The following is a 576716-nucleotide window of genomic DNA, read 5'->3' on the forward strand; positions in this document are numbered from 1 at the left end:
CTCATCTAGTTCAGACAGCAGTTACTGAGCTTTAGCAAAGGGTTGTGTACTACTACCTTGCAGGTGCTACTGCTGGGTTAGTCCCCCAGCTGTGCTCTCTCAACTCTTCCCACTTGTCTGTCTGCCTGGTGTTGGGAGCTACTTTCCTTCTACTTGTCAGTTTTGCTTCCTTCTGACTGAATAAAGGCTTACCTTGACATTTATTTAAAATGGAAGCTTATGAGTTCTAAATCAGGAGACGTGTTTAAATAAGACAGTGGTGAATGTCATTTAAGGATCACTTAAGCAGAGGAAAAAAAAATTTTAAAAATCCTGATTTTCACTCCCCCCAATATTACCAAAAAAGAGAATCTCATTAGAGTAATCCAAACACATAAACCCCACCAGACACCCTCTTCTGCATCCCCTTCAAAACCTGGGATGAGTCCTTGCTGCTAACCAGGTGTGCACAGATGCCTTCGTCCCACTCACCTGGGGCAGTTTGCTGTCCAGAGCTCATAGCATTACCAGTTGTGCAGAGAGGCAATACATCTGGCTGAGGCAGTGCCACCATCAAACTAATGGACAGCTAATGCACAGAGCTACTGCACGTGCTGGTGCTGTCACAGGCTCTTCATGAGGGAAGAATCAGGCAGTGGGTGGTTGCACTCTGCAAGTACTTCCAAATGGCTGCTGCTAATGTGGAGCTGTATCTGAAGGCTAAGATCTTGCAGCTGCTGCCGCCCTCCTCTGGTGGAGTAACCTCCCTCTTGTGCAAGCAGCTGCCCAGCCAGGAGGATCACAAACTGCCCTCACTCTTCCCCATCCATGTGCATTGAAGAGGAAAAAGGAAGGCTAGGCAGGAGTCAAGTTGGGATGCTCCTCTGCTTCCAGACTGGCAGGAATATGTATGGCAACACAGCCTTGAAGTAAAAGAGTCGTCAAAGCAAAAACCCATGCAGCCTCTTTGTCCCTCTTCCCACACTGAAATGCTACATTTTGACATTGGTCATTAATAACTACTGTTTAACTCTACTGTCCATCCCTTCTCCCTGCTACCAAGGACAAGACAATGATTTCAGAATGAGATACCATCCCTCCTTCTTTCTTTTCTCCTTGCTTCAAGACTTACTACTCTCCTGATATGTCCATATCTTCAAATGCTCTTTATAGCTTTTCCCCTTCAAGGTTTGCACCTGATGTTGGAGGTAAATTGATACACACAATTCACATTGTGCTTTTCCCAGGCTGTGAATTTTAAACGATGCAAATGGGAAATGCCTCTATTGTTATGCTGTGCTTAACTTCAGGCTATGTAAAAAAACAATGCCTAATTTTTGGTTTTTTGGGGGGTGTATCTCTAAAGGTCTTTATTGTTCTCTTAATAATAATTTCTCTTTGCTCCTTCCTAGCTGTTCCCATGCCAAGGGTAGTGCCTGTAACTTTAATGACTCCGGCCTTGATAGGGCCTTGATAGGTGTGTTTGGGTTGTTTTGTTGGTTTGGTTTTTTCCACCCCCCACTCCCCCCGCTCATATTTTATTTAGTTGTTATTATCACCGTTTTAGTTTATGATGATCTGGAATGTTATTTACCAAGGTCTATTCAGTATTAACTGCCTGTAAGGAATTAGTCCCAAACAGTTTAGGCAGAAAATAACAGGATCTAATTGGGTTTTGTTCTTTTGGGTTGGGCACTTGACCCGTTTAAGCTCTCTAGATAAGGAACAGCTACATATTTTCAATGTATGCTTATAATTTTCTTATTTTTGCTACTTTTGACATTCATAGGTCTGCAGAAGCAGTGTTCACTTTGACTGTTCCCTGAGAGAGCTGCCTGAATAAATGAAAAGTAGATGGTTCTAGTTAAATCCTACCATAACTCTGTCATATTCATGGATGAACTTTCTTAGCTGTAGTGAGAAGAACCAGTGACACTGGGAATTTCTAGGTTGGGGTGGTTTTTGTGGTTTTTTTTTTGGTGTGGAAGGGGACACATCAATCTCTACTTACATGACTGTTTACTATAATCAATTTCTCACTATTTCAATGCTTCCTTACTTGTCACTTGAGGACTGTTACACATATGTGACTGGTTTGTCTTCACTTCTGCATTTGCCTCTTTTTAAGCGGCCATTCAGGATATGAGGTGTGGTATTGCTAGAGCTAGCAGTGCTCTCTGATGGACAAGAAAACTGTGGTTTCTCTTTCTGTTGATATTACACAGCTGGTGTGGCTGGGGCTGTGGAAACAGTGAGTGGCTGTATAGCCCTGGGCAGCCCTGCAGCTTGTTGGGCTTGTCCAGTCCTTCACCTACTTACAGCATGTTCTTTTAGCAGCAGTAGATGTACAACAAATTGAAACATTAATGCTGTAGCTTCTGAGAGGTATTTATTCATTCAGATCATGGTGATTTTTTTTTTTAAATGGTACTTCAGCAATCTTTCACTTTGTATTCTGTAATGTAATGCATCCAAATATAAAATAGGACAGGTGTACAATTTTTATTCCATAGTTCATCTTCTTAATTACAGTCCAGTAATTTACAGGCATATGCTCTCTGTAAATCCTTTAAGCATGTCTTGAATGAAAACATTATTTTAATGAATCAGTAAGTTGGTCAAAGTTTCTACAGCTCTTCTTTAATAACAACTAAGCCAACTATCTCAGGCTAGTCAGCACAGAAGTGGGTTTTCATTTTACTTATTATAATGTATATATTACTAATTATAGTCTATTATATAATATTTCAAATGCATACACCAGAAAGTATTTTCCCCATTTTTTCCCCAGAGAGCTATATTTCCTAAATTACAATAACCAAAGAATTTGATCTTGATTTTTGGAACATTAGACAACTCTGCCTTACTTGTTCATCAAACTCTAACTGCCTGTCAGCCCAGCTTGTCACTGGCTGCTTTGCCTACTGATACATTATCTAGGCATAGCTGCTTTAGCCAAGGGCTTGGACTAGATGATGTCCAGAGGTCCCTTCTAATCCTTACCGTTCTGTGATTGGCTAGAGATTACACAAAGCTGTCTCCAGCTCTTCCAGGCTCTTTGAAAAAAGTTAGTAATAGTTGAATTGCCAAGGAATGTTTTCTCCTGAATGTTATTTAATGAGTGAAGGCTGTAATTCCAGACTCTCAGAAAAGCAAGAAAAATGGCTATTTTGCAGGATACCTGCAGGAAAAGGTGTTTATTCACAGAGATGCCTGGAAAATACTCTGAGCATCAGAAAGGCTAGTTGCTAAATAAAAGTATCTCAGAGGCTCGGAAGGGACCATAAATTTATATTTTGCCCCTGAATGCTTGTTAAAACTGTGTTTATGTGCACTGCACTGCTGTGAAGTGTTAAGAGATGTGCAGTGGACCAGAGTGTCTGGAGAGGTGAGCAATACCAAGCTACTTCAGGCAACAGAGTCTGAGGTGGGAAAACTGCAGGTCAGGGCAAAGTCAGAAGGAACACCCTTTGCAGGCACAGCAACTACAGAGAATGGTCAAACCTCAGAGAACAGGTTGCATAACTGCAGTGCAGATTTGTATGGAAAAATGGCAGCCGAGCCCTGATGTGACATCTTTGTCCTTCCAAGGGTAGATTATCATAGCAAGTTTTGCTGTAGAGCAGCAGATGCAATTTGGAGGCTGGTATGACAGGAATAAAGGAAAATGAACTTTAGGAGGACTTCCTTTTCTTCGATATGAAATCCTTCTTCCTCGGCTGACAGTTCTTTTATCAGTGCATTTGTACATCTCTCACACTGGTACTCCCATTTCCCAGGAACTAGTTAAGTGAAGGGACAGGATACAACTTCTACCCATGTATTTTGCTTACAAATAAATTACTCTGGAGGTGTATAAAAACAAACAGGAATTAAACAAAATGGTTTTCTGCTGATGGAAAAGAACCTGATGTTTTACCTGCCATCTCTGCAAACACAGCTTTGATAATGATAATCATGGGGACATCTTTTTATACATATTAACTTTGTTGATATATTTAGATTCAAATAAACTCGAGCCCTGTACAGCTGAGATCAAAAGCTGCTGCACATTAGACAATCTCTGAGTTTTGTATAAAAAAGCCCCTCTGGCACTCTGCATCTTGACTAGAGGCTAACCTGTATCATGCAATCCTCAGAGATTGCACATCCATTTCAGATTCGAAACAATGCCTTCAGTTAAAGTTGTTATAACCCCCTGGTGGCTTATACACACCACATTTTAATATTATGCTAACTCAGACTCTTGTAATCTACATTAGCTCAGTAACAAATTAAAACCTGCTTTGCCAAAGTTAAGTTCAGCTCTTTCCAAACATTCATAAGAAGTGTATCTGCTGAATAAGGTGCTTCTGTTCTTACCTATTCCTGTCTCTGGGTAGCACTGAATTTTGAAGCTGGATGAGAAAGTAGGTCATTCATGTGATTTTCCCTCTCAAAGATGTTTGCCTCTCTCTGCTAGGAGATATAACTTCCATGGACAAAATCTGTAGTAAAACTGACCCATAAGGACATAACTTCTCCCTTCTTCTCAGGTGTCTTTCTCCTCCCCACCCCTCTGCTAGCACAAGCTGCAGCAAGTGAATACCACAGGCAGAAGGGCTTGTGGTTCTGCCAAGTGAAGATCAAACTAGCTTTTGTCACTGTCATCTTGAGGAAGTGATCTGCAACAGCACAAACACCCCTTGGCACAAACCTGAAAGGAAGGAAGAGGACCAACATTCTGACAGAATCCTGGAGATGGGGAGGCAGCAGAGGGGAAGAAACACCAAAAAGGAAAAGAATAAATAAAACAATAAAAAGAGGAGAATGCTGCAAGGAGTCACAAAGGCAGAGCCACACCATTCTTTTTTTTTTTTGTTTTGGAAGAGCTATATATGATATCTGAAGAGAAACATGCATTGCCTTGATCAAGGTAGGGCATAGGCAGAGCTACTTGGTACTACTCTGGGTTGACATTTCATGGAAAATTTAAGTAAATGCTTTTCTTCTTTCAAAAAAGCCTGAGAAATGTTAATGTGAGGTAAAACAGTGACCACAATGTTCTGCTTCTACACACCATCCACAAAGTATCCTCAGGAATGCACATACATACCTGTGGTGGAAATCTCAGCACTGACTTGGCATGTCCAGCAAAGATTTACTCTAGCTGCACTCGTGTATTTCACGATCAATATAATTTTGATCATACCATTATCTTTATTCTAAGTTTAAATCTTTTGCAGGAGTGGGTGGAACTGATTGCCTCTCAATTCCTGAATATTTGTGATGGAAATAAACACACAAGCCTGGTATGAAGAGGCTTCTAAAATTATCGGTGACTGTCCTTTGTAGGTCATACTTTCGTCAAACTCAGAATTAAACCTAGTTCCTGCTTGTTTCCTTTTGCCATCTATTTCCTTTCCTTTCTCAATTAAACTGCCAAATCCTAATCTCACCATTTGGCCTTTCACCTCCAGGCAAACTCATGATTCTTGATCTTCTTAATCTAGGATCATTACCATCAATCACTCCTTTAGGCAAGTGAAACTTTTTTTCACAGAGGGATGCCAAATGCCTACAGATCTTTCATAATGTTTTAGTTCTGGTGCCAGTTAGGGGTTTTGACTAAACTCTGCCTAGTGGTGTTTTGCATCAATGAGATGCTCCAAGATGATCAGGAGAAATTTGCTTGGGCTGTGATGCCTTCCATTTTCAGTCATTTACTGGGAGAGGTGAAGGATTAACTTAATTAAATCAGCTAAAGCTTTGAGAAAGCGTTAGGGGTGCTGCCAAGGTTAATGAGGTCTAAGGTTAACGAGGACTGAGTTGTCTTTTCCTATGTCTTAGTACCTTTTTGATAGTACCACTTACCAGAGTTGTCTAACAGCAGCTCCCTTCACATCCTTTCAACTGTCTGTTTATAGGCATCTCAACACCCTATTCATGTTCTTCTCTAACAGGGATCACTGTGACATTTTCTACATCTTCCACAGAACACCAGCTTTCCTGCTGGGCTGCTTTGCAAGGCTCATTCTCATTTGTATATTCTGTGAAGCTGGGCATCTACCACAGCGGCCACACAAAAGAAACTTCTCTTTGTTTATAATTAACCTGCTTGGCAGTGCTGTGGACTGGCATCTTTAGGCAACAGCAAATTCTTGTTGTTTGAACCCATGTCCTCATTGTTTCCCATTGTCTTAATTGTTTTCATAAGGGCCACTGTAGTGCCTACTGCACTACCAGGTCCCTTGAAAAAGACAACTTTGTAAATAGCTAAGACTCTTCAGGCATATCAGACTGCAATGTTTGAAAGTTGTTTTTTTCATGAAATGTTCTTGGAAAGGGATTTTTTTCCCTCTCTCTCAGCATGGTGAGGCTGTCCTTCTACTGTGTTAAATGACAGCACATCATTTTCAGAAGTCAAGAGCAGTACTACTAAGGAGTAGTACCTCTAGTACTAATGATACATTGAAAGAATAGAAACCCATCACAAGGAGTAGATGTGATTTTTGAAGGCTGCTGAAGCTTTGGAACTGTGATGTATTTTTCTGATCATATCTAGCTGAACTTTATATATATATATAAAGTTATATATATATTTACAAGTTTTTTAGATAGTTTTTAGAAGTATTTCCCCCCCTCTGTTTAGATTTTCTGTCCAGTGCATTCAGAATTATAACAAGGAAAGAGGGGAGTAACAGGAGACATAAGGACAGATTTTTGTATTATATGTGGTTAAAAAAACCCTGTCAGTAATTAACCATGTGGTTTAAAACCTCCTGCCAGTAATTAACTATGCAGATTCACTAAAATGTAATTTGAACTTTTTTTTTTTTTTGAGAAAGCAGTAAAGATGTAATAAATCATATTACTTATTAATCTAAAAATATCCAGTCAAGAGATGCTATTTTAGTACAAGAAATATAGCAGAATCTCTTGGTACCCAAGACATAATAGCCAGGTGTATTTCCTTAGTTGTTTTTGTTTGGTTTGTGTTTGTGCTTTCTTTGTTTGTTCAGATTTTGTTACCTTTTGGCTTAGACTTTCTAATTTTTTAAAGGTCTGTCAAAACTGTCTTTCAGATAGGGCAAGATCCTCAAGATATTATGTAGAAGCACTCTTGCACCCTTTTGCTTTTTCTAGGAGGACATATAGAACAGACTTAGAAAGGGGTTAAACAAACACATTAATGAATTTTACAGTATATATATATACATATATATATATATATATAATTCTGATCAGCTTTTTTGTTTTCAGGTGTTTTGAAATGGTTTCCCTAGCAGCCCTGATGGATCTGGATGGATTAAACCATTACTTTTTTTCTTTTTTTTCTTTTTAAATTGCACATCTGGAAAAACACTAGGCTAACAGCATTAAAGATTGATTCTCTCTTTAAACAGCTAATGGATATGCCCCTGGTGGCAGCCACATTGAAAGCCTCCTGGTACTGTCTTCCTTATACGCTCCATCCCTAATCTATCTGGGTATGTTAAAAGGGTTCCACTCGCTCAGTTCCCAGTAGAGGCTAGCAGTAAAAATGCAAATGAATTCTGATTATGATGCCTTCAAAAACAGCCAAACCCCAAAACCCCCTAAACCCCAACCAAACCCAAAGGAGACATCCATTCTTACAGTGGTGCAACCATCAAATCAATTTAGCTAAGCTATTTATATGTTTCTTCTGTGATCTTCTGTGGCATCCGATTTCAGTGAGGTCATGGAGATACTTATGCCTGGCAAATTGCCAGTAACAAAAGCTGTTAAGTGCTTGTCAGTTTCCTTACAAGCTTAGTCTGTCTTTATCATGAGGAAGATCTAATTCAGCAGCTACAGACCGTTTATTTGTAAACTGATAGCACCCAGGAAGGATGCATTGTATCATTACAACACCCATACTGTTGCAGAAATATTTGTTCTAAAGCAATTTCACTCTTCTAAAATAAGACAGTGCCCAGTGAAAATTGCTGTTTTGTCATGCCTCTTGCAACAAGGCTGCTCTCCAACACATGAAATGCTTTGTTTTATCAGCACCTCCTCTCCTTTAAGCCCTCTCCCCCAAGGCTTGGAAACACATATGATTTCAGAGTTGTATTTGCACTTGTTGTTCATTCCAGCTTTTCCTGTAGTAGTCCAGTAGTTATATTGAATGTTTGAAAGATCGGTCCATGAAATGAATACAAACCTTTCCTCTTCATCTACCTCTTTCCACTGGTCATAGATATATATGTATATATATACACACACATACACATGTGCAGGTACATGTTTCCATTACCACACTGTGGCAAGTTCTTATTAAACCTTTCTCAAGATATGGACCTCCATTTAACCTTTATATTTCCAGACTGTTCAACAGTTGCTCACTGTTGGCTCACAGTAAACTCCAATACATTTTTTCTTACACGTTGCTTATAAAACCATGTAGGTCTTACTGTGTTTGTCCAGAACACCCCAATGTTAATCAGGTGGATTGTTTTATGATGAGGACTGCTGGAACTTACAATTAGTGTCCAGCTATGGGTAAGGAAAGGTTTCCTTTGGCAGTGCAGGATGCTGTGCAGTACTAGTGAAGGTTGTGAAAAGCACAGGAATTCTTTGCACCACCAGCAGCCTAGCTCTCATTAGACATTTCAAAAATCAGACCACTGACATGCAGTCAGACCCTGAATGATATAACTCTATCAGTCTGTGCATAATATGAACTGTTTAGCTGGTTTAGCAATCTGCCTTTGCCTCTCTATTTTGGGCATACAGTGTTGCTTCCAAGACTTTGACAGTTTGGGGCCAGTTGCAATCAGCAACCTGAGGGCTCCATTTACATTTTATGCAGCCATTTTCTTTTATCAAATTCTTTTTCCTGATGTTCAGGCTGCAAATAAATGATGTTGCAAGCACTACACCTGGGAAGGCTGACAGTCTGCAGTGGTTGGTCTGGTTCTGTGTACTGAGAGCTAAACAAATCTCAAGTATTCTTATACAGTGGCCTTACTGCTTACAATCCCGAGTGCACCATATCTTCAAACGATATTTAAACGATACCTAAACAAGCTTATTTTTAAAAATAATAAAATATGAACTCTATGAACACATTTCTTCCAGGTTATTGGAAAGATCTCTTCACTTGCAGCAACTGCTCAATGTATGGATTAATTTTCCAAGTGCATGCATCCTGAATCCTACAGGATGTCATTCCCCTCCTAAAAAGTTCCTATGACCTACAGTTTAGGGTCTTAATCTACAGCTACAAGGTGCTGCCATAAAATGGCACATAGTTATTGGTACTAGAACCATCCTCTGGATGCAATCAATGCTCTTTGTGCATAAACACAGCTTAAGGAGCAATAAATACAACACAGTCATTCTACTCTCAAAACAAGGCAGATTGCACATCAGTATTTTGGTTAGCCAGCCTCTTCTCCAGCAATCAGAATAAGTAACTTAATTACAGATGGTATTTTTGGAATCTGAAAGCACTGTTACAACCACCTTCTAGAGAATGTGATCATCTGCATTTATGGTGCTTTCATCTGTAAATTCATCTTTGCAAGTAAAACCATGCCATGTACTTACTTGATACAAATTTATACTTGCTCTTACCTTGAAAAATCCCAAGCCTATCAGTTATGTTCCATACATTTGTGTTAACTGGTCACTGATGAAAAGAACCATAGGACCCCTAAAATGAGTTTTAGTGGTCTCTCATGCCAACAGCTTAATGGGTTGAGGAACACAATGGGCTGTAATGATCACCAGTGTGACAGAAGCCTGTCTAACTCTGAATTGTGCCTGTGCCAAAAAGTACAAAACATTGTAAATTTTAACTTGTTAGCACTTCTTGTTTCCTCTCTCATGAGATCTACAATACCATTTACTTGCTATCTCTGGGAAGTTCACATGATTTCCATTGTGGATTTCAAAAACTCTGAAACCACCCAACTAGTTTCATGTCAGTTTTTTTTTTCTCTGCTCCTATCTGTCAAGAGCACCACATGATCTCTGCAAGATCTTTGAGGCTGCACTGCAGGGAGTCAACACACCTTTCCATGATGGCAGTGTACCGATGGTAATTTGAGTAACCTAGCTGAACATGCAGTATCTAATTATTTCCTACTCTCCTAATTTATTTTTTGCCCCCCTAGCCCACTTTCAATTTAATTTATACTTTGCTGGGATTCTACCTTTAGAAGAGACAGCCAGTCCACAAGCCTTCCATTATGCTGCAGCTGCTGCTGTTATGTTTGTCACTAACCTCACCCTGCGTGACAATGGGATTTGAATCACAATTTCTACACATTTGCTTTACTTTTTTTTAATTCCCTGAAGGGGTGAAATGTGAGGGCAAAACTTTACAGTTTATTTCATGCTTCACTACAGTGTAATTCTAGATCCTAAGATCTCTGCCCTTTCTGTTTTGGTAATGAATGGAATGTAAAAGGTAGGTAGGTGAAATTAATTGCAACGGTTCTAAGGGTTAAACCTGCTTAACCCAACCTTTTATTAAGAGAATGTCAACAGAGCACATATTTTGTCTAGGGGGTGCTGGGACATCATTATTCTTCTATCGGCATCTATAGGATTTCTTCCTGTTCCTGTAGCCATCATGCACACCATATACCCATCCCAAACTACAGTGTCTGTTCTGAGCTACTCACTACAGCAGGATTTGACCTGAGAAACTCTAGAGTTTTGTTTTACTTTATTAACTTGGAGTACTTTTAAACAGTTTTTAAACAAAGTTTCTCCCTCGACCAGCAAGGGAATTTTCAGCCTGAAGCTCTCAAGCAGCATCCGGTGAGGCTCTTGGCCAAGTTCTTCAGATACTGTACATCCACAAGGACAGCCTGCTGGCTCTTGCTGTGGCATTTTTTAATCCTCAGAACAGATTTCATGGATCTAGGAAATTTAATTCCTGATTCCTCTGACCCAGATGCTGGCAAAAATGTAGTCTGCAGTCTGTATGAAATCAGGTGTGTTCATTTTTTTTTTTCTTTCTAGGAACTGGTCTTGCTGTTAAATTTTTCTAAAACAGTCATATTACTATGTTCAAAAATCCACTGTTGAGTTTCAGATAAAGGATCACATCTGTTCATGAAAATCTTCTTCTCAGCTGGGTTGCAATCTATGCAGCTGCTGCTTACCGGATGGAACAAAGTTTTGTCCTACAGGAATGAAAAAAAATAGAATTAAGTAGCAGATGCCAAGTCATTGACAGTGTCCTCATTTTATCTGTAAGTGGATTAACACAGCCCCATCTGAGGTGATTTTGTGGCCTCTGTGTGCTAACCTTGTGTAAACCACAGTTATTATTAGGAATCTGTAGAGAATAGACCCGTTTTCCCCCTTGGGTTATCATCCTTCATGAAACTGTGGATTCATGAAAGAATGAGGAGACATTTTCTAGTCTTCAACTAACCACCACATAAAATAATGAAGAAATAGAATATCTTTTAATAATCTTTGCATATCATACTCTTGCCTGGAACCGATTTAAACGCCTGAACCTGCAAACTGGTTGGGTTTTGTTTATTTTATTTATATATTATTTTTAACTTGTTTTCAATAGTTTCTGTCATGCTTCTGGTAGAAGAATCTGTGACTGTCTGGCTGGAAAATGGATATTCTTCAGCTTGATGACGATGCTAAAAATGTATTATTCACTGAAGTAGTGTGATGGACAGATGGGACACAGGACTGATTATCTCATTTATCACCCTATAAAATTCAGACTTTACCTATGGCCACTGAAATACACGTTCTTTCCTAATAAGAAGGAAATACTAGCACTGTTTTGGCTCCCTATGGTAATTTTTGGATGATAAACATTGATTAAATTGCTTTAAAAATTATAATTAGGCTGTTGTGTCATATTCATTGTACTTCACAAAACTGGAGTAAACTGCACCTAAGTTTACTATGAGTCTTTAGTAAAGCACGAACTACTCAGACGAGCAGCTAGTTGGGTTGGGTAGTTTGAATGTACTTAGTTTACATAGCAAAGTGCTTGAGAGAGAAGATACGTGAGTGATTAGATGGTTTGAATGTTTCCAGGGGCCAAACATTTACTCTATCTGTTGAAATAAAGTTCAGATTAATCTTTGTAAACCACATACAGGATTTTCCACTCCCAGGCAAACATGCCATGCCAGTATTTTAATACTAATCCAGGATGTGTCTACTTGCCAAGGTTGTGAGAGGAGGAAACAAGAAAAAAAAAAGCTACTTGTCAAATTGATTTAAAGCTCATGAAACTGCTCTGATACTAAGCAACAATCATACAGAAACTTCTCTTTCACAAGAGATACCCTATATTAAAAAAATAAGTAAAAAATAAACATAACACAGCAAACCAATGAGAAATAGTAGCTATTTAAAAATACTTTTGACAAAGCAAGGAGTTTGTTTTTTGAATTTAGTAAAGATGGAATGGATTGATTTTGGGTGTTGGCGAAGTACAATGCCCTTTTTTTATATTAACATGTGCAACAAAGAGCAAAGTCACAAGCAGCTCGTGCTTTGGCTGAGGGTGCTGCTGCTACATCTGTTTTTCGTAACCACTGTTTTTCACCTCCAGCATCAGCTCATCCACCAAAACAGTGAGTAAACACACACAAGACTGCAATTCAGAGGGATGCCTTCAAATCCAACAGGACTAACCCAAATGAGTAGGAACCTTTCCATCATGCTTTTTTCTCTACAAGGTGAGTAGGTAGGATATTTCAACTTACAAGATGCAGCTAACTGTGCTCTCACCTCCTAGGTGTGCTTGAAAGAACTCCCTAGCACCTTGTGGAGCCTGGCACCCAAGGCACCCATCTGCACCTTGCTAGCTCCTCCTGTCTTTCTGTGAGAGACTGAGTGACCCTGCCTGCTGTGGAGCCTTTGAGGAAGGAGGCATCTGGTTTTCCTTGCATTATAGCTGGTCATGAGGGTCAGCCAAGTTATTAAGAAGCCAAAGCTTGAATACTAGAAGCTTTAATAGGTTAGCTGGTACAAGGAGAAAGGAAACAGCTTCAGTACAAAAAACATGCTATGAAAAACACTTCAGTCTTTCTGAAGAGAGCTGGCTGTCTTTCTTTTCACAGAAATATCCAGGGGATGCAATTTTTGACTGAAGCATTGTTGGTGCTTTCTTTCAGAACGTCTGGTTATTAGGAGAAAAGAGTGTCTTTCACACAGTTACCACTCTGGAAAACTTCTGGCTGACTTTGCTATGTATAAAGGCCTATTAATTTATCATCTCAAGCTTGTACTGACCTAAGGTCAAAGCCTGCTGCTCTTACAGATTTCAATGGAAACAGGCTCAGGACTTCAAGGGGTAACAGTTGTATGCATACCAGAAAAGAACTTTCCAAAAGAAATACATTAATTCCTCTTCACACCAATATCAAAACCCACAAGAGCTCTTGTGGAGTCACTTCTGACATGAGAACTGCAGAGTTGTTTTTTGTGTTTTTTTTTTTTTTTCTGCATGAAGGCAAGCCTGAAGATTATTTGCAGAAGGAGAAACTTGTCCATAAGATAATGGGCCCTGACAGTTCAGGGGGTTGGTAATGAGACACAGAGCCTTTCATTTCTTCAAGGTCACTGTTATAACTATGGCCAAGGTCAATAGCAACTGGAAGTCATTATCAGCTGGTGGCTGTGGTAGTTTATCTGAAATTAGCTGGTAGCCCTAGTGTAGTTTCAGCAGGACAGATGTCGATATGATAAAAGCCACTATCACAATGACATGCCTTCAGTTGTCTGGGGAAATAATCTATGCACCTCACTGTATGAAGAGTGAACTCACTCTTACAGATTGTCCCTGAAGCTGTCAGGAGAGTATGAGCAAACCCTGCTGTTCTGGGCACAGTTTTTGACATTGTCAGTCTAGCATCTATCATAATCACCAGGTTCAGGGTAGAATTATTGTATAATGAAATTGATTTTGCACAATTGTTTCTTTTTAAAGACCTACTAAACCAGCCCTTCTCTTGGGTGCTTGTGCTCTACAAATAGCACTAATGGGACTAGGGCACATAAACTGAATCATGCTTTATCAGAACCAATGTATTACTTGTCAACCCAGAATAATGCACCACTGAAAACCAGGGGCGTATTCCTGCACTGGAAGGAATGGAAATTTGCAGGCAGTTTTTGACCTTTGGCTCTGCCATATTTAGGAATCTCAAAGAGAGTCAAGGAAATGGGTTCAGCTTGGAATGACACAATTCTCCCAAATCTCTAATTATTTCAGGTTATTTACATTTATCTATCTAAATTCTCATTGATGGGAACCCCATTGTGGTGTCAATATGCTTTTTTCTCCAGTATTAAACTAATTTTCTTTTATTCCCACAGAAGTGTTTACAGTAGTACTTGGATTCACTCTACTCCATTGCTTCTTACAGAGTTTTCTTAAAGGTATAGTTGGCTGTGGACCAATATTTTGGCTTGGTTTTTAAAAACCTGATAACTTAGTATCAGTGAGTTATTAGACTTTCAAATGCTCAGATGTAGTTTAAGCAGTATAGGAATAGGAAAAGTTTTTTGACTATGTTCATTAGTGGTAGTTTTGATATCATTCATGTGAGAAGAATCCAGTTTGCACACTCTCAAACTGCACTGCAATGAGAAACAAAATGAAGGTAATGGGATAACCTGGATTTTTTTTCAGAAGAGCACTCCTTACCCAAAGTAAATATTAATGTATTTTTCTTGCCACTAAAATATTTAAAGTGTTTTTATTTGCAAACATCCATATACAGGTTCTTAGGGTTTCTATGCAGGAAGAATACAGAATCTTAAAACTGCCTGGCTTCAAAATGTATTTGCAGCACTTTGTAATCACTTCACAGCTCTAGCATCTTCTTACCAGTGGCTTGAGAATGCAAATGATCATGAGAAGAGACTCAGAGGAACAAAAATATCTTCTAGTTTTATAGGAACAGTGTGACAGTTTTGTAAGAAATGCTTCATATTAAGCATCTTGTAAGAAATGGACAAGAGGATCATTTTTCCTAAAAATGGGAAGAATTATTGGCAGAATGGATACGTGACTGTTAGGAAGCTACAGCATCTGTACATGGTGCAGAGAACAGAACAAAGTTGCTGACCTGCTGGCTGGTTTTTAGAATAGAATAAACCAGGGTGGAACAGGCCTTCAAGATCATCGTGTCCAACCTACCATCCAACACCACCTAATCCACTAACCCATGGCACCAAGCACCCTATGAAGTCTCTGCCCAAACAGCTCCAATGATGGTGACTCCACCACTTCCCCGGGCAGCCCATTCCAATGGGCAATCACTCTCTCTGTGTAGAACTTCTTCCTAACATCCAGCCTAAACCTCCCCTGGCACAGCTTGAGACTGTGTCCTCTTGTTCTGGTGCTGGTTGCCTGGGAGAAGAGACTAACCTCTGCCTGTCTACAACCTCCCTTGAAGTAGTTGTAGAGAGCAATAAGGTCACCCCGAGTTTCCTCTTCTCCAGGCTAAGCAACCCCAGCTCCCTCAGCCTCTCCTCATAGGGCTTGTGTTCCAAACCTCTCACCAACTTTGTTGCCGTTCTCTGGACACGTTCCAGCAAGTCAACATCCTTCCTAAACTGAGGGGCCCAGAACTGGACACAGTACTCAAGGTGTGGCCTAACCAGTGAAGTGTACAGGGGGAAAATGACCTCCCTGCTCCTGCTGGCCACACTGTTCCTGATGCAGGCCAGGATGCCATTGGCCCCCTTGGCTGCCTGGGCACACTGCAGGCTCATGTTCAGCCCACTATCGACCAGTACAGACAGAGGCACTTCTTGCTTAACCAGACGACTATCATTTAGGGTACAATGTTAGCAGCATACCATCCTCTAGGTAAAGGTCTCTACTAGAGATGCAGTTAAATTAGTACACCACCTTTTTCTTGTATACAGGTGTGGGGTTTTTTGGGGGGGACACTATAAATCCTATTGCCAAAATGCTTTCAAAACTAGATAAGAATTACCTATTTCATTAGGATGTAGCAACAAAAGTCTCTAAAGTAAATCTGCCCTGTATCTGAGGAAAGAGACTATGCAAAACATTAAATAACAACTTGTTTATTTAGTCTGTAGCCAAACTAAACCCAAGCCTAAAGAAAACTGTGTATGCATAATTCTAATATTCCAATGTGGTTTCTTAATTTGAAGGGTTATGCAAACTGATCAGTTTGCTGTTCGGTTGGTATTACAGTTACGATTATGTCAGTGCTTTCATTCTCACAAAATGTTGTGGTGTTTCTTGCTGAAATGGAAATGCCTGCCTTGCACTGAGAATTTTTATATGAGTACTGTCAGCCTTCTGGAAATTAAAAATGAAGCTGTGCAGTGAATTTAATGGAACTCACACTGCATATTTTTTTAATGGCTCTTCTCCTTTTTTTTTTGGTTATCTGCTGTATTCTGTCCTCATCAAAGGTGATGAGCCTTATAGAGGGCAGCTCCAGTCCCGCATTTTGTCATATGGAATAGCTACATTAAACACTGATGAAGTGCTAAAGGTATGAAAGCTTTTTTCTTGCAGCTTGGGTAGGCAAAAAGATTAACTGGAAGGATTTTGAAGCAAGAAGGCATTATTATGGCATTATAAAGACAGATATACAGCAATACAGTCATGAAAATTTATATCCTCTAAACACTTCTGGAAAATCTTGTGGTGGATCCTCCAACTGCAACATAAAGAGGGTAAAAAGGCATAGGCTAATAAATGGGTATTCAGAAAAATGGTAGGGGCAATTTTATTTTTAATGATTCTGAATTAATTTTCTCCTATATTGAATTTTAAGCTAGGGAGCAGTACTGAGGTTTATCCAGCAAAGACCAATTCCTGATACTTTGGCCTCAGCTTAAGCAAGGTGATAGGCAAGGCACAGAGAGCAAAGTGAGGATATGTGAGAGGAATCCTCAGCACTTCAGAGAAATGTATGCCCTCATGTTGCATAGAATATAGAGTTTAATGGTGAAATCTTTCATCAAGGCAACTTGCTAATTAACCATTAAAAAAAATCTAACAGCAGCAACTTGGTAGTCTTGGTAGGATGTTTTGCCCCAAATGAGACTCTGACAGTTCCTACTTTGACCTCCTGTTTCCAGTTATTTATGAAAAAGGGCTGAAACTTAGCAGATCAGAGTAGTGTCTAAGCTGCTTATCTTTAGTTTATAAACTCCTGCCTTTGGGCTTACAGCAGTGCTTTTAATGTTGTATTGGTTTGGGGTTTTTTTAATGAGCTGTTTCTGCCACTTGTAATCTTTAAAATGCAGTAAAATAATAATATTTAACTTTTCAGAAGCATTTCTTGCTGCTGTCACATTGGATGAAACTATTTCAGACAGTGCCTCTGTTAAAATGACACAAGCATTGTGAAATTTCAGAGTGGTAAAGAAAAGCCTTTCAGGGAACAGATCCAGCACAGACACTCTCTGAGCTGGATAAGACTCATTTAAATTTGACCTGAAAAGCTGAGTGCTCAAAAGGAACATGCTCCAGAGAGATTACCACAAAATCAAATTGGAACAAGACAGGGTGGATTTGAAAACAAAACTGATGGGAAAACACAAGCCTGCACTGAACTGAACATAGGCTGAGGATAGCCTGAACCTCGGAGGTGCCCCACAGTGACTCCAACCTTCCTATAGCTCCAGTGCTGGTTTCCCTTCATCCCATGACAGTCATAGAGTGTGACAGGGCTGCTGTGCGAAATGGCGTCGAAGCAGAACTTTCTGGTGTGAAGTGGCTCTCCGGGGCGGATGTCTTCTCTCCAACCGAAGGTGAAGAGCTAGAAAATGAATCAGGCAACAGAACGACATATTATTAGTGAAAAATGTTTAAAACCACACACACAGCTTGATACACATTTCGCTACTCCACACATCCCAGCTGATGGTTAAACAAGATCCTGCCTGTGTAAGATTCAGTGATGCCAGTTGTGGAATATACCCCCGGAAGTCAGAAACCTTATGGCAGAGATGAAAACCATCTCTGGTGATGCAGTGCTGTGGAGAGGAGAGGTGATACGCTGTATTAAAGCCTTTTGTGACCTCAGTTAAAGCAGCACTTGCATGCATTAGGACTACAGCTACCTAGGACTCTGAAGGCCTCTGCTAGTGATAATAATCTAGCTCTCATTTGAGTCTGAAGAAGCTATATAGAGAGATCCTCCTGTCACAGAAAGTTTCTCATGTTTAATGAACAGTTTACTTCTGTTTATGTGGAACACTGTTACCATATCCTCTCTTGACTGTCTTTTTCCTCCCCAAACAACACACATTAAATGATCTTAAATCTTTTTACTATGAAACCTGTGAGCTACAGACATCTTGTTAAAGCTCTTATTCTTGCTGTCTGAAAGGAACTGTGGAGGCTCACAGTTAACAGAGGAATCCTTCTCAATTAGACACCATCTGTCTGACATAATGCTATGACACTGCAGTCTTTCAATCATCAGAGCAAAGTGGCAGGTCTGACAGCATCAAATTTAAAGATGCAGAGTGCATTTTCCTTTCCCAAGGACCAATCCTTGCAGAAAACAGGTTGCAGGCTGTAAATGACTACCTAGAAGCTCTGCTGAGAGTTGTGAGGTTTTTGAATTTCCATTTTTCCATTAGTGTCAGTACTATTTGGCTTTCTCCAGAACTTTTGATTTTCCACAGTATAAACAGGAATTTAACATTGGGAAAGTGACACTCTCTTTAAACGAGCAAACTTTGCTAGTGGAAACTCTTTAGCTGTGCCGGTTCATGCAGAACTGCATGCAGCTCGTTATCCAGAGAAGCAGCTCCTGCGATTGTGCTCAGACTGCCTTCAGCACCACAGCTGCCTCATCTCAGGGTCCTTTGGGTCTTTATCTAGTACCCTGCTCCCTGCAGTGTGTACATTCCCTGATAGAACCAGTATCTACAAATCCAAGCACAGTGACTTGTGGGTCTGACCCTGAATACTTTCACTGTGGGTCCCAGGTTTTAACCCTTTCACTGCGATAACTATCTTCTTTCCATGGTCTTCCTAATAGACATCTTTTAGAAAGCTGCATCTTCAATGCTGTGCCATCATCCAAATGCCACAATTGAGAGATGTTACTATTTCCTTTGGCCTGTAGACACAAAATACAAGCATATATCTGAAAATCTGCTTTTTTTGTTGTTGTGTATCTTATTGTAAGACCTTGCTCTCTCTCTTAGCTGCTGCTCTCTGTTTACTTCTGTATAATAGGTTTTCTAGACAGCAATTCCTTAATCTGCCCTGTGTCCTGTTTATTTCTTCTTTCTCCCTGACAGCACTTTACATTTATCTGCAGTGAAATGCAGGGGACAGCTTTAACTTCATTTTGAAAGCAATTTCTGCTTCCCAAAAGGCTAAGTGTCTTTTTCCATTTTTATTCCTGTTTCTCGGAAGCAGCATCATGGAATCTCTACACAGGTAACTTATCATTGCACAAGTGAAGACTGATTTGCTACAGAAAAAAGCCATGCTGATGTTTCTTTAGAAAAAGCCTGAGTTACTTTTCCTTAAAGGGTAAAGCAATAAAAGCCACTCTCTTTCTCTTACCCTTTACCTTTCTACAGCCAAGTAATAAACCTAGAGTTCAGACTGATGAATAACAAATACCTAGAGGAGTTGTGTGGAACAGTAGTTCTGAAATATTCTTGTTCTCATCACTACTATAACAGAAAGCTCCTCTTGCTCATCTTTCCCAGTGGATGGCTCTCCAAATTTCTCATTCTGTGCATGACTGGTGAGCTGAGGATCCAGTTCCTGCTGCTCTCTGGACCATGGCCAGAGGACTGAATGCATCAGTACACCTGAAAAAGCTCAAACTAGCTTTCAAATCAGATCATACTGATCCAGGCTATCCCTTTGCCCTTTCCACTCCTATATCGTTTCTGAAGAGCATCAAGACCTGGTAACAACAGGGTTTTTTTTCCCTTCCACTGAAAATAACAATGTCTGTAATACTAGATCTTAATGTTTAGACTAGCATAGATTCTTTTTCCTCCTTCTTTGCCTCCTGTTTTGTAAAACAGTTTAATTTTTAAATGAACAAATATGTCTCCTCCTTAGTGATATTATTATAAATTCAGCCTTGTTAGAGGCAGGAACTCAGTGTTAAGACTGAAAGAGAAAAGAAGAGGAATAGGAGGGAGGAGGAGGAAGGGGAGTGAAAAAATTTGATCGGAAAATTAGTTTTACTTCTCAATATATGAAATTAATCTTAAGATCTTGTAATTACAGACAAAAATTTGAAGGACTAGAGTCCTTCTAAAGTTATCCTCCCTTATACAGCAAATTCTCTTTAGTTAACACTAGATTGGGCCAATATAAAAATGAAGTTTTCCCTGCATACTGTGCAACAATACTATGTGTTATTAGCTGAAGTCCTGAGTACAAAATGCTCCACTTTGCCATCACCTCTCACTTTGGATTTTTTTGTTCCTTTGACCTAAGCTGCTAGCACTGGATTTTATGAGAAATGGATAAACCCTTTTCCTCTGCTTCGTTCTGTCTTGTCTTGATTTGAAACAAGGCTGCACCTAAATTTCCAGACATACTATTAGCAAGCAGCAGGCTCATTCTTCACCTGCAGCCTGCAGGGCTGCTGCTCCCTGCTAGACACATGAAACCCTCCATCCTGTCATACTGCACAGCCCAAACCCCACAGCCCTATTCTCTGAATGTGCAACCAAGCAACTTCTCAGTCCTCACATTTTAGCTTTTCATGCAGCTTAGCTCTGTCATGCAGTAACTGGGCAAAATGCATTTTTCCAGCTTCATCTGTAATTGGCACAGGGCCTGAAGAATGATTGCCTGATACAGCAATTGGCTTGGGATCATCTGTAGGACAAAGGCCCTTTTGATACCATGAATGCTTTCCAGCCTGACAACGTTGCTCAATTAGTCTCTGCCTGGCTGGCATCCATCAGCTGGCATTGTGCTTTGACTACAGTGCTATACTTGAGCAGACAACATGTGCTCTGCACAAAGATGAGATGCCACGTTTCAGAGCTGAGCTCAGACTTGACTTATATGTTCAAGAGGAGAAGAGCTGCCTGTCAGCCTACTCCCTGGTCAGGGTGGGAAACTTAAGAATAGAGGTATGCCTGTCATTTTCCTTTACTGCTGGTTATCAATCCAGCAGAGCCTTCAGTTCCTCTGAAGCCAGAATTTAGCTTTGGGAAGACAGAGGTGGAAGAACTCCATGCTGTACAATCCTCTTGTCCCTTTTCTTCCCGTCTTTTAATTTTGGGCTGGTTTCCAGAAATCACAGTAACACTCATCCTCACTTCCCACCCTTTTCCCATTCACCAGAAAGTCTGCAATCGTCACACAAGCCACAAGCCTTTTGTCTGTTGTTTGCCTGTTTGGGTTTGTACAGCCTTGGGTTGGAAGTCCTCGTTCCTCTCCTGGGGGCTGCTAAATTGCTGTGTCTCCCATCATGACTGCTGAGACTGTCAGGTTTTAATTCCTGTCCAGGTAACATGATGCAAATCAAGTGGCAGAGAAGATTGTGCCTCTGTCTAGCGGCAGCAACAGCACCAGCACTTGCTGCACTGGTCACATCAAGCTACTACAGTTTGCCACTGAGGTCTCTTTGAATTTATATCAGAAGTTAAAAGACCAGCTGGGTGTCAATTCACACTTTTTGAAACATGAGAATAAAATGCGTGATATTTTCATTCATACTGCTAGTTTCTACTGGCATACATAGAAATCATGTAGGCCACAAACTCAAGAAGATAAAAGCAACAAAGAAGAGTTCTCTGAAGGCTGGTCAGGTGTTCATCCGTGCTTCCTGAACACTATATAATAAAGTGAATCTTCACAGTTTACTGTGATGCAAGTGGAAGAGCACATCCTTTCTCCTCAGATATGTGAGATGCTTCTTTAGACCCTGGTCCTACATGCAGTACAGGTAACATTCCTGACTGGGAAGCATTTGGGATCAAGTAAGGAGAACTTGTTGAGAAATTTCTATCACAGCACACCCAATGAAAGCAACTTTTGTGGAAATTTTGTCACTTGTACTTACTGTCACCAACATGGTGACAGACTTTGCTTGCAAGGCTGGAAGTACAGATTTTGTTCTGCAACTTCTTGGGGAGTTAGAGGGCGTGACACTATTGCCCATGTACTACCACAGGGCACACAGTTTCTCCACTGCCAGCTGAGGGAAACTTCAGGAAGGAAAAAGGATGCTGTCTTGGTTATGAAAAAAAATTGCCCAAGCCTTGTATCACCAAAATGTTTTTACCTTCATAAATCAAACATTTCCAGAGTTTTCAGAAGTGAAGGTTCTCCTCTGAATGAAATATTTTGCACATTTTATCTTATTTCCATTGGGACAGAAATTCTGAGCTTCAGCCAAGTCTGTGACCCTGATTCTGCAATCCTTTCCTTTCTTTCTCAGCTGGTATCTTTAAAAGCTGTACCTTGCAGAGACTCACCCTTGAGATCCATTGGGCAGATTAATGTGTCTTACAACAGGAGTCTGAAATACTTGAGGAAAATTAGTTTCTCTCTGTTTCTAAACTAATCCAGATGCCAATAGGGTATTTCCACTACTAAAATGCAAATAAACAGTTACCTAGCAGTACAGTAATGGATATTATAGCAGGTCTTTAGATGGTAAGGTAAGATAAGAAATCATCTGAAAGTGAAGTGACATTTATTTATTTTTTAAAATAACAAATTAAAGTATATTTATATGTATTATTTATAGCTATAAATAAATTACACATTTATTTATTAGCCTAATTATCTGCTATAGACTCTTTAACACTTCTCACACTATTTCTAGGATTTTGATTGACAGGTGGTTAAACGACCAGTAACTGTGTTCCTGTCAGTGTGAATAACAACCTCTGAATGAAATGCTACTGCTTGGGAAACCAAACCAAACCAAACCAAACCGCACCACAAGCCACAACACATTCCAACAACTGACTCGCAGGAGAAGCAAACGGGTGGCGCTGTGGGTTAAATCGTGTGGCTCCACCTGTCCGGAGCTGCCCTCTGCCGCCTTGCTGCAGACTTGCAGCTTGCCCCCATCCCCACATCCGCCAAAAGAAACCACTGAACAGCAAATTGGATGAAATGGCTTGGCTTGGGTCTTGGCAGACCCATCCCAATCCAACTACATCCCTCTGGTGGGAGACACGTTCCCTGGCAGTGCTTTCCATGCTTCTCTGCAGCAAGAAGGTACATGCTGCTCCATGCCAGCACGGCAGCAATAATTCATGCTGGCCCTGGAGCATGTCTAACACAGACGTGCTTGAGGCTTCCTAGCTCTGCTTATGTCATCTGAGATGCTGTTTTATTGAACTAATTTTGTGCTACATTAACCCTATTTATTGTACTGAAGTCACCTTTCATTATTAGTATAGAATGAGACCTTTACATCCAGTCTGGTCCCAAACGTTGCAATGCACCGAAAGACACAAACACAGATTCCTTCCCATCCTTCTCTGTTTGCATCCCTTCCCCTTCCTCACAATAAGTTACTTGCTCAAAGAATATTTTAAGTTTCCATTTTCTCTGCTTGCCCTGCTAATATTTTTTTTTTCTCTCACCTTTTCTTTCAGTTTTCTTCCCTCTCCTCTCATCTTCTTCCCTTCCTCTCATCTCTGGTAGTCTTAGGACTTCCTCCCTTCTTGAGGAGGGTTTGAAGCTCTTCAGTTTGCAGATTTTAAAGCCAAAGCACAAAGCACTGCAGTGGTGTGGTCTAGACCACACAACTTCCTTCAGTTAATTGTTTAAATTTCTGGATGTCTTTCTAGGAAAACAAGATTGTATTTATCTAGTCTCAGCATCCTATCACTTTGCTGTATCTTTGTTAGCTATGTGAAAGATGTCTTCTCCCAGTGCCTTTCTTTTTCCCACATTGGCACTTAGCCAAACTGTGAACATCCTTCAGCTTCTCTATTTCATTCACATGCACCTCTCCTGCTGAATTTCTCAGTATTTTCAGAGAATGATTTCTTGACCTCAGCACTTCAAATATCCCTCAGAACTCCTCTCTCCTGAGCTTTTAAGCTTTTAAAAAGTGCCGTGTGTGACTCCCAGGTCATTTTTTCTCCTCAGCATTGGGAATTTTCTATAATTTGAGACCTTCCTCTGTGAAAATTATGTTCGCTACAACTACTAATAAATGGCTAGGTTGTACTTTACATCCAGATTCTCTTTGCTTCCATTGGCCAGACCGACAGCCTCTGAGTCATGATCCCTTTCCTATGGCACTCATAGCCACAATGAGTACAAATCAGATCCCTTTTCAGGTAGGGAGGGTACTCCTGAAAGCTAGTATTTGTCTACCTAACAAACCTCGATAAAATCTTTTCTTAACTCTCTATCATCTTTTGCCACAGAATCACCAAGATTGGAAGAGACCTCAAAGATCATCAAGTCCAACCTGTCACCACAGACCTCATGACTAAACCATGGCACCAAGTGCCATGTCCAATCCCCTCTTGAACACCTCCATGGATGGTGACTCTACCACCTCCCTCGGCAGCACATTCCAATGGCAAACGACTCTCTCAGTGAAGAACTTTCTCCTCACCTCAAGCCTAAACTTCCCCTGGTGCAGCTTGAGACTGTGTCCTCTTGTTCTGGTGCTGGTTGCTTGAAAGAAGAGACCAACTCCCTCCTAATAACAACCACCCTTCAGGTAGTTGTAGAGAGCAATGAGGTCACCCCTGAGCCTCCTCTTCTCCAAGCTAAATAATCCCAGCTCCCTCAGCCTCTCCTCGTAGGGCTTGTGCTCAAGGCCTTTCACCACCCTCGTTGCCCTTCTCTGGACACGTTCAAGTGTCTCAATGTCCTTCCTAAACTGAGGGGCCCAGAACTGGACACAGTACTCAAGGTGTGCCCTAACCAGTGCAGAGTACAGGAGCACAATGACTTCCCTACTCCTGCTGGCCACACTATTCTTGATGCAGGCCAGGATGCCATCTGCCTTCTTGGCCACCTGGGCACACTGCTGGCTCATGTTTAGGCAGCTGTCAATCAGCACCCCCAGGCCCCTTTCTGTTTGGCAGATTGTCTTTGTAAAACCTTTCCTTTCTAGTTTAAAGTAGAATGAAATTGAAGAAACAGACAACCACTAGAGCTTTACAAGATACCCTATTTAAAATATTTTCAGGTACTTGAACTGAAATCAGCATCTTTTTATGACACAGTGGGGAAGGGATACCAAACACCTCTTCAGGCACAGTGATTCTCTTTGGATATTAAGATGAATATAGAACCCAGGTGTGGCTGGAATTCCCAAGGTTATGATAAAGAGCACTTCATAAAAGCCATTAAGGTCAGCAATCATTCATGAGTTATTTCTACACCCTGCTTTGTTTTAGGAAAAGAAGAAGCCCTCAGGGAGCTGTTCAGGACCTGGAAAAGAAGGAACAATTTCACCCTGCTTTTCACTTTCAGCTGTTAAAATACCTGTTCGTGTGACCACGTCCGTTCTGAGCCATCCTTCACACAGATGTCTAGCCTCAGCTCAGTCCCTGTGGCTCCATGTTTACTGTCCACACAGAGATTGGCTGCTACATTTCGAATCTGCAAAACCAAGCAGTAACATTTCGCATTAAACCAGGTTGCGGAATAGAGCTTCCACCGTTATGGGGTTAGGAGTTTAGCTCCTAAAGGAGACTGACCATTAGTTAGACAAAACTCGTGGGAATTAGTTTATATAATGTAGAGAACCATGTTCTGGAACAATCTGTTCTTTTTGGGAGCAGCTTTAGGAAGCAGCCAAATTTGAAAGAGTCTGCCTAATAAAGGAAAGGTAAGTCTGTCTGAAATACTTTCATGCAAACAAAAAAAGTCTAAAAAGTTCAAAGCTTAGTCTGACTGCTCCTTTCCTCCTACAGACCAGGAGTGATCAGCTGTATTAAGATGAAATTATTTCTGTTTGAATCTCTCCCAGGCTATGAAGTTCTTAAAAACTCAGGCACGCCCTGTTCCAATCCTTGTTCTTTGATGACTAACACTGGCACAGATAAGGTCACACACTAGGGCCCAAAGTGCATAAAATGAAAAAGTACTTAACAAATCTGTTACTATGCTTATCCATGGGAGTTCCTTGTGCTGTCATCATGAATTCTGTCTTCTGCAAACACTCTGCAGAGTAATGTATTCTTAAAAGGAAAATCTCATTTTTGAGACTAAAACAACTAAGTAATAATTGATCTATGACTCAGCTGTAACAGTTATGTACCTCTGCTGCCACGTATATATTTTGAAGGACTGGACTCAAAAGGAGTAGTTTGCCCACTGCTGCCAAAAAGAATAAACCCCCAAATTTATTTTGCAAATGCATTCATATTTCTCCTTGAGAACTTTGGTTGGGCTATTTAAAAATCCTTTAGACACCTCTAGAATTAAGAGAATTTTTTGGGAAAACTTACCTTGCCAACAAGATACACTGAAACTCATTAAAGTGCATGTACATGCATGGAAACATGCACAAATTCTATATGTATAATATATAGAAAGCAGGTGCATGTTTTGACATCCTAGCCACTACCTTGACCCTTATTTTTTAAAAAAGGAAAAAGCTAGATGCTAAACGGGGATACAGTTGAACTGACATTTGTATTTTTCCATGGAAAATATTCTAGCCTCTTCTGCTGTTTCCATATCATGTTAGACAAATGTAAACATTGCCACTGCATACCTCATATGGATCCAAAGGATGGAAAACTGCCCAGAATAGCACAAACCACTGCAAGAGAGGCAATCCTCATGCTTGCAAGACACATGAGAGAACCTACTCTGTACTTTTTCTGATTCTGGAAGACTGGAATTGTGTCTATTTACAATCCAAGAAAGATTTAGACAGATGGGAAAGCAGCAGAAAGTGTAGAAATTGTAAAAACCATCACTTTCAGGAAAGGTTTTAGGAGTTGCATTTTTTTTTTAGCCTAAAAATGTGCAAATGAGGCAAATGATGGAGGACCATTAGTCTGAGTGATTGACTTGAAGAGCCTTTGAGCCTTCACCAGAACTGAGAGGAGGATTCTTCCAAAACCTGGACAAGACCAGTTCCAGAGTATTTTTTCTCTTTTTCAATACAATAAAAATTGCTATGGATGAAGTAAAATGCTAGCATTTCATACACACAACCAGATGCAGAAACCCAGCACTGAGCAGTTAGTCACACAGTACAAAGGGTCATGTTAGCAGGAAAAATAAAAGATGAAAGATAATTAGTTCTCAACAACACTGCCTTCAATTTCATATCATCCAGCAAAAGAGACAAGAAAGAATAATGAGAGGAATATATTTTTAAAGTTTCATGTGAAATATCTACTCCAAGTATAATTTTCTTGAGTGTTCAATCATTTCTCAGTGCCCTTAAATGTACGTCATATAAATAAAGACTGCTGGCCTAATACAAAATTAAACGATCTATCAGTTCTCTTCTTAGAGCATGTGAGCTAATTAAAATGGAGCTGCTAACAACTGACATTAATAACTTGAGTATATTTATGTGATTCATAATTGTAGGATGACAGTGAATGTACTTCATGTCCAATGAATGTTTATTGGATTAAGGGGCTTTCATAATTTTGTCTTGATGGCATAGCTCCATCCCATTTTCAGTGTGTGGTAACTGTGCTCAGTGCATTTCTGGAAAAGGTTTGATCTGAAGCTACATTTAGTTCCTTCACTGCTGAAATATGTCTCCTCTGTTCTTAATTTCTTCTCCCTCTGCTCCTGAAAGGTTTCCTTGAGATAATTTTTCCTCTGGTCTGTTGTAGCTTACACATGAGCTCATTCCTTTCCTTTGGTTTTACCCTTCCTTTCAATTGCAGAGGGGTCACAGTTCGTTTTTAATTTTCTTTTTTTGTAATACAGGCATTTTAGTTAAGTCTGTGCTATTGTTCTTCGGTGTTTCTGTGTGGCCTTGGCAGTTGCTAGAAACTGAACTGAGCTTTCATACTCTTGCCAGAGCCACAGGAAATGTTCTGTTGAACACCAGCACCACATGGCCTGTAAATCCCCTAAGATGCTCTGCTGGATGAAGGAAGGAAAGGAGAAAGCAGAGAGAGGATCTCTTCTCATTTATACATCAATATGCATTTGTACTGCCTTGTTTTCAGTCACACAGAGTTTTTGAGGTTTTGAGTTACAACTAGCAAAGAAATGGCTAGTAATCCTAATACAATCACATTTCCAAAGCTTGTGTATGTGCAACTATAGGCACTGGGCATGATGAACAGGAGACAGATTTTACCACCCTTGTAAGCAGAGCATTGAGTTGCTACATATAAAGATTATTTGCTCAGCCTTAAATGCTGTAATTTATACACACAGAGAAGCACATGTAAGAAGCATGCTTTCAAGGGGTATGTATGGAATACGAAGGATGGTTAGCAGTGATATTAAAGGCTGTCTTGGAATTAAACACATTCCAAAAGACACTATATGTAAGTCCTTAAGCATATAGAAATGCCAGCCTAACACATATTGGGACATAAGATACTAAGGCTGTGGGCTCTGTAGTCATGAGGCATGAAAGGTGAGGCATGAAAGCAAAGATAACACAAACTAGGAGTCTGTTTTCTCCCATTTCTTCACTGGACATATTGAAGCAAGGATGTAGAGGCTTCTCACAGTGCTACATGGTATTTAGGAAACAAAGATGAGTCACCTCAGTAGGATTTCTGCTGGTGTAGCATCTAACTTCTGTGCTTTAAATGAGGTAGCCAGCTGTAAGGGAAAATCACTGGGTGAGCCTAGATACAAGTGACCCTGAGGTTTTACAAAAAGCAGTGGACTTTTGTAAAAACTACAGCTTGCTCTCTTTAAGTTAGTCAGGCCCTGTAAAAGAGATTTTTCTCCTGAGTAGGGAGAGCCTTGAGAAAGAAGCAGCTTAGCTCACTGGCACTGCAATAGGGAAAGACGAGCATGATGTAAAACGTCATCTGGAACATCACAGGACATGAAAGCCTGTTTTCCATTTTCTGATTTTCTTGGACTTCTGAATCATCTACATCAGAGGATAGCTGGAATGGACTATGAACTTTACTTACGAACTGTAAATATTGTTTTAGATTGGATGGACAGTATGAACAGCCACTGAAATTGTTTAGAAGGGGTGGATTGTGACCGTTTGAGGCTGTGCCTTTAAGAAAGGGACATTTGCTGGAACACTCTGGCTGAATATTTTGAAAAACAAAGATAGGTCTAAACGAATTTCATTGGTAGATTGGTAGAATGCAGCTTTAAGTTTTAGTTCAGTTGGAATTTTTTCTCAGTTCCTTTCTGTTCTCCCTTTCAATCCTGTCTGCTTCTGAGCAACTAGCCAGAATGACTTTGAGTAACAGATAAGCAAAACTAATCCCTGCATGCTCTTGGAGGCCTAATAAGAATTCTCTTCCTTAATAACTGTCTTTTCTCTCTCTAACCCTTTTTGGGAAAAAAGGGAGGTAGGGGGAGAGAGTGGAGTTCAGGGGGGGACCCTCCTCTGTCCAGAGAAGGGAGTTTTGTTCTTATTATTTTTCTTTGCTCTGTATTTCTGTATATATTGTAAATACTGTATATATTGTGTATATACAACCTGTATTCCATATTGCTTGTAAATATAGCTTTTACCCTTTGCTCCTCCGACTGAGTTAGCTGTGGTTTTCTTTCTTTGTGGGGGAGGGAGAGCTGGGCCTTCTCTCAACCACCACAGGTCTGAAGAACACAAAGTTAAGTCCTGACATGTGAATCTGCTGATTTGATAGATGGGTATTCAAGGAAACAAAATAATGTTTGGACACTTCTCAAGAAAGGAAAATAAATAAATAATAATAAAAAAGGGTTTCCCAAACAGTGTTTACATATTACAAAATATATTCTCTCTCAGATAACTTGACCTCTAGTTAAATTAATGTTGGAGTTTTATGACAACCAGCAGTCATGTGATTTAGTAAGCTTCCCATGGAAGAGGCAGGTCTAGGTGGTCTAGCATGATCCTCTTTAAAACACACTATTTAACATTAGTAAGCAAGCATGCAAGGGGGACTGGAAAGCCATAGATATATTGATTAACATGATACTCTTGTCAGAAAAGCAACACTTTTGAGGAAAAGGAATGGTTGGAGGCCATTGACGCAAGCTCCTAGCATTAATTTTGAGGATTGTAAGCTTTTGTTCAGACCCGTGTAATGGACAGACTAGCATGCTCCATGTTAGTGAGAAAATAACGAGACAACCTCCTCTCACACACCTATATGTTAAAACAAAGCAAATTTCTCCTTTTCCCTTTAAGGCTTAAACCAGTGGGAAATCACAGTTTCCCAGGGTCCAGCAGTTATATTGACCAATATTCTCTGCTAAATTTAAAACTCTACAAGTTCACATGCAAACGAGTTCGTGCAAGATTTGCTGTTGAGACAGCGAATGATTCCTGGTTCCTGTAGCCTTACCATGCCTGTACCAGAGCCAGGCTGTCACTGATGGACATCTGATTTAACACCTCAAATAAGAAAGTGGCTGTAGCTTTTAGGAGTCATTAACAATGTTCCCTTCAGTTGCTTTTATCGCTTAAGCAGCACTTAAAGCCAGTTATAGTGCACAGCTTACATTCTCAGATAACCCAAGGGCCATCAAAGTCTACAGATCAAGTATGGGAAAATGAGCCGCCTTTCCTGTCAACTGCATAGTAATTCTAAAAGTATTTACTCTTTGTGTGAGCTGTTATTCAAGAAAAGCTAAAGTTAAAAGAAGTCAATCACTGCCAGAGACCTCACTGAAGAAACAGGGGATTCTGTTATGCAGTATGACACTAATTCCAATGGAAGAATTTAAGTGGCCAAGCTTTGTAGCACTTTGTCTACACAAAGCAGGGAATAGCTTTTGTACGACAGACCTGTGACACTTGGTGGGCTGAAATGGATTCATTTAAAGCCTGAGGCTGACGCTCTCGAAAAAGAAAGTAATCAAGAGTAGTTAGTAAGGCCTTAGGCTTTAATATTTTTAAAACGTGCTACTTGACTTGGGCAACATTTTCATGTCAGTGATGTAAAACAGTTCTGGAAAATGCAGGAGTTCAGGACTGAGAAAGGAGTATTTTCAAGTCTTACAGCTTAGCACTGCTGCAGTGACTCAGAGACTTGCTGTATTAAATCACTGAGAATCAAGTCATGTAACAGCAAATGAAACAAGCTTAAATATTTCCCTTTTGACTGAGTAAATCAATTTTTTTTCATATCATCTTGACTACAAGACTCATGAAGTCCAAAATAAATGACAATGGCTGGCATTATATGATTGACTTACTGTAAAATGTGTTTTCAAAGACACTGTTAGAAGCTGTGACATCTGCATAATATATTTATGCTGGATAACAACTTGTAGATTCACAAGTACTTCCTAAGAAAATATTTGGTGTTTAAATGTCAACTAATGCAGCTATTGTTTTAATTTCCTTCAACAGGATTTAAAATACACATTACAAATAAATTATTGTGTCTTATAAAGAGAATGGGATGAGTAAGACTGTGGTATACTGGTAGTATAGTTTCCAATATATTTGGAAGGATAAGAACAAAACCTAACAGAAAACTTTCATTTTCTCCATGTGGAAGAGGAAAGAGTATGGTTATCTCACTCAGACACAGAACTGACAGTCTCACTAACCTAAATGTGTCTGAATTTGCTGTTACAGTGCTTTAATGCACATATTTCAGATGTTACAAAGCAGAGAAGAATATCAAGGGAATGTACACCCTGCCAGCTACAAAGGACAAAAGGCACAAACATGCAGGAGAGATAAGGCCATGACAAGTGTAGTGAAGAAGATTGGTTTTGGTTTTTCAAATTTCCTTCTTTTCCACAAGTCAGATTTTAGATAAATGTGTTTGGCAAAAAAAGAGGAGCTATGCAGAGGCTGTTTATGAAATGTCTGCTTTCACACTGCATGCTTTTACTAGATAGGTATCAAAATACTGGAGCAAAAAATTGTCTGAGTGCCTCACTGTTTATTCTTTCTCAGACTGGCAAGCAGAGGTAAAGCATTTCCAAGTGGAAGCAGAGAGGGTACTAAAAGACAGCCTTCGCACAGTCTGTATAATCAGCAAGGTTTCTAGAACTGCTTGATTCTAACAAAACAATAATACACAGTCTGTTTTCCTCTTTCAGCTTCTAATTATGACAGCCATTGACCTTCAAGTTGCTTGCAAGTGCCAACAAATTAATTAAAACTTCACAAGAATGTGACAGTTTCAGGAAAAAAATAAGAGCAGTAGGGCTGAACCTTCTTTTCTTGTTATTTCAGAGAAAGTACATTTTAGAGGGAAAAGAAACCCTTTGGTTTTCACTTCCTTCCTAAGTATTCAATAAATGCTTTTTAAGGTACAAATTTGATACCACTGCTGTGATCTTTGATTTACTTTAATAACTCTTGCTTTTATGCAAAGAATATATTAATATTGCTGCAAAAAGAGTGAATACCTGAATCACAGTGTCCTCCACTTAGATCCTCTGAATTAAGGACTTGGAAGCTGGCCAGAGAAATTAATATCTCATGATCACACTTCTCCAAGGATGCATGTGTATGTATGTGGAAGATGATGAAGGAAGATCATAGTAGTAGTCATGGCACCCAGATCCAGCTTGACTTCTACTGATAAACTCCTAACCTCTTGGTATACTTTCATCTCATAAAGTGTGGGCAGCAGCATCAAAGAAACTTTAACAAAGGAATTCATTATTTCCAAGAAGCAGCAAACAAATTCCTTTGAATACCTGTAACTGGTAGCTTACAAAGAAGAATTAAGGACTGCCTCTAGCACAGTAAGTAATTTTTAAAACTTCACAGTGAGTAAATTTGCTTTTTTAAGAAAGAAATTGTGGAGAATACTAAAGGCACCTATGTTTAGAAATACCCTGCATGGTCCAGACTTGACCACTGAGGATATGCAGAGATGTGAGGGGACTTACCAAATGTTTTGGTCAAAGTTTCAACTTCATCTTTTGGTTTCAAACAGAAAAGGTAATTGTCTGAGAGCTCCAAGAACATCTCCAGCAAAATCAGAGAAGTGCAGAACTCACAGTACAGATATTCCTATGGTTTTAAAAAAAAAGTAGCATAATACACTGAAAGACCAAACCCTTCTTTATAAATTAAAATTAACTGAGAGGAAAATGCCCTCTGCATGCCACCTTTCCATGGACTGAAACTGTAGTTCCTAGGGGTAAAAGGCCACTACAATTTTTCAGTGCAGCTATGAAAGTGATTTCCTGTCCCTGCACTCTTTGTGTTTTCATTTCTTATATGTAAAACAAACTGTCAAAGGAAGGTGGGCTACAGCTCTGAATGCAGAACATCTCTGATTATGGAAGGAGAGTTCCAGCAGGCTGTTTGCTTCTTCCCTGCTCTGGAACGATGCTCAGATGTCAACTTCTCTTTGGTGTTCTCTTCATCCCCTCACCCCCCAAGCATCAAATTGTACTTGTCTGCTACTGGTATTTGGTCATTGCCGCACCTATGGAATGCAGGCTGCAGGCTGAGAAAACCCAATCTTTGTAAAAGAAAAGTATCAAGGCTTCCTTTATCACACTTCCATATGTGAGCAAAACTTACCTCCACCTACATACAATTGTTGAGAATGTATGTAAGTGGATAGTAAAAAAAAACAAAAGAGGTGATTTCAGACTTCATTTTTCACTAAGGTGATTCTCAACATCTAAAATCATCTTGTAATATGCAATAATGACTTCAGCATACTGTTTTCCACATTCTTGTCCTCATTGTGCATGCATCTTGTGCATGTACACACAAAATTGTAATGAATTATAAAAGGAACAGTGATAGTTCTAAGACATGATGGTTTCTTTGTTTAATGACTACTCTAGAGATTGTTCCAGTCATTGGGAACTCCCTTAATAATGCTACTTGTCACAGGAGATAAATCTATAATTTGAGTTTCTTGCAATGTAAAATGTTAGACTCATTTAAATTTGATCTCATTTGTGTATTCCTCACCTCCCCCCAGGCAGCAGGTGGAGGTTCCACAGGAGGATAATATTTGGGAACATCCCAAGCCACTGCAGCCATGAACCACTTGAAATCTTTACATTTAAGGTGCTTGCGAAGTTCCTTCTGGGCAGAGATATCTCCAGTTGAGAGGTGTCTGTACTCAGGCCGTCGTTGGTAAATGTACTCTGCAAACTCATCCATCCACGTCTCTGCCACACGCTTCAGGTTCTGTGCCACAGGAAAAAACCAATCATTACCACCTTCATCCTTTGAGCGAATGATATTTATAAGAAGGAGAATGAAACACAAAAAAAATCAGTAGGTCACACAACTTCTAAGCTTAGCTGGCCTACTTTCTCAGTGATGATTACCACTATTCTTTTCAGTGTTGAGCAAACATTATGGAGTATTGAGTACCCTACTTTCCTCCTGACTCTATAAGATATGTTTTCTTCTGTCTGTTGAATATCTCATTTTCCTTCATATTCTTTATGCGTCTTCACATGGTTTTTTGATTAATAATGGATGATGAACAGAAATTTTCTTTCAGCTCCTCAAATTGGTACCTGTATCTTCTTTCTTGTTAGTTCAGAACCTACTAATGTTCATGAATGGTTCAAATTATTCCTTCTAATCTACTTCACTTTGCATTTGAAAGGCATTGAATTTCCAGGTATCATCAACCTGTTTAGTCATCTAGCAATTCCTATCTAAATTTTAGGCTCAGAATTAATGTGCTGTATTTGGTTTGGCTGAGATGGAGTTAGTTGTCCCCATAGCAACTTTCATGGAGTTGTGTTTTGTAGTAACACACCACTGTTTTGGCTACTGCTGAGCAGTGCCTGCAGAGCACCAAGGCTGTGCTTTTCAAACATTCCCTCCTCTGCCCAACAGCAGGCTGAAGGATGGGCAAGATCCTGGGAGGAGACACAGCCAGGCCAGATGACTTAAACTCACCAAAGGGTATTCCATACCACAGGACATCAGCTGAGATATAAAAGCTAAGTGAAAGAAGGAAGTGTGAAGGCATATGGTAATGGCATCTGTCCTTCGGAGCAACTCCTCTGCATATTGAAACCCTGCTTCCCAGGGAATGAACCAACATCATCTGCTGATGGGGAGTAGAGAATAACATCTTTGCTTGCTCTTGCTTCCATACATGGCCTTTACTTTCTCTTTGCCTTATTAAATTGTTTCTAACTTGACCCACAGGCCTCTTGTTACATTTTCCTTCTCCCCATGTCATCTAAGAAGGGAAGTGATAGTGACTTTGATGGGAATCTGGCCCTCACCCAGGACTATCACACGTACACAAGTCTGGGAGGAAACAATGATGAGCCTCCTCTGCTCATTCTCACAGTTGGTTTTGCACTCCCTTTGGACTGGAAGCTTCACTGTGCTGGCGTGCTACTAAGTCTCTGCATAGCATGTAACTCTAAAGTGGAGCTGACATGAAGCAAAGCATCTCATGGGATAGGCATTGCAGCTTGTGACTTTCTGCACTCATCCTATAGACATGTCTAAAACTATTTCTGTTCCATGAAACCCAGTTCTGGCTTATGTACCACAAAGTTGATTTCTGTTATCATTTAACAGGAAACAATTGCTTATTTTGTTGTGTAAGCATTTATCAAATAGTAATTAAATGTTATGACTCAAATTATAAAATAAGAAAGACTTGTAAGGAATAATCCTGCATGGATGAGACTAAAGAGATATATTTCATTGTTATTTAACATCAGGGAGTCTACATTTTCTGTATTTTGTTTGATTTTAAAATTCCTCCTGCAATTTAATCCACACAAATTTATAGGCTGATGTTGTAATAGAGTACAGGCTTAGTTTATTCTGCACTTCCTCAGCTGCCTAATAATCTCTTATCCCACCAACAAAGCAACATCTCACTGGAAGACACTGAGACACTAGGCTGTAACGTTTTGTATTATTCTTTTTATAAAACACTAACTGCACAATGCTGAGATTTGCTCTGTAATAAGTGGAGGACAATACACATCTGATTATCATCAACATAAGGTAATGTTTCTTTTTAGAACATTCTCTGCATCTAAGGAAGCCTGATTCATGTTCTGATTCACTTTCAATATTAATTTGAAAATTCCTTTCCTGAATTTTATTAATCCATGCACTCTAAATGTCCCTGAACTAATAAAACTTATCTGAATACAAAGACAGCAAGATATCAAACAAATGGAGCACTTTTAGCTGACACTGCAAGATTACTTTCTATGTGCTTTGTTTCTGTGAAGCAAATACATTAAACCCTGCAAGGATAAAGCAAAAAAAATTAAAGCAATATAAGAATTCACATCACTTATATCCTAATTCCAAAACAGCTCATGCCCCGCACAAGGTTGACTTTTGTTCTGATTTCATGAAGATCTAAATTAGAATACAAGAATACAGGAACTGGGTAGGACAAAGCAAACCAGAGCAAATTCAAGAACATCATCTAAATGACAATCTCACCTTTCTGGCAGAAGCCCTGTTACACAGAAATCTCCTGACAAGTGAAAATACTATGCGATGAGACTTTGTCGATGAGTACAAATATGAATAATCACATTAAAATAAGAAGTCAAAGTAATGAAAAGAGATGTGATCCTTCCAGTGTATCTTCCACTGTAATGATGTACACTTCACTTAATACAATGCAAATGTAGTTTAAGACTGTTCTAGAAGGTATCATACTACATTTGGCAATCACTTCACCTGATAATGTATTTTCATGTTAAAAAAACCACTCTGCTAAAATAACCACACACTAGAAGTACAGTAAAATATTCTCTTAAGGAAAAAAAATAATCAAAGTAACTCCAGGAGCAACTTGCCTCATCAATATGCGGAATAGGGTCTGCTGCAGTTTTTGCTTTAATTATCTGGTTGCACTAAAAGAACTGTCGTAGTTTGGGCTTGGTGCCCTCTGAAATTAGGTTATTTCCTACCATGATCCCTTGAACCACTATAAATTATACGTCGGGGTCTGGCACTTCCTCTTTCCTTCCTCTCTGCCACCCAGTAACTGGGGGAGAGATCTCCCGGCCATGGGCCTGGTTAGGCCCAAGGCCACGGGGGGATGGGCAGTCTCAGATTTGGCCAGCTGAGACTAGCCTAGCAGTGGGAGGGGAAGGAGGAGCCCTGGGGGTTTTGGGTGCACCCTCAGGTGGGGATGGGATCTTTCTAGGTCTGTTTTGGGGTTCTTCTTGTCACTGTGTTTCTAGTTCTTTGCATGCACTCACTGTTCTCTATTTAAACTTTCCATCACTTTTGCAATCTGTTTGTCTGAGTTGTTATTCCTGCGCGTGGTGGGGAGGGGGTTTGCCCCAACCCATTACAAGAACTTTGTTCTGCTTTAGATTATTGTAACTGAATAAAACAGGAGTCCAACAGAAATCTTGACATTACACCTGGTCACTAGTTAAAAATTCTCATTCACTAGTCAAAACCTTCTCATTTTCCAGTAAAAACCTATATATTATGCTTAGCATGTTTATACGCTGATATAATAAGCTGAATCCTTATGAGGAATCCTTTTGAATTTCAGTAAATTCCCTTTTTAAAATGTAAACTTGATTTGATAGCTGTAAATCTCTGGACTGTTTATAAATATGACTCTCAGGAACTCACTATCCTGGAGTAGCAGGAAGCTCTTTCTGAAGTTGACAGTTACTATGAAGCAACACTCAGCATCCAAGCGTTTAAGTTGTAAAGAGGTTTGTTGACTTCAGGTAGCTTGGATTTCTTCTCTTTATTATCACTACACAAGCTTAGTAATCACCACACTTCCTTTTAACATGAACATGTCCTGAAAGCTAGTATGGCACAAGTTCACAAGTTAATGGGAAACATCATTTACATTACTATTTAGAACATGCTAGCCTAGCATGTTCCTGGCAGGATGCCCAAGATAAGTGAGCTCTTGTAGGATGAAGATTGCCATTCATAGGAACATAACTCTGCTCTGCAAGTCGTGTCAGTAAGCTGCTCTTCTACTCACCATGGACAACAGAAGGTAGAGGCATAACCAGAATGAGCACATCCAATCTCTAAACACTTTAAGTCCTACTAATCAAATGACTTACTGTAAGGTAAGGGTGTGATTTCAAGTCTTTTATGAGTCTCCCAAAACTGCCATTCCCTGGGTGGATGTCTGACATTGTGGAAAAAAGACGGTCACTTCCACTTTGCCTGAGCCTTAGATGAGGCTAGATAGACACAATATGAGTATGTCAACGTACTAAGTCCCACAAATGGGAATTGTTACGAGTAGCTACCAAATCTTGACAGAGCCTAGCTGCAAAGCAGGTGCTGAGCAGTTCAACTTTATTAGGCTTTTCCCATGCTTGTGTAGATAATGCCATAGAATTTATAGGTCAAAGGAGTTTAAGAGCCTACCATGTTAGGTGGCATTTTGTGGGTGCCTTAAAGCATCATTTAAACACCGCAGTCTCACAGTGAAGCTAAGCTACAAAGAATTGAGAACAAACTAAGAGTTAGATTTGAATCTTCTTGATTTTTTTTTTCTCTGCTATTCTTTGCATAATCTTCTAAAGAAAACTCATTTAAATGCCAGTTTCTCAAATGACATAAAATATCTATGAAAATAAGCAGTTTTGGGCTTTCTTTGAGGTAGACCACACTTCCTTGGATTCAATCTCAACACCTCACCTAAATGCATTTACAAAGGAAAAATTAAACACATTTCTACAGCTGAAAACAGCTGTAGCTTAGCTTGCTTGTCAGTGTCCTGGTTTGAGGCCAGGCAGATCCTTGCTTGCCCTTGAGAGGGGCAAAAGAATGACACTCACACAAATGGATTGCAAAAGTGATGGAAGGTTTACATGGAAAAGCAGTCAGTGTACAAGCATAGTGACAAAAGAGTCCCAAAGCATACACAGTCCCTTATTGCACACCCAAAGCCTCCCAACACTTCCCTTTTCCCCATCTGAGGGTATACCCAAGACTCCCCAGGGCTCTTCCTCCCCCCTCACTCCTTGCTAGACTAATCTCAGCCTGGCCAAGTCTGAGGCTGCTCCTCCCCCGTTCTCCTTCTGGCATTAGGTCTAGCCAGGCCTTATAGTCCTTGAGATACTCTCCCACTGTTACCCAATAGGGAGCATCTCCCATGAGAGCAGAGAGGGAAGAAAGAGAAAGACTTTGCAGATGAATTTGTAGGGCGCAGGATATTATGGGTATGAAATATGCAGCTTCCTGTGTCCACCTACTGGGCTGGACACTTGGGACACCAGAAGTGTAGCTTGTGTGGCAGTAACAGAAGGCACCCAGCCTAAACTGCCACAGTCAGATTCAATGCAATGTTATGGATGCCCAGATTGTTTACTCATGTCTTTTAACAGAAAAAAAAATAAAATGCAAAAATAAAATTAAATAGGATCAATCAAATTATGATCAATATTATTCAGTTACCTAAACTCGCAATGCAAGGAAGTCACAGGGACTCTAGATGGACATCTGAGGAGTTTCTCAGGACCTATCCATCACAGACTAATGATAATTTGTTCTCTTGTCATTTTAGTGAAAGATTTATGTACAAGAATTAATAAAGCACAATGATACTTTAGAAGATGCATATTTCTAGATATAAGATATATTTCTATATATAAGATTGTGAAAGCTGTCACCAAGAAGCCGTGAGATGCATACAAAAGTGATGGCAATCACACTAAGGCTGACATCAGCTGTCATCAGTTGCCCATGTACACATTCTTGACATTACATTTTGTGCCACTGTTACAATTTTACTTTCCTTTACATTTAGACAAGTTTTCTATAATTTGTATGAACTCACGCACTGAAGACTGTGACTTTGTTCTGCATTTTCACTCAGCAGTAGTCTACAAGATAGTAAGTTACAGTGTCACTGATACCTGGACTGCAATACAAAGAGTTTAAATCAACTTGACTGGAGAGAGAGAAAAATGAGGACTTCTCCACTTGAAAAACAAAAAATTATAAAAATTCATAGACCATTTTGTCCCTTTCACTTTCTTTGGTGAGCAGGGAAGATACATCTCTGATCCGATGACTGTCCTTTCTTTTTAAGCACATGAAGTGATCTGTCATTGCTAAGAGATGTGCTGTTACTCAAATAAATGCAGTAAGAAGGCAGATGCTGGCCAAGAAATGGAGAAGTGGAGTGAGGCAGGGATATGGCAGAGGACAGACTGATAAATATTCCCTCTAAGCCAGGTTTAACTATATTGGTCCCTAATACAAGAGGGGTAGTTCCACATTTCATAACTGTGGCTGGTGTGCTGGTCTGCAACCCTTGCACTGATAAGAGAGATATGTGGCTGTACTCTATTCTACATTGTGAGCCTGCTCAACTCCATCCTCTAGTGGCATCTTTTCCTATGTGCATTCTGGATGCAGCAGTTAAATTGATATAAAAATGAAATTATTTTTCAGTTTTTACAGTTGTTCTAAAATACTTTTTTCTTATCCAGTGGAACTAAAGCAGCACAATAGTTTTATTATTTATTTCATTTCACCTCCATAATCTGCTTTTTCTGCTTATGTTTTATCTTAGTGTTTGCTTTAAACTATCCCTGACCCCAATCCACAGACTTCACTTTTGTCAATATTGACATACTACAAGAGCATGTGGGTTCTGTAACAAGTTCCCGCTTTCCTGCATTTAATCTGAACCTTCTTCAGGAAGCTGGATGTCACCAGCTGGTATAGTCTAATTTGTCATGATAGTAGTTTCTCTCATCAGTCAGGACTCACTGTCATCAGTCAAAAATCACTTTCAATTACGCCAATCAAATATGAATCACCATAGCATGTCTGAACATGCATTTCAGTGGTGAAATATATGACAGGCTATGACTATTTATTTGCTAAAAAGAACACAACAGTCTCTGCAACAACTGATGTGTTCATCCCCCTTCTTTCCCAGTAAAATTCCAGTGGGATTATTTTCACTCCACCTACATCATCTTCCTAATTTAAATGGTTTTTGATTGCTTTGCAAAGCACGGTGCCCTCTTTACTTCTGGAAGCTGCTCTATTTCATTTGGTTGGAAATAATAGAAAGCACAGTTTGTTTTTCTGTTAAATGTACTTAAAAAGCACACTGGGATCCAGCCAGCCAAGATAACTATATTTCATGTTCCTCTGGAATATTAGTAGCATAATGTCACAGTAAATCACCAGAGAGGAGGAGAATAAAGTATGACTGAAGAAGCGCATCCAGCAAGTATGGATTAGTATGACAGAGGCAACAGGGTACAAAACTCTATAGCACTCACAAGAGGAAAAACGGTACCTTCAAATTCATGCAGGTCCTTCCATCAATGTCAGGACGCAATCACTTCTCATTTCTGTGTATTTCTACAGTGAAAGCACAGTAAAGTATTTCCTGGACACTAATTGCAGCTTTTTGATGTTCAGGTCTCAATACCTCTGCCACATCAGTTAAGACTAAGTGAGGGTTTACATCCCTTTCCCCTTCTTGCCTAACTCCCTTTTAACTTAGGCTGTGCTATTTTTTGTTAATCTTTCCCCCTCTCAGCTATCTTATTTTGGTCCTCTACACTTAATTGTGTTTTAAAACTTAATTCTGTTTCATTCTAGAAGTGGTTTGTATTTTTGTAAAAAGAACCCAACCAAATAAAGAGAGATGTCTGCAGGCATAAAAGAAACACTCCTCCATGGAAGTCAGTACACTAACTAGGTGACAAAGTGGTGGAGTATATAAGTAAGTCCTGTGAGAGTTAGTACAGCTGGCAGAGAAACAAGAGACTATTTATTCTCAGCCAGTAGTCTGCAAATACCTAAACATGAAATTCCACAGGTGTAATCTGAAAACAGCCAGAATTCAATTCCTCTACAAAGGTTTGCAACTCCACTGAAAGGAAAAAAAAAAAAGTTAAGATCTTCACATAAAAAAAAAGAAAAAAAAATAAAAAAGAAAAAAAGCCTTCCCACTGCCTCAAGGCTAAATCTCTGCTCACTGGCTCACATGAGTCTGGCCTGTGGGGCTTGGGAGGGCAGGGATAGACGAGGTCCTGTCAGGATGCTGCTGGCTGCTCACAGCATTGTGGCCACAGGTCTCTGCAGGCTGGCTGTAGGGAAGCTGTGAAAAGCAGAGTGACAGTCACATCTCTGCAGATTGTTGGCTGTTGACATGTTTGCTTCACAGACTCATGCTCTGTGGACAAATATAGAGATATCTTACCTTTGCAGCTAAGCCCAGAAGAGGGTTCCAAGTCAATTTTCTTTAGCCATGTAAGGGGTTCCAGTACTAGCCTATTGAATGAAATCTGGAAAGTAGCTACTACCAGTTTGATATTGTCATTGTTCAGAAACACCTAGTTCTTCATCATCTTTGTATTCCTTTTTGAGAGCTAAGTTTCCTGTCCTGTTGCATTTTTTTTTAATCTTAAAAACAAAACTTGCACTCAAATTGGAGAAAACATAAAACCCTTTGATTTTCTTGTATTCCAGAATCAGAAGACACTAATTTGAAGATTTCCTTTGGTAAGAGCACTGTTTGATATCTTGGTTTAATTAATTTTAATGACAAATTTATAAATCTGTAAAATAAAAGAAGCTAGAATGAAAACTTAAAAGCTAGATTGTCTAATCATCATTATTATAGGTCTGTAAAGAAAACATGCCAGTAGCCAACAAATAGTTGTGCTGCTGCAAGGTGATTCTTGCTTGATTCCTAAATAATTTGCTTATTTTAAGCTGATGTTTCAGCTACTTATTTATGATTCAACAGTTTCAATAACTGTGCTACAGTCTTCTGTGATACAGAGGTGATTTCAAAAGTATCAATAGTGGCCCTTTAACAGCATGCCTCATCTATTGGTTTGCACTCTGGTCACAAGGAAACATAGCTGTTACCTAACTGATTCCCCCTGGTTCTTTAAATGGCCTGGAAACTGAAAAGAAAATGTTCATTGGTTGCTCTAAGAAAACCCCAAGCATTGTTTGTAGTCATTAATAATATTAAAGGAAGCCCTGTCAAGAAATGCAAATGTGGTCATGGCACCAGATGGTATAGCTACTGTAACTTTCTTTGAAGATCCCTTTCAAAGCCACAGAAAAAGGCCGAGCAAATGGTTCAGGTGGGAATCTGAACCCACCTTTATCAGCTGAGTTCCTCAACCCAAACCTGTGCAAGTTCCAATTCAGCAACACTGTGCAATGAGGCAAATGTCACCATGCTTGTGCCTGCTGGGGGAGAGGATCATTGTGCTCTGGGATCCCATGTCCTGGTATGCAGGGAGGAATTCAGCTTAGCCTTAGGATTCACCACACTGCTGGGTTAGCATCCAAACTTGACCGTCAATGGGATTGCCGTTCCCTTCAGAAAGGCCTAATTTCTAATGTTCTGTAGTTAATGCTAACATGATGTGTAAAACTCCTGCAAATGAAAAAAATGCTCTGTGGATATTTTTTAAAATTCTGAGTTCATCTCCACATTTCCTATGAAACAGTAAGCTTTTATTGATAGATTTCTTACGGCTTTCAGATAATCACAAAGAGAAAAGCATCCCCCCTGCAAACAGGAGACTAAGAAACTGGGATATACCTACCAGAAATGGCAATTATACTTTAAAATCTAATTTCACAAGTAACTGGCTAAAAGAAAATGACTTAGCTAGAACTGTTAAAAATGAAGCAATAGTCAAGAATACCACAAAGCGAATGAAACAATCCTGGCCAAAAATCCACAAGCTTTTAATAGGGCAAAATCTTGCATAGGACTTTAAGATTTTGGGGTTTGCTTTCTATATATGTCTTACCTAAAAGGAACAGGCAAGATTGTGCAGAAGTTCACAGATTTAGAATGAATGAATAATTATGTGGTGCTTCCACATCATTATGTGGACTCAGTGTTGACATCTGCTTGCCCATTGATCTTCCTTTATGTGATATTGCCTGAAAATTGGACAGACTGCATCAGGCAAACAACACCACCTGAAGATACCTCCAGACAAAAATATTCAGCTTTTTAATCTGCATTTGGTTGTCACAGTCTGTTTCATGAATCTGCAAGGCATGTTTACAGCTTGCTTTACTTTCACTCTGTACCACCATTTTTTCTGACAGTGTTTCATATGTGGATGATTTTCAATTAATGGGATATGTGTCAGCAAAAAAATATATGGCCTTGCAGTTCTTGAGTGACAGATAAGAAGCTGAGAAATACAGTAAGAGAAGGACATACAGAACTGATGTCATAACACTGTGATGAAAAGACACTAACCTGTGAGGCTCAAGCAAACACTTTATTTGAGCTTTGCTTATAGGTTTGACTGTAAGGCCCAAGCAAATGATTAAGTTGAGCTTCCTCACAGGCTTAACTGCAGGACTCGAGCAAATGATTTATTTGAACTTCACTTGCAGATCTAATGTGCCACTATTGCAGGCCTTCACCAATGCAATGGAAGAATGTACTCCTACAATTTCAAAGCAAGAGTATACTATAATGACCTAAAAAGTACATTAAACATTATATGCGTTAGCTAATCACTCAAGCTTACAAACTTACAGCATGCTAAATATTTGCTTACCCCTCCAGTGAGGGTTCTCAGGCCCAGGAAAGCGTCCTTAGCTGGTGTCCTGACTAAGGGGGAAGGGTCTCCATAGAGGCAGGGTGTAGCATTGGAGAGGCAACTCCCCATTCCTAAACTTTAAGGCTTTTATTCCCTGATTCAAGTGACTGTGGGCAGGACTATACCTGAGTGGATTGTACCATCAGGAATGTTTATTTTAGGCAATGTAATAGAGTTTCCTGTTATCTTTCTTTATTCCATCCATGGCCAGGGTTTATGTTGGTGTGCTTCTCTTTTTACTTCCCTTTTGCTGATTTTGTGATTGCATATACAAGGTTGTCAGCTAGAACCAATACTGAAACTCCCCAGGGTTCTCTGAGGCAGCACTGCCTTGTTTGGTCTATGGCTTGTGGACAACTTGAAGCTGAGCTACCTACACAACTCCTCATAGGTCACTTCTGCATATATAGGGCCACAAGGCAATCCAAGGCTGAATTGCTTTTACAACTCTCTGTGTGCTGCCTGCATGCACTAGACATCACTGAAGCTCGTTCATAAACTATGAGTCAGACATTCCATAGAGATACATACTATTCTGTACAGTATACTAATGATTATTTAGTGATGGGGTGGCAGAACACCATTTTTGACAAGTGTCTCATTTAATAAAGTGTATGTGATGCACATGCCAAGTCACAGGTCTTTAAAAATATATGTAGATTGTTACCTAGCTGTCTGAAACTGTGTGCTTCTTGCTAAAAGATATATAGAGGTGAAATTCCAAGGGAAGGTAAAGTCATCACTTTAAATATTATTTGTTAAGAGCTAACATAAGCTGAAACAGCTTGAAAGGAAACCTGTGGTATGATCAGGTCTATGCCTGAATTTGTCTAGAAGCTCTGTCCTCTTTCTAACTCAAATCTCCATATCCTTTGTGCTGCTGCTGTTGGACAAGATGGGAAAATCTGCCATTCTTTAACACAGTATCCACACACACAAGGGGAAATTCTCCCATAATTAATGAAGGGACACTTGCAATGATATTTACAATCACAGCTGGGCTTCCTATGGCTCATTCCTTTCTGAACTGCAACTCCACCATCCTCCCTTACATTTAGGATTTAGTAGAATCAGTGGCGCAAACTACTTAGTAGTGAAAAGTATTGCTATTGGCAGAAGGGATAATACTTCCAGTTATTCTTGAATGTGCTTTTCATTATATTCTTGAACCAGAGGGATGTTTTAACTAAAATACTCATAAGGGGTAGACTATAATATTTGGATACTATACTATACTATACTATATTATTTGAAGGATAATGCAAAAATAGTTGAAATAGGCCACTTTTGTGCATATTCACTTAGTATTATTTTGGCGAACAGCTCCATTTGGAGCAGTCCATTTGGAATACAAGAGATCTGTATCAAAAAGACTGAGGATGACTGTGTCCTTGCTTTTCCTTTTCTGGCTTGGATGAGAGAAAGAATATTTTTAGTCTTAATATGACACACACATCTCTCTTTCTGGGCTATTTATTAAGACAGCATCAAACACTAAAACTGCAGATCCTGTGCTCTTAGCAGCCTTAATATAATGTACTCTAATATCAATGCTTTTGTTTTGAATATTGTACTGGAAAGAAGCTGGGAAGTTGAGAATGCAAATTTTTTTGTCAGTGATAAATATATGCCAGAAATTTACCTAAGTGTCATGTTTTGGACACCCACAACACAGAAGAGACTATCCATTATTTGAATGGAAAGGATAAGACACACCCTATCAGCACACTCTATAGGATAGTCACTATGCATGGGGTGATATTTAATTTTTCTAACTATGAATGGGTTTTCATAATATTTCATAAGTGATGTATTGAAATCAAGCTCTAAGTACACAAAATGCTTCCATGAAAGCTAGTTCAGAGCTGAGTTGTATGTAGCAACACTTGTATTTTGCTCCCACATGTAATGCACAAGACAACATATTCTCTAATGAGATTCTTTGTGCTGTAGTAGAGAAGAACAGAGACTGAGATTTGGATTTCTTATTTCAAGTTACATGTGATTTTTGCAGGGGCTATCATAGACAAAGCAGTTTATTTCAGCCACTGCAAAAAAATGGATGGGGAAACTCTGACATTACACAAAGTTATACTGGGGAAAGATTTTAATTTCATGATTTAGTCAATACAGTTTTTGTCATCACCACAAATGCCCTACTAATCCTATTACTACATTGTGCGTGGCACTGTCTACTCTGATACTCTTTTAAGGCAAATCCTTCTCTCTTTCCAGTCAGCTCTTAGGCAGGCAACACAGGTAGCCTCTTTCCTCTGCTGCAGTTACTACAGCAAACTTTGTCCCATGGTGCTGAAACCAAGAATATCTCCCCCTTAAAGCAAGAAATATGTTCTTTGTACCACATGAAGCAAAAATATGATTCATGAAAAATACTACCCTATGGCAATATGCAAACTTTAACAGTAATGCCATTTTATTGAAAAAAAAACCAAACCAAGAACCCAGCACCCTCTAAACCAGAAAAGATTAAACTCAAGCATGAGTAAACCCTAGTATCTCCCTGGAGGCTACATCTGTGCCCTTTGTCTCCCATCTTTTGACATCTCCAGAAAGTTACAGAACATCATCTCTCAAGCAAAACATCCCTCATGGATACAGACGTGTTCAGTACTCTTTGAGAAATGTCTAGGAGTCTTGTAATTTCTCACTCACATAGCTTCAAGCTGGCTGTATTCCACAACCACATTTTACACAATAATTAGCCAGTCACTCAAGTAGTTGTTACTCAGTCCTTCTGCCCCAGAAAATGTCCTTTCCACAAGATTTTGTCTGTTCTGCTGACTGATAAGAAAATGTGCAGTCAAATTGGTCCCCCCTGAAAAAACTACGACTGACAACACTGTGCAATTTGAGAACCATAAGCACTGGGTTATTTCTAGTTTCCTTTGAATCAGCATGAAACGTGCTTCTGTGCTGAGATGCCTAAGCCTGTATTTTTAAGCTTTAATTTTATTCTTGGCAATCCTGCCTCTGAAAAGCAACATAACTGAAGCAATTGCACATCTCATTTCAGAAAAACAAAGCAACATTCAGTTTTCATTTCAGTGGTTTACTGGAAACTAGTTCACAGGGAATGAAGAGACTGATGATGAACAAAACCAAAACCCAACAAGATCTGATCACTCACCCGTGCTAGGCTGGTTCCAGAAGGGACTTTATATGGGACGTACTTCCTGTAGATATGCCCAACTCGAGAGCACGGAACATCAAACATGCCACCTCCACACATCCACACCTGGAAAGCAAACAGAAAGAAAGTGAAAGAATGATTTCTGGAAACAAATGAGGCAAAAAAGGTACTTTAAGTGATGGGTATGTTAAAATGGCATGTCATTCTGTATCGACCCCTCCCAGTGTCATAGTGGTGGCCTTCTCTGTTATGCTGAGAGCTGGGATTAGGTAACATGGAAGACTCGCCTAATTCAAAACTCACTGTGCAAAGGCAAAGTATGATCAAAACAAGATCATAAAACATAATTAGAATATCCACCGGTGGTCCTCCTGCAACACAATCAAGATAACACTGTGTCTGCTGTTTAAAATAAACAGGATCAAACTTCAAAAGAAGGCTATGTGAGTGTGGCAGGTACAGCCTAACATAAGCACAAAAACCTGGCAGACAACTGATGAAGGACTGAGGCTTGCTGCTTGCTAAAGGCTGATAAAGATCATCTTGGTGCTTCTTAGACATTAACTTGTGACTTGGTGCCCAGGCTTTTACCCTGCTTTTGTATGGTTCTGTGGGCTTGATCCTCGAGCTAATTTGAAATGACCACAGTACACCCTCAACTCAGGGTATACATGGAGTCCTCCTACGGAGCCATCTTGAGCTGGTCTCCTCAAAGCAAGTGTCCTTCCAGTCGGATCCTCTCCCCTTAGAATAGCAAGTCATCTAAGGAGTTCTAACTCTCCCTTTAGTCAGTGTGTGTTTTGAGCACCCTTGAGTGGGAGGTTTCCCCTTCACGACTGAGTGTTTGCACATTTTTGTTTGGCTTTCCAGGAAGAATATTCCTTACATCTTAAGGTCAAAGCTTAACTGGTTATTTAGTAGTATATTCCGTACTGACATCTGATCTTTTAATATAATTGTGTCAAAATTAATATAATGGAATTGTGTTTACAATAAATCCACATTTTGGGGTGGCTGTTGCTGTCTGTTTTGTGGGTGCCTTTGTGATAGTAAGTAAAACCAGCCATCAATTGGAAGTAAAGGCTCCCCCCTCCTCCCAAATCACCCGGCTTATCTTCTGAACAGCGAATAAAGAGCTCAAATATTGAGATGCTCTACATGTTATAAAGATGCCCTTCATTTTGTAAAGAAAAAGGAATAAAAATAAATTCCCTTCCAATCAAATTTATGTAGGCAGAGGAGGAAAGGCATGCCACCACATTTCATCATGAATACTTCAATAAAACAATGAAGCAGATGGAATCATCTGGAGTACACAGGTTTGATGCTTGAGGTCTGAACAACCAAAACTCAGCCAAAACTTTAGAAAGGAATAGCTAAATACTTCAAGTAGGGGACACTGGCGGTCTCAGCTTTCAGCCTTTAGACTGAGAACAAAACAACCCCCAACTCCCTCCCATCCATTTTAAAAGAAAACCACACCAAAGCCAAGAAAGAAAGAGGACTTGTCCTTTCTGTCTCTTTATGTGAACATGCATAAAGAAACATAGAAAGAAAAAAGAGACATTGTGTCCAGTTCTGGGCTCCTAAGTTCAACAGGGAGGGAGAACTGCTGGATAGAGTTCAATGGAGGGTCATGAGGATAATTAGGGTACTGAAGCATCTCTTTTATCAGAAGAGCCTCAGAGACCTGAGGCTCTTTAGCCTGCATAACTTATAAAAGCATGTAAGTATCTGAAAGGTGGAGGTCATGAGGATGCGGCTGGGCTCTTCTCAGCAGTGGCCAATGACAGGATAAGAGGCAACTGGATTCATCTGGATACTAACTGGAAGATGGGAGTTTTCACTTGAACTCAAGGATAAACTTTACTTTAAGGGTGCTAGAGTACTGGAACAACCTGCCAAGAGAGGTTGTGGAGTCTCCTTATCAGAGATTTTTAAAACCCATCTGTGTATATTCCTGTGCAACCTGATCTAGGCAAAGCTGTGTTAGCAGGGGAGCTGGACTAGATGATGTCAAGAGGTCCCTTCCAACCTCTATCATTCTATGATTCTATGCTTCATGAAACATCTTCATGAATCTGGATGAGAATTTAGGTCCATGCATTACACATATGAAGCAATTTAACCTTTATTTCATGCCCGCTGGAGTGAAATGTGAAATAAGTTTGTGACTGAGGCTAAAGCAAAGTAGAACACAGACAACTGAAAGTTTCACCAATAACTTCCATACAGAAAGGAATTATTCAAAAAATGGATATGCTCTGAATTAAAACAGCAGTAATCAGATACTTAAAAAAAGGTATCAGAAAATATGATGTGATGACAAATACTTGACATTCTGCATGAAGCCTGCAGAGAATAATATGCATCTCTGTAATTTTTTACCATACATTTCTTACTCTGTGTCTTTTGTCCTGCCCAGCAGCTGGTTATAGCTACTGGCATTTTGAAATCGCAGGAAAACAGAATTAATTCTATTCATTTAAAACAGCAGTGAAAATGGGAAAGAGTTTGGCCTCTTTTGCTCTGCTTGTCTGTTTGTACTATGGTGGGCTTGGTCCTGGCAGTGTGGCTGTGAGCCTGGGACTAAATTTTAGTAATCTGAACATGCAGATGCTAAACATTGCAATATGAGATAACTTAATGCTTGAACGTCACTTACAGCTCTTGCTGAGAGCAGTATTCTGGAGAGCAGTATGCTGGAATTCAGACCCTGAAAGTAAACCAGCAACAGCTATTCATACTGTGAAAGATGATGAGGTTTAGACTGAAGGCTTAAGCTGCAAAGTGACTTAGGAAGCTGCTTTTTATGGGTCTGTGTTAGCTCTTACATATCCTTAGCTGTTAGCTACGGCATCTAGCTAAGATCTGGTAATGAAATGATTGAGGATTTACACCTCCTTGCAAGAAAAACCTAAATATGCTGGCATAAATGTTAAAGGAATATCTGAAACCACTGAAAGTGGGGCAGGATCATGTGCTGGGCTTTGTCCTGAAATTCCATGGGTACCCTCATGCAGTTGAGTAAAACTGAGAGCTACTCAGGAAGCGGCTACTTCCCAGCTCCCATCACAGAGTTAACTAAGGCATAGGAGGTCTGGGTAGGTATTTCTGGTGCATCCTAGCATCTCAGGAAAGGAGACATATTTTGTGGTTTAGTGGCACAGGGTAATAAATGCAGCTGTCCTGGGAATCACTCTGCCAAACAGAAGCACATACATTATGGAATCAAGAGTATTTAAGTATCTGTTTCTGAGGTGAGGATATCCCATCTGCTCCTAGAGAGCACAGTCCTTTTCAGGGAGGAAATGTACTGATAGGTTGGAAATAGAGACCCATGCCAAAACAGGCTTGCAGTGCCATCATGGGGATGGGACAGGTTCATTATTTTCCTTTCAAAAACATTTTATAAGCTTTTTTTCTTAAATAAATCCTTGAAATCATCACCTGTTTAACCACATGTCACTCAATTAACTGGAAAAGATGCTAAAACACCTGTTTACAAAAATAATCAAAATGGTGTTGTTAAAACAATTTTGGTACTGCTATCACAAAATAAAATAAAATAAAATAAAGTTATTCACCTTTCTACCAATACTTAATTTCTATGTTACAGCAGTTGCACATTTTTAGTTGCCTTCAAACAAGCCAGTGTGCCAACGACAGTGCATATCTATCTTTACTGTTTGTTTGGGGGTTTTAAATCAAGTTATTATTTCAAGGGCTAGACAAGATATTACTGGGATTAACCAAGGTTTCTTAGCCTTTGAAGAGTGGACAGCACTGCAGTTTGACTCAAAGGTCAGGCACATGACAAATTTAAGACAAGAAAGCAAAAATATGTAGTTCAGTATTACCTTAAAGAACGAGAGCTGAAGGAGACATGTATCGCATTTCCTGTAAAGCACTAGAATATTGGGGGGGGGGGGGGTGTTGGTTTGTTTGTTTGTTTTTAAAAAAGGAGAAAAGGAATTGGAAAGAAACCACCCTGTCAGATATGCTAGGAAATAACAAATGGGAGGAAATAACAGTTTGTGTTAGGCTTATACTCGATAGATATAAAAGTTGAAAATGCTGCTCTGCACCTGAGGTGCACTGTGCAGGGTAATTGAAATGAATCTTGGGATGCCTTGAAGGACATTTAGCAGATGTTCCTGTTTATCTTTCAGCTTCAGGATGATTGTAAAACATTTTTTTTTATACTTTCCTGGGAAGATCAAGTCTGTAACTTTGCCTTTAAAGTGTGGATTTTTATGTCACATGCTAAATGCAAAAAATTGTAGAATGACTTCCATGTTAAACATTGCAGACCTCCAGTGCACCATGAAAGGAATTCAGGTGGTGTGAGACATCTGGGAAAATGATACCACAACACCGATGCCTGTTTACCTAAGAAGCAAGCTATGAAACTCTCAAGATCGCTAATGTCTCTTTTTTACAAAAGCAATGAATCTGGTCTGCAGCTGAGGTATAAAAACCAAAGACAAAACCAAAACAATGCAGTTTCAGCTTGGAAAGATCAAAAGAAGAGTAATTTATGTGTCAACTATATAGTATATCACAACTTATATAGCTCCTTCCAACAGAACATTGTAAAACACTTTACAGGGATGGTTGAAAGCAAAAGGCAAGCATTAACACAAGCTTTAAAACAGATTAAGCTGTGGTTATTTGGCTTTGTTCCTGACTGGAGCTTGGATGTCACAGATGCGTTGCTTTTTTTTTGGCTCCATTCTACAGCTCTGTGGGACTTGGGGTGAATCACTCTTTTTTTTTTCCACGCACTTCCTTCTTGTCTTTAAAATTGATTTCTGCTTGCTCTTGTGGGTTTTTCTCCCCCTGCCTCATCTCTCTAGTTTATGAGCGATCCAGCCTAGGGACTATCTGGAAAATGTAAACACCGTGCATGTGAGAATGAGACTCCAATCCATATGCTACGCTGCAATCACAATTACTGCAAGTAAGAGACTCATGATTTTTGAGCAGTGAAGGATGTGGTGCTGTGGAACAGGAATACAAACATACAGCAAATTATGTAAAAGACCAAGGGGAGGCTGAATGGATTTTGGATCAAGCTTCAAAACTAATTGAGAAATATACTGCTGCTGAGAATCAGTTACAAGACAGACAACAGTGAGAGACAGTGAAATGGATAATAAACCCAACAAACAGTAAACTGGCAGAAAAGGAATATAAAGTATGCTACGCAAAGCTGTCAGCATTGGTGCTCTCAGCATTGTGAAAATGGGGTGGGCTACCCACAGGAGCCAGAAAAGTTGTAGAAAATAAGAATATAAACACTTCATGGGATTTTTCAGTCAATCTTCCTGGAATATAAGACAACAGAACAGATTTAGTGGATTGTAGAAAAGGGTGAAGAAGAATACTTTCCTGTAAACTTTTCCATATAGTAAGAATGCTCAGCTAAATGCAGGAAATACTGAAAATGATGACCACTGACTGCAAATCTGCAGTCAATGGATTCACAAACAGAAAAACCAATTACTTGTGGTGCAGTTGGATTTCCCGTCAGGGATATTACAATCTTACTGTGGAAAATGTGAAGTGATGACTGTGGGTATTTCAACAATACTTGCCTGCACCTCCATATAGATTACAGCTGCAGTGACAAGTGGTAATGTTCCCTTGCTCCGTATTTCCTGTGAAGATTGCCAGCAGTGGAGGGAATTAGTAATGGTGATGATAATGATGATAAAGAAAAGGGAACAGTGAACTTGGAGGTGTGTGTTGCAGAACAGGGATGAAGAGACTCTGGAAGAAACGTCAGCATGCAAAAGAATACAATAACTCTAGATACAGATGACTATCTACAAAGCAGCTAGGGTACCACCATGAGCAGTTTTGTTAAGGTATGATTTATGATGCCTAAGGACAGTGTAGAGGACTGTACTGGGTTTATGTGGCAAGGCTTTGGTAGCCATGGGCCTACAGAGGTGCTTCTGTGAGAAGCTTCTCATGTGTCTGAGAGAGTCAATGACAACCAGGTCCAGGACAGTCCCACCACTGGCCAAGGCTAAGACCATCAGCAATAGAGGTAGCACCCCTGTGATAATGTATTTAAGAAGGGAACAAAAAACCCTCTGCACCTGCAATCAGGTTTGCTGGCAGGATTTGTGACTCCATGGTGAAGCAGTCTGTTCCTGAGGGACTCCATGCCACAGAAGATACCCATGCTGGAGCAGTTTATGAATAAGTGTCTTGTGTGGGAGGAACCTGTGCTGAAACAGGGTAACAGTGTAAGGAGTCTTCCCTATTGTCCTGAAGGGAACAAAAAGCCACGGAATGATCTGAACCAGACAATGGGGCAGAAGCCAGCAGGTCTGGTTTTTCAGGAAAATGCCCACGTTGCCCAGGCTTGTCTGAACATGTCCCGGAGTCCAAGTGGGCCAGGTGTGTGTGCCTTTGGCCATGTTTGGAGAAAACTCATTTTATTGGTTACAGTGTGAGGTTTTTATCTCTCAGTCTTTGTTGTCACTGGCCATCATTGTCTCAGGAAATCTTCAAATACCAGCCCAAAGAGCCAGAGCCTTGCCTTGCAATTGTCTAAGCTCTGGGAGAAATCACAGTCCTCACTTGGAATCTGAGCTGTGCTTCAGTTTACCCAGACAGGTCTGCAAGACCCCTTGCAGTATAGCGTTGTAAAGCCCAGGCGCAGACATACGTGTTTTACCAGGCCGAGAGGTGAACCCCAGGGGGAGCTGAGTCCCTGGGACAGTTTTATTGGAAGAAGCAACAAGCACTGCTGCGAAGATTGAAGCTAAAGAACCTCTCCAAACAGGCAAAGCTATGAAGTCAACAAACCCTGTAAGCCTCAGCAGCAAACTCTTTGCTACAAAGCTTCCAGCTACAAAGCCTCCAGGGATAAATCCTGAATGTACCTCAGTGACAAGCTGCAGATGCCAACAGAAAGTGAAACTGTGCTCCTGCAGCTTTCACGTGGTCGATGCCATTTTGGTTTAGTTTAAATCCCCACGTGTGCCACTAGGGTACCATGATCAGTAAGTAATTCTGAAATCTGATTTGTATAAACATCTCTTAAAGGTCTGTTGCCCTAGAGAATTCTAGAGTTCCCTCCCACCTTTTGGGCAATCTCTGACTCTGTTGCTGATGTTCCCTTTTTTTCCTTTACAGTTTAAAGTGCTGTTTGTTGTTTCTGGATTTTTGCTCGTATTGTTTAAATTGTTACTTGTTCCTGCTGGTGAGATATCTGTTCCCCAACCGAATATTTTGAACCAGTAAATAGGTTTTACTAATATTTTCTGCAGGATTTTAAAAATTATTAACAAAGTTATTAATACTTTTATTAATAAAGTTATTAATATTTTTAGTAACCATCCCTCCTATTGAATATTAATAGCCTCCTTATGATCATAACACCTATGAAGAGGAAGGAGTGGCAGATGCCGTGGGTGATGAAAAGACTGCAACTGCTATTCCTTCTCCTTCCCTCTGTGCCACTGGGGAAAGGAGGCAGACAAATCAGGAGTAAAGTTAAGCCCAGGAAAAAGGGAGGAGTGGGAGTAGGGTGTTTTTAACATTTGTATTTTCTCATTACTCTACTCTGGTTTGAATTGTAATACATTATTCTTTCCCCCAAATTCAGCCCCTTTTGCCCATGACAGTATCTGCTGAGTGAGCTCCCATTCCTTGTCTTGATCCATGAGCCTTTTGTTATATTTTCATTCCCTTGTCCAGTTGAGTAGAAGAGTGACAGAGCAGCTTTGGTGGGAATCTGGTATCCAGTCCAAACGGTGGGCATCTCTTGTCCAGGGTTGACCCACCATAAGGATCTTCAGCAAACACAGGAAATTACTATCTTCCCACTATCTTTCACTGCTCTATATTTTGGAGATTACTACATAAACTGTGCCTAACATTTAAATTTTGGATTTCCTAAATAGTGGGTTCCCTGCTTATGGAGAAAGAGATGCTATTAATCAGGTCAGTTCCAGTGCTTTTCCAGCTTTCACAAGCCTAACACATGCTGAACAATATGGTCAGCAAGGTACCATACATCGTTTTAATTAAAAATCTGATCTCGAGGTTATGTTGACAAAAAATGCTGCACATGATTCACATGAATTCTTATGTAAAAATTAATCTAGGAAACTGTTTAATGAAGATGTCAGTATTTTGACACTTAGGCTGTGGCTGCCTTATCATTCACTGACTGTGCATGTGTGTGCTCTGATTTGCAAACATCAATCAGCATGGCACTCAGTGTTATGCCTGCTGCTGTCTTCTGCAGTAATGTTAGCAAGCAGAAAAAGATCAAAAGAGAAAATATGTTGAGTTTTGTAGTCAAGGAAAATAAGGGTCAGACAAATTTTTAAGCAGCAGCTTTTTTTTTTTTAAACCTGTCTGTGTTTCTGACAACTCAGCACCTGGAATAGTCATGCCTGAAGACGGAGTAGATTTCCTTTCATGCTGTGGCACAATTCCAAATGTCATAGAAGCATTACAAAGCCCACTGTATTTTGGAGAAACATTGAATTATGATGCAGTAAATTCAGATTCACTACAGACTCACTCTCTGTGGCACCTTTTTCCATTGAACATCCTTCCCTCCCAAACACACATAAACATCTATTTTTTTGCTCACACCCCCTGCCTTCTGTTCCTATACAACGAGATAACGCAACCTTCCACTCCAAAAGGGACTTTTTATTATGTCTGTGCTCTGCACTGAAGCTTGGTGTCTGTCACCCCAAGTCCCATCTAGTGAAACAGCCAGAAACTTCAAAACTAACACTTTCCCTCCAAGCTTCCCAGCCTGAGTACCTTTCCTAGATCTGGTTTGACCTATTCTTGTCAGGAACTCCCTCTGACTCTGCAGACAATCACTGGTTCTGCTAATTCAATTTTTAATCAGTCCTTGAACTCATAAAGCAATATGGCTTTGCTATTATTAGTGATTTCTTTGAGCTTGCATGATGGCCCTTGATCCAGACTTTAATTCATTCCATGTCTGGGGTTTGTGAAGTGCAGTCAAAGATTACATTCCAGCATATAGGAAATTCCTCCTCCAATAAAAATAGGTCAGAGAATATAAAACATATACTATTTCTGAAACATTCTTCCATGTAAGCCACCACTGAATTTGGAGATATAAACATGTTATGAGATACATGTATTTGTGAAAAACCTCCTTGAATATACCTGTAAGCTTTCCACTGCAGCAGAACATTAGTGGTGCTTAATTAAAGACATGCCACTGCTTATTTGGATTCTATAGTACCTGGACCTACTGTTACAATGTTAAGCAGAATGGTTACAGTAGGCTGTCAGTCCTTAGAGTTTAAAATGCATCACTGAAGGCCAGAAATTATCTGCAAACAGTCTTCACTCCAGCTCACAGAGCAGGGCAGCAAGTTCAAGATGAAACAGACACTATTTCATTTCAGGGAGCACATGACAGCTCTTGCTCTGGCATGTATCCCTCCATAACTGCATCACTGTATTTGAATTAACCACGAGAATCCCCAGTGGGACACTGAGAAGTCTGTGTCATCAGAATGGTCTCTGTTTATAGCAGATTGATATATAGAATGTTTAGTTGTTTGCCCTTATATTTTGCTGTGTACTGTGAGGCCAATTAAGTGTAGCCTTGAAGTCAGGCCTGAATATCCTCCCCTTAACTTGAAAGGTAAGCAGTACTGGAAAAACGCACAGCTGTGAACAACAAAACTTTCCTTGTCCTGGGAAAGAGGATGGGAGTGTGGGGAGAGAAAGGTCTTTAAGCTACGATGTGTATTATTCAATAAAGGGGCTAGCGGTGGTTGATGAAAAGGTCCGAGGTGTCTCCGTGTGTTCTCTCTGTGCTGGCCCAGCACCCAACAGTATTTCATCTTTTGTACAAATGAATCTCAAAGTTAAACCCAAGATATACAAAGAACGTAACAGGAACATTGTGTCTGCCTTTCAGACTAAAGGTTGGTCTGATAAAGCTCTCTAAATACAAACTTCCAACAACTACAGAATCACAGAATCAGAGAATCACCAAGGTTGGAAGAGACCTCAAAGATCACCAAGTCCAAGCTGTCACCACAGACCTCATGACTAAACCATGGCACCAAGTGCCACGTCCAATCCCCTCTTGAACCCCTCCCAAACTGCTTGTTTTTGCAGCTTCTTAACGAATGCCAGACATTTTACAAAAATATCTAAGAATCAGTTGAATCAAAGAAGAAGTGTGTCAGAATAGTTAACTACCTGTTGACTGGAGAATTTGAGCTAAGATACTCTAAGAAAAGGTAAACTGTTGTTCCAGACCTACTCATGCAGCCAAGGAAACTGAACCATCTGGTAGTTTGACCAACCGTGTGAATAACAGAGAGATGGCAAGTCCACCACCTTCCCAAGTTTTGTGAATAAAGCTGGTAAATTAAACTATATGGCAAACTTGTCCATCTTTCAGTAATTTTCAGATGAGTGAATCTATAGCTACACTTGAAGCAGAAACCTCTCCCAGGCTGATATTGGTGATTCTGATAATAATAAGCCTCAGTCTTTTGTGTTTCTCTCTTCCACCTCCACAATTTTTCTCCCATTTTTTGCCATTCTAAACCAAACAACAGTCTTCTTTTTAAAACTTACATGTCTTAAATTCTTCCAATAGGAAGTTGTTCCTATTCGGCAATACTTTCTAAAGAGTATTTTAATTATTTTAACACTAGTAAGAAAGGACAGGGACCCTAAGGTCAGCGTAGCATTAACGAAGACATGACCAAAATGTGACTCACTATGACACAGTTGCCTCCAAAAAAAAATCCTAACACTTGAGCAAAGCACACTGGGACAATCTAATATCTCAATTTCCAGTGCTGTTACCATGGTTTCTATACAAGGACTGGCGAGCATCGCAAGTGTATCCTTTGTGATGATGATTAAAAGGGGTATTTGAAATAGAATAATAAAATCATGGGTGACCTGTCAGAAACCATTGTGACACCCACTATTGACTACTTACATGTGCCTCTGAAACAACCTAAATGGACAGAAGGTAAATCAATATATTCTAAATACACTGTCTAGCTATTAGATTTCCCCTGCCTTATTTTATTTTGCTGGAGTATAAAAATGATTTGGAGAAACACAAGAATAGCACAGTTCATACAAACCATTTTGCTGGTTTTGGTAACTCTGGTAAAGACAGCCTGGCAGACCAGTGCTGCACCATGCTGTATGTTTCATTCAACAGAATGGCCTCAGCTCTCTTGCTTTAATCACTGTTGAAACTTAGATTCAGAAAGATATATATTAGTCATGGCTGACATTCTGAATTTATTTGCTAGGCTTTACACTGTCACGGTTTGGAAGTAGGTTGGAAAGATCCTGAAGCTAAATTCTAATTTCAGTTCCAAGCTTTATCCAAATATGCTTGAATCAATTAATTTATGTCATTAAATCCTATCAAGTCACTGAAAATCTTTGCATGTAGAGGACAGGAGGCAAAGTTCTTATGTCTTTGGGTGTAGTGGAAGTCAATAAACTCAGTTTTCAAATTAAACACGTTAGCCCCCATCACACTAATGCAAATACTTATTTTGCATGTGGGAAGTAACAGGATTTTCAACTCAACATGTAAAAGCCAAGTAACTGTCCACACAGAGGATATGAATATACACCATGGCTGGTTGTACATAATCCAAGCACTTCAAAACTCCCCATATATTTTGTGATTACAACAATTCAGATGCAATTAAACTATCATCTGATTTTGAAAAGCTGGCCTATAGGTAACAGCTTATAGCAGCTGAGCAGATCTAGTGATTCACTGCTACTGAAAGGCATAATTATATGTGAAATTAGTGGAATTCCTAAGAAAAAGTAGTATTGTACTAAATTAATTTTAGCTAAAAGACAAAAGCTAGTATGAATGCAACCATCATGGTCACACATAATGAAGTACCATATAAGGTGACTTGATGACTTACCTTAAAAGAGATTTCATACTGCTCTCCTCCCCAGATTTCTAATCCTGGATCATAGCCTCCCAGCTCCCAAAACCATTTCCGGTTAACAGCAAATAGACCTCCAGCCATTACAGGAGACCTGAAGGACGAGTAAAACAATACAAAGAATAATGAAGATGCTTGGACCATGTGTGTGTGCCTCTGTGCGAATGTGGATGATCAGGCTTCCACAACTACAAAGCTATGGAAGGTGTAGACAAAGGGTACTGTAATAAACAACATTTACCTTTATTCACCCCAAAATGGACTCTAGATGAGAAAAAGGCAATGTGATAGACATGTTGATAGATAGAGAGCATGCTATATAGCCATGCACAAGCTCCTTTTTTTGTTCTTTTTATCTTTATTTTTTTCCACCAAATTCTATTCATTAATAACAACCCCACATAACAGTAAAAGACAGGGGCTCTGGAAACCTGCCAAAGTACATTACGTAGTATCAGTACTCTATGTGAAGTAACTCGCATTTGAAACTTAGCAAAACTCAGTCTCACAGGCGCTGGCTAGAAGGCAGAAGGTGAAAGTGGACGGCTACAGAGCAGCTGTTGGAAGTTTAACATCTGCTTTTCTACAGCAGCATTTAAAACTACTAAACTCAGTCTCACAGTGGTAATTTAACTCATAGGCAAATAGTTTGCAGTGTTTCCCTTGTTTCCATTTATTGCATAATTAAACATGTGGAATTTACTTGAATTAACTCAGTTTTTTCCACAGATAATACAAAAAAATCTTGGATATTTAAACTTTGTTAGAGAATATTCAGGAAAAGTGCATTTAAAATTTATGAACAGGAATTTTGTACTATAAACTTAGCAGGATTTTTTTCCACTACCAAGAAGACCACCTATCTAATGCAGTAAATACATTGACAGTTCTCAGGATCAGTTGCTCAGTGATTCCTTGAGGTCATGATGGAAATGGGATACAAAGGGATCTACATTGAACAGGAAGGAGACAACAGGCTGAAGGAAGTCCATTCCAGCTCTTCAATTCAATCCGTGCAAGTCAATACTTGCCTTAGGAGTTTTAGAGCACAAAGCTAGAAGAAACACATTCCTGTGAGTGGCTGGTGGACAAGAGAACAGATACATAATGTGAGAGACCTGGATGCCTTCCAGGCAGTGCTTCCTTATTGGGGAATAGTCATGAAACTGGATCCCAGGACATGTGACTTGTAACACTGTAGCCCATGAGGGAAATTTCTCCTATCTAAGGACATTTTTTGTATTGAATTGCTACTCAGTGGTTTGTTTGGAGCTTTGGAAGCAGATGGTAATATCCCTGAAGAACCAACTGGAGAATGAAATCTTCTCCCTTTGCCACTGATCTAGGAACAAAGTGAGGACTGGCAGGTATCACAGAAACCCATGCATAAGTTAGAAATCTACTAAGGAGGACATACAATTAATGGAACAACATTCTGGCATATTTTCTCTTTCTATATTGCTATCTTTTATCCAAGTCAGTGGAGAACATAAAGTTGAAGTTAGACAGCTGAGTGGCCTTTGCCACCATTAGGATGCTAGTGAATACTCACACATGAAGGTTAGAAAATGATCCTCTCATCTGCATTTATGGTAACAAAACCCATTACAGATATTTTACCTTTTAATTCCATAAGATTGTTGAAAAATAGAAATATTTTATACTCTATCTTATATTAAACTACCTTTATTATGACTAGGGAGTTCTGATTTTAACAGGCTAATTCTATTTTCCTTTAGTGATTATGTTTTTGACAGCATATAGATGCTTTGTAAAACAAAGCTGCAAAATTCTAACTGCCAAAGCTATGCACTGTAACAAACATTAAATGCTAATACTTTTATACCTCAAATATTGACTGTTCTTCTGACATGAATAAATTCAATGGAGATTTTATGAGAAACCTTCCCTTGAGGATTCTGACTACTACAATACATTTTCAATTCCTACCAAAGTAAATCTAATTGAAACATGTTTCATGTTCTAAATAATCAAAACATAATGTCCTTTTATAAAGATGGACTTGCATGGAGAATGCTTATAACTAAATTGTTAATGGCAGAAGAAATGAAGTCCCAGAATTCACTGGGGAAATGCAGGATTTCTCTGATCCTCTGAGGTATGATATCTATTATGAGCATTTCAGTTGACACAGTGAATGTATGAAAAAGACAGTTCCTGCAGGTGAATCAGATAGAAGATGAAATATCAGATTTCAAATTGCAAAATAACTGGCATATACACTTACAAATTATACTTTACAACCATGGATTTTCCAGAGAGAATACCGTGTAAAGAAACCCCTTGTTACTTACATGACAAAGTTCGGAACACATATTACAATGAGCAAAACTACCACACAATGTCTGGAATAGCAGCCAACTAATCTGTCTTATACTTAAAAAAAAAAAGTAAAACCAGCAATTGCATGCAATGTTACTCCATTCAGTCTTATTCCACACCTTCTGACATTTGCTGTTTTGCAGGAAGAGCAATGGAGAAGACGAACACAACAGCTTTTTGGTTTTCACTGGAGTGGAATGAGCATTAAGCTGACCACTTGGCACAGGATATGTATTGCACTTCATGCCACAAGCTGTTGCTAAACAGAAATTAAATTGTCTCCAAATTACAAAGACAAGAATTCGGTCCTACAATTACAACTGATATGAAAAGTCCTTTTGTATTCAATAGGATCACTCACACAGAAAAGAACTATACTGAGCCCAAAGGAGAAGAATTTATCTCTTGTTTCATGGCTTCTGTCTAGAAATGTCAAATACAAAGCTATGTTTGTATTAGTAATTTTTCAATGAAATGTCCTATTTGACACTTAAACAATCAGCCTTGAGGTACTGCAGCATAATATTATGTAAGTAGTTAACAGCAGGAGGCTGAAAAATACTGATATTAAAAAACTTATAAGGACAAAGACAACAAAACATCAGCAAAGCTGAAAGGCTAAGGTTGCTAAACTTAAAAATAGTTACAAAAACCTTTCACATGAGATGTACTGCAGAGATTCACTGCCTACATTTAAAAGAATAACATTGCCAGTAAAAGCCAGCTGATTCAAAAATGACCCAAGTGGTCACATATTCCTGTGCTGAGACAGAAAAAGAATTTGATTTAGTGAGATTACAAAAAAAAAAACAACCAGCCCCAACACAAGCCAGAGAAGAAGGAAAAAAGATCATCTATAAATTTTCAAAGTAACAGAAAGAATAACATGAACTTAAAAGGAACATAAAGTTACCTGCATTAGAAATTAATGTGGTGTATTGCAAACAAATGAGCTGTATAGCAAGGTTTGGAATCATTACATCGCAAGACTGATTATATACACTGGACACAAAGAATTTGTTAAGAAGTGAAAAGGAAAGAGGAGCTTTGATAACATGCAGAAAGGCACTTAGGATAGCACCTGTGCTAGGTGGCTTGTGTAGTAGCTATGCTGACATTTAGAATAGAATTAACCAGGTTGGAAAAGATCTTCGAGATCATCGAGTCCAGACTGGGAGATGTCCAGTGACACACCTATTTAGTGTCATGTGTCAGTAAGTGGATGTAGGTTTGTGTGATCTATTATTCAACATAAAGAAAATACTACACTGTGCATTGATCATTGCTGAATTGAGATGCTGCTGCAGCGTACTGGGGCACTTTGGAAAGGACTGATAGGGATCACCTGCTTAGAACAGCTGAAATGTGGTCATTATAATTGTATCCAGTGAATGGCATATTGCACTATGCATCTCTTTGTATAATCCAGCCTGATTAAAGGCTTTCTGCTGAGCTGCTGAACAGAAACAGATGAATGCTGAAAAGATGGGTCCATCTCATGCAGAATATGTTAGACAAACTGACCTTCAGTGCCAAACCAACTGGCACATAGTACAAAAAACTGAAGCAAATGTCAGCCTGCGTTGGGAGTCAGTGCTGGGTCCTGCTGACCTTATAGTCATGGATATGACAGATGAGGAGGAAGGGGCCCATGCTGCTGCTGTCCCAGAAATGACTGGTGACCTACTGAGCACAGCTTTGAGCTGTGCTTGTGCCCTTTTTATAGTGAATTTCACTGTCTTGTTAATCAAGGCGAGTACCCCTCCATCTTAGTGATACCACACACAAAGACACCCTAGAAGAGTGAATAAATTGAAATACCTTGTTTCAGTGGTTACATCTCCTGGTACTCCCTGCAGTGATTCCTGATACTGCACCAAAGCTTCTTAAAGCAAGTAGCAGAAGCTGACACTAATCCTAGATAATAAAAGGCTTTAATAAAACTAAAAGTTAAAATCTACGTATGTGTAATGCAAGATGCAGACCTCATCACTCACATGAAATGAATGCAGAAACAAAAGAAACTGCTATTAAGACAAGTTGATCAAATGCAAGGAAGTGGTATAGACCAATAAAATAAATGACCAAATACAAACTTAAAGGTTGCTCCAGCTAAACTGAGGGACAGATTCTATACTGTCCATAGGAAAAGATGTTGATGTAAGCTGGAATGAATATGGATCAGACTTAGTGAATTTTTGAAGAAGTAAAATAAAAAGCAGAGTCTTATATTCTTAACTTTTTAACCAACTGTATTTTAAAATGTAATTTTACATGTGTTGACTGTTGCACATTTACTGTTTAGGAGGAGACTTGATGGGGTGCTTGGTTGCATGGTTTAGTTGATTAGATGGTGTTGGATCATGGGTTGGATGCGATGATCTTGAAGGTCTCATCCAACCTATTCTATTCTATTCTATTCTATTCTATTCTATTCTATTCTATTCTATTCTATTCTATTCTATTCTATTCTATTCTATTCCATTCCATTCCATTCCATTCCATTCCATTCCATTCCATTCCATTCCAATAAGGCCCTGTTCTGCTTTATCTTTGATCTATTCTAACACCACAAATAATCCCCATGTTTATAAAATAATCAAAATTAAAAAAGTGAAACCTTTATCTGTGACATTAGCCTACAGGCTTTAATTTTTCTTCCCCTCAAGAACAAGTGTCCAGTCTTCTAAACAACTTTTACCATTGATGTATTTGTGCCCCAATAATGACACAGATTTTGCAAACCACTGCATTCCTGATGTTCACAGCATTACCTTAAGAGTGTCTAGAAGCAGCATCTGAAAATATATGACAGACTAACTATGTAAAGAAAAGATCTGTTTTAAAGTTAACTTGCTCCCCATAAAAACTGTCACCACTTCAGTTCGTTCACTGTGAATTCAGAGCTGTCACAACAGTACAGCCATACTACATGCTACCTTGTGCAAAGTTGAATTTGTAGAGCTGTATCCTACTGCACAGACTCCTCCTATCTATCATCACCTGGTTTCACTAATTTGCATTTTTTTATTAAATTGTTGTATAACTTTATTGTCACTCTTAGTTAGTGTATTCTTAGGTTAATTTTCCTTCACTGTCTCTTTCTGATGAGTTGTTTGCAAAATTAATCACACATTGGTAGATTTAATGCAGATGCACATTGTCTCCATCTTACCTACAATAAATATCTACATACATTCATGCATGTTTCATACATTTCTACTGACTGGCACCCAGTCAACTATTTTAGAAGTGATAACCAAATTATGAGATATCTGTCCTTTAAGAGGCCCTGGACTCAAATGTCATTAATTTCTTTAGGTGCTAAATATTCTCCTGATGTTTTTTAACAAAACAATCTCTAAAATGTTCAGTCTAAACAAGGCACAAAATAACTAACAATGATAAATACTTTGCTTTTTGAGCAGTTCCATTCAAATTGAGTTCATGTTGACAACATAATCATTCCTTTTTCCAGGGCACAATTGTGTTCAGACAAAGCAGAATTCCATTATGCTTTGACTTACAGTAACATCTTCCTTGGACAACTCAAACTTGAGAAATGCTAATGGGGCACAAGGCTGCGTATGTACCTAACAGTACCCACTAGTGATAACAGCTGCTTGTGTCAGGTTGTGACAAAGTCACGCAAGCTTTTCCTGACTCTGCAACTTCCCAGCATAGAATGCACTATTATGCAGGACAGAGATCAGGATTAATCTAGCCTGACTTGCAGTTTTGTAGCCTGCATCTCCCCATAATCAACAGTCTCTCTACTGAAATCGCAACAAGGCCTCACTTGGATGCCAAATGTGACAGGTTTCTCATGATGGACAGTCATTAAACTCTGCATTCTTATGCAGTGCCTGTTGGTGATTGTGAAAGTGCTAGACAATAATCAATTTGTTTCACTACATGAAAATGGTGCAAATGCCTTTATACCCATCTCTGTCCCTTGAAGCTTAGAAGTAAACATTGTTTTGGTATTTAAGCAAATATTTTTACAGGCAGGAGAAAGACAGAAAAAGGTATCAGACTTAATTTTTATATAACCTATCAGTTCAAATAATACTAAAAATATATCGGCATGCTGAAACACGTAGCAACCAAGTTATGCTACTTAAAGTTAATTCAAAAGTGCCTATATAACTACAGTTATTTTTTAAAATTAGACTTAAAAAAAAAAAATATATAAAACCCCATTCTTCCCCAATGGACAGCCAGAAAGTCAGCTGCAGAGTCAGCTACAAAGAAAGCTCTAAAAACATTCCAGGCTCAGTTTATAAAGTTTGCCCTATGATTTCATCACATGACTTCTTTGTGTATTTTGCATATTTTTCTTAACATATTGCTAAACTTCACTGAAAAAATGGTAATGTAAAAGAGCAATGAGCTCTTATGTGGGTAATGACACCGAGATCCATTTAGCTTTCCCTCCCATATTTAGAAAATTAATGAAGCTGTAGAAAAGATGAGTGAGATGGGTAGAAGTGGAAGACTCCAAAGAGGCATCTTCCCTTTCTCTTGATCACCTCTCATAATCCAAGGGAAATCTATCTGAATCATTACTAGAGAAGATTTACAGGACTCAAAAGCAAAAAGAAAATGAACACTTCTAGGTGAAGCTGTTCAGAAGGACAAAAATGAGAAGCAAAACAAGAGCTGGAATATCACACTGCAAGTTATAGTAAAGAGATGAGTCCAATACACAAGCAGTCTTATGAGACTGAGACCTGAGTCTCACCTCTTTAGATTGTCCATCCTGGTTGCACAGTAACTTCCTCACCACCTTCCATGCATTAATTTAAAGAATAATTAATTAATTTAATGAAAAACAGTTCATTAAATCACATCACTACCTTCAAGGATATTCTCATGGGGGACAGCAGCTGAACAGAATTACTATCCAATTACAATGTTATCTTCCCCTCTTTAGATGCAGAGGTGTAAACCAGAGAACTACCTGCTTTTTCCAGCACATACTTTTGTTTTATTTACTTAAACTCATCATAGCATCATAAGTAAAGTTTGAACTCAAGGAGAAATTTTAAAATTTCATTAAAGATGATAAACAATTTCTTTTAAAACAAAGTCACTGGCCCAAACATAAATTCTTATTTCTAAAATAATCCTTCAGTTCAGACCTTCTACTCCCAAGAAGGCTTCCTAGATAAACCATGATAACAGATCTGACCAGTTAGCAATATGCTATTAAAAGTTACAGGTGATTCTGATTAAGTTATCCGGATTACTATAACTATGACGCTGATTTCTATAACTCTAAATTATATGTAGTTACTCCAGATTAAAGCAGATCACAGACCAGAAAAATAACTTTGTACATAATGTGTAAAAGTGACTTCACAATAGGGGATTACAAACAGCTTCAGGAACATCTTGTTTTGCACTGCTTACAGCACCCAGCCCAACCTCAGAAGCAGACCAAGACAGATGACCTGCCGAGTACTCACTGCAGCGTTCACCCTGCTGGACCAGTGGGGCTGTGTCCATCAGGCCTGCCTTGTCTCCTTGCCCATATGCACTCCCTGGGGGCTGGTAAAATAGTTGCTTGGGTGTTTTTTATGGATGCCAGGTGAGGAAAAGAGGTCATTCAGATACCTATACTACATGCTACTATACAGCACCAGACACATACTTGCAACATCTGGAAAACTTTTGAAAAAGGCAAAAAACGTGGTTGAATTGTGATCACCACCACAGGCAAAAGTCCACACACAAAACACCCCCAAAACAGAATCCATTTTTTTTCCTGACTCTCCAGCAGTATTTCAGTCTGAAGCATTATTTCTGTAACACTTGAATGATTTACGTGGGCAAACGTGAAGAGTGACTATTAAAGCACAGCAAGGAAATGGCAACAGGACTTTCAGTGGGTTTTCTCTTTTGCTCATGTCACTGTTTTCATGCCACATCAGACTGAATAGTTAGTGAAGGCCATTTCCAGAACATTTCTGAGCTGCAAAGATTTTAAATAACTGTAAGTAGAGTTACAATAACCTGCTACTGATTTTTCAGCAAAGCCTTTCAAAACAGTGCTACCTAGCACAATGATGGAATTGAATTTTCCTCAGAGTCCCACAAACTACTCCTAGTAACTCTGATTCAAGCAGACAGAGCCCTCACACTAGGCTAAATGGATGAGACACACAGTTAATGATACGGTCTGTGATCTGCGACAGAGCTGAGATGCAGATGAATATTAATCCTTTGATCAGTTCTTCAGTAGTACTGTCAGCAGCTGCCCCCGCTTCACCCTTATGTACATACACTGCTTCAAACTCTGGCAGGAGAGGGAGTCAAAAGGTAATTTTAATATTTCATTTATATCTGTCTTTGGGGATTAATGCAGAAGCCTGAAATGATTCCATACTGACAGGCAGGAAGACTGGAGCCTGTGTAGCCATGCCATTGCTACAAAAAGCAGGTCATCCATTTGCCGGAGGTGAACCATTTCAAGAATGTTATCATTAAGTTATGAGAAGGCAAAAAAGATGATGCCTGAAGGTGTAAATAGGCAGTCAATGGTATTCTGGGATGCTGGAAATGCACTCTGTCCTAGTTTTGTCTGGAATAAATTTAATTTTCTTCCCAGTGGCTGGTTTAGTGCTGTCTTTTGGATTTGGGATGAAAATAATGTTGATAACACACTGATGCTTCCGTTGGTGCTAAGCTGTGCTTATCCTAAGTCAAGGACTTTTCACCTTCTCATATGGCTCTGCCAGCAGAGGCTGGGAATGCACAAGGAGCTGGGAGGGAACACAACAAGGACAGTCAACCCAAATGAGCCAAAGGGATATTCCATACCTTATGGCATGCCATGCCCTGTTTATCAACAGGGGAAATTGGCCTGGGGACACCATGGCTCAAGGATTGGCTGGGCATAGATAAGCAGGCTGCCAGCAATTGCATTGTGCATCACATTTTTGGTATATTCTATTTTTGCTGTTGTTCCCTTTCTGTTCTATTAAACTATCTTAATCCATGAGTTGTTTTTGTTTCGTTTGTTTTTCCCTTCCCCAGTTCTTTTCCCCATCCAGTTATGGGGAAGGACTGAGTGAGTGGCTCTGTGGTGCTTAACTGCTGGCTAGAGTAATACCATGACAAGTGCATCATTGCTCTACAATTAAAGCTCTACAAATTGCTATATTGCTCTGTTTTGGTAGGTAACGGAGAGGCTGGAACTAACTACAATGAAATTAGATTTCTCCTTGTCTGCAGCAGAGTCACAATATTTTCTTGTCAAAACTGTGAAACAGTGAAAGCAGTTTTTCAAAAATGACACTGACAAACAGTGCCACAGGAAAACTCTGGAAAGCCCTTCACAATGAAGGATGAAGGAGCTGAAAATTGACGATGTTGAGCACTCCATTGTGCCGTGACAGCACCTGCTTTTAATTTGATGTTATTGTAAAGACAGGCAGGCAGGCAGCTCAGGGAAATGAACCTTTCTGGTTTATCATCATTGTAAATCACATTAAAAAAAATTAATCCATTTGGTAATAGAGGTGACAGTGGAAAAGTAAATGATTGTAGTTATTGTTAGAGTAACCAAACAGCACTTCATGAAAGCCAGGAGCTGCTTCCATTAGCAAAGGGTAAGGATTTATGAGTTGATATTGAGAGGTATTGTTTCAGAGGCTTGTGGTAATCTGTGTGGTTTGTTCTTGAAAAAGAACAAAAGATTTCTAAGGAAAGGCTTTACCTGGAGAGGGTCAGAAGAGGAAAATACATCTGAGATTGTGAAGTAGGGAAACCCTCAATGAGCCTAAAATGCAATGGCCTTTGAACACCTACAGGGTGAGAGAGTTGGGGTTGTACAGCCTGGAGAACTGAAGGGTCCAGGGAGACCTTATAGCAGCCTTCCAGAGGGTCTGCAAGAAAGCTGGAGCAGGACTGTTTACAAGGGCATGTAGCAATAGGACAAGTGCCAATGGTTTTAATCTACTGAAGGGTAGATTTAGGTTGGACATTAGGAAAAGGTTCTTTACTATTAGGGTGGTGGAACAGTGGAAAAGGCTGTCTAGGGAGGTCCCATCCCTGGAGACATGGAAGACCAGACCTGATGGGGCTTTGAGCACTTGATCTAGTTGGGGATGTCTCTGCTTACTGCAGCTGAGATGAAAATTGTCTCTCCCAGTTGAAATATCACAGTTTTCTTTTATTCTAAATATAAGTGCATATTTACACAAATGCCATGAATATACTTACAATACTATTTACTGATAAATGGTCACACCTACAGGTGTAGCACTAGAAATCTGTATGGCTGAATACATGATTCTGCTTCCAGATCTGTAACAGCTGCAGCTGGGTCTATAGATGGTTTAAGTGTACAAAGAATACATTGCCAATGAAATTATGCTGTTGTACATGAACACTGGACCTGACCTTGAAAGCAAATAAGGATAATGAATTTACTGCAGAGTTCTGCTAATTTGTACAGGCTGTAGTGCAAGCTGTTCTTCACTGCCACACTGGTCTCAGAGCTGGAAACTCCAAGGGTAACTTCTAAACACAAAGAGGAGTACCCCCATCTAGTGAGACAGCCAACCTCCCTGACTCTAGGAGTTGCACACTAAAATTTTCATATAGCTGGAAGGTATAACATATATTTCTGACAACAGCAAACTGGAAGGGACCTCTGGGAGTAGTTCAAAGAGTGTAATGGCAGTTCCCCAGAATTAAAGCTGCCTTGTGGGTTTAGGGCTGGACTAAGTACACCGCTGTTTTCTCAGTGACTTTCTGATAGAAACTGCAGCTACCTTGCAGGCTTTGTCCCTCCCAGATCCAGCAGCTCACATTGCACAGCTACCCTTGTGGCAGCATTATCCCACTGCCTGCCACGTGACAGTGCAAGGATCAGGAGGGGTCGCCCCAACCTATACAAATCTATAATGAAAATACCACAAGAAAAAAATTGAGAACTGAAAACAATAACACATAAAGCACTGCAACTGCATTAACTGAAACCCCAAGACTGCTGTCTGTGCTTGCTTGCAGGAAATACTATTTGTTGGCAGTTACCTTGACTAACAGTGTATGGATATAAGAAATGTTATGGTTATTTTAAGAAACATCTGAAGAGTTGGAAAAATTTGGGGCAATCAGTCATCTCTGAACCCTTTCCAAAAGAAAATATGCTAGTCAAAGCACTCCCATTTCAGAATTAAATTAGAAACAACACAAAAGCAGTATCAAATCCTGAAGTGGCAGGAAGATAAGCCAGACAATAAGGACTCTTGCCACTGACCTATAAAGGCTTTATTGTTAAGAGCTGACAAAGACACCCCCCAAATGCACCAAAAACCAGCACACACACCCCCCCAACAACAGAGAAAGCAAATCCTTAATACAAATAATCAAAATAATCTATGTTAGAAGTGGTAGCTACCAACCCCACTGAAACTGTAGTTTTACCTGATCTCCTCCATCACGGTCACATTCATCACCATGAACAAATGGGATTTATATTGTCCAGATGGTTACTGACAGATAGTCTCATTAAGTAGATGATATTCACTGGCCAGAATCGGTGCTACTGCTATCATCTTACAGACTACACAAAGATTGCTCAGTACTTCTGATCCAATGTGTTTCTTAGTTTCTCATGGAAATACTTCAAATGCAGACTCAAGGAGTATTGTCAGCAGCTGCTTTAAGGCCATGAGTCTACATTTTGAGGTGTTTCCACTTTTTCAACTTTTTTTGTCCTTCAAAGAGGAATCTGTCCTTGGAAATGTGAACTGGAACTCAGTAAAAGATCAAGGTGCTGCTGTAACCCAAGGTCAAGTGTCAGCGTACAGACGGTCTTCACAACTCCAATCATCTGCTTTCCCCAAACAGTCAAATGCTCCATGTCCCATGACCTTCTCACCATGGGACATCACTATAGCCCTGCAGGCACTTACATCAACTGCTCAATAATCTACTCTTAATCATTGAGACTATCATCTGTTATTGAGTGACAATTACCAGGGTCAGCATGCAAGCTTTTGAAGGATACAAGTCCTCTGATGAGAGGATTGCTTGTGTCTACATTGCCACTGCCATCTTTCTTTTTGATCTCTTGAACCAGTCCTTCTACTACTTGCTCTGAATCCACCCTAGCTCCTTCCCAAACTCCCCCTGAAAGCTCTGTCACCTCCCTTGGAATGCTTCTTTCTGCAGGTGGTGCAAGACTGACAACATCGGTCTTAATGCCAGGTTTCACTCCCTACACCTAGGGCAGTCCTTCCTTTACATTACTAAGTAATAAATTTTCAAACAATTCATCTCCAACTGGCAGCCCATAGGAACTGTAGAGAAGAACAGTAATTAGGTCAGTTTGACATTTGTTGTCTTACATTTATGAAAATATTTTCCTGAAGATTTCAGTTATACAGCAACACATAACCAAACTTAATACACGCAGTAAATTGTTGCCTGCTATTAGCAGTAATAAGAGAGAAGAGTTACAGTTGCAAAGCAGCTGCTGTAGCATTCAACCATATTCTGCTGGCAAGAAAATAAAACTAATGAAAGATTTAAAGGAAAAAATGCACGAGCCTTCTCAGACGTGCAATTAAATATGAATTGTGGAACACAAATAACTGTATTATAAAACACAGAATTGCAAGGAGAAGATTTAAATTATTAGCATTGACAGAATCACTTTTATAACTTTCCTTGTGAAACTATACACAGGATGCTATTCTACATGCAATGCTTATAAATAAAGCTAAAATGCAACAGAACACTGCAAATATTTTCCCCTCATAACTATACTTTAAAAGCAAAATCATGCTTCCACTGTAATTACAGAAGATGCTATTCCATTAACAATTAATATTAGGAATGAGTGGGAAAACAAACAAGCTAAAGAAAATAAATAAACCTGCTTCCAAGTATTGCTATAAGAACCCCATTCATAATTGAGTTTGCTGTTTAGTCATAAGGCTTAGTCTCCCAGTGGAGGCAGAAAGGCAATACAGTCATGACTAAGCTGTGTTTCGGGGTCAGGTGAAGTGGACTCCTGACATCTTTCAATCACTTGCAGATCCAACTATTCCTAGCAGCCAAAACCTGCTCTAGTTGGAAGATACGATTTCTTGACAAAGAGTAATAACAACAAAGAAAGAAAGAGTACATTTTCTTAGAAGAAGAATGAGCTTCACAGAGGTCAGCATTTTGTCTTTGTTTCTTCTTTTTCCAGAGCAGAGACAGTAGCTTCAAGCAAATCTGACACAGCACGCTCTGCATTAGCGGTTTTCTTCCTCCATACATCACCCTGTCTGTACCAATACCCTTTAGAAACCTTCTCATTAATCTGGAAGTGGTTCATACACCTGCATTTCCCAAGGAGAAAACTCAGCATACTCCAATTCCCCATGTAGAAGCAACATACAAAACAACCTTTCTCTCCCTGCACCACAGAGAGGGACTCACCTTGAGACTTGATTTCACTTCCTATGGGATTTATTAAATCACAGAGCAATGAAGCAAGAGATGCACACCGTCTGTTCAGGGTTCAGCTTTAAAGACGACTGCTGTAGGACACACTCTCATTATTGACTGTACAGGTGCCAACTGAAGCAATGACTACGAAAATTAAGAAACAGTGAAAAAAAATCTTCCTATTTTTGCTTTGGTAAGTCAAGGAACTCTGAAAGTATGCAGTAGATGCTAGCAAAAGATCTATGTAAGCATTCCTGGTAGCTCTTCAGAATCAACACATTATTTTCTGTGTGCTAATAATAAAGATAGGTGCCAGACAAAAATCAAATGAATAATAATCAGCCTCTACAAACTCCTATTGCCATGAGCAATGGTGTCCACATGATGAACACTACACAAGGCAGCCTCTTAAAATAGATCTTCACATCTCTGTGGAATAATGAAGTTCACTCCACTGTCAAGATATGTTCAGAGCATGTGTGTATGTATTTCATTATCAAGACAAAAGCCAACAGCCAAGTATTCAGCAAGAAGTACGCATCATATTCTTGACAAATAGTGTAAGTAATAAAAAGCTCCTGATTCAGTGAAAGGAATATAGTCAAGAACATTTTTCTTGCCTGAAAGATTTTGAGTGTAATTTTCTAGCTACAAGGTTTTATTGATGAAGCACAGGTAATTTGTACTCCAGGAGGAGGTTAATGTAACATCTTTTAAATATATTTTCTAATAAGAAGTCAGCATACAATCTATTGCAGTAAGCAGCAAAACATAAAAATAATCCTTTTTCAGGAACTGCATGGCTTGTCTGCAGATGTAAATAATCACTGAAAATATCAATTATTGCAAAAAGGTGTTTGTTTAGAAATTGATACATGAGGAAGGAGGGCTTTCCTCAGTCACTTGATTGTTCTAGCTGGGCCTGTGTCCTACAGCATCATTGTACTTAGACATCCTGCATCCGTACCATTCTAGCTAGCTGCTGAAAATACGGGATTTTAAGAGGCGTTATTTTGAATTTTAAGAATTATAGTACTGACCTATAACACCAAACAAAACATTTTCTGGGCTGCTCTTCAGGAAGCTACATTTTAAAAAGTCCACTGAATTATGGTTTCACACATATCCCTAATGTTAACTTCAAATATATTGTTTGAATTTTTACTTGAATTGCTTTTGAGTACTATAAATCTTAATCTTCAACACAAAACTTTTAAAATGTTTCCTGTTATTATAAGCCTTGCAAACTGTCTTTATTGCAAAAGGTTTAATTACCTTTATAATATTTCCCTCTTAGGAAACAAACACATAAATGAAGTGCTTCAGTGAATTAAGAATGCTCCTTCCTATGACTCAGTTACAAAATTAAGTCCCTTAATTGAGCTGAAGAGTTCAACAAATCACTAAGCGCTACTCTTTGTCCATAGAAATGAAGTTTTCATAGCAAAACAAATAGCTGTGCACCACTGAAGTTCTTTATAGCACTCCTTAAGACATTAAAGGCTAATGAAATGAATTGTCTTCTCCTTGACTACATCACACACTGCTTTCACCTGATGTGAACTTCAGTAAATAAACAAGGTGGGGAGCAATGCTAGGGCTGTTTGAAAACCTGGCCCAGTCTCCATGGGAACAACTAATCACTATTCCCTTTTAAAATGACCTTTTTCATATCAGGAAACAGATACAATGTCCTCCCTCTCAGTTCTCTCTGTTCTAGATGAAAAAAAGTTCAGCTGGAGTCTCTAAATGACTAATGTGTGGCTCCCAGGTACAGAAATCAAATTTGGACACAGGAATGCACTCATGACTTCACAGCATGCAGACTGGAATAGTTAATTTCTTACGGATGTTAATACATTGCACAGTGAATACAGAATTTTGCTGTTTATTTAATCACACAACACTCTTATCCTTTCCTGCCACAATGCCAACTAACTAGCTATTTGCACTTATGCTTTAAATTTCTCCTTGGCTCTTCTCTCCTCACTGCTTTTCAGTGGTGAATCTCACATTATTTTTTTTCTAATTAGCTCTTCAGTTTGCCAGGATCAATTTGCACTTTAACCCTGTCTTCCTGATGATTTGTAAGCTTCTACCAACACCAGATTTCTTGATTTAAAAAATTTACTACTTATTTATTGTTCAGATAATTAATGAAGACATTGACCAGAACTCAGCTGTGGGGTTCAGCAGAGGCATTTGCCACAGGGCCCTGTACCAGTACGAGAGACAATCTCACAACTGATTGTTAAACCACTCACAGCTACTCGCTGAGAAGTGTCCTCTCAGCCTGTTCTGTAGTCATCTGATGAAAATTAAAGATTCACAGTATCACAGTATAACTAAGGTTGGAAGAGACCTCAAGGATCATCGAGTCCAACCTATCAACACAGACCTCATGACTAGACCATGGCACCAAGCACCACATCCACATCCAATCTCCTCTTGAACGCCTCCAGGGACGGTGACTCCACCACCTCCCTGGGCAGCCCATTCCAATGACGAACATTCATCCATATCTATCACCTTTAAAAGAATGCCAACACTGGCAACACCAAAAAGCCTTGTAAGGAAGATCGCCTTTACTGCCTCCATATTCTGAGTAGCTGAGTTCCTAATATTGTACATCTAATATCTTGCCGCTACCAGAGGGAGGGATCTCACTCTCCACTCTCTCCTCTCATCCTTCCTGCTGTAACTTGCAGGTATGTGGTCTTCTCCCCCTGGAGCATCTTATCCTCCTCAAACTGCTTAATTCACTCAAATGCTAGAAAACGAGACCTTTTTTCCCCTTAGTGTGGGGTGGATTTTTTGCCACTTGAGTGAGTATACATGACTCCTGGAGGTGAGTACTGTAAAGCACAGAAGGCAAAACTAAGTCAGCAGTGTGACAGACTGCCCCACAGCAGGAGCATCCTCTCCCCATACTGGTGGCAGGGGATGGTTGTGGTCTCCCTGTGTCTCATGGCACCACATCTTCTGTCAAAGAAGGAAATGAAAATTCCATGACAGGGTCAGTTCCTGACAAGATTATATTAATAATTTTATTATCTTTTAGATAATTGCAAGTGGATTATTTAGTATTTTTTATCATTTCCAATTCATGTTCAAAGACAGCCTTGCTCACGTCTTTCTGACTACGTGGTTTATAATAGGCTCCAAACACAGATTAAATACTCTATAGTATCTACCACTGTCTTTTTCTTTTCCCTTCTTCATTCATCCAGAGTAATTTAATAAACCAGCCTTTTGCCTGTCCCAAAATTTCACGGCAAGTATACATCATCTTGTACAACACACAAATCCTCCCCCTTCTTCCCTCGATAAGATTTGAAAATCACTGGAAAAACATCTGTGGCTGCTTTACCTGACAGAGCACTTCTAAATTTTAGACAGCTACTGAATCCAGAAAAGTATGCCCAGCCTTTCCTGTTATGCTGCACTAAAATCACCTAAAACGATGCCCTCCATTTGCAGGTTTCTGGGTGCTTAAAATAAAAATTGCAGAATCACTCCAGTTTTGAAAGAACATGTGGAAATCAAAGCCCACACAACCTCTGTTTCAACTTTTCCCTGCTGTGCCTCAGCTCTCCTGCTTGCTGCTGGTGACTCTGCCTTCAGGGCAGGAATATCTCTCTGCAAGGTGCACTCAGACTGATGACATCCAGTCATGGATAGATATTGGAGGACACCAGCTGGAAGGTCCCTGGAGCCAACTCTGACATCACACTTGCAGGTAACTAATATGGACAGATGGCTAATTTGGCTTTAAGCCTGTATTCCAGGATATTCTACTCAGTAATTAACCTTACTTCTGATAATGATAAAACCTAACCATTCTAACAAAACATTTGGGTTTGCACCAACATTTCTGAGTTTTCTAATTTATTGATATCTGCGTTCATAAATCTCAACTTCAAAACATTTTCCTTTTTAGGCTTTAAAAATACTTTAAAAATACTTTTCTCATCTTTGTGAGTAAAAATTAAGAATATTTTTTAATTTAACTTCATGGATCAAAAGTTCCATATTCTGAGCTGTATTTGTTGTGACCAGTCAACTGAGTCACTTGGTGTGATAGTGCTATCTCCCCTTCCACAGTGTAAATATACAGCTGCCATTTGCTTTCCAGTAAGCCCTGCACACAGAATCCTGACATGATTTTCATGCTTTTTTTGAGATAATAAAGCTAGCTATACATCAACTATATGCATACATCAACTGAAGACAAACTGAAAGGGGCTGTAGCTGACATTAAATACTGGTGGAATTTATTTGCCTAATTTCCTTAAATTGATAAAGGACAGCTAAATGTCCAAAACTATTTTAGGAAATGCTTGATTAAAAAAATAATAAAGCAGACAAGAAGCTAATTAACTGGTTAATTTAAATTAGCTAAATTATAAAGAATGTTAAATGGGGGAAGATAGCTTAAGATGGGGTGGAAAAGTTTGGCCTAAACAGTTCTCTGTGGACACTTCCATTTGACTTTAACACTTCAGCACCGTAATGCACTGCGTTTAGCATGAAACAGTTTATAAACAGTTGGACAGTTGGCAAATTCTTGACAAATTCAAACACAGGTAGCTGCAAAAACTGTCACTACCAGTGACATCCAGCAGCAAGATAGAGCACAGCCCTTTGAGTCCTGTATTCCAGTGGCAAAGTGTTATTTCTTTCCTTAAAACCCTAGGTGTACTAGTGGTTCAAAATACCAGAATAATCCAAATCCAGAGGAGATGCATGTGACAATTACAGTGAATTTTGCTCTGTTCCTACCTTTGCCACATGACTCTCTGGAAAGTCACTTGTTCTGTGCTTCATCTATTAAATTTGATATCAATATCTTTCTACTTCAGTGGGATGTTTGGATAACTAGTTTATTAAAGCTTGTGACACAAACAAAAGCTTTTAAGAAAGATCTTTAAAAGCCCCTAGCGAAAGGTCAAAGATGCAAAAAAACGTTTCTTTTTATTAAGTGCTCATGGAACGAACAAAATGAGTGTCTCCTTTAGTTCTTAAAACTTGGTTTGAATCCCAAGAAGTATGTCTATTGCCTTTCAGAGACTTTCAAAGGTTTATTCTAGCCAGTGGCTAAATCTGATACAAGTATCTGTCTTCCAAAGGTAAAAAACAAAGTGGGTTCACTAGGCACTAACCAAAGGACCAGCAGCAAAGCCTGTTTCTTCTGTATACATCAGTAAGAGCAGAGACAGAGATTATGTATTCTGCACACACAGATTAGAGATGGAAGATGATTTTGAAGAAGAACAATGCTTTTAAAGCTAAACCAACCTATTCATATTGAAAGGAAATAGGGAAATAGGGAATTCTAGAACTTAACATGAGACAAATATTAAAGCACCTAGATACCTAATCAAAAGCTTACCAAGCTCCCAATCCCAAAACATAATTTCTTTCTTTTTTTTTCAGCAAAACATAGTTCTATTATTAACTTAACAGAGACCAGGATATCATTTCCTCATCATCTGAGTCCTGCCTTGCAGGTTCCTGTGAACTACAGCTGGTATTTTAAACTGCTATCCAAGTACTCACAAAACAACGGATATATAATTGGGATATTTCCTTTTTCCTGTTTGTAACCATTGCTTAGCTAATTATGCTCCAGAGACACTACCTGACTGAGCAGCAGCAATACTGATTAATTCAGAAAGAAGAAATATCAGATGCACAGAAAGGGAAGCTGTCATGAAAATCCCAGGGGAGTCTGTTTTAGCTAACAAATCTGACAGCACATCAGTTACCAGCCCTGCCTCTGGCAATGTGATGAGTTACTACTGCTCCAGCTATTGTTACCATCTACAGAGTTTTCTGAGGCCCAACATGAAAATTTCCAAACCAGTAAATTTTTCAGACTGAAATACCTAACTCAGAAAAAAGGAATAAGGACACCAACGTTTACTGTTTCTGTTACTATCAGAAGGATGTACATGCTGTTAACATTACTCTTACAAGGACAGAAGCCAGAGAGAAAAAAAACAAACCAAACCAAAAGGCTGAGAAAGACAGAATTCTCCAAGGTGAACACTGACAAACTCTGACTTTATGGCTAACACCAAATTTGCTTAAATAGACAGCAAATATACAAGACACCAGAGTGTATATTTTGAATATCAAAATGCTAGTCATCCCTATCACGCTTCCACTTGCTCACTGATTTGTAATATATGTTTATCTATGGTTTTCTGAACCTTCAGATTAATTAACTGCCATAATTCTTCTAAAAATCTGTTTTTTTCCCCATGCTATTACACATGCAAATCACAATAGGAAAATTAAAAACCAATATCACTGTGTTTACTTGAGGATTCTAATAAAACATCTGTGTTAAGGTAAAGTGATGTTACCAAAGAGATCAGAGTTGAAATAGCTTTTAACCTAGATTAAAGTGTGCTTTGTCTCCCCTCCCCACAACAAATAGTACTTTTCACAGAATCACAGAATGTTAGGGGTTGGAAGGGACCTCAAAAGATCATCTAGTCCAACCCTCCTGCCAGAGCAGGATCATCTATATCAGATCACACAGGAACACATCCAGGTGGGTTTTGAATATCTCCAGAGAAGGAGGCTCCATGACTCCCTGGGCAGCCTGTTCAAGTGTTTTGTCACTCTCATAGTGACAAAAATTTTCCTCCTGTTTCCATGGAACTTCCTATGTCTCAACTTCCACCCATGGCCCCTTGTCTTGTCACTGCACATCACCAAGAAGAACCTGACTCCATACTCTTGGCACTCACCCTTTACATATTTATAAACACTAATGAAGTCACCCCTTAGTTCCCTCTTCTCCAAGTTAAGGAGCCCCAGCTTCCTCAGTCTCTCCTTGTAACAAAGATGTTCCACTCTCTTAAGAATATTTGTGGCTCTGCACTGGACTCTCTCAAGCAGTTCCCAGTCCTTCTTGAACTGAGTGGCCCAGAACTGGACACAATATTCTAGCTGTGGTCTCATCAGACCAGAGTAGAGGGGGAGGAGAACCTCTCTCAACCTACTAACCACAGCTCTTCTCATACACCCCAGAATTGCACTGGCCTTCTTGACCACAAGAGAACATTGCTGGTTCACCGTCAACCTTCCACCTACTCAAACCCCCAAGTACTTCTCCCATTCTCTACTTTCAATATAGAGGTATACCAAGAAGGATCAAATAACTCAGAACACCCCTCTTTGAAACCTACAGGACCCATCCAAAACACTTTTCACTTCTGCCTCCAGTTTTACATGACCTCTTCCAAGTGGCATGCTATTGCTATCAACAATGTTTCTGCAAATAAAAAAATATGTTAATTTCAGGTTTCATTTGAAATGGAAGTGAAAAAAAAACCACATTCAGCTTATTGAATGAAAATGGACTCCAGTATCGGAAAAGCAACATCAAAGTTCTCAAGGAATCTATCAAATGCATCTCATCTTGCTGCTCTACTGAACATCTTGTGCCTGTTAACAGAACCAAGACCAGATCATTTGAACTTTTGCAAAAATACCTGTTTCAAGTATCTGAGATACACAAGGTCAGGTAGCTTAGGAATGGATGAAAGAGGTATTTGATAAGTTTTGGAAAGGGCAAATGCAACTTTGAGATCTATTAGTGAAGATCTTTTCAGGAGATATAGATTAATAGCACTGCTGAGGAGTGCGTGCAGTACGATGCTGTACACAAATCTGGCCTCCAAGAAAAGGAGAAATGAAACTAAACATAGAGCTGTGCTAGAACATCCATGGGAATTATGGATTCGGTATTTTATGAGGCTGAAGAAGACCACTGAAGTGAAGACTGAAACAGCATGTGATTTCTCTTTGGCAACAAACCGGGAGTTATCTGAGCGATGAAATATTTTTAAACAACCTGGTGGCCTAGGTGTGTTCAATTAATTTCAGAAATACCAATGTTTTCACAGGCCTGAGGCATCACCTCTGCTGCTGTCAAGTTGCAGGAAGTCCTTTACTCCTGCTGGGGTCACAGCTTCATGGGTTGAACTCTGCATTGTTGTGCTTCATTTCTGCTCTTGGAGAATTTTGGATTCTCTATTATGTCCAGAATGTCACAAGATGCAAAAATGTACAAATTAATTTAATAAAGTTTAATATTTAACTTTTTCTTAGTCAAATGGAACCGCTCAAAAATCAGCTGTCTAGACAACTACAGCTCTCATCTCATGAGGTAATTAATAATTCTGCTGGTGCTTATTGTTTATACATACAGAGCACAGTGTTTCTGTAATCTTCCACATTTCTGGAAAATTCCCTTTCCTGCTGGGTAATAGTTGGTAATAGTTGTTTTTCCATTCAGAGCATGCTTCCATTTTATTTCTGTACCTATTCGAAGAAATTGCTCAGAGCAAAAAGAAATTTAGAAGAAACCTACTTCATTTAGCATTTGAATTCCACCACTGTTTAGCATGAACAGCAGAAAAAGGTACTTAATTCTACATGGTTGATGTGACTTTACTGTAGAAGCACCTTATGTGGCATCTGATCTAAACTGAGTCTTTGTAAAACTAGCAGTGTGAATGTGGCAGTTACTATCAATCAGCCCAAGCATCAGATTTCTAGTTTTACCATGCATTGTACTATATTTATTCTTTATATGAGTTGTAGTGTCTATAAGACAACAGTAGTATGACAGATTCCTTCTGAAGCTGAGAAGAAATGATAGTGTAAGTTGTGAAGGAGTTTGGGGCACCTGAGATTGTAACCATATTTTCTTTATTAAGACCTAAGCTAACATGCACAGGCCAACTAGTTTGACGTCAATAACTTCATTATATACATGGCTAAATAACACTGAACAAAATTCCACTAAAAATAGTGGCTTTAAATTATTTTAATACCATAAAACCGGCAAAACTCTCTGCATTTCATTTCAACAAGCACCTGAAGGGGACTTTGCCCGCATGAGCCAGTAGGTGGAGATGTCAGCCCAGTAATTGCTGCAGAAAACAGCAACGCGACAGTTCCTGGTACAGCTGAAGGTTTGTATAATACAATTTAGCCGAGGTTAGATTTCTTAATAAGCATTAGATGAGACAGATGGAATCTGCTTGCAATTAAGGCCCATCTATCAGCCTTCCTTGCCACAGACATTCTTACAGGCTATGGTCAGCTGTGCCTGCAGAGCTTCGGAAATTTTCAAATTCAAAAAACTATGAATGAAAGTAAGAAGACAAAGAGTTAAACAAGTGATGAAAAGACATTTTGTAACACCTGATCACGTGTCCTCAAGTAAGTTAAATAAGCTTAATCAGTGTGCACATGTACCACATGAAAAAAAAACCACCAAAAGCAGTAATATAAAAGTATAGTCTCAGTCATCCAAATATTTTGACAAGTTTTGAGCCCTTCCATGCTTACAGAAATTATGAGCATGTTATTACCTTCCAGTAAACATACGAAGGTTCTTAAAGTATTACTGCTTCCATTGAGACAGTCACAATACTCTGTTTTGGTATGAAAACTTTATGAATCAATTAAATTATCATTACAGGAACTCTTAGTGGAAACTGACTGCAATAATGCCTGATGCAATAATGTCCCTATTTAGCAGAAATCGAAATGTAAACAATTACAGTAATATAAGACAAAGTGTATAAATTAAAGCAATATAGTTGGACATTTATAATAATGTATTTGTTTTGGTTATGTTGCTTGATTTAAGGTCTGATGTGAACACCCCTGAAATGTTAGGGCCCATATGACACATATCTGCATCTCTATCTATATCACCTATATCTGTATCAACTACAAGTAAGAAAGGATTATTCTTCGTTCCTGAATGCCCTTTGAAAAAGTCAGGAACAACCAGAGATTATGTTGTGAACAGTTTTGGTATTTAAATTGTCATTCTGTTAAAAAGAATCACTATGAAATGGGCAAGGCATTAAAACTTACTGCAAGGCAGTGAGCTGGGTACTTGAAGTACTTAAGATATTTGCTCTTCTTCAGTGTGTTCTGGGAGCCTCTGAAACCACTGCCTAGAGGTCTCCAGAGAATGGTCTGAAAATACCATTCCAAACTACTGGCTTTCCCACTGTTTAAGTTTTCCTTTGGTAGTTTGAGAGGTCCTTTGCATGTTTGCAATGCTTTGGAAGGGAAATGTGTTACTGTTCTCCTAGAGTGCTCCTGGCTTATCACCACCTTTTTCACTCTTAATTTACTACATGTCCACGGGTCATTTGTACTCATGGTAAAACAGACTGGTTATTTACCCTAGCACAAAAAAGCCAGGGAAGTTCTGCAGAATCAGCTAAACTCTCTGCTGGAGAACCAGGAGAGCAGAGGAAGCGGGGTTATCCTCTCTCCTGGCAGGCACTTCATTCTCTGTATGGGGGCAAATGTCTACAGCACTTCTCCAGTACTGAAAGTAACACGGAAGCATCGACTTAACAACTGAAAACATCAAAGAGGTTGAGTTTGCAAGAAATTCACTTGAAGATAATTTTGTGCTGTTCTCCCACACAGGAAAAAACTATTTTGAGGAAAAAACCTCAGAAGCTGATACTTGAATCTTGTTCCCTAATAAAGGACACTGTCTTGGCAGTTTACAGGAAAACAGATGTCAACTGTTTTGAACCTTATTGGTTCCTGGTCTTTTAAAAGATATGCATCAGATTTTATAAATAAATTAACACAGTAAAATTTGGAGTGTTTATCAGAATTTTCACCTCACAGGTTGCTGGAGGCATTTGCCTTTGACTCTTGTTGAAATTTGTCTTCAGATAGAATAATGACATCTTGGTTACTTATATGAGAAGAAAAGAGATGCTAGGATGCCTGGAGATAATACAGAACATGACCTTGCATGTCTTACTTCTAAGGTGCTCATCATACCAATACTTATACTGAACTCTCCTAATACTTTGAACGAAACTTTTATTAACTCTCTTTTTCTCACTCAAGCCTCAGATAAAAGACCTGATCCACAGACAACTGCCAGGGTTAACAACTACAGAAATACAGAAGAGACATAACGATTGTCAGAGAGATGCAAAAACTGCTGATAACCATTACTAAAAAATAATCACCTGTAAGGCAACATCACAATCAAAATTGTTTTGAGGTAGTATCCATAAATACTGTCCTGCATCTGGCTCAGTTCAGTGTTTTATTACAAACCTACATGGTGCAATTCAGCAAGGCCATTCCATGGAGCTTTACACAGGGCATTGTGTGTTCACTGTATTAGTTTGGAATGTGTGTCTGTGAGGTCCTAGATCTTGGTCTCAAGTCTTGAAAGGCAATTGTGGAAAGAAAACTGAAGAGCCAGCTGCTATTGTGCTGTAGATCTGAAGCCATCTGGAGTATCTGGAGAGAGTCTCATGTACCATTTTAGAAAGATTTGCTCAGCTGGAAGCAAGATTGCCAAATTGGACACAATTTCCAGGGCCACGGAAGTGGTGGTACACATTGCGTTTTTGGTTAAGAAAATGGAGTAACCACTGGATGCATTGCTGGAAAGCCAGACCTTGATTTCTAACATGGCCCAAACAGACATTTCTACAATCAGGATTTAGGATAAATTTTGCCAGAGCTCAAATAACAGTGCAATAGGTTGCAAAACTTGGGAGGGTTAATCAGAATTGAAAAGTCTTTGTGAATTGGAGAAGTGAAGTAAACAAACAAAAAATTAAAAATGTTTGGCTACAGATTATGACACTGGTTTAGGGACAGTAAAGGGACATAGCACTTCAAATAGATATGAAGACAAATATCTTGCCTCCAAGCATGTAAAATTTGGATTACAAGATGAGGATGATGAACACTGGCCTAGATACCAGTTCTACAGAAAACGATGTGGAGGTTGCACCACATTACAATCCTGGCATGAATCAACAACATCAAGGAAATATAAACTGGAACATAGCAGCTGAAATAGGCAAAGTGACTCACCTATTTACAAGGCTTTGGCCAGTGCATTATCTGTTCTCAGTATGGAAAAAGTCCAGAGGAGAGCAAAAGTAATAATCAGAGATCTAGAAAACGTGACTTAAGCAAAACTGAAAAAAGTCATTTCCTTGAAAATAAATAATGAACTGATCTGACATGAGCCCTCAAGTACCTACTACAAGGACTCCTCCCAGGGTAGAACATACACGACAAACCAAACGGGGTTAAAGCTGTGATAAGAAGGTTTCTGATTACATATTATAAGAACAATGCTGAAATACTGGCTATATAAAAAATTCTTCCCAGACTCTTCTTTTCATGCTTCCAGCACACACTGCAAGGGCAGCTTGATTTCTTTAGAGTGGGAGTCAGGAAAATCTCTTCACCTGAGGGGTAAGAGGGTCCTATACCAAGACAGTTGGACAGTCAGAATTACTTTATGTAGACAAAAAAACCCAGAAGGAATATATCATCAGGTGAAATGCTTATTATGCCATGCTTAGTTGATAGCTGACTGAAATAAAAGAACCATGACATTGGAGGGGAAATGAAGAAAAGCACTGTGATCATAGAATCATACAACTATGGAGTATCTGGCAGACTCTGTAGAGTAAGGGAGAAAGGGAGAAGGGTACACACCACACATACCCCTACCCTTAGCTATTCATGTTGGACAGATGCTAAAGAGTATTAGTAAAGTTGAGCCAGTGAGTATGCATGGAACTTGCATCAATGTGCATTTTTTGGAAGTGCACAGAGGGGTCTGACAAAATTAATTGTTTTAGTCTTTGTTCTGTCTTCTGTTGGGAGCAGCTGTAGCACTAGATTCAGGCTTTAAATAGCAATAGGTCATTCCTTACTAAAACCCTAACAAAAAACAAGCAGAAATGAAGTGGATTCAGAGGTCACTCCCAGCTTTATGCAGGTAAACAATAAAAAATGTAATTGTTTCTTAATACCAATAGGTGTCACCACATTCTGCATGAAAAGTTACAGAGAAAATAGCTTGAAAACATTAAACCCAAAATTTATCACAAACAAAAATGATTATTTTTAAATGGTAATTTCTTTTCTTTACAGAAAATTTGCCAGAGATGATTTTATAATTTTGACAGCCAAGTCATCTGTATCACTAGCATATTGATAGTGTTCAATATCTCACCTGCATGCACTGAGCAACATATCTCTGTCTCCTTCTTGGACACCATCCCAGTCTTTTTTATGTAAAGAAATATTAAAATTCCTGTCCAGAAACTACTTAGTTTTCTAATTAAGGATAGTTTTGGTGACCCACTCTATGAATCTCCCCAGCATATGGGCATATAGACTATCAAGTTCTAAAGTTAATGCTTGCATGAAGTAGCAGGCTAACAGCACTAGAAATATATAAATTGAAGATGTTTACACTTTTGTGCTAACCATTAAGCTCCAACTGTAAAAGGAAGCTGGAAATACAAGCTCCTACAGAAGCAGAAAAACATAGCTACTTTGGCACTAGAGTATCAAGGCATTATGAATAAAATTATTTCCCTTTTGACTTGGAAGGTATGAGCCACTAGCAACATTCAAGTTGGTGTATCAAATCTGAATCTACCCAATTCAATAGCATCTAGGACTAATACATTATCAACAGCCAGTAAGTTAAGACTCTTTACAGTCATCTCCTTTGAACTGGCCTTTTGAGTAAGTGTATGTGGTTGTACAAAACCTCTACATAGAAATCCCAACAAAGGCAGGAGAACATGATTGAATATGTATATCTTCACTCATAAATAGTGTTTAAATGTCAGCATTTTTCACTGACAAAAATTCTGAGATTTTCATGAGGCCACGAGCAGATGGCAGTTTGCAAAAGCTATTGTTATCTCCACTAACAGTTTTCTACAGACCATAGCTTATAAAAACAATATATCAAGACCTTAAATTATAAAACCTTGCATTTCTGGATACTGCTTCTGTGTAAAATAATGCCTTGGCATCACATTTTCCTGTAGCTCTGTTCAAAACAGTAGGTTATATTCAGGCTTTTAAAACACAGACAATTGTTTCTGGTTGTGAGAGGTTTTATGAATATGTTTATAGGCAGAAATCAGTCATAAAAGACACAGACTATAAAGCACTGGGAGCACAGAACAGAAATCATTGTCCAAAGCACTTTCTAAACTACAGAAAATGATCATAAAATTGTAAAAGTACTTGTCAGATATGAAATGCAGTCTTAGCAAATACTTTCTTTGCACCAGCATGTTGTAAAAATATATAAATACTGAAAATAAGGGGCTGGAGAAAAAAGAGTATTTCTGACAGTGTGTCAAATTCAAATAAAAGAGCAGGCTGACAACAGCTTGCATACTAATAATGTGATTTTAGATACACAATTCAACGGAAAGTGCCAAGTAATCTTCTAATCCAACACACAATTTGCTATATTAACGTCATACATCCAGTGTTGAGAGTCTGTGCTGCAAGGGAAGAAAAAAATGTACTGATCATCTAATTTCATCCCTTGAGCATGTCCAAACCATTACCAAAAAGTGCATCCATAAACCATAAGTAGCCCCTGTTATCATGAGCCCTCAATTCCATAAGCTTTGTCAGACTCATACCTGAAACCTACTTTACAAATAGGAAACTGAGTATAGGAACTAAACTGCCTCACCAGATATTACAACATTCTTTCTACTTCTTTGCCTATCCTAGTATTTGCCAAACTATTCCTCTGGTCTTTTGCTAGAATTACATGGTTCTTCAGCATTGTCTCCTTTCAGAGAGGTCTGAAGGTGACAGCTCTACATCAGAAGGCAAACAAAGAACTCCCAGGGAGTAAGGAGTGGTCATATATCAAAAAACTCATTAATTTTCTCAAATATGTACTAGAAGTCTTGGCATCCAGTAAACAGCACCTCTCTCATAGGTTAAGATTTCCATCCTGAGTTGCAACTTAATAGCAATGCTGTTAGGTTTAACTCACAACTTTCCCTCCCTCCTGTACCATAAGATTACGCCACCATGAAACTGCTCTGAGGAGCTGTGAAGCCCTTTTCTGCCATAACTGATTTGCACTATATTAATCCTCTCTATTAGTTTGTGGTTTGTCCAAATAGTTATTTGAGTTGAATTGTTGTTTTCTTTCCGATTAAAAATATGTTGCTGCTGGCATGAACGGACACTGATGCCCATTTTCAGATTGGGCATGTGATAACGTGAATTGATGTAAGTGCTGCCAGGAAGCAAACAGCAGTCATCCCCAGGAGGCTTGAGTATATCAAACCTTTGCTTTAAACTTTCACAGAGCTTTTAGCCCAAACAGACTACTAAATCATGTGAACTGACATGCTGTATATCACAGTCCATTATAGTAACAAGGTTACCCTATTAGTTTAAGTGGCAATTGCTTGTATTAGGCAAACTCCTCCAGAGACTAGGATACTTGCACCACAGAAAGACAAAGCCACACAAGAGCATGCTCTTATGTCCCAAACCCATGTATCCCATGTACCCCATAAGGGCATGCTCCCAAACCTCTGCCATGACACGGAAACAAATAATTGAGCGACAATAAGCCGATGTGATCTATGCCAAAAAGGAGATAAAGATCTCTGGTACTCCCTGCTTATAGACTAGAAGAAAATTTCCCTGGTCATCTCAAATTCTGCTTAATGATCATTGACCCTGTGATCAAGAGAGTGGGTATCAACACGCTGTGATAAGGATTCCACAACTGTCTGACAATTTCCAACAATGCGTTAGAACACCAATTTGCTCTGTGTCGTTTATACAACCATGAATGCATCTGAAGGCCCTTTCAGAATATATTGCAGTAGCTGTACATGACTTAAAAGAGAAAGATCACCACAGCCAACTGTGATGAGCTGCAAGTGTGACAAATCAGTTGAATGCAGCATAAAACTCCTGTTGTTTCTATGGCACACGGAAAAGAGAAATTAACAAAGATATCACAGATTTAGCCTCTGGGTGGGAACACAACATTATTAAGGGTGAAGTTCAGTTTCCATGCCTCTAAGGATTCAATATATCCTGAAAAAAAGAGCAACACAGATCTTCAGAAAAATAGCTAATCTTAAAGGCTATGAGATCCATTTCATAGAATCATAGAATTGTTTCAGTTGGAAAAGATCTCTAAGATGATCAAGTCCAACCTGTGACTATGACCATGACTATATATCCAAGACTATGACCAGATAGATGGTGTCCCCACAGGATAGGACTTGTCAAACACTGACTATGGAATGCAGTTTGGGGGAAAAAAAAAGTGTGGAAAACCCTAGTTCAACTGGCTTTGGAGCTCAGCAAGCTCCATGCTATTGTCACACCAAAAGACGACCTGACAACACTTCAGTTTGTTGTGTCAACAGCAAACACTCTGCTGATGTCTGCTGCAGCAGTACTGTCGTCATATGCAGATGGAAAGCAAACGTACCATTCAGATAATACAATCACTGCTCTTAGGTCTTCTATAGTTTGATCTGGTTTTATGTATGTTATCTCTTAGGCTGATGATATATATTTTTTTTTTTGCTTAATATGCATATTGAGTTGGCATTTTAAAGGAGGGAAAAAACTCATCAGCTCCATTTTTGGATCACATACCCAGTATTTGCTGGTGTTTTACTAAAACTACTGGCAATTTTCCAGTTCATTAAGCAGCTCAGATCTGATGCTGCTGGGAAGAAATAATGCTATTAAGATACCAATAGTAAAATATTTAATCTAAATTAAAAAAAAAACCCTCCTGCTTACAAAATAGTAATAATAATAATTATGGTCCTGGATGAGGCTATTTTTCATTTTAGTGTATATGCATCTACAGGAAAACTGTCCTGTCTCTTTAATTCTGGAGAAGATGTCTTGGTCAGTTAAGTTACTGATATCTACAATGTGTCCAGCTCTGGGCCCCTCAGTTTAAGAAGGACATTGAGACACTTGAACATGTCCAGAGAAGGGCAACGAGGCTGGGGAGAGGCCTTGAGCACAAGCCCTACAAGGAGAGGCTGAGGGAGTTGGGATAGTTTAGCCTGGAGAAGAGGAGGCTAAGTGGTGACCTCATTGCTCTCTACAACTACCTGAAAGGTGGTTGTAGCCAGGAGGGGGTTGGTCTCTTCTCTCTAGCAACCAGCACCAGAACAAGAGGACACAGTCTCAAGCTGTGCCAGGGGAAGTTTAGGCTCGAGGTGAGGAGAAAGTTCTTCACTGAGAGAGTCGTTTGTCATTGGAATGGGCTGCCCAGGGAGGTGGTGGAGTCACATCCCTGGAGGTGCTCAAGAGGGGATTGGACGCGGCACTTGGTGCCATGGTTTAGTCATGAGGTCTGTGGTGACAGGTTGGACTTGATGATCTTCGAGGTCTCTTCCAACCTTGGTGATACTGTGATACAATGGTTTGTAAAGTTTACCATTTACTGTACTTGTTGTAAGCAAGTATTATAGTTTGAGGTTTCAACAGCCCTAGGAGAAAAGCAGTACTGACTTTGAAACAGAAAATGATTTCTCCCTTAAGGAAAATTCCTACTGATTATTTAGAACACTTCTATACCCTCATCATTCCAGGCAGAGGGTACCTTTGAGTAAAGATACTGTCCTAGCTCATCCACTGGTTTGTGTAAGAACTAGGATGCCTTTCCACCATTCTGGGGAGATGACTACTCAATTGTAAGACATTTATAGGTTTCATTGTCCTATATGTTGTTCCTTATGAAGCCATTTATCTGTGTGTCTCATGAATACAGGCACAACAAAGTGGGTATTTACTGCAGTAACACTGATTGTAACAACAGTTCATGCAAAACCATCACATCTGTTGCTCTGTACTGCACAAAGCCTCATCTGTTCTAGAAAGGTTCCTGCGAGTTTCTTCTCTCCAGGCTTCCATTGTCTTTGAGAAATGCATACTACAAACTGCAAATGTGTGAACTGGCTGATAAGCAGCCCTGTAGCTATGTTGGCAATATAGAAATTTTACTTATACACAAACCTTGCTGAACCAAATTATATACAATGGGCTTTCAGTAAGTGGCAAGAAATTACAACTGCTTGGAAGACCAGGAAGACTTAGCGAAGAACAATGGAAGCTCCAGCAGCTCTGAACTGTTATGTGATTACACTAGCTGCCATCTATGTTGTGGAGTGGTTACACTGCCAGCCGATGGAACATACTTCAGCACCACAAACACCAATGCAAGATGAAGACTGCTGGGCCCAGAGAGATGGAGGTAAGTAAAAAGAAACAAGCCAAATAACAAAAATAAGTCCATTGAATGCCCCAGTTAACTACTTCTCTGTATATATTGCTGGTCATTCCCTGGGCATGAGAGCCATTGTCTGCATGAATCAGAGCCATTACTTCGAAACAGTGCAGAGTCAGGGCCAGACACACAGGTTTTCTATTGCTATTGTTCCCAGGTTTTGTTTTAAGGAGGTGAAAACACTGAGCTTTAAAACTTCCAAAACCTGCAGCGTGGAGTTTCAGCCATTGCTACTGAGACCATCAGAGCCAGTCCTGGCTGACATTTCTGCTGGGATGCATGATGTGTGAGAGACTTGGAGACATTGCCACACTGCACAATGCCTGTCTGTCTGTCCCCTCTCTGCTGATGTGGATTAACCTGAGCTGATCCTGACATGAGAGTAATTAAAAGAAGAAAGGATCTACCTTGTGAAAACTAGATCATTCCTGTGAATGAGCTGATTTATACAATACTGGGATCAGTGGCTAGCTTATCAAAAACTAGTTACAAATCAGCATGACACTGTTCAAGTGTGGCATCCTTGTGTTTAAATTACAGCAATACAGTAGTAATATCATCGGTCATAAACAAAACACCTGCTGGCAAAATGTGGACTCAGTTATTGATGCATATGTTGCACCCCACCTCCAGCAAACCAAACATTAAACTACAGTCTGTTCAGGAAGGTGCTTCACGCAATAAATGGAGTACTGTAATCACATTCACTCCTTGTCCAATATTTTTTCCAATACTTTTGTACTGTCCAATATTTGTTTACTTTTTTTTTTTTTATTATTTTGTATTTGTCCAATACTTTTTCTTAACTACAAGTATGTGTCTGTTTCTTTCACATATAACCACTGGAAAAGAAAAGATGGGAAAGATTTGTGTTTCTAGGCACAGCTTGTGAATTCTGCAACTTGTTACCCTGATTTTTTCCCCTGTTTTGAGGTTTAATAAACCGGTATAAAAGCTTTTCGCTTTGACTACCTTCCATTAGCACAAAGTGGTGGCCTGCCTGGAAATTCCTGGGCTTGGATTCTTCTGCTACAGCCACCTTCTTTGCCTGCTCTGCTTCACGTTCCCACTCTCCCTTTTATTGCTACTTACTCAAAGGGGTCGCTGGGATCAGCTCTCTGGAGCTCTGGAGGAATCGGTATTCTTTTGTAGTACATTTCCCAGTCAAAAGCTCCTCGCATGGCATCCCCCGCCTGTGCCTCGTAGCCAAAGTGATTGTGGTCAATGACATCGATCATAGGACACACGATGGTTTTGTGGTTTAGTGCAATCTGGTCTGAAAAATGAAAGTAGAAAATAGGAAATGGCATTCTAGTCAAGCCATCTATCATATTACTGCAAAGTGAATCCCACAGGTTTTCTGATGTTTGAAGATTGCTTGCTTTGTTCCCTATGGCCCTCAAATAATTTCATTTTTCAAATCGGTATCAAATGCAGACTGGACTTAATGCAGTTGGGCAATGATTAGAGGCATTTACAGTTCTTTAAAGGGAAGCATATCCCTGTGAGGATCACAGGAGTCCAGTCATCTATATCCCTGTCACTTCGCTACTCTGAGTTGTCCCCAATCTGTCAGCTATGGAACAAACCAGAAAGCAAAATGTAAAAATACACTTTCATCTGTGGGGAGTGTGTACAGCAAGCTCCTGCAAGAGAAATTTGTGTTCCTAAACATAAATCTCAACCCTTGCAACCATTCAGCCACTTGTCCTGTGGCTCTAGTGTGCATCAGCTATGAGATCAAACGCTACAAATTGAGGGCAAACACCAGCATAAAGAGCGAAACAGGACTTGTGCCCTTTTTTACTACCAATCTTATAAAGACTCCACAGTGTTGTCCTTACTCACTTGTGTGCTTTTTTTTTTAATGAAAGGAGTTCCTTTCTGATTTAAAAAATAAATAAATTAGAACTCTGAGGCTAAATTGAATTCCCATCTCTAGCATGAGGGCAGGGCAGTCCTGAGGTGAATCCTATTGCTTAATCACTTAGAATATCCTCTTTACTTTTCTTTCTTGTCTAATGAGCTCCAACTGCAAAAACTAGGCAGAAGAGCAATAGTTTGAACTAAGGAAGTAGAAGCAAAATTTGTAGCTGCATTAGCATGAAAGGACAGCAGAAAAACTGCCTATGAACTCTTGAAAACAAAATCTCAAAATTCCAAGTATAATTTTTTTCTCAAATAGTAGTCCAGATTCTTTACAAAATATACTACACTGTAGGGTTTACATGGAAAACTTGTGTTTTGTTTTTAAGGACTGGATTTCTCCAGTGCTTGATCTCTTAAAAAACCAGAAGGCTGAGAGTGGAATGAACACTTAGACAGGAAGTCAGGTAGTACTGGTATAATGATTAGTATTAGGGATTCTGCTTCTTTACTTCTGAAGGACTGAAATTAAAAAAGATTACTGTAGCAAAACATCTGCAGTTTTCATATTTATTCTCAGTTATTGAGTAGAGAATGTCAAAATGGTGGAACAATGCTGACCGCTAGGGAGAAATTACTGTGTCTGGAAATTCAGCAGGTTCTTTTTACATCCTTATCCTTTAATAGTGAAATAAATTTAAAGCACAGGCTCTCACGAAATTCTAGGAAAATCATCTCAGACGTAATGGCTGCATTACTGTTGCTATTGCCAAATATAATTACATTTACTGGTATACTGTGTAGTGTTATCTGCAATCATTATGTAGAGTTATTTTTACATAATCTCTTTCCTGTGATGGTCCTGCTAATAGTTAGAGGGCTTATAATAATCTGTCTCTGATACCCTCATTCTAAATTGATTGGAGGAGAGAAACTAAATGGGATTGATTTGGCTGGAGCAGGTCAAAGGTAGACTCATAATACATTAGCATCCTTCTCTTGATCTTTAAGAGCTGCTGCCTTTAAATAGACTGAAGGATTGGAACTATCCAAGTCACATGCAGAGACAGCCAGGGAGAAAATTATTTGACCAATGCTCAAACTCAATTCCACTTTTCATTTCTACAACTCTGCAAGAATTTTGCAAGTAAAATAGTCCTTACCTGCCTGTTCTTGTGTGTTTCTGCAGAATTTACTTTTCAGCCTCAAAAAAGCTTTAGACATGATGAAGAATCACAAGAAGAGCTTGACTTCTGAAGAAACCAGGGTGCTTTTAGTTGTGCTCACCAAGGGGCAGAGTAATAAAACTAACAGCATCAGTATTTCTTTCACTATGCCTAAAACAATGTATTTTGCATACATACATAAAAGTAGCCCCAGTAGAAATTCAGAAAAAAAAGGGCCATAAGTCTCACTTTCACAAGAGAGCTAGTATCAGCTTTACAGTTGTGAGCATGCTTCTGCCTTTACCAGCCACTGCTCTTCATCTCCTCTGCTCCTAATGCACGACACTCAAAGCTGCAGCTGAACTGCTTTACAGTTTCTTTTGCATTGCCTCTACTCACCGTTCTCTCACAAATTTGTCCTGGTCTGAAAATTTCCATGCATTATTTCAATGCATGGCAAATACTCTTATTTTCCTACTTAGATACATGATTAAAGATGGTGATAAAATATGAGTGGCTCAGAAAACTAGATCTGGTTATCTGATTTGTCACATGTACTTGTACTCTCAGTCTCCCCACTGGCAAGTAATGCATCATATGAATGTTGTAGAGATGGACAGCTATAGCTAGCAGCTGTCTTCATAACTAGCTAAGCATGATCTAATCATGATATAGTTCTAAGTGTTCTTCAGGAAAAAAAAAATCTCTTTTGACAAACCTAGTTCTGTTAGCCTATGGCACTACTAATATATTGTCCATCCCCCCTCTTACTGCTCCCACAGCAACATCAGCAGAAGGAAAGAAGTGCCTGCATCTTTCAGCTGGTTTGCTGCTTGGTTTCTTACCTGCAATAACCACTTTCACACTACACTAAACTCTCTGCTACAGCAGCTGGAGCCCAAGATGTATTTCCTGCTGCTGACTTTATACTGCTGTGGAGTCATAACAAACAGCTGTGTTTCCAAACATTTTTACATGCCTACAGCTGCCTGCCTACATCAGGCAAAACTCTCTGAGATTTCTGAGTGTCTTATCTCAGTTTAGAAACACATTAAAACTAAAGAAATAAACTAAACAAAGAGTAAAGAAAAAACAATTTTGCACAATTTTGGTTTTAAGAAAACAAAACAAAGAATTGTAATTGAAGCTCCACAAAGCTATTTAGATAACTAACAAATACTGAAATAACTCAGTCTTCCTTTTGTCCAAAGAATTGATAGTCAATTCTAAAAACTTAATTTAGATACCTAAATAACCTTGAGAAATGCATTTACATGATTGCTCCCGGCTTCCTCATTGCTCCTGGCATTCCTACATCCACTAACATTCAGTTCAAGGTCTTATTCTGAACAAAACCTGGTTTGGAAGAGTGGAAACTGCTGCCTCTTTCAGTGAAGACTGGCGGTCTTTGCTCCAGAACAGTGCTAAATTTTGCTCTAGTTGAAGATGTAAACTACATGTGGGAGATACAATCAGAGCTAAAACAGGACAGCTTCAAAGCAGTAAATATCTAATATATCCTCTGTTGCAATTTCCCTGAATGACATTCAGTCACACAAAGTGTTGAATGAGTCACAAGATAGATCTTTACATAAACACTTGCAAAAATACATTAACTTTATTATTAGTAGCAGCTAGGTGTCATCTGATTTTGGTAATGGTTATAAGAAAGTTCTGCCATATGTTTAGGAAAACAAGGAACAAGGCATCCTTAAATTTACTAGCTGTGTGTTCATTCTCTATTTGTCCTTCTCCATGTCATGCTTTACTTGTTCTTTCAAAATAAAGCCTATTGATTCTGGGCTCCAGTATTCCTCAAATTTAATTTCTACATCCTCTGGCTGGTTAGCTATGGGTATTTGTACTATATGTGGAATAAGAATTCTCTCGTTCCACTTGAGAACTAAGGAGAACTGGGACTTGTTTCTTTCCCGTTTTCTGGCTTAGAGCTGAGGGTTGCAATCATCAGTTCAATACCCATCTGCAACCTAACTGCAATTATGAATCCTTTGTGACCATTCTATTTATTCTTCATTTTTTTTTTTTTCTGCATTTCAGACAAAAAAGCCAGAAAAGGATCTAGTTTTGCAAGTTGCAATTTTCTCATTTCTATGTTAGCAAAATTGAAGGGTCATGTCTTATCCACAGTAACTTAGCAAAGAGTGAGAATCTACATGAGATTTTTCATTAGTGGCAATGTATGACGTGCAGTGGGGCAAAACCAGAAAGCACAGGAAAGGTGACTGTATATCTAGAGTGCTCCAGAGTGTTTAACAACTACTCATCAGGGCTTCTTGCGGAAAGCTTGTTGAAACTTGTACTACCCTCTGCTAGTTCATGTCATTTGGGTTTTACATGAAGACATGGAGGTCACCTTTAGAAATGTAGATGTTGTGAATAAGGGCAAAGTGGTAACAAGTGGAAAGACTGTATGTGCAATTTGATATGAAAGCTAGAAAGGACAAAACAAAGGAATTTTGTACATGGTTTTGTTACTGATCTGAAGACAAACTAGTTATTAGTATTTTTTTTTTTTTGGTCTCAAATGGTAGTTCATTAGCAGAACAGCATCTCATCCTGGCTGCAAATGCTTTTTCAGCATGGCCAAAGTGTCCTACCAACAAAATTTCAGAAACAATAACTATTAATTAGTGAAATTGTATCCTGTCATGTATTTACAACATACTCTTTGAATTAATACAGATTTCTTTGCTAGAAAACTCAGAAAATTTAGTTGGTCTTGCTAGCAAAAAAGCACTCAATTTGCAAAGCACAGACACAGGCTTTGCATGTAGTCAGGTGTTTAAAAAAAGGTGACATTGTTTCCTGAAGTGAAATCCCAGACTACCAGAATTGATTCTTTCCATTCCTTTGACTAATGGAGCTTTGCTGGCTTCAACTGGAATCCAGCAAGGTAGTCAATAGCAAATCATTCTTTCTGAGCTTTCTATTGTGGATGCAGTTGTTATTAGATTTAACTTTGAGGTCTTGGATACATTTACAGCAAAAGGTTTTTTAACAGAATGTAGAGGACTAAGAAGTGATGCCTACTTAACAAAGGCTGTCAGGGGTCGTGAGGGAGTAGCATATTACTAGTGCGTTTAGGAGTATTTTAGTAAAATAAATGTTAACTCTGGTAGGCCAAAGAGATACTTCAAAATTTTACCAGTTCCTTAGTCACAGAAGCACAAAATGGAGCTGTTTGCATTTGTCTGAGTTCTCTCTCATAATGACTCACCAGACCATGCACCAGAGCTCCAAGCAGTTCTGCACAATGTATGTCCTGCATACTGTGGGATATGGCTTCGATTGTTTAAGCTATGCTGTATGCTCTAGTTTTAATGGCTGATGAAAGCTCATACACTTACTAAGCAAGGGAGGCAGCCAATTCACGTTGACTTCACAGTGGGAATCCAGAAATGTCAGGACTTCTCCTCTAGCCAGCGAGGCTCCTAGGAGTCTGGTCCGAATGAGCCCTTCTCGTTTCTTGGTACGTACAATCCTCACTTTGGCAAAACGGACCATGTATTCCTCCAGCTTCTCTTTTAAATGTTCTAGAAAGAAGGGCAAAAAAAGCATCAGCGGTGCCATGCCTGGAGGAGCCAACAAAGAAAGGTTGGCATACAACTTGCAAGCAGCTTATCTACTTCCATCTCTTGTCACTTCAAGTCCTCCAAAATCTACCACTTTGAGATGGTTTGGAAAGTGCAAATGTTCCCTTTTTTATCACATGGAGGAAGGCACTGACACTCTGGACCTGTCACTGCAGTTGTTACTGGCAGCCTGCCATCCACAACATAATGATGGCCAAAACAACTGCAGGATATTAATCCATCCTCTGCTTCCTGCAGCCCAAGGCCAGAAAAACATTCTGGCATGCCGTTTTATAAAGTGTGCTTTCCAAGCAGGTTTCCTGTATCAGCTAATTAGGAAGAAGTATGTGTGGAAATACTTCTTTTAAGTAAGCATTAAACTAGCACAATTATACTATTTCATAATGAGAAGGGAAACAGACATGAAGGAAGATCTTAATGGTTAGATTCCAGCATGAAGCACATGGACAGCTGACTTCCTAACAAGATTAAAGCTACAAAGGTAGAGTAGTTGATAGGTTCTCTTATCTGCATAATCTGTTTCTGTTTATATCACAGAACAGCATCTTCGGGAATATTTTTTCTTCTGACTAGAAACACACACTAAGAAACATAACAAAAACCTAACCAAACCAAAAAACCCTACAGTTTTGCCTCATCCTAAATATGTCTACAACAGAAATTCTGATCTTTTGTCTTTGTTATAACACCTCAGTTAGTCAGACTCATTACTCTGGAAAAATATGTTGATTTCATTTGACAGGGAAGGAGGGGGAGAAAAGCTTAACCTCCAGTAATTAAAACTGGTCATAAGCCACATTTAGTCATACTAAAGGTTGCAAGGAAAACCTCACTGAAATGAGTTTACAAGGTTATGATTATTGTTACATCAGGTACTAATTCTTTGGACTTGTATGGTCAGACCTCAATCCAGACTTTACATCATTTTACACCACAAGAAGTTAGCTAGAGGCTACCATATAGCAGTACCCTGAAGAACATAATGCTGACACATACATTAAAAGCAACAAGCAAAGTGAAGGCAATACAAGATACTGTTAAAATAATATCAAGCTCCACTGAAATACAGTTCCTTGAACACACTCAGTCTTCTCTCTGCTCCTCTTCTTCCTAGCTGACCAATAAAAATCTACCTGAAGATTAGGAATAAGTGGAAAAAATGGTGTGTAATCATATGTATATACTGGGACAGTACTGTGTGGGATGTTTCTCTGTACTGAGGAATCCTAATGTATGCTGACACAAAAGAGGAAGCAGAGACCAGGGAACACCAGCTTGCAAGGATTACAGAGCAGATTAGTGGTTTGGGAAGGAGAATACACTTTGGAGACCTGTTAGGTCAAGAGTGTTCATAATACTACCTATGAAGTAAGTAGTAGGGCCAAATCTGAGACAAAAATAAAAGAAAAAAAAGATGATAGCATTCAGATAACACTATGTATTTTTGTCTTCTACTCTCTGGCTGGCTATAGAATACACATTTCAATTCTGAAATAAGAGGAAAAAAGATGTATCTTTGCTACTTACATAATAAAACCCCAACACAATCCCCTATAAATCACAATGATAAGCGATGTACCGTGTTGTTGAATGGTGGTATTTGTATGAGCAACTGTATTCATGAGACAGGGCTGTGTATCGCTCTAACTCATTTTAGGTACCAACTACAATTCAGCATCACGGCTAAACTGAGATTAAATCAAGTCTTGGATCATTTTGTGCCCATGTGCAAGAGGGTCTAAAGTGTGCATTTACTGAGCTGTTTCCTGTTTTTATGAGCTCCATTGAGGCTATTCCCATAGTGTGGGAGTATCAAGGAAGGGAAGTAGGACTTAAAAACAAAGATATAAAGGCCTTGCAGGTAATGTAAGAAAATTTGTTAGGTCTGTCAATACAGATTTTTTTTTTCTATGCTGTAAATTGTACCATCTCATAAGCATGAAAAATGAAACAGTTATACAGGATATTATGTATTTAAAAATAAAATTAAACCTAATTTGTTAGGTACTAGAGTTTCTGTTACTCTTCAGATTCAGGAAATCTCCTGTAGTTCTGTAAGTAGTCCTGTAGTTTGCTGTAGTCAGCAAACCCTTCTCTTCTGACCACTTCCATCTGCCAGTTTCTTGGCACTAAATAGTCCATTGGAAGCCTGAACCAAGAGCATGACCACATTGCTGCACACTGTAAAGGTTACTCATCTTGAACATAGCTCTCCAACTATGGAAGCATGCCCTTAACACCTTAGCTACAGTACAAATCCTCCATCCTCACCTGCCTACCCTCAAAGATGGATTCAATGATGAGACACCAGCTGATCAAAGGATCCTACTATAGAGCTCTGAATCTGGCTATGTATCAGATATGATTACTTCGCTGGTCCCTGTGAGCTGGTTCTAAGCAGCTTCTCTCTCTGTACATGAAGGCAGCCACCAAGGAAGCACCTAAACTTTGTGATGGAGAGAAGCAGGAGAATTATATAGAGAACTCAAGTTGTTCCTGGGATTGGTAGGCTTTCTGTTGCCTGTACAGAAATTCAAGGACCTCCACTAGTTAGGCTTCACAATGACTAAGGCAAGGCCCTTGCAACAGTTTGAATATGGCAACCACTGAAGTTTAAATGAACTAACATAAACACACACTCTTTTCATACATTGTGATTATTATCACTTGTCTTGGGCCAAATAAATTCAGTGAAATTGAGTCTCCTACAAAGGACTTAATTCCATTCCTTTCACATCTTGAAATGATCAAATTTTGGAAACTGAGTAACTTTCAGGAAATCACTTCAGGGACAGATGATGTAAACAATTACACAATGGTATATCTTTTTCTGTTCTTATACTAATTGCTAAATAACAAAGGAGTTGGATAATATAATTACATCGTCATCAGTTGTATCAATTTGTACTGTTCAGTTCCTTGCAAACTCAAGAAAAGAAGTTTCTCAAACTGTATTTTAATAGTTTTTCTGGTGAGAATATCTGAAATTCTCTGAAACAAACAAGAGTTCTCTGTATCACCTTCCTCTGTCTCTCTCAGCTCTCCACAAATTTCAGACAGCACGTAATCTGATTTATGAAGTGCACTGAAATATTCAGCACATCCTTTGATACCAGAATCACATATCCCAAACCAGTTTTTATCTACTTAATTAGTCCCACAATGGAATAGTTCTATTGTTTTCTCCTTGTCACTCAAAGAACAACTTGCAAAAAAGCTCAAGTATACAAACAAGATTTGCATGTCTTGCTCACACAGAATTGTAAATCCATCCTCATTTAAACATATCCGGAAGTAATTAGGAAGAAAATAAAAGTAGCAAGTGTTAATTTTGAAAGAGTTTATTTAGACAAGTGACATAAAAAGATCAGATTTGCATACAATTCAAAATATATGGCTTAGTAGAGATACATAAGGTACCTAGATCTATTAAAACACCTACATGTTAGTAATATCCTAACAATAAGCCTGGACATAGTCAAACAGAACAAACCCAGGAAAATCTCTCCTATTAAGAAAGAGTGAGAGAGCTCAGGTTGTTCAGCCTCAGGAAGGCTGCAGGGAGACATGTTGTGCCCTTTCAATACTTAAAGGGAGTTTAAAAGGAAGGTGAGAACAATTTTTTTTAGCAACACAAGGGGTAACATTTTTAAACTAGAAGAAGGTAAATCTAGACTACATATGATGAAGAAATTTTTTAAGGGTGGTGAAACACTGGAACATGTTGCCCAGAGAGGTGGCAGATGCCTGGAAGCATTCAAGGTCAGGTTGGATTAGGTTCTGAGCAATGTGATCCATGTATCACAGTACATTAGAGGTTGGAAGGGACCTCCATAAATCGTTGAGTCCAAGCCCCCTGCCAAAGCAGGGTCACCTAGGGTAGTCTGCACAGGAAAGCATCCAGACAGGTTTTGAATGTGTCCAGACAAGGGGACTCCACAACCTCACTGGGCAACCTGTTCCAGTGCTCCATCACCCTCACTGTAAAGAAGTTTCTCCTCATGTTGAGGCGAAATCTTCTATGTTCAAGCCTGTATCTGTTGTTCCTTGTCTTACTACTGCACACCACTGAAGAGACTGGACTCCTCCACTTGACACCCACCCCTCAGATATTTATACACACCGATGAGATCCCATTCCCGCTTATTGAAAGGGGTTTGGACAAGATGACCTCTACAGGTCCCTTACCACACAAACTGCTCTATGATTCTAGATACAGGTAACAATATCTACTGTATCTTTAGTTTTGAGATTTGGACAAGAAGACAGTTTGGGAATTTATCTGGAAAAAGTTCTCTAATAAAAGCATCACTTAGTATTTAAGTTCAAGAACCAGCTGCAATATGGCTATGACAATGAAAATACCTAAAGTGAAGGAAAAAACCAAACCCTTTTGGATCCATAAGTAGTGATTTTTTAAACTGAAATCAATATGAAAGAACTTCCATATTATATTTTCCCCTGCAATGACTTGAGGCACTGTTTCAGATGTTACCAATCTCTAAAAGAATTAAAAAAGCCACAAAGTAAGAGCCAGAAACAGTAGAACAGTATTAAAAAAAACCTCCAGTATTTTCTGTTATTTATATAAATAGCAAAACCATGTTCTTCATGTTGAACCACTCATTGAAGCCACTCCAATATTACTCAATATACTGCTATTACCATAGGTGATACTTCTCAAGGCAAAAGAGCGATTCTGAAGGCTCTGCAGTCAGCAGCTGGCTTTTAAGGGCTAGCTTCTTAAGAAAAGAGTCCTTGTTTGACCCAGGAGTCACAGAGACATAGATGCTCTTGCAAAAACTGTATCTGGGAATCTCACAGTTCGAGTATTGCTTAAAACACATTATACTCTATACAGGAATAATAATTCTGGTTTTTTTGACAAATGAACTAGGTGTTACTAACAAATTCAGGTTTTTTTAACCTCGTCTTTTCCCAAAAATATGAAAATAATCTTCCATTTTTTTCACAGAACTCCATAAATTCTCTTCACAGAAAACCAAATGATATTTTATTTCCTACAGTACAATGTCACTTTCTCATAGTTTCCAATCATTGGGTTGCTAATATTATCTCCAGAAGTAGCTCACACACAAAACCTATATATTACACATACACATTTAGAAGCAAGTAACCTCAAGGGCCCACGTAAACACACTTCAATCACTGTCAGACAAAGCTATAATTCTAAAGAATTTATCTGAAAAGAAATGATAGTTCAGTGTGCAAACCACCAAGCAACCTGTAATACAAAGGCCTTTAATTGTCTACAGCACAACACATTCTGCCTGTTTATTACCAAACAAAACAGTTCAAGAAAGCTTGCTGTGACAATGAAACAGGAAGGTAGGGTGGTTTAATTTATTTTCTGTAATATTACATAAATTTCACTGCTAGAATTAGGCCTGAGAGAGAAGCAAGTATTTAAATTCCACAGTGAGCTATAACTGGTGCACTTCGGATATAAAGAAGCCAAAGCACCTGTCACTAGATATGGGGAGTAAATATCTAATTTGTAATTTAAAAGAAAATGCATCAGTCTTTTATTCACAGTGTTGATCAAACGAACCCATGAATCATATGTTTGACACATGTCAGGCACCTGCCAGGGCAAGAGTTGGCACAGGCAGTGACAAATGAAGAACAATGTACGTGCAGGAGGTTTACAGGCTGTCACTGCTATGACAAGTGATGATAAAGGGAAGCATTATGTTTCTTCTGACAAGAGCTTGTAAACAAATTCTCTATTTTAATTGTTTTGTGTAGGCCTTCTCGGTCTTCATTTAAAGTCTGGAGAAGCTTTTCTGAAGGAACAGAGACACAATTGCCTGGTCATAGTAATTAAAGATCTACTCAAACAGAATATCCAGTTACTTAATTTGGTGCCCAGAAAATAATTGGAAATCAAGGTTCTGCTTTTGTCATAAAAGAAAAATAAACATAGTGGTAAAAAACAGAACTGTAATTATTTTCTCCTGCTGGGCTACATACAGGGAGTATTTCATTACCATACCGGTACCCCATAGTGACATGTGCTGCAACAAGCAATACCACTCGAAGGTTATTGAGAAGATGTTAATAGAGACTTAAAGGATGATGTGAAAGCTGGAGCTGGTCTTAAAGACTTGCTTGACTGCAACATGGACCATAACAGAGGAAAGAAAATACAAAGACAACAAAGCCTTTCGTGAAGTCCCTTCTGGCTGGCCAGGAAGGTCCATCTGATATCTGGATGCATAATATGGTTTACTCTCTGTCCCAAAGTACTTACGACCTCTGTTATAGTATTGTTGATATGTACATTATCAAATAATTAAGAATAGCAACAGAGCCTGCTAAATGCCCTGATGTTTGTTTCAAAACTTACTTGACTGAGAAGTAGGCAACTGGAGCTGTTCTGCCATTCTCAACATGAGCCATTTAAAAAATATTTCAGTAAAAAACTAGGGTAGTACAAAAATATATGCTGGCCTCCCCTTTTACCTCAGCACAGGCATATCAGAGGAAGCAATGTGGCCAAACCCATGGTACTCTGTTACCTTAGGTTAGTAAAATAATCTGCAAGTGACTATTTCTGCTGGTGAAAATCAAAGTGGACAAATGGCTGTTTTGACACACAGCAATAATGAGGCCAGATTGAGAAGATTTATTTTTGATATTTTTGCTCTCTGGTTAGTAGCCCAATATGCACAAAAGAACCTTCAAGTACATTTATGCCATGAACCTTGGATGGCTTTCATTGTGAAAAGGACTTCTATCACTTTATGTCCTTTTCTGAAAGATGAGATTATCTTCATATGTGTAATGTGCAAGGATACCCACCATTCTTTTCCTGAGCACACATTTGTCCTGGAATATCTCATTGTAATCTTTTGGTGTCTGAAATGCTTCTATGTAGTTTAAATATTGAGCTTGACAGAAAGCATATAAAGGAAACTGAGTGGCCTTGGTTTTCGGCTGCATTTGACAGAATAGCCCTCTCCAGTGCATTGTCATTATTTTTACTTCTGCTGTCTGTCTGTCTACTACCATAAAAGCATATTGGTCTGAAGAGAGAATACAAGGTGAACTGGTGATTGTGGGTACATCATCTTCCTTTCCTTAAGTTTCCCTTCAATTTTCTTATTTGCAGAAAATTGGTTGGAAATGCTGCTTGGAAACAGAAATGTTGCAAAGGCTATACCAGGTCAGCTGCCACTTTTTCTAGCCAAGTCAAAGACTCCAAGAAGGGCAAGTCCCCTGGTTATACCTCTGGGTAAGCTATTCCACTGCTGCACTACCCTTCTGGTGAATAACATTTTCCTAAAGTCTAAACTGAATCTTCCAAGCTGCATCTTGGGGTTGTTGCTTCTTATTGTACCATCTGCCAGTAGCAGAGGAATGAGGTTCTGCCATCTGTGCAATTCCCATTAAAGCAGCTGTGGACAGCTATTAGATCACCATTTAGCTGCTGCTTTGCCAGACTAAACAAGGACAGGCTCCTCAGACTCTTCTCAAAGGTCACATACTTTTGGCCCATGACTGTTGCTAGTCTTCTGCTAAAATGACTTCAGATTTTGTTGTCCTTCCTGAACTGCAGAGCCCAAAACCAGATGCAAAATTACAGGTGCAATTCCCATTTTAATTGACTGCCATTTCCAGTGGTTGCCCAGTTTTTGGTTATCCTCCATCATGCCTTTACTTATCACCTAAAAGAGTGTGATAGTATTCTCTCTTCAGATACCCAGATCTGAAGTCTTTTATTTCTAATTAGTCCTGACTGAGTATCCTGGAGGAAGGATGGGGAGGTTTCCTGCCAGACAGACTTTAGCATCTGATTCACAAGCATGTCTGACTAAAAGAAGTCCCAGGAGCAGACAGATACTGTGGAAACTGTTGGATGTGTTAAGTCTGACACAGACTGATAAATAAGAGTAAAATTTGTAACTGCTTGGTATAATAGCAATTGACTAACAGCTATCTCACTTGAACACTAGATAACCTAATCCTTCCAAACAGTTTTGCACAGCTAGGAATAAGATGACTTGAGAAAAGCTATGTAGTTAACTGCTGATCTGGAAGTAGAACTGTTTAGAGAGACATTTGTGCCAATCATTTGGAAACTTGTTCTGGCTGTAATGTTTGAGCTAGCTAGCTTGGGGCAGTCTACAACGCAGTCTCTTTTTCTGATATTAATAATGAGCCAAAGACCTTGAATAATATACTACAAGACTACAGAGTATTCTGAATCTGCAATAATTCTGATCATCACTTGCACATTAATAACTATGAATTTCCAGATAGTAGGAATAAAAAGACCCTTCTGTTCTCTTTAGTATCAGTGATCTGTATGAAGGGATGGAGTGCACTCTCAGTAAGTTTGCAGATGACACCAAGTTGGGTAAGATTGTTGATCTGCTTAAGGGAAGGAAAGCTCTACAGAGGAATCTGAACAGGCTGGATCAAAGGGCTGAGGCCATTTTTATGAGGTTCAACAAGGCCAAGCGCTGTGTCCTGCGCTTGTGTCACAACAACCCCATGCAAGACTATAGGCTTAGGGAAGTGTGGCTGGAAAGTTGCCTAGTGGAAAAGGGCCTGGGGGTGCTGGTCAACAGCTAGTTGAATATGAGCCACCTGTGGGATCAGCTAATGAAGACCAACAGTATCTTGGTTTGTATCAGAAACTGTGGCCAGCACACTGATGATGCATTGCTGAGGGACATGGCTTAGTGGTGACTTGGTAGTGCTAGGTTAACAGTTGAACCTAATTATCTGAAAAGTCTCTTCTAATCCAAACAATTCTATGATTCTCTGAGTCATTTTCAACATGTTCAACATTACAGCCTGTTAAAGTTGAAAGAACCTCTGAACTCAAGAGTAAATATACATTCCTTTGCCACAGCCTGAAAAAGTCAGCATTACTAAGAGCAGGAGGCTGAATATAACTTGAGTGTAACTTGATTTCCATCATGATAGACTTAATATAAACTTCTGCAGGCAAATATGTTTTGTAGTGTACGGCCTTTCATGTTTTTATATATTCATGAAAGGAGTGACAGAGACTGCAGAATCTGTAAGGCTAGCTAGATTTGCTGAGACTTTCTCAGACTACAGCTCCAGTTAATAAAGACATAGAATCAACAGGGTTGGAAAAGACCTCAGAGATCATCAAGTCCAACCTGTGATCATTAAGTGCAGAGATCTATCTCTTTGCTCCACTTCCCTGAGCTCATGCAATTGTAACTGTTGTCACAGTCATTCTGTCACCTGCACAGAGCACTAGGATTTCTTTGTCAACAAGGTGAGTATTCAGGTAATTGATACACACAGGTGGTTACTCAGATATAAGGTGTGATGATTCTTACAGATGCCATGAAAGCATCATTAAACCCTTGAGGTATTTTTCCATGCTAGATTTTGTGAAGATGGAAAGGAGTGAAACACTTCATTTGTAGGTTGTAGTAATTTAGCAGTAATTTAGTAACTTACACTACACTATGAGTATCTAGGGCTGGCATGTTAGTTTGATAGTGCTGACACAGCTCTGAATTATCTCTTTTCATAAAGGAAGAATGAAAGATGGTTATTTGTCTTTATGGATTTATTGCAGTTGTACGAGGTGCTGTAGTATGATTCATGTCTTTTTTCACAGCTGAGAGCAGACTCCTTCATTTACTATTCTTGCATGAGTCTAGCTCTGAGAAAGGGGTCACCAGCTGGGAGAAAGGTGGGGGGCTACCCTTTACCAAAAAATTAAATGTTCTAACTATTATTTATCATCTGAAAGCCTGCAAAGTATCCAAATTACCAAAACAATCATTTAAATATCACAGTTAAATTCTTCCAGAAATTAATTAATGCTCAATATATACCTTAAAATTATATATTTTGGGAGTATATTTTACAAAAATGTAAAATATACAAAAGAACTTAAGCACTTATTTATTAATTGATCTTATGTACTTAATACACAAAATAAAACAAGTTTAAAAAAAAAACCCTGTAACCACCTTTGCTTTCTGGACTGTCACAGTCATGACAATGAAATATATCTCCCCCAATGAAAAACATCTTTTAACTAAAGCAATTAGAACAAAGATATCAGCTATTTCCTTGCACCTATTTTTAAATCTATTATGTTTTATATATTTAGGCTGCTTGTACCCCTTAAATGTCCACATCAGAAACGGGTTTTGAAACTGCCTGGAAGAAAGCCTACAATCTGCGTCTTTATAGATGTGCCTGTACCTCTGTCTGAATGCTTCCTCAAAGTTATCTTTGAAAAAAGGTGAGGAAATACCTTGGTTTTGTAGCTCTGTTCCTCTGGTTGTGTCCAAATGGTTTGCCAGCTAAAATGTAGGGAGGATTAATTTTGTTCACCAGAGGAATGACACATTGTAAAATGCAACCATCTTATGCTGGATGAGGAAGTTTGTTAAGAATATAAAATGAAGTGATCTTTAAAGGAAAGTAAAAATTAATTAGCAGGAAATTATTTTTGCTGCATGGTAAATATAATAATCACCTGAATTGGAGTGTGATCAAGAAACTGAATCCAATTAATGATACAGCAGATTAAACAGGAGAGAGCTCTTCGCATACAAACAGTAAACAAAAGCTAGGTTACTCTTCCCTTGTCCTCCTGCTAACTGTGTGGGTTAGGAGCAGTAAAAGGGTGAAAAGAAACTATAAAATTCATGGTGCCTGACACTTTGTAAAACATGTTGCTCCCTGGAATAGCTTCACTGCTGTAGAAGCATGGTTTCTGGGATAAAATTCATCCAAACAGGGAAGAATTTGTTCCCACTATCATCTTGGTAGTCCTGAACTTCGTATGATGCACAGAAGGGGTCTCAGGGACATACTGCCAACTTATGTGATGAGGAGCAAGGCAGATGAGGTTGCACAAACAATTTTTATGGACTTTTTACAAAGACTTTACTGTGGACAATACACTTGCTTTGGCACTTCCTCACACCACCAATTCTATGCATGCAACTGTGGCTACAGCTCAAACAAGAATCTGGGCAATTAAATTAGACATCAGGGAAACTATAATAAGTGTACAGTAAGGTAACAAAGAAATGTACAGCTGGCTTTACAGATCATTCTCTAGGCACAATTACATAGTACAGACTTGTATAAAGTATAACCTTGCTACATTAAAATTTGATTCTTTTTAACACATCTGTTTACTACACAGGTAGTAAAGTCATCCCCACAGTAACTCATCCCTAAGTCCTCTTGTTTTCAGAGTCACATTTATGCATTCTGTCAAGCAAGACTTCCTTTTGTAACACACTGCCAATAGTCTTGCAGATTTTGAGACCTGTCTTTAATCTGTTTATCCTGAAATTGTCTTTGACATATCTTTAGCTCTTCCTCCAAAATATATAGCTGATTTTTACAGTAGTTGCTGCCTTCACAGAACAGTTTTCTCTCATACTTCCCTTTTTAACCTCTCAAAAGCCAAGAGCAGACTGTACTGGAGAACTGATGTAACAATGATGCAAGGATAGCACTGACCTTATATTTGGAGAAAACAGTAACACTGGTCCTTCAGAAGAGGGAAAATAGAAGTCATACAACTCATGTAATTACTTTTAAAATAACACCAGATTCTGGTACAGCTCCCACATTAAACACTTCTATTTCCCAGAGTAATTCTACTGACATTATAACTTGTTACAAACCTTAGGCTCTACTAACCTAAAGATATTGGAATAAGAACATCTCCTAACAGAATATTTTAATAAATTCCTGCCTAGCTAAGGATGCTGCACTTCTTTAGTTCTTGTCCATTCTATGTGCTAACACAGGGGATGTGTGTATATATGTGTGTATATATACACACATACACACACAAATGAGTAAATGGCTAGGCTTTAGTGCGGCTATTAGTACTTTTCCTCAAGAATTCAGTGGGTGATTTTTCCTAGTAAATGAGTTTGTTCTTGTAAATAAGAGAGATCCTTGAAGCATGCTCTGAAACAGATTTCAAAATACAAAAGAGACTATAGGTGATACCTTATTCTCCTTGAAGTTTTACCTGACATAGGAATATAAATTCTGAGGCACCAAGTCTTTACTAGCGTGAATGTTTTAACTAAGCTGTGCATCCTGCAGCACAATAAAACATAAAGATACTCAGCAAGATTTCTCTAATGTACTGAAAGAGGTCTTAAATTCCCTGTAGTGTAAATGCTAGAACTAAGTATGTAGCCATACACCTTTAAATATCCTTTCTATCTCCTGGATTTTGTTTCCTACAATGCAGTAACTTGCATTATTAGACTTTTCAAAGCTGGAATGCGGGACTTTATGAGCTCTAACAACTTACTGGCAAAAAAAAAGCAATGAGTCATATTTTTGATATTAGGTCAATCACTTCCCCCCCCCCCCCCCCCCCCCCCCCCATTATTTGCAACAAACTGTTACAAAATTAGGTCTATAGAAATGTTACACTGAAAGAAGTAGACCACTGTTTGGGTTACATACTTTGAAGCACAAGAATTAATTAACAAAAAGGAAACCATCCTCTGTTCATAGCCTAATCTGCTATGATGATGATCCTCTACATAATGAGGCAAATATTGATGCATAATTAGGCATCTCCTAACATCAGTGTAAGCTATTAATCAAACAGTAACACCATGTTTCTTTCATGAACAGATGATTGGCTTTTCTCTTTTTATTTAAAACAAGAAAAAGAACAAATAAATGAACTGCTGTATAAAACAAGCTTTGGAAGAGGAGACTTCAAGTTCTTTATCATTTTTCTTTTATTTTACACAACCTGTCTCTTCCTGTCTCTCAGATGTCACAACTGTTCTGCATCACTGGTGCTCTTCACATCCTCTTTAGTCAGGCAGGTTGCCTCATTAAGGATGTGAATTTAAGAAACAGAAAGACATGCTATGTATTAAATGAATGGCTAAGATTAAAGTTTTAAATAAATAAATAAAGATTATCTTGACTGTTAACTAGCAGATCCAAGTTCCTTGGAGCTTTCATGTAATGACAATGAGTTTAGGCTCAGACCATGTCCATACATTTCTATACAACTTATTTTGAACGCTTCACCAGCTTTGCTCCCTAAAATGGCTATCCACCTTGCGCTGTCAAATGACAGAGGACATAGAGAATATAATCTAGTATTTTTGTACTTTATATGTTAACAGTGTTTATGGCAACTTGGCCATCTCTGAATACAAGGAAAGCTGAGAATTAGACTCATTCCATCTCCATATGGACATCCATGTGAGTCCAGATCCAAACACGATTTGTTACATGTGGCCTTTACCTGTATAAACACAGATTTCTCTAGTCCTCTTATCAAACCTTTCATAAGTAAGCATAAAGCTATTTCAAAATCAGACTTGTCATATCTGCTTTACAGCACTGTACTGATTCTTAAGGATCTGAACACAATTTTCATACCACTCCTTCTGTTAAAACCACAAATAATAGATTCAACAGAGGAAATAACCTTTGAACTTCAGATTTCCTTAACATATGAAAAACAACTTTGTCCAAAGCCGCATTTAAATCTATAATAGAAATGTCTGAATTAAAAAAATGAGCAGAAAATTACAAGATTTTATCATTTTCTTTTTAAATAACTTTTTACCTAAAGTATTCAGCAAACTGTCAACATCTTGCCTGATACAAGAAGCTCCACTGGTCCTAATCAGAGGTATAAAGATCTTCCCCTTACTATCTTTCCACTGAACTTGAAGTACTGTGCTTCACACATAACGCGTCGCTTACACCTCCCCCCAGTTCTGTGCTGGTGTGAGGTTTTCCACTGCTAACAGAAGTGTTTAAAAGAGGTGTAATAAAAAGTGTCAAAAGTTGTGCCATTGCCTGCAAATATTTAAAGTACAAAGTAAAGATTGGTTACAAATATTAAGTGGAAAACCAGCCGTGGGAAGATCTACTGTGGCAAGCACGTAAGTGCAATGTTTTTGCCTGTAGTTTGACAGGTTTTCCATGGAAATGTATTAACTTCTCTCAGTTTTTGACAGGTTTTGTTTAATTTTTAATAACCTATTTCCTGAGGCTTATTTTTTAACTCTTCTTGTATGGACATCACTTAGACTAAAGTAAAATGAATAGCAACCACATAGAACAGGTGAAGGTAAAGGCAGGTACAGAGAAATAGTACCACCAGTTTCCCTCATACCAGTTTTGTAACTGTTCTCATTTAGTGGATTTAACTCTCGAAATAAAAGCTGCTGAAAAAAAATTGACTCAATTTTCTGATTAATTAAACCATTCCACTTATCATCAGCAGGAATGTCAGATGTTTGTCGGGCTCTGGAAAGATAACTGTGGCAGTTCTTATAGGTCATGGAACATGTTTAGTTAAATGTCAGCGCTACCTGAATTACCTCAAAGCTCTGATTTTCTGCAGTTATGTTTCTGTGTTCATACTTTCTTGGAAGCAGCTGGAAGGAAATAAGAGCAGTGAAAAGATAACAAGGGGCACAGCTAAATACAGGAAAACTACACAACTAAAAAAGTAGAGTGTACAAAAGCAAAAGGTAAACCATAACTGTGATATTCTGAAATGACAATGACTTGTATTCATACTAGAGTATCATTCTGCTGAAGAAACTGCTGGGCTTTTAGTTCTGTTGTAAAAAGCAGACTGCATCTTAGCAATACAATTTGTAATTGGCTTCTCTTTGCAGCTTGGAGTGAAAGGGAAAACTCTTAAAACTTACAGACAAATTAAATACAAATTAACCTTACTTCCAAAGGAACACATGGAGATGCTCAGAAGAAGGGAATATAGAATAGAATAGAATTAAGCAGGTTGGAAAAGACCTTTGAGATCATCGAGTCCAACCTATCACCCAACACTATCTAATCAACTAAACCGTGGCACCAAGCGCCCCATTCTGCTCTTCCTAAACAACTCCCGTGATGGTGACTCCACCACCTCCCTGGGCAGCACATTCCAATGGCTAATCACTCTTTCTGTGAAAAACATCTTCCTAACATCCAGCCTACATCTCCCCTGGTGCAGTTTGAGACTGTGTCCTCTTACTGTGTCACAGGTTGCCTGGGAGAAGAGACCAACCCCTACCTGGCTACAACCTCCCTTCAGGTAGTTGTAGACAGCAATAAGGTCTCCTCTGAGCCTCCTCTTTCTCCAGGCCAAGCAACCCCAGCTCCCTCAGTCTCTCCTCATAGGGCTTATGCTCCAAACCCCTCACCAGCTTTGTTGCCCTTCTCTGGATATGTTGCAGCAACTCAACATCTTTCCTAAAATGAGGAGCCCAGAACTGGACACAGTACTCAAGGTGTGGCCTAACCAATGCTGAGTACAGGGGTAGAATGACCTCCCTGCTCCTGCTGGCCACACTATTCCTGATCCAGGCCAGGATGCCATTGGCCTTCTTGGCCACCTGGGCACACTGCTGGCTCATGTTCAGCCTACTATCGACCAGTACCCCCAGGTGCCTTGCTGCCTGGCTGCTCTCCAGTCACTCTGACCCCAGCCTGTAGCACTGTATGGGGTGCATGCTACCTGGTTTCTTCCACTGACACACATATCACTTTCCCCAGAGGAAATTCTGTTGAGGATAGGGGACACCCTTACCAGCAAGAGAACTAAGGATTTGAAGTACTCACTTACGTTGTAGCTTTGTGGACCTCTCAGTTTGTCATAGCCAAGTAGTAACAATAGGTCTTGACTTTATAAGAAAAAATTAAACACATCAGGACACAGGACTTGTTATGCTGTGTCTTGAACTTACTGTATTTTGATTTGCCGAATCTCTAAAAGTATGCAAGAAACATAGATCATACCTGCAGTTTGCTTAAAGATCTGATAACTATTCTTGCGCTTGCCCCAGTTGTAACACCATGATTACAGGTGGTAAATTGGCTGCTGCTTATCCTGTGTTTCTGTGTTCAGTTGCATTACTTGATTTCCCTGCTCCCCTCTCCCCCCCTTGCATTTTGTATAGCTTTGTGTAGTTGTACAATTGTCCCCCTAAAAGGAAATCACTGCATCTACACAGAAGGATAAAAAAAACCTCAAAGTCAGTAACCCCGGGAGGAAGAAACCCTCACAAGCCCTCACTCTAAACTTCATACTCCTGCTGGCAAACAACTCAACTCAATGAAGTGACATATAGGAAGGGTAAGCATAACATCAGAGCAAAGGGCAACCAATAGGATGCTGGCTTACAAGTATTTTAACTGCATTGTTAATGAGAACGTGGAATAATTAGATAATTTGCAATTTCAACTGCACTTAATTAACTGACTGTGATATTTTGATCAGACAAAATATTAGATTAACAATACATTCTAAATCTTGGCTACAAAGGTGTACTCTTCTGTTTTTCATGACTAAAATGTATATGTAACTGTACACTTACATTATGATTTTGGAAAGATCTCACTGAATAAAAAAACCCACAAAACAACACTTCAGTGTCCTCTGAACATGTCTTAGTGACTTTTTGTAGTCTCATTTCAATAACCCTACTGTGCATTTTTCCTTAGCAACTACTCTAGCAAAACTCTGCAGAATACTCTGAAAGCAACAAAGCCAGCAAGGCAGCATTTCATCTGTTCGTCAATGTCAATATTGTTTTTACTTTTAAGATCCTTTGCAGCCTCCAAACACCAGAGCTATCTGTTTCATCAGACAACTGTTTGCCATGGGACTTAGGGCTTGTTAGAGTAATGATTCAGTATCTGTCAAAAGAGCAAGGCAGCTTTACACACACAAGCAGCAGCTTTGGACACGTTGTGAGTTTATGAAAATGCATTTTGTTTTAAACCAAGATCTTCTGAAAAGGACTTTCTTATAACAAGTAATTTGTGAACTATACTGGGGAAACTTCAGCACGCACTGAAGAACATGAGGTAGAATTTATAATGCCATCCCTGTATTTGATGGCTCAGGCAGGCACAAGCTTCACTAAACCTCATCTAAGCACAATCTCTCTGAGCCCTATTGTTCACTAGAGTTGCTAAGGTACTGTGGGATCCCAGTTCAGTTCCTGTCTCATTTAATTTTTCCTGGGCCTCAGTTCTGGGGAGTGTGAAGGGATTAAGTGTCACTACCAAGAAGAGCTTTAAGAACTGCTGGGAATGTTGGGAAATTTCTGACTCCAATGAGCTAGTGTAGCCTAAGGACTACAGAAGGTAGCACCACATATTTAAGGCACTCCCTCCAACAAAAATAATACTATTTGTGTGTGTATACACACGAGAACAGGAGGTGACAGCAGATAGGAAATTCACTCCCTGTGAAGATCTCATCTCAGTTTGGTGGCTGGCTAGACAGCAAAAGTGAACAAGCTACCATCTCAGGTGGCCGAAGCTGAGAACAAGTAATTTTACTCAAACTTAGGGCTATTTATGTTATGAACAATTTTCTGATTCATAGCTACCTGAAGGAACCAATAATGACAAATGCATTCATGAGAGGCCTTATTCTACTTTGCATCTCTGAAATATCTGAATGTAAGCTATACCTTGGGATTTATCCATTGAAATGGAAAGCTTATCTAAAAACTATTTGTGATGAGTTATTCACAGAGACAGGGAAAAATCATCCATGCACCAAAATATCTTCACAAAAGTGACCTGGAAAATAGTATTAAAGAAGAAAGAGATACATAAAACCAGTCAAACCCTTCAGGACACTAAATTTCTCCTGGAAAACTCCAGTTAATATAGCAAAGCAGAAATAGCTGTGTACAGTAATCTGATGTAAGCTTTTTCTCACCTTTTTCTGTCCTTGATAACAATGAGAGAAAAGTATTTAAATACTTCCAAAACTCATTAATAACAAAAAAAGCTTAATAGGTAAAAATTACTGTGGCCTCGCTTTCTGCTATTTTTCTTCAGTAAGTCCATTTGTAAAAGCTACTTGAAAAATGAAACTGGATGTCATTTGTGAACAATATGACTTAAATGCTGTGCATGAGTACTTACTAATCCAAAAGCTGTAATTCACATGGAGACTTGTGAGCAAAACCAGGATTTGGAATATAATTGTTAATGTCACTGACTGATTTACTACACCACGAATTATCTGTGCTTTACAATTGTCTTCCGTTGTGAACAAAATGTTTTGGTCATTGGTAGTTTCTAAAGATCTTCATTTTTCCACACACTATCCAGATTGCCATGGGTAGTGGTGCTGAGAGGGAAGCAGAGCATAGCACAGATGTGGAGCCTGAAGTGTGAAGTATACATTTACGAATAGCTGCACAAACACATCTGATAGGACTGGCAGACAGCAATGTTTAGCTTATTTCAAAGGGCTTAAACATCAGGAAAAAACCCAAGCAGCCCAAAGCACCTTTATTGTTGCAGGTATAAATACTTGCATGTGGACAAAGAGATGGAGACCAGACGTATGCAGATTGACAAAATAACGAGTAGAAATAAAGCTTGCACACTGACAGGCAGATGAAGACAATGAGGAAGTATTGTTACACTTTCTACCACGTTTGGGAAAGACTTTTAAATTTTTCAAGTTGGTTTGCACATGTTACTGGATAATATAATCCAGTAATAACATAGAAACAGTCCATCATTGGCAAAAATAACCCAAACTCCCCCAAAACCAGGAAGAGACTTAATCCCTGACCTTGGCAAATTTCCCTCAAAGGTAGGGAGTCAATCTGTACATCCTAAAGAAGGTCTTAGAAAGCACTCTTCATTAGTAGTGAAAATTACCACTCTGTGATTCATGGCATTTGGAATTTAGCTTCAGCCTCCAAGCTAACTGCAAGTGTTATTCTGATTATTATAATCTGATTTATGCTGTGAAGATGTCTCTCTGGAACTGTTCAATCAGAAGAAACTCTTTAGTCAGAAGTTAGTGTACTGCAAGCAAAGTTGTCTCCATATGTGCAGAAATTAATAATTTGATCCAACAGCTTTAAGTCTGACAAAATTGCTATTGATGTAGCTCATGTAGTACAAGACAATTTAAGCAGTGAAATCACTTTTGGTCATTGTGAATTATCAGATTTGCAATAAAAGTAAGTTCTTTTGGCCAGTTTAGCCTATGTTAAGTAATTACCATGCTATATGAGCATGCTATGTGAGCACACATGGCTCACTGATAGTCAGGCTATTGGAAGTCAATATTCTACAGAGTGTCTCCAGTTCTGGTCCCATCTGACTCTCTTCCCCATTCTGAGCCAGCCTTCTGTGGCCCCAGCTAGGTAGGTCCCTTTCCAGTGGGAACCAGAGCCCAGGATGTGGTAGGTACATGTCCAAGTATCAAAACTGGGATGAAGCCAGTCTTGCACTCATATCTCTGTAAGCCAGGGATACTAGGGATTCTGCAGTTTCCTTGGAGGTGAAATGACCCTGGCTGCATGTGAACGCTGAACTTAAGATCATACTGGAAAATAAGAATGTTTTTAATGTAAAAAAAAAGCTCCCATGGTTGCTAACTCTGAACACTGGTCCATGAAAGATTCAAAATGTCAATGTGCATTTGTATTTTACATTTTTCATTCTGCTGCAAACAAAAAAAGTTGAATTCCAGATCAGTAGTCTAAGCTTAATTACTGCTGTGCATTGAAGACAACTTGTGAGTTCACGCAATGATTTGGGGCACAGCCTTCATTATCGTATTATGTCCTAGGCATTAGCAAATTGGTTTTGCAAAGAAAGGTTAGAATAAGAAAAAAAAAGTGAAATAAGAATAAATTTTGGCATTGCTATAATGCATATGATAAAGGGACTTACCAATGTTAATAGAGGCATTACCCATTAAAAATTCAATCCTGATGCTGTTACCTAAGCACTGATATGGTAGGTACCAGCCCATGCTGTGATCTCAAAGACTAATGTGTCTACAAATTTGATTGGGCAAAACTTTCATTGCCATGTAAGACTCCTCTTTTGATGTGATTTGGAGCTTATTCCAGAATAACTGTATAATGCCTACAGAGACTCACTTGGTTTAATTTCTTCCCCCGCTCCCCAATATGTACAGTTCCATAACAAAGTATTTCCCTTTCCATGTCTGCAAAATTAGACTACTCTGTGCACTGAACAAATGCAGCAGATAGCTTCAGTCATGAAATGGGTCTGGAAACAACATTTAGACCCCAGAGGAGAGAGATCTATACTTTCTGAACTGGATATAGGAAAAGAAAATGATGGTAATGATGAACATATTGGATAAGAATGGTAATAGATTTTATCATAAACATACATCTGTACATGCTCAATAATAACAGTAAAGGATATTAACCACTCCAGGGAATTTTATGTTTTTCTTAGCTGTAATCTCTTGCTTTACAAGACAAGATGCTAAATACATATATCCTTCAACATTTAAGACATTTCTTAATTGTCTTGTATATATCATGTGGCATATACAATAAACAATGGTGTGAACTAGAAGATTTAGCAACACATTAAGTTGGGATTCACAGAAATTCTGGTAGTTTTCTCTTGCTAATGTAAACTTTTACACTTTACCACATCACCGTATTTGCATTCTGTACTGTAGATTATATCTGAAGCCTGCCGCAGTGCTGAGAAGGTATTCCGTATCACTAAGGTTGGAAGAGACCTCAAAGATCATCAAGTCCAACCTGTCACCACAAACCTCATGACTAGAGTAGGGAGGACACTACTGCCCACTGCAGGCTTGAACTCAGGACCTTCCCATTAAGGGTCTTATGCGCTACCAACTGAGCCACTACAGTCACAGTAAGAGCTTCTCATACTAGTATCTACACACTCACTAGTGTGCTCAAACATTAAAAATTATGTCCAAATACACCTAAAATGACTTAGCAGTGATGAATAAAATGCTAATTTCTTAGAAGACCAATTATATTAAATAAGAGACAACCATATAAAGACAATACTGCAGATATTTATGTTCAATCTTTCCTTTATGAATCAAAATAGTCTTATTCAGGTAAATGGGACATTTTGTTTTAAGTACATTTTTTATAAGCTTGCAGAGTCAGTTCTGAGACTAAGAAAACAGGTAAAATCAAAATTTCAATTTTATGGATTCAGAGATGTCCTTAAAATAGTCTTATTCAAGTTAGCTGAAGAATTTCATAGTCTACTGCTCAGGTGAGTGATTAGAGAACAGGGTGATAGGCACTTGAGATATTGATTGAACATCATTAGAAATCAATTCTGAGAAGCCCTTTCAGTATGTCTATACAATAATTGGCAATTTAAAACATGTACCATATATGCAGTGTCAGGAACTATTAATGCTGCTTCAAAAGAGTAGAGATCCAGTTTTAATTTTTAATAGAAAGAAGAGGACTCCTAAGGAACTAAAAGCAAGTTTCACCAAGTTCCTAAACCCCATTATTTTATGTTAAGGCCTTTGTCTGAAGATGTAAGACACAAAAAACCCAAGAAAATATCCAGAAGGGAGAAGGAGGAAGAAAATGGTCAAAACTGCTGTTCATGGTTGTCTCCCATTTTTTCATTCTTGTCATGTAAACTCTTTTAAACAGTACATAGCTAATTTAGTTACCTAATGCTGCTCATGGCAAGAGACTACCTGATGCTTTAGGAAAATTATGTCTGCATCAGAATTACTAATATCAGGGTTATACAGCTGCAACAGTCTGAGAGTACAGTAGAAAAAGGCAACTCTTTCATTAAAGTAGGCAGCATAAAGAATATGACTTTTAAAAGAATTAGATCATCTGGTCTAATAGAAGATGTTACATACATTAAATGTTAATAAGAAGCAAGCTCACTTTTAGGAAACGAGTGAGATGAATTCATAGTGATGCAAAGAAAAAAAAAAAAGACATTTCAAATAATTCAAAATATTGCACTTTTAATTCATCATTTAACATATTCCTGAAGTGACTTGTATAAAATAAGCAGTGATTCTTGTATGAAAATAATGTAATACTTTCCTTACAACAAATGAAGAGAGATTCAGTGCTTGCTGAATTACAACAGCTTTAACATTTTTAGATGTGCAAGACTGTATGAATATTGCTATGAAATCATTTAAGCAATGTAGAAAAAATTCACTGAGTGAATACAGACCTAATAGATGAAATGATCTTTTGTCACCAATGTTAGCAACAAATGATAAATGCTTGAGCGAGTTGAAATAAACAGAAACACATGTATACAGTAAAAAGAAAAATAGTTTTGGAAAGATTTTCTGACGATGCAGGTTTATCTGCTCTAGATATTGGGGTAGTGCTATTTTACAGACTAAAACAATGCCAGATTGTTTCAAGGATGGTCAAGGAATTATTTAGCCATCTCAAGATTTATGTCAGGTTCTTGGCGTATTATTTGTGTTGGTATCCTTTAATTAAGCACAAGATAGATGAAATGACTGACTGACATATACCTATCACCTTTAGATGAGGCTATTCTGTGTTATGAACATAAACAATACAATCACCACTGGGTACTGCCAGCTCTCCCTAGAGGAAACCATCTTCTTGTACTTACATAAACATTGATGTCCCTTCTTACTGTGACCGTTTGAAGCCGTGCCTTTAAGAAAGGGACAGTGTTGGAACACTCTCTGGCTGAATGTTTTGGTATCAAAATGACAACATGATATTCTAAACAAATTTCATTGGTAGATTGGTAGAATGCAACTTTAAGTTTTAGTGCAGTTGCAATTTTCCTCAGTTCCTCTCTGCTCTCCCTTTCCAGCCTGTCTGCTTCTGAGCAGCCGGAGTTTGACCTTGAATGCCAGATAAGCAAAACTAATCCCTGCATGCGCTTTGAAGCCTAATAAGAATTTTCCTCCTTAATAACTACCTTTTCTCTCTCTCCTACCCTTTTTGGGAAAAAAGGGAGATCGGGGGAGAGAGGGGGGTACAGAGGGGGAACCCTCCTCTGTCTGGAGGAGGGAGTTTTGTTCTGATTATTTTTCTTTGCTGTGTATTTCTGTATGTATATTGTAAATACTGTATATTGTGTATATATATAACCTGCATTTCATTTTGCTTGTAAATATAGCATATCCTTTTGCTTCTCCAACTGGGCTAGCTGTGGTTTCTTTCTTTTGTGGGGGAGGGAAAGCTAGGCCTTCTCTCAAACCACCATACTTACACACTTCTGAAGCAGCACATCTTAGCTTTCTCTGTACTTCACATGACAACAGCACTTTCACAGTTACTGCACCTCCCAGCTAACTAGAAATAATAAATCAGTATCCTGCTACACAAATCACGTCTGACATGAACGGTTACGTACGTGTTAGAAGCTACTGAAATCACTACTTAAATTCAGTCCTTACAGCATATTTCAAAGTAACAAGACAAAATACTAGGAAATAGGGTAATTATGAAAAACAAACCAGAGAAGAGACAAATATTTCTCATAACTTAAAATAATCAGATATTTTCAGATGTATGTCAAACACAAATACATCTGAAATTCAAATAAGAAGGTGGGTTTTGGAATTCACTTTCAATGCATAAAATTAACCTGTGTGTGAAACTGTTTCAATCCTCCAGAAATGGACCTCTCAAAAAAACCCAAAACAACCCTATGAAGCTTCAATAATTTAGTCCAAGGAGCATAATGCTTCACAATTCACAGTTTTTCTATAGAACTCTGTTATCATGAAAATGTAATTGTAACTGAATTCTCAGGGAAGCAGACAGCCCTGGAACAGTGCTGATACTGCTTTTTCTACAAAACCAAATATTTTTTCCTGTGCTTCAGTAGCAATAGTTGCTCTATAATTATTTTGACTGACCTTTAGCAAAGAGTAAACATTTCAAATCTTTTACTTCAGGCACTAACAACCTGGGCTCTCTGGAAATGCTGACGGAATTCAGCACTTTTGCAATGCTCTGCCTTTTACTGACAGTTAAAAATAAAAATCAATACTGCTTATACTTTGCTGTCATAATTAGTACTGGATGTGTCTTGAAAGCCACTTACCTAAAGTTTGTTTGGCTTCCTATTTGATTTTTGTATTATGAATAATCTTTTTAAAAAGTATAGGAAATAACATGGAAAATAAATAACTTTAAAAATAAAAGCTGAAATAATTACAATTCTAAAGTGATTTTTAAAAAATCACTAGAAGTATGCATTGTTAGAACACATGGGGGGTTAGATCATTATGTTTTCTGATGGTCAGAACTCTGCTGTTGAGAGCAGTAATTCTCCTATTAAGTGAAATAAGTTATCATTACCAAGAGTAAAATGACTCAAAAATAGTTTACACAAAGCTATTTTGGGATGAGTAAAAACAGCAACTATAATGAAAAAACTCATAAATTTTGTAGTGGTATTTCAAGTAACAAGTTAATTAAAATAGTTTTTTAGATACACTTTGTAACAGCTACTATGAGCCTTTCACCATGTTTAATTGTGGGGAAAATGTCCAAATCTCTCAAATCTCAGCTGAAACCATCTCACTGAAGGCAACAGCAAACCTCCTACACACCAAGACATAGACTTCTATCTCTTTATTTACAGTTCATCTCTCTTACATGAACACACCCTGAAGGGATTGTTACGGGTCAAGGGGTTATAAGCTCTACGGCACCCACCTCACTAGGTACAGAACTCAGGATTACAATTCAGGGATTGATTTTGGCTTTTAAGGCCAAGGTTGCAGAAAAATACACACATAAGCTCATATGCAAAATTAGATAGTAGTACTCAAAAAAATATCATGCTTATTATGTATGCAATTTTTTTTTATTCTATGGAAATAAGTACTGGCAGTTTTCCTATGAGGACAGACTGAAGGAGTTGGGGCTGTTCAGTCTGCAGAAGAGAAGGCTCTGAGGTGACCTAATTGTGGCCTTCCAGTATCTGAAGGGGGCCTACAGGAAGGCTGGGGAAGGGCTTCTCAGGATCTCAGGTAGTGATAGGACTAGGGGGAAAGGAATGAAGCTGGAGGTGGGGAGATTCAGGCTGGATGTGAGGAGGAGGTTCTTCCCCATGAGAGTGGTGAGACCCTGGAATGGGTTGTCCAGGGAGGCGGTCGAGGCCCCGTCCCTGGAGGTGTTTAAGCCCAGGCTAGATGAGGCTCTGGCCAGCCTGATCTAGAGTGGGGTGTCCCTGCCCATGGCAGGGGGGTTGGAACTAGATGATCCTTGTGGTCCCTTCCAACCCTGAATGATACTATGATACTATGATGTGTTATTAAAGCACTGTGCTGGGCTCTTCTCACTGAAAATGCTGTTAAAAACAGCAGTACATTTCTGAGTTTCTCACTGGGTCCAACTCAACAAAGAAGCAGAAGAATCCACTGCCTAAAGTTACAAACTCATATGCCTACTCTGTACTCAGCCTGAGGGACCTAAGGACAAATCAAGGTGTTCTCACTGTACACGAGGTGCTCTCATTCTACAGAAAGCTAAGCATGTACATATGCACTTGCTGTATCATACTGTGCATTCCTCTCCTGCCAGCACTCACACCGCCAGTCTCTTGTTTAGCCTAACAAAATATCAGAAAAAGTTTTTAAAACTGCACTTGGGGTGCTCCACAGGAAAACCCCCACCATTGCAGATATATAAAAAACTTAAAATAATTTTGCCCTCAAACAAATTACTATTTATCACTTACGTCAGGATGTTAACAAATTAATATATGAATACTGTTTCAAGCCAAGTGGCTTTTTTATTTATTTACTGCAGATTCAAAACCCAGACACAGTGTCTTGTCAGTTGAGCAGCAACATTATTCATGATCTATAAATATGCAGAATATGAATACCTGACTAAAAATCACTTTTTTTTTCTTTTTTTTTGTACAACCTATTTACAATATTTTTGGTTACAAAACAACAGAATGAACAAAAATCTTCTAGTATCAAAAGCATTTGCATTATTGCCAGGGCTGCCTTATTACAACTTTATTATCTCAATTGCTTCACTTGCTGAGCATGTGGAGCAGCAGATTAGGGATAATTAGACAAGGAAAGAATGAAACTCCAGTGCAGTCACATCCTGAGACACAAATGAAGTATTGATTTTGATGAGTCTACTAACATCCATTTAATATGCATAGCTACTAAACATTTGAATTGATATGACTTCACTCTTAATATGTTGTTAAATGTATTCTGGGATCTGGCTGAGCAAATGATATTCAGATTTTAAGAGACTGCATACCATTCATGGTTATTAAACACAATTAAGCAGTGCAGAAAAAGTGTGAAGGTTGAAGGAAAACTCACCAGAGCAGCTTTAAATTTGCCCTGGTTTTTGAAGAAGGATGGAAGAGAATAAAGGCAGTAAGGTCTTTTTCCAACATGTACACCCAACTGCAGGAGGCAGCACTTCTCAAGACGTTTTGCAGCATAAATCGCATATATATTACAATATTGGGGGACAAAGCCTGGAGAAGAGGAGGAGAGACCTTATTGCTGTCTACAACTCCCTAAAGGGAGGTTGTAGCCAGGTGAGGGTTAGTCTTTTCTCCCAGGCAACCAGCACCAGAACAAGAGGACATAGTCTCAAGCTGCACCAGGAGAGGTTTAGGCTGGATGATAGGAGGAAGTTCTTCACAGAAAGAGTGATTGGCCATTGGAATGGGCTGCCCAGGGAGGTGGTGGAGTCACCATCACTGGAGGTGTTTAAGAGGAGACTGGATGGGGACTTGGTGCCACGGTTCAGTAGATTAGATGGTGTTGGGTGATAGCTGGACTTGATTATCTCAAAGGTCCCCTCCAACCTGGTTAATTCTATTCTATTCTAAAGTAGGGTGTAAGCTAGAGAAGATCTGAGAAGTCCCTATCAGAGCACTGTAAAACATGATTAATGATTTAAACACCAATAACTGTGTATAAAATAGTGCTTTGAGGAAGGTTAAAACTGACATTCAAAGATGTTTTTACATAAGATGAAATTTTGCTGCCTTTGGTTATATCATTACAAATAGAGGCAACAGAAACTAGTAGAGTTAATCTGGATTTATACTCATATAACTCAGTGTTACATTTTGTTCTTAAACAGCAGAGGAATTGCTTCTCAGGATTAAAACCTGGTGCTCTCAAGCAACTTAAGAAATGTTTCACAGCACATTACTCAGTGGATGTTATTTTTCTTAAAAAAAAATAATAAAATTGCATGAACTCCAATTCCCCAGGATATGAAGTCTAATGTCCATAATTTTATTACTCTTACATAAAACATATCAGATTTTCACACACTGTACTCTAATATAAATCTAGATCAACCACACTGCCCTCGAGTCCTGTGGTCAAATAACTTCTTTGGTCACAAGCCAGAAGATAAATGAGATCATATCCCATTCTCCCAAGTGGTCAAGACCTCATTGCTCATCCAAAAGACTCAAGGGCAAAGACGAGAAAAAAAAATACTGAGAATCAGTAGCAGCATCCTCATTCTACTGGATAGATTTTAAGACCTACAACTAAAAGTTAACCTGAAAGCCTAAAAATAAAATGGCTTTTTAATCTGAGGATCACTCAGAAGGTTTATGTGTCTATAAATGCGTATTTACTCAGGCCACTCTGCAACCAGACCTGACACTCTGACTCCAAAACTGGCACAATTTCTGTATAACTGAGTCGTGCTTGTTTGGACTTAATGCTGTGATCACAATTTCTGACCAGATTTTGGTTCACACCGGATGGTATCCTCTGTAGAGTTTAGGAACATCAGAATTACTCAGGCTTTTAAGTATTTTAATAAGCTTATGCAATTCTCTATGAGGATGAGCCTCAATCACCTAACTGCCAAAAAAGGAGATGTCAGCATATTGCATTGTGGCACATCACAGCCTCTCATCAGGCACTATAACTTTCAATACACAGAGTTGCTCAGTGCACATCATGAGTGGGATTTTGGTCAGTGACAGTGTAGTAAGTTCAAAGCAGGAGAGGCCCTAGAGGAACTCTCTGATACCCTATCACTGCAAATATACACCAAATTTACTATATGTTCTGCAACAAATTTATCAGTCATGTTGCAGAGAAATCCCATGTTCCCCCTGTCACCAGCATGCTTAGAAGCAGCCACCTGTGAGAGTTTGGGAGTGCAAGGCCTCAGTCAGAATGATTGGCTTATTTTGATTCTGATGAGAGTAAAATTGGGAAAAGAGATTGAAGCAAGCAAGGATTTGATAGGTTAGGGAATGGAGGACTTGCAGGGCAGAAAGTTGAGGACATCCTTTTATGCAGCGTGATGGAATGTATGCCACAGATCAGTTTTTTGTGTTTATTTTAAGAAGGTGCTTAAAATGGAGCTCTTTGTATGTCAGTTTAGATTAGGCTTTTTAGAACCAGCACAGTGCCAGGTAAGAATGAACTCAGCCACTAAACCATGCCTAGTGTGTGCAAGCCTTGGAGTGCAGAGCCAGAATGATGCCAGTTGATGTTCATTTGCAATGGTGACTGGGCAGGTGAGACAAGCTGTGGCACTTCTGATGCAGCAGTGTCATCTGCTGGGGGTTCCTCTGGCAACTCTCTCATACCACCAGTGGTGTGAGAACAAGGAGCGGGTGTAGTGGGAGGAACAGTCTGACAGCACTTTATACCTTGTAATAATTTTTGTTGGCTAAGGAAAGAACAAGAAGATTTATTAACTTTTTGTTAAACAATTTGGTATTTTTTAATAAGGTCAACTCACTGGCACACACACAATTTGAACTGAAACCACCACTGAGAGTTAAGACATAGCAAAAGTACATAGCCAGGAACTTAACACAATTTTGAGTTACAGCAGGGAAACAACTGTTATCTTGCTGGGCAGGGAGGAAACATCAAACTCTCCTCATTATGATTCCCACGGGAGATGCCCAACACAGTAGTGAAGGTACAGCTGCAACTTCCAAACTAGGGGAGCTCAGTTAAAAAAATTCAGCTGCTGATAATTAGTTGATACTTGGGGTGTGAACCTAAGAGTAATGAAACAGGGTTTCAAAAAGGAAACAAAACTTTAAGAAGTTTGGTTGCCCTCTGACTGGTGGCAAAGATCTGGGGGGGTTTAGTGTTGCTGACTTTATGCACAGTAGTGAGATGATTTTTGTTAATCATAACTGTGAGCTTCAGACTAACACCTTGCATAGCATAAAGATTCCTTCCCATAAGAAAAATACAAATATAAACTGTTGGAAACCACAGACAACAACATTTTCACTATAAACTAACGTTGTATCTAATGCCTTACTCCAACATATCTAATTCAGTTAGCTTTCAAAGCTGTGAACCAGACTTGGCTGTAAGTGATATTTATACAGTGTTCAGGAAATCCACCAGACTTAAGCCAAGAGGCCTTTCAAAGGGAGGAACATTGGCTTATATCCATTTTGATGCTGTGTGATAGTGCTTTTGAAGAAAATTTCAAGTATTTTAATGCATTGCTTTTTTGACAGTGATTTGAATTTTAGAACAATATAGTAGCATAGAAATAATTCTTTAAAAGTACTTACTGAGCAAAAACTTAATTTTGATAGCATAGGCCAAAATAGGTTGTAAAATTAAAAAGTAGTATTCATTGTCATCAGATTACAATTCTTGATATCAGTGCAGGCTGGGGAAGGAGGCAATAGAAAGCAGCCCTATGGAAAAGGACTTGGGAGTTCTGGTGGATGAGAAGCTGGACACGAGCCAACAGTGTGTGCTTGCAGCCCAGAAGGCCAACTGCATCCTGGGCTGCATCAAAAGAAGCACGGCCAGCAGATCAAGAGGTTATTCTAACACTTTGCTCTGGTAAGACCTCACCTGGAGTACTACATCCAGCTCTGGAGCCCCCAGCACAGGAAGGATGTGCACCTGATGAAGTGGGTCCAGAGGAGGGACACAAAGATGATCAGGGGGCTGGAACACTTCTATGAGGACAGACCAAGGGAGCTGGGGTTCAGCCTGGAGAAGAGACAGCTCCAGGGAGCCCTAATAGCAGTCTTCCAGTACCTGAAAGGGGTCTAGAAGGTGGCTGGAGAGGAATTGCTTTTAAAGGCCTGTAGTGATAGGATGAGCCACAATTGTTTGAAATTGGAGAATTAGACTGGATGTTAGGAACAAGTTATCTACCATGAGGGTGGTGGAACACTGCAACAGACTGCCCAGAAAGGTAGTTGAAGCACCATCCTTGGAGATATTCAAGGTGAGGCTCAACAGGGCTCTGGGCAGTCTGTTGTACTGATGGATCTCACTGCAGGGGGTTTGAGCTAAATGACATTTGGAGGTCCCTTCCTACCCAAACCATTCTATAGTTCTATGATGAAAGAATACTGAATGTATGGATGCTTCTCAATATTCCTGTCAACACTGTGCATGGATTTAATCTAACAAACTACTATCACTTTTTAGACCAAACAATATACAGAATATCATTAAGTCTCAACCTGTACCAATGACCATGAAGAAGAGACCCACAAAGCCCCCTCTGAAAAGTATGTATGTCTCTGTCTGAACCATAGTCCTTGGAATCCACTGAATCTTTACAGCACCTAAGTAGCCAGTAACACATTTCTCAAGGGCCCCAGAACTGTGTGTGCACATGCTTGTGCCTGCATGTGCATATATCCAGCTATATAGAAATACCCACTTTGCCTGATAGAAGGTAGCTATCTCACACCCTGCTGCTGATATTGCATTAGATATCCATTGGATAAAATTTGTATAGTCTGTGGCATAAAAGCTTCCACTTCCATAGGGAAATTACGCTACATAGAGATAACCCACTGATTTTCCTCTCCTCTGGCAAGTATATATGGCACTGCTTTTACACCCACAGTTGCCGCACTTAAAAAAACCCCAAAACTGCCTCAGCCTTTCCTGGTTTTTTGTTGTTTTTTTTTTTTTTTTTTGAAGAAAGTACATAACTCCAGAAGACAGATCCAAGCAGTTCCTACTAAAGGAGTGAAAACAGGCACTTGTAGCCTGTCCAAGATAATGAATGGACTTTATGCAAATCCCTCAAATTGAAGCATTAAAGTTTGCTACCAGAAGCAACAGGCAGTATGATGGTTCTTTTGAATGCCACCAAGCAGCAGCAATTCCTAACTGTACAGACACGCATATGCATAAACATTACAGTCAGGAAATGCCTCAACATGAACAAAGGAAGCAAGCACCTCTAAGCATCTAAAAAGGATGCTGACATAAGTCTTTGTGTCTCTCTTCCAAGTCTTTTCCCTTGGGATGCTTAACTGAGCCATATAGCATCTTTAGAAGTATTGTGCTCACAACCAAAGAGGTCATATCCTACAATTAGGAGTAGCTTACATTTTCATTCTTGTTTGTACTCCCCAAAACAAAGTATTTATTAATGCATTCTGCAGATACAAGCAAAAATATCTCTACTAACTTATTCATTGGGATTTCTTTGTTTTGAGAAATAGTTCTGCTGACTTGGAATTCAATACTGTTCAATCATTCATATCTGCCTTGGCTTTTCAAGGCTAGCAGGAGTGATCACACGAAATCATCAGCTATGGGATCACACACATGAAGGCAATCTTACAGTTCTGTTTCAGATTCAAGTGAAAATTTTTCTAAATTATCTTACATGACACCAATTAGACTACATGGTCACAAGAAATAACTGCGATACAGAAAACTCTTGTTATTCAAGCAACCATTTGCTCTCATTGCTCCATTAAGTCCATCTTCCACACCAGTGATTAAAAATTTGTCATGGTGTTTTCAACATTTTGAGATATAAACAATTTATTAATTCACTTGGGCAATGTATCTGGTAGCTTTGTCCTCTGTTTGACTGCTTGCTAATTAGCTATAATCCTGACTATCTGTAACAATAAACTCCATGCTTTTAGCAAAACTTTGCAATGCAAGAGGAACACCATGGAGACTACTGAGCGGCAGGAACTCAGGATCTCAGTGTAAAAACAACAGCAAGTACTGAGTCAGCTCAGTGAGAATAGAATAGAATAGAATAGAATAGAATAGAATAGACCAGACCAGACCAGACCAGACCAGACCAGACCAGACCAGGTTGGAAGAGACCTTCAAGATTATCGCATACAACCTATCATCCAACACCACCCAAACAACTAAACCATGCAACCAAGCACCCCATCAAGTCTCCTCATGAACACCTCCAGTGATGGTGACTGCACCACCTCCCCAGGCAGCCCATTCCAATGGTCATTCACTCTCTCTGTGTAAAACTTTCTCCTAACCTCCAGCCTAAACCTTCCCTGGCGCAGCCTGAGACTGTGTCCTCTTGTTCCGGTGCTGGGAGAAGAGACCAACCTCTGCCTGTCTACAACCTCCCTTCAGGTAGTTGTAGACAGCAATAAGGTCACCCCCGAGTCTCCTCTTCTCCAGGCTAAACAACCCCAGCTCCCTCAGTCTCTCCTCATAGGGCTTGTGTTCCAAGCCCCTCACCAACTTCGTTGCCCTTCTCTGGACACGCTCCAGCAAGTCAACATCCTTCCTAAACTGAGGGGCCCAGAACTGGACACAGTACTCGAGGTGTGGCCTAACTAGTGCAGTGTACAGAGGCAGAATGACCTCCCTGTTCCTGCTGACCATACTGTTCCTGATGCAGGCCAGGATGCCATTGGCCCTCCTGGCTGCCTGGGCACACTGCAGGCTCATGTTCAGCCTACCATCAACCAGCACCCCCAGGTCCCTCTCTGCCTGGCCGCTTTCCAGCCACTCTGACCCCAGCCTGTAGCTCTGCATGGGGTTGTTGTGGCCAATGTGCAGAACCCTAACACTTTATTTTACTTGCTGTTCACTTTGTCCATCCTTTCATCTGCAACAGACTGCCCTGCAAACAATAGAGTACTTTGTGCCGTTGGTGCAAGATCAGCGATAGAGAACAAAAAGAAATAACAAATCAATAGACAATTATAAGATACTGCCAAGCGTATTTTCTGCACATCGTTCTATTAAAATAGTCTTGCTGATTCTTCTCGTGCACAACATACAGACACAAAAATGGCTTGAAGATTCTATTGAAGGAACTGGTTATGCAAATTCCTTTAAAAAACCTAATAGCACAGACATTGTGAGATGAACCCTATAAGGTATATGCAATAAATCCAAATCCAGGAGAAAGTCACCTGCTTTGGCTTAAAACTCTTATACAGAATTCTTAATATGTTCATTAATGACAAAGGTGACAAATACCTGAAACCTGCTAACATGGAAGTATAACTTATTAATTTTATAGTCTCCACATAAACTCAAAACCTCAGACCCTTTGAGTCCAAAAGGCTACAATTTAAAAATAATGTATGATAAATTTTGTCACGACACCAAGAAGAATAAATCTCTTGTCAGACTATTTCACATTGCTACTAAAACTAAATAATAAGATGACATTCAAGTTCAACTAGAGAGATTTGAAGTTTCTAATTCAAAAGTAATTTTTGTAGAACAGAAGCATTTGCTTTTCTGCCTGTAATAACCTGTGAATTTCCAGGTAAAGGCCATTGATGAGTTAGATGATGGCACAACACAATGCTGAAATGCTAATTATTTCACCTGAGAAGTGAGGCAGCAACAGCTGACAATGGCAAGGAACACCTTAAATGGCATCTTAGCCCATAACCACACCTCAAAGTGAAACTGATGTCCAAGTCTTCAAGTGCTCTCCTTCAGTGTGTCAGGTCAGACAAATTAATTCACAATGTGGGTTGATGGCACAGTCAAGAGGAATGAAAGAAGCACCAGTTACAGCTGGTTCAGAGGTACAGGGACACCTTAAAATGCTCTTCTTTACACAAACTTTCTGCCAAGTTTATGCTGCCTTTGCCCACAATTCATCCACACAGTAATCACAAGAGAGATCAAAGGTGGGAAAACACTTTTTAACAAATGAGTTTTGAGACTTATTCCCAAGACTGCCATTGTCTAGGAACAATGTCTTATCCAGTGCGGGCACCTGAACACTACCACACACTTTCTTCCAAATTACTTTACATACATCTACAGATTTGAATAACTTAAGTACATACATAAGCTAGAAAAACACCATTCAGAAATTTCTTCCAATATGTCAGTGTATGTAAGGCTCAGGTTGCAACTCTTGATTGCCTAAGAAATGGAAAATATTTTAAATTCTGTTGGTTTCTTTAAAAGTTTCATTTGCTACAAGTTTTATGTTATAAAAAACAATTTTCTTCACATTCAAAAGTGATGACTCTTATCATAGTGCTGTTAGCATGACCTACAAATAGAGATATGCTGACATTAAGATTTAGATACAGAGGACCTTCCACTGTGACAGCTGTTGAAGGTTGAACTTGACATGTTATGAGATATTTGGCTATATATAGCTGTTTTAGAAATGTCTTGCTGCAATACATGTACCACCTTCAGCATCCGTGGCAGTAGATGACCTTTTAATTAAATATGCCCTACACATAATTATTTGGGATACAAATGTTTTTATAAACTCTAGAATAACATGTTATTTCGTATTTGCAGAGCACAATGCTGGCAGACCTAATTATGACAGAGATAAATCCAATGTGTAATAGGATATGAGGTTTTTACTTTTATCTTTTTAATCTCTGTGAAGGTTTCACTTTACTTTTCTTCTCTTTTTAGTCCTTGAATTTGCATTCCACTTTATATTTCTCATTTCAGCTTTCTGTAGGGTATATATTTCACCTACACAGAACTGCTAGCCTCCTGGTCATGTGTAAGAAAGCATCTCACGTTCCTGCTCCATGCTATTTTGATGCTGACTAAACAGTTCCTTAAGTAAACTGATTTTTAAATCAAATTTCAAAAGACATACTCTTCGTAAACAAAAATCTGTTACTAAAATCAAGAATAAAACAGGCAGTATTATAGTAACTCAAGGCAGAAAAGCACCAAGGCTCCCAGAGTCATAATCGGTTGAAGCTAATTGTCATACTTATGTAAGTAATTCTTACAAAAGAATCAAGAAAATTTATTTAACTCACAAATTGCATCAGTGGGTGGTAGGTGGGAGTGGGGATAAAAGCGGCATTTAGGCTTGCAGTGTTATTGAGAAATGTCAGAACTAGTAACACAGCATACTACACCATATCAATGAGTACTGCAGAAGACTTCTGCTGTCACACATGTCTTTCTATTGGATATTCTTCCAAGATTTTTCTGTTTTCCAAGCAGACTCTGTTTCAAATGGTGGAAACTCAGCACTAAAAGTCAGCCTAAAAATCACACTTTTTTCTTCTCTTTAGAAAGAGCTTCCCCCTCCAAGAAAAAAAATGTTTCACATCAAGGTGACTCTGCAAGCCACTTTTCATATGATTCCACTCCTTGAAAGTGCCACCAAGTCTTTGGAAAATCTTTTCCCATACATAGAGAGATTTTTAGGCACAATAACTGCCTAATTGGTAACAGTTACAAGTTTCACTTCAATTTTTAGTACAGCTCAATTTCCTCTAATACATGTTGTAGAACAAGCATTTCTCAAATCAAAGAGAAAATTCAGCGCAAAGCAGTCTGGTAAATTTTACAGGAGACTCACCCCAAAAAAGGTCCCGAAGACTTACATGTAAAAGGGATGATGAAAGGGAAGCATTCTGAGTGTATGCAACAATGTGTGAGACATGAGAATCTTTTAATATTTTTTTCCCCTCCCTCCATGTTTGTTTTTTTTTGGGGGGGGTGTGTGTGTATGATCTTCAGTTTGTAAGTTGTGGTTGTGCAAAGATAGCATTGGAGGCTCACAGTCTGCTGTCAGCTCTGCTCCAGCTGGTTGTGTCATTGTTACTTAAAGAGTAAAGGCCTTTCACTGTTGCACTGAACTGATTTTGTGCCTCTACTTCTATGCCTTTGCAAAAATATGCAGAAAAAGCTTTAACGACAGTGCAATATTAAGGGGGAAACCATTTCCATTTTCATAGAATGTAAAAGAAAGGCTTATTTGTTCTGATTTGTGCATGAATGAAACAAAGAAATTGCCATTACTGCTCCTGCAGCACACTTGCTTTTAGTTCTTCTGAATCATTTAGGTCTTGAGGAGAGGTTCAAATGTAGGCAAGGAATCTTCAGAATAATTTAACACTGAAAGTCCTTCAGTACTCCAATAAGCTAGATTTATCATTCAGATCTTCTACATCCTTGGATGAAATGAAGAGAGATCTTGTAAAAGCTACACAAGGAAAGAAATGAGCTATACCTCTGGCTGGGAAGGGATTGTAGAATTTTTTTTCTTGACAGTATTTAAAAATATTTCATTCTTCTTAAAATGTAATGTTTCATACCCATTTTCCCCAGATGAATTCTTTCTGGAAAAGGGTTAGTAATTCCACAGATGCTAAAGCTGAAAATCATTTTCCCAACAGACACTGGCCTGAGATAGAAGAGAGTGCTTGCACCTAGAAAATATTGAGATTCAGCATCTAATATGTGCAAGTACTTCTATAGTTCAATAGATTGTAAAAGAAGCGATGCAATGCCTATTTGAATTGAATGATTTACAACTCATAGGTACATCCTGGTAGTGTGAGGTGAAAGTGAAGCACTGGGAATAGCCTACATCAATCATAAAAACATGTCAGTCAGCATTTCAGACCATTACTTTGCCTCAAAACAAGAAGATAATGAAGTATTGAAAAGCCCTGGAATAATCTCCAGTTTATGATTGTTTTAAATATTGTGCTAAGCCTACTGGTTCTCTCTTCTAATGCACTATTAGCTGGGGAAAACTCTTTCTCCAGTGATATCATTTAACTAAAAAGAAAGCATTCTGAAGTAGAACAGCATGCTTCAGAGGAACTGTCTGCTGGACTGCATATCCGTAGACAAGACCAATACCCAATACGTGGTTGGATGTTAATTTCCATGCTCACAAACTGTACAGTCCAACCAAACACAACAAATATCACAACACAGTGTCCCAAGCCAACCCTGGGCAGTATGGGAGGTCTTGTTAAGATTAAAAAATTCCCTTGGAGCAAATTACAGTGCACAGACACCAAGCAGTGATGAGCTGGGTTTATTAGAGACAGTGAAAACTCTCAGTAATGGACCAGAGCAGAGGGAAAATAGGAATTAAAGAGGAGAAAGAAAAAAGAGAGAGTTAAGAAATTAGAGAAAAAGAAAGATAGCACCACTCCTTGGATCCAGTTTCCAAGTCTGTCAGTGGCAGAAGGACACATAAACTCAGTATTAATTATTTTAATAGATATGATATTATTTATGCAGATTGATAATTGGAGTATGTCTTGGTTTTAATACATTCCTTTCCCGAGCCAATAAACACAAAAGTTTTGTTTGATGGATAAGTGATTGTTGAACTAATTGATCTGACTGAAAGCAAGAAGTAAACCTTCCTGTCATTGGAGGAAATATTGTGATTCAAGAGCTGTAAGAAGCACTTTTCATGAGATTGGGACAGAACAAGCCCTTTGTTCTGTAATCTCCTGATTCTTTCCACTTTCAGCAGGCCTCTCATTTGGCAAGTTTCTGCACCAGAAAACTCTAATTTGCAGAACAGTGGTCTTCTGTATTCCACACAAGACACCATAAAAACCCAAATCCTACCTGACGTACACAAGTCTTCAGCAGCTGCTCTGCAGCTGGGGAGGCTGTGAAGACTTCCTCTGGCACACCTGCTTCCACATCCTTCCACTGAATTTAAATGGGATCTCTCCACATCTGACTGACTGTGAGTGAAAAGATCAGGTGCAGGGAAAACAGCCATAAGATACTATGTGCCTGAGAGTACCATTTCGTAATTCTCTCTACACATAAATATCAAAAAGCATTTTAACCCCTACTGTTTAATTCCAGATCCTTATGGTTCTGTTGTTTTGTTTTTTTGTAGTTGTTTTAGTTTTTATTTCCTCCCATATGTGCTACGGACAGCAATCGGATAAAGCTCCTGGTGAGTGTACTCACAGCTCTATTTATGGGTACAAAAATACACAGTAGCTGTCTTTACAGAGAAATCAGGAATTTCAATATTTATGAGCTTGTGAATGCATGACAGAATGTGTTGTCCTCAGATGCTTCCATACAGTCTAAGGAAAAAACCTGAAATCAGATATTCTGTGGTATCTGGTAGCTGCTAGCCAAAGAGAAAGCATTTCCCTGTCCCTACTCTTTCAAGTGGGTTGTCCAGTTTGAAGGAGGAACCCCAGAAAGAAAAGCTCGGTAAGTTTATCAGAGGAATGACTGAACCACTCTCCGTGTCTCAGATTGAACAGGTAACACAGTGCATTATCAGTCTTCAGCGCTAATCAAATCTTGGACTAAAGGAACAAATACCTTGGGGGTTTATTTACTTTCTGTCACTTTAAAACCTGCATCAGGGTTATTTTTCTCTTGTTCCACTTGGTATAATTTGCTTGGTTTTAATATTCACAGCATGTTTCTTTAACTATAAATGATTCCAGCATAATACTAGAATGGAAGCAAAGGAAGAAGATTAACAGAGCAGATGAGTTTTCAATTAGACCGATTAACAGAGCTCTACCTTTACTCTGACAGTCTGTACATGGTTCCTGATACCAGAGATCAGAAAGATGTCACACTATTTCCCTATTTTCCCAAGGTTTTCAATATACTTCTTCTATAGCACAAAATCAGGCCTCAGAAAAGAAATGGGATGAAAAGTTAAAACATGAAATTGTACTCCTATCAGGGAAGAATTGTAACCTTGAGCTGTATTCCAAACAATTTTCTAACAAAACTTGGACTCTAGCAAAAAAAAAGAACAAGGTGGAGCCATGGAAGTTTGTATGTATTCCTCTCACTAATGCATAGACTGTGGCTATCATACCTCCTGCTAAAGTTTTTCCCTGATTTTCCTTGTCCGTTTTTTGATTACTACCAAAGTATGACTTTCATGCAGTAGAAATCTGGAATGGGAAGCTAGTCCCCGTTGACCATGTATGAGGTATGTCTGAAAGTCAAGACTAGATCTACACCTGCCTTCACTTGAAAGCAGGACCTCAGGTGGAGCTTCAGGCACCTGGGGATGTCTGTTATTTTAGTACAGTACTGGTGTGATGCACAGGACTTAGCCAGTAGGTAGGCATAACCAGGTAGCATGTGAAATGAGGGTAAATACAGCACAGAGATCACATTAACTACATTGCTGCCAAATTTTCCCCTCAGGCCAGCTGAGAACTAGCAACTAACAAGCTATTAACCTCTCTGAACCTCCAAAACAACCACACCAACCCCCAAGCTGTGTAACAGGAATAGCCCTGGTCCCTGCCCTCTCCCAAACCACACATGGGAACTCTTTTGTATGGTTGGTTGTGTCAGGCTAAAGCCATGCCAGAAACTCTTCTATAAATTTAAAATGTTTAACCATCTAGATCACTGAATTTAAGTACTCTTACATGGGCCTGGTACTGTTCAGTTTATGGCTACCGACCTCATCACAAGTACTTCAGGTATCACTTTATAAGATAAATGAAAAACAGTCATCTACACCAATAGATCTTTTGCCATTTTTGCCAGCAAGGTTGGGTTTTCTGCCTTGCTTACTACAAAATCAAGTAAAGTCCACAATTTAGAAAAAAAAATAATCAATTTTCCCACATATAAACAAGCCTTGTTGTCCTTCCACACAGTTTAAGAAAAGGAATGAAATCAGACAACCTGTGCTATCTGGCAGCTGCGCTGACAACATGCACTCAAATTTAGAATTAGTAAATGAAAAACACCGTTAGTTGCACATGTTCCTGCAAAGTCTTTTTTGATCTGAGTGTATCTACACAACAACAAAAGCTAAGAATCACAATCCATTATATTTGTTCTCCCTCTCTCTTTCAGAATCCTAGTATCTTGGAATGACACTAGTTACAGCTTCTTTGGCTATGACATAAGGGTACACAGAGCATAATTATTTTGTTAATAGCGACCTACTAAAGTAGACACAACTTCTCTTGCCAAAACAGTAAGAAAAGGGAAGCTAGTTTTCATCCTCCATAAAAAGACAGTCATGCACATATTGTCCACTAAACGGTATAGAAAACAATAATGTGTCTTAATAGAATATGGACAGGAAGCCAATAGTTATTATGCATCTTTAAAACTCCCATTTCAGTCCACAGAAACACAGAACATTTAGGAGAGCTTTTGTAAAACATGCCAGTGTGTAAATATTACAGTGCTAGGTATTAATGTCTTGTTGGAACACATTCAGGTCGTCCACAGAATTCAGAGAGATATGGTGCAAGTGCCTAACTTTACACCCAGCCTTCTCATGCAGCTCGTAAGCTTAAAGAACTAGATTCCTGTCTGACAGTCTTCTTTAGCCCTTCTTGGTTTAGCTGCTACTACAACATGAATAATGCATTGCAGCAGTCTTAATTGCAACAGTAGTTCTGAAACTCCTAACACCTGGCTTGCCACATCTTAACACACTAGAATTGGACAGTTAAGACAAGTTTTCATATTGAGATACTTGTCAAAAAAAGATCCAGAACCAGAAGAATTTAACTTGGAATATTTTAGAAGCAACAACAGATGTCCATTCCATTTTGATTCAGTTGACAGAGAAAGAAGGGTGCATTGACAAAAGCAACTGAATGTGCAAAATTCAATGAACTGATGAAGAAACACTAGTCAAATTAACATTTAATTTCCACCTAATTAAATGCCTTCTGTACTGTTTGTCTTTGCTAAATCTTACAGGAAATTTGTTGTAGTGTTTAGGTATCTTTTCCAGTGAACGGATTGTTACTATACTACAGTTTTTAAAGGTACTGCAGACTCTAGATTAAGTGACACAGTTACAGAAGTAATTGTGTGAAACCAACTCTGTCTTTCCTGAATGGTAACTACTGAACTATATGCCCACAGGCAACAACCTGCAGGCAAAGTCAGCAACCCTGGGAAACGTGTTATTTTCAAACAGGGATGAGGAATGGGGAAAAATCAGACTGTGAGCAAATCATCCAAAGCACTTCTCTAAAATCACTGATATTGTAAACCTGGAAAGATTTATCCAGATATGTAAATCTTACGCTTGACTATCAGTGTTGCTTTTGTCAAAGTGTTTTTTTCATCATCATACATTTGATCACACAGACTGTAGAATGATCACCATGGTAAATATTCAAAAAATAACTGGACAAAGAGCAAAGCAACCTGCTTTACCTCTGAAGCTGGTGCCTTCCCTTCCAACCTGATTTATTTTTTTATTCTTAAAAAAATATGATTAAAAAAAATCTGGAAAATTATTAGTACCTATGCAGAGTTTGTAAACTACTATGCATTTTTAAGCTCAAGTTATATAGTTTTGATGGGGAAGGTCTTGGGCAATTATATTCTGTCAGGTGAGGTAAAACCTTGATTATTCTGAAGTCACCAATGAGTTTTTCTTGTAAATTTAGCAAGAACTAGTTGTATAAGATTAAAACAATCTCTGACCCCTCTTTGTGTATCCAGGGGCCCTAAAATCCAGTAAAGGTGATGTTTCATGAACATTTTAAGATGGTAGCTCCAAAAGAAGCCAATTTGCCTACTCTTTCTTCTCACCACTTGATCTTGTTCCTTTTATGCTGGCACTACCATTTATGCAGCTTGTAAATCAGATTAGAGAAAATCAGGTCAAAAGTATTTGCTTTATTTATTTATTTTTAAAGCCATTTTGCTTTTAGAGGCATTAGTGAATTACTCCTGACAGCATGGCTGGAGATTATGGAAGCTGATAATTTTTCAGACAAGGGAAAGGAATGATGTACAGACAACCATAAATGTGCAAAATTTAGGCATGAAAGCCATTAAGAGGCAAGAATTTAACTAAGATGCCCAAATCCCTTCCCTTTTAGCAGTATTTTCTTCACAGAAAAGTGTAATTAATTTGGTTATCTAATAATGCAATTATTCTACTTACAGAACTTAAAAGGTTTCTGCTTAAGACTGACTATATTTTATTAATCAAATAGTACTAAGCAATTTCCAGGAGGACACATTAATATTAATACTTGCAAACAAACAAAAAGCTGCTTTACTCTGCCTTAATAATTAAAACCAAATTGCACTTCTTTTTCCCTCTGTGCACAAGTCAGCTTTTCTCTTTACAAATATTTAGTTAAGCCTGAAGGATAACGCATAATTTGATTGATCTGGGTTGATATTTTAAACATAAAGCTGTAAAGCTACCTGATAGTGGTAGGAAATTGGCAAAATACAGCAAGCAGGTATGCAATTGATACTCTGAGTTCAGAAAATACTCACACTCTCAGTTTGAGAAGCAAGTATTCTTACAGTTCTAAAGGATTTGAGGCAACTTTGCCGAAGTTTAACTATTTTTGACTTCCATACAAAAATCAATTAACTTCTTTGCAGTCCAAAGCTGCAAGTATCCAAAGAAAAATAGCATCTGTATCATGACAACTGAGTCTCAGTATTTAATGTCTGCATTCACATAATCTATGGTATTTTCCTCTGTCTAGTGCCTTCAGTGTCGTGGCTTTGTACCCTAATGTTTAATGTGCGTGATTATGTACAAAACAGCACAGAGGACAGCAAATGCAGATCTTTGCACCACAGTTTTGAAGTGTTGAAAGCATATTGTCAGTGCCTTCCTCAGACTTATTCAAGTCCAGTTAATTCAGTGGACTTCTCTCCAGCATGGTAGGATAACAAACTAAATGCTTTCCCGAGTAAGTAATCATAAAGTTTACTCTGAGCCAATGCAAAGCTCACAAAAGTCTCATTTGGAATGCTGATTATAGACACCTCCACAGCATCTGCCTGTACTTGTTGTGAACCCATCTCACTTAATAAATGTCCCTGAGAGTCTTAAATTAATTATTTAATTATAAAGCCATTTTTATGCATTTTGTTTAATTTAACTGTATTGGGTCATGCTGTAATTTTAATTTCAAATGAACTTGCTGGACTAAGGCTAATTAACTTAACTTCTGGGTCACAACATACCTATTGTCATTAAACCCATTATTTAAATTGGCAAACATACTTTTACAAGCTGAAGAAAAAATTATATGCACAATACCACTGTTTATCAGAGGACAGTCAGTTTGCCGTACTCTAGTAGCTCAAAGGACAACTGTCCAGTACAATTCAGTCTGTGAAAACTGAGCGAAAATTTGGCATGCTACAAACAGTATGTTTATACTGATATACACTGATTTAACAGAGGTGCAAAGGACTACACAAAGCCTAGGATCATGCAGACTGGAGCCTGTCGTCTCCGTTTTTGCTGTTCTTCCACTAGATTCAACAGGTCCATATCAGAATGGAGACCAGCTGTCTCCTAGCATTTCCTCTTCTTCCTTTCTGAACTTCAGCCAAAGGGAATACAGAGGACACAGTCAATTAAAAATATATACGTGTGAGAGACTAAAAGTTTGTCTCTCTTGGTGTACTCAACAAAGATAAAATCACTTGCTGTTTGCCCAGACAATATGTGTTGGGCAGAGCCACTAAGGACTCTTGGAAGGTGCAAAGATAACATTGCTCACTGGGCCATAGCTGGCCTACAACAATGACCCAGCCATTCATGCTTTCAGGACAAGATAATGTCCACCCATTAAGTACCCTGGAAAGGGTAGACAATGATGTGTAATGAGTGTGGGGGCTTGTCTGGATGGAGGCCAAGGAGGCGGAGGGCCCCCCTCCACCCCCCATCCAGAACCTTGCCCAAACACACAGAAATACACAGAAAGATCTCTGGGGGAACGATACCAGGATATTTACCTAAGGATTATTTCCTGCCCCTGGAATTCCTGACGGACAATACTTGGACACATACCTAAGGACTAAAAACTGTATAAAAGACTTGAGCAACTACTGGCTTGTTAGAGAAGAAAAATGCAGAAGGAAAATGTGGGGGACTGTGTCTCCCGGACTGGATGATTAAAGGGAGAAAAAGGGGGGAGAAAAACGGAGATGAAGGAAAACACCGGAGATGAACCATGCCGCTGAGAAGGGAAAGCCGGGACAATGCTGCTCCGGAGAAAAGAGGCTGCCCAGAGGACCACAGCTCTTCTCCAGCCAGAGCCTCAGCACCGTTCCTGTACCAACCCAACACCTCACCAGAGGACCACAGCACTTCTCCAGCAAAAGCCTCAACACCATTTCTCTACAGACCCAACATCTCCTGCAGCACCTTTCCCCCACAGACTCAAACTGTCTTGGGGGGCATGAAGGGTGTGGTAATATAATTCCTTTCCTCTTCTCTTCTCTCTCTCTTCTCTCTCTCCCTCTCTATTTTCTCCCTCTCCCCTTCTTATGTCCACTTTATGCAATAAATAGTCTAGCTGTTGATATTTTGGCCTCGTTTGTGCCTCTAATTTCACAACACCGGAATATTTAAAAGAACTGTGTCTCCAGACCGAGACAATATGGTAATACACAATTACATAAAACTACATCTAACTAAACTATGAAGGTAACAATAGCAATTTTAGAGTTACCAGGCCATTCTTGTCAAATGGAGCAGAAAAGTCATAGAATCATAGAATCAATAAGGTTGGAAAAAACCTCAGAGATCATCAAGTCCAACCTATCACCCAACACCATCTAATCAACTAAACAGTGGCACCAAGTGCCTCATCCAGTCTCTTTTTAAACACCTTCAGTGATGGCGACTCCACCACCTCATGGATTTCAGGGGGATTATACTGCTCCCTGACCCCATCTACCAGTTCAGGAGGCCAATTATCCTGAAGTCCTCCCGCCTTACTGTTGAAAATGGAGGCAAAGAACGTATTTAGTATCTCAGCCTTTTCCTCATATTTAGTTACAATGTTCCCCTCCAGGTCCAATAAAGAGTGGAGGTTCTTCAGTCACTTCTGGGTAATACCCACACACACTGAAATGCACAAAGCAATTTTCAAACAAAACATTTCCACTTTCTGACCTAATCATTTACTTCAAACCACAATTTGACTAGAACTTTGGAACATATTTAACCAAAATATAAAAAATACAATCTCACTTTGATAAAAATGTATAATTTAATCCAGACCAGTTATTTTCAATACTTTAACTAATGAACACCTTCACTTGAGAAAGAAATAATAATGCAATCTGATACAATGCTTCTGAAATAATTGTTAATGTTTCAAAAGCACTTTTTCCCCTGAGGCCAAACAGAATGTCGGACATCTAAACTGTGAAGATCCTAGGCAGTGGAAGTCTATGGTATTTATGAAAAGTTTTGGAAAGTGTCATGGGCAACAAGGCTGGGGAGAGGCCTTGAGCACAAACCCTATGAGGAGAGGCTGAGGGAGCTGGGATTGTTTAGCCTGGAAAAGAGGAGGCTCAGGGGTGACCTCATTGCTCTCTACAACTACCTGAAAGGTAGTTGTAGCCAGGAAGGGGTTGATCTCTTCTCCCAGGCAACCAGAACAAGGGGACACAGTCTCAAGCTGCGCCAGGGGAAGTTTAGGCTTGAGGTGAGGAGAAAGTTCTTCACTGAGAGAGTCATTCGTCATTGGAATGGGCTGCCCAGGGAGGTGGTGGTGTCACCGTCCCTGGAGGTATTCAAGAGGGGATTGGATGTGGCACATGGTGCCATGGTCTAGTCATGTGGTCTGTGGTGACAGGTTGGACTCTATGATCTCTGAGGTCTTTTCCAACCTTAGTGATACTGTGATACTGTATCTGGAATTTTGATACAATTTGAAAATTGGATGCACATTCCTCCCTCCCCCCATTTTGTAAGCTTTCAGTAAGAAACTTAATGAAGTATTAGTTTTTTAACTCTTCTACTTTTTTGTCACCTTGCTTTTTTGGTTGCTTTCTTCATAGATTTTAAGTATTGACTGAAATAGAGCCGCATCTGAAATTTTATTTGGCACTGTATTTTTCTGTTTACTGGCATCTTTTGATAAAGTGTTTTCTATCTATGTGAAAACTGTTCTTCCAGAGACACATTTTACCATTTCAATCTCAGTTTTACAGAGCATACCCAAAGCGTGTAGTCTCCTCCTGACTTTTCCAGCTGGGAGTGTTACACGTAACCATGAATCGTCCTCTATACTCTCCCAAGAAACTAGCACATGTCTTTGTAGGCAATGAACATACTTCTACTGTCCCCAGAGCAACATTCAAAGGTATGTCAAATTTATGTAAAACTTTGATAAGCATGAGAGGAATACGGCATCGTGGCAGTTCAAGCTGGGTGCCTCCTGTTCCTGCCACATCAGTTACACCTCCGGCGTCCAGAGCATCCAGCCCAGTGTGGGCACACAGGAAGCTGCGTATTTCATACCCATAAATCCTGCGCCCTATAAATCCATCTGCAAAGTCTTTCTCTTCTGCTTTCTTTCCCCTCTGCTCTCGTGGGAGATGCTCCCTATTGGGTGATGGTGAGGGAGTATCTCAAGGCCTCTTAGACCTGGCCAGGCCTAATGCCAGCAGAAGAAGGGGGGGATGGCAGTCTCAGACCCAGCCAGCCTGAGACTAGTCTAGCAGTGGGGTGGGGGAAAGGGGAAGAAAGAGCCCTGGGGTTTTGGGTAGAACCTCAGGTGGGAGAAGGGAAGTGTTGGGAGGCCTTTGGGTGTGCTGGAAGGAACTCTGTATGCTTTTGATTCTTTTGTCACTATGCTTGTAGCTTCTGTAAAACACTAATTGCTTTTCCATTTAAACTTTCCATCACTTTGCAATCCATTTGTGTGAGTGTCATTCTTTTGTCCCTTTCTTGGGGCAACAGAGGATCTCTCTGGCCTCAAACCAGGACAGGCATAAATGTCAATATCACTCGCAGAAATGTCCACAAATGTGGATGCAGTAATGCAGGGTGTGGAAAACATCAGCAGTTCTTTCTCCCCTCAAGTACTTCACTTCCTTCACCCTGGAAATACCATGCCTTTTCCAAGTTTGATGCTAAAATAATGATGAAAAAAATGAAAACTAACATCCTCTCAATTTCTCTTGAGTTGGATTGTGCTCTCACTAGTTGAAAATCTTCAGAAATTACGTGAGGTATAGAAATGTGGAAGGCAGGAAGCAGGGCAAGTAGCCCTTTATCACCTTCGATCTCTACCTCCCTCTCTCTTAATTCATAGGAACTGACATTAGGGTCAGAAGCTAGCACTTAACCAACTCCCGGTCTATGTGTCACATCAAGTTTCAATCTCAAGTCTAGAAATTCTGTAGAGTAAGCAAAAGAAGCAGCAATGGGTTCAGTTTTCAAGCCTGTTTGTTGGTGGTCAGTTTCTGTCTGTAAAAGCTATTCATCATGATATTCTTTCTGTAACCAATATACTGCCACTTTTCCCAACCCTAAGCATGATAAAATTTCTACTTTTTCCATCCAGCAATGTTTCCAGAAACACGTGGCATTTCTACCTTGCAATTCTGTAGTGGGCCCACAGGCTATTCTCTGCAAATTTCTTTTAATCTGGCACAAAATCATTCTGTTTGCTCCTTTTTAGACTCTCCACCAACCAAAACTGTTACTGAAGCCTGGAAACCACTCATAAAATCCTACACATTGCAGGGATGTAATCTTGGAAACTAGATGTTAACACTACTATCTCTCTTACTAGACACATGTAACTCAATTTTCTTCATGCCTCATTGCTGCCTCGGCTTGCTAGTCCTCTTTTGCCCCTCTGACAACTGCCTAGCTTCAGGACCCTTCTTACTCATTACCTTATCTGTATTTTGTATGTTTGTAAATCCAGTATCATGTCTTTCAACCACTGAAAAACATATGTTAACAGTTCTTAACAAAAAACATAGTGTAAACAGAATTGGGGGAGTTAAATGGATCACAAGTAGGATGGCACTGATTTAAAGTATATAGAGTGGGAAAACGCCCCACATGTAAGTGTCACAACGTACCATTACAAAGTGGCATTATCTGCATAACCGCTGAGAAATAATAAGCAGCAGGATGTCAAGGGTATTACACCTTTCCTCCACACCCAAAGAATAACTCAGGTCGGATCTTTTCAAACCTTTCATAACAGTGCAGCCAAAACAGTTGTTTGGTAGTCTCAAAACATTTTGAGGCTATTGTCTTTATTACAGTTTAATGGTAACTGCTAGACCAACTCATAAATTTTTAACCTTGACATTTCGTTGTTGCCACTCTGTTTGCCAGTTTATAGTGTACCAACTTCAATTAATGTAGCTTTATGCAGGTCAGTTTGATGCATTGTAAATCCTGCTGCTACACTGCTGCCCATGATAGAGTAACCTCTTGGCATCAGCTCAAGCACTGAATTACATTTTATCCCTCAACTACTACAATTCTTCAGCATTTTTGTCCAATAAACAAGGACACATGCTGATGAAGGGCAAGAAAGGAAAGAAGGGTTTTGATGCTATAATAGTAGAAACTACAATGGAGTATTAATTGTGAACAAAATGAAAAAAATTCTTACTCCTTATTAGTTGACAGTATTGCCTGTAGTTAGCTTTAAAGCATATGGACGACATCAAATTAGAAAGAAGCTTTAGTAACCTGTAAAACTCTTACTGATATGAACCAGGCAACCTCTGACACTTGTATGAAGTTATGCTGCTTTTAAATATGTTCTCTGTACTTCATCTACACCCATCTCCTTGATTTCACTTTTGAAACAGTAAGACCAGTTTTGAGAGCACTATTATTATTAGTCTTATGGTGTTCCTAATGACTTAGATGAAGAAACAAGCCAAGGTGGAACAGAGATGAGTGAAAAGGTCTCTTTTGGATTGTTGTACATTTGTGAATGATAAACTGGAGAAGCTTACTGGATAGAGAGGTGGGTGGGTGCTACAGGTAAGGGAAAGGAAAATCAAAAGGAAGGACATAGAGTGTAGCAGTTATCTCAGTGTTTTATACAGTATTTTTGCAGCCTAGTTTAGCTTTGCAGTCCCTACTTTTTACAGATACTATTGTTTTAATTAATTAAAATACATCTTGCTTTTACAGCTTCTAAATTTGTCCTTGGAACATAACTATTTGTGATACCAGTGAATTGCTCTTCAGTGATCAGAGATGATATTCAGTGATCTAGAGGCAGCTATCCCATCCCTCTACTCTGAAGCAAGAGAAACGATAACTTCATTTTAATGGCAGATATTTATCCTATGTATACTTAGAAGTACTCAGTGGTGGAAATTCCACCAGTGATAGCACAGTAGGTAGAACAGATAGTCCAGGTTGATACTGACAGATGAAACAGGAAAAGATGGTGAAATTAAGGACTCATTGTATAACCATACACAACATAATCAATGTCACCTGTTGGACTGGAAGGCAAAGCTTATTTAGGGTCCATTTGGACACTAGTTCAAGGTTTACTGGATGTAATGGATGCATAGCAACTTTTGGTCTACAGGATGTAAGTAACCATGGAGCTTTCAAAGAAGTGCTGATCATATTCTTATTGATGGGATAGCCATACTGAGTCCAACTAAAGGTCCGTCTCACTCAGTACCCTATTGCTGTCAGACACTGACTTTTAAAACAGCACAAAACCAACACCTAGTTTACCCATTTTCTGAAGTGCTGCTTTTCATAGACTGCATTTTAAAATATTTTTATTTAAAGAAAAATAAATCAAAGATTGATCTTTTGCACTTGGTTTCTGTTAGGCTAGCTTTATCTGCAGTGTTCATCAGAAAGGAAAAAGGAGTATAAACAAGTAAAAAAGTAGAAACAAGCACAGACTGCAACAGTGAAATAGTTTTGCCTACTCTATCCTTACTAGGCCTAATTTAGTTCTGATTAATTGTTTTGCTGTAACACTGAGATGCAGCAATGCATTTGTAGAATCCTGGACTAAATGGATAAAACTGAGCAGCTATAAGATTGTGAGTTGTAGGTGAGTAATTTCTTCTTGTAGGATTCTCTTCAAACACCATGAGGAAGGGTACACACTATCAGCTGATATCACTAGTCAGTGCTGGGGATGGGAGAAGGTAGAAAAATAATTAGCAGTAAGGCTAGAAAAGGAAAATGAAACCTTACAGTAAAACAAAAATAATAGAGATTAAACTGACAAAATTTTCAAAGAGAAGCTGAGAGAGGCTACAGCTAAGTGACAAAAATTAATGCTGGATTACTCCCTTCTTTTCCTTCTGAATCGCCACAAACCTTTATTATTACAGCTAAGGACAATCTGTTCTCTGAGACTACATCCAGCATGGATGAAGGACCCTATCATTATGGAAATGTTGGACTACAATGTCTGTGGGAACAGTGGCATCTTAGCTAGTACTAGGCATGGAAAAAGACACAAAAACCTTCATGCTTTCTAATGATTTTCATACAATAACCTACAGACAAGATATTGCATTTTCAATGAATCTGAATGGAGATGCCTTGAGGAAGGATCAGTCATCTCTGGATGTACTGCCAAACTGAGGTATCAAATAATTGTGTTACTTTTAAGGCATTTTTTATTGATCTTATGACAACACTTTGCCTGTTTTGAGTATAGCAATGAGACCTTCCCCCACTAATTAAGATTTCTCCCTTACCTGGTGCCCAAATTAATATATTTGGTTTCTAATTTATCAAATATCTTGCTCCTCTTTGTAGTGGTTTGAGCCTTAACTGAGAGTTAAAAACTCAAATGGGGAAAAGGCTGAGAATCTCTTCCCCACTTCCCCCCCACCTCCTCCCTCCAAACAGGGAGAGGAGGGAAAAAAAGGTAAGGAGCAAATCCACTAATCAACAATCTGGAGTCAGCTTGGAAGTAGAGAGGCAAATAATTTTTTTTTTCTTCAAATATATATATATATAGCAATAACAGGGAATAAGGTTCACAAGGGCAAGGAACAAGAATGGATGGGAGGGGAATAGAAAAAAAATAATACAAAACCAGTCTGTCTCTGAAGAGGCGCAGAGGCAGCAGGAAGAAGGATCAGGTCCAGCCACGTGGTTGAGGATCAGGAGAGCAGCTGCAGTAGCTCTCATCCAGCAGAGGCAGGAGCCAAAAAGGAGATCCAACAGCTATGAGGTCCTGCTTTTTATACCCTTGCTGGGCAGGGAGGAGGGAGTGGAACAGACTCAGCTTTCCCAGGGGGGAGACGCCCTTCAGGGAGTGTAAAGTACCCGCAAGCCCTCCACCCTGCTTTCTTCTTTTGTTTTCAGAAAAAGGTGTTAACCCACCACACTCTTACTATGTACCAGATGGAAACATAAAACAACCCACCCAGGAGTATAAAACTAAAATCTTCAAGTATGCATTTTTTAGCACTGTACTATTATCACCATCACTTCCACTGATGATTTCACCAAACCCTACGGAGGAGTTTAAAAGGCAAAACAGGAAGACTGATTTGTAGACAACAGCTACCATCTGTAGGTTCATTACTCATTATGCTGCAACTCTGAACTAGCCTTTAGAAGACAAAAATTCTGCTCTGCTGCGTAGTTCTTGCACCATGGCCCTATGATTAATTATCAGCTGCCACTTGCAAAACACACCATGATGGACTGTTTGCCCACATCAGCTAATTATTAACGACAGTCATTGACAGTATATGTAATGGAAGCAACCAACCAGCAGGACCGAGCAGTGAATGAAAATATTTTGTAAGACAGCGCAAAGAAATGTAATTAGAAAAATAAAGACCAATCAAAACAGAATGACCTCCCTGCTCCTGCTGTCCACACTGTTCCTGATCCAGGCCAGGATGCCATTGGCCTTCTTGGCCACCTGGGCACACTGCTGTCTCATGTTAGAGATCAATAACCAGGGATTAGACATCTAAAAACACTGCAACATGACAAAACAATAACCACCACATAGAAAACATCTCAAACTGCAGACAAAACATGAAATATTACCCTATAAATGAAAATGAGAAATGTATCTGATTATCTCAAATATCACAGATTTATTAAATATCAGCAGGGATTAGGCAATAGATACTCCATTATGTAGGGCCTATATTCTACTAGGTAAGGAAACACATATTACCCTGTGCCCTTAAAGTGTTTCTATGGAACTTCTTTCTGACAGGAAGCATTGAGCATTTCATATATGTCAATGAAGAACATTTTAGAACAGAAACAGGCTGTGCAAGGTTGAAGCCAGGTGGCTATACTCTGACAGAAACACACCCATTATTTCTCTGGAATAATAAATCTGTGGAACAAAGTCTCTAAATATAAGTCATGGTTCACCTCAGTAATCAGATGGCAAACTGCACCACATTTTCTCTCAAGTATTTCTTAGAATCTGAGCAGAGTTACTGAAACTTCAAGTAGAATTGGCAAGTCAATAAGTAATTAGTCATGCCACTGTACACAGCAGAAATGTATAATTTTATCTTAAAATTATTTTATCTTAAAAAATTATATTGTTAAACATTTTAATCTACCTGAAGTGTAATATTTAATTCTTGCATCAATTACTGTGTACCTTCTGAATTATAGCATCTCTATTATCAGTTTTAAATTACAAGTTGCATGGCTGAAATGCTCCTGAAGTACTGTGACTTTCTACATAAAAAAAAAGGACTTGCATCCATGTGCACACATAAAAGTTTTAAATTTTTAAGCTAATAGCTTGGAAAGCATACCTTTATGTTCAGGCTCAGAAAAGAAACATGTAAACCATTAGTTGAATTCCTTAAATATGCTATTAAAGAAAGTACCTATCCCTCAAAACACCTGGAAACACTTTTCCATGTAAATCTAGTCAAGAGCAAATTTAGGAACAAAGTGCCTTATGATGGACAGCTTAGACTAAACAAGATGTTTAAAGGTAGCTGGTGGTTGACTTCTGGGAGAATAGTGGAGGAAGCTGCTGGTTCCTGGCCTAGAAGAGCGGCCTGGCAGTTTTAGAACTTCCAACTAAATTTTTTTGCAGCACAAGCTATTGTAACAACAATGATCAAATCTCACAGTTCAGCCTGTAATGGTCAGAAGTAATTCCTCTCTCATAATAGTTGTGCACTAAAGGAAAGTGTTGTAGAGCTTAAGAGTATTTCTTCTCTACAATTTCAAATCAACTGCTATTTAAGTGGTTAAGGGGTTTTTTGTTTGTTTTGGTTGGGGTTTTTATCTTGGTCATGGCAGAAAATACAGATTTGCTCAGAGCTGTCAAATGTATGATCCTCCACATTTTCAGCATACCTGGCAATGAAATCCTGTGATTTTCTTCAAAGTCAATCTATAGATAATAAAAAGTCAAAAAAAGGTGTCTGTACAGAGACATTGGATTTTTGTAAGAGGAAGAATGTATGGGGATGTTGATTGATTTTAATATGGATACAGTTGTTTATATTTTAAATCATGTGAAGCAACACAACAAAGTCTATTTGGAAAATAAGTCTGAGAGGTTACTTCTCAGACAGCCAGCAAGGATAACTGGCTGCTTCTCCTTTTTCCCATCAACCTGGCACTATATTTTTCAATCTTTTTGCCAGTTATTATAAGCTCTAATGAATACAGCTTCTTATCCTGCTTATTATGAACCCCTTTTCTCTGTTTCATTAGTTATATTAATCAATTGATTTTGCTTATTATCTTTTTTCACAGGAAAGAGAATAGTAGAAGGGCAGGATGGTGGATTCCAGATTCCTTTGTTGCTCTTAGAGGAGAAGCAGGTTGGCAAACACAAGCATAAAATAAATACTGCTACAGTAAAACACTGGGATGAAGTTTGTATTTTCTGACAGAAAGCCCAAGCAAAATAATGATTTAAGACATTTGGAACTCCCAGACAGCACAGAAAACAGTGATCCAAGATGTAAGTTCTTTCTAAAAAAGCACAAAGGAAAACACAGAAACATGGAACTTATTAGTGCTACTGATTTCTTACTCTTTCATTGCACACTGCTTTCCCAGAAAGGTTTAATGCAGTGAAGAGTCTGAAACAAAAATTGTGAAATAGCTTATAGGGACTTATTTCTCTCTGGAGGTAGGTGTGAAAGTGCACAAAGATAAATAGATATGGATTCCTCACCACAAATTTATTCAAATTTTGTGGTTGTCAATACAGACGTCATAAGAAATGAAACAGAAGGATAGCTGCTCAAGAAAGCTTGAGTGGTGTGTGTGGTGGAAAGGGAGGGAAGTCTAAGAAACAGCAAGAACAGGAAAAAGTATAGATAAAGAATGCCATGAAAGATGCCTCTTGTGATCCTCTGTGTGATTTGTAGCAACTGATTTGCACTTCCACTCCACCAAAACCTAAATGGTGCATATCAATGGAGGCATTACTATTTCTGTGAAATAAAGGATCTATGTATAGGAATAAGACACGCAAGCATTTTAATCTTTGGCAACACAGACTCTTAAATCTGCTTGCAAAGTGCCATAGCCATGAATTCCTGTTCTAAAAATTGCTATTGAGTAAGCTTCCTTGTTCTCTACTTGCTAATTATACGTTTTTCTTTATCTTATTTTTTGTATGTATGTATACCTGTATTAATATACTCTGTTTCAAAGCATAGAAACATTGGACCTGCACTTACTGAATAGCATCTCCTTATTAATTTACTCATTTATCAAAATAATTTTTGATGTTAATCTTGTCCTTCTATGTCTTTGCAAGTCATCCAAGTTGTCTGAAAAAGCACAAGGTTTCCTGAGTGTGCTGGCATGAAATCCTGCTTTCTGCAACCAAGGAGGAAAACATACTCAAAAGAAAAAGCTTGCATTAAAAAACAATAAAAGCAACCAAAATTTTATAGAGGTCTGGACCAACAGAAATATTGCTTTGAATATTTTACATGCACTAGGCAGATGAAACAATTAACACCTAATATCATACTGCCATATCAGAGCAGAAGACTGTAGCACATTACAGGAAAGACAGTGTAGACAGAACTCCTCCCCACTTCTTTTCAAATGGTGTTATTTCTTTAAAAAAAGGCCCAAATTTGTCTGCAATGAGTTCTGTAGCCCAACAGATTTTCAGTATTCAATAAACATTACAATTTCCTAAGTGAAAAGATAAAATGTAAAAGAATCCTTAGATAAAAAGGGCAAATGAGCATGTTTGCCTCCAATTTACTTTTAAAGAGCTCTTAATACATATTTTATTAGTCTGACTTGGATGGCACTCATAAAAGCAGTTACTCAATATTGCTTCCTTTCAAATAAATAAATAAATATATGTGTGTGCTTGGTAATTCATTAAAATCTTCCCCTAATTACAAGTTAGGGATTTAGGAAAACAAAATAGAAACTTGGTGCTGCTGTATTCAAAGTTTGTTTAAATCAAAATCATATATAACACAGATTATTATTACTATATAACAACCAAAAATCTGATAAAGACTTTCAGTTTGCATGGAGTAGATGACAAAGGTGTGTTTAACAGAAGTGATGTGCTTCACTATTAGGTACCATGAAGAGGTGTTATGATAACCCTCCATCTGTGACTTGACCTCCATGTGGCAATAAAATGATGTAAAGACTTTATCAACTGTAGGCAACTAATTCTATTTTAGCAGGAAGGGGAAAAGATGTGGTAGTAGAAATATCCCAAGTAAGCCACTAAAGCAAACTTAGCTCTCTCTGGTACAGCAGATCTTTTCCCTGTGGTCTCTAATTTCCAGTCTCTTAAAGGCTCTCAGATTTAGCTTCTATGCTTCATGACCCACTTTATGGGTCAGTGTTCCAGAATCAGCATATTAAAAAATGCCCTGTTTGGTGTGGGCATGAAAACAAGGAAAGAAAAATCGTCTATGTTAAAATAGCTTAGATTGAAGTTAAAATAAATATGCATGTTCAAATGTGAATGCACAACCACAAATATGTCTTTTTATACAGCTAGTTACCTATCACACAATATAATACAAATGTACATTCCACATGTAATTATGTACTATCTACGTATATAAAATTACGTGTTCAATCTGCAGTAAAACTTACCAATGCTTATAGGAGGTACTCAAGGATTTATGATTTTTTCTTTTACTGAAAAGACCTTTTCCTTGCCTCACTGACACCTTCAGACCACCACAGCCACAGCACTATTAGCTCTGCTTATAAAAGCTATGAGAGCTGTGTGCTTTTTCTGTAAGTGGAACAGAAACGCTTTTGAATTCTGGCTATCTTCAAACTCTCTGCTCAGGTACGAGGAGAGATGGTTTCAAAGGACACCTTGGGAATTACAGGCTTCAGTAGAAAATTATGAGAAGGTATAACCCAAGGGCAACTTACATGGATAAATACAGAACAAGTTAGCATGGCTTCTGCAAAAAAATCCTGCTCTGCCAAAATCTCAAACTTTTTTGCACATAGATAAAGGTGGTCTAGCTGATAGAGTTCAGCTGGATTTCTGCAAGACGCTTAAGGAATTTAATAACCCATAGCATAAGATGAAAAACCTGACAGGTATAAATACACAGTGACTGAAATATATGGTGCAGAAGATAAAAATTAATGGTTAGTTCTTACAGGAGTTTGCCAGTGAAGTTTTGCCACTATGTACTAGTGTATACGTACTAGGACATACAACATTCAATATATTAAGGAATTGCTCAGACAACACAGGGTGATGTTAGTTTGCTGATGATATGAAAGCATTTTTTTATGCAATAAAGACAATGGCCAGTTGTGAAGAATCACAGAAGAACCTGTAAGATGAGCCTAGGCTATATTTGGGCCAATTGAACCAGCACTTCTGCTGCAGCAGAAGTCTGAAAACTACTCTTACATGGTGGTTGAAAAAAGATGGCTTTCTCTTTTAAAAGCTAGTATGAAATTTTTTGTTCTGTAACATTATTTTCTTGTAACTAAATTTGAATGCTCTTGTCACAGAGGTGGCCATTGGAAAACAGCCCTTTTGGTAATAAATAAGAGATTTTTTTCCTTCATCAGGATTTTGTTCCTTTTGATTCTCCATGCATAAAAACTAAAGAAAAAACCTAAAAGTGCTGGTTGCTGGTCGTCTGTAACAGTTTAGATACTAGGTAAAATGTAATCCAGCTCTGGGCTGAAAAACAAAAGACCTTCCCATATGCATTAGATTAATATTACTGGTTGATGGTAGGCTGAACATGAGCCTGCAGTGTGCCCAGGCAGCCAAGAGGACCAATGGCATCCTGGCCTGTATCAGGAACAGTGTGGCCAGCAGGAGCAGGGAGGTCATTCTGCCCCTGTATACTGCACTGGTTAGGTCACACCTTGAGTACTGTGTCCAGTTCTGGGCCCCTTAGTTTAGGAAGGATGTTGACTTGCTGGAACGAGTCCAGAGAAGAGCAACAAAGTTGGTGAGGGGTTTGGAACACAAGCCCTATGAGGAGAGGCTGAGGGAGCTGGGGTTGCTCAGCCTGGAGAAGAGGAGACTCAGGGGTGACCTAATCACTCTCTACAACTACCTGAAGGGAGGTTGTAGACAGGCGGATGATGGTCTCTTCTCCCAGGCACCCAGTACCAGAACAAGAGGACACAGTCTCAGGCTACGCCAGGGGAGGTTCAGGTTGGATATTAGGAAGAAGTTCTATACAGAGAGAGTGATTGCCAATTGGAATGGGCTGCCTAGGGAAGTGGTAGAGTCGCCGTCATTGGAGGTGTTCAGGAGGAGACTTGATGGGGTGCTTGGTGCCTGGGTTAGCTGTTTGGGTGGGTTGGATTGGTTGATGGGTTGGACACGATGATCTTGAAGATCTCTTCCAACCTGGTTTGGTTTATTCTAAATAAATAAAGTTATTCTAAAATACATAAGAATTTATGGCTGCTAATATTTAGTGCCTTTTAATTTTTTTATTTTTTCTTTTTTTTTTAAATTTTGGTGGTACTCAGAATCTACCTTCTGGGTTTGTAAGTCTGACTGTACAATGACCCACTGTCTGAGTTTTAAAATCGAACACAGGACTGTAATATCTGAATGACTCTGAGAAAAATGCCACCAACTGAATAGAACCCCTATGTCAGGCTTTAAATAGTTCTGGTACATCTTCCTTTCTTGTTGTGACTGCATGTAAGAAAAAGTGTATTGTTGGTTTTGTGTCAGAAACAGCAGATGGAGTTGAAAACAGAAATTTTTGTGAAGTCTGTCACTAAGCAAACAGTTGTGGTAAACATATGTGATTACACTGAATTTCGTTTGTATCTAGTGAATATTAAATTAATTTGTTTATCTGACAAACAACTCAGTAGCAGAAATACATCTCAGTATCAAGTGCCTATTATAGAAATTGATCCAGATCATGTCAGGAGCAAGCATGTGCTGACTGAATAATATTTGCTCTGAAAAGATGAAAGCCCAGTAAGCTTTGCTTTATTGGTATTCAATATGACCGTCAAAGTTTTGCAAACAAAATTGTGTAAAAAAGGCAATACTACCTACTTCATCAAGACAAATTCATGCCTGTAGAGGCTAATAAGCAAAAAATTACTTATTTTTAATTGGGAGAATGATACCAACATTCCAGATTCAGATCCAGCTAGTGCAAACATGCTACCTGTGTTAGCAGCAAGTTTTAGGACAGCAGTAATTTGGAAGACAAAACAGACGTGATAATAAGGAAATTAAGTCATATTGTATCTCCAGGGACTCACTGACTTCTCATCAGAGAAGTCAGAGTTATGGACTGGACTTACAAGACATAGACATTCTGGGTATGTATAATAAAGCTAATTGTGAATAGAAGAGAAATAAAGACAAACTCATTGCTTTCATTTCATGGGGAGCTAAGACTGAAATTAATCTCTTGGCTACAAAGTGTGCTTAATCTGCCCAAAACAATGGATCTGAAGAAGAAATGGAAGCAATGGAGAAAACCCAAAAGCCACTGATAAGCAAACTGTAGTGTTAGTCATGTGTCTGTGTAATTTAATCTTTTCATCATTGCTTGCCATAAAGGATCTGCTTGATAAAGTTTGGAAGAGCAAGGACTGAGGAGGAAGAGGAATAGAAACGTATGAGGATTACTAATGGTTAAAATACACTTTCATTTTCACTTTCTATACTACCATAACATTATCATCATCATCATTATCCATAACAACCATCCATCAGCTTCAACTCCAGCACAGATGAATACATAGGCATGGATTATGGAATGTGAATGTCTTCTCTATGAAATTATGCAGATGCAAATTAAAGTCTACATCATAAAGATGTGCACTTCCCTGTCTATTCCACGTCAGAGAATCTGTATAGTGTTTTTCAGCACACTAGTTTCTTAGAAATATCCTTAATTTTTATTCCTCAATATGCATATTAGTAGTGCATAATTTAGCTCACTTGCTTTTAATCAGTGCAGTATAGCACAAAACTTTAGGGCAAAACCAAGCTCTCACAGGTTATCACTATGATAAACCACCATGAAGTTAATCAGAATCAAAACAAAGAGGGTACTTTCTCTCATTTGTAATTTGCAAAGTGGAAATTCCCTTTGGAATATACATTTCTCACAATTTCAGATCACGCTTTGACCTCCCTGCTTTTGTTGAGCCAAGCTTATTAATCAACTACATCCCAGAGGTGGCTAATGATCTTCCAGAATTCTAATAGAAGCAGAAAGTAAAGGACAGCACAAATTGATCCACATCACCTACCTTATTAAGTTTACAATGCTGACAGTGCTTCCCTGGTTTTACTCAGAATGGCAGCCTGCCTGGCTATTTTAAGACTACTGCTTAAGGATTAAAACAATTTGACATACTAACCCTCAACGGAGTGCAATACATCCCTTAAAATCCACGTTGTGGGTTCTTTCCTTCAGATACAAAGTTAAGAGACAGCTAAAGTTACTTTGTAAACATTCTTGAAACATGTATTACCTTGCCACTGAATGAGCACTGCTGAGCCAATGTCATCCAGATTTTTAGAGATAGTGTGTATCAACCTTTCTACATAATTTTATTCCTTAGGGTGAATGAGGACATCACATTCTGTTTCATTCTTCAAATGTATAAGCAGAATTTTGTGCTCATATGATCAGTGCCCAGAAAAGACATGCAAAAAGTGCAGCTGAAAAAAAAACCAGGAAAACAAGACACAGCACTGAAGAGAATTTCTGTATTTCATGGGCGTGACAAAACAACACCCAGAGATTTCCCCAAAATCTGGATTTAACACTTCCCATGATGCCTTTACGCAGCAATCTCAGCAGCCACAAAATCAGAGATCCATTGTTGCAACAATAATTCATGTGAGATGGGTGGGTTTTATTCCATGGTGTACACATCTCTCCTTAAGGATTGGAACCTCTGTTGCCACAGGTGGACCAAACTGACCCTATCAATCAAGTTTCCACCCAACATCCCTGTAAAGGGATATGGCAGCTTCAACTTGGGGGCATCACTTTTTAGAGAATATACTGCTACCTCACAGCAGAAACTTGAAGAAGGAAGAGGAAACATTGCCTTTCCATATTAAGGGCATAAATGTCTATGACATCAAAGAGATTAATTAATCAGTTAAGAGTTTAACTATGTTGTTTGTAACCTCACATACTGCATTTTCCCCCTAAAAAAGGATGTATTTGAGGAAAAGTTAGTATTTGAGGCAGGAATTTGAGTTGATCTGCTGTGGGAATATACAGAGGTTGAGTACAATCTTTGTTTGTTTTGTTTGTGGTTTGATGTGTTTTGTTTGTTTTCTAACAGAACAAGGCACTGGTCATACACACAATTTTCAGATTTAGAAATCTGTGTGCATATGTGCTCTTAAGAATTACATCATATCTAGTAAAAAGAGCATGTCATAAAACAGAAAAAAAGAAGGACTCAGTTCAGTAGGTGCTGAGACAGTAAACAGAAAAATGGAAAGGCAATAAAACAGAAACACCTAAAATCCTGTGACTTTTCAGAAGAGGAAGAGAAACAGATGGCAGAACAATTAGACATTTAGTGTATGCTTTACTGGTTGTGTGTAAAGAAATCCTTAACAGAGCACAGAAATGTACAAAAAGGAGAACACAAAAGAAGGAGTGAGAATAATATTAGTTAAAGAAAATTACTTTCAAATGATGTCTACTTCAATTGAAAACATAAAAAGTACTATAAAATAACACTATGACTGAACCAAATCTTAAAAGAAAAGTGAGCTAGGAGCTCTATACACAGCCGCACTAACCAAAAGTTTTTGATAATATGGTTAGAATTGTCCTCCCAGTTCCTCAGTGCTCCAGAGAAGGGTCTAAAAGTAGCATACACTCCTGTATTTGAGGTGAAAAAGACTGCTTTGTTAAACACTTATCATGATAGTTGCAGTTCTACTCACTGCCTTCCCTCTGCTTAACTCAGAACTGGAACCTCAGAGGATGTTCTTACCCATCTTTCAAAAGCTGAACTCAATGTATTAAACCTTTGTCTAAAAAATACTTTTATTCACGACCATCTCCTGGACACATTTTTCTAGTTTCAAGGGTCTTAAGCAGTGTTGTGGTTTTGCTGATGTCTTTGAGCATCTTAAGTGCTGAACCAACAACTGCAAAAACCAGTGGGAGCCCAGTAAGGCGCCATTAGGTTGTGTTGTGTAATGGCATAGGGACATTTAAATTAGTCATGTTGCTGAAGCACTGGATTCTCTGGGTTGGTCTGTAAAGGTCTATTAGCAATTAAGTACCAGTCACCGAGCCTGAAGCAAAATCCTACCTACTCAAGGTTTTGAGTGCTTTGGCTAGAAAGTGCTATACATGTCTTATCTTCCTTATTGGTAAAATAAATAAGTACCAACCCTGCAGCAAACGCAATGCTGATCAGGTTAAGGTATACAAATAATGAAATTATGAAACATTACGACAATCATTGCTATCTCAGTGCCATGTAACCTGGTAAATGGAAACTTGCAAACCAATTAAAATTATCTATTTAAAAGCCTTTTCCATAAGTACTGACACTCAGTTCCTCCAACATGATAATACCGTGCTCTCTGTACTACTCAAAGCACAAATAATTAATATTTAATGATACTAAAGCAGCACTGGGTTATTGGTGATTCCTGAAACATTCCTCTGGGGAATTCTGAAACACACCATGATTAATGATTGAAATTAACCTAAGTACAGTGATAACAAGTATTTTAATTTGTGGGAAACCTGTATCAGAAGCTCTGCTATGGTAATTTGATATAATGCAGTTTGTGGAGTCAAATGAAAAGTATCCAGTATAAAGACAACTGAATAGGAATATGCACAGAGTTAAAGTAGTGCCACTCCCAATTAACGTCCCCTGGCAGCAAATCTATTAGTTTTGTAGTCCAGGAGGATGAAAATGAATAGGGCACTGGGGACATTAATTACATGTGGCAATATTTACATAACTAATATTTTCATTTATGTTACTGAACAACAAAGTCCTGCTAGCAATTCAATTAGGCATTTTTAACTGTGGCCTTTAACAAAAGGCTTAAGCAAATTAGGGCACGTGTCACAAGTTCACAAAACAGCAGGAAGCTAACACAAAGAGTTTATGTGTCTTCAGCTGTGTTTATAAAGTATTCTAACCTGCTGCTAATGAACATTTCATCACTACCAAGCAGCAAACCCAGCCCTCATTGTATTGCCTACACTATCAATCTTCATGAAAGCCAACTGAAGTTTCTGTGTGAATTTTTTCCTGACACTGTTTTTCAACCTTCACATATTTTTATCTTCTGTATCTCTACTGAAGTAATTGGGAAAAAAAAAAAATCTTCTTTCTCTATTGTCTTACTTGTACCTCCTTATCTCCTGTTTTTGGAGGGGTTGGGAAGTGTAAAATCTGACTTCAGGGCTTGAGGGCTCTATTCTGATGCACTCAAATCCACTGGAATTGGTTGCACAAGTGATAATCAAGAATACTTAGAGTTTAATAACTATATCTTTGGATTTCAATCAATCTTCACTTGGAAAGTTACCCACTGAAAAAATCTGCTGCTCCAATACATCATATAGTAAATGCCTAGGTATTTCTTCCCAATGCGCTATACTTTATTTCCTGTTGTAATAGAGTGATGTTTTAATGTTTCAAACATATAAGAGGATTCTGGACTCACAAATGCATTTCATTTTCTGAATCTGACAAGAGCATCATGGTAGAGAAACAGTAACAATAAAGACTGTCCATAGCCAAAACATTCAGAGTCTTGAACACACTATGCCCTTCCAAAAATTCAGCTATGCATCTCACATGCAATAAATGTAAGTGGTCCAGCTCTTACTTAGGACCTAGATCTTGTGGGCAAATGAGTCACTGTGGACATGTCATTTCAGATTACAGCCATTCACATCTTTCTGCAAAAATAAGATGATGATGACATCCACTGTAGCAATCTATCAAGCAGCATCATTACTGGAATGAAGCTAGTATGGTTGTGTATTTTCAACCCTAGATGGATGACATATGTCTATCTATGTATGTCAATCTCTTCTAACTGAAACATACTTACACTGAAGTGTATAAAAAGTATACAATATAAACTGATCCTGTAATGTAATAAACTTTTGATGCCAGACCTTTCTTGTGTGTTGTTTGTTTTTTTTTTTTTAACCACACAGTTGAACAACAACCTTAAAATTCAAATCCAACGTGGTATGTAGAGGGCAGGTTTAGTTCCAAATATGGAATACTATTTAATTCCATTCTGAATCAGTTTGCTAGCTGGGAATGGAATGGAATGGAATGGAATGGAATGGAATGGAATGGAATGGAATGGAATGGAATGGAACAAGCCAGGTTGGAAGAGACCTTTGAGATTATTGAGTCCAACCTATCATCCAACACTATCTAATCAACTAATCCATGGTTCTAAGCTCCTGGCCATAAAAGTATCTTAAATAATTGCTATGATATTTAGTACTGAATTGTAAGGGAGTTATGATGCTGGTGAAATAACCCAAGTAATAATACCTAAAAAAACCCCAACAGAACAGTCACTACAAACTCCCATTTGATAATGGACAGAGGACAAGGATAAAGAGTGAGATCATTTTAATGACTGCCTTTAAGGAGTAAAGATTTTAAAAAATAAATCCATACTTTGGAAACATGAAAGCACCATTCAATTTCTTATCAGTTCTGTCCTAAACTCACACAGCTTGTATTTCTTATCTAGAGCTGTAGGCTCTCTCAGAGACTCCACAGCCAGGCAGGTACAAAGTCACATTCATTCTAACCTCTACTCTGCCTGTGTATTAATTAATTGCTTGCTGGTAGTCTCAGGAAAACTGATACCACCTACTTTTTGCTATGTATATCATTCATCAATGCATTAAAAGTAATTTATAAATTTGGATTCCAGAGAAGTTAAGTTGTTGGCATAGGTTTCACTAGTTAAAAATTATACAAGTGTTAAAGAAGAAAACTAAAGGCAGCAATATTTGCTCAAACTTTGTCAGATTTCTAGGCACAAAAGGGTCTGTGCTGAAGGACTGTGTCACATCATCTTCTGTATATACTATCATTGCAAGATTAAGAACCAGAGTAACACGACAATTCAATCTGAACAAAAGATCCCACCATTTTTTACTGTGAATTTTGCTGAACACTGGAACAGACTGCACAGAGAGGTTTTAGCCTCTCCATCTGTGGAGATACTCAAAGCTCGACTGGACATAGTCCTGGGCAACCAGTTGCAGCTGATCCTGTTTGAGCAGGAGCTTTGGATGACATGATCTTGAAGTCCCTTCCAACCTCAACCATAAACAGACCTTGTCAGTAATAAAGGAATATATGAATGAAGGGTGAGACCAGTTTTGTGTTAAATGCTTGTTCAAGTAAGTTACTCTGCAGGGATCAGGCCCTTCAGTGCTGTTGACTCTGCAAATTTAGGCAAGTATGTCCCCCAGCTGTTTCTGTACAGACTTCTACAACATGCTACTGACCTTTTGCAATATTTTCTACAGGGAAATGAATCTTGACATCAAAGGCTCATGAAACAATAACTGTATGGCTGTTTCTCGGTTACTTCAATGGCACAATGTCAACAGGCATTGTCAATGGCAGAGTTTATGAACCTGATAAATGTGTGCTCATGCAGAATAGAGAAAAGGCCACATTTGCATTGAAATTCAGTTTTTAATTGTCCTTATTCTTTATTGATGCTCAGTGGATTGGATCTATAAACACTCATTTTTAAGCAGAATGAAATTTGACAAATAGCATAGCTGTGTAAACAATGTCAGTAATTATGGCAGCCATTATTCCCTATTCTGTCTCTCGGTAATTTTTAAAAAGGGAGAAAGAATGTAACAAGAGACCAGCTTTAGAAACCCTGTGGAGATCACAGCACCATGAAAGTCAGAAAAGCCAGATATTAAAAATCTATGCAAAATATGATAAGCATTGTTCCTATCCTGAGTTTTGAAGAAGAAAATTTTTTCTTACTCAGAGAAATCAACAGACTCAAATTAATGAAATATGTAGGAAAAATGCCGCCCACACAAAAACTTTAAACAGGAGCATACAAAGTTGTGCAGTCTATGCTTTGTGCATCTATACTTGTACAGCAAAGTATTATGCATCACCCTATTATTTATGCAACTAGTAGAAATCATACCAGCGTTACTCTCTCTTCAGGCTCTGTTAGAAAAATCAGTGATTGCTCAGGATGATAATAAGGGCACACTGGCAGCCAGAGATTAACTCTCCAGATAAGTTTTGCTGTCTTTGTAGCGGCCTGGTTACACAGCAGGTTCTTTAATCTGAAATTATTGACATGTTCAGCGTAGGGGGAGAGGAAATACATTCTGGATGCCCTGGTGCTGCTGAGAGTATTATTGCTAAAAACACAGGTATACAAGTATACAAGAGAGATCAGGTCATGATAATATTCCTTTCTAGACCTAAACCTCATTAATCATCCAGCATTTGAAGTGTAATAACTCCATCCCAACAGAGTGCTACTTGCCAGTTTCTCATTTCAGACTAACTACAATTGAGGCCACTGGGAGTTTTGTCATGTGCTGACAACGGAAAGCAAGCATATCAGTGAATCCCGTCTCAGAAGAAAATGCTTTGAAACCATGTAGAAAGAAGACAAAATGGCAACCATTTACTTACAGGAGGCACACAGAGAAAAATACAGAAAATAAAACAATAAAATATATCTTGAAAGGAGAAAAAAAAGCCTATGAATCCAAAAATCTTTACAAGATCAACACCAACAGAAAAAGAAGTATCTTTATGACCGCATAATAAAATGTTCATGTAGCAGCATATGCTGTTGATGAGAAACTAAACTAATTTACAAATTTCCTGGTCCTCCAGCTTTTTGTTTTTCCGAAACTCAGGAATATTTAGGAAATGCAGAAAAAAGGTAGATATTTGCATTACCTGTCCATTGGGAAGATTCAGAGAACTGCTAGATACAGAGAAAGGTATGTATTACACAGAGTGTGATTATAAAACCAAAGCTATAGCAGTTTTGCTTACCTTGTTTTTCTACTGCTCAGACTCATACAAGATACTAGAAGCGACATGGCATTGCACAGAATGAATGCACATTGAGGAACGTCATCCTCTGTCTCAGTAGATAAGCGTGAGATTGGAGGGCTCCAAAAGAATGCACCACATTTAAAGGCTATGCTAAGTGAAGCTGAGATTACTCTTCTGTATCAACCCTGTCCCAGTTTCCCCCTTGAGCATATTGTCAAGGCACAGAAAGGAAGTAAAGTGTATTCAAGAGAACATGAATCTATAGGCAGGCTTTGACTGAGACTCATCTCTAGAGGCACCCGCAAGTACCAGTCATCACCACACAAAGTACAATGTAATACAAAGCTCTGCAGTTCATGGATGAGAAAAAAAAGGCAACGAGAGCACAATGAAGGTAACAGTGCACCCAGTCTAATTAAGCAATCATTGGTAGAGGAAAGCCAGATATCCCAACGCAGGATGCTATTTTAAAAGAGACAGAAAGACCAGCTAGAATCAGAGGTCATCTGCCTACACAGCAGATCCTCACAGAAAGTCATTATTTAGCTCCTAGCAGGATACATAATCAAATACACTACTTTGCAAACATAAAAATAACTTGCCAAGACTTAAAGAATTCTAATATTTACTGTCAAATAGCTGACACCTCAGTTGCCTTTTATTTGCTGCAGAACCACTTTTCCTACTTCTAAAATCCAGAGTGCAGCAGCCTTCCTCTCACTTCATGGACAAAGAGCTTCCTCTGGGGGAAGTACCCATCACTGCCACAGTTGATCTGGCAGCAGGAGCTGCTTGTACAACTGTTATCTATACCCCTTCTGCATTACAGCTCAGGGAACAGTTTACTTTTACACGACAACATTATTACTAGTTACCTCTCTGGATTAGCAGTGAAGATATGTTTAACTAGACCATACAATTAATGTCTTTAAACTTTGGAGAGCTGATGTATAAGGGTAGTCTAATGGTAGAAAATAAAACTTAGTGAAGCATGGTTAAACATATGAGAATACTAATACTATCAGAGAAGAACAAACAGTAATATTAAGAACGTGAGTCTAATTACTGTGATTCTGCATTTTTCATATTGATCAGAAAGTTAATCATAGCCCTCCCCCTGCAAGATAAATAACTGGATTTAATTATGCAGCTTTTTTTTTTTTTTGAGAGATGAAGAACTGTGCTACTTATTCATATCCACATTTTATTTCTCACCATTTGATTATATTCGACCTGTTTACCATGATGCCTTCTCCGTCACCTAAGAAGTGCAAAATGACTTGCAGAGTATGAGCTAGTACTGTGCCCATAGGGCCAAGACAGCATCCTGGGCTGTATTAGAAATAGCATGGCCAGCAGGACTAGAGAAATGATTGTAGCCCTGTACTCAGCACTGGTGGGACTACACCTCAAATAACTGTGCTCAGTTTGGGATCCCACTATCAGAAAGATATTCAGGTGCTGGAGTGTGTCCAAAGAAGGGCAACAGAGTTGATACGGACTCAAAAGCACAAGTCTTATGAGAAGTGGCTGAATGAACTGGGGTTGTTTAGCCTGGAGGGAAGACGTATCAGGAGATATCTTACCACTCTCTTAAAATTACCTGGAAGGAGGTTCCAAGGAAATATCATCTCTTTTCCCAAGTAACAAACAACAGGACAAGAAGAAATGGACGCAAGTTGTACCAGGAGAGATTTAGATAGCATATTAGGAAATTTTTTTCAACTAAAAGGCTTGTCAAGCATTGGATGAGGCTGTCCAGAGAAGCAGTTGAGTCACCGTCCCTGGAGTTACTTAAAAGATGTATAGATATGGCACTTAGTGACATGGTGTATTGGTGGACTTGGCAGTACAAGTCTACAAACTTAAAGACCTCTGTAAACATAAACAATTTTATGGTTCTATGTTTATTCTGACATTGATGCAACCATTAAACATCATCTTCCCAAATAAAGCTTCCAACTATTACATATGGAGATTGCATATTGAGGTTGCAGGATCTCTTAACTAGTCAGATTAGTTAACATGAACAGAAGGAAAAGCTTTTCCACTGTGAGGGTGCCAAAACACTAGAACAGGCTGGCCAGAGAGGTTGTGGAGTCTCCTCTGGAAATTCAAAGTCTCCTGAATGCGTTCCTGTGTGACCTACTCTAGGTGATTCTGCCCTGCAAGGGGTTTGGATCTTTCAAGATCCTTTCCAACCACTATAGATCTGTGATTTGGTAAGTAGCCTTACAAACACTTTGTAAGCACTTGTGTAACCTATTTGAGCTATGTGAGCCAAAGAATATTTCAGCATTTCAAACAATAACTAATAATAATGTGCCAAATTCACAAAGCTCCTAGGTCAAAGATCTCATCCCTAATTACTTGCCATGGAATATACTCAGTGCAAGTGCATACACACTTACAACTGCAGGACTTTAAGTTACACTAACTACTATGAACTGCAGGAGATACTAGAATTCCCTCTGTGATTTTCCTTTTTTCCACCTTCCTTTCATCAACTAGTTTATTAGTATTTTAAAGTACTTTGTTTTTATTGAGGCACCTTTTATATGACACACAGAGTAATAGATGATAACATCAAGATATTCATACTATTAATGATAGAGAAAATAATTGAACCGAACCCAAAGATTATCTAAATGAAATATTTTGTAGCTGTTAAAGTTTCACAGTATTATGTATTATAAAAGTAGTTTTCATAATATGCCTTGCAATGAAAACATCACCTTGTCATTAAACATTAAAGCTAGTCACTGCAAAGGTCCCTTTGGTTATGTGCAAGAGTGAACAATTAATTTGCTTCACATTCACAGACTTACAGGTATGACTTTACGCAATTCTGTCATCTTCCTGCTATATCTACTAGTCAGTAAACAGCATTTAAAATCCTGGAAACTTGTAATTTGTCCTTCAAATAATGATGAACAACCCCCCCAAAACAATACTGATACTGATTTTAAGCTTTGTTCATCACAAAGGTTTTTTTTTCTATTTTGATATATGTTATCTTCTGTGAAAATATTAGTGGCATCTTTTCATTTCTAAGATTCACCTACAATCAAGATGGCAAATAATACCAGTCTGATTGTGTTTCAGGAGAGAAGGTCTGTATGCAAAATATTTTAATTTGCAGTGTACAAATTACAGTGTTTTCTTAAACACCAAACATCACATTCCCAATCTTTGTAATTCTTAACTGCATACATTTCAGACAATTTCGTAGTAATAGCAAAAAATTATGGAGGGTAACTCAGTTCAAAAAAATTCACTATCTACAGTGATAACCAAATGATTGCATACAAGAGATCTTCCACCCAACCAGGCAAGCAAATACAACCCCTAATATAGCAGAACCCTTTACAGACTCAGATTCTACCTGAAGTATCATGAGAGATTTTGAAGTATTTGCCAATGAGCAACACCTAAAAGTATCTTCTGATGAAGAAGAGAAGCCAGAATAAATTTAAACTCTTGGTTTTATAGTCCTGGATTTAATTGGAGGTACTAGATACATGAGCAGCGTGGAAAGAAAGCAAGATCTTATTTTGTCTTATCCTCACAATATGTAAGGAATTCAAGCAGGTCAGATATTGCCAAGTGCAACTTAAGGGATGTAGGTAAAGAAGGAATGTAGGGCTGTCCTCCTGCTGGTAAGAAAGTAGCAAGGTACAAATAAAGTTTCAGAATCACTATATTTGGTGCTGTTAACAATGGCCAGAATTAGCTAATAATGATGCAGCTACATTTTGTCTCATATATTTCAATTACAGAAAAGGTTTAAGACCATCTTTTAGAGAACAGCATTTCGCTTTTGTCACTCCAAGGTGGTCCAGCCTTACATACTTGTAAGCTGAAGAGGAATTTACTTGAACAGGAGCACAGCTAGAATTAATCCATTTGACTACACTGAATTAAACAGAATTCTACTTATTTATGCAATGTAAAAAATTAATCTATAATTTAATGCACATTAGAATACCAGTACACAACAGAGAATACTGTCTATTTTCTTGCTAGGTCCTGCATGGCAGCACTTCAGCTCACCTTAGAAGCTGAAACAATTTCCCTCATTTTATTCTGCAAGATGTTGAATGAACTCAAAGCTCAAAGCTGACAGTTAACAAAATAATTTTAACCTAAAAATGTTTATCAAAAATTAAGAACTACAAAATTGCTTGCTCACGTACCAGGTGACACTATACTGCTGCACAAGTTACTACATACATAATTTTTGTTGTTGTTGTTTAAGGCCTGGTATAAAGAGAGAAATGAATAACTTAATGCTATGTTGACTCTCTGCAAATAATAAAGGAATGCTAGGAGATAATTCTGTAAAGAAAAAGACTTTTTAGGTGACAGCTGAAGCATAACAGACATCAAAAGAATGTAGAGGTTTAAAAACCAACACTGTAAGCAAAATAGGGATCTAGGGACAGGGAAAGCAAAGACAGACACTGAATTTACTAAGGTCAACCAGAAGCAAATCTGTTCCGATAGAAAGAACAGAGTAGCAGAATCTTTAGGAAAATAAACATGAAGATTTTTAAGCATGCTTTTTCTCTTAAAAAGCCTTGTATATTGTTAATAAAAGCACTGTTTATATTAAACCATTTCAAAAGGCTTCTCTTGCTTGTTACATATGCTAGTGCCCACAGCCAAGAAAAGAATTGCACGCACTAAAGAATGTCCGACCTGCTGAGTAAAAATGATTGCCACACCACAGTACCATCTCCAGTTGAAAATACTACACAGGAAATAAAGGTTCATGTCTAAAAACTACTACAGCAGCATTCCAAGAAATGAAGGAGATAAAAGCACCGCAAACCCTGTAGATAGGAAACCTCACATTGCAAGAAATAAAATCTTTTAATATGAGCTCCCAAAACTCAGTCCTGGTGAATGCTCTCAAAACATCAAAAAGGGCTGTAGATATCCAAGACAGAAAGGTAATTTTTGTTGTTTTCCATATAAAAATAGATATGAATAAACATTTACCTTTCTGATTTCATATAGGCCAAGTTCTGACTCCCTACTTTCAAAATATCCACCTAAAGCTAAAATAAAATAATCATTGGAAAAAGTAATAGAGAACAAGAGGAACAGTTCAGCTCTATGTTTTTTCAACTGCCCTGCAGAGAGAGTTGAGTATTTGATTGTTGCCTCAACTAAACAGAGAACTTGGTAATATTTCCTCATTGCAAGGTTGTCCAAACAAAGAGGTAATGTGATGTTTTGGACTGAACACAAGTAATGAAAGCCAGAAGGGAGCACAAGTTTAGAATTTCAAGTGGGTTTCTCTCATTTTGTTTAAGATAGCCCACAGGGATTGCTTTAAACCTGGCACTTTTACCAAGTCCCATAGCTTTTTTCTGGTATGAAGAATGCATTAGCCAAGGATGATCACAATAAAAAGTTTTGCTATGAAAAATTTAGAACCCTGACTGAAATGTTATAGACTTTCTAAAAACTTACTGAAGTCCTGCAGCTCTTCAAATCTACACAGGACTGTTAGCTCTAAGCACCACTCCTTTCCACTTGAGTATTGTCCACTTTAGTTTGGCTACACACTTTCATGTGTAATCTTCGGGTCCAATTACACAAATTATTATATAAAAGCTCTCTTTTTATCCAAGCAAATATTCAGAGATTCATCTCCTCTTCCCTTCTAAAGCACTGCAGACAACTTTAAAAGCCAACAATTAACTCAGTGAAAGCATCAGTTTTATTGTTGTCTAGTCTTTCTATGACTGGTTCGTGTCTGTATGCTAAAAAGGGTATTATGCACAATTCTACTATCTCATATCTGCTTGGATAGACTGATGAGGAATGTCCATGTACAGTGCAGAGAAAAAGAAAAAAATCTTTGTCTTTATATGGCCAGAGGATTTGTAGCACCTTGAGTTTCATTAAAGTTGATCTAGACTGTCACATTTTCAGGATATGTCATACCTAGACTGCTGGAGACGCTGTTTAAATGGCTAGTATAAAAACTTGGTTTATTTTGTACATTATTTATTACTACCATGTTCTTTTCTATTATCTCATCTACTGAGTAAGTAAATACTGGAAAGCTATTATTAAAATAGAAAAAAATTCAGTATGATGTGATGTGATACTCTAAAGTTGGAAGAGTCTCATTTCTAGTATTTGAGACATACTTTAATTTAAACTCTGTAATTTTGTAAGGTGAAGACCAAGGAAAAAGGCACTTCATAAACATACTATTTCACAAACTGATCAGAAAACTACTAATTTGCAAAGTTTTGAGATATATATCAAGGCATTTCTTAGGGACCCATGAGAAAACAGTCACTGGAGGAGAACTGTGGGTAATGGGAACAATAATATTTGCATAAAAAATTCCTTTAGCTTTCAAAAGGAAGATCAAAGGAAAACAATAGTCAGAACAAAAAGATATTTTTCTTCCCAGTTCTTTTATAAGTAGTATGATCAGGGGCTACAGTTAGGCATTTTCACGGTTTCATTTTCAAGGTTAAGGTAACTCATAAATACAAGAATTCCATACAGTTATGCTGAAACTTGTTTTTTGTTTTAGAATCACACCCCCCCACATCACCCCGTGATAATAGCGAATGCATGCTGGTGACTGTTACCATTCTGACTAGAATGACACATAGTAAGAATAAAAGCTTGTCTTATTTACAGTTGTAAATGAAGAAGTATGTATGAACTATCATGGAAAAATTATGTTCAAATAATTTGCTCAATGCATCATCATGACTGTACCTGTAAGTCAAAGTGCAGGGAACTGAAGAATTTTGAAACTTCTACTGGCTACTGTGTAAAATTTCTTTGTAATTCACCAAATTCTGTATTTTTCTAATTTTAAACAGTCCTTTATCACTTGTATAAAATTTAGAATTCTTCTGAGGAAATAATTTCTTTCTACTTTCATACATGCACATAACAATGCAGGACTATATTTTAAAGAAAGAATAAACAAATGGGAACTTAAGAACATTTTCCACCCTCAATTCCTGACTGTTCAACTACAAACCACCAAAATAAGAGTGGCTTTATGTATTCCTCACATGTATTTTTCTTCAATGTATTCTGAACCCTTGGGGGTGTAGAAAATGCTACTTAAATTCCAATGACCTTTCTAATATGAACATTCCAAATTAATTCATATATGTACCTGATATTAAGTTATATGAAATTAGTAAGCTTAAACTAGGACTTTCTGTATTACACTGAATACGACTTTACATAATTTATGTTCAGATAGCTGCAATTTGCACTTTGAAAAAAATAATAAACAGTAAATTAATAATGTAATTTTAGAACCAGCTGAAATGCAAAGCTGCAATTCACAGAATAAAAGTGAATATTTTAGCAGCACAAAAATACATGAAATGCCAGCTTCAATAAAATTAATTTTTACTAGAGTTACACAAAGTTCTGTGAGCTCAACTGAGCTGCACGCCAGCCCATCAACATTGTGCACTTGAAATGACTTAAACTCTTGGTGACACAAGACATACACATAGGATACAATACACTTCAAAAAGTAATGAAAGTGACATTAACTTCGAGGTTATGTTGAAAGCAGTTGAAAACTCTTTCTCAAACTGACTTCACAAGATACAAGATTCTCAAGTTACAAGACAGAATTACACTAGCAGGCATGTACTCGGACCCTTACAATGAAATGCTTTCCTGTTCTAACCCTTGTTGAGATCATGCTGACAGAAGGACACTTTAAAAAGAAGGCAAAGGAAACTTTCTTTTGAACATAGACACATCAGATAATAGCTGAGATGCTAGCTAAGTCAATCAGCTCAAAACGTTTCTCTCTTGCGCCTCATTCTTAGCCCCATTATTTTCTCAAAAGAAATATTGTCGTGGGAAAAATAGCATTTGCTTGCAGAGTAGAAGGTTACCATGCCGGAGCTGAGAATATATAGAAGCTCTTCTGTTCGATGAGATTTTAATGGTTCATCTGCCCGTGGAACTTCAAAATGCTGCTTTCTACAAAAGTAAAGTCTGGCTTATGCCTTCATACTGGCATAAAACTTGAATCTGTATTTACCAAAACACAAGTTATTGTTCTGAAACAGATTTTCTTTGACATACTATTTGCCCTCCACAAACCAGAGTGGAAAATAATATATAACCAATACTATGAAAAAAAAAAAAAATTCCCAATCAAAAAGTCCACTCCTCACTTTATACTGAAATCTGGACACCTTTTTTGTAGGAAAACATGCGAGAAAAGGATTTTTTTTAGGCTCAGGCCTTATATTCCTTAACATTTGATATGATGTGAAGGAATCAAAAAGTTCTTCTCAATACTAGGAGTCACCTTGCTGTATTATTAATCTATCTCAGACTGCAACTTTCTAAAACTACCTTTTCAGTGAGTATTGAAATGTCATTAACCATGAGTACCCTAAGTGAATGGAAATCTAAATCTAATTTCCTAGAAGGCTCCATTTATAGAATAAAATTTAACATGTTACATTAAGTTACTCTATTGCTTTAAAAATGCCACCATTCATAAAGTAAAGGTCTAGGCACAATCCATTGTGAGGGGTTTTAGTTCTAATGTATTTTCTAGATAGCATCTAACATTACCACTTGGTGCCAAAGCTGTGAAATGAGAGCTAAAGAAAACATTTACAAAAACTGTTTGCCATGTCAGAAGGCAGGCTAAAGTGCAGTGCCTTTTCTAACAGACTCTGAGCATCTATATTGCCACCTGCAAAGTACTAGCTAATTCAGGGCTGGCATGCCTAGGCAGCCTGAGAACCAGCCTTCCATCACCAGTCCAGTCACTTTGCAAGCACGGGAGACACAGGGTGAGGACACCAGTAACTCAGGCTCATTCTCTCTCTTTGTGTGCTCCATTGTCCACTCCAATCAAGCCTGAGAAGAAACTCTATGCCTCTATTCAGAAAGTAGCCCAATGAACACCATTACAAAGACTGTGAGCTAAGCACCCTTAACTATTATATTTAACTAACAGCTCAAAAATACTGAATATGAAATGTGAAAACATAACAGAGGATGCATGCTAACTTCAGGGAAAATATATTCTTACTCATTTGTAGCAGTTCACATCACTGAACATTATCTGCTGTACACTTTTTTTCAGTATGAGGGCTGCAATGAAAACTGACATTTACAAAACCAGATTTAAAATTAAAACCTTGTTGAGATAGTCCCAATTTGTCATTGCATTATCAAGCATGTTAATTTCAAACTAAGGAAAATAAAAGAAATTTTGTGTTTAAGCTTGTCATCTTAGACCTGTCAAAAACATCTGACTTGGATTAGCGAGTTTGGCTGTTTTTAGGAAAAATGGGTAGTTTGAGAAAGAAATTGTTTTTGTTTTCAAGTACTTTTAATCTGTTGTTGGAATAAAAGGAGATTTAGATCCTCTCTTAATAAAAACATAGTCCTTTAAGAATCAGAACTGTAGCTTCCAAGCACCTGTGTTATTTCTCGCGTGAAATTTGTAACTTCTTGCAGAAAGGACATCATCTCTTTCATATTCAAGTAATAACAGCAATTAAGTACTAATTCTTCTCAGTACTTCCTGAATTAATGCAATTAAGTGTGAATCTAAAACACTAGTCACACAGACACAATACAATTGCCTTCTCATGAAACTGTAATGAATAAAATGAAACAGCAGGAATTCCACTGGAAACAATGAATAGTAGCAATCCACTTCATCTTATATTACATTGACTGCTTCATATGATTTCATTTCATCTCTACATAAAATAGAGAATTCTATTGTCTGCTCTGCTGCCATTTCTCTTGATATTTGAAATATATTTAATTATACAAGGTCACATCTGAAGAGATAAAGCTCTCTGGAGAGAAAGAAATTGAACTTTTCCGTATCAGATCACTTCTCTCTCCAGAAATGAATTCTTTATTACCCCAAAATTACATGGTATTATCTTGAAATGACATGATATGTCTTGTTTCTCATCTAGCACATTCCTGGAATTAGGCTGGAGTATAAAAGAAAACTAATGGTTCTGAGAATTGGCTGCTCCAAAGGCTTCACTCTTTCATTATTCACTCTTGATAATTGGCAGTCCACAGCGGGAGAGGCAGGAAGAAATATGCCAGTTGCATTTAGAGATGGGAGTTATGGCCTTTTCTTTACGATGTTGCATAAAAAATTATGGCAAATTATAATGGCTATAACAGATGTGTTAAACCTGCCGAAGGTCTGTTTGTGCTAAGTGTGGAGTTCTTCAATCCTTGAGAAGCCTAAAAGGAGTTATTCCAATGGAGTGGCAAAAATGGAAAAAGAGTAATTAATGGGAAGACAAATGTCCTTAGAGATAAAAAGAGGTTCAGAAAATTTGGAACCATTTGAAAAAACAGATACATTTCATAGCTATCTATTTCAGTCATCAATGTTAAATGTTACACTTTTGGGATTGCTTCTAATGGTACAAAATGTGTTAACCTAATGAAACACCTATTCTGTTTTTTCTCCAGATTTTTTGTAAAAATCTACTTTCTATGAGTTCATAAGGAAGTAATTGTGTTACAAGTAATTTTATACTTTTTTTAATGACAACTGTTTGAACAATGAAAAATCTCTAATAATATAAACCAAATACAATTGCTTATGGTGGCTATAGTTTGCAAAATAAGGCCTGTTTTCCAAAGATATGAAACAAAAAGTTTCAGAACAAGAATTGCTCTGGAAATACACCAAGTATTATCTATATGGACGCACACATACAAATCTTGTGAAGTGGATCCTGGAGCCTACTTTAGCATCAACTCCTATCAAGTTAACCCAGTTATAAGAATGACCAAGTTCTCAAAGCTGTTCAAACATTTCTATATTACAAAGCCTGTTCAAACCTAACAGGCAGTTTACATTGAAAAAGATCAGTCAGTTTGTACCTGACTGTTTGAGACATCTACCCAGCCTTCATCCCATTTATACAAGCAAGTGATGAGGAAGCTATAAAATTTGCATATTGGAAAGCAGTAAAGGAGACTTTCTAGAGTGTTCAGTCCATATACTTGCCATGCTGCCATGGTACCATGGCAGTTGGTACCATGGGAGCTACAAAGCTGTTGGGGTTTGATAACATGTAGGCTAGCACTAACTGAGCCCAGTTGCCTTCTGCATCATGACAGTTTTACTGCTTTTTTGGAGGCACTTTTAGGACAATCTAGAATATTCTTCATTGGTTTCGCTGCTATTGTTAATAGTTCAACATTTTTCTATCAGCTTATGTGTTTAAAAATAACCATTAACAAAGAGTGACAGCTACAGTAAAAATGCATTTAGAAGTCCAAGGTGCTACAAATACAATGAAAGTACAAAGGAAGTAAGGAACTGCAACTGAAGTGAGAAGAGTTTTTCCAGCCTTGGCACTAGATTACAGTGCTCTCTTTTCAAACTGCTCATGTTTTCTACAGATATGCAGAACTTGCAAAATCAAAAGACATTTTTTATGAAAGCTGTAGGTGCAAACTATAAAAGGCCATGTTCTGCCAATTAATTCACAATAGCATGCACTGCCACAGCACACATACGCAGCACACCACCATTACATTATTAAAATTTTCTACATTCCATAAACTTTAAACTTTCATTAGACTTTAATAAACAGTTGAAACTCTTGTTTCCATTAATATGCTATTTAAACCCCAAATTTCACTAGTCTTAAACTAGAACAACAGGTCTACTCTCCGATTTGTCTTTGTTATAAAGCTTCCAAGGCATTACACTGTGTATACATGTCTTTGTGTTCAGATGCTCTGTAATTTATTACTGCTTCTGATTTATATTTGTTTGCTTAGCTTTGCTAAGCAAAACAACAACAAAAAGAAGTGAGATGTAGGGGTAATTAGAGACTGACTTCTTTGAACAGCTTCAAAACTGTTTAGCAAAGCTAAAAAGTTAAAATATATGCAAGCCCAAAATCTGAGAATGAGTCAGAATAGTTTTCATTTCCAGGAATGAACTGTAATGCCAGGTAAGGTGAAAATGGTTTTGGAATCTCTTTTCATCTTTTTTTTTTTTTTTTTTTTTTTTAATTATTTTCTATTATTACACTTCTGAAGTGCTTCAAAGAAAGTGGTAATTCTTCATGAAGAAATGACTGACTTTCAGAAAACCTTATTTTCCAAAGGGGAAGCATTTCAATAGAAAAATATTAAGACTTTCTGGATTTCTTTCACAGTAGAAATTATTTTTCTTCCCTTCGCTACTAAATGTCAAATTTAAATTAGTATCTTTGACATAGAATCTGTAAATGTCAGTCAAAAGTACAAGCCAAAAGGCAAACAGAAAAGTCCTGAGGCAAGAACATACTTTCTGTTATGATTAACATGTTCTACATACCATTATAGTATGAACTAAAAAACAGCGATGTTTATTCCACCAGAAGTAAGAACTAAAAAACAGCAATAAATAAATGACAATTGGTCTCAAACTTTAACCTCAGCATTGTGTAAATTATATGGTTTTTTTCCAATTTAAAAGCTTGACAGCTTTCACAACTAGTATCAGATGTATACATTATGATATAAGGTGAATAAAACTAGAACAATGCTGATACAATAATTGAATTTCCATAATAAAAATATGATTATGAAGTTCTACTTAATGTTTCTTTCTAAGTTTTCCACTACTCCTTTATGAGCTTCCAATATATCATGAGCTCAGCTTCCTTTGTGTTCCGACCAACTACACTCCCTGGTAGACAATTATGGTTTGTATTTGAATTTGTTAAGCCCACACCTCCAATTGTGTTGTTTTCTTGAAATGTTATTTCTTTGCAGTAGGTGTCAGACCAGAAGGAAAAATGACCAAGATAAGCTAATACTTTTATTTCACATAAATTAAATAATGTCTCGCATATAATTGAACTGGAAAGAGATCAGTCTTTTGAAGCCTACATTGTCCACAACTCCTGTTGTGGCAAAGTGCCAATGAAATGCTGAGAAAACACACTGTGTAAGAACATTTCTTTTTACTTAATTTGGGTTACCCTGTGGTGGGTTGAAATTTCCCATTCACATTAACTAAGCATGACTAACCCAAATTTCCATTTTCTTTCTTTGAAAGCAAAATAAAACGGGCTCAAAATTGGACCTTGATGAACATAGAATAGAATAGAATAGACCAGACCAGACCAGACCAGGTTGAAAGAGACCATCAAGATCATCACGTCCAACCTATCATCCAACACCACCCAACCAACTAAACCATGCAACCAAGCACCCTGTCAAGTCTCCTACTGAACACCTCCAGTGATGATGACTCCACCACCTCCTCGGGCAGCCCATTCCAATGGGCAATCACTCTCTCTCTGTAAAATCTCCTGCTAACCTCCAGCCTAAACCTCCCCTGGTGCAGCCTGAGACTGTGTCCTCTTTTTCTGGTGCTGGTTGCCTGGAAGAAGAGACCAACCTCTGCCTGTCTACAACCTCCCTTAAGGTAGTTGTAGAGAGTAATAAGGTCACCCCTGAGTCTCCTCTTCTCCAGGCTAAGCAACCCCAATTCAGGATAATTTCAGAAGTGTCTACAATTTTTTATTTATGAGAAGCAGAATTCAGCCCTGAATCATTAAATTTAAGAGTTCTCATAAAGAATCAATATGGTGGCAATTTAAGAGTAAATCATCATCATAATACTGCAGATACAGTAGGAAAATAAATAAATGGGTATCCATTAAACTCAGTCACTTTCACTCTCTTAAAACAGCAGCAACTCTGTTCCCAAAACCATTCCTCTCCCATTACATATTTACTCACTGATCTGTATTTTGTCTGCTCAGACCACACTTCTAGAAATTATTTTCCTTAGAAAAATAAAGAGTAGGATAACTCTGCAGTTGTAAACTGGGGAAAATCTCATTCACTTCAGAGAGGGTACATAAGTACTCTATAGGCAGGGGATGAAAGGGTTTTTGTAAATCTGGAGTTTATTGTACATTATTATAATCTTATTTTATTGCAAATTAATTTTTAATGTATATGATTTCTCAGCTTTACTTTCATCTTGAATCAGTTTGGCACTGTGCCCCCTTTGTGTGTTCAGTTACTCCACCATCTTCTGAGTGATCAATAGGAGGTAATTTTAAAAACACATTATACCTCCACTCTTCTTCTGCAAGTGTAAACCTCCCATGTCTTGAGACAAAGAGCCGAAGCTTATGAATATAGATGATTTTGTCTTAATTTTTTTCAGTCTTACAAATCAATATGATCACTTAGTCTACATAACACTTGTAGCTTAACAGTTTCATTATCTTTGAGCATTCATACTAGTCTTCTACAAGTCTATCCACATTCTGCTGTACAACTGTACCATCTTGAGATGAGAACATTGCACACAGGATTCAACTTGTGGATGGATCAAGGGTGCATTAACGGCATAATGATGTGTCTGTTTCCTTTACTCCTTTCCTAATTATCATAGGGAGCTGGGGTTGCTTAGCCTGGAGAAGAGGAGACTCAGGGGTGACCTTATTGCTCTCTACAACTACTTCAAGAGAGGTTGTAGACAGGCAGAGGTTGATCTCTTCTCCCAGGCAACCAGCACTAGAACAAGAGGATACAGTCTCAGGCTGTGCCATGGGAGGTTTAGGCTGGAGGTTAGGAAGAATACTGAGATACTATGAAGAAGTTCTACACAGAGAGAGTGATTGCCCATTGGAATGGGCTGCCCAGGGAGGTGGTGGAGTCACCGTCATTGGAGGTATTCAGGAGGAGACTTGATAGGGTGCTTGGTTGCATGGTTCAGTTGATTAGGTGGGTTGGATTAGTTGATAGGTTGGACACGATGATCTTGAAGGTCTCTTCCAACCTGGTCTGGTCTGGTCTGGTCTGGTCTGGTCTATTCTATTCTATTCTATTCTATTCTATTCTTTGTCACTATTTCAGAGTCAACCCTTCAGCCAACATTACCTGATTTCAGCTATACCTCTAAGTCGTGTCTGCAAGTTAAACTACATTAAAAAGGAAAAAAAGAATAATAAAAAATTTAAAATCCTTAAACCATAATATTATGACTCAAGGAGTGTAAACACACTCCTTATGGTAAATACTATGTGAGATGAAGGACTACATCAGAATTTTACAGACCCTAAAACTCCAGGCACTGTGCACGCAATCAACTTTATTCAGCATAGGTCCATCTTCTAGTCAGCAAAACATCAGAGGGCATTTTTAAATTGCTATCTATTTTCTGCAGCTGGTTCATTTTTAATAGCTAAGAAATAACCACTCTGTCTCTCTTTGAAGAAGTCACCAACATGAAAGATGACAAAAAGGATGAATCAGATCTTTGACTATTGTACAGTGCTGGTTTCTCAGATAACAATTCTCACTTCTTTTCTTCCCTTCCTCTGAGAAAGAATTATGATACTTTTAAAGCTTTATAGAAATTTACTGAGATAATATACCATTACTTTCCCTTTAAGAAACCTTGGATTTCTGGAACTGCCAGCAAATCTTTTACAACTGATGCAGTTGAAATTATTTCCCCTGATCACTGCTGATACAGCATGAGGTACAACATCATTCAAGCCACCCAGATATCAGCAATTGTCTCATCCTTTCATCCTCCAGTGGCTGAACTACAGTCTAGCTTGAGTAAGTATCAGCAACTTCTAGCTGATTTCCAGTTAGCTTTTCTGTTAATAAATGTTGCACATCGACTTCTATGTACTCCCAGAAGCAGATGCTTAAGGCATGTTCTACAAAATCCTGCCCCCTCACGATAAACTTTCCTCTCTTACCAAGTAATACAAGCCGATACACATTCATCTAGCCCAGTGCATATACCAACTCTGCAAATTAAAATGAAAACAAAACACAAAACCTTTTCATCTTGCTGGTACCATACTCAATGGCTATTCTGAAGACAAAGCAGTACTATTATCTGCACTGCTGCTGACAAAAACATCTAGTTACTTCCATCAGCATATATTGTTGAGCAGTGTGCCTAGTCAACAGGGCTGGAATTAAAAAGTAAGTAATTTCAGCTTCCATATTTTAAAACCAGTGAAAAGCCTGCCTCAGTTTTGGTCAAAAGACCAGGAATTGCCATAAGGATGATGTTATACACAGGCTGTGATATTGGACCAGAACTAACTTAGTCACAAAGGCATCTCATAACACAGCAATATTGTAGGGCAGAATTACAAGCAAATAAAAAATTAAAGCTTCAAGGCTGTGAAGCCCTTTGGAATCAGCTGGTACAGTGAAATACAGTGTGACCATTGCTACCATCACTAAGAAAGAAGAAAGATGAAATGGAGGAAACAACAGCAAAAAGTCAAGGGGAGGACAGTTCAAAGATAAAAGTACCAACTTTCAGTAGAAATGAAGGGGAGTGCATCACAAAAATGCTGCTGAGATAACCCCATCTTGATTACCCACTTAATAGAGTAAGGAATTTCACATTGAATAACCATGAAAACAGGGAAGTGGAAAATTGTATGGGTGCTAAAAGGTCATACTTTAGAATAAACCTTTAGAATAAACCAAACCAGGTTGGAAGAGACCTTCAAGATCATCGTGTCCAACCCATCAACCAATCCAACCCACCCAAACAGCTAACCCATGGCATCAAGCACCCCATCAAGTCTCCTTCTGAACACCTTCAATGACGGCGACTCCACCACCTCCCTGGGCAGCCCATTCCAATGGGCAATCACTCTTTCTGTATAGAACTTCTTCCTAACATCCAACCTGAACCTCCCCTGGCGCAGCCTGAGACTGTGTCCTCTTGTTCTGGTACTGGGTACCTGGGAGAAGAGACCATCATCAGCCTGTCTACAACCTCCCTTCAGGTAGTTGTAGAGAGTGATAAGGACACCCCTGAGTCTCCTCTTCTCCAGGCTAAGCAGCCCCAGCTCCCTCAGCCTCTCATATACTGTATCTATATGTACTTAATAATTCTGGAACCTGGCCACTATCAGTAGGAAAAGAGTTGGGATTTCTTGAAAGGTATCAGAGGGATGGTGAGTAGTAAACCGAGATTTGTGAAAGAAGCCAGATCAGCACACAGGAGTCAAAAAGACTCCCTACTGCCACACTGTGGTAAACCAAAACAAAACCAGGTAATTTCATCAAAATACCCTGCAAGACAAGACATCCCTGGTCAAAGAGTTGGATATTTTTTTTCTTCCCTTTGTGACCAGTCTACTGGGCCACGAGAATGACCAGAGGGCTGGAGCACCTCTTCTATGAGGACAGAGTGACAGAGTTGGGGATATTCAGTCTGGAGAAGTGAAGGCTCTGAGGAGACCTTATTGTGGTCTTCCAGTATCCGAAGGAGGCCTAAAGAAGGTGGAATGGAACAAAAATGGGTAGATTCAGACTGGATTCACCATGAGGGTGGTGAGACACTGGAACAGGTTGCCCAGGGAGGTGGTAGAAGCCCCATCCCTGGAGGTTTTTAAGGCCAGGCTAGATGTGGCCATGAATAACCTGATCTAGTGTGAGGTGTCCTTGCCCATGGCAGCGGAGTTGGAGCTAGATGATCCATGAGGTCCCTTCCAACCCTAACAATTCTATGATTCTACTGTAATATTCCAAAACTATGGACAGAACTATGCAGAAGAATCATCAGGGGGGAAAAAAAGGACGAAAAAAGAGAGGTTATTTAATAGATATTTAAATAAAATACTATCCTTGGTAAACATTTCAGGAGTATGGAAGTACAATCATACATAAGATGAAACACCTGTTTTTCTCTTTAAGATTCTAAACCAGCTTTAAAAGGTTAAACAAACCTAAAAAAAGTAAAACTGCAGCATATGTAAGAATAGAATTAATTTCTCACCAACAAGTTGATGAACATATTTTTCAAACAACCTTTCATTTAAACTATAGCATATGCTATACAATGCTAGGAAAAGCAATGGTGATTCTTAATTCTACCTTATACCTAGTAGGAAAAAGATGGAAATATATATATTAAAATGTGCTTTTTATGTATATACATAAGAATACCTGCAAACTCTATTATTTTTACTTGAGAATTCTTCCAGATGCATAACAGAATAAAGAAGTAATGCGTGAAGTCTTTCTGAAAAAAAGAAGAGAAAAAAGCTGCCTTGTGATTAGTAGTTACAGATTGCCCTTGGGTTTTAAACTTTTATCATTAGAGATTGTTCAAAAATACTCCTAAAAGACCAACTCAGTTTTTAAAGGGACATGTTGAATTAGATGAGAAGTACCAGAGGAAACAAGTTTTCAATATTTCATGAACCTTTCAAAGGAAGTGTCCAGCGCTAAAGTTGTAAGGAGATGAAAATCAGCCTGGACTGCCCTGTTTATTACTGCAGGCTACTTAGAAAGCAAGCTCTCCAGAGGCCAAGAATCAGAACATGAAGGAAAAATCTCTCACTAAAGTCTGTTTTCTAGCTCCCCCCCCCACCCCCCCCCCCATTTTCCCAAAATAATCCATAAAAAATCCTTCAAGTATTGATACCAACTTTGCCCAAATGAGTGAAATATAGAAGTTGTTAAACTTGTAATTCAGGAAGCACATCTTCTCTTTTTCAGTTCTATGGAAGTCCAGAACTGAAATGAAATTACATTTGTTCTTTTTTCTATCACTACTAGAAAAGGTTTTGCTTTTGCAAATTAACTGACAGTTATATTAGTTGAGTCAAATACAACTTTACACAAAAGAATGTCTATAAGCTATAATTTTTTTGAAATCACATTTTGATTATGTAGAAACTGACAGACAATGAAGAATCAGAGAAACTAGGACTGGAATGACATTCAATTGATAATTAAATTCTCAAGTATATCTGATACTAAACTGAGTACATGAAGGTGCTAGATGAATTAGAAGCTTATTTAAAATTTGGCATAGGGAAAGCTTACATCTTTTATATTCAGCTTCTCTGTAAATTTCAGGTGAGCTAAGTTGTCACAGGTGGAAGGGTGTGAAGCAGAAGCAGCTACTAAGATAATGTGTTAAACCAGGTATTATTTTGCCTTCCATAGCAAAAATGCTGTCATAAGTAAAACAAAGGCATTCAAAATTAATGTGCTATAGCTTTTTACTCTGCACTTTTAATTTGGCGAGTGCATTTCCATTCCCACATGTAGCTGAATACTGCCCATCAGTCCTTACTGCAAGAGACAGAACTATATTATACTGATGAATGCAAGGACTCATTCCAGCAGCCTAGGAGAGCTGTGCCTTTGTGCTTGGAGGGATCAAGCATGACTTTATTACTGACTATTTTTACAGACTTGTCATTTTATGGACTTGCTATGCTGAGCCCACAGAGATTTCTTCTTGCCATGAAGATGCTCAGAAGAAAAGTGGCATATTCAGCTGCAGCCTCTGAGGCTGACCAATGGATAAAGAAAAGAAATCTCTTAGGCACAATCCTCCCTGAGAGGGAACAGTTAAGTCCCTGCATACAAGTTGGTAGATAAAAGCAGCTCCTCTCCTCCTGGCCTGACTTAAGCCAGCATTCTGCAGGGAAATTGACAGCGATCAACTTACAGGGACCATTTGCATTGTTTCTGTATTCTTTTATAGCATCAGTAGAAGAAGAAATGCTCCTAAGCTGCTTTATTGCTTTGTAGCAGCATCACTTGAGATTACAGGCTCAAAAGTTGTGTTATAGAGACAGTATATACCTGAACCACATACTTCTGTGCTCTCAAGGATTTAGATTGAGCTCACCTGCATGTGCTGGGAGAATATTAGAAGATACCAAGAGATTCTATTTCCACATAAATCAAGTTTTGGTTGTTTGATTTTGAAGTCTTTAGTTTTCTTAGTTCAAAAAAACCAACGCATTTCAACAACACACCTTGAATTCCCTCCTCACAATATGGCTTGGTTTTTTAGTAGAGAAAACTATCACAACTGACTTTGAAATAACTTTGTTGGGCTTTTCATTTTACTGAATCATCTTAGACATCCTGGCCAGTTCATAGTGATTTCTGTACTGCAAGTGTCAATCAGTCCTGTACACTCAGGGCTAAGAACTGAAGAACAGACAGGAAAAAAAATAATAATACAATTTCAAGCTGACACCTGGAAGCCTTCAGTCTTTCCACCACTCCAACACTTACCATAATTTATTTTCCTTGCTATTCTTACTATCTCTACCCAGTCAGAATTCTTTTTCATTTCTGTTGCTGTGACCAAACAAACCTTTTCTTTGCCTTTTAAACTCCCACAGTAAACTTGGAGGCATCAAGTTTAGCGCTAGCTGCTTTGAAGCTTCAAAGTCAAAAACCTTCTTGACACTGCCTTCAAAATGATGCAGTGGCACACTGAACTGACTATGGCCAGACAAAGGATGATTAGGTACCACTAAGTCACACTACAGATAATATTGACAAGTGAAAGCAGAAGCTGGGGAAAAAAACCAGGAAATGGAGGAGAGGTGATGAATGACTTTTTCAAAAATCATCAGAAATAGATTATCAGCAACTGAGACAATTCCAAAGTGAACCTTGAGTTCTCCTATATTAGCCAGGTTCAATTCAGCCTGCTACTTAGTCTAGGTAGCTACTTTTCTTTATTACATGGGAAGTTTCTCATGCAAAAAAACCCAGGATAATTTACTTACTTGCAAGATAGTTTGAGATGTGATCTGGCACAACTACATCCTGATTTTTGTTGTAGATTTAGCATTCTACTGTATTTTAATAATTATTTAACTAATTATGAGGACATAACCAGGTGGATAGATGGTGGTAACGCAGTGGATGTGGTTTATTGAGATCTCAGGAAAAGGCCTGACACCATCTCCCACAGTATCCTTACAGCTAAATGAGGAAGTGTGGTCTGGATGATCAGGGAGCGAGGTAGATTCAGAATTGGCCGAAGGAAAGAAGTCAGAGTTGTGGTCAGTGGGAGAAATGTGCCCTTGTGGCCAAGAAGGCCGATGGCATCCTGAAGTGTATTAGAAGAATGCGGTTAGTAAGTCAAGAGAGGCTCTCTTTCCCCTCTACTCTGCCCTGACAAGGCCATGCCTGGGATACTGTATCCAGTTCCAGGCCCCTCAGTTCAAAAAGGACAGGGAACTGCTTGAAAGAGTCCAGCACAGAGCCACAGATGCTGAAGGGAGTGGAGTATTTCCCTTATGAGAAGCCTGAGAGAGATGAGTCTCTTTATCTTGGAGAAAAGGAGACTGAGGGGTGACCTCATGAAAGTTATAAATACATAAAGCCTGATTGTCAGGAGGACAGACCTAGGCTCTTATCAGTGACCTCCAATGACAGGACAAGGGGCAACAGGTACAAGCTGGGGCATAGGAGGCTCCATGTAAACATAAGAGAAAACTTTCACTGTGGGGGGTGACAGAACACCAAACAGGCTGCCCAGAGAGATTGTAGAGTCGCCTTCTCTGGAGATGCCTGAATGCATTCCTGTATGACCTACTCTAGGTGATCCTGCTTTAGCAGGGGGCTGAACTAGATGATCTTTTGAGGTCCTTTCTAACCACTATCATTCTGTGATTATGTAATATACTTTCTATGCCCTTGGAGGGTATGTTGCACTTGCTTTTCTGAAGCTCTCAATATCAAATTGATCAATGTTATTACAGTATGTACCTTCCACATACATTCTGTTCCTTTTCTCCCAGGAATGTTACTCTACTGCTACCTTTTTCCTTTCAATTTCATTTAGGAGATTTTGGTATAATGATCAAATCTGTGAATGCTTCAGCTCATATTCAACTGAATAGTTATGCTGAAGTTGGCAGGAATACCTGCCTCATAAAGGTTACTTCCACAATTACAAATTCAAGGAACTGAGCTTCCAGATTTACTTACCATATCTAGCAGGAAGTTGCAAACTAAAAGAAGCATAGCACCAATGCTATTTTTTTCTGTTGTGTGTGTTTCCCCCCCCCCCCCCTTTTTTTTATCTTTTTACATTTATGTTTAATAAAACTCCAAATTTGTTTTCCTCTACACCACTCTCTACCAGCTAATGTCTTCTTCAGCTGTAAAGTGCCCACTCAGTGAATTTCCATTTCCACCTGTATTGACATGAACCAGTAAAGAAAGATTTCTGCTATAATTAACCAAAAGTCATAAGTTTCTCCTCAGAGCCAAGTATCTACATTTAGATATTTTAATTTCCTTTTCAAATGAGTTTTGTTTACTTGAAACTGAAACAGTGATTAGGAATGTGAAGGGTTATCATCAGCTGAAAGAGGGTTTTGAATAGCACCAGCTATGCCATTTTGCAAGTGATTTCTAGTTACAAAAAATCACAGTGAAAAACGTCTGAGCCAGACACAATGATAGGTGAGATAAAATCTGATTATGGTTTGAGTACTATAATGCTGAGCCTGTGTTATAAAATGCATGATGCACATACTAGAGATCATTTCCACCACTTATTCTAAAAGGAAATTTAGTATCCTAGTTCTTGGAGTAATGGAAGAAGCCTTACAGTGTTTTGCTAAGGCATTCAAATATATGTGTGCCAAAATTAAAAAAAAAACCCAAGATTCCAAAATGATAAAGGCAACAAAAAAGATAATCAGAATTCATGTAGCCAATACACTATGTTCAACTTTGTATGTATAAGCAAAACTGCTTAATTTTAAACCCTGTGCTGTTATTCTATTTTCAGTTCAACTCCTAAAAGGCTTATTTCCTTCTGATACTGCTCCAGTTGCTCTCTGTGGGAAACTATAGAGTTTATATATTATTCATCCAACTAAAAACCCTGAGGCAGGACCCCTATGGAGCTTCTTCAGTAATTGGTCTCCAGATGCTGGTGATATGCAGTGCTCTGAAAGTCCTTAAACATCATGAGAACACAATACCATCTGCTTTTCAAGCTGTGTATGTTTAAAGGCACAACACTGACTGCTCATCCACATTTTCATCCAGCTCTTACAGTACCTAGTTATTCAGGAACTTGTATGCATTGAACTACAATTTATGTGGCAAATACAACTACTGTATTATTTAATAAATATGTGACATAATTGAGCATTCTTCCCATAAAAGCAGAGTACACCAATAGCAAAATTGGTTCCAGAATACATAAAAGCAGGAGGCTGAGAGCGAAAAGTTGAGCAGGAATCATTTTGTATTAATATATCCTGACAAGATGCAGTTATATGTTGTTAAAGTTCATTTGGCATTTGCATTTACACCTTGAAATAATAACAACATTTGAATCTTATTTCTGTAAGACTCCACCACCACTATTTATACAATTCACTGGACGAGGGCCTTGAAGCAGGAATTTAAAAACCTGTCAACAATAAGCATTTTAATATTTCTCTTTCCATGAATACCATAATCCAAAATATATTAGTTTTCAGGATAGCTCACAAGCATTGTTTAAATGTTAATAATGACATTTACTAACAATAAAATAATTTACATCCACAAGGGATGCTGACTAATCAATTCACCATTCACTAACAGCACTTTCTCCTTTCTGTCTCCCTTTGACCTATCTCCATCATTCCCTGTTACAGCCTGTACAGTATCACGGTTCTTTTCTCTAAGTCTCCCTCAATAACATCTTTTTCCTTCAAGTACTATATTGCAGAGAGACTTGAAAGGCAGCAGTTCAGGGATGACAAACTAAGTTCAGTTACGTAGAGCTGCTGTTCACCATTAAGGTCAATGAGAGGCAACTGAAGCAATTCGTACCCCTATGCCACAGAGGAGTCACATCTAGGTGGTGAAAGAAGGACTATATAACATGAAATCAGATGCCATGCGCACTACAAGAAGCAAAGAATACCAACCATGCCTCTTCAAGAAGGGTGAAAATAAATGCTAAAGGGGGTATGTAATGCTACACATTAACAAGATGAATGTGCTAGATAATAAAAAGAAGTAAGACAGATAAATCACATCCTACTTTGGTTGAAACAAAACTGTCTTGAAACAATGAAAGAGGTTCTGACCAGTGTAACCGAAGAAGTCTGGTATAGGTCTTCAGGATGAAACAAGTGGCTCCCTTCTTAGGGAGAGACAAAAGTACCAACTGCTCCATATTGATTGAAGAGCCAAGTCTCACCACTATCATTTAGCCAGTAAGAGGCAAAGAAATTTTGGATGTAAAGTTTTGGGCAGCTATAAGAAAAGCCATTAAGACAGTATTTTCAGAATAATCACACATGATTAAAATATAAAATGAAAATTAGGGCAGTAGCTCAGAGAATGTGTACTATAATGCCACTGTCATTGCCTACAGTAGTACAGTCTTGAAATGCATGCAGCAATGGTCTTGTGGTGCTTACTTATGCAAATTCTTACACCTTTAATGAAGATGTTCTCTGAATCCCAGTAGCCAAGGGCAAATGTACAGGAAAAAAACAGTAGTGTTCTAGACTGGAGAATTAGCCTAACCTGATCTGAAATTATTATTTGGACAGTCAGCTCCAAAACAAAAATTCCTTTACATAGCCTTTACCCTTGGTCACAGATGTGCTGATATTAATTTCAGAATTACTACAGAATGCATTATTTACCTGTTAATTGTAAAATAATTCATGGGGAGTTGCAAAGCCTAACAGAGGTCCATGCCTGTATAAGGCTTTTCCTCATCACTGGTATGTAAAATGATAATAATTCAGCTACTGTAAACTGGTACCACTTCAGTGAAGTGTTGATACAAAGTACTAATACAAAAAGTTGATGTGCTTTTTAAGTTAACAGTGCAGCAAGTATTCTATGTAGAGATAGAGATGAGATGCTAAGAATAATCTCATCTCTATCTCTACATAGAATACTTGCTGCACTGTTAACTTAAAAAGCACATCAACTTTTTGTATTAGTACTTTGTAAGCCATCCAGCGGGACCTTGACAGGCTGGAGAGGTGGGCACAGGCCAACCTCATGAAGTTCAATAAGAGCAAGTGCAGGGTCCTGCATCTGGGTCGAGGCAATCCCAGGCACAAATACAGGCTGGGCAGTGACTGGCTGGAGGATAGCCCTGAGGAGAGAGACTTGGGGGTGCTGGTGGACAAAAAGCTCAACATGAGCTCTCAGTGTGCACTTGCAGCCCGCAAAGCCAATCAGATCCTGGGCTGCATCAGGAGAAGTGTGGCTAGCAGGTCGAGGGAGGTGATCCTCCCCCTCTACTCAGCCCTGGTGAGACCCCACCTGGAGTACTGTGTCCAGTTCTGGAGTCCCTATTACAAGAGGGATGTGGAGGTGCTGGAACGTGTCCAGAGAAGGGCCACGAGGATGATCAGAGGGCTGGAGCACCTCTCCTATGAGGACAGACTGAAGGAGTTGGGGCTGTTCAGTCTGCAGAAGAGAAGGCTCCGAGGAGACCTAATTGTCGCCTTCCAGTATCTGAAGGGGGCCTACAGGAAGGCTGGGGAAGGACTTCTCAGGATATCAGGTAGTGATAGGACTAGGGGGAATGGAATGAAGCTGGAGGTGGGGAGATTCAGGCTAGATGTGAGGAGGAGGTTCTTCACCATGAGAGTGGTGAAACCCTGGAATGGGTTGTCCAGGGAGGTGGTCGAGGCCCCGTCCCTGGGGGTGTTTAAGAGCAGGCTGGATGAGGCTCTGTCTAGCCTGATCTAGTGTGGGGTGTCCCTGCCCATGGCAGGGGGGTTGGAACTAGATGATCCTTGTGGTCCCTTCCAACCCTGAATGAAACTATGAAACTATGAAACTATGAAACTATAATAAGAGCAAACTTCAAGCCAGACCCTTTTACTGCAGCCATCGGTCTGCTTTTCACTGGACAGAACATCAGCCTCACAGCACACATCAGAAAAGGGGAGACTTCTCTTAGAAGATGAATAGAATTCTACAGAGGAAATATGGGTAGAATAAAGAAACACTGTAACAGATGGAAAAGGAGCATTGTGGTGTTGTTTTAGAAACATAAAATTAGAAAAATAATAGATGCACATTTGAAGCATTCATGATGGTTGTGCACTTGCAGCATTCGATAAATTGAAGAACGTATGTTGATACAGGTGAAGAACGTATGTTTATACAGGCAACACATTCCAAAGCAATCTGTGTTGTGCACATGTTTACAACTCCTCACAGTCCAAATGCACATTGTAAAATAATGTTGTGATAATAAAGGAAAGCTAACATAAGCAATTCTTGCAGTCTTAAGCATGCATTACAGGGTTTTAAAAAGTAATCCCACCAGCAGGTACTTGAAACTTCTACATAAACCAAAGCACAGAATCACAGCATCACCAAGGTTGGAAGAGACCTCAAAGATCATCAAGTCCAACCTGTCACCACAGACCTCATGACTCATATAAGGAATACTTGGAGGGTGTTTGTTTGTTTGTTTAGCATTAACATATTCATAAAGTTTTAAATATCATAGATTTCTAACCAAAAACTGCAGAAATGCAAAGCTTGCAGTCATTAGCATATACTTGCCTGTAACAGGGTTTATCACCACTAGGGCCCAGAAAAAGGAGAGAGAGAAATCAGTGTAACAACTTGTTTCCTTATTTATTCCTTAAATATCTAATATGATACAGCTTTACAGCTGCCACATTACACTAACTTCACTACTTTACAAAGCTCACAACTTCTCCTAAAGGTATTTGTACTGCAGAGAGGCAGAATTTCCAGGAAATGCAAGCAAGAACATGAAAATGTCTTGCTTCTTCCTATTCCTCCCATAGTCTCCATGCCTGTCCTATCAGAGTAACTTATTTATGATAGAGAAGAGGAAATCCCCCTTGTAAAGGGTTAAAGAACAGAATCTGCTGTCCTTGACACTGGAAAATCTAATTTCTTCTCACAGGTTAACACTATTGATCTGCAAGGAATCTTTTGGGCCACAGCCCTTGCTTTCACAGTCTCAAGAGTAAAATCTGGTAATACAGCCTCTATTACAGCAAGTAAAATCTTCCACTATATGACAGCAGATACCTTTTTTCCTCCTACTTTGAAAAAACAAATAATCTTTTTCTATATGTTTGAACTCTTCTTCCAAAAGAACACATACCTTTCTGGAATTCCTCTTGATGCTTAAATTCCAGCTAAGAAAAATGAAAATTGTATAATGGGTTTTTTTTTTTGCATAAGTATGCAAAAAGCCATGTGCCCTTATTTACACAAAGCACATACTTTAGTGTCTATGTGCATGCATTTGCCATTTCTATGAAATCTTGTCTTTTTCACAATTTCATCACCCTGGAAATCATTATTCAGAGCTTTTAGAGAGTCAGGTAAAGAATCTTCCCCACCAGTGTGACTAAAACCTGACTGCATATAAATTGTAACTACTGCAATCAAATAATTGAGAGAAGCAGCATGCTGGTCAGAAGCACAGTATTTTATACACTTAGACATTAGTATTTGAAGCTCCTGCTACTCTGAAGCATTAAAATATCTGAAGCATTTAATTAAATATATGATGAGATATATATGGCAAAAACAACATATAGTTTTGTCCTGCTATTTTTTTTCTACTTCAAGGTATGCAACACAAGTATTATTGATCAAAATTTTAAGATTCAGAATATTCTTTGATGCACTGGACCTTTCTTAGACATATTTTTCCTGCTTCTTCATGACTGTATTTTATGGTTCAAAAAGTTATGCACAAAGTTACACAGTTTACATTCATGAGGTTGTATCAACAGAAACATAGATCTGAACCTACCTGTTTGTCACATCATGCCTCACACTCAGGACAGAATTTAAAGTTTGAAAAAACAAAGTTACCATTTGAGTATTTCCTGTAAGTGGAGTAGCATTCTGTGATTGTGGTGCTGCAAGCCTTAAAGTTCTTTTATGTTTGTACTTATTATTATTCTATGCCATTGGTCCGCTGGGAAAAAGACACTTGGCTATGACATGACTTCCACATGAAACAGCTGGGGAAATGCATTTATAACGCTTGGAAAGTTAAACAGCAGTTCAGAGAGTTATGGCTCGCAGCTGAACATTCTGAGGAGATTATATTAATTTTCTTAGAGTAAATCACTGTAGTAGAATAATCAAATTTATGACTAAGAGAAATGCATAAGCAGAATAATCCTGGGAGGACTGGGAACATGAAACATATACAGTAAAAGGCAGATTTATGGATTTCTGTTTTACAGTAGTTGTGTCCCAAATCCCTGTGAACAAAGCCTATTTCTGAACCTGTATCTTGAGAAAAAGCTGAAACAATGCAAACAACATCAAAGTACACAGATTACTGCATTTGTTAATGTAGCTGGCTAAATAACATTGTACTATGGGGTAGATTTTCACATGGATATTGTATGCAATTGGAAGGCAGAACTAAAGAGCATTTCTTTCCAAAATAAAAAATATATCTAGAAATCAACCCATGCAGTTGGTACTGCTAATTAACATGGGCTGACAACTATAAATCTTCATACTCTTCCTAAAGTACTTTAAAGGATAAAAATTAACAATCAGCTGTTATTTTGAATTCAGAATCAAAACTGTCTTCCGTAGTTTACAGTTGGTCTGCTGGATGCAAAAGGCCTTGCAGAAAATCACTGTAATCATGTTATAGGTTATAGGAAGTTTATACAGTCTAATGATATTATTGATTATGGAAGGTAACTATAGTTATACAATATTGATGTCTTTCTCTTTCTGTTGTGGAAAAAATTTATGAAAGATGCCAGGGGAATTACAATGGAAGTTAATGGTCTTCTTGAACACAGTCAAAGAAAAAATAGTAGCAAATCTGTCTTGATGACTTTTAGAACTAAGGAGTTCATTCCATATTAATGTCTTGTAGGTAGCATGACTTATGCATCAATATGCTGTTTTTCTCCCTCTTTGAGGTCTTTATGTTTCATTTACGTTAAAAGCAGATTGTTTTTCTTCTTACTGAACACAGAAAAGTAAATACATACTCGAACACATACAATTTCACCACTAACAATTACACATTAATTTAGTAGAGGGAAAAAACCAAAACTAAAAGCGTTCTGAGGACCTATTAGGGCATATTTGGAACTTGTAAAAGTTTTTTATTCTTACTGCTAAAGAGTTCAAAATGTCAAGCACATCAAAGTTGTCTTTGCAAAGATTCAGAAGAAATACAGATTAAATGTAAACTAGGAAATTATTACCATGCTATCCACACAATAGCATTTAAAATCAGTACAGAAGCATTTAATGACAAAAAGTATATTCATCTACATGCTCAACTTTCCTCAACACCAAATATATTTGTCAATAATGTGTGCTGGAGTGTAATCCTTTTATCTCAGCTCCCCTGAAATCAGATTAAATTGAGTGTTACACAAGCAGATAGACCACCTACACTTTATAAATGTTCCTGTTAAAGGAAATTTGCATTGCTTCTGTCCCACAGCAAATGTATATTTGGACAGAAACAAGTGTTACAAATTTGACTTTATGACTGGATGCTTCCAAGCCTTTCTGGCTGGAAAGCCCAAGAGGTGCTTAACTGTGGAGCTGAAGAAACAGGATTGATGCCTCAGATGGACATTACCACATGCCAGGAAACAGATTTGGCTTGCATCAACCCAGGTTTCAGCGCAGACAAAGCTGCTTCAACCTAGGACTGGAGAAAAGCATAGTGGTGCACTGTCCCACTTTTACATTGCTCAGTAGCAGAAAATCAGAGGGAACAGCTGGGTGTAGAGTATTCCCTCCACAGTTAATGCTTCCCCAGCTAGCAATTTGGGAAAACACAGACTACAGTGTCACATATGGAATATAATTTTTCTTAGTAATCATTACATCTATCTGATTAAATCTGACCTATGATTCCACTTGATGAAATTTTTGCACACTCAGATACAGCATCCATAATATCTTGGAAGAACAAGCTCCATGTGGTAGCAGTAGTACATCATTGAAAAAAGATTAATGCTCCTTTCATGTTCTCAGCTTTATAATTTCTCAAGTATCTCTCACTGTTACATCAAGACAATGAGAAATATGATCAACATCTTCCTCCTCATCTTTTATACTTATCTGTGTAGAATACAACTATTTAGGTAATTTTACTACAATGCACTAAATCTTTCACTAAGATGCTCAGTATCCTATAGATGTTTAATTTGTGCAACTATGCTTAGCATTTACTATCATTTTGCTCTGCCTTACCATTTAGCCTAAGCTCCCACACAATACTGAAATAGGAAACTACTTTCCTAATTTTGTTTTTACAATACAAGATTATCCTAGCTAGAGCTTAATTGGGACTGGAATGAAGCCCACTAGGAGAAGATGATAGAGTTGCTCTCTGTCTGCCTTTTTGCCACAGGGAGTGGTGCAGTCTCAGGAGGGAAAGTATTGTCAGGGCACCAAACCTAGGATAACCCACAGTTAGATGATTACTAAACTTTCCTGATTAAATAAACAACAGAGATCACATTACTCTTATACAGAGGAGGAGATGTCTGGAATTTCAATTGAGCATTCAACTCCCCAAAATAGCAAATTACAAAAATACCACTTGGAGAAGGGCTGAAACAAAAGCATTACCTGCTGGTTTAAAGAGTTTGGCTTTTACCAAGGTTATTTACATTTATGTTCTAGGACTTTCTTGTAATAAACATAGCCTGATATCTGCAAAGACCTCAGAACGTTAAAGCCTTATAATATGCATGTAACTCAGAGACACTTAATTATTTTAAGTCAAAATCAAGCACACTGATTTAGCAACACAAAATTAAGAATGCAGGGATTGGAATTCTTTCAAAATCAGTCTACATCTCTGCTCAGGAGAAAAAGCATCAGACGACTCATAGTTATCAAAGAAAGATTTCTAGACGATATGAAGCACAATGTAGGATATCTCAGATCAGACTAAGATACTGAGATTCCGCAGCAAGGAACTGACTAAGATAAAGTCTGAATGTGAAACAAAGAAAACAGCCATTAGTGAGACTTGTGTTGAAGGTGAAGAAGAAAAAAATAAATAAATAAAGATAGACTGAAAAAACCCCACACTTTGAAAAGCCACTCCATTCTGCATGTCAATATCTTAGAAGAATTACACAGGTCCTTTTAATCTGGTTAAGAGGCTATTCTGTGAACCCAATTTTGATAAATACTAAATGATATCTGGCACAAATGATAGTAACATGTTTGCAAGTACATGTAGAAAAACACTTGTCCTGGTATGAGCTAGAACAGAACTGATTCTGTTCAGTGATTTTACTTTACAGCTCAGTCTCTTCTAAGTGACTTTCTGAAATTAATGGCATATTTTTGCAGACAGCGTCTGCTTCTAAAAGTGTTAACACTTGATCCTTACAGGCACTTCTAAAGCTCTTGCCAAGGTCACTGCTAAATCTTGTGTACCACACTGTGGTGGTGCAAAGTATGAGGTAAAACTTGTGGAGAGGATTGGACAGGACAAGTCACCCTAAACTGACCAACAAGGTATTCCATTCCATATGCATTGTATTTGGTATAAAGCTGAAGGATGACAAGGGTCAAGGTCTCCTTCAATGGCCAGCAGTCAAGGAGGGCTCTGTCCCTTCTGCCTTTGATCTCAATCTGTGTGTTTCTGAATTCAGTTCTAAAATCCAGATTGTGAATTAGGTTCCCATCTGCTGCTCAGTCAAGTCTGGGATTTCCTGAGTGTGGTCCCACAGCATCAGTGGTGACAGTGAAGTAATTGCCACCAGGGGGTGGAGTGGGTTCAATATTGGTTTTGTATAGATTTCCTTTTATTGTTACTATTTTCTTAAAGTTAATTTTAGTTTTATTTTAAAGTCCCTCTCTTGTATTCTCTTTCTCTTCTCCATTTGGGAAAGGAGAGGGGTTAATAGAGAGCATCTGCCATTTGTCCAGTGGTTGGCCCAGTCTAAGACAAAAAAAACCCAAACACATGCCTTAAAGCTGATTAATCCTTAATGGAATTGATACTCTTGTAGCAACAAGCACTTTACTAATTTGTTTTCACAAATGGTAAGACTCACAAGAGTAGATGCAAATCCTTGCAAATTCTGCTAGGCACTGAAATATATTTAATTTATTCCTCAGCTTCATGAAAGAACATAGCTACAGCGTGGGCTGAGATACTAAAAATACAGCAAGGAAAAGACTAGGATTGTCACAGGAGAGGGATGAAGAACCCACAAAGATAAAAAATTCAGAGAAATATGCAACAGCTTAGAAGGAAGGAGAGAAGAAACCTTGCAAAAGGAAATATAAACTCCCCACAAACACACACAAATACTACAGCAAATCTACTAGAATATACAAGAAAGCTTTTAAAAGAAAAAATGGTGAAGCTACTGCAATAAGCTATTAAAGCTTAGGGTTCTCTTGCTTTGGTGGCTAACTTCGCACATTTTATACAGAATATTAATAAAGAGTTGTTGATTAGTGGAAAAGAGAAAAGGGCTAAAGCTGTTCTCTTTCAGTTTTATGCAGACATCAAAAGATGAAACAGTAACAAGCCACAGGCACTTAAAAGTGAAACCCACAACCCATTAACTGAAATAGGGGAATATCACCCCCTGCAGCATTATACTTGAGAGGATGGGAATCCCATGGCAAAGGTGGTGTTGAGAACAGAGCACCTGCTTTCACAGCAGGCAGTGTTTGAACAGAACATCATCAGAAACAAAGACAATATAGGGCAATATGGTAATAAGACTCCCACTGGGAGAACCATGTGTCTATTCTGCTTTAGGAGGACACGCATGTTCTCTCTGTAGAGGAGGTAACACAGGAAAACAGCAGGGCAGGCTGTCAGCTCTGACTCTGGTGGGTGACAGGAAGATCTGCAGCTCAAGAAAACGTATGGTGGTTTCTCATTTTCTGTAACAGAAACTGAAAACATCCTATCTTTGATGGCCTATGGGAAAATACAAAGTATATTCAACCTGACATGTAGGTTTATTTGTGGTTTTCTACTTTTCCCTGCTCTACTGATGGTTTTTACATACTCAAGGCTTGCTACTGGGAAAAATAGCAAAAAGCCCCCGGACTAGGACAGTTCAAAACAGCAGCATGCATTAATAGCACCCAAAACCTTAAAATGAAAGATTGTGAATAAATAAAATTTCTAATTTCAGACAGAAAGAAATTCTTATTCTCATCTGTAAGTAGCCACTAGTTTTTTTTTCATTACTGTTTTCTGATTTTTCTTGGTGCAAGCGTAATAACGTAAATCACAACTTCACATTTATTTCTTTTTTAAAGGCAATAGACTGTGTGGATTATGTTTCTACGCCCTTCAACGTAAACTCTTGCATCTGTTATTTACTGCAGGATGGCTTTCGCCACTGACATGATGAAAGGAATGTCATAACTTCCAGCCCAGTGCCGCTATTCCTAAAAGCTGTGACAATAGATGCCTGGACACATTCAAGGTCAGGCTGGATGGGGCTTTGCGCAATTTGATCACTGCAGGGGGGTTCGACAAGATGACTTTGAAAAGTCCCTTCCAACTCCAAACATTTTATGATTCTGTGACTTGAGAACGATGTTTTAATTAGAAAATATAACTTGCTACAGTCAGATGCGTTTTTAAGTATCAGTATACGCTTTCAAAATGTAAACCCCTGGAAAAATATTTGGTAATGAGTTTTTGAAAACACTGAGTTGTGAATATCCATGTATATATTTCATACACTTTATTTGATTTGCTTCAAATCAAAGAGAGACATCCAAAAAAAATTCTGACCTTATTGACTCTGGTTAAAAAATGCAGAATTCACTTTGGAGATGATGTTAGAAGTACTCTAACAAAAAAAATTCAGAAATGACACTGTACAATCAATGCATCAGCATTTGCATTTGATTATCCTGCTCTGCCTAAAAATGCACAAGAAAGTAAATTTAGCTCTGAAGTCTTGAAAAGTCATAAGATTTTTAATAATACTATTATTGGATCCTTGAGGTCAAGCTTTGAGCTTGTTGGATTTCTTTTACTCATTCCAATTAGATATTTTTTCTTTTTTGTTTCCTTGTTTGTTTTGGGTTCTTTTTTGTTGTTGTTGCTTTGCTTTTGTTTGTCTGGGGCTTTTTTTATGGTATTTAAGAAAGGCTGATGCAGTGATTTTACTTATGTCTGTATTTTTTGTGTTTGTATAGCATTTGTAACAAGACAGAAACTCAGTGTATGCAGTTGAAACGTATTCTGTCTGGTGGCCATGCCGCAAAACATGATTTTACTAGCTGAGTGCTTTCCAAGTCTGGGGCAATAAGGAACAAGACAGAGAGAGTTCAGATCATTTCCATCTAAAAGTAAAATAGGTATGTATGAAATCATTCCAAATAGAACATCATGGTCTATAAGTATCTATGAATGTGTCAGTGAGAGTATGAGAATATGAAGAAAAATCGTTTAGCCGTACCAACACTTTGAAGCAATCTTTGCTGTAGCACTATCAGAGCTAGCAAATAGTGTTTTCTTTTGTGAGAGGTTACCCTTCCAAGTTGGAGGCAGGCTTTTGATTTAGATCATACATGAACAGAAAAGTGAACTGAGAAGGGCTGGTAACTATCACCTTAAAATTTCACAGTGGGAACAGACACACTGGAAATAAATTTCAGTCCTATACAATTTTGTTACTGTGAATAAATAAAATCTTTCCTGATTTGTTAAATACATAACCACAGTATTAAGCAATGACACCTACTGATCTTTATGCTAATGCTAAGAACACTTGGCTCACACAGGTTTCCACACACAGGGTGTCAGTTGCGGCTATTGTTGTCAACTGCAGAATTTTATAGTACTTAGAAATAGCTACACTAATTAGCTTAATTTTATTTCTCATTTTAAAATTATCAAACAGTCGTTTTTGGCAATGCTCCGAGACCTCTGAATAAAGACCTCTGGTGCAAATATTAGTTACAAAGAAATCCACTGAATTGTAGAGCTTATCTCTTTAACTGCCAATAGAACTGCATAGAAATCTGCGATAGGCACACGTTGGGCTGCCTCAAATATTAGTTACAAAGAAATCCACTGAATTGTAGAGCTCAGCTTTTTAACTGCCAATAGAACTGTATAGAAATCTGCAACAGGCACACGTTGGGCTGCCTCTCAGTCTCCCCAGATTAAGAGGCATGGGGAGGAATTATTTGTAGGAAGACACTCACAGCTTGAGCACTGTGGCCAAGTGCTCAGCTGTTAAATTCTGTATTAAGACAGCAGGGAACCTTCAATTTCACACATGAAAGGATGAAAGGACAATTTGTATGCCAAACCTAAACCTCAAATTAAGAGTCTGGTGCTTCTCTAATTCTATTTGACATGAAACACTCTCTCAGAAGGGTTAAGGTGAGTAAGTGTATTTAACTGAGCTTTATTTACTACCAATTTATTCATAATAAATTAGAGGGACAGACCCAGCAGAAAAATACATTTTCTTCTTTATTCCCCAAGGAAAGGGAATGAATTGCCAGAATTTACCACTCACAAATTTGATTCAAATGGACCAGATAGCTGTTGACAGATAAGCACAGATCCAAAACCAGACTGATTTCAGCATGTCAAAACAAAGGTGCACCAGATTTTTAGTTCAGAACCTAAACCTCTGCTACCAAACTAATTAAATACCATTTAGTGAATACAGTACTCAGCTAGCACATGAAGATAATGCTGCACACCTCTACACTGTCTGACCAGCTGTCCTAATTGGAGCCATGAGCTGCCCAGGGTGGAAGGACAGAAAGCATTTTACCCCAAAGGAGTAAACAAAAACACTCTCATAGAATTGGAGGTTAAATGGAAAAATACTATTTACAAAAGTAACCAAAAGTACTAGAGATGTAAAGGCACAAAAGAAATATATACACAGATGAGAATCAGCCTTGGCCCAGTTCCCCACCTCGATGCTCCCCTACACAGGCCACAGAAAACTGCACTCCCCCACAAACCAGAGAGGTAGTAGTATGTGCTAGGGGAGGAGGGAGAAAAGAGTGGGCTGTGGTGTCTGTGGGAGAAGGGTTGTTTTCGGATAGCTTTGGAAGGCTATGGGGAAGATTAGCCTTTGTTTGAATTAGAGGAGGCTATATTTAATCTTTGACTCGGAAAAGAATGTAAACATCTTGTAACTGAAGGAGAGACATTAGGCAGAATTTGGTTTGATGTGTTAAAATATTGTTTTGTTATTTTTACCTGTTGTATGCCAGTAGAAAATAACCAATTAAGATGTGACACATGTGCCTTCTGATAGACTACATAACTTTGCTGTATAACGTAATAAACATCTTTGCCTGCTTACATCTTGTCCTGGAAGCTGTGCTTGGGGTGAATCGAACATCTATACGACAACAGGTGTCTGCTTATAGAGGGACTGCAGGATTACGGGATGGAATAACAAAATTTACAATATCTTGTGCCTCCCCCTAGAATCATAGAATCAATAAGATTGGAAGAGACCTCAAAGATCATCAAGTCCCATCTGTCACCCAAGACCTCATGGCTACTAAACCATGGCACCAAATGCCATGTCCAATCCCCTCTTGAACACCTCCAGGGATGGTGACTCCACCACCTCCCTGGGCAGCACATTCCAATGCCTAACAACTCTCTCTGTGAAAAACTTTCTCCTCACCTCGAACCTAAACTTCCCCTGACACAGCTTGAGACTGTGTCCTCTCGTTCTGGTTGCCTGGGAGAAGAGACCAACCCCCTCCTGGCTACAACCACCCTTCAGGTAGTTGTAGACAGCAATAAGGTCTCCCCTGAGCCTCCTCTTCTCCAGGCTAAACAATCCCAGCTCCCTCAGCCTCTCTTTACAGGGCTTGTGCTTGAGGTCTCTCACCAGCCTCTCAGCCCTTCTCTGGACATGTTCAAGAGTCCCAATGTCCTTCAATGGTCCCCTGTACTGTCCAGCCCCTGGAAGAATTTTTATTGCTACGGTAGGCCATTTAGTCCTCAGTCTATAACACCAGCTGATTAGTAAGTAGTGAAACAAAGGCTAGTGTATGTGAGGATGCTTTCATTATATTGCTCTGATAAAGAACCTCCCAGCATGGAAGAATTAAGCACACAAAATACTAAATTAAATACTGCCTACACAAATTTCTACTAAAATATGAACAAGCCCCTGCTGTTTAAGAAGCCCACAACTATTCCCTAGTCAAGAAGTCTCAAAGTTCTACTCACTTCCAAACCTGTGTTTAGAAAAGTATCAATATAAATCAATGAAAATCAAGTTTTCAAAGATGACTTCCAAATCTTGCCTTTATACAGTCGTTAATTGTCATGTCCACTACATACACAAGGATGTGGTTTATATATTTTCAGACACCCATAAAACCTTTACTTCAGAAAGATTAATTTATGTGGCAGAAATACAGAGATGCTTGAGAGAAGATCTTGGTATTTTAACTGTCAGGCTATTTGTCCAGCAAATATGCAATCACAGTTCTAGATTGAGACCTCCTGTAATTTGCCCATGGTGTGCAAAACTACCAGTTTGTAGGATGAAAACATAGTATCAATTCACATGAAAAAAATAAACTGATCCAAGCAGACATATGTAAAGCCTGTCAAGGGAGAAAAATGGAGCAACTCAAGATTAATTGTTTTTTCTTTTTCAATTTTAACTTGAAACTTGCTCCTTGCAGGAACTACTCCTTGACAATCTTCTAGGTAGCTTTCTTTGGGTGAAGGCATAAAAGGCTGTCACATACATCTCCCACTTAAGGCATTTTAGAGAGGCAACTTAACAGCTTCTGGTTGCAATTTGTTAACAGTGAAATAACAGTAAAAGCTGAGGCGGACAAGGCAAAGGGTCAAGTAAATGCTCACCTTTACAGATTTACTCTTGCAATGAACTATTAGATCCTTTTCTCTATAGAATCTTCTTTTGTACCCTCTCCTCCCTCCAACCCAGGGACTCCTGTTACTTTCTTCAAGCCACATGCCACCTACAATAAACCTGAGCTTTTAATTCTACTTGTTCCCTGCAGTTTGTGCTATCTTCTAACCCAGACCTAGAGAAGGCAATATGAAATTTTTCTACTGTAGCAGCAGTAGAGAAATCCCACTATGACTCCAAGCTGCAGTAGCTAGCAGAGATGATTTTCAGTGTGGCACCATCCTGGGAAGAGGCATAATGCCTTCCTCTGCTTTCTGGTTGCCCACTTGATGTGTGTGGACACTCTAAGAACATTAGAAAGACAAGCACCAGTGCCACAGCAAAAGACCAAGAGGTGAAGCCATTACTTACTTCCTCACAGGAAATATTTGCACTATGAGTAGTTCTTTCTTTCTTTGTTTCTAAGTCTGTGACAGAAAAAGCTCCTTAAAGAATGACTCAAGCTCTGTAAAAGCACTAGAGACATTAAAAGCTACAACAGCAACAAAAGTGACAAAAGACATTTTAGAGCAGGTTTTATAAGAAAAAAAGTCCCTACCAATGGCTAAAGATTAAATTACTTCTGATGGTTAAAATCAGCAAATTTTTTCCCCTGAGATTATAAACACTAGTCTGAGAAATAATTTGCTTTCTGATGTAGACCTTCTATTTTAGATAGTTATTTCCAAACATCTTTGAAATCTCATGGAAATTAGTTACTCAAGCTTGTCCATACCAATTTTGTTATTTTAGAGTACTCCAGGTTATCTACGGTACTGTCAGCTGCAGCACAGCAGCACAGCAACTGTTTCACAGTATTGTGTGTAAACATTTATGCAGTACAATGAAAGTACAAAAATAAAGCTGCTTCTGTTTTCGAGATCCATTACTATCTATATAATAAATACAAGGAATCTTTTAAAGAACACTTACAGATACAACAAAACACAAAGAGACTTTTTTCAATGTAAATGAGCAACCTGCTGCTACTGCTTATTCTACAGCTGAAAAGTCAGAACATGCACATCAGCAACAGAAGAATTAGCTAAAACTGGAAATGTGCAGCAAAATTCCTTCTTCAAGCCTGAAGAGAGACATATGAACTAAAATTCAGAAAGAATACCATACTGACAAACTTTATTGGTAAAACTATCAGCTCCTGAAAATGAACTCTTTTTTGTTTTATTTCAAAGCTTAATAAGAGAGACTCCAGCATCATGACATGGTACTTTCTGTTTTCAGCACTGTCTAAGTGCTGGGGGAGATCTACAGTGCCCGAGAAAAAGAGTGAATATGGGTAGATCTGGCTACCAAGGTACTCTGGCTACCAAGGCAAGAGGTTAAGTGCTTTTCTCCTCCCATCAAATCTATATTATGTACGGTAGTCTCACTCCAGGTCTGCTATTGCAGCTGTTGACTTACTTTTTCCATTTGATACCTCAATTGTTCTACCTCTTCTGCACAAACAGGAACTTCTCAGAAAAGTCCTTAGAGTGTACTTTTGCCTGATGTGTTTTTATCCACTGGGAAATTATCACTGAAAGATTTATAAATTAGCAACACTCACAAAGTATAGTTGGTCAAAAGTCAACGAGGATATGAAACTTTGTGCTAACTGAAGTTACTGTTGGAAATAGGCAATAATAAACATAGATAAAAAGTTAATGTAAATGAAGGGGAGAACATTTATTCATGAAGTTTCGCTGTGCAATGTAATGAGATTACAAAAAATAATTAAATTCTGACTCATCTTGCCCTGTCATCTACTCAATATGATATATTCCTTATTTAACACTAAGAAATATGTCAGTTATAATTAAATTTTTCCCTTCACACAACTGAAAAACCACACATTTTCTATTTTCTTGCTCTATAAAAGCATGCTTATGATAGGCAATAGGTAAGTTCTTGCAATTCATTGCCAAATAGAATCATTAAATTGTTTATGAGGAGGCTGAATTTTAAGTAGTATGTTATAGCTGTAAATAGAAGTCGATGACTCCTGCTATGTAATCCATTAAAAATCTGCTAGGCAATCAAAATTCAATAAGATTTAATCCACTGATGTTCAATAAACATGTCAAAGTAATGTTTATAACAAATAGTTAGAAATCGCCACCTCTTGTCTACCAATGAAGAACTTACTCAAGGCTGAGTTATCAAACCCAAAATCCATTGTCCAAATGGAACAATTATTTTGACTATTCAAGTATACATTTTGACATCAATTTGAAAACCTAGAAATCCTTTCAGTACTTTTCATTTAGCACCAGCAACATTTCTGATTAGGATGCTTTATGTATGATGGATGTTCATTAGTCACTAGTATAATTACAACTTACATAATTGTTCAAGTGACATTTGAACAGATTTATTTTAAGAAAGCTTAAACCTGTGGTATTAGTCAAGAAGAATTCAATACAACTGCAAAGAAATGGGGCACGATCACTGTATTCCACATCATGTTGTCAATTTCTGTTTAAAAATGCAGAAGAAAAATGTCTACAAATGTCTCTAAATGGTATGCAAATTTGTTGGTATTAACTAAAAAAGGTGAAGACATATGAAAGCCTTCAATAAAAACAGCTCACCATGTCCAACAAACAAAATTTTACAGAAACCATTAAAGTTATAGGCAAGCAAGAGAAATTAAAAACCCCCTAAACCTTAGTAAAATAGCTGTAACCTAGCTACTTAAGCTTACATGAGGGAACATGATTAGCTTGGAAGTGTTAAAAACAGGCACTGGAGAATCTTTCCATACTACTGCCAGTGAGAACAGATTCTGCCCAGATCTTATATTGCCGATATTACACTGAAGTGCTTTATATTACAAACCCAGAAAACCTGGTTAGCTATTCAGCCTGCATCAGCATGACACACAGAGTAGCCCTGATATTTATTGAGAGTGGATCTTATTAATATTTATAAATATCTGAAGAGCAGGTGTCAAGAAGAATGGGCAAGTCTCTTTCCAACGGTGCCTTGTGAAAGGACTTGGGGCAATGGACACGAAGTGGAACGCAGCAAGGAGGTTGGACCAGGTAATCACCAGAGGTCCTTTCCAATGCCTACCATTCTATGATCTTAAAACTTTACAGCAGGGTCCTCTTAAGCCTCATTAAGGCACTGAGTGGGTATTACAACACAAAAGTCCTCCTCACTGATATTTAATATACTTCATTCTGGTGTTCAATCTCTTTTAAAATTATCAAAACAGCACTTAAAATGATATCTACTCCTTATCTGTTTTATATTCCAAGAAAATATTATCACAACTTTTTTGAGGGTATAGAATGGTCAAAGGCTTAGTTTCACCATACTTTTCAGAAAAGTTTCTCATTCTCTTGGCAAGTACCCAAAGAGGATTAAATTTTTTCTTCAAATTAACTTAGGCTTGCATTACTCAAAAAGGTACTTTCTGTTTCTAATAGCTACATCAGTTTTTCCATAAGGTCCATGGCACTGATGAAGCATGAACACACTTTACAACTACAATCAGAGTTTAAATCACAGGAAATGTGAAGATGGAGGCTGCTGGAACCTCATGAACAAGAAAAAGCAAAATATAGGTGCACAAATATATCACTTTATGATGACAACTTACAACATTTTACAAATTACTCTTTTGATGGACTTTAAGGAATGTCTGCCTTTCTCTGTCATGTTATACCAAAAGAATTTTAATTACTTTTAATGGGTCTATTTACAGATTTTTTACTCTGTAACTTGATCTTTATGCTTTAGCAGAGAGTCAGGAATAACCCTCTAGACTCCACTGAAATCTTAAACAAACAAACAAAAAATAAGCAAATATATACTACAAATTAGGACCACAGTATATTGTGTGTGTGTATATATATATATATATACATACACTACAAATTTCATTTGTAAATTTTATTAGTTTCCACAACAGATACAACAAGAACTTTGACTTTCTAATCAACTTCCTTTTAATACAACATTCCCATTGAGACCAAAATCAAATACCAAACTTTTGTTAAGTGTTTCTGGTGCAAAGAGACTTTTGTAAATACTTTAGACTATGAATAAATCTAGGGAGCAGGGAAGAAGGCATCAACAATCTTCTTTCAAACAGCAAGCTCAGCTATTGCTCACGGTGCAATTTAAGAATTAGATTAAGGATCTATAGGATTAGATTAAGAAGCCATTTGATTCAACTATCTTGTCTCTAAAAGCCATGATGATGAGAGGTCCAGGGAAAACTAAAGCAAACATAAGGCAAATGTACACAATACTAGCCCCAGTGCTCCTTAAGACTAAACCATTTTCACTAAAGGTAGTTTCAGGGACACCTGGCTTGTATGTACTTTGCCTTGAACCCATCTACAGTGTTGACATACAAAGAATTACTTGCTATGTTCTACAGCTGCATGACATTTTTCATAGAAAACTGCCCTTCTTTTGCTTTACTTAAGAACCAGCTTCTACCAGATTCAAATAATAATCTCTAGCTATTGTACACTATAAATTATGTTTATTAAATCAGAGGTGTTAAATATATTCCCATCATGTTCATGTGAGTATGTGTAATTATGCTTAATTACCTGCAGGCAAACTTGGACTCTGTTGTATCTGTTTAGTATCAAGATATGCCTATAACAATACATCTGAAAAAAAACCACACCAAAATTGCTGAATTATATTTCAGTATATTAAAAATAAAAATGCGTAAGAAATTAGAGGAATTGGGTTACAATAAGCAGTAGTATACCAGTTAATTTAAAGGAGGAGTCTATGTAAGAATGTCAGTTTGAAACACAGCTTTAAAAGCCAAAGTGACTTGAACAGCTAAGGTAAATATTAAGACCAATTGATAGGATTTTGAACATATTCTTAGCATACAATTAGAAATCCTTGCTGCTCTTGAAAAAATGCCTCATTAGTTCCTTAAAGTAATGCTGCAAGAAGATCATCCTGTGAGGCTGAAATACAAGTCTGAGAAGACTGAGAAGGGATTTAATGAATGTTTATAAATATCTGAGGGCTGGGTGTCAAGAGGGAGAGGACAGCTCTTCTCAGTTGTACCCTGGGATACGACAAGGGGCAATGCATATAAACTATGTCACAGGAGGTTCTACTTGAACATGAGGAAGAACTTCTTCACTGTCAGGGTCCCAGAGCACTGGAACAGGCTTCCCAGAAAGGTTGTGGAGTCTCCTTCCCTGGAGACTTTCAAGCCCCATCTGAATGCATGCCTGTGTGACCTGTGCTAGATTCTATGGTCCTCCTCTGGACTAGATGATCTATGAAGGTCTCTTCTAACCCCTAACATCCTGTGATCCTGTGAAGTCTGTACCATAACCACGTATCTATGATTACAGATTTACCACAACATCTATATCCCCTGTACTGTTGTTGGATATCTTGCATGCTTGGTCAATAAAACTGAAAACGAAGAGTAAAACTTTAGAGTAAATAAATAAATTTAAAAATAAATCCCCTGAACTTTATACTGAAAGTGTGTACATGCTTACATATATATGTAATAAAAATACTCACATTTTGCATTAATTTAACTTGCATAGCTATGAACTGATACCATTAAATTGTCTACCTCCAAAGTACATAGTTATAATCTGACTAGTTATTTTTGGCACACGTAGTCATGAGCCAGCTCCACTGCCCAAGAGAGATGCTACTGAACTTCCAGGAAACCTGCCATTGACAGAGAGACAGAAACAAAGTACTCCACAGCATTCCATCAAAATATTGGGGAAAAAAACCTGAGAACATTCACTTGTCTCTCTTGTAAAACATTTAGAGCAAATAGATATATTCTTAAATGCACCTAATAAATTGTATGCTTTAGGTATTTGGCTTTTACACCTTAAATATTTCAAGATGACTTAAAAAGAACAAACATGAGACAGAGCAAACCTTGGATAATTTCTAAATTTTGCTTATGTTAAGAATCATTGATATAAAAGATCCCCTACACAGTTTTCTTTTTCAAAGGAAAACCAAAACAAAACAACAATACACGCAAAACGCCACTAGTACTGCAACACATAAGGATACAAAAAGGACTGTCAGATTTTCTAATGCTTTTGTCTGTGGGGAGAGGAATATCAACTATTGCCATCAACTTCTGGAAGACTTGCCGTGTTTTGTTCTTTGGAAATTGCTTTTATAAGTCACGTTGCTGAAAACTTTTACCATCAAATACAATCTCAGATCCGTTCTGATGTAGAGTTCATAAAATGCAACTTCTTTAAATGAGAAATATTTCCATTATAATGTCAAAAGACATTATAAAAAATGGCTTTTGAACCGAAATAAAAACTACACAACGTAGTTTAAGGAAAAAGGACATATCTTAAGCTGTACCTCACAAAAAAATGTATCAGGACTCATTGTCACTAGTTTCAAGGCTGCTAATCCTACTTGGAAAACCCTGAAAAACATGTGGAAGTTATGCTCGTTTGCCACATTTTGTCCATGTCTCTTCTTTGAACTTTTTTTATTGTTAGTACAGACGCCAGTATCTCAGTGAGGTTTTCAAATGCTACTATATTAAAAAACCTTATTTACTGAAAATGTATCATAGTATAGTATCATAGCATCATTCAGGGTTGGAAGGGACCACAAGGATCATCTAGTTCCAACCCCCCTGCCATGGGCAGGGACACCCCACACGAGATCAGGCTGGACAGAGCTTCGTCCAGCCTGGTCTTAAACACCTCCAGGGACGGGGCCCCAACCACCTCCCTGGACAACCCATTCCAGGGCTTCACCACTCTCATGGGGAAGAACCTCCTCCTCACATCCAGCCTGAATCTCCCCACCTCCAGCTTCATCCCATTCCCCCTAGTTCTATCACTACCTGAGATCCTGAGAAATCCTTCCCCAGCCTTCTTCTAGGCCCCCTTCAGATACTGGAAGGCGACAATTAGGTCACCTCGGAGCTTTCTCTTCTGCAGACTGAACAGCCCCAACTCCTTCAGTCTGTCCTCATAGGAGAGGTGCTCCAGCCCTCTGATCATCCTTGTGGCCCTTCTCTGGACACGTTCCAGCACCTCCACATCTCTCTTGTAATAGGGGCTCCAGAACTGGACACAGTATTCCAGGTGGGGTCTCACCAGAGCTGAGTAGAGGGGGAGGATTACCTCCCTCGACCTGCTGGCCACACTTCTCCTGATGCAGCCCAGGATCTGATTAGTCTTTCTCAAGGAAACAAGTCTTTTTCTGAACATATGAGCTCTTACAAACAGTTTCTTCTCTGTTTTATTACAAAAGTATTCCTACAGTATCATTTAATAGTAACTGCAAAGAAATAAGAGAAGAGAAAAACAGAAGAAGGTATACTTGCACAGATGGGACATACTTCAGTATGTCTTCATTTCTATAATTTTTGTTAAAACATTAAAAAAAAAAAAAATTGGAGAGTTGGCACATTCCTAATGTTAACTTTAATGACCGTAATAGAAGTAGATTAGGAAAAAAGGAGACATACATTGCAGACCTGTTATAAGCACATCTTGTACTTTCACGGCAGAATAATGGGCAGGGCAGTTTACATTCAGCTGAGAGGGGAAAAACAAAGAAAACAAAGAAAAAGGCCCTTTAGCATAAAACTAGGGAGCTTTTTTTTTGTGAAACATTGTAAACACTACAGCTGAATGAAGGAAAAACTACTACTACTATTTATAAAGTCCACTCCAGCTTTTGCAATTTTCCTACAAACATTGTTTTGTTTTTACTCATCGGCAGCATTACTTTTGCTATACCTCACTTTTATATATCTATGCTGTTACAGGTATCTACAGATATTTTCTCAAGCCTATTGACACCCAAGAAGTCCTCAACCTACACTTAATAAGCTGAACGGTTTTGTTAAAAGGATCAGCAACACATTGGTCCTTGTGAAGTGCCCTGTGACAGTTCAAATGAAAAAAAAAGTTAAAAAAGAATCTTGTATGAATTATTTTTTCCAGGTAATTTCTCAAAATAGTCAAGATCTTTTAAAACCTCTTCAGGTTCCCTTCCCCGCAGCTTTTGACTGTCACTACTTTTAACAGGAACATGTTCTATTCCATATTCCAACAGGAAAAATAGAACCATAGAATCAGCAAGGTTGGAAAAGACCTCAAAGATCAAGTCCAACCTGTCACCCAAGACCCCATGCCTACTAGACCATGGCACCAAGTGCCACGTCCAATCCCCTCTTGAACAACTCCAGGGATGGTGACTCCACCACCTCCCTGGGCAGCACATTCCAATGCCTAACAACTCTCTCAGTGAAGAACTTTCTCCTCACCTCAAGCCTAAACTTCTCATGGCACAGCTTGAGACTGTGCCCTCTCATTCTGGTTGCCTGGGAGAAGAGACCAACCCCCTCCTGGCTACAGCCTCCCTTCAGGTAGCTGTAGACAGCAATAAGGTCTCCCCTGAGCCTCCTCTTCTCCAGGCTAAACAATCCCAGCTCTCTCAGCCTCTCCTCACAGGGCTTGTGCTCGAGGTCTCTCACCAGCCTCTCAGCCCTTCTCTGGACACGTTCAAGTATCTCAATGTCCTTAAATAGATAACAGTATCAGAACCAGAGCACAACTCTATGACTATCCACATCATGCACCTTGCTATTTTGATTAGCAACTACTAAGCATAACTATAAGCACAGCTGTATGGGCAAGAGTAGTTTCACCTACACTATTAGTTACTAATTTACGTGAATGCCATTTATGAGCTTTTTAAACTGAAAATTGTATCCTGACACTATCGGCCATGGTGGAAATCATCAGTAAATAAACCTCTACAGAAGTATAGCCACACAGACTGCAGAGATACAGCAGCTGCTTTGGAAATACTTAGACCAGGAATAAAGGAGAAAAATAAAATAGCTCAATGCAAAGGAAAATAGCAAATGGAAAGAAGAGGTCAGCACATTCATATCCCTTTCAAAAAACAGGCATGCTTTTTTCATACCTAAACCTGTTTGTTAGGTTTAATATTGCAATACTGTTGCACTGTTGAGAGCCAGGAACAACAGCCCTACCACTGGACGTGCCACTGACATGCTATTTATGTGGGATACATATACTGAATGATGTTTTTTTCCCACACAAAATTCAGAATGTCTTGAAAAATTATGTTTGCCAAAAATAATTTGGAACTTTAAAGTATTTATATACACATTTCTGGTAACTTGCTGTTTATTTTCTGTTGCTGTCTTTCTTCATTCAGATATTTTACTGGTAGCTAAGTTATTCACTACTGGTTCAAGCATTTAGCTTCCTGTTGCTACCAGCAGATTTACATAGGCAAGTAACATCATTTCTCCTCCTAAATTATCCAAAGAAGTGAAAAAGAAGTAAAGAAGAGGCCAGACAGCAAAAGAGCTCTGCAAGCTGGCACCAGTTAGCATGTAACTTTTTGTATTATTATTAAGAACAAAACAAAACAAAAAAAAACCACAAAAACACAACAACAAAAACATGACCTTGTCTTTTGGGTGGGTGCTGTTTTGTGTTTTTCAGCTTATCCCTGTGTTAGCATATCACCTTGTCAGAGCAAGAAATGCAGATGATCTGTATCCCAATGAAACTTGCATGTGATGAATACATGTTCAGAAATATTCCAGACCTGTGAGACTGATATAATTTTTATGATTTTAATAATCATAACTCAATTTTATTGACTCCTACATTTGTGAGAAAAGTAATTAACTTTTAAAAGTATCATCTCCTTGGGGGAAAAAAATGTATTAGAGATTGAAAAATACTATGATTTGGAGCTCCCAACCATGATGGAGCGGTGGCGAAATTAATGAAAGTGAAAACAAACAGCAGCAATGTGAAGTGAAACTTGGCTTTGATTCTCATCATGTACTTCAAATGCTCTCAGAGTCTATACTTCAATCCTGTGAATGATTAGTCCTTTTGTAGGAAGGACAAACTTTTTTCTCTTAAAAGTCCAGGATTGAAGACTCCATTAAACAGAGTGCAAAGCCCCACAAAACAACAGATCTCTAACAGTCTGAATCAAAAACAATAATTAAACCATTAAGTTTAAATATCAGTTTCTATCTTGTTTCATTCATTACATACCTAGTAACATACAGCTGCTCAAAAATTAATTATACTGACACCATATATTTCTAAAACTTCAGTTATACATATAAAAATAAAAGGCAATATTTCCAAGGTACCTTTAATTGCAGTATGAACAAAGAGAACAGGGACACTGTTCCACAAAAATTCATTTCCGGAATTTAAATCCTTGAATGACGTGGTACCAACAGTGGTGAGTAATGAAAGACAACTAATACAAACCTGTTTTGTGTGGTGGGGTGATAAAGAAGGCCTGTCATGGTAATATGTAAGATGGAGCTAATGAAGTTTGGGAAGGGGCTATACCAGACACAGTCCCTGCCCAGTAATATATGGTTTCATCGGAAAAGAGTGGCTGTTAAAGACATAAAATATAGTTACCAAAAGACAGCAGATCAGTGGCAAAGGCCACAACTGCCCAAAAATGCCTGAAGGCAAGCTTGGCACTGCCTGTAAGGATCACCCTCGCACACATTGAATACTGCTTGAAGAGACAACTCTACATAGTACGCTCTTTCATGCTTCAGTGTTTCATCTGAAGCTATGACCCCTGTGCCTGTCACTAGCCTTCTCTGAAGCAAATTTGCACCATTTCTCCTTGCTGTATTCAAAGAGCATAAATGATTGTCATAACTAAGGCCAACTAAAACAACAATTTTATGTCTGTTACTGAGGATGGTATCTTAACTCCAACTGCACACCAATGCAGAGATACACTATTATAGGTCATGATATTCCACAGATGGTATAGATGATGCCCTTGCAGTTTATGACATTAGTAGTACTAATTATATGGACCATAATCACGTTCTCAGCCAACACATAACAAGAGTAGATCTTGCAGCACCTGTACAAATACCTTCCACCCATGAAAAGACCAAAATAAAATAAAATAAAAAGTAAAACTACAACTCATTAGCAGTCAAGGCAAAACCTTTCACAAATACTAGATTAGTTCATCCATTTTCATACTGTAAACTTTCAAAAAAATGTTCAGTTTGGAGTAGTGAAAGATAAATTAATTTTTTTCTCTGCCCAAGACAAACTAATTTTTATCTTCACTTTCACTCTGATTTATGAGTAGGTTACACAGTCAGATTTGAATTATTCTACCAGTCCCATCATTTTGTGAGTGAGGTTATTCTCTTCAGCATAATCAAGTTAGATGAATTAATCCATTCTTCTGGTACTTCAGCCATGAGAAAGCTGTGCAGATGCAGTGGTATGACTGCATGAGAATTATTTATGTTTGTATTAACTTTGTGTTAACGCCAGTGATTCTTCTCACAAATCTCATATTCTTGCATAATAGAGGGGGGAAAAAAAGAAGAAAAAGAAAAAAAGAGGAGCTCAAACACAGTGATGCTAAAGTTGAACAAAAATAATTGGTTGAAATAATACTCTTTAGAGTAACTTCACCTAAGATCATTTAGAATCACAGAATCAGTCAGGGTTGGAAGGGACCACAAGGATCATCTAGTTCCAATCCCCCCTGCCATGGGCAGGGACACCCCACACTAGAGCAGGCTGGACAGAGCCTCATCCAGCCTGCTCTTAAACACCTCCAGGGATGGGGCCTCAACCACCTCCCTGGACAACCCATTCCAGGGTTTCACCACTCTCATGGGGAAGAACTTCCTCCTCACATCCAGCCTGAATCTCCCCACCTCCAGCTTCATTCCATTCCCCCTAGTCCTATCACTACCTGAGATCCTGAGAAGTCCCTCCCCAGCCTTCCTGTAGACCCCCTTCAGATACTGGAAGGCCACAATTAGGTCACCTCAGAGCCTCCTCTTCTCCAGACTGAACAGCCCCAACTCCTTCAGTCTGTCCTCATAGGAGAGGTGCTCCAGCCCTCGGATCATCCTCGTGGCCCTTCTCTGGACCCGTTCCAGCACGTCCATATCCCTCTTGTAATATATTTATATTTCAAATTAACACTAATATTGAGTCATGTTAGAGGTAGTCTCATCTTTTCCTAGCATAGCAATTTTTTTTCCATCGTGCTTAAAATGTGAGGCTCCAGAACTGGACGCAGTACTCCAGGTGGGGTCTCACCAGAGCTGAGTAGAGGGGGAGAATTACCTTCCTTGACCTACTGGCCATACTTCTTTTGATGCAGCCCGGGATCTGATTGGCTTTGCGGGCTGCAGGTGCACATTGAGAGCTCATGCTGAGCTTCTCATCCACCAGCACCCTCATGTCTCTCTCCTCAGGGCTGCTTTCCAGACAGTAAAACACATCTGAATTTGTATAAGGATTCTAAAAAGGGAAGTAGTTTGAAATAATTTCTGAAATGACAAAATATGATGGAGAAAATATATATATGGTTTCTCAAGCATACAGTATTTCTTGATGTAAGTAAAATTTCCAAATATTGACAACCATCTAAAGTATGGTTTTAATGCCCATTAAAAAAATAAAATACTTATATTTAAGGTGTAAAATTTCTTCACATACTTCTGTATGATGATAATTCAACATCTTAAATGCACCCTGTTAGCAAGCTGGTGCACTGAGCTGCGCTGAAATTGCAGCAGATGATAGTTTACAAGTAATTCCTTCAGAAATGCTAGAAGACACGTGTTTAAAGGAAAAACATAGTAATAACAAAATGCAAACTACAAATTTTGACTTATCAATTAACTTTAGCAATCAGACATTTTCCAAAGGTTACATTTCTGAACTGAATTAAAAATCTAATTAAGCTGGTTGTAACCAAGATGACTAATCTTCATGACAACTGGCAAATCTGTAATATCCTTTGTCATCTCACCACAATGCCAAAACTCAGAGATGACAATTTGTGGGAGGGAACACTTTTTTTCATTAACAGTTACCAATTTATTTGAAAAGTTTGAAATCTTTGCCCTCTTCTTTTATTTACTAGTGCACTCTGGAATTAGATTAATAATAGAGAATTACCACAGGACTTTTGCATGTTCCTTTTCTGACAAATTCTACTATTCAAGGTCACTTCTTGTGGGCAGGCACAGGTGTCTACTTTCACTGTTAAGAAAAATTGTCTTTTTCTGGTGTGCTAGTATAAAGACAAGCTTGGCAAAACTGTCACAACATGTAACCTTTCTGTAGCCGAGACAGCATTTGCACTATTGCACAAGATTCCCATCTAAGAACTTGTTTATTTGGCACCTAATAGAAATGGGCTACATGCCATCTTCACAGATGGCAGTAAGTGTTCACGACTCAAATATTATATAGCTTAAGAAATGTGAGAGTTAAGGGCAGAGTTTCTTATATGAGAACATTCACATGTTGTCATGCTAAAGTTATCTGCCATTGTAATGCCGCTGTGAGCTAAATTTACCTTCTAACTGTGAAACTAAATTTTGCAAACAGGTAAAGGAATGCTGAACTTGTTAGAGTGCCCTACAAGGAAAGAACACGAATTCAAATGCCTTGAGTATTTTCTGCATACAGCTCACTTTACCCTCCAAGGGTTCTTAAAGACAGATGAGAAAAACAAGATGAATGACATTTCCAGACAAGTAATACAATCTACTCCAAATTTTGGAACCAGAAATCAGCAGATATTGACACACTACATTAACTGTTTATAACCTCCTGTTCCAGAGGCAGAGCTCCATCCCAGGCTCCTGCTGACTGACATGCAAGTTGGATGCTGCACATCTGAGTCTGCACGTCTCCAACCGCTGCTTGTTAAATCAAGTTTGTTTGCAGAAAACAATCCACATTAATACTTCCTGAGACTTTGAAATCTGATTTTCTCAAGCCTCCTGTGAACTGAGCTGCATGACAACAGGCACTGCGCAGGACTGGAAAAATGCTGCCTAGTTTAATTGTATTAAAATGAGGAGTATTTGAGTTTACCTGGATGTACAGGTAAATTTAATTTCTACAATTAAAAGAGTGAATTTCAAAGTCTATATTTTATAATACTGTTATCAGAAGAAATAAAAGGAAGGTAGGAAGGCATACTCTTTGTAGGAAGAGTTTGCCTATACTGTAAAATCAAATAATAGGGCTATTAAGCCAGTAATTTGACATAAAAAGATTACAAATAGCACAGCTTTTCAGAAACAGGACTGGTTTTTTTCCCCCTTTCAATTTCAAAACTGCATATAAAAAAAAAAAAAAAAGTGAGAGAGAATCAGACTTCTATTCATTTTCTCTTTCTTCTGTTACTGAGCTCAGAACTGTGACCATGTTTGTGTCTCCCTGTTCCTATCTACAAAATAGTAACAGTAATGTTGGCCTCTCCAGTAAAGTACTTGTCACCAGCAGTCTGAAATGCACTGTGTCAAAGTCAAGTACTACAAATATAATGAAAAGTGTAAAACATGTAAATCAGTGCTGGAGATCTCTTTCACCAACATCACTGCCAAAGAAGAGAAAAACAGAAATCAATTTCCATTTCAACAGCTTGTATCATGCTAGCTTCTTCAAAATAAATGTTTAGATAGTGCTGCACTGAATTCCTTTGAAAAGAATTGATGTTTGACAATTTGGAGGATGTCTACCTTAGGAAAAAGGACTTTACCCACAATCCAATTCATACCCTGTAAATAACCAGTACAGATTAGGGGTTGACCTGCTGGAAAGCATCTCTGGAGAGAAAGATGTGGGAGTGCTGGTGGACAAGACGTTCCTCATGAGCCAGCAATGTGCCCTTGTGGCCAAGAAGGGCAATGGTATCCTGGCGTGCATTTAGAAGACATGCCAACAGGTCAAGTGAGGTTCTCCTCCTCCTCTACTCTGCCCTGCTGAGGCTGCATCTGGAGTACTGTGTCCAGTTCTGGGCTCCCCAGATCAGGAAGGACAAGGAACTACTGGAGGGAGTCCAACAGAGGGCCATAAAGATCATTAGGGGACTGGAGCTCTCTCTTAAGAGGAGAGACTGAGATACCAAGGACACTTTAGCAGGAAAAAGAGTAAACAGAAAGGTGATCTTATCAATGTATGGATGGATGTCAAGAGGACAGGGTCAGATTATTTTTAGCAGTGCCTTTATTTTAGTGCTAGGACAAGGGGCAATAGGCCCAAACAAAACATAGGAAGTTCCCCCTACAAATGAGAAACTTATTTACATTGAAAACGAAGCACTGGAATAGCCTGCACAGCGAGGCTGTGGAGTCTCCTCTGGAGACACTTAAAATCTGCCTGGACACATTCCTGTGCAACCTGATCTAGGTAAGCCTGCCTTTGCAGGGAGTGGTTCCTTACAACTCCTACCATTCTCTAGTCTTGTGATTCTATGATCTTTTACCATTCCCTCCACTCTGCTCGTGCAGTATTTGTGAACTTACAAAGATTCCCAAGTATGAACTTGTAATAATAATGGGCCAATTAGCTTACACAAGTCATTTCTGCTTGGTAATGAGCTCACCAAAATACTCAAAGTCAAAACTGGAGCAGAAATAATAAGTTTCAGATCCATAATGTTGCAAGCATCATTTTTAGTTTCCCCAGAAATATATAATACATATATAAAATGCCTTTAAAAACACAAGTCATGCACTACTTTTAAAAACACTCTCTCTTTTTTTTTTATAATAACTATTTTCATCAGTTAACTAATTTACTAGCAAAATGCACAAGCATTATGCAGAAAATAAATTGTATATTCTGAAGCTAGCATTAAAAATATTTTACCAGCAAAAAGCACACAAATGTTTATTCACAATTCCATGTGCTTAAATGGGCATCATCTTTTTAACACTTGAAAGTCATTGTACCTTTTGTCATATCAACTACAAGTTCTTGATGCAAATAATTTAACAAGTTGCCATTCAATTTAAGAAAGCAAACCCAGCACTTTCTAGTTAATATTTTCCTACAAGTATACCATAATTTATGTTTCAATTTATATATTCTGATAGAAAGTGACAGTTTAAGAACAACTCTTTTTTGTTTCCCCATCAGATCGTAAAAGAACCTGATATACATGGGAGATTTGGACATGACTACATACTTTTACTCACTTTTCAGCAAAGCAACATATTTATATGCCACTGTTGTAACTGCATTAAAAAAACAAACCCAAAAGTATCTGAAAATCATGCACAAAACATCTCACTTGATGGATTAATTATTTTTTTTAACACCCCCCCCCCCCCCCCCCCCCCCCCAATTCCTTCCTGTATCCTTTCACTAGTATGTGATTGTGAGCTTTGGGGTGAACTGAAAGCTCAGCCCAAAAGTTATGGGCCCTTTTGCCCCAAGGTCTATCTTCATGATACTGACAACAATCTGCAATCTGGATAATACCGTAAGAACCTGGGGGTGACACTACAGAAGAGTGTAAGGAGTTTCTATGCCCTGATACTGAAAAAACTATTTTCTTCCTCTCTCTACTTTCTTCTCTTCAGAAAAATTTGTTTTGCCAATACTCGTTTTAACAGTTACTGAAAACTGATCCTAAACTGTGCAAAGAAAGCATTTTAGTGTTGCTTGGTTGTTTAGGTCCCCCCCCTCCTCTCTCCCACTATATAATGCCATTTAATCCCACCTGATGATTTTCAGGCCCTTCATACAGCTAAAGATTTGTGTTTGAATTTGTTTTACATTTGCTTTAACTAAAATCAGTTTTTACTTACTTTATAGGGCACCCTGACACCTGCTGGAGGGACAACACAGCAAGGCACCAGCAATCCAGGATGTTCCTGGAATGTACAGATGACAACTTTCTCCTCCAAATGGTGGAGGAACCAACATGAAAAGGTGCTATGCTGGACCTTGTTCCCACTAATAGGGAAAGGCTGGTGACCAATATGAGGCTCAGGACAACCTTGGCTGCAGTGACCACAGTGAGCTAGAATTTAAGATCCTCAGGGCATCTAAGGAGGATGTACTCCAAGCTTACAACCCTGGACTTTAGGCATGCAGACTTTGATCGCTTCAGGGATCTGCTGGCCAAAGTATTGTGAGACAAAACCCTAGAGGGAAAGGGGGGCCAAGACAACTGGTCAGCGTTCAAGGATCACCTTCTCTGTGCCCAAGAGCAAAATATACCCACAAAGAGGAAGGCAGGAAAGAATTCTAAGAGACCTGCCTGGATGAGCAAGGAGCTCCTGGACATGCTGTCACACAAAAAGAAACTACAAGGTGGAAGACAGGACAGCTGGAATGGGGGGCATATAAGGAAGTTGTCTGAGCAGCAAGAGACCTGGTTAGAAAAGCTAAAGCCCATTGTGAATGAAGATCAGAACCTGAAACAGGACCTGTTCAAGTCCATGGGACCCAACAGGCAACACCCACAGGTACTGAGGGAACTGGCAGAGGGGGTTGCTAAACCACTCGATATTATATTCCAAAAGTTGTGGCAGTCCGGGGAAGTCCCCACAGACTGGAAAAGGAGAAACATAACTCCCATTTTCAAAAAGGGAAAGAAGGATGATGCAGGGAACTACAGGCCTGTCAGTCTCACCACTTGCAGCCCAGAGAGCCAACTATCCCGGGCTGCATCAAGAGAAGTGTGGCCAGCAGGTCGAGGGAGGTGATTCTCCCCCTCTTCACCACTCTTGTGAGACCCCACCTGGAGTACTGCATCCAGTTCAGGAACTCTTCCTACAAGAAAGATCTGGAGGTACTGGAATACGTCCAGAGAAGAGCCACAAGGATGATCAGAGGGCTGGAGTACCTCTCCTATAAGAAAAGGATGAGAGTTGGGGTTGTTCACTTTGGAGAAGAGAAGGCTCTGAGAAGACCTTATTGTTGCCTTGCAATATCTGAAAGGGGCCTACAAGAAAGCTGAGGAGGGACTTTTTAGGGTATAAGGTAGTGATAGGACTAGGGGGAATGGAGCAAAAATAGAAAAGGCTAGATTCTCCATGAGGGTGGTGAGACACTGGAACAGGTTGCCCAGGGAGGCGGTGGAAGCCCCATCCCTGGAGGTTTTGAAGACCAGGCTAGATGTGGCTCTGGGCAACTTGATCTAGTGGAAGGTGTCCCTGCCTAAGGCAGGGGGGTTGGAACTAGATCATCCTTGAGGTCCTTTCCAACCCTTACAATTCTGTGATTCTGCGATCATAAACTTTGTTTTGTTGAGGTCTTATGTGAAGAAAAAGAGAGAGCATTATAGAGATGGATATCTGTACATTTCATTTTCCAAAACCACAAAAAACTGCAGGTTCTTTCCTCAGAGGAATCATGATCCTGATTACATGGATAACAAAAATAAAAAATCCAAATATCAAAGGGAATAAAGTGATGATGCTGGTGCTCATGAGCAACCAGACAAAAATTCACGCAGGTACCTCAGGCATCAGCCCACTTTAAGATTGTTTGCTCTTCTGTACCGTTCTCCCACCCCACCCAAAGGAATAACTGGTTTTGAACTGAGCTTTAAAATTCAGATTAATGGAAAATCAAAGTAAGAAAATAATTTATGAAAGGTCTACCTCTAACACAGATCTTAGTTAGGGAGATCAAGAGAAGGAGACGAATGTGTGCTTTTTCAAACCACATGTAAGGAGACAAGTCTGCAAATCCAAGATCAAAACAGAAAGGCAGGAGCCATGTCAAAGTTAGCCTTCATCCTAAATGCAAATTTTACTGACTATGACAGGATTTTTTTAAAAACTATTTTGTAGTCAGCCAAAATTACTGAACTCTAGCCCTGCAGATTAACAGGAAGACCACTCAAAAAGGAGAAATAAATACTTCAGTACAGTACAATTACCATTTGGTACTTTAACCCCAGTACTCTTCTGTCAAGCAGAAAGGGAGAGGACTATACCATACTCATGGAATGCACTGGGTCAGAATGGGACTCTAGAGGTCAATCCCTCCTTGCAGTAAGCAGGAACATCCCCAAATAGATCAAGCTGCTCAGAGCCTCATCAAGCCTCACCTTGAATGTCTTCAGGTGTGGCACCTCCACCACCCGTTCCAGTGTCCCACCACCCTGACAGTAAATAAATTCTTCCTAATCTCCAAGCTCAGTCTACCTTTTTCTAGTTTAAAACCATTGCCCCTTGTCCTCTCCAGTCCCTCCCTAGCTTTCTTGTAAGCCCCCTTCAAATATTGAAACACTGCCGAAAGGTGTCCCCAGAGCTTTCTCTTCTCCAGGCTGAACAAGGCCAGCTCTCTCAGCCTGCCTTTGTAGAAATGCTCCAGTACTCTGATAATTTTTGTGGCACTCCTCTGGAATCTCTACCATCAGGTCCCTGCCCTTCTAGCGCTGAGGGCCCCAGAGCTGGACACAGTACTCTAGGTGAGGTCTTACCAAAGCAGAGTGGCAGAATCACCTCTCTCAATCTGCTGGCCCTACTTCTTTTGATGTGGCTGAAGAAGTGATTTCCCTTCTGCAAGTGTGCATTGTTGGCTCATATCTGACTTTTTTGTCTACTAGTATCTCCAAGTGTTTTTTTCTCAGGGCTACTCTCTTATCACATCATCTCCTAGCCTGTAGACTTCCTCTAGAATAGTAGGACTAGCATGCACCTGGGGTTCATATACTACCATAGCACCTTTCCATTCTGTCTAATGTCTAGCCTGAAAACTGGGAGAAGGACTTTGGGAAATAATTTTTGCTGTATCTTTGCAACCTTCTCTTTTCCCATTCTCCAGAGAACAACAACAACAAACCAACCCCAAACAACAAAAAGCCCCAAACCCCAACAAACAAACAAAACCCCCACCAGCCCAGAAAAAAACCTCAAAAACCAATTAAGGAAGTATAAAAATAACTATTAAATTCTCTACTGCAATATTTTGGCTGTAAGTTATGAAACAAAAATATGCTCCTTTTGAAATTCTTACTAGCAGTTATTAACATAGCACTTTGGAGCAGAAGGTCTATTTAGTGCAACAGATTTTATGTTAGAATATGGTGCTAAAATTCAGGGTATTATAATTCCTTGTTGAGAATTTATACTTTACAAGATTGATGCAAAACAAGTTGTAAACAATGATTTAAAAAAACACAACAGTGTTCTTCATGTCTAACAAATGTAGAATGAAATGAAACTTGCATGTATTTGTAACACTGCATGTACATGCCTTCTGTTGGAGGCTATATAAAACAGAAGCCCAGACTAAGCTACTGTTACTGAGTACCATAGTCTTCCTACTTTTTAATATTCTTTCTCCAAGGATTAACAAGTGACCACAAGGTGACTGATCAAGAAACTTTGCCTAGATAGTCTTCATTCTATGTACAAGCTCCAAAACCAGTCAAAACTCAAAGGCATCAGATAAAACAGCCACTTGGAAGATTGTGGAGAAAACCTCACTACTTCATTGGAGTTAAATATTTTTTTCAAAGAAGTCTGCTTCATGTAAGTTCAAGTCCATTGCTGTCGATCGAAGGAATATGCAGTTCTGTATGTCAGATGATGGTCAAAATCAGACCATTCATCAAGGGTCACCTGTCACTAAGCGGAAAATAAGATACCACAGCTTCATTATTATGTGCTACAGGAGAAAGACAGCAGGGTGGAAATACACAGAAGAAATTTATTCCATCCTATTGTGCCAAGTGAGAAAGTGCATCAGGAAATTTCATAGGAAATCAGTCCCAGTGCACCATTTAATAGATTAGAAGCCTTTGTATAAAGCAGCATTCAATCTACTTTTGGTGTCAGGCTTAGAATTGAACAGGCAATTACACACATCTATTCAGAAAGAAATTATTTTGATTGCTCGAAAGTACCAATAAGAAAGGATGCTTCATAGAACTCAACGAAATTGATAAACCCCAAAAGATTAATGGAAACTTCAGAAAAACTATAGAACTTGTATTTTGCTGTAAATTTGTACGTAGTGGCCAGTTCATCTTTCCACTTGAATTGGTTGCTCTGACAGTAAACATAACTTAGAATTAAATAACAGAAGCTACACCAGGTCACCACCAGTTGCAACTTAAACAGAAAAAAAACCCATCAACCAAAAATGTATAGAAATCTAAAAATCTTTTCATCATCACCAGGCTGACAAAACATAACTCTAAGAGAAATTCTCTTTTAGCTTTGTGATTGCCAAGACAACCCTTGACTTCATGCAGTGAATGTACAACGAAAGAAAAGGAATTGCAAAAAGACCTGCCAGACCTCTAGTTGTCACTAATGGCAAAGGCTTGTGGTCAAACAACATTTTCAAAGCCTGCCTTCCACTAAAGGTTAGGAAAACTGCCTTCCAAGTCATTCCATTTTATGGTAGTCCTTTCTACAAGTGCAATTAAATTTTTTTCCCAAGAAGAAGAAGAAGTGATAAAAGTATAGGTTTTGGTGAGTTTTTGTTTTGTTTGGTTGAGGTTTTTTGTTTTGTTTTGTTTTAAAGTAATAGTGGAAGGGAGAGAGGTAATCTGGTCTCCCAAAATAGAAAACGGTTTTGCTGTGTTTTGGGCAGAGTTCCACTACTGCTTTTGCAAATGTACTAATGAGCCATTGTCATACTTGTGCCAACCTGGTATTAGCAGTCACCATAAATTTACTGCAAGAACACTGCTGTTTGTAATTAGCTCTTCATTACACAATCAGGCTGATTTAGAGAAGCTCTCATATGATTTGCTCAGCAAATGAAGCAATATAATTACACCTCACTTGAAATCAACAAATTAGACTGCTGTTTGCAATTGGCTGTATTATGTGCTGTTAGCAGTCTAGCAATTGCAGGCCTGTTGCAGCCTTTAGGACTTAAGTAAGCATAATTAAAGCACTGCATATTTTTGAATTTGCAAGATCAGCTATGTAAGAGTCACAGAAGTTCAAATTCTTTCATTTGAAGAAGGACCCAAGATTTATGCACCACAAACTCTTCATAAGCTTAAGTTACAATATTGGTAACACCTAACAATACCTATAGTAATCAGCTAAAAACTGCAGTGGAGAAATTGTCAAAGGAGCCAATGTTTGCTTCATTTGATTTATTCTGAAGTAAGTAGTGAGGACTTATTAGATTTATTCTCAAGTAGTGAAGATCAAGAGGAGAAGAGAGTTATAAGCTATGTCTTCATTTTTGCACAACCTTAATAAAAGCAAATGTAACTTTACATTTCATAAAGCATTTCTTAAGAAGTCCTCTTTTCCAGGTACATGGTTTCATGTCAATCTCTTGGATGAGTAGGAGCAACAGAGGATGGATTCAACCAACCATTTGAATGTCACAAAGAAGCTTAAATGGAAGTGATGAACCAACAGGAGTTCTTCAAACAAATATAGAGCTGAGTGTACAATCTCATCAAGAATTAAAAAAAACATACAACAAATGTTAGAGGAGACAAATGAGCTTGTGAGTTAAAAAACCAACCACCTTATAGACAGTCTGCTCAGGAGGGACATTCAGTTGTAATTATTTATCTTATGCTACTCTAGTTGATCAGACAAACCAGAATGTCTTGAAGACACTTTATCTGCTGACACCGAGGATGCAAACACTCTAAGACCAATATTTGTCATTATTAACCGGCCTATTCACAATAGCAATGAGAGATATTCAGCTCTTCTACCGTACTTTAGCATGACTTTACCAGTTACTTTCCTTTATGTAGCAGGGTTACTAAGTCCTGTGGATGTGGGATTCTCTCAGCTTGCCAGAGGAGATGTCAAGAGTCTAAATACTTGAAGATGAGATGCATAAAGATCTTACTTGAAAAAATTTCCCCCAAAATTATGAAGACCGACAGTCATTTGAATTGCTGAGATGCACTGAAACTGTCAGGCTTCTTTAAGAATAAAGACCATGGTAGGGCACCTCTTTATATAACTGGACAGCTACAATTCTCTTAAGATTTGGCAATCTAGCATCTAACAATGCAGTAGAATTTCCTTTGTTATGCTGTAGGGTTTTTTAATAGTTTTGGTTTGGTATGTGTGGGGTTTTTTTGGCAGACAAGAAATATAGACCGATATTTCAGGTCTGAACAGGAAAAAATAGTACTGTGCTACAAACTGATAGAAGCCTGGTCATCTTTCAATGATTGAAAGGACTTGTGGGTAGGAAACATCACAATATCAGCAATTACTTCATTACCAATCAATCAAAAATTCAGGGCAGGATACAATTTCAAAGAGGCATTTTTTGATATGATGAACAAATGCTATGTCAGTACACACTGCAAAAAAAACACATAAAGAGAAACAAGTTTTCACTGCACCCTGAGTAACACTCAAGGTATTTGAATAATTTAATGCACCTTCCACTCAGAGAAATGAGCAGGTGGCAAATACAGCCTCCGTATTTAAGAAAAATGTGTTTGCAGGATGTGGGAAGCTACAGCTCCTGAATTCTGACAGCAGTATCAAGAAAACCAATAGAAAGTGCATAAAACTACAGACTTTACACATGTGTAGATAATGCACCATTCACACAAAACCTGTGTGTACCAAACATAAAATGAGAAAGCAACAAAAACTCCAGGGAGGGAAAATTCCTTTTATGAAAGGATTAATGCCTAAGCACAAGACTAAATGGTAGGTAAATGGTTGGTTTTTACATCAGAAGGAAGTCAACACTCGTTTTGTAGAAGTCTAGTCCAATGTATTTTGCAAGCAAACTTCAGGAAGTTATTTAGATCAGTAATACACCAGAAGAATGTCTGCAGGGGAAAAAAATCAGCGGTGATCAGGCAATATAACCACAACTGGGAGATGTCAAATTTGCATATTTGAGACCTACAAACACTACTAAAAAACTGCAAGGAGAGCAAGGTTTTGCTTTTAACTAGAAATCAAATCATGTGGACCAGCAGAGGTGATAAGTACTTTGAAATCAACTAATATGAGATAGTAGGCTTGTTTAATGTATACACAGACATATATAAACATCTACATTAATAAAACCATTATGAAGACCAGTGAAGATATTAGTGATTCCGCAACCAAAAGTACTCTTAAAAACAGTAAAAACAATTTGTGTGCATTCAAACCATACACACCTATTTGAAGAGAGCACTTTGCTGCCCATAGATTTGCTTTTATACCTCAATAAATACGAGGGCAAGTAGAAATACAAACACTGCAAAGTGGATCTCAGGAAGTGAAAAGGTTAGAGAAAAATGCTGCCGATATAAGAGTTCTGTATATATGTAAAAGGTGCATATTATGTACTTAACATGAAAAAAATCACAGAATCACAGAATGTTAGGAATTGGAAGGAACCTCAAAAGATCATCTAGCCCAACTCTCCTGCCAGAGCAGCATCACCTATATATATATATATATATATATATATATATATATATATATATATATATATGTATATATACACACACACCCCCCCATATATACACACACCTATAAATGCTATGTAAGCATTTATAAGCACACACAACACCTTTAAACACATTCTATTTTTATTTTCTGCTTCATTCTTTATTAAATATCAGGGATACTAAGTTAAAATTGAATTTCATAGCAGCTTTTTTAATATCTTTTTAAAAATGTGACAGTATTTGTGTTTTGAAGAAAGCTGCTGGCTTTTTTCCCAGTTTTTGCTTTCTGGCTAAGTTCACCTGGAATGCTTAAATTGCTTTCATTTTTCAACCATACAAGAAGCTCTTTGGAATTCTGCAAAATGCCACCAACTTGCTACTATGTTTCCACTCTCTATATCTCCCAATTTCACATAAAAAATAAAAGTAATTCTCTCCTAGTTTCTTAGCTATTCATGCTAACCCTTTTGTCTCTCATCTTCACAGTACAATCAAACCAGCTAACTAGAGAGGGGGCTTTCACCTCCAAATATCGACTCATGTTTCCCAGCTGGAAGAAATTTGGCTACCTGAGTTGTGACAATTAATCCTAGGAAATGACAAGACATAATGAGCAACATTCATTGATCTAAGGAGTCCAGAAATTAAAGTCTGCACATAGCTAAATGGGGAATTAATTGAAATTGAAGTTTCATAATTGAAATAGAATGAAGTTTCAAAACTGTGATCTAACTCTAACAAAAGTTCTTTAAGCTATACTAAGATCATTGCTATACACATTGACATTCATGGTGTAGAACGAAACTAAGAACAGAGTTAGGAGTGTGGGGTTAACAGTACACGTTAGCAGGAAACAGGAACAGTTAACTGCTTTACAGTATTCCAAGTAGGATATGATCGTGTAGTTTTCAGAATACAGTGTTAGAAAATTTTGCAAGCCATTTCTATGGAAAGTTATAAGCACTTCCAAGAAGGGACCACCTGTCACACAAAATGAGAAAGGAGTTATTTAACTCATGAAAAGCATAACTGCCTCAAATAAGGGCACGCTTCATTCAGACTAAAACAATTTTCAAGCCACTGCTATCACTTTTATTTTATGTGCTTTGTATTAATTCCTACAATCACTAATTGAGGTAAGGTCCATGCTAGACACATAGAGACCATACACCCCAAAACCACAGTATCACAGTATCACTTAGGTTGGAAAGGACCTCGGGGATCATCGAGTCCAACCTATCAACACAGACCCCATGACTAGACCATGGCACCAAGTGCCACGTCCAATCTCCCCTTGAACGCTTTCGATGACTCAACCACCTCCCTGGGCAGCCCGTTCCAATGCCGAATGACTCGCTCGGTGAAGAACTTCCTCCTCACCTCGAGTCTGAACCTCCCCTGGCGCAGCTTGAGACTGTGTCCCCTCGTTCTGGTGCTGGTTGCCTGGGAGAAGAGGCCAACCCCCTCCTGGCTACAACCACCCTTCAGGTAGTTGTAGAGGGCAATGAGGTCACCCCTGAGCCTCCTCTTCTCCAGGCTAAACAATCCCAGCTCCCTCAGCCTCTCCTCATAGGGCTTGTGCTCAAGGCCTCTCACCAGCCTTGTTGCCCTTCTCTGGACACGCTCAAGTGTTTCAATGTCCTTCTTAAACTGAGGGGCCCAGAACTGGACACAGTACTCAAGGTGCGGCCTAACCAGAGCAGAGTACAGGGGCACTATGACCTCCCTGCTCCTGCTGGCCACACTATTCCTAATGCAGGCCAGGATGCTATTGGTCCTCCTGGCCACCTGGGCACACTGCTGGCTCATATTCAGGTGGCTGTCGATCAGCACACGCAGGTCCAAACCAGTTCTTGCTCCAGAGCCTGCAGCTGACTACAGGATCATACAATAGGATAAAATGATAACTGAAGAAACTCAGTCCTAAAGGATTCATTGGCATTTATTTCTTTTCTGATTTTACCTTACTGTCACAGTACTTGCATCTGTTTGCCTGCTAGGCATTTGTGTGCATCAAAAAATGTTTGGAGAACTATTAAGAATACAGTCTCAATGAAAGTTTAAATGACTGTCTTAAAAAACCCAACCAAACAAAAAACCTCCCCAAAAAACCCAACCAAAACACAAATCCAAAGTTTCCCTTGTATCGTACTTTCTGCCATTACTGAAATAATTTTGCTGCTGTTACTAGTGGGCAGTTAGGAACTACCTAGAGAAATAAAATGTAGCAGAAATTATAATGTGAATACAGATGCTGTGCTTCAAGTTCCAATACATAATTTCTTAAGAATAATTTGAGTTAAAATAATAATTTCTGAGAGGTAAGAGCAATTAGGCTTAGGTAAGTCAGAAGGCAGGTAAGACAACTGCTCTAAGTTGCTGAATTCAGATTCCTGAGAATATCTATTTCTCCTACATTCTCTGCTTAGTTGTCAGAACATCTATGCAAACACATACAAGTTGAAGACCATCATTGTGAAAACGGGAAGAAACAGAAAGGAGTGGAAAACAATAAAACCTGTATTTTATTCAAAAGCCTATTTTCCTATGTAATTTGGTCATGAAAGAAGCCCCTAGGATTTAATTTTCACATGCAACATTGTAGAATCATTACAGATTTATATATTTTTTTAAAGGAAACAAATAACAAAATGAGGAGATCCTTGGGGGAAAAGTACAAAGCTTTAGAAATTGGGCAGATAAGGTGACATGGTTTAGTCATGGGGTCTGTGGTGACAGGTTGGACTTGATGATCTTTGAGGTCTCTTCCAACCTTGGTGATTCTGTGTGATTCTGGGATTTTCACTTCCTTTCAAGAAAGTGAACAGCAAAAGATTCCAGTGTCTGAACAGCTAAAATCGACATTCACCTCACAAGGAAAATGGATTGTCCATGATAATCTGTCTAGCAGCACACTCCAGACATGTGACCAAATTTTATGCAGAAATGATACTTGATCTGCAGCCTACAAGAGTCATAGATGATAGATTGATAAGAAATGCACATATAGTTTCTTGTTTAGTCTTTTAAATGGCAATATATTACCATTTACAGTATACTTCATGAAACAGCATAAGCTAAAATATAATTAATTGCTATGAAAGCATGTGTTTAAAGTTAAGAAGAGGTTTTAAGCAACCATAATGGTCTGAGAAGAAACTTAAGCACCAATAATGTCAATAATTTGCTATGCCTTTTTGTCCTTCACTTTTTCATTGTCTTTTCTCCCTTCTGTCACAACCTACAGTCAACTTAAATCACACCTGACAACCTTGCAGAAAGGCTGTAAGAGCAGCAATTAGGAACACTGAAAACACTCAAATAATTTATTGTCACCTTGGGAGCAATTTGTGTCTGTTACTAAAACTGCTAAAATCTATCACATCACAAGACAGTCTTAGACCAAACTGTCTCTCAACATCAAGAAAGAAAATTGGGGAAGTGCTGGCAAAGAGGGGAGAAGTGAGCAGAGCCTGTGGTGAAGTCTGCTGAGACATTGGGAAAAAGGGAGAGCATTTGCAGTAATTGGTCCCCTTCTTTCTATCAAAGGTAACTTCTTCCTGTCCATTTACACTATTCCCATTTTATATTCTGCCTGCAACGCACAACTTCTCAGAAAAAAAACAAGTGCAGTCAGATTTCCATAATGAGTGAGGAAACACTAAGCCTGTGATAATTGGTTTTAAAGATCAAGGACATCAAATGAAAGTCCTCTCATTTATTTACTTACTTTATAACATAATTTATGCTATGCTGCTATATCCTGAAGTGTCACTTCTTGTAACATCTACTTTATGGAAAAAATAAACTGATAGTTGAAATATTTATTCTATTAAAGCCGATTTCATTGCTCAACTACAGTTCTATAACCACAATAACTTTGCCATTTTGATTCTTTTCTTCATATTCTATTATCTTAATGATTTATCAAATTATTTTTAAATCTGACTCTTATGCTGAGGCTAGACAAAACCTGAAATTGCAAATAATTAACATAATGCCAATAAGGTCAGCTGAATTATGGAAACAACTTGTTCTACATAGCTGCTGACCTTCTACTTCAATGTAAGGTCAACAAGCTTAGTATGACTTAACTCAGTGTTTATACTGCAATTAAGGAAACCCCTTTAGAAGACTGTATCACTTCACTGCCAGTATTTTTACTAACATGGAAGTTATTTATTACTTTTTTCCAATACAAGATACTTAAGTGAGTGACCTTAATAGCAACATAGTGACACTGCAAAAAACCAAAACCACACCCAAACCAACCCTTCAATTTTCATTCTGCTGAATGCAGACTTAAGAAAAATGTATGGCTTTCCTTAGACCCTGTAGTGACCTACCTGAGGCATGCACACCTTGAACAACTTTCTTTGTTTTTAACCTCTACAGAACTGTGATTAAGACAGAAGCTACAACTGCAGTGACCATTAAAACAAAAGGAACAGAGAAATAGGTGGCCATTCAAGCAAAAGCCATATTCCCAAGACAGTGGGTATTTGACAGTAATAAAACATCAGCATAAACAGATGACTCTAACCTTCTCCAACAAATTCAGCAAAAACAATTTAAGCTTTTCCTATTACTCATTGTTTGTGTTGTGCCACTAGAGTACACCAGTTTACACACATCTTGCTTTCATTGCATTCCAGAGCCAACAAACATTTGTCTTACTGTTCAGACAGAGTCATTAACATGTGCTTTGAGGCACCATGAACTGAATGTTTCCAATTGCTATGAGATAATTTACTGGCAAGGCAAGACATCTGATCAGACCATCAGGGAACCATGTAGAAGTTTAAAGCACAAAACATGCATAAATGTATGCAAATCTCGAGGCCCACCTGAGAACAATCCCACAGCAAATCTCTTTCTCCCTGCTTGTATTGTATTAACAATAACATGTTAACGTAAGATGTTCTGTGCCTGTGGAATACTGCTGGATACCAACAGTAGTGATATCTGTTCAGAACAAAGCTTCTCAAGTACATAATCTTATCTGCTGGGTTAGCATTCCAGCTGGCTAGAGTACTTCTGGGCAAAGTAGTGAATGAGATACTTTCTCTGGTATGAAACCATCACACAAAGCAACAGGAATTTTAAGGAGGCTAAGTTTATTCTGCTCAATTAAATAAGATTATGTTGGTTTCCCTGTTGCAAAAAATGATTGGAAAAAGAAAAAAAATAGCTTATGACACTGGCAAAGCAAATTTACTGCACAATATCAAAATACCAGGCAGACAAGAATTACTTTAAATATGTTCACAGATGTCCAATATCAAGGCAAGAAATTCAAGGCGATAATCGTAAAGACAACAAGAAAGCTGAAAACAGGATTAAGGGAAAAAATCCTCTCTCCTTCTAAGATACAGCTCCAATTCCAAATAAGTTTCTTATACCAGATTGTTCAAATGAAGAGGTAACTTGAAATGTCCAAGAGAAGTTCTAAACGTGTTTCTCAGAAATTAATTGTATTTAATTAATTTTATACTTTATTTTTGCTCACCTTTATCTGTCCTAAACTAGCAAAAGCTTAGTTGTACTGATGGGAGAGGAAGTACCATTTATCAGAATCATCCATCACCAGCTTTCAGCATACAATTTAACAGCTCTAAATAACAGAAGTCTCACTGACATAAACAGGAAGAAAGAATGTAATCAACATAAGGATCAGTAAGATGTAGTACTTGCTCCCTGTTTTTTTCTTCAAACACAAAGTTTTTCCTTTTTTGCAGTTCTGGTTTTGATTTTGATTTTTATTTTTCTCCTTCCAAACACATCTCAGGTAATAGCCATCAAGCACTACAAGCTCAAAAAACCAGAACAAAGCCCATGACACTGCATTGTACATCCACAGGACGTAATTCAAGTGATCTACGAAGTGAAAATTTTAAAGAGTAATTTTCAGAAGATACACAATATGAAAGCACTAACACCATCCCAATGCTTTTTCAAACTCTCTAGTGTGCCGCACAAGATTGTCTAACACAGAGGTACAAGCATTAGATAGATCCATGTAAACATGTTTCTGCTGCCGTAAATACAAAGAGAATTTGTATCTTCTTGTTTCCACACATAAAAAGTTCTCAGTTATATTTCACCCTAAGGTTATTTGCTTTTCATTATCATCACTTGCATAGATTTTTCTGGTTCAATTTTAAAAGGAAACTGTCTGGATGAATACTATACTCTCTTGGCAAATTCCACTAGCTTACTCTTCTTCATACATAATCAATATGCTGTAAGCCTTTCCTTGTAAAACAGGCAATATACCAAGGAACAACATGCCTTCTGGGATGAAGATTACATCATTGACTTTTCACCTTAACACATCAATCACTCTACTTCAATTCTCCTTGACAATGACTAGTCCCCTAAAGCCATGCAGAAAAGCAGTGGAGAATGGCATTTTATACCATCCCAGAGTTGCTTCATCCCCAGAAATGAGCTGTTTTGCATCTCTGATTTCTCATGGCTTAATCTAACTGTTTTAATTAGCCCCTGCACTTTCTGAATGTTATGCAAAGAAAGAAAATCAGATGTGCAGGTCAGTAAGATACATAGGTCACGTTAATCCATTTCTCTCTGCATTCACTGTACTTGGCCAGCTTTGGACACTAGCCAGCCAACCATGGCTTTCACGAGGCATTGTGTGGCAGCTGTTAACTCCTGGTCAGAGATATTGACCTTCATTCTGAAGCAATTTAGTGTTACTTAAATATGAAAGAAAACATAAAATGCCCATTTCAGCACTTTTTAGTAATGTTTCTTATGAAACTGGGTGAAAGCAAGTGTGTTGCTCATGAAAGCCTTAATGCATTTTTTCACACTGCATTTCTGTAACTAATTGAAGGGAGTGAATTGGTATGAGACAGAAGAGGCACGCTCATTTTGGTAATTTTAGAACAACTTATTATTTCAAAAAACATACACACCAAGCATCTTTATTCTTTTATACACTGACAAACCAATAAAAGAGTAACTGAATTCAAGCAGTTTTCATAAATCTGATATTACTGAGGGTTCTGTAGCAACCCACAAGTTTGTATATGAACATTCCATAAGCATCTTTTTACAGCAAGATACTCCTTCATTTAGAAAGCATTTCATAATACTTTTCACAACATGGCTTCAAGTAAACCAGTCAATTACATAAATGAGGATGCTGCTGTCAAAAAACTAACACTGCTCATAGTTCTGGACTTGTTTTCTTGAAATATGCCTCTCATCAGGAATAGTAAATACACAAGTTTGTTTGCATTTAAATACAATACTTAAATAATTCCATTTATATTCACAAATATGTTAGACCTATTGTACCAATGAGATTTATATATCACATACTAATCAGAAGCACTAACAGAACCTTAGAATTCCAAAGCTCTGGCCAGCTATAAAAAGCAGACCAGAAGAATTGCAGTTATACATTGTATTTGTACAGAAATACCAGCAAAAAGTCCACCTTATCTTTACAGTGAATAGCAACTGGCTTTTACACATCAGATTGATATCTGATTAATATTCTGAGAAATTATGGAGAAATACTGTTGATTGATCTTAAAATGAAATTTCACGTAGAAAGAAAAATGAAGTACATCTTGAAAGTCTAAAATACTTGTATCAGAACTATGCTTTTGGTCTGACACAAGATTTTTCTACAAATCACTTCTCTGGGCTATGATCCCCCTCTGCATTTTCTGCAAAACTATTCTCATTCTCGTCCCTCAGCTCCCTCCCTCGTTCAGGTTTTACTGATCAAGAGACAGAATCAATACACCTGTTTCCAAGAACAACTTCCTCATCATGCTTATCCTTTCTTCTGAGCTACTGATACCTGGAACCATATAAGTTCCTGTGATTCTGTAGCCCATTTTCATAGCTATGAAGGGGTTTCAGCTCTAGGAAAACAAATATTTTTTTAATTAAGAAAGAAAAATCTAAAATAAGGCAAGAAAATCTATTTCCCGTGATGCTAAAGAACACAAACTGAAGGAGAAGAGTGAAGACAGGAAATAGAGAATTTGTGTTTCTCTTCCACTCATGATCTCTCATATGCCAGTGGAGATATACTTCTGTTTGCAGGGTTCTGCTACCTTTTTTGTATTTACCATTTTATGACAACAAGGCACACACAGTGAGTTGGTTTTACAGAAATATTGTGCGAGGATGCATTACCAAAAAACCACACAAGCATCTGCAATATGTCTTAAAGTTACAAGTGTGGTTAGATTGGCACCTTAGAGTTAAAATTTCCAACAGACTAAAATGCAGACTGTAGCCCTGACTTGCCTCACAGCTCATGCTGCTGCTCATGTATTGCAGTAGTGTCACACATTAAGATTTGCACATCACAGAGAGACTGTGAGGCAGCCAATACGTTGGAAGAGAAGGTGACTCAACCCTGAAATAAAATATCATCTGCCTCAAGGAAAACTCATTGCAAAACAGGCTGAAAATGAAATGACTATGCCACATTTTCCCAAAGACTTTATAATACAGCATACAGTCCTAGGGATGGGCTGGTTTTAGGGGTTTTGGGTGACTCTTGTTTGTTTGTTAGGTTTTGGGTGTCAGTTTTTTTTTCTGATAATAGTTCTTGTGTATGATGAGTTTGAAGTTTTGTGTTTTTTTACCTAAAACAGCTTGCTAAAATTAAAACCAGCATATGCCAGTTTAATTAGATGTTCTAAAAGAAATACAAACCATTTAATCCTAGATCTTTGGCAGTCAACATTATTTTATACAAGGACAAGCCCATATCTTCTATTGGGGCTTTATGTGAATTCTGAAAGTACCCAAAGAGAAACAAAAAATCACTACAGCACAGTGGAATGCAAGTTATTGTCCATACTGTACTTGTTTTGGCTGAGCTGGAGTTAATTCTCCACAGAGCATCTTTCCAGTGCTGTGTTTTGCAGTGCTGTAGCTGGGTGTTGATAACACACAAGTGTTTCAGCTACTGCTTAACCAGGCATCAAGGCTGTGCTTTTCTAGCATTTTCCCCCACCAGCAGTAGGCTGAGGGATGGGCAGGATTCTGGGAGGGGACACAGCTGGGCCAGCTGATCCAAACTGACCAAAGAGGTATTCCATGCCACATGATGTCAGCTCAGATATAAATGTAAGTGAAAGAAAGAAATGTGAGGACATTTGTTGCTGCCATCTGTCTTCTGGAGCAATCACTACACGTACTGAAGGCCTGCTTCCCGCAAGTAACCAAACACTGTCTGGCTTGATGGGAAGTAGAGAACAGTATCTTTGCTTGGTTTTGCTCCCATACATGGCTTTTGCTTTGTCTTTGCATTTTATTAAATTGCTTCTATCTTGACTCCTGCACTTTTGTTGTATTTTCCCTCTCCCTTGTCCACCTAAGAGGGGGAGTGACAAAGCAGCTTTGGTGGACATCTGGCCCCCAGCCAGGGCCAAACCGCCACACACACTAAAAATGAAGATGACACCATGACCAACAAATGGGCTAGAATAGTTTACTATTTGATATTTGCTATTTGCACACAGTTTATAGACTTCTGCACCTCTTAGAAGGGGTCCCAAATATTATCCCACCAAAATAAAGGAAACTGGCTTTTAATTACATTTTTGTAATACTATTACTTTACTGTCATTCATAATTCAGTTTAGAATATGTAACATTTGGTAGCTACAGTAGAAGCTGCCCACCCCAAGAAGGAAACAAAGTTGAAATGGATAACACTTCAAAAACTAAAAACAAACAGAAGAAGAGATGGACAAGAGAGGGGAAGAAGAAATTAGCTCACATTTCTTGCTGAAGTTCTAAATTCTATTAAACTTCCCTCAACTAGCAACACTTAACAAGATTCTACAGAAACAATCCATTCAGTTGAGAAGTAATAACCAGCTACCTTCAAAATTTAATAAACTGTAGTACAGGAGTACATATCAAGAAAAATAAAGGGCTCCAGCATAATTGGCACTGCCAATCTATTTTACATTTCATGCCCTTACTTTAACAACTGGCATCCAGATTGTCACTCACCGGTTAAGAACATGTTTAACTTCTTTCCAAAGGGGAAAAACAACCAGGAAGTATGTCAAACAAGGATATTTAAGGTCTTGTTAGTAACACTGATGAGATCAACATTTTCATTTGTCCTGCAGTACACTTCAATGCCGTGTTCATGTTTAGTACAGTTTGTAACACAAAATTGATTTCTTGTAAGCAATATCAAACTGCCAATAGAAGAAGGAGCTTTGTGGATAAGAAGCAAGCACTTCAGTTGGTGTTCTTATATACATTCAAGGACAGCAATAGTTTTAGACTTAAATATAAATTTTGATTATTTTAATTTTTCCATAATTTGTTGCTTTCTTCAGTTAAAAACTGCAACAGTTAGACTACTCAAGAACGAGATTAACATAGCATCTCTCACTCTACACACCCACAACTACTTTCTGAAGCAGACTGTAATAAGGAATAAGATCCTAGAGTAAATTTTTTTTTCCTGAAACTTGCCTTAAAGGACTACCATTTTCCATTAGAACTGCATGATATTTTATAAAACAAGAAACTTTATGAACTTAGAATAATAACAGCCTGGTCTTAAATGTGAGTGGCTTTCCTTTGACTAGAAATACGGTACCACAAATACAAAAAATTATGCAAAAGACCAGGGAAGGCCACTCACATTCACTCTGTAGAGCTGCAGCAGAAACAACTGCTACTCACATTAGTGGAAGTTAGAAATCTTATGCCTTATTAATTCTCCTTTAACTTGTCTTCTCCATCATTACTGATTTACAATTTGAAGGATGATTACATAACTTTTAAAATGGAAGATGTAGATAATGTGATTTTTGTCAGGTGTTCTGGTCTTTAAGATTGCTAGATAGATGGGATACACAGCAAGGTTGCCCAATCTCACCCAGGGGTTGTACAGGCTGCAATAATACAGGCAATGATAATTAATTATCAGAACATTTAGAAATCCTTAAAGAAACAGATCAGAAATCAAATCATACACATTTTACAGTAAAATACTGAACAGTGAACAGGCAACCACTTTACATAGTAAAGCCAGAGGACATCAGAAGAATACACGAGGCATGGGAAGGCTCATTTTAAAAGACTTCCACACCTGCAAACATCTGAAGACAATTTATTTGGATCTTTTTTGTGATTAAATGAGGCAGAAATGGAGCAAGGCAGCCACTCATGTCTATCTTGCTAAATCTATAGCAACAATTTTGTTATTTTAACAGATGTGCACAAATAGCACCTTTATGAAGAACATCCACTCTGTTTTCTAAATAAGCTTCATTGCCAATTAAATGAGGGTAAAAAAGAAAATTTAGCCAGACATTCTTCCAAATTTGTTGAGAGATTTCTACCTATTGATGATTATGTCCCTAACAAAGAAGCCACATTTTAAACACCATACATTCCCTCTGATTATTTATTTTTCAGAAACAAAATATTGTGTAAAAGTATCCTCACTCAGCAGTAAGATAATTAGTTTATATCTCCCAAAAAAATAGAAGAAACCAAAATTAAAGTTATCCAAACAATCCTTTCTCCAACATCCCCTCTGCCTCTGATAAAAGCAACATTCACTCAAGCTTCCAAATTCAGAAATAGCAAAGACTGGAAATGTGCATCCCTGAATGCCATGCACATATTTACGGTATATTTTACTGGCATAATTAGAAATGGTTTCTCCATCACATAAAAGCAAAATCCCTAACAATTCCCTGTTCTAAATGGACAGGATTTTCCACATTGTGCAGAGCATTCTTTTTTTTGCTGAAACACTTGGTGGTCTGATCACCTCCCCACACAGGTTTACTTTATGGAACAAAATGATACCCAAAGACTAGAGATAATACCTTCAAACAGGCTTCACGTGACATATAAGCTTTTAAAGACGTTTCTTTATTTTCATTATTAGCTTCATTTTAAGTTTAAAGCACATGTCCTTATCATCATTTCTTGAATTTGTGCATGGTGAGGGCAGATATGGGGGTTGCTACAGCATGTTAAGTCAGTGACCACAAATGAAATCAACAGATTTGTTCTGTGTGTTGCCTGTGTCTGAATGGAATTATGCAGTTCTGAAAAGCTGAGAAAATTGAAGCCTGTGTTCTCAGAATGCATAAGCATACAAGAGGATAACAAAGAAAGAAAGAAAGAAACAAACAAAAAACTATCGCAGACAAAAGTACTTTATAACTTGGGAAAGCAGAGGGGAATGATCAAAAGCTTGTGACATATATCAAAACATCTTGCTTCTGGCACTCCCTTCTTTATCAAAATCACCCACTCTATGTGGAACTTATACTAAATTAGAAAAGCCTGATTTGACCTAGTTCCATTAAAATAAATATTTTATAATTAGTGGATAAAAGTTTTTAATGCATTGTTCACAAATCAGTAGCATTTTAAAAACAAACTATGCATGACAGATCCATTAAAGCATTCAGCCATTTATAAACTTCCCAAAATTGCCCATCTGCCTGGAAGATGCATGATGCTCAGTTTGGGAAAACAGAACATAAAGACCACCTCCCCCAAAGTTGACTGAAATGTCTGGATAATGATTTCTGAGAACAACAAAATATTCCTTTTCCAGCTAATTGACATGAAAATTGTATTTTTGCACAGGAAGATTTGCAACTAGACAATTCCATTCGTCATTAATGCATCCTGTGAGACATCCAAGATGCACAGAGCAATGAACAACAAGCATAAGTACATTTTGATTTTTGACTGCACAAAATAAAAATCTGCATAAACAAACAGCACTAAACAAAGTAGATGCTTTTAGCAACAGGGCCTTCATTTATGCAGGATAAATAAATTAAATAAATACAGATGATGGTGGAACCGCTTGCCATTAGCCAGGAAAGAATCATCAGAAACAAATGCTGTCAAATTATGTATTGCGTTATCTCAAAAGAAAAGCATCAAGATTAAATGAATACAAATGAATTGCAGCTCTTTTAATAGTCATAGAAAATATGCTATAGGCTTTTATTTGTTTTGACAGAAATAGAACATACCAAAGCCTTAATGGAAACTGAAATTATTTTCTGTTTTATTCTGTCTGAAGCAAGGTCAGAATAGATATTAGAGCTCTTTAAAGAGATCTGATTTTGTCAGAGTTATCAAATTAATAGGACAGGACAAACCTTTGTTCTCACATACAAAGCTCTGAAGGCATTCATTTGCTAAACTCATTACAGGGTTTTTCTTTCTCTAGGTCATGTTAGGATTTGAAAATGAAACACTCACTAGCAATCATGCATTTAAGAAGCAGACTATAAAAAAAAAAAAACAAAAAAAACCCAACAGCATTTAGTTTGGAAAAAAATTGCATACAATTAGTAACCAGAGTAATTTCCCAGAGAAATTATTAGAAGCTACAATCTACGCCCAGGGCTTTTACAGGGCAATATGCAGTGTTTTATCACCTGAGTTTAAAATTCTCTTCCAAGGGATGATCATTATTTCTTGCTTTGTTCATCTCACAGTTTTCCTTACAGTGTAAGGAAACCTGTATGTCAATTCCAAGTTGCTCATCAAGTTTGTTACCAGTGAATAACTGTTTATCTATACTACTGGTAATGTATTTGGAATAACGTCAGCAGATCCCAGGCTTGCCCATGATTTGCAAATGGGGGGGGGGGGGGGAGGACAAAACAATCTATTGGACTTTTACAATAGGGTAAAAAGTTATCTGAAGTTAGTTGCTTTAAGATACAGAAAATGTAACTCATGGCATGCACAATGGTATTGCCTGTGCTTTAATGTTACTATTTTGCACGGAGATTATAAGCCTACTTGAAAGCATTTTTGCATTAAGAAAAGGGAAAAGATTTTTGAAGTCTAGCTTCTATAACAAACCACCCAGAAAAGAAAATTTGATCAATTCAGATGTATTGTTTGTAAGAAGTTCAGAGAGATGCACTTTAACTGCTATCTCACATCATCTGACTAGAGTTTTTCATACTGAATACTTCGTTCAGGAGGCGTATCATCTAAAAATGTTTCAGTTAATTAACATCCCCATTATGCCATTCACTGACGCAGTAGAAACAACCCCTTCCAGTGACACCAGACTTAGTTGTGGGACACTTTTTAATCATATTCCTCCTAGTCAAAGGAAAGGCACATCATTGAACTTTACCCTGGCTGCAATCACTTTGGCCATACACAGCAACAGGAGGCAATCCTTGTCTCCAGGAAAAGTAGTGAGATGTGTCCATGTACTCCTTTGGATGCATTCAGCATGGACACTGTTGGAAGTGTTCCTTTTGGTGCCAAATCCTCACAAACACCTTTTTTATCCAGAATAGTGGTTAGCTTTCAGGTATCATTAGACATTGGAGTTCAAAAGTACAGTATCTGGTATACAAAGGAGAATTATTAATTAAGAAAAACAAATCACATCTGTAACTTGAAAGAGCTCACCTTAAAAGAAAAGTAACTAAGAAATTATATACCATCTTGAAAACCAGGCTCCTAAACTCAAAGGACAGATTTAAAAGCATTCCACAATACTACAACATCCTCTTCCAATTTTATTTTTAATATGTTGTATGTTTTTATAACAATGGCAAATTTTTGAGAAGGGAGCTTTCACCATACCAGAGAATTTTCTGTCTATAGCAGAGTTTCCTGTAATAAAGTAGTCATTCATACAATATAACCTTCACTTTCATTTCATCAGGAAAGTTACATCCAGCCATGATCTGAAGCCAAGCATCCATAAACTGGAATCATAAGTGACATGTTACATAAACTAGCTGTCTGCAAGCAAAATAGAGGGAATAGAGGGAAGTAACAAACAGCGTGCACTTCTTGAGTGGGAAGTTGTGCAGTCTGATATCCTGGTAGAGCTGCTTTACATTTAGCACAACCTCCCTTACCCTACCACTACTGTATAATACGACTGATAGAATTTACAGAACTAGAAATCACACAACAACTATAAGGCCAAAAAGCATTCAGTAGGCTACTAGGAGGAAGATCTGATCTGTTTCACAATAACCCATGTTCACAAAAATTAAGCACATCATTCAGCATATTGCAATTCACTGACCAACTAAACTAAGCTCTGAACAAGTAGCCACAGCTTGCATTTGCAGATTGACTTGTATGTTCTTAATCTGGACTATTCAGAGATCCATCACAAAGCAGAAGGCATCTGGTACAGGATAGTATGATACTTTCCAGTAGGTAGCATTGCACAAACCAGAGCTAAGCAAGTGAACACAGATAGGAACATGTAACAGCTGACAAAAGGAAAAGGGACTGACTCATCAAAAAGAACCTTTTCTGGTTTGTCATTTTCCACCAAAACATTGCTTCATTGCAAGCAACAGAAGCTAGTTTTGTCCTACAAAAAGCTGTTGGCTGCTAATTTTTTTTTTTTAATCCCTGCCAAATTTTTCCTATAAACTAAAAAAACCACTTGATAATTGTTAATGCTCTTCAGTTCATTGATGGGTGTAGTATGGTTTATTTATTCTTACAATAAGTTAGAGAACTATGAGGTAAAGTAAAAATGCTTGGTAAGACTATTTTACATGCATGGGCACATGCTGTCAGTAAGAGTTCACAGGCCTGATTATGCTAATAAAGACATTAAAACATAAAAGGAACAAAAACGTTGATGGACAGATCGAGCACGTGTTGGCAGTCTAAGTGAATTGCTTTGCTATTATGCAGATTTACGCTCCCCCAATTTTAAAACATCAATTAGAGTTTTCAGTTTGCCTTTGCAAGTGCAAGCTGTTCTATAATTGAACCAGCAAAAACTTGCTTCCTCTTTCATCTTCTCCTTTCTTCTAAAACTGCCACTTCTTGTCATGTTTTCAGAGGTCTGTCTGCCAACAGTGTAACTTCAAACTATGCCAACAATAAACACTCTATTGCCAAATATAAACCTGCAAATGAACCTCCCACCCCCCATTTTGAAACCCCCTATCACAGAAAACACACAACCAAGGCTCCCCCAAACTCAACCAACACTTTCTGCAAAGCTCAGTTCCCCAGAAACCAGGCTCAGAATACCCAAGCAGCACACAAACCCACTGCAGAGACACATGACACAGAGCTATGCTGCTACCTCCAGCATAAAAGCGTTTATTTTTCAATTGCAGGTGACACTGAAATTGGTAGGTTTTTAGCGTACACAAAATTTGGAATGCAGTGCTTGTATGAATTGGGTATTGGGACTGCAACCTAAGATCCACTGTAAAGATATATTCTGCATACCTTTGCATGCAAAGCCATTAAACTTTTGTGAAAAAGCTGTGATACTTGGACCTGGATCAGAGTTATTCAGTTTAAGTCTCTAGCAAGTGCTAAATCAATTTGGAAGATAAAAAAAGTTATTAAATTCAAGGGTCTGCCAGCACACAGCATGGACAGTTTCCTTATCAAGAGCTTTTTAAGGCAAATTAAGTAGAAGTCTAATACTTGCATCTCTTTTTGCAGAGTTTGTTAAGTGACAATGCATGTCTTTTATTTATGGTGAAATTCCTGAAGACTCTAGATTCAGTTCCCTTTCATCATTCAAACATTTCTTTCTACAATGTTAACAAAAAGATTTTTTTGTTGAAACAGTTCTAGTAACTACATCAATTTTCTCCATCTCATTACTTCATCATTTTCAAGTATTTAAACTCTCTATAAATGATATGGAAAAAGAAATGTTGCAACTTTGGGTGCCTGTATTTAAATTTACATTTCCTTCCAACTGCCACCGATGACTTTTTAGATTAATCTATTTTTATATTAATTTTGGCCATAAGCAAATAGTTAATTTCCAAATTTCCTATTTGCTTACCTCTGTCCTAAAACCAAGTCTCAAGTCTGCATTATACTGATATTTAAAAAGGTGCAGCTGTGCTTTGCTTTTGTAACATCTAAACATCATAATTTCTAGTGAATATTATGCATGAACTATTTAAAGTTTGAGTTTGATCAGAAAGGCCAAATACATAAATATGAATAAAATGAAGGTGCTCAAATGATTCTGCAGACAAACCAGCAAACTGCTGGGTACCTGGCTGTGCAGTAAAACCTCTTCATAATCTGTTATCAAAATATCTTTGTGTGTATTTCAGTATTTATATTTGCATTAGTTAAGAAAACGAGAAGCTTCTGCATTTTTACCCATCTTTTACAAAGCTTTTAAGTTTCCAATTGTCCTGTTCTAATCTATCTCTAACAGCCATTAGCTTTTCATAACAAATTCTTAGACTTTTGTTTGATTAGTAGAAAGTTTGATTAGTAGAGCATCTTTGAGAAAAACATTTCTCATTTAACCATGGCTTTTAAAATAACAGTACTATTGAAATATTACATTCTCACTTCAAACTATCTGCAAATAATGTTTAGGTTCCTAGCAAAAACTCTCTTCATATTATAAAGTAATGGAATAAGTATTGCATATACAGCATCACATAAGCTGTATATAATGGATTTCACAAAAGTAATAGTTGCTTGTCAGCTGTTCGGCATATTTCTTCATGAAGAAATTATACTATGAGAAAGAAGGATACAAATTTATCACTAATCACTGTACTGATTCAATGCCACAATAAACTTTCCTTGCAACAATTGTAGTAGCTTTGTCAAGGACTGAACACACACACACGCATGTATTTTTCTATCTAACCTATTTGCAGTATCTTTCACACTGCTTTACCACTCTTATTGGTCTTGGAAAAAAACAACTAAAGGGTGAAAGAAACCAATCATGTTCAAAACTGAAAAAAAAACCACCTATGAATGGAAGTGGGATAGACACCAGTCAGCTCCTCAGTTAAGTGGAGCTTAGAGGATCAGAAACACAAGCATTAAACCCACTTCAGATGCAAGAAAATGACACATCTGACTTGAAATGCAATGTTACTGAATTCAGAGCGATTTTTTGTGTGCATGTACTCTTCTCAAAACACTCAGTACCAAATATGCTCAAGTTCAAAACTGGCAACCATTCCAAAAACGCATACAAGTCTCCACACAAGTCTTAATGAGTTTCTTTCAGATTTTCACACTAGACACGTTAAGCATCTTCAAGCTCTGTGAACCACTTCTGAGAGCTGAAAAATTTTCCACTGAAAAGTTATATAGGTTTATATAACAGGAAATTAAGAAGTTGCAGGATATTTTTGTAGTGTTATGTGAATTTAAAAAGAATTGATATTACACATAATATTTACTCCCAAAACACTTTTAGCAGCAGAACCTGAGTTAGGGCAGGCAAGAAACACCAACAAAAGTTACAATGTTCCCTATTTACTGGCATTTCTTTTTCTAGTAACATGGAAAGTAGATAAGCTTTCCACGACATTAACACATTCAGAAGTATACCAACAATAGTCACTATGATCTCTATCAAAGAAAACAAAAAGAAGCTACAGTATAACCATACTGAACAAAGCACATCTTCAACAGCTGCTTTCTCAATATAAGAATAATTTTTACTTGTCAGACACCTCATAAAAGAGCTTGCACACATCCCTGTAAGTTGTCTACTAGAGAAATTGTTAGCCTGCAGAAAAATTGTTGTGCTAATTTACGCTTCTTGTTTTGAAACCTTTCATCCATGGTGTAGATTTTATAAACATAGTACAGCCAGAACTGTACTCACTTCACAATTTCACTTAAATTTTATTACAGATAGAGAGGCAGTTCATCAAAGGACACACTGCAACTGAACCAGCACATATAAAAGGGTAAGATAGATGGGTGCAGCATTAATCTTTCTAACCCCTGAAATACTGAGTTAAAAATCTTACAAAAATGGTTCCACTACAGCACTCAACTAATATTCCTCTCATTCACTCAGATGCTTCTCACAACAGTACATCAGAAATCTGTTACTGTTAGTTCCTAGCTGAGACAAAAGTCTTACCTAAAACATTACTGAGGAGTACAATTCTCTTTTTCCTTATCCATCTACTTAGAGCAAGTCTCATGTACACACTAGCAACTCTTGTTTCAAAAGAAACCAGACAGAAAATCTGAAACAGTAAACAAAATCCAAAGCTCTTCAAGCTGACAGACTAAAAGATGTACAGAAATTTGAATGAAAACCATTTCCCAGTTCCACACCATTGTCACAGATGAATTTTACCTAAAGAATTGTTAAACTTCATTCGAGGAACGTGGAACTTTCATTTCTTGTGTTGCATTTAAGAAGCACTGATAGCAGAAGTCATTAAATGGTTGTAGTTTTCTTACTAAATATAGACAATGTACACTTGAACTATTCTAAAGCAGTTTTTCACATTGCATTCAGAAGAGTCTCATTCCTTTGTATGGCTATTTTATACTAGCATATGAAGATAACTCAATGAAATTCCATTATTAGAAATGTAATGAACTGCACCTAAAATGGTCAAAGTCAATAGGTTTTCTGAGTAAAAGTGAAGTCTGAGAAAAAGATATTGGAACACTAAAATGTGCATTATTTCAGAAATAATATATTCAAAATGCTATATTATTAAGAGACAATGGACAACTCATAGCCTTCTCCCTTTGACATGAATTTCAGTATTCATGTAAAATAAACCAAAAAGCCTTTTATACATGTTTATTCCAGCTAACAATCAAACAAGTTTACAAGGCAGGCAGCAAAACAGGTATAGCCTCCTCATTTGCTGCTTCCCCTTAGTTTCTGTAAGGGCCGTGATGCAATAAATTTCAAGTATAAAAAACAAACAAACAAAAAAAACCAAACCAAACAAGCAACAACAACAAAACACACACACACAAAAAAAAAAAATCTATCAAACCTTACCTCTATCACTGAAGTCATCCACAAGAATGATTTCTGCTATGAGGCTGTCTGGAGTGCGGTTGATAATACTGTGTATTGTTCGCAAGAGTGAAGTCCAGCCTTCATTATGAAATGGGATAATGATGCTAGTATTTGGTAGCTTTTCCAAGTACACCTTGTGCTTACAGCTGAAAAGACAAGAAAATAATTGTATAAGCACACTTAAAAGTCTGAGTTAGCATATACTGCCACCCATTTGGGCCATTCAACCATTATGGTTGCTGGCACAAAATCAGCGTAATCAAACAGTAGTTTCATGCAACATAATCAGGTCATTTAAAGTATGCATATTGCTTAGAACATACAATATATCTGAGCAGGGACAAAATGGAAGCAGAATAGATGAAAAATTTAACTGCCTGTAAGAAGATTATTTTCCTTTGTTGGAAGCTTTCCTCTGCAAAATGACAGAGGACATATCATGTCTGTGATGTTACTTTCAGAACACAAATTCACTTATCAAGAATTCTGAACCATAATATGGAGCAAAAGAAAATCTGACGTGGTTTTGTTCAGGTTTTTTGGGTTTTTTTATTATTTTATTTTATTTTTGTCCATAGCAGACAGAATTTGTAAAAATAGTCTTCTACACCATGAGACCAAAACTCAAGAAAAAAATTCAGTAATATTCTGGGTGACCTGTGCTTACAATATGCAAAACAACATCATCCACAACTCCAACTCCACAGCTAGACATCCAAAATGATTGCTGCTGTTAAACACAGAGATAAACCACTGAAAATACAGACTGTTACAAGCAAGAAAATGTAATCAACCTCTTATCTTTGAAAGCATTGCACCTTCAGCATTTTAATTGAACAGCATCTATGTAATATCAGTGCTCAACCTAACCATTTTCAATACTGAGTTGTTTACATACTTGAGTACAAAACCTCATTCTTTAAAAATAAATAATGGCCTTGCAATCCAGTTTTACCCAGCAGCTTAGAATATTTCATGACTAATGTTTAGGTTAGTGAAACTGATAGGATCTCATCTTTCATGTTTTGTTGAAAAAGGAGAGAAAAGAGACACATTTCTCTGGTGTTAACACAGCATGGCATTTTCAGCTCTGGGGACAGAGTAGCTGAATGATTTCTTATTCCCCAAGAGAAATTCGCACCCTGATAAAGGTATCCCTACAAGCAGAAACATGTCAGCCTTGTGATAAACAAATGAAAACAACAGAAAATGAAAAAAAAAAAAGTTCAGACCTGTAACTTCTATGTTGAAAAATGCACAGATGTTCTTTCGGAAAAGTAGCAAAGATAAGCATGTATATCAAACATTGCTGTAGGTCCTAATGCTGATCTACATATATTTTCTGCTTAGTTTGCATTTCCACTTTATAAAAGTCACTTAGAAATCAATATTTACCCCTTTATTGTACAATGACCACAATGAAAAAAATGTTCCAAATGAATAAAAAACCCCCACAGCTACTGCAGTTGTATTTGTCAAATATTAACTGTCAGAGTTGTGAATAAACAACCAAGTTCTCACATGCTTTCCTAAAAATTAACATTGAAATTTGTAATTCAGACATTTCTTCCTGAAACTTGTCAACAATGAATTTAATGACACACCACTTTCAAGAAAATACTTTTGGAAACTTTTTAATAAGCAGTTTGCTGGTGGAACACATATGCACAATGGAAAGAAAAAAAAAAAAATTGCTTTGCAAGAATACAAAGTTCTGGAAAAAACATTACTCATTACCTAGTGATAAAAAGTATGTATTCTAACATTTTTGGGAAGAAAAAAAAAACCACTACAGCAATAGAGTTAATTAAAAATTCCTTTTCTTATCTGTAGGAAAAAGTAGAACAAAAGAAGCCTATTATTAATATTGTAGTTGCTGCAGCTTGCAAATTAAGAAAGGCACCTACTGAAAACTTCACCTGCTGTTGCCAGCTGTTTGTTAACAGTGATGCTTCTTGGATTAGAACAAATGATATTACCATGCATATGTGTATTTTTTATGCCATTCTTGAAAGCTAGGCATTTGCCTCCTTTTGTATTTTTAACTTCCTGCAAGTATGATTTTAAACCAAATAATTTCTCTATCTCCATAAAACCAGAAACCAACAAATAAAATCCTGAAAGAATATTCTATCAAGGTGAGTCCTGGTCTGTCTTCCCCAGTAACAAGTGACAGGACAAGAGGAAATCCTATGGGATTGAGGGTAATCACCTAATTCAATCTACTTTACATTAGTACACTAAACTAATTTTTTTATTTCAGTTTTTATCACAATAATTTCCATGAAAGTGCTTTCAGTAATCATTCCTGGCTATATACTCAACATCATGTCCATACTGATAAAAGGATAAATATTTAATGATGCTAAGAGCACACAATTTGACTAGTCTCTCATTACTTTCATTATACTTTTCTTCAGTTTCATCCTTACACCCATACTTATGTTACCAAACAGCTTAGTAGAATCTGTAATGTTCAGTGTTTGAGGCAACATTCAATCGCTTTGCTCAGAAACACAAATTATACTTAAGGTACAACTACATATTTATAAATCGCTACAGCTTACCCTGCTCAGTTATACTACCAATGCAGCCTCATCATTAATGATCGGTAAGCAACTGGTTACAGAACTGGAGACAAAGTGCAAGGTCCTGCATCTGGATCGGGGCAATCCCAGGCACCGATACAGGCTGGGCAATGACTGGCTTGACAGCAGGCCTGAAGAAAAGGACTCGAGGGTGCTAGTGGATGAGAAGCTCAACATGAGCCACCAGTGTGCACTTGCAGCCCAGAGAGTCAGCTGTATCTTGGGCTGCAACAAGACAGCCAGCAGGTCTAGGGAAGTGATTCTCCTCCTCTTCACCACTCTTGTGAGACCCCATCTGGAGTACTTCATCCAGTTCGAGAACCTCTATTACAAGAAAAATATGGAGGTGCTGGAATGTGTTCAGAGAAGGGCCACAAGGGTGATCAGAGGGCTGGAGCAGAGGAGAGAGTGAGAGAGTTGGGGCTATTCAGTCTGGAGAAGAGAAGGCTCTGAGGAGACCCTATTGTGGTCTTCCAGTATCTGAAGGGGGCCTACAAGAAAGCTGGTGAGGGACTTTTTATTGTGTCAGGTAGTGATAGGACTAGGGGAAATGGAAAAAAAAAATAGAAAAGGGTAGATTCAGATTGGATGTCAGGAACAAATTCTTCACCATGAAGTTGGTGAGACACTGGAGCAAGTTGCCCAGGGAGGTGGTAGAAGCCCCATCCCTGGAGGTTTTTAAGGCCAGGCTGGATATGGCTCTGAGCAACCTCATCTAGTGTGAGGTATCCCTGCCCGTGGCAGGGGATTGGAACTAGATGATCCTTGAGGTCCCTTCCAACCTTAACAATTCTATGATTCCAAATGAATAAACGGTTGTCAACAAGAGATTATATTAAGACCTTGGCAAGCAAGCACATGTATATCAAACATGCATTATTCAAATGCCTAAATCAACAGATCTGGACAGGATAAGGGGGTGAAGAAACAAAAAAAAAATGCCACAAAAACACCTGGAAGCTATTTCCAGGAGGCACTGGTAAAAGAGGACCACTCATAAAAACAGAGGTAGTGAAAAGGTGTTATAATCACACAGTTATAATTACAAGATTATTATTATTATTTTCTTCTGTAGGTTAGCCACCTCAGCTGGGCAGAAATAAAGAAATAGCATGCTTCCACTTCAAAGAACAGGGATAGTTCTGTTTAACCCCCTGAGTTTATATGTAGGAAAAGAAGTCCTAAAATATCACACTAGCTTAAGAAAAGATGCAGAACTGCAAAATTTTGCATCTCTACAGCCTCCCTTAACAGAAACATGTAGAAATCTACCATCTGTTGAAGAGCAAATGAAAGAAAAGAGGCTTCTAAAATTATGAGAAAGGAGAGCATGACTGGCAACATTTTAGCCACTTTACAGCAAAAGCTGATTCATAACAGCAGCATTTTTTCTGACCTTGTGGATATAGCAACAACAATGTTTTATGCATATTAAAGCATGCCAGTAGCAATGCCTTGGTCAGTTACAAGGCTCTGTGCCTTCTAGACACATCAACAACCTTGTAAACTGCCCCTTCTGATAGGAAATGTTTTAGGAAAAGTTAAATGTCTTGCACACAGCCCTCTGCTGCATTTAGGAAGCAAGGTAGCAGTCTACTGTGGCAGTTATTAGATCATAAAAGTAGCCCACCCTCAATTTTATCTTCTTACAGCAAGTGCCAGAGAAAGTTACAGCAAAACAAAGATCTTCAACTTCACCCCACTGGTTTTGTCAGTGCATACTCTCTTATGTGAGTTGTTTGGGTTTTTTTTGTTTTTTCCAGATATGGCCCTTTCCCCCTCCTTTTACTAAAGAACTACAGCTCCCAGCCCTCTATAAACTACCAGCACAAAATATTTCACAGTTAATGTTTACATAGTGATTGTCTAACATGTCAAAGTATTAAATTTACAGCAAGAAGCTTCAGTCACACCATCCTTCTGTTCCAATCTAGCTTTGTCAACCAAGCCTGATAAAGTAATGTTAACTAGTAATTTCTGCTGCCACTTGACAAGGCTGTAAAATTAGCTTGGGAGCCCACGGAGGAGAAAGCAACCTTTATTTTCACAATGGCTCACAGCTGGAAAGCAGGCAGGCATCACTGAGTATGGACTTGAATAAATGTCACAATGCTTTTCCCTACTAGAACAAACAAGCTTTCTTCAAAACATTATTGCTCCTTTAATTTAAATATAAGCAGAATTAAATTGTACAGTAGAAATAATCTGTGTTGCTGCTCTAAAATGCACTAACAAACAACAGGTCTTGGAAATGAAACAGACAAAGCCTTGTGTTCTTTATGTATGTTTCCCTCAGCATGAACTTCCATCAGAGCTGATAGAGATGAATTAAGTGCTCGTTACTTTATGTCAAATGGCATCATTTTGGTCTGTCATGCAGAGTCACTCCAGCAGCACTGCATGACTTTGAAGAAATCAAAGTCAGTGAGTTTACCTCACTTCATCCTTCAAATCAAAAGGTTTCTCTAACCAAGGGAAGAACCAAGGGAAGAGGTGGCAGATAAACTTTACAACACAAAGCATGTTTACATTTACAAAATTTTAGAGGATAGTGAGGTATAAACCCATCATCATTCATGGGAAAACCTTAAAAAAAATAATAATTAATCACATGTGTTAAGAAACTTATCTAGTCATCCACATATATTAAAACTAGGCTTGGAAATAGAAAAAAATGAATGCATGTGGTAATTTCATATCATCTCAAAATCCCTCACAAGCGAGCCTGTATCAGCGGGAATCCTAGTACTATAATTACATTCAGTTTAAACCTCGTGCTTTCTTATCTATGAATTCCAAAGTATCAGCAAGTAGCCTAATTTATTTAATATATACATGTTGCACACATCACTAAATCACTTCTTTTTTGAGAGAGAATGTTACAGAAATATTTGTATTTTGAGAGAGGCCTGCTGTGATCTGCCTATATGTCTTCTCTACTTTCTTTCCGAGCAGTATGTTACCAGCTTCACACCTCTCCCGGCTTCATCTTCCCTACAATATGTATGAGATAAAATACTGGACAAGATATCACTAGGTCTGACCAGTGTCTGTAATACCAATTCACAGCCAGTAGAAACAGGAGCAAGCAATGAGAGTGCCTCTTTGACCACATATGCCAGCACAATCAGTAAGTCCGAATGCCTGCTACCACATCTTATGACAGCAAGGCTTCTAAACACGCAAGAACTACTTTCCTCCACTTACATAAACAGCTTATTTCTTTTACCAAATTCTTTTCAGTAAACAGAAACAGACCTATCAGGCTTGGACACTTCTCGCTGGCCTATTAAGTGATGCATGCTGTTTCTCTCCGAAAGGACAGAAGGGTAATCATCAATCTTTACCCTCGTTTTAGCTGATGCTGTCATATGAAAAAGGAGACAAAGCACCCAGAAAACATTTAGGAACTGTTCCATGTCGTTTGTTACTACCAATACTAGGAGAACTAAGAGAAGGTATGACAGAGACAGAAGGCCAAAACTGCACTTCAAATCAGATGCCCTGAGGCAATTGCAGAGAATAGTGTGGTAATGCTTGGAAACAAGGACATTGCCTACAATGTTTTGGACCGTGTGAACTTGCACCTTCACTGCATTATTCAGTAGCTACACAAAATGCTTCCAAAAGCAGTCAGAGTAATAACCGCCAGCTTTCTCACTACCCCATGAGAATTACAATTTCAGTTTAACCAGTTGCTCTGTGGCCAGGTAGTAAACAGTGGTATGAAGCAATGAAGCCTATATGTCTATATAAAGACATTTCTGATTTCCAGAAGTGGAAAAGAACTAGAAAGAAACCACCTACTCTTTTAGTTTCTTCCAGCATATAATCAAAAATTCAATTGAAGATCAATCCAAACAACTAATTAATTCCATAAGCCCTATGAAATACTGTAAACTTCAGTAGACTTTAATTAGATTAAATAATTTTTCTTCAGTGTTTTGAGGTGGGGCAAGCTAAGCTTTTCTTTAAGATCATAAAATGACTAGAGAATGCATTGGAATCTATCTTGGAGTACTGGATTAAAGACAGATTTTTAAAATTTTATTTTTAAGGACAGTATACATAGCTTAAACTGTGAAAATGGACTGCATTTATAAAAAAACACAAACAATTAAATACACCCAATGTAATAACTGAAAATTTTTAGAGGATTCAGATATGAATTACTGCATGATTGTGTAACTATATTTATAACATAGCCCTTACCCATGCGAGTCTAGTGATTCTAGTCTTTTGAAAAGTTTACTAAAATATAACTAAGGATTAACAGTAACTCTGCAACTATTCCAAAGACACAAAAAGATACAGCCAAAACACCCCAACAACCCCCCCTAAAAAACCAAATCACATATTAATTTTAGCCACTTCTGAAAATACAAGGAGCAGCAACTACACCACATTCAAGTATTTTGAGCGTAAAAGCAGTCAGGCATTCTCTCAGCTTCTGCTGCTAACAAGAATGAAGAGTTGGAGAGTTTCAGTTATGCAGAACAGGTAGAGTGAAATTTGCTTTTTTCATTATTAAAAAGAAAGAAAATCTCATTAGTGTTCAGGACACAGATCATCTCACAGCCTTCAGCTAAACTTCATATTGAAAGAAATATGGGTAATGCATTTCTTCTGAGGTCTGTGAAAAATTTAACGTGCAAGAGAAATGAGCACAGCTCTGACTTCTGAAAAGTGATGGCAGCAACAGTGAAAGGCCACTGTATCACACAGTTAACTGCAAACCCAATAGTCAGCAACTGGCAACACTGACTACAACCTATACAGGCTAGAAACCAGACATCACAAAAATTACTTGGGGCATCCTTATTGTACAGTATGAACACAAAGAACTTCAGTATAAAGTGAATCTATCTATGCCCAGGGGAACCTCAAAAAGGACAGGATTTCTTGTGACATTACTCAGGCAAATCAACAAGGATTTATGCAACTGATCTGTGGCTACACAAGTTATCAACAATTAAATTACAAATTGTAGAAGAGAAGACTGTTGAAATCAAGGTATACAAACATACCAAACCCAAATATTTGAAATCATAATGCTCATTATTCTATCAGTATCAGGAATTAGCTGGAATTCCTTGTTTCAAGAATGAAAAACTAAAAGATTGGATGCTTTAGTTTACAAGCACTTAGGAGTTTGAAACAATATATATCACAACATTTATATTCACTGTTCAGACTAGATGATTGCAATCATTCTTCGTATTTGGAGCACTATTCAAAATGTTACTGATTGATTTTGCTTCTTTGAACAAAACCAGCATGAACATCAGAATATTTAATAATGCTGAAAAGATAAGAATTAATGTCAGCTGCTATATTAAATAATTAGAATAAGCAGTGTTTGTCTCTCTAGACTAGAAAACAACATTTCTCCTAGCTTTAGCAGGTTTGTTCTACTCCAGACTACAGAAAGAGACATGGGGCATGCGAAGAGAAACAATGAAAGATCTACTTTTGTGTGTTTTGGTTTGTTTGGTGGTGTGTTGTTTTTTGTTTGTTTGTTTGTTTGTTTTTTGGGGGGGGGGGGGGGGGGCGTTTATATATTGGTACAGAAATTACTACAAATAGTAATTCCATTGCCAACTCTCATTACTTCATGTATGCTTCTGAACAGAGGATGCTTTTCCAAAAGTGAAGTGCAGTCTGAGACTGGCCTGCATCATATTTAACATACAGCAGCTGGGAAATTGGCTTGCTTCTGACAGTAGGTCAGAAAGCATTGACAGAATTGTCTCTCTCTTGGAAGTTCAAGGCAGACTTGCTCAAAGGTGTAACCAAAAGAAGCACTGAGCCCAGCTTTGTCACCTTCATCAGTGTACTACTTGTATGCAATTTTAGCACAAGAACATCCTTTGTCTTTGCATTTAGATGCTAAGTGATGCAGCCAATTACCTAATGAACTATTCATACTGTAAGTGTTTAACACAAGGAAGGTTAAGAGGACGTAAGACAAGTTAGTTCACTCAGGACACTATCAAAACATCCACCATGCAAGGCTTCACTGAGCACTATTGGAACCTAGCTGAATTAGAACATGAAAATGAAGCAGAAATCTAAGGATTCCAGCTTCCCAAACACAAAAGTCACCCAAACTTAGGTGAAAGTCACTAGTGTATTTGTGCAGGGAAAAGAGGGGTGGATAAAGGCTGGTGTAGCACCATCTAATTCCTAATACGTCATTTCTGACAATATATTGCTCACATTGCTTCTGAGAACATGCAAAGAAATATCATTGACAGTGTGAACAGTAGCAGATGAGAAGCTGCCAGAAGACCAAACTACAGAAACACAAAGGGAAGATAAACACACCAGATTCTTCTGTATTTAGCAATTGTCCGCTGCAGTTTTGTTAATAGAAAAGAATGCTTGATGAACAGTTATCATGTCAACAATGTAACTTAACACAGCTTTGATACTCTACAGCTGTACATTAGCACTCAAACTTCTCAGAAGCACTCTTTCTAGAAATAATTTCAGGTAGCTTGGCAGTGTTAAAGGCAAACAAACTATATAAAACATACTGATTGTTAAAAAACAAAAAAGCTGCTTCTTTGGACTTAACTCTATTCAAACAACACTAACATATATGAGCTAAAAGAAAAACAGTGTTTTCTGAGTGCAGCATGGCAATCAAATAAACACCTCCAACAAAATATTTCTTTAATTATTTTTTTTAATGTAAAAGACTCCGTTGTGTTTTTTAAAGCTTTGCTACACAAACCTTTATATACTATTCAGTATCACAGTATCACCAAAGTTGGAAGAGACCTCAAAGATAATATATTGAGTCCAACCTGTCACCACAGACCTCATGACTAGACCACAGCACCAAATGCCACATCCAATCCCCTCTTGAACACCTCCAGGGATGGTGATTCCACCACCTCCCTGGGCAGCCCATTCCAATGACAAATGACTCTCTTGGTGAAGAACTTTCTCCTCACCTCGAGCCTAAACCTCCCCTGGCGCAGCTTGAGACTGTGTCCCCTCGTTCTGGTGCTGGTTGCCTGGGAGAAGAGGCCAACCCCTTCCCAGCTACAACCACCTTTCAGGTAGTTGTAGAGCAATGAGGTTACCCCTGAGCCTCCTCTTCTCTAGGTTAAACAATCCCAGCTCCCTCAGCCTCTCCTCATAGGGCTTGTGCTCAAGGCCTCTCACCAGCCTTGTTGCCCTTCTCTGGACATGTTCAAGAGTCTCAATGTCCTTCCTAAACTGAGGGGCCCAGAACTGGACACAGTACTCAAGGTGTGGCCTAACCAATGCAGAGTACAGGGGCACAATGACCTCCCTGCTCCTGCTGGCCACACTATTCCTAATGCAGGCCAGGATGCCATTGGCCCTCTTGGCCACCTGGGCACACTGCTGGCTCATGTTTAGGTGGCTGTCAATCAGCACCCCCAGGTCCCTCTCTGTTTGGGAGCTCTGCAGCCACTCTGACCCCAGACTGTAGCTCTGCATGGGATTGCCGTAGCCAAAGTGCAGCACTCGGCACTTGGACTTGTTGAATGCCATCCCATTGGACTCTGCCCATCTGTCCAGTCGGTTGAGGTCCCTCTGCAGAGTCCTTCTATCCTCTAACTGACCAACATCTGCCCCTAACTTGGTGTCATCTGCAAACTTGCTGATGACTGACTCAACCCTCTCCTCCAGATCATCAATGAAGATATTAAAGAGGATGGGGCCCAGCACTGATCCCTGGGGGACACCACTGGTGACTGGCCGCCAGCTGGATGTGGCACCATTCACCACCACTCTCTGGGCTCGGCCCTCCAGCCAATTCCTAACCCAGCACAGAGTGTAGTGGTCCAAGCCATGAGCTGACAGCTTAGCCAGCAGTTTGCTATGGGGGACGGTGTCAAAGGCCTTGTTGAAGTCCAGGTAGACCACATCCACAGGCCTCCCCAAGTCCACCAGACGGGTCCCTGATCATAGAAGGAGATCAGGTTGGAGAGGCAGGATCTGCCCTTCCTAAATCCATGTTGGCTGGACCTGAGCCCTTGGCCATCCTTCAGGTGCGCAGTTATTGCCGCCAGGATAATCTGCTCCATCACTTTCCCTGGCACTGAGGTCAGGCTGACTGGCCTGGAGTTTCTTGGCTCCTCCATCTGACCCTTCTTGTGGATGGGGACCACATTGGCCAGTTTCCAGTCACCTGGGACCTCACAGGTGAGCCAGGACTGGAGGAAAATGATGGAGAGCGGCTTGGCCAGCTCATCTGCCAGCTCTCTCAGCACCCTAGGATGGATGCCATCCGGTCCCATGGACTTGTGAGTGTCCAAGTGGCTCAGCAGGTCCCAGACTAATTCCTCATGGATTACCGGGGCACCACACTGCTCCCTGACCCCATCGCCCAGCTCAGGAGGCCACTCATCCTGAACTCCTGCCTTGCTGTTAAACATTGAGGCAAACAAGGTGTTCAGGACCTCAGCCTTTTCCTCATCTTCAGTTACAGTGTTCCCCTCCAGGTCCAATAAGGAATGGAGGTTCTTCTTGCCCTTCTTTTTATTGTTAATATATTTGTAAAAATGTTTTTTATTATCTTTCACAGAGGTGGCCAGCTTCAGTTCCAACTGGGCCTTTGCCTCTCTAATTTTATTCCTACATAATCTAACAACTTCCTTAAACATACCTTGAGAAGCCTTCTTTGAAAAGCACAGTTCACATTTAACAGAACAAGAAGTGTTAGTTGCCATGGTATTTCTCTCCTCACAATGCCACACCAAGAACTTTTGCCAAGTTCTCAATTTCTGTTCAGTTCCCTGAAGAATTTCAAACTAATTCACACAGCACAATTGTACAGGTTAATAAGTGAGTAGCTACGTTAACCTGCAGTATTGTACAATAGAGGGAACTGTATCCAAAAGAAAATACAAGCCTGCTGCTTGCTGCCTGCAAGACAATTAGTTTTGCCATACTCCTGTACCTTTTCCCCATAGCTTAATTGTGCAACACCCAATTAAAAGAGGAAAAAGCACCACATAAAGAGACAAACTAAGTAATCTCTTTGTTTTGAGCTCAGAATAATTCTAGAGGACTACAGCCTGAAGCCTTTCCTATTTCAGACAGGAAGCTCTCCTCTTTGTATAAGGCAGCTAAAAATTACAGAACACGAAAATAAATATTTGCTGAGAACTGCATAATCATTTTCAGATGAGTGGTATATTCCAGAATAATCTTAATCCTATTTCTCTATAGAGTATTACTGCTATCAAGGAACAATAACATCATTCAAGCCTGTCTAATTTTGCATGTGCATACCATCATTGCTCGTTCTGTTTTTAATTCTGCACTGCATAAATCAGCTATAGTATCAGCACCTGATAAGCTGTAGCTATTGGATTGCTTCTACTCTTCATGTGAAAAAACAAAAGAAATATTTTGGAGACACAGACTCAAACATTTAGCCAAAAATTGAATGCAAATTGTCACCTTGCCCCCCAGCCTAAAGATGTGCAGCTATTACCAAATGAGAACCTTAAAAGCTATGCAGAATAAATAAACTGCTACCTGGAAACTCCACAAAATAATTCTGCAATTAAAAGAGGCCTCTGTAGCCCTAATGTGTTAGTAAGAGATAGGAGTTTAAAAGGTAGGTATAGAATGATTTAACTATGGTGATTAATTTTGCAGTTCCTTTTTAATGCAATGGTCACATTTTATTGGCTGAGGGGGTCACCTTCTGGGAAAACAGGTTATATAAACCAAGAAAGATTAAAAAAAGCTTAAAACAGTCCAGGAATCAATTTACTTACTTTGGATGTCGGATGTCTGGCAGGGATCGTTCCAGCGCTATATTGTTGCTAACAAATATGTTGAAGCCATTTTCCCTATAAGCAGAGTCATCATGGTCTTCCTCTGTAAGGGGGTATGGCTTTCCATGTTCACCTTTCCCTACAATGAAACAAAACAATTATTTGCTTCAAACAGACAGCACAAAATACACTACAAAGACAAAAATAAATTAAACCGAACTTCATTCACTACATGGTGAGCACCAGGTGGCTCAGTTGGTAGCGCATAAGACCCTTAATGGGAAGGTCATGAGTTCAAGCCTGCAGTGTGCAGTAGTGTCCTCCCTACTCTAGTTGTGAGGTCTGTGGTGACAGGTTGGACTCGATGATCTTTGAGGTCCCTTCCAACCTTAGGAATACTGAATACTGAATGCTGACAAATCCACGAACGTTTCTTACACTGTCGTCAGTGACACTCCTGTTACTTCAAAAGCAAAAGTTAGGTCATGCAGAGAGAACATCAGAAAGGCAAAAGCCCAGCTAGAACTGAATTGGGCTGCTGCCACGGGGGATAATAAAAACGGTTTTCACAAACACATTAACAACAAAAAGAAAGCCAAGGAAAAAGTCCACCCTTTGCTGGATGCAGGGGCGAACATTGCTATCAAGGATGTGAAAAAGGCTGAGGTACTTAATGCCTTCTTAGCCTCAGCCTCTAATAATCAGACCCATTATCCTCAGGGTATTCAGCCTCCTGTTAGAGATGGAGAGCAGCATCAACCCCCTGTAATCCAGGAGGAAGCAGTTAACAACCTGTTATGCCACCTGGACACTTAAGTCTATGGGGCCAGATGGGATTCACCCAAGAGGGCTGGGGGAGCTTGAGAAGGAGGCTGACAAGCCTGCTCTCCACCATCTATAAGCAGTTCTGGTTAACAGGAGAGGTGTCAAGATGATTGGAGGCTTGCCAGTGTAACACCCATCTACAAAATGGGCCAAAAGGAGGATCCAGGGAACTACAGGCCTGTCAGCCTGACCTTGGTACCAGGGAAGATTATGAAGCAGCTCATCTTGGGTGCACTCACATAGCAAGTGCATGATAATGGCAGGAACAGGCTGAGCCTTCATGAGTTCATGAATGGCAGGTCCTGCTTAACCAACCTGATCTCCTTCTACGACCAGGTGATCCACCCAGTGGATGAGGAAAAGGCTGTGGACCAGGTGTTTACCTGGACTTTAGTGAAGCTTTGGACACTGTCTCCCACAGCATTCTCCTCAAAAAACTTGCAGGCTTAAAAGTAAGCTTTCATAGCAAAATTATATGGATCAGTTCCAGCAATATTTCTTTTGATTCACATAAGGAGCTTGATTACTCAATTCCTCTACATTTTAGCAGTCACGCATCCCTCCTCCCCACTCATCTTTTCCAAAAGCAACTTCAGCACTGAAGTTTAGTGTCCAACTTTCCAGATCAAATAAGGAAACCAAATGTTTGGCTCTGGGCTCCTTGAACACCCTTGCACTGCAAAGGACCAGCCAGATGCACTCATTGCTTCTAATGTCTCAGCAGTGCTGATTTAGTTTCAGAAACTGACCACTTGGTTCCCTGAAGAAATCATCTGCTTGTTCCCTTGCAAAGAACAGACTTTCTATTCCAGCTTTTTATTCCCAAGTTAGTTCTCATCATCAGTCACTTGGCTTGCTTAGCACCCACCTCAGGCAACTATACCTCTATCTTTTCCAGTCAGAGAGCAGAGAACAAACAAAAACACTTCAAAGAAAATCAGGTTATAAAAGCCTTCACTTCTTCTCAACTGTTTTTATTCTTCTCATTCTTGCAGGGAATGAACTCTTCAGAGTTTCTAAGCCCTCCATGCCTACTCAGGTTCTCAAGAAGACACACTTTTCTTCTACATGTAATTGAGCAGCTTTTATAACCTCTCTATCCCTCTCCCTCCAGGCCCTCTCGTAGGAAAGTATTTCCTTTTACCTGAGCTATTTTAAAGAAATTAATCAACTTCCCAGCTGGATTTGACAAGTGACCAAGTCCACCTGATCCTCACCTAATCAGGAGCAGCTGCAGGAGAGGAGGAAGAGCAAAGCAGCTGGGAGCTGAGGGAAACATGCTGTGTTATCTTTAAAGCCCAAAAGCCTCTGTCAGTGTTCTATTTCATATTGCACAAGCACAAAATATCGAAAGCATAGCAATTAAAGATATTATGATTACTCAATTTTAGATTTTTTCCTTATTTTTTAAAATTATTATTCCAATCGTTGTGCATATAATGACTAATTGTAAAAAAATTGTAAAGCAAGTCATTAGAGCCATTCAGAGAAAGTATGGACTTGGACAAATAATAGATGCTCTGGAAGGCTTTTGTAGCCCAGCTCAAGGATGTTATTGTCTCCTAGGAAACAGTACACTGTGTACCTAGCCCTAAAGGTTTGAAGTTTTTTTTTCTTGATAATTTGTGATAACTGATTAAGAACACCTCTGTTGAGGTATCTTCTGATTATATTGCATGCAGATTTAGCACAAGGAGAATAAGTTCTTTTTTTTAGCAGATGGCATAAAATGAAGACTAGGGAGAGACAAAATCATTCTGTAAACTCAGCAGAAATATGTAATAGCAGAATAATGGATCTGGATCAGCCATGTTGCTACAGTTGCCAGGTATGATAATTATAAAGACAACAGAGGTATTGCTGCCAAAACACATCAGCTGTAAATCAGTCTGAACACAACAGAAGAGTTCTTCACTACTGCAGTGGATAGCGGACCTTGCTTAAAATCATAAACAAAGCATATTGAAACAGGTTCTGGTTTCAGGGTCTTTTTGATTTTGTTTTTATAATTCAAATGAACATTATTTATAATTCAATGGGCATGGTAAAAAAGATTGGCTTTGCCATAATAAGTTAAAGTAAGTTAAGCAATTACTTGACATCCTAACACAAGAGACTAAGTGGATAAAGAACATAAGCCACTCAGTGTCTGTGGGGAAGAACTGTATACAAATCTGGATTATTTATCATCTGTACTCACTGCTATTACTTTATTCCATCATGACTTCACAGTCACACCATGTCAAGACTATAATTTGCAAAAATATTTAAGCATACCCTTTAATTCAAGCACTCAGCCACCCTTTGATCCAATATTTGTATCAGGGTGTAAGAACTCCCTGTTCTAAATGCTTTACTAAATAAAAGTTTATGTAATACATGAACCTACATATAAGTCTTCTTACTTACTGTGTTTTTTAATACAATTCTGCAGATTTTAAAAAGTAAATGTTGTCTATTACCTATAAATATTCCATCCAGAATCTAGTATAATATTGTCTGTGCACATCACATGTAAACTCAGACCCCATCCTCTCTCACAAAAGTTATCACAGGGAGAACAGATCTTACCCTAGAGCAATATTTCAATACAGAACAGAAGTATATGGGGTGAGAGTGACTGTATTTCTTAGTGACAGTAGACAGAGGAACACAAACTCAAACAGAAGGCAGTCACGCATCAGCTTACAAAAAATGTGTACGGAAAAGGGGAAATAAAGATCATTGGCCGAATAAAAACATTGAGTCACATCATCTTCACTACATAAACTTCAAAACTGTTGCATTATCCTCCTTGATCTGGGAGTTGTTTTATCATGTCACTTTCTCCTTATATACTAGGAAAGGAACTGCTTGATTTAAACAAATGCATTTTTTCGTTTTGCATGTTTTGCATTAACTTCCAGTAAAAAGTATGAAAACTTTAATTCAGTAAATGTATGAAGGAATTTTCTTTCCTGTTTGGTTAGAAAGAGAGAAAATTGTAACTGCACATGCCTCACATGAATGTAATTGCCTTCATGTCAAATGGGACTAAGTATATATATGAGTGTGTGCATGCGTATGTATATATATAAAACATATATATAAAAAAAGATATATATTATATAATACACACACATGCATATATATGTTATGACTTTTCAGATGGAAAATAAGAACATTTTTCTAACAGAAGGAGCAGTGAAACAATGGGGTAGGCAATCCAGGGAACTATGGAATCCACAAACAGTCAAGAAAGAAATTATACTGTGACTCAGAGTGATGATTGATAAAGCTTTGGTGACCTATTGATGCTGACCCAGATCTTCAATTTTTATGACCTCAATGAGAAATAGAAGGAGGACTGGGAATAATTTTCCAGAACTGTATTTTTTTCCTCAGAGTCAATAAAACTTGCATGAGAAACAAGTATATTTATCACAAGTTTCTATTCTACTTTCCCCAAACTTCTCAGAATATGTAAATGGAATTAACAATGCCTATTGGTTTTATTTGTTTTGCTACTCTACCTAGTAACTTGGAAAGCTTGGAAAGCCATTGAAGTAAGTTTTACAATACTTTTAATTATTTATTATATAGTTCTGTCAAGGTTTGTGGCAAATAAAATGTATTTTCTTCGTATTAAAGACAGAGCTGTAATCAAATATTACTTATGCAACAGGGCAAAATAAAACCGTTGTCAAGGAAATCCTCAACAATAAATTTTCAAGCAAGAATAAATAATTTCTTTCTGAATATATAACACAATTCATTACTGTTTCAATATCAAACTACTACAGAAAACAGAATCCAAAATTCATTCCAGTTTTCTAGTAGAAAGCATTCAAATTCCTACTGTTTTATTAGCCTTCAGATGCCAGCAGCACTTACTGATTTTCTTTTCAAGGACTGTATAGTCATTACTAAGAGGTATAAAAATGTTACTGGGAACAAATATGAGGCCTTGTCCTTTCTGGATTGCTTCTACAGTAATATGATGGTCAGCAAGAGAAATATGAACTAAATTGCTTCTCTCTTCATCAATGGCTTTATACAAACAGTATAGGTTGGAAGTAGAAAGGAGAAAAATATAGAACTTTAAACTTTTTTATTTGTCTGCCTGCTCACATCCAGCACAGAAAAAACCCACAAACCACAAGAACATGAGACAAACAAACAAAAATGTAAAAGGGTACATTCACATTGTACTGTAATTGTACTCTTTAGAGTATTGTTTGCTTAACACTGACATGAGACAAAAATGAAGATAACCTATTTCTGACATCGAAATGAGATCTACACGTATAGCAGAAATCCCATTCTGGATAGGCGGTAGATAAAGGAAGAGTATTTCCAGGTGAGAAGAGATGAGAGGGGCAATTTACACGTTTGAGAAGGATTCCTGTGTAAAAGAAGAAATGTAGATCAAAGTGGAAAAAAAAAACCCCACAAACTTAAAAAAAAACCACACACCTGTAAAATGCTGCTTTCTAACTGCATTAGACATAACTTCCAGATTTCCATATATAAACTATGCCTGGGCTGACTCTTCATGTTAATCTAGCAATCATAACTGTCTGTGTTGGCTTGCAAGTGAAAAAATGGCACAAAACTTTTTTAAGAGTCCATGAAACGGGAGAAGCTGTTTACCAGTATTCTGTATACATTAGGGGCATACTAGTACTCCATGTGCTCTTCTTAAAAGCTGAAACAACAGAAGCATCTATCAAAAGACACAGTTATAAGGAAGGGCAGCCAAAAGCTAAGAGCAGTAGTGGTGGTGAGCAGAACAGCGAAGCACCATGGCAACTGGAGCAAGAAACAGCTGCATCTGTCAGGGCGGCAGAAGCTCCATGTCACAGAAGTGAATCTGCAGCAACATGAATTGGGTCGTGCTAATTCACAAGACCCCAGAGTCCCTAGAAGTAAGGAAGGTTCTTTTTTTTTTCTTTGCTTAGGAGTGGAGAACAATTAACTGGCTGAGGTGAGTTTTGCAAAAAGGACTGCAAAAAAACTATTGCCAGACTTAAGGAATTAGTCCTTATACTATTTGTTTAATATAGTATTGTTTGCTGAACCAATTAATCTGCATGAAGAAAAACTAAATAGCTCAGTGCTCTTGAGTTTAATTCTTGCAGATATCTATATATCACTTTAAATTTCAGTTTAAATTTCAGCCTGGACCTTGCTATTGGCAGTCACATCCTAGCAGAAAAGGTACATTATGCAGTTAGCAGTTGGAACAATCCACCTTGGTTATAACTTTTATATCACTCATTTAATTTTGGTTATTTGAAATCAAGATGCTCTTCTTTATCTTAAATATGTGCCTTTTCTCCACCAATAATTAATTCCTAAATCTTCTAGCCTGTGCTTTATGGAAAACTAGCATATCCCTCACTTTTTCCATCCATTTGAAACATTAAAAACACAGCTTCTGAATTTCCAGCATATGCATCACAGAGTAATAAATCAGTGTGTGTGGGGAAACTGACTGTTTTAAAATAGACCATGAGGTTAACCAGTGGCATTGTTTTAGCAGAAGGGTGACTACATGTGAACTCCGAAAAGTAAATCACCTGAAGCCTTGAACTTCACAAAAGCAAGTAAGAATTTTTATTTTCTAATTTTATTTTTATTTTAAATCTACAGCTTTTAACACTTGCTGCAAGTACTACAACAGCTTGAGAGGCAGAAACACTCATTCTACACTCTTTCCCACTTTAGGAAGCCTAGGGGAATAAAAGGAAGAAAAAAAAAAGACCATGGTATTTGGTATGTCCAATGTGTTTAGAATGCTACAGTGTACAAGGCAAGATAAGCAGCAACACATGCTGGTTTGATATGAGCTGCTCTATCACTACCGTAGAGCAGCAATATCCTCAGTAGCATTCTACAGGCTGAACTGAATCTAATCATAACTCTAGCCAAGGGATGCACAGTACATCTTGTGTTTAGTCTAACTACTTATCACCAAATGCCACAGCCACAGGAATGCTTTTTTCATTTAACATTGAAACAGACTGGCTGTAGACCATTACTCAGAGCCAAAGGCTGAAAGAGCAAGCATGTGAGAAACAACTCAATCATAAAAAGGCTTCTCCGTTTAGTTTGGTAACTGAATGACCTGCTTGAATAAAAAGGAGCTTCTATAGAACATGATTACCTGGAAAAAAAAAAATCTACTAACAGTGATACAGTGTTTATTTCACTATTTAAATAAAGCAATTCATACAAATCATGTCTAGTACTGGTGAACCTTCTATAATTACTGCACATGTCCAAGCTGATCTCTTGGAAAATCTCAAACTAAAGTATTACTAATACAGTATATATAGGAACTAAACAGCTCCACAAAGTTAAGGCAAAATTACAGTTGTATGGGTACAGTTCTAGAAAGACCAGACACACAACAGCAGTAATTGACACAATACTTTCCCCTCCACTTCTTTTTTCCCTCCATTCTAAGAAGAACACAACCATGTGTTGTCTACTGCACACCACCACAGGAAAACAAGCAGGACATATCACGGAACAAATCTGTTAACAGGAATTTTAGGTTTTTTTTCTGGTTTTCCTTTTTTTTTTTTCTTTTTCTTTCAATTAATTCAACCTAATCTAGCTCTAGAAGCTGGTTCAGTGACTGTAGCACAAAAAGATGGAATAACTTGTAAAAATGCAATTACCTATGTCTGAACCAACAGTGTACAGTCGCGTAGTCACTCAGGCACTAGAAGCACTATTGTGTAATGCATATCCTACAGAGAAAGAACACATGAGCTGTCGCAGCTCCCAGCAAACTTAGATTTAGCCTGTGAGGCTGCTACCAGAATAAAGAAAAAAATGATTCTCACATACAGAGATAGTAAACATTCTGTTACAAGTTTGAGGCAGACTCAGGAACAAAAACTATGACACCTGATTTAGTAACAAAGCTATCCTTCTGCATTCTGTGAAGATGAGCTGAGTATTCATAAACACGCAGAGTTTGCAAACCAAGGGCCAAGAAGGTAACTTTCTCAGGTAGCATAAATGTATTTTATTGCTTTTTTCAGGTTCACTTCAGTCTATATATTATAAAACAACGTGCTGTGTTTCTTGAATGATAATTAGTTCAATATAAAACTGAAGATGAGTATGCAAATAATTACCTGGCTTAATAAAAAATCAGACATCTCTACTGCCACAAATTCAGAGCAAATTATCCTTAAGATAAGCAATATAAGCCAAGGGAACTGTACTAACATGTTAAGATGTGAGAAGGTATGGCAGATAAAGAAACACAAGTTATGTCACATTCTTGGGATTGGTCCATCTAAGTCCTTCCACTTTAATTAAAACACTTTTTTTTTTTAATTTATGCTACAACCATTACTATTGCCTTTGACCATCCATTTTGTGTTTTAAAGCTGATTCTTACAACTGACTGACATTCTTTTGTTCAGGAGAACTGAATTCAGTACTTGACCTGCTGTGAGAACAGCAGCACAGAGCCCTTTGGAATGGTGTACTTGGGATCATCATCATGGTTATTTTAGATTATGAAGGCTGTAACATGTAAGGTTACTGACTAGTATGCATGTATTATGTGGCAAAACCACTCCACACTGATATGAATTTCCCTCAAGTATTAATAAAAAATAAAATGAAATAAAAAAGAACTTTGATCAATCATTTGGCAAATGTTTAAAAGTAAAGTTTCTCTTATGGATTGACAGCAGCTTATTCCATTCCCTCCTTCTTTCAATTTGGATTTTCATAGCAAACCCAGCAACAACTGGAAACTAAAATACAAGAGAAAATGACGTTTCTTTGTGCCATGAGTAGAGCAGTAATTGCTCCAAACTGACAAACGCAATCATATTTATATCTATCACAAGTGACAAATAACTCAATTTAGATGGTCTATATGTTGGTCAAACAGATGGTCTGTTAATTTCAAAATCTCCATCTGAATGAGTCAGGTTTTAGAAGACTATCCAGATAACATCCTTTTTCCAGAATTGTTCCAAATAAATTTCTTTTGTTAAGAAAATTACCTAGAATTTAACTATTTACTTTCACTTAGATAATCCTGAATAAGTTTAAGCAAAAGAGGAAAGACACCAGAGTGATGAGTGCACAGAACCTTTGGTCACACCTTCCTAGACTGCAAGCGACAAACTAAAAGGCAGACTTAAGCTGAGACCTACTCTCACACAACTCCACCCAAGGTAAAACAAAACCCTAAACTTCCCTTCTTTTTCCCTTACATCCAGGCAACAACTCTAAGAAAATCCTAAGTAGTACATATTGAATACATTCACCAACATCAGTACTTCATCACTGATACTAATGTGAATCTACTGACACATCTTCGCCACCATACATCAAGGGTAATAATTGGCAGATGGCATCTTCTTCTTGCTGTTTTCTTTTAAATTTCATTATTGCTTGGGCTTCTTGCTCTCTTTTTTAATTATTATATGCACTCAGATCAACATTCCTGCCCTGAGTGGTCCTGCTTTAAAGGGGAACTGAACTCGATCTTTAGAGGTCCCTTCCAAATCCTAGCATTCAATGATTCTGTGTTTCTATGATTCACATGCAAGGGAAGAATGTACTTGAGAGAGGAGAGTTTGGTTTGTTAAGGCTTTGACACCATACTTTCCCCCACAGATGAAAATATAAAGATGAAACAGAAAGAGTTGCAACTTCAGTATATTTTAAACAGAGCACTTCTTTAAATCATACCACTATTGTCAAGCTATGTATCACTGGTTTACGGTGTAGTCATAGATATTTTGTGTTGAGTTACTGGAAACACAATTTTCTTTTCTGTAAAAACATGCTAATGCTCAGTACAGAAGGGTGCATTGAAGATAACTTTGAGAGCTCTAAGTAATCTGAGTCAAAGGGAGGTACTATGAACTCTGTTCCCCCTTCCTTGGCCTCTCTGGTAGTCCTTAAAATAAATAGCTTATCAATTGCATTTATGTGGTGTTGCTGATGAATTTTTGAAGGCACAGAGAGCCGGGCAAGAACCTTGTTAATTTTAACCACAAGAAGTGACTAAATTTTTGGTATGAGTGCTGAGAGCACAGAGTCACTGTGTTTTAACAGAAGCTTGACTGATTTGCAACCACACAGAAACTCTTTTCACACACAGATTTTTATTGGCAAGAGTTAGCTCTGTCATGCCCATTTTTCCAACATAGACAAATGCCATACACTGACAGCCTCACACTTCCTGCCCTCTTCTGCAGCACTGTAATCACAGGGGATGTAATCTGTAATGGTAGGGGTTGTAAGGAACCTCTGAAGATTCTAGTCCACAACCCCTGCTAAAGCAGGTTCGCCTAGGTCAGGTTGCCCAGAAACATGTCCAGGTGGGTTTTGAAAGTCTCCAGAGAAGTTGACTCAACCACCTCTCTGACCAGACTACTCCAGTGCTCTGGCAGCCTGACAGTAATTTTTTTTCCTTAAGTGAAACCTCCTGTATTCTAGTTTGTACCTATTGCCACTTGTCCTGTCACTGGAAACCACTGGAAAGAGTTTGTATGAGTCCTCTTGACACCCACCTGTTATTTGTATGCATTGATAAGATCCACTCTCAGTCCACTCTTTCACAGGCTAAGGACTTCCTCCCTCTCACAGCCTCTCCTCACAGGAAAGATGCTCCAGACCCCTGATCATCCTCGTGACCCTCTGTTGGACTCTCTCCAGTAGTTCCCTCTTGAACTGGGGAGTCCAGATCCAGACATAATACTGCAGGTGTGACCTTAGGCCAGCAGAGCAGAGGGGAGGAGAACCTCCCTTGACCTGCTGGCAACACTATTCTAAATGCACTCCAGGATACCATTGACTTTCTTGGCCACAAGGGCACAGTGCTGGCTCATGGTGAAAGTAAAAGAAGCAAAACCTGAAATATTTACTACTTTTTATTGCTGTACAAAAGCACTCAATTCTTTGGCCACCCTTTAACATTGAAGCCCAAGAATAAAGAGTTCCATTCTATTTTCATTTTCATCACAAACATATACAATTCACTTCTTTTTTAATGTCACTGTTTAGTTTGTTTATAGAAGTAATGTATATGAATGCTGGTTTGTAGAACTATAGAGCATACTGTCTGTTTGTTTATACAACTAATCTTCATGAAATGCCTGCACTGAGGCATGCAAAGGTCAAGGTCTTTAAAATCCTCTTCTCCCGGTCAAGATAAAGTGTTGAAGAAGCAGAAAGGTAAAGACTGGATTGAACACAGGAAAACATTAAGATCTCCACTCTCTCTCTCCACATAAGGCTTCCACATGCTATTTAAATATTCAAATTGGAGGAACAAAGACTGTGCAAATGCTCAATAACTGCTGGAATAACCGCTGGGTGATACATTACAGTCACAGCTTCTTTCCCTCTGAGATCTTATTAGCAGCCAGTTGCAAAATAGCTCAAAAGTGAAACATAAAAGTACTGAAGGGCATTTATCAATCCCTTAACCAATTTATTTTGAAGACAAAGGCTTTTATAAATTTATATTTAGTGCTATAAACATAGCTCCTTACCTTTTAGCACTCTCAGAAATTTGCTTTTAATTACACTGATTTTTCAGTGGCCCTTATACAACACAACCATTTCACCATGCACATGCAACCAGTCAAAATACCATTATAAAGAAAAACAAAAAAGAGAGTAACTGAAACTAAAACTAAATACATGCTACAGAACTTACAGCATGCCATCTTGGACTATTAATATCATCAATAAAATTGGTTTTTAAAAAAATAAATTCAGAAACTATGTCAGGTCTCCTCACATGGAAAGTTTGGGTTTTTCTACCCCTCCAGTTCCTCTTTTGCAGTATTTTACAATGGGGAAGCTATCACTTATAGTTCAAAATAGCTTTCCAGGATCAGAAACAGCACTATATTGAAATACAAACATTCAATCTGTACTTCTTTAAAAACCCAAGAATTACATAACTGAATTCTTCCTCTTACCTGAGAAGGGCTGTAATTCATTATTACTGCTATTACTTGTAATTGACAATCACACACTGCTGAGAATATCTTGAGAGAAATAGATAAAATAACTTCCAGAAATGGAGTAACAATGACATTGACTGATTCTCCAAGACTCTCAGTCTCAGACAGAGGCGAAATCGACACAATTTCTTGTCATGTATGCTATGAATTACTACCTTAGGCCTTTGTAGCTCTCTCCTGTAAATCTGACCTCTTACAAATGGAGCATTCCGAGATCTCAGACTCCCACTTCTGCATGTGAAGTCTGGAAAATCAGTGACCATTTGTGCCACAGCTGTTGCCATGCTCCTGAAATTAACATCTTGATAGATGTCCTGAGAATCTTCCCCAGACAACTGAAGGGAAATAGGGAAATCTCTGATGAAACTCGCCAACTGAGTAGCTGATAAATGGCAGTATCAGGGGATTTGGCATCTAGGACACTTATTCTATGAGGCATATTTACACTGCTCTGATGCAAGCAGTGTTGCTGCAGCTGGAATAAAACGTGTATTGGTAGCTACCTTGGTTATTACTATATAAACTTCACTGACATACGGTGCATTCACAACTCTGAACTGCAATGCAAGAATGCTCTCCTGATACACATAAGACATTGTTTACCATTTACAAAAAAAAAAAAAAAAGCCAGATTTAAGATTTGCATTTGATTATAGTTCCCATATTTTTTAATGCAAATTGATCATATTTCTCATCCAGACATGTACGTAATCAGTTGTACTCCCAGAGGAAAAGAAATTAACGGAAACAACTCTTATTTACAATGCTGATCTCTTGTCAAAAAGATGGCATGACACACCATCTCCAATAAAGTCCGTTCCTCCTATTAGCTTATCTTGTTCCCATGCACTGTAATATCTAATCGACTCAGTCACGTACTTTGGAAAATGGAACACAAACCTCTCTTTTTCAAGTATCTTCCCCAACTGTTTAGTCAGGAATTATTTTTTTTTTTCTTTTTTTTTTTTCTTTTTTTTTAATTTTAATGTGAACTTTTCATTCCTTTTCCTATACTTCAATACTCTTCAGCATTTTCCCTGAATAAAATATTCAGAGAAAAATGGAAGTGATTGGGTTGACTAAATGAAATTTAATTTCCTTTTCACTGCATCTATTCTGTAGTGATTAACAATATATTTAATCTAAGTCATAAATGATCCTTTCTGCACTTTGAAAACTAGAAACTAACTCCCTGTTCTAACAACAGTATGGTAATTAGTATCTCTGAAACCTAACAGCACATTTCCTCCATTGCCTTTTTGAACTCTTGTATCAAAATTAACCAACTAAACTCTTAGAACTGTTTGGGAAGTCTTGTTTCCACTCAGAGATTTAGAAAATATTTAAATTGCATGTGAAGCCTTGCTACTCTATTGTTCACTTCAGTCCTCAAGTACTATCATCATGATGGTATAATGTGACTTAATGATAGAAACACCGCTACTGTACATTTGAACCTCATGCAGTCCAACAGAGCCCCACAATACCAAAAGTAACATGAGTTCACTTCAGCATTTATATGCAAGATCATTTGAAATTTTGTAACTTAGAGCCAAAAAAGATGAGCCAGAATATTTGAAATAAAAAGAAACAGTACCATTTCACCAGATGTGGTGCAAATGGCTTTTCTCTTTAGTTTCAAAATAATGGAATGATTTCCACTGAGGAGAAAGTTCAGTTTTAACTTGGTGGAAAAAATGGGGGGCAAAATAATTGACCTTGAAAAAAAAGACCTAGCTATGGCAAAACTAGTGCCTCTCCAGTGCTTAGGAAAGAGTAAGCTCTACAGATAAACAGCTAGACTGAATTTAGAAAAGACTTTTCTCTTCTCTCCTTTTCTGTATTGAAATGCTTAGAGAAGCCTTTTCACTGGAGTTATGCCTTCATATTCACTTTTAACTAAAAGTTGATTTCAGCTAAAAGAGTGAACTGAGATACTTTAGGTTTACATTTGTATTATTGTTATTTTAAAATTAAAAATATAGAAAAAATAATCTAATGAACAACAACTACAGATAGATGCAATTTAAAAAGATTTCTTAAATGGTCAAACTCAGGAAACACTACCACAAGGATGCCAGTAAAATATAAGTAAGGCAGAATATTCTAAGTATGATTACCAAAAATACACGTTTCCTGGAAAAAATATTCACATACTATGACATTCTACTACAGTCGTAGTATTAGGAGTAGGACTGGCAATTATAAAGCAACATAACATGCTTTGCTGATTTGTTAGTTGACTCCATGCAGTGCCTGACATTACATTGGCAATGCTATAGCTATCCATCAGACAATCATAAGCATTACTGTTTATTTGCCAAAGCATATGGGGACCACATTACAGGTTTCAGAATCAAAAGCACACAACCAAAGCATAGTGGATATCCCTCACAAAGGTTCTCTCTAACCAGCTAATATGTAATAGCCTCTACATATATTCTATTTCTATTCTGTCCAGGCTCTCTTATATCTTTGGCACTTACCCTTAGAAATTTGGAACATAATTAAAATTCCCTAGAATAACTTCATCCCCTCCTCACTTTTTTTCCCTCCTAAGCACATGTGGGAAGGATAATTTTAGTTAACGATAACAAAGATTCAAGAGAAAGAAAAAGAATGGTTATAAAATATTACATATTTTACTAGGTTAGGTAGGCCTCTGCAAAATTAAATACTTCTAAGTCTTATGAATCTGTCAACTACATTCAGTTATAGTTATTTTGGGGGGAGGTGTTGGCTGTCTTCTGACTGGGGTCAAGATAGCATAATTTATTTTATAAGAGTAGATTTGCCTTTCTAAAATATGACTTTCAGACACTGATTAAGGTGCAATTCAACTGCTGTTTCATTTCCTTCCTTTTAATTTCATTTATCTTATGCTGAATGGTTGGAAATTATATTATAAGTCAAAGACTCAAATCTGGTCTAGCTCTGATGACAGAAAATAAAATACAAACCTTTCTTTGCACATATGGCATAGGCACATCAATGTATATTAAAATTACTTTACTCAGTGTAATAAAGTGTCCTTCAGTGTATCTGCAAATAGAATTTGCTTCAGTTTTCAAATAATTTTAGACTGTCAGAATGACATGAAAAGGATTTGAGTTCATTAACAGTAAAAGGGTCAAACTTTGTTTCTTACAAAACCTTGGATGTTCTTGGCAGTTACAGGTACTGGATTCAGTAAATCTACTGATTTAGGAACAACTCAGCTTCAGTTGTAACACCTATCCCTTTCGAAGACAAGACTTTTGCTTATATTTGATGCTAGCATAACAACTGACTTCAGCATGAAAAAACAGGACTAAGTATTATTTTCACTGATTTTCTTGTACATTAATTATATAGCTATTGGCATTAAACATACTATTTTTACTTGGCTATTTTCAGAGACAATGCATTTGTGCTTGGTCTGACCCCTCAGTTCATGACATTCTGTGTTTGTGACACGATGCCACCAAAAAAAGGCTGTTAGGAATACTTTATAACTGACTTAAAAAATAACTATATGGAGAAAGAACAAATAAGTCACTTAAATTTGCTCTGAACTTATGTATACCTGAACGCATAGCATCTTTCTGAATGCTTTCATAATCATGCCAGTCTTTCCTTTTCAAGCCATCAGTCCAGGTAAAAAGCTGTCCGTCTCCCAGCCCCAAAGGAAGCGTCTGTGAAAACAGTAAACAAGCAAACAAATATATACATACATATATGGTTTGCATTATTACAGAAGAACATTTATAACATGGCACAAGCAAATAAAACATTCACATCATCCAGTGCAAACACTGAAACTTTTCTAGGGTAAATCAAGCTATTTTTCCAAACAGTGGGAGAAAACCATGAATTTAGTTTGCGGTAAACAATTGAAGTATGTCAAACAACTCAGGCTTAACACTTCTCTTTCCAACAGTGCCTTGCTATGAATGCTTGGTAAGAAGCTCACAGAAACCAGATGGACCACTAAAACCAAAAAGATTCCAAAAATGTTTCAACAATGCTTAACCTTCAACTTATGAAGCCTCTTGATTTTTATCTTCAACTATCATTTGCTCAAAATTGGAGTTACAGTCACTCAGCACCTTTAAATGGCCCCCTTTAACTTGGGGGCTGGTTCTTTTTAACAGCTAACAGTAAGTTATTGCTATGCATAAAGACATCATCACTACACAAAAGACACAGAGAAAAAGACCCTCAAAGTACTTTCAAGTCCTGTACAGTAAGAGATGGGGAGGAGGGGTGTGGCCGGTTGACGTTGCCCCCTTAAGAAAGGGAACATGGTGGACGGAAGTTGGTAAACGGAAGGAATAGTCTAAACTAATTTCATTGGACAAGTGGGAGGAAGCACTTTTCGGAACTGGGAGTGAACTGGACATTTCCACGACTTTTCTATCAGTCTTGCTTCCGCCTTTCTACGGTGCGGCTGCTCTCTGTCCCTGTGCTGGGCTTTCTGCCAAGGCTCCGGCCTTGAGAGAAAAACTGATAAGGCCTGTATTAACTCCTTTCCAATTAACACAAAACTGCTTTTAACTTCTTTCTTTCGCTCTCTCTCTCTTCTAACCTAATCTGGGGAAAGGGGGGAAAGAGGGGAAAGAGGAGGTGGGGAACCCCCCTCTCTGCCGAGAGGGGTTCACTCTCATTTCTGTGTTACTCTGTTGTATATCTTTGTATATATTGTAGATATTGTAAATTTGTAAATATCTCCCTGCAAACCCTACATCGCTTTGTAAATATAGCTCCACTGCTTTGCTAATTCAGCTTGCGAGTTTTTTTTTCTTTTCCCTTCAATTTTTTTTTCCCTTTTACTTTACAAGGGGGAAGGGAGGAGGCTTCTTGGCCTTACCCCTTCCATCCCACGACATTTTTTTATTGGCGCCCAACGTGGGGCAGATAATTAGTTTAATTTATTATTTGATTGATTTAGTGTTTTCTAGCTGAATTAGCAAACATGAAGGTATTGTGGTTTGTGGAGCGATTATTCTTTTCAATTTTTGGGGCTCTGGTTTACAGATATTGTTTGGGTTTGATTTTGGATTACCTGGGCAAATATTTGGTGCGGACAATTTATATGTGGGTTATGTATAGAGTTAAACTATGGTATGGAAAATGTATTAATTTATTATGGCCAGTGAGATACAGGAATGTTACCTCCACCACTCTCCCAATTGAGATAAAGAGTTTTAAGATTCCGCCTGAGGAGACAGTAACTTTAGGTGATGCCTGGGATCCAAAGGTGATTTATCTCATGTCTATAATTCTGCTGCTGGTGATAATTATCGTGTATCTCCTGATTTCTTTGCGGCGAGAGAGAAAGGTGTCCAGAGCTTGTTTTGTTATTAAAACTAGATCAAAAAGAAAACGCCGTGGCTCTCGATCAGTCCTAGAGTCATCTAGTGACGAGGACTGTGCAGAATCCGTGTCAGTCAAAAAGAAGGCTAAAAAGTTAATTGGTAAAGCAGCTCTAAATGGCTTTGCTGATTCTGGCAAGCAGCCAAGGGCATCGGCTGGTATCAACATGGCACCTACTCCTTCTCCCACTCCTTCTCCTTCTTCTTCTTCTCCGTCGGCCAGTAATGGAGCAACGTCACTTCCACCCACTCCCTCGGTGGGACCGGAAGTCACTGCCCCAGCAGCTGATTTATCTCAGGACCTGTCAGCTTCCATTAAGGTGGCTGTAAATTCAAACACAGCTCCAGTCAAGGTGGCTCCTTTAAAGACTAGAGCTGGAAAGGCCAAAGATGGAGAAGAAGAGGAGGAGACTGATCCTGGTGAGGGGCCCTCTACTCTAAAAGATCCTGCTCAGGAGGAAGAGAAGGTTTGTTTTAAAGATCTAGCTAACCTAGTGAGATCAAAGCAGGATAGAGATGAAGCTAGGAAAGCAGCTGGCAAAGGTGGTTCTCAGCTTAAAGAGATCCTTAGGAGAATGACAGCAGGATTATATGGGCAAAGAATTCAGGGAGACGAGGAGGAAGATGATATTACGGACTGTTCGTCACCACGGGAAGAATTGCGAAATGTCCGTAAAGATTTCACCAGGGCAGATAAGGAGCCAGTTCTAGCTTGGCTTAGTAGGTGTTATGATACAGGTGCTTCGGCTCTAACAGTTGGAGACAAGTCAGCAGCTCAGTTAGGAACTCTCTCAAGGGACAATGGAATAGATAGACATCTAGGCGAAGCTCTCGGTAAGGTTAATCTGTGGATACGCCTTTTAATAGCGGTTGCCCTGAGATACCCTTCCCGAGATGATCTTCCCTGGAATCCTAAACCCTGGACTACCATAGATGAGGGAATTAAGCGCTTGAGAGAATTTGCTGTTAGAGAGCTACTCTATGGTGAACATGAAACTCTGAATCCTGATGACATTCCTGTGGGTATCGGTCTTGCTAAAAAGATCATCAAACTTGCTCCTTCTAATTATGCAAACATTCTGGCAAGCAGAATTGTGTCAAGGAGTTATGGTGGAGCTTCTCCTACGGTTGGCCAATTCAGTGATCAAATGAGACAATTGGAGGATAGCATGACACGTGGTTCTTTGGTTTCAGCCATTGAAACTTTGTCTGGAAAAATTGAGAATTGCATGAAGGATCTGAAAAATGAATTTAGAAATTCCATATCCCAATTGGCACAAAGGGATAATTTCAATTCTTCCTCCAGGTGGGTACAAGTTTCATCTGTGAGGAATACACGTCCTCCAAGGAGGTCATTCCAAAACAGGACATTCCAAAATAGGTCATTCCAAAACAGACCACCAAGGCAATCACGTAGGACTATTTGGATAACTCTGCGTGATCAGTTTGGTGAGAACATGAACCGCTGGGATGGCCAACCAACTTCTAATCTTTTCAGGAGACTGAGGGAATTGCAAAGTGGCAGAACCCGAGGTAGCAATACCAGAAGGGTAGCTGTTACTTCCACAGTTCCCCAGAACGACTCTTATGGCTCCAACCGTGGCTCCAGTTATAACACGCAAAGTTATAACCCTGCACAATATGTGCAATGCACATGTGCGCATGTTCCCCATAACTAGGGGTGCCCTGCCTCCCGCCAGGGGGAGGAGAGGGATAACAGAGATAATAGAATCTATTGGGATGTGTACATCCAGTGGCCTGGCACTTCACAATTTCGGAAGTACAGGGCCTTGGTTGACACAGGAGCTCAGTGCACCATAATACCATCAAATTATCAGGGATCAGAGTCTATAACTATTCTGGGAGTCACTGGTGGATCTCAAGAGTTAAGTAAGGTAGAGGTTAATATAAGTCTAACTGGTAAACAATGGAGGAAGCATACAGTTGTGACCGGACCTGATGCACCTTGTATTTTGGGAATTGATTTTTTGAGAGAAGGGCGTTTCAAAGACCCTAGAGGTTACAAATGGGCTTTTGGAGTAGCTTCTATAGAAATTGATGGACAAAAATTGAAGCTGTCTGCCAGACCTGAGCTTTCTGATGAATCTGCAGTTGTGGGACAACATAAGATACAGGACATTAAATTGCCGGTTGCTTCTCAGACTGTGCATCACAGACAATACAGAACCAACCGTGACTCTTTGTTGCCCATTCAGAATCTGATTCGTCAGTTGGAGAGTCAGAAAGTCGTCAGCAAAACTCATTCACCTTTCAACAGTCCAGTGTGGCCTGTGCGGAAGCAGAATGGAGACTGGCGTCTGACAGTAGACTACCGAGCCCTAAATGAAGTGACACCGCCCATGAGTGCAGCAGTACCAGACATGATGGAGCTACAGTATGAGCTGGAATCCAAAGAGGCCAAATGGTATGCTACCATAGACATTGCTAATGCATTTTTCTCTATTCCCATAGCAGAGGAATGCAGGCCTCAGTTTGCTTTCACCTGGAGAGGAATCCAGTACACTTTCAACAGGCTGCCAATGGGCTGGATCCACAGCTCAAGCATCTGTCATGCAGTAATCCATGATGCTCTGGAGAAAGGCGGTGCTCCAGAACACATCCAGTTCATCGATGATATCATCGTCTGGGGTAAAACTGCTGAGGAAGTCTTCGAGAAAGGTAACAAAATCATTGACATTCCTCTGAATGCAGGTTTTGCCATCAAACGGGACAAGGTGAAAGGACCTACCACAGAGATTCAGTTTCTGGGAGTGAAGTGGCAGGATGGACGCCGACACATTCCAGTGGATGTGGTAAATAGAGTCTCTACCATGGCAAGTCCCACAAACAAGCAAGAGACCCTACGTTTCTTGGGGATAGTGGGATTTTGGAGACTGCACATTCCTGGATACAGTCAGATTGTGAAACCTCTGTATGATGTGACTCGAAAGAGAAACCATTTCCACTGGGGACCTGAACAACAAGCAGCCTTTGACCAGATAAAGCAAGAGGTGATTCAAGCAATGGGTCTGGGACCTGTCCGAGATGGTCCAGACATTAAGAACATTTTGTACACGGCTGCAAGTGACAATGGTCCAACCTGGTGCTTGTGGCAAAAAGCTCCAGGTGAGACACGTGGACGACCTCTTGGTTTCTGGAGTCGAGGTTACAGAGGTTCAGAGGCTAACTATACTCCAATAGAGAAAGAAATCTTAGCTGCCTATGAAGGAGTAAAAGCATCTTCTGAAGTGATTGGAACTGAATCACAACTTCTTCTAGCTCCCAGATTACCAGTTTTGAATTGGATGTTCAAAGGCAAAGGATCCACACCACATCATGCCACAGACTCAACATGGTCCAAGTGGATGGCTCTGATAACACAGAGAGCTCGAATGGGAAATCTTGAAAGACCTGGTCTAGTGGAGGTGATCTCAAGTTGGCCTGAAGGTATCAACTGTGCTAAACCTCCAGAGGAGAAAGTAACTCGTGCTGAGGAAGCTCCTCCTTACAATGACCTTTCTGATGATGAAAAGAAATATGCTTTGTTCACAGATGGTTCCTGTCGTCTTGTTGGAAACAAGCGAAGGTGGAAGTCTGCAGTGTGGAGTCCAACACGCCGAGTTGCAGAGGCGAAAGATGGAGAAGGAGAATCCAGTCAGTTCGCAGAGGTAAAAGCTGTCCAGCTAGCTCTCGACGTGGCTGAACGTGAGAGATGGCCAAAGCTTTATCTCTACACCGACTCATGGATGGTAGCCAATGCTCTATGGGGTTGGCTAAAGAACTGGAAGAAGAGTGGTTGGCAGAGGAAAGGAAAACCCATTTGGGCAGCCAACCTGTGGCAGGACATTGCTGACCGAATCGAGAGAATTCCAGTGAAAGTGAGACACATCGATGCTCACATTCCTAAGAGCAAAGCTACTGAGGAACAGCAACACAACCATCAGGCAGATCTAGCTGCAAGAGTTTCTCAAGTAGACATGGACTCTAATCTTGATCTCGACTGGAAACACCGAGGTGAGATATTCTTAGCTCGGTGGGCTCACGATTCGTCAGGACATCAAGGCAGAGATGCAACATACCAATGGGCTCGTGACAGATCCATAGACATTTCCATGGATGCTATCACACAAGTCATCCATGACTGTGACATTTGTGCTGCTATTAAGCAGGCAAAACGACTTAAGCCCTTGTGGTATGGTGACAGATGGTCCAAGTACAAGTATGGTGAAGCTTGGCAGATTGACTACATCACTCTACCACGTTCTCGTTCTGGTAAGCAATATGTGCTTACTATGGTAGAGGCAAACACTGGATGGTTGGAAACTTATCCAGTTCCACATGCAACTGCACGCAACACCATTCTTGGTCTGGAGAGACAGATCCTGTGGAGACATGGAACTCCAGAGAGGATTGAGTCAGACAACGGAACTCATTTCAAGAACAACCTTGTAAAGAACTGGGCAAAAGAGCACGGTATTGAGTGGATATTCCACATTCCCTACTATGCACCAGCTTCAGGGAAGATTGAACGCTACAACGGTTTGTTGAAGACCACTCTCAAAGCCATGGGGGGTGGATCTTTGAAAAACTGGGAAAAACATTTAGCACAAGCAACCTGGCTGGTAAATAGTAGAGGTTCAGTGAACCGAGCTGGACCTGCACATTCAGATCTGCTACGGAAAGTGGAAGGTGATAGAGTTCCTGTTGTTAGAGAAAAGAATCTGTTAGGTAAAACTGTTTGGGTATTTTCACCCTCAGGAGAGGCTAAACCTGTCCGAGGGGTGGTTTCAGCTGAAGGTCCGGGTCACACTTATTGGGTGATGCAAGAGAATGGTGAAATTCAGTGTATTCCACAAAGAAATTTAACTTTAGCTGAAAGAGGTTAACTTTGAACTGTTGTACAGCTACATCGTGTCCAAAGGAAGAATCAACGAAGACATCTACGGTGCACGAACCCTGAGATCCCTGAGAGCCCTGAGTCAACTAAGAGACCCTGAGAATCCCTGTTTCCCTTTTCTTCGCTTCATCAGTGAAGAAATGAACTGTTTTCCATTTTTCTCATTTTCTGATTTTCTTGGACTTTTGAATCATCTACATCTGAGCATAGCCGGAATGGACTATGAACTTTACTCACGAACTGTAAATATTGTTTTGGATTGTATGGACAGTATGAACAGCCAATGAAATTGTTTAGAAGGGGTGGACTGTGGCCAGTTGACGTTGCCCCCTTAAGAAAGGGAACATGGTGGACGGAAGTTGGTAAACGGAAGGAATAGTCTAAACTAATTTCATTGGACAAGTGGGAGGAAGCACTTTTCGGAACTGGGAGTGAACTGGACATTTCCACGACTTTTCTATCAGTCTTGCTTCCGCCTTTCTACGGTGCGGCTGCTCTCTGTCCCTGTGCTGGGCTTTCTGCCAAGGCTCCGGCCTTGAGAGAAAAACTGATAAGGCCTGTATTAACTCCTTTCCAATTAACACAAAACTGCTTTTAACTTCTTTCTTTCGCTCTCTCTCTCTTCTAACCTAATCTGGGGAAAGGGGGGAAAGAGGGGAAAGAGGAGGTGGGGAACCCCCCTCTCTGCCGAGAGGGGTTCACTCTCATTTCTGTGTTACTCTGTTGTATATCTTTGTATATATTGTAGATATTGTAAATTTGTAAATATCTCCCTGCAAACCCTACATCGCTTTGTAAATATAGCTCCACTGCTTTGCTAATTCAGCTTGCGAGTTTTTTTTTCTTTTCCCTTCAATTTTTTTTTCCCTTTTACTTTACAAGGGGGAAGGGAGGAGGCTTCTTGGCCTTACCCCTTCCATCCCACGACAAGGGGGAAGATAATAATGCACTCCACCCCCCAAAAAAATACCCAGAATGAAAGAAACCAAACCATAAAATACGCGGCGGGTAAGTTCACTTCCTCCAAATTCTGAGGTAAAGCTAAGAACCACTTTTTGCTTCTGAACAAATTTATCCTTGTAGGGCTTTTCTTTCTTCTCATTCTTTCTACCAGACATTGATATTTTATAAAAACTAAACTAGAAAAGTACCATTAGAAGTACACAACATTTAGATACCAAGGAAGTAGTACAAAGCTGCAGATGGTTTCAAATGAAGTTATCCGTTTTCTAAATGCGTAATTTATAGAAAATGAGGTTAAAAAAGTGGAGAAAATGTTGGTAAGATGAGAAGGTGATCAACTCAGTCTCAAGCTGCACCAGGGGAAGTTTAGGCTCGAGGTGAGGAGAAAGCTCTTCACTGAGAGAGTCGTTAGCCATTGGAATGTGCTGCCCATGGAGGTGGTGGAGTCACCATCCCTGGAGGTGTTCAAGAGGGGATTGGATGTGGCACTTGGTGCCACGGTTTAGTCATGAGGTCTGTGGTGACAGGTTGGATTCGATGATCTCTGAGGCCTCTTCCAACCTTGGTGATACTGTGATACTGTATCTATGAAGAAAGTGAGGAAGTGATTCATTGCTGCTCAGGAGTAACATGAAAACACTAGCTCTGTTAATTCTAGGTTTGAACTAGTAAATTGTTCAGAATGAAGAGCAAATGTACAATGCAGTTACAAGGGTTGTTATCAGAGGGTATATCAAAACACACTTGAAAAGCAGTTCCAGGGAAGCAACATTTGTTCAGCCTTCTACTAGAAAATACAGAAAGCTCTTCCAAAATCTTACACATTTCTAGGAGTGGCACTCTTAATGCATGAAATATGTGAAGCCAATGAATGCTGGAGTCATTCTTGCACTCAACTCATTCTTGTAAAATCAAGCATGACTTTACTCTATTGGCAGCACAAATCTGGATGATGCTTGATGAATCCAAGTAAAGCTGTCCTAGCATTTTCACCTGTTTGTGGGTTTTTTTGGGTTGGTGTTTTTTGTTTGTTTGTTTGGTTGGTTGGTTTTGTTTGTTTGGGTTTTTTTTTAGGAAAATGTTTGCCAAGCTACATGGTGTGGATCTGGTAGTTAAGTCATCCTTGAAATCAGGGTTCAGGTTTGTAAGCAAAACTGAGGAATGCCAAGCGTGACAGTTTACTTCCAAGCAAAGGATGCTAGATATTCTGGCTGACAAAGATCCATGCAGAGAATCTCTGCCTTGGATCACCTGATATTTCTGAGAATACTGAATATTCAGTTGACAGTGCAGTACTCTCCAATAAGTTCCTAAATTACTGAGAAGAATATATGGCATTTTGTAAGCATGACCCTCTTCTTTTAGTCTTAATATTAACGGTAACATGTTACCTATCACCAGGATGCATCCCAGCACATATTCATTCCACCATTATTTTGCACATGTATTCCAAGAAAACAATCTGTTGCCATGTCTAATATAAGTCAGAGGTTCACATCTGAAACTGAAGAAACCCTGATAAAACTATTTCATGTCATCAAAACAGCTAACCTTTCACATTGTTGAAATGTTCTCATTAATTTCAGTAATTCTTGAGTTCAAATAATGCTGGTTCTTACAGTCAGAAGCATAAGGTAGAATGACGGCTGCAACAGCATTAACCATTATTCTCGAGCCCAAATTCCTAAAATCATCGCTCTGTTTGGCTCTTTAGAAAGTCAGGCTCAGTCAAACAGGCTTCAATCAGACTTCTATTCCTTGTCAATGTGTGTCACAGATGGTGTGAATCACTTGATCCGCAAAATTCAATACCATCAAAGCTAACAAAACCAGGATAAACTTTGCTTTTGTGAGTCTGTATTCCTGGGCTAGCTTCTTTCTCTAAAAACGTGATTTAAATGGCAAGTCTGCAGCACACTGAAAGAAAGATGAATAGCAGAGTTTACAGTTGGTTTCCTGTTTTCTGTTTGCATTTTGATGTAATTACTCTTAAAAAATATTAATTACTAGTAGTTATTTTATCTGAGAACATTTAAAAGTCTAATGTATCAGAGAGCTCTCTAGCAAGCATAATGTAGTTAACTAAAATGAATCTAACAAAAGGATAAATATAAATCCAAATACCATACTAGCTGAAGTCTTGCTATAGCTCATATTCTAGATCGGTTACATTGCCCTAAAAAGAAAGAGGGAACAAACTGAAAACACAGGGTTGATGTGATCATAACTCCTTGTTTAATGATTGAAGGTTTTGTTTAGATTGCTAGTTTGGTTTTGGGGGTGGGTTGCTTGGGAGTTTTTTGGTTGGCTTTTTTTTAAGGTTTTGGTTTTGTTTTGTTGTTTTTAGTTTTAATAAATGCCTTATATCTCCCCCAGAAAAATACATGCTGCTAAAATAAATCAATACCGTATTTCATATTTCTAATATCCTTTCACTTTAGAGGGAAATTAATACAATGCCCTTGCAAGTGACTTCCTAAGAGTGTTATTCAGACAGTGTAATCTCAATGAGGAAAGAACATTGTGGCCCTCAGAAGGACTGGACTTCATGAAACTCATGCCGTGTAAACACTAGTTTTACTTCTGAAGTGAGCATGAAACAGAGCTTAGGAAGGAATGTACAGTTTTACAGCCAACTCTCAGGCAAGTACAAGTGTTTTGCAGTGAAAATTCTTTATCTCTGAAGAAATTAGAGCTGCCTTCAGCTCCTCCATATCTCTTTTGTCAGTGACTGAAGGGTTTAATTTTTTCATTCATTTTTTCTCATCTTGCTGTATTACCTAAGATACGAAAGCACTTGAGAAAACCAGTTCCTCCATTTCACTTCTGCCTTAGGGTAAACAAACTGCATTTTTCAAGACTTTAAAACACAGTTTCTGAAATGTTTTAAAACTGTTAAAAGGCTCCACTGTAAAATTATATTCATTCTCAAATGCCTCCTTTTTCCAGATGATAATGAGTGGAACAGCCCCCACTTAAAAAGCATCTCTGGCTGGAAAGTGAAGAAAACAAACAAACAACCACACCACCACCACCCCCACCCCCCAGAAAAAATACCAACCACCAGAGGGGGAAAAAAAAAGAAAAAAAAAAGGAAAATAAAAAAGAAGAAAACATTTAATAGTCTTATTCTAGCCTTGTCTTCTCCCTACATACTCTTCATCTGTCTTTCTCAGTTCTCTGTCTTTTTGGAAATATTGATAATTTACACTATTTTCCATGCAACTAAAACAAACTCCGGTTTTGTTATACACAGGCTATGACTATCTGGTGTAATGGTTAGATAATGAAACCCAAGATAGTGTTGCTATCTGTAAATACATATAAGAAAACCCAGAAAGTCTCAGAAAGACAAATTCCAAGTAGGTGAACTATGACGTCACTCCAGAAGATGGAATGCTCAACAGATCGTGATTCTGAATTTTGGCTGAACACATACTTAACCATTAGGTGAAGGGCTAAACTGAAATAAAATTAACCAAGCTGCATATGTAGAAAAGAAACCAACAAAAGCAATTCCTCATTTTAGGCTTGATGCATGAGTAGCCAGATTACGAATGATTAAATTCATGCTATAATATACCTTGACTTCAACACAAATTTGGTTTAGATATTTAAAAAATAATCAAATTAATTTGGGTTCCATCTTATCAAGGATCATTAATCTGTGGCTAAACAAATTACTGAGACATACATAATGGGAGACCAAGTATTCTAGAGGTTACAGGATGAGATGACATGGCCTCAAGTTGCCCTAGGGAAAGTTTAGATTGGATATTAGAAGAAACTTCTTGGCTGCAAGGGTTATCAAACACTGGAATGGCCTCCTCAGGAAGGTGGATGAATCTCCCCCATCCTTGGAGGTTTTTAAAAGAATAGGTGTAGCTCAGGTACATGGCTTAGCACCAGACTTCATAGAGTTAGATATCAGTCAAACTTGATGATCTTAAAAGTCTTTTCCAATCAAAATAGTTCTATGAACATATACAGCAGAACTTCCTTCCAGTGAAAACCACAGTATGAGAAAAGAGAAGGCCTAGGAATGCCCAGAGTGTTCTCAACCTAACATAAAACCAATGCTTACAGTATGTATTCTGTACTGATACATCAAATAGGAATGAGAAAATAGCATAACTGATTAGGCAAAACATTCTCAGGGTTTTCCCCTCCAAAATATTTTTCTAAGCCACCCAAAAACAGTGTAGTTTGCCTGTACAGCCCTTAGACTCTTTGAACTCAAGAACTACTTTTATAATTGAAGCACAGAAATAGCAAATATCACTCTGCATACAAAGAGTGGGATTTTGACTGGCTGTCAAAAAAATTCTACAACAATTTATCATCCAACCATTTGTTACATGTTGTATGTACCTGTGAGTTGTACATTTTTAAGTGTTTGGGTCCAGCAGGGATTACACACCTACAGCAATATTACATACAGCATCTGCCTCACTCTTTCATTTTCACATTAACCTCAAACCTTATGGGATGCAAGACTGATATAGTACCGCACAGACTCAGAGGACTTCTCCTCTAGAGAAGACTCAACATCTGGTTCAATTACAGAGAATATGATAAGCTCAAGAAACAGCACAATTATCAAAAACTCACTCACAGACTATTAGATCCCTCAGAGGGGAGAAAAATGTCTCTGCTGTGACATTTGAAGGCTCGAACTCAGAAACAAGTGCTTTCATTGAATAACTCATTTATTTTTAATTTCACTCTGTGGAGGCAGACAATTAGAGGGGACTCATGCAAAGGAAGATGATATATCAATGGAAATGCACCTTTCTAAAAAAATGAAGAGATAATTACAGATTCACTTTGAGTCTGAGGATTTGCTCACTAGCTCTAGGGCTATTTTACTAAACACCAATATACAATAAAACACTGCATTAATGAAACATCATATACTGATTGGCATAACAAGCTCAAATTGTTTAGTGAATTTTAGGAAATAATCTTACCTAGCATATAAACATTTGCTCCTGCTCAGGCAAAGATGCACATAGGAAAGAAAGGTGCTAAGGAAGTACTGAGATTAGACACCTTCATGGATGTTTCAAGAGAAACATATTAACAACCACTATTTGATTCCCCTTTGATCTTGAAATAAAAGCTTCTGTATAGTGTTTGTAAACAGTCTTGTGTAAAACAGAAAATTCACTAATTTTTTCCCCATCTCCTGAATACAAGTAACTCTGAGGAATCTAGGCTCTGACCAACTGCTCCTATCAAACAAGACAGTAACAATAATTAATAAAACCTAGAACATGAGTAGCAATTAATTTTTTTCCTTTATCAGAATCAAAAAGTGGTGTCACTGGATATACCTCTACATGTCTATTAAAATTCAGGTGCAAGATCACATGTCCATTTCCCAGATTTCTGTTCTGTTTTTACTGCAAGCATAGGAAGATACTCTCATGAAGCTTCTTTCTAAAGAGTTGTACAGTCATGAAAACAACTAAATGTTAAAAGGCATCACCTTTTTATGCTAAATTTTATCACAAGACTGTCAGAGTAGAATATTAGCACCAAAATCAGAAGACAAGTGCTCTCCCACTCCCACACATAAGCAAAATCCATTCTGGGGTAGTTACTGGCTAAGGACATTAGAGATGACAAAGGCCCCTTTTTGTCCAGAGGGACCTTGACAGGCTGGAGAGGTGGGCACAAGCCAACCTCATGAAGTTCAACAAGAGCAACTGCAGGGTCCTGCATCTGGGTCGAGGCAATCCCAGGCACAAATACAGGCTGGGCAGTGACTGGCTGGAAAGCAGCCCTGAGGAGAGAGACTTGGGGGTGCTGGTGGACAGAAAGCTCAACATGAGCTCTCAATGTGCACTTGCAGCCCGCAAAGCCAATCAGATCTTGGGTTGCATCAGGAGAAGTGTGGCTAGCAGGTCGAGGGAGGTGATCCTCCCCCTCTACTCAGCTCTGGTGAGACCCCACCTGGAGTACTGTGTCCAGTTCTGGAGCCCCTATTACAAGAGGGATGTGGAGGTGCTGGAACGTGTCCAGGGAAGGGCCACGAGGATGATCAGAGGGCTGGAGCACCTCTCCTATGAGGACAGACTGAAGGAGTTGGGGCTGTTCAGTCTGCAGAAGAGAAGGCTCCGATGTGACCTAATTGTGGCCTTCCAGTGTCTGAAGGGGGCCTACAGGAAGGCTGGGGAAGGACTTCTCAGGATCTCAGGTAGCGATAGGACTAGGGGGAATGGAATGAAGCTGGAGGCAGGGAGATTCAGGCTGGATGTAAGGAGGAAGTTCTTCACCAGGAGAGTGGTGAAGCCCTGGAATGGGTTGTCCAGGGAGGTGGTTGGGGCCCCAGCCCTGGAGGTGTTTAAGAGCAGGCTGGATGAGGCTCTGGCCAGCCTGATCTAGTGTGGGGTGTCCCTGCCCATGGCAGGGGGTTTGGAACTAGATGATCCTTGTGGTCCCTTCCAACCCTGACTGATACTATGAAAATATTGTTTCCCCTAGATATAAAGCAGTTTGATCTATAGAAAAACTTATTAAATCCAAAGCACACAATATCATATCTATACCTTCACGTATTAGCTCTGAATATCCCCTGTGTGGCTCCTCCTTTTCTATAGGTTAAAAAACCTAACAAGTTTGTAATTGAGATTTGAAGAGTGAACATGTACAATGCAGTCCTCAAACACCTGTGAAGTTGCCATGGCACAGCCTGTAAAATATCAGACAATGGTTTTGAACCCTGAGGCTTCATGCTTCTCAGAGTCCTTCTCTGTCCCTCTAGGAAAGGAGCAATGACTGCAGTGGCAGGTTTTGAGGAATGGGCTGCAGCTATCCTGCCCATTGGGACACGCGCCTCTCAATGGCATTCATGGACATTTCCAGTCAGTCCTGCTGGCCATCCACTACCTGCCCAAACTGTTGCCTATCACAGAGGGCCTTCAGCAACATGTAAGAGATGCCTGGGAAGAAGTGGAGGGATGAGAAAGCCATAGGGACACTGGGAAGACCTCATCCTACAGCATCACCCTCTCATACACTTTAAATCTATTCTAAATCTGGAAGTCCTCATTAGGTTGGAAGACACTAAGGATGAAACAGAGATTATTCAATGACATATAGAAGACTACTGTTTGCTATCAAGAAAAGGTAGAAAAAGGTTTAAAGCTCTAAATCTTTCAAACAGAATTAAAATAAGATTACATTAAGATATAATTACTGCCTTAAAACTATATTTTTACTTTAAGTACTTTTAAAACATATTTAAAAATATGAAGCTTGTTTTCTAAACCCTTGGCATGAAGCAATATAATAGAGTTGAGGACATGATGAATTTCTTCATATGCTCAGACTTCCTGTGCCATTTATTTGTTATGCCACAGCAAATAAGTGTTCATTGTACTGACATTTACATTAGTAGAAATAATTAGCCCAGCATATCAAAAAAAGGGCAGCACTTGATTTAGTCTACGACATAAGAATGACTCAAGGTTATTTCATTTTCAAAACACACATTTCAGCCTTTCTTAGCATTTAGTTTCTAGAATATCACAGACAGCGCAGTAGCATCATGCCATCAATTCCAAATTAAAGCTGTTAATACTGTTATTTGGAAAATGCCAAGCTCCCCAAGCATTTCATTACTGAGAATGTTATAGACAGGTATAAAAGCTATTATTGCTGCACTACAGTTCTATCATTAAAAAAAAAAGGCAGAAGCCCCCCCCGCCAAAAAATGAAAATATGAGTTTTAAAAACATTACAATTTCCTACTGACATGGTATATGAGTGCTTGAGCACTGGGTTAATGAGAACTCTGTAAGGACACATTTGCATGCTGGGAAGTTGTGATTTACCACATCAAATTACAGAAAACTACAGATGTTTACTAATATACATTGGTATAAAACTAACAGCCATCATTCATGGATTAAGAGTTTCTAGTATGTACTGCCATTCAAGATGCAGAATTTTAAAGACATAAAAATCACAGGTTATTGAGAAAAGGGTTCAAGAACTGCTATGTTGACTATGTCAGGTGACAATACAAGGCAAGTTCTGAGCTCTACAAATCTGATGTATATGGAAACTGTCCTTCAGAAGATTATTTCTCATTTCTTTTAACATCTAACATTTCTGTAACATATATATTATTATTCCAGTCACAGGACCAGGGCAGTTTAAGTTAATTTGTCATATGAACAATGACTTAGATGCTGGCATCTCTTTGTTCTCCAAAGGAGAAGCAATCAAAAAGTTGACATTTGTATTTCCTGCTAAGAATGACTCAAGTAATGCAGGCAGAAAGTCCCCAAAAGAATAAGCAGAGAGGGGCAGATTAGAACAAAGACACTCTTCTGGGCACTTCACAGCATGTCTAAACAGATTTTTCTGTATTTCAGTCAATGCCCATTGCCTTCTGCCCTTTCCCTAGGCACCACTGAGAAAGGTCTGGCTGCACCTTCATTACTCCCTGCAGCCAGGTGCTTATACTCACTGATATGATGGGTATAAATACCAGATCGCTCAGCTTCTCCCCATAAGACAGACACTCCAGTACCCTTTGGGAACAAGGGTATTACTGGTTCCACCAACAGAGGATAAAATTAATTGAATTCCAGGACAGCTGGGGCTCCACATCTGTTGAACCTGAACACCATGAATTGCCAAAGGTGACCTATAAAATCTGCACATGAGCCTTGGCTTCCTAAATGACACAATTTCAACTGACTATAGGACAGGAGGTAGATTCTAAACTGAAGAGCTAATACAAAAACATTCCTCCCAGTAAGCAGGTCCCACCTGCTGGTGTAAGCTGCTGACAGATTTGCTCAATGGCTAGAATACCTAAACCAATCTTGATTTAATGTTTTATTCTCCAGCTCTTCTTCAGCTCCAAAGTGCTTTGCCAGTAACAGAGTTTGTAAAAGAGCCTGCATCCATACTTGGCTACTTATTTTTGGCAAGTTATAAAATTATACTCTTCATTGTACTTATGCTGCATATTTTTAATGACTATCCATTTCAGATATTATATTTATATCAAAACACATGGAAAGTGTTTGAAGAAACTCAGCATGATTTTTGCTAACGTGGCTATCGCTTGGTTCTTGAATCAACAAAAGGTCTTCATAAGACTCTTCCAATGAACAATATGAACAATAACTGTGGGTAACTCTTGAAAGAATTTATTATATCATAGGTTTCTAGGGGGTTTTAACCATGTGTCATAGAGTCATAGGAAATTTTAAGTATGTTCTTTTATATAAACAGACCTTCTGTTCTCCATAAAATGAAATTCAAAACCCTGACATAACCCTGAAACTACCCTGTGTCCATGGTAATGAATCACCTTGACAGAATTTTGCTGCTTTTTAAAAATTAATTTTAAAAAGACCACAACAGAACAAAACAGAAGAAATCTATTTATGGTTTTGTGACAGTTTAGTACTAAGCCTTATTTCTGGTAAAATACAGCTTCATTCGCTTCTCCAGCTGGGTTTCTGCTGAGCTTTTTGTTGGTGTGGGCGGGCTAAACCATGACAGGTTTGTAAACCGCTCAAGTTTTTTACTACCTGCAGTTTGCAATAGTGCAAGGATGAATAACAAGGACATGATGTTGCTTATTATTTGTATACATATAGATATGTTTCAGATATACCGATTTTTCCTCAACTGTAGAATGATGTATTTAATTTTCACAATGCTAAGAATCATAAATGTTTCATATTGGCCACCGCATCAACTCAAGATCAAAACTGCTTTTGTAGGATTCAAGTGTCAGGTGTTTTAAACAGGAAATAATTTATCACCTTGATAATCACCTTCAGTGATGATTAACACAAATTCTTTATTATGCTAATTTACTTCTAAAGTAATTTGAATTTCTTTTAATAAAAGCACATCAACCCTTACATAATGGTTGCAAAGAACTAAAAACATAAACAGTACAGAATGATCACTACAGTTAGGTTACCACTAATAAGAAAATTTCAACACACTACTTGTTGCATGAGACAAAAACAATTTCAGATGCATTAAATGTTTTGGTTAGGGTTTTTTTTCTCCTTTAGTGCACCTTTTACTGATAAAAAAATTGATTATCTTCATTAATGTAACATTCTTCAAATCTGATAACAGCTGATAACCTGGTAACAGCCAATAACACTTTTGCAGCAAATCTGATACCACTGCTGCAACAAATGGAAACTAACTTCAAACTTGCTACTTAGCACATTTTAATGCTAAATAAAAAATGTGCTACAAAAAAAACAGTTTCTGCAGCAATGAGATAACCTATTCCATATTTTTGACTGCAGTGTAAGGTAAAGCTTAATTTGGCCTCTCAGAATATTTATAAAAGCCAATATACTTCTATGAGCACATTTTTAATTGTTACAATAGAAAAGTAATAGATCTTTTAATGAGGACTTTAATGACCTTTAAATTCTAATTGCTGCAGACAAATTACCATAGTATGAAACAACCTCTGCATACAGGTGAAACACAGACACTTTGTACTTTATGCAATTGAATATTTTTTGCAAACAGCAGAAGGAAAACACCAATTTATTTAGAATTTAGAATAAACCTTCATTTAGAATAAACCAAACCAGGTTGGAAGAGACCTTCAAGATCATCGCGTCCAACCTATCCAACAGTCCAACCCACCTAAACAACTAACCCATGGCACCAAGCACCCCATCAAGTCTCCTGAAAACCTCCAATGACAGCGACTCCACCACCTCCTTGGGCAGCCCATTCCCATGGGCAATCACTCTTTCTGTGTAGAACTTCTTCCTAACACCCAACCTGAACCTCCCCTGGCACAGCCTGAGACTGTGTCCTCTTGTTCTTGTACTGGCTGCCTGGGAGAGGAGACCATCATCCACCTGTCTACAACCTCCCTTCAGGTAGTTGTAGAGAATGATAAGGTCACCCCTGAGTCTCCTCTTCTCCAGGCTGAGCAATCCCAGCTCCCTCAGCCTCTCCTCATAGGGCTTGTGTTCCAAGCCCCTCACCAACTTCGTTGCCCTTCTCTGGACTCGTTCCAGCAAGTCAACATCCTTCCTAAACTGAGGGGCCCAGAACTGGACACAAACAAACAAAACACAAAATCCCCCAAACAAATAAAAACCCACAACTCACCCCATCAACCTGCAGAAAGTATTGCTGTTCATAGTAGCTTTCTGCAAAAACATCCATCAGCTCAAGAACTGGTATTAAAATACACCAACTACATATCTAATTAGCACCCTATTTGGGAATCAGCTGTTCACATTACACTGGATTGAAGAAAACAAAGTATTAGTTTTACCTAAAGAAATGAACCTGCATTGGAAAAGAACTATTATCCTGCAATTTACAGATGACCTTCAGTCAAACCAGACTGCCAAAATGCAACTACCAACTCTTATCAGCAGGCTTATGATACGGCAGCATATGTATTGATCACCCAAATAATTCTTTCCTTATGCAGGCATTGGATAGTAATTTCCATTATATAAGAGATTTTCAAATAATCTCTAAAGACTGCTGCAAAAAGAAAGCTGATTAAACGTGTCTCTAGCCTTCTTAAGACAACAGGAAGCTGATAATGGAGACCTCTTACAAGGTCTTTCAAAGCACGACAATTTGTGTGGGTTCTGTGCATTCAATGCATATTTACTGAGGCCAAAGGCAGTCTTGTTAGTGATTTAGCAAGATGAAGTTTGGAACTAAATGAACTAAAATTTTTGAAGATTCTATATGTGAAAGACAATGATGAGAGAAGTCATTGACTTTAAGAAAACCTGCCAAGGAACTAAGCTATGAACCTCAAACTCTGTTTCTTTTCACTTCTTTATGTAAAACTCAGATTACATTATAGCCCTTTTTCCTGCTATTAATAAATCGGTTTATTTTGAGGGTTTTGGTTGTTTGTTGGTTTGTTATTTTCTTCATTCCCTTCTCAATCTCATTTTAACAGTAATTAAAAAATTTTTTTCTTCTTGTTTTTAAGTCAAGCTAGTCCCACACAAATACCTTTTTATAGCTGATTTGCGAAAAATAAATCGAGGGAGATTTGACAAAGTAATATTTAGTGTGCTCCTCTCATATGAGAAAAAGGTTTTCACTTACTTTCTACCAACTGAACAATAACACAAGTATATAATTAATACCTTACCACACTAAAAGATAATAGACTTTGCTCTCCTTTAACTGAATCCAGTTAATTGGAAGAGCAGTTTAATTAATACCAAAGCAGTTTTGCAGAATCTTAATACTAAGATATGGCAGCTCCTCTTGCTGCCCTGTCATACCCATTTTTTTGAAACAGCATAAATAAATTCACTACTACATAAAGTTTTAAGCCATGTTTTATTGTGTGAAAATTAATAATCAGTCACAGAGTCATAAAAAACTATCTGGAAGGTCCTCTGAGACATAACCTGACTCCACCTAAAATCAGGACTTGGTATGCCTAAATCACTGCCTTGAATCTGCCCTTGCAGACCTCCAATAGCAGACTGAAATCTCTCAAGGCCCTCTACTTAAGTACTTCATTATTCCTTCAATTAGAAAAGTTCCCCTTTCATCTAACCTGCATTACTTGCCATAATTTAAGCCTTTTATTTCTTTTCTCTTTTCACTAAGGATGGGAACAATGTATTTCCTTTCCAGAAGATACATTTCATGGAAATTAAAACTATTTTCTCTTCTTGACTTAATGCTCTTATTTTTTCAGCCCCTTCTCAGCTCTTCTTGCTGACCCTGGGAGTATAGGAAACTTTGAAGAGAACAATACTTTGTTAAGAATTAAGTAAGACTAATAGTGAGCATACTGGAGATAGAGGGTGAGGTGGTCCTGATGCTGGAGGACACACCATCTGGGGTTCTCCCTGAGGTTAAACAGCCTAAAGTTAAACAGCCTAAGGCAAAGCAACCTAAGGTTAAACAGCCTTCCCCTGGCATCAGGACCTGCTCCCTCAAAAAAAAAGAGGAGGGTAATTGTTATTGGTGATTCCCTTCTGAGGGGAACAGAGGGCCATATATGTCAGCCTGACCCATCTCATAGGGAACTCTGTTGTCTGCCAGGAGCCCAAGTTAATGATGTTACCAGTAGGCTGCCTAGACTGGTGCAGCCCTCTGACTACTACCCTTTACTAGTCATGCAGTTAGGGAATGATGATGTTGCAACCAGAACTCCCAGGGCTATCAAAAATTACTTCAGGGCCCTGGGAGACCTGGTTGAGGGGTCAGGGGCACAAATAATTTTTTCATCAATACCCTTAGTTGCAGGAGGGAATACCATAAGGAACAGGTCAGCAGCTATAGTTAACAAGTGGCTTAGAGGCTGGCGCAGTCAAAAGAATTTTGGATTTTTTGATCTTGGAAAAATTTCTACTGCACCAGGCCAGCTGGCAAGAGATAGAGTACATCTGTCCCAGAGAAGGGGAAAGGTCACAGTATATGAGAACGGACTGTCCCCCAAAGGTAAAAAGATCCTGGGAAGGGAATTGGCAGGTCTCATCGACAGGGCTTTAAACTAGTTTCGAAGGGGAAAGGGGCTGAAACTAGTCCCCTCAGGCAAGAGTCTGGGGGCGATAAGCTAGAATTGGAGGTGAAACCAGCAGCCCAGCTGAAGTGCATGTACACTAATGCACGAAGCATGGGTAACAAACAGGAGGAGCTGGAAGCCTTGTTGCAGCAGGAAAGTTATGATGTAGTTGCCATCACAGAGACGTGGTGGGACTACTCACATGACTGGAGCGCTGCAATTGATGGCTACAGGCTCTTCAGGAGAGACAGGCAAGGAAGAAGGGGTGGAGGGGTGGCCCTGTACATCAGGAAGGCACTAGATGCCATTGAGATGGAGATTAGGGACGATCAGGTTGAATGTTTGTGGGTAAGAATTAGAGGGAAGACCAGCGGGGCAGACACCCTGGTTGGAGTCTGTTATAGCCCACCCAACCAGGAGGAAGATGTTGATGAAGCATTCTATAGGCAGCTTAAGGCTGTCTCAAGATCTCTGGACCTTGTTCTCATGGGCGACTTCAACCTGCCTGACATCTGCTGGGATCTCAACATAGCAGAGAGGAGACAGTCTAGGAGGTTCTTAGAATGCATGGAGGACAGCTTCTTATCCCAGGTGCTGCGAGAGCCTACCAGGGGCAAGGCTATGCTTGACCTCCTCTTCACCAACAGGGAAGGACTGGTGGGTGATGTGGTGGTCAGAGGGTGTTTGGGGTCCAGTGACCACGAGATAATTGAATTCTCGGGTTTTGGTCAAGCTAAGAGGGGTAGCAAGAAGACCTCCACTCTGGACTTCTGGAGGGCAGACTTCGGGTTACTCAAGGAACTAATTCAGAGGGTTCCTTGGGATAAAGCCCTTACTAATAAAGGGGTCCAGGAGAGCTGGACCTACTTCAAGGAAGAATTGTTGAAGGCGCAGGGACAGGCTGGGCCAATGTGCCAGAAGATGAGCCGCCGGGGCAGACGGCCAGCCTGGATGGTTAATGAACTTTTAATAGAACTAAGGGAAAAAAAGAGGGTGTATCACCTTTGGAAGAGAGGGGAGGCAACCCACAGAATGTTTAAGGATGTTGCCAAATCATGTAGGAAGAGAATTAGGGAGGCAAAAGCACATTTGGAGCTTAGACTGGACTCTACTGTGAAGGACAAGAAAAAGTTCTTCTATAAATACATTAATAGCAAGAGGAAGGGAAAGGACAACCTCCACTCCTTGGTGGACATGGAGGGGAACATTGTAACAAAGGATGAGGAAAAGGCAGAGATACTTAACATCTTCTTTGCCTCAATTTTTACTAGAAGGACAGAATGTCTTCCTGACAGCTGGCCTGCAGAGCTGGCAGAAGGAGCCAGGGAGCTGCACAGTTTCCCTGTGTTACATGAGAAGGTGGTTGGAACTCTCCTTAGCAGCTTGGCTCCCCACAAGTCCATGGGACCAGATGGGATCCATCCTGGGGCGCTGAGAGAGCTGGCAGATGAACTGGCCAGGCCACTATCCATCATTTTTCAGCAGTCCTGGCTCATTGGAGAGGTCCCAGAGGACTGGAAGCTGGCCAACATGGTGCCCATCCACAAGAAGGGTCAGTTGGATGAGCCAGGGAATTATAGGCCTGTCAGCCTGACCTCAGTGCCAGGCAAGATTATGGAACAGGTCATCCTGAGTGCAATCACACAGCACTTACAGGATGGCCAAAGGATCAGGCCTAGCCAGCATGGATTTAGGAAGGGCAGGTCCTGCCTGACCAACCTGATCTCCTTCTATGATCAGGTGACCTGCCTGGTGGATGTAGGGAGGCCTGTGGATGTAGTCTATCTGGACCTCAGCAAGGCCTTTGACACTGTCCCCCATAGCAAACTGCTGGCTAAGCTGTCAGCCCATGGCTTGGATGGGAGCACACTGCGATGGGTTAGGAACTGGCTGGATGGCTGAGCCCAGACAGTGGTGGTGGCGGCCAGTCACTAGTGGTGTGCCCCAAGGATCAGTGCTGGGCCCTGTGCTCTTTAACATCTTTATTGATGATCTGGATGAGGGCATTGAGTCCATCATCAGTAAATTTGCTGATGACACCAAGCTGGGGGCAGGAGTTGATCTGCTGGAGGGTAGAGAGGCTCTGCAGAGGGACCTCGACAGGCTGGACAGATGGGCAGAGTCCAACAGCATGAGATTTAACACATCCAAGCGCTGGGTTCTGCACATTGGTCACAACAACCCCATGCAGAGCTACAGGCTGGGGTCAGAGTGGCTGGAGAGCAGCCAGGCAGAGAGGGACCTGGGGGTACTGGTCGATGGCAGGCTGAACATGAGCCTGCAGTGTGCCCAGGCAGCTAAGAGGGCCAGTGGCATCCTGGCCTGCATCAGGAACAGTGTGGCCAGCAGGAGCAGGGAGGTCATTCTGCCCCTGTACACTGCACTGGTTAGGCCACACCTCGAGTCCTGTGTCCAGTTCTGGGCCCCTCAGTTTAGGAAGGATGTTGACTTGCTGGAACGAGTCCAGAGAAGAGCAACGAAGTTGGTGAGGGGCTTGGAACACAAGCCCTATGAGGAGAGGCTGTGGGAGCTGGGGTTGCTCAGCCTGGAGAAGAGGAGACTCAGGGGTGACCTTATCATTCTCTATAACTACCTGAAGGGAGGTTGTAGATAGGTGGATGATGGTCTCTTCTCCCAGGCAGCCAGTACCAGAACAAGAGGACATAGTCTCAGGCTGTGCCAGGGGAGGTTCAGGTTGGATGTTAGGAGTAAGTTCTACACAGAAAGAATGATTGCCCATGGGAATGGGCTGCCCAAGGAGGTGGTGGAGTCGCTGTCATTGGAGGTTTTCAGGAGACTTGATGGGGTGCTTGGTGCCATGGGTTAGTTGTTTAGGTGGGTTGGATTGGTGGATGGGTTGGACGTGATGATCTTGAAGGTCTCTTCCAACCTGGTTTGGTTTATTCTAAATAAAGGTTTATTCTACATTTCATATTACAAATCCTTGAACAAATCAACAAGAAACACTAATGGACAAAGAACGAAGACAAATACCTGGAGGTGACTATTTTCTGAAGATTAGAAAGATAAATGATTTTATTGTAGCATGCTTTCTGCTTCTCTGATAATAAAAAAGCCTAACATACCCATGCTATGCATTCATATACTTCATACTTCCAACCCAACCTCACACTATTTTGTGAGGCAGTAGTGAACACGCAACTGAAATGTTTATTCATAACTATGGCCATCAAGATCAAATTATATCAAAAATCTGAAAAAGATACTAAAGTTCAATGGGATTCATAAACTTAAAATCACCAAACTACTAAGGTCTTGCACTTTTGCTTGTGCCTGAATGGTTGCTAGTGTTATCCCTAGCAGTGAGAGTGTATTTACAGAATTCAGATATGCACAGAAACTCTTCCCATGTGGGAAAATATGAACAGGAGTGGAAGGAGGGAAGATTTTTGAGAATGTTTAATGAAATATTTCTAATTCAAACAATGACCTAATTCTTCACCTCTGAACCAAAAATAATTGGACAAACAGATGACCTTCTCAGTCTAATGCCATTTAAGATGACTTTTCCATTTTATGCCAATAGTTTTCAATTACAAACCCAATCACAGTGTATTTCACTAAATGGAGTGCTGTGATTAATTAAATCTAATTTTATCAACACCCAGAATGTGAATAGCATATTAAAGTAAGGTGAACAACTTTGATTGATACACTGAGTTTTAATTTCTAATTCCTTGTATCCTATTCTTTTGGTAGGAATTGAAGGTTACACATCATTGAACAGGGTAAAGCTACTGAAACTCAAATGTAGCTTCAAAGACTTGACCTTCACTTTTTCTCAGACTTTTTTTCCCCTGTGGTGTAAAGACACCAAATGGACAGGTCTTGAACTATATGCTATGTGGAAAGATTTAAAATATAAAACCCTTCTTAAAACAAAAACAAAAAGCAAAACCACAAACCTCCAACAAACCAGAATGGTATTAAAACCAACTATCAGACTTCTTTTCACGGAAGAGGCTATCATAGGATCAACCAGGTTGGAAGAGACCTCAGAGATCATCAAGTCCAACCTATTACCTAGCACCTCATGACAACTAAACCATGGCTTGAAGTGCCACGTCTAATACCTTTTTGAACACCTCCAGGGATGGTGACTCCACTACCTCCCTGGACAGCCCATTCCAAAGGCCAATTAATCTTTCTGTGAAGAACTTTTTCCTCACCTCAAGCCTAAACTTCCCCTGGCACAGCTTGAGTCTGTGTCCTCTTGTTATGTTACTTTTGCTACAGACTACTTCTTTTAAAAGTCTTCTTTAAATGCAAGATAATTCTTTTCCAATGTAGGTCCATTATTTGAGTTAATAAAAGAACACCTTTAGTCACCTTTAGCCACCCCATATCCATAGCTAGCCATTTAAATTTGGTTTTACTGTTATTAATCTAAGCAGTGCAGTTTTCACAGGCACCCATAGCTCCTACTAACGTCAGCATTTAAGTTTGAAAATGTTACTGGTTTTTACTATTTCTAAGCATCTTTTACTTGTGATCCTCCTGCGGTATTGCACTGAGAAATACACTGAAAGACTGTGGTCAACTGCTATGGCTTTGCCATAACCTCTTCCTTTGAGGGCAGGCTTTCCAGCAAACTCAAAAGAACAGACCTTCTTGACAGTCTCCCACTGAGACACAGCTGTAGTGCTGGTTAACCCTGGCCATTGTGGAGACTTTCTTTCCAGCAGGGCTTATGTCTTCTTGCAGACTGTCTCTCACCAGGCTTTCTGGCTGAGAGTTTAGGTGAGTCTCCATTCTGCTTTTGCTAAGTCTCTATGAATAAACATAAAACACTCTTATTCCCTCCATGCTACCTTGGCTGAACTCAATATCCTTATGTTCCCCAGCAGATCCAACATCTAGCTGTGCTTCAGCAGCTTTAAGGCAAACTCCAGGGCTCCCTTACATGACAGTTCTCCCTACAAAACAGGACCATTACTACCATGTAGAAACAGAGAAAAAAAAGCAACATTATCTCTAGTGCCATGAAGTAGCTGTTCTGTTAAAACTGACTTTTTACTGATGAATGTTAAAATTACAAGGGTTAATATTATTAGTCCCCTTTTTCTCTTATCTGGATATTTCAATACTCAAAACTTTAAAATGTCTTGGGTCTGGGGAAAAGTCAAAAAGGAAACATTAAATTGTCAGTTTAATATATATTAGAACTCACGGAGACATTAAACTTCACTTTTAATCTCTGAATATTAATCATTAACGAGATCTCAGGTACAAAGACATTAAACTGAAACATCAGAGAGCTATGACTTAGCTTACATACAGAGAAAGAAAGTTCACAAGGGAAGCTAATAAAGGTCAAAACCACAGAACTACCATAAAACCAGCACACCAAAGAAAAAAAAAAAGAAAAGATGTGATGTATACACATTCCCACAAGCAGAATTTTTATTTCAAGGAAATGTAAAGTAAATGCATAGTCCCATTCATGTACATATATTCCTAACAAAGTCATGTTCAGACTGAGAGCCCACAGGAAATCTCTTGGGTGACTTGGGAGCTTGCAGAAGAAGTTGACAAACTTCAAAATGAAGAATTCATAAGCACAAACAATGTCATGGTAACAGCTGCATCTTGATGTCCCTTGTTCCTCCCATGTCTCCAATTCCGGAGACTCCAGTGCCTACAGCTATAAACATAATAATTAAAAAAAGTCCTAATATACAGTGGTTACACAAAAAGATTGTAAGATAAAAGCCACTATTTGCATGTCATCAGACCCAAAATATAAAGAAAGAAATATCTAAGGATGAATAGGAAAGCAAAAGGTCACAGGCTAACCATGTAGCAGCTTGTTTTTCATACATGGGTAATTTACTTTTTTTCCCATCTACCATTTTATTCATAGACACAACACCTCCCTATGGACATAAAAGCAGATATTCTTTCCTCCACACATGAAGATAAAAATGTCTAGTTACAAAATGAAAACCTACACAGGAGATACTCAGCATTTGGAAGCACAGTCTAGCACATATGACAGAATATAGTGAGGCAAAATTCAGTGTTAGATGTTCCACAGACAAAAAAAACCCCAAAACTCAAAGTCATAGATTTCCTTAACTTTAAATACAAAATAGAATTGTATATCCTAGCTGTATTTAAAGATGTAATTCTGTAAAATCAGAGTTACTAGCATAAGATGGCTAGCACAGCATATTCCGAATACATAGTATCCGTTTATCTAGAAGTTTAATTTCTAAATGTTGTATTATCACTCTGGTATACAATGGCTTGGCACATAAACCGAACAATGAAGTGTTAACAACTCCACAGTCCTCTTATTCTATTACAGAATCTATCACCACACTAATATTAAAAGTCACCAGAACATGTGACTTCAGAAAACAGGTACCAAAATCCTTCACTGTGAGGGAAGTGAAGCATTGAAATAGGTTGTCCAGAGTTCTGGACATCCACTGGAGGCTGGAGAGGGCTTTGAGAAACCTGATCTAATGGAAGGTGTCCTTGCCTACGGCAGCAGGGGTTAGAGCTAGATACTCTTTAAGATCCCATCGAATTCGAACCATTCTATGAACACATGAATATCTGTATCCTTGGATCTTGGATAAATCTAATGGAAAAGTCTATTGCCTCTATAAAACTCATCAGGTCACCACAAATCCTAAATGAAGCAAACCTCTAACAGTATTTTACTCCCAAGTAATTTTCTAAGCAGTTTTTTTCTGAGCACCCAGAAAAACTGTGCATAGCCAAGTGCATCCCTGAGATTACATAGACGAAGTCTATTAATGCTCTAATTGCAGGAGAATTATCCAATCCAGTCAGGGTGAAGGAGAAAGGAATAAACTGAAGTTATGGTCTTAGCTGTGCTCAGCATGAATGATGTTAATTGAAATAAAATAAAAGGATATAGTTTTGGTATTAATTTGAACACCCACACCTCTGCTTTCATCCTAAATGCAAATCTATTGAGCAGATTTCTCTTTTTGTTTTAATGAATTTCAGAGTGCAAGCAAATCTTATTAAGCTTCTTCTATGGGCACATTTTCAGCCACATCATCAAGAATGGTTCTAATTAAAGTTTTATTATTGATCCTTTACTGTAACATCCCTAGCTAAGAACCATAAGACTACTGTGGTCAGCAGCAAAACGTAGTTTTTGCCCAAATGTGTTTACAACCTAAGCCTAAACAAATGAGGGGAAAAAATATAAAGATTGAGGCAGTATCATTAAGCTCAGAAAACTGTGGGGTTTATGCCTTATGAACCTAAATAGTACTAAATTCAAAGTACAGTCACAGTAAAGGAACGGTTGCATTATTTCATAGCAGTTTTCCTTGTGCGTCTCTCAGGTACCCACACAAAAGGGAGATCAGGTTTTAGGCTGAATTTCATTGGCTGATGAGAATCAATTTCAAGGCTTAATAAAAATGCTGGGGTGATCTCTGAACCACCTGGGATTAAAATCAAGCAGAAAACTCATAATGTTTTGTATTAGGAATACCAAAGTAGCATAGTCAAGGCACAAGCCTTCTTCTCATTCTTTGAAAGAAAGATACAACAGCAATTGATATGCTGACACCTGAACAAATACTTTCTGGATGCATCTCCCTGAAGACATGGGAGAAAAACCTTACATTTTCAGTTTGTCTTCAAACAATGTATCACACACAATCCTTACATCAAAATTAACTTTTTACCAAAATGATTTTTCTTAAAATTAGTCTGGGAATTTTTTAAGATATAATTTTTTTTATATAGACTATTGTACCTTAAGCATGCCATTTGGGGTTTACAGTCAACTACATGAATGAATGCATTTCTGACCCTTTCTAGACCTCTATCTCATTCACACAGGCATGGCGCTAATGACACAGGCGGCAATATTAAATTGCACTATTAGTAAAGGCCTCACGTCACTTTGCCCTTCCTGGAGCATATGTGCATGATACAGCCCTTTGTCAGGTTTATAATTCACTGATTACCTGCATTAAGCCCATACTGCACATACAGAAAGTGTATCACCTGGGTACTGCAACATCTCCCCTATGGTATGTCCCAACTGGAGAAGTCATCCATCACCACTCCTGGCATGCAAGCGTGCACTAGTCATGCGCCCACAGTTTAATTTTCATTAGGTTCTCTGTATTCACTAAGATTCTACAGATTCAGCACCACTGTAAGTTAGTACTTACAATTCATCTATGTTCAGCTATTTGTCTGTCACATTGTCTATATTTAGCAGCATAAACAAACTGTATAAGAATAGTTTCTTTTAAAGTTTCTGCCACCCAATTTCAATTCAACGTATAATTACAATTAACCAGGTTGGAAAAGACCTTTGAGATAGTCCTTAAGTTGACCTGAAGAGGAAGTAAGAGCTTCAAGAGAAGTTATAACCTACTTCTCATGCCAGAGAGGGGAAAAAAAGCCCTCCAGTCATTATTAACAGTCTCTTCTGAGATTACAAAAAAATAATAATTAAACAATTTCATCTCTGATCTATATCTAGTATCAAGATCTGTAGCAAGTGAAACTTAAGCAACTCAATTCAATAAGTAATTCGACTAAAGCAATTAATTCAACTCAAGACTCATTCAATTTCTGCAGCAATTGGCTGTTAACTTCTTTTCATACATTGATGTTTTCCAAAACTCTTCAAAAAAGGATTGTCCTTTGAATCATTATTTGATTAATTAGCAGGTGTCTGTAGCTAATGCACATGTGGGAAGGGAAAAAGTCACTGCAGAAAAATGTTTTGGAAGTTTTACTCAAATTTGTATCTGTACATAGCTTTTCTTTTTGTATTGATGAATTAATATAATCTAGAAAAAAATGTGTTTTTCAAAACAGAACTTGGATAACCTGAATGTAATTGTTATAAATGCTATACTAAATTATTTTTTGCAATCACTGTATCTTAACTACTAAAGTGTGATTTTATGGCAATTAATCCTATTGTAGTCATGCTTTTAACACTTCACAGCTTTTAGAACCAATCAGTATATTAAGAAACAGTCACCATCCTTGGAGGTGTTCAAGAGGGGACTGGACGTGGCACTTGGTGCCATGGTTTAGTCATGAGGTCTGTGGTGACAGGTTGGACTTGATGATCCTCGAGGTCTCTTCCAACCTTGGTGATTCTGTGAAACTGTGTTATTTACAGTACTTTCAATGTTGATTTATCTTGTCAGTGCATCACCTTTTCCCTCTGAGGTCTGGCTGGCAGGGTTCAGGCCTTACCAAAGCAGGCACAGCCCACCCACATCCCTTGTAGCTGAGCCCTAATCCACAGGCTGCCTCCTTTCCCCCAAAGTCCTGTATGGCCATTCCAGGCTACTTCCCACCCTCATGCGCCTTATACTGACCCTCATCTATGTGTTGGTGGACTGGCTCTGCCCTGTAAACAGCCTGATGGGCCCTTCTTGCTCTCTGGTCAATACTACACTGAAAACATTCCCTGCTCTCCAAAGTTCGAAAGGCCTGAAAACCAGATTTAAGTACCTTCAAAAAATACATAACTCTCAGAAGACTGAAGAGTTACTAGAGATACAGTATCCACAGAAATATAAATCACTAAGAAAAGGATAAAGTCAGCTAAGTCACACAGCACTGCTACAGGATCGCTCTCATGAACTAGAAACCCAGGAAATTTCACAACCTAAATAGTTTTCTCCAGAAGATTTGTTATTTAGTCTGGAGAACCATTCACCCACAGTGGTCTGCAATACAAAACCCAACCCCCAGCACCATACACAGCAGACCATCTGCTCAAGTTGCTTGTAAAAGCTACCTAAGAAATACACTAAACCTGGGGTGAACTAAATCTGAGTAACAACAGATGGAGCCAGTTTTCTGTGGCTCATGATGAACCTGAGTTTACAGTGTCCTAGAGCATTCTAAGTGCCTGTGGTAAAACCATGCAGCCAGCTGACTTCTGGACCTGATACAAGTTACTTACAGGAAAAACACCATACTGCTAAGACCATAACGGGCTCAATTAAATTAACATACCTGAAAACAAATGCTATAAGCAGCAGCTTCTCTTAAGTAGAAAATATAAGGCTACAGCCATGCAGTACATGTCACAGGATATACTTCCTATAACACAGTCATCAAAAGGGGGACATAAGGTAATGTATAAAACTAACAAGTAAAAGGAAAATCATGAAAAAAAAAATGCACTGTATGCAAGTCAAATCAGTACTGAAAAACCACCCTGTCATCTATCATAAAGGTCTAGATAACAGAGATATTACTAAACAAGACACTACATGAAAGCACTGACAAGTGGTGTAGTTTGTTGGTTTAAAAAGTGTAATACTTTGACAGGGCAGATTGCAGCCTATTAAAGGCAACAGGCTGTATCTGTATTAACATATTTTACAGTGCTTTGAAGTAATTTTGGCAAGAGAACATGGCTTTTCATAACTGAGAACTGTTAGACTGATCTCGGTCATTCTTTTGCTCCTTGCTACATACACTTCTGCAACGCCAATATTCTGAGCACTAATTCCCAGCAGTTTTTTTTTCATTCAGACATCCTGCACTGGAGACCTGAAGCTGCATAGACTGGATGCTAGACACACTGTGATAGTTGGCCACCATTCATGGCAAAATTAACAATTATTACACACACAAAAAGCACTGCTTGGACAGAGCACAGTCACCATCCAGTTTCTCTGTTCTAACATGTCCATTTAGCAAACACTTTTCATACCTATAAAACACAGTTAACTGATTTAATTACAATAATTTATAAATATGTTAGCTGTAACACCCCTACATTTCATTTTTAATGTCAGTAACGTTGAATCCTTGAAATGCCTGCTGGGAAGACTATAGGCATTATGCACAGTGTGTAGTAGAGCATGGAGCAGCAGAGAAACAAATTTTCATTACTGGTGTTTATTCAGAAGGTTTGAATCATAAGCTGGTACTTTTCAATTCAGGTACAGCAAATACACATAAGAGACAAAAATATTACCTATGTCTGCGAAAAGAAAAAAACAACAATCTATAAACCAGTCTTTGCAGACACAGAATTCAAACCTGCAATTAAACTGTTTATCATGTATTAATAACTACTATAGTTTGGATGCTTATTAGCTGAAAGTAGAGAGAAGTATTAAAGGGACAAAGGTGTTTCCTGTAACTTGTTACTTACCATGCCAAATACCAGCACTACAAATGTCACACGACAATATTTAATCACAAATACTGAAGTATTACTGCTACTACATATTCAAAGATGTATGTGGACAACAGAAAATATCCATCTTCTCTAGGGGGGAAGGGCGAGGTCATAATTATACAAAAATACGCCTCAACTACAAAATTTTAGCATTTCCAGCTTGCAAACAATCTGGATGACCAAAGCAATGACAGGCCAGTTAGCACAGGCTTTGGCAATTTACAGAGGTCGCCAAATATCCCTTTCCTGAGGATAAAATAAGGTTCTTAGCTTACTACCACTGACCAGGCTGAGTATTTTCTAGCAAAGGGGTAGATGTTAAGGTCTATCATTTCCACACAAGCTTATCCTATGCATTTATGATAGCAAAGCATAAACTACATCTACAATCTGTCTATTTGTCTTGTCCATTAATTAGCCCATTCCCAACACGGAAAAATAAAACAGATTATATACTGGCACACAGAATTCAATGCCTATTTATATTACCTTATTTTGAGTCTACTTGTGAAAATTTGCTATTTGCAAACTCATTAAATGTAGATGTTCATTCAGATAATACACAAAATACATTGTTTTCACCCTTTGAAGAAGACAAATAAATCCAGCTGTATGCAAGAAGGAAAAAAAAGGAAAAATTCATTCTACTGCAAAATAAATGTGGGGTTTTTTTTCAGCAAAAGAAGAAAAATACATTATTTTTGCTGATGCTTTGAATTTAATACAACCTGAACTCAGAAGATGTAGAAGTTTACCTTAAAATAACTTTGCAGTTGTAATAAGACCTCTTTAGATAGCTCTAGTATTGAAATGTAGGTACTGATGATTCACATACTCTTTAATTCATGCTTCCTTTGTGGATGCTCTAAATAGAGCAAATTTCCATCAAGTCTTAGACCAAACTCTCACAGGAACTTTGACTTCACCCAAGGGATGAATGTTATATCTGTGATACTGTCCATACACTACCCTTATACATAAGTTCCTACAACTTTTTTCATCTATCCTTGTTTAATAAGCTGGAAAGGATTCTTTTGATCATAAAATTCTCTTGAACTCATTTCTGCATGGTGAATACTGTGCTTTCTGGGACTGCAAACATTTTTAAAGTCAAATTACAAGGTGTCAATATTTTATTTTTAGAATCATTTGACAATTTTTTTTTCTATCCCAGAGCAGATACATAATTAAAATGGAAAACTAAAGAAAATCATGAGCACACATACAGGTGTATATATAGCCTTTAGGTAGATATTAGTACAATTCAAAACCATGCAGAAATGGACATTCTGATGGGGCATATTGGAGCCTTGCTGAATAGTAATCTGAACTCTATTTTTTGTTAATGTGGAATAGCAAGTAAATTCACATAATAGCTCTTGCCATATTATACTGCAGAAAAGTACCCTACTCAAGGAACGTGACTAATCCAGAATATGGAGCTCACAGCAAAACACAGCACAGCCACTAACTCCATCTGTTCCCTGGAGCAAGAAATTTTCTATGCACAGATGGGATGAGTGGGGCTGAGGAAAGAGTATTGAAGTTTCAAGCTGAACCTGTGGAAATAAAAAGATTCTTTTTAAAAGGAAGAGAATGTTTTTTACTGACGCCATATATTATGCAGTGATGTCATATACTGCTTTCTCTGTCCAATCCAAATGTTCAGCTTGAATTGAAATGGTACTTAGAAAATATCTTTCTCCAAGTACTTTCAAAAGTGGCTATTGCTATAAAGTTCCTCTGCTATGCCAATAATATTTGCAATCTAGAATATCCACAAAAGAGTTAAACTTGATGCCTGAGTATCATCCAATGCTGAGGGAATATTGGAGTGAGCATGGGGTAGGAGACGCGAGACACAGATTTGAGAGATGAAAAGTGGCAGCCAGCTTGTTTGTAGGAAGGATATTGAACCAGAGCTCCATGATAATCAGAGTAGCCAGAAACGCAGAACAGAAACAACTAATGCTTCTCTCCTTAGGCCAACAGGCTTGTGATCACATGGCTGTAGGCCAGGCGGTAACATAGTTTTCAGATGTGAGTAAGGAATATGGAGAGTGGCTCTGTAGCTTCTAAACAAGAGCCATGTAAATAGCCTAACTACTATAATTTGTGCTGTGACAATCCTAATTTATAGATCTCACCCTCTCCATCTGCTCTTCCTCCAAATTGTCTGTAACACCTTGAGTTTCTAAAGCTTACAGCAGAACAAGCTCCCTGTGCAAATCTCAGAACAACTAAACTTGGCTGCTCACACAAGACTTAGTAATATGCAAACTCAAGGAGCACTGTCAGAGGATGTGCAATGAAGCATGATGGTTTTGGTCAAAAGCTGTATTGGATACGACCACTGCATCTTTTTCTTAAAACATCTGGTATTCTAAAAAAATGTGTTAAGAGACCTGCACTACCCTCACATAACAAATTATTTCAGATTGTTGTATATATATATAACACACATATAGAAAATACATCTGTAAAGTATACGTATAAAAACAATAAATGTTTAACAAACATTTTTGTATATATAAACGTTTAACAAATATTTTTCAAGCAATGTCTGACTCGTTACAGAGTAACACGCTGAAGACTTTACAGGGCTGTATATTAAATTGTACACCAGCAAAAATCTACACATGATCAATATTTATGAAACTGTAAAATACACATTCTAATTCTGCTAGAATAGATGATAAAGCATAGCATTTTTAAACTGAAGCTCAAAGCTCTCTCCTGTTACTAAAAATCTTATATGTTGTGACATGTACATGAACTTTTTAAGATCATAAAGTGTGAATACTGATGATGAAAAGGATGTGTATATCTGTCATTTGACTATAATCCATACTAACTGTGTTGCCAGGTTGCATTACCTGTCTATATTTCATTTTTGCCTATCTGCTTTTGTCTAAACATACAGGCTAAGTAACATATTCCTTCCTCGTGTCATAGATTTTAAAGTTTAATCTGGTATAGTGTAAACAAGGCACTATGAATGATTAACACAAGTACAGTAAAAATGACATTCACGTTCACCTCCTGCACATTGCAGTAAAGAGGAAAGAAACTCATGCCATAGAATGCAATTCATTTGGCACATTCAGGGCTCAGAACAGTCAGAACAGCTCCCAACCACACCAGGTCCTGCAGACGGGACAGCTTCAGCAATTTCTCGTCTGCATTATTCACATCTGTTACACAGTGGTAAGAATAGTGAGCAGATCACGTTCCAGAATACAGTCAAAGTGCAGTGGTTGCCCCAGAAAGCAAAGCGGAAAAAAAACTACAAAGAAAAGAATACGCTATACAAATTCTGACAGAACAGAGAGGAGAGAATGAATGGACACATATTTACAATTGAGATTTTTCTGTCATTGACCTAGAAACTGTTCTCCCCATTCCTGCATCTCTAGAAATATTCCTACTCCTAAGTGTGAAAATACAGAAAACCATACATCCAGACATAGTGATCTGCTATGTGAATATTCATATACACACACACACACACACCCCGCCTTGCTCATTGCCAAAAACAACATAAAAGAAGTTTCAGATTGATTGAAATGGGAAAGAAAAAAAATCATAAACCAAAACCATTTGGGGTCAAATATCTCAAAATAAACCACTTCAGCATCACAAAACCAACGTTGTAAAGCCCTGTTTTGATGCAGTGCAATCACTTTACTTGTGTTGGAATCTGAAAAATGAAATTACAATATATTTAGTAAAGGGGATTCACAAGTTGAAACCGTCAATCAAAATGTCTTAATTTAATTTATACAATCCCCAGATGAGACTTGGATGTCATGATCCTATCTGAGGTTGACTAAATTTCCAATCTTACTCCTAAGATGACAAATAAATAACAACAGAAGAAAATTATGTCTAGCTGATAGAATCTGACCTAACTAATACTCCCAAAACCTTGCAAGCTTCATACACCATAATATTTATATCATTACTTACAGATATATTAGTATTAATAACACACACTAGCAGCTGTAATAGAAACTGTAAACAGAGGAAATACAAAGAGTGAACAAATCACTAGTGTGAGGGCAGTATTTCTTTTACTATTTTTTACAAAAATGTCATTAATAAGACAACTGCAGAATTTCACAGGAGGAGATAATCTGCACTTGAAGTTCTGTACTTTAGGTCTTGTGGGCATAATCACTGTACCAAAAACTCAGTGATGTTGAGACTGAAGCATATGATACAGAGTATATCTTTGATGCTTTTAAAACTGTTCCTGAAAGATACAGAACTGAAAAGTCTGTAGAGCAGATAGGTCAACCTCTCAATAATGAGTTCAGCTGCTTTAGTGACTGTTGAGATAGATTAGACAAGCTTTTTCCACATGGTTAAAATCATCAGGATATAGGATTTTCCTTATCAGAACTCTGTAGATGCCTTATTTCCTTCTCTGATGCCATCATTATGCTCTCATGAGAAAATACTTCTACTCTCAGCTGTCACATTCCTCAGTCATCCACAGCTTTATATCTCATGCAGATTTTACATAATGAAAATAAACACTGTCTTTCTGTAAGTACTGTGGAACCTCTACATTTTGAATCTCAGAGCCTACTGTTTCAAAAATTTCAGTTATTTAGTCTCAAGGTACTTTTATAATAATTGGGATGTTTTTCATATTTCTATCTAAAACCTTTTTATTAAAAATTCAGGCTAGCTTCAAAAGATACCTTTACTGGAAAAAAAAACAAAAACAAAATCAAAGAGAACTGCCGACTCCAATGATTCAAGACCTCTACACCAAGAAAACATTGCCTTGCATTCGTATTAGAAATTCATTATACATTCATTAGCTATCTTCCATGGTTCATCCAGCCACTGTCTACCCAGACAGTGGATAAAGTAATTGTTTAAACATTTATACTTAATTCTTATTAATATTTGCATACAGTATATTGAAGTGACGGGGGGAAAAAGACTCTAAGGGATTATCTACCAAACAAAAATTAAGATAGCGATACTAGAAACATATTGAAAATAGGTATTGTGAACAGGGCTTTTTGTGGGGTGCAGCTTTCAACCATTTCCACAATTTTAAACTGTTACAGGGACCATTGGTACAATTACTCAGATCATTCAAAGTAAGGCTCAACTCTCAAAACCTTCTGTGTTACACTGTCAGCTTTTTACAACAAATTGCTTTTGGATTATAATTACAGCCCTTTGTGCTTACTTCAACAGTGATAATTATAGTTGGCAAACTTTAAGAATACTAGTTGCAGGGTCTTGTGAATAACAAAGTATGTTACATTATACTATTTTTTTACTTAAAATCAGTTATTAATGCCTTGATCAACAAATGAGAATTGGTATAAGCATGGTAGACAAAATGAAAATAGAATAATGTCAATTTAACAAAGGTTTTGGCATTTTTAGTGACAATACAACAGGAAGTAAAGGCTGCCATTGGAGCCTTTTTCTGATTATGAGAGAGAAATGTGCTTCAAGACTAGGACTTCTGGGCACTATGGCAATTGTGAAATAAAAAATTAAGACCACAAAATATGACAGGAATTACTTTGCCAATGGCAATAACTTAGCTGAGTTCCAGAATCGTATTTTCCTGAATCCAAAGAAAGAAGCAGTATTTTCATGGGAGTTTCTAAGACACCTTGTCTTAGTTTATTAATTTGATCATGACACACGATGGCTACCTATGATCAAAACTTTCTCTGCAAATTACAATACCCATCTTGTATCAGAAGCTTGACAGATAGTAGACACACTCTGTCTGGGAAACAGGCAGAATCAAGAGCTTTCAGCACTTATTAGCTCTTCTGTACTGGAATAATGTTTCCTAGCAGCATGGCCATTAATTCTGAATGTTCATTTATTCAGGAACTGATGATGGGTAACTGAATAAATTTTAGCAGCAGAGCAACAATAGGGACACATCCCATTTTGCTTTTTAAATGGTGCATTTCTGTGCAGAATGGAACACCAGGAGCAAAACAAGACCCAGGCAGCCAGAAGATCTCTCAACAAATGATTGTGTAAACAAAAACAGATCTATAGGGATGAGTCTGGTCTAATATTCTTATATTCAAAAGCCAGATTTCAAGGCACTTGAAAGACTTCTGTAGACAACAGTCCAAAATACCTCTAAGAAGCAGGAAAAAAAAGAAAAAAAAAGAAGAAAGAGCTCCTAACACCACAAAGTGTTTCTAGTAGAATAGTCAATTGCTAAGCCTATGTGTTCTATTTTGCTCTATTAACATGGAGACTTTCAAGAATGAAATTAGTTCCAAACCATGAAGATACACGACAAATAAATGTATGAGGAGAATAGTAGCACTAATTCCAGTGGGAAAATAATTCACTTGTGAAATACCATTGCCTATGATGCCTATGAAATAAATGATTCAACAAAGGGGTCATGACTCAACGTAGGTTCTTCTATGACCATTTAGTTTTAAAACCCCTTCAAGTGCTTATGTTCCTATGCAAAATAGCAATCATCTATGCATGAGCTGTCAAGAGGACACAGTCTCAAGCTGTGGCAGAGGAGGTTTAGGCTGGATGTTAGGAAGAAGTTCTTCGTAGAAAGAGTGATTTGCCATTGGAAGGGGCTGCCCAGAGATGTGGTGGAGTCACCATCACTGGAGGTGTTTAAGAGACTGGATGGGGTGCTTGGTGACATGGTTTAGTTCATTGGATAGTGTTGGATGATAGGTTGGACTCGATGATCTCAAAGGTCTTTTCCAACCTGGTTAATTCTAATTCAATTATACTCTTTCATTTGCTATAGTTTTTTTTTAATGTCACAATTTTATTGTCTAGAATGGTTGGCAGCAGGAAAGCAGTACAAACTGGAACTTCAGACCCTGGCATGCAAAAGTGAAATTTGTAGCTTCTCTGTTTAAAAATCTGTAGATGGTGTGGGAGAAGCCACAGAGACTTGATCCACTAAACTACTACAGCTATGCCTTGTATTAGCCATCACAGAATGTATTACTTTGTCAGCCTCACAGTCCATGCAGTAGAGGGGTTTTAGTTAACAGAACTCCAAGCAAAATTCTCAGGAAAAGAAAGCTTATTCACACTCTGTAATAAAGATGTTTTACCATTCACTTTTCTAATGCAAGGGCTTACTAACTGATGATTTTTACAGGATCTAATTATTAAAAAATAATTTAAAAAAATAAAAATTAAACATTGTTACCAAAAAGTTTTAACTAAATTGTTTCAAAGCTATAATAGCAAAAATTAAAGCATAATTGTAAAATTACAGATCTTTGCTTAAAATTAATAGCATAGTTATATCTAAAACCAAACACAAGCCAGAGACATCATCTAACCTGGTGACCTTGAAACAACCTATTTTATACAGATACAGCATCAGACAGCATCAAAGCATACCTAAATGCATTACACCTGCAGCTCTTCTCTCAAACAGATCAACAACAGAAGTTCTTGATCTGTCTGTGGAAATTGTCAGCAAAAGCTGATGTTACCCGAGGTAAAAATAAAAACAAACATTGTAAGTCTGTTAGCCACACTGAGTCCAATCTCACTTTACAAAGGTATTCAGTGACCTACTGGAATGTCAAAAAAACCCCAACTTTGATTACTAATCACAGCGACCTTATTTTCACTGGTTATTTCAAGGTGCTACATTCTAAACCTCACTATCATTCTCTTGAGCAATGTAGTTTCCCCAAACAAGTAAATGACAAAGTAAACCAAACCTTTTTCAAATTTTTGTGAAGATCTTGCCTCAGTTCTATTTGCTTCACTTACAAGCCACTAAGAAAACCAGGATTAATCAGAGCAGAGAGATTAGGTTCTTATATTGAACTAGATTCACATGTGCACTGAACTCTTGCAAAAGACAATACATGAATACCAGTTAAGCTGGACCCTTTAAATAAATAGAAATGTGATGGGTTTGGGGTTTTTTGGGAGACTTTTTTGTTTGTAAGCCCATTTAAAGAAACACTGTTTTTCCTACTTGAAGTTTATCAAATATCTCTCCAAATATCCAAATAACCACAATTAGGAATCTTAACTATTATGCTTTATATTCAATAGTCATAAACAACTTACAATAGAAAATTACATTAAGAAATACTGAACAAACTTCATAGGTATTTCATCATTTTTATTTACAGTTACTGAACGCAAAATTCTACAATGCATTACAGTATAAACTGTTAGAGCTAAATTATGGAAGTCCTTAGATTGCTTTATTACAATATTAATTGTTAAAACTCACAAAAGGAATCTCCTGTCGAAAACAATAAAAATCAGTTAAGATATTTAAAAGTATTTGTCACAAGAACTGTAATTATTTTTTACAAAGCAGCACACACTTATGCCATACAAATCACTTGCATTTATCATTTATTCACTTTGGCTGGGTTTAATAACAAGGAAGATTTATATGGAGAGTTCCATTTTTTATGTGACATTTCAAAACTTGAAGTTCATATAAAATAATGTATAATTTTTCTATAAATCAAACCTACTGCAAAATGTACCTCTATTTTTAGACAGGGTCATATCTCTCTCATATGACTATGACATCTTCATAATGTATAAGAATCGGGTGTCTAGTAAAGGAGTTTACTATAGTCAGCACACTGAGCACAACATATCTATACTACAAAAGGTTGATAAGAAAGCTTACTCCTTTGCATTCCACAGGCTCAGACAGCTCATTTCTGGCAGAGCAAGGCATTATGCTTTGATTTCTAACTCTGAAACTTTCTGATACAGGGTCCCAAGCTTCCTCTGAAAACTAAGCAGTGGCAAGTCTTTCAAAGCGTTTGATGGAATTTTTGTTTTACCTGGTCGCTCACTGTTTACGATGCACACAGAAGATAGCAAAAAGCTGAGGTTCAAAACCCCTTTAACTAAAGGGCATCTGTACACATACTTTCCACTCTTAGCTTATGGTTACAGACTCTGTGCTCATCCTTGTACTTTCAGTGTGCCTTGTGTGCCTCCCTGGCACCATAAGGAATCCCAAAATACCCTGAATCAGAGTGAACCTGTAAGAAATCCCACAGTTCCACAATTAGGGTTTTCACTTGATGAGGAAGAAGCAAGTTCAAGTTCCTTCTCTAATGAATGCTTAATTTAGAATACTGAAATGTTCATTGTTCTGGTATCTGAAAGTCTGATTCCTCATCCCAAAGGGCTGCCTTAATCACTAGGTTACAGAGTTCTGCCTAGGTTAAAGGATATTTAGAGTCCTTAATTCTAAATAGAACAGCTCCATCATGAGTCTCTGAAAAGACTACCCAGTTATTTAGCATGCAAACCTGAATACAAATCCCTTAAGAAAAGGAAGATATGTAACTCCAGTAACTCCAATACTTCTGCAAAATATTTTAAGCAAAACCATCTTTTCTGGCAGCTCTTTTCTCATCAGCTTATCACGATGGAATAGGAAACATCAGCATCCATGCTGCCACTGATTCAAACAGGCACCTTGCAGCTCAGCTAACTGGTCACAGGTTGTAAGCCATGCAAATTGCTAAGCGTCAGCAAATTATCAGTTTACATAACTATGGAATTCAAAACCAAAAATCCAAATGAGTTTTCTTCTCAGTACCGACAGGTGAGATATGAATACATTGACATTTGAATGCTTGATTTAGATGCCTGTAGGGACATTTAAGCACCAACATCCCTCTTGTAAATTTGTCTTTTAAACACTTTGAGGTTTACAGACAAACAATACTTGCAGTAATGAATTTGGAGAGTTTAATAATAATGTCATCAAGCCATCTGTTTAAATTATGTGAGTTCTTTCAGGTAATCTGAACTAAAGTGGTGATTTTTATCTTCCACAGAAGCAGGATTAGGCCTGTTTTCCATCACTAAACCAGAAAGAACGTGTAACATAAAATTCTGGTAATGACTGCTAAAAGCCATATATGTTTGTGCTTTGCCATTCAGAAAACCGTGACACTTTAAAGAGAAGAATAATTAGCTAAGTCTAACATTCCTTATACTTCTTGTATGCAATGAACATAAATACAGTTTTGCAGAGTATAAGTAATTACCTTTTTGCTATATTAAGATTTACTAGCTTCCATTTTAACTTGGAGTTATATAATTTATAGTGTAATAGGCACAGCATAAGTAGGTATCTTTCATATGTAAAAAAGAACAATAACAAAACCCAAGGCCAAAACAAACAAACAAACAAAATTAAAGAAAAAGAACTCCACAAAAGTCATGACCAAAGATGTGTTTGAAGAATTCAGGACAATTTCTGTTTGAGTCAGTGGGCAAACTGCAAAGGTACTGATCCAGCAGCTTTTAATGTTTACTGCTAATGCTCTACATGCAGAGTTCTAATAGAATTGCTTTACTAATGACCTCCATTATATTCTTCATAGACTTTTAGTAACAAATAGCCTCCTCCTGCATTAAAGTGCAGTAATCTACTTTCCAGTCTGATATGGGTGGGTGGGTTTTAAAAGTAATAATGTAACTAAAAACTTCTTCCTACTGTCTTATCCACAAGCTGGGATTCAGAGCCATTTAATCTACCCCTTCCCTAATAAGAGACAACAAATGGCACTCATCTATTTTGGAAGGTTAAACTTTTGATTGTGTTAATGACTGTGCTTTTCAAAGGCTTATTCTCTTTTCGTCTGCAAGGGGAATGTTATATGCACGTTCTCAAGCATCCAGGTCATAATGAAAATCCCTTTGCTTCAAATAGGGTTGTGTTCTAGTGTCAAATGACTTTAAAGCATCATTATGAAGAAAAGACAAAGGTTCCCAATTACTGTATGTATTACATCTGCTTTTAAAATAATTGAGAGATGCTTCTGTTCAGTACACTCAAAATCACAAAGGCTCAGAGACTGCTGTTCTCAATTATTTGACCCTACCATTAATAAATTAATTGTACTGGAATAAAATACAGAGAGAAAAAAAAATTGTTTCTGAGCAAGCAAATGGTATCATAACATTGAAAACCTTTCCTAGCTTAATGTCTTAAGAAGATGAGAAGAAATTCAAAGAAAGTGCATTTTATTATCATAAACAGTTTAGCTTATTCATGCTCATTATTAACGAAATTTTTGAAGAGAGACATCACTGAAAGACTTGAAACTTCCTATACATCCCCCCCCCCCCCCCATGAATTTAGTATAAATCACTGCATTATATGCTGCAGTATATGCATCATATGCTACATATGATCTAATCATGCAGGTGTAAGGATTTCATTATCAGAACCTTAATTCCAATACTGGGCACTCACTAACACCAAGTCACTAAATACGCATCAATATCTTTTGAGATCAGCACACTGAGTTAGCCAGGTAAATGGCAATTATGATCACTAATTAAGGAAACTATTAATAGCCTATTAAAACAACAAAAAATCATGCAAGTATGAGATGAGATTTCTGGATGGAAAAATACAAGATACTATGTGTGAAATCTCTGAAGTGGAAATCAACCTTTACCTGATACATCTAGATATCCTGTATAATTACTTTTCACATATACTTATCACTTATATGGTTTAAGTCAACAACTATGCATGGAAAATAATCTCATATGGTGCAGAAGATAAATATTTTATATAGATTTAAGCACAATTATCTTAGGGAAAGCAGAGCTCCTGTATGAAACTATTCTAAAAGTATGACACAATTTAATGACATTGGACAGAACACAGCAAGGCATTTTATAACAATAAGGTTAATTGATTTGTAATATAGTTTTCCAAAGGAAGTTATTATATTTCATTAGAATACTAAGGGAGGTAAGGAAGGAAAATGTGGAATGTGCGTATATCCACACAGCAGTCTTCCACTGATTGGGCTTCCAAGTCTGCATCTAGAAAAACTTTTGTGGAGATATGAATTGCCCAGGCTCACAAAACAGAGCTTTTCCAGATCTTCTACTACCTGGCAGCTAGCAAGCATTTAGTCCATAGGACCAATTTCAAGCTAGTCCAGAATGAAACCTTCTGGAGGGCAAGCAAACTACACATTGGGTACTCAGTAACAGCTGTTGTGCTACCAACACTATTTGTTGATGAAAACTTAGCCACTGATGGCCACCCATCAAAACCACAACTAGATACTGGGTCATTTTTCCCTGCCTTCTGAATTATCAGAAATAATGTTCTTCACTTCAAAAGGAGAATTTTTTATTTGAAATTTTCAAGGAAAGATCTCTCTTGCTGTTTGAATTCTGACACATTGTTCTGAAAGCACAATACAGGTAGTCAATGCCACTTTATAATTTCAGGTTTTATTCAGTATCTCTATTCAGAGAAGTTAAGGTACATATTAGTAAATAGCACGACTTCAGTGCCTTACACATCAGGAGGGCTGTGATGTTACACACCTGCCACTGTTTTGCATACCAGCTTCTGGAAGGCTGATGTGATAATAACATGCTTTCAACTCATCAACAGTAATAGAAGCATGGAATTCTTTGTACAGTAAAATCACAAGTGAAACAAAGGAAAACTGTGACTAAATTAAGATTACTAAATCCTCACATTTAACTTAAAAGGTCATATATTATTTTAAACAATGTTAATACTGGAAGACAATACTTCACAATAGCTGTTCTGTCATCCAGAGCAAATGCAGATAAATCGCATAAGTATTGAACTTTTTATAAACCAGCATATTAAGTACTCAAGGAACTCGTACATATTTAGGTTACAGCTTGCTTTCCTCTTTCTTTGCATCAAAGAACTTACATTTTAATTTACCTGATAAAGGCAAAGGTGACACAAAAATAAAAGTGGTAAATAAGGCACAAAAATTCTTTGAAATCATTAGTGCTATAATTCATGCCATCTCCTGCAGCTGCTAAAGCTGTACAGTCTCTTGTCACTTTCCTCCTCCTTAGTCTAACTAAATTTCTATTTTTGAACCAATTCAAGGCAATTCCAAAATTGCTATCCTTTATTCTATATTATTGCTATCTTACTGCTCTTTTGTACTGCATTTTACCCCATCCCCTACACTATGTCTCTCTATAAAAACTTTTTTGGCTTCATAATCCAAGTTTTCAACAACATCAAATCTGACTTCATCTCCCGGTCTGAAATCTCTCTAAAAGCTTACTTACAGCACTAGGGTTTCACAATCCCTTTATATCTTCTTTAAGGGAGCATTGTGGGGGTGTTTTTGGGAGGCTTTTTTTGGGGGTAGTGGCGGTGGTATGGCTCTCCATGCTATTATTGTCATTTCATACTCCACTATTGCACACTGTGTTAAAGCACGTATGTTCCTTTACCACAAATATTTCCAGCATACTTATTTAAAAAGTAAACCCAAAAATCTTAAGGTAACTTTATTATCAAGACATTTGAAAGTTATTTAGTTTGACAATTCAAGTGAAATGTATAGATTTCTCTCAAAGCTATTAACCTGTCATTTCCAAACTATAAGGATGCGTTTCTTCAAAAATATTGTTTCATAATTTGAATTAATGATTCCTAAGTAGTTAAGCATGCCTTCTGCATAAATGCACCAAATAGTCTTGAAAAGTAATGAGTCAAGTCTGGAATTAAGACAGAGGATTAATATAATATAATATAATATAATATAATATAATATAATATAATATAATATAATATAATATAATATAATATAATATAATATAATATAATATAATATAATATAATATAATATAATATAATATAATATTTAAAGGGATTAGTGATACAGTGACACATGCTCTGTGTAGAAATTAATGTAAGTTAGTCCTTGCTATCTGAATTTCTAGAGTATGCTAGGAAAATCGCAGCAGAAATCTTTTTTGCTTTATCACAAATGCAGTAGTATTGTGACAGGAAAAGTCTATTGCAGATCTCTAGCAAAAATAACTCATTAGCTCCTTCTGGTTGGTTACTTTTTTCAGCCTTTTCCTTCCAGTATGTTACTATGGCTGCTAGTTGTCATGACATATTTATTTATGAGGCATATGTCTTTTGTTAAGCACTGCTCTTTTTGTTGATTTTTCTGACAGGTTTTATTTACTGCCAGATAATATACTAGAACATTTTACTGGCATTGGTCATGTTAAGACTATCAAGTAAAGCATTTTGACAGAGAACTGGAGCTTACAAACCCAAATCATAACTGTTACAGAATAGGAAAGTTGCAATATTTGGTTAATTAGGAAAAGAAAACTTTTTGTGTTGCAAAACATAGCAGACTATTTGTGACAAGACATGCCAAAATATTGTCAAACGATTCATCTGCATCAAGAAGAGTATCTATTCGTAATACAATGAAGGATGGCACTAAATACATCATTATTAGATAATCTTTTTGTTTCATTACTCCCAATACTTCATCTTTAAGATCATTTACTTAACAGGACATTAAGAACTTGCATTAGCCTATAGATATAAAAGTGAAAAATCTTATTTAATCTCTTCTACTTTGTTTAATTACCTACACTGAGAAGCAGATTTATATAAATCCAGGTGGAGTACTGTGTTAACTGCTATTCCATCATGCAGCTGTATGCAATTATCTTGTGCCATCTGAAAATATTTTTCTACCAGAATGAGCTAGCTTGAGTATTTCTGCTCCGTTGTGTTGTACAAACCTAAACAAATGATGTTCAATAAGCTTCTAATTTTTCAGAGGATGAATAGAAGACGCTATTAACACATTAAACATCTGTTAGAAATCTCTACATCAAACCAACATACCACTAATTCATCAGTGGAGGGTTTTATTTTTATTACTTCACTGATACATGACTGTGATACCATATGAAGAGTAATAGCAGTGAACACACATGCATTAATATGAACGGTCTAGTAATGATAGTACGATCCATGTAGAAATCTGTGCCACTCTGCCCCTGGCCAGCTAGATTAAAAACTGAACAGGTATGCCTAACTAATCTGCTCACCATATACTCTGACTGTTGTACAGAGATACCCAGAGCAACCCAGGAAAATCTAAGTTATATTTGAAATGTTTTCATAAAGCTATCCTCCTATTGCCTCCACCCTCAAGAAACCCTCACAACACTAAAAATTTAGGTAGACTCTTCTAGTATGGATTATTATTCCACTTTTTCCTTTTTTTTTGTCCAGTCAGAACTGAAAGAAAAAGAAACCTCTTCACAGTTCTTACGCAATTACTCCAGTGTAGGACATAGTCTAAGCAGAAGGATGTGCTAGCATTTTAGGAGGTCCTACAAGGCCATAATCTGGCTCAATATCAAGACACGTATTGTACCTTTTAGAAGCTCAGTACGACTCAAAAATCTTTTCCTAGCCTGGAAACTGAACTTACTTGAGAGGTTTGCTGGATGAGCTCAGCACTTGTGTATATAAACAAGCACCTTGTGTATGTATAAACAAACACCTAACAAGCAGAAAATGGCCTATAATTACTACAGCGAATTAAAGATTTCCTAAAACTGTTTTATTTGAATTAATGTAACTATTGTGAAAATTTAAGGCAAATCAACAAAATCCCCACACCAACTCTACAGCTTCTGTTAGTTATAAAGCAATAGCTGTGAAACTCCTGAGCAGAATTCTCTAGCTACAACTCAGCAGTTGCTGTTTATGGGGTCTCAGGAAAGATGCTTACCTTCAGGAAGGTAATATTTATTATCACGTTGCTTCCTCTGCATCTCTCGCAGAGGCTGTTTTTGAAAGACATTCCAGGGGCAACAAAATACTAATCAGGCTTTCTAAGACACTGCATTTTAGAAGCACCCAGGAATTTGAAGATTAATGAGTTCATTTAATCTGCCTCTTTCAATCTACTTCTGGTCTTCCCGCATGCACTTAGCCCAACACCTATGTGAAGCTCTCTTGCGATTTCTTAATGTCAAGCCTATGTTAATATCATATTTTTGGGGAAGTGTCATTTTCAGATTTCCCCCTCCCCCCCCAGCTTCTCAACAGGTAGTCTGGAACTATATAAATAGACCAAAGCATGCAATTTAGCCTAAAATTACAGACTGTCCCTCATTGTCATAACTAGGTCAACATTTCACACACATTCTGATTTCCTCTTACCATGCTGATAAATAATTGGTAATTGTTAACCAAGCTCCTGGCTTACTCAAAGGAGAGCCATAAACTTCTTCAGAGGACAATTCAGAGGCTTAAATTAGGCTTCAGATCAAGAATGACTCTCTTGAGAAGTGATGTTCTCATATACTTTGAAGAGATCCTAGGGAGATTAGTTCAGTAATTTACCCTGTTAAATTAAGTACTAACAGCCATGCCATATTGATATTTTCTCTTATGTCTGAGTATAGTGTAACTCCACTTACATCTTTCAAATACGAGTTGTGCTGCTCATCTGCATTTAAACTGTTCTCCAAAGCAAATAAAACTATACACACATTACCCTTACATGGACATCTTGCTAAATACAGTGATTATCATTAACATCTCTTTTGGCATTGATACTTTTGGGCTCATGGCTCCATAATAATCACATATATCATGTTTGGTGACATGCTCAATAACTGAGGTTTTCTTCAAAATGAAAAACTACACAGAACTGAATAAAGGTTCTTATCTAATTTTTCTGATTCACATGTAGTGAGGTTAGTTACAGAATTAAAACCAGGTAAGCTATTCTCCAAAAATTAAAACAAACTAAAACAAAACCAACAACAAAACCACACCAAAACCCCCTGAAAATAAACACAAAACAAGCAAAAAAAACCCAGAAACAAAGAAACCCCAACCAAGTTTCTTGAACCAAAAACTTTGATAGCTCTCCATGAAAAAGCCTGATTCTATAGATGATTTTAATGTCATGTAACAACCCAAACATCACTTGCCTAACCACAAAGGGGTAAAGAAAAAATATTGAATAATAAAGAAACCACTTGACAAGTCAAAGACACAGAAAACAATTACAAAATAGTTGTATAATTACACCCAGAATATTTCTTATCGACTGCCCATGGATTTGTGGTAAAATACAAATCAAGTTTATTAATAATTATTTTTTTAATCATAAAACTTACTTCATAAGAAATGTGATCTCAAGAATACACTTTCTCTGGCCTAGAGAAGAACAGAAATAAACTGGAAATAAACTGAAGTCACTTTCTGAGGTCACACTCTTGCAATGTCAAAAATTCTGAGAGGAGCACAGGTGCAATTACCTCAGAAAATGAAGCTGACTCTTTATCCTTGGCTATCTCTATTCCTGCTGCAGCTGTATCATTATTTTTAAAATGGTATGTCAGTTTTTCAATTTACATCCTGATCCTGGCCATAAAAATGGTTCAAAGACAATATAAGGATGCATAAGATTTATTGCCCTACAGTAATGTAAGTCACATTAAATTAAGTAGTAATATAATTCATTACTTTCTCAAGACTAAATACTCCGTCATATATTATTCCATCGGAAATATCAGGAATAACTGAATCCTTGACATAAACTCCAGGAGAAACATGAATATGGGGAGTGTGCATCTAACGTTCCTTACACTTACCAAACTATGGACAGAAAGAAATTTACTTTTATGATATTTACTTTCTGGGATGTATAGTGTATGAGACATCACATAATCAATGAAGAGATGCTTCCTTTTCAAATTCTAAAGAAGCAGGAAAAAAATATCAAAGAAATGGTCAGTTAGAAACCAATAATGTATTATTTCTATTCAGAAAATTAATTATATATTCTGATGTTTTTCAGCAGCTTACCATATCTTCTTGAAGTTTATAATTCATATTGCAATATTGTTACCATCAATTAATGGTCCAAGGAGAAACTATCTAATACAATGAAAACACGGAAATCTGCATACTGACTCATGCTATTGCACAATGCAATGTTTATTGGCGGAATCTCACACTGTATTGAGTTTTCTGTGCCTCAAGATCTAACTTGCCACCTAGATGATTTCAACTGGGATATATTGGTTTGTTCCCAATTACTTTAACAACTGTTGTATAAAGTCTACACTTGTATTGGTAAGGCTGAGAAACAGATCAAAAAAATACTGTGTTCAGCATTTTCCCCATGAGTCATGCCTAGTGAGGGCACTATTGCTGCAGAAGTTAAATAGCCTTATGACTATGTTAATGGACTTCCATTTTCTCTGTAAGAAGTTAAATGACTCTACCTGCTTCTACCATATTTACAATGGAAATATGACACTGATTACTAGCAAGAGAGCCCAAATGAAACTCTTGAAGAGACTCAAAAGCTCTCTTACGCTGAACTGAAGAATTGCTGATGAACAAATTACCATGAAACAGGTGGCAACACCATCATGTATCTAATCCAGATCAGATTCACAGTGCTGCTGAAGAGATAAGCACACAGAGGGTAACACTGATTCAATGTCAAGTGTTAAAGGAAAGTGGAAACAGGAGCTCTTATTTAAAAGTGATCCCATAAAATTAGTGCTGCTTGGAATATCTCTGCATGTGATGTGCTGCTGACACCCTCACCCTATTCAGACTGGCTACTTCATGATGTCAACATCCGCTTTGCTTCCTTTCCCCTCTACAGTAAGTGTTTCTATTAACAGGAAGATTTTGAAAGACACTGCAAGAGATAAAAACTTGCAAATTCACACTCTGTACTCTGTCTTACTAAGACCATAAGAACTGCTTTCACTGATGAGACCACACCTGGAATACTGTGTCCAGCTTTGGGCTTCAAACGGTCACACCAGTTCAAGGAAGACAGGAATCTACTAGAAAGAGTTCAAAGGAGAGCTACAAGGATGACTGGAGGACTTGAACATCTCTCATGAAAAAAGACTGAGAGAACTGGGCCTGTTTAGTCTTGAGAAGAGAAGGCTGAAAGGGGATCTTATTAACGTTTATAAATGTCTGAGAGGTAGGTGTGAAGACAAAGGTGATAGTCTCTTTTCTGTGGTGCCCAGTAACATGACAAGGAACAATGGTACAAGCCAGAACACAGGAGGCTCAACCTCAACATGAGGAGAAACTTCTTTATGTTAGGGGTCACAGAGCACTGGAAGAGGCTGCCCAGGGAGATTGCAGAGCCTGATTCCCTGGAGACTTTGAAAACCCACCAGGATGAATTCCTGTGCAGCCTGTCCTAGGTGATCCTGCTTTGGCAGAGGGTTTAGACTCGATGATCTCTGGAAGTCCCTTCCAACCCCTAATGTTCTGTGATTCTATGATTCTGCACAACCACAGCCACATGCCCTGAACATGTGTCACAGAACCATAGAAAGCAGCAATCCCTAAATTTAAAAAATAATATGAAAGAAGATCTGAAAAATGTGAATTAATGCAAAGGTGACAAAATGCAAAACTGTATCATAACCAGTATGCTGTTGAATAGGAAGACAGTAGAATAAGCAAGAATAAGGGCAAATCACTTTTTTTTAAAAAGAATTAGGAGAAAACATACTCTAAACTCCAAGCAAAGTGGTTTTCATGTTGACTAAAGAAATAGTATTACGGGGTAAACATGACAATCATTTGAGTGAGACCTTATCAAGACACACTTGGAGAGGAAAAGCTCTAAGGGACAAATATAAACCACAGAAAATCCTGACTAGGGAGCAGCATCAAAGGAAATGATATGAGGAACAAAATATAACATACTGAACACAAACAGAATTACTGAATTAGCGTTACATGCTGGAGACTGTACACAGAGAAGCTGTACAGCCAGTGTTGGTACGACGATACCAAACTGGGAGACTTGTCTGATACACCTGAAGGCTGTGCGACCATTCAGGGAGACTCGGACAGACAGGAGAGCTGGGCAAAGAGGAACCTGATGAGGTTCAACAAGGGTAAGTGCAGAGTCCTTCATCTGGGAAGGAATAATAAACTGCACCAGTACAGGTTAGCAGGCAATCTGCTAGAGAACAGCCCTGTGGAGAAAGACCTGGGAGTCCTGGTGGATAACAAGTTATCCATGGGCCAGCAATATGTCCTTGTGGCCAAGAGGGCCAAAGGTATCACGGGGTGCATTATGAGAAGCATGTCCAGCAGACTGACAGAGGTTCTCCTCCCCCTCTACCCTGCCCTGGTGAGACCACACCTGGAATATTGCATCCAGTTTTGGGCTGGGATCTGCTGGATAGAGTCAAATGGAGGGCTACCAAGATGACTGAGGGACTGGAGCATGTGCCCCATGAGGAGAGGCTGAGAGACCTAGGGCTCTTTCTGATGTACTGAAAAGGGTAAACACAGAAGAAGTATGCAAGTATACTGCTAATCTGTGTAGTCAATAGAGCAATATTAAGAATGCAGAGCATAGCATCATAGTATCAGTCAGGGTTGGAAGGGACCACAAGGATCATCTAGTTCCAACCCCCCTGCCATGGGCAGCGACACAAACTAGAAGACATGCTCCTGATGAAACAGGTAGAAAAAATGAGTTAATATACACTAAAGACAAAAAATACTATCAAAAGAGTATAGTATAATCTATTGAAAGGTATAGTAGCTTTTTATAAATATACGAGAAGAGCTAATGCAAACAATTATAAGCTATATATAGTTACTGTCAGAACATGACGAAATGGCCCTTGAAGTATGGAGAGAAAAATAAGCCTAAACAAATTAAAGACTGATTGTGTTGTTATGCTGAAAGAAAAGCAACAAGTTCACCATCTTGGAAAGAGGTTACAGAGGAACTGGAGAGAGACAGAGTGGGAGTCTAATGAGTATTTTGTAGAAAGCCATAAATAACTTTGAAACTGTTGGAACGGACTCACTGAACCAGAGTCTCCTTCCAACACCATCATCCACAAATGCAAGTACTGACTTAAGTAGTATGCCACTACAAACTAAAAAAGGGCTCTCCAATGACGTGAAGTTGTCAGAAACTTAGGGGGAAAACGATATGTGAAAATGAACAAAATAGAGTGAATTATGCAGGGTCAGCCATGGCTGTACTGAGTACAGAAATATGACAGAATGAGAAGCAGCACGTGAAGAAAAGAGCAGAGTAGCATTAATCAGGAAACTCTTCTCATTAAGATAAAATAAAGTAACAAGTACTATCTAGAATAAAAATAGATAGCCCTCTTGGTTCTTTTAATTGAACTATAGTAATATTCACCAAGTATCTATGCCTATTTAAAGCAAATGAAGCATTGGTTAGGAGGTTAGACAGACTAACTAGCCTTAATTAATTTTCTGACACTGGTAATCTTTTGTCTAGGAATTTCAGTGTCTAAGTTCAATCCAGGAAGCAGGTGATTAAAAAAGAAAGCAGGTTTTTAAATACCTTTGAGGATCTAGTTCCTCCTCCAGCTCTTTTTGCTACAACTGACAGTTTAACAGTGAGGAAAATGGTCTCGGGGAGCCATAATCACTTTGTGTTGAGTGTGTACTGTTCTTGGGGAAGAGACATAATTTTATATTCCTACATCTTGGCTTTTAACTTCCTAAACAACACAGAGATCAGAGATCAAACATCACATGAGAAGTTCTATGAATCCCGGGAGAAAATGCTTGATTTCATAGAAAAAAGAAACTGAAGAACTCTAAACTGATAAAGCAAAAAAATGTGAACTAATAAAGAATTCAGACTGTGTAAAAAGAACTTAGGGACTACCCAGAACACGAAACAACAACAAGCACATTTTGTGCTGGCCAAGACAGACAATGAAATGGCAACGACAGCAAAACATCACCTTCCCTAGTTTAAATAACTTAAAATCAACTAATGAAAAGATGTATGTAAAAACTGCTGCGGCATTCACAGCAGTGTTCTAGATAAACAACTTCCACAGTTTTTCATGGTGCTATATTCACCAAAAGTCACAGACTTACATCTTCAATTCACTATAACAAGTCAGTTATCCAATCAAAACAAGGGACTGGATTTATAAGGAAGAAGTTCATTAATTTACTATATTGACAGAGGAGGAATCGCAAAGAAATCACAACTCTTCTTCTTAGGAATTACAGAATTTTGTGTCATAGCTATCTGAGTCTAATTTAGCAAAATTACAGTATAGTAACTAGTTCACCAGTAGAAGTAATTCAGCCTGTTTAAAGAGAAGAAAAAAAAAAATTGCTTTCACAATCCATGCACCATAAATATCTTCTGTAATACTAAATGTCCTGCTTGGAGTGACAGAATTCTGTTCAGTGATTTATTTTTCAGCTCTGTCTCTTCCAAGTAATGGCACTTTCTGAAAGTAATGGCATGTTTTCTCAGTGTCTGCTTCTAGTAGTGATAATGCTCCCTGTTTACAGTTAGTACCAAGGACTGGTATGCAGACCAAGGTCACATCTTCGGTACTGTTGGTGCTGCAGATTAAAAGGTCACACCTGCAAGGAGGAGTGGACAGTTCAGGTGACCTTAAACTGGTATTCCATCCCATATACGTCATATTCAGTATAAAACTGAGTGATGATGAGCATCAAGTTCCTCTACTGGTTCTTCTTCCTCTTCTTCAATGGTCAGTGTCTGAGAACTGTCCATTCTGCCTTTGATTGGGATTCATGACCTCCTGAATATAGTTCCCATCTGCTGCTGAGCCCTGTCTGGAGTTCTGCCACTGCATCAGTGGTGATGGTCACTAATTGCCATCAGGTGGGTTCAGCTGGATACTGGTTTTGTACATATTTCTATACATTTCATTTCATTATTTTCATTGAAGTAGTTTTAGCTTTCTTTTCCAATTCATCAGTCTCTCTCCCTTATTCCTGTTCTCTAGTCTTTGGGAAGTCTTTGGGAAGAGCTGGTAAAGAGCATCCGTCATTAGTTTAGTGCCCAGCCCAGCGCTAACCCTTGGCACTAAGTCAGATCATAGAAAGATAATCACTTTATAGGGAAATATGATACTTATGAAATACTAAGTTCACATCCAGCTTCCAGAACTTCAGCCCATTTCTGTAAGAGACAGCACTGCTCACAATATAACAAACTGAGAGTCTGTAATTATACCCCAAAACATCTTAGAAGCACAGCAAAAAAAATCAAATAATTACTTGCTTGGGTAATAGTCTTGGCAATAATTGTCCTTTACTTCTCATGTATTGATTTCATCTTTCAACAGAGAGCTGTTCAAGCTATCATTTATATTTATTTGGGAAAGTAAATTTTACATATGGCAAAGAGTGATACAGGATTATATGGCAAAACTCATGTTTACTAAGTATTTTTGTGGTCCTTAAATATCAGAAATTGAAAAGTAATTTTATATAACTGTCTTTATAATGCAACATGGTAACTTTAGAATCTCTTTTGTAAAAAGTCACATCTATATAAGTTTTACCAGTCTCATCATTGTGATCTAAGGTTTGCTACCGTTCCTATTCCTCACACAAAGCTCCTCTACTGGTCACAAATTATTCAAAACTCCTTAAAATTAAGAAAATCTTTCTACTTGGTGGGACAGCAATTTAATGCAAACCAAGAAAAAACAATTTTAAAACTCCTAACCTTAACAGTGATAATCATACTTCCATGATTGTTTTAATAATCAACCAAGAAAGAACAAGAACATCTGGTACAGAAAAAAGATAATTATGCTGAGAGTACAAAGATGATGTTTCATTGTGCATTTGGAATAAAGTCCTAGAGAAGACACAGGGATAAAAAGGATGATCTTGGCTCTCACAAATACATTTGTAAATTTCCATGCTTTCATCAAGTTTCTATTGGAAAAATGAGGAGTTAATTCATTACTGTTTAAAAATACATTTGTGGTGGAATAGCCATGCTTCTTGTACTTTATTTTTGCTCATTTCCATATTTATATTTTCCTGATACTTAGTTTTTACTCTACTGAGTAATTAGTATTTCCCCTGCTCTTCTAACAAAAATAGAATACCCTTACATACAAGGGTTAATGTTCACATATTTATCTGGATGGAGCTTTATATTTAGTCAGCCAGATTTCACTTAACTGTAAATGTTCTCTCAGTTTCCAGAATTATAACAAATTACTTGTATAGTTTTGTTTGGGTTTTTTAATTAGCCCAAATTGATATAAAAAATGTTAAATCTTTCTACCTAGTTTTCATATAATCTTCAAAATAAGAGTACCAAGTAATTTATCATGTTGATGAGCTTGGCATCTTGGAGTTCTGCATAAACAAAAAAAAATAAATAGTTTACTTAATTTGCTGCAAGTCAGTTAGGTGTATAATTGGAAAATATACTTTTCCAAGCTGACTGAATTTATCTGTATCTGCTTATCTTCTATATGTATATTCTATATTTCTTTCTCTTCTTATACTATGACAGAGAATGCTATCTTATAATCTATGTTAAAAAGTAAACAGATTGATAAAACACCATCGATAAAAACAACAGTAATTGTGAAGTGACTGAGTCGAAGAATTACATGAGAAATACTCAATACAGCTGAATGCATGCATTTCTTTGGTATATCTAAGTCACTCACATATAAATCATTCTGAAACCTGACATTTGCAAAAACCCATCAAATAACTGAATTCACAAACCAGAAACGAAGACAGTATCAGTTTTAGAAAAAGCAGTACTGCTGACTCTATAAATCGAAAAGTAATTATCTACCTCTCTCTTTTCTATCACAGATATGGCAAAGAAATACAACTTTCTGAAACAAAGAAACATAAAATTAATTTGTATATTCCTTATATTTTAAGTCATATTTCAAATGATTGGGTTTTGTTGTTGTGCATGACAGGTGTTGTCTATTCTTTTCATTAAGCTAAAAACACACATTCCCAAGGGAGGACAGGAAAATGTCGTATTTTCCACTTTCCTCCTCCTTCTTCTAACAAGCATACAAAATAGTAAAACACTTCAACAGTAGTAGAAGAGCTGCCAGAACCAGAAATGTTATCACCTTGGAGAAATATTCACAAAAGAAGCAGTGGGAAATACTGGAGCAGTGGGAAAATAGTTAACAGAAATTATAGGTCTAGTAGTTTCCACTGTATCTTGACTTGCTTGCCCCAGTGCCTGCTCTAGAGTAAAGCAAGATACAGATGAAATGCTGGCTTTTTATTTAGATAAACTAAATGGTGCACAGAAGTATGAAAAGACAAATAGCTGTTCTGTGTGCAACAATTTCTGAAAGAAGTTAGGTCTTCCTCTGTATACAGATATTTTGTTTTTGAGTAGTATATAAGCCAATGAGATGCTGATGGCTCCATCCATTATAGAGTGTGTGATTTGAAATTACTTAATTTCAGAGACAATAGCTTGTGATTTGCCAAAGCAGAGAAAGTAAGAGAGAAAAGCAATTATCATAATTACTTCAATACAATACAGAATATAAACTTGATTTTGGATTCCTTTTATTTCTCCTTCTTTCAAAATATTTTTTTTTTCTTAAACAGGATTGTGTGAAGGATGACTACTGGCAATTTTAGATTGAGCTTCTCTGCCTCCTTTTTCCAACACGATCAGTATTCAAAACAACAAATGATGAAAACTTGTTCAAAAGCTGCATGTCTTGTCTTTGAGCAAGTGAATGAAGGTACAGAAGGGGATAGCAAAGACATGACTAATAAAGTTGCCTTAACTCCTAGAAATTAATGTGAGCAGAAAGCATTATTTCTTACATTCTGTATTTATAACACTCATTAATATTTTAGTCTTTATAGTGTCAGATGTCAGTGCCTCCACTCACACAGTCACTTAGTGAGATATAAAATATTACATCAAAATGTCAGAAAGATTTTAATTTGAGGTTGAGAGACGAAAGAAATTGTTGTCCTTCTTCCCCAGACCTTTAAATCTTACAGCCACGTAAATAGTTCAGCTGTTAGACATAGTAGGACATAGTACCAGAGCAGAGCATAAATTCTAGCTTTTCTAACTTTAAAACAAAGTCAGGACCATCAATGGGAATTATCTGCAACAGTACTGACATAATAAATACATAAACTTCTATACAGTAGGTAAATAAAGCGTATTTAGTTTCTTCATTAAGAAGATTCAATTATTCTAATACGTGGTTTGTTTTGACCAGCAATAACTCCATGTTTTCAACTCTTGATGCTTTAACCAGTCTATTTACCATTGAAAGATATCATTTGTACAGATACATTAATACAATATAACTATATAATAATTCATAGTAGTGTGTTAACATACTATGACTGTGCAATTTAAGGTATTTATAAATTAGTTAGACCTTTTAGTATTTAAAATATTTACCCGTTTGGAACATTTTGGTGCCATGGGTTAGTTGTTTAGGTCGGTTGGATTGGTTGATGGGTTGAACGTGATGATCTTGAAGGTCTCTTCCAACCTGGTTTGGTTTATTCTATTATTCTATTTTCAAAATGCCTGTGCAATGGAACATATTGCACTCTAGGGGATACAGGTCTAAATTTCAATGTCTGATTATAAGGCTGTAGAAGAAAACTTACAATTTTGTACTATAGAATTGGCCAGTCAGGGCAAGTGTTCCAATACAGACTAAGAATAGAGAGAAGAAAAAGGAGAATTGTTTTGAAGTTCAATCAAAAATTAATTTTGAATGAGCATTTTCCTCTGCCAATCCTAGAGGAGGTACCTTATAGGTACCTTGTCCGGGTAAGCAGGACTCAGAGGGGACTTAGCTGCATTTCAGTGCTTCTATAATTCCTTACTGAATGGATCATCAGGTTGATGGTTCATAAACAAGTTTCTGTAACGTCTGCATGCAGACAACTCACAGAGGATTACAAAACCAACCGCCTTGAGGTCCTATCTATGCAGAAATGACCCATGGTGAGCTGTGCAGATATGTCAGCCCTGAGTTGTCCATAAACCATAGGTCAAACAGGGCAGTGCTGCATCATTCAGAGAACCAAAAGCTGAGTAGCCCTTGAAACAAATAACATGCCCTGTTATTTGCCCTACCACAACAAATAATATGTCCTGGGTCTCAGGCCAAACTGCTACTCAGTTGCCCAAGAAAGAAAGAAAGATAAAAAGGAGGGTTTCATTGTCAGTTTCAGCTGACAACCTTGTGTATCTTGACAATCATAAGATTAGCAAAAGAGAAGTAACATGAAGAGCACACAGAAGTGAACCTCATTCATAGATGATTAAAGAAAGATAAGGGAAAACTCCATTACATTGCCAGAGATAAATACTCCAGATGGTACAATCCATTCAGGAATAATACTGCCCATAGTCACATAAAACAGCACATAAAATCCCTTTAAGGTTCAGGTTAAGGAATGGGAAATTGCCTCTCCAATGCTACATCTTGCCTGTATGGAGGCCATTCCATCTTGATCACAACACCAGACAAGGTAACTTCTCTGGGACTGAGAGCCCTTACCTGGACAGATAAGCAAATATTCAGCATGCTGTGTGAATTTGTAACAGTGCATGATTAACTAAATCACATAGTGCACTTTTTAGGTTGTTACAGTATATTCTTGCTTTTAAGTTCTAATAGTGCATTCTTCCACAGATCCATGAAAACCTGCCAATGGTGGCAATAAAGTTCAATAAAGCATTTGCTTGAGTCTTGCAGTTAAACCTGTAATCAAAGCTCAAAAAGACTGTTTGCTTGAACCTTGCAGTCTAGTCTCTTTCATCACACTTACCTTGAAGCCACTACAGAACTGTGCATACAGATCCCCAGAAAGGCAATGCTCAAGAGAAAACATATAATGCAAACCCCACATGGGGCTTTAAAAGCAGGAAGAATGTCCTTCCATGCTTTCAGTTCAGAAAAAACACACTGAGGTTAAAATACCAAGGACTGTATATTTTAAATTTAGTACTTCCCTGAGTGTAATGACAAGAATGTTGTCAAAAGCATGCAGTTAGAAATTAATAGGATGCTCCTTAGCACTAATTATCCTCCTTTTTTAGCATTATAGCAAAAAAAAAAAAAAAAAAAAGCTACAGTACATATAATAATATATTTTGTGCCAAGAAAAAACTTAAACTCAATGCTGCTCCAAAACTTTTCCAATATTTTCATTAATCTTTGCATATTCATTTCATATTTACGCTTATCACACTGAATTTCTATCTAGCTGTGAGTGGTGTATACTTCAGACATCAGAAAACTCAAGGTTTTATTCTGTTAAACTAGTAGTTTTTAAATGTCCAGATGATTTTTCAGTATTTTTATGTTGTGCAGGGCAGCATGGCTCCAATCAAAAATTCAGGAGATAACTGAGAATCTTGTGAATGTTTAACCTGAAAGTTTACTCTCAAGAGGAGTTCCATAAAAAAATCGCTCTCCACAAAAGAAGCAACTTTTTGCATTACTATTTGCAGAATAAAACTTCAGAAATTAAAATATGAGATCCAAGCTTCCTCCCATTACTGCCTGCAGTGTCAACAGACATACAGCCTATTGCTGCTCTGCACAAATTGTCTTCCAAGAGGTTGCATGAAAAATAGGGGCTTTCAATCCATTCTTTGCTACCATAGTTACACTTCCAGTGTCCAGAGTGTCCAGCCCAGTGGCTGGACACAGGAAACAGCACGTTTCTACCTATAAATCTAGTTGCAAAGTCATGGTCTTTCTCTTTCTTCCCTCTCTGCTCCCATGGGAGATGCTTTTCCTGTCGGGTAGCAGTAGGGGAGTATCTCAGACCTCTTTGGCCTGTTTAGGGCTAATGCCAGGATAATAAGGCAGGGGGTGGGGGCAGTCTCAGGCCTGGCCAGCCCAAGACCAGCCTAGCAGTGGCAGGAGAAGAGTGAGCCCTGGGGGTTTTGGGTGGACCCTCAGGTGAGAAGAAGGGAAGCATTGGGTTTTTGGTGTGGTGTAAAGGAACTCTGTATACTTTGGGATATGCTCACCACTATGCCTCATAGTTTTTTTGTAGAATATTAATTGCTTTTCCATTTAAACTTTCAATCACTACCTAACCCATTTGTGTGAGCATCATTCTTTTGCTCCTATTGGGGCAATAGAGCACCTGTCCTGCTCTAAACTAGGACACAGGGAAACGAGAGGCTCAGGAGAGGCTCAGCAACAGTCCAAAAGTTGACTGTTACATATAGTATACTAATACACAAAATATAGATTGCATCTCCATTTCCAGCTGATAGCAGTGGGTTGTGCAACAGCTGGCAGGATCAGAGCTCTCTCTGCCAGCAGCAAAGAGGATTAAAAAAAAAGATTACTTTCTGTCATCCTAATTCTTGTGGATTGTGACTTTTACCTTCAACATATTCAGAAATACACTCTTGAGAAAAACAGATGGGACTGAAATTCATTGATACAGAACTCTATGACAGTACTTACTGCATCATCATTATCCAAGGATACAGCTAACCTGTAGCAGAATGCCCCTGATGGTAAGAACTCTTTACCATGCAGCCCAGGCAGCATTAACAGTGTCAGAGCAAGAATGGAAACCACCACGAGTTTGTCTAGGGAGATTGAACTGGGAAGTACTTCCAGGAATGGAACACAGATCAGACAAGAACTCTGAAACCCCTGATTTCAGCCTGCCAGTGAGCTGGTATTTAGTGCCACTGAATATCACATGCTGAGCACACATACACAGAGAACAAAAATAACACAACATAATATATTGTCTTAGCTAACAAGCCTTGAAAACCTCAAGGGACAATCTCCTGACAGAGATATCTAACTGTTCCTTGGGGGAAGCTGGTACGGCTACAGGCCTTAAATCCATCTGTGGCCTTTGTTCATTTTGATACTGTCATGTAGCAATGCTATAATTATTCTCCATACTGTAATAAGAGTTAATGTAGGTAATGATAATGTAACACAATCTTTAAAAAACAAAATTAAGAGAAAAGATAGCACAATTGTTTTAAAATATTACAATCCCTAGCAAGAATTATTTCCATGCTCATGTGACTTTACTCCTGCAACAGCTGAGGAAGCAGAAGCCTTTAATCTCAACTTGAAAAGTGTACTTAAAATGTCAAGGTTTATAATATTCATGAAAAATATAGACATAAACTAGTTAAAATTATCTGGACAGGTCACAGATAGTTGTGAATGAGAACAAGTAACTGTGCATTATGATACTTTAAAATAAAAGTACTAAGAATACTTCTAAAATCTTCTGAAACTACTGAAAAGACTTACTTCATTCTCACTGGAGGGTAGTGTGTAAAGTGTTACATGAAGGAAGAGGATTATTAGTGACTTCAACATATCTTCTAAACCAATTCAAGATATACTAATTTTGTCTCTCCTTCCAAACTACTACATTTTAAATTGGTATGACATGCAAATGTTTTAAATCAAGTAAGAATTCACACTAGGCATTGCACAGTTGCAAATGGATATGAGGGACCAGGAATTCTTCTGGCTAGGATCACACTCTCAGCACCAATGTGACAATATTGTCATATGCTCTCACATCAAAGAGACTTGGCTAGACTCCATCAGTCTACCCAAACACTTGAATTGTTGTGTGGTGTTCTGTTCGTTTATTGTATGTACTACATGCAGTGTGTAGTTTTAAGAGTTTCAAATAGAACAATTTTGCTGTATTCTTCAGGGCTATATGCTTGAGAAGAATTGTTTGATAAGCTTCACAAACTTGAAACAAGCAAATGTTTCACATACAGCTACTGTACTAATGTTAAATTACTACTTATTACCATACTGATACTGCATCTCATACACCCACCAAAAAATCAGCCCAGGAGTCCATAAATATTATTACTGTAGGCAGATCTAAATACATTCACAGTGCATATCAGCTGTCAGCAGTAATGCGAAACTGTCACAATTCTGCTCTTTTTCACCCTGTGCTCCCTCCTAATGTCTCTGCTAAACCTAAGTGAATGCATCCTGATTTAATTTAATCTGGGCTGCCCTCTATCAGTAACTTTACTGCCCTGCTCACTCTATATTGATCTAAAGGCTAGATACTAAACCGATTTTATACCAGGGGATAATTTGTAATGCTGACTTGAGAGATCATGTATTCCAGTTCTGACCAGATTAAATCGTTTGTGAGATGGCAGAGAGAGTTTTTATATAGAGCCCCATAAAGAATTGGACACAGTGCCCTCAAAATTCGTAGTAATTTGGAAAAATCAGACATGTTTATTGATAAGGAGCAATGGCTTTCATACATGCAAACTGCTTGTGCCCAGTCTTAAACACCTTTTTGATTTAGATGAGCATAGGTGCTAGGCGTGTGCAGACATAATTACTTTTATGCAATCAACATAGCTTTTTTGTGTAGCTCACTTAACAATTCACTATCTGTCATAGCTACTTTCCTAACCAGTCCTTGGAGATTTGAAGTTCCTTTTCGATGTTACAGGGTAAAATAAAATTCCACTTACACATCTTTTTGACACATGTGTAATTTAGCTAGTGATATGCAGCTTCCTATTGCTGATATAATAAATATTTACTGTATTTCAATTTTAATGGATGTTTTAGGCAACCATAATTATTTAATTTATTTCCACACTATATATATATTGCAAAAGAGAAAACAGTTTTCTCTGTTTAAACAGACAAGTTTAAACTAATTGAAAGCGAAGTCAAACAACAAAAACCCCTTCCTAGATTTAAGTGCAGCTGTCTCAGTGAACTCTTTCAGCAGAAAATCAATGGAGAGCTGCAGGGGATGGCATCTGAGGGGTCAGTCAATTAAATATTGACAGTGAGTAGAAGAGGAATAAAACAGGTACCTTTTCCATGCTTAAGCTCAGTGTAATTACATTGAGAAAAACCATCCCTAATAATGTTTTTGCATTGTACAAAAAAGTAACTCATCTACCCCCTCCAACCTTAAAATGATAGTCTGCCTTCCACCACTTTGGAAAAATAAGTTGCAGGCAAAGACTGAGAGATAAAAATATTGGAGATTAATTTAGTATGCACCTTAATAAAGTCCTGACATTTAATAACGCATCTGATGAGCTAAAGAGAGTATTATTGACCTTTCCACTTAAATTTTCACCAGAAAGACAGGATCTGGCCTTTATGATAAATTTCTAAATTACAATTCTACTCCTAAATTCTTTCTTGAATATCCCTGTATTATTTAATGGTTTAACTTTTGCCCTGCTAACAAGTGCACTTACTAATCATGAATGGCCTAGTGGAACTAAGTAGAAATGCAGAGATACAGTTAAGTAGGTAGACAGGCAGAGCTGGCCTCGAGGATTTACTACAATCCCTGAACTATCTACAATGCTAGGATACAACCTGAAAGAAAGAAACTGAGTTGAAATGTTTTCATAGTGAAGGAATTAAAAAAATAGTCATACAGGTCTGGCAAGAAAGAAAAGATGCTGCAAGATAATGGCTTATTTGATTTATTTTTTTTTTTTTTCTTATTTTCTTCTTGCTGATTGCTCTGAATTTGATTTGGTCACTGCCATATCAAAACTGCATGTATGTGACAGGGAGTATCCTTGCCACAGGGATGATATATTTGAGCCAGCAGTGTGCTCCTGTGGCCAAGAAAGCCAACAGCATCCATGGCCTGTATCATGAGCAGTGTGACAAAGAGGAGTGGGGAAGTAATTGAGGCCCTATACTTGTCACTGGTGAAGTTGCACCTTGAACACTCTGTTCAGTTTCGGGCCCATCACTGTAAGAAAGACATCGAGTGTGGAGTCTGTCCACACAAAGGCAATGAATCTAGTGAAGGGCCTCGAGGACAAGACTGAGAAGTGACTGAGGGAACTGCGATTGTTTAGTCTGGAGAAGATGAGGCTGAGGGGAGACCTTACTGGTTTCCACAACTATCTGAAAAGCAGTTGTACTGAGATGGGTGTTAGTATCCTCTTCCTAGTATCAAGTGATAGAACAAGAGGAAGTGGCCTCAGATTGCACCAAGAAATATTTCGATTGCATATTAGGAATAACTTCTTTACAAAAAGAGTGGTCAGGCATTGGAATAGGCCCATATATTTGTGGAATGTACCATACTGTTCTAAAAAACAGTTGGCTTTTATTTCAGATGTGGGGGAATTATCAGGTATGTAAAGGATATCATACAGAGGATCATTATTATTATTCTTTAAACTCTGAATTTAGAATTCAAAGTTTACTGTTAAGCATTCACCACAACCTTCTCTAACTTCATAAACTGAAAACTCAATATTTTCATGCTATTCTGAGTTTGTCAACACTAAACATGCCTGATTGAAGGCTAAAAGGTTTTGTCTTGGATACACATCTTCATCTAACTTCTCAAACTACATTTTCTCATCTTTACTGACTTCACAGCAACTAACATTTTAGGTATTTTCTAACAACCCTTCCTGATGCTGCCAAGGAACAGAGAAAGAAAACATACAAACTGCAATTGTTTTTTCTGAATTTTCATTGTCATGTCCATCCAATCTTAACAGTCATATCATTATACAAAAGACCAAAAGAGCCACAGGCATAAACTACACCTGATGACTTGTCTCACTGTAATGTTAATGCTCCATTTACTAGCAGGACCGATTAACCACTACTGCTTGCTAATATTGAAATTAATATGTGAGTTTTATTTCACTGGATTATAAGCTAAAATTCAGGAGCCATTCAAAATAGTATTAACAACAAAATTGAGCATGCCTATAATGCAGTATTGTGAAGACAGACAGAAGGTTGATGCTAATTAATCATGATTTGGGAAATGTAATTTATTGAAAATGTTACTTTTCTGAGTAACTGCTCTGAAAGTACAGCTTTATTATATTAGTTTTATAGCTAAATAGTACAGAATTTTTTTGCCCTCAACTCACAATTATTGTAACTGAAATTAGTTTACAGATAATTTAAAATGAGCACAAGTCCGCTGTGTTTCACAATCCTTTCACATCTTTGTAGTGTATACATCACATTGCAGCAGAAAGCCCAATCTGTCCTCCATTCATTTTCATGCTGTTCTTCTGAGTATGTAGCAACTACTACAAGTTCTAAATAGGACATGCCAGATTAAAGTTCATGAGTTTCCACTGAAGTCTACTACTTCTTTTAATAAAATAATTTGTAAATTCATGAAAAATCCTCACACCTTGCTAAACTTGATTCACAAGAGAAGTAAATAAGATGCATCACATGAGGACATATATGGACAGTATGCAGAATTATTCATCACATTATCCATAACTGAAATTTAACATCCCTTTTTTTTTTGAGGAAGAAACAAATTATTTTTGTTCTTTTATCAAAGAAATGAAGGCCAGAGGTGAAATAATCTGTGACTCAATCAATAAATACAACAAAGGATTTATGGACTGACATCTGGTAAAAAGGTAGCTTTACTGATGTAACTGACAGGTTGATGGCAGATTTAGTAGCTGTGCAAGATTACAATAGATTTGACTTCAACTCTGGGCAAACCGTGTTAAGAAATACTGCCACGTCAAAGAATTTCTTAGAGATGTCCCTGTTGTATAATGGCATGTCACCCGTGAATGTTATATTCTCTGGTGACCTATTCCTCATCCAGATGATGAAGGAGCCTGATTAGTATGCCTTATTTAAAGCTGCCACAGCACTGAAAAATTTCTTGGATCATCTCACATCAGAAAACAGTAACTACAAAATTGCCTTTTTTTTTTCTTTTAAACTTTAATACATTACTGTGGAATACAATATATTACATACATAACACATCGCTGTCTGGAGTGAAAAAGGCAGGGAAATACTCAGAATCCCAAGATAAACAGTTACCTTGGTATCTTTATAATCTCCTTGACTTCCCTCCTCAGTGTGGCAAAGCTCATCTTGAATACTGCTAGAACTGATTGACTACATGCAAATTTTAATAATCATCAAATCTAAAAATTTTTAATGAAAAAAATCAGCTGATATAAATCACTTCAGCTTCAGTAAAAGCGATGGCTTTATTTCAGCTAATACCAGGTGGAAGTTAATTCTCTGGTTTCTATCTAGCATATTAATAATTTGAAATGTCACTTCTGAAAAGCTTATGCATATATAATTTTATGGTAACTCTTCTTGAAGTTAATGGAAGTTCATTCAAATTTATATACACATGCACAAAAGCATTCAGAGGATCTGCATTGAAGTCCAGAACTACAATAATTATTGATGAATGGAAACAGTAAGCCAATATAGTAACATTTTGTGGCTACCCTCATCATTATTTATGAATCTTCATGTTCATTTCTTAATAACAAACATTAAGTCCCTGTTGTCGCTTTCCCTCAAGATTTAATTATCTGTGGCACTGACCACAGTGAATACATTCAGTAAAGATTCTCTTGTGATACAACACATCTACAAGTAGTGAAAAGTCTTCCTTCAAAAAGGTATTTTTACAGAGAATAAGCGTAATTTTAAAAACCAGAAGTATTTTTAGGAGCTACACATGTTATCAGAATCCTAAATAAAAAAAAGTCCAAATAAATTATTTTGAATTAACTCAGACAAGTGTGAATTATTGTAAGGGCAGATGAATGACTACTACCACAGACTTGACAGCTGATACAATCAGAGCACATTCTTTAAAGTGCATGAGAAGTTATAAAAGCCCCAAACTGCACAAGGCTTCATCCACTAGGATAATTTTTATATTCCACTCTGTTTCCTCATCAAATAAAAATGTGTCCTGACATTACCTATGAGTTTCCTTACAGACTAGTCAAATTACTTTCTGGAACTTTTGCTAGCTTATCCCCTCCTGCTGTTAATAACCCTGACTGAACATGATCCTCACCTGAAGCCCTGTTATTTCAAAACAGTCTGACTTCCTCTTCCTTCATTCTAAAAATCAATTTCTTACACAAATAGCTCAGCTGTCTGGAAAACTAGTGCCCGTGGTTTACTTGTATATTTGTGTCTTGGATAACATAAATTAATACTAATGCTGTTTTAATGATATTTACAATTTTAAGTCATTAGTTTCAGTGCTGAGCAGGATTTTTATTCCCCTAGATTCTAATAAATTTTACATTAAATTACTTTTCTAGTAATTTTAATAAATTTTAAATTGACATAGTCAAGTGTAATGGGAAAAGAATACTATCACTCATTAATTATATGTTCAGCAGAAGATACATGTGAAGGTACATGTTGCATGTTTGTAGCTGCATATGAAGAAGAAATCACAAGTCAGATTCCTTCTAATTAAGCCGTTTTTCTACCTGGCAACTGTCAAAGCCATCCCAGAACACCATGAATATTAAGGTGCTGTTCACTGGCACATTTGGCATTTTAAAGCTGGGCAAATAGAAGTCATGAAATATGAAAGGAGTGCCCGATGTCATTTTGTAGAAAATGTTGCCATTAAGATGATATATGGGAAAATTCACACCTTCATCTTCTGGGAGTACTATATTCTATTTTCTGTATTACTTTGCTTCAAAAGCATTACTGCTGGCTGACATTCTTCCTTCTCTGACTGAAATAAATTTATATTACAGTCAAGATTTCAAATGTCTGTTAATATTGATATATATACTTATCTAAAACAAGTGCATATTTTTATTTATAACGAAATTCACTGGTGGGAGAACATTCTACAGCAGCTCTTCTTCATATCTATTAACAGCAACACAAAGTCATAGATTCCTTCAAAAAAAAAAACCCTACAATTTTTTACAATTGAAATCCACAACAGAATACAACAATAGAAAGGAACTTTTTTACTTTGACATTCAGACTCAACTTTTTATATGATCTGGTTTTCCCATTTCTGATGAGAAAAATTCCCAGAATCCTTAAATTCCAGCACACAACATGCTTGCTATTCTCCAACCAGCCAAGTGTTTCAGACATACAAGACTTTTCCCCAATCTTTAAGGATATAAAATCATAAGAACTGAGCCTGCCTAAGTTATGTACCTGTCACCCAAATTAAAACATGAGTTAAACACAATAATGACATATTTAGTATCATTACCTGATCTATATACTAGCAAACAAATTGATAACAATCTGGACATCTGTTTCATCACTCATGCACTTAAGAAATTTTTTAAATCCTAACAAATTCACATTTAAATGCATGAAAAATACTTAACACATGTGCCTGGCCATGAAAGTGACAGTTTCCCACTTGGTGGGGCTCAGCTGCCCCTGTCCAGGCTGACCCAGCAGCCTACATACCCTAAATTTACCTGCTTAAACCTTAAATAGTAACAAAGACTAACATTATTCCCCAAACCTCACACACCCCTGGAAGCACCCTGGAAAACAGAGACTCTTCCAAAAGTTCTCAGATTAGCCATCAAAGGACAGTAAAGAGGCTTCAAAACATCATTTCTAATCATCATCACCATCTGACACTGTTTGTTATTTTGGATAACTTAATCGATAATTTATTCTTATTTCCAAATTAATGCTCTCATATACAAGTAAAAGCTGAGCTGTGACTCAATAGAAATTTTAAATTATGTAAACCATAAACATGTCTTTGATGAACAGATCAAGAAAAAACTGTTGCCAGGAGTGAGAAAAATACTCTAATGAATCTCTGGAATAGCCTACACACTGTTGCATGCTCAGTAATTAAGCAGTGAACTTCAGTGTACCTAAACACACTCCTAAGATAATACTATATGAGAAAGCAAGGTTTCTTTGTTTTCTCCCTCAGTAAAACAGCATGCCCATTTTTTATCAAACACTGTCTACTGTCATTAAATAACAAAATTCACAGGGAGCCTGCAACAACTGTAAAAAATGCAATATTTAACAGCTGCTAAAATCCATCTTAAAATACCATGAATGTGTAAAATCCTTTTCTCCTTTCAATGGTTGTATTGCAGTGTCTTATCCTGGTCCTCTTTCTAGGTCCAAAAAAAATTATTTTTCTCATTTTTCTTCTCAAGACAAGGTATGAAATAACTTAAATCATGCTTATCTATAAGAGAGTTTAGCAGCTTATCTGGCCAATGCTTAATTGGGTTTTCAGATTAAAAAAAATAAATTATTTACAAGTTAATATATACAGTGTATCTCTTCACAGCACTTTAGGTATAAATTATCACCTTGAAAAGAAAGAAAATAAGATTTCCACTAGTTCCAGGGAAATATTTTCTCTCTTTGAAATATCTTAGTAGCAGTATCCCAGAGAAATAAGCTTTGATTTCAAACTGCAAAGTGAAAAGAAACTTAAGATAGCCAAATACTTAAGACACTATCAAGAAGGCAACTGAATTTATGTGAGCCACTGCACACAACAAAGTTTTTTAACTCAAGTTCTACTCTGACACAAAGCAAAGCACAACTTTGCCATATCAGCCACTGTACTGCTATGCACTATTAATATTGTAACACACACTGTTCAAAGTTAGTTCCAAAGATGAGACACATGTTCTCACTAGCAACCCACATACAGACTTGAGCAATTAATTTGAGATGGCCAAATTAAGTTGGTAAGTGTGGCACAAAAAAGTTCTCTAAACTTGGTCACAAGAGTAGACCTTGGCCATGTATTTCTCTGCAAGGTGATCTCATTGGTGCATCACCTATGAGTAATTATGCAATTTACTGTTTAGGACATACATTAAGTTTAAAACCTTGCCCCTTTGGCATTCACAAAATGCAATCATCATAGGTATGGTTTGGGGAACATCAACATCCATAACATGATAATAGGCACTGACTAACAAAACTATTTAATTGTGGAACTGATGGTATCCAATGAACCAAGAATGAAAATTCTATAGCAATAATGCAAAATATAAAAAATATATGAGTATTTTTATATATATATAAACATAAAAGTGTCAGTCTCAGGCCATCTGAGCATATATAATGGATGCACAAAGGAATGCTACATTTAGTGCTTGCACTCTTGCACCTCTTGAGTGTCAAAAAATACAGAAACACTTAGCATCATCAGTGGTGATGGCTTTCACCATTTCTCTTAACTTTCTTATAGGAATCAGCTCATCTCTGTGACACCAATGTTTTGGAACTTTCTGAAGGAACTTGTCTTATCTTTGCTTTACAACGTACTTGTACCGGACCCTAACTCTGAAGTGCTTGAGGTTAAGCAAATACACATCTTCAGACCTACATAAACCAAGCTATTGTTTCATAGGAAGCCCTCTCATTCAATCTCACACGGCAATGTTCCATTGGCCACAGTCATTGGATGCACCATATGAGAATGTCCAGCAAACAGAATGATGGAGATTTACTACAGATTTCTCATTGGTGCATCCTGGTAGAGCATCCAACACTGTCAGGCATATCTTCTCCAGGCACATTCTATCTATCCACCAGCTCAGTGACTTGGGAATGCATTCTTAAGGGGTGACACTTTGACCTGTGTTAGAAGGTCTTTGCAATCTACTTTTCTGTCACGTAAAGGATGTATTTCTTATAACTGTGAGATTATACTTTCTACTTCTGGCCTTGGTTCAAGTAATTAAACCCAAGAGAAAGAGAATGATGAGATTTATGGGAAAATAATATCACTATTCAATTTTTGGTTTGTTTTTTGGAAGTATTTTTAGTATTGTCATTTGAGCCTAAAGCTCCAAGTTCCTGGCATCTGTGTGAGCTATAAATCAAGACATCATTTCACCAATGAGGATTTAATTAAGATAAAAAGGCAGCCAACTATTTGTTTCTTTATCTAACAGATAGCCCCTAGGATTCTGTGATGACATTCTGTATAGTTCCAAAAATACACAGAAGAGATAGCTGTTCAAATACGCAGGAAGATTTCATATGACACAGCTTGCATGCACTGGAATAAAGGACTCTGAAGAGTTCTTGTGAATAAAGACAGAAATATTTAGCAGCTGGTTTATCAAATACTTATTCCTTAAATAGTACATTGATTTTAAGCTGACATATTCTAAAAGCACAAAGTTACGGGCCTACTGTAAATGCAGACAGTAAAAACATTTCTTTTGCTGTAGCCTGCACAAAATGACTCCTGCCCTTTTGGCTTGATAAAATGATCTGCAATAAATACTTCTCATGTTCCTGTATCTTTAATAATTCACTTTGAAAAGTCAACAATAGCTGTAGGCACAGTCTGTTATGATTAATGGCAGAAGCAGTGGCCTTTGTGCAACTCAGCTCTACTGGTTCTAGAAGGTTTCAAGGTCACAATTTCATCCAGAAAAGTTCTACTTATGATAAATATTCTTAATATGTAACCAAATTTATACAAAGTAATATGTGTGCTGTCTTACAGAAAGGATGATACAAAAGGTATAATATGAAGTTTCAGGGGAATGCCCCCTGCATAGGAAGAATATCAAACTCCTGAAGTAGGTGCAGAAAAGGGCCACAAAGGAGATGAGAGGGCTGGATCATCTTCCCTGAGGGGACAGGTTGGGAGAGCTGGGGCTGTTCAGCCTGGAGAAGGCTCCAGGGAGATCTTAGAGCAGCCTTCAAGTACTTGAAAAGGGCCTTCAATGAAGCTAGGAAGGGACTTTTTACAAGGGCTTTTACAAGGGCTTACAAGTCATAGGACAAGAGGGAATAGACTGAAGCTTGAGGACAGTAGATTTAGATTAGATATTAAAAGGAAACGCTTTAGACTAAGGGTGGTGAGACATCAGAACAGGTTGCTCAGTGAGGTTGTGGATGCCCCCTTGCTGGAAGTGTTCAAGGTCAGGTTGGATGAAGCCTTGAGTAACCTGGTATAGTGGAGGGTGTCCCTGCCAGTGCCAGAGGGGTTGGAACTAAATGATCTTCAAGGTCCCTTCCAACCCAAACGATTCAATGAATATATGAATAAAACCCATGTGCATTTCAAAGAGACCTGCAGAGGGGCATTAACATTTTTGCCCTCTCGTCGTACGGTGGAAGTACAAACCACAGCTCAGATGGTAAAACTATCATCTGCCACCATGTTATCATCATTTCACTACACAAATGATCTCCACATAAGGCTGAAGCTAGATAAACTACCTTTAGCAAGCTCTGTTAAGCGAATGAAATACTGATTAAGAAATCATGCTGCAAAACTTCAGGTGTCATTACAAAGAAAGTCTTACTTTTGAGGCTGCCTGTACAAATGGCTGTACCAGATGAGAACAACAGCTTTTGATGCAAAAGTTTTGCTCCTAGCAAATACTCAAGAGATTTATCACTGAGAAACTGCCATCAGTTACATACTGATACACTGATCGTGCAGTGTGAAAGATAATTTTCACCAAACTTTCCACTATAAATGTATGTTCCCAGGGCTTTATGTTCCTATATTATTCTTAATAGTCATTGCCACACATTAAAACAATTTACTACACTTTAAGAGGATGTCTTCACAATCTTAAAGAGAACAATAAAATTTCATACAATATTATGCCTTTTGCAGAGAGCATATGCTAAAACGCTTCACAAAAATCAAAGTTTACAGCAGTGGTAAAATAAATATCAAGTAAAGTAGATGTCTCGGTCTGGAGACACAGTTCTTTTAAATATTCCCGTGTTGTGAAATTAGAGGCACAAACGAGGCCAAAGTATCAACAGCTAGACTATTTATTACATAAATAAAGTGGACATAAGAAGGGGAGAGGGAGAAAATAGAGAGGGAGAGAAGAGAGAGAGAAGAGGAAAGGAATTATATTACCACACCCCTCATCCCCCCCAAGACAGTTTGAGTCTGTAGAGGAAAGGTGCTGCAGGAGATGTTGAGTCTGTAGAGAAACAGTGCTGAGGCTTTTGCTGGAGAAGAGCTGTGGTCCTCTGGGGAGGTGTTGGGTTGGTACAGGAACAGTGCTGAGGCGCTGGCTGGGGATGAGCTGTGGTCCTCTGGGCAGCCTGGGTCTGTAGAGAAAGGGTGCTGAGGCTTTGGCTGGAGAAGAGATGAGGTCTTTACTCTGGAGCAGCATTGTCCCGGGCAGTTCCTTCTCAGCAGCATGATCCTTCTCCTGTGTTTTCCTTCATCTCCATTTTTCTCCTGGGTCAAATATGTATGGCAGGTATCATCAAACTGTGCCAGGGGAAGTTTAGGCTCAAGGTGAGGAGAAAGTTCTTCATGGAGAGAGTTGTTAGCCATTGGAATAGGCTGCCCAGGGAGGTGGTGGAGTCACCATCCCTGGAGGTGTTCAAGAGGGGATTGGACGTGGTACTTGGTGCCATGGTTTAGTCATGAGTTCTGTGGTGACAGGTTGGACTTGATGATCTTCAAGGTCTCTTCCAACCTTGGTGATTCTGTGATTATGAAATCCATTGTCTTCCAATTATAAATTACCACTACTGTCATAGGTTTACATGAGAATGAAACTAGTCAAGATATTCATTTTCAGCAGAATTACATAAGCTACAGTCTTTAGTGCTATTGATCTTTTGGCCAGGAGAGCCTAACCCAATTTCCAAGGTTCACCGAAGTTTAAAGTGCAAGAATTAACACAAAACTAAAAGAAACACAAAAATTAACCTCATGACAAATAGTGCCCATAAAAAAGTACTTGCAACCAAATAAAAGGAAAGAAACAACCAGCAAACCACTCTTCTAAAAAACACATACAACAATATCAAAAGATATGTTTTGTCAAACTTAATATGGCCAGATACTTGCATCTAGACAGAAAAATAAACTAAAATCACATTTTGGGCATCTAAGACTAGGATTTAAAAAAGTTTAAAAAATCATTAAAGAAATAAATTATTTTGTACTCCTATAGTAAGATTAGCTTTAAGCTTAAGATTTCAGTCAAGATGAAAATGTTGAATTGCAAAATCATCACGTTTAGAGACAAAAAAAAATGAGGGGGATAAATGCACATTGTAAAGCAGTATAAATAAAGTCCAGCTAGCAGAACCAAGTCTGCCTCATGACCTGGTCTATTAAATCATGTAGTACATCATTCTGGATTAGTGTAGAAAACTGTAAGACACAGTCCTTGTCTTAAAGTTGAGTGTTATAAAATAAACTGTGAAGCAGCATATAATGACAGGGTGCAACATAAAGGTCTATGAGTGAAATAAAAATGGACATATAACAGCTGACTTGATTGCTTAAGAGAAACAAGATGTTTAAAAGTGTTCAAGGGTGAGCACATTTAGAAGACATATTGATAGACAAGAGGACGTAAAATGTTCCAAAGCACATGACAACCACTTTAATCATGTTTCAAGTGTATTTTACTACATTAGAACTGCAAATATTGTGGACAAGATTTAGTTAGGACATTGAACTTCAACAGCAACTGACTTGAAGTACCAAATCTAGCACAGTACAGATATCTTATGTACTACGTAGTGCGACTATTGAAGGCACTGCATATGTATTACATACACTGTTTATAATTCAGTTCTTCACATAGATTTTACACTCCTATTTACTTTTTAATTTATTTTTATTTTTAAATAGCTCTCTGGCTGTATATATGCTTGTATGCTGCACTGCATACACCAGGCAAGAAGAAAGGAGACCTCTGAATGTTACACTTGCGTTCATGGATTGGAGAACAAAGGCCCTTAGTCCCCAAAGACTCATTCAGTACTATTTCAGTTTGTTCACTGTAAATATTTAATGTGACCTTCAACATGTCAGTGACTAAGATAACACATCATTCATCCTCTCCCTTTTTAACAGTCTAAATTAAAAACCTTAATGACTGGTTTTTATGAACAAAAAATACCTAACCATGTTTAAACTACTACTGTTCTAATGAGAGTCATCACTGATACCAGTTGGTGCTTTTAGAGCTTTGTAAAAATTGTTCAAATTTGTTTTGAAACATAAAAATAAATAAATAAATATCTGTGTCCCTGTGTTAGTAAAGGGAGTTGCAAAACTGACATTGTGTGAACTGCCTTCCTTCTAGTTAACAAAAACATGCTATGTGTGCAGCAATGGGGAGGGGCAGAGTACATTTGCACGTGTCACCTTCAAGATACACAGGGAAGATGGTGCACCAAACTTGATGGGCTATTTGTATTACTGATTCAGTGATTTTTCCAAGTAGTAACTTACACCATGTCTGTGCAGCCCAATATCCTACTGGTGGAACACTGCCAAAAGCAGAACCTTCATATTGGTTTTACTGGCATAAAAGGACACTTAAAGAAGATCCTTAGCCTAAGGTTACTTAAGTGTTTGTTTTTTTACCTTCACACAAATGTTGATCCACAAGGCCTATTAAAATATTTCAGCATATGCATACAATGAAAGATTTCCTGAAATTTATTCAAGGGCAATGCATGAAGATTGCTTAGAGTTTTGTAAACACCTTTCATAGCAGCAAACAGCCACCTTAACTAGCTGTCATTAGCTTGGATGTCCCATCTCTGCTAGACATGTTTGCGCTTGTTCTAGTGCCAAGTGACACCTAGGAAATTATTAAGATCAAGTTATCAAGTTCCTCTTTTCCCATCCATGACAACTGATGATAATGTTGATAACTTTCTGTTACCAGAAACTCATACTTTACCAGTGGGGAAATAACACCAGCAACAGGGACATGTTCGTTGTCACATATGCTTGTGTGTGCCAGGGTAGAAGGCAAGGGAAGGGAGGGTGGTGATTACTTCTTTCATATTAGATCCTCCACTACCTTGTCTAAGTCACCAGCAAAACAGGACTGCCAACATACTGTCTTATTTTCTGTTCTGTATTTTTCTTCCCCATTTCTTTTGCTGAAGACATAAAAGCTTTCCAGGAATATGAAGCTTCAATGTTTCTTTTTACATTTACATTCAATAACTTTTTTAGTTTTTCATAGTAGAATTATGGAGAGATGGAAGTGCCAGAGAAAGTTTTACAGCACAAGAAAATTTTTTTTGGGAAAAAAAAGGTGTTTCATATTAAATTAAAAATTAATCAAGAGCTGACTAATATATATTGCTTAAACAGTAAGATATTTTAAATTGATCTAATTGCATTCAAGAAAAAAAACCCACGTAAAATCTGTATGACTTAACTGAGTGTTAACAGCATCCAACAGACTGAAAATCTTCATCTGGGAAAAGAGAAGTTCCCATAGACAAAAGGCAGAACTCTTGTCAAGGACCGAGATGACTTTTTTATATAAAGAAAGGACAAACCACAGCAGTAGATATTTGGGAAAGAATGAACAAAAACTAGTAATTCACTTCCAGTGTGGTTTTTTTCCTCAGTGGATGAAAGTGAAAGAAAATGGATGAGGACTGTAGGTGAGTAACAGAAAAATCGCCCTTGAAACAGCTGAACATTTGAGGAGCAGATACAAATAGCCTGAGTGCCCTTCTGCCAGAAAACACCTTGATATTGGAGAGTAAGGGTAACACCAACAGTTAAAACTTCTCATAACATATAAGGAACATAATTGTCCTTATCCCATGGGATATATAGTCACTAAGATAATGTGATAATCTATACTTAAAACATTTATAATAAAGGTTTTGATGGGTCAATACTTCATTGGCATTTTAATTAAATAATTGGTCTGAAATTCTAAACTGGGAAATGAAATTATGATCTTATTTACACAGAATAACTGAGGTCATCAAATGACTTAATTATATTGTTAATTGATTTTTTCTTTAATTCTTTAGTATGATTGATGCCCATACACTTTGTTGCTGAGTTTTTCTAATTACCATCATGAGTCAATTCCATGCAGTTCACTTTGGTATGGCTGCTCTAGTTATCCCCCTGTTAAAAAAAAGGAAAAAATTTGGTTTTGCTACACCACTTAGCATTACTCATCCATACTTCCTGGTGCAGTTCACTTTTAAAGAATTGGTAAGGTAGATCAATCACTTCCATTGGATACAGTATACAAAACTAATCTGCTAGTGAATCAGTAGCCCAATCGTACCTGCCAGCAAATCTTGCTCCAATCACCGTATCTTTACTATGATTGTCTGAAAGAAAATTATGCAAGACAAGCTACTTTAAACATCCTTCAACAGTATGTATAGAGGTGGCTCTTTTTTTGGTGTATTCTCTTGCTTCATTTACAGAGTTCTGTAATCTCCTGAAAACAGATCTTTTGTTATTATGTACTGAACAAAGACCTGCAGAAACGACAGCTTGGTTTCACGCCTAACTACCACTGTCTGTCCTTAGTTTGTTGACAGCATAATTTCTATTACTACCCGCAGCACAAAACCAGTGTAAGTGTTTCACCTTCTGTGAATGTAAACTCTGGGTTTTAATTTTTAACTTTGGGTGTACTTAAACAATTACTGCAGCTCATAACACTTTAAAAAAACAATTAAGAAAACTCTGCCTTTTCTTCAAACATTCTACATTCACACCTACACTCAATACTCCTAGCAAAACCTGAGCTTCCATGTTTATCTAAACAATTTACTAGCAGCAGTCTTTGTCATATTTATAAAGTGAATTAAGGAAAAAAACCAACAACCAACCAACTGGCCCAAGGTTTACTGAAGCAGTCATCTTAATAAATGTCAGTAAAAGCATCATTTAACCATATCTTCACCACCATGAATGGTAGAGAATCACAATTCATGTTTTTGAACAGTATTAACAGAATATTTAAATAGACTGTATGGAGACAGCACACGCACACTACCGCCTCACCGGAAATTTGTTTTAGCACTGCATACTCAAGAGCACAATAAAAATCACAGGATCCCTCTGATTCATGTGACAGAAACAAATCTTTGCCCCTTACCATCTTGCAGAAAACATTAGGTTGTCAGAAGAAATGTATCTGCTAGGCCAAATAGTTTGAACAAGTAGGTTTTTTAAGTAGTGGTAAATTTAGATATAAAATAATACAATGGCTATGGATTAAAAGCAAACACTAAAGACAAAAAAATCCAAACAAACAACAAAAAAACCCACACAGATTAATGCATAGGAAGATTATTTTCTACAGAGTTAATTTCAACCACAATTATTTCCTTCTTGACTTCTTTGATTTTTTTTCTTGAAATGTAGACATTTTCAGTTTACTTATCAAGTGATTATTAACAGTGTTTCACACAAGTCCTCGTTTGATTCAAACTGGAAGAAAAGCATGCATCTGGCAATTTCTTTCACTTTATCCATTATGTTTGAATTGGACTGAAACTGTGTATTAAGGTTTGCCAAAACAAATTTCTTGAATGATGTGAAGTTTTAAAAAAGGCATTCCATCTGTAGCATGACTAATTCTAGGTTTTGTTCAACTAATAGAAATGCCTTTTGGTGTTCCAGCATATCCATGAATTTTTGAAAATGAGGAATAAATTCACCAAAAAAAGTACAGCTCTTATGTCCTTAGATCTAAGTTTCACTCTTCTGTAGTGATTTAGATCCTCTTCCATGATTTTCTGCATTAGTATTCTGCTAACAGAGGAACTAAAGGAAGATAACTGGTTTGCCCTTCTTTAATGATTTTGAGCTTTACAATGTACTTTGTTATTCTCATTAAGCAGAATGTTGTAAGCTCTTACATGGGATAGCAAAGACACTTTACACCCACCCCCGCCCCCCTCCTCTTTTGAGAGAAGTTAGCAGGAACAGGATGGCACCCATAGTCCTAGCATTTATACAACATAGAAAGTAGATGTATTGACTTGCTTTCATTGTTTTGCTGTCCTAGTTAAACTTATAGAAGGGGCAAGGCAGTGGAAAAGGTACTGCAGCTTACAGGCAGAGGTTAGGAAATGATGTAGAGCAGCTAGAAAGAAATGCCACAATCATTCAGGTGGTTGTGGTTTTGTTTCTTGTTTGATTGGGGTTTGTTTTGTTTTTCTCTTCCATTTTTTTCCTTTTTCTCTACTTGTCTTTGTGTTACCCAAACACTTAAAACCCTGACAGCTAAGGCTCCAGGAGACTTCTAACTACAAACTGAATTGTAGGGTTTTTTTTTCTCAGTTTACATTCCTGCTAAGCCAGAGGCAGCAATTAACCCTTACAAGCTGTTTTACAACATGGGCCACGCCGTCTTGTTTTTTTATTATGTTGTCAGCGCTCAACAAATTATTCCAACAGCCACATTTACCATCACTGCAGTGTGCAATTCAGACACGCACCATGTTTTAACCCTTGAAGCGCAAAACATGACTCTGGATATCTTCACTGCTATTTATAAAACTCTATTTAATCTCAACAGGATAAAATTGGATAGACTGAAATCATTAGATAAAAAATACTTATACTTTCATAACAGTAAAAAAGAAATAGAAAATTATGAAGATGATTGAAGGTGAAAGTTGAGGCAAGCAATACCTGGGAAGGATGCAAATGAAGTAGTCTGCCTACAGAATTAAAAGACTAGTGTCACACTCAAGGAACTGATCCCTACAGTTTGTCTTTCCAATTACAATTCAGTGAGAAAACTGTAGTATATTGTGAGATGGTCATTATATAACATATCCATAAAGATATTCCACGTAAGAAATACTTCTTGCTAGATTTTGGTCTCAAGATTATTTAGGGTTTTCTCTTATTGAAACACTATCCTTGACAAAAGTTTTCGTGGCTCAAAATCAAGTGTCATCTATTTTTGTCAAAAGAAGGAAAAAGAAATAGTAGGGAACTCCTCCTGCTAAATACCCCTTGAATGCCTTGAAGTTCTGTGGTTATGCTAACAGATGCTGTACTCAGGCTGTCCCCTGTTCAAATTAAAGAAACTACCTTCACAGTTTGAAATCTGCACAGATTCTCAATTGTTCTACTTCATTACCTGTTAGAAAATGTGAAGAGCCAAAGCCAATTCTGACATCCATGTATAATGAATTCATTATAACATCTGGCACATTTAGCTTTGGGAGAAAAAGTGAAGGACAGCAAAAAAGAACAGAGCAGATTAGGCTTTTGTAAAGAACATTTGTTGAAAGGATAGCAACTGGAATAAATTCTCAAAAGCATATTTCAGAAGTCTTATCACTTGATTTGTTGTTTCACTTCTGGGTTACCATAAAACCAACAGTCATATAGGATATAGGTTTCCATTTAACAGATTATTCAAATACAGGACTTCTAATTTGCCTGGATTTCAGGAAATAGCTGTGTTACAATGCAATACAATACAAAGATACACTTTTAATACAAAGTATTACAAGAACATAAAAGAGTGTTTAAATTGAAACCTTATTTAAGGCTAATTTATAACTCAAGACTAGACTTTTTTTGAACAACTTTCTATATTTACTCTCTAGATTATTTCTAATATTAATAATTTTTATTACTATGTTTTCAATGAGCTAACACTTCAGGAAAAAAAATAAATTACTGATGATGGCATCAATCTAAAGTGTCAAGAGTCAGAAAAATAAGCTTTGCCTGTCCTACACATATGCATACACATATTTGTTCATCCTAGCAAGGATATTTTCCCTTATGTAAGTACATATATACAATTAATAATAAAGGTCTATTAGTGTAAGTGAGAATTTATTTTAAATTATTTAAACAAAAGTACCCCAAATCCCAGACTGATCTGAATGGGAATCTTCAGACACATGTTTGATAAGAAACACATCAGAAAACAGTTGTCCAACAAGTTCTTTGGACATATCGGGAACCACCTTTGAAAATGAACAAATTCTTTCATCCAGAGACTGTGGGGAAAGGTAACTGACAACTCATTGAAAATAGTGCCTTATTAAGCCAGACTGTATGGTTTGATTCATGACTCATCAAAACTGCAGATGGTACAAAGTTGTAGGAGAGATGTATTACTTTGACATTAATGAGTCCCTCCTATGTGACCGTCACCTTATCCCTACCCCTATACCTATACAGTGACACTCCTATGTTACTCTGTATACAACATGGACTAGTATTTTTTCTTGAGAGTGAAGAGCTCCTGGACTGATATGCCATATGTGCTAGAACATGATGTATTGAAAGAAACTGACTCTTGATGCTCCCTGCATGGGACACCTTGCAGAATATCTTTGCCTGCAGCATCCCAAGTCTCTCAGTACTTGCACCAGGCTGACATGCAGCACACACCACTACATCACACTCCTCCTCTTCAAACCCTCTTGCACAGGCAGCTTTTTTTCCTTTTCCAGCATGGGCATCTCTATGCTACAGTGTCAGAGTCTCTGTCCCCAAGGTGGATGTTTGCCTCACTGATACAGGAACCTCACACCATCTTTCCTTCTCCATGCTCCCAAAGAGTATCATGGGCAGCCAATCAACCCCAACCTAAACCTGCTGTGATCAGTGGAGCACTAACCAAGTGTATGACAATCACACCTGCCCTAATAAAAAAAAATAAATTAAAATTTATAAGCAATAGCATTAATGACTCAGCTTTCAAGAGAATGGAGCCATTACTTGATTACTCAGTCCTTCAGACCTCCAAATAACAACGTGAAAAAAAAAAGAAAAAAAAAAGAGTGGAAGAGGGACATCTCTGACTGTGTATCATTCCTTAATGAGATTATTTGACTGCAATTGTCCTTTTATTATTATTATTATTAAAGATCAAGGTGTTGTCAGCTTGAAGAATATACTAACAACAGATTTTTAATTGTTTTAGCTCAACTCCTGACAGAACTGAAGTCAAAGATGGCCTAACTGAACAAACCAGCATTATTGTCCTGTACACACTGCATATCACTTCACAGGAAAGGAGGAAAGGCAGATCTCTGTATGCATGCAGAGCCTACAGAGAGAAGGAAAGAATAAGTTTCACATGCAAAGATTCAAAAAGTGCCCCACTAGTTTCCTCCCCTTTTTTTTTGGTCATTTTGCCTCTACCCCAGGGTATATTATAGAACTCTGCCTAAACTTATGGTCTAGGCCACTGAGCTTCTATGTGTATTTACTGCACTGAGATGACTGCAAACATTCACTACTTTAGGAACGGAACTGGCAGTCTGTTAAAAAAATAAACTACAAAGTTAATGCCAAAATGAAACAGCCCCTGTTTCAGTCAAACCAAGCAAAACCCACAAGTGTGTATTTTTGAATTTTCTACAGAGGTATGAAACGAAAATTTAATGAGCTGATAAAAGGGTAACAAAAATCCTCCAGAAAAACTAGAGGCAATGACTAATTGATTTTCACTTTTATTTAAATGTATCATTTTGCTATATTTTAACCCCATGGTAAAGCAAAAACGATGTGGCTGTTCTTATCATTACAGTTGATCAATCTTCCCTGTTTCTGAAAGGGAATCCTGTAAGCCACCTCCTTGCGGTTCATCAATCAGGAAGACAAAACAAAAGGCAAACTTGGCAAACACTGATTGCTCAAGGTAAGCATTAATCTTAATAGGTGGCTGTAATTAGGAACAAGATGTATGAACAGACAAAAAGCAATAAATAACTTTAAGGCAGAAATGTGGTAAGATTTAAACTCACAGACTGCACTTGGGTTTAACCTAGTTTAGTCACTTTGCTGGCATTTCACTCTGTAACAGCATTTAAGTCAAAATAATTGCAAAAAATTTAATATACACAGTTTTAGCATTTTAGATTATCAGTTATCAAAAAATTAACTCAGGATTTCACAGGCTTTAGTGCATGTGGACCCTGATGAGTCACTAAGCCATCTCTGGACCTTCAAGGTCCATCCACCACTTACAAAGTTCCAGACTGATATCTGAAATTCCTGTTTCAGAATCCTGCTGACCACACCAGGTTTCTCTCTTACCAGTTCTTCTCACACCCTTGCCTACAACGAGGACTTCCACTGCATTTAAAATAACTGCTGTGCATAAAGTATCTTATTCACTACCATTTCCAGTATCAAGGGGACCACTGTCTAAACACCTTGAAAACCTTCTACAGGCAGCTGATAGCATCCTCGTAATTACAGGCCTGGTTCTTATGGGGGGATTTTAACTACCCAGATATTTGCTGGAAGGCCTATTCAGCCAGCCACTCACAATCCAGGAGATACCCCTCCAGTGCACTGATGATCTGGTATTAAAAAAAACCAACAAAACAAAACAGAATCAAATGAGCTCAGAAAATGCCAGTTCCTATATGACATGAAACAAGGACAATTGCAGGGGAGGAGGGTGTCTAAGTATTCATAGTTCGACGCAGAGTTGAAAACACAAAACTGCCGCCAAAACAAACAGTAATGTTCTGTGCTGTTTCTTAGATATGACGGAAATGGGGGGGTTAATGTTCTGTCTTTCAGTCCATTGCTATTGACCAAGACAGAAAGAGAAAGTGATTTTTCATCTGCCATTTCTCAGTGATATATAAGAACTAGTCTGAAAGATTAATCCTACTGTGACTACTACCATGCTTTTCAATCACTGTCTCCAAGTTCCATCCAATCAGGAAGTATAGGTTGAGTTCATCCAAAACATGGAAGTCCATTCCTTATCTGACAGATAATAAATAGTATTTATAGCATACAAAGGCTTCCAGATTTACCATGTTCAGTGTTTAACTCAAAAATAGAACAGAATAGAATAGAATAAACCAGGTTGGAAGACACCTTCAAGATCATTGTGTCCAACCTATCATCCAACACCACCTAATCAACTAAACCATGCAAATCAATGTCCTGAAAGCACATTGCCCTCAGACAAGGCATGTAACTGTGATATATGTTTTAGAAACATGATTCTGTTGCCAGCTAATGCAATTAAAACAGCATAAATGGAAATGGACTTTGTCATTAGATTTTAATAGTATTCTATGAAAGAAAATCAACTTTAAAAACACTTAATTGAAAAATATATTTTAAGGTCATAAGAGAAAAGCTCCTTTTTTGACAGTATTCTGTCAAACAAACAAAAAACCCCAACCCCAAAACAACAAACAAAAAACCCCACACCACAACACCTTGAAGCTACTGATAACAAAAAGAACTATTGTGTTACTGTAGATTTTCCTGTTGAAGACTTGAAATACTATTTTTGTGAAATGCACTAATTAAGCATGTAAGATGTCATTAAGAATACAGTTTCAACACTCAAAAAAATCCCATGAACTGCATTTAAATACTGTCTTAAAAGTTGATCTTCTTTAAGCCAAATACGACAAAAACCAAAGCAGCCAAATACAAATCAGTCACTTTGCCACAAGGATACTAACTACAACCCTGTAATAATATCTTTCCTACGGAGACTTATCTCAAACATTGTTTCAGCCTTTATTACTACAAGGTTCATAGTATCATAGTATCAGTCAGGGTTGGAAGGGACCACAAGGATCATCTAGTTCCAACCCCCCTTGCCATGGGCAGGGACACCCCACACTAGATCAGGCTGGCCAGAGCCTTGTCCAGCCTGGGCTTAAACACCTCCAGGGACGGCACCCCAACCACCTCCCCGGACAACCCATTCCAGGGCTTCACTCTCATGGTGAAGAACTTCCTCCTCACATCCAGCCTGAATCTCCCCACCTCCAGCTTCATTTCATTCCCCCTAGGTTATCTAATCTAGTTGAATTAAATATGCTTACTGGAGAGAATGGATGCAAATCTAAATGGGAAGCTGTGCATTCCCACAGCCATGTTCACAGTGTACTGTGCCATGGGCTATTTGTCATAGACAAAAGCCTGAAAGAAGTTAAGAGTTGCTGTTCCCTGAATTCATAAACAGAAGTCTACATTCATAATTGAGTACTTCTTCCTGTGATGGAAAACCTTCTGCAATGAAATAACATTCTGAGCACTAGAAAAACAGATTACTGAAAGCTACAGATCAGAAAGAAAGGTTCCTTGCACTCTTTTGGGATTTACTGCATTATGCTCAGTGGAGTACAAGTCACTCTCAGCAGAGGAAGATAAATGCTTGCTATGATGGACAAATACATTTTTTCAAGGGAAGTGGAGTAAACACATGCTTAGGGACACAGACAAACACCACAATTACCTTGGAAAGAGCAGGTATTACCTACAGGCTGGAAAGAAAAACACTTTCACCCATTCTAAATCATTGAAAATTATTTTGACTTCCTGTGAGAAAGAACACCTGGGAGACAGAAGGAGGAGGATACACTATTTGAACTTGCTTATGCAATGCTAATGACTACAGAAACTTTCTTGCCTCTTTCAGGATGTTGCGTACCAGGCATCATGAATCAATATAGACAGTAAGGAGTAGTGCAAGGAGTAGCTTTTAGCACACAGACACCTAACAGCAGCTGTATTCCATGCAGGACTACCTAACATTGGTCAAACAAGAACAGAGAAACACAGAGAAGTATCATTGAACTACACAGAATAGAACTACATAGAATAAACCAGGCTGGAAGAGACCTTCAAGATCATCGCGTCCAACCCATCAACCAATCCAACCCACCTAAACAACTAACCCATGGCACCAAGCACCGCATCATGTCTCCTCCTGAAAACCTCCAATGACGGCGACTCCACCACCTTCCCAGGCAGCCCATTCCAATGGGCAATCACTCTCTCTGTGTAGGGAGAGTGATATATTGCTTGCATCCCTACATGAGAAAAAAAACAACCAAAGTTAAAAACCTCTAAAATAATACAGAACTAAGAGAAGACATCCTACCATTCAGAAAGGCATGAAACAAAAATGTTTGCATATAGTTTAGTTCATTGTGCCCATATAGTAATGCTGCTCTAGAAAACCATTTACATTTTAACATGACTAATATTTCCTCATTTTACTAATGAAAAGAACATTAGTTGGATTGTACTGTTTACACATTGAAAGCTACAGAAATTTAAACAGTAAACACAATAACCTAACTGCAACAAATGCTTCCCTTACCAGTAATTCCATTACATGATATATGGAACAAAAGATAAATACTGTAGTAATCAAAGATTTCATCTTTATTTCATGGGTGGGAGAAAACTGCTGCATGTAGAAATGCTTCAGGCTACCTATTTTTACGTAAGTAAAATAATTTTTACCTACAATACTGCTCCCACATTTTTTGCATTTTTTTTACACTTCTTTAATAACAGTAATATTAGAATAAACCTTTACTAGAATAAACCAAACCAGGTTGGAAGAGACCTTCAAGATCATCGTGTCCAACCCATCAACCAATCCAACCCACCCAAACAGCTAACCCATGGCACCAAGCACCCCATCAAGTCTCCTTCTGAACACCTCCAATGACGGCGACTCCACCACCTCCCCGGGCAGCGCATTCCATAGGGCAATCACTCTTTCTGTATAGAACTTCTTCCTAACATCCAACCTGAACCTCCCCTGGCACAGCCTGAGACTGTGTCCTCTTGTTCTGGTACTGGCTGCCTGGGAGAAGAGACCATCATCCGCCTGTCTACAACCTCCCTTCAGGTAGTTGTAGAGAGTGATAAGGTCACCCCTGAGTCTCCTCTTCTCCAGGCTGAGCAGCCCCAGCTCCCTCAGTCTTTCCTCATAGGGCTTGTGTTCCAAAACCCTCACCAACTTCGTTGCTCTTCTCTGGACTCGTTCCAGCAAGTCAACATCCTTCCTAAACTGAGGGGCCCAGAACTGGACATAGTATTCGAGGTGTGGCCTAACCAGTGCAGTGTACAGGGGCAGAATGACCTCCCTGCTCCTGCTGGCCACACTGTTCCTGATGCAGGCCAGGATGCCATTGGCCCTCTTGGCTGCCTGGGCACACTGCAGGCTCATGTTCAGCCTGCCATCGACCAGTACCCCCAGGTCCCTCTCTACCTGGCTGCTCTCTAGCCACTCTGACCCCAGCCTGTAGCACTGCATGGGGTTGTTGTGGCCAATGTGCAGAACCCGGCACTTGGATGTGTTAAATCTCATGCCGTTGGACTCTGCCCATCTGTCCAGCCTGTCGAGGTCCCTCTGCAGAGCCTCTCTACCCTCCAGCAGATCAACTCTTGCCCCCAGCTTGGTGTCGTCAGCAAATTTGCTGATGATGGACTCAATGCCCTCATCCAGATCATCAATAAAGATGTTAAAGAGCACAGGGCCCAGCACTGATCCTTGGGGCACACCACTAGTGACTGTCCGCCAGCTGGATGTGGCACCATTCACCACCACTCTCTGGGCTCGGCCCTCCAGCCAGTTCCTAACCCAGCTCAGAGTGCTGCTGTCCAAGCCATGGGCTGACAGCTTGGCCAGCAGTTTGCTATGGGGGACAGTGTCAAAGGCCTTGCTGAGGTCCAGGTAGACTACATCAACAGGCCTCCCCACATCCACCAGGCAGGTCACCTGACCATAGAAGGAGATCAGGTTGGTCAGGCAGGACCTGCCCTTCCTAAATCCATGCTGGCTAGGCCTGATCCCTTGGCCATCCTGTAAGTGTTGTGTTATTGCACTCAGGATGACCTGTTCCATGATCTTGCCTGGCACTGAGGTCAGGCTGACAGGCCTGTAATTCCCTGGCTCATCCAACCGGCCCTTCTTGTGGATGGGCACCACATTGGCCAGCTTCCAGTCCTCTGGGACCTCGCCAGTGAGCCAGGACTGCTGGAAAATTATGGAGAGTGGCTTGGCCAGCTCATCTGCCAGCTCTCTCAGCACCCTAGGATGGATCCCATCTGGTCCCATGGACTTGTGGGGATCCAAGCTGCTAAGGAGAGTTCCAACCACCTCCTCATGGAACATAGGGAAACTGTGCAGCTCCCTGGCTCCTTCTGCCAGCTCTGCAGGCCAGCTGTCAGGAAGACATTCTGTCCTTCTAGTAAAAATTGAGGCAAAGAAAGTGTTAAGTATCTCTGCCTTTTCCTTATCCTTGGTTACAATGTTCCCCTCCGTATCCACCAAGGAGTGGAGGTTGTCCTTTCCCTTCCTCTTACTATTAATGTATTTATACTTAAATACTTAGCAATTAGTTTAATAATAATGACTTAAAACCGATGGTGTTCACATGAAGTAAGAATACAGATCTAATTGGCCTTGGTTATATAATGCAAGATTATTATTTTTTTTTTTTTTTCTTAGAGGTAAATAAAACAAAGCTGCACTTAATCCAAACTGAAAATCAGATATCCCCAACTCCAAGAGACACTAAAAACTTATTCCTTTGCCCAATTTAGTCAAAAGAGGGTGTCACTATTACATTACTCTGAATATTCTTAAAACTATAATCCCATCTTTTGTTTCCAGAAATACGCTTGAATATACAACTGTCTTCGATATACCTTGTCTTTGCTAAGCAGCAATTAGGAATCTGAAGCCTAACAGGCTGGGATATTTCTCCTTGGGATACAAATCTCATGCTGGTTTCCCAACCTGAAGTTATTAATTTACTGTAATGTCAAAGATGAACATTTTTCAGAGATACAAGACAGTTCTACTTTTAAGAACAAATTAAAAAAAATCACAGCAACAATAAACTTATGATTCTTTAGATAAATATAACCTAAATTCAGGGGAGATCTCTGTCCCTATCTGTGCATAGGCAACAAGGATGTCATTTACAGGCTAAAAAGTAGTGCCAAGGTGACAAGAACAGAGGCAGTTGAAGAAAACCCAGTGGCAATGCTAAGATGGAATCCACAGGACACTAACTGCACTGGGAAAAAAAAACCCACATCTGTGTAGATATCTAGGTATGTACCCCTACCAGTTACAGTTACACATGTGCACAGGCAGGTAGATGCCCATAAAATCTGAATTACAGCAGATGGGGTCCTATGAACTGAGTAAAAAAGAATTTAAGTCCATCAGCAAACAAGAATTTCAAATGGACATTGTCTGTTTTTAAAGAAAAGCAATACTTGCTTGAGAAGCCAAAGAGGTCTGTGCTTCTCTGATGAATGAACACACATTCCCCTTAAGCAAACAATGAGAATTACATGAGAATGGAGACTGAATACCTGACTTAGTCAGGGCTGGCTAAGTGTTGACTTGAAAAAAGCTGAAAATAAGCCTAGAGAAGAAGCTCAAGGTAGAGTAATAATAAATAAGGGCAGGTGGTGTCAAATTAAGGTAAACAATGAAGTAAGAAAGAATAATTTCAATTATTCTTATCCTTACAGCATTCAATGCTGACTGAGCAGACATTTAAAAAATGTCATTCCAGTAACAATGACTCCATGGTTGAAGGATGATAGGGGAATGTGTGTACTGTTACATTACCCAAGATATCAGAGTGAAACATAAATTCATAGCAAACAGGTCATTGCCATGATTAAAATCAGACAGTCTTTTAAGTACTCAGAAGCAGAGAAGGAGGAACAAGATATACTTGAGGTCTTTCTATAGATACTGTCTCAGAAATCAGTAAACTGAGTCACAGAAGCAATTCTACCAACTGAATATACTCTTACAGGACAGTTGTGAACAAGAAAATTCATCATACTCACAAATATAGTAGCTTTATTTCCCTATAGCATGTGCAGTCCATACAATTATTGCTATGGTCTATTCTGTTAGTCAAACAGCAAACTACCACCTAGACATTCACATTTTTAAGACCCATGAGAAAATGCAATGGGTCCAAAATAAGCTTCTGCAAAACTGTTTGCTCCTTCAGAAAGCAGAGTCTTTACAACCTGTTCTTGCTCAATAATCAGCTCTACCCAATTCAACAAACATTTTAATAGCCTATTTTGGAAAACAGATATATCAAGAACTTGACTTCATACACCTTCACCTTTGCAACTGGATCATTGCAGATGAAAAGATATTAACAATTTAGTTGCTGTGACACAAAAACTGTATTTCAACAACATATTGATATGGAATTGTCAAAGTGAGTAAATTGAACCAGGAGGCTAAAATAATTCTCTACTGGGTAAGAAAAGCTAAACCTCCCTTTTCCATTTCAGAGCTTTACCTCTTTTTTTAATGCATCAAAAACAAGTGAATGTCGTCTAAGCATTTACTGAATCTCACTTTGTTCTTAAAGCCCCTCCAAATATCTGAGAGACTGACACATAAAAAGGAAGCACACATTTAAAGTAACCCATCCAACAGGCATAACAATCAGCAACAACACACTACAATTACAGCAACAGACCTGCCGCTGGTTTCAAGTGTGTAAGCCTTCAGCAAGGTCTTTAGTGCTGCAGGCTTACAATTTCTAAAATAGAAGTGCTGATGACACACTAGGTTTTAAGCATAAAATGCACTGATCTCGTCTGGAGGTAAAGTACATGGTATTGATCTTAGCACTCCTGATGCAAGCTGTGACTGCTAAAAAGTGATGTTGTTCTTAAATGCTCTTGAGGGGACTAAGAAAGCAGATGCAAGGAGACAGAAATTAGAGACTATTGAGAGCTGCGGGTATATTTTGAGCTGGTTGGCTCAATAATTAGAAAACAATTTTGAACAGCATTTCTTTATTACTGCCTCATTTACTTCTAACAGGCAAAAGCATGCAACTGCTTAGATACTCATTAGAAAATTTAAACTCTCAAACCATGCACCACCAAACACTGTTACCACTGGCTATCAAAAAATCTATGGTGTTTATATGTGAAAACAGATTATTTCCCTCCAGCAGCCAGCTGTGGGCTAGAGGGGTCAGTGGGCTTTTTGCTATAATGTGATTAACCACAGTAAAAATCTGGCAATCCAAAAGGGATTCAAAGCATCAGCTGCTTTTGCTGGAACCTTGCAAATGTAACTCATTAGTTGCGGGGAAGTCATTCTGCACTAGACAAGAATTCAACTAACTCAGCCAATGATACATTGTGGTATTAAACTGTGCTAGAATAAACAAACGAGAACAGAATTCATCACTAGATGTAACAAAACCAACAAAACCAGAAACTACTCAACACCCTGGTACCTTTTTTTTTTTTTTAAACATAGTTTAGAGCAGAGTAATGTTGAGCCAAAGAACACAGAATTTAATTGAGCAGGCTACTCAAAAGGTAAGGATAATTTGTTTCTCTAACACATCCCATCCTATGGGGAGAGGATGAGGGAGCTGGGGTTGCTTAGCCTGGAGAAGACTCAGGGGTGACCTTATTGTTGTCTACAATTACCTGAAGGGTGGTTGTAGACAGGTAGAGGTTGGTCTCTTCTCCCAGGCAGCTAGTACCAGAACAAGAGGACACAGTCTCAGGCTGTTACAGGGGAGGTCAGGAGGAAGTTCTATACAGAGAGAGTGATTGCCCATTGAAATGGGCTGCCCAAGGAGGTGGTGGAGTCACCATCACTGGAGGTATTCAAGAGGAGACTTGACAGGGTGCTTGGTTGCATGGTTTAGTTGGTTGGGTGGTGTTGGATGATAGGTTGGTCTCTTCCAACCTGCTCTATTCTATTCTATTTTATTCTATTCTATTCTATTCTTCAGTCCTTTTATTTGGAGAGAGAAAGAAAAAAGTTTTGTACTGTTTTTGGAGAAAGGAATCTGGGGTGTATAGGATCATCAGCATAAGTTAACTTCCACACAACATAAAAGACATGAAAATATAAAAGCAAATACTTATTTTCTCTTATTTTAGCATTAAACCCCAAAAATATCAATTTGAGACACATCACCTCACCTTATGTTCAGCAGATTCCCACTTCTTAAGCTCTTTAAAAAGCACTGATTCTAATACACTCATGCCTTTGGGAAAATTAACAGAACATGTTATTTTTTTTCCTGGTAAAGATGAGAAAATAGCAAATTCAGCTACCTGCTTCAGTTATAATTTCATATTCACAAGACGTATTACCAAACCCAAGACACTGTTACTGACATATGACAATCCAGCAGATAAACTCATTCTCAATACACAATAGATTATCAAAATTCATCAAACCTCTTGAAAGACATAAGGTTGGTTTCAAAAACCTTTGAAGAAAGTACCACCATCTAACAGGCAGCAGGTGGATTAAATTAAAATATATTGAAGAGAATTGAAAATTAAGACCCAAGTTTAGATTTTCCTTATTTTCAGCATGAAAATCCAAACAACTCCTAAGAGACATGTATCACATAAGCATATATTTAGAAGCTTATCCAATGGCAAGATACTGAGACTGAATGCATTTACAAGGAAAGATTAAATCATCAGAAAATTCAGTAAGAGCACTTATGTACTTAAAATCACACAGTGGCCCAAGGTCTGGAGGCACTGAGTAGTTATCATAGATTTAAGTCACTAAGTTACATTGCCCTCCTCTTGACTATCACAATCATACAATTCACCAAAACCAACAGAAGAGTATCTGAATCATAATTATTTTTTATAAAATGAAAGCACCTCAAAGAACAGAGATGCAATACCCATTTAGATCCCCACACTGAAGTGCTCTGAACATCACCTAGATCACCATAGAAATCTGCCGTTTGGATCAGACAGCAGGGTTTTGACTGGAGAAGTACAAAATGACATGATGCACAGAAGTAACAATGCTGGTAACTTTATAGATGTCAGAAAAAAAGCAAATAATTTTACACTTTCTTTCCTCTGTACAAAGAAGTTTATGAACCACAAATCAGCTTCTGGCTGAGTGCATTTGGTTTGTATAGGGTTTTAGTAGCAGGCATGCTACAAGGGCAGCTTCTGTGAGAAACTGCCAGAAGGCCAGAAACTGCAGAGCTAATGCCAGCTGGCCCAAACATGGCCTTGCCCTTGGCCAAGGACAACCTCACCAACAATGGTGATAGCATTTCAATGATAATGTATTAAAGAAGGGGGGAAAACCCACTGTGCAATTGCAGCTGGAGACAGAAGCAAGATTAGGAGAGAAACAACTCTCTGAGCACCAGGTCAGGGAAGGAGGAGCGGGAGGAGGTCCTCCAGGTTCCAGATCAGAGGTTCCTCTGCAGCCTGTGATGAAGATCACGGTGAGGCAGCCGTTGTGGCCACCTGCAGCCCAAGGAAGTCAACAGTGGGGCTGATATCCATACACCTGCAGGCCACGGAGGGTGCCATGCCTGAGCAGGTGAATTCCCAAAAGAGGCTGTGACTCCATGGGAATCCTACACTAGAGCAGGATCCTGGAGAACCTGTTGACCCATGGAGAGAGAAGTCCATGCAGAGGCAGGACTTGTAACACTGTGAAAGGATCAAACTAGATTAGTCTATTCCTGAAGCACTACATTGATTAAGGGACCCATGTTGGAGCAGTTTGTTGGAGCAGCCCATGGGAAGGACTTGAAAAAGTTCATACAGGACAATCTCCCACAGGAGAAACCCTATGCTGAAGATTGGAAAGAGCCACATAAACAACATGAACTGATCACAACCCTCACTCTCCATTCCCCTGTCCTACTGGGGAGAAGAAGGTAGACAAAACCCCGAGTGAAGTTGAGTGCAGGGAGAAAAGCCTCTCATGATGCCCCTCAACACACTGGCTAGAAGTACTTGCTGACAGAGCTTCTCTGGTTTAACCTCCCGCATGCATTCAACAGCTCATAATACCCCTCCACAAAAAGCAACTGACTTCATAACCTGCAGCCACAAGATTGTGCAAAGGCTTGAACAATATAATTAAGAGAGATTGTGTGATAACGTTTAGCAGGTGTATCTGGAGTGCCATACACCTGGTAATGACCTTTAAAGTTCTTTCAACGTGTGCATTCTGAAAGAAAGAGTAAATGATGTACTCTGCCTTTGCTGGATGACAGAAAACATTCTAACATTCTGGTTCTTCTACTCAGATACTCATTTCAAGCACCTGAAAACGTGCTCAATATTTAGGTATCAAAAATGCCACAAAAATACTTCAGTCTTGGTGTGGTTGTTATTTTTAGTAATAATATTTGCAGCTGTTCTATAGAAAGTATCCGACACATAACCAGAAAGTGATGGTATATAGTACTAAAAGTTTCTCTGGGAAGATGATAATCATCCTTCCAAGCATAATGCATTTGAGTCAGTTTTCATACACACTAAAGTTACCCACAATATAGATTTTCATTACAAGAATCTCAAAAACTGAACAAAAATCGTTGTAATCATGGTGCTGTTAGTATTATGCAAATGATTTATCTATTTATTTTTTAAATAAAACATCATTGTATCACATACATTTTGCAGTTCTGTTTTTAAGTTATTTTTAAATTAGGTTAGATTTGACAAGGGACTATTTGTGGTAATGTGGTAATTAAGATCTGAACAGATGTCAGCATTAATAAGGGACTTAAATGAGGTGTAGGGAGATAAATGTATTCTTTTAGCTGCACTGGCACACCAGGCATCATTATGAGGAGAAGGCAGAATGGCTTCAGCAGTTCTTTTTTCAGGAAAGCTTCTGGAAAACTGGCCAGTAACTTGAGCTCTCTGATATTATTCAATTATTTCACATGATCTTTCAGACTGTCTTAGTCTTAAAATAAATTATTGTCCTATAAATATTTATGCCATTACAGAATTTGATCCCTAACGTAATTGTATAATGGTTTTATAATTGAAATTATTATCTTTTGTGCTATTGATCATCACTTTAAAATCTACACCTGTATTTTCTTATTCTTTCTGTCACTGTAGGTTGCAGTGCAAGCAAAAACTTTCAGAAATTATGAGCTAAATTCACAGACAGGTCCAGCTGCTGGTCAAAGGGTTTTAAATTCAGTGCAAAGAAACCAGGACTTCACATTGTATGTACTACTTTGGAATAAGCATTACATGAATTTACCATTAACTAACAACCATAAACCAAAATCAGATGATTACTTCATTTGCAGTCATTTAACCTCTATATGCACTGGTAAACAAAACTAGTCAGGTATCTTTCTCTGTCCCTGAAACTAACTGATAAATCACAGGCCAAACTCTCCAAGCCTTCAATTCATGCAACCACTTCCAAATAAATTTTTAAGTGGTAGCCAGCAGAGTTTCAGGGAGTCAGAGATAGCATTAGCAACACTGTTCCTTACACTGCTCACTGTATAGCAGTATGGTGAACTGGGTGCTGAGGCTCTGAGCCATGCCTTGGACCTACTTATTTAAGTCAGCAAATCTCTCTATTTACTAATACAATGTACATGTGTTCACTGTCTCACATTATAATTTACTACAAGTTTTACTAATTCCCTAATTGGTTACTCCATTGCTCGTCTTTTTCCCAAGGTCAATTCAATAAAGTTTGGATTGAGTCAGAGAAGAAACAGTGTAAGAAGCTCTTCTAATAACAATAACAAACAAGGTTGTTTGTAACAAACAAACAAAGGTTGTTTGCTTGAAAAGTATCTTTCAGACAAAACATGATCTCATTCTCTTTTTGTTCCATTTCTCACAACACATTTCACAGTCACATTCCTCTAGTACCATATTAATAACCTCTTTCAGTTAGAGTATTTTCACATCTCATTAGAAACTCAGAAAGGAGAAGATCCATGAATTTGACCCATAATAGGTTATGCAAATATATTTCAACCTATCAAGCCTTCATTATACTTTACAAATAGAAAAATAACAGATTAACATACAATAAGCAAACTGCCTCATTACTATGCAAAAACTGGCATGTGTCTAAACAACGAGCTCTCTGCAAACTAAAACAATTTATGCTTTTGACCCTGTGACCATTCATACTCAGAATATACGTCAAGAAGTGTACTATTAAAAGGCTTGTGCTGTTTAGTTGTTGGAACTCGCTCCTGGTTTATGCAGAAATTATGGCATGCAGATTATATTATAGCAGAGCTTCACGAACCTGCAATTTCTGAAAAATTAAAGCAAGTTGAAATAATATGCTCTAAGAACAGAAATTTGTAAGAAAAAAAAATAATTTCACACAGCACTTCAAATTATTATAAGCACTAGTTGAAAAAACATTGCTTCATGTCCATGAGGATGAGAATGGTTTCTTTTGCCCTTTTTTTCAAATGGGCAATAAGTAATCAGTTAACTTAAAGCCAGAATATAAGAATGTGAAAAATTTCAGCTATACATCAGTCTGCCTAAAAATCTTCCAGATTACTGAGTACCTGAAACATGACCAGACTAGTTTGAACCACACTCAGAAAGATTCATCCTGACATTATCTCTTAAAATAACAGATTCAGGTTTGACAGTGACATAGAGTCCCATGTGTGCCAGGAGCATCAATATTATCAGAAAGTAAAAAGCCATGGCCAAACTATAGCTTTAAGAAGTAATAATAGTGACTTTAATCTTGCTAATGTAGCGTTTGCTTGAAACAAAAGATACAGTTTGTCAAAAATGGAAGGTGACAAGATTTGGAAGAGAAAGGAAAAGTCATTACTGGGCTCAAACCCATGTAATTTCTTTTGTCAAGGTGCTGAACACAGAGGGAGAATGAAAAGCTTTTTAAATTTATTTTCTATTTTATCTATTTACACACACACACACATATATATATTTATATATATGTAAAGATGTCAGTAATCATTACCAAGTGTTAAAAATATGGCACTGTCCTAATCGAATACCATGGCTGTAAGTGGGAAAAGACAACACAGAGGACTATTTCTGCCAAAAATGTGGAGGCTCACTGAATGTAATACAGATAAGTTCAGCTGCTTTAGATGCTGGATTTCTACTTTTAGTTTCAAGTAATTACGGAGTGTGGTGAAAAAATGGAAAGCACACAGACTCAGCAACAGATCAAAATTAACCAAGGAACAATTGTTTGGGGTTATTCTGTCACATCAAGAAGAAAAAAACAAACAAAGAAACAAACAAACCCAACCAACGAAACAAAAAATCCAACAAAATCCAACACACACACAAAAACCCACACAAGCAAGCCCCCACAAAAAACCAACCAAACATTTTGAAGTTATTATTACTGCTAAACAACAGTAATAATAGTAATAGTAAGCCACAGAAGATGAAAATCCAGTACTGCAGCACATATAGGTTCAGTTTTGGGGTCTGCAAGACACTAATTTTGAAGCCCAGATCTCTGGTCTTAATACAATAAAGAAATATTTTTGACATACAACTGCAAGTTTTTCTATTTTTTCCAAATGAAATTATTTGTCCTAGTTAGAGAGGAACAAAACCCCAAGTATTCAATGAAAAAACCCAACCAAACAAAACTCCCCTGAAAACTTCAAAACTAGATTAGCCTGTGAGACAAAATCCATATGTTATTAATTTTTCCTTATTTACAGCTCTGATCTAGAGTATCACACATTAATATGCCAAAACACGAAACTAGTCCACCTGTTGACACTCAGCACAGCATTCTCTATTGAAGTCATTTAGATAAACTATCAGCTCATTATCAAATTGAAACACACCTTATATATAAAAAAAATACTATACTGCTAAATTCTGACAATGCTAGAGAGAATAACTGGGAAATGTGTGTCGTTCTGTAGTGAACACTGCAAAACAATTGCAGTTTTTTTCCCAATCTTCTCCAATAGATTACTGATTGCACTCAGTTTCTGGGTTCCAACAGATTACTGCTATAACGTGTTTCCTCAGTCTTCATTTCACTGCCCTTTTGAAAGATTATCTAGTCTACCAACCACTTCATTTTCAGCAAGGTAAAGAACTGGTTTAGATAATTCTTGTTTCTCAGGCCCTAGTTACACACAGATAACCTACCTCACATGGAAAAGGTGCTACTTATATGCATTTGTATCTTTTTATTCCCTTCCACTCTCACAGTTCAATTCAGTCAGATGGATTTACAGGTTGTGCCATTTGGGCTGGCAAAAACTGCAAACACTCTGTATCCCCATACTAATCTTCTTGTCCTATTTCCTCCACATACTTTACTCACATTATTTTATTTACTGTTGGTTATTAGCAGCAAGATTAGCAATTCCCCTTCTGCTCTTCTTCCAAGTCTCCTCAAGTATTAAATATTATGAATAGTATTACAGCTTCTTTTGAAGAGGCAAGAGTGAGGGGGGGATGTGAAGAAAGAAAAGCAAAAGCCCTGCCATTTTTAAAGCACATGTATTTAAAATGTCAAGACATCTTGCAATATCCTAAGAGCAGAACATCATTTCTCACATGGTATTACATTAACCAGACCACAAACCTGACTTTCTGAATTGTCCAAGATATCCACCAAAAAAATCCCAAAACCCAACCAACCAAAAACCCTCAACACTACCCTCCCCCACTGCAATAATTATCAGACTTACTCCTTACCCCAGATCTAAGAATGTGAATTAAATAATTTTAAAATCATAAGGTAAGCGTACACAGTAGCATAATGCTTTGGAAATTCACTCGCACCTGTGATTTTGAGGAATTCTGCTAACCTCAGCAAATTAGTCACATACAAAATGTTATTACTGCTACATTTCTCAGAAATACAAAAAACCTTTCCTTGCTTCCCCTAAATTGGATTTTATCAAATGCACTGTGATCATCCATAACCTCAGGATTTCCACTGCAGTGCTTGAGTTTTGGTGAATAATGTGAACCTGGATGTTTCCTGCATCACCATAAGAAGTATTTTCCAATTCTTCAGGTAGTACCTAGGATCCTGAAGCAACATCCACACAGGGTTGTGTTTCTTCAGAGAGAAAAATTATTTTTCCAAAATTTTTAAAGAGGCTAATCATTACCTAATATACCACACATTTTCTGCCTCATAGTTTTCAGTTGTTCAGTGCAGAAATCACTGGTATTTACAAATTAGTATATATGCTACTTGTTTTAACTTCAAATTGAAGAATTCTGTAATGTCAGAACCAATAAAGAGGCTTTTTGCACAAAAGTTTTATTTCCTAAGACAAGTACCACAGGCTGACTCAAAGCAACATTTACTTGTTTGTCTTTCTTTTGAACCAGCAGGAGACAAAGTATCCTTCCCATTACTGTCACTTTCACATGAAATTTTATGTTATTTTTAACCTTACTTTCCTTGTAATGCCTTCACAAACAAGATGAGAAAAAGGAAATATTCTTTTATTATTTCTTCCCCATGAAGAAACTTCTCTCTCCAGCTTCACAAAACCCGCAATAAATAAAACCAAAGAAAGAAAACTCAACAGCAGCTGCCCTTGTCTTACCCTCCCTTGCCCCAAAAGAAAAAAGAAACAATGGATAAAAATGACAAGGCTCAAGTCTGGCTACATAGCTTTATGGATGTTGATTTGCTAGGTTTTTGCACTAGTAAAGGCCACGTTTAATCAAAACCTCTACAAACACAAAGAATGGAGAGAGCGCTGGTTTTGATTTAGTACTAAAGGAACTGCACTATAATCCTCCTGAGCTGTGTTGTAGTAACAGCCACCACCAATAAAAAAGACAATAAATCTTAAGTTTTGTTTAGACTTTTCTCTGCTGTACGAAAGACCTGAGTTTTATCTTGACAGTGAAACACAAACCTTCTGCGACATAGTAGAAAACTGGCAGGGGAAACCTCTACCTTTTCAAGTAGCAACAGTGTGGGTGGTGCTCTGTCATTAACAGTGAGAGATTGGTATAGACAAAGAGGAGAGAAAGGAAAACAGGAATACTATTTTTGTCATTTCTGAAAACCTTTCCATGGCATAAGTGGTAAGAAAGCTACTACTTTTAAAACAGCTAAGCCTTCATCAGGAAAAGTTAATAATTTGGTTCATCAGAAAGAAACTTAGATAGCCAAGCGGCAGACACAGAAACAAGCAAAGGTCCAGAACAAAAATCAACAGGAATTAGACAAAGAAACCTGGTTTGCAGCCACAAATTGGTGATAATTAAAAACACCCTTATTTGTGATTTGGAAACCACATTCCACAGAATGCTGGGGAGTCAGGGTACAGATTAAGAGAAACATTTAATTTTCACTCATAAAAAGTACAGAAATATTAATATTAAGGCATTTTCAGTTATTCAGTACAGGTTCTTCTGCAGTTTTAGGTCCTTGGAGGTAATATTTTTCTTAGTTACTGATAAGAGCCCACCTGCAATGTAGCCTTTGTTAGGTTATCGGTTTGCAGACGTGTCACATGAAAAGGTGACCCTCTTGAGACGATTTATTAAAGTGAGAATAAAACTGTCAGATTGAAGTCAGTCGAATTTTTAAAGAGTATTCATACTTCATATCCAGAGATTTCACGAGACACAGTGCGCAGCAGTCACTAATGCTTACATAATCAATACAGAATTACGAGACTGGTATTTTTCTCTTACAGATATTTTTGTAATCAGTTCTCTGGCATTCTACCCAGTACTCTGCAAAATGCTTTATAGAGGAAAGACTCTTTAGAGAGTGATTAAAGGAAAATACACCTAACTGCTCATGCTTATGCATGGAGAATTGCCAGAATGAACATGGAAAAAAGCATTTAAAACAAAATGTGACACCTATTGTTCACAACAAAAAATAGATTACATGACCAACTCACTACTTTTTAAAAAAATTATGCAATTTTCTTATTTGGAAAATTTATGGAAAAAAAAAAACAACACAACAAAAACATAGATTAAATATAGGTTATAATCTGCAGATATTGTGGTTTATACAATTTTAACAAGATTCTTCGCTTTGTGTTGGTAGAGCACATAGACTGTCCAGATGGCAGCATATTTTGGAGGTAACTTGCTCCTAAATCATTTTCAAAAGTATACATAAGACATTTATGAATACACACACTTACACTTTCTTTTAACTCCAAGCTGGGATTTGTTAACACAGCTCAGCATCACATAGGAGTCTTGTACCTTTCTCTGTCTTGTCTGTCAGATAAGATCATACCCAAGATGAAAGCAGATTTTGTTATTATTTTGGGACTTAGAGTTGCTATAATGACTGCTTTATCCTGTGCAACCTGTTTTGCAATAAAGAACTAATGGCAGTGATAAAAAGACACTGTCACCTGTGATTTGGAAACTAGAATACTTCAAGGTCTTGGGGAAAAGCAAGGGAGAATAATAGTTTGGATCCTCATATGGTCTTTGTTAAATGTTTATCATTTCACCAGAAATAGCAATACATTTGAAGCTCGATTTTCTTTTTCTAATAAATTAGTTCCACAATAATAATTCAAGGAAGCTCCTGAGCAGGGAAATACATGTTATAGCCTAGGACAAGTATGCATGAAACAACATAGATTTGGTATGTAAGGATTAAAAAAAAAAAAAAAAAAAAAAGATTTAGAAACAATGAAGTGATTTTTATGTATTTCTACACCAGGTACTACTCTGCTTAGAAGCATTTTCTATTAATGAACTGTATATAAGTTAAAATATCCCAACATCCCACACAAAATTACTGACAGTCACAAACAGTCAACAAAACTAACACAACATATAATTCTGACAGCTAAACAGAGTAGTGCTTAGAGAACATCAATGCAATGTCACTTAACTGGCTGCTAAGTAACCCCATCAGCTCTTCTACAGAGTTCTTGGAAGCAGTCTGAGAAGGCCCTAAGGAATGACCACGAAGCAACTCGTTTAGATAATCCAGATAATAGTTTCTATCAAAGCAAAAGTGGAATCTACCCACAAGAACAAGTGCACACCTTCATCCACACATGTGCAGAGAAAACCTGGCCAGGAGAGCAGCTGTTTCTGCCACTTGGGACTGCTGGGAAATTGAACAGATGTAACAGAACTGAACAGTAACAGGATGCTTCTTAATTCATAGGCTATTAAGCAAGAACTGCTTTGGTTTTGTTACATTAGTTTAATTTTGCATTCTTAAATGGAAAACAAGACACACTTCATGTAGAGGCAGAGTAGTTTTGAATTACAAACAGCTCTTGATATTGGTTTCCCTCTTATATTGATTATAGTGCAGCATGCTTTGGATTTGATTTGTAATCACATATTAGCAGCACAGAGATAGATGAGAGTGAGGGGAAAGAGAAGACCAAGCTTTGTGTTCTAAGGAATACAACTTACACATGCACAAAGCTTGGCCAAAGTTACATGAACAACAAACTTGCTTTCAAGAAATGTTCACAATTATAAATGAAACCTCAATCATTTACAGACAATCCATGGAAAAATTATTTTTAAACTAAAAATATTATATTAAAACCTACCTTCAGTATCAAGAATATTTTTAACGACTGTAGTGACTTCTTCTCAAGGTATGTTACAGTTTTAGAACATATGGATTTTTAATACCTATGAGATTTTTATGTGGACAGTTCAGAATCTATTCATAGGTAACACTTCTCTTGATTTATTGCTGTTGTAGGAAAATAAATTGCTTCAAAGCCATTCCTCAGAAATACACAGAAAATTTTCCACAGTGAATATTAATAAATCATGTCAGTATGTATGCTTTTAATACACCATATGTTTTTCACACAATCCTTTCTTCTCAGGATTTTGACATTTGCTTGGTTAATGATTTACAGATAAAGGAGTAAAAGCCAATTGCAGGAAGAATCGTATTGAGAGGATATGTATTTGCATATATAGCTACAAAAGAACAAAAATGTACTCAGTCTGAAGTATTATGCACAGCTTCTATTTTGATACAGTCCAATTTGGTAACAGTTCTAATTCATTTGTCTCAATACCACTAAATATGGCACATTTATAGAAGCATAGAATTGTTTGAGTTGGAAAAGGCCTCTGAAATCGAGTCCAATCATCATCATCAAGTCCAATCATCCAGACAAATGATCCAGGCTATAAAGGACCTCCTGAATGATCAAGTTCTGCCATTTTGCACACTCTACTCAGTCTGTCACTACACCATGTCCCCAAGCACTAGATGCACACAACTTTTAAACATGTCAACCACCTCCCTGGGCAGCCCATTCCAGTGCCTCAAATATATATTAAATAGTCTGCTGGAGCCAACAACAAAACCACATCCGCAGATATTTTCCTGTAATGATGCAAAACTTTTCTACAGAGTGAGATTAATTTTACAGCTGTTCTTTATTCGAATTCTCACCAACTACAAAGGAAGTTACTGCATGGAGAAGCCACAGCAAAAATGATGGAAATTCCTGACCTGGTGTGAAAGATTAAATCTTGTCTCTCTTGATGTGACTCAACAAAGATAAAATCACCTTTGCTGCTTGCCCAGACAATAGCTGATGTGTATTGGGCAGATGCCACTGGAACGACTCTCTTGAAGGTGCATAAATAAAGATTGCTCACCAGACTGCAGATGCCCTGGAAATAACGGGCAGAGGCCACTGCTACCAATACTCTCTGAAATATGCATATTCACCACCTGGACTCATACCTAAAACCTGTAGAAAAGATCTGAGCAACTACTGGCACAATAGAAGGAAAAGACCGGGGCAATGCTGATCTGAAGAAAAACAGATAGTATCAGGAGAGAAAAATGAGAAAGACATCACCATGTAGCCTGGAAGAAGCAGACCAAGAGGAACCCACTCTTTGTGTCCTAAGTTCTGCCTGATAGAACTCATAAAGCTGAAGAGGCTGCTCGGAGGACAGCACAGCCCACAAGGACAACATCTCCACGCCAAAGCTACAGCAGCCTTCCTCCACAGACCCAACATCTTCTCCACACCAAAGCTGCAGCAGCCTTCCTCCACAGACTCAAACTGTCTTGGGGGGTGAGGGGTGTGGTAATATAATTCCTTTCGTCTTCTCTCTCTCCCTCTCTGATCTATCCACTTTGTGTAATAAATAGCCTCGCTGTTGATATTTTGGCCTGGTTTGTGCCTCTAATTTCATAACACAGGAATATTCTAAAGAACTGAGTGTCTTTCCCTCTCTGGACTGAGACACCTGGTTAGGCAGAGGTTTTGAGATATAACAAAAGAACATGCAAACAAAGAGAGTATAATTTATTTCAGTTTTTCATATGGGTTTCATTAAATTATGTTATTCAAAGTAATGAATAAAAGGTAAAAGGAGATACCCAATTCTTCCCTGCTTTTCTCAGAATAACATTTGCAACCTCTATACCAGTGTTACTGCAATTTTCACAGTAGGTAGGTAGTATTTGTTTGTATCACATTTGCAATTATACACACACAAAAATACACAAAACAATTATAATCAAAAGAAGATACAAGTTGCAAAGTATATATCCTCTAATGATTATTGTATGATTTCAGCTTGGTTTAGTTTTCTTTATATATTGTTGCTTTCATGAAATAAGAAAAGGAAAAAAAGGCTTAGAAAACTTTTTACTTGAGCTCAGGAACAACAGGACCGTGAAATGTTGACCTACCCAAGAGCCACTGAAAGTTGGAGCAGTCAAAAAACCCCAAATTTATATTTACTTTCTTAGGAAAGACAAATCCATTTCAGTCAACTATTAACTCAAGCTTTAATTCTACAAGACTGAAGTGGCAGGGAAACAGAAAAGGAAATAAAATAGACAGTAAATCCACAGCTCTATTTTTTTGTGCAGTGTTTCTACATTTGGAAGAGGGGGAACAACATTAGTAAAAACAGTCAACAACTTATTATAAAATTAGCATTTACCCAAATTACAGGCTTGGATCTGTGAAAATACCAGTGAAGTGAAAAGAAAAAGTACTGCAGTTCAAGGTGCAAAACTCAAGGGGGAACTAATTTGTATATATACACACAAAGTGCATAATGTGCATATGTTCCACACAACTTGCTCTCTGAGTGAACAATCTATGAAAGCGCAGCATCCCAAATTCTGTAGAGAGCAAATTAAAGACAAATCTCCTTATTCCTTCCTGACCTGTTTGTGAATGCACACATTCTCTCAAGGAGCAGAAATAGTATCACAATCTAGCTAACCAACAGGGGACAAGCTAAAATCAAGGCTAATATTGAAAGTATCCAAAATTTTTCTTCAAAATACAGTCATTGCATGCATTCAGTTGTGCCATGCATCTGTTTAGCATTCTGGTTTTGCTTAGAAATGATGTAGTAATCATCCATATTGTCGATATCTGTCATGAAAGCACTTTGAAGATAAGAGATATTTTGTTCACTTATGACAGGTATGGATCACAGCCTCTTATCCTAAAAAACTTTGTGCGATATTTTAGAATGAGCTTTTCTGGTGTCCTTGTAGAGGCAACAATCCTCAAATGTGCAATAATCACACTATTGTACATTACATTGCCTATATCCCTCATCTTTCTCCCTACATACTGTAGTATTAGCAGTTTCGTTGGGAGGGGGACTACAGAACCATCTGACTCTCTAATACTTAAGTATTATTGTAATAGACATGAGGAATTTAATTATTTTAAAATATATATGCTTTATTACACACTAGACTTCAGAAACACTAAATCATACTTCACATATTACTTTTATCTACCTCATTTGACTAACATATTCCTTGATTCCTATTTCTTTTTAATGTTCATTTCATTTTCCCCAGCCTTTCAGAAGTATTAACTCAGGAATAATACTGAAAAATCTTCCATGACCATTCTACATCCAAAACATTTCCCCTTTCTTTGAGAAGCTGTACAACAGACCTCCATACAAACAAGACACCCCATCTATCAGCTGTCCTCCATTCAGGACATACTTTTCCTTTGAAAGGTTTCAGCAAGCCCACTGGCTTTGGACTGCCTTGTTCAGCTGCTTTCCATTGATCACAAACCTTCCCAGGGCACACTCTAGCTGTTACTAGCTATTGTGGGATTGCCACACTGAGAGAGACACAAATCCTCTTCTAAAAGCTCCCATTATACAAGTCTTAGTCAGAGCTTCTTTATGAATTCTATCACCAGCTGAGAGCACAGAACATACAACTTCTAGTGAAATAAACTCACTAAAAGAAGAACAATAAAAGTTATTAATTTAAAATTCCATATTTGTTTCTAGTTGGGGGGGGGGGGGGGGGGGGAGGGGGGAGGTTAAACTCTTATCTCAGCCAGTGACTTTGATGAGAGTGATCAGACCCTTATGGGCAAGCTGCTAAAGACTCCATCTTATTTAACTATTTGCATGGGTTTCATCTACATCATGATAGGCCTAGTGCAGAGAAAGTGAACAAAAGATCCAGATGAAAACACCAAATATCTGGATTATAATTCTTCCCTCCATTCACAAGAACATTTATATAAATCTTAAAAAGACCAGAAAACTGTATCTTCAGAATAACCAACAGCCTCTGTTTAGTAATAGTAACAGCTGCTGATTCGTAACAATTGTCTTCCTGCAGAAGACTGCAATAGCAAAATAAAAGCATAGAACTGAATTTTCATCTGAGGATGTATTAATATGCCTTTTTTAGTAGGCATATTACAAGGAAATGACAATGCATCATAGTAGAAAGATAACTGAACATTAATGAGGTACACTTATCATTCATTTTTCATTTACAATTACTCAAGCAAATGTATTAACAAAGCTTAAATTTTACACTTCACTAGCGATACAGCAAGGTGTAAGTAAAACAAGATTTTCATTTGAAGAAATGAGGTCCAAAGAGAGATTAAGCAATTTCTAACCATTACAGAATGTTTAGGCCTATGTTTTAAAACAACTCAAATGTACTGCTTTCTTGATGATAATTTACTACGTTTCTCTTTGGTCATTAACCATGCTGTTTTGTACCCTCATCTTCCTCTGATCTTATACCAATGACTACACAGACATTAGGCATAAAACTCTCTTTTATTTCTATTTGAAGAACAATGACCTTTATGGGGGATTTTCCAGAAAAAGTCCCCATGCACCTTTGGAAGGTTCCCTGCTAGTTAGTCCTCTATGAACTTAGATAAAATCTCTTCGTAGTATCCACTACACATACACCCAGCATTACACATTATTGCTTGTAGAGGACGGAGTAACTCATTTTCCCACTTGAGCAGAGTAACAATCTGTATAATTTTCTAATTTCATTACAACTACTTATAAAGCTTTATGTTCTTGAAAAAAAAAAAAAAGGGTATGAAAGCCTTTGGGAATCTTTGGGGCAGATTATAGCATACTTTGTCACAGGTGGTACAAGATAGCAAAAAATGTTCAGTGGTCTGAATGCAGATTAAGGCAAGATTTACTGCAAACATACGAAAACACGTATTTTTTTTTCCCTTCCACCTGTATTCAGTCAAGAAGAATCTGCTGCTATCCACAATGACATAAAGACAAAAGGAAAAAAACAGAAATGAGGGTCTACCACCAAATTAGTTGGCCAAAACATTTCAAGAGTGAACCAGATAGAAACTTTCACTCTGCAAAATTCTGAACCCACGAAATCGTTTCCAGACAAAAAGAACTTAGAAAGATTCTACCTTTTGCAGCTGAACTGCTTCCTTCATGCAATGTGAAGTGAAACTAAAGCAGAACAAATCTTTCTGGTTTATCTATAGCCTATGAAAGTTAACAAGACCAGCAGCTAGTGCCATGTCTCAAGGAAGACAGATAGAAAAAAGCCTTGCGAGCGAGCTAAACCAAAATTAAAGAGTAAACTATTCTCATTATAAATAGCACAGTACAAATAGCAAAAAAAAACTTTTACCAAATTCAACTAAATTAAATTTTAATTGACAATTAAGAAAGATGCATAAAATTGTTGTCTATTCAGTGCTTTTGCATTTTTATCATAAAAAAAGTCACAGAAAAAACCAGCAACAAAAAAGCATCCCATTACAATTAAACACTGCATTTAAAGGGAGTTTGCAAATAATATAGTATTCTTTTATTCTAGAGTGCTTTATTCTACATTACATTTTCCATTAAGGCTGAGAAGTTGGGTTTTTTCCTTATTTGTCCCATTAGAGATGATAAAATACTATTCAACAAAACTTTTTTCAAGGCATGTTTCTTCCCCCTGAACAGTTGTCTCCTGGTGCAAAAGCGGGAGACTAAACTCCTTTCAAAAGATCATTAGAAGTTAAAACGTAAAACAACAACTTCTCTGTACTTTTCAAGAGGGAATTCACAGGCATGACAATTCAAAATGAATACACTTCTTAAGCAGGTTATCATAACTTTCTACACAAGGAAAAAAAACCACCAAAACCAAACAAGCAAATAAACAAAAAAACCACAACCAAAACCAAACACACACCACCATAAACAAATTATGAATTTGAAGTGCAGATAAGAGTAGCTATCCCAACTTTCCCTGTTAAATGTGCTCTGTTTTGAGTACAGCTCCTCTATTCTCTTAGGGCTATTCATTTAGCAAAAACAAAGTCACATGAGACTGGATCAAAGTAGAATTTTTTTTTCTACTTACTAGAAATTTAGCAGTGGGCTACTTAAACTTCAGGATGAAAACTTCTCTTGTAAGAGCTGCAGACACTAATGTGTTTTTAAAGGATGAAATTCACTTGTATACAGAACACTAGTTAAAGGACACAAACACCAGTATGTACATGCTACGAATTTCATTTTACCTCAAGTACAAAAGCTGAAGTCCAAATATTCTGAATTCTATTTCTATTCCTGAGACTTTTGGTTCTGAAGGCTTACAAGCAGTCAATAAAGAAACAAAGATGAAGTCGGGACCTGAGTGCAATTTAGGACATCTGAATTTACACATAAAATCACAGTTTTGCAAGCTGATATGAGCTACCTTGATGATTTTGAGAACTCTTGAGTGAAAGGAACAAACCTAAGGACAAACCAGTCCCAGCAATGTGTAGACAAGTGATCCACCACAGGAAAGAAATTTTCCCTAATCAAATACTTTGCATTATCTCTGGAGAATACTTGACTGTGTGATGTAGTTACTTCCAACACACTGTTTGACCCTCTTCATCATCTATACTTCTATGATTACTCAATGAGATAGCCATACAATACCTTAAAAATGTACAACAATCTGCCATACAACTTTCATACAGACTTCAAGGGAGTTATAACAAATGTTTTAAGTCTCCAATTTTAATATAATTAATATTTTTAAGGTCAGGAATTATACCACAATGTTTCATAGAACTAGTTTAAATTATTCATTTTAATGGCACAACGACACTTCAGTCATTTCAAAAAGGTAAAGAAAAACTAAATAAAACACACAAAACCAACCTAACAAAAAAAACCCCAAAACCAAAACTAACTCACTTATCCTAATCCTAAACTTAAATCTAACTAATTCCATATAAATTACATGAAAAAACACAAATATGTTGAAGTGTGTTCAGTTCCACTTCCCTGTTGAATTTAGTATGCCACTTATATCAAAATCAGAGCTCACATTTTCAGCCTAGTGCTTAAAGGAATTACTAACCAGGAACAAGGACTTGTAACTCTAAATCAAAATGTAATTTTAAGGAAATAAATTCTGTATTTAAGTAAGGGAACACCTGATAGATTTATTTATACATTATGTTTAAGTAGAGTTACTGTCCAGCACTGACTTAATTGGTGAGGACTAGTATGGTCTTGACGGAAATAACGCTTCAGATAGTGGGTGAGACCAAAGGGAAACAACTAAATTTACTGCATGACAGTGTAATCTATTAACATGCATTTAATCAATAAACACAGACACCACATAAAGTCAGCTTGCATGCTCACATAGATTGGCAAGAGTGCTCAGTAGTGGTCAGAAAAGGCTAGATCAGGCAGACATGAGCTTGCGGTTTTTTGGTACCTGTGGGGCATCAAAAGAGAGGTGGCATCATCTCAGCTGTGCTTCTATAGGAAAGGCAATGAGGCATAACTTATTTGAAGCTACACACGATCCTCTGGATCCCCCCGTAAGCACTTAGAAAGCTAGAAGTGAGGTCTTTAATTCCTCCTTGGCCCCTTTCAATCAGACAACAAAATACACGCACAATAATGTCAATACTTCATCGCCCATCTTTTTCTTTTCCTTTTCTCTGACACCTGGATAGGCCCAAAGAACTTGAATACATCTCCCCTCCAGCTTTTTTTACATCCCATACCACAGGGAATATATGGTGTGTCACACTCTCCTTTTTCACTGTTAAGCTGATGACACTAAGCTGTATCACCCTCTTGATCATTTCCTTTCAAATATACTTCCAGTTCTAGAAAACTCAAATGTGTGTGATCATCAATTCTTTATGTATTAATGCTTGGCATACCCTAGAAATGCCTGTGCATAAACCTTTCACAGGATTGTTTTATTACACTTTCTTTTTTTTTTTTTTTTTTTTTTTTTTAATGCAAACTACCCAGAAATAAATTTATGCATAAATTTAAAGACAGCATGAGAAATATTTTCCTCATCTGAGAAAAACCTTTACTCGTCAGAAACATTCAGTGTTCTGAATTGCCAACTAATCCTTAGTCCAGGTTTGAGTTAGAAAAGATCTAATTCTGTTTGCTGATTTTACTCTTCAAGCTCAGTCTCTTGTAATTAACTGCAGTTTCTGAAGTTCATGGCATGTTTTCAGTATTTCCTTCTAAGCAGTGGTAAGAATGTTTCTAGTTAGCACCAAGGACTGGTAGGTAGGCCACAGTCACTAATAAATACCGTGTTCTGTGTTGGGGCACAGAGTAAAAGGCCACACCTGCAGGCAGGCGTGGACAGGAGAGGTGACCCTAAACTGGCTAAAATATTCCATTCCATACATATAATTTTCAGCATAAAATGGAGGGATCATGAGGGTCAAGCTCTCTTTTTCAATGCCCAGAATATGAGGAGGACTCTATCCCTTCTGCCTTCAATCCCAACCCCTGAGTCCCTGAATCCAGTTCTTGAATCGGGTGCCATCTACCACTGAGTCCAGACTCTCAATGTATGCCACACTGTTAGTGACGACATAACTGCTATCTGGAGGATTTGGTTCAATATTGGGTTTATATATATTTAATTTTATTGTTATTTTTAATTAAAGTAGGTTTAGATTTCTTTTCTAGTCTATAAGTCTATCTCCCTTATTCCCTTTCTCTTGCCCTTCAGGAAGGAAGAGGGGTTAAAAGTGAGCATCTGTTACCCATTTAATAGCTGGCCCAGTCCTAATTCTTCGCATCCTTGAAGTCATAAAGCAACCCACTCAACTGTATTTTAATATGAAAGAAGACTGAAAACATTCAGATTTTTGTTTTGAAAGGTTTGCAACAAGCTATCTCAACTTTCCTTTGGTATTCTACAAAGACCAGCTCATTGAGGCAACAAAGCAGCATTCTGGTCACCACAGAAAAAATACACACAGTTACTCAAAGGGTCTGAAGTCAGAACTGACATATGCAGCCCTTTCTTTTAACACTCAGAACTTTGTCCAGAGTTAAGAAGATAAAACCACATCTTAGAGAAGCCTAAGTATGGAACTAGCCATGTGCTGACAACGAGTTCAAGATACCCATGACGACTTTACACCACTGCAAAAGAGACGCCTACGTATTAAATCCAGTACCATCACAACTCATTAGACTTGCCAGGTTCAACCTGCTAACCCAGACCACACTGAATTAGAAACTATGTGCCAACACATTCACAATAACCCAGTAGCATCAGGCTCACCATACAAACACTGCACTGATTAGAAATGTGAGAATCCTATGCCATATTAGCGAAGATGAAAAATAATGGGCACAGCTGGCATTAAAGCAAACTCACACATTAGCAGAGCATTTCCACCCCATTCATTAAACAGTTCAAAGCGTCGAAGCTCCATCCACAATTGCTCCTCAGTTTAAATCTCAAGTTAGTTCATCTAAATTTAAAGTTCTTGAACAGTTCCTGCAGCAAGTAACAGACGTTAAGTAGTTGTTAGATCCAGTGGCAGTGGATCATTGACAATACTCCTATGGAAGTCAGTGAGATAAGGTGAAGACTGCTTATTTGGACTCCTCAAATATATTCTTAAAAATATGAACTCATCACAGTATCACAGTATAACTTAGGTTGGAAAGGACCTCGAGGATCATTGAGTCCAACCTATCAACACAGACCCCATGACTAGACCATGGCACCAAGTGCCACGTCCAATCTCCTCTTGAACGCCTCCAGGGACGGCAACTCAACCACCTCCCTGGGCAGCCCGTTCCAACAACGAATGACTCGCTCAGTGAAGAACTTCCTCCTCACCTCGAGTCTAAACCTCCCCTGGCGCAGCTTGAGACTGTGTCCCCTTGTTCTGGTGCTGGTTGCCTGGGAGAAGAGGCCAACCCCTTCCTGGCTACACCTTTCTCCTCACAGGAGAAGAGCCAAACCACCACAATTTACATCTGCCTATATGAAAGTACATGAGCTCTACAGGATATACCTGCATTAAATACCATGCACAAATACTCGTGTCTCAGACATAATTATTTATTCATATCCACATTACAAATAACTAAAACAACCCCTTTTTCTCACTCAATACTGTACATGAATAACAACATTGTCACTGCTCTTTTAGGTATCAGCCTTCATGTGGTGATGATGCTCCCTAGATAACAGATCTGGTATACCTGCATAGAAGGTATCAAACACATCCATCTTGTCCTAGTGAAAACAGTTGGCAGCTATATGAAACTTGTCAGTTATTTTTCTGCTTATCCAATAAAAACCAATTAGAAATATTATAATCTAATTTCTCCATTATTTTCTCAAAACCTGACACATTTGGAAATGCTCCCTTTTAAAGTGGTCATTTACAATAATGGGGGACAAGTTTAAACAGAAACTAAAACAAACTAAACTTACAAGAAGGGTCAGTACTCTGGAAGAACAGCTGTTCCAAGTGGTATTTAAGGGTCCCATGAAATTCACTGAAAGAACCCAGCAATTTGAGAAGATTAGAGATGTAAGAAATAACTGGCTATGAAGAATCATTTTAGCAATAATTACTAATCAACTGATGGGATTCATAATATAACTTTTCGTGCTGCAGATTGCATGGCACAGTTTTAAACAGCTAAAAATCTTTTAACATTATTTATTAACCATTTATTAACAAGATCTGCAAGCTCCTAAGATTTAATAAGTTAACAAGTTTCAGATTTCCAAAGCTTTCATTATTTATGAGCTACCAAACCAACTCAATCTTTTCATATATTTTAAGACAAAAATGCATTTATGTTATTTATATTAAAAACCTCTTATACACATATTTCTTCATTAAAAATAAATAAATAAATGGAAGAATTTAAAATGTTATGTCCCACTGATTTACATAAGACCTCATTTTCCATTGCTTTCAAGCTGTATTTAAAAATCAAGACTTAGTTATCCAAAGATGTGGATCTCATTCATTGAAATTGCCTGTGAATAAGCACAAGTAGCCTTGTATACAAAAGCAAAAGTTCAGTGCAACACCTCTTAATTCCAGTCTCTGAAGAGGTTAAGAAAGAAAAAAAAAACAAAAACCACACACTTTTTGTTTTTACCACTAAAGGTAGATACAGAAAAATGTGCATACATAGAAAATACATACAGCAGGTATCTGTAAAGGTTCAAACTTCATACATCAGATCTGTCCCTGATATTCAAAGCTGGTGTTGTTGATGCTTGAACCATTTAAGAGACATAGGTGATATGCCTATCTATCAGTTTACAATAAAAATGTTAAAAGTCCATTAAAGGCACCTGCTTATAAAAATTACATATGTAGGAAATGACAAATAATCTATCCTGTATCAGGATAGGGGGTAATTTTCTTGAGAGTAAAACTTGTTCAAAGACATACAACATATTCTATTTGAAGAGAAGGTTTTAACTGCAGCATGAGACATTCACTCATAATTAGGTATGCTTTCTCCACATGACATTTTCCACTGAATTGAATAAGTTTATTAAGAAATTAAATCAGCAATATTTTCATTAAGTGGAATGATAAAGAAACAATGGCTTTAAATGGTGGAGCAACAGCCTCCACATTTTGCCCTTGAACTCTAAAGGTTTTGATAGTACTTTCTTTTTAGAGGTTTGCTTTCTGCATTTTCTATTTATAAAGCATGGCCATGAAACATCTTTGAGGACTTGAATTACCTCTCTGCTGAAGGTTGTTACCTACAGAGTGAACAGCTGCACTCATCTATCTGGGTAACCAGTGGCCATTTGGCATGCAGACACATTATAACATCAGAGAAACTGGACTGCTACTGAAACGTTCATGAGAAGTTGGCTTTGCAGTTCCATAATTTTACCAGGTAACTGCAGTGTGTATGGGGTTTCTTTTTAAATTATACTTAAACTAGTAACACCTCTAGCAGATTTGCTTCTAGGAGAAGAAAAAAGCCTTATGCCATCAATTATTTTGTCTGATTACAACAGACTTTACTACAGCACTTCAGTATCAAAGAGGTTTTTACCAGACTTTGCATAATCACTCTTTTTTTTCCCCATAAAGTACACCTATATACCAAGGAAATTTTGCTATCCATCTGTATTTTCCTACAGTTAGTGAGGCATCATCTACACTCATTCTATGTAAATCATATTTACATTTTGCCTTCCTCTCTCTCCTGAAAACATGTCAATAATATTTTCTCTGCTAGTTCATTCTTTGCCAGACTTCAGAAACCTTCTTCAACAGATAACAAGTTTGAATAAATCTTTTTTCAGGAAAAAAATCACAACCCTAAACATCTCTTCTGTTACATATTTGATATGTAAACCCTTCTATACATTAATAACTTCATTCTTTTCTGTTATCTCTACTGACTTGAAACAACAAGGCATATTAAAGGTCACTCTAGAGTAGTTGGATACATATTTCAGTGTTAGCAGGATAACTTCCTAGCGATACAAAGGCAGAAACTCCATTAATGGAAACCATTCATCACACTCAGCAGTACTCAGCAAGTGTTTCCAGTATCACAGACTTTGTGCAATGGTGCTCTCTTCAACTACTTTGGAAAGCATACAGTAGATGCATCCTACTACAAAATGACAGGTAATAGTCATGATGCAGCTACTGGGTGTTGTGCCTGAAGCAGTGCTTGCTTTCCGTAAAATCAGATGATCACAGTTAGGTGCCCAGGGAAGATTGGTATTTGCTCTTCCCATTCAGGTGCAGTTTACACAGTGTGGTCCTGAATGTCACAGTTAGAGCTAAATGACCTGATGACTCCAAATGACACCATAAAGAAGCAGGGTAGATGCAGTTTCAAATGCAGAAGCATTAAGCAGGTGCTGTTAAACATCATTAGTAATCTCTAATCACCATTTCTGATGTCAGTTACATCTAAATACTTGGGCAATATAAACTCAACTTATCTCCCACATTCTGGGTGAACTGCTAAGGTAAGTAATTTTTATCATAATCAGGTAAATACTGCCTTGAATTTGAGAAAAATAATTATCACAAATAAGACACTGCCTTGAACTTGAGCAAACTGCAACGCTCCTGTCACCAGACTACAATGAAAACAGTGGAGAACGATTGTGGCATTTTACAAACAACATGCAAACCTTTGTTTTCATTGCAACACAGAGCAAATATAATTCTGGATCCTTCTCAGAAGCCAGGGTGCAATGCTCACCTCTAGACCAATGTTCTGAAAGAAGCCACTCTCAGAACCTAAATGGTAGACAGAATTTTTTTATTTTTTTTTAACTTCAAATTCCTTGGGCCTCATTTTATTAAAAGTAGCACACTGTCTCACTTTGAAATCACCTGGTTAAAATGCTATTCTAAGAGACAAGTAGGTTTTGAAATGTTTCAACAAGTATGAATCACAAACTTCCTGCTTCAAAGTGGCACACACAGAGACCGTTGGTATTTGGAGTAAAGCAAGCATGTTCATCTACAGAAGCTTATTAGTAAGGAAAAACATACTGCTACTAGTCCAAGTCTCTGTCACTATTAAGAAAAGTTGAAGACTTAGCAATGAACTACCTTAAAACACTACATTTGATGAAACGTCTTCAGGTGTTCCTCACTGCTTTCAACAACTACTCTAGCTAAAGCTTCTAGTCCCCTTTTGAAGTGTACATGAAAGAGTAGAGGCTTCCATGACAGCTTAATGGAAGAGAAATTGCTGAGGAGTGGATGATAAGCAGTGCAACACACACGTTAGCCCTAACACATAGAAAACACAGTTTTCAAATATAAAACACAGTACTTAATGAAGAAATTTTGATAAGCCCCAAATGTGGAATGTACTTCAATACTACAGGAGATCACTGTACTGATAGTGTTGCATTAGCATGCATAGTTAATATATGCATGTTATGCAAAACTCTTTCACTCCTCTGGGATACAGATTACTGTTTGCAGAGATTCCCATCCCTTCCCCCCTCTCAAACATGAAAGTTATCTCTTCAATTTTTATTGAAAGCATCACAGAATTATCCTTTTTTTATTTTTGTTACTTCTAGGGGCTAACATTTTACAAGTTTTTAGAGAAAAGCAATTCTTGTTGGGATTCCCATTCAGAACTCTCACTGGCCTTTAAGTCAACCTAGAAGTTTTAAGAAATTTCTGAATAAGGAGACCGGATTTCTGGCATACAGTTTCAGAACTTTATTCTCTGTGATTGTATGCCTGTGTATGAAAAAGCTTTCTAAAAGACCTACAGAAAGCACAGCCTCTTTCATACTGAAAAATGCATTTTCACTTAAAAACGAAAAAGAAGAAAAAGGTAACCCTTTCTGAATAAGCTTCAGTTAAGTATTTCTACTCAGGGTGATGGGTGTGGGGCTACAGCAGAGAGAATTCACTCAGCAAAGTACCTAAATATTAACTGTTAGCTTATAACCTTTCCCTATTTGTTTCTTTGCTAATGATAGTTTCATCACATCAGGTGCCCGTTTCCCTCAGTCATCCTTTTACCCTCTGAAAGAAGTGACACAATCACAAAATGATCAAGAGAGTAAAGACAGAAGGCTATGAATTACACAAAACTGCAGGGATGACATTCAAAACAAAACCGTTGAGGCACCCCTGTAGATGTCTTCATAACATCCAGAAATAAACCCTTACTCATTGTCCTTTAGAACAGTGAATGCAGACCCCACTAAAAGATCTACATCTGTGGCAACCGTAAGTTAACACCTTTTTTTCTTTGCTATTCTCTCCCTGCCAGAACTCATTAATGCACTGCCACTATTTCTCTCCCGTGGATCATCTTTTATTACCACAGCATCCAAAATAACTGCCTTAACTGCAAAGTCCTTTTTACTTCTTTCTTATTCTGAGATTTTACATATATATATATATATGTGTGTGTGTGTGTGTACAGTTCACGATACTTTACTATAAATGCCATAGATTCACTTTTAAGTGTCTATGAAGAAAACACGTTCTCACTTGAGTTTCTACATAATCCAGATTACAAATTCGAAATACATTAATCTGCTTGTTTCTTTCGTCTGTTGACTACAAGCACCAATCGTTCTCACATAATTGCCCTCCCCAACCATTCTACTCCAGTAGGATAGGAAGGAGTAACTAGGAGCAAGGTAAGTTTAATAGAATAATACAAAGAACAAATAACCAACTGGGAAAACAACAATAGAAAATAAATAATATATAAACCCAGTGATATAAAATGCAGTGCCCTTACCCAACATACCAAAACCCTCCACAACAGACAGCCCAAGCCACTGCCCTCACCAGCCCCCCCCACCTTATATAGGAGCATGAGGTTGTATGGTATTGAATACCCCACTGACTAGTTCAGCTGGCTACCCCAGATGCTGTAAATCCAACAGCTCTACGGCATTTACATCTTTGGAAGACAGGAATCAGCATGACATCTGTCACTTATTTGAATTTGAGGGAACAGAAAGGGAAGTTTTATAATGGCATTAATATTAACTATTTGCACTTCAGCAATAAGACTTCACAGTATCACCAAGGTTGTTACAAACACAGCTTTATTAAAAAAGTGTATCAAAAATTATATTGCAACAGCAACAAATCAGTAAAGCTGCTGCTGCTGCAAGGCCAAACAACCAAGAATTTCTTCTTTTAAGAAGATTCACCATCACCAGTTCAGTGTCTCCTCAAGCAGTTTCTGAAGTCTTTATGAGGTTTAAATTTTTTTCCCATTACATAAACTACATCAACAAACATTTTTGCTTATGAACAGGATGCCAAACATCAATTATTGCAAATATTCATTGGAGTTATTTCCTCCCTCCCCACCTACAGCTTTTGCAATTCCTTTCAGGTTTGTGAAATCTAACAACAATTTTTCCTGAGCTCAGCTACTGTGATCAATTATTGAAGATTTAAAACTGAAGAGACAGTTTCTCAGCACATTAAAATTAATTCTGAAGTCAGCACTTCATACCACTGTGCTTAATATATGTACTAAGTGTTTACCTGCAATTTTCTATGGCTTTGGCATTTTTTTTGTTTGGTTGGTTTTAATGCAAAGTAAATAGCATAAAACTGTTAATGCTGTTGCAATTTTTTAAATGGCTGGAACTTGTGACTCTGCAACTGAACTACAGCTAGATTACTAGAGTAAATTTAAAACCTAAGACTACATAACCAGATAGAATTTTATGACATGCTTCCTATTACTACTTATTTCTCTCTCTCAGCTAACATAAAATGTGTTTATTAAGAAAATAATTACAAGATGTGGACATTAATGTTTGGTATTTCTACAACAGATTCTATATATTAAACATTTCCATCTTTTATCTAAGTATTCCATAACAGATAGGATAACCTTTGACTCATTCCTTCACACCAGCATTAAATATTATGGGCTCTTTCATTTGGGATTTTATGTTTAGTGCCGACCAATACTTTGTACCCAAACACAAAATCTACCATGGTTTTCCCTGGAAAGATAAATGAGGAAAGTGGGATAAAAAAGGGAATAAAGACTGAAGTTGATTCTCTTATAAACTGGCAAATGCCCAAAAGACTACACTGGGATTTCAGCTCCACTATTAGCACCTAATAAAACAATACATTTTCTACAGTTAGGAAGACAGGTGGTAAAAAAAAAAACCAACCCACCACATGATTTTGGTTGCATACAAATGTAATTGCAAGTTTAAGTCTTGAAAACACACAACATTTCTCTTTCACACATTTTTTCTGTGTGTTATTACTTGTAGCTAGTTTCACAGTAAGGTGTCTCCTCATATTTGTATAGTTTTGTATTTTGCTAAAAAAGGTGTCACTTGCTTTTCCCTTACATCAGTCTGAGAGTTCCCTCCTTGTGGCAAAATATCAAAGGCCCAGGCTGCGTATTCAATTGTTATTTAGGCCAGCAGTCATACAGAGCCTGATCTCTACTTCATGGACAATAAAGCTGCCTCTGATACTCTGGATGGAGCTAGCCTCATGCAAGCAGAGAGATGAGCCTTGGGAGAAGTGCTGCTGACAAACAGCTGAATTGGACAGTGCACTCAGAATATGGCCTTCTATCACAGACCAGTATGTGCTTCTTTCATTTCTCCTCTAGTCTGCAAGATGTCAAATTGTTTTAATTTACATTAGCTCCTGCTCTTTTCTGAGCTGGATCAAAGCAAGCTCATCCAGACAGGTTCTGCTATCAGCTGAGAGACAGCAGACATTTCACTTACACTGTGCTCTGCTCTGCTGGTAGTTTCCAACTCTGTGCTGAATACCAGCTGTTGGCTTTGAGAGCAATTGTTAACTCTGCTTTAGTGTAAAATCAAACAGCTTACTTCACAGATTTTCCTGAGGGGTATCTACCTCTGGTACTACACCTAAGTAGATTCTAGGACCAGAATGGCTGACATCCACACTGCTCACAGAAGGAGCTTCACAGCAGGATATTAAGCCAAGTGGGAGCCTTTTATGGCCCCCAAAATTATACTTCTTTAAATTTGAAATTCAGTTCACATGAGGATTGTGATGTAAGTTCTCAATACATTTATACCACTGTGATGAGGACTTCTATAAGCATGCCATAAGGGTATATGGAGAAATTTTAAGACAAAAGCGTCTTGGATAGGATTGAAAGATCAGGACATAGAAACAAACTTGCAAATTTGACAGTACAGAAACATGATGCCATTCCACTTAATGACAATTTCTTAGTTAAACAATTCATCCTACAATTTATCCAGCATTTGTCAAGCTTTTATTCCCTCCAAATGAGTGTCATTATGCTGTTCCCAAGACCTACTAAAATACAAATATTACTAATGCAAATTCTTTACTTCTTCCATCTGCCTTTGCATTGTAAAAATTTAAATGCCTTCAAATCCCCTATCATTAACCACATACAAAACAGCTTTAAGGATATATAATTACACAAAGCAACAAAATATTCACAGTGCGTCTTTTCCAAGTTAAACTGGAAACAGTGTTGCAATTTAAGAATATTCTAACTATTTTTAGTAAAGGTTATGCTCTCTAGTTAGCTTGAGATTAAGGAAGAAGTATCAACATGATATATTCAATTGAAAATAAAATCCAATTAGGTTGAAAATTGCAACTGTTTTAATATATTTATATATTATTTATGTATTATTCAGTATTTATTATTTCTGAAGTGCCTGCTTCCACTATCAACTTCCCAGATGACTGGTGTGGTAGAAAAATAGCACTGAAACTTACCTCTTGATTTTTATTGTTTTTTACAATACTTGTAACAGCACAATCAGTATATTTACTGTGTATTTTAAAAACAGATAGAAACAAGCCAAGCAAACCTCAGGAAAAAATTGCTTCACCTTCTTTTGCTTTGTCCATATCCTGTGATTAAGGTCTTTAATGTTACAAGATCCTCATTATTTAACTTAAATAGAACTAATCACTTAGCATTATAATGTTGTGTCATTTAATATGCTGTTTGCTTAACTTTACTTACTTAGATTGAGAAACTAGATTTGCTGAGGCCTTCAGAGCCAGCACAAAACAGTAGATAAGGAGGGTACAAGGAACAACAGCAGCTGTAAAATGATGGCCTCTCTGAATAGAGTGAAACAACCCATTGAGGAGTCAGAAGGTGTTGGAAGATCTGAGGCCAGTACAATCATGAGACCAAAGGCTGTGTGAAAGGCACAAGAAGATCACATGCAGGTCAGATGCATAGTCTCTAAGGATATAAATATGCAGGGATTTCCTTGTTTGGGGTCCCTCTCTGCAGGCACTCAGCTTGAGATGACTCTACTGCTGTAGCATTCTATTAAATTATTATTTTCATAAGATTCTACACCTGAGACTCTGCTTAGGGAAACCTAGGGTCCACACTGCGCTTATTTAAGTTTTGTAATCTCCATTGTAGCAGAAAATTCAAAGGCACTGCAGTTTTCTTCCTTTTACACTCTTCATCAGCCCCTGGCACCTTTGGCTTTCCACTGGCAATAAATGAGTTTTCTTCTTTCAGGAAGTCTCACTGCATTTATTTATTTTTTTTTCCTTCCGAATGCCTCTTTTCTGTTTATAATCCACCCTAACTGAACCAGAAAATGAATTTAAAGTCAGAAATCACAGCAGATAATCAGGTTATTTTGTATATAAACATGTAAATCACATACAGTCTTCTGAAAAGCATGAAGCCCAATTCCAAGAAGTTAACTAAGTATCACACAGTTCTCAGATCTTCGAAGAATGGTAGGAACAAAAGGATGAATATACCAGTTTATGACTTCAGCTGGTTAAACTAGCTTACCTTTTAATATTTCCCTTTTCTAAGTACAATGTTAAATTTAAGTCCACCAATCTCTCTGTCACACACAAAAAAGATTAATACATCAGTCTCTCCTCCTCAGCATGGTTTGCCAGTAGCAACCTGCTACACTCCTCTATTCAACGCCTAAGACACATAAGATTTTCCTTCCCTATTTATTACTACCCATATTCAGCTTTTTCATGACTGGAATTAGCACTATAAAGATATCATGAGGTACCTTGAGAAAACAATATGCATTCACATAATATCCCTTATACATTATTAGACAGTAAGACACGTGCCTTTCATGCACATACAATCCCTTTAGATAGATCTAAGAGAGGTTTTCGTGATGCTGACCTATGCCATGGAAAGAAACAAAGGACAGCACAAGTCAAGGTGACCACAAGTTGCCAAGGAGAACACAGTACAAATAGCCCTATCTCATTAATTTAAGCCCAGAAAATCCAAAAGTCTGGCTACCTTTGAAGTCACATCTATAAAAATCATCAATACCAAGCTTGCCTCCTGTGCTCTCACCAGTGTTGCACAGCTTTTGAAAGGAAGACTGTCTACTTTTTTCTTAATATAAAATATAAATTTCTAATACCAAAATTGGGAAAAAACAGGCATTGGTCCACCTAGCTTTTAAGTATGACACTCTCTCTTTACAAAGCTCACTGGCTCACCAGGACTTATACCTCTATTACTTTAATTGGTACCTTTTTTTTTTTCCCCTGGGAGATCCAAAGGGGCACCATTCCATTTATGCTATATATCTTTTCAACATATTAAATCATCAACATACAAAGAAGAATCCTACGAGAATTCAAAGGAGAGGAAAAGAAAAAACAAAACCCAACTGAACTAAAAAACCCCAAAAATGTTGCAAAATCAGTAACTTCCAAAGACTACAAAATGTGCAGAAGATTAATGTTCTTCTTGTTGGGCAGATGAAAGAAATGTCTTCCTTATTAACTGTGCCTGAGTGCCTAACTCTCTTAATAAAGACACACTAGCATATAATAAACACTTCTTGCTTTAGTCTTACCACTGTTCTGCTCTCAATCATTTGCATCGGAAACACCAAATATGACTGAACTTGCAGCTCTGAAGTCAGTCCTGTTATGATCTTCACTCACAGCAGGAACAGAAGGAAGTTTCCTCAAGAAGGGAAATTCACTTTGTGTTTTCAGTTCTGGTTTACAGGGCTCTGGAGCAGATGATGCCAAGGCATACCCTGCCTGCTGTATGCAAAGTACTCAAGCCTGCTAAATCAGGAAATGAAGCTGCTATACCTGAGCTTTACCAAAATATAATCTTGAGTTCTTGATGTCATATACATTCAGGCACAAAGACATTTATCTATCAAGATCTTGCATAGTAAGTCCAGCTATTAATTTTTAATTAAGGATTAATTAATATTATCTGGATTTAAAAAAAAAAAAACAAAAAACACCACAACAAAACAAACAACAAAGAAAGAGGATAAAAAGCCACATAATTTGTTCCAAATTCACTCCATTTGTTTCAGGATCTTTGAGGACACTTCAAAAGGTACTGAGGCTAAAGCAGATGGGTTAGAACAAGAACAGTAATCCTTCATGGTAAAACAGTTCTTGGAAACACGATTGGGCCACTAGACCCGTCTGCTTATTGTTTACAGTTTGTATATGATAGCTGGCACTTGAGCCCTGGTCATCTTATATAATATACACTTCACAAAGTCTGTAACTTTCCTATTATCTGGCAAACCATTAAAAAATGCCAGCGATATTACCTAGGAACTCTTTATGTGTAAACACAATAATATTATTCTTTACAGCAACACATACAACTAAGCCCTCGCCAAGGTCCCCGTAACTGCTTAACGTGCTACCAACATGCACTCACAATTCTTCCTCCCAACAATACCAGCTCTTTCCCAACTATAATTTTCTAGCAGTGCAAAATAAAAAATAGAATATCCAGTTAAATCACAGTATAATTTTGTTCCACATTTCCAACAAGGAGTATTTGTAAAAGAAAATGTTTTGCCGACTTTAATGAGTGTGAAAGCTTAGGTTTTTACAAAACAGCCATGGCTGGACTCTTAACTTTCTATGGTATTCTTCCTCCTTTTAGCCACAGGCAGCTCAACGGCAACGAAGAACTGAGCTATTGGTGAACAACTCAATGTCATCCAATTGCACAGATGCATTTGTGAAGATTTTGCACCTCCAACAACTACATGAGGAGCAGGAAGAATTTTCTGGGGATTAAAGGAGTGAACTGCATGAATATCTCACCACAATGGAAGTTTCTTCCCACTGCAGGAATGGTCTTCACTTAAACACTTCTAGTAACTGGAACTACCAAATCATCCAACAGACCAAAAGAACACTTCTCACCCTGCCAGGACATTGAAAAGTTAATTCAGCTACTTCCAATTACAGGAGCAGAACAAGCATATATGGAATAATCTGGTAAATCTCACTCCATCACTATTGGTATAGTTTCCCCAGAAACAGCTAACTGGAGCTAATGAGAAGAATGAATGAGTCATGTAGCTCATTGTATGCAAATTTTTTCCTCCTTTTTCCCTCAGCAAATATTGACTAGCTTTATAGTCTCACATTTATTTTCCACAATGTTACGGTACTCATTTGAAAGAAGACATGAAAAAATTGTAGCATTAAAAAAAAAAAAAGTAGTGAATGAAATCCCAAAATACTAAGATACTGAATATTTGATATTACTGATATTTAAGGGACTTCATGTTTTTTCTAAAGCCAATGCCAACAGTGTTTCACCTGCGTGGTGAATTTCATTTAACAGCACTTAACCTGACTTCTTCACTGTTCTCATATTCTGACATTACAAAGTTCTCAATTTTAGACATGACTAAGGAAAATACATATATTAGCAAAAAAAAATATCAAGACTCATCTTCTTAGTACAGCAAGAAAAAAGTTAAGATATGAAACTAAGTTTTATTTTATAAAAACAGTGAGGTATTCTCCAGTGTGCCTGGGCCAAGCACTCTGCCTAGAAAGTTTTGCCAATGCATTACCTAGCAATTTAGAATACAAAGATATGAATCATTGTTTCAGTACTAGACAGCAACTATCTTTCTATCCTTGGATAACACATGGGAAATGAATTCATTCTTTACTGAAAGCACTGTCTTACTCTACTGGGGCTGTTTGTCAGTTCCTCCAGAATGACACTAAATCAAGTAGCAATGCACTGTAATGTAAATCACATTCTAATTTACTTGTCACTGTGTTGTGACATTTGTTTTAAAATGCTTTAATTGCAAGGATAAATTATATATTAACAATTCTTAGTGTCTGTTTCAATACTGTATCAGATTATTTCACTCTAGAGAAAGAAGCTGAAAAAACCATGCAACCACAAGCTATGACAGAATATTTCTAAATCGTTGGGTTGTTCAGATTGATAGTGTTGGTAGTGCTGTGATGATGAGTTCTGGCCCCTACAAAAACAAAAGGCGTAATTGGTCTTTTATATTCAGTAACTCACAAAGAAAAATTACTCTCTATTTTTTTTGGAACCTTTCAGATCACTCCAGCTTCTCACTTCCAAATTATTAGCCACACTCTCTAAAGTAATATAAAGTGGTTCTCAGTCATGCTGAAAAATAAGCCTTTCTCTCTTCTATAATCTAGGCCAGGGGAATGATTGAAGATAGAACAAACTATACCTTTGTAAAAAAATAAAAAAAAAAAAATAAAAAGGAAGTTGTTGAATAATTTTTGGTGATTTTGAGCATCTCCGCCTCTGGGATTGTAATTCTCTCTACACAAGCAAGGGCCTTTCTTTGTCTGTTGGAAGCTGGACCGGATCTGAACTCTCCTGCAGGTAGAAGCCTGCAAGCAATCACCAGTACTCACTGAGCTCATGCCTTACAGGTGAAAGGCTCCACAATGCAAAAACCAGTATTAGACCAGAACAATGCACTTTGCGGAATTTAAAACTCAATCCTACAGCTCATCTGTATATTGCATTGTGTACAGACTATTTCTTTAGTTAAGACATTTCACCATACTAGTGTAGTGTGTTAGTGTACCTACTACAGCCTACTACAGTGTAGTAGGTAGCTATGATAGATGGAGCTATGCCCTCCATAATCTGCAACTCTGTAATCTAGGACTTGATGTAAACAGAAATCTGCCTCCCTGTCCTGGAAGAGGCATTAACAAGACAGCTACATCTGTTTTGAGCCGCTGCCCTTCTCTCCTGCCTCTCTGTTGCAGGGTCCGGATTGAGGTCTAGGAGCCTAATAGTCAGGCGCCATTAAGGCTGCCTGGAGGGGAGTGGAAGCCGAACCCGATCCCCAGGCCTCATGTTTCAGAGAGGCGACTGCACGTGCCAGACACCATGAGAGAAGGCGTGTGCAGTTTGCTCACCACATAAACATTTTGAATTGATTGGCAGGATTTGAATGGCTAGTGTGCCATTGGGCTGTGCAGTTTTCAAAAAGGGAATTTATAGGGGAGGACCTCCTATACTCTTTGCTCTTTATACTCATAGCTTGGATGCTCGTCACTCTCTTACCTCTCTCCCCCATTCATTAATGGGCTCCAAGGTGGTGACGAGCACCCTACTTGCTCCTTTATCTTTAGGGCAATTAGCTTCCTGTGTTTTAGTGGTATAATTCTCAAGTTGGGCTTCCACTACAGCAGCCTGCTCTCTCATTTCCTCTAATTTTTGGATACTGCCCTTTGGAGGGCAATAAATCTATAAACTAAAACACTCCCACAACTTGTGAAATATGAGCTAAGCATATTCTGCCAGTAAGGTGCAACACAGGTATTACAGATATCATGGTATGAAATTACATACTTATTTTTGGTTCAGATCTTCCAATTCAATTGACTGACAGTCACCTCAACTTTGATGATCCTAAACCTCAAGGGCAAAGGAAAGAGTCATGAGAGCTCATCTGGGAGGAAAGTCAGATTCAAAAGAAGACATCTGATTCATTGCACATATGGGATCTTGTCCTTCTGTCAGATGTTTGATTTTACTGACAACAGCCAAGCCTTGGCCTGCACCACCTGCTACAAGGTGCTTGCCCAGTGTTTCTTTCCCAGTCCATGGGCAGCTGCCTCATCCTGTTGCTTGCCTAACTTTCTTAAAACCCAGTCTTTTCTTAGATCTGTAGGCTGCCCTTCTCATTGCCCAGAGCAGCACAGTAACTGTGGGGCCTCTGCTTGCACCCTTTGCCCACAATTTCAAGTCTTTTGCCATTATCCCTATTCTTAAACTGTACAACATCATCACAATATCCAGCACCATCACCCTATCTGCACAGCAAGTCCTCTTAATTAGTTGATAATGAGCCCAATAGACACCTAGGACTGGGCCCTGTGCTGTTAGCATAACGCCTGTTCACAGGAGGGATAGCAAGATTAAGGTTATTAGCAACGACAATATTGGCTTTACTGGGTACAAAACCACTTCAATGGTTACAGCATTATCAGTATACATGTTTAGGATCAAACAAGCCTATGCAAGATGAGAAGCAGCCCCTGATGAAGTACCAGAGGCGAAGCAGTGCCTGTTGCTACTACAAAAAGTACCCTGGCAATCCCTTCACCTGTGGGGCAATGCCCACACGTTAGCAAAGCTTCCACAGCTGTTGCCCAAGCTGTATTGAATAGGTTTAAAAAACAGGCGGTAGATTTCTTATAATAATTAGGTATCTAAAGAGCATGTAGGAGGTTTTAAAAGTATATAACCATCACTGAAGTATGCATGTGCTGACACCTAATTCACTAATTGTGTCCTGAAACATAGTTGGTTGGTATTGGGCTGTAAATTATTGTTCCTGGCATGTAGTGTATCTACTTAGTAAAACTCCTTTTCTGAATATTTATGCAAAGTCTGCAACCACCTATGCATAAGAGGCCCATATTATCATACAGAGTAATTTGGAAGTTTCAAAGAAACCTAACATAATTAAATTGAACCAAAATCAAAAGTGAAAGAACATTCAACCACATGAGGGCCTGACACTCTGCCACAAAACTGTGGCATCAGAAGCATCCAGCATATTGCAATACCAAGCTCCAAAATACTGATTAAAAAGTCATTTGAACATACAATTCAATTGCATTTTTAATTATATTGTCCAGCTAAGATATTTAATAGTAAGTAGATTAGAGTTTGAGCATTTCTGTGGCATCTCTACTTTTGGAGAATATTTTGAGTGTTCTTCAAATACAGTTTAACATTTTATAGGTTAGAAACAGCAAGAAAACCCCCAAGACACTAACTCCAGATGCCTACTACCACAAAAACTGCTTATCTCCTTCATAAACTAGTGAAACATAGTCATTAAGGTTTCTTTACCCTTTTATTACTGCTCTGACTGGCTTCTTCTCCATGAATTTACATTTAAGGACCTCCTTCACATTTCCACCCTGATGGAAACCTGAGCAGTTTGTAATTTTGGGGGCTCTTTTCTGCAGTTGTGCTGGATGCTTGAAGGTAGATTATTTGTTTTTTTTTTTCTTATTGGCAATACACAAGAGAATCTTTTTATCCTCTACATGCTTTATCTTCCCAGCTCTGGTTACCTAAGAGATCCTCTGCATTCATCATTCAGTAAAAGGGGAGACAAGGACACAGTACAGCAGCTATCTCTGGGGTTGTGTTAGCCCTTACCTTTCTTTCCCCTCATAAAATGACAGTCATATCTCCTTTTCTTGTTGACTCACTGTGACAGGAAAGGGTTAATTTGTGTCTGATCAGAAGTACCCACCTGCTTCTTAAGAAAGTTATGAAAAACAAGAGTCTGCAAGTTCTTTGTTTTATAAACAAAGTAGGGCTAGGAATATGTTGATAAGCTCACTGATTGCAAATACCCTCGAAATGCCTCATAGAGAGCAAACGGACCTGGAGGAAGATGAAGAGGAGGAAGGCAACTGCTAGCCAGGGGGGCACCATGACCTTCAAGTCGGTTGCACACATGAACAATAGGCAATGTAGGTTATGTAACACAATTGCATAATGGGGAGGGGCACTGCCCCCAGCCTCCTGGGACACCTTGTCCCAACGACATGGGACGCTGGCCTCATTTAAACCGGATCCTGCTAATGGCCAGCAGATTTTGCACCTCCACCAATCCTCCACTGAGGAGCAGGGATGCCGGCTGAGATTGGGGTGCTGGCCACCCCTGCCATTTTGAAATCTCTGGAGCTGTGGCAACATGTGTCCAGCTCTTTGTTCTGTGACTAGTTTTCTGTTTGTGCCTCTTTAGAGCTGTGGGTAACGTGGGTCTAGCCTTCTGTTTGTGCTTTGCTTTGGGTTTCACTACACTGTTATGTAACCTTGTCTGCCCTTTAATAAAAGCACATTTGAAATTTTCTGAAACTTTAGTTTTACAGAGATGACAGCTCTGGAGAAAGTTAATATTGGCCTTCTTGAACCGTATAGCCAGTGGGCCTTGAGTGCATACACAGCTGAGATTTGCAGCTCCCAACATGAAGAGAACTTATCTCTGTGCATTGATTTATACAATCTACAACAAAAAAAAAGCAGAGGTCTGTAAGGACCCACCCGAGACCAAAGCAAGGGGCAATCTTTCTACACAAGCTGCCAAGAGTAGGGTCAGATCGCAAGGATCCAAAGATCAACTATATCTGAATTCCTGAGTGTGCCTTTGAGCCATTCACCTATTCCTGGTGTTCTTCTCTGATAAGCACATGGTTATGATTCAGAGTCAGAAAAGGAAAAATTCCTCCAAACCTGCTGTAAAAAGTCAGAATAAAATGGGAAAGTGGGAAAACCTCAAGCTGTTTTGGCTCATGCTGACGATGTTTATGTTACCAGCTTTTTTTCATTTTGAACTGCAACAGTTTTGTGGTACTGTATATTCCCACCTCACACAGCATGCAAGATTTAAATCCTGATTGCTCTGAATACATAGTGACAAAGATTAACAATGCACAAAAAAAATATTAGCAAGAAGTGTAGTGTTAGTGATTGCCCAGCAAAGCTTAAAATTTAGTCTTCTAAACACTCCCATCACAGTAATCTCCAATTCCTCAGCTGATACATATACTTAAACTGAGTTAGATCAGTCCATTAATTCCAGTATTTTACCCAAATTCCATAGTTTGCATTTTTGCCTACCTGAAATTGTCAGTGCACTGACACATTCTCTTCAGTTACTGAATCACAAATCATATGTGCTAGGGAAAAGTAAAGTATATGCTTAAGAAAGTGCTCAACAGATCTCCAAGATCACAGCCAGAATACCAAGAACTACTAGAAGCATAATAAAAGAACATTACTGTGCTGCTATCTAAAGCAAACTGTATATGCATTTGGAAGGATGAAGGAAATTTTGGTCCTTCCTAATATGATAAGCTTTGGTACCACTGAGAATGGATGATTACAAGCACACAGCCTGCATTCTTAAAAAGCAACATTAAGCAGACTGAGATTGTCCAGCTTGCAGAGATGATGAATGAGAAGAAAACAGCAGAGATGTCTGAAAAATCTCTAAAAATCATTATGGATACAGAGAACGAGGAAAGGTTATTCACTATAGATTTTAAAACTCATTCCAATTCCTACTCTTTCAGTTATTATCAAACTGAAAAAAGAAATAAAATCAATTTGCTACAAAGTCTTCAATACAGCAAATGTTAGTAAAATAAGATCAATCTCACCAAGAGAAATAAAGATAACAGAAAAGTCATCCCAGTGTTGCATGGCAAGCAAGGATCTTGAGTAAAAGTGTCTCAACAAAGCAGAATTAAGATCAGTTTTTCACCACAAAAAGGCAAGCACAAGAACTACAATAGAGGCCAAAGACAGTGTATTTTTCATATCAGGAGGGTTGTGATCAGCTTATAAAGAAACAGTATCAACAAGATTTGCTCATGTGCTCACTGCCATAAATAACCCACCAATAGTTTCAGAGCATTCCAGGGAGACAAGGGTGGACTGCAGGAAGACAAGTAGACGTAACAAGGTCAGAACACACAGAAGGAACTAGAAGCAAAGAAATTACCCTAGAACAGCCAGGATTGAGAGAGAGAGTATTTGCAATGCTGCTTCAGCTCACAGAGAGGATGACTGGGAGGTAGAGGGAGGAATAGAGATAACAGTAGTTCAGATTGAGTGCAGGGGAAACAAAGTTGTCCTAGGGAAGAGAACTAAGACTTTCCCCACAATTCAGAGAAATGACACAAAAGTATTGAAATTGGTAAAACATATAACAGGGGCACAGAAGCAGTTGATAAGTTCAGTAAGGAAGACAAGAAGAACTTGAGTTGTCATGCACAAAGAACTGCAGACACAATACAGGGAAGGAAAACAAAGGACAGTTAAAAACCCAAAAAAAGTTGATTACATTGTATACACTTTAAGCTGGAGGCAGAGATGGGATGAATGTGAGCTATCTTGAAAGAAATAGCCTTAAATACAGTCTTCCCACAGCTTCAGTTCTCACAGAGAGAATCAGGAGAAAGAAGGAAATTGAATGAGAAGTACATCTGAGAGAGTACACTAGGTGTGTAAAATACATTAAATAAAAATATAGCCTATAATCTATATGTTGTTATCTTTGAGTTATCACCAACAATGCTGATGTTTCCTCTCTGGCCAAGTTCCTTTCTATTAAGTGTTCAGAAGGCTTTCTGTTTCCTTCCAAATGGGCACACAGCTTTAAGCTCAGCTCTTAATTAGAAAACACAATGACATTGCTGATCCTTAAACAAACAGGATCACCTATTAGCTGAATAATCAAATTTAGGCAAGTTAATTAAATCTGCCTTTATGCTACAGTAAGGGGGGGGGGGGAAGAAAAAAGAAAAAAAAGAAAGTCATATATCTGAGTCACAAGAGTTAAATGGGTTCATTAGTCAGGCTTGAAGTCAAGTTCTCACTTGATGTATGACAGCACAGGTCTGTGCTGTTAACCTAGACAAACCAAGAAACGGACTCATTATTCTACTCTTCAAGTTAAAGTATGTCAGAGATCAAATTACCACTCTTCATAAGGTCAGGGCCACACCAGCGATGAGCACTTAAACAGTGACGTAGAATCACAGAAAAGAAGATCCCATGGAACCACTTAAGACAATTTAAAAATTACTTTGTTGTGTCAGGGCAATTCCAAGCAATAGAGAAAAAGACTTAGTCCACAACATTGAGTAATTTCACAGAAAAAGTTTATGTTTAAAAAGTAAATGTGCAGTGACAGTTTGCCAATAGCTATGAAAAAAAAATGCATCCATTGCTGTCATACTTAAAATAGGAGACACTTGTAAAAGGTGTCAAAAACCACTGCAAATTTAACCCACTCAGTACACTGCTCACTTTATGAAATACTTTTATACAAACAATAAATGTACTTCTGTTGCCAGGCCATAACAAACTAACTTAAGTTTTTTGCATTTTAGAAAAGATTTATTTGAAATGGGTTTTATGTACCACCAGGTGCCTGCAGAGATGCAATCCACAACTTGCTGATTATTCAAGCTGCTTTTGATATTTCATACTTGATTTAAATGACCTTTGTTGGTCTGTCTGTGCTTAACTTCAGATGTTTCCCTTCCTTGGTACATCACTGCATGTAGTCCAAAAAGCCTTGTGGATAGCATCAGCCACAGATTCTGCTATCAGGTTTGCATAGTTAGTTGCACACTCTGAATCAATACTACATAACATCTCCCCTGCATGTCACCTCAGCCAACCGGTGTAGCGTACTGGGGTGGGCAGAAGACTCCTGTGTTTCGCCATGTGCTGGCCATCAGCCATAAATTTTTCAGTCATAAAAGCCATGTTCCTGACAGCTGACTTTCTGCTTGCAAAACATATTTGCTATCTTCAGTACAGCCCATACCTACAGGATTGTCAGTGCAATTATTTCCACTAGGACAGTATAGAAAATTGTCCAACATAAATCAATCCCTCTTGCTTTCCTACACCCTTAAGACTAGCATCACAGTGACATCAAGCTCTTTTGCGTAGAGTGACAACAGCGCTCTAGCCAATTTGGCTCCAGTTATTCAAAAGGCAAACTTAACTCTGCCAATAGAAAATGTCTTTTAGTGCGTGTGCTGTGTTCCTAGCAGAGGGATGCAGCAAGGCACTGCCAAGGTGGCCACCTTAGTGACAGCTCTGTCCTGCACAGAATCCTTCCCGTCCCACAACTTGCAAGTACCACTAATTTCACTCCTAAACAAAGCCAAAACTATGTCAACATTACCCATGTAATATTTCAAATAATTTATCTTTCAGTGTAAAAACAGGAGTCCACAATATAGAAAAAGATTAATACTTAAAAATCTCAGTGATCATCTGAGTTGTCAGACACCAACTGTATTAATTGATTCCTGTCTAAATACTGGAAGCCCAGACAAATCCAGGATTCAGTGCTGATGAGTCCTCTTTTGAAAATCATGGGTACATACTAAAAGAAAGGAACAGAAGGGACTGCTGAAATGGTACAGAGATCCATCTGCACAGATCCTGTGAAACTCCCTTCTTTTCTCACAAAGAACATCACCACTGAAAATTAAATTGTTGTAGATTTCTTTCTAAGGGCAACTGCAAAGTCCTCTTAATTTTTTAAACACCTTTATAACCTGCTCCCAATACATATGCAACAGGAAACAAGAATAACATATTAAAACACAAGCAAGAGAGGAAAAATTCAACATTCAAAACTAAAGGAATAAAAATTTACATCAATCATATAAATCAACAATTTAATCAATTAGTCAGCATTATTTTGACTCCCATTATCTTCCAAAACATGTATTAACTCAGAACTATAAATACAACAAGTCTGCAACTTCATCAAAATAATCAGTAAAACCTCTGAATTCTACAGTATAGAGAAAGCAAAGTGCAGTTGGTCTAAGTAAAACTGCTCTACTTAGACCTTTCTGAAACACATTTCATATTTTATGGAGCTTAAATGACCAACAAACTAAGCTGAACAAAGACACCTGAAGTTCAGAAGTTTGAGGCAGACTGAAGGAAGAGACAGACAGACCTCTTAATTGCTTTATTACTATTACAATTTTAACCTCTGAGGAAATGCAAAACAAAATGTCTCTGAACACTTGTGTTGGAACTGACTTTCAGTAAGATGTATGGATCTTCAGACTTTTTTAACCAATCTGTCATTCAAGCCACAGATTCTATTGTTGTTCAGATTAATCACAAGAAAGCCACATGTATGGTTAAGTGTTTGTACCGTGCCACTGAATTCCCATTTTCAGTAAGATTTGCTGCAAACATTTCTGAGACTAAAGTCAAAGGAGTGGAAGACCAGCAGCTGTGATGCCAATCATTCTTTCTCCCACTATCACATGCCACCACATTAATTAGATATTCCATGAAAGAAGAACCAGAAGTACACTGAAACACTCCTACAAATCAGGTAATACTTTAAATCAACAGAACGTCTGCAAGACAGAATAGTTTTTGTCTCTTCAACATTAGCTAGAGTTCTTAAAATACTGCAGAGTACACCAATACTATAAATATAGAGGTTAAACAAGACTTTTTAAAACAAAACAAAATAAATAAATACATTCTTAAAAACCAACAACAACAAAGCAAATGCAAGAAGCACTTGAAATTTTCATGGTGAATAACGGTGTACTTCAAAGGTGCCAAGTTCACGTCAAACTTTTGAAGAGGAAAAAAACCCACCACAAAAACAGAAGTACAAAACAATCACTACAGATGAGAAAAACTTTACTCACTAACTTCAGTTGCCTAAACTACAGCTTTGTATTCAAAGATGAAGTAATAAAATATGTGAAATTAATGTGTAGGATTTTTTTAATTAATAGCAAGTCCAGCTCACTGGACAAACATCAACTTATTTTTTCATATAAGAATCTGGTATAACAGCAATGCAGAATTACAAAGGAAAATATTTTATTTATTTATTTATTTATTTTAAATTAAGTTTAGGTCTCAGACTTTCCTCAGAGTTACTGTGATTAATTCATTGTCCTGTATTGTAAGATAAAGAGGTGAAGGAGGTCTATGAGGTCATATTTTTGGTGTTGTTTTTTTTTTTCCCCCTTTTTTCTTTCCTTCCTTCCCCCCACCTCCAAATGTCTGTAGACATAGAGATGGCATTCACCTCCACCCCCTTTTTGGTTTGTTTGGGGTTCATTTTTTTTGCAAACTATGAACATGGCAAGAACAAAAAAGAAAATCTACTCAAGATTCATCTACCTATGCCTGCTCTTAGTAATCTGTGCTCTCAATAGCTTTATTTCACTCCTGCTCTCTACAACAGAGGTTTCTTCATCAGCTAGATTTTTTCATTTAACATTCATTCCTGAATTCCACTTAATCCAACTTGTTATTTTGTTTCCTTTCCCACTTCAATACCTGACTAACCTCTTACTTCTGCACAGATGGGTGTAGACAGGTAACTGCCATGAAGAGATGACAGACACCAGAGCTCAAAACTCACGAACTAGCCAAATCTGTCTGAAAGCAAGAGGCACAATACTCCAATCTGGCAAGAGACTGTCATAGCCTGTGGGAGAGAAGAAAGTACCGTCTGCTGTCTTCCGAAAGGTAATGCTATGAGTAACATTTCAGGTTTAGTGTACCTACACAGTCAGATGTTAAAAGAAGAAAGTGCAATTACAATCCTCCCATGTTATCCTTGTAGTAGGATTTTTAAAAAATTAAAAATAACACAGTTGCAATCCAAACCCAAGTTGTGTGGTTTCAATAGCAATATCTGAATTCATCAAACTCCACAAATTTGATAAAATCTCTGGCTATTCAATCTATCACTGAATCACAGAATGACAGGGATTGGAAGGGACCTTTGAAGATCATCTAGTCCAACTCCTCTAATAAGGAGGTTCACCTACCTCAGGTTGCACAGGACACACATCCAGACACGTTTTGAAAGTCTCCACAACCTCTCTGGGCAGTCTGTTCCTGTGCTCTATCACCCTCAAAATAAACAAGGTTTCCCTCAAGTTCAAGATAGCTTTTCTGTGTTCAAGTTTGTAGTCTATCACTGTCCTGTGTCTTACCCTTATCCTATCACTGGGCACCACTAAAAAAGGCTCAGGTCCATCTTCACGACTTCCTCCCTTCAGATATTTAAGTGCATTGAGAAGATCCCCTCTCGGTCATCTCTTTTCCAGGCTGAAGAGTCCCAGGTCTCTCAGCCTCTCCTCATAAGTGAGATGCCCTTATTATCCTGGTAGCTCTTTGTTGGACCCCCTCCAGTCCTCTTGAACTGGGAAGCCCAGAAGAGGACACAGTGCTCCAGGTGTAACCTCACCCTGGCAGATTAGGGGGCAGGAGGACCTCCCTTAACCTGCTGGCCACACACTTCTTAACACACCCCAGAATACCATTGGTCTTCTTGGACAAGAGGACACCTTGGTGGCTCATGGGGAACTTGTTATCCACCAGGTTCTTTGCAGAACTGCTTTCTGGCAAATCAACCCCTTACCTGTGCTGATGCATGGGGTTATTCCTTCCAGGTGCAGGACTTAACACATGCCGGTATTAAACTTTATTATGCTTACTTCTGCCTAACTCTCTAGCCTGTCCAGGTCTCACTGAATGGCAGCACAGCCTTCTGGTGTGTCAGCCAATCCTCCCAGTTTGTATAATCAGCCAATTTGCTGAGAGTACATTCTATTCCTTCACCAAGGTCACTGATGAACCCAGTACGGACCCCTGAGGAACACCAATAACTACAGGCCTCCAACTAGACTCTGCACTGTAGATCACAACCTTCTGTGCTCTGTCCTTCAGTCACTTCTCAGTCCACTTGGTCACACTGTCTGCAGTTCCTAAGCTCACCTACGAGGATGTATTATGGTTTTAGTGCCTCACACCTCCACCTTCTCCTTGCCCCCTTCCCAAGAGGGAGGGGACAGGGAGGAAATAAAAAAAGGCAGGAAGAGTTTTCTAGTTGACTTACACAGAATATTTTACTCCTCCACTACAAAAGTATCAGGTTACGTCAGGAAACAGAAGGTGAAAGGGAAAATACTGTCCAGAAATTCCAAAAACAAACAAAAAACCACCTGCAAGCTTGGGACCCAGAAAGCAAGAGAGTGACCCAAATCCCCTGCCCAGGATGGTAACGCCCTACAATTGTAAAATGTCATAAACTTATTATTTCTGATAGCAGGGAATACTAGTGGATTTTTCCAAACAACTACAGGATGTTACAGGAGACTGTCAAATGCCTTGCTGTAGTCAAGGTAGACAACATCCACTGCTCTCTTCTACCAAGCTGGTCACAACCATCATTGAAGCCTTCAAGAGTGGTCAAGCATGCTTTCCCATTTGTGAATTCATATTGACTACTCCTAACAGTCCATACATTTGCTACAACTTCCATGGATTACCTTTAATAGCTCTGGTTTTGTTAGCACACAGTGCAACCAGCCAATCTGCTCATATATCAGGTGATGGCATAAAGATGGAACATCAGTTAAGACTGTGTGTACTTCCATGTCATGTTTATTTTCTTACACATGAGAAATTATGCTTATATCAGACTGGATTTTATTTATTTTAGAAGTATATGAACTTCCATGTAAGCAAAAGCAATGACCAGTCTTAAAATCATTTCCCACTATAGTAAAGTTTCATCAGGCAACCATCTGCAGCAAGGAAAAAAATAATAATGTTAATTTCCATAAAAAAGAAAAACATCTGGTCAACAACGAAGAGTAAGAGCGTGTATCTTCTGAAGCAGGTGGAAAACAGATGTGAAACTGCTGTTCTGTTTTGATAGCATTTTACTGTCTCTTTAAAGCACACAGGTGACAATATATAGTTTAAAAATCAAAATAAAACTCAAACACCGCGCAGGAAAACTGATCCCTCACATTTAAAATACAGATTAAAACCAAAATGAAACAACAGCAACAAAATCATCAAAAAAAAACCACCACAAAAACCTGACAGCACACCAATATCGAGTCCTTGAAAAACAGGTAGAGAACTTCCAATAATATAAAATCCCCTTGAAAACAGACCTTGAAAGAACCAAAACAAAAATCACCAATCACCTTCTCAGCAATACACTTACCTCCATTTGCTGGTCTGAAACTTCATTACATTTCAGCATATATATTTGCAGAAAAAGACTTAGCTCCTTCACCCTCTCTGGTGCACATCTACCTTCAGCCTCCACAGAATCAGAGAATCATAGAATTGTTTAGGTTGGAAAAGACTCTTAAAATCACCAAGTCCAGCCATTAATCTAACACTGTCAAGCTCACTATGTCCCTAGTGTCATATCAACACATGAGGTGGTGACAACTACTTCCTTGGGCAGCGTTGTTCCAATGCCTAACAAAAGTTTCCATGAAGAAATTTTCCTAATGTCCAACTTAGACCTCCCAAGGCACAATTTAAGGCCATTTCCTGTTGTCCTATCACTTGCTACTTGGGATAAGAGACCAACACCTACCTTGCTACAACCTCCTTTCAGGTAGTTATAGGGAGCAGTAAGGTCTCCGTTGAGTTGCCTTTCCTCCAAATGAAACCAACCCCAGTTCTCTCCACTGCTCCTCATAAGACCTGCACTCGACCTTTTACCAGCTTTGCAGCTCTCCTTTAGACATGCTCCAGCACTTCAGTAGCTTTCTTGTAATGAAAGCCTCAAAAACAAATGTGGTGTTTGAGGCACAGACTCATCTGTTTCCACTAACATCTTCTTGTGTCAGAGTTCCTGACATTTTTAGGACTAAAAGAATTCTTTAAACCTCAGATGTCCACATTTTGTATGTCTAAAACCCCTTAAAAAGTGCACTATGGTCTCATATTCACAGAGCAACTCCAGACAGCAACTTGCCTTCCTCTAACACAGGTGCCTACTGACCTCAAGGAACTATTTTTCTTTGGACCTTTGAAATGCCTATATACAAAATGAAAGTCCTGTATCAATACAAATTTATGTAAAAAACTTGACATCAGAGTCCAGCTTTTCCTTGTCCCTTGTATGTATTTCAGGTATTTCTAACCAAATGAATCACATTTTTTTCAGTTTCCAAGCCTCCTCATTAGTGACACATACTCACTAAAAAAAGCACCAAACCCCAATTAATCACCATCAGTAAGTATTATCAGAATGGCATGACTTCTGGCAGTTGTCATGTCAACAGAAAAAATGCACAGCACTGCAAAACTTCCATCCCAGCTGCTGCATCCTTAAACCAACTGAAAACCCCACAACTGTTTAAATTCAGATATCTTTGATAATAACTTTAAAAACAACCAACATTGCCAATATAGTTCATATTCTGGCCCAACTTATTCTTAGCTACAGCTGTGTGCCTCTTGGCACCAGTGAGGATTACACAGATGAAAAGACAACCCTATATTTGGCTAATGTGCCACTCTGCTGGCAGAACATACAAGACTACCACAGAGACTGACTGATTTTCAAATAGCTTCACAATTACTAAATTTATTATTTTCTAAACCACAAGGAGATTTGATGAGCCCATTTTGTTAATGGACTAGCCTAAAAAAAAATATATTTTTTTAAATGCCCTGACAAAATACACTACAGAAAAAGAACAAATCAGGAACTCTGCCACAATGAGGTGTCTCAGTAGAACACAGGTGGTTTAAGACAGGCTTTGTTGATACCTCTCTTCACAAAACCCTATAGGAAGGCTAATTTTTTTCCTACCAAACAAAACTAAAAGTTTAATATTGTATTTCAGAACTCATGCTAAATAGGCTGATCTCATCTGAAGGCTCCCTTAGTTCAGAAATCCACCTACCTCTCGACTACTCAGCAGATAACCCAATTGCTTTAATTCTCTTACTCCCAGCACAACATGAAAGTTGCCCAGTGTTCCCTATTTCTTCAACTAGTCAGGCACTTGGGATACTGAGCATATCCAAAAGTTAAGCCAAAATAACATTTCTCTGATGGTAACCAACAAATGCTAAATTCTCTTCAGGTGTATCTTCATCAGGAAGCAAAGATAGCATTGCCTTAAGATTACCTCAAAATTGGTATTCCCTTTCTCCAGAGAGATGAAAACTGACCCTTAGCTCCTTCAGGCAGAGAAGAAAATTGAACCTAAATCTACACATGCTCTCATCATTATGTTAACAACTGAGAGAAAAATGCTGGGGGGAGGGGTGAGGGGGTGGAAAGAGAAAAAAAAAGAAAAAAAGAAAAAGGATCCTTTCAGAAAGGATATTAAAATATGGCTCCAGGGCCACTATTAATGAAAGCTGTCTACCTCTCCCCTCAGCTTGGATTCTTAAAAAGGATGCAATGAAGGGATCACATTTTGAGCAGCATTTTTTTCCAGCTACTTCCATGCAGGTCCACTCCCCCTGCCTATAAGTTAAACAGGTCATAAGTAAGCATATCATCAAGTCATTGAATCCTCAGAGTCAAACATGCTGCCAGAACACTTAGCAGTTGTCTGAATTGTTGAAAAGCTCAACACTTTTAACATTCAGACCTCTTTTCAGACCTAGCCTTAATTCAATCAAGTCAAAGCAAAACTCAAAAATTTCCAAAATTCCCAGAGTGGATTTGTATGACCTCACCAGAGTCAAGACACCACCCTAGGGCTCCAAGCTGGTTAAAACCTATAAACAGGTTCCTAAGATGAATTTTGTAGCATGAAGTCCCAAGACAAATTCTAAACTGAAAAGTCAGCCTGAGAAATAATTAAAATACTCTCTTCAGAGTCCCTGCTTATGTGCTTAAATTTTGGGGGCAATAAATTAAAAAACCCCAACCACACACACACACAAAAAAGAAATAATCACCACCCAAAAAGCCAACCAAACCCCAGAACAAACAAACAAACAAGCAAGCATATGCAAATTCACATTTTCTTCACATGTTTCCTCGAAGTGACATTTCTACAGAGAAACCCATATGTTCTCTACATTATTCCAGGAGATTAAGAAGAGTGGTATTACAGTAATTACTGTACCCTTCCATTACTGTATCCTTCCATCACAGGTTACTATACTAAATTTTACACAACTTAGAAATTAGAGACCTGACATGTCTTAAAAAACAAACAAAAAAAAGTTTATGACTTTGCATCATAAGAAGGGGAAGAGTCAGAAAGACAGATCAAATGCCTTTTAAATTAAAACATCATTTTGCAACACAGTCTCTTTTTAGCAGTTTTGAAAACAAAATTTCAAGGAATGTTTTTAAACTGTTAGGAAATTTCTTATAACAATCTACAATCACTACATCCAATGTCAGGAAACTTCAGAGACAGTAAATCTTCCTGAACATTGCACTGAATCATCTCTACTTTTGCACTGACAAATTCCATGTTGTTAATAGGTGTTAATCACAACTTCATCAGTATTCAGAGTGCCTTCTATTGTGTGGATGCTGATTACAGGTAATTCGGCATCTGCTATAATGTGTTATCTGCTTCAGCAGTGTAGAATATATAATGACAGCTTTACTTTCTGAATTCTTATTTAGTCATAAATCTTTCTCACTACAAACATTCAGTTAGATGAAAGCAAGTCATGATGCTCTGCTATTAATGGAAAAGATAAATAGCATGGTGTATTTTACAAGTAAATAGGATGATGCAGTCTGGGTCATCTATCCAAAAGTTAGTTCTGAGTGCTGAAATTAGGAATTTGTAAAGGTGGTTTGAAGTCACAGCCCTGGAGACCATAATCCTATAGTCCCTCTGATGTTAACTGTACCAGATAAACTCACAAGGTACCTCAAATGAGATAGAAACTAGTATTTTATCCCTACAAAATAACTAGTAATAGAAACACAGAAGAGGACAACAAAAACAAGGCCAAAAAAACAAAAGGCCATGGTTAAGTCATGAACTTCTCCTGTACATTCTAATTGAAACTAGTTATATTTTAGCTTCCGTCTCTGCTAAACCCAAAATAAACTATTATTTTCTTATTGGTTTATATTACATTCATTAAGAAAAGAATTGAAACACACTCCAATTCATTTATTCTAACCATTTAGCTCTGAAAGGGTATTTTGCCTTTCCAATCATATGACTATTGAACACGTTAGTTTTTTGATGAGCTGTGTACATGAGCAGGACACTGAGCAGCAAAACAGACTGACGCTGTGGGGGAAAAAGTAAACTAAATGAAAAGAGTTTGCTTTTTCAGTACTTCAAAAGAAATTATTAAAATAAATACGAGGTGCTGAAGATTGCACTTACAAATGTTACTACATTCTCAATAAAAGATGCACAGATTTTCAATCTGGGTGCCCTAAAGCGGTCTGCAATACTCCCTACTTTTTGTCTTTGGCAGGAAAGAAAAATAAAGTCATTAAGAGTTTTTTTAGGAGACAACAGAACAGAAATACGTAACAAAAACATGCAACTGCTTGCTTCTTTAAATTTAAGTTCTGTTTGAAAACATTATCATTTTCCTGAGGTTGCAGAGCAGGTTTAAAGAGAACAATAGTCTCTAAAAATAAACATAATATACAGCAGTCTCTCAGCCAATGTCAAATGCAATGGGAAAAGAATACTGAGAGTTCTCCAACATGAGTTTTAATGAACCTTTTTTGTCTTGTGTCAGTGCAAGTATTATTTATTTTTTAAAGCAATTAGTCACAGCTTTCTGTTAGAATGAAGGCCTCTTGACTGCTTTTGTCAAAGTTCAGAACAATCAGGAACAGTAACATTCCCAAGCTGGAAGCCAGTAATGAACAAAATTTGAAGTCAACTAACATAAAGTACTGTATGAGCTTAGCTGTAAAGTATATGGGGTATATGTCTTCAGCCAGCCACTAACTGACAAGGGTTAGGAAGAAACCATTTTCTCTGTTAGCATGTTATTCCAAAATCATCCATCACAAAACACCCCAAAAAATCCAACTCTCTTTAACACCTTTTACTAGCCACAGCTGGAGAGAGGCTGATGAAATTAATAAGAAAAATGGCTTTATGGCAAATGGTTATGAACCAAAACCAACCAATGTTTAATTAAAAAAAATAATTAAATTCACACATTGAAATCAAGTAGTAGTCATTTTCACCTAGTTCCCAGCAATAGCCAGATTTTTTAAATGACTATTTATAACAAGTGGGAAACTTCCCTTGCTTCAGAGGAACTGTAAAACACAGGCATGTTGCTAAGCTATCTGAAGAAGCTCATTCTGACGAGGTACCATCCGAGGACTTCAAGTGAAAAACAGGTGTACCCCAGGCTCACTAGAGCATCTTTTTGTAATTGTAAAATTCTTTTAGTCTAGATACAATTCCCCACTATTCAGTGCCTTTCCTTTTTACATCTCCCCAATGGATATACATATAATTGATTCCTGTATCATAGACGGTGTTTGAAATTAGCTACTTTTGCAGGAACACGACTGATTTACAGTTTATAACAGCTCAAGGCCTGATCTAAGAAAAAAAAAAAAAAAGGTGACAGAATTGTATCTATGAGTAAGTAAACTAAAAGCCTCCAAACTGATAAAATACATTTAAAGAGATCACTCAAGGCAGAGGAATCCAATACAGTCTATAGTAACAATTTTTTTCTGGTGCATATGAAAAATTCCTATGCATTGCTCCACTGTGGTTTCAAGCAGCATCTTAAATGTAGGTCATTGCCTGGAAAGAAAATCTAATCATGTATGTGATCTTTCTATATAGGTTGAGATATCAAAAGCAGCAGCCTAGAGTGAGGGTGAGCATCATCCTAAGGAATTTGACCAGGAGAGGAAAATCATTAGGCAACAAGAGGACAGAAATTGTTCCTCAGACTTACTTTCTTTTTTTTTTTGCCTCTCATTTCAGCTAAAAGGGCATTAATTGAATCTGAAAAAATTCCAAGACAGTGCAAAAACCAAATTAGGAACTGTCAAAGGTTTGCTCTGATTTAAAGTATCAGAGTTGCTGAAAGCCAGCTTGCCCCCTCCTATTATTTACTCAGCAGAAAGACACCACAAGTAAATCCGGTGGCAAAGTTAGGATAGTTTTTGCTGTTGCTGTTGTTTGTTGGCTTTTAATACTTGTCTGGCTACTCAGAAGGAAGAGGGAAATAGACAGTTTTCCATAACAGAAATAGTTCAGACTGCTTAAAAATGTAACATAAATCTGAAAAATACTTAAGTGCATCACTAATCTGGGTACAAAACCTAAACTTTTCTGTCAGACAAATTCATTAATTTTCTTCTCAAGGAGAAATAGTACAAGAATGATATCAGCGGCAATTATGTTACTCCAACTGCATATCCTATACTAGAAAGGAAGGCACATCAGTAGCCAGCTCTTTGCAGCATCTACCTGAGAGCTAAGAGCCTTCAAGAAACCATTGTTAAGGTGAAGGTGAGCAGTAACACCACTCACAATAATTGTTATTCATTTAGTTTTTACGTATTGCTGTGTTCATCTGCAATTGCAAACTGCTCTTCAGAGGAAATTTCTCCTAGATTCATCTTTGAAATAAGGGGAATCCGTCATGAAGTGATAAGCTAGATACTGCAGAGAGACTGAAGTGCCATGTAGAGAGCCTCAGTTGCCTAGGGGCAGGCTAGTACTTGGCCATTCACACCACTTCCCAACCAAATATTAATTTTAACCACATACCTTATACCAACTGAGCTTCTTGGGAAGAATATTGATTATTCTCATTTCAATACATTTAAATAAATGAAATTATATAGAGATATTGTATGCTAGTTTTTAAATCATTCTGGCCTGTTGGGATACTTCTCCAACAGTCTCCTATTACCAATTTTCATGCAAAATAGATGTGAGCAAATGTAGTATAGTAAGGTGTTGGCACACTTTGATCCTGTGAAATCTCTTTTGCAATTTTATGTTACACAAATGTTTGTTGCCACATTTTCTAACCTTTGAAATAAGCAGGGCTTTTCATAATAGATATTTTCCTTTGAAAAGAAATGCAATACAGAGACAGTAATTGTTTTGTTTCTACTCAAATGCTATCTAGTCAGAATGTGAGAGAACTTGGGGGGTTTAATATATACACTAAAAAAGCATTCTACTAGAAAAAATGCTACTTTTTTATCTCTTTGAAAGCCTAAATCATCTTTATCTATAGTTCAAATCAAAATCATAAATCAGCAAGTGCTCACTCAGATTTTGTTCAGGAAAAAAACAACATTTAAATAAATAAATAAATAAATCACATCCCTAAAACCACTCGGAAGAAAGGCTGCTGTTCAGATACATACAAATCTCCTCCATGCATGAGTTACAGTTAATACCATGTCTGAATTATATTTTTAAGCAATCATTAAGCCACATGCTAACCTACTAACCTTTATTTCACTAAGAAGTTGTGTCCCTCTTTAAGCTTATTTGCTTTCAAAAAAACCCGTTTTTTTCCCAAAGTTAATGTATTAGAAATAATACATATATTTGGTTTTCTCTTTGAAACAAAGGTTTGTCATTCTCACTTCATTCTATTTGCTTATTTAGGCCAATAAGAAATGTTGGCATTTAACTTTATGTCAGAGAGAAAACATAGTATGTAAGACTTGAGCAACCATCAGCTCAAAATTACAGATTTTTTGAATGATCATAAACATGGCTTTACTGAGTAAAAGCCTTTCAAAACCAGTTATACTGTTAGATTAATGCTATTTGATCTTATTTTTAAACCTACAAGAACTGATGCTTTTGTAAACTATTACTAGGCTAACTGCTATAATAATTGGTTTCTTTTATCCACAGAAAAGACTCCAAATCATCAATGGTTCAAATTTCTCCCTTAGCCACTGCTTTGAAACATCACTTAAACGGATGAGAAAAGGGGTTCGGGTCAATGCTTTCCAAGCCTTGGCCTCCTGACAGATTGTCGTCAGATAACTGATGTTGCCAAGGGTTCGGTAATAGCTATTATTGGTAAGGTGCTTCATTGTGTACACTGATTTTCAAAACGTATTTTGAAAACAGCGGGGAGAACGAAGATTTGAGAGGTTGCCTGAAGCACAGAACAGGACATGAAAGAAGGTACAAAGGTTGGTCCTGGAAACAAGTCAAGAAACTGCCTGACAGATGGCATCCTAGAAAGGAAGGACTCTATAGTAAGATTCAGATATGAAAGAGAAAGTCACTCCAGATGGTGACTGACAGCACTGATTACAGTGCTCAGTTCCTATTGAAGGCAACGGGAGCTTTACTCCAGTCATGAGAAGGATGGCAACGAAGATTTTTGGTTTTTTTTTTTTTAAATCCTGTTGTTCTGCTATTAAATACTCTGGAAGCACTGGTGTCATTCTAATATTCAAGACTTGACACCTGATCAACAGTATAGTTCCTAGTATCACACTGTAACTTCTATATACAAGGTAGGACTATGCAACAGGCATGTATTTAGGAAAAAGAGAAATAAACCAAATTTCAACATTTTTAGAACAATGTATTTCTACATTATAAAGCAAATTTTCTACATTTCACATACATAAAAAATGCAGTGCAGGAGCAGGTTTCATGAAATAAGCAAGCACTTCTCTGAAGAGACATTACTGGGACCTTTAAAGATATAAAAAGAGGGCTTATTAAAATACATGGAGAGACTTTTTATCAAGGCCTGTAGCTTCATGAAAAGAGGCAACAGTTTTAAAATGAAAGATTAACATCAAATACAAGGAAGAACTATTTGGGTTTTTTATGATGAGGGTATTGAGACACTGGAACAAGTTGCCCAGATGGATGCCATGTCATTGGAAGTGTTCAAGGTCAGGTTGGATGGGCATAGAGCAATCTAATGTAGTGAAAGTTGTCCCTGCCCATGGCCTTCCAACATAAACTATTCTGTGATTCTAAAGCTAAATTCTAGGACAGTTCTTGAAAAATACCTTTTCCAGCTTGGATGTGAAGTTGCTAATGCAAAGCAGTATATTATGCTGCTCACCTATTTCAAAAAATAAATTAAAATACAAAAAAAAAGGAAAAAAGAGGAAAAAAAAAGAGATGAGCTTTTATCTTTACTAGTTGCTGTCAGCAAATTCTGAAGTGGTGTTCTGGTAGGCACCTGGCAAATACCTGACTAGCTCAGCCTACAGAATCCTAATGAATAATCTTTCTGTAAGTAAGCTCTACAGAGGCAGTGGTAAATAGAAGATTTTTTTTCTTTATTCTTAGCTGGTTAACATACACATTCCTGTGTTAGATTAAGTTCATGATTAAATAAAAAAAAAAAAACAGCCTCGATATCAAACAAAGTTCATTACCAAGAAAGTAGGAAACAATTGGAAATAGCAAAAAATCACGCTCTCATCTATATATACTCAAGAGTTCAAGTTACAGAGGAATGAATGTACAGCCCCTCATACATTCCATAGAGTAATCTAAATATTTCAAGGCCATCATCTCCTGTTTATATGCAATGTATCAACATAGGCAAGTGTTTCTTTTCAGTATTAAAAACCAAAAAAAAATCCTGAAACAAAAACTGCAATGCCCCAAGCTGTTCCACATACTCTGACGTAATACAGTTTCATACTTAAGATGTTCCTTGTGACACTCTACTATATTTAATATACCCTTGTTTTATCCTGAGGATGAAAGAGAAAAAGCTACATAAAAAGTAGAAGCAAACTTGTTACACATGAAGACTCTGGGATCCTATTCCTAGCACCTAATAGAGGATGCAGATAATGGGGATCGATGCCCCTGTAAGTATCAATTAAAGTTTAGAATATTGAAATTTTGGTTTTAGTCTTCCTCAAGACACACCAAGACACACACCAAGACATGCATTTATCATAGAAAAATGCATATTGTTACACTTAACTTAGTCTAAGGCACAGGCTTTCTCAGTCTGCCATACCTCAAATTTATTCAGGAGCTGCAGTGCTGGAACTGCAACACAACCTGTAACACACAACCGGTCTGGCATTTATTACTCTCTCTAACTTACCATGACACTCTCCAGCACCCAGTAACTCATTCAAAATCTCTTCCTCTTCCACAGCTGCATTTCCCATTACCAGATACTATGGATGACTTTAACTTACACATTAGTTGAAGAACGACTTTTATAAGTCATACAAAAAGGTCTTGCTAGCCAACTATCTGCATCTGACAGCAATGAATAGCAGCTCCTAAAGAAAGATACAAATACATTGCAAACAAAAAACTTCACACCCTTCAGCCTCCAACAACTGGTTGTTCAAGGTCTTTGCAAGCAAGCGGTACTGTCTTTAGCCCTAATGGATTTTTCTCCTGTAAATACATTCAATTGTTTCTTGAAGCTACATAAGCTTTTAATATCCACAATCTCTGGTTCAGAAAGCTCTACAGCTTAATAACCTACTGTATGAAGTCCTGTACCTGTTACTTGTTTTTAACCTCATACAGTATTTCATTCAATGCTATTATATTCATTGAAAGAGAGTGAATGAAGTGATACCTCCATATCTTTTCCATGTTACACTCTTCTCACATACCTGTACTGTATTCTCAGTCCTCTCATCAGTCACTCAACAATGAAGCCTTTACTTAATTCAGTCACCTTTGATAGGTATCTATTCCACCCTATCTGTGATGTTTACAACTACAAAAGAATTGCATACAGCATTTGTGCTGAATCCAAACAGTAGTCATAACAATGTAATCCTCTTTGAAACGAAAGCTAACAGTTTCATAAAACTAATAAAAGCATCAAGAGCTCCTTCCTGAGTAGCAATTATAATGTCAAAAGTTATTGTGATATTTTTAAAACTAGGATTATTTATGTTCCCATATACATTATTTTACATTTATCCACATTTTACTTGAGATAACTAGACAGTTTATGCAGAGATCTTCAGCTACAGCAGCTACGTTTTGCCTGTACCCTTACCCCAAATTTACCACTTTTTATTTTCTCTCTCCTCCATTATATAAACTCTTCTCATTATAATAAATATTCCAGACAGTGGCTATAGATCCCACAGATCATTTGTTTATGCCCCTGATGCATGGATCATCTTAGCTTTCAAGCACTCTGAAACTACCTCAGACTAGCAATAACCCCAAAACATAAAAGGGTTTTTATTTTCTTTCCCATGACTTTTTTTTGCAGGAATTAGAATGAGTATTTCTGGTCTTGTTTTACGTTTTGTTTCTTCTCTCAAGTGACATGAAGTTCAAGATCTCTGCACATCTCTTGAGCCTCTCAGTGATTGCCAAATCACTGTTTTCCTATACAATCTAGGAATCTTCATTTTAAACACTGGTTTTATCCTTCTAGATACTTAATAGACCTCTAAATTAGTTGAAAACATTGTTCTGGGGAGGTGTATATCATGTTTCAAGTAAATTTCTGCAGTTCTGTGTAGGTGCACGCTTGTGCCATGACTGGAGTCAGTTTTCAGCTCCTCTTCCAAAAGACCAATTTAACAAATAAAAATGCAACTACAGCCTAAAGTTACTGGTTAAACTTTGTTGTCGGACAAGAGGGGACATGGGTCCCAGGAACACCTGTGCAATTCAGGCCTTGAAGAATTCTCTGTTGATAATATACTGGCGGAGAGGAGATGTGAGAAAGTGCTGATTGCTTGGTATGCTGAAGTCCAGCTGCCCCTGAGATGGGAGGCAAGCAAGATAAGGAGGAGGCGAGATCTGGGAAAGAGAGCAATTAGGCCGGATAGAAGAATTCCACAGAGTTGTGAAAACAATGATGTAACCTGTTAGAGAGCAACCAATAGTATGTTGCCAAGTGGGCATAATTATAGCAAACTGTATATAAGATGTGTCTGATGCTCAATAAAGTGGAATCCGCTGATCAAATTGGTCGTTAAAGCGGCCCCCTTCTTGCAGTAAGTGGCGCTCGAACACGGGACCCTAATGAAGACAAACGTTAGGGTTTAAGAAGTTCTTCGGGACGTTGGGAGATTCGCAGTAAGCCGGGAGGCAAGAAGACGGCCGGCCCGGGATAGCAGTACCGGAGGCTGCAAGAAAAGGGAAGACAGCCTTGAAGCCGAAGACGCTGTAGAGCCGGAAACTGCTTAAACGAGGTCTGTGCGCACAGGTATTAACGTTTAAATACGGATATGGATAGGCAGGCAGCGTATGATTTATTTATATGCTTTTTAGAAAAGCGACAGTGTAAGTTAAATTTTACAAAGGAGTTGGTGCCGCTGTTAAGCTATGCAGAAGAGTTAGGATATTTTAAGGACCCAAATGAGGTGTTTGAAAAATTGCAGTGGAAAAAGTCTGGACAAGACTTGTGGCTGCATGGCTTAGATGATGAAAAACGAGCAAAGGAGTGTGGAAAATGGTGGAAGATGGTTATGACAGCATTGGATCAGCATCGTGCTGAGCAAGTGGCAGCTTATCAAGCCAGGGTACGATTAGATTATACGGACCCAAATGGAGCAAGTGTTACACATGCTGGGTTGCCTTTGTCAGAAGAGGTTCAGGATTATTTAAGAAAGGAGAAGGCTGCGTGTGTAAAAGGGTTAGGTGGCAGAGTCGAATTACAATCTGTAACACAGGACTCTGCTGAGGAGCCTTCCCCGTCTCTTTTAGCTGAGCAAATTGTACAGGACAAGAAAGTAGGTGAGGGAGAGAAGACAAACAGGGCGATAGATCCTGGAGGTGGTGTTAAAGATCATGTAAGAAAGCACGCAGAGTATTGGCGAAAGGTTGCAGAACACTTAAATGCCGAAGGAGATCAGGAAGGGCTTAGCCGGCTGGCTGCTTCACATCAAGTTCTTCCAGTAATGTATACACAGGTCCCTGGGGAGCAAAATGTTTTTCAGGCTGATGTAACTCAATTGCCATGGAAATTGTTATCTCAATTACGACAGACTGCGAGTCAATTTGGGGTTCAATCTGAACCAGCTAGACAGATGATTGATTTTATTTACATGAACTATAATATGTTACCTAGAGATTCTTATAATGTTACGAAGCTGATCCTAACAGCATCTCAATTTATGACATTTTTGAATGAGTGGGAACACCTAGCTAGACAATCAGCTGGAGTACAAAGACAGCAAAACAATCCATTATTTGGTGTAACAGTAGATCAGTTGTGTGGAACGGGACAGAATGAGAGACCAGAGTTACAGGCACTTTTACAGCCGCCTGTTTTGCAAGCATCAGCCCAGATAGTAAGGATGGCTTTTGACAAGCAGAAGGATGGAAATGCAAATCCTCACTATATGGGAATTAAGCAAGGTAGACAGGAACCTCTTGGTGAATTTGTGGATAAGTTGCTTGCCGCACTTAGAGCAGCAAGCGTAGGAGAAGGTATCCGAGAGGCAATTTTAAGGCAGTGTTTAATGCAGAATGGGAACCAGCAGACGCAACAGCTTATTACATCAGCAGATCCTAGATGGACGGTAGCCGAATTGTTGCAGAGGGCTCAGGACTTGCCAAGCAATCCGATGGCCATGTTGACGGAGGTGATTGATAAGGGATTGCAAAAACAGGCTGAGGTGTTGTCAATGACAATGACAAAACAGCTTGAGCATAGTCAACAGGTTATGGCAGCCTTAGTACCTTTGCGCACAGACTCGAAAGGGCAAGGCCGACCCTATAAGCAGTCATCAGGCGAAATACAGTGTCATCGAAAAGCGTAAGGCGGAGATATCGTCTAAAGTAATGCCTGGACTTTTGGCCCATAGATCCGCTTTAGGGCATTTCCCTAGCGGAGATAGTTATTTTGATGAAGCTTGTTGGAGAGAATACAGGAACAAGTTGTGGGACTTGGTTATAGATGGTGATAAAACTGCTATAAAGCTGCAAAAGTCGTGGCGAGAATGCATGAACTGTGTTAAAACCTACGAACTGAAACAGCGAATGGCTGCTGCAGTTAGAGCAACTTTGTCAGGACGAGATGCAGCGCCAGGTGTATCTGAGTTGCAGCTGAAAGATGTGTCTGAGAACTGTCGACCGATCGACCGGGGCCGCTCCCGATACATCTTGCGGCGACCACACCGCGTTTACCAGCCGTCACCACTGCCGTTTGCACACAGCGGGGAACCTTCCTCTGACATCGCCAGCGACGGCTCGGACTCGGAAGATAACACCGGCAGCGAGGAATTCAAACAGCGCCGACTTTGCTTTACGGCCCCTCTTAGAAAAAATGGAGCGCTTGGAGGCTCGCGGTTACAGCGTTCCTGCCACCGCACTCCTCCCGCGAGCCCTGCCGGCCCCCGCGGATACCGACGGCTCCGACCAAGGCGGTACCGGCTGACGCACCACCGACACCGACAGCACCGACAGTAGCAGCGGAGCAGCTGCCACGGCAGCAGCCCCCACCCCTTTCCCCCGCAGCGGCTTTAGCCGCACTACTCTGTTTTGATTTAAAGCAACAGTACTCATGTTGTCATTTCTGATTGTAACGTCTTTCAGAGATTTGTTATTTAGAGTTTTGTTAAGTTTTTCTAATAAGCATAATGAATAAGTAAGCATTTGGTATTTATAAGTACTTAGTACATAGTAATTGCAGTAAGGTGTATGCACTTAGTTAAGAGTTCAAATTGTAAGATTTTCTTTTGGTTCGAACCTTCTTAGTTGTCTGCCTAGGCATTTCAAAGGAGCTCCATGTAATATAGTTAAGGAATGTATAAACAGGTTTTAATTTTGGAAAGTGTTTTTTAGTTAATGTAACAATTTTATTTCTTTTTAGACACTGATTTGATGGATTAATTTTAACATAGTCTTTTAAGGATTTTTGGTATTAGCATAAGTTAAGGTTTGTAGTAAATAGGTATTAATTTTAACAACTATTCCTTCACTAATGTGCAGAAGAACCAAGACTGAGAGGAAACAGCATTTCCCATGAAGTCGAACATCGATCACAATAACTGTTATGATAATCTGGGATCAAAAGCATCAATCAAAAAAAAAAAAAAAAAAAAAAAAAAAATTTGTCCTGAATGCTGAATTTGAAAATAGGCAGTTTGGACTGGTAAATACAGAAAACCTATTTTGTGGTGAGAAAAAGGATTTAAATCCCCATGGAAAATTATTGAAAGGGATTGGCATAAGTGGGAAATAAAGACTAGAGAAATTTTAGTTGGGAAATCTCAGGAATAATTAAAAGGATTAGTAAAAGGAAAAGTAAGAGACATAAGATTTTGAAGGAAGAGGAATTGAAATAACAAAAGCACAATGGGAAATGGTAAACAAACTAACCAAGGAAATAGAGAAGAGACTCCAAATGGAATTTTGAAGTGGGTTAAGGAGTTAAAAAATCTGTAGGGCTCCTGAAGAATGTAACTGCTGCCGAGAAGAAAATACACCCGGCTGCTGGTTGCACCCCAGCAGGCCGAGGAGGCAGAGTTCACATATACTTGGTGGAGCCTAATTTTGATCCTAACCCTATTTGTACATAAGTAGTCCAATCGAAATCAAAAACCATGTTCCCATGTGTGGAATCTTGATCAGACCGGAGAGAAAAGACTTGGACTTGAAAAAGCAATAGTAAATTTTTCTGCTACAGTTGAAATCATGGTAAATGCAAGCACAGATGCAATAAAAGCGCAGCAAATGAAATCAATAGTCTCTCAAAAATATCTACTCAGAATAGATTAGCTTTGGATTTTTCATATGTAAAGGAAGGGGGTGTATGTGTAGTCATAAATGTAAGTTGTTGTAGTTATGTTAATCTAGATAAACGAGTGGAAACAGATTTACAGGCGATTGTAAACCACAATCAGATATTACATCAGATTTCTTTAGATGATACTTCTTGTGGATTTAAAGAAATATGGGATAAGTTAACTTTCTGGTTACCAAACCTAAATTGGCTTAAACATTTGTTTGTAATATTGTTGGAATAATTGTAATATTGCTATGCATAATACTCTGCAATTGTTGTTACAAAATACTAAGACCTTTAAGTAAGATTGCTCATGTCAATGAGTTACAAGTAGAGAATTATGATCAGAATGTGATCAGAACAGATGACCTTAATTATGATCCAATTAAGAAGGTTCTGAAATATCTGGAAATGTTAACACAAATCAATGGTGACAAAAAAAAAAAAAAAAAAAAAAAAAAGGGGGAATTGTGATGAATATACTGGTGATTTGTGTTAAAATTGTAAGACTTAGAGTGCACTGGGATTAAGGGTCAGGATCTTGTAAGGCCTGTTTAGAGGGTAAAGAGAAAGAAACCTCTCTTGCATACTTGCAAGGACACTGTCTGGTTAATTGGAGACATCACGGCTGAGAAGGAGCTGTCTTAAAGATAAACATTCAGAACTAGGAATTTGTTTTCTTCAGATAAGAAGCCTGCACAATTGAGCATGTGTGAAAGTGGATGCTCTGACCCTTACCACACTGAATGTAGGGAGAAGGGATTTGACCACCTATTCTAAGACTATCATATGCCTCCCTTCTATTTAGCATAAGTTTGCTTATATAGATGATGAAACTATATAAGATGAAGAAAACTATTGTAAGGTTGCTTTTTGGGTGAAGTTGGTACCAATAAGAGATTAGTATTACTAGGATGACCAAAAACACATTATTATGGGTAATTTTATATTGGGCAAAGCAATGAAGCTCTTTTGCTCTTGCTGATTGCCTGCAAGTTTTCTGTCTGTGAAGCTAGAGCCTGGCCAGATCTACCTTTACAGATTAAAGAAATCTTGCTACCATTAAACAAATTATGATTTTTGACCATCCTAGAGAAAATAGAGGTGCAACATAACAGGTAATAATGAATTGATTGAACTTTTTCAGACGTGTCTGATAGGGATACCCAGACTTAATGTAAATATGTTTGTTAATTATAGTAGTAAGTTTTAAGGTTCTTAGGTATTATTGTACTCATTTTGATTATTGTTAAACTTGTTTATAATTGTATTATGCAAAGTGTTCAAAGAATAACTTCCAAGGCCTTACTTGCACAAAAGAAAAACGGGGGAATTGTTGTCGGACAAGAGGGGACATGGGTCCCAGGAACACCTGTGCAATTCAGGCCTTGAAGAATTCTCTGTTGATAATATACTGGCGGAGAGGAGATGTGAGAAAGTGCTGATTGCTTGGTATGCTGAAGTCCAGCTGCCCCTGAGATGGGAGGCAAGCAAGATAAGGAGGAGGCGAGATCTGGGAAAGAGAGCAATTAGGCCGGATAGAAGAATTCCACAGAGTTGTGAAAACAATGATGTAACCTGTTAGAGAGCAACCAATAGTATGTTGCCAAGTGGGCATAATTATAGCAAACTGTATATAAGATGTGTCTGATGCTCAATAAAGTGGAATCCGCTGATCAAATTGGTCGTTAAAGCGGCCCCCTTCTTGCAGTAAAACTTAACAAGTTATTCAAGCTTCCAAAGCACTGACAAACCTGTGAAGTCCACTGTCACTAAAGGGTAGGCAATGGCATTTTTACCAAGATGTGGTGGGTTGAAACTACCACACGAGATGAGTCTGCCTAACGACATTTTGTACTATATTTGAGCTGGTTTTTGTTTGTTTCCTAAATTTGCAGCAGAAGCTGCCCATGTTAGAATCTAGTGGAGAAACTACAGTACAGCTTTGGACACTAAAGCAGACTAGGTTAAGATATAGAGAGATATTTGGGATGTGAAAAAAACATATTCCTGTGTTTTGAAAACTATGCAAGCCCTTGTTCCAGCTCAGGTCTGAAGCAGAACATAGTTAAGTAACACTTTCCACTTCTAAAAGGGAAAAGAAATATAAAGTTACTTGTGCAATAATTAAGGATGTGACTTTCACAAGAAAAAAGTTAAATGCACTACCTTTGCAAATAAAAGGTTTGGGAAATAATGCTTGTCACAGAATTTTCCCACCCTGCATCATAAATATCAGTCATTTCCCATTTGTGTACCAAAGCTGCGCCTAAACCACACTCCCCTCTTAAGGTTTTCAGCCTGGTGTACCTCACAGACCACCTCAACGGCTGCATGACTTCTCATTTAAACACTGCTTGACACCACGCTGCCCAGCCATGACATGCATGATTCAGAGAGTCCACCCTCCTGCATATTAGCAGGCATCAACAGTGTTTTGTGTCCACACTACCATGGGGGAACTGATGGCCTGCTCTGGACACACACTGCTGCTTCTCAGACATCCTCCACAAAACCTGACTTCAGCTATGGACATCAAAACCACTACAGAGCATCAGGAAGGAAAGGAAGGCAGTCCTAATGAGTCTCCTGGTTTTGGCAGGCGGTAACAGTATCACTAAGGTTGGAAGAGACCTCAAAGATCATAGAGTCCAACCTGTCACCACAGACCTCGTGACTAGACCATGACACCAAGTGCCACATCCAATCTCCTCTTGAACACCTCCAGGGATGGTGACTCCACCACCTCCCTGGGCAGCACATTCCAATGGTGAACGACTCGCTTGGTGAAGAACTTTCTCCTCACCTCGAGTCTAAACCTCCCCTGGCGCAGCTTGAGATTGTGTCCCCTTGTTCTGGTGCTGGTTGCCTGGGAGAAGAGACCAACCCCTTCCTGGCTACAACCACCTTTCAGGTAGTTGTAGGTCAAACAGCATCACCAAGCTACAGCTTCCACACCAAAATGTCCCAAATTACTCAGTCCCTCCAACCTTCAGGCTACAAAGGAAAAGAAAGACTGCTTTGTCCAAGTACAAGAGTAGTAGCATAGGTCTGTTAAACTGGGAGAATACAGAAGCAGCAATGTGCTCACAACTAACATGATAGAAGCAGCACCTGCACCTCACTTTCTTCATATCAGAAAGTGCAGTATAACAGAAGAAAGTAAGACTGTAGTCTCCTCTTGACAAGCCTCAGTTTGCTACATAAAAATATGTGGTATGCTATATTAACACATTTTCAATTCACTACAACATTAAAAGCCCACAGGTCATGTTTGTACATTGCAGTTAACATAAAACTAAGAGCTTACTGCAATCAAAATAAAATATTCCTCACTGGCGCTACTTCAATAACTGACCTAGCACAGGGTCATTTTAAAACAGTTTAAATGCATCATTAATCCAGGGTATTCCAAAGCAGCTTTACTAATATGCTACAATAAATTAGAATAGAGAAGCAAGGTTGCAGTTAGCATGCATTTAAAAAAAAAAAAAAAAAAAAAGAAAAGGTATGACAACAAAATATGCCAGAGATACAGATTAGAGCAACATGAAAGAAAAGGCATAGAAAACATGACAGTAATCTAACTTAAATGTTCCAGAAATATATATGATGGGGTGTATTTTCCTTATTATTTTGCTGGCTGTACATTTTCCCTTCTTTCATGTTTCCTTCTTGCTACTTTCATCCTAACACTCTAGCAGCTTCTCAGTCTGTTATCGTTAAAAGACAGTAGCTAGTATCTAGCAATCAGATCAGTAAATTGGAGGTTAATCTGCAATATGAAGAAGGTTATTAAATGGAAGAGAAGGTCAGTGTGTTGATTATTTTAGATCACGCATGTCAGGAGAAAAGAAAGGTAGGTATATTAGAGATGATAGCCTTGGGCAAGTATATTTTTGAAGAAACTTGTGTATGGTCTCCTAAATAAATCTGTATAAGAGTCCATTGTCTGAAGAGTAATGACTAACAGAAGAGATTAGAAAATCTCAGCCATAAATAAATGAACCAACATCTTCAATTCCCACATATTTCAAGACTTAGAAGTACAGAGGGAAAGTTCAGTAGATCGTCTAAAGTTACCACTATTCAAAAATAGAGCATAAAGCCAGCCCACATGCAAGCTGTGCATGAAGACAGAAGAGAGACAAAACCAAATCAAAAATCCACATTTATTAAAAAATCCAGAAAACATCAAAGGTGCTGTAGATTGTACTGAACTTATAAGCATATGCCTTCCCATTTACTTGCATGGTGTTTATCACAAAATCTTCCTATTTCTTGTAATATTATTAGGGCATGTTACATTACAAAAAGAAATTAACCTCTCCTGGTCGGAAGCAAAGATGGTCTACTTACCTCCTCCGGCCCACAAACAAACATACACATGTGTACGTGTGTGTGGGTGTGTGGATATAAAAAGGAAAAACTCCAAGGCCACGCTAATAATCACTTCTGAACCATCTATTCTAATAAAACTGCTTTCAAATATTTTGAAGAGTCTCAATTGACTGAATTGTAGTTTTAATTTGGTAAGATTTTACTCTCACATGTCACAGAATAAATACTGCAGCACTACTCTTTCAAGAGGTTAAAATATGTACAAGCAGTAAATACACTTCCTGGGCTTGATCTCACACATTCATTTGTCTTGCATGTCCATTCCAGATGCAGAAACAGGTTGCTGCTTAGCATGATGTCACCTCCATTTCCCTTTTCCAAATATAAAATACAGTTTCTCTTCATTGCTTCTGAAGGACACATCTGCTGCATGTCAAGCACTTGAAGAAAAATTTCTCTCTTACTTGTTCATACTGAGGTTACTTCAAAGAAAACACCTTTATCTTCAATGAGTGCACCATTACTGTGGGTAGGGTCAGCACATGAACTGCAGCACCTTAGCAATTTGATGAGTTACTGTCCCAGTTTTATTAAAAGACTCATGTTATATTTTCATCAAGCAGTTTCTCTCTATGCTTTGTGCTTGGATGGTTTAGAAACATCCAAGCATCCTTACTGCTCTTGGTGCGTTCTCTCCATGCAAAGCAAGAAGACCAAGAAGATGGAGAAAGATGGCATAAAGCAATGGACTGTGTTTCCAGTTAAATTCATTTCCTACCTCCCTGCAGCTTTGCTGCCTTCCCTGATGGAACTCCAGAAGCTTCCTGCCCTCCTCTGTAGCCCTTCCGGAACACATGACACGTCAGTCCACAGTGCTGAAGATGATAGCTTCCAACCTGGTTTTTAAATTCTGTTAGTATATGCAGCTGGTGGGGGCAAAACCAATTTCACTTTCATGTTAGAGAAATGTAGGCTAGTATATATGCTCTGGCTGTGCTTTCATTGGGCTTGTACCATACAAATGGATTACTGCACGGGGAAATGGAGAGAGAAACCCACTCTATTCTCAGGCTGTTCCATAGCTCAAGAAGTAATATAGAACAAAATAAAATGTGACTGTTATTAGGAGGAGTGCCTCTGTACACTTAGAGAAATGTGGACAGCTTCCCATCACGGAGACAAAGATGTCTTTATGCTGAAAAAGATTTAATTTGATGTGAAACACAGGTTAAATATACCACAGGAATATTTTCCTGTGAGGCTTTCGCATGTCATTTTTAAGTTTTCTGCTAATTTTAACAGCCATCCCAAATACTTTTTATGTCACACAATATCACAGTATCACCAAGGTTGAAAGAGACCTCAAAGATCATCGAGCCCTACCTGTCACCACAGACCTCATGACTAGACCATGGCATCAAGTGCCATGTCCAATCCTCTCTTGAACACCTCCAGGGATGGTGACTCCACCACCTCCCTGGGCAGCACATTCCAATGTCTAACGACTCTCTCAGTGAAGAACTTTCTCATCACCTTGAGCCTAATCTTCCCCTGGTGCAGCTTGAGACTGTGTCCTCTTGTCCTGGTGCTGGTTGCCTGGGAGAAGAGACCAACCCCTTCCTGGCTACAACCACCTTTCAGGTAGTTTTAGAGAGCAATGAGGTCTCCCCTGAGCCTCCTCTTCTCCAGGCTAAACAATCCCAGATCCCTCAGCCTCTCCTCATAGGGCCTGTGTTCAAGGCCTCTCACCAGCCTCGTTGCCCTTCTCTGAACACGTTCAAGTGTCTTGATGTCCTTCTTAAACTGAGGGGCCCAGAACTGGACACACTACTCAAGGTGCGACCTAACCAAAGCAGAGTACAGGGGCACAATGACTTCCCTGCTCCTGCTGGCCACACTATTCCTAATGCAGGCCAGGATGCCATTGGCCTTCTTGGCCACCTGGGCACACTGCTGTCCATATATGCTGTGTCTCTAATGATTTTTTAACTGCAGAGGAGAGCGTGTTACTTAATGTCATAAAAGTTCCTGATTTACATGTTTATACCGGTGTTATGATCACAAAAATTGATCAGACATCTGACTGTCAATTTAGTTTATGTTGAACAATTCTGCAAAAACAACATCCGTTCAAGCTTGTCATTCATTTTGTATCCATATCAAATACAACTTAAAATGTAGTCATTTATCAGAGCCTGAAAAATAGCAATATATTTCTTGTAGGATGGCATTAAAGTGTCTTTTTCATGCATTACCCATGCTAATGGGAAACTATCACTCTGTAGAAAAAGCCATCTAGAAACTTTCAAGATTCAAGCAATCCAATATAATAATACACACAGCAATCATATGAGGTATCAAAAACATTAAAGAACTTGAAATGTGTTGTTCCTCAGTAAAAGCAAATAAAAAGAATAGAAAGAAGCAAGAAATGGAGATGTGTTGCTATGCTGAAAATAAGAAAGCTTTCCCCGTGGAAGCACCACAATAGGTATTTTCTCTCAAAAAAAATGGTATCTAAAAAGTGAACTATTGCATTAAACCACGTATAATATTCTGCACAAGATATGTAATTCAGAGCTGGGAAGCACTGAAGGGTACTGGTTTAGCACAAGACTTAGTATGATTTACACTCTCTTCTTGGGTTACCTAGCTCTGGCTAACTACTGTTGCATCTGTGCAAGCTTTGCCAGGGAATAGCAAAATTTTGCCAGGGTATAGTTAATCTGTGCAGAAGAGATATTTCAGCAGCCAGTATCTGTTGGAGTTAACTCTTGTAGGTGTGAGTTGGCCTTGCCGTCTTCAACACAATTGTGCAAATCTTCCCTGGAGGTTTTCGAGACCAGGCTGGAGGTGGCTCTGAGCAACCTGATCTAGTGTGAGGGGTCCCTGCCTCTGGCAGGGGGGTTGGAACTGAATGATCCTTGAGGTCCCTTCCAACTCTGACAATTCTATGATTCAGCACCATTACCCAAATGTCCCATTACAAGCACAATTAGCCCTAGGACTGACTGACAAAACAGAAGGACAAACTCAAGACAGAAAATTATCCTAATGCAAAGTTTGGAGATTTTAATCACAGTGTAGCAAAATCATACAGGATAGAATACCTAAAAGCAGAAGTTGTTACTGCAGGAACACATGTGCAGGGCCTGTATTTCTCAGGCACTGGCTCTGAACAGACACACAGGGAGCCCTTCTCTTCCCCATCTTTGTCTATAAACAGAACTTGTCACAGGCTGGCTATAGAATGTTCTTGCTTGTCCCGAACATTTATTTTCATTCTCCTAGCACTTAATTTATAGAACACTATTTTCAGAGACCAGACATCAGTACACAGGCTAAGTTTTTCTGAATAAACTGTATCTCTTACTCTAAGTACAACCATGAAAAATTATGCTTAAGTAAATGAGCACCTTAAGTTAGTCTGATAAATCTATACTTACACACTTCAGTGAGCAATCCCATTTCTAAAGTACCCTGTATCAACATTGGTGTCCTGACTAAATTCTAGTTCAGATAATTACTCTGCCTAGCTAAATCTCTTAGCAGTATTGTATCCTGTCATAAACCCCTGTAAAGCACAGAAGTAAACTGTTAAATCACCACTGCATCTTAAGCACAGAATCAATGGTGTATCGCTAATTGATGAAACCTAAACCGTATGGGCCAATTTTCTAGTCTACTATATCCAATTTGCATAGCACATTTAATACTAAAAACAAACAGACAAACAAAACAGCAAATTGTAGAGAACGGCATTGGACATGGTAATTCATCTGGCATAAACCTGACAAGTTTCACATCACTGCACATTCATGGCATTGACAGATGTCTCTTATCTCCAAACTCCTTGGTGCTGCAGCTCTCATGGAATTTACTTCTCACGTCTCTGAAGAAGATGTGCAAATATTCTTCAACTACTTCAGAGAAAAGCCTGACAGATAGGCTCAAACTGTTGTGGTGGTGGCAGCTTCAGGTGATGCAATGAAGCATCTGTCAAATGACATTATGTCCTGTCACCAGAGATTTGGTCAAAAAATTCAGGCACTGTGTAGTAACCAACAGCTGGAGATGGTTGCAGTTATCTGGCAAATCCACCTGCAGCTGGATGAAAGCCTCGTATTTCAGCTAATGACAGCTTCCTAAAGTGAAGGCAGTGGTCTTCACTAAACAGCGTCTGACCAGAAGAAACAGAGGACAGGAAATTCCTCCAATAAGACCTTAAAAGAGATCTTAGAGCATTGTCCCTGTGAAACACTACTTTGAACACAGCAGCTCTGACCTTGCAGAGTAAGAAAACATCCAGGGAAGAGTGGAGTATTGTAGCCTACGTATTTGCATGATAGCTGCACATATACCTTTTATCCCTACAATTAATTTGGCAATTAAATAGCTGTCTTGATTCAATTGGTGCTTGCATGGACTTGGAACCACGTCACCTTCTCTATGACGAAAGATGTGTGAATATTATGGAAATTAAAGAGAAAACTTTAAACAGAAGCATGGAATTGTGCTATAGATTTTCTTCTCCTTTGTATCTTTAGCAAACCCCATCAAGGAGGTCTCTTCTGTAGCATTCTGTGGTTGGGTTTTTTTCCATGAAGAGAGGGGAAAGGATTTCTCCGTTGCAGACATGTTTTGAGAAAGATTACCCAGCCAAGCCCATCACCCAATGAAACTCCTCCAAATGTGACAATTGTCAAAACCGGTTTGAAACCAATGAATCACAACAAAGATTGACCTTAAAAACCAGTTTATACTGAAATTCTCAGAAGAGAGTTGGTTCAGCAGGTTGACATCTCCTCATAAAATCTTTTCATATTTTAAAGAAGCATTAAAATAGTGGGACTACTGTTTCTTTCAGTCAGAGTAATTTGGCCTCTTGACAGTGATGCACATTTATCATAGATGTAGGATTTTTAGCTAGGAATTCCTGAGCTGCATCGAATTTAACTTGTCAACCCCGACTTAATTTTTTTTCATGCTTATTTAAAGTAACCAAACATGTCTGCATCTAGCACAGATCCATCAAAACAGTTAGCATACACTCAAGTTCTGCTGAAAGCCAATTGTTGTGAAAGTGCACATCAGTATATTGCTAGACAAAGACCATACATTACTTGTCTGAGAGTGAAAAAAAAAACAATTTAAAAGAGGAAAAGCTGAATTTTTCCTGTTTCTGTAAGTGAACTGACATCTGCCTACACACAAAGTTGAATCTCCACTGAACAGCACACACAGTGCATGCAGTCTGGCTCCCAACTGGAATACACCTACAGTATTGGTATGGTTTGCCAGCTCCAAGCACGTTCCCTGCACAGGGACCCAAATAATCTTAGGAAAGCAAGCACCATGTCCCAGTGAGGGGATAAAATACAGTTTGGCTATGTAGGCCTAACCAGTGAGAAATCTTGCACTCTGGTGCTTCAGTAAGGCTAGGGAGTCCCCCTTATCACAGTGCTCTTTCTGTAAGTCCAAATGCTAGATGGTGATTTCTTGACCTTTAGGTCAGGAATGCTTGAAGGTTTCTTGACCTTGTATTTGGATAAATTTGCAATGACTGCACTTTAAAAAACAAACAAAGGCAAACTACACACAATGTTAGCTGAAATGCAACGCAAACTGAGTCAAATGGAAGGAAAAATAAATACAGAAAACAGTACATTTTACCCTGTAAGATACACTCTGTTTAGTAACATTCTTGAAAATTGATAGGTATTAAATTAACCACAGGAGGGCTCCCTCTGGTATACTGAATACAACATAAACACACTGTTAATTGCCAAAAATAATATTGTATCTTAAAAGTAACAAAGGTTTTAGACCACAAACAATATTTTCCTCAGTCGGCTCCAATATATACAAGGAAATAAAATTATACATGAATAATTCAGATAAAGAAGTGAATTACTTAAGTATTAACTGTATGATTTTTAAATACTTACAAACACAGATTGCCAGTGCACTGCATTTTATGACAATAAGCTCTGTTTTGCCATACCATGTATATGGGTCCCTTGGAGCTGACATACTAGCACAGCAGTGAAAAGGGCTGTACAATTAAAGAGGCTTGAACACATCGGGACTAAGCTGCATCTCTGGGGAGAGTAATGAGGTCTTGCTGGGATAAACACATGCATAGATACTGAGCACAGAAAGTAAGACTTCCTTTTACAAGTATTGTTTATGTTCAGTCATGTACTCTCCTGAAACAGTACAAGTTAATGTCAGCAATAATGAAGCAGCTACTTCTGTAGACTTGGGCCAGTTTGTCACTCCATACTTTATTTACTCTGTTAAAGAAAAACTCAACTCTCCCACCTCAGCAGTGCGTGATGAAATCAAAGGTAAGTAACTTAGATGGTGGAACTAAACACATAAGAAACCAAGTGTCCTGACAATGCAATTATGGGAAATAAGTGTCTGTGTCCTAATTAAATCATACTTATTACAAGATTTTGCAGCTGTTGAAATCAACTGGAAAAAGCAAGAAAAATACAGCTAAGTGGGGGAAAAAAAAAAAAAAAAGAGTTTCACTTTCAGGATGCTGCCTTTATGCAGCTTCAGATATAGAATTCCTCAACCCAAACTTTGTACTTCACTGTCATCAATAGTAAATACAGACAGTTAACTGCCCTGGAACAATTACAATTATCAGCACCTACGTACCAAACCATAGGAAGCATTGCAATTTGGGGCAAATTTTAATTTTTACCTCTTCCACAGACTTCAGAAACTAATGACCACTTGTAAGACAAATTGTAGGCTGAGTATTTCCTGAATTCAGGAGACAAAGTTAGCACTTGAACAGCCATCAGGCTTGGAAGATGGATTTTGTGCCTGTTTGCCAACTACAATACAAGCCCAAGGAGAATGTACTTCACATTCCAAGACAAAAACCTAATCACAGGGCTAATCAGACAGAAATACAAAATTCATGGGACAAGGAAAAGAGTAGAATGTGACTCTATCCCATTGGACAAAGCTTTCCCCTGACAGCATTCCTTTATTTTGGTCTTTGGTCTGGGAACCATGCATGCTCCTCTGGCAGAGTGCCTAAAGCAGAAGGTAAGAGTAGCGTGCCCCACCGCATGGAAGCATAAGTTAAATGAAGCCAGAAATCTACCTTATTTCCTTACTTTACACATCATAAAATGTTTCGGTAATATATCCATGAATAAGTATTACAGAGCTTCTGCAACTGAGAGACGCTCCTGTGCAATCTAATTTTAAGTGAGATTTGATACTGGGAAGTAGGGAGATAGCAAGTGAATAAAAAAAGTACCGAATTAAGTTGAAATGTGTTAGGGTTACTTCACTAGACTGCCTGCCTTTCAGACAGCCACACCAGCATCCCATAAAACCAGAAATATTTCTCACAATACTTTTTACCAAATGCCTATACTACAGGCAGTTGAAAGTTGCTAGAAGAAATTTGGTTCTTTCACTTAAGTTATTCTTCATATATTGAAAGTGTGTAAGCAGACAAGAATAAAGTCTTACTGCAACTAAATAATTACTAACTTTAGACTGCATCAGATAATCGGGTTTGGACCAGAACTACATCCTATTGGTTGTACTACATTGTTGCTACCACTCCACAGAAAACAATGCTGAAATTGTAAGTTTTATCAGCTTGAATTACTATCCAGAAAATATCAGACAGTGTATAATATGTAATATTTCAGTGACCAAAAAAAAACAAACAAAAAACCCATAACAAAAACCCCACAACAAACAAAAAGTTAAAGTAGCTGTAAAAACTGTAATCAAAACTCAAGCACATTATAATATGCCAAAGAATGTATAGACCTTGTGTTTTAAAAGGCACTAAAAATAGCCTAATCTATTCTATTATGCACATAATACAACAAGGAAGACTGACATAGAATTATATCAGAAATTAATCATATTTTTTCCCCTGCCATGTGTCACTTTATTGTCAAGCTGTATTTTAAGGAAATCTTTTTGCTCCATGTAACTCAGAACTTTAGCACCTGCACCTTTACTCCTGGAACTCCACTTTAAATATTGTAATAAACTAAATATAAATAATTATCAAAATATAAAGATCAAGCCTGCCAAGTTCACAAGTGCAGATAGGTTAAAAAAGAGTAACTTTGTCTGAAATACTTAGAGGTTAATACTGCCTATAGAATTAAGGCACAGTGACCAAATTAATTAACGCTGTTCGAGATCAGAGTTGTCAATACCATTTTCTCATCTTTTAATCTTTCCTGAAGAGCTTCTCTGCTCAGAAACACAATTTGCATGATGACAAAAAACAAACAAACTTGTATATAATTTATTGTGGCAGTATTTTAAAGTACAAAAAAAAGTCAACTTGTTTTATCATATCAGAATTTCTAGATAGCACCAAAGCACACAAGTGCCCTCCTCTAAGCACTGGGACTGGCACAGTCCCCAGGGGACACTGTTATACCAGTGATAGAAGTGGACTATTTTTGCATCATGGACTGCTTTTGATCAGCATCCCTGCTTACTGCTGTCAGGATGTCAATGCCTGTCTGCCACCTCTCCTGCAGTCCAGGGCTGTGCAGCTGAGGTGGTGGAAGAGGCAGACAGAGCCCTCATTCACAGAGATGTTAGGGGGATGTCTGCTTTAACAATAAATTGGAAGTTTAATTTATAACTAGTCAGAAAAATCAGAATTTTACTATGCCATCTCCTCAAGAACACCTGATGATCAGTAACATTAATTTGATTATTCGTAAAACAAGACAACACCTTTATAAACATTACTGCTAATAACAGAATTCCACTAGCCACATTTTACCCATGAGGGCAAAACCAGTTAAGTCTACAGCTAACATTAAAGTCACTAACAGTTCTGGCCCTCTTCCAAGGTCTGGACACACAGTAGCAGTCAGTGTACATTGCTGTCATGTGCTGACGCGTTACATACCTATCTAACATAACACAACTTCAGAATATATTTTAAAAGTCTGCTGCAGTTTAAGTGGGGCTGGCCTTTAAACTCCTGTTAAGTCACACTAAGCATCAAGTAATTTAACACTGCAGGGGCAAAGAATGACTGAATTGAGTGCCAAAACTCTTACTTATCCCACTAACTTGATAGGGAAAAAAAGTTCTATTTCTACTATGATGCTATTTCTTACACAGTCTTTTCTAGTACAACCTTACATCTAGTATAGTCTCAAGAAATACACTGACTATCTCTCTATATAATTTCCCTTATAAGAGTTGCATTTGTGTTTCAACCCTTCTTCCTTGTATGCATTTATAATGTGCACATCAAGAAACACAAGTACTGTAATTGCAGTGCATGCCTCCACTTCAACCTGATATCCTCACTGGGTAATGACATTGCCAATATGACTTTAATTCTGACAGTGATAACAGTGTTACATTAAAAGTCAGCTGCAAGGTTCAAAGTTTCATTGTTCATTTTTATTGTTTTCCCATTAAACAGCACCATTAGTGCTCAATTAGTATTCAGGTGAGGAGAAAAGGAAGCTAGTAAAACACCCCTTTCAGAAAACTTAGAATTTGAAATTTGCAAGGCTCTCATTAGCAGCTTCTCACTAGTCCTTCACATACACTCAGCTCCTGATCTTTGAGGTTTTCTTTCTGCATTTTATCCAAAACTTTTTCTTTTATCTTTTTTTTTAAGTTATTTCTCTTCAATGCTATCCAGTTATGCTTGTGCAGTCTTGAACATTAGAAATCCATAGCATGGCATGTGTCTTTTAAAGGGCCATGCAACAAACACAGATACTCATATATGCATTGAGTATCTTAGCTTTACCAAATCACAAAGTAAATTAAAAACTGCAAAGACTATGGTATGTACCTTGCAAACTAATGTTCGACACTTCAGGCTGTGTATTTCTTTTTCTTTCAGCAGAAATTACTTCTAATTAAAATCTAGTACCTGACACCTACTGCATTTTAAAACTCTTGGAAAGATAAAGCAAGCTTCAAATTAAGAGGCTATTCCTAACATCCTCCTGTAGTAACAAAGTATCTTCCAGTCAGCATATTTCATTAGCAGTTATGACACTTATGAAATGGAGAGCTATATCAGAAAAAGAATCAAATACGTTCAATTGAAGCCACTGACTTCAATACATTTAGTATGTAGAAAGTGCATTATACACATGGGTGATGACCCTTGAAATTAAGACTACTAATACACTAAAATGATACATGATGCTGTCTAATACACTCTAACATGAAGGCTATGCAAGCTGAATAAGCTAAAAGATCAAACAATCCCTTAATTTCTTACTAATGACCTATAGAATATTTATATTTAAATTACACGGACAATTAGACTGTAGGAGCATAGAACTGTTGAACGGCACAAATATAAGTATCAGTAAATTACATACAGGGTTTCAAAGCACTGCATTAAAACAACTCCTCAGAACTTTACTTCACTTAACGCAGGTCATCCTGTGATTCATGAGCCATACATAAACCCAGCGAGTTGAAGAATAACTTTACAAAAACAGCTTATGTCAACTGCTGTTATTAATAACGGTGATTGAGGATATCGTAAACTGGAAATACTTGAAAGTTCGTTGTGACAGCAGCCTGACGAGCTGTTACACACAGCGTGGCTGTATCAGGTCACATTAGTAACATTCAGAAGTGAAAAAAAAAAAAAACCTGTCTGTCACTTCTGCCGAGTTTTCAACAGAAAAGATAAGGAAACATGAAATCCAGGCCATTAGTCACCTAGATAGATTACGAGCAATTTTAGCGGACACACAAGCCACACGTCAGTCCGGTAAGTATTAGAGGCATGCAGACAGTGTAAGTGCAGATAAAAACTCCATTTCTCGAATGAAATTAAGAGCTCAGCATCACACTTGGCTAACCAACTACGCGTCCCCGTCCACCTAATTTCAAAGACAGCTTCTGTGACTGCTCACCCTTGCCTTTCCCAGACAAACCCAGCCGGGCAGGCTCACTTGTGCGCCCACAACTTTCTCTCTCCAGCACGAAGGTAGGACGAGCACATTGTGCTGCTACTCTCCGCTCCTCGCCGGCGGCCGCCGCTCCCCGAACCCCCACCCCCTGCCGCCGGGTCCCACTTAGCCCCAAGGATCGAGCGCCTGGACCGCGCCCGTGGACCGGGCAGCCTGCAGCCCCCCTGGAGCAGCGGGGATGGCGGAACAGGAAGCGCTGCCGGGCGGCTTCGCACCTACCTGCGGCTCGACGGACTCAGCGGGCTTCACCAGGTGTTTCTCCTTGTAGAGAGACCAAAGGCCGATGTCAGGCAGGAAAATCAGAGCCGCGGTGAAGAGCAGCGTCATTTGCAAAAACCTCTTCTGCTTCCTCTTCATGGCCAAAGCCGGGCAGCTCCAGTGACAGCAACGGCGGCGGCAGCGGCAGCAGCAGCAGCTACCCAGCACAGGGAAACCAAGTCCTTCCCTCCGCGCTGTCCCTCGGAGGGGCCCGGCGCCGTGGAGAAACTTCTCCCGCCCGCCTTACGGCCGCCCGCCCCGTGCCCGGGCGGGGCCGCCCCCCGCGGCGGCGGCGGCGGCGGCGGCGGCGGCACGGCCCAAGCTGGCGGCCGCTCCTGCCGCCCCGGCGGGGCGCTGCGCGGCAGCGGAGCCGCTCCTAGAGGAGCTCATTGGAGCCACCTGCTCACGGAACAACGCACAACCTGACACGCAGCAGGATATGAAGAAAAAAATAATTCAGAAGATTTTTTTTTTTTAAAAAAGAGGCAGGAAGAAGAAAAAAAAAAAAAACACCACCCAACCAAACAAAAAACACAAACACAAGGCGAGTCCAGTAAGCAGCCGTGGTCCGAGGGAGCAATCCCTCCTCCCAGCCCCGAGGCACTGCGGGAGCGCCAATGCTGCGCGGAGCTCCCCTCACGTCCCCCCTCTTGCCCGGGCGTGGGGCGGGGGACGCGGCATCACGAGTTCATCAGGGAGAATGTCTTAAGCAAGAGTTTAAACGGGGAGGCAAATAATCGTAGAGGAGCGCAGGGACAGGCGTCACCGCTCAGCGAGCCCATCCGCGTACAAGACGACGGGCGAGACAAGGGTGGTGGGGACGGCCTCCGCACCCCCGCCACCACGTGCGCTGGCTGGGCCGGGGGCGGGCAAGGCCGGGCCCGCCCCGCCGCGCCCCCTCATCCCGACCGGCCTGTGACTTCCATCTGCCAGTTGCGGGGTTTTCCGCGCCGGCAGAAGCGGCCAGCGGTGCCGCGCGGAGGCAGCGCTCCCCCGCTTGGGGACGGCGGGATGAAGCCGGGTCTGCCGCCGCCGCTCTTACCACCACCACCGCCGCGCACGGGGGACAGGGCTTGCAGTTCCCGTTCCGGTCCGCCCTCCGCGGCGCGAGTGTAACCGCTCTGAGAGCCTGCGAGCGGCTCCCTGCCCGCGGCCCTGCACCGCTGCACCAACCGTACCGGGGCGCTCACCTGCTGGGAGCTCCCCCCGCAGCGCCGCCTTCCCCGAGCCCGCCCGCCTGGCCGGCAGCCCTCGCAGTCCCAGCCTCCTTCCCCCACCCTGGGGGCTTGGGTCACCCTCCGCTTCGGGAGCTACACCGAGGGAAGAAGATGTTCAAAGCGGTGTCGCTCCGGTTATCGGCTCTACCTGCTTGTTGCGTCAGACCGGTTTGGGCATCTGGTCTGAGTTCAGCTGCTGGTTCTGACTACCTTGTGCAATTAGCCGTTCTTCTCGAGCTAAGTCTTTTCAGCAAAACAGGAGGACGTTTAGGTTAAACTTACTAGGACCTAATGTCCTGTCAGGTTTATCCAATTAAACGGTGGGAAAATGTGTACCAGACTTGCAGTGTTAATGTGTCTAGAATGAATATTGAGAAATTGAAGGTATATCTGACTTCATTTTTTTCTGCCCTGCATATAGAAAGCTATTACTTCAATTACAGTCCGTATTTTTACCACTGGCTAAAATATTTCTGAGTATCTTGGACGAAGATCTGCAATGAGACTTCTCTTTCTGTAACCAAAGCACATCTCTACAAATGGTGGAATGTAGTCCTGTCACTTTTCATGTGTGAGATTGATCTTGTCCATCAACAGAACTATGGTGCAGAAAGCATTCCCTACACATGTGTAAAACAGTAAAAGAGGTAGCTAAAGGTTATTTTTAGGAGAGTAGCTGGAGGTAAAGGAAAGCTTGTGGGAGGAACAGAAGAATTCTGAACTCAGAAGGTGGAGTGGGAGGAAACGGCATAATGCTCTTCAACTAAAAGTAGGACTCTAAGAGACCTGGCAAAGCTGGCTCCTCCATGTCTTTGCCCCAAGGCATGATCAGCTACATCTGTGTCATTCTTGACAAGCACTTGTCTAACCCATCCTGAAGTCTTCCAGCAACAGCACCACTACAGCCTTCTCAGGAAATCTGTTCTGACTTGGAGTTGCAAACTTTTCCTTAATGTTTAACTTGACTCTTCCCTGTGATTTCAGAGTACTATGTTAACCAAAGAGGAAGCAGAGTATTCCCCTCATTGTTTGCATAGAAAAATCCCACTTTCAGATACTGTTCCATAGGCATTCCAGGACATGTCAAGGCTGATGTCTTGCTGCTTTCATCAGAATTGTCTTCAAGTGATTGATCTGTTTTTTGAAGTGCAAGGTCCAAAGCTGGACATAATATGCTACTTGAGATCTTCTGTTTATATCAAAAGAAGAATAATTGTGTGTGTGTCACAGTGTATATGTTTTTCTGTGTGAAATGCAAGCTCTGGTTATAACAGCAGTAGGCAGTTGAGAAATGACCATTTTGTGATAAAAGTTAAGCATGGGTTGGTTTTGTTTCCCTTGAGCTGATTACCAGCAAATTCATTGTGCCTATTTCTATCTCTATGGCTGAACACATCTTTCATTTGCACAGTCTCTAATGAACATCACCATTTTTTTCCCAGAATATTTATCCAATTTTTCAAATTCACTTTACACTGAAGTCTGTCTTCCACTGTCATATACAAATTTAACAAACAATTCCTATTCTGTAATCCAGAGTCACAGAAGGGTTTGGGTTGGAAGGGACCCTGCAGATCATTTAGTTCCAAACCCCCTGGTATGGGCAGGGTCTCCCTCCTCTAGACCAGATTGCTCATGGCCTCATCTAACCTGACATTGAACACCTCCAGGGAGGGGACTGGACTCTGTTGTCTGGTTTAGGGAATGGTTTATTTCAGGAACAAGTCAAGCAACAGGATTATTATCAAGAAATTTACCATGTTGAGATGCAGGACAGATCCTTGCAGAGCTCCCATACTCAAGCCATTGATACTTTACTCATTCTGTAGTTTACAGACAATTTTACATTCACCCTGAGAGCTCCAAGAGCTACTTACACTGATCTCACAAGAGTGTTGTGTGCAAGGGTTTGCTCTGTTAGTGACAAAGCACATACTTAAGTGTTCTATTTTCACCCCTGACAGGCTATCAGAATGCCATGGAAGGTGCCCAAAAAGGCTGTGCAAGCAGTTACACCAAGAATAGCAAGAAGCTATTCAGTTCAGTCCAAATATTTGGGTTTGTATTCAAGAGCAGAATCCACCAAAAGATTAGAAGTATTCACATACCAAAGGGCATTGATCTTCTTGTCAAAAATTCCACTTACCTTTTTAGCTCATCATCCAGGGTTAGCAAACATAACCAGTATAAAGATTTTGATTCAGCTGCCTTTTTGTCTGGAGGGATTCAGCCATGATGTTCTTCCACTCAATGCAAAAAGAATAATGCTAGAACCATCCTAAGAATAGAAATTATTGCTATGAGATCATGTAATAATTGCATAGAAAAAGTAGGACTGCTGGCAGGAAAGGTTCAGGAAATGTTGCATACTGGAGTTTCACAGCATGGCAGTTAAGTCTCTCTCTAGAGGTTGAATTCAATGCAGACATTCACTCTTAGGAGATTAAACTTAATTTAATTTTCTAATTCCTGAAAAATTCAGGTCTACTTTGTAGAGAATAAAGACACATTTTTCAGCACATAATATTTTTACATAATTATAAGCCACCTATCCCTGACAAGAAGTGCTGAATTTTTAAGATGCTAAGCTAGTTTAACAGGAATATACTTACTTTTTTTTTTTTTGTTTTTTTTCCAGTGGGAATAGAATTGTAAAATCTTAGAATGGTTTGAGTTGGAAGAGACCTTAAAGGCCATCTAGTTCTAACTTCCCTGCCAAGGGCAGAGACAACATCAACTAGACCAGAATGCTCAAAGTCCCATTAACCTGGCCTTGAACTCTTCCAGAGAGATGACATCCACAACCAATCTGGGCAACCTAACCACTCACAGTGAAGAACTTCTTCCTTAACATCTGATCTAAATATACCTTCATGAATGAAATACAGTCAAGCCTTCCAATATTTTCTGTTTCAAATCTCAATCCATACATGAAATAGAATGAAAAAGTTGCATTCTAAAACCATGCCCACCTTGGCACCACATTTTAGTGTATTTGGAACATATTTTAATTTCCACTTCTGCCAATAGAATAGAATAGAATAGAATAGACCAGACCAGACCAGGTTGGAAAAGACCTTTGAGATCATTGAGTCCAAGCTATCATCCAATGCTATCTAATCAACTAAACCATGGCACCAAGCACCCCATCAAGTCTCTTCCTAAACACCTCCAGTGGTGATGACTCCACCACCTACCTGGGCAGCCCATTCCAATGGCCAATCACTCTTTCTGTGATGAACTTCTTTCTCACATCCAGCCTAAACCTCCCCTGGTGCAGCTTGAAACTATGTCCTCTTGTTCTGGTACTGGCAGCCCGGGAGAAGTGACCAACCCCCACCTGGCTCCAACCTCCCTTCAGGCAGTTATAGACAGCAAGAAGGTCTCCTCTGAGCCTCCTCTTCTCCAGGCTAAGCAACCCCAGCTGCCTCAGCCTCTCCTCATAGGGCTTGTGCTCCAAATCCGTCACCAGCTTTGTTGCCCTTCTCTGGACATGTTCCAGCAAGTCAACATCTTTCCTAAACTGAGAGGCCCAGAACTGGACACAGTACTCAAGGTGTGTTCTAACCAGTGCTGAGTACAGGGGCAGAATGATCTCCCTGCTCCTACTGGCCCCACTGTTCCTGATCCAGGCCAGGATGCCATTGGCCTTCTTGGCCCCCTGGACACTCTGCTGTCTCATGTTCAGCCTACTCTCAACCAGTACACTCTAGGACCCTTTCTGCCTGGCTGCTCTCCAGCATGTCCTAAGCCAAAAATTCTGATATGACCAAGAATTCTAATATGACCTAGGACAGAAAATCAGAGAAGAGTGTAAAACACCCAAGCAGGGGTGAGAGCTACCAAGTGAGATGACTGTGAGAAGCGGTTAGCCATGCATTTCTGACCTAGAAGCTAAACCTAGCCTGCAAGTTAAGTTTTTTAGAGATCACAGCTTTGTGTAGAATCACTCAAATGAGACTCCAGCTCCCGACTACTCAATACGCTTCATGCAGGAAAGTCACTAATCAGTGCATATATTGCAGGAGCCAAACTCTGCACTCACACAAAAGATAGAGTACCCACCTTTGTGTTTACTGCTACAAACAACAATTAATCTAGTAAAATAATAGTCAACCATCTGCAATATTGCCATATAAAAGAGTAAATAAAAGTAATGGGAGTTTCTTTTGATTACAGTATTTATCTCCAGGTAACTCTGGATATAAAATGATGAAGTACATTCCCATGTTTTGTTTCACCCTGCTTATGTAGAGAGATAACATAGTGTTGCAAACCATTCTCAAAGGCAAGAAGAGGCACAAAAGGATCTGTTCTGCTGGAGTAACCCAGATCTGAAAGGGAGTTGCAAACAATTGGCACTTCTGGAATTTAGGGGACTGACATACTTTTATCATGGCTGGTTTTTTCCTCAGACCTCCAAAGGTCCCTCAGCACTTCACATGTTCTCTCTGTATCACTGACCAAATCCTCAAGGGAAGGTATGATGCTGGTAGCACACTAGAAATAGAAATGGAAATTCAACATGATAAGAAAGTACTCTTTTGCAAAAGTTCAAAATCCAAGATCCTCCAAACTCCCACAAAGAACATATAGTTTCACTGTATTCTGCAGAGAATGTTTCAACATATTCACCTCAAAACCTGAAATGGTAATTTTTATATAGACTCTTGGCTATACATGATAATACATATAATAGTTTTTACTGGCCTTCCTTTTCTAATTTTTTTTTGTCTCCTCTGTCTCCAGTTTTGTTGTTTAGCTTAAAAATCATCATCATATATTTGTACTGCTGATAAGTGTGGAGATACTTTTTGTAAAGCTAATCTGTTAGGTTTTTCATAGACTCAAACTCTTGTCCTCAAACTTAACTGAAAATTTGAGCTAAAAGGAAAAGCTAGGAGCCCTCCCAGTCATATAGGACATACAGAAATTCAGTCTCTTCAGAAGCTCAAGAGAAGTTCCTTCTATCAAGATTTTTGGATCCTGACTGTTATTAAATTGGCAATATAACATAAAGCCAGAAAATTTGCTTTAGAAGTGCACTACAAACGTTTATTGAAATTGAAGTAGTCAATAAATCTGAGCACCTCTTCTTTTTAAGTCAGGGGAGATATTCTAGTCATAGTAAAATTAAAAGTGCATTACCTTAAACAAAAAGTTTAATAGCAATAAAAAGAACTAAGTCATCAGAAAATTTTGGGAGGGGAGACCCCCCAAAAAAATCTTGAGCATTTAGAAAATAATGTCATTCCTACTCCAAAATTATAAAATAAAAAGGAAAATTATTGCTCCAGTTAAAGTCACATAGAACTTGGATGAGCAAAGCTAGCCCGATGCAGTATTTCCACTTTTAAATCTTTATTATGTTTGACTAGCTGGGTGATGAGTGATTGCTTCCTTGTTGTTGCTGTGCCACTACAAACTCAAGAAAGCAAACAAAAATGCTGATGGATCAGACTTTTTGCCAGTTACCTCACAAGCTGCAGATTCACTACTGCACAAAAGAAATCACTGAAATGTAAGAGTAATCAGAAAAGTTTATTTTGAGAGACAAAATCAGTACAATGTCAAATATTTCTAAATAGCTCAGTAATCATAAAACACTGATGTCAGGAAAAATAGTTGCTCATTCTTCCTTTCACAAAAATCTTCAGTAATTTAGACCTAAATATGGTGCAGGAACATAACATTTGCAGGAAGCTGGATGAAAAAAGTTATCTTCTTTTAGATGATCTTTTTCAATGAACAGCAAGAATATATTAGCTTTACAAGAACAGAACAAACTCAGCTCTGTGTTATGTAGGGAAAGCATTCAGCTTTTTTGAAGATCAACCCTCATTTTAGGTCCATTTCAGAAAGCTCATTAAGTATATTTCCAAGTATCTTGTAAGACCTTGCATCAACATTACTTTTTTCACATCCAGGAGTTCACATTCTATTTCTGATAACACATAGGGCTTTCACACCCTTATTGCACAACCTGATAAAATAACATATCACTGAGAATAAAGCAGTGCATTCTGCAAACCTTTCTTAACAAGATTGAAAGTCTCGTTTCACCAGATTTGTAAAATGTGCAGAATATAGCAAAAGGTAGCAGATGTCACCTTCAGTTCTGATTTCTCACTAGAGGCATCACCAACAAACTTTAGAGATGTCTACCCTGATAAATAGGAGAGAAGATTGAGCTAGATGGAGCTTGATGTCACCTAATGGTTCATTTGCCTCCAGTTTTGTTTTGGGCTGTTTGAAACAGTTCTTTCCAAGCCGAAGTCCAGGTCCAGTACTGAGAATCATATATTTCAGTTAAACATATTAAAAGGATGAATGGATGAAATAAGTTTGTATCTCTGTCATCCTCTATGAGCTTCCAGCCAGTTGAGCATCACATGCCCCAAACCCTCATGGCTTCCTGCTGTTCCCTAAGGTACATTACACATCTTTGCAGTTTGAAGAAAGTCACTGTAGTGGCATGCACAGAGATCTCATGTCACCTCAAACACTGTGTAGTCTGCATCTTTTTCTCTCCCTGTTGTGTCAGAGATCAAGACATCAGCTTGAAAAGTGAGCAGACTAAAATGTTGGTTTGCTACTAACAGTTCAATGCTACTAAAGTGCAGTATTTCTCAAGCTCACCCAGAGTTGGCTATTAATTTTTGTGCTGTATACCTAGGACAATAAATGTTATATAAATACTTTCTTCAAATTTAAAGATGAGGGAACTGTTAAAGAGGATTTAGATTAAGATCATAATGCTGACAACTCCAGTTCTGTAAGTCCAAATTTCTATTATAAATACATATAAAAACATGAAGCAAGTAAGCAGCAGCATATTTGTACTATATCACTGCACAGACTTCCATTGTGTTCTGTAAAAAAGTATCATAGGTGTCATAGGTGGCAAGATCATGGGTTTATGTATATTGCGGTTTGCAACTCAGCAGTTACATAACCTGGATTCTAATGAGTATGTATTGTGCCATCATTAAGGAGAAAATGTAATTTTATTTAAAATTATAATCATCATATCCAGTGATTTCTGATGAGCTGTGTGAATATGATTTGCAATACTGATTCCACTGTATTCAAGTAAGAAAAGAAATGCTAAAAGAAACAAGGGTCAAGGTAAATACTTTATATTAGAGTGTATTTTTTCTAAGGAATATTAATAAGAGGGTGTTTTATGCTTTTTATTTATTAATATACATGACATTTTACATATAAAAGCTGAGGACCAGTGGGCAGAGTCCAACGGCATGAGATTTAACACATCCAAGTGCCAGGTTCTGCACATTGGCCACAACAACCCCATGCAGTGCTACAGGCTGGGGTCAGAGTGGCTGGAGAGCAGCCAGGCAGAGAGGGACCTGGGGGTGCTGGTTGATGGTAGGATGAACATGAGCCTGCAGTGTGCCCAGGTGGCCAGGAGGGCCAATGGCATCCTGACCTGCATTAAGAACAGTGTGGCCAGCAGGAGCAGGGAGGTCATTCTGCCCCTGTACACTGCACTGGTTAGGCCACACCTCGAGTACTGTGTCCAGTTCTGGGCCCCTCAATTTAGGAAGGATGTTGACTTGCTGGAACGAGTCCAGAGAAGGGCAACGAAGTTGGTGAGGGGCTTGGAACACAAGCCCTATGAGGAGAGACTGAGGGAGCTGGGGCTGCTTAGCCTGGAGAGGAGGAGACTCAGGGGTGACCTTATTGCTCTCTACAACTACCTGAAGGGGGATTGTAAACAGGCAGAGGTTGGTCTCTTCTCCCAGGCAGCCAGCACCAGAACAAGAGGACACAGTCTGAGGCTGCGCCAGGGGAAGTTCAGGCTGGAGGTCAGGCGGAAGTTTTACACAGAGAGAGTGATTGCCCATTGGAATGGACTGCCCGGGGAGGTGGTGGAGTCGCCATTGCTGGAAGTGTTCAGGGGGAGACTTGACAGGGTGCTTGGTTACATGGGTTAGTTGATTAGGTGGTGTCGGATGGTAGGTTGGACACGATGATCTTGAAGGTCTCTTCCAACCTGGTTTATTCTATTCTAAACCAATTAAACCTAAAACACAAAAGTGGATCTGTAGTCTTACTAACCAGTATTTTCCATGGAAGTTTTTATTCGCATTTCAAAATAGCCATCAGGAGAACTGGAAGATTTTTGTTAGCTATTACAATTCTGACATGACAAGTTTTATTTTCAGTCTCAGTCTTTGTTCAGACTCATAGGATATTCAACAGCAGCAGGATTCAGAATACATTATTGGATCAAACATAAGAAATACAGGCATAAACCATACACTATAAAGCAAATAAAGATAAAACTAACAAGAGACTGTCATCAAAACCATACAGAAAATTGTGAGCTAAACTGTAAGGAAACTTTTTATTTTTAAAGCCCTAAGACCTTTTTAAACAAAGTTCAAAGAAAGTGCTCTATTCCAATTTATATGAGGGCTTTTGTTTAGCCCCAAATATATCTGCTTTTCAGACACCAGAAGGAACATCAGCCTCCTCCTTCTCACTTGTGTTGCCACAACATAAATGCTTAGTTGAGCAATGTTTTTCACTTAGGTCCTTCCAGTGCTTTAAGTGACCTTGCATTGAAGACGTTGGCACATCATAAATGTAGTTGTATAATATTGTAGTTAATTACTCTGATGTTCCTGACCTAAAGGGCATTTAATAAGCATGTGAAAACATACTTAAAGCACTTATCAAGATAAAGAGTCATTACAGTTTGAGCACCTCAACAATAGATAGGGAATTTGAGTTTCTTATAAAATCATCAAGCTCATGTTCTCAGAATGTCACACCCAAATTAAATGCTTTCCAGCCTTTGGGGAGCCACCAGAGCAGTTTGCATTAGTGGTATTAAGCCTAATTTGTATGTTGGAATGTGGGTTATTTTTAGCATCCAAGGGTAAGACTGAGGATGGCATCAGCCTATATATATAGGAGTTAATATGGCATCTCAGGCTACTTGAAAGACCTCTTTTCAGATGACGTTTATATATAACAAGTTAAATTGTCATCTCTTCTTTCTTTCAGGTCTCATATCATGGTATTCTGCTAGTAGAGAACTTCCTTGCCAACATAGCGGTCCCCATCTGTCATTCAGTCTTCATGTTTCTCAGCAGAGTTAAAAAGCCTGACAGTTTCTAAGAATAACAATGACACATACTCTAAGATCTTGCAAAGAAGCACACATTTTATTGTTGAAAGAGGGATGGGGTTTGTGGAACCCCATAATGTTTGAAGAGTTTTCTGAGCATTGCTATGTCTGGTTTTGAGTGAAGATGGAGCTGCTGTTGTGTTTGAGACAACACCCTCCTTGCATCTCTTATGTAATTGCTGGCCTGGGTCATGCCAGATAATGATTTGTTTTCACTATGAACATAAATCTGCCTTGCAACTGACACCTCATGCTTTTGCAAGAATGATTCTTCCGTATTTTGCAATCTTGCTTAGCTGGCGTTCCAACAGTTTTTAATACCCAGATGTGGACTATGTTTATGCATCTATACTTAAAATGCTGCTTAAGCACACTTGTTTGATCACTGTCTTGAAAAGTATCCTAAAGCCATAGCAAGGAAATGTGTTTTGGAGGAGGTTGTCATAGGCAGCATGTAGACTATATGCTTTTACTGCTGTGAATATTTTTCATGGTAGGTTTAGCAAACATAATTGCATAAATGTAGTTATAGAGGCATATTTATATACTACTTAATTTCAAATTACTTCACCTATCTATTTGGTAATAGGTTTGTCAGTGCAGAATACAATGCAAAATTCCCAAGAAGGGAAGGGGCCTCACCCAAGATTACCTAGTTTTTTGTGATTAATAATGCAGCACTACTTCAGTCTTTGGTCAGCCTTGTGTCAGTCAAAACATTACTCCTAGTACAAGCTCATTCAAATTTCAGACTGAAAAATTTCCTCTGGTCCCTTGAGACTCTATACTGAGAAAAAAGTTAACCCATATTCCATATTAAATGTTATTATGAAACAAAAAGATGCCATCTGCATACTGACTTGGATTTATAAGCACTTTTCATTATTGGCATGAGTTATTTGATATTTTTGCTTTTTATTCAGCTCCATTCTTGAACTTCTGACTGTACTCAATCAAGTTGACTGAGATATATAGTTATGTCTTTAGGGAATGTGCATTATTTCAGATTATAATTTAGATATAGGTACATTCAACAAAAATGAATCTATCTGGACTGTGTATAATACAGCTTTTCTAGAGGCTGGTCAAGCATTGGTCTTGGGCAAAAATGCTATCAAATATTATGCAAGTGATCTTGGCACAAAAATAGGTACATGCCAATGACACTTTGCAAGTCATCAGTAATAAAAAAGATTAGAATGCTATATAAGAAGAGCTAAATGACCTTGAGGGCTAGAGTAGTAAAAATGAAACTGAGCATAGTATAGTTTGAGACAAGAGTCATATACAAAATGTCCAGGAAAAACAAACAACCAAATCAAAATGGTGAAAAAGAGGAATGACATTTTCATTAGTAAAGGTTCACCAAGCATTAGGAGAAAGGAACTTCATTTGTTTTAAAAGGATATTAGAAACTTCATGATTAGAAAATTCATTGTGGCTACACGCAGTAGCAGATACCTTGCTTGACAGATCTAGGGATCTCCTTCCAGCCTGAGGGGCTTGACTGATTTGTTTAATGCATTTGACTAATGCTACTCCTCCCTCCTTTCTTAATCAATATTAATAAAAAGTCTGAAAGTTTCAAAATTGGGTATTCTTCTTCTACTTAAGAGCCAGAAGCATTGTCTTACCTGGTTTTCCAAGCTTCTGCTTCTTTCAAGACTTCGTATTTCAACACTGTACCCTTTTGAAAATGCTTATGATTCAAACTGCTGAAGGCTTAGTGACTTTGACAACTCAGCTGTTGAAGGAAAAGAACAGAAGATGAAGCAGGCTAAGTACAGAAAGAGAAATATTGTTTCTGCCCATCTGAAACCAAGCTGGAATTGGGTCAGAGTGCTTTCTGAGTGAAGCAGTAAAACCAGTTCTATATATTCGGTCAATCGCTATGTATGGAGTCACATGAACCTCCTACTTTTTGTCTGGCTGATACAGAGCGAAGGTCCAAAAGGAGTAAAAAAATGGGTCTTAATATTTATTTTGTGAGTTTGCTTTTTTCTGAGGGGAGCAAACTGCATACACAGTTTAAGTAGTTTTGGTCACTGTGACTCTATAAGAATATTGGCAATAAATGGAGAACTGTCAAAGTTCCTAATTATATATCACGATAAGCTCAAACATGAAAATTCTACTTTTAGAGGGAATCCACCTCTTAGACTTACAGGCTTAACAAGGTCTTGTATGCTGGATTTTCCCAGCTGGAATGCCTGATATTTTTCATGACCAAAGCCCTGTAGAAGATCACCCAAAACTTGCATTCCAGTAAGTTTCAGGACGTTGTGTGTCAGGCAACCTATTTTATAAAGAGAGTTCCTGAAGCAAGGCAAGATTAGAGTTCACATTCATTTATTTTATTTATTAATATGTCACATTCACAGAATGCTTGAAATTCTGAGAAATTAAAATTCATAAAGTGACTCATTAGTAAGTTGTCAATATTTTGGAACAGAAATTTTTATTTCAAAATATGGTGACTCTGGCTTGATTAGTCCACACACAGGAATCTGTGTCTAGTAGAAGGATTGATAAATCTTCCCAACATACACAAAGCATATCCTAAAACAATTAACTGCAATTTCAACTGCCTGTGCCTAAACCACAGTGAATCTAACAATGTGAACTGCGCTATGTCCTTATTTGATGGAATACTAGAAAATTAGATTTATGTGACATGTGTGATCATTTTGTTATATTTCAAACTGCATTGAGCTTATTTTTTTAAAACAACTTTGTTCTTACAGCTGTGTAAGAGAGGAGCTATCCCCTTTGAATTTAAAAGCTGAGGCTAACATTGAAATGACAGAGTATGAAACATGAAATGGTGTATAGCAGTTTTCAAGATGGAAACCACATTGAAAAGGTTCACCAAAGCAGACCAGAGTTCTGTGCTTTTGAGATATAAACTGAGAAGGCACATTTTTAAGGCTACCAAAAGTACATAAGTATAGGAAAATTATGGTGAAGTTAAAGAGCTTCAGAGATTTAGAGTTGTTTGATGAACAGGAATGTACTAAACCAGCGTCACTGAGAATTTAAAGGAATTTCTTTTCATCATGCTTTTATTTCTAAATAAATTCTCAAAAATGCATTCACTTGCAAAATATATTTGTTACATTTTTTGTGCTTTTAAAATGTTGTATGACTGAATATATACTGCAAATAGGTAGGTTGGAGATAGTGATATAAAGAGACTTAAGTTTGAGACTCAGGTTGCATGATGTGTCAACAGTGCAGTTGCAGTTACAATTGGTAGCTCCACGGTGGAGCCAAAAGCATGAGCTTTTTCTTGCTGCAAGAGAATCAGAAACCTAATGCAAGCATGAAAGCATCCAGCTTCATTGTGGCGTACCTTGCATAACAGTGATTTCATAGACCTAGCTGCAATTGGAGAAGTTGGTTCAAGAAGTCTGTTTCATTAACTGAAATAGCCAATTGTTTATGTAGAATGCTGGCTTGTAAGTTTCTTTCCTGCTGGGTAGAGATGATATCATAGGTATACCACATCAAGGGAAATTCCCATTTCAGACAGGAAATCATGCAAAAAAAAAGCCATTCCACAAAGACTGCAGATTATAATCAAGTGACCTGTGGACAGTCCTATTTTAGATAAATACTTTGATATGTCTATGAAAAGTATCAGTATAACATGTCTTAGCTGGGTTGAAATGCATAAATCATTCCTTTGTTAAAATAGCATTCCAAAATTAGCTTCATAAAGCAGAGACTTTTCTTCCTTAATCACAAGCATGTTTTAAAATACAAAGGACTATATACAACAATTTTTAGTGAAGCTTTAGTCTCATTTCCAAAACTTGAATTTCCTCTGCTCTTTAAGATTACTATTTTTAAGCATTATTAATGTTCATGCTCAGCTATGCATTAAAATATTATGAGTAAAAAATTACACTGTAAAATAAAGACAATTCCAGGATATTTTGTGGTACTTGTGTACTACTCTTTCATTAAGAAAAACAAACACACACACACCCCCCTCCAAAAAAAGAAAACAAACCCCAGACAAAAGCCCTACCAGCAGGAAAAACAACAACAACAAGAAGCATGAAAATTGAAGTTGTCTCAGTGCTGTTAGGTTAGATTATTCTTAACAAGGAGAGAGAATCGGTGCTTCCTAATGCATCTCTTCTTATCACACTGGGGACACTCAAAAGAAAAAATCCTACTACTTTGCTTTTGAATCTGTGAAAACAAAGTTCAGATTCCAAGTTATTACTCTGGACAAACCACTGAGTGTCACAGACAGTCTAGCTTATTTGATGCAGGCAGAGGATGACAGTCTCTAAAACCAATTGAGAGTTATATGTTTGAAAGAGAAGGCTTCATGTTGTTGCATGCAGCAGTAAAATTTTATGGATTTGTGAACTTTCACTCTGAAAGTGTCTAAAAATCATGTTATCAGAAGAACTGACTTCTGTCTAGTTACAGAATGTTGTCTGTGGTCCTAAAGCAAGCACTCTTTCCAAGCTGAGAAAAACAGGTTTCAGTTCCTAGTTACAGGTGGAGAAGATTCCTTTGACATTGCTGGAGTTTTGCCAAGCTGATGTAAAGAATTGATGGCATTGTCCCAGGTTCCTACAGTATCTTCAGTGACAACCAGCACACCAAGAATGAAATTTCTTTCTCATTTAAGAATGGTAGAGAATGTCACGTCTGCATATTTCTGGAGGTACAAGTTTTAGGGCTGTGCCTTTTAAAAATACTTATAAAGGCAAATGAGCTACAAAAATGCATTAAATGTTCATTCATATGTATGAGAGTCTTTCAGCATATTAATAATTAGGGTCAAATTTTAGGTGGCCATGCACATCCTATACTCATTTTGGAAGGGGTATTACCTATTCAGAGATAGATATAGAATACTAATAGAGAATATTTTCATAAGTAGTGGCCTATCATACTCAAGCCACCTCCATTGATTTGAACCATTCATTTAATCATGAGGGGAAACTCGTACATTGCAAGTTAGTAGTGAATTTCCATTTGTCGTAGTGTTAGAGGTTAAGTAAGCTCTGCAGGAAGAATAAATCTCAAGAAGTGTTGTTTGAACTAAAATATACCATTCTAATTTGTAAGCTCTTCAGTTAAGAGATATATCTGCTTACATTGTGTTTCAGAGAGTGAAGAAAAAGAGCCGGAAGCATTAATACAGCTGAGAGTGAAAGCTCTCAGTACTAAGTACAAGCTATTGTGCCATTTGCCTGGAGCAAAAGTAAAAATGCAAGTGTAAGTTGCATTTTATAATTTTAAAATTATAATCTGCTTCTAATGATGTACTTTGACATCAGAGATCTTCTTTGATAGTAGAAGATTTTAGGATATTAACAACATTCTAGAGCTGTTCTTGCAGCACAATGTGTGAGTTTTATAGACATACTATTATTTGCAAAGCTAGTGTGAAGCAGAGTATTTGTTTTAGCAAAACAGAGTACAACATCCCCATAAGAGAGGAGGCTAGATGATGAGAACAAGCTGCATCTCTACTGATGATGGTGATGAGCTAATGTTCTTAGAGACTAGCTGGACATCAAGAAGACTGTTGCATTAGCAACAGGGAGAAAAGGCTGCTGAGATGACAACTGTCATGCAAACTCCTACTCATCATATTGTAAACAAGTACAGCCAAATTGACAAGGAATATAAAACTGCTTATTTTGAGCAGTGCCTGATATTTTGCTAAGGAAAGGAATTGTTCTGACTCATGAGAGTTGTAAAGGAATTGCCTGAAACCCGGGCAGAACAAGTAAAATTATTGTGATGTTAAAAAGGCACCATTAAGTTTCTTACTAACATAAAGAAAGTTAAAAAAAAAAAGTCATGGATCATAGAATGGTTTGGGTTGCAAGGGATCATAAAGATTATCTAGTTCCAACCACCCTGCCACAAGTGGACACTGCACTAGACCAAGTTCCTCAAGGCTTGAACACTTCTAGGCCTTGAACACCTCCAGGGAGGAGGCATCCACAATTTACTCGGGCAATCTGTTCCAGCGTCTCACCACCCTCCCTGTAAAGAATTATTTCCTCATATCCAGTCTAAATCTATGCTCCTCAAGCTTGAATCCATTTGCTCTTGTCCTAACACCACAAACCCTTATAAAAACTCCCCTCTATACTACACAAGATGCTTCTTTTAAATTAAACGCTTATTTAATTTGGCTGTAATTATATTGAACAATAATTGATCAATAACAGAACTGGACATTACTTTGGAACCTACAGAGCAATATAAATAATACAGCTGCCCACTGGTTTATCCATAAGGAAAAAGAACACAGCCTCAGCCACTTAGAATTGTCTTAGTAGACACATTTCCAAAGGAGTGAAGGCCATCATAAACAAAACATGTGAGAAAAAAACCCAACACATGTTAAGAATAAGGTGTTGAAAGAAATTATTTGGAAATTCTTCAAAAATAAGATGACTGCTAGAAAGCAAGGATTATACAGTAAGAATTCTGTTACCAAGATGAGAATTACATCCAAAAGTGTGTCCTGGTTCATGGCAATGTGAGGATAATACATTACAAGAAAACAGCAAGAAGGAAATAGAAAGTAACAGAAACTTAAAACTGAAAAAGGAAGTTAAAGGCCTTGTGGAAAATGCATGGTAAAATGGGTCCACGCCTAGTTAAAATATTGAAACATTACCAGGTCAAATGTACTGGTGAAAGACCTTGCAAACGGTGGTTTTTATCCCCCCACTCTCTCCCTCCCAGTGGTGGTAATTCAGATATCGGCCAATATATTCACAGGGAGAAAACAATGCATTACACTTAAAAAAGAGAATATTAAGGAACTGGCACTGGAAGTGCCAAAATTCACAAATTCATATTAGAAAATGCATGCAATTTCAGCATTTAGTGGCATTAACTATTCCAATGCCTTATCGACAAGATGTCTGGACTCACCTGCTACTTTCCAGGAATATTTTTTAATTCCTTACAGGCTATCCTGGGAAAAGATAAGGACTGCTTACTATTGAAAGGCTAAATGCTTCAGTAATTCTGTATTCAATGAACCTTTGAGTAATAACATTTCAATAGCCTCTTCTTGTGTCTTACTTGTTTGTAATCACTCCCTCCGTAATTTCCCTTAAAGAATTATTTGACTAAATAGCCTCAGTTTATAACTCTATGAATTATCTATAGCCTTTCTCTGTACCGGGAAAAGAAAATAACTTTACTTCTTTTAATATTTCAATGTTCCCAGCGTCTTTCAGGTTTTTTTTTTAAATCTGAAGTAGCAGACAGATTCTTTGGCGAGAAGCTCCAAATTTGTAGAAGGCTTTTAAAATCCTTTCTCCATAGTAACTGGGAAGCTGCTTTCCAGAAATTTTCGTTCCTTATGATTCTTTCTTCAGTTCTAACCACACGTCACAAAATCTTATCTCCATGAAAAACAAATTGATTAGATAGTGTTGGTTGATAGGCAGGACTCGATGATCTCAAAGGTCTTTTCCAACCTAGTTAATTCTATTCTATTCTATCAATTGGAAAATGAAGCTTCCTTTTCCTTAAATATCTTTCTGCACTAGGTACCTTAACAGCCTCTCTAGTTTGATCACTCATCATGAAAAATAAGTGTTTTTTATTTTCATGATGTTTTATCTATGTAAATGAATATAGAAAAATCCAGGATACCAAATAATATTTTATAAACTATAGTTTGTCTCTCAAACATGACATTTCTGTCTGGAAAAATACCATGTCATGAGCTGATAATATTGAAATTAAGTTAAAATATAATTATTGATTAAAAATCCTAAGGCAGCAATGAGACTCTTTGCTGATAATCTGGTCATTAGTCCCAATTTAAGAATGCTATGGTGATGGTGGAATCCATTGGGTCACTGTATTAATGTATTTTGAACATGCTTTGCTTCTCTTTCCCAGTGTGGAAGCTGTGCCAAGAATTTATAGACAATGAATCAAGGCAGAAAAGAAATTAAAGATGCAACTACAATAGTACCAGTAATAATAGCTTAATTATTATAAGTTTTCTGGTATAGATTTGTATGTTAATAACAATACAAGACCTGATCTGGATTCTTAGGAATGATGACCACTAAGGATACTCACAGGAAAGATGACATCACACCACAGTGTATCCAAAATGCCTTTTTTGACTGCCAGAACTGTAAAAAAAGCTGTGGTGTCAGGCTTACTGCCATTTCCTTTGACAGTTAAACAAAAGTCTGACCTATAAAATTATGTAAATCACATACAAATCTATGTTAGTTAGCACTTTTATGCAATATATAAAATACCTTTCTATCTAGTGCTTCAAGGAACAAAACATTTGTCTGATTTTCCTTTGGACTTTGCTCAAATGTAAGCTCTCCTTCGGGCTATCAGATGAGCTGCCCAAAAGAAGCTCAATGGAGCTTGAAATATAGCAGGTGCTGAATGGATGCTCTCCCTTGCCAGAAGCTGTAGCATACCTGTCTTTATTGGCGTCTAAGGCAGTGAAAAACTAGGGCAGATTCACTACAGCCTCAGGCATGCTGCTGATCCTTTAGATTTAAGCATATTAGAAGATATAAATGCATCATGCTGCAGCTACCTGTAGCTTTTCAAAAAGATGCAGCTGGCAAATCAACTCTGGAATCTGCCTCAAACTTAATCTAGAGAAATTGCATTTAATCTGTGTACTGTTTGATACAAAATATTGTCTTTGTTAAAAAAAACATCACCAGACTTTGGAGTAGAATATGGACAAACAATTGATCAGACTCAGCAGCTGCTTGGAAAAAATAGTGATTTTTCTATGCATAACAAAGCATCTAGACATTTTGGGTATATTACCATTTTGTATAACCTTAGAAAATATGGTATTGCAGCTTTAGTATTCCAGCAAAGAAATTGAGTCCCTGGGTTGATATCCCCTGATATTTTGGGTTTTGATCTTTCTTAGAGTATTCTAGAGAGAGGTAATTGCATTTCTTTGCGAGGGAGAGTGATATCATAACATTCATCCATTTATTCTCTGTTTTAAATACTTGAAAGTAGAAAATATTCCTGTCTTTATAAATTTTACAAAGACGATTCCTGTTTGCCTACATGCAATCCATTGCCAATACGAAGTAAAAACTTATCCTGATATACCTTAAACATGATCATATTCTGCTCTCAATGGGGAAACCAGTGAGCCAGAAACTAGTTCTCAAACCCACTTACTCATTTACATAACTGTAGTGGGTAGTGGGTTGAGAGAGAAGGTCTAGCTCTCCCTCCCCCATAACAGAAGGAAACCACAGCCAGCTCAGTCGGAGAAAGCAAAGGAATGCTATATTTACAAGCAATATATGGAATGCAGGTTGTATATACACAATATATACAGTATTTACAATACATATGTAGAAATACACAGCAAAGAAAAATTACAGGAACAAAATTCCCTCCTCTGGACAGAGGAGGGTTCCCCCCCCCATACCCTGCTCTCTCCCCCTACCTCCCTTTTTTCCCAAAAAGGGTTAGAGAGAGAAAAGGCAGTTATTAAGGAAGAAAGTTCTTAGTAGGCCTCCAAGCGCATGCAGGATTAATGCTTATCTGTTATCCAAGGTCAGAACTCCGGCTCGTTGCCCAGAAGCAGACATGCTGGAAAGGGAGAACAGAGAGGAACGGAACAAGATTCCAACTGCACTAAAACTTAAAGCTACATTCTACCAATGAAATTCGTTTAGACCTATCTTTGTTTACAAAATATTCAGCCAGAGTGTCCCAGCACTGTCTCTTTCTTAAAGGCAAGCCTCAAACGGTCACAATAACTTTGGATCATAGAAGCACAGAATGGTTTGGGTTGGAATGGACATTAAGGACCTAGCTCCAGCCCCCTTGCCATTTGGAAAAATAATCCAAAGGATGATCAAGATAAATAGCTGAAATTCAAAAATTTTTAAATTGCAAATTTGACCTAAATTTCTATGTAATGTGCTGATAAAAGTGTTGAAATGGGAAATATTTAGTGTGAATATGAACATGTGTCTAATTTTCAGGACTGATAAGATTGTTCCTATGAGTAAACTTTAATTATAACCAAGTGTAATAACATTTATCCAGAACCTCGATGGATTCTTTCATAACACTGGAAAACCAAGAAGGGCAAAACGAAGACAGTGTGCAAATAAAGTAAGAGATCAAATTAGTTCTATTCTGAAAGATTCAACCACTCTACACAGTTCAATCTAGCACTTAGAAAAGAAAATATTTAGTATTCAGAAGTCACTGGCTCAATAAATTCTGAACTTTTGAATAAATTTTGAACTTTTTTACTCACTTTACTTGTAGGAATACTTTTAGTGGTGCAATTTACATTCCTTTAATTTCATAATTTAGTGTGGTGGTGCAGTGATGTGCCTATGGGAACATCTGACCAGTTATAGACCAGATAGGCTTCAGAAGAAAGCTTAGTCCATCTTACTGACAGAGGGCATTTCCATTAATACCATGTCTTAATAACTATGCCCTCAAACTGGCACAAAGCCTTGTGCATTAGCTTTTCTCATGAACCCTAGAATTGAAAGTTGTTTATAAAAAGGATAAAAGCATGACACATGGATATAAAAGGGCACACTGCCTGTATTAAGATTGATCTTTTACATCAGTACACATGCTTCTAAAACTTCTCTATTCTTTTATGCTGGAGGTGAAGAAGAATTATATCTTGAAGACAAAATTCATAACAACCTTTTATATATTTCTATTCAGCACCCTCTGGTGGATAATGATTGGCAAGTAGAGTGCCTGAAAAAATTAAACACCCATCAACTCTTAACTGTTCTGCTCTTGTATTGTAATGACCATAGTAAATAGGATTATGCACGTCTGATAAATCCTGCTGCTCCATCTTATAGGTACTAGGACTCAGTAAAAGGCATTAGCTAACCTTTGCTCATCTCCCACCTCCCTAGTGTACACCATACTTTGTGATTAACTCACGCATCTTTTGCTTGTAAATAGAAATGTAGTTTCTCCATCAGATTCAGCATAACAAAGGAGGTGATCAAAAGTCAGACTTCTGAAAACTAAAGCATGGTGTATTAAGTCAGTGCATTTCACAGTGAAGGAGGTAAAGGGAGCCTCCACTGTCAGCTCCAAATACCTAGCCAGGCCGTAGTAGTTTATTTCCTTTGATTATCTATCCTGTCTTATGGATCCTATGGTTTTCACAAGTCCAGTATTCTATATTGCAGAAAGCTTCTAAATGGTGAGAACTAACTTTTATGTCTCTTGCTTAGGAAAGGCACAAAGAGGTGAGGAAGGGAAATGTATTTCTCCTTTGTACCTTACCTAGCTTCTTCCCACAGGCATATTCTTCACAGGCTGAGGATTCTCCTGTTGTGAATTTCCAAATTTTATCTCATTTTTTTTTTTTTTTTGTGTGTGTGTGTGTGTGTGTGCCAATTAATCTGTAGAAATAGTACAGACCATGAGCTGTTTGACCTTTCCATACCTCAAAATTATTTCTACATCAAGAATGAAAAAATATTCTGCTTAACTATGGGAATACAAGTTTCTGAAGAAAGAAAAAAGCAGAGCTCCAATGTACATGAAAAATCTTAATGTTATTTCACCTAGATATAAATGGTGTTATAAAAGCTTTTTTAGTCTATTGTTAACTGCTGCTGAGCAAGTGCCAAACTAGTTCTACTGTCATCTAGGGCAGCACTTAAAATGACAGAAAATAACTGGGCTGAGGGATTGAGATGTATCACTAAGAAGTGCAATACCAACATCATGCATAAAGAGCATTTTCCTTTATTAGGTTGTGATCATCTATTGCAGGCATCTAAAAAAATTATCAGAGTAGGAAGAGCACAGAGTACGAAAACCACACATCAGCACTGGGATGTGCAGCCCTGACACCTGTCTGAGAGAGGTGATCTATCATACGCAGGGGCTGGTCTGTCCCACACAGACCTGCAAGCAGACTGGACATTTGGGCCAGAAGGAGAATCCTCTCCAGCAGGCATTCATCTTGGTGACAGAGGTTTGCTAGCCTGTGAAAGCAGCCAATGCTGCCAAATGTTTGGTCAAGTCCTATATTCTGTTGTATCCTTGTCACATCTTGCCATGCAGGTCCACTATTACCCTTTTTAAAAAGATGAACCAGAGCACCATGCAAAGGTTTCAAAGGAAGGAGATGCTATAGTTTGAGAGAGTGGCAGAATGACTTTCCCTTTGTGGTCCTCTGTTTGACATTACTTGCATCTTTGAAACACTGTACAATGAAATGCTGCTTTCTTAGAAAACATTTATTGTAAAGTGGATAGCTTTATCTGCTGCAGTTCCATAACCTCATCCGTGAATATTAATGGTCAGCTCAGAACTCATCACTGCATACATAAAGTTCCTTCTATTACTTTACAGTACATACTGTTATTTTAATCAGCCATTTTATCACCCAACCACTCAGTGGGTTTTTCTGTTCCTTTATAATTATTCAATTTGTCATTTTCTCTACTACTACACTCCCATAATTTTGGTTTAACAGCAACTCCCTTTTTAGGGTTTTTAATAGATATTTACATTAATCAACATGGATTCAGAGAGTCCGATGGGACTCCAGTGTTGACTTCCTTCCACAGAAAAGCCAGTATTATTCCTAGCCAGTAAATAGGTATTTTAATAATTAAGAACATAGAACTAACACTAGGGTTTATAGCAGTTATGCACCTTCTATGGCAATAGAATATCACAGTATTGCTCAAGATTTTCACACAAACATATTCACAAGTTGGATACTCACAAGTTGGACTTGGATACTCACAAGTCCATGGGACCAGATGGGATCCATCCTAGGGTGCTGAGAGATGTGAAGATGAGCTGGCCAAGCCACTCTCCATCATTTTCCACCAGTCCTGGCTCACTGGAGAGGTCCCAGATGACTGGAAACTGGCCAATGTGGTCCCCATCCACAAGAAGGGTCAGATGGAGGAACCAAGAAACTCCAGGCCAGTCAGCCTGACCTCAGTGCCAGGGAAAGTGATGGAGCAGATCATCTTTGCGGCAATAACTGCGCACCTGAAGGACGGCCAAGGGCTCAGGTCCAGCCAACATGGATTTAGGAAGGGCAGGTCCTGCCTCTCCAACCTGATCTCCTTCTATGATCAGGTGGACCTGCCTGGTGGATGTGGGGAAGGCTGTGGATGTAGTCTACCTGGACTTGAGCAAGGCCTTTGATGCCATCCCCCATAACAAACTCCTGGCCAAGCTGTCAGCTCGTGGCTTGGGCAGCAACACTCTGTGCTGGGTTAGGAACTGGCTGGAGGGCCGAGCCCACAGAGTGGTGGTGAACGGTGCCAAATCCAGCTGGTGGCCAGTCACCAGTGGTGTGCCCCAGGGATCAGTGCTGGGCCCCATCCTCTTTAATATCTTCACTGATGATCTGGAGGAGGGGGTTGAGTCAGTCATCAGCAAATGTGCAGATGACACCAAGTTGGGAGCAGATGTTGATCTGTTAGAGGGCAGAAGGGCTCTGCAGAGGGAACTCGACTGACTGGACAGATGGGCAGAGTCCAATGGGATGGCATTCAGCAAATCCAAGTGCCAGGTGCTGCACTTTAGCCACGGCAACCCCATGCAGAGCTACAGGCTCTGGGTCAGAGTGGCTGCAGAGCTGCCAAACAGAGAGGGACCTGGGTGTGCTGATTGACAGACACCTGAATATGAGCCAACAGTGTGCCCAGGTGGCCAGGAGGGCCAATAGCATCCTGGCCTGCATTAGGAATAGTGTGGCCAGCAGGAGCAGGGAGGTCATAGTGCCCCTGTACTCTGCTTTGGTTAGGCCGCACCTTGAGTAGTGTGTCCAGTTCTGGGCCCCTCAGTTTAAGAAGGACATCGAAACACTTGAACGTGTCCAGAGAAGGGCAACAAGGCTGGTGAGAGGCCTTGAACACAAGCCCTATGAGGAGAGGCTGAGGGAGCTGGGATTGTTTAGCCTGGAGAAGAGGAGACTCAGGGGTGACCTCATTGCCCTCTACAACTACCTGAAAGGTGGTTGTAGCCAGGAGGGGGTTGGCCTCTTCTCCCAGGCAACCAGCATCAGAACAAGGGGACACAGTCTCAAGCTGCGCCAGGGGAGGTTTAGACTCCAGGTGAGGAGGAAGTTCTTCACCGAGCGAGTCATTCGTCATTGGAACGGGTTGCCCAGGGAGGTGGTTGAGTCATCGACCCTGGAGGCATTCAAGGGGAGATTGGACGTGGCACTTGGTGCCATGGTCTAGTCATGGGGTCTGTGTTGATAGGTTGGACTCGATGATCCTCGAGGTCCTTTCCAACCTAAGCGATACTGTGATACTGTGAGAAGAGGAGGCTCAGAGGACACCTCATTGGTATTAGTTCACCATTTCTCTGTATCATTTAAACATACAGAATACAAAATTAACCAGATTGCTCTCTACAACTACCTGAAAGGTGGTTGTAGCCAGGAAGGGGTTGGTCTCTTCTCTCTAGCAACCAGCACCAGAACAAGAGGACACAGTCTCAAGCTGCAACAGGGGCTCGAGGTGAGGAGAAAGTTCTTCACTGAGGGAATCGTTTGTCATTGGAATGGGCTGCCCAGGGAGGTGGTGGAGTCACCGTCCCTGGAGGAGTTCAAGAGGGGATTGGATGTGGCACTTGGTGCCATGGTCTAGTCATGAGGTCTCTGGTGACAGGTTGGACTTGATGATCTCTGAGGTCTTTTCCAACCTTGGTGCTCCTGTGAAGTTATACTTCTAACTGTTATTCATAGCATGCATTTCTCTAAGTTATACCATCTTTGTGGCTTGTATATTTTATATTTCAGAATAAAACCCAATCCAAAACAGCCTGGGAACTTGTGGTTTTTTTCCATGATTATAACAATTGTGAAAATCAGAATTCAATCTAGTCATCTCTACTGACAGCAAGTAACAGTTAAGCACAACTGACTACTAGTTCAGAAAATATTGAAATGTTTAACTTGCATTAATAGTCTCCAAGATATTATCTGGTTCCTGTAGTGAGACTGAATGCCAAATGGGCTCATCAGACATGTGGTTAAAAATGCATATTTGGCTTTCAGACTCACTACAGGAACCAAACTGAGTTCATGGGATTATTAATGTAAAGTAAGCATTACTTTATAGTGCACTGCTAAGGTACGTAAAGATCAGGTGAGGAATAATTTCTACAGTTTAAGGGAAATAAAACAATGAATGATGCTGATCAACAAAAGCAGAGCTTTCTATGTGAAAACTGACTCATCTTTTGCATTGCTTATGACAGAGTGACAGAAATCAAAGGAAAAACAGTAAGATAATGAAGAACGAATGCTTGGAGAATGAATAAGAGCACAGTATGCCAGTTCTAAGAGAAATGTTTTATTCTGTCTACTATTATAGTTGGAAGCCCTCCTTTCTTGTATATTTTTATATTTGTAGGGAATTTTGCTATTTCAAGATTGAGAATCTTTGCCTTAGCAGGATCTGATCCTGTAAAATAGGTCAAGACATTTTGGATTTAAAATCTTTTTGTATGCTAAACCCCAGAATAGAACCATCTGTTCCAGTTTTTATCTATTTAATTTCTTCTGCTGCAGATATTTCTTGTTACAATGCCTTGTAAAACTTGTACTAGGAAAGCAATGACAAAATACATTTTGAGTATGCCCAGCATTTTTTATCTGGAACCTAGTGTTCTGAGCTCTTAGTTAACTAGATTAGAAGGCGTACATGTGAGAAGTATCTCTCATTTCTCATAATTGTGTGATAACAGTGTCAAGCATGACAATATTCCTACTGTTTTCCAAACACATTTCACTTGTGAACTCTGAAGGAATTTTTTAATAAGTCAGCAATGACTTTGTTATCCCCTGAGATCAATAATACTGTTTAAATGCTAACTTTTGAATCAAGGACTGACATATTTAAGGGTTGTCCATAAGCAATCTTTACTATGAATGCTACCATAAAGAATATTTTCTAACAAGACAAGTTCACTCACAAACTGGGGGGAAAAAGTTACTTTTGCTGTTATGCAAAATTAATGGAATATGATTAGTTTAAAGCAGTTATTCTACTTTGCAGCAAACCACTTGGGAGTGTTTGCTGCTTTTAATTTGCCAGGGTTTTGCTCTTCTACAAATCAGATTAGTAACCAGGTCTCTTGTTTGGCAGAATTCTAACAAAACTTGAGTTCATGGGCAGTTAGGCAGAGATGCCCTAAGCTTTTGGTTCTGCTGGGGTCTGCTGCTTGCTAACAAGATGCCATCATGGGACAAGAGTGCCTAAGGCATCTGATGTGACAGAAATGGGAATTATTTGGGCTATGAAGCTTACTGAGCATCCAAACACTGTGCTTTATGAACACATTTGAATCTCAGCCATGTAGCTTTATTATTTTTACTGTTTCTTGTTATGCAGCTGTACTAAAATATCAGCAACACCAAAATCATTCTGGGACATGGATCATAAAGTCTATGTCTACTATATAAAGTCTACTAGTCTCAACCATACTAGTCTTTCTATAGTAAGAGACTGTCAGCATTTCTAAAGACAAAAGTTGCTTTTTCTCTCACAAAGATCCTGTAAATTCTTTGTAATTCACTGTAACCACTTGAGTAGTCTTCAGTGACTAAGGCTGACTAGCATAAACAGGAGCTCTAAGATCTGACACCAGTTTCACTTGTTTCTAAGGGGATTCAGTCTGCTTCTGTTCTTTGGTGGCTTTAGTTTTTTGTTTTTCATATAAAAGGTTGGGGGCTTTGTTTGTTGTTTTTTGATGTTGTCTGCAACATGCATTTGTGCTATATGGTAAATCAGAGCAATATGATGCAATTTCCACTTTTCCCTGTTCAGTTGTGCTGTGCTATTCCCCTGAATTCAATTATTCATCCTAGAATTGTGGACCAGAGAGGGAGATTCTATTATCTGAAGAGAAATGGGAACATCTTTTTCTTGTAGTCTTGGAGATCTGGACTATGAGGATTTGATGCTGAAGATCTTTCTCTAGATGAAGTATTAGGAGATTTTTACAGAGCAAATGAATGCAATGGTAGAGCTCTGCTGTGCTCATTGAGATACAGCAAAAAACATTGGAAGATACAGACTGTTTCCTTTTATGGATTATTAAATGTAATTTACAGATTACGTGGAAAGGCAATTCCTAGCTAGTACTTCAGATTAGCATTTCATTTATGATGACATTTGTGCAAAGTGCCACGGTTGTGTTTGCTATTTCAGCAAAGGAATACCAGAGTGGGTAGTGAGCACATAGACTCAGCACAACACAGGCATACCTTGTAAAGTGTGGGTTTGATGGATGGACCATTCAGTGGATAAAGAACTGGCTTGACTGCCACACCCAAAGAGTGTCTGTCAATGGGTCCATGTCCAAGTGGAGTCCCTCAGGGATCAGTACTGGGACCAGTCTTGTTCAATATCTTTGATGGTGACATGGACAGTGGCATTGAGTGCACCCTCAGCAGGTTTGGTGATGGCACCAAGCTGTGTGGTACAGCAGACACACTGGAGGGAAGGGATCCATCTAGAGGAACCTTGACGGGCTGGAGAGGTGGGCCCATAACAACCTCATGAAGTTCAACAAGACCAAATGCAAGGTCCTGCAACTAGTTTGGGCCAAACCCAAGCACTGATACAGGCTGGGCAATGACTGGCTTGAGAGCAGGCCTGAAGAAAAGGACTTGGGGGTGCTGGTGGATGAGAAGCTCAACATGAGCCACCAGCATGCACTTGGAGCCCAGAGAGCCAATCACATCCTGGGCTGCATCAAGAGAAGCATAGCCAGCAGGTCAAGGGAGGTGATTCTCCCCCTCTGCTCCACTCTGGTGAGACCCCACCTGGAGTACTGCATCCAGTTCTGAAGCCTGTATTACAGAAAGGATCTGGAAGTGCTGGAACATGTCCAGAGAAGAGTCATGAGGATGATCAGAGGGCTGGAGCACCTCTTCTATGAGAACAGAGTGAGAGAGTTTGGGCTATTCAGCCTGGAGAAGAGAAGACTCCTGGGACACCTTATTGTGGCCTTCCAGTATCTGAAGGGGGCCTACAAGAAGGCTGGAGAGGAACTTTTTAGGGCATCAGGTAATGATGGGACTAAAGGGAATGGAAGAAAATTAGAAATGGGTAGATTCAGATTGGATGTTAGGAAGCAGTTTTTCACCATGAGGGTGGTGAGACACTGGAGCAGGTTGCCCAGGGAGGTGGTGGGAGTCCCATCCCTGGAGGTTTTTAAGGCCAGGCTGGATGTGGCTGTCAGCAGCCTGCTCTAGTGTGAGGCGTCATGGCCATGGCAGGGGGTTGGAACCAGATGATCCTTGAGGTCCCTTCTAACCCTAACAATTTTATGATTCTATTCTATGATTTCTTCCATTTAAGGTGACACTAGATTTAAGTCTCCACACCAAATTACAAAAACCACTTGACCCAAATGACAAAGGACTAAATTAAAGCACAATTTCTAGCTTTGCTTTCTCCACATTAAAGCCATTTTCTATCCTGTAGCTTTGAGGGAAAGGGGACTTTTTAGAATTAGTAGCCTTTCTGAAATTGAGGTTTACAAAGTAAGCAATTCTTGGATCAATTTTGATAGTAGATACAGTTCACAGTATATGAATAAATAAGATCACAATTTTGACTGATCTATTTTTAGGTCAGAAGAAAGGCTCAATTAAACTGATTAATGGATATCTTGTTCCAAGAGTGGTCAATAAAACCATAAATGAGAACATAATCCACAGTGGGTGAATGTCAGATGGTATGTAATGAAAGTATAGATTTTTTTATATCATATATGACTGCTACTCAAAGTACAGAACAGAACAGAACAAACCAGGTTGGAAGAGACCTTCAAGATCATCACGTCCAGCCTATCATCCAACACCACCTAATCAACTAATCCATGCAACCAAGCACCCTGTCAAGTCTCGCCCTGAACACTTCCAGCAATGGCGACTCCACCACCTCCCTGGGCAGCCCATTCCAATGGGCAATCACTCTCTCTGTGTAAAACTTCCTCCTGACCTCCAGCCTGAACCTCCCCTGGCGCAGCCTGAGACTGTGTCCTCTTGTTCTGGTGCTGGCTGCCTGGGAGAAGAGACCAACCTCTGCCTATCTACAACCCCCCTTCAGGTAGTTGTAGACAGCAATAAGGTCACCCCTGAGCCTCTCTTCTCCAGGCTAAGCAGCCCCAGCTCCCTCAGTCTCTCCTCATAGGGCTTGTATTCCAAGCCCCTCACCAACTTTGTTGCCCTTCTCTGGACATGCTCCAGCAAGTCAACATCCTTCCTAAACTGAGGGGCCCAGAACTGGACACAGGAATCAAGGTGTGGCCTAACCAGTGCAGTGTACAGGGGCAGAATGACCTCCCTGCTCCTGCTGGCCACACTGTTCTTAATGCAGGCCAGGATGCCATTGGCCCTCCTGGCCGCCTGGGCACACTGCAGGCTCATGTTCAGCCTACTATCAACCAGCACCCCCAGGTCCCTCTCTGCCTGGCTGCTCTCCAGCCACTCTGACCCCAGCCTGTAGCTCTGCATGGGGTTGTTGTGGCCAATGTGCAGAACCCGGCACTTGGATGTGTTAAATCTCATGCTGTTGGACTCTGCCCATCTGTCCAGCCTGTCCAGGTCCCTCTGCAGAGCCTCTCTACCCTCCAGCAGATCAACTCCTGTCCCCAGCTTGGTGTCATCAACAAATTTACTGATGATGGACTCAATGCCCTCATCCAGATCATCAATAAAGATGTTAAAGAGGATGGGGCCCAGTACTGATCCCTGGGGCACACCACTACTGACTGGCCGCCAGCTGGATGTGACACCATTCACCACCACTCTCTGGGCTCGGCCCTCCAGCCAGTTCCTAACCCATCGCAGTGTGCTCCCGTCCAAGCCATGGGCTGACAGCTTGGCCAGCAGTTTGCTATGGGGGACAGTGTCAAAGGCCTTGCTGAGGTCCAGGTAGACTACATCCACAGGCCTCCCCACATCCACCAGGCAGGTCACCTGATCATAGAGGGAGATCAGGTTGGAGAGGCAGGACCTGCCCTTCCTAAATCCATGCTGGCTGGGCCTGATCCCATGGCCATCCTCTAGGTGCTGTGTGATTGCACTCAGGATGACCTGTTCCATGATCTTGCCTGGCACTGAGGTCAGGCTGACAGGCCTGTAATTCCCTGGCTCATCCAACCGGCCCTTCTTATGGATGGGCACCACGTTGGCCAGCTTCCAGTCCTCTGGCACCTCGCCAGTGAGCCAGGACTGCTGAAAAATGATGGAGAGCGGCTTGGCCAGCTCCTCTACCAGCTCTCTCAGCACCCTAGGATGGATCCCATCTGGTCCCATGGACTTGTGGGGATCCAAGCAGCTGAGCAGATCACCAGCTACCCCATTCTGGAACAGAGGAAAACTATGCTGCTCCCTGGCACCTTCTGCCAGCTCTGCAGGCCAGCTGTCTGGAAGACATTCTGTCCTGCTAGTAAAAATTGAGGCAAAGAAGGTGTTAAGTATCTCTGCCTTTTCCTCATCCTTTGTTACAACGTTCCCCTCCATGTCCACCAAGGAGTGGAGGTTGTCCTTGCCCTTCCTCTTGCTATTAATGTATTTATAGAAGGACTTTTTGTTGTCCTTCACAGCAGAGGCCAGGCTAAGCTCCAAATGCACTTTTGCCTCCCTAATTTTCTTCCTACAAGACGTAGCAACATCCTTAAACATTCCATGGGTTGCCTCCCCTCTCTTCCAAAGGTGATACACCCTCTTTTTTTCCCTTAGTTCCATTAAAAGTTCTTTAACCATCCAGGCTGGCCGTCTGCCCCGGCGGCTCATCTTCCGGCACATTGGCACAGCCTGTCCCTGCGCCTTCAACAATTCTTCCTTGAAGTAGGTCCAGCTCTCCTGGACCCCTTTATATTAAGGGCTTTATCCCAAGGAACCCTCTGAATTAGTCCCTTGAGTAACCTGAAGTCTGCCCTCCGGAAATCCAGAGTGGAGGTCTTCTTACTACCCCTCTTAGCTTGACCAAATACTGAGAATTCAATTATCTCGTGGTCACTGGCCCCTAAACACCCTCCAACCACCACATTGCCCACCAGTCCTTCCCTGTTGGTGAGGAGGAGGTCAAACATAGCCTTACCCTTGGTAGGCTCAGGCAGCACCTGGGATAAGAAGCTGTCCTCCATGCATTCTAAGAACCTCCTAGATTGCCTCTTCTCTGCTATGTTGAGATCCCAGCAGATATCAGACAAGTTGAAGTCACCCATGAGAACAGGGTCAGGCGATCTTGAGACAGCCTTAAGCTGCCTATAGAATGACTCATCAACATCTTCCTTCTGGTTGGGTGGTCTATAACAGACTCCAACCAGGATGTAAAGGCAGGATTTGGCTCAAAATACCTCAATCAAATGGTGACTTTGCCACAGTGATCTGTAGAACAGAATACAACAGACCAGGTTAGAAGAGACCTTCAAGATCATCACGTCCAACCTATCATCCAACCAACCACCCAACCAACTAACCCATGCAACCAAGCACCCTGTCAAGTCTCCTCCTGAACACCTCCAGCGATTGTGACTCCACCACATACTTAGAGATGAAAAGACATACAGTATTAACTATTCATAATACTATTGTTTACCTCCCATTAATAGCAGTATATAAAAATGTGATGCTTAAAAAAAAAAGAATAAGGAAAGAAATTAAAAAGAGCATCTGAAAGAGTAAAATACAGAACAGAAAATAGCTAATGTACTGCACTGGCCAATCAAAATAAACATAACATCCCACTAAAGCATATCTAAAAGCCTCCACCCTACAAAAATGGCCATCTTAATTATAGGTTGTGCTAAAATTAAATGAAACAGGAGGATCTTGCAGCAAAAATACACCAAAGATAGGGAATTTTGGATTATATCAGAGGAGGAGAAGCATTACTTTTCATAATACAAATATGAAAGCATTAATGATACAATACAAAGATTTGAGAAATATCTTAGTAAATACCCCAGAGCTATGACTAATTTTACAGACTTATGAGAAGCAGGGAGTCTGTCAATTAGAATCTGTACTGCCTTGAAGTCCCGTGCCAAAGATCTCCATTTCAGGGTCAATAGATCCTGTAGGTACAGAAAGGATGCTATGGGAAGAAAAAGCCATCATAGAACATCTGAGCATCCTAATGCCTCGATCTTCATAGCACAGAAGTATAAGGAAAGCTGATACAACAGTCTTTCTTTCTAGGTATGGGGTCCATGGCATAGTTACTCTAGAATATCGTTAAGATGTGAATTTGCACACTATAATCATTATTTGTTTTGACATTTGCTGGTACCATGTCTGACTGTTAGTTAGAAGGCTGATTTTGTTCTCATATTTCTTCTGACATTCTTTTGCCTTCAGATAATCTTAATACATGAGAGTATTATCATCAGAGAACATTCAAAGAGTATTTAAAACACACTGCAATATTATATGACAACATGTGTATGTAATTACCAAAATTTACTTTCAAATAAGAAGGTTTATTAATCATTTAGCATTAATGCTGTTACCTACCCTTTAAAATCTATTCTAAATTTGGGTTCACTTATCTGTGGGTACACATGCCTATGTGTATAAACATTTGTGTGTATGCATGTGCATATGAGAGATCTATGTGCAGCTTGACCAAAGAAAAAGGTAATACAAAGACAATGCTACACTTCCTCAAGTCTTTTTATCATTTAACAGAGAGGAATCTAACACACAGCTGTGTGGCATAATTAACAACAGAGAAAGGAATCGTCTTTCTTTGTGTTCACTGAGTGGGCTTCTAGAATTGACAGCTGTTGCATACACATTTAAATTAAATAGGTGCAGTCATCCTACCCAGCAACTAGTGTCCTAGGACATGGACCTGAAAATGATTCTGCATCAGTGCAGAGCCAGAGAAAGCCTGGATGGTCACCAACCATACACACTTGAGTTACTCCCCTCAGGTCCACTCTCCTCTTTCTGTCATTCATGCCTTCATTCCAAATGTCAATATTTATCTGAAGTAGCTGCTGCAATGATAGAGCAGAAAAGTTTCAAGGAGCATGGGGAGACTCCAGATGTCTCAGATTCTGTATAATTGCATTGAAAAGCACAAAGGAAGGCAAACACCAGATATTGTTTGCTATGAGATACATACTGTAACTGCTTACACACATAGGTCACATGAAACTTACCAAAGGCCTTATTGTGCTACTGCAAGTCACTAAGCTGTACAGAAAATGCTTAGTCTTGTATCTTTCTTTAAAAATATTGCTCTTGACCTTTATGTGTAAGAGCCTAAATTCTCCCTTCAGAAATACATTCTCAAGAAATAAAAAGGAGACAGATAAGATATATTTTCTGTAATGTGCTCTTACCTCATCCACTCTACATGACATCTATAAAATTGCAACCAATACTTCTAGTACTTCTGTGTCCCTTCTGTTAAAGGGAAAAGAAATATTTTTTGTTTAGGTGAGGAAGATGCAGAACTACTTCTCTTCAAACTGCCTAATTTCTTCAGACACATATTCAGACAGTTTTTTTAAAACATACAACAGATTATAAAAGCTCTTTTTGCGTATGGCGTTTTGTCTGAATGCCTAAAATTGTCACAATGCAAATGTGTTACCCATGCGATGAAGACTGCAGCCCTTTAAGAAAACAGTTTGCTTCCTTTGATAATATTTTGAGCTATGTCCTGCTGCTGTTCCTCTTAGAGTGCTGATTTATCTTACTTTCTTGATGACCTCCTGCAGAAGTAGGCTTCCTTCCTGTTGAATCATGCAGCATGCAGCAAGTCAGGCTCCACAGAGTTTCTTAAATATTTGCTTGGAGGTCAGTTCTGCCACCCAGGAAAGAACAAATACATAGCTTTATGGTGTGCTACGTGCACATAGCTTTACGGTGTGCTATGGTGAGACACAACCCAACCACCCCTCTTGGTATGGTGGTGGTAATTTGTAACCTTGGGATGCTGTAAACTGTTACTGGAGGCTTGCTAACAGGAACAGCTGGATGCTCAGGGGTGCGTACTTCACTTCCACAAACCAGTAGAAAGCAAAGATGCAGGCAAGTCAAACATTCAGAAAAGTCTGCTTGTTTCCAGTTGCTGACACCATGTAACTGAATTATGGGCAGTGGTTTAGAGTGAAGTCTTAATCCCACTGAACAATGGCAAAACTCCTGTTATTACTTCACTTAAGGAAATTCATGTGGAGCTTCTTAGAATAAATCACAGACACCTGGAATTCCAGAGAAACAAAGCCTTTGGCTTTCCTGCTCTTTGTTTCTCTTCCTCTTTTTGCCAAAAGTCTGCATGTGGGTGACAAATACAACTTCAGGCAGATTAGTTGGAAATACAGAAATAAACACGTCCAAACTTCAGTGCCACTATTTATCTGGGACAAACGTTACAGGACAGATTCATTATTTGCTTAGAAACACATCTAAGAAATTTTTCTAGAGAACATAAAAGGTATGAGAAAGATATAGTATAACCTCTGAATCACTTCAAAACTACAGTATTTAAAAGAAAATGAGGTGTTTTGCTTTCACACCGTGTTTTTCCTCCAAGAGTCAATCCTAAACTAAAACCATTTAATTTGACATCAGAGAAATATTTGGCACGTGATGCTTCAGTGAGCCTCCAGTAATAGGATTCCAAGAAGTCCAACAAAGCCTCTATTTTATAATCTATAAAGAGGCAGTAAGGCTTTGGATGATTGTAAAGATTTCTAAAATATGCTCTTTATGCTCATACAAAATATGTATTTTGTCCCACAGACGGAGTGTTCAGTCTCCGTATACAAGGATCAGTGTTAATGATCACAAAAAGTGGTAACAAAAATGATTAAGAAGAAAGTATTTTGTAATTATTATTTTTGTTCTGTAAAAAGTGTATTAGCTACAGAACATGAAGTGATGAAGTGTGGCAAACGGTTTCTTGATAACAATTGGATGGCTTTCTATAATTCTTGTTTTTAAGATGAGGCTAAGAATCACATTTATTTGAGATATAAAAGGCTTTATCCTGCCACTAGGGCATCTTTATTCTGCCACCAGGGCACTGTTTACCTGCTTGCTGTACTTAGGTTCCTTGGTTTGTGCAAGTCATTCTTCCATGCTTTTCAACCTTCTTTTTATTTTCTTAGGCTTCACAAGCAAATATATTTTTCATTTTACTAAAATAAGAGAGCATTTTTTAGTGCCACTGTTACTACAGCATCTGAGACCTTGCTTTATGATCTTACAAGAGGTGAATATCAACATAGCTATAAAGAAGGGAAATGTTTTTATTCTTACTTTTGCAGAACAAAGAAACCACACTATTAGCATAAAAAAACCCCAAACCAACTACAAAGCACTAGACTGGATTTTCCATTTTCAAAGATTCCTTTCTGTGATGAATGTTCCAATGGTATGTTTCCACTTCCGGCATCAAGTTACATAGATTGAGTTTATGACTGTCTACGCAAGCAGTCACATAATTAAAATTATGGAATCATAGAATGTTTGGGGTTGGAAGGGACCTCCAGAGATCATCGAGTCCAATCCTCCTGCCAAAACAAGATTGCTTAGGGCAGGCCGCACAGCAATGCATCCAGGAGGGTTTTGAATTTCTCCAGAGAAAGAGACTCTACAACCTCTCTGGACATCCTGTTTCAGGACTCTGTCACCCTCACCATAAAGAAGGGTCTCATTCTGCTGAGGTGGGACCTCCGGCTTGTACCTGTTGTTCTTTGTCTTGTCACTGGGCACTAGCAAAAAGAGACTGGCACCTTCATCTTTATAATGATAAAGACATTTATAGACTTTCATACAATCCCCTCTTAACCTTCTGTCCTGGAGACTAAACAGCTCCAGTTCTCTCAGTCTTTGTTCGTTGGAGCGATGGTCAAGTCCTGCAATGATCCTTGTAGCTCTCCACTGCACTGTGTAAAAATGTATTTTAACTCTTTAGATTAGTTTCTACATTAATCTCAGATATATATGCAACAAATGCAAATATTAACCTAGTATTTTGTAATTTCAGTGTTAACAAAAGACAATTTACTGTTACTGTATTTTCTGTGACTTATCAAGTGAGAATTATGTACATCAATCACTGTTTTTTGTTGGAAAAAAAGGCAATTACAGGAATAACTCAGATTTTAATAATGCTAAATACCATTTTACTATGTAAGAGTCAATTGTCAAGATGCATAATATTCAGATTTCCCTTCATTTAATAGCAGAGCCAATGAAGAGGAAAAAAAAAGAGATACAACTTTAGTACCATCATATTTTCATTTCTGTTAAATATCACACTGAGTATGGTTCACATTTATCAAATTGAGTATGCAGCAGTTATAGGCTATGCTTCTGTGTATGTAATTTCTTTTATTAATTTTCCCACAAATCAAATTATATGAGAAGAAAAAGGGGAAATAAAGATAATAGTTTCATAAATATCTTAAGGGCAAATCATAAATTGCATCACGAATCATTGTTCATTTTCTCTTTCTCACATGGAGAAAGAAGAATGAGAGATTTTGATATAGCATTACTTTTCTTCTCCTAATAACTCATACAATGATTTAAATAGTTCCCAGTCTTCTTTCCATATGCTTCCTTGCTGCATTTCACAGGTATTAAAAGTTAAGTTGTTTGTGGGTTTTGCGAAAGTAGGCACATTTATTTTGAAAGTGCATACAAACAAAAAAGCATTCACAAACCCAAACTCCTTTCTTTGCCAATTAAAACATTCATTTGAGCTTGCAAATGTTTCTGTGGTTTTTGGTTGGTTTGTCTGGGGTTTTTGTTTGTTTGGGGTTTTTTCCTGTTTCCCAAGTTGTCCCTGATTTGGTTCCCTTTTCCTTTCAAAATACCATGAGCAGGTCTTTTTATTGACATAAGGCAGAGAATCTTACAAAATCATGTAGTCTGTGCCTCCAGAGTAAGAAGGGACCATTCTGGCAGGTAGGCACCACAGAGGATGGGAGGGGGCTAAGGTGAAATACTACACCATGGAATGCTGTTACAGGACTTTCTTAGCTCAATAATGGTAGCATGTGGTCAGCACTAGTAACCTTTCTAGCCCCAGAAGGTGCACACATGGGTTTTAATCTTACTGAGATGTTTATCACATTCCTTGGAGAGCCTAAGAAAAGCAGCTGTGTGACTGTCCCAGAGAAGAGGTGGTCATAACCACACTGGTTTCCTCAGCAATTATCCTTTCACTTCACTGGTCAGTGAAGTTATCCTGCACAGTTCCTCCTGATTTACCTACTCCTGTATTTGGGGATTCTGGATTAACCTTGCACAAGCTAACCCCACCTGGCAGTGTTGACCTAACCCCAATGAGACCCATACTGTGAATTGCTCAAGAGCTGAAAGTCAGTATCTTCTCCAACTGCGTGTTTATGTATCATCTATGTGTTTTAAGATCACATCAGCAACTACACTTTGTGCACCTTCAGCTAGGGAGTATCCAGTAAGATCTTAAGCCTGATTATAAAAGCAAGAAGAATGAGCATGCCAGATGTCATGTTTCATAGCTTTTTAAATGTAGATAGCTGAAGTCTAATTTCAGAAAAGAGAGCTGTTGCACAGTTCTGAGCAGCTTTTTCACTTCAAACTGAGCTAGGCAAATAGTGGTAGAAGATAAATTAATTTCATCTTGACTGCTTTGTAAATCAATGCAAAAAGATATTAAATCACAACAGAAAAGACATTGCAGCATAGTGATTATTCTCCTGGGATATCCTGAAGCATGAAGAGCAGCCAAGAGTTTCATATAGTACAGGACAGTAATTAACTCATGACAGATATGCTCTCTGGAGATGACTGTGGAGCTATTTTAAAGGTATGTATAGATGTTGTATGAGAAGATGGCAAAGATGGCATTCCACAGTCACAAAAATTAGTTTCACCTGTGAGGTACACATAGATTAAATTGTTGACAGCAAATTGCACATCATTCTGTTTGAAGCTTATTTGTAATAGTGTAACAACTAGTTAATCACACTTTGAAGATATACCATTAAAATAACCTTGGAAAATAACCCTATTTTTCAGTTATTTAGCTTGATATAAAGTAATTCATTTCTGATTTTGCATCTTAAAGCTCCTTAGAAGTACATAAAAAATGCAAGACCATTGTTCTCAAAAATAAAATCACATATGACAATCATGCAGAGCACTGCTAGAGAAGGATTGTTGAAGCTATGGTCTGAGTTCTGGGGAATGTCAGTGACTGACCTATATTGAAATCAGTTTACAACTCCTGCAATAAGATATTCAACTATATTGCCATGTCTCATGTCTCATTCCTGTCTTGCAGTACACATTTGCTTACAGCCTTTTAACACTTGAGTCTGTATGGTTACTGTTTCCTATTGCTCCTTTTTCTCCCCCCCCCCCCCCAGGACAGCAACCACAGTGTTTTCAGTTCAGCCTAAAAATTTCCCTCATACTCAATAGCTCAGGGGAGACCTTACTGCTGTCTACAACTACATAAAGGGTGGTTGTAGTGAGGAGGTTGGTCTCTTCTCCCAGGCAACCAGCACCAGAACAAGGGGGGACAGTCTCAAGCTGCACTAGGGGAAGTTTAGGCTTGAGGTGAGGAGAAAGTGCTTCACAGAGAGTTGTTAGGCATTGGAATGGACTGCCCAGGGAGGTGGTAGAGTCACTGTCCCTCGAGGTGTTCAAGAGAGGATTGGGTGTGGCACTTGGTGCCATGGTTTAGTCACGAGGTCTGTGGTGACAGGTTGGACTTGATGATCTTTGAGGTCTCTTCCAACCTTGGTGATTCTGTGATATACCTGATTTCTGTTTCTCTCATAACAAACTGTGTCACAATGATATTATGTGTGCTTGAGTGTATGTTCTTATCTATGTGTAGGAATTTTTTCCCTGTACTGTCTATACTTTCTTGAAAATGTGACCTTCACCGAGTATGCAGAAAATTGAATTGCTGTATATGTAAATATTTGCTTTTAGACAAACTTTTCTGTAAAACCAAAAACCCTTTTAAAATTACCATGATAGTTGAAAATACAGCAAAGTATAAAACACAAGCATAAAACAGGCTTTAGAAATAAATTCTATAGTGATGTTTAGAAAAGTATTACAGCAGAATACATCTGCAGATTTAAGACAGGATATTATTGCCATTCTTATCAAAATCACATGCAGACAAGGTTAGTAGCAAATACCTGTGGGTGCAATATGCATTTTTCATGTGCAATAAAGAGAGGGTGACCAAAAACCTACAGTATTGATTACTCTTTTGCATAGCATGGAAATGAAAAAAATGGTAATAACATATCTACATTTTTTGTAATGAGCCCCTAAGTCATATATTAGTATTGAAACAGGACAGGAAAAAAATAAATTAAAAAAGAAAAAAGATGAGGACACAATTTTGAGGATATTATTTACAAATAGGTTTTATGAAGTACAAGTCTACTTGCATTTCCTTCTTGTTCTTTTTCCCTAACCAGTCTCACTAAGATATGAGAATGTAAAGGAGAGACATTGCTTCATTGTCAGTATTCTTGTCACATTCTTTAAAAAAGGACCCAAATATATATTCATTTCTACAGAGCTTAAGGACTCTGTCTGTGACAGAAATTGAAGACCTCTCACAAAGGAAAGAGCCAAAAATTCATGCCAGAAAAGGTGGAATTCATCTTTGGAGAAGAGCTGGCACATAGTCTATGCCCCATTTAGGTTTTAATTTGGCAACTTCATTTTACTCTCATGCAATTCTGTGGCCAGTGTCTGCTCCTGGGATTAATGTGATGCAATATAATGCAATATAGAGCAATGGCCAAAGAAAGCATGAAGAGCTGTATTGTTTACAGGACATACGTAGAGTATATTCTGACAAGATACAAGCAAATTTTGAAGCAGCATCAGTAGATGTAACTATAGGTTACAGATCCAAATGAACCACAATTCTTATTTCATAAACTTAACTGAAGACAAGAGACTTCTGGTGCCCTGTGCTATTCTCTTAACACTTATCAGCCTGCCTTTAGTATTCGATTTTGTCAGCTTTCCAGTACAACACATCAGGCATTATACACTACCTCCCCTACATCTCCCCCCTTGCCTTTGCAAAATAAAGCTCTGCTTACAAAAGGCTAAAGATCACCTCCAAAAGATGACTCTTGATCACCAATTTCAACTGCTATACTCTAACCTTTAGTTAAAGACCAACCTATGATGAAAGGCATTACATTTTTATTCAAATCCCCTGAGTTTCTGAAGCCAAATTCCATTGTTCATTTGTAAGTAGAGAGAAGAAATCAGAAAGTGATAGTTTAAGAAAACAGAATATTTTCTAAGAGAATCTGAGCTATTTAGCAAGTAGAATAAAAGAATAGTTTTGTGTTAATAAAACTGGTATGTTCACAATCAATGTATTTTATGTTATTCTTAACTGAGCAGGATGAAGCTTTTAAAGGCAGCTTAATTGGTGGGGGTGTTCTATTTTACCACTATTTCTAATTATCTGTTTACACTAACATAACAAAAGTGGTGCCTCCAGCAGAAAGCTAAAGGTTGATGAGAAACAATGAAAAAGCATCTAAATGTTAAACTAGTCAGCAAGATTTTCAAGTTTGTTTAAATTAATACAAGCTATCATTAGAGTACTATACAGTTCAGTGCCTCATAAATAGGAAAATCAAAGAAGCAATTCTATTTGTACCTTTCATCTTGATTTTTATGTTGTTTTATCTTCCTTTAGCAAGCCACAATATAGAACGGCTCATAATGCTTCCAGTAGAGACCAGCAGTGTAATAACTTGCTATGTGCATCCTGAGCCACTTACAACTTGAATGCATCTGGAATGATTGAAAAATATATTCTAATTACAGAAAACACAATCACCAAGAACAAAGAACTGTCTCTGTGCTCTAGGGTGAACATGGAGACCTTTTCAATACTTTGCCTGCTTCATTTGCTGACCCAGTTGTCTTAGCAGAGGAAAATAAAAGAGTTTCCACTTCTGTCTGCTGAGTCCTGCATGTTCTGAAGAACAGTAGGGGTCTTTCAAATTGATGATTGTGGTTTTCTAAAATGAAATAAAATATCAAAGGACATCTTTATAATTTATGTAATAAAAAAGCATGAAAAAGTCCTTCAGACTGAACACTGAGGCTGCTTCAGAAAATATCACAGTGAGAGAATCAGTGCCAATTAATTTCAGATTTTGTGATGTTCATTCCGAACAAATGAGTGCATTACTTACCATATAATTTGATCAGAATAGATGCTATTTCCTACAATGCTTTCAGTCACTCACAACTCTGGCCACTTGCAGCGAAGCTTTTCAGGTGTCTTAATATAAAAACCTTGAAGATACAAAACTGAGTGAAAGACTTCTTTGGTAGAACAATAAGTTATTCAAACACTATTTAGACAACTTCTGAAATTTTGAGTGATGACTTTATTCAGAGAATCAAAGGGCATTTCTTAATAAAAGTTCTGTGCAGGAAGTCATACATCTCTTACTCAGATACCTATTGCACAATCATACAGGTTATTGCACTGAGGAGTATTAGACTCATTCATCTCACAAAAATAAGTAAAAATAAATGTGGAAAATTAAGTAAGCTTAAACATCTTTCATATTAGGTGCAGTCATAAACTGTGTTGCATCCCAAACCAGGAGTACCCAAGTCCTGCACAAGCAGAACAAGAGGAAAACTGTTGCAGTATGGGTGTAGGTGTTTGATCACTCTAGAGCACAGTTTCCAGGCCAAGATGTTAGCAGGCAAAGATGTTTATTACGTTACACAGCAAAGTTATATTCCCTATCAGAAGGCACATGTGTCACATCTTAATTGGTTATTTTCTACTAGCATGCGTGTAATTGAGACATACAATAGGTTAAAATAACAAAACCATATTCTAACACATCTAACCAAATTCTGCCAAGTTTCTCCCTTCAGTTATAAGATCTTTACATTCTTTTCTAAGTCAGAGACCAAACATCCAAAAACAACCCTTCTCCTACAGAAAACCTCAGAGAGGCACCAGTTCCAGGCTTGTCCCTCAGTCTGCTGTTCAGCCACAGTCACTGAAAAAACTCTACTTTTGTTTTGACAGGATGTCAAAGCCAGTATGAAAATGCACCCTGTTTATGGTGAGAAGGTTAAAGAAGCTGGAGCATTTCTTCCAGCACAGAAATACCAGACACCTTGTGGAGGTGAACAGAGTGTCTGACAGGATTTTTTGTGAAGTACCTTTTCATCACACTGTCAGGCGCGGGCTTCATGTGTAGATCTTGTGAATCTGTGTAAGTATTACAGGCAAAACTCCTTCCCCTGTGGTACATTGCCAACATCATCTTCTCAGGAGCTTTAAACACTAGAGTTTACTACCTCTTCTCTTTAAATTTTGAATAGCAGAGCAGGCATGGAGAATTTAGTTTACCTTGTCACTGCCTAGTAAATGCAATTCACAGATAAAAGGCCACAGAGTCCAGACCCCCTGAACAATGAAGTATTGCAATGTGACTGTCCTGTTTCATTTGGGAAGATGAGGTTATCTGCGAATCAAGACCTCGTATCCCCATCAGTGATCAGTTCCACAATTTTTTTGTTTCAGTGCTGTGTTGAATTTAAGTGTGCTGTAAACTTAGGACAAAACTCTGCCTCAAATTCATCTGATGTGAATATAGTTGTAATGAATCTGACCCTCTAATTCTCAGCTCTCAAAACCACCAGCACTGGTGTAATGAACTGACACATTGTTTAGCACACATTTTTTTAAATCTCATTTAATTTTATAGTAGATCTTTTGTCTTAAAATCTTACAATTTTATTGAGCAATTAAACTGTGTACTCAGTCAGGGAGGAAAATTGCTCATAAAACAGCAATAAGCTAAGCAGTAATTTCTAGACATAAGCTGCATTTCTATTTCTTCCATCATAATAGAAACAAGTATTTGCTTTGTAAAATAAGATGCAGAGCCTTCTAAAAAGCGGAAAGTGACAATTGATTTTTTTTTGTTCCCCCCCACCTCCCCCCTTTTTCTTTTTTTCTTAAGTGAGATTAAGTTTAAAGTGCTTGAAATAACAAACTGCTTCTGCTGTACTGGTCTTATCAGATCAATCAGTCAGATGAAATGAGGAATAGTTGGTGGAATCTTTTTCTACAACCATTTTACTGACTGATGACTGCTTTCAAAGCATCACACATTGAATTTATTTTCAGAAACAACCTCTGCTTCAATGCGAACATTTTAAAGGTAACTTGACTGCTGCCAACAAACTAGTGAAATCCTGTATGTGCTGTAAACATTTCTGATTTAAATGAAGATCAGTGATGATCTCTTTGTCATGGTGGAGTTAGAAAGATGATGTTTAAGAGTAAAGCATTATGTAGAGTACCTAAGTATATCTTCAAGTATAATAATCACAAAATTAGGTTTTAATAAATGGGAATTTGAAAGGCATTGCTACTTGTAAGATAATATCAATGCTTTTTATTTCAATTATCACCTCAATTATTAAGTTGCTACAGCAGATTCTAAAGTATGTTTCTATCCATTATGAGTAAGGAAGGAAAAATGTACACTTAAAATTAACAAAACTATCTAAAAGACAAAAAACCCCAAACCCTAACCAAAATGTATTTAGTCTGAAGGAAATATTAAATCACAAGACTCATTTTACTGCAAAGAAACTTCTGGAGAACTTCTTTTCCTAGATGTCAGTGATGCTCATAGATTTTGCTGATATGCCTTGATTTATTAAAATCAGCATCTGCTGATAGGAACTATTTAGCCATTCATAAAGTTTTCAACCTGCTGTATACTAGAGGATAATAACAACTAAAAGCCACCTGCTTGTCACTTCTGCTCATCATGCCGCAGAGGAATGATTGGTGTTTAAGAGCAGGCTGGTGTTTAAGAGCAGGCTGGATGAGGCTCTGTCCAGCCTGATCTAGTGTGGGGTGTCCCTGCCCATGGCAGGGGGGTTGGAACTAGATGATCCTTGTGGTCCCTTCCAACCCTGAATGAAACTATGAAACTATGAAACTATGAAACTATTTCCATATAACAATGTTTCTGAACTTACATTCACATAACGTCACATAAAGTTTCTTTGCACTCCTAATCTATGGATAGATTCTGCTATCTTTTTCTACTACTAATTAAATGCAATTGGAAGAATAAAAAAAAAAAATTCAACAATGTGTCTTCTAGAAATAATTTTGTTTATATATCTCTATATTATGGATGCCTACCTGCTCAGTCACTTTCAGTCAAGATGAATACCTTAAAAAGAATTTGGACAGAGACAACATAGTTTTACCTGCATATTTAATATTAAAATGTTAAATTAAAAAGAATTATAAAGCCTCATAAGAAGGAAAAATATGTGTTGCACTGCTCTTCATCTACGTAGCAGCACAGTAGACAGAAACAAGTGACAAACTGTTTTAAGACAGTAACAACAGGTTTATGAACATGCCTAAAAATTGACTAAGGCCTGAATGCTAGCAGATGTGCTTCATTATCCAGAAGATCCTCATACGAAGAGCATAATAGCATTAGAATACAAGTTCTTTAATCGTTATGTAGATGTTAAAGAAAGGTTTCTGTAGGATTATAGTCCTAGTCCTGTCTAAAGTAAAAATCCTACTGATTTCAATTCTTATCTGAAGCAGAGACACTTGAAGCTGCTGCACTTCGGCAACATTGTTACATGGAAATACAATCATTCCTCTGCGGCATGATGAGCAGAAGTGACAAGCAGGTGTCTTTTAGTTGTTATTATCCTCTAGTATACAGCAGGTTGAAAACTTTATGAATGGCTAAATAGTTCCTATCAGCAGATGCTGATTTTAATAAATCAAGGCATATCAGCAAAATCTATGAGCATCACTGACATTTAGGAAAAGAAGTTCTCCAGAAGTTTACCTGCAGTAAAATGAACTCAGTCAGGAAAACATGATATTTTACTAGTACATGAAAGCAGCATAATGTAGTTGCAACAGTGCAATTTTTGAAGTGTTCCAATAACATCTAAACTAACCACTTAAATCTCAAAACCAGTTCAATTTCAGAATATACTAAAAATATTATCAAATGATATTTTTGGAAGGAACATTTAAATATGTTTCCTCAAAAATTTTGGCTGCCTGTTCTAATTTAGGGGGGAAAAAGATTCAAAACAATTATACCTATTTCTGCAGAAACAGACAGTCCAAATTTTGACCAGTCTTGAATGGAGTTCATCTGTCATCTCTTTTAGAGCATACTGTACTGTACTATGTGGAAAACTGAAGAATTGTAACACTGAACTCTAATGGCTCTTAGATCAATAAACCATTGTGACATGCTGCACTCCCAGGTGAAAGGAAAATTGAGCTGGCAATTGACATCTTGGATTTGCCAGTTCCTTACATTCACGGAGACATTATTATTTAGTCTGGTTGAAAGCAATATTCTAATATAACCAAAGGTCAGAGTTGAGTAATAAATCTGAAGCTAGAATCAGTTTATCATAATACTGCCATGTAAAAGTCACAATCTGTAAGTAAAGGTCAATTTTGGCAAGTCATATTCAAGTGTTTTCCTTTGAGCTATGGTAAGAAAAAAATCACCACCTGTGTTACGTGATAAGCAAATACCGAAAAGGTGTGGTGATCACTACACATTGTATTACAAATTATCTAACTTTAATCCTACTGTGTTTCAAATTTCTTAAGAGATTGCAGCACCATTCCAGTCTGGTCTTTCAATTTCTCAGAACACCACCAAGTTACAATACATTCTCCTCAACTAATAAACTGAAAGCCCATTGTACAGATATTTCCATGGATCTCCAACGTTTTATTACTTTTTATGGTTTGCTGAATGCATTGAGGGAATATACCTTTTAGGAAGATCTTCACTTAGTAAGCAAGATGTAGCAATGCTATGTGAATCACTCCGCATCACCACTACTGTTTTTGGTAGACTTTTAAGTTATGCAAACTTAACCTTTTGTCAGCAAAGACTAATGATATGAAGGTGATACTCTAGTCATATAGCTAGAAATACAGAAGCACTCATATGCTATTTCTTCTTAGGACAGCACATTTAATCTGAAAACCTGTTCCATGAATCAGTAATTGCTATCCAAACCTACAGTCTCAAGGAAACTACACAAATGTGGGAGCTGTTTTACACTGAAAAATCATGTGAAGGTCACTGTTTGAATATTGCATCTATCTGAGAACTCAGTATCACACAACAATATAGTCTCACGCCCTGTAATATAATGCAATTGATTCATTGTAGTTGCTGGATCAGGAAGCTACATTATGAATTCAGGAAGTATGCAAGATCTGCAAGTAATTAATGTGGAAATTACTGATGGCTGATATTTTTTTAAAAAAGAAAAAGATGAAAACAAGTAACAAAAGCCTTGAAGAAACAAAAGCCTACACAGATTATAATCATTGTACATTAAATTAGCTCTAAATTTCAAAACATAAACTATAATCTAACAGTGAGTCATGGAGGGAATGTACCTTCCCCAGGGAGTAGCAATCATGCAGTGCAATTTTCTGGACTTCTTGTAATTATATTTATTATCAGAGGTCCACTGAGAGTTTTCAACTTCTGTTGACATTTATACCACAATTACCATTATAAAAGCCTTTATAAAGGTTTCCCAAATATTGCTACTGTCAGCTTTTCTCTTTCCTTCTTCCTGTGCTTTACCAGAGTGTTTACTATAAAGATGCTGCACACAAAGAAGAACTCAATTTGTGAAGATAATGTCCCTTTGAGACTGTTATTTCAGGACTAGCAGAGGCCATGCAATTTTTTTTTTTTTCTTTATTAAGGCATATTTCCTTACAGTGAAGAATCTTTGGAATTCTGCCTTTTAATTTCCATTAGCCTAACCACAGCAGTATTTTCTCTTATTCCTAATCTAATTGGATATGATGATCTGTATGCTATTTGCAGTTATTTATCTTTGTATGCTTCTTAGAATAGAATTAAACAGGTTGGAAAAGACCTTCGAGGTCATCAAGCCCAACCCATCTCCCAACACCATCTAATCAACTAAACCATGGCACCAAGTGCCCCATCCAGTCTCCTCTTAAACACCTCCAGTGATGGTGACTCCACCACCTCCCTGGGCAGCCCATTCCAGTGGCCAATCACTCTTTCTGTGAAGAACTTCTTCCCAGCATCTGGAGTTGCCTTCAACTCCCAGATACCTTCCCCCCCCCCCCTTTCATGTGGCATCCACTATGGGCACTGACAAAAACCAGCAATAGTAAATACTGTTGTCTTTACTTCCCTGCATTCTATGCCATGAGGTATTTGTATACATGGATAAGCCTGAATCTTCTTTTCTTTCAGATATACAATCCCAACTCTCTAAGGCTTTCCTCACATAAAAGGTGCTTCAAACCCTTAATTATCTTTAGAGTTCCTTTACCAGACTGGTTTCAGTATGTCAATGCCTACCTTGTGGTATGAAGCCCAAAACTAGACACAGCACTCGAGATGTGTCTTACCACTGCTGACTACAGGGGAGAAGAATCCCGTATGTTTTCAAGATTATAATTTTGCCCATAAAAAAGTAAGAAAGCCTTATTTAAAAGGAGGCTGGGTTTTTTTTTTGGGGGGTCTTTTTTTTTTTTTCCCTTTTAATTTTGAAAATCTTTCTGTTTACTCAAGATACATTAAGAACTATTACTTCGAAAGATACTTATTTCCTCTGGGATTTCTGGAACTAGATAAAGATTATTCTGCATGTTTATCTACCCCAAATTTCTAATAGATACAATTTGCTTAGAGTGCTTTAACTCCTATTGCATCTACATATTTCACTTTCTGCATCCTGGTTTTGCACTTGACACTTTCCCCCTTCTTTTTCACCACATATATGTGTTACTCTGAAATCTATTACACAAACTAAATATTTTCCACAATGTTAGAATTACTTTTTAATCACTGAAGAAGTCTTAGAGATAAACTGCTATTAAAGGAAAAAAAGATTAATGCAAGTTTTATAACAAGCTATAACCAATAATTCAACAGTATCTCTTGGATGGCGTATGCTAAGATTCTACATACCATAACATACTATATTTATATTCCTTTACAGCTCCTGGTTTCAGACATAATCAAGGCCAATTTAGAGGTACTAATCAAATAAAATACGAAGAAAAAATATGATTCCCCTTGATGCTGTCTTGTATGTTTGTGTTGTGTATTGGTTATGGTTAAACAAGAAGTAGCTATTCAGTTAGTTTTGAATATCCTGTGCAGTAATCTCAGAATTTATGGCTACCTGCTGGTTATAGCTACATACAATTTTGATTATAATAGCTTAGCTTTATCTTATTGCCATGCTTACCACTGCAGCCTCCATTACCTTGCAAGTACCCATCATAAATGCTGCCATTAGCCATAGCCTTCCTTTTGTGATATTTTTCCTTATTCTTCTGGATCCAACAATTAGATCATTGTTCTCTATACTCTAACCTCCACTTTAACTGATTAAAAGATGCCTTTGATTCTAACTAGAGAAAGCTAATTTCGGTCTTGCTTTTATTCTATTTTGTTCTACAGAGCCTACAGCTCTGTAACTAAATTGGTTTTGGTTCATATTGTGACAGAACTTAACTAGAATGCCAAATTTTGCATTACTTTTAAGTGTAGAGCACTGAATCAGGTTAAATGTGGGAGTATAGGCTTCTTAATTATGTATGTTACTGCTGTGCAGAACCATTAATCTTTTAAAAATAACACACTTGTGCTTCAGAAGGCACTGAATGGGTTGTTTGCTCTGCTGTTATCTAAACAGAAAACATGAGCAGTAATGCAAATGCACAATCACTGTTGTGGGGAAACTTTGGAACAATTTGGGCTTCAAGCTTTCTCATTTGTGAGCAAGACTCATCTACTACTTGTGAAGAGCACGAAATTGAGCTGTCATTACTTACTCATATTTTATTGTTCTAGGAATCATTAGGAATCAAGGATGTGAGAGTCATGAAAGATGGGGAGTTTATTTTGTATCAGGTTCTTACTATTATGTTTCTCTTTCCAATTTAGTATTCAAATTTCTTAGAAATAACTCATGAATATTTTATTATTATGAAATCTTATTCTTGTGTCAACACTACAAAGGTAACTCTCCTGTTTCCTTCTCACCATGACCCCTCTTCTAAGGCATCCCTTTAAAACTATGAACAAATTTATCTCTGGTTCTTAACAAGCATTGAAAGAGTTTTCAGCTTTTTCAAATATTCTCTGCTTTCACAAATCAATGGCAAGCTCATGTTTTTTAAGATTAGCCCCTTATAGGGTTCTTCGAATGACTGAAGCTCTTCTATACAACCACTAAGGATTCAACAGTTCCCCTCTATCATTTTAGCTTAGTTAATCTTTATTTAGCCACCCATGAGCAGTATTACATGGGAAACAGAATTTGTTAAATTCAGCAAGGTGATTCTTGAAGTGTTTATTTTAAGGTCCCTGGACAGACATCTTTCATTATAAACAATGATTTTTAGAGTAAGTTAATAAAATAATACATTATGTAGACTTATAGATACATTGCTTTGTCAAAAAACATAAACTTGAACATATTGTGCACTAATTAAAATTGGTGTAAAAAAGAGTGCCTTAAGTGACTTAACTGAAGTGATTTGGATTTATTGGGAATACACAAAAGCAAAATTAGATTTTAATTTAATCTACCATTGAAGGATGATATTTTTAGGAACAGGACAAAAGACTTTTATGGGGCTAAATTTAGTGCTCTGGGTTTCTAGCTTGAATACCACTGAATGCTAAAGCATCAGTTTTGTAATTTGAAAATTTATAACTAATTTCAGTTGTAACCATTTGATTTTATTTGTAGAAAAAGCCTATGATTTACTATAAAGCCCAACATTGGTGCAAATCTTTCCCTTCATATTTAAAAGAACATAGTGAATGCTCAATTGAACAGCTTCACTGATAAGTAGGTTTTCCATTAAAGCTTGTGCATGAGAATAATAACAGAGCAGAACAAGACACCCCAAAAATTTCCTTGACTGTATTTAGAAAGTGTATAGCATACAGCAAAAACATCCCCCAACCAACCAAGCTAATTCTTAATGCACCTACTTGACAAGTACTGCATGGCTGTGCTGGCAGGCTTACAAAATGGTAAGTGGTGCGGGGCAGGAAAGAAATCACATTAATTCTTATTTTCAGTATCTTAGATTCAAAGGACAGCACTGATGTGCAAACAGCATTACTATGGCATCTCTAGGAAGAGAAAAGGGGAATTTAGAAGAGTCCTTCTGTAAAAAGGAAATACATAGAGAACAGTACCTCAAAATCAAGTCAATCTCCTTCCTCTCATGAATATTTAGCTAACCTACTAAGCCCTCAGTCCCTATGTTGCCCAGGCGCCTCTAACATTAAAATTTAGGAGTTATGTATGTTAGGCAGCAGGTTATAGTATAGCATTTTGTACAGTTTTAACCTGAGCGCAGGGTGACTTACAGATCTTATTAGCCTTTGTAAATATAGTACTGGAACACTTCCAGGGTTCCACATTTTCTGCATGACATTGATCACTTGATGTTCCTGCAGGGACAGAAGAAATAAACAGCAACAAGCTTGGACTCATTGTGCTTCTGCCTGGCTTCTGCAAGTAGGAGTGCTTTTTGGCTTCTGCATCCAAATTTTCCCCTTCAGCATTGTAACCACAATCCTGGATTCCAGCAGCTTGTGCACAAAGCATAACTGGAAGCAAAACACAGTTATGTGAAGACCTAATGTTAATATCAGATTTTGATCTCATTATTTTCTCCAGAATTTGTTATTTACTAGGAAAAACGGAAACCAGAATTAAAACCAAATTAATTTTTGCTGTTGTAAGCACTCCCTCATTGTTTAAAAAAAAAAAAAAAAGAAAAGAAAAAGAATAAAAGTTTCCAGAGATGAGTGCTGGTAGATGAGAAGCAGGCAAAGTGGTCTTGCAGTGCAGAAAGTCAACCGTATCCTGGTCTGCATCAGAAGAACCACAGCCAGCAGGTTGAGGAAGATGATTCTCTCCCTCTATTCTGTTCTCATCAGACACCACCTAAAATAGTGTATCCAGCTCTGGAGCCCCCAACAAAAGGAAGACTTATAACTGTTATAGTGGGCCCAGAGAAGGGCCATGGAGATGATCAGAGGGCTAGTGCACCTGTCCTATGAAGACTAGCTGAAAGAATTTGAGTTGTTCAGCCTGAAGAAGAGAAAGCTCTGGGGAGAGCTTATAGCAGCCTTCCAGTATTTAAAAGGGGCCTGCAGGATATCTGGAGAGGGACTTTTTACAAAGGCATGTAGTGATAGGACAAAGGGTAATGGCTTACAACAGGAAGAAACTATTCTCAGATTATACATTAGGAAAAAATTCTTCCCCATGAGGGTGGTAGGGCACCAGAACAGGTTGCTGAGAGAAGTTGTGGAGGCTGCAAGCCTGGAAGTGTCCGGTGTCAGGTTGCATAGGCCCCTAGGCAACCTGGTCTAGTAGGAGGCATTTCTGCCCACAGCAGGTGGGTCAGACCTAGGTGTTCTTTAAGGTCTCCCAACACAAATTGTTCTATGCTTCTATGATTTCTGTACTTTCTGAGTATATTCTTGGGTTTTCTCCAAAATAAAATTCAAACATCATTCTACACCGTTCCTTAAAAATTATTCCTTGCATGCATTTTCCTATGAATCTATGAAACACTTTCCAGTAGGCCAAGATGATTTTCGAAAAATATCTTGTGTACTAAACATACTGTCTTTTACAATAAATGAATAATACTATAGAGACAGTGGGTCTGCATATAGGGTAAATGAGATTAGCCTGGAGAAGAGGAGGCTCAGGGGGGACCTTATTGCTTACTATAACTACCTGAAGGGAGGTTGTAGACAGGTGGGGGTTGGTCTCTTCTCCCAGTCAACCAGCACCACAACAAGAGGACCTGTGTCCTCACAGTATCACAGTACAGCTAAGGTTGGAAAGGACCTCGAGGATCATCAAGTCCAGCCTATCAACACAGACCCCATGACTAGACCATGGCACCAAGTGCTACGTCCAATCCCCTCTTGAACGCCTCCAGGGACGGTGACTCCACCACCTCCCTGGGCAGCCCATTCCAATGACGAATGACTCGCTCGGTGAAGAACTTCCTCCTCACCTCAAGTCTAAACCTCCCCTGGTGCAGCTTGAGACTGTGTCCCCTTGTTCTGATGCTGGTTGCCTGGGAGAAGAGACCAACCCCCTCCCGGCCACAACCACCTTTCAGGCAGTTGTAGAGGGCAATGAGGTCACCCCTGAGCCTCCTCTTCTCCAGGCTAAACAATCCCAGCTCCCTCAGCCTCTCCTCATAGGGCTTGTGTTCAAGGCCTCTCACCAGCCTTGTTGCCCTTCTCTGAACACGTTCAAGTGTCTCAATGTCCTTCTTAAACTGAGGGGCCCAGAACTGGACACAGTACTCAAGGTGCGGCCTAACCAATGCAGAGTACAGGGGCACTATGACCTCCCTGCTCCTGCTGGCCACACTATTCCTAATGCAGGCCAGGATGCTGTTGGCCCTCTTGGCCACCTGGGCACACTGCTGGCTCATATTCAGGTGGCTGTCGATCAGCACACCCAGGTCCCTCTCTGTCTGGGAGCTCTCCAGCCACTCCGACCACAGCCTGTAGCTCTGCATGGGATTGCCATAGCCAAAGTGCAGCACTCGGCACTTGGACTTGTTGAAAGCCATCCCATTGGACTCTGCCCATCTGTCCAGTCGGTCGAGGTCCCTCTGCAGAGCCTTTCTACCCTCTAACTGACTAACATCTGCTCCTAACTTGGTGTCATCTGCAAACTTGCTGATGACTGACTCGACCCCCTCCTCCAGATCATCAATGAATATGTTGAAGAGGACAGGGCCCAGCACTGATCCCTGGGGGACACCACTGGTGACTGGCCACCAGCTGGATGTGGCACCGTTCACTACCACTCTCTGGGCTCGGCCCTCCAGCCAGTTCCTAACCCAGCACAGAGTGTAATGGTCCAATCCACGGGCTGATAGCTTAGCCAGCAGTTTACTGTGGGGGACGGTGCCAAAGGCCTTGCTGAAGTCCAGGTAGACCACATCCACAGGCCTCCCCACATCCACCAGGCGGGTCACCTGCTCAAAGAAGAAGATCAGGTTGGAGAGGCAGGACCTGTCCTTCCTAAATCCATGTTGGCTGGACCTGAGCCCTTGGCCATCCTTCAGGTGCGCAGTTATTGCCGCCAGGATAATCTGCTCCATCACTTTCCCTGGCACTGAGGTCAGGCTGACAGGCCTGGAGTTTCCAGGTTCCTCCATCCGACTTTTCTTATGGATGGGGACCACATTGGCCAGTTTCCAGTCATCTGGGACCTCACCAGTGAGCCAGGACTGGTGGAAAATGATGGAGAGCGGCTTGGCCAGCTCCTCTGCCAGCTCTCTCAGCACCCTAGGATGGATCCCATCTGGTCCCAATGGACTTGTGAGTGTCCAAGTGGCTCAGCAGGTCCCAAACTAATTCCTCATGGATTACCGGGGCACTACACTGCTCTCCAACCCCATCACCCAGCTCAGGAGGCCACTCGTCCTGAACTCCTGCCTTGCTGTTAAACATTGAGGCAAAGAAGGTGTTCAGGACCTCAGCCTTTTCCACATCTTCAGTCACAGTGTTCCCCTCCAGGTCCCATAAGGAGTGCAGGTTCTTCCTGCCCTTCTTATTGTTAATATATTTACAAAAATGCTTTTTATTATCTTTGACAGAGGTGGCCAGCTTCAGTTCCAGCTGGGCCTTTGCCTCCCTAATTTTATTCCTACATAATCTAACAGCTTCCTTGAACATACCTCGAGAAGCCTTCCCCTCCTTCCAAAGGTGATACAGCCTCCTCTTCCCCCTTAAATCCTTCAGGACCTGCTTGCTCATCCAGGCCAGTCACCTTCCCCGCCAGCTCGCCTTTCAGCATGTGGGAACTGCCAGTTCCTGTGCCTTCAAGAGCTCCTGTTTGAAGTAGGTCAAACCCTCCTGAACCCCTTGGTTCATGAGGGCTGGTACCCAGGGGACTTTACAAATAAGTTTCTTAAACAGGCTGAAGTTCGCCGTTCGGAAGTCCAAGGTGAAGGTTCTGTTGGTCTCAAGCTGCACCAGGGGAGGTTCAGACTGGATGCTAGGAAGAAATTCTTCACAGAGAGAGTGATTGCTCATTGGACTGTGCTGCCTGGGGAGGTGGTGGAGTCACCATCATTGGAGGTGTTCAGGAGGAGACTTGATAGGGTGCTTGGTTGCATGGTTTAATTGATCAGGTGGGTTGGATGACAGGTTGGACGCGATGATCTTGAAGGTTTCTTCCAACCTGGCTTATTCTATTCTATTCTGAGCTTAGAAAATGTTCAGATATTTTGCCCTGACAGACTTTTAGATTCTTTAGAAATAACTCATATGAAAAAATATAGAACCAAGAAAAAAAAATACAAAGAGCCATCACCATTGTTCTGAAATATAAACACCTACAGTGTTTACATCCTTTATATGTCTGGGGACATGTAACAATTGTATACTCTGAAAGAAGAGAGAGAAAAAGCTCAGGAACACATCCTGTTAGCCAGTCTCCAATTTAATTCAAATTCTGAAATTAAAAAAAAAAGAAACAAGAAAAAAATAAGGAAAGAAAGGAACATAGAAGATCAGTCACATTCAAGCAATTATAATGTGATTTCATTAAAAGCATTGTTTAGGGCTAATCAAAATTAGTCACTTGTTTGAATCAAATTGTTCTGAAGGCTAAATGTAGCTTTTGTGTATGCATAGGAGACAAATGTAGATGTCCAGGATAATGGAAGTTAACATTTGTCTAATGCAATTATTATTTCAAAACCTTGTTGCCTGCATCTGCCAGTACAGAGCCAAGGGGTGGAAATGTACTTGTAGGGACTACTACCAAAAGGTAGAAGTGGGCTGTAACATGATGAGAAGAAATGCCTGGACTTCTTTGCCATACAGGCAGGAGGCTCAGAGCAATAATGCACCTTCCCAAGAAGACTTGTATTTTGTCATTGTCTCAACAAAGAGAATGCGTTGGAGGGCAGCACACTGATGCTTTTGAATCACTGACTGCTTCTTGGCCCTGGTCAGATTTCCTGTGCTGCTGACCAATGTGAAACAGTTAGAGCTGAATATACAGTGCTCTGCCAAAACCCATCAACTCTGTTCCTTACTGTGTTGATTCTCATCACTGGTAAGATAGAGTTTTCAAGCTTCTCAGGAAACAGTTTCCATGCTGAGTGTCAATCTGCCAAATGCCCGATGAAAATAAAACATACTTATGAAACAGCAACAATAAAACTTCATGTGAGCATGGAAACAAAACCCAATACCAAAAACACATGAGAAAATGAAAGACAATTAGTAGAAATTGCTAGAATAGTATGCTTTGGTTTTAACATACTGGAGATATTAAACTGATGGTCACTAACTTTGACCAAAGCCCATACCTGATTCTGACTAATGCGATTAAACCAGTCTGGGGGGCGGGTTCAGCACTGGGAAATTTAGTCAAAAGAGGAATGAGCAATAGAATATTTTTGTAAGATACATATTAGATCTTCTATTGTTTTATTATTCAATGGATATTTTAAAATATATATAGTTTTCTGATTTAATTTCTAATTCAAACATCTCAGAGAAACAGGGAATCACTTTTAATTGTTGGGCTATGGGTGATTTCCAGGATGTTATTATATAGGCAATTTATAATGAAAAAAATAGTTCAGAAAACAGAGGTTTGATCATTAAGGGTCCTAAAACTATATCTAAGTGGTATTTGAAAGTCTGAAGAAAGCTATAAACATGTATCCTAGCATCTCATCCAAAGTTAAAGCAATTATGGATTGAATACAGACCTGTTGAAAACCTGTGACCTTAGCTCAGTGAAGAAGGATCCCCATTTGCAACTAGAGAATACTGTGAGATGACAGAGGTTATTAAAATGTTCTCTGTAATTAGTAAAGTATTCAAAGTATTATCTAGTAAGGTCTTGAATTACGCCAGACACTTCCACCAGCGCAGGTCATCGGTAGACAGCAAAAACCCTTTTAATTTGGTGAAAATACCAGAATAATAGACACCAAACATAGTATCTGGACACAGAAAGAGGGGGTTTGGTAGACACAGAGAGATTCTAGAGTTAATGATCTATAATGGGTGCTGTCATTGGAAAGTAACCTGAATCCCATCATTTGATACAGTTGAGTCATTTAGAAGTGAAAAAAACCCCAACCAACAACAAAACCCAAACAAACAAAAAATACAACAACAAAAACCCACCCACCACTCACCACACAAACCAACCAACCAACCCCCCCCCCAAAAAATATTTTACAAAATAAGTAGTATTTTGCATTAACAAAGGATAATTAATGACACTGGAAAGTGTCATTACATAACCTCGGCTACTGCAGATTTCACTGTACATGATCAGACATATTGCTATTTATAAACCCTAGAGAAATACTTCGTAATTACTAACATAACTAATTAGTTTTATGCTTTTGAAGTGTTTGCAGGTAGTAATGTATGCAGGTACAGAAGCTTGTTGCCTTGTCTGAGGCTGTTATTACTGAATTAAGTTTTGAAAAATTAGGTGGAATATTTGGAGAGCAGTAAGAATATCACATCCTGAATTTATTGATCTATATTTTTTTCCCTGTTTTAATACCAACATATTCCTGCAGATAAACTTGCTGTGTATGTAGAATTTACCAAAATGGTTTCAGAGCGGAAACAATTCTCAAGTGACACAGAATGGCATGGTTAATACCCTTGCAGCAGCACACTCTTTTTCAAGATGGCTGTATTGATTGTTCCTTTACCGGCTTGAAGCTGCTCCAGTGCAGACCGTGCTTTTAAGATCATTTGTCATAATCCAAGACTCATTCATCTCTGTGGAAAACATTTGAATATCTGGTAAAGAGACTTAAAATAAAAAAAAAGATAAGTTATGGGAGTACAATGTGGTGGAACAGCATATCTTCTTTTGTATGATACAGAAACCTTTGTCTAGACAGGATCATGGTAACAGTCATGCTAACAGTATCACAGTATCACAGTATCACTTAGGTTGGAAAGGACCTCGAGGATCATCAAGTCCAACCTATCAACACAGACCCCATGACTAGACCATGGCACCAAGTGCCACGTCCAATCTCCCCTTGAACGCCTCCAGGGTCGATGACTCAACCACCTCCCTGGGCAACCGGTTCCAATGCCGAATGACTCGCTCGGTGAAGAACTTCCTCCTCACCTCGAGTCTGAACCTCCCCTGGCGCAGCTTGAGACTGTGTCCCCTTGTTCTGCTGCTGGTTGCCTGGGAAAATAACAATACTGTGTCCTATGTAAACAGAAAAATTACATTAAATGCAAGGGGTTTCTTAGACATAATTCATTTTTGGGTGTTTTATTGACCAAATTAAATAAGAATTCTACAGAAAAGGCATCTGGAGCGAGTTTCTAAAATAGCAATTCAAGTATTGACAATATTTTTCTATTAGTAAATTAACAAAAGGTAAACTGTCTGTAAATTTTCCTTCATTACTTTCTGAAAATGTTCTTCACATTGTATGCTTTAATCTCCCACCCACTAGACCATTATAATCTGTTCTGTAAATTGCGTATTTTGTTGATTAAAATTCACTGTATTTAAACCAAGTCATAGTTCTGACATAGCTCTCCTGATACAATTATGCTTATTTGTGAATAAGGCAAAGTCCTTGCCTACCTATGTGTCAAATACTTTCTATTGAAAGAAAAAGAAGTTGCATCTAGATAAATAATATATATATATATATCTCCAATAAATGAATCTACAACCTAGTCCACTATTTGCTGCAGATAAATATTCAGATTATTTAGAATCTCTATTGTTCCCTTCCAGGTCTATTTTTGTGTATACACAGAGTGATTTGGCTCACAAATGCAAATATATGCAGTGCTATGTTACCGTTCTGAAACCTCTGCTTATATATTCCAAGCTAGCTGGAACTTTTTCAAAAACCTTCATTATTGTAGACATTTTGAGAATATTTTGAAAGCTTGAGTAAATTGCCTAACCACCAAATGCCTAGGGCAGCTAGGCAGTGTCTGAAGACTTCGCGAATTGAGTGACTCTTAAATTAGACATTTGCATGGTTATTTTTAATTAATCACCATATAAAATGTAATTAGCATGCACCACTTATAATTTGAATAGCAGTTGGCATTTTTTTTATTTTGTAAATTCTTCTCACAGCACAGAGTTCAGGAGGAAAGAGGGAATCCCAGAGGCTGATGTCAGGAACAATCAGGGATGATTTAGTTGGCTGTAGCTCAGGATATAATGTGTAGTTTATTTCACTCTTTATTGGTCAGGAGTTTTTTACTTTGACTTATACAACTGTCCATGCTCATCATCTCTCCCCATCATTTTGGAGCAGCAACGTGCTTGATAAAGAAATAACAGCAAGACTGCACAGAACCTCCATCCCAGGTGCTGTGTGGTTACTTAGTGATGCTGACTTTAAAGGCAGCAGGACATAATAAAAGTGGTAGAGCCCCCACTGTCTTCAGTGAACATTTTCCTGTGCTGGTATGAATGAAAATTCCTAATGCTGCATTAAAGTGGATAGAAGAACAAACAAGAAGAGCTGTCAGGCAGGTAGCGTCCCTAGAGAAACATTGGAAAGACGATTTCTTCCCTATCTGGAGACAGCTCTCAGCTAAGATTCAATGGTAAAGATCCCTCCTAACAAACAAAGGAGTCCATATCAAAAGTTTCTGCATACCCTCAGCATCTCCAAAGACTGCGATTCTCACCATCCCAGTGCCTAGAGCTTGTAAGGACATTCAGAGTCATATAGATGCACTTTCAAAGACTACACAGGGAATGGCATCTCTGCTTGCACGGACAAGCACATTCCCTATATTTATATGAGATGGTAGCCAGGTTCTGCAATATACTTGAGTGTCTGGATTCACTCATACCAGTTCCTGCTGACATCTCAAAAAAGCACTTTGCATTTGTTCTGGAGGTAACACAACCTAATTTCCAGCTATGTTCCCATTCTACCTGTCTCTGTAGACATACAGATGAGGCACCCCTTTACATCCTCAGGCTTAGTTTTAAGCTCTGGTCAAAACAGACGACTGCAACAGAGCAAGGAGAAAAATGCCAGGGGGTTTTGCTTTCTTTTAACTAAGATCCATATTTGTGAAAGGTGTCTCAGGCACTAATTGTTTAAGTTGACCATATTTCTACAAGGTTAGATTAACAAACCACAACTGCAGCAAATGGACTCATACTAAAAGAGCAGGATAAGCTGACAGCATTCCCTTGCACTGAGGACATTCTCCTCTGTGAGTAACACAGCACCATATGGACAGCATCTTTTACGCTATGCATCACCAAACAGTATGCACTGTACTCAAGAGGGTGCTCCTGAAAAATCACTTGCAATACAAATAATTTTCTCCTTAGAAAAGATTTGAAAAATCATCTAATTGAGGATGAGTTAATTACCACATTACATTTTAACCTATTCTAGAGATGTGGCCGGTTGACGTTGCCCCCTTAAGAAAGGGAATATGGTGGACGGAAGTTGGTAAACGGAAGGAATAGTCTAAACTAATTTCATTGGAAGAGTGGGAGGAAGCACCTTCTGAACTGGGAGTGAACTGGGAATGAACTGGGCACTCTGGTACTTCTATCTTCAGTCTTGCTTCCGCCTTTTCTTCGTGCAGCAGCTCTGTCTTGTGCTGGGCTTTCTGCCAAGGCTCCGGCCTTGAAAAACTGATAAGGCCTGTATTAACTCCCTTCCAATTAACACGAACTGCTTCTAACATTTTTTTCCTCTCTTTTCTCTCTCTTTCTATCCCACTCTGGGAAAAGGGGGGGGGAGAGAGGGGAGAGCGGAGGTGGGGAACCCCCTCTCTGCCAAGGGGGCTTACTCTCATTTCTGTGTTGCTCTGTTGTATATCTTTGTATATATTGTAGATATTGTAAATTTGTAAATATTCCCCTGCATTCCCTACATTGCTTTGTAAATATAGCTCCACTGCTTTGCTAATTCAGCTTGTGAGTTTTTTTTTCCTTTCCCTTCAATTTTTTTTCCCTTTTTCCTTACAAGGGGGAAGGGAGGAGGCTTCTCGGCCGTACCCTTCCACCCACCACAAGAGAGAAGATGAAAAACCTTTCTGGAAGCCTTTTTAAACCCACCTTTCCTTAAGAAAAAGACTCTGAGACTGTAAGAAGTGTAGGGAGGCAGAAGAATTTAGAACAATTATTGTTTTGAGTTTATACAACTCCTACCTAAGATTCACGTAAGATTTCAGTATCTGAAGCATGACTTAGATAGAAGATAGTCACTTAAGTCAGAATGCATATTTCTGGAAATCCCCACTCATCTACCTCAGTGCATTTAAAACACTTCAAATCACCACTTGCCTCTACTTCTTTATCCTAATAGTTTCTCAGATGGTGAAAGCTTTTCTTCAGTGTATTTCCACTGACTGAGTTGAGCATACAGGCCATGCAATCTACTACCTAAACCTAGTATCATACAAGGAACTGACATTTAAATTTAATTAAAAAAAAAAAAAAAAAAAGAAATTCTTTTATATTTACTGCTTGAAAGTGTTCATAGAATGCCTTCAGAATAAAACTGTGCTTAAGGTCATACTCATGCTCTCTTAGTTCTAAATATTGCATTGGAAAATGTTGCCAACTCCTTTTATGTAGTAACTCTATAGAAAGATCACATAAAGAAAAGAACAAAAAGATAACGCATACAACTATGAAAGAAAAAGAAAAAAACCCTGACTTACCAACAAAAAGGAAGCACCAGCTGCTAAGGCTATTTATGTATTTTCATGGCATCTTAATTTTGTACGATCTGTAAAACTCTACAGACTAGGCTTCTGGTGGTAATCAGCTATGATTAACATCACAGAAATGCAACTACTGGGTTGTTTAATCCCTTGCTTCCATTTTCCCTTTTCTTTAATGTTTACTTTTAAAGGAGAGCTCTAAAAAAGTTCCAAAGTAGACAAAATTAAAACTTGGAGCCACTGGTAGGTAGTTCAACAATGCTCTGGGGTGGGAACAGATTTAAGATACACCTCTATCCTGAATGTTTCCTACCAGGTTTTGGATTCTACCCAGCAGATCAATCACTTAAAAGCAAGGCGCTAGCAGTATTTTGTAGCAATACATAACTCTATTCTTTGAATTAGCTTTAGTAGTTTAAAAATGTTCTGTTTCACCCACAACCATTTGAATTAATAGTTAAATCCCTGTGTAGCAATAGCCATCAAAATAAAATAAAATAAACCAGTAATCTATCCCTGAAAACCTCTTATTTCTAATCATCCTTTACCAGAACTTTCCTCAGGAGACCCACCTGCACAAAGCCACATGCTCGAAGGAGAGAATAACTAATACCTCACCAAAACGCTGCTGTCAGGAAATAATCTCCCTGATCCTGCACCCTTTCCAACAGGTGACTGTTTCAGATTAATCTTTTCCTCTTTCCCCTTTCTCCCCAGTGGGCCATTTTTTTTTTTTCCCCTGGCAAATGCTCCTCAGCTTTTGAGAAGCTGGGCATAGATATTATTCTAATGTCATTTTTTTACTACCTCAGTAGCTGGTGTGTTTCCCTACTGAGACCTCTTTAACACAATCTTTATTTTAAACTGTCTATATGCTTGTAAACAGCTTAGATTGCTGTAAATTGATCCACCTGACATCCTTCTTTCTGGTGTGAATAGTAAGGATAAAGAGAAGACCAGGTTAATTACAAAGAAGATGTGTTAATTAGGTAATTAACACATCACACTTCTCAGTAGCTGGTAGAAAGGAGAACGAACACGAAGGGAGAATTGAGTGAAGTTATAGTATAGACTGGTTTATACAGCACAGAGGAGGGACTAACTTTGATGAGACACCACAGCCATGTGCAATGTACACTGTCAAATTCTACACCTCTAATAAACTGCAAGAATTACCTCAGACATTCATCTACTTGGGAATGCAGGGAATACAAATCATACCAACTTATGAGTTTGTCTCAGTTTCTACACACCTGGATGAGTCCAATCCCTCCCTGAACTGTAGAGCCGAAGATGTCACTGGGGTTTAACATGCAATAAAATGCTGCTTGAAATCCTTACTGTCTACCTCCTGCAGTGGGCAGGAATGTAGGAAAGGTATTATCCTTAAAGAAATTCAGTTAATCACACCCAGAGAGATGGATGCTATTAAAAGCACTAGTTTATGGCACGTGGGTTTTTTGCTCTCATTATCATTATGATTAAGGACATGTGTCTCATATATCATGAGTTTTCTCTCTGAGTATGAAATCAGTTTGGACTCAATCTACTTGTAAGAAATGCACCTTTTACTCCCTGGTTGGTTTGACCCATACCTACCAAACAATTAGTTAACTTCTGCAATTTCCACCTCACACTTCCTAAACCAAGCAACATACCAGGACAGATTTTACCAGCATAAATATTAATTAAGGATTTTAGGGTGTTGAAAATGGCACTTAAATTTTAAATTCATTGTTTCCTAGCAAAGGAGACAACAGCAATTTGCAGAGCTAGGTTGAGCAGTTCCAAATACTTGCAACCTATCCATTGACTGAATTTATTAATGCCATTTAACCTCTGAAATGCACAGTGCTGTCTGTCACTCATGCTTACTGCTGTCATGAGATGCAAAATCACCTTCAGGCAGTGTTGTAAGGGTCTCAGCTGTCTTACAAGGCGTGTTATACTTCTGTTCAGAAACACTGACCTTTTCTGAAATGGAAAGGCAAACAAAAGCTGCTTATTAAAACCCCCTCTTTAAATTATACATAGGCTTTTTTTTTTTTTTTTTTTTTTTTGGTAATTCATCCACCGTTTTCTTGACAGTATCCATGTAAGTGAGTTGAGATTCAACATGCTGATTTTTTTTCTGTTTTAGGCTTGTCTTGGATTATCAATTTCCAAGTGACAAATTTGTGCTGTACCTCTACAAAAAATAATTCCACCACAGACCGACATTGTGTCATTTTGATAGAGCTACAATGATCTGGGGGATATTTTTAATTCTTCAGTCTTATTCGGAGTTTTTAAATGTCTGTAATTTCTTTTACATCTTTTAACATCTATTGCAGGCAATGAAATTCGCAGTTTCCCATCAAAAAGTTTGTATGCGTTGAAACATTTTGCTGCTAATGTCTTATAAATTAGCAATGTCAAATTCAGCTCTGTCTAATTTGACAACTTTTGATTGTTGTTTTGTTACCTGCAATATTTCTTCACTGTTAGACTGTGAAGACAGAATTCAATGACTAAGAGCATGCTTATCTGTAAATCACAGTCTCATGCATTCCAAACTACATTGTCAGTTTAGTACTCCATTCTGAGCTCTTACCTATAAAACCAGTAAAAGAGCATAATTTGAGAGGTCTCAGCACAAGGCTGATACAGTTAGAAAGATGCCTTACCTGTAAAATAAATTTTGGAAATCTAAAAAAATTATTTGATTTATATGTCCAGTGCCATGTTTCTCAAACTTCTGTAGCATATGTTTATAGCTGGTTTCTTTCATGTGACTTATGTAAAAATGCTAAGTACATCTAGTGTATAAAAAACCACTGTTGGTTTCTTTAAGCATCATACTCTTCACTTGTGTGATTTTTTTTTTAAAAAGATATTTATATTTTAATTTATTTCTTCTCTGTTCCTTCACTTTTGGAAATAATGGATTTCCACATATCCCCACCCCCCACCCCTTCTCTTCTTTCACATAAGTTATTTTCTTTATGCTGCTATTTCTGTGCTATGCCCTGGAATCACTTTTTATCTTCTTTATTTCAGCAAAGTAGTTCCAATGCCTCTGTAAAACTTTACACAGATTTATACAGAGCTCCTTTTCAGATATCAAACTCTTGAAGCTAAAACTGTCAGTGACTCAGTTTTCTATCTCACAACTCTAAGCAAGGTCATTGTTCTAGACATTCTTTATAGAGAGCTAAACAAAAGTTATTTCTGTTACTAGATTGATGGAGCATAAATTTGTGGATGTGATTTTTAAAAAAGGATCTGTATTTTCACCCTACATTCCCTACACAAACATATTAAATAGTAAACTCGCAATAGGATTAATTACCCATCCATGTTGGCTTGACGAAGTTACCTTCATTTACAGAATTCGTATCTACTTTTCTAGTTTTACTTTTGGATTATTTCTAGTTTTCACCATCGTACTTCTTCTAGGACAAAAATTATGGCTCATCTTCAAGAACTGTTTAGCAGCTCCGGCAAAAAACTGAATCCACAGATTATTCACAGGTCCATTACTATCTGAATGATTACTTAGTACGAAGAAACAGCAAGTTACTACCTACTGGTGTACTTTACAGGTTTTAGATATGTCTAAATAAATTTTATGGTTTGTGACTCTAACCTGAAATTTTAATCATTTTTCAGGCAATATATGATTTGGAAGTATAGACTCCGAAATCTGTCTACTGAGTAACACAGTTAATTACACTACAAAAAGAACAATTGCTTTATGTAAATTATACCAAAAAAAACCTCACAATTGTGATTATATCATGATTAGGAGGAGACTTGGTGGGGTGCTTGGTGCCATGGTTTAGTTGTTTAGGTGGGTTGGATTGGTTGATGGGTTGGACACAATGATCTTGAAGGTCTCTTCCAACCTGGTTTATTATTCTATATTTATTCTATCTATTAATATTGCAAATATTAATTAAGCCACGTACATTCATACAGGAAGAGACAGTACATCAACTATTAATCCAAATGAGCACGAACACCAATACTTCAGTAGAAACCTGGCAAAAGAACAACTGAATGGCTGAAAGGAGATGAGAAGCAGCAGCACAAAGTCTGAGAAGGACATAAAAGAGGTCATGTCAGAGTAGAAATAAGTGGAAGCTACCAAGGAACAGCATTCTGTAACAGATCCCAGGTGAAAAAAAATTGGCCCATGTTGTCATATCTAGCTGACATTCTTTTCTCCCTAGTAAGTACTGGACCAATTGTTTTTGCTATATTTAGCGATTAGTAGAGGCTCAAAATTATTCCAAAGAATAGATGAGCTTTAAAAATGAGATATAGCCTTAATGGTAGGCTTTATGAATCCACATCCAACCACAGGAGACACATAGTAACTACAGAAAATATGACAAATATCTGAACTGGAGGGCACTTTGCAGGAGGAAGAAGATAGGGGGAACTGATACCAGTGCTGCTCGGTGCTTTTAGGAATTTGCTTTCAAATCAGATTTTCAGTTTCTTTTAGAACAGTCTTCATAATTTAATTTATTACTGGCAGAAAGACTATGTTAAAATAGTATTGAACTATTTTCTTTCTTTTTACTGAAGCAGCACTGACATAATGAGAAATTACATGAATAAATTCTAAATGTCACAAAAGGTACCTGCTATTGTCTATATTTATACAGAGACTCAAATTCTTATGGAAGATTCTTTTATGACTTCTCACAACATTTTTTTTCAGACACTGATTCTCCTCAGAAATTCTCCTCTTAAAATAAAGTCATTTGTGTGACTAAGTTCCATTATAGGTGTTCAAGCACAAAAGCCTGAACCATATATTGTCATTGTAAATGCATACGTGTTTTTATATGTATTCTTACAGAAGGTAAACAAGTAATGGGAGAAAGAAAATAATTCCATTCTCATTTTGCAGGGAAACCCACTGAAGCACAAACTCCGTTCAAAGTTTTCAAATCCCTTATGCTGCATTAGTCAAAAAGTTTTCCCAGTAAATGAACACCAAAGCATCATGTTAAGAGAGTCTTGTCATCTTGCTACAGAGACTGTCCCAGTCCCACTGCATTAATCAAAAAGCAAATTGCTTCTCCATGTGTACTTTTTGTATTTTGACTGTTTTTTCTAAATAAGCAGAGACCTAGCACTGTGAAATAGATATAGCATAGACTAATTTAGAAAAACAAAAAAAAAAAAGAATTGTTCAAACTATTCTTCATCTGCATAGCCATATCAAAAAATCTTTTTGAAGTGAATTGACCACCTCACTCTTTTCATAGAATCATAGAATCAATGAGGTTGGAAAAGACCTCAAAGATCATCAAGTCCAACCTGTCACCACAGACCTCATGACTACTAAACCATGGCACCAATTGCCACGTCCAATCTCCTCTTGAACACCTCCAGGGATGGTGACTCCACCACCTCCCTGGGCAGCCCATTCCAATGCCTAATGACTATATCATCAGTGAAGCACTTTCTCCTCACCTCCAGCCTAAACTTCCTCTGGTGCAGCTTGGGACTGTGTCCTCTTGTTCTGGTGTCGGTTGCCTGGGAGAAGAGACCAACCACCTCCTGGCTACAACCACCCTTCAGGTAGTTATAGATAGCTTCACAGACAGCTATCAGAAGCCCAAGGGAAAGATCTTGAGATGTCAGTGTGCAATGACTGATTACTAAAACTTTGATACAGTTGTGTATTGGTTGCTGAAGGATCTTTTAAAACCTAGAATTATAAATTGTAGTTTCTATAAACTGGTAATGCTTGTAGTTAAAAGAAATATTTTTTGAAGTAATGCAATAGGTGCAATCCTGCTTTCAGTAAATCCACTGTACCATCTTTCCACTATATGCTGTTCAGTTGATTAGGTGGTGTTGGATGATAGGTTGGACACAGTGATCTTGAAGGTCTCTTCCAACCTGGTCTGTCTGGTCTGGTCTATTCTATTTTATTCCATTCTAATCCATTCTAAAACATGATAGAAACCTAGAAAAAGCTGAGCCATGAACATGCTGTGAAATACATCCTTTAGGCATCTGTGATGCCTGAGAATTGTCTGGCCCACATCTCAAGCACACCTCTGTTAAGCAAAGCTGATGATTCTGTGTAGTGTTCCCTTCTGTGCTTCAAACTTAACACCTGTGAATAGGTCTGGGTTTTGACAGTTCAGCAATGCTAATGTTTCTGCTTTCTCTGGCCTCATTGAGCAGAGATGACAAAATAGATTTTTTTTCAGGCTTATACAGGCTGTATGATTGTGCACAAACAGAAAGCGAATGCCATCTCCTAGATATTGAAAGGTTTGTTTAATTTATCTCAGCTCATTTGTGTTGAACGTTTTCTGCAATAATTTTGATCACCATAAAATAGTGAAAAATAAGATCTTGATGTTCTGTGGAACAGTATGCCATTTGGTAGGTGTGATGGTTTAACCCACCCACATCAACTGTCACAGTAGGTATTTAACATTTGGCTTAATGCAAATCTTCAACATGTCATGTAATTACCAAACTGAGAATGGCACCTCCCCAAGTAGTTACTACTGTAATCTGCACTGCCTCCTTAGGTAAATTTATATACTTTCCATTATCATCCAGGGAAAAAGTGTGATAGTACACTAATCATCAACTGAGATTTGACTTTGAGAAAAGGTTATAATTTTGCTGTGACAAAACTGTTGGGGAATTATAGAAATGGCCACAAATACCTGTCTTGTACATTAGGAAAGGGGCACAGAGCCTCAGATCAAACATGATCATTCTAACACATGAGCATTTAACTTTAACTCAAATATGTATGTTATTCTGAGATAGCTTCCATAGTTTTAATAGTTTCCCCTGTTGTATTAGTTACGTAGATCTGGAGGAAAAAAAAAAAAAAAAAAAAAAAGAAAAGGAATAACCAATAAGTATATTTGAAGTGTGATAATGACATCTCAAATAAAACTTTCAAAGGCACTCAGGAGATAGTAACTCAAAACCATCACACTATATAGTCACATTCTATAATCATGTTAAAATATTTTGGGGAAAATAATAATAACTCTTTGGATGAGATTGGTTTACAATACTACACTAATTTCATCTCAGCTAATACAAAAGAAATACTTGTGGTGAATGTCTGGAGAAGAGGAGGCTCAGGGGAGAAGTTATTGCTCTCTACAACTACCTGAAGGGAGGTTGTAGCCAGGTGGGGATTGGCATCTTCTCCCAGGCAACCAGCATCAGAACAAGAGGACACAGTCTCAAGCTGCACCAGGGTAGGTTTAGACTGGATGATAGAAAGAAGTTCTTCATAGAAAGAGGGATTGGCCACTGGAATGGGCTGCCCAGGGAGGTGAGCACCATCATCACTGGAGGTGTTTAGAAAGAGACTTGATGGGATGCTTGGTGCCATGGTTTAGTTGATTAGATAGTGTTGGATGATAGGTTGGACTTGATGTTCTCAAAGTTCTCTTCCAACCTGGTTAATTCTATTCTATTCTGTATAGCAAATGGCTGATTTTCATCTGCATATTTAAAGCCTTTTGTAATTTGGGAACTCTGATTTTGAGTGTTGGGGTTTTTTTTGTTGTTGTTGTTGTTGTGTCTGGTTTTTTTTGGACTGCCTAAAGGACTCCAAGTCTGAGATTTCAAAAAACCATATAAATAAATAAAGCAATTCCTTCTTCTCTTTAGAGTATATAAAACATGTTTATCTTTTGGGGAGAGTATGAAGCTAGAAAAAACCCAACTCCTTGGTGATTAGCTATTTCCCACAGGTTTCCAACAGTATTTTTCAAAACTGGGAAGAACCATTCCATTAGGACACTTTGCTATCCTAGCTGGTTATGTTTAATTCTCAAAATTTGTCCTAATTTTAATTTCTTCATTGAAAACAGAAATGTACGTTTTCAGAGAATGAGAAAAGCTATTTGGAAGTATTAAAATATTCAACTTTTCAACATTAATAGGATGGATGTTTTAAAACTTTGAGTAAAGTAGTTGTGATAAGGTAAATATATTCACATATGGTATTACTATGCTAATATATCAGAAGTAATTTTGATTCTACTTATAGAAATTGTAATAAAAGTCTTTTAGCCTTGCCTCTGTCCTGGAATTACTTATTTTCTAAAAGTAAATGGTATGTCTGTATTAAAGAACCAAAGTAGCTGAATTTAGAGTTGACAATAGATTTTAGTGCTTTGTGATTTAGAAAAATTTGTATTCCAAAACCCAAGAGCCTTCAGGAACTAAGATTCCCTTATCCTGTACTCACTCTCATGATGTTCTTGGATGGAGGCATACATTTGTTTACACATATATACATTAAGGTTTGCTGTCAGATTGAAGTGGAGCTGGAGCTTAAGTTCAGGCCCTAACCTGGTATTAGCTATGTCCTAGCATAAACTGGATTTGGATTTATGTAGAGGGATGCCTTTATCTGCGGTTTTCAGTGTATGTATGAATAAACCCAGAAAGCTACAATCCTGTACAAGACATACTGACCAGCAGTATTACAGCAGATGATGGAAAGAGTTAGCTTAGAGTGCCACCAGTGGTTGCTTCTGAATATCTTCAAGAAAAGCATTAAATGGTCTTCAGTATCCTTACCTGAGCTTAATCTTGTCTCTGCCTTGAAGGATTTATTGAAATCTGCAGTTTATTCCCTTTCCAATTTCTGCAGTTTGTGGTGACATGAACCTGTTGGCTTCTAAGAGACACATTTGCTAGGGAATCAGCCTGCTTATTGCAAAGGTTTTGCTAGCAGAGATTTATGTTTTTACCTCTCCATTTTGCAGGCAGCTTTATTCTAGCATAGGACAGATGATTTGGGGATTGTTCATGAAGACAGTAAATTCAGCAGATCTGTTCTTATGATCTGCTTTGTAGTCTGTCTGGGTTCTGATCTGTGATTCTTATAGCTGAAGTGATGTTAACAGATGAGCTGATATTCGCTGTTGCATCTTAAAGAGCTGCTTATAATATTTGTGGGATACCTAACTGTGAAACCTGGCTTGAGTTTGTTGCTTTCATAAAATCTAAATGAAATTTTACTCCATTTCTTTTTGTCTGTCTGAAGTAGATACACTTCACCTTAGTCTGAAGACTGGTCTCAGGTTCCCCCACAGAACCAATGGGACAGTTGCCCAATTTTTACATAACTAATACTTGATAGCAAGCATCAGAAAGTCTCCTCCAAACAGGAGACCCCTGGCATAGTCTATCAAGTTGTGGACTCCTGAATAGTGTACAATGAGCTGAGTTGTCCACTTGAATTTCTAATTTTTGAGCTGGCAAGTGGAAGAAAACAGATGACTACAGACACAGATAAGGAACCATGACTGTTTAAATGTTAAAAATATGTAAAATTTTCACAAGAGTGGAAAAATAAAGAAATGGACAGAGAGTCCAAACATCTTAAACCTAAGACATGATTATTTTTTGTTGTTGTTTTGTTTTAAATTATGCTAAGTTGCTTACACTGGATTATTTACATTTTGTGCTTTACTCTTCACAGAATCACATAATCACCAAGACTGGAAGAGACCTCAAAGATCATCAAGTCCAACCCGCCACCACAGACCTCATGACTAAACCATGGCACCAAGTGCCACGTGCAATCCCCTCTTGAACATCTCCATGGATGGTGACTCCACCACCTCCCTGGGCAGCACATTCCAATGGCTAACAACTCTCTCAATGAAGAACTTTCTCCTCACCTCTGGCCTAAACTTCCCCTGGCGCAGCTTGAGACTGTGTCCCCTTGTTCTGATGCTGGTTGCCTGGGAGAAGAGACCAACCCTCTCCTGGCTACAAGCACCCTTCAGGTAGTTGTAGACAGCAATAAGGTCTCCCCTGAGCCTCCTCTTCTCCAGGCTAAACAATCCCAGCTCCCTCAGCCTCTCCTCATAGGGCTTGTGCTTGAGGCCTCTCACCAGCCTCATTGCCCTTCTCTGAACATGCAGTATTTGAAACCAAAGGAAATGTCAGTTTTCTATGCAGCTTTTCCCCAAGACTGTAAATGAATTTCTGAACTAGAAACAGGTTTGGGTTTTGTTTTGGTTTGGGTTTTTTGTGAATTTAGGAATTATTCCAGATTTTTATTATATATAAACAATGGAAATATCTGCAAAAATTCTTAGGAGCTTCTAAACTGAAGATTCACCCTGAAACACGACTTCAGAAAAGCACTGGCACTATAAGAGCTCCTGGGTAGTATGTTTTCACTGCATTTTATGAATTCCAACTGTATTCTAAATATGAAGACATCGTACACACACCGTAAATTGCAGATAACTGCTGACAGTTCTTATTTTGGAAACCTCTCAAAAACAGAAATCAAATAACCTGTTTGTTTTTCAAAAGCACAGCATTTCACATGGAATTTGCAAGGGTAATAAAAAATAAACAAATTTCATGGATAGAGTATACAATTTTCCATCAAGCAATTTTTAGCCTTATGAGATTACAATTTTAAAATAGATCATGTGGAGGAAGATTCTAGTCTTCCTATAGCATAGTGGCATATGGCACCTTTCTTTTGCAGTATACATGATCAGCAGCAGAGTAAGTCAGTATTGTATTAGAATTCGACCCTTTATCAGCTGCTTTCACTGTTCTTGTGCTAGTTAGAAGAGAATAGAATAAACCAGGTTGGAAGAGACCTTCAAGATCATCGCGTCCAACCTATCACCCAACACCACTTAATCAACTAACCCATGTAACCAAGCACCCTGTCAAGTCTCCTCCTGAACACCTCCAGTGATGGCCACTCCACCACCTCCCCAGGCAGCCCATTCCAATGGGCAATCACTCTCTCTGTGTAAAACTTCCTCCTGACCTCCAGCCTGAACTTCCTCTGGCGCAGTCTGAGACTGTGTCCTCTTGTTCTGGTGCTGGCTGCCTGGGAGAAGAGACCAACCTCTGCCTGTTTACAACCCCCCTTCAGGTAGTTGTAGACAGCAATAAGGTCACCCCTGAGTCTTCTCCTCTCCAGGCTAAGCAGCAGATCAACTCCTGTCCCCAGCTTGGTGTCATCAGCAAATTTACTGATGATAGACTCAATCCCCTCATCCAGATCATCAATAAAGATGTTAAAGAGGATGGGGCCCAGCACTGATCCCTGGGGGACTCCACTACTGACTGGCCGCCAGCTGGATGTGACACCATTCACCACCACTCTCTGGGCTCAGCCTTCCAGCCAGTTCCTAACCAAGCGCAGAGTGCTGCTGTCCAAGCCATGGGCTGACAGCTTGGCCAGGAGTTTGCTGTGGGGGACAGTGTCAAAGGCCTTGCTGAAGTCCAGGTAAACTACATCCTCAGTACATGCTCAGTAAACCACATGCTCAGTAGATTCAATGTATTTTTTAACAACTATTGTGAGTATTGTTGAGTAGATTTTTATGAGCAAAAGAAGCAGTCGTCTACAGAGAGAATTTGTCCTTTCCTGACTAACTCACAGCTTGCCATCAAGTATCGGCTCTTTAATCTTAGGATATGGCAATTTTTGGAAGATTCTTTGTCTTAGCATAATGAACAAAACATGTGAGGCAGTAACAGACAATGCTCAGAGTAAATGTTCACATATATACAAAACATCCAATGTACTCACCTCACCCTGGCTGAACTAAATTTTCCATGACCTGTATAACGTCAATAAAACCTATGTGTTTATTTTAATGCCACACTGAAAAATGGAGTTTGAAATTTTGTAAGTAGATATACATTATTAGGATGAATTCTGAAGAAATCAAGGAACATGGTGTGATCTGTGGAGAGTTATAGCCTCAATATTTTATTCCAGACTTTCTCCTCTATCTTAAAATGATCACAAATGTCTGCAAAGGAGTTGATGATAAAATATATTTGAGGTAACACTGCTTTTCCCATGACGGATTACTGAGGCTTAGAAGTTGACAGAGACTCATGAATTTGTTGTGTAAAAAGGAATAGCCATACATTTTTTACACACAGGAACTGAAGTTTTAAACTCAAAACTACAAGATACTTTTAACTAAATCATCAGCCCACATTTCATGAATACCCCATGAGTAAAGCAGAGCAACTAACACACCTCTTCACAAAGACTCGGCTGAGAAAGCCACATGCAGCCTTTCCTTGGGGGAAAAACAGGCAAATTACTCCATCGCTTCTCTAAACTTGGCTAAAAAAAAGACTAGAAATTTGTGTTTCAGTTCCCAGATATTTTGCTGCATGTGCCAAACTTTTAATGCTCCAGTATAACAACACTTATTTGAAGTTATTACAACAGATATTACAACAGATGACCCCATACCAGGTCAGTGCAAATAACAAAAATCTTGGCTGGTCTTAACCCAGAAAACTACAAAATATGTCAAATGGATGTCTCTCAAGTGTGAGATAAAAATGCATCTTCACTGCCTCGAACGGTGTTGTATCTGACCTCAGAGCATTAGAGAAGGGATACCATACTGAGTGCTTTCATTTCCACATGAAATGTTGATCGTGATAGTTCAGACATGCTAAATGGAAGTAGTAGTGATAAATGGTGTTGATGCCTCAAGAGAAATAAGATACTGAAGTCATACTAACTTCAGCTGGGATTTTAAACATGTCATATAGTCAAAACTGTTATTCTCCCACAAAATCATATATCTCACATTTCAGTGCCATGTCATATACAGGGGAAAAGAATTCCTGCCATCATGTGTTACTATGAAAAACAAATTTTCCACATCACAAAACATCCCTACACATAGTTTATATAATATTTTTTGATACATGTATACGTACAGCCAGTATAGGAAAATACAATGTTATTTTTCATTTATTCCTTATATGGGAATAGCAATTGATACATATATATGTATGAAAACAGGAAGATAGTAGCACAATGCTACATCAGTTAAGTCTTACCTCCCACATCTGTAGCAGGTTCTCTTTTTCCTTTCTGAGCTGAAGGTCATTAGCTGTAACAGAAGTCAAGGCAATCTTTAATTCCAAGTTTGAGCTGGCCAGCAATCTAACTGCAACTAAAAGATGTTTTGGGAAGTTTTACTGATGTAAACATAATTTTTGTCTCCTCCAAAAGGGCAGCTCCATGGGATTTTCCCTTTGAGTGCCTAAGGATTTTAGAAGGAGAAGACAGATAATCTGTATCAGAAGTAATTCTGTACCCACAAAACATAAGGAGTACGAAGGTTGAGGCTGCAAAAATATCCTGTCCTCTATTTGTAGTTCTAAGACTTAGATCACTTTACTGGTGATATGTCTGCATTCATTCCTTTTTACTATATTGTCTTCCACAAACAGTATTCTCTTGATCTTCCACCATACAAGGAAGCACCAGGAAAAAAAGAAGTTTAAAATCTGCAAAGTTCTTAGAAGAGTTACTTTTCAGTTGCTCATTTGAGAATAATGGTCAGAAACCCTTTTTGCTGGAAGTCCTTTTCCTTATTCATACCTGGAGCTACCTTTTTGCATGCCTGTATCTGGGTCAAGAATGCGCTACTAAAGCATATGACAAATTTGTTCTTGGAGAGAAGGTGGAGTGTTTTTAAGGAAGACTTTTATGTCCAACTCAGAGAATACCAGCTGTACCTTTACAAAATAAGGGATGTTACAACCTATATTGTCTGGAAATCCTTGAAGAGGTGCAAAACGATCCTTGAGTTGTCATACTTCTTGCGTATGTTACTCAAACCCATTATCCTTTGGCAACTTGGAATTTAATTTCCTTTGTCTAACTTTTCTTATTTAATTTTATTAATTAGAAGGCAGCCAAATTTAGAAGAAGAAATATTACTAAGTTATATAAGAAATAAGACAGTGGAAAAGTCTATCACATGAAGATTAATTTGTCCAATTTCAAAATGTATATTGCAATATTTTATAGCTGACAGGTGATCATGGGCAGATAGTCATTACAATTTATCACAGCAGGAAGCTGTTAAAATGACAATATGGGCAGGTATAAAATTATATGAAGGAGAAGTTATAGAAGATAATTTCTGAAACTCTAGCAACTTGTCCTTTTAAACTTCTAATCACCAAAAGAACATGATCCAAAATCTAATCATAATTTTAAAAGACAGAGTTGGAAACAAAATAGCCTGCTGAGTGGGAAAAAAATTATGTAGGCAAATGTCCATCTTTGCTTCCTCCTAATCATCAAAAATTATGCTTTACTACACAGGAATTGTGTAAAAGTGTGGGTTTTTTTTTCCCTCTTTTTTTTTTTTTTTTTTCAGTTTTGAATTATTCACTGATATTCCAAGGAAATGCAAATGAGTATAAAATCTCAATTTATGCCTTTGAAAATATTTTTCTCTTTACTTTCGCAACCCCACCATTTATAAACAGCAGACACTTATTAAAGCGGAAAATTAATGATATTTGGCACTAATCAGTCTTAAATGAAGTTTTATGACAGTCTTACAAATTTCTCAATAGCAAGGTTTATAATGAAATTGCTCATAGTACTGGGAGTCTAGTCTGCTAGCTAGCACACTACACATTGTTGAATGGATCCTGATTATAAACTAACAAAAGTAGCCTGGCATTTTTCTCCCCTGTTGCTACTTGCACTGCTTGTTGCTTTTACAATTCTGCAATCAAAGATCAATACATTTGGATACCACAGGCTTTTCTTTAGGTTTTTCTGTGCTCCATTTGCTTACTGAGATCTATTACAAGACTAGCACCATCAGATCATAAGCTCTCAGAAGTAGAATTGTATTGTACTGCTGGCTACAATGTCTACCAGAGAGGAGCAATTGATCAAGTGTGCTTTATAGATGCTGTTGTAATAGAAATAGTAATAGATGGTTAAAGTGAGGTATCCATTTTACACTTTATTATAAGTAGAGTGAGCAGTATTATTAAGATCCTTCTAAAATAATCTTCTAGGTTTTATTTTTACCTGCCTTTCAAAACTTAAAAGATCTGTCCTAAAGAGGATGCATATTCATGTATGTAAATAAAATTAATCTTAAAATTAAGTTATATTAAATTATTAATACTATCTGCTTTTGTTTAAAGTACTTCCAGCAACAACATCATACACCATTATCTGAAAAAGGTGATTAAGTAGGGTTTTTTATGTCCAGAATGTTCATGCTTAACTGTCACATTCATACGTACAAGTTTAATGCATTTCATCTTGTAATTTTCAGATGATTAAAGGGAACAAAACTCAGTAAAACACAGACTCTGTAGTTCAGTTGTCAACAGCTATAGTTTGCTCAGGTTTTTCAGACTAGCTGAACACAGTCCTTTGCATTGTTGAGTCAACTTACAGCATATTGGTTTATCTGAATCTCACATCTGTTTTCTTAGAAGGCACACAATGGCCTCAAGCTGAATCATCTTTCTTAGTGCAGGACTACTATCAGAAAGCCTGTGTGAATCTCACAGCCGAAGTCAGGCTACCAGGACTGAAGCATAGCAAGTACATTAAGAACTTCAGCTGCTTAAACATTTATTTCCGAAAATCTGGGTTTGTGTCAATATTTTTGCTTTTTAATTAAAGATTACATCAATAAAAAATTTCCAAGGAGCAAATCCTGAATATCAAATGGAGTTTTCCTATCTTATCACCATAGAACATGACAGCATTTACATATGAATATTTCTGGACTTCAGAGCAGCCTAAAGACAGCCTAGCTTGTGTGGTCTCACACAATATTGTACACTAATCAGCCTCTCCTTTGAAGATATATCTTGCAAACTTACATGGAAATGTGGAGAAACAAGAAGAGAAAATGCCTGCTTAGTGTAATATCTTATGCCTTTTACCTTTTGAAAAAAAAATGAAATACCAACTGTAATCTGCTATGAGCAACTAATAATTGCAATTTTTAATCACGTGGTGTAAAAATACAATAGTGACATTTATTTTAAAATGAAACAGAAAAAACACCCCAAACACAGTCAGTAGGTCTTTAGTAGTTAGGCTCTTTTCTCCTGCTGCATTTCGTGCAAAACAGATATGTCTGCTCTGATTGCTTGGAGGTTTAATTCCAGCTTAGCAAGGAGAAATGTGATTGTGAGCCCCACTGCAAGTATTTAAATACCTGATTGAAACTTTTAACAATAGATGTAATTAAGCAGGCTCTAATTTTATATATGTGGTTCAACATAAAGAGAGGAGCTCCATTACCTAAGTGTTTATGTCATTCCTTGGAGAAATGACCTTAATTTATTGTAATTTCTAGTTGGAAGATTACCAAATTGGTTCTGAACTTAAGTAGCCCTGTGGGTGCACAGTCGTTTGCTGCCATATTACATGAAGTACACTGATGACTTCCAATTATAAAAGACTTATTTTTCTTAATAAATAAGTTTACCCTTATTATTAAATAGATACTACAATTAAACTCTTCTGCCAGAACCATCTTGCATGTGGTCAATTATCTTTCACCAAATAGTTAATCAAAGTATCATTAAAAATGGAAATACAACTCACATAGTGTATGTATAAAGGCATCGACTTAGCCAAAAGATAAATGAAGGTTTGGACGACTGAGATTAATTTTATACAGGACAGCTAGATTTATCCAACTATTCTTAAGATAATGTTTGCAAAATGTCTAACAGCAGTGTGTTGAAAAAAAAAATAATAGATTTTATAACTCATGTGATACTCTTACCATTGCCCATTGTTTCCCAGTTCAAATTGTCAGTAATATTTTCCAGCTTCAGCAGAACCTCTTGGTTATAAATAGCTATTCTATGAGGACAAGCTATTATACACAAGGAAAAAGCCAAAAAGAGCTAAAAATTACAGTAAACAAGAGACAGTGGTTAAAAATAAATCAATCTGTATTTCAGACAGAAGCCAGTGAAAAATTTCGTAAAATACAAAAGTCAAACCAACAAAATTACTAATGGAGATTCTCAGCAAGGTAGGTACACATGCTACAAAAAATAGCAAGTGTGCTCAGATCAAGGACATTTTAAGGCCACAATCACTAATCATAAGAATGTCTTAGGATGCCAGATTTGAGAGATTAAGCAACTCAGCTGATGTCATATATAATGTCTTGTAAAAAAACTTAAAGTGCAAAATGTATTTCTATTCTATTTATGTTATGTCTTCTCATTTCTCTGGAAAGCCTTATAGGCGATCACCGTTCTTTTGCTGAAAGAAGAGTGAACTACATACATCTGAGACCCAATATAAAATGCTTACTTTTTCAGCTGCATTTCCCTGTGAGAAACCTTTTGCTATCAGAAATTAGAAATCCAGAGGCAATGTCTGGAAAGGGATCTTGAACTTGCTTATTGTGGTAACATAATAAATTGTGCACACAGTAGGTGAGTCTCATTAACGGGTGTGTACAGTATGCTCCTACTGAATCAGATGTAGTTGAAAGGCAGATGAGACTTAACGTCTCATGTGTGAATGTCTACTAGGTTTTTTGTCACTTCTGTGTTTTTATATAAAACATCTAGAAGAAATTAGTATTTTTCATAATTAATCACATCCATATCCATCACTGGAGCATACTGAAATCAGTGCAACCCCAAATTAAAGCAGTGTGGATTCTTTCCTTGTGTATACAAAAGGAAAGATAAACTCTTCTTTGGGATTGTTTCCTTCTTCCACTAATAAGGTAATTTTTAAAATGTTTTCACCATGTTACATGAAATGTCCATGCTGAGTTATTTTTCTCTCTGAAAAATAAAATCTGATGTCTGAAGAACATTCTTTATTTCTTTAGTATTTTAGAAATACTGCTTTGTTTAGTAAGCATTGCTAAAACTTTGATTGACTTGACAGTCCAAGAGCTTGATTATCTGCTATTAATTTCAGATCTAAAATTTACTTAATATTTGTATGAAAGTGCTTGTTCCAGTGCTCCCTCTTAATGTGTAAACTTTCTCTTCCTCAGTAATGAAACTATGGGTTTTTTCACCATTTGCAGAGTATATATAAAGCATATATAGACAGATAGAGATACAGAGATGTAGAGATATATAAAGCATATATCTACATACTTTATATATGTCCCAATAACAGGGCTCAAAGGAAAATTCTGAATGAGGTACAACTGTGCCTGCCTAGGTGCAATCCATTTGGATGCCTTAAAACCACTGAAAAGATAACATGACAGTGAAGTCTATAACAAAAGCAGACACAGAAGGAAGCTTAAACTATGAACTACTCATTATAAGCTGACAGAGCACAGATCCAGGTAATTTAAAAGTTTATATTAGGAACTGAAAACATCTTTCACATTCCTAGAGAGACACTGACCTGGGCAAACTCCTGACTTCCATTCTCCCAAGAGCTGCATGATTTTTGATTCTCCTTCAGGTGCTTCCATAACAGCACATAAGTCACTCACTGTGTTTTCTGGAGAAAATAGTTGCCTGACTATTATGAGTATTTTCTGAGACTGTGTAACAGCCACTGCTTTCCTGATCAAAACTAACAGAAGAAAAGCATAAGCTCTAGTTCATCAAACTGACTCCTTTGACTTCCTGTAAATGAATATTCCTCACTTTAACTTTTGTCAGCTGATAACCAGCCATTGCTTGATTTTCACACAATGCTAATTAATCCATCTGACTGCCTAAATGCCAGTCTGATAAAAAAGAAAGTAAAATGACTGAGAGCATCTATTTCAATTTCATAAATCAATCATCTTTCACAAAAATAGGTGTTTACCACAGAGCATTTCTAGGCATATCCATCTGCCAAAATCTTCTCTCCTGAAGAAGGGAATACAAGGCAACTATCTGTGTCTATGTGCTGATTCTGACTGGTGATATTTTAAACAAGGGTTTATGTAGACAGCAGTCAGTGTAGAAGTGTTATTGCCAAATTGATAGCACACCCTTTACAGTAAAACTATATGCGTAATAGTGAACCATGTATGTGGTGGTATGTAGCTGGCAGTTCAGATGTCTTCACAGTCTAAATCACCTGGCATTTTTGTTGTTGTTGTTGTTTTTCTGTGTTAATTCCTGGATTCAAATCAGCAATTAAAAGATCACTTTTACCAATACAGGACCCCTAATCTGAAACCAGTGCTGTGGCATTACTAATATTCATACTATGTGTAGTGTCCTAGGATCCTATCTGAACTGGAGACAGAAGAGGGTATGTGACATGTGCAAGAGAATCTCAGAAGGGTTTATACATTAGTCACATCATATCCTCAGGCATCTTAGCACACAGGGCTCAGTATGCAGGCATCATCATCCTTTATATCTCAAATCTTAACGCAAGGCATCATCCTACCTGAAAGTGAATGAAAAAAATAATACATTTCACTCAGCACTACTAAAAGAGTGTTTGAGACAACTAGAGAACAGGTAAAAGGAATGGCAGCCTTTCTGAAGGTTTTCTTTCCACAGTGGGGAAAAAAAAATTGTAGAAAGTTTTTCGTGTATTGCGTACAGAGCTGAAAACAGAGTGTAAGAAGCCAGAAGCTGTTTTGAAGATTTTTCTCAGACACTGGGGAATACTTCAAAACAAAACAAAACAAAAACCGATAGAACAAAAGGTTTATATTTTTAGTGGGAAAAAAAAAAAAAACAAAACACAAACCAACCAACCCACAACCCAAACCAAACAAAGCCACCCCAAAAACCCCAGCCAGAAAATAAACTCCAACATCCCCAGCATCTGAAGTTTAACAGGACAATAGAAACCCTGTAGGACTCCTGAAATATTGAAGAATATTTAGAGGATAGGTGAAATAGGATCCTTGCTGAAAGCTTGAGAGGAAAATTATATTCTAGGACTGAGCCCAGACTAAAAAATAAATTCTCCAAAAGAAGTGAAGGCAGGGCAGAAATGCATTACAATGCAGAACTGAGCTGTGGTATATCAACCAGGAAATTTTAACAGCTAAACTTATAAATTTAACAATTACCAAAAGAAAAAAATACACCCAGAAGTAGCCTGTGACCTCCTCATGCCTCATGTTTTCAAGCCAGATGTGTGTGCAAAGATGTACCTGTCTTAACCACCCTCTAACCTGTTACTATTACCCGTTTGGGTACACTTATATTCACAACTTGAATTCTGCCAGACAGGTAGTGACAATCTAGCCTAAAATATTGCATGTCCATACTTAAAAGATTTGATGAATCTTTGCAAAGGCTTCAGGCACTGTTTTATTGTAAGATTAAATGCCTCTTATTTGGATGCTTACTCTTCTGGGGAGTCATATCTTCTCACACTTAACAAAATTATTCTTGTAGAGTCCAGGAACTCCATTTCTGCTGGACTTGTTTGATCTCATCAGCACCTCTTAAGCAAGCTGTATTTCTTTGTGTTTTCATGCACTCAAAAAACTAATTTTCAAAATTACTTCCTTATACATAACTACTCATTAGGATTTCCAAATCACTTACAGTAATCAATGTTTTAGGAATAAAAATATTTGCCTATTAGAGACATTTATTAGCACCCTGTGCAGCAGTAAGCAACTATAAAGTTCACTATAATGTAATATCATAAGGGGTACAGAACACTCTCTGTAAGTGGTGCTGTGTCAGTAATGAAAAAACCCCTGGTGTCTCTGAAACTCACAAAACCACTCCTTCTCACCATTGGATCTTGGTTTTGGCCTGAAGTTAAGTGAAAATGGAAATACTCCTTAACAAGTCTGAAAAGCACAACAAGAAAAAAAAAGGCTCTTACAGATAAAACATAACAAGGAAGAAAAATAAAGATTATTTCATTTCACAAGGTTCTCATCTGTTCCTAAAACATATCTCTGTCTACAGAGTGCACAGATGGGTGGAATAAAAATAAATTCATCCTTCTTTGAAACAAAAAGGCGCAGGAACAACTGCTGTTGCTGAGACATCACTTCTCATTTCTTGTCTCTCCTCTATAGAGAAAACTGGCTTCATCTACTTACTGGAATACCCTTTATTGCACTTCTGCTCGAATAAGAGATCAGAGGAAAGGCCATAAACCTTGGACCCTTGTCCACACTCTGTTTAATACTTTGAAGCCTATTATATCCAGCTTAGAGCAGTGCCCCCCTACCACAAACTATGCTGTCCTTTCTGTGAATTCTGGATTGTGGTAAGAGTGATGTAGACACTATACCAAGAATTCTATGGGTTGGATATTTTGACTAATAAAAAGCTGTTACTGTTCTTGTACCACTATTGTCCTTGATTTTAACTTTACCATGACAGACAGAATATTTTTACTACTGAGGAAACTTTGAGGTTGAATCATACTCAGAAGTTTGGGATTAACAATAATTACACCAGAAATAATTACCTTTTAAGTAGAATCTCATGAGAAACACAAAATTTGAATCTGTACTTCATCCATTTAAAAAGCTTCCAAGTGTTTGGAGCCAGCATTCCAGTTCAGGGTCATTTCTATTTTAACCATTAATTTGAATAAATGTATAAAATCACAGTATCACAGTATAACTTAGGTTGGAAAGGACCTCGAGGATCATCGAGTCCAACCTATCAACACAGACCCCATGACTAGACCATGGCACCAAGTGCCACGTCCAATCTCCTCTTGAACACCTCCAGGGATGGTGACTCAACCACCTCCCTGGGCAGCCCATTCCAATGCTGAATGACTCGCTCGGTGAAGAACTTCCTCCTCACCTCGAGTCTAAACCTCCCCTGGTGCAGCTTGAGACTGTGTCCCCTTGTTCTGGTGCTGGTTGCCTAGGAGAAGAGATCAACCCCTTCCCGGCCACAACCACCCCTCAGGTAGTTGTAGAGGGCAATGAGGTCACCCCTGAGCCTCCTCTTCTCCAGGCTAAACAATCCCAGCTCCCTCAGCCTCTCCTCATCTTATAACAATTATATTTTTTTAAAAATCTGTTTCATTCTGATTATTCTAATGGCCAAGCTCTAAGGATACTTAAAAATTGAAAATATGAAAAAAATATCTGTCCATATAGTAGCCCGGGAACCTTTCTAAAAGTTCTAAAAGCAGACATTCACAAAATGATGATGCTTTCCCCAAAGTGTCCTTGAGGACTGAATGTAGCAAACAGGAAAAGTGGATACATTGTGCCATCTGAGTGCATTGTAGACAGTGCTGAAATGATAAGAGCATCCTTGTATTGCACCAAATTGTAATACTGTGCTAAAACAAATCCAGTTCTATCAAGAAAGGCTACAGCTACCTTACTTTTTTAGAAACTTACTGTATTTTCCTCATCAGCTTAACAACAAGGTTCCTTACTAGATGTGCAGCACTCAACATACAATCTTTTGTGTAAATCCAAATCTCAGTTGTTTTTTCCCATTAATTGTATATCAAAAGTCTCCAGGGATGGGCACTTAGAGTAGAACGGGTAAATATTTGTGAATAGAGTAGAATGGGTGAATAGAATAGAATAGACCAGACCAGACCAGACCAGGTTGGAAGAGACCTTCGAGATCATCGAGTCCAACCCATCACCCAACACCATCTAATCAACTAAACCACGGCACCAACTGTCTCATCCAGTTTCTTCTCAAAAACCTCTAGTGATGGCAACTTCACCATCTCCCTGGGCAGCCCATTCCACACACTCTTTCTGTGAATAACTTCTTCCTAACATCCATCCTAAACCTCCCCTAGCACAGCTTGAGGTTGTGTCTTCTTGTTCTGGTTGCCTGGGAGAATACACCACCCCCCACCTGGCTACAATCTCCTGTAATTGTAGAGAGCAATAAGGTCTCCTCTGAGCCTCATCTTCTCCAGGCTAAGCAACCCCAGCTCCCTCAGCCTCTCCTCACAGGGCTTGTGCAAGAAGCATAAATACTCCAAATAACCTGGAAGATTTTCAATACCAGAGCCAATCTGTTACCAGAGGACTAGAGTGAAGCAGAATTATTGTGAGCCCAATGCCATCCAGAAGATGTAGCTTTCTAGAAGGCAGCATGGTTCTAAAAAGAATAAAAAGTGTGTGCAATGTCCTGTATTTAAAATCCTATCATTTCATGAAATATGGCATAGGAGTTTCAATGTCTTGTAGCAGGGTTTTCTAATTGCCAGCAGACCTTAAGTCTATCTCTGGAAAGGGTGAGCATTCTTTTTCTATGAAAGAATTCACATTTAATTTGTTTATTGCATATGTTGAGGGTTTTTTATTTTCTTTGTAATTGATCCTGTACTTATATTTTTCTTCATATCAGGATATTTCAGTGTTAAGATGCTATTTATAATGAGTCTGAATTGTATCTTGATTTGGTTCCTTCCATTTTTATGTATTCTCTCTCTATATATATAAATTAGAGTGATTTCACTTTTTGTTCTAATTTCTGCCACAGCTCAAAAAAATGATAATTATGAAACACTAAATTAATTACATATTTTGGACTTAGGTAAATGATGCTAAAAATACAATTATGTACACTAAGTGTACATTTGCTCACATTTAAAAAAAAAAAAATCTATTACATCATTTATCAATACTGGGAATGTGTCCTTCAGAGAAAAATTCTTACTTGAATCCAGTTGTAGAATTTAGTGTGTGCAGAATTAGCCATTTATGAGAGGTAGTTCTCTGCCTCCTGCACAAAAGTGATGCTGAAGGTCATCTTTGAAATTTCTTAGCACAGTCATGCATGCACTTGGGTTCAATAGGAAAATCCTCTCCAAAGCTAATAGAACAAGATAAAAGGCACAAATATAAAGAGCCAGATCTCAGAATTCGTAGTCTGTACATTTCACACTATATTTGCAACAACATGCAAAAATACTCACTTGGTGTTTTCCTGGTTCAGCTGAAGTCAATATAAGTTTGCCCTCAAATATGCTGGAATCAGAATCATTATTCATTGCGTTATTACTCCAATAATAACTGCACAAAGTAGGAATTTAAAAGAACAATATCAAACTTCATACCAGAATCTGATGACTTCATGAATACTACTGGTTTGTGACCTCTGTTTCTGCTCTGCATTCTGCTGTTTCAGTTTAAACCATAGTAAATGTCAGTGTGTGAAATTCCTTCAGTTGCCTTTGTGGCAAAGCACAAGGTTCTTAAAACTTCATCTAAAATTTGAATTCAATAGCCTTTATGGTTCCTTAATTTTCTCAGAAGTATAATATTAATATCAGACATACATTTACAGTGAGCTATCATTTATGTTTACTTGAATTTATTTTCTTGGTCATACCAAATACAAAATATTCACCTGTGATGCCACATTTATAAAACCTCTCCTGTGTACTGCCAGTGAAGCCTGTGGTACACCAGTGATCAGTTTCTTTTGTAATCTGAAACATTATTTCAATGACAATAGCAGATAATTTAAATTTCTAAAAGGTAAGGTCTCTGAGGTTTGAATAGGCTTAGATCTGCTCTTTGCAGATGTCTTCTTAACTGCCTCAGAAAGAGAGTTTTTGTGATTCTGAATCATAACTCACAGTCTTGTATAAAGTAGACATACTATTTTGGGGGAGTACAATAACACTTTGACATTCTAAGAGATGGTTTTACATCTTGGCTCCATTGCCTGTTATTTAAGATAATACAGCTCACACTGAATTTTATTTTTCCTCAGCAAATTGTAAATAAACCTAGAATGAGTATTAGTGCTAAAAGGAAACCACTTAAGTTTGAAATGCAAATGTAAATAAATGGAATTTGCATATTAGCAATTTTCACTAGAGTTGTTTTTATCAGCACTGAAGGTATTCTGAAAAGCAGAGGTATGATAATGAATGCCTAGGATTAATGTAATCAACCCTTACTTAACCAGTTTTACAACAGAATTTAAAAAAATCCAACCATCTACCACACACCAAAATCCCTTCAGGAAATGATGTTTGATCTTACTGTAATTTAGAGCTTGAATTCCTGTCCTGATGTGATGTAAAACTTGGGTAGGGGAGAGGCCAAATACATTCAAAAGAACAGGTAAAAGGAAATTTCTTTGCTTTGCCTGAGTAATCCATGGTGGCGTCTATAATCCAATGGACAGATAATTACTCAGTTCTTGTCATGAGCAGAGAGGAGGAAGACCTTTGTAGCTTATTAGGATGGTTCATTAATCTGCATGCTGATAGACCAAGAAGATAACACGTTAGGTGCAAATTTACTGTGTAGGATGAAGGCAAATACAGCAGGAGCCTCCTGGTGAGTTCTGTCCAATGTGGAACATCCATCCACTTGTGTGGTGTGATTTCAGTGCCTGAGCCCTCCTGCTCCTGCCTGCCCCTGCTCTCAGTTCTCATCCTTTATACTTGGTACATAATCTTTGAAAATTCCTAATCTTCCTTTCTTTGGCCAGCATCACCCCACCTCCACTTAGACAGAACTGTACATTGATATCTAAAGAAAATAAGGACAGATGATCTTTAATAAACATGGAATAAAACTGCCTTTGTAAGAAAACAGGGAGAATGTTCTGATGAAATATACAATGCCTAAGGTTTATCTGAAAATGATAACTGAGCAACTTGCTATCAGGTTTTCAGAAGATATCAATATTTTTGTAATTAATTATTCATTAACATTTAATTTTGGTTAGATAGGAGAGTTACTCTTACCTGATTTGACAGTCCTCAGTTTTATACATTGCAGGAACAAGGAGGGTGAAATATGTGTATTATTTCATTGTTTGTTTTTAAGTTCCCTGGTAGATTTGCCAAAGGCTTTCACCGTCATTGACACTAATTTCACTAAATATTCTTCCAGTGCAAAGCCACGCTATAAGCAACTATTTGCAATAACTCACCCATCTCTATTACAGCTGTCAGGTGCTGCTGAAATTATAGCAGCAAAAACATTACCAGAAGCATCAAAATCTCCTACACCTTGAGCCTACCATGGTATAAATTTTTGATCACTTAAAAAAAATTTGACTATTAGTCTTATTCCACTATAGATGATGGAGTGAGCAATTCAAATTCTCTGCTGAATTGTTCCAAGTTGTTTGGCCTTCAGCCAGAAACGACATCCCCTCTTTGATTTGCACGTCTCTACTTGCCTGCCATAAAACACAGTTTCAGAATCCTTCAAAATCAACTTTCGTCTGACCATCCAAGCAGCCATAACAGACAGAGGATATGATCGCTACACCAGTGAGCAGCTGAAGCTAATACACAGTGCCTTGTTGAAATATAACATAGTTAATGTAGCATAACTTTTTGTAATACAGCCATGTTATACATCAGTTGGAGTTTGAATCACCTAAGCCAGGTGGAAAAAGAGTACCTTGGGTCCAAGATTTAGGGAGGATAATTTTAGTCACATTTTCTTACAGTTTTTAAAAGCCTAGGCATCCTTGAAGAATGAGGTATATTGATAAAGAAACTAGCTGCTCAGATGGAATATGATTCAAGACTAAAATATTTACTATTCTGATTTTCATGCCCTTTCTGCATCCATTCTTATCCCCTGAAACAACCCCAACAAACAAACCAAGCAAAACTTCAAAGAGAGCAAAAAACCCTGGAAAAGCTGAGAAAGACAGGAAATTAAGAAAGAAGAAACAGGAACTCTTTGGCTGGATAAAATAAAATTTAAGTGCCTCCAAGGTTCCCTGTTGCAGGTGCATATTGCTAGAAAATTCCTATCATTAGGAGTCATGTCAGACGATAAGGAATAACTGGGTCAACTATTTATCAAGAAAGGGGAAAACATAAAATAATGAGACAGAAGCATGGTGTCTGAGAATTGGATGCACAAGTATTACTTAAGTTACACTGCAATACATGTCAATCAGCAATCACACTGCAATAAAGTGCAACATGGTTCTAATTTATTCACTGCTTCAGTTCTGATTGATCTGCATGTATGCATAAAATTAATCTTTGCTAAACCCTCAAAACTTGTTACAATGAGCTATTGCAGGAATTGCCCCAATGCTCCCAAACCAGAATTTTGCTATAATCGAAATATTTGCTATACTTTCTGAGAGTTTGTCTCAATTATGAAGGCTGAGACACACTCATTTAAAGCTTAGGGCATGTATGACCTTTGACAAAACAATAGGCTTGCAAAATAATGGTAAGATTGATTGATGCAGGCAAACATATTATTCTTGGATTTTTCTCTGCTGTGCTGAACTTCAATTTGTGACATTACCAACTGACAATTTGTTTGGATATGAGTGAATCATCTATAACTGAATTGTTGGTATTTCTCTTAGGTTTTATAGCAAAAATAGCTGTAGTTGTAGTTGGCAGACTATTTAAAGACTGTGATAATGTCAAAAACCCAACAGAATACTGGAAATACTTCATATGCTCTGTGCTGGTCATACCCAGCTACAGTACTCATAGACTTGTTGCTAAAAGTGATGAGGTGGTTCTGAGAAACACCACAGTGACCAAACATGTTAGGCATTGTTCTGTAAATAAGCTACCACACAGAATCTCACAGAATCACCAAGGTTGGAAGAGTCCTCAAACCTTAGGCCCTGTACTAATATGAAAAGGTTACTACACTGAAGAATTTTTTTTTTTTTGGCTATAACATTGAATAAATGTACTACGAATATTAATGAAAATAATACTCATATGTGTTCCATTCCTATTAAGTCCTGTCTCAAAGGTTAAAGGAAAACATTTTTTAAAATCCCATTCTGAAGGTTTTATTACTTTTGTTAATTTAAAGCACAAGATTTCCATTAAAAATAATTATTTCTAATTAATCTCTGGAAGCAATTTCTGCAGAAAATGATTACCTGCTGTAATATTTTTGATATTTATTTTACATTTCCCGGGTTTTTCTGGGCTGTCAGTTTACATAAGCAAGTTCTGCTTTTCCCCCCCACCCCCCCCACTGATGACTGCTAACTATTGTCCTTGTAAGACAAAGTTTTAAATTATATAATGTCAAAGTTTAATGTATTTTCAAAAAATAGTTATATGAAAACATGCAATTACATACAAGATGAAAAAGCAAGTTGTAAACTATTTACTCATCTTCATTTTTAAGCATTAAATAAAACCCCAACAAAACCAAACAAACCACATACAAAACAACAAAAAACCCCCACCAACAGAACAGGGTAGTTATAATCCTGAACAGTATTTTTCTTGCCAAAATTAAGGTTCCTTACAACAGCAAAACCCAAAAAAAAAAGTCACTTACTTGACTTGTTACTGGATCATCAAATATCTTTCCAACCCCAGCTTAATAAACAGAGAAATTCTCTCCTTGTAGCCAATAACTGAAAAGACACAGAACTGCTATATAATACATATTCCAAGTAATTAGCATATTCTATGTTATTTGCCATGTAAGCTTTGCCATTGTTAAACTTGAATGATAGAATAAACAGCATGCAATTTTTAATTTTATTTTTAAGAAGCAAATTTGGGCAACATTCTGAAGCTTTGTCTTCCCAAGCAATTCCGGATAGATAAGTTTTGGTATGATTTACCGAGTTAAAAATAGTTTTTAAGAAGAGCCAAAAACGTTTGAATTACTTCAACAGAGCCAAAACTGTTTGAATTAGTTCAATAGCTCTGTTTGATGATTGAGGAGTTAATTTTAGTATACAAAAATTATAGTGAAAAATGCTGACATCTAAGGTAAGACTTCCATTAAGCATTAGAAAAATGTCTATGGACAGTTATCTCAAACCCAGAAAAAACCCAAATATTTTCTTTCATTAAAGTCTCTATCTTTTGAAAAATAACATTCTTCCTTGGAAAATAAAAATCCTGTCTGAATTTTTGACTGACTAGAGTCACTTGTAAAAATAGAACCTTCAAGCTCTCTGTTTTAACAGCTGAAAAGGTGAGAAAAATCACATTCATCACAAAGCAGAAGTTTAAAATATTATATATCAGAAGATATCACAGATAATTGTCATGGGGGTTTTTGCTCCTTCTAAACTCAGGGTTTTTTAAAAGAACCCTTATGGTGTTTAGAAGTTTCCTACAGATACCTAGTACTGGACAAGAAGTTTTGCTTATCTGTTGGGAAAAAATAACCATCTCTTTCATTAAATGAAAAGACTAATGCTGTTGCAAAATTCAGCATGTCTGGCATCACTATATAGTAGCTGGAGGATTATGTCTTGGCTGTGCATATGCTTGGATCCAGATATAAGGAAATAGCATGGCTTCTCTTTTGCCAGATCCACAGAACCAGGGATGAACACCTAAGAACCAAAGAGCAGCCAGTACCATTGAACACTGAAGTCAGCAGACCATGCACATGATGCATACCATTCCCATGCTCTTTTCCCTGCTCACTTCAGCTGACAGTATGAGCTACTACTATGAACTCCCAATAGACAGTAGTATTTTATACTTGATTGCTTAAACCAATTAAGGTAATTTGCTATGTGCTGTGCTTCAAGTGGGGAGACCTCATCACTCTCTACAACTACCCGAGCGAGGACAAGACCATCCTCTTCTTGGTGTCAAGCAACAGGACTAGAGGAAATTATTTCAGGCTGTGCCAGGGGAGGTTTAGGCTGGATGTTACAAAATACTTCTTCACCGAGAGAGTTATCAAACGTTGGAGTTGTCTGCCAGGGCAGTGGTGGAGTCACTGTCCCCAGAGGTGTTTAAGCAATGTGTGGACCTGGCTCTTAGGAATGTGGTTGACCCCTCAGCGCTGGGTTGAAAGTTGGACTGAATGATCTTGGAGATGTCTTTCATCCAGATCTATTCTGTCATTCTGTTATTACAAAATACAGAAGAGTGCTACCTGCTTTACTTATGAAATAACACCATTCATGCCTCGCTCATTAGAAGCTGTATGTTGCAATGCCAGGTTGATAAATACATACATGCTGTGATTTCAAAGCTGTGCAACAGTTGGCAGAGTTTTTGTTCTTTTATCTTTTTAGGAAGCTGCCAATGGCGTGAGATGGAAAATACAGACAAATGGTAATTGTTGCCCAGCATGAAATTTGCCAACCGTCATCATGAGAAGCTCAAAAGACCTATATTAAATTACTGACAGTTCTTTCACTGAGGAAGTTTTTGTAAACCTTTACACAAGAAGGTTTCTGATTTTAAGGACAGGATCATTCCAAGTGTTTCTTAGAACACTGTGGGAGAAATGCTCTGCATTCTTTCATAGTATCATAGTATTAGTCAGGGTTGGAAGGGACCACAAGGATCATCTAGTTCCAACCCCCCTCCATGGGCAGGGACACCCCACACTAGATCAGGCTGGACAGAGCCTCATCCAGCCTGGTCTTAAACACCTCCAGGGATGGGGCCTCAACCACCTCCCTGGACAACCCATTCCAGGGCTTCACCACTCTCATGGGGAAGAACCTCCTCCTCACATCCAGCCTGAATCTCCCCACCTCCAGCTTCATTCCATTTCCCCTAGTCCTATCACTACCTGATATTCTGAGAAGTCCTTCCCCAGCCTTCCTGTAGGCCCCCTTCAGATACTCGAAGGCCACAATTAGGTCACCTCAGAGCCTTCTCTTCTGCAGACTGAACAGCCCCAACTCCTTCAGTCTGTCCTCATAGGAGAGGTGCTCCAGCCCTCTGATCATCCTCATGGCCCTTCTCTGGACACGTTCCAGCACCTCCACATCCCTCTTGCAATAGGGGCTCCAGAACTGGATGTGGTACTCCAGGTGGGGTCTCACCAGAGCTGAGTAGAGGGGGAGGATCACCTCCCTTGACCTGTTGGCCACACTTCTCCTGATGCAGCCCAGGATCTGATTGGCTTTGCGGGCTGCAAGTGCACACTGAGAGCTCATGTTGAGCTTTTTGTCCACCAGCACCCCCAAGTCTCTCTCCTCAGGGCTGCTTTCCAGCCAGTCACTGCCCAGCCTGTATTTGTGCCTGGGATTGCCTCGATCCAGATGCAGGACCCTGCACTTGCTCTTATTGAACTTCATGAGGTTGGCTTGTGCCCACCTCTCCAGCCTGTCAAGGTCCCTCTGGATGGCCTCCCTTCCCTCCAGCGTGTCTGCTGCACCACACAGCTTGGTGTCATCAGCAAACTTGCTGAGGGTGCACTCAATGCCACTGTCCATGTCACCCACAAAGATGTTGCACAAGACAGCTCCCAGGACTGATCCCTGAGGGACTCCGCTTGTCACTGGCCTCCACTGGGACATGGAACCATTGACAGCCACTCTTTGGGTGCGGCCATCAAGCCAGTTCCTTATCCATCTAGTGGTCCACCCATCAAACCCATGTGTCACCAGTTTGGAGACCAGGATGTGGTGCGGGACAGTGTCGAAGGCTTTGCTCAGGTCCAGGTAAACGACATCAGTTGCTCGCCCCTCATCTATTAATTTTGTCACCTGCTCATAGAAGGCCAGCAGGTTGGTCAGGCAGGATTTGCCCTTGGCAAAGCCATGCTGACTGTTCCAAATCACCTCTTCACTATTCTTTTGAGCCAGTAGTGACTCCAGAAGGATCTGCTCCATGATCTTTCCGGGCACAGAGGTGAGACTGACTGGCCTGTAGTTCCCTGGTTCTTCCTTCTTACCCTTTTTGAAAATGGGGGCAATGTTTCCCCTTTTCCAGTCTGTGGGGACTTCCCCAGACTGCCATGACTTTTGAAATATAATAGAGAGGGGTTTAGCAACCTTATCTGCCAGTTCTCTCAGTACCTGTGGATGTATCTCGTCGGGTCCCATGGACTTGAACACTTTCAGGTTCTTCAGATGATCACGAACCTGATCTGCACTTACAATGGGCAGTTCTTCCTCCCCGTCCCTGGCATTGTCTTCCATAACATCAGGAGTGTGGCTAGAGGCCCTTGCAGTGAAGACTGAGGTAAAGAAGTTAAGGACCTCAGCCTTTTCCTCATCACTTGTGACCATGTCACCAGTTTCCTTTCTGAGGGGGCCCACACCTTGGAGATCTTACCTATTTGCTGCTGAGTTTGCTCTTTTGAACAGTGAGGAGGATGTAGTTCCTTTCTATTGCTCCAATAAATTCAAAGTGAGGTGATGGTTAAGACTTTAAAGTAAATATGACAAACATACATATATAGTGATGACTGTTTTCCTGAAATGAGTCTATATTTTTTTAGAAATATGACAAACTAAAATTCTATTTGACACATATGCTAATAACGTAAGATATAAAAATAAATTGCCTTTCCTGCAAAATGCAATATATCTCAAAGTGCAGTAAATTTCAATCAACTGCAACATATTTGTACACATTGTTGTTCCAGTATGTGATGAAATGCTATACTTTTTCAACTTGGTTCAATTTTTGCTAGGTTGCTAGCAATAAATTGATTAAATAAACATTCATTCTGTAAATAAAATAGTGCTACTGTATTCACTGTTGTTTTGCGATGGAAAACTATTTGGTTTACATTCATTTCCCCACCCCAAGTCAATATGCAATACAACATTTAGGCTGTCAGGACAAAATCAGTAGGGTAGATATCAGATTGCTTTCAGTGTAATCTTAAATCTAAGATACACTTTTTGTTAGTGTTTACTCAGATTTTGGATGTCTGAATTAATTTGTATTAGTTAAATATGAACAACATTATTTAAAAATGACCTTTCCTCCTAAAACTGTAAACAAAACTCAGCTTGTTTCAACATTAAACTAAACAATAACAGCATGTTGTACGTACCATTTAAGGCCATCTTTAATGTTTATACAACATCTTTTACAATGAGGCTCTAATCCTGACTAGAGCCTCTGAATGCTGTTCAACAGAATAAATCGAAATAATTATTATATTAATTTTCTTTTTACTAATCCATGGACCCAGTAATTCAACCAGAACAGCTGCCAGTCTTACTTAACAGCAAAAACTGAATAAGCAGAGATAATGAGATCTCATGATATTAAAACATCATTAAAGTTACGGCAGATACTGTTATGGATATGCTGTAACATAAAACATTTGAAAAACAAATTCTGAACTAAATAATGCTCCATGAGATTACAGAATAAAATACTTTCTCCAACACATCAATCCAATAATAGTTTTACTCTGAGACTAAAAATCATACTGTGATAAAGGGCACTTTAGGCAACTTTGAAGATGTCACAGCTTTTGTCATCTCTTATTCCTTTTCCATGCATTAAGGTGATGGATGACTTTCTCCTACAAGACCAAAGCATGTTTTCCTCACTTTTACTGCTGGGGTATGAATAGCCAATATTACTTTACCACGCTGCTGGAGTAACTAGGGAACATTGTGGCCTCAGTATATCAGTCTTTAGTGTGATTAAAAGGGCTGTCCAGTTGTTTGCTATTGCATCCTAGAACATAAACATTGCTTTGTGCACTACAGCAACAGATTTTTTTTCCCCCAGTCATTTCTATATTTTATACTCCTGATGTTCCTTGTCTTCTATAATATATAAAACATAAGTGCTACTTTTCCTGAGTTGCTAAACATACTGATCAAATCATAGCGAGTTTTAATATCAGACATACTTCTCTGTACATTTCTATCTGATTTCTCATTGGTGTTTTCTTCAGAAATCCCTTTGCAGCCCTCTTATTGCTTATGCTTTTAGTGGGAATATTCTCATATCCAGAATTATTCTTTGTGTCAAAAAACCTGGAAGGTAGCTGCCTTCAGGCAGCAAGCAGATGGTTTAATGTCAACCTACATTTTTTTCCCTCTTTTTTCTAACTAGTCATCAATGGCCAAGCAATGCTCAAAAGGAGCATTACTATTGATGCAACCCAAATATTTCAAGTGTGCTAAAGGAGATTGTTACAGTTTGAGGCTGGGGGTCTTTAAGAATCATAAAGTTGACGGCCTCCAGAGTGCTGTAAGGGCAGGAAGAAGTATGTAGATACATACTGCTTTCTTTCAATAAGCCCAAATCCATGTAACAGTAATGCCCTCAGCAGCAACATTAAAGCATCTTCATCCCTCGTCTAATCATGATTTAGACTGAAGGCCTGATTTAACCAAATACCAGCGCAATGTGGAAGGAGGGAATTATAAAGGGGGTTTGGGGTGGAGGTGGAGAGAGGAAAGGGAGAGAAGAAGAACAAATAAGTGGGCTGCTGGTCTATGAAATTGTCATAGCATAGTTTCCAGACAATATTCTTTCAAACACAGAGTAACAATGCAGTTGTGATTAAGTGCAGGCCATCAGTCACAAGACAAGAGGAACCTTAAAACCGCAAGAAAAATTAGATTTTTTTTTTTTTTTTTTTCTCATCTTTAACTGCTCTCTCTTTGGGTTAATCCAGCATTTCAGCAGATTGCTGGTTACACCAACTACTTCCTGAAAACAGAATAATGATGGGCGAGTACAGGAGATTAAAGACCCATCTACCAGACATTAAAGTTAGTATCTTATGAGGCTTTATATAGCATAAACTTTTCCTCTCTCTAAGGGATCTCAAATATTTCTTCCTATGGAAAAGTTTTCTCTGTAATGATGGAAATACCTTGTGTTCTACCGGTCTGAATACTCCATTGTGTTTCACTTTACATTCACAGTACAAAACTATATTGCATTTATAACCAATACATTTGTAAGCATACCTTTATCACATAATTCTTGGAGGACAACAAATATAGGAAACACCACCAGAATTTTCTTTACTTTAAACCACAGAATGTTTGTAGTAATAGCTAAGCACTAATTTTCTCAAAAGAACCTTGGATGTATAGGAATCATGAAATCTCTAGATGACCTGATGCCTCTTTTCAAGCATAATCTGTACTTTTGAATCTAATTTTGGATTTTAGCTTTTGTCATGCCCAACAACACAGCATTATCAGGCCTTGTTAGAAGTGCTGCAGTAGCTATCCTTGGACACAGAATTACACCAAAAAAAAAAAAACCAAACCCAAAGCAAAAACCCAAACAACAACACTATTTGCTGACACTAGATATATAAAATTTAGTGACTAGAAATAATTCTGGCTGTACCCACTTCCTAGGCGGGAAAGAATGCTGGTAATTATAGCAATTGTGCAGTTTTGGATTAAGTAAGAGCATGTCATGAGCTTTACAATTCAGAGCTGTTCAAGGTATTGTAGTCTTACATTATTATTTTGTCAAAAGGAAAAAAAAAGGCTACCTTTTCTTACTGAAAAACACTAAGAAAAACAGCTGTAAGAAAATCTTCCTTCTTTCAGCTTGGCTAGAAGTTTGGCAGCATAAAAACTCTCCAACCTTTAATATTTTGTGTTTGCACCAAGTTATCTCTTTCTTCTTCACTAACAAGCTTTCTGTAAAACTTCTGAAGATTTAGAGCTTACACACCTCAACTGCTGCTTATTACACTGACCAGCACTGTCTCTTTCATCTGTGCATGTGCCTCTACCTTGTCTGTCCTTAGCAGCCTGTTTCTTCCTGCTTAGAGTACTGCCCTCACCCCTGCATGTTCCACTATCTTATGCCAGAACAAATCAACATTCAGAAACTATGATGAGACCCACTACTTTCCCACAAGCACTGGGAATTAAAACCTGGATGAGCTGGCATTAGTAAAAAGTTTTTCACTTGTTGATAGAACCTAATTACTTTGTAACTTTAATATCAGAGGAGGGATAAATAGCAGATAGAATATATATGAGAAACAATCTGAGGAAACGCCACTAAGAGTATGATTATGAACTAGATACAGTAATATAAAAATACTTTTCATGTTGTGAAGTTGACCTCATGCACCTGCATTCTGCTAAATTCTAAATTATGCAGATAGTTTAAACAAAGTTAGGCTATATATAAAACCAAAGAGATAATAGGTAGAAGTAAAGCTTTTCAGGATTGGAACTACTGACTTCTATAACGCTTTTAATCCGCAGCACCAACAGATTAATAATGATTCTTTTTATTGGCTTCTCTGTCCCTTATCTGAAATCCAATGGTCAGAATAGAATCAATCGATAGAGAAGTCACCAGAAAGTCCCACTAGGTGTTTCTGGTTTTTTGAAGGACAGATTTTATCATTGAGAATCTGTTCAGATGGCTGAATGACATCTATTCCCTGGTCTCGTCCAAGGCAGAAGCTGATTACTAATGCTCTGTGAGCCTTGCTTCGTGATCATTAATTTGACACAGCACTCCTCTGAGTTCTATTCCAATTCAAAACTTTAGCAGGGAAGTTTGCGTTCAGTGAAGTGAGGATCATAGTTAATTTTAGATTATATCACACCCTGTGAGAAACAGATTAATAGCATTAGTTTGGTTCAGACATTTTTATTTTATTTTTTTTTCCCCCCAGAAGCAGCTTTTGGTACATTTTGAAGAGGTTTAATAAAAATTGGACTGACGTATTTATACAAGCAGCATTGAATGTCACAGCATCCCTGATTAAACATTTAGGGTGGCATGACAAATTCTTGGCAAAGTCTAGATTCGCTTCAATTTTCCAGAAGGGATTGGCATATACATAATGTCACCATTTATCAGAAAGCTGCTGAGTTGCATTTTTAATGAAAAAGAAGTCTTTTACTGTGGTCATTCTACACTGTGTATTTACATACTAAATTTTAGGATGAAATATAAATTGATTAGTGGACAAAAGTTAAGAGTCCTAGAGTCCTGTTTGAAATTAAATTTAATGTGCTAATCCTATAAGATTCAGATCTCAGAAACATAATGACATTTATGATTCCAGGAACTAATGATCAAAATACCTTTAATACATTTTTCTTTATTACTGTATCAGGCAAAATAATTACAACTAGAGTAGAAATAGTGTAATTTCTTCCATTCAACCCTTAATGTCTTCATTTTTGTGATGATTTTGCAAGTAGAACATAGATATTCATAAGCACATTTATCAGGGATAAACCTCACGGATAAGTCTGGAACATCTCATATTTCTTTTTAGTTTTGGGAATACACTGATGTGAAGAGGAGACTTGTAGAAACCTAAGGAAGAAAATGAGATAATATTTGAAGTTCACTTAAAAATCCTGTGGGCTTTATAAATTTCTGAAGCAGGAACTGATCTGTCACCATTGCTCCTTTTCTTCTATACTGCAGGATGTTTGTATAACCTATATATGTGCGGTGCTAAGCCAAAATTCCAGTAAGATGCATTTGTTCCATTGCTAAACATCTTGAAAGAAAGATGACCTGTTCTGCTTTTAGATAATTTGTAGGCTATGGGAGTGTCTGTATACACTTTGGATATACAGCTTAGAAATCAAGCCTTAATGGAAATAAAACATGTCATTCTAGTGATATTTCTACTGTTTGGTGGGGCATTTTTTGTAATGGAACTTGAAATCTGACTGTTTTGTCTACCAGGGCTGTGGAGAGCACAATTTGTCCCACACAGTGAAGAAAAATAAAAAAATGTCTTCCACCTGTCAGACTGATGTAACAGTCTTCAAAGAATGCAGTCATCCCTGTGGATGATGTTTCTGTATCTGGAAAGCTGTAGGTGATGAGATTCAGGACGTGACTCAGGAAGACACGTTTAGAGTTGACCACCCAAGAAGAGAAGGGAAAGAAGGACAAGCAGCAGTGAAAAAGACAACACATGTTTTTGTTAAATTAAGCTGAAGTGGTAAAATTGATTGTCTATAGAGCTAGAAGATAAATAATTTTCCGCACTCAGGTTTACCATAATATAGCACAAACATGATTCAGATCATCCTGTCTCAAAATACTGTCACTGCAGTCCAGCTTCTCTTTGACAGCCAATGTTGAGGTATTCTGTTGTCAATTGTGTAATCCATAATGTTTCTAGGTTTGATCTGCAGCCCACCAAGGCACTTGTAACTGCCAACAGACATGGACTGTGATACAAAAGTAGGAATGATCCATAGTTATGCACTATACAACTGTATTTTTACCTGAATACTCTGATAATGCAGCGCTAACAGTGTGGCTGTCTCTCTGCCTTCCCTACCAGCCATCCAAAGGTCTTCCTAATGAAAGTGAGAAGGGTAGCCCTGTTTGCTTTGTTTCTTTCTTAAAAATAATTTGGCAGCTAAAGGGGAAAAATGGATGCAAATACTAAAAAATAAAATACAAAAAATCCCAACCCAAACCAAAACCACAAACCAAACAGTCCCCAAACCCACCACCCCAATGTAAACTGATCTAATTCCTAGGTTAGGGATCTGCACTGCATATACTAGTCACAGTATATTAATTTGTTCATTCCTTTGAGCTGTTGGGGTATATCTTGGGAAATGAGGCCCAGGTTTTTCATGGTCCTTGTTTGTTCTTAAAGTTTAGGTTGGTAAGATGTCTGATCTGTTTGCAGAGTCTCCCAACTTACTGAACTATTGATGTGCTTCCTGTATGTCATATCTTGATGGAGTATGAAAGAAGATGAAGATCAGCTTAAAGAATACAGGTTAAATCTGAGTCAACTCTACATATATGCTTCAACTGGATTTTTTGGGGTGTTTGTTCAACAATAGAATTGTATAACTGAATTTTGAGGTTGAAATGAACAGCAAGATTTACATTTCCCTGAGAAAAGATATTTTAAATTTTTGACACATTCTAAAATTACATTTTTAAATTTGATGTTTAGTAGACTACCTTTGTTTCAAGCAAGCTGAAAACAGACATATTACTTCCTAAATGGGGTTTTATGACCACTCTCCAAGAAACCTCCATTGTCAAAACTAAAAGGACTCCTATCAGCTATTTCATCCCAATTATAATTACACATACACACAATTTTAGGCTATAGTACGTATAGAAGGAGAGTCACTAGTGCAATATACCAGACAAAGAAACAATGGCTAATGCAGTTGTTCCACCACATAAATATTTACAGTAATTTATCCATCAAAAGAAGGAAATGGGTTTAATTTTATTGTTGTACTGTTGCTGCAGGAATATTCTATCCATCACAACAATGGTCTAGTGAACATAAGTACTATAAAAAGAGAAAACAATTCACAGAAGATTTTTTAATGACTTTTCATTTGCTCTTTTACAAGGACCACAATAGGAAAAAACCCCGAATCTGTGAAATAATTATTAAGCAACTATTTTTTAAGCACTGTTAATTCAGCTTTCTCTGGCATGTATACTGATGTTTACATGGAACACCATATTTAAGACTAGCCATTTCAACGGTGAAGATGGGAGTGATTTCATTTATTAGATTTCTCCTGATTTCTCCTGCTCCCTTTAATATCTCATTTGGTTGGAAGGATCATTTAAGCTATGTTTCAGATCAAGGATTTTTACTCTTAGTCTTCATTACTGGTGAAAATCTAGAGACCAAGAGCATATTCATTAAATACTCTATAGAATACTTCATGCTTGAAAGAGTAAATTAAAAATAAAAATAAAAAAGAAGCCTCCCAACCAAAAAGCAACATTAGTAATTTCTCTCTGTCATTTTTTTGGCAGCTGGTGTTCTGTTTTGTAAATCATTACATCTAAAACAGCTGAAGTTGTAAAACTAATGTAGCAGGTCAGGGAAAACAACCAAAACACGGTCAGAGAATCTGAACTCATGTTAGCAGTTCAGTCAGTCTTTTGTCACATCACTTACCCTTCATTTTAGCATGTTAACTTATCAATATCACTGCTAACAAGAATTATTATCCTCTACACACTTTCAGAGACCTCTGTTGCAGAAGTGTAAGAGCTGGAAGTTTTGGAAACAAAAGTACTAAAACATCTTCTCTAAGTAAGTATTTTTAGAAAGACTTTGTAATAACAGAATGTAATGGAACGATGATTCATGTCACAGGAAGCAGGAAGAGTAGCCATGACAAATAAACCAATAATGTGAAGCAAGAGAAGATAAAGAACAAGAAGGAGTTAATAGTTTAGACATGTGAGGTGAGACCCTTTGTTAAAAAATATGGCAAAGAGCTTGAATTTGATTCTGTAAGAGATATGAAGCCAGAGCTGAAAAGAAAGAGATGAGTGTCAGAAAAGATGATATATCAAGTATTCAAATTTTAGATACAAAAGAATAAGGGACAAATTGTCCACAGCGATATGAATAAAAAGGAGGAAAGGATGGATCTTGATGATAAACTGGAGAGAAGACTTACTGAGCTGCAAAAGAGAACAGAGAGGAGTCAAAAATGACACTGAGTGGATTAGCCAGAACAAAGAAAATATTGAAGCTCATGAATAAAAAATACCAGTCATTGATCTTGTCCTACTGTATACCTTTTGTCATCTTTCCACCACAGCATCAGAATTATTACTTTCAAATGCAAAAAATGTTACTACTGATTCCTGAAATTTGCCTGGACATGTTTTGAAAAAGGTGCTGCTAACAATTGTTCTTAGAGCAGTTTAGAGAATAGAAATATAACATTTTCTGTAACTAAGGACTGACATATGTCATAAAATTTTTATGGAGTAATCTCCATCTTGCGGGCAGTAGCAGTTTGGGCTGGGTGCCCTCTGCTGTGTTTACTTCCTGTGTCCAGAATTCCATCCCAGAGGGGTGGACACAGGAAATTAGGTATTTCCTACCATAATTTTCTGCACCACTATAAGATCCAGTGTGGGGTCTGGCACTTCCTCTTTCTTCTTCCTCCATCACCCGGTAACTGGGAGAGATATCTCCCAGCCTTGGGCCTGGCAGTCTCACATCTGGCCAGCTGAGACTAGCCTAGCAGTGGAGTGGGAGGAGGTGGGGGGAAGAAGGAGCCCTGGGGGTCTTGGGTGTACCCTCATTCTGGCTCTCTGTAAAAATTCACTGCTTTTCATTTAAACTTTCCATCACTTTTGCAATCCGTTTGTCTGAGTCATTATTTTTTTTTTGCCCGTGGTGGGGAGGGGGTCTGCCTCAACCCATTACACTGGCATAATAGTAGCAATAATTAATAAATACATATTAACCCAAACTTACAAAATATTTATCTACAAATCACAGAACCAAATACAAATATTTCTTGAGCTGTCTTATCATGTATCCTTTTCTGTGATTCATTGGTTTTGTTTGACTGCATTGCCTGGTCTTAAGCCGAATATGGAAAGGAAAATATCGTCTTAAAGGTCAAGTATTGAAACCAAAGAGAAAATTGTTAAAGATAGGAATTAAAACCAGATATATTTAAAAAAATTAAATAAATTTGCTTTAGCTGACAACTACATGCTGTAAAGAAAACTCAGTCAAATTCAGAATGAGATAATACCAGAAAAAAAAAATAATAATTGTTTGTACAAGATGCTATAAAGCCTTTTACCTGTAAAATCATTAACATACTTTAGTGGTCTGGAAATGTCTCTAACTAAATTATTAGTTTTTCTGGGAACTTTTCAGTGTATAATTTTCCAATTTTTGTTGAAATGTAAAATCCACTAACTCTTTTTTGTTAGTAACCACAAAGAGAACCCCTAGCATTCAACTAGTGGCATTCTATTGGATCAATATGTAAGAAAAATGCTTTTCCTTTAAGCAAGATGAAATATTTAACACTACATTTTCCCAAACAGCTTCCATTTATTTTACCATGAAACATGCAATTATCTCATGAGATGTGTGAGTATTCATGGTGACATTAAGCTCAATACTAGATTCAGCAGAAAGCTGTTCCTGATCCTGAGTATGCAAAGAAGATTGAAGTAATATATCTATCTCTATATATTTGGGTTATAATATCTACACTGTAAATCAAGTATTTCAACCCCAGTTTCCCCATTTGAAATAATATGCTTAAAGGTGTTTGAAAAAAATCCCTCTCATTCACAGATGTGGAATCTGAACTTGAATCCCTGGAAAATACAGTCTACATACAGCAAGGAATGGAGAATGATGGAAGGCCAGATAGCTTGATTTATTTTCTTAACTATTTACTCACATTCTGCCAAATATTCAAACACACAAGAAAAAGAGAGAACACAGACGCTTGCTCAAAAAACTGGAATCTTCTGTGCAATGATACAGAACAGGGCATTTATGGTTTCATCAGTTTTAAAATATGAGGATATAATTATTTCTTATTTTAAATGAACATAAAGTAGTAAAAGTGAAGCTCCACATATTAATTTGTTTCCATATCCTTATTTCAGCTCTTTGATGTTCAATATGATTTCATATTTTCAAACAGTTGTCCAGGGAAAGTCCTGGACTTCTAGCATAGCAAGATATCTTTAGAAAGGTGCAAGGTTCTGATTTTCCCTAAACACTCTATTCTCATACACAGGAAAGGGAATATCTTTTAAATTCCTACTACTTAGTTAAAGAAAAATAAGAAGGGATGACTTCAGGTTTGGGAAAGCACGTTGACATTTTCTCAGAAATATTGAAAGAAGACAGCATTACGAGCAATGCAGAGACTTAGAGCTTTAGGAGCCTTACTAGTCTCCATGGTTATCTACTGTGCAAAAGAAAAGCAGTATTATGTAGATAATGATACATGGAAGAATATAACTATGAATAATGCACTTTTCTTGGAATGTTTTGATCCATTAATAAAATTTAGACATGCTTATTAAATTTTAAAGCATGATTAAATAAACAAAAATAAGGAACCTTTGCAAATCTCTGAGAAGTTCTAAGAGATTCATTTATCAAGGTATTAAAAAATAACATTAGATTAGGATACAGTCTTCCAAAGGTATAACAGCATCAGAATAAAATTTCTTACAAGCTGGTCTGATATAAACTTCAAAGTGCTACACTTCTAGCTGCATATTCTTCCTGTAAACTAAATCTCTAAGCTCTCCTGATAGGCATTTCCTTAAAAAGTTTCTTCTTATAGGAAGCATGTGCTAGTCATGCCTGTGGACGTCTGCACAAGTTGTCTGCCTTTAAAAACACACTCTTCATATGCTTAGAAAAGGCAGCTTTACTGTAACCAAGGCATTTAATTTGTACTAGGAATGCTTCAGACTGAGGCTACCAGTTATTTTCCTGACAACATCTGGGAACAACGTAAGATCCAAGCCTGCTTATTAATACTGATAATAGGAGCCCATCTCCTCAGTACCAATTGTTCCTTCTTACTTTCTTCCTCTACCTGAGTTTCTGTAGAATAATCCTGGGATTATAGCAACAGCATAAAACCAATCTCTCAAAGCAGTTGAATGAAAACCCATAGAACTAAATCATATGGGCTTTTCTGGGCTGGCCATTAAGTATGGAAACATAATTAGTGATCACCTGATTTCTGACATGATCTTGATATGTAGGCATGCTCAATAGTAACATCTGCAACAGAAATCAGCAGGAGTTTTGCATTAAGCTACCATACTATTTGAGCTATTTTTAATGATAAATAGCCTGGAAAGCAGGTCATGGATTACTCAGTTAGTGAACCAAACTCAGTGATATTTTGACCTTAATTGCAAGGCTATCTGAAGACAAATATTTTTTAAACCAATCATGGATGTCTACCATAGAAAAGCAAGAAAAGACATGGTTGGAAATTCTGGGTTGGAATAGGATGACACAATGAAAACAGAATTAGAGAAAAGCAAAACAGAAGTTCACAAATTCATCTGATTAATCTAATGCCATTTTAGGCTTTTGAATATCTTCAGGAAAAGTAAATTTAAAACAAACCAACCAACCACCAACCAAAAACCAGCAAATGACCTGAACATCTTTATGCTTGTAAGGTCCCTGAACCTGACACCCAACGCTTGCCAATGCATGACAAAACACTGAACAAATGAAAAGACAGAACAAATATCCCAATCCAACTGTCTCTCTCCTAGGATGGGATTTTCTACTATAAGGAAAGAGAAGTTACTTTAATTCTTCTGCCTGTTCTCCAGAGCATAAGAGATGGAAGATCTTCAATCTATATTTAACTGGTGCTTATTCACCCATATTTTAACATAATATAAAAGACTGCTGTGAATATGGGAATTTTCCTTACTTTGTTACCTAATATTGCTTATAGTTATGGTTGCTAGGAATTAAATAGGTAGCAGATTCAATATGTCACTTAAAATGACATTTTCATTCCTGTAGCGATGAAAGTAAATTAAATATGCTTTTTTCTTCTGAAGTAAATTGAAATACAGACTGCCATCAAAGCATCTGAGCAGGATCGTTCTTTTTGCTCATTGCTTTGAGCTTTAAAAGTTTCAAAGATCTTCAGACTCAACATGAATTTTGGTTAAAATCAACAACTGTTGACCAGTCCTGTTAATAAAGCCCTTCCACGTCTAAGTGAAATATTCCCAAGCACAGCAAAATTTCATCTTCCCTTTAGCACTTCACCAACACTTCTCTGTCTGACATAAAATCCAGCTTCAAATCTAAAATACTGTCAAATTTGTGAATAGAAAATTATAGAATGTGCAAAACATCTTTTGTATAGTCAGCTAATACATTTCTTCCTGTTAGGCTCAAAATTGAGCTTATTCAGGATATGAATATCTCAGCAGATGAAAGAACTCATCATAGGGAGAGTAAGTGATATACAAAAGCTATGCATTTAAACTAAAAAAAGAAAACCAAACTTGGTTAACTAAAGATAGAAATCTACCTCTGTATTTATGGTATATATCTAAGTAAATGCCTGATTTTCAGCACTTGGAATTGCTACGTAGGAAAAATATGCTTGTGCTGCATACTATCAAAGACAGATTTGTGAAAACATTTGAAAACATTAAATGCAACATTTTCTTCCTATAGGTGCCAAGAAATATTGTTCCATTTCTCAAAAGACATATTAAACAAGCACTTGTCACCATAGCAGATTTCAGGATTTCCAACAACAATTGATGTATTTTTTCCTGATTTTACATATATCTTATATTTTAGCTTTTTTCTTCTTCTTCTTTTCTCCTTTTTTCCCCTTCTTTTTTTTTCTTCTTCTTATTTTTCTTCTTTTTTTTTTCCTTTTTTCTTCTTTTTTACTTCTTTTTTTCTTTTCTTTTTTTTTCTTCTTTTTTTTTTTTTCCTTCTTTTTTTTTTTTTTCTTCTTTTTTTTTCCCTTTTTTTCTTCAGGACAGTTGCTGTCTTGTAATGAAGTAATCATCTCAAAGACAGTGATGAACAGAAAATTACTTATGATATGTGTAAAGTGAGGCCGAAAAGTGCAAGAACAACAAAAAAATGGGATAACGTCCCTTTAAACTCAGATGAGATGTTATGAAGAAATAATCAAGCTGGAACTTATTTGAACTACTCTCTCTAAATCAATACAGGAGTAGCCTGTCTTTGCAGTGATAAGACAGGAAGAATCAGCCTTTCTGTTGGGCTCATGGCAGAAGTCACAGTTGAAGTGTAATCTGAAATTATCTCCTAGCTCTTTCTGCTGTATTTTTTCCCTTCCTCCTGGAGATGAAGCTTCAATCGATGGTCTCAGAGATTCAGATTATCTGCCAGACAGAGAAAAGCTATCTCAAGCAGCAAGGACCTCTAATCAAATATTGACAGATAAGATGTTCTGGGTGATAAAAATAGATTTAAACTCCAAAGTGACATTTTTTTATTACAATCATAGCCTAACTGTTAAAGTCATGATGTAAGATGAATGACACAGTCTAAGACTTCCAATCAATTTATTACCTTTCTTAAGTATAATGAATATGAGTTTCCTACTTAAGCCAAGGTCACCCCCCCTCCCCAAATGAACATAAATAGCTTAATATTTTTCTCTAGATTGATTAAAATACATCTATTCATGATATAAACAACTTCTACTTGAATAAAAAACGCTACAAGTTTGAAAGATGCATGTAAAGAATAAGAAACACTGATAGAAACGCCCATACACTACAACATTTAGTTAAGTATACCATTCTAACTGAACCAATGGTAACAGCTCACCTAAAGAGATTCCTATGACCAGAGAGTATCGACCAGCTTCAAAACTCCATTCAAACTTAAGTTGATGCAATAAATTACACGTTTCATGGGAGTGCATTAGGTGTCAGAGAAGAACCACAACTAAACCAGAAAAAAACCTGCCACCAACTTACCACCAAAAATAAACAAACAAAAAATTCTATCTGCTCAAAATTAGATAGATTGAATATGAATCATACATGATCTGGTGTGCACAGAATTCATGGGTCATAGCATAAGCCTACTATCATATGCTATTGGTGGAGACCTCTTCAAACATACCCGCTTCTGTAACTTCAGTATTATATCATAGGTTTAAAAGAGTATAAAAATGTTACCCTTGACATGGCAATGATGACCTTGATGCTATTTTGTGATAAGCACTTAAACTTGTGCATTAATTAATTTTCACAGAGCACAGGACATTTTAAAAGGCAAAAAGTTCATTTACATTATTTTTCCCATACTTGGATTTGTGTTCCATAGCCACAATCAAGGAGAAGTGCATAAAATCTACTGCAGTGCAGGTATCAAAGAGAGATGGATAAGGAAGATGCCAGGCTATAATTCTTTTACAGATACACCTCATATCTGCACACAGTGTTTCAGGGCAGGAAGGAGCCTTTACAGCAAGATGACAACAAGCAGTATTTGTCTGCATGATGTGACATCAGCCAAGGTTAACAAGAAGCAGAAAAAGAGTGAGTGTTGAAGAAAGGAGATGACTTATGACTGGAAAGGAAACATGGTCAACTATTTTGGCACAGAGCCTAAACAGTGTAATAAGTGAAGCATTTGTGACAGACATGCAGTAACAACAACCAACCACAAGGTGCATGACGTTGTATTCACCCCACAATATGTTCCTTAATATTTGATGCATATCTCAAATACTGATATACTGGGGAACTGTGAAATGCATTGACTTTTGTGACTGACTTTGTAAGCATTGCTAGAAGAATAGACAGTAATAAAAAAAATTTCCAGAATAGGACAAATGGAGGAAGAAGCTCCGATCTGGAGTCATGGAACAAAAGTCAACGTAGATCAGTATTTTGAGACAATACTCAGACACAAATCCACTAAAATCTAACAATAATTTTTTTTTTTTTTCATTTTATAGGCTGAATGTATTATAGAACACAAAATTGAAAGGTTTTTTTTTTAATGATAAACATTTTCAAAGCACTACGGTCATGTAATATAATAACAAAGGCCAAGGGGATGCTGGGTTGCATCAGTAAAGATGTTGTCAGCAAAGATCCAGAAGTCATCTCACTCTGTGTTTTTCACTCTACCTCCTGAATACTGTGTTCAGTTTTGGTTTCCATGCCACAAAAAAAAAAAAAAAAAAAAAAAAAAAAAAGAGATGTGGACAGGCTAGAGAGGGTCCCGAGAAGGATTACAAAGATGACTGAAGGACAGGGAATCTTGCCATATGAGGAAAACCTGAGAGAACAGGGAGCACAAGCCCTAAGAGGAGAGGCTGAGAGAGCTGGGATTGTTTAGCCTGGAGAAGAGGATGCTCAGGGGAGACACTATTGCTATCTTAAACTACCTGAAGGGAGGTTGTAGCCAGGTGGGGGTTGGTCTCTTCTCCCAGGCAACCACCAACAGAACAAGAGGACACAGTCTCAAGCTGTGCCAGGGGAGGTTTCAACTGGATATTAGGAAGAAGTTCTTCATAGAAAGAGTGATTGAGCCTTGGAATGGCCATTGGAATGGGCCCAGGGAGGTGGTGGAGTCACCATCACTGGAGGTGTTGAAGAAGAGACTGGATGGGGTGCTTGTTCCCATGAGAACACGTTGATGAGATGGTGTTGGGTGATAGGTTAGACTTGATGATCTTGAAGGTCTTTTCCAACCTGGTTAATTCTATTCTATTCTGTTCAACCTTGAGAAAAAGAAGTTTTAGGGGAGTCCTTATCATCATATACCGGTATTTAAAGAGAGGCTACAAAGAAAATGGAAACTCCGCTTCTGTAAGGAGTCACATGGAAATGATGAGGACAATGGGTACAAATTCCTCCTAGGGAGACTCCAGATAGAAACAAGAGAAAAAAATTTCACAAGAGCAATCGGTCATTGGAATAACATCTCTAGTGTGGATCCCCTAACACTGTATGCTTTTATGATTCAGCTGGACAGGGTGTGGGGCCATCAGGTCTAAACTATGCTTTTGTTAAGAAATTTGGACCCTTCCAACCTGATATTCGATGAATTTATGTAAATTCACATATGTTCAATAGTAGACTAACTTTAAACTCTTAAAATAGTATGCCAACAAAAATAAAACCCTACATTTTCATGGAGTGATGCACTAACTCCACCTCAATATGTGTTCAGCTAGGGTAAAATTAAATAAACTTGACCTTTTCAAGTAATTTAAAGAAATATTTTGCTATAAACATTGAGTAATTATTAGATAGTTTCAAATGTATATATCCATTACGTGTGTATAAAAATTCATACAAAATGTCACAACTATATAACTAATAAAGAAAAGGTTTTTCCACTTATTAAAATACAATTAAAAAAGTATACTGAAAATCATAAGTGCTAAACTAATAACAACAACAACAATCCTATTGTGAGACACTAGGACAGTTAAGAGTGAAAACTAGCATTCAACAATCCTCAGGAAAAATATATTCTCCTGTCCAGCCTCCTTAAAATATTCAAATAAAAGCATATTAAGATAAAGAAAGATTTTTAGCACCAGCACCTCATCCACTAGTCTGTATTGATTGTTCTGGCCCAGGTGCAGAACCCTGCACTTGCTCTTGTTGAACCTCACGAGGTTCACATGGGCCCACCTCTCCAGCTTGTCCAGGTCCCTCTGGATGATATCCCATCCCTCTGGCATATCAATTTAGGTGAGCACTCAGTTTAGGTAAGCAAATTAAAATCTAGCTCCATTGTATGGATGATGAGGTTACAGTGAGTTACATATCAAGCAAGGTGTTTAGTTAATTGTGCATTAAAAACATGCTACTAAAGGTCAATATCAAATTGAAAGCCACTTGCAAACACTAGCTGATTTTTTATCACTTCAGCTAAAGAAACTGGGACTGTTTCAGCCGAGATCCTGGCAGATAGTAAAGTAAACAAACAGAAGTACATTTTTGGCTTTCTTTTAAAACCAAACAAAGCCATCTTTTCATACCTTCACATCTTCTAATCAAAATTTTAATTAAGGTGTTAATTAAATTGTCCTAGATAAATAGTACAAAAGATTGCCAGGATATTTACTTAATTAAATATGAAGCTGCTTCTATAAAAAAGACTTCAATTCAGCTTAAGTGAATCCAAATCAATTACTATTAGTGTATTTATATAAAGCTCTGGATGCAACTGAAAAGCTTCTTACTTATGCTCTCCAAGCATGACATACTACCTGATATAGTTATTGGCTATACCATTTCAAGAAATTTTAAGCAGAATGTCCATGAACCATAATAAAATGATTTCTAAGTTAAAAAACATGATGCCATACAACTGATGACCATACCTATACCACAAAGACACAAAAATAATTATTCATTTACTCTTGTTGGACAGCACAGACACTGAAAATATCTTTGGTGTCAGTTTAGCAGTTTCTGCTACACAGCTTTATTTTTTAGTTCACCTTCACAGGGGAACACATTTGCAAGCAACACCAAACATCCAAACGTTTGGCATAGTTTAAACTTTCACAGCTGAGTGTAGCTCTCAGGTTAAATTTTTCATGATATAGCAAAGCTATACCATGGTCCTACACTTCCATGAGCAACTTAAATTCTTTTTTTTATGCTATCAACCAATTTAAAAAAAAATAAATTGTTTCTTATTTATTTTTATGAATAGTGCTAGATGAGAGAAATCAAAACTATTATCAATAAAGAGAATAACAAAATGAAGCTGTTCCACAGTTCTTTAACATTTGGAAATGCCATTCTCACATATCCAGCATGTGTCAAAACATGAGGGTATCCAGACCTCTGATTGGCTTACAAAGATTTATTACAAACAATAATTTTGTGCTCCTAGCAGTTACTGGGACATGGTTGTGCTTGAGGCCTGTACACATACATATTGGAATTAATGGAGCAGCAGCTCATGCTGCTGTGAACAGCTGGGGGTGCTTAAGTTGTTTTTCTCTACAGAATTTTTGGATTTAATTTGTTTCTGGCAATTGTGGAATGCATAAAAGGAAAAAATGGTGAATGAAAAGAAATGGATCTATGTAAAGCAGGAAAATCTGGAGACAGGTCAACAAAATATGTTATTGTAATACTGCAGATAAATTTATTTTTGTAATTTATACTGTTTTATGTGTTTTACTGCTTTTTACCTGCTCTGAAATCTCTTATCTCAAGAAACCACTGTTTTACTTAAATTGTCCGCACAACAATTTGTGGTTGATACCAGGCGCAACTCTATAGCTCCATCATATTCTTAGGGCATCCAGTATGTTCCTGCTTTTTAAGTTCTTAGGAAAATGGGGGAAAAAATTCCACAAAAACCCCCAAATAACAAACAACTGCAGCTGATAGCTGCAGAATGTGCAAACAGTTCTGAGCCGCTGCTGGGGAGTGTTCAGTTCAGAAAGAGAGAGGCAAAAATAGATGGGTGTCTCAGCAGCTGAAGTGAGGCTGAAGGGCAGCTGCAGAAACTGGAACTTGTGTGATGCTTCATGCAGAGGCTGTGGGTTCTGCAGCTGCTTAATTCTCTATGGAACAACACTTTCCCCATGAATATTCCTTCATTCACTGCATCCCTTCCAGAGGGGTTGGAAAGACTACTTCATAGGATACTGTCTAGTACTCTTCAAGGTCTAATGTGCCATCGCTTTTTAAGTCTGCTTGGAAATGATTGCTTATTGCTGAGACATTTTGATTGCTCTTCTCTCATCCTTAGGCTATTCAAATGAAGGCAGCAGCTGCATTTTGCCATTCACAGTCATTTATGCCTAAAAGCTCTTGTTTCCTGTCAAAAGCTGGAACCAGTGATTGTATATGATTTTTGTTCTTTAGTTTAATCTTACATCACCAATATGTTTTCATAGCGTTTTCCATCTAGTAATGAATGTATTGATCCATTCTTCAGTCTTGCATCCTTCCATGCACCAGAGAACATTGTAACCAACTTCAGCTAATCATTTTATACCTTAAATTGCACATAAATATATATTATATCCCTGAGTATCAACAGGATTACTGTACAAGGGCCCACAACAGAGCCAGTCAACCTTGTCACTGGAAATAATCACAGCTAAAACCGAACTGAACTAGGTTGCTACCATCTGCTTGGTCTGTTTCCCGTTGCACAATTAAAATCAAAAGCAAATAAAGAAATGAAAAAAAAAAATTGGAAACAGAAGCCTATGAACATGAAAAACAGTAACAAAAATACTTTGTTCTTAATATTAATTCATAGGAAGAAATGTCAACCTTAACATTTATTTTTTCAAAACACATTTCTGACAATTAAGAACTTTATGCTCTTATATCCTAGACACACTCATCAAGATAAGCAGCAATATCTAAATATACCTTCCTCTGAAATACTGTCCTCTTCTTCTCTGATAGTTTTCCAAAGAATCAAATATATTTGTGTTAAAATTAAAGCTTCCTCTACAGCATTCATGCTTTCAGTATCTGTCACACTGTACATAGCCCACAGTGTGGGTGGGATTATTAATATTTCTAATATCACTCCCATAGGAACACACTAAGATATCATAAACTTTGCATTATGATTTTATTCATAGATTAGGTCTAAGGAGGAGCTGATTTCAAAAGACAGCTCTTATTAAAGCATATATACACACACACACACATAAATAACCAGAAGTAATTGACAGTGGAATACAGATGATAGCTTTCAGACTACTGGAAATATTTTGCAAAAAAAGTTGACCCTCTTCAAATCTGTGCATGAACAAAAAACTTATTTTGTTAGTTATGTTCAGAATATATTTCTTCAGCTTGAGAGACTTTACAAAGAGGATCACATAATCTCGAGTATCTAATTTCTAAGAAAGACAATGTTACTTGTGGTTTATACACGCTGGATGTGGTCCATTACACATTGGATTAAATGCAGTATAAAATGAGGCCAAAATTTGAATCCATCCTTTCAGCTGCAAATATTAATAGTGCACACAGAATAAAATGAATGAATGAGAAGGAATTCCACTTCAAAAACTGGCAAAAGAATTCTGTCTATAAATCTTCTTACTTTTAAGCACAAAGTGTAATACATTACATAGAACACATATCATTTTGGTCATCTTTCTGGCATATCTTATGATATACAATGATTAAGGGCAAATGGGCTCCACTTGTCACTTCCTGCCTGCAGTCTTAAGTGAAAATGTAAAAAGTAGGTAATGTAAGCAAGCATATAGAGTTTGTAATGCCACATGCTTTGCAAATGGCTGAATATGTCAGAAATAAAAGCTGCTGTACTAGTAGTAAGTAAATATACATTCAATATCTACACTTTTCATTTGCAACAGTCATAATCAAAGAGGAAATATTTCTCCTCTATTGATGTCAACAAAGGCTTTCTTGGGGTTCATCAGGAAGACAGAACCTCCAGATTTTGATTTTGAAGTAGTATGTAGAAAAGGAAAATTCAATAGTCTGTTTCTAAGTTTCCTCTTCCATGCTTAGATTAAAACAGGAAGTTCTATTAGGATGAATGATATGTAAAGAAAGAAGCAAACACACAGAAAAAAAAAAAAAAGGAATGAGCAGCTTTCAGCAGAGACTGCTTTAGAATCTGTACTATTGCTTGTGAATACAGTTCTATTTGCTTCCAGCTGGGCTGGTCTGACAATTTAATATTGGGGGGAATTTTCAACCCACCACACAAGCAAAGACAAAACTTGTTTGTGCTTCCTGTACTGCAGAGGAAGTACTGTTAGGGTACGTGTTGCCTGGAAAGTGAGGCCTTTCATGCACAAACTAAATTTCATGGTCTGCCTTATAAATTGGAACCAGAAGAATAATTCAGTAGGCAAGACAGAACCAAACCCGAAGTTCACATATATATCTAGTTTATTTGTCCTCCTTCCATTGGGGATGAAGGGAATAGGCAACTGCTTCCTTCTTCCAGGAAAAAAAAATAGTAATCTTTCACTGAAAAGATGGTATATTGGTTAACCATTAATTAAAACATGACAAATATAGTGGGTTTTAAACAGTTTTTGCTTAAAAAAAAAAACACCTTCTGTTTAATATCTGAAATGTATGTCAGTTGAAATTCACTGAAAACAATGTATGACCTAGAAAATGTCCTGGGGAAAGGGAATTTTCACTTCTAAATAGCATTAACCTTAATTGCTTTAGATTGTAGGTAAGATTTTTTTTTTATGAGGCAAAAAAGAAATGGTATTTTCAATGTTTTGTCAGTGTTCCTTCAAAACAAATATTTCTGCATGAGAAATTGAGAACATGAATTAGTGAGCAAGATAAAATAATTCTTTTTACCAGTCTCTTATTTCTGTATCTTTGTGGTATTTATTTGGTTTGGGGTTTGTTTGGTTGGTTTTGTGTGTGTTTTCTGTGTGGGTGTTTTTTGTTTGGGTTTTTTTTTGTTGGTTGGCTTTTTTTGCCTTTCTGTGCTTATAATTTAATGCCTGTTATAATTTAAACACATCTTTGAATACATGCAAATCTTGGAGTATCATGGTAAAAGTAAGCTTTCTTTGAATGTCATTACCCTTCATAGTTCATGTAATACTTTTCACATTTAGAAATACTGTAAATGGGACAGAGCAGTTGGAAATATTATTTCTTGCTGAACAGTATTGTTGTTTTGGAAAAGTACAAGTGCATATTCATGCTTGGCTTTCTTTTCAAAATGAAATCTTAAAAGTGTTTTTTCTATCTAGACATTCTGAAATATGTAGATTAAATTGTTTCTCTAACGACAAGTATAAAAATATTCTGTCAAGACGTTAAAATAACCTTTCTGAGGCTGAATTGCATTCTCCACTGAGAATGTTTAGTCTTGGAATTTGAAGTTCCAAGGAAGTTCTTCTTTTACTTGCTTGGGAAACATCAACATCTAATCATAATATCCACTAAGTACACTGGTTTACCCAACTGCTCCAGAACCATATTGATCCAATTTAAGAACAAGATGATGTGTCTAAATATGTCAAAATTTAAAAACTAGATAGAAGATGAATCTGCAAAGGCATGCAGCAAGGTTCTGAGCCCACAAAATTGACACTGAATGCTCAAAGGCTTGTCACGACTTACTGGTTCCAACAGGCATTCAGTAAAATTAGACTCCTTAGCATTGATTCTGAAGAATAATTACATAAACAAGAAGAACAAAAGTGATGCAACTTTGGTTGTGTGGTTCCTTCACTGTATCAAATGGCCTGTAATGGACTATAGTAATTTTGGGATAATACTCTTAGTATTGTACCTGTTTCTCCTTCATTTACCATGGTGTCTATGCTATTCTAAAATATATCTGCTGTTTTTCCCTTAACATGAAGCAAAAGAAGAGGAAGATTGATTGATCTACATTTTTACTTCTGTTTCATCCTCAGTACACCCTTCTTTGCTTAAGATGTCAAATATCAACTTCAGTCTGATACTGCTCCTTTTAGCAGATTTTTAATAGTTTTGTGAACAAAACTGTCTTAAATATAAAAGCATAGGTTTGCTATATTACTTTAATTTTGAAACACAGATGTGTATTTTGGGTGACTCATATATATATCTTAACATGCACAAGAATAGGACTCTCCTGAATTTCACACACTTCTATTGACTAATGTCTCTTGCCCTCCACTAGAAGCTAATAGGATAGTAACAGGCTCAGTACCACACTTTCTTAAAAGAATCTGTATTCTCAGTGGCATTTATACAGTAAATCATTATATGGTCTTTGGTCATTATTTGTTGTTTCTGCAATATCCAAGTGATAAAAGTCTGTTTCCTGTATTATTTCATTATTTCACCTAAAATATTCATGATGGTCCATTACTTAGCAGTTGAAATTCCACTACAATAACTCATTTATTGTGGGATTTGTCACTGATAGCAAGACAGTGTTGTAAAAGCTAATGGACCTGCAGCTTTCCCACTTTCTCCTAAAGAGGTGATTTCCCCCCTCAAATAGCTCAATATCTATTTCCCCTTGGTAACAAAATGAATGAGAAGACAGGTGAGTAGATGAAATAAAACATCCTGCAGATAAAGGATGCCCTGATGGAACAGCTTATTTTAAAACCACTGGCTTCAAAAATAGACCCAAACGGGATGAATAAGATAAATATTTAAACTCCTGCAATTTATATTTGTTTTAAATATTTTGACATAGCTTTCAGCTCAGAATTATTTTTCTCTATTCCTATGATAATGGAAATTGTAATACTTCATCTACCTTGGTGAGAAGGTTCATCTTATCTTACTAGCTTTTCACAAATTGTGGGAGTATAGACTGGGAAAAAATGAAATAACTAATAGATAAACTTATAGCTGTGGCTTTGCATGAATCTAGAAACTAGAATCTCTTCTTCATATAGCTGTCAGAACATCAGGTCATAAAAAAAAAAAGGTTTCTTCAGTTCCCTTTTAGTGAGCACCCTCATTTTTCAGTATCTGAGAATTTTTGGCCTGTTAACAGTCATCCCATACACCCATATTCTAAGCCCAAACTCCAATCAGACACAGACAAAACAGCTGAAGAGAAACTGCTCTTTTAGCGGAGTTTAAACTTAAAAGCTGCCTTCTTCCTAATACTGGGCTATATAAGACACCTCTTGCCACATAGGATAAAAACCTATTACAGATACACCTATTGCAGTCAATAAAGTACTTTTGCATATTGCTGATGTAGTCATCCTTTAGAGATAGCATATCTGATATTCCTATGTGTGGTATGCATGCCTTAAAATGCCTGTGGTTTAGTTTTCTTCAGTAGTTTGCAGTTCTTCTAAGCACATCTTGGTTTTTAACTATTACAAAAACTAGGAAAATAAGACTGTAGCTATGCCCATTCGGCAGTAATAAATAATAATAATTAAAAAAGTCTGCTCATGAAACCAAGAAAGCATGAAATAGAGAAGACAAAAAAGGAAACAGCTAACCTTCTTCCTGACTACTCACTTTTTTCTTTTCTTTTTAGCTGAGGCCCACATTTTATTATCAAGGTCCACTCCAGATCTGCATATGAAGAGAACTCATTGTGTTCCAAGAGAACGTAGGATAGAAACTGAAGAGGTTTAATGAAGATGAAAAAGTTGCACTCATGCTGCCATTCCGCAAGTCTGACTGACCTGTCTCCACAATAGCTGAAAACATGGAAGGCAACTTTTCAAACAGATTATTTTCCAAATATCACAATTATTTGTCTTATTTTCTAAAATAATTCATATTAACAGATCTATACCTTATCAGAAATGGAATATTAAAGCCAGTAATTTTTGATAAGTCATATGTACAAAGTGATTTCCCTTACTATGTTTGTATGTTATAATCTAAATGTGGTTCTCGTGAGGTTTTAAAAATAATTTTGCAGTGCTCTGTGCTACCTCTGCCTTAAACACTGACCCACATGAAGCAGATATAGCTCTGAGCAGAATAAGTCTACGAAGTCCAAGATCAGTCTGAAAATATATGTCTCCAAAATTAAGGTATTTTCTGAAACACAAGGATGCATATGCAGAAAACTTTAGTTCTGCTACATATTTTATTTTTAGTTGCAAAAATACACAGATTGTTTGCACTTTTCATTAAAAATTCTCATATTGTCCTCAGAAACTACGCCCAAAGTAATAAAGGAAAACTGTTGTAAGTGAACTTGTAATACACCTATTGGAAGAACAACCAAAAAACTCCCACTGATGTAATAAAAATAATGGTGTCTAAATTGAAGAATTAATACAAATATTACGTCTGCTGCCTTTCTCAATTAAGCATTTAATATAGCTACAGAAATGAAAGGAAAAATATCAGTGCTATATGTAATAATATATGGCATATAACAGGATGTAAATCTTTGAAGTGATAATATTAATATTTTTGTTTTCAGCTTCATTCATTCATCACCCTGATGAAAAATTCTGGGTACTATAATTTACAATCTGCCAAGAAGATTTGTAAATTAAACTAGATTTGTGGAAGTTGCCTGTCTCTTGCCTGTTTAGCATACAAAATTAACTCTCATGAGAAAGCCTTGTGGCTACTTTACAATGAGTCACAGATGGTTATCTTCTATGCGGAAAAGATACTCCATGAACTTTGCATTATGTTTAGAATTTTACTCTAGTTGGCCGCCAGTGTACACTTGCAGCCCAGAAAGCCAACACTACCCTGGGTTGCATATCAAGAGAAATGTGGCAATCAGGTCAAGAGAGGTGATTCTCCCCCTCTACAGAGCTCTTGTGGAACCCCACCTGGAGTACTGTGTCCAGTTCTGGAGACCCTATTACAGGAAAGATATGGATGTGCTGGAAGGGCCGTGAGGATGATCAGAGGGCTGGAGCTCCTTACCTGTGAGGGCAAGTTGAGAGAGCTGCCATTGTTCAGTCTGGAGAGGAGAAGGTTCAAAGGAGACCTTATTGTGGGCTTTCAGTATCTGAAATTAGCTTACAAGAAAGCCGGTGAGAGAATTGGTAGGATGTCAAGGATGATGGGGGAGGCTACATTTAGATTAGATGTTAGGAAGAAGCTCTCCACCATAAAGGTGATAAGACACTGGAACAGGTTGTCCAAAGAAGTGGTGGAAGCCCCATCCCCGGAAGATTAAAGGCCAGCCTGGATGTGACTCTGGACAGCCTGATCTAATGGAAAGTGTCTCTGCCCATGACTGGGGAGTTGGAACTAGATGATCCTTGAGATCCCTTCCAACCCTGACAATTCTGTGTGAATAGAGAAGATGTAGTTGTCACTGATATTTACTAGGTTTCTGGTTTGTTGTTGGGTTTTTTTTTTTTTTTGTTTTTTTTGGCTTTTTCTTTTTTTTAATATCTGGAAATTACTTACCTCTTTAAAAAGTGAAGTCCAAGACCTATAAGGACATCCAGAATATGTGTCATACATAGTTCTATGTGTCATTGTAATTATTCACTTAGAAAACTACAGTAGTAAGACACTAGAGACTATGTTCACCATACTTTTCATCTGGGCAGAAAAAAATTGCAAGGAATGCTCACCAGATCACACATTCTTGTAAAACTTGACAGGCTGGAGAGGTGGGCACAAGCCAACTTCATGAGGTTCAACAGGACCAAGTGCAAGGTCCTGCATCTGGGTCCAGGCAATCCCAGGCACAAATACAAGCTGGGCAGTGACTGGCTGGAAAGCAGCCCTGAGGAGAGAGACTTGGGGGTGCTGGCGGACAGAGGTGGTTGAGGCCCTGTCCCTGGAGGTGTTTAAGACCAGGCTGGATGAGGCTGTGGCCAGCCTGATCTAGTGTGGGGTGTCCCTGCCCATGGCAGGGGGGCTGGAACTAGATGATCCTTGTGGTCCCTTCCAACACTGACTGATACTATGATAACTGTTTGGCAAGGTAAGTAGGTTTACAATGTAAATATTAGAGAAACACTGGAGTGTTAATAGCGCTACACAAACCAAAATGTAAAAAGGATGGATTTCAGACAACGAAAAAGAACAAGATAAGAACTTTTTGTAGCTATGATTCAGTTCAGTAAAAAACCATGGTGTTTAGAAACAGGAACATTTATCATGAGATTTCCATAAGTGATTCTAAAAGCTATATAACCAATGTTTCCTACCAAGAGTTTCAGTAATACGTGCAAGACCGTGAAGTTAGTGCCTAATAAATATAGAAAGATTGTGGCTTTATAACAAAGAATGAATTTGTCTATTAGAAGAATGTACACCATCACAGAAAACACAAATTAACTAGCAAAAATAAACCTGTAAATTAACTCTAACATTTCAAATATAAAAGCATTTAAGTTGACATAATTTAACAAGAAGCTGACAACAAAATTATTAATTTGCATTTATTGTATAAATAGTAACTTGAATTTAAACAAAATGGTTTTGTTCCACAAGTTCTTAAACAAGCATTCCAAGAAACTGAAGTGTTCACTTATTATTTTAGCCCAAAATACCATGTGTTCCATATAATATGAAGGCATGAAGATTAAAGTACTCATTTTCTGAAAATAAGTTCACATTTGAGTGACTATGAAGAATAAAGTACAAAGCACAGAGATGCAGCAACCCAATGATTTTGTTCGTGATGAATTGTTTATGATCCTGAAATCTTCCTTATCAATGATATGAAATCCTTATTCTAATTCTAATCCTGAATTCTAGATAGAATTATTGTAAACCTGATCTCTCTGAACTATAGCTGATACTGACATTTTTTGGTTATTAGATCTGTTTCCAACATAAATAAAAAGATTTTAAAAACAGTTTTGCATTTAAAATGGATTTGATTCAACATAGTGATCATGGAAGTTCTGACAGTGATGACAACACAGTGATAAGGCCTCAATACAACATATGCTCACTTGCATATCCATATACAAAATATAGCTTTTATAAAGTACATTAATACAGAAATTTGACATATGTAACAAAACCTGCATGCCAGCTTGTCCACTCAGTTTTAATGTTAGAACAATGGAAGGTCTTTTAGGCTATCATAGCATGAATCATGCCTTGTTTTATCACCCATGAACATGCAGATGTTTTGTGAGATGCTGATTAAATGCCTGTATATTTTTTTCTTCTTTCCAAGTATCGTGTTGATATAGGTCATAATACCTATTTCTCTACCTATTTCTCTGACAAATGTCCTTTCTCTAGAAACAGAGAAGACTTGGCTCTGTTTTATTCTTGAATGACAAGTCATCAATGTTACTTGCATGGTCTCGATTTAATAAGTGGGGTCACATCAAGTACATTATATCCCCCAGGCAGCAAAAATTTAACAGCTCCATAAATGTGTCAAGATGACAAAAATCTCATAAAGCTGATATAAATTTAATATGAATGACCACTATTCTAGATTTTCCCGCAGGTATCAGTAAAATTACTTTTTCTTTTTCCTTCTATTTTTTTTTTTTATTTTATTTTATTAAGAGCTTCCTGAGTAACCATACAGAAACCTAGTTAAATTATAGTACAGAAAGGATTTAAAATAAATTGAGATCCATATCCTATGAAAATTGCAGTTGGCAGCCTTCTTCTGTTCTGTTCAGTAACTTATGTGCAAATTTAAAATAATCAGAGTAAATTTTGCACAGGATATTGATGGATAAATAAGACAATAGTTATTGAAAACAAATAAAAAAAATTATAACTTTCACAGCTTCAATATTGCCTGTTCTACCCTTCCCCCTTCCCCCCCCAAAACAAAAAAAAAAAGGGGGTGGGAATTGAATGTCAAAGTCTTTCGGGTTCATAGGAAATGCTCAGGTGACAATGAGAAAAAGTCGGTAATTTTCTACATTTCTGTTCAAGTGCCTGTCATAAATTTTATGAATTACTGCTAAAAAAGAAATTGGATAGTGTCCTGGATGAGGCATTAACAAGCCAGCTATACCTGTTTGGCCACTGCCCTTTCTCCTCCCTCCCCATTGCAGGGTCCAGGTTTGAGGTTGAGGAGCCAATAGGCAGGTGCTTTTAAGGCTGCCTGGAGGGTGTGGAAGCTGGACCCCGAGTCTCATGTTTCAGAGAGGCAACTGCACCTATCAGATGTTATATGAGAAGGTGTGTGCAGTTTTGCCCAACAGACAATATTTTGAACTGATTGGTGGGATTTGAATAGCTAATGTGCCGTTGGGCCATTCGGTTTTCAAAAAGGGAATTTATAGGGGTAGATTTCAGAGCCAACAGCTTGCTCTCTCTCTTATCTCTGGTCTTCTCCCCACCCTGTTCATTAACAGGATTCAAAGCAGTGTCAAGCACCTACTTCATGCCTCTGTCTTCAGGGCAGTTAGCTTCTTTTGTCCTAGCGGTGTAGCGTTTAATCTCCACCGTAGCAGCGTCTGTCTCACATCCTCTAATTTTGGGTACTACCTTTTGGATTATTTCTGCCCTTTGGATTACAAATACAAACTCAGAGCATCCCTTCATTCAGCAAAATTTTGGTAGTTAACAGCTTGGTGGTTCATGAGTAACTTATGCTAATTTACCTGGTTATTTCTGAGGTCTATAGTTTACCTGTTGGTTAGCTCTGTTGTGAACCTGAGGAGGTCCATCTTGCCACCCAGGGCAGCACTACTGTTTGTTTTGGCGCTTATAAGAAGTTTCCAGTTTGTTCCTCTGTATTTCAAGTTCTGATTTTTCTAGACTTATTCCACTGTTTATTAGCATCCTATTGTGTGTAATCAACCTGTCATCAACCAGGCAAAAGAACCTGGACCAAATTGGCTAGGAAAAATATTTTTTTTATATTTAATCAATTATATTCATATTTTATCATAGTTCCAGCTTATCACTTTGATCAAAACTATATCAATAGCCCATAAAAAGTGACATGTCTGAACAATAGTCCAAGAAGAGAAGGCTATAGGGAGACTTTATAATGATCTTTCAGTATCTGAAGGGGGCCTATAAGAAAGCTAGGGAGAGACTGTTCACAAGAACATGCAGCAATAGGATGAGGGGCAGTGGTTTTAAACTAGAGAAGGGTAGATTTAGAATAGATATTAAGAAGTTTGTTACCATGAGGGTGGTGGAACACTGGAACAGGTCACCCAGGCAGGTGGTGGAAGTCTCATTCCTAGAGACATTCAAGCTCAGGCTTGATGGGACTCTGAGCAACCTGATTTAGTGAGATATCCCTGTTTACCACAGGAGATTTGGACTAGAGGACCTTTCAATGCCCATATCCAACCCAATTCTACTTTAACACAATAAAAATCAAGACATAGTATGGTATGTAGTGTGTGGTTCATAGATCAGATGTTTTGCCAAGCTTCAGATCCATATAAGAGCAGATGAGAGTATGGTGATAACTGAATGCTGTAGAGCTAGAACGCACAGGAAAACAGGTGTTGAAAGTCACCTGGTAGAGTTAGAGTTGTAAACAGGGGATCTGAAGGCAGGTAGGCTGTGGCAAGGGAAGTAAAGAATGTAAGCTTTTTACTATTTTTGTTCTCTCACCATTTTATTTCTAGAATCAAGACAATCAAATAGCATTATCATACCCAGTATAGGAATACTTCTGTGTTCTAAATGAAACTTTAACCTAATGAAATAGAATTTATATCAATTATGTCACAACTAATCAGTTTTAGGTGACAAGTTGTTCTTATTTTATATCTGAAAATACATAACTTTTACAAAGATGCAATTTTAATCCAAAATTTGTGAGCATGGTAGATTTCTATCCTCCTCAAAACAAAACTCTATGCACTTGGTGAAACGCTGACTGCATTAATCAATGACCTAGATTCCCTTAGATGTCAATAGAACCAGGATTTTACCTGACTTCCTTTTTACTTGAATTTTAATTTTTCTTTTGATCCAGTGTAATTAGTATACAAACTTTTATTTTGCTCTTCTCTGATTAATAGGATTGACACAAACCACAGAAACCCTAATGCTGCCAGTTTGATGGACCAATGAAAAGAACTTTGTTAAATGAGTTACCTATATGCAATTACTTATAGCTATTAAGACATTTTGCTAAATATTACTTTTGCTACATCAACTATTTTTTCCTCTCAGTCAAAACTAAAAATGTTTTAGTTTATGCAATAGAACATTTGCTTTTCATAGTAAGAACACTATCAAGTTTCCCATAAAAAAAAGAACAGATACTTCCCAGGGGATTATCGAAGTCTTGACAAAACCATTAATAGAAATGGAATTCAAGTATAGCATATTGCATTGAATAGATAGCACCCATCTGAAGTGTAAAAGTAGTAAAAGGTAAGTTTCTTCAGTTCTTGTTTCACACTAACTCCTGGAACATTCACATTTCTGAAGATCTGTTTGGTTTTCCCAAATCAGTCTTCCACTGTAGGTGATGTCTTCAATTGTCAGCTCCTTATTAGCTAGGTTTTATTGTTTGGTTTGCAGAATCTACTCTATGTTGATTTGTCATTGCAATGGGCTGTGATCAGAAAGTTGTCATATACCTTCTGAGTGGCAACAAATTCATTACATTTTTCTAGATAACATGACTGCTTGCAGTCCTGCAAATATATCTCGCTACATATACAATATGTGTATGTTATCTAAATCAGTGTTAATAACTAAAGTGAACATATTAACTTCAATTAATATGTAAAGTTAACTAAATACAAACTATGTTGGCTTAATTATAGAGATATTTTGCTAAGATTCATAATTACAGTAAAAGTGCATAAAGTCATGCTTTGCCCTCCACAAGACTTAATCTGGAGTCCAATAAATTCATTAGGGTCCTCCATTAGCTCCAAAAGACATTAATCTTAGAAGGAAATAATGTCATCACATAACTCAGTAGTGACATGGATCCTGACACTTGACATTGGCCTGAATAAGTACCAAGAACTGAATCATGTACCTAGACGTTAACATCTTATTGAAATAATTAGAAAATAATGCCTAATAATAAGCTAAATACTAAATTATTTCTTCAACTGAATTTAAAAAAAGGTGGAAATAAAAATACAGCAGAAAGGAGAATCTGATTTTAAAAATAAGATTCTGAATTCTACCCAGCCCAGAAAGCAGGTAATCTATCATAGTATCAGTCAGGGTTGGAAGGGACCACAAGGATCATCTAGTTCCAATCCCCCTGCCATGGGCAGGGACACCCCACACTAGATCAGGCTGGACAGAGCCTCATCCAGCCTGCTCTTAAACACCACCAGGGACAGGGCCTCGACCACCTCCCTGGACAACCCATTCCAGGGTTTCACCACTCTCATGGGGAAGAACCTCCTCCTCACATCCAGCCTGAATCTCCCCACCTCCAGCTTCATTCCATTCCCCCTAGTCCTATCACTACCTGAGATCCTGAGAAGTCCTTCCCCAGTCTTCCTGTAGGCCCCCTTCAGATACTGGAAGGCCACAATTAGGTCACCTCGGAGCCTTCTCTTCTCCAGACTGAACAGCCCCAACTCCTTCAGTCTGTCCTCATAGGAGAGGTGCTCCAGCCCTCTGATCATCCTCATGGCCCTTCTCTGGACACGTTCCAGCACCTCCACATCCCTCTTGCAATAGGGGCTCCAGAACTGGATGAGGTACTCCAGGTGGGGTGTCACCAGAGCTGAGTAGAGGGGGAGAATCACCTCCCTTGATCTGCTGGCCACACTTCTCTTGTTGCAGCCCAGGATCTGATTGGCTTTCTGGTCTGCAAGTGCACATTGAGAGCTCACATTGAGCTTCTAATCCACCATCTACACCTATTTCTAACAATATTTAATTAATTGTCAGTACCATTCCTTTGCAGCCTTTGTAATTTTTCTGCTTGTTTTTAAACCTTCAACCTCTAAACTTCCTTGCAGAGTGTGCTTTTACGTTGAAATACGTAATCCATCCTTCTTCAGTCTCAGAAATAAATTTAAAAGAATTGGTGAAATAAAACGTTCAGTGGCAATTTCAAATGATGCTTCCAAATAAGCAGAAGAATAACATAAAGCGAATATTTGCATCTCTTAAACTGACCACTTCAGATGGTGTATAAACTCAATATCTGAATGCTCAATTACTCTGCCACAGCAATAAAAGACCAAGAATTGCACATGCAACAATAATGGGCAGAATAAAGAGAGGTTTAAAAGTAAGATTCCATACTAAAGGATGGGAAACATTTTTTCTCTCTTATTCAAGTATGGGGCTGGGATTTCCACAATCTACTTATACTAATTTCTCTTTAACTACATACTGCAAGTGGTTCATCAGCCTCTCAAGCAACCCATATCTTTGTACCTTTAAACTGACAACTCAAATACATGTAAATGGCTAAGTGTTCAAATCAAGAGAAAAACCTGCTAGGGTTGTCACTCAGCTTTACTCAGGTCCCTTAAGTGCCTCCTACCCCAAATTCCATGGAGTTCAGATGTCCTTTAGCTCCTCAATAGTTGAAAGTACCTCCCAAGGTTTTTATTGTGTTAAGAGAACTGTAAAGTAGGCATTTTTTCATTTCTCTAAACAAAACACCATCAAGAGACAGCACCAGGTATACTATAAAAAGGAGAAAGTTAAGCCTGCAGTACAAAAGTCCATGCTGAAAATAAACAAAACTGCTTACATTAAGCCTGTGTTCTTATCAGGTTTGCAAAGAGTGGTAGCCCACTTCAGTCTAGAGCCCTGTTCCAGTCTGGTGCCACTGGCCTACCACAAAGGATGTGAAGCTCAATATAATAATGCACTCCTGCCAGCTAGACTTTCCTGAGATATGTTATTCTCAGAAGACAACTTAAAGATAATGAAATGAGACTGTAAGAGGTACATTCAGTAGAGTTTCCTTACTCCCAGCCCTAAATTTAAATGAAGGAATATATGAAATTTCGTCCACATGGCCAGTACTTTTATTGACATATTATTACCAACAAAAGCATGAAATGTCAAACTATCAGTAATAAAGTTAACAGTGAAAATGGGTAACTTAATTTTTTATTTAGACCAGATGTTTTCCTAAATAACTGTTAATAGACTGCTGAGAATAAATTACTGTATCACTGTAAGTGAAATGAAAAGAGGCAAATGATTTCAAAAGATAAGAAGAAAGCAATGCAAGTTACAAACTGCGAGACAATGACTAAAGCAGCATATGAAAAACAATTGAACACTCGTGATTAATTGGTAATTCTCCACAGCAGTATATTGAGCTATTTCATCACAAAATTTTGATTATCATTCATGAAAAGACATGTCAAAAATAAAGGATACCTGTTTCACAAGTAAAAAAATGCACACAAGAACTTTAAAGAAAGTCTGGTTGGATTTTTATATTTTATAAGAGGTTAAAATAAAGGAGAATGACCTTACATGTTTTGCATGAACTGAGAATATGAAAACCCAGAAACAATTATTTGTATATATTTATTGGTTAACAAGGATAAGAGAATGATGCAACACCTCTGAGATCTAAACAGTAACTACAGTAAACATTTTCAGTTTCTAGAAAATTAAAGATGTTGACTTAGTTTGTAGAACCAAACTCCTCAAGCTGAGTAACTCCCAACTTGGTTCATGTATCTAAACAGTTTTCAGTCAGCATCTACAACTCCCTTTCCAAGTTGGACATCTATGTTGTAATAAACTCACTGTTTTTAATAAGTTTATCTTTTCCTAAAGCTTTATTTTTTGTATTTTGCAAGTTAATTGCTGATAGTGAATTAAATTTCAATCACATTCAATTAAACTGTTTGACATACCTATTCTGTTAAAACCTAGCGTATGGCGCTCTTGTGTTGAAATAAGTTACAACCATGCTGCTCTTAGACCAGCAGGAGCTGGCGAAATACAAGAAAGAAAATGGGTGTGCAGAGTGAGAGGCAGATAGAGACATGGCAGTGGTGATGGAAAGAGAAAAGATGCAGGACTGCAGGAAATGAGAACTCATTAGCTTTTGTGCTCAGGGAGCAGGTTTTTATCCATTGAATTATTTAAGCTGGTACCCTGATCTCATCAATAAGCTAGGCAGGAGGAGGTATCTTAAAAAACAGAAAACTGAAATAAAGCCATACACTATGCAACTATATGGAGAAGTGAAGTAATGTTAAATCCTAAAACAACTCACTGCCTGCATTCACTATGAGTAAATTCAATTTATCTAAGCTTTAAAAAAAAGAGTAAACAAAAGGCAAACCCACAAATGCTGAACATATTCTAAACACTTTCTTTGCTAAGACTGAAAAAAATCCTATCTGTTACTAGGGCAGAGAACACTTTTTGAAGATGGATGCAGAACTTCAATATTCAATAAAAATTGGGCAAACTTTCACAAGCTGAAATTCCTGTCCTGTAGCATTCATGACAGTGACTATACTCTCTGGACCTTTGTTACTCCATTAACAAAAGAGAGATGAGGCTCATATTTGCAAAATGCACTGCGCATCCGTCTTCACTTTTATAATAAAAGAAAGCATTCTAGCAGTAATAACTAATTACAGCAGACCACAATGGCAGCATATGATAATATTAATACTTTTCAAACAGACATACAACAAGTAAAGCAGACCTAAAAATAAAAAAGTTCCAATCAATAGGTTTCTACTTAAATTTGCAAAGTTGGGTCAATGAAAAAGCTACCGACGTACTCATTCATATTTTTAAAGCAGTTTCCAAGGACAAAGTACAAGAGACAGATTTTGTCTCTTTTCAGCCTATTTTCATCTTCCTTTCACATAATACTACGACAGAGTAAGGTCCACATCTCCTGTTATTGAGACAATCCCAGCTACACCTTTTTTCATCTATGAATACATCAGTTAATCTGATGTAATCAATACAATTGACTACATCAATGTTAAACTGACATGAACTGGCTACAATGAATACTATACCTTGTACTATGGAACAGGTGCAGACACAGTAAATTTAAAAAATACTTTAGATTGTACTTGCAAAAATACAATTCCAAACCTAGAGTCATTTCAACAGAAACAAAATGGCATCTCTGTGTTTTGGGTTTTTTTTAGTATTACAGTGCTAGAACTAGTGAGACAACTGCTGCAAAGATTTCTCTTTTAGCAAGTGTTTTTCCCTTTTTGGTAGGTAACTAAAATCCTTATGTGTGTATATATGTATGTGCATACATATATACACACACATATATATGTATAACCCATATATATACACAGATATATGTGTGTACATATGTATAACCCATATATATATGTCCTCTCCCTCTCCTCTCCCTCTCCTCCTATGTATACATATATATACACATATATATATGTATAACCCATTACTCCGTAGTATTTGACTTTCTTCATGGTCTAAATCTCACACTGTAGAGGCCCAATATACCATGAAACTCCAAGCAGGAACTATTTTGGGTCAGTATTTAATTGACTGGAACTGAGAAACTAATTACAGATTTGCATGAGACCACAGAAAAAAAAAGAAAATTCAAGCTTTAATGAAAGACTGTTCACTTGGAAAACAGGGGAAGGCATTTTTTCACATGAAACAAGGAAAATGAGATGCTGCTTAGGGTATAAGAGAAAATGGAAACTTCTACATCCATACAGAAATCAGTTCAGCCCAACAATAGTAATTGATGTCACTGAGTCAAACTACTTGAAGCACATACACATTCAATCATTGCAGTGAATTAATTATAAATAATTTATGGAAGAAAAAATGCCACATTCTGCATACATAAACTCTATGATCCATGGGACTGCTTCCCCCCTCACCCCCCTTAGTTTCCAGGATCAAGCCAATTTTAAATTTTGGTTTAATTATTTCAGTCTAAAAAGCCACCAGCGTTGAAGTCTGCTTTGGAGTTCATGCACATGTAAATAGGATGCATACTCATTTATTTCAAATCAGAAAGGACAATTGTCATGGTAATATCTAGATTTTTACTCAATACATAGAAAGGTAGGGTGTCTCTTGGAATTTGTTTCCTGCAGGATTTAACAAAATACTGATTTTTCTCAGCTTGTGACACAAACATCTCTCTATCAGCAGTTCTCATGTGCAAATGCTCTCTCTACAAAGCATGAATGCTATGGAGAGTGAAAAGATTCTGCTCAAACCCCACTTGGGCCACCATTTCTCAATGTTCACTTCAGCTAGTTTTGAATTGGTAGCATGCCTAGAATTGATGGGTACGTATGTTAGCTATAGGGACTGTAAAACTTACCTGTTTCACGTCTGGGTTAATTGAAAAGCTTGACAAAGAACTAGTCATTTATTTAAAAAGAAAAAAAAAAGTAGAATCTCTTTTAAGCACTAAGAAAAAGGCTTTAAAGAACTTCAGGCCAAGAGGAATTTAAACCAAATTAATAAATAAATAATTTGTGGAGGAAGAAAGGAGCCTTTGGAAATTAATAGGTTTCATACTGATGACTTCATTGTAAAAGAGAAGAACTCAGATGGAGAAATATTCTTCACCTGAAGACAAGGATAGAAGATCAAGATGAAAATTAAATGTGGCTGTTAGTAACTATTGCCTTTTAATTTTTAATAAAATGTGGGTGGGGTTTTTTTTTGGCCATGTTTGCATGCTTTTATTTTTAAGTGTGACTGCAATGACGGCAATCCTGTAAGAAGACAAGAGTAGGCAGCAAAACCTTTACTGCAATTAAGAGATTACTAGTATTAAATGTAACTTGAAATTCTATTGCTAGGGAATGAAATTTAAATGATAGCAGATTGCAGTTAGGATCTTCAGATAGAATAAATATTCCTTCAACTAACCTTCCAAATACAAGAGGAGTGCTGTCACTGCTGAAAAACACTTCTGACTTTTCAACATAACTATTTAGTGTTTCCCTTTTATGTCAGTACATTGTTGCATCTATATTACACTACAATTACATGGAAATATACAGGACAAGGCAGCGAGGAAGCAAGTGGAAATGTTATTATGAAGTACTGCTTCTTTTCAAAACCAACAACTTTTTTTTAAAAAAATTAGTTTTATTACAAATAAAAGCACTACAGAACAGACGACATGTAAACTACTATATTTTGTGCAAATTATTTGAGTCCATGACTTAAAGCCATAATTAGACTTCTACCCTATGAAAATAAGCCTCTCACTAAAATTCACAGACTGAATGTTTTGTTTTATAGCTAACAGCATTGTTTCAAGAACAAATAAGAAACAGTAATTCTAAAAACATCCATCCTTTGAGAAAAAAAGTACAAGATTCAGGAAAGCAGTCTATCAAAAGGACTGACCAAAGCTTTGGCAGATCTAACTGCATTAGCTGTTTAGTATGTGGTCATTTCCTCTGACTATTCATCTTTATCAACATTACAAATCTTCTTCCAGCATTTTTGCAATACTAAATTTGGAAAGTGCTTTTATGAATTTTAATTAATCTCCAGTATAAATAATCCAAAGCAAGCAGACATCATTCTTAATTTACAAATGAGAGAGATAGCATAGAAAGAAGTGAACTTGTGCCAATTTACAAAGAAAAACAATGTGAATGGAACTGAGTTTACATCTCAGAGATTTGTTTCATAGTCTACTGGCCATACTTCATCTTTTTATTTCTTTCTTATGTTCTCAAAGCTCAGTAGCATCTTCTGCTAATCTATTTGCAAAAAAACCTATCAATTTCTGAGTGAGAAGACAAAGACCTTATGACACTATCTTCAATAAAAGTTAGTCAGGCTGTATTTACACCTCAGAGGTAAATATTTCTTTTGCTAATAATTTTTACACATCCTCCGAGTGTGCATGTTAAGAAAAATATCATCTCTCTTCTGAAGTGCTGAAGCCATTTGGCCGTGCTAGGGCTTGCCCATGCACTCTGTGGTTGCACATCGCTTTCTAAACAATTGAGTTCAGGGATTGTTCCAATATATCTAATGTGTTATCTTGCTGACACAAGATCAGTTTTGACTGTTTAATTCTGCACTGAAAGCTTCAGAGGCATGTCAGCAGCTTTTAAGCAATTTTGAGACAAGACTACATTTCCCCTTCTAATGTAATGGCCTTTTGGGCACTTACTCTTAGTAGTCAGTACACTCTTCAGAATTACATTCTGTGTAGTGACACTTACCCACATTGCCTTCTGCCTCTATGTTTTCACATATACCCTTGTTTCTGAAAAACTGAGATTTAAAAATGTGCAAATAGTACAAGCAGGGAAAATATAATTCCTATACAAATCCCATCAAATTTTGAGATATATTTCAGTTACACTAGTCCTAAAGTTAAATTTATAATGATTCTGTTACCCAGTCTGTGGAACTCTTTCATTCTATCAGCACTAAAGCCAAGTGATCTTTTATTTTACTGGCTAGATATCTAAGGCTAACCCACAGTTTTCAGGTAGTGTTGGGAAAATAATCAGTAAAAAGACATCAGGATTGCCCTCAAATTTGCAAGAAGACTGCTTGGTAAAGGGAGGTGACAGAAAACAAACACATTGGGTGAAAAAAAAAAAAAAAAGGAGAAACAGATAATACCTGCTTCTTTTGTGAGCAACTAGACTTTACTATCCTCCTTTCCTGCATAGAGAATTAATTCCCCATTTCTCCTACCACCTTCTGTGTGTAGGTACTCTTCTGAGAGAGAGTCCTCTGTTACCAGGTCCAGTGCTCAGGAATGGAACTAATGTTGTGGTTCTAAAAGTATTCAGTCTAGGTCTACTTCAGAGGCTATAAAGCATATTCCAATACACTGACAACTCGCTTACAAAATAGACAACAAAAAGGAAAAAAGAAATCCCCTAAATGAGAATGTGGCAATCCCACAGCTGTTACTAAAAGGAAATATTCATGTGTTACCAATATCCAGGAAAATCTTCATGTATTTGTGCTCTAAGTGTGCATGTTCGCTGCTCTAACCACGTACTGTTTAGCAAGAATTGCCACTTAAGCCATTTAAGATGCATTACACTTGACTGTCTTCTCCAGCCTCTAGAACTCAGGTGCAGAAAAGCATGTATGGACTTAGGCAATGCTTAAATTTAAGTCTTGTATAAATCAAGGGAGTAGTTTTTTCCCCTGCCTTTGTAAGAAACAAGTAGCAATGATTTTGGTTTTCTGTGTTATTAGTAAACATTAAAATGAGTCCTTCATATAAAACAACTTTTTCTAAGCAATGTAGCTTGTTGCAATAATATTACTTAGCTAACGCAAGATGCAGTGGCAATAAGGTTTGTAAAGTGAGAATATTTAGCTAATTTCTTGGCAGGAGAATCACTCCTATTCTCAGCTGTAAGATCAAGGCAAAATTCTGTGTAAATAAGTCATGCCTTGATAAAGAAATCCGTATCAAACAAATAAATGTAATGTACTTATTTCAGGCCACTCAGTAGAGAAAGGTGTCCCAAGCACTTTCCAAAACAGGAAGCATATATAGCTCATTAAAACCATTAGGATGTCTGAGGTTTGCAAGCCTATTTTGTTAAATCAGTCTTTAGCATGTAGTTTGTTTTCAAACTTACAACATCTGACAGTGCTCAGCTCCATTCTCCAATTAATTTCCTCAAGCATTCTGATAAAATTAATTCTAACAATTCACCAAGATTAGTCTATAAGCAAACTCTAATTTCAGTGTGACATCGGCAATACAAACAAATAGAATATGAACTACTGAAGGCCTTAAGTTACCTGTGGATCTACCTGCACAAAGTATTTCAGAAAGGTTGTAAAAGACCTTTGAGATCATCAAGTCCTACCTATCATCCAACATTATCTAATCAACTAAACTGATCCTTGGGGCACACCACTAGTGACTGCTGCCAGCTGGATGTGGCACCATTCACCACCACTCTCTGGGCTCAGCCCTCCAGCCAGTTCCTAACCAAGCACAGAGTGCTGCTGTCCAAGCCATGGGCTGACAGCTTAGCCAGGAGTTTGCTCTGGGGGGTGGTGTCAAAGGCCTTGCTGAGGTCCAGGTAGACTACATCCACAGCCCTCCCCACATCCACCAGGCAGGTCACTTGATCATAGAAGGAGATGAGGTTGGTGAGGCAGGACCTGCCCTTCCTGAATCCATGCTGGCTGGGCCTGATCCCTTGGCCATCCTCTAAGTGCTGTGTGATTGCACTCAAGATGACCTGTTCCATAATCTTGCCTGGCACTGAGGTCAGGCTGACAGGCCTGGAATTCCCTGGCTCATCCAACCGGCCCTTCTTGTGGGTGGGCATCACATTGGCCGGCTTCCAGTCATCCGGGACCTCTGCAGTGAGCCAGGACTGTTGTAAAATGGTGGAGAGCAGCTTGGCCAGCTCATCTGCCAGCTCTCTCAGCACCCTAGGATGGATTCCATCGTGGACTTATGGGGATCCAAGCAGATAAACAGGTCTCTAAGTACTTCCTATTCTGTCATTCTGTCCAGAATGGAGGAATTTGCACATATCTGTTTAAATTCCAGGTGACCAC

General features: G+C 38.2%; 1 protein-coding gene across 3 annotated transcripts; it reads right to left on the reverse strand.

Annotated features, from left to right (window-relative positions):
- Positions 1-2360: 2360 nt before the first annotated feature.
- On the reverse strand, positions 2361-443199 carry GALNTL6 (polypeptide N-acetylgalactosaminyltransferase like 6). Of its 3 annotated transcripts, none has more exons than XM_068137080.1 (12): positions 442955-443199; positions 273871-273979; positions 258475-258613; positions 246096-246262; positions 98050-98235; positions 92742-92925; positions 59660-59777; positions 47697-47804; positions 33942-34163; positions 25403-25519; positions 17595-17744; positions 2361-11123 (listed from the first exon to the last, which is right to left on the reverse strand). In XM_068137080.1, the coding sequence occupies exons 1-12, from the start codon at positions 443090-443092 to the stop codon at positions 10956-10958; spliced, it is 1806 nt and encodes a 601-aa protein (XP_067993181.1). In that variant the 5' UTR covers positions 443093-443199; the 3' UTR covers positions 2361-10955. The 3 variants fall into 3 exon arrangements, with proteins under 3 accessions (XP_067993181.1, XP_067993182.1, XP_067993183.1); XM_068137081.1 differs by having other exon boundaries at positions 10980-11123; positions 17540-17744; XM_068137082.1 differs by lacking the exons at positions 2361-11123; positions 17595-17744 and adding an exon at positions 32897-33020 and having other exon boundaries at positions 25409-25519.
- Positions 443200-576716: the final 133517 nt, after the last annotated feature.

Source organism: Melanerpes formicivorus, unplaced genomic scaffold (assembly GCF_026170545.1).
Source record: "Melanerpes formicivorus ecotype bairdi unplaced genomic scaffold, bMelFor1.0.p_v2 SCAF_4, whole genome shotgun sequence".
NCBI lineage: Eukaryota > Metazoa > Chordata > Aves > Piciformes > Picidae > Melanerpes > Melanerpes formicivorus.

What these genes read in the sequence shown, in the direction of transcription:
- GALNTL6 (XM_068137080.1), bottom strand. Translation starts at nt 443,092, where the DNA reads ATGAAGAGGAAGCAGAAGAGGTTTTTGCAAATGACGCTGCTCTTCACC. An exon ending in GATCCCAGCGACCCCTTTGA is followed by an intron (nt 59,778 to 92,741) that starts GTAAGTAGCAAT and finishes CTCGTCCTTCAG; the next exon opens with GTCTCCTGTAATGGCTGGAG. An exon ending in CTGGAACCAGCCTAGCACGG is followed by an intron (nt 34,164 to 47,696) that starts GTGAGTGATCAG and finishes CCTGTGGCACAG; the next exon opens with AACCTGAAGCGTGTGGCAGA.